This window comes from Lampetra fluviatilis, chromosome 1, assembly GCF_964198595.1.
Source record: "Lampetra fluviatilis chromosome 1, kcLamFluv1.1, whole genome shotgun sequence".
Lineage (NCBI taxonomy): Eukaryota > Metazoa > Chordata > Hyperoartia > Petromyzontiformes > Petromyzontidae > Lampetra > Lampetra fluviatilis.
The window spans coordinates 33,199,547-33,714,953 of NC_136275.1; the positions used below are offsets into that span (position 1 = coordinate 33,199,547).

The following is a 515,407-nucleotide window of genomic DNA, read 5'->3' on the forward strand; positions in this document are numbered from 1 at the left end:
TTATTTACCGTTTAATAAATAATGTTGCCTCCAAGTTGCGTGTGTGTGCACCTAATTCGAACCCACTACACTTGGTTCTTTCGGTAAAGTCACGTAGAAGGGAAATAATACAATTATAAAAATAAAACATAAAATTCTCACGACGTTTCAGCCACAACGCAAGCATTAGGACGCTGTCTTTCCGACAGCTCTGTTCTTCACCTGAGGACGGCGGCTTGCGTTGTGGCCGAAACGTCGTGAGAATTTTTATTATGTTTTATTTTTATAATTTTATTATTTCCCTTCTCCGTGACTTTACCGAAAGAACCAAGAATATGAATCCCTGCAGTCACGAAAGCTTTAAATAAAAATTTAACATTATAATTTTTTTTTTATTTACGCGATGATTGTGCACCCAGGAAAGTCTAGCTGTGTCTCGAGACTCGTTGATCCATGAGTTAAGGAATGTTGGGAGATGACGGCGTTAGATACTCTGCCATTCATTGAAATGCAAACAAAACAGATTTGATTTTTTTATTGGATCGAATTGTGAGCCTGAATCACAGCAAGCAATCATTTTGCGACTGCAAAATCAGATCAACAAATGTGTTGGAGATCTTACATCACAGTTGTCACTATACAGTATGACTCTCATGCTTTGCACATTGTTATAAACGTCCCACCGAAAGTGAAGGCAAAGTAAAAATGCAATGGCAGAATCAGTTATATAGTACCGCAATGTGCATATTGAACAAAAATATATATATATATCATAGGGGAACAAATTGCCAAACAAAGGGAGACTACACCACAAACATTACACTGGTCAACAAAAAAAAACATTTTTTTCTGGCCTGGACTTTTGCAGCTGTTTTAGACTAACTTCAGGGTGCTGATTCCAAATCTGATCTCAGACTTGCTCTATCACATCTCATTCTTATGCTATCGGCATACCCCATTTTCATTGATTTTACCCAAAATTAACTCTGTCACTTATGATTGCAAGTTGTTGCGAGTCAGTGACTGCTTTAGTGTTAAAATATGGTGCTGTATTTTTAGGATGGTGTGTTTATAATATCATTTTATGTAGATATCCACATTTATTTAATATTTTTCTTCTGCAGTTTTTATTGAAAATACAATATTTGATATCTCAAAAACCTGATGTGATAAACAAAAACTGATGCCAGATTTGGAATCAGCACCCCAAAATTGCCTTAAAACCGTTGGAATACCTTATGACAGAAAAAGTGTGTTGACCAGTGTTATTGAAGATGTAATTAAAAACAAGGGAAACATGATTGAGCAAAAAATAAGTTGATGATTCTCCTTAAAAAAAAAAAATGTTTCCATGAGGTCGATTCCCAGGTTACCATGAGCAGAATCCATGGTGCCTCGATTAGAACATCTCCCACATTTGAACAGAATCTTCCAGACTCATGAGCTCTCAAACTGGTATGAAACAAGGTCCACTTCATAAAACCTCTTGAAGGGTTGTCACCACCCAATCCGCGTTGTAGGCCACAACACTTTAGAAAACTCTCTAATTCTCTAAAGTCTTCAGCGGCTTTCTACAGGTATGTGATCGATTTCCTTCATTGCAGTGCCACCATTGGACATCCCAAGTCCAGCGGTGCACGTCAGGATGATGATTCCAAGAGCTATAGATTATCAAGCCCGAAGCTTTGGCAAAGTGGGTGTCGAGAAACACTGGTATGTTTGACATCAGACACATGGGGACCTAAAGATTACTCATAGCAAACCCTGTCGGCACCAATTGATGCATTGAAGTCACCCAGAACACCTACCACTGGTCTAAAGTGCTTGTGAAAAACTGAATTTGTTAATGAAACCCAACCTACCAATGTGCCTAGAGAATTAAAGTTTTAACAGGGCGTATTACCAAATATGCCACAGATCAAGTGGAATCAGCTCTGCTCTCTACGTGGCTGTACTGTGCAGAGGCTTAGTATAAACATTTAGTTGATCCATACCACATGAATTCATTCCCCAATTGAGAGAGGGCATTGGTCAGTTTAAGCTGCCTTCAAACATTCGCAGATCCATTATGCTGGCGTTTCACCTCGCCAGAATTTTCCCTTTTTCACAAACATCACTAAATCAAACATTGCATGCAATTCAAAGGCGACAGGAACATCGCTATCAGCCATAATCACTTTGTAATGTCGGCCGTGTTGAGTGTGATTTGGTTGTTAGTAGCCCGGCTGAATAGCATTCACTCGGTAAGCACTCTCCTGTTTGCTCACTTTATATTTTACCTTCAACGCTGTATGAGAGGGAGAAGCGAGCTCCACAATATGAATGCGAGGACTCGCTACGGATACACAATGTTGGCTGGGGGTCCCCATCCCTTGCCATCTCTTTCCATCGGCCTGTCGAAGCGAGAAAATTCGCCGAGGCTGCGATTGTAACCAATGCAACATTTTCTATGCGTGTGTGTTTATTGTATTGTGTATAGCTGAGATATAAAACACCGAAGTATATCACCGCCTTGCATGCTACATCGAGTATTTATCATTGGACTCTTTCTAATGTCAGTTTAACACGTAGCAGGCTTTCGCAACCAATATCATCCATAACAGAGGTTATTTTGGTTCGATCGTATAAATATATAAATGTGTCGTTAAACCTGCCACCACCCGACACAGTCAACTAGTAAGGGATGTCACGTAAACAGAACGTGCCAATTCGTGACTAGTACAGCACACCGGTGTGTTGGAGAGCCAAGCCACGACATTTACAATATTTGGAATGTATTGCCTTTTTGTTGCCATTTTCCCAACAGTAAAATGTAGACTGCATTTCTTGAAATGGGAAATACAAAACTTTATCGATCTAAGGTCATTAATATCTGCTCGGAACTTGGGGGGGGGGTCCTGGGCGGACTTAACAGCAGAAAAAGTGAAGGATCCGCTTGTGAAAGCACGACTTTTGATGATAATCGAATTGCGAAGGTGAAACCTTGAAGAACCCACGTAATGACGAGCGCTTTCAACACTCGCCTTTTAAACTCTTTGTTTACCGCGATGTTCGTGTGCTGCGTGCCAGGCAATGTGGTGAGTGCGTGCATCATCGCGATGCGTTCAGAAAACGAAATATGTCTGGCAAATGATGAAAGTGCACATCATATAGGGATGGGGTTAAGCTTTTCACCCCCCTGGATTCGTTTAGAATCAACATCACTCGTTTAGAGTATCTAGCTGCTACACATTTCCACATGATAAGCCACTTCGTTGAGCTATTAATTGTGGCCAGGTTCTCTCTGAAAAAGAGCTACACAGCTCAATGGGCCTTACCTGGTAACATAAAAAAAATATATAGTTTTCCTCTTTTGATTTAAAGCTTTCGTGATTGCAGGGATTCATATTCTTGGTTATTTCGGTAAAGTCACGTAGAAGGGAAATAATAAAATGTAAAAATATACTTATTTTATTATTTCCCTTCTACGTGACTTTACCGAAAGAACCAAGAATATAGTTTTCCTAGTTCAGTTTTCATTTGTCATATCGACCAGTCGAGGATCCTGCCGTTTTCCACTTTGACCCCAACGGGCCTACAGCGTTAACATCAAAAGGCATTTTTTTTAAAGCGGTCGAGTGTAAACGGTTACGTTGTTGTCATGGGACCATTTCTTTTGCTTGCCAATATCAAAGTATGAAAAAAAATGAGAATAGGTTTTTTTTGTACCCTGTTCCGACAATAAGACGTTCAAAAGCCGCCGCTCGTACGCCGCTGAAGCCGCTCCCGGCGGCTCCGCTCTCGAACCGAGATTTGCGATCCGGCTCGGCGAAGCGTTTTCAATCCGCCGCGTACGTTAGTCACCAGAGTGTATCGTGAAGACAGCGGAGGGCCCGCGTGAATTATTTCATACATTCATGGATTTTTGTCCTCAGATCAGAGCTTGGCCAAGTAAAGTCAAATAACAAATTCATACCCAGTGGTGATGCTTGTGCACTCATTGATGATCAAACTTCAGAACCTGGTTAAATCTCAGGTGGCTGTCTGTATGTGAACCCATGTTTTCAGCGGTGCATGCTTGGTGATCTGACAAGCGTATTATGACCACCCCTCCACTCCCCGATGAGTCACTCAACCAATTGCTTTTACCGTAAAGTTGTAAAAACATTTTTGACAATCCTGTTCTGAGGTTGAGCTGATGTTGCCGCTGCTGCTGCCACTTCTGGGAATGGGGTTTGGAAGGCTCTCGGACGCCATGAATGTTTTAAATAAAAGGTGCTTCTTTTGAAGTGCTTGACTCAGAGGTCTATTTCCCATGTCGGAATGCCAACCTGCCATGTACAAACACACCCAGTGAGAACAGGTGAAATGTTATATGATGCATCCTGGCATATGGCGAGGGAGGCAACCCAATGGTCCGGTCCATCTCCCGGTTTGACGTTTGAATTCGATGCCTGCTGAGCTACTTTGATCTGCATCGACGAATCAATTCCGGCTCATCTCGTCAAGCCACACAAACATGTTAATGGCAGCCTCATTACGTTATTATTGGTCGAAGCGCAGACCTCTATTATGGGTGTTAAAGACCATTTGAAGTCATAATTCTCAACGATTTGACATTGTCTGTGTATTTGAACAGATTTTAAGTTCTTTTTTTTATTAAATTGAATGTATTTGTAAAACTGTACTTATAGCTCTCTATTGTTAAATATACACAGCTAAGTGTCCATTGCAAACGGGGTCATGTATCTCAATGGCCTTAAAGGAATTTTGACTAAACCCTTAATATGCTTTTTGCGAGAGTCCTACATTTCTATGTTTGCCACTTTCTGTAGCAAAATGTAGGAGGTAGAAAACTCAGGCCAAGCTCAAAGCAAAATATTTGCAGTGTTTGTCTTGAACAGACTGTTTGGGCAAGTGTTGTTGGCGAGCACCTGTTCAGGCTGGAAAGTAACACGAGAGAGGGGTGATGACAGCACCACGCCTGGTCTACTTTGTCTCCCCAGTGCTCGTGTTTAGACACTGCATCAGGTACTAATTTTAGGCTGAGTCGATTTCGGGGAGGCCCAGGAACGGTTTAGTGAATTTCCATTGATGTTAGCCATGGCCGGCGGTCAAACTCAGATCACCGAGTTTCATAGCTTGGTGTGCTAGCCACTCCACCATCGCTCCACCAATGTTCACCCACGTACTGGCCAGGTGCACAGAGACAAAATACAGGTAGCTTTCAAGATGGCACACTTAAAAAAGGGAAGTTTTTTACTCAATAAAATAATTTAGCAAATTGCCAGATATATTATAAACATATTCTAGATTTGAAGTTTTCGTGACTGCAAGGGTCCATACTCTTTGGTGTTTTAGGTAAAGTCACATAGGTGAAAAAAGAAAATAAATTAAATCACGACGTTTCGGAGGCAACACAAGCTGTATTTTTAAACAGTAATTTTGCTGTGACGGTTCCACCTGAAGACGGAAGCTTGTATTGCCTCGGAAACGTCGTGATTTAATATATTTTCTTTTTTTACCTACATGACTTTACCGAAAAAAACAACGAGTATATTGTACATTATTACTTGCTAGTCATTACACATATTAAGACAGCTATCACAATATCCACACATCCACTGAACAATGTACCCTTGCAATGGCATCTTGACCTCCCTGTCTGCGCACATTGTAAACAACCCTGTATAATTGCCAAAAGTAGTTGTGCAATTGTTCATCCCTACATGCGTATAATTAAAATAATTAACTGTAAAAAAAAAAGCTGATTCCTGCTCAATTGAGTGTGGGGTGACGTGCATCTCTTATTTACAGGCCTGAGCTTCTGGTGGAAATGCAACGTTCCTATGGCAGGAGGGAAGCCTCATCTGAAAAGTATCTCAGTGGGCTTAAATGAAAGAGATTTAATTGAAGGTTTTGTACTTTTCAGGAGAGTCCTACATTTGGATTGTTGGCATGTTCCATAGTCAATGTAGGGTTGGAGCAGTGGTGCAATGGTTAGCACACTGTGGTATTAACTTGCAACTTGAGTTTGATTCCTACCTACTGTAGTGAGTCGAACTGAGTCGAAGACGTTATTCTTTAGAGGCAACATATTTATTTAACATCCACACGTTAACACAAAGGGGTAACTGCCCCTTTACCAGATACAGCCTCGCGTGGTGACCACCCAGCTAACTACACTATATGTAGGAATTACAGCTACGAAGGGTCGGACCCTCACTCGGGTCCCCAACCACGTGTTGATGCCTCATGGGACGTAGAGCTTCCAGCTTGTAGACATGGAACTTCCAGCTTGAGACGTAGAGCTTCGAGCTTGTAGAACGAAGCGAACCCGGTCCCTCTCAGGGACCCACCTTATATCCTCCCGGGTCGCTCCGCCCTCGGCTCCGCCCGCCTTCTCGAGCGTTCCAGCTCCCTCTCGATCCCCCTCGAGAGCTCTCCCTGGACACGTGATCACCCCCTAGCCCCCCCACCTGGGGCCCTCTCTGTGGACACTCCGGATCACGTGTCTACGGGGTCAACTAGAGTGCCATGGCCCGGGGCAACCCTGGCCCTGGGCTGACACTCTCCCGCTCCCCTTGTGGGAGCCCGCACTGCACGCGATGCGTGGTGCCCGCGCTATCCCTGCACTCACCCAGCCCCGCTAGGCCTGCTATTACACCCGCCTATGGGGTATACGCGATGACGGTGCATCGCGCGCCGTGCTGTGCTAGAGCCGGCCTCACACAGCAACCCACCCGGTGCTGTCCGCGACGTAGGGACATCGCACGCCACGGCCCTCCCGGGCCGGCACCACACGGTGACATCCCCGATGTCACTACACTACAACCAATATCGATGGCGAGTGAAATCTGAAATAGTTCTGGGCACACCCCTTCACCGACCTTCACTGACCAGCGTGGTGAAGTATTGTTAAATCAACCCCCATAACTGACACGGCAAAGGGAGGAGTTCATCCAGCATTCGATTGGCAAAGGGTTGTAAATTATTATTGTTTCTGTGAATGTAATGTGACATATAATTTTGTCATCATCACCATCAGCTATGAGCTATAACACGGCTATATGAGCCATCTTGCCACGTATGAATCCATCTAGCACCTGCAACACGAACTGATTTCATCGACCCATCTTTTGGGGGGAATGCCCTATTCGATGTCCCTCATTCAGCTGCCACTCCATCATTATTCCCGACCACTGCCCATGATTGCCCTCTTGCGACGTTTTCCTGCCCAAGCCAACTTTTGCTTCTTAATCGCCAATACAATGTCTTGAGCTTGCATACATTCTGGATCCGCGTGTTCTCTTCTCTGTCTCGTAATTGTAACTTTAAGCATGCACCTCTCAATGCTTTTTTGCGAACCTTTCACATTTTGTTCAATTTTCTTTTTCAACGTCCATATTTCTGATCAATTTCATAATTAACATACACACATTTTACACGCCAGCAGTGGATTGATCACGGATGATGATACTGATGATCATCTGTGCAATCTATGCCAATCAGACTGATATCAGCATGTGTCATTGGCGTGTAATGATTTGACCCCCCGACATTCCAACCTCTTATGGTTCACAATTCCATTGATTGCTCCGTCTCATTCGACCTGAATGTTGCAATTGCACATAATTGGCAAAAGTCATAAATAATTCATCTCTTGTGCACAATTCATTTGTGTATTTTCAGTGTGAAAACCAATCTTGATTAATTGCTGTAATCTTTACATGCATAATGTTTATCTGTGTCAGAAGAGTTATTTTACATACCACAATATTGTGAGTCAACTCAGCCCATCACCATTTCTCGAAGGCTATCAAAATGAGCACCTCTTTGGAGGAAGTCAAAGTGCTTTTCTTAAGGATCAACTGACCTCTGCCATGGGAATGTGGCATTTCTTCCACTGGCTCAGTTCCAACAGCGATGAGTACAGCTCCATAATTGTTGAATGTTGGGGAACACCTTGACTTGCCTACCTTCGAAATCTGTACTCTTTTTTTTATCCTTTATATTAAGTTCACTTGCTTGCTTGCTTGCGCGCTTACGACCGTGCAAATCTTTCGGTCGTTTTCTAACCCACTTCCCGTGATCCAATCGAGCTGACATTTTGCACACAGACTCGTTGTGCGTGACAATTTATTTTCGTGAAAACAAATTTCCAAAATTTTCCACTTTTTAAGAAAAAAAAATGTTCATATTTAATTTAAAATACCAATGTGATAAAAATGAAACTCTTACTCAAGAAAAACAGAAATGAATAATAAAATAAAACCGATGCCACGCATATAAAGGATTTATAGTGAAAAACTTTGTTTTTACGGGTAAAAATTTTTCGTATTGCAGACCACAGTACTTAAAACACAAATCCATCACCGCAGAAGCAGTAATACAACTGTTTTCCGTTTCAATGAAAGAAGAGTCCTATACTAATACATGGCAATCGCAGACACGTTTTGTTTCAATCACAAATCTAAACCTGATAAAAGTAGGAAAGCTTGTTTTTTTTATGTGATTCACTTTTAAACGCAATATAAATTGCCGTCTCATTTGGGCTCAGGTTTCCTTGTTGTGAAACGGAATCATTTCCAATAGGACTGTGGAATTTGAACTCTTAACCCAGGATGGATCTTCAAAAGATCTGACCCCTGCCAGACGCTGTGACACATGTGAGCAGCAGACAGGAATCTTGCTTTGATCCTGAACACAATGCCGGGGAAAGCTCTGTTAAGGTTGGGTTGGGCCCTGCCGTTGTAGCACTTTATTTGCAAACGGAAGGTCTAAATTTTATATCTTGGCCAGGAGTCAACTGGGTCCATGGTCCGTCCACCCTTGGTCGATACAACAATGTGTGGGAAGTCCAACATTTGTTCTACAAAGAGACGAACTGGTCCATGCCATGGAAATGTTAAAATTCTGCTATTGGCTCAGTGGCACTGCCCCCATTGCTTGCTTAAGTAGACGGATGCTTTTTACTGATTTTTTTTGGCTTCTTCATTCGGTGGTGGTAAGCAGGGTGTTGCAGCTGAAGGACATCCATGTAATTGGAACCCATTATTCGTACATGCATTCATTCATTGATCCAGGCATCCATTAATGTATATATTACATAATTAAATCATGCATCCATTCATGCATTTGTTCATGCACTGCCGGTGTGGTTCATGCAGCCGTTGTGGTTAAGTGGGTGCATATGTAAATGGTATGCAATTTCTACGCAAATATCATGTACGTACGCCGCACGACTCCCCTGCCCTGTGCAGCGTCACTCTGCATCTGTAATCGAAGCAATAACCCGCATCATCTACAGTGTTCCTGTGCCACTGGTGACAATACCAGCATCTTGCATGCACAGCCAGCCGCCTTTGTCTCTCCAATAGTGATGCCACCCACATTGCACGAGGTCACCGTTTTAGGCTGAACAAACCTAGAGCATGCCCATCATGGATCGGATGCCAATTACCACCAAACGGTTTGCGGAGTCTTAAGCGGTGTGGAGTCTTGGTGAGGAGTCTTAAGCTCAGTCTCTGGGATTGTAGCAGAGTGCGTTCACGACACCACTTCTGCACACACATTGCCTGCATGCGAGCACAGAATGTCCGGGCAAGTTCTGATTGTGAACACAAGGCTTGTTAATAAAGCTTCAAGGTCAATATGACAAGTAGAGTAGTAGTGGAGTAAGCACCCAGGCATGCTTAACTACCCACCCTAGTCATCGCATTGATATAATTATTCACACACTGTGCCAGGTAGTCATATTACGAGGCCGAGTTGACCCAGGGGAGGCTCACAGCTGATTCATATTCAAATTGGTAATGGTTATGCACATGGATAGGAATGAACTTCGTGTCTCCCTGGGTTGGTAATCAGGAGTTTGTAAAATACAAATGTCCTTGTTGTAAGGGTCAGTCGTCGAATGCATTAATCACATGCAAACACTCAATAATGGAATTGGCCAAATAATTCAAATGTTCTTCTGAAAGTCTCGGTTCAGTTATCATTCGCTACCGATATTAGCCGTGGTCAGGAATCAACTCGGGTTGCTAAGTTCATGGCATCGTGTGCTAACCATTGCGCCACTGTTCTAACCCTCCAGTGACTATGGAATATTACCAAAAATCCAAATTTTGGGGCTCCCCTGAAAAAGCATTCATACTGCAATCATGCCTCTTTTGTTTAAGCCCACTCAGATACATGCCTCAGATAACCATTTCCACCTGCCATAGCAATGTGGAATTAGAGCAGTAAAAAGCTTTTTTTAATTTTTGACGGTAACTAATATTAATAGTAATAATATACACGTCGGGATGAACAATTGCACAACTATTTGTTTTGGCAAACATAGGTGGGGCTTGTTCACGACAAGCTCGAAAAGTGTATTGGTTTAGCCATGTTTGTTTGTTGTAGTACAGAGTTAGACTGATGGCCTTAATCTAAGTTGTCTTGTGGTTGTTGTTGGTTGTTTGACTTGCATCCCACTGGGATATTTGCACACAGCGTTGGTGTACGGTGTTTTTATTGCAATATTTTGCTGTCTTTTCTTGTATTTTGTGTTTGCACTCAGTCACATATTCACTTTAAGATGTTTTTTGTTCATGTTTTTTGTTTGTTGCGGTTGCACCCGATTCAAGAGTCGAATGGCTCACAGGGCTATACCTAATAAATGAACTTGAACTTGAAGCATGCGGGGAGGTCAAGGGGTGTCGCTGCAAATGTGTGTTGTTGTTGTTCGGGTTGACGTGTCCACGTGTCTTGTGCTAGCGGTCTCACGCTGGGCTGGGTAGCGTGTGAAATAACTGTCAATAATGCACTATAGGTTTATAAACATCTATCTGAGAATTATCTAAATTACCGAGTTGAAGAGTTATCTCACTTCCCTTCTTAATGTGCACCATGTTGAAAGCTGCCTGGATGTTTGTGTGTGGGTGCAACTGGCCTTTACTCGAGTGGAGTGGTGGAGTGATGGCAATAGCTAACATAAATGTAGAATATCTTAACTGCTTCTGGGCCTCCACGAGATTGGCTCAACAGTAAACGAGTACCTGGTGCAGTGTGACAAACATATGAGCGCTGGGGAGACAAAGGTGGTCAGGCATGGTCCTGACCACACCTCCCAATTTTGTGCTGTGCTGGCCTTCGTAGGTGCTCGCTCACCACACTTACACAGATTATGGCTCGATGTTGTAATGAGCAGCAGGAGGTAAAGACATTTTCATCTGAAACTGCTCCAATCACATACGTATCGTGTCATACGAGGACACAGCCCTGCAAGATAATATTATGGAATCTCTGGCTTTTCAATGCCAAAGAACACTCCTTCACGATGTGAAAAGAGTAGTGTCGTGCATGTCAGTTCATCCCAATTATATTTACAAATTACAGCCCTGCACACTTGGCTAAACTGAATGAATTTCAAAGCGAAATTAGATCTTTCATGAGGAGCTGCAACACTGCTGAGATGTAATTGGTGACCAGGCTGAAACCATTACATGCACCACATCATTTACAGACGTATATTTGTATTTAGAATATGCCATGGTGTAATGGATAGCACATTGGACTTGCAATACAGAGGTCACCGGTTCGATTAAATCTAATGGTGTGGCAGCTGGAAGCAACGGTGCAAGTTTCTTAAATCCCCTCCACCTCTGTCCTTCCCCCGCACCTCCGATTAGCACGATTGGTTACATACGTGCGGAAGAAGTTAAACCTGCAGGCGGTTGAATCTTGATTTGAAGCTTTCGTGACTGCAGGAATCCATACTCTTTGGTTCTTTCGGTATACCTACGTGACTTTACCGAAAGAACCAAAGAGTATGCATGCGGTCAGAATGGATACACCACAGGTCGGCATTTCACGTGTGGTGTGACAAAGTGTGGGTAATCCCACCCTTCTTCAAAGACACCTCGCCAGTGTTGGAAGTGTAATTAAGGTCGTTGAGGCGACTTCTGGAATCCGTCTTTTATTCACTTTGCATTACAGCTTTCCTTCACGGTGCTGACAGGCAGCGTGAGAGGGATAGATAGAAACGCACCGCCACGTGGCAACCCGGAGCCCCACTCACGCATGGCCCCCTCCTCCGTTCGTTCCCGTTCTGACCACGTGTCGTTCGTCTCCACCCATATTTAATAACCGGGTCACGTGGTACGTTTCCACCAATCCTGGTTAGCCTCCATGGAATATTCCAGACTCCCTTGTAGGCTCCCGGGACCACGCCCCTGACTCATCTCCCCATTGGCTGTGGCCAAAACCAGCAGAACCAATCCTCTACTTAGAGCTGTCACCTTTCCATTACGTCAGGGCCACGCCCCTAGGCTTCCCCCCATTGGCTATAAACTAGGAGCGGCAGAGCCAATCATCATGACGAGTTGTGATACGTCAGTGAGCCGGATATATCCTCACATTACAGAAGTGTAGGCGAAATATCTACTAGATCTCCCTCTAATGGAGGCCTTTCTCCCAGCAGTGCAGTGAGCAAGCAATTACAGGGATGCACCTTTATCTTTTACTGTGTTATAGCGTAAGGCACCTGCCCAGATTCTAACCTAGAGCACACTTGTGCCAGTTGAGTGCTCTGACACGACCATTGTGAGCTCATCTGCGATGTATTTAAATATTCGTGTGCCACTGTGGAAGTCAGTGCGTCTATGTGCGTGTTTGTGTGCTTGGGGTGATGGTGCATACATATTGATAATAATCGATACTTTAGCATCGTTTATCACATTTAGTAGATCATCTTTCAGAATGCTTAGAATACGTCGCGCAATATATATATATTTTTTTTATCTTACACGCACACACATGCAAGTATCAAGGACAGTGAATTATGGATGTTAGTGCTTTCTATCCAACAACTAGGTGACTGTGTTTTCACAAATTCCAGGGCAATAATATTTTATTTATTACAAAATTCTGCTGTCTTCACAGGAGACCAGCAGAACACGTTTCATGGCTGAATTTGGCGAGTTTGAAATTGTGATGTTTTCATGTGAACATCTCCATTCATAATAAATCCCCACACTTTCAAGGATAAATAAACACACCACCCCTCGCTGCACGGTATACCAAAATTGCACTCAAAAAACAACGTTGAAATGTTTTTGCTTTGTACAAATGGCATGACGGGCAAAGTGTCTCCCTGAACAACTAGGGGAGTGCGCATCTTCCCTGGTGGCTCTGATCAAGCGGTGGAATTCCACACCGCCATGACAGCACTCAGTCTCTCTCACATTGGTGTGCATACTCACAAACAGTGGTAGCCTCGTAAACCCCCATCAGAGATTTGAATTCGGAGCCCTCCAATTGAGAGGCGTGAGAGGCGAGGAGGGGAGAGGCATTACACTGGTCAACACACTTTTTCTGGCATAAGGTATTCCAACGGTTTTAATGTAATTTTGGGGTGCTGATTCCAAATCTGGCATCAGTTTTTGTCTATCACATCAGATATCAAATATTGCATTTTCAATAAAAACTGCAGAAGAAAAATATTAAATAAATGTGGATATCTACATAAAATGATATTATAAACACACTATCCTAAAAATACAGCACCATATTTTAACACTAAAGCAGTCACTGACTCGCAACAACTTGCAATCATAAGTGACAAAGTTAATTTCGGGAAAAATCAATGAAAATGGGGTATGCCGATCGCATAAAATGAGATGTGGTAGAGCAAATCTGAGATCAGATTTGGAATCAGCACCCTGAAATTAGTCTAAAACAACTGCAAAAGTCCAGGCCAGAAAAAAATGTGTTTTTTTTTTTGACCAGTGTTATCAGCGTTCACCTCGAATCTCTGAGCACCTGCTTAGTTATCAGAATGGTCCAACCAGCTGAATCCCGATCCGATCAATCGGCCAACAATTCCCCCAACCACGCGCCGCCATCCGACTGTCTCGCCATTGGCTCCGCGTTCAAGTCTTCAACTGAACATCAAGGGTCTGTCAGCCACCAAGCGTCATCTCAACAGTATTCTCACTCAACAGAACCTGGTTGGTGACATGTACAGTCTATGCAAGATATATATTGACAAAGCAGAATTGCGTTGACCCAAGGTATGCATGTTGAATTTATTTTACACCGTACGTAGCCAACCGTACTAATGGGAGGTGCTATGCCTTCCGTGCCAAACAGGGACGGAGGGCAAAGCAATATCTCCGATTCTACTCAACTTCGAGTCAACACCGATGTGAAAAGTCATTTAAACTGGTGGGTTCAAGGTGCTTAATGTCTATAAACCACCAAGCATAACCAAAGGGGAATCGAGCGCTTCCCAGCTTCAAGCACCCAGCCGTCATTGTCGATGATTCTCAGTCACCACCCACATTGGGGATATAACGAAACAGACTGCGATGGGGAGAACTTTATGGACTGCCCCTCCGCAGATGACGTGGAACTTTGCCACATCACAAAACCGCGCGGTACCGTTTAGTGAGCAAGATGGTTGCATGATAACTCAACAGACCTCTGCTGAGTTTAAGTCGGTGAAGACTTAAATGGAGAGTTATACAGGATGACTGTGAAAAGCTACTTAGTAATAAGCCCTCCTTTATGAGACCTTGGCTACGCAAGTGTAGGTCTCATTCCATGTAAATCACGAGAAAGCCTTGCCACTGTGCGGATAAATGAGCTTAAAGACTTGACTTAAACTACTTCGAAAACCAATTGTTTTTATTCCATCTAAAGTCTGTTTTCTTCACCATAATCCGCGGCATCAGTCACTTGTCCATCCATTGCAATCCCTCATGGTTCTGTGATGCCACGCTCCATCTCGCCTTTGCACATGAGCGGATCTCGTTTTCTCTCTATCTTTGGTGTATTCCCTCCTTTGGCTGTTATACCATCGCAACCATCACCCATCAGCCACCATCACTTTGCCAATGTGTCCTGTCTAAGCCCAGCAAATGATGCTTCTCATTTGGTTGTTCCAGGCTGCACGTTTTCCTCTTTCAGTGCATGCTTTCACATTGGGGAATATTGAGAAATTCACAAAAGGGAAAGAGGTTTTCCTATATACTTCAATGTAATTGGCCGTCCCAATGACGGCTGGATCATTGGGGGGGCACGTGCCACCCCACCCCCCACTGGGTCCGCCAGTGCTCATATTGACGAGATGAACCCAATTCAACTAAACTGAGATTTTCTTTCAGAATGACCTTGGAGGAAACCAAAACACCACGAGACCAAAACACCACGCGCCACGAGACCAAACACCACGCACCACGTGACCAAAACACCACGCACCACGAGACCAAAACACCACGCACCACGTGACCAAAACACCATGCACCACGAGACCAAAACACCACGCGCCACGAGACCAAAACACCACGCACCACGTGACCAAAACACCATGCGCCACGAGACCAAAACACCACGCGCCACGTGACCAAAAACCACGCACCACGAGACCAAACACCACGCACCACGAGACCAAAACACCACGCGCCACGAGACCAAAACACCACGCACCACGTGACCAAAACACCATGCGCCACGTGACCAAAACACCATGCGCCACGTGACCAAAAACCACGCACCACGAGACCAAAACACCACGCACCACGAGACCAAACACCACGCACCAAGTGACCAAAACACCACGTACCCCGAGTCCAACACACCACGTACCCAGCCTGTTTTTTTCACATTATAGAAGCGCTATAAATGTGAACCTTGGTACCATTCTAACGAGATTCTACATTTTTAAAGTCGGTCACCCAAAAACGATGGCCTGGAGGTTAGTAGGTTTCACTCTTAGGGCAAGTTCATCTCAGAGTTCAAAGATGCCCGAAGTTTCGTGCCAAAAGCTAAAAATATATCGATCAAATATCGACATAAATGTGGGCGGTTTCCATTTAGGAATACCGGTACAATATTTTTTTAATGAGGTAGAAAGGTAAATGTATCCACACATCATAAACCTATGTGTTGTACTGTATTCTAAGGTAACTTAGGAACCAGCAGGTGGGTATCTCATACACGATGGGTCCATCTCTATACGATCAGTGTACGCCCATCCTACTAGTCCAACCAATACAATAAAGAATCACACAAGTCCCGATGTGGAAAAAGTTTTACTTAAAATTATAACCGTAACAAAAAACGGGAGACATTCCGAAGCTTTGCAATGGCACATATTTGACTTGACATGCAAAGTTACAGACGTATGACCATTAATATAAATAATGTCGTTCATATATTCAGTCAATACATGCTTATTGGTTTGCGACAGCTTGGATGACTGCGTCAATTTCCACTTTTATGTATTTTCAAAGTCAAAAGCTGGGCACATCCATCAGTGGAACGGTCATGGCAGGAGGATCCAGCATTGGAATGTTTGGACAATTCCTTTTTTAAGGAGAGTTTTGTGCTTGCGAGTAAAAAGCCACACACATAAGAGGTTATATCACACAAAGGGCCTCACAGAGACGTCCATGAATCCACTTGCTGTTCTGTTATATCCTGGCCACCCCACAGAACTAATGGATTTGGGGAATCTCACAACTACGTGGAACCACGAGCGTGCACAGCTCGCCCCAGCTGAAACATGATACACTAATGTATCCACTGCTGCCAGAGATTGTAAACATTATTTGTGAGTCTGACCAACGATTCAGGTTTCAGCAGCCAAATCGCTGGAATAATAAACACTGAGGTTGTTCATGAGTGTTCATAGCAGATTTGTACTTTCTCTGGTGTACTATTTGTAGCATTAATGACATTTATATGGGCTCCTAAATTAAAATAAACACCGTAAAGCCTATTTTTCATTTCATCTTGCGCAAGTTTAACGGTGTGCTTTTATTTGTAGGGAAATCCATGGTTTTAATCGTGTAACGAATGTAGTAGTTACAAAAGGGCAGCCGTTAAAATTAATTCCTTTTTAATTAATTTCAATTTGTGCTCGGACTCCAATAGATATGGCGCGTTCTTTCACGTGCAGTTTATATCAGCTGACGTGCTTTGGTTATTAATATTGTCCAACATAAATTATTTGGAGTCATTGCGAATCTAATTTGTGACCTAGACCTTCCGTTTCCCATGACTTTGTGTTCAGCACAATGTTGATAAATTGTGAATATTTTCTTAATATAAAATAATGGCATCCTGTTTGGGAACAGCCCATACAAATTACTCCACAGACTCATTTCAATAGGTTTACTTTATTTCAATAGGTTTACTTTACCAAAAAACTATACTTTGCTGGTTTGGAAAGAGTAGTATTCTTCAAGTTAAGTTAGACAATATAATCAGCCACGTTCTATCCAATGCTAATTTGAGACCTCCACACCATCACAATCCCTCATGATCCCGTGATCCCACAATCCATCTCACTCCTGCACACGAACTGATCTCATTGCTATATCTCTGCGATGGTCATCCTCTCAGCTACTGTTTTCTCCTTGAGCTACGATTCCATCACAAATCTTGTTCATTGGTCATTATTCCTTCTAGCAGAGCCCTGCCCAAGCCTACTTTGTTAAACAAAAAAACAATACGTCTCGGATTTGTGCTCGTGCCCTGATCCACGTGTTCCTTTTTCACAGCATAATTCCGAAACGTCGTGATTTAATTTATTTTCTCTGTTTTACCTACGTGACTTTACCGAAAAAAACAAAGAGGATGGCCCCTTGCAGTCACGAAAACTTCAAATCTAGAATGTATGTACGTATTATTCAAAAGAACACAATCATACCAAATAGTGGCAAACACTTCATGGTAATAACACAGATTAGTAATACATCGTGCTAAATGCATGTTTTAAGCCTTGTGACAATTTCTCGTAAAAATTTAGCTAATTTCCTTTTCCGATTACTCAGTTATTCTGACCAATAATTATTGGCTACATAATTTGAGCAATTATAATTGCTCAAATTATTTCTGGCAGCTGTAATCCTGTTCTTTTTTGCCTACTTGTTTTGCAATATTCAGTATATCCACTTTTTTGTTTAAACTACGCTACGTATATACATATATAGCTGTACTCTTTGGTTCTTTAGGTAAAGTCACGTAGGTATAAAATAAAATAAATTTATACCTACGTGACTTTACCGAAAGAACCAAAGAGTATGGATCCCTGCAGTCACAAAAACTTCGAATCTAGATATATAGCTGTATTTCTCAGCAGTGTCCCTAGAATGACTTTTTTTTTTATTTTGTTACAAACTTACTGCCCATTGACTTTTGCGTGTAAATGGAAGCCATCATAAAAACAGGTTTATTTTTCTGCGTCTTCCTTTATCAAGCTTTTACTCCTTAGAACCTGCCCAATCCACATCTTCTGGCTTTTTTATGAATTGTTCTGATAAGAATTCTCTCCTCTACCTGCCATAAAACGTACTCATTCTCTCTATCGAATTGAATTTATTTCTCTAATCGATACCACACTCACATCTCAAGACATGATTTTCTATCCGCTTGTAAATTTCAAACAATATACACATCCCCACAAAATATCACTGCCGATAAGGGATAAAATCCATGTATCTATATCAAGTACGTAGCATTGTTATTCACCCATACATGGTTTTAATGTCACAAATCTGAAGCAGTGGTTAAAATCTGCATCGCTCACTTTTTAAACCAAGCCACCTCATGACTTATCCCCTGGGCTACAGCGTAACTTTGGATAAGTACGCAGAAGATGCCGATTGTTTAATACTTAGCATCTGCGACGAAGCCTCGAACACACTGCTACACATTATCTACCAGTGTTTACATATAGATGCAGCCTAAAGGTTGTTACTATGACTAACTCATCAGCTAATTTATGATGGGCAATATTGATTTTTTTCCAACCCAGTTTTTGAAAAATATCTTGTAATATTACTGTAAACAGCGTTCATGAGTGAGTATGTCCTTGCCTGATTCCTTTTACTTAATTTTTTTTCTGCTATCGTGTGCAAGCAGCCTGTTGCCAAAAGGCAGTCGAATAGACAACACTTGATGTCCTTCAGAGCCATAAAAAGTCTGATTAATTCAGTTTGAGTTCATCAACACAAATTCAACACACGTGTTCGTAATGGAAGTGCACTTAAATATACACTTTAGGTGCTCAGTACAATTCTTTGCATTTGTTGATGCAAACAATTGCACCGCCAATAGAATCCACGCTAATCGATTATTGTGGCAACTGATTGCATTCTGACGTGGACTTACTGAAAGTGATATATTTCGCAGCTGTGTGACCTGAAAGAAATGTGTTCAATTTACAATAGATGACTGCAAGCACATCGCTGCTGTTGGTAAACATATGGCAATGTTTGATTGCCATTCAACAGAAATGCCAAAAGGTGCAGAGGGCCTGGCTAGAGCTCTCTCACAATGTCAAGCAATGCTCGATCGAGTTAAATGCCCTCAATAGAAGTATAATATTACCTTTCAATAACAACGCACTATAATAACGCAGAATGATGGATGTTTTTTTGTTGCGCAACCATGTTCCCATTTTCGTGATATCTGAACCGGTTCTGGTGCCCCCCTTCATCAACCCGCACTGGCGACAGATGATGAAGTATGGTCAAATAACACCCATGTTCGATATGGCGTGGGGAGGCTTTCATCAGGCAGTACATTAATAAATCGCCTAAACAATGTTGAGTTTTAAATTCAAACGGTACAATCGGTGTCATAAATATAATAGCCATGCCCTTTATATCCATAATCCACTGACAAAATAAGCCAGCCCAGCGCGGCTCAGGTGCCAGGTTGTTTTTCCACTGCAGAGCGTCGGGCGAGTCAAACTCCACATTACAACCATGACATGAGGGTTAAGCAATTCGATGTCACTTTAATCGGCATCTTACCACAAGAGATGGGAAACCGTTCTACATTTCCTGCAGAGTATCCATCCCATAGCTATGCAAACACATCGTTAGTAGTCGGTGCCAGCAATTTGGTGAAAATCCAAACAGTCTGTTGGGGATTTTTTGTGAGTCGTTGCCGACCATGTCGAGGCCATCAACACGTTACGAACTTTTTATTTTAATCACAGAGGAAATATAAAACAAGGTTCGAGCCCAGGGTCTCGGTGATGCTGGCTCAATGAGCTGCCAGCAGCCAATGGTATTTGGAAAAATGGACGATATGATTATCATGGACCTTATATCATACGATATATCTTGTAGCATCGGCAGATTGTGGCAACCCTAGTGGCATCATATGCACGGTGTGATTATGGACAAGGGCCAGTGAAACCCAGACTCCAAAATCCCGGGTTCTGCCTGTATCCTTCATTCAACCAGGATATGAAATAAACCCATTGAGACACATTAAAAAGCATTGCCTCTTTTGCAATGTTGACCTCGGTTGTGCCTCTTACGCAATGAGGTATTTAGGTGAAATGTTCTCACTTTAAGTAAGTCACCTAAGGCACGTGCATTACACGATCCCCGCATCCCGTGCCATTTTGTGGAACGCGCTGTCCTTGCGGGAGAGGAGAACGTCAGGCGAGTCGAACTCCACGATTTGGCCACTGCTGAGCACCATCACCCTGAAAAACAGCACACGTCAATCAAGCTTTTGGGGGCAACCACTGATACTATGTTGCCTCTAGTAACACTACAAAGTCTAGAAATACGACGAGGTCAAAGAGGTACGTTGACGAATAAAAACATAAGGAAAAGAAGAAGGATCGCCGACGCTGTTGCTAAAGGAAGTCATCAAGTGGAAATGGGCAGCACACGTCATGATAACAACTGACAATATACAAAATTAAGTACAGAGAGTGGAGACCGAGAATCAAAGGCAAAAAGAAGCAGAGGAAGACGGTGGGAAAAAAAGACGGGACAAAATCAGAGTTCGGAGGGCATGACTGCAAGGACAACTGGGGAATCAAGGTGATGGCTTTTTCCGAGCAGTGGGAAGTTACAGGCTGACAACAACTATCCACCACAGTTGCAAACTCTCTGGGACTTTAATGTCCCGGGGAAGATGTACAAATTTCCCAGGAAGAGCTATCTTAAAAAGGGTGCGATCCTGGAAAGAAAAAAAACACAGGAGAGGTGACAACCCCCGACACTCACCGTGTGCAGTCTAGCACGGTGTGCAGGCGGTGCGCAATAGTGAGCACAGTGCAGGCGTGGAAGTGCGTGCGGATCGTCCCCTGGATGAGGGCGTCCGTCTCCACGTCCACGGCGGCCGTCGCCTCGTCCAGCACGAGCACGCGCGTGCGGCGCAGTAGCGCCCGCGCCAGGCACACCAGCTGCCTCTGCCCGACGCTGCGCACGACACAGCACGCGCGACACAGCACGCACGACACAGCACGCCCGACACAGCACGCGCGACACAGCACGCACGACACAGCACGCGCGACACAGCACGCACGACACAGCGCACGCGTCACAGCACGCACGACACAGCACGCACGACACAGCACGCGCGTTACTCGCCGCTCGGACCCGTCTCAATCGGGTTTGTGAATGCAGTGCGCCAACCGCTCCATCCTGACACACGATGTGATTGTGTGTAACGTTATGTCATGTAACAGTTCGCCCCGAGACTCCACTAAACATTGTCATGGTTTCGGAGGCGTATTTCAATTCAAGAATTGATTCTCTTTCGTCTCATTTTACAGTGTAATTTGTATTGTTTCTTGTTTGTACATCTCTTGTTCACTCCATTAACCATCAACGCAATATCGGTGCATAGTCCTCAACATGACAGGATAAACTGTAAATAATACGGTATTTTCCCGCATATCACCCGCAGGGTATACCACTTTTTACAAACAAAACAAGACCCTGCGGGGTATATGGAGGTGCGGGTTATCCCAAAAATATTTTACACGTGTGACATGTCATAACTCGTTTAATTGTTTCATGGTAGGACTACCCACTATGCAACACTTACCTTTGACTAAAGCACTGCTGAAGAAACTACTCACACTAAAATTGCACACGTTATCACGTTTTAAATTAAATGTTTGTACAATTAAACGACAATGTTTGAAGTGCGCGCATTGTTTACCGGCGACGGGAGAGCTGGGGGGTGGGAGAGATGGGGGTTGGGGGGTGGGGCAGCTGGGGGGAGAGAGAGGTGGGGGGGTGGGGCAGCTGGGGGGAGGGAGAGGTGGGGGTTGGGGGGTGGGGCAGCTGGGGAGAGGGAGAGGTGGGGGTTGGGGGGTGGGGCAGCTGGGGGGAGGGAGAGGTGGGGGTTGGGGGGTGGGGCAGCTGGGGGGAGGGAGAGGTGGGGGTTGGGGGGTGGGGCAGCTGGGGGGAGGGAGAGGTGGGGGTTGGGGGGTGGGGCAGCTGGGGGGAGAGAGAGGTGGGGGTTGGGGGGTGGGGCAGCTGGGGGGAGGGAGAGATGGGGGTTGGGGGGTGGGGCAGCTGGGGGGGGGGGGAGAGGTGGAGGGGGTGGGGGCGAGGCGACGGCGTTACCGTAGTGCCGCGACGGCGTTACCGTAGTGCCGCTATTATCTGCGCAGGACGCAATCTGTACTTACTTATCTACCAGTTATGTGTTACTTATTTTTTGGATATTTACTTTTGTTACTTATTTACTGTTTTAAGTTCACTCGTTTCCGGTTAGTTTGTTTTCTTTGTGCACGTTATGATTTTAATGTTAACAATTGATAGTGGAATGTATTACAAATGTACTTCGTATTAATATGATGGAATTAAGCTGCGGTAACGACGTTAAATATATAAATGCATGCGGGGTACATGGAAGTGCGGGCTATCTGAATTTTTTTTTACACAAAACGCTATTTTTGCGGGGTATATGCGTCTGCGGGTTATATGCGTATGCGGGCTACATGTGGGAAAATACGGCAATGCCTTCCGGTGCACGATTTGAGTGTCATTTTAATATGAATCTGTGCAGTGTTTACATCCTCAGCAATGATGCATACGCTACAATGCCTTGAGCGCACGTGCACTGGGATGGCGGCATCTCAACGCATGACAAATCGGGAGGGTTAAAATCGCGCGCCACAACAGACCCCCGCTCGATGGCCAAAGCGACTACGGTCTGAGACGCCGAGGTCGGATTTGGAGCAGCGTTCCGGCTAACCGCCAGGCCACGCAAGTCCTCCGCAGAGCACCTGAAGTTCTCGCCGCCCTCGGCACACTCGTGCTGGATTCCCCCGGGCAGGGCACGCGTCGTCTCGCCCAGGTGCGCCAACTCCAGGGCCTCCCACACCTCGGCGTCTGAGTGGTGGCCAAACGGATCGAGGTTGTCTCGCAGGGAGCCCCCGAACAGCACGGGATCCTGGTCACGGGAATTTTGAGTTTCCAGGTTTGTTTTGTTCAAGCAGGTGGGAACTCGAGAGACAACGATAGTTCTCAATTGCAAGTGGCCCAGGTCACCAGAAATGGCAAAAGCAATTTCGTAAAAACCAGTAGAACAACAAAGCAATGAAAAATCCAAGCAAAATAAGCGATTTGAAATTTGAGCAAAATTGTGTCTTGTTTAAATTGTATCTTACATCTTTACATGGCATGCTATTATAAATCACCGAGCACTCTTTGTATATTTTCCCCAATTGTATCTTGTTTAACAAAGTCGTTTTAAAATTCGATATTTACAGCGTTTGCTATTATATCAAACTTGTGGTCATTGTAGATATCGCATCCTTTGGAGGCTGATCCGTTTCATGAATTAAAATGTAAATACATTTGCCAATGAGACTGATGCCTTATAAGGATATATAATAGGTGACGTTTTGGGTGATGGCCCTTCTTCAGATCACATACATAAAGAGGGCAGACACATACAATTTGTGCAATGGTCCTTCTATGTTATAAAATTCGGCTGTTTTTCTACATCCCAAGTGTGGTTTTTTTCAGTAAAGCACATTTTTTTCATACATTTATTTCTGGTAACAGCAGGCTGTCTGCTTTTTATCTGATTTAATGTGACACTTATCAAAATGTCCCCTAAAATTTGAGTTTAAAAATAGTATTTGTCGATTGGATTCAGCACCCTTGAAACACTCCAGATAAGAGCTTAGGTTTAAACAAAACAAAGCTTTGTAAGCATTGCAAATGTAACAATGCTGCCCTCTATTGGTTGATCTTAAAATCTTAAAATCCTTAACACGAACACCTCAAGCATGTTTCATCCAAAACATCAATTTGCATTCTATACCACTGACACAGTTACATTCTCTAGACCAGATTAATCCTCACAAGGTGATGTTTCTGCATATTCGAGTATGTACCTCTTTTTAACACGTAGACTTTCGCGACCAATATTATTCATTTTTCGATTTAAAGCTTTCGTGACTGCAGGGATTCATCTTCTTGGTTCTTTCGGTAAAGTCACGTATTTGTATTATTTTATTACTTCCCTTCTACGTGACTTTACCGAAAAAACCAAGAAGATGAATATTATTCATAATAAGCGTTTTTGGGTTAGATCGCGTTATTTATAAATGTGTCGAAGAGTGAATCTTCAACACACTGGTGAGCTAAAGTAGTGATCTATTTGTATTTTGTCAACGTGACACTTTTTTGCTGATTGGCCGTGTCGGTTGGTGGAGGGTTACGACACATTTATAAATAACGCGATCTAACCCAAAAACGTGTATTATGAATATGTACCTCTTTATCTGCCTTATTTTGCCTTTGCAACAAAAACACTAAGATTCCCTCCACTTTGACTGCCTCAATGCAATATTAAACGTCTCTATTGTATGTGATGTTAGGGTCACCAAATATGGCGATGAGCATCGGAATAGGGACTCCACAGCATCTAGAACGTCTATGGCAATTCCCCAGGCTTGTGCAAATGTTAGACTGTGTGAAGAACCAGGGCAGGCAGTGCATGGAGTCAATGCTGTGATAATGCATTCAACATTCCGCTACAAGGAAGCATGGTTAACCCTTTCCCGTTCTGATGACGTTCCGATGACGTACATGTACATCACCAAAACGAAACCGGAAGAAAAACTAAAATATAATAACTTTATCGGTACCGAGGCTCCCACAAGGTCATGCGGGGGGGGGAGGGGGGCGCGTGGCACAGTTTGCCGAGTGCGGTCGTGTAGCAACAATTCTCTCTGGTGAGTATAAACAATGGCGCTATGCCTCCCAAAATATAATTAATGCTGAGCCGCTTACATGTGCCAAGATTCAGAGATGAACGGGACCCACCCTTCCACTTGCAGACCTCTCGTAAATGGGAAAGGGTCTGTTGAGATATACTGTACATGGAGTAATAATATCCTGTTACATTGTTTAACAAACTGTAGATAGGAAAAGAAGTGGCATCTGATAATAACAAAAATACTTTGCAACTAATCACTACAAAATGTTTTGTGATATTGCATTGGCAGTGGTGCACAAGCACAAATAACAACAACAACAAACACATGTGGCAATAAAACCACCTTAAAAAGAATATAGGTGACATTCCGGGCAATGGCCTTTCTTAACGACACACAAATAAAAAACTTGGCATTCGATTCCTTTCCTCCAATTTTTCGCTAAATCATTGCGGATGTTTCCAACGCCAACAATGAGGTCAAGTGCCATGGCCAACGTGTGTCGGCCTTTTCATCAAGACGTAAATATTTTTTGTTTCAACAACAAACAAGAAAGAAACCAACACATTCCACTATTTTGCCCGTGGTGTTCGTGCGAGCCCGGTGCCGCGGCCTGCCTGCGGGATGATGGTGATGCGCGACCGCAGGTCATGAAGGCCGATGCGCGAAATGTCCACGCCATCGATCGCGATGGCTCCGCTGGCCGCCTCGACCATGCGCAGGAGGCAGAGTGTCAACGACGATTTCCCCGCGCCCGTGCGGCCCACGATGCCCACCTGCAGCAACAACCATCAACGGCTACTGCCACTCGAGTGGAATTGGCCTGTGCGGTCGATTAAGTCTCGAACTCTGACATTTATTTACGCAGGAAAACCTCGCCACGTCGCAAGACTCTTTTTAGCAGGGTCCTGAGACCCTGCAAGATTTCTACAGGTTTTGCTAATCCAGGATGCCTGCACACAAGATACATTTTCTTTTTGTAATATCACATGCTCTTTTACGTCTACTGTGAAACAGACAGAACACTCCTGCATTTAGCCATTCGGATGTTTGGCCAATTCCAATTTATTATTGTGATGACGGTGGTAATTAGACTCAGAATCTTTATTTGGACTGCAGGAGGAATCCACTGAGCCATGAAGCTCTTTTTCACAGATGTCCAATAGGGGCGGTCAGAACGTTACAATTGTAACGGTGGTTGTGGTGGTGATAATCGTAGTGGAGATGATGAATGCAGTATTTGTGAATGAGATTATGGTTGCAATAGTGCTGGTAATGGTGGTGATGTTAATGGAGGTAGTATTAATGATGGTAATTGTGATAATAGTGGTTAACATGGCAGTGCTGTTGCTGCTGCTGATATGGATGATGATAGTTGTATTGATGGTGGTTGTGTAATGACAGCAGAGATGATGATGGTTATGGTTATGAATGTTAAAATCGTGTTAACAATAATATTGGTGGTGGTTGCGGAAGAGATGACGGTAGTGATGATGATGATGGTGGTGGTGCAAACAGTTTTAAACATGACAAAATGCTTTATTGAAGTGCTTTGTAAGTGAATGTGCATGACTGCGTGTGAAAGTGTCAGATTTGTAAAAAATGAGAGCTCCACCACGCACAAATACTGTACTGGGTATGGACGTTGAATTGGTTCAGGGCCGAAATGTGACGGTCGGATATGTGACGTTGCACTGAAGTCCAAGTGGTTTACGAACAATGGTGCTAGCAATGACGAGCACAGCGATGGCAACTTGTGGTACCTTTTCTCCACCCTTGATGTCACAGCTGATGTTGCGTAGAACCAGATCGAGTCCCTCGCGGTAGCGTGTGCTGTAGTCGCGGAACTCCACATGGCCCTGTGATGGCCAGTCCGCGGGCGGTCGGCACGACTCCACCTCCCAATCCGCCTGCACATGCCAAAGAGATTCCCTGGCACTCTACGATGCTCAGCCTGTGTTGTCCGAAGGTCAAATGAGCACCCGCCACCTGAGTTGACACACAATTCTCTGTAGGTGGCATGTTGGAAAATTGTCTCAGAGGAGGATCCCGCAGAACTATTTAAGAACTCACTTTTTCTTGTGCATCTCTTAACATAATCCGATACAGTAACCATTTAAGCATTCACCTCCCGGCCCTTACCAAATCCTAGCGACCAGCTACCGCATAGCATGCAGCCAATATGGATTTCACGTCAGAATATGGCCCTGGAAGATGATGTCAAAAAACTACTTCTGAAGTCCCTTAAATAGACCTCTTCATCCATACGAGGGGCATTTTATATGCCATGCTAGGATTATTCGTCGAATATGGAATAGCCACATTTAATATTGTGTTTTTTGTGCAGTCATTGGTGACCGGGTTTAGACCATCAACTTGCTACAATTTAAAACTTGGGTTTCGCCACAGGCCGCTAAAACCAAGATTTAATCCTAGCATCTCAGTGGTGCAGGTTCAGCACCCTGGCCCCAAAACCAACTGGCCACCTCAAATAAAATGTTTTCATAAACGAAATTTCAACTTTTGTCAGACATCCCCAAATATAACTACAAAACAAATACTGCTTGTATTGTTGTGTTGTGTGCTTCTTTAAGGATTTCATGTAAAGCCTTCGCTTAGCCAACCTCAGGAGGAGTCTCGGAGTACTCCTTGACTCTCTCCACAGCCACGATGTTTGACTCCACCTCTGACGACATCCGGACCATCCAGCTCATCACCACCGTCACCTGCAGGGAGCATGCAGGCGATGCATGTGCGTGAGTGAGGACTGCTGTCATATACAACAAACAATGTTGGGATGGTTATTTATATACACGCGATCAGTGAGTGAGTTCTGATATCGGAAAGTTTTAGAAGTAACGTAATGTAATATAGAAATGTATTTGATATTAAATATTGACTTAAAGCTTTCATGACTGCAGGAATTTATACTCTTTGGGTCTTTCGGTAAAGTCACGTATTTGATATTCCCAAAGTAATGTAATCCACTCAACATGTATGTTTTTAGAGTCAATACTATGATTCGTAATTGTCTTTTTGGTTAGGCCAAATAATCATCTGGCAAAATATGTATCTGCTCTCTAGCGTTGGTTGTGAGGATTGTTCTTCGATGAACCACTGAGCCATAACAATAATAACTAATTGACGCGTTATGCGCTTCCACCACGTGACTATGTCGCGTGGTGGGAGGGCCTCATGACAGAAACTTGGCCAATATGAATCATAATGTGATCCAATGTATTACTCTTGAATACATATACAATCTTGATTTGAAGCTTTCGTGACTGCAGGAATCCATACTCTTTCATCATCAGGTGGGACAACCACAGCAGTTTTTTCTTGCTGTGCTTTACATATACAATATTAACAATAATCAGTGTTATCATATATAGCATCTATCATGCAAACTGCATCTCTTAACACTGCACTCATACGGAGTGTTTATACATCTGGGGAAAACACACGCATATAAGGGGGCAACACTCTATACCATACAAATGGAACAGATGGAGATTAGTCCACACATGCTGTACTGCCTTCTCCTGGCAAACCGGGGTATGGCACCTCCTTAACACCCACAGGAAGGGATTTTTGCAACATCAGCACGATCCACCAACCCTCGCTGCCTCCATAGTGCTGGCTTACAGGTCAAGTGCATAGGCACCACCGCCTGATATAGGGGGGATCTTTGGAATGAGGTGAGAGTACAGTGGTGGGCATGTCCACCTGCATGGCATAAGAAACGGAGAGGCCCACGGTCCCCGCCTTCAGCGAGTCGCGGCTCAGCACAGCAAACATAGCGGCGAACAGCACCACACAGGCGCCCAGGAACTCTAGCCACACGGCCAGCCACCTGCACAGACATACAGACACACAATTACATACAAACACACGAACACCATCACATAAACATACAGAAAAACACAGACACCAATTCTAGATTTGAAGTTTTCATGACTGCAAGGATCCATACTCTTTAGTTTATTCGGTAAAGTCACGTAGGTAAAAAATTAAAATAAATTTAATAAAAATTTTACCTACGTGACTTTACCAAAAAAACCAAAGAGTATAAACACAGACACCATTAAATAAAACACATGCACACCATCATACAGAAACATGGCAACACACAGAGATACTGATATGTCCTGCACATACGTGTGCTATGCCACTGGCTACATGAATCAAACTGCAGCCCTGCAATTTCTTGCTCAAGCCACTGCTGGCAGATGGGCTTCCACTCAAGGGACTCTAATTCTTGGTTCTTTCAGTAATTTAAATATAATAACGTTTCGATCGCAACACAAGCGGTCGTCATCAGGAAAAGGGGGGGTTAGTCTCTAAAGGCAAACTGTTTATAAAGGTTTAGAGATGGGCGTAGCCCAAGTGTGTCAGCAGCATGGGCGGGGCAGCTAATGTTAATGTAGCAGAAAGCAACGCCAACGCAGTGGGTCTCCACCAATCAAAGGGCCGCCAGGCAATCATTGCACCTCACTCCACACACTGCTGACGGTGGAGGTTGACAAGAAAACACAAATGAAGTCATGACCCAAAGTGGTTGATGACATCTTTCCAATGATTTCTGAGTTTGTAACCATCCTCTACGTTGAAATTGTGTCTGTGTCTGTATATATGGATGGCTTCATGAACTAATCTTTGTTGATAGCCAGTAGGCTTGCAAAGTACCATCATCATAGAGAAATCAATTTCGTGTGAACCAGCCGCATTAAAATAATGATCAGCCACGGCAGAAGCATTGGTCCTACCGTGTTTCAAATCTGCCTTATGCTCACGAATCAGGCTACAGTCTACATTAGTGTTTTTTATTATTCGTATAAAAATTTTATTATTTTTCTTTTTATTCACTTTATTTTTTATTAACAGGACCCTGCGGGGTGGGCTGGTAGGAATAATACTTAGTACCGGTACAGGGATATCGACCGGGTATAGAGGAGTTAAAGAAAAAATTACTGTATTCTAGTGTAACGTTAATTAAAAGTGTTTGTTTTGACAAGAAACGCTGTGAGATTTAAAGACTCGTAGTCTTTCATTTCCAAACGATCACATCTGAGATTAATTGACCTTAGATGGGGAAACTCGAATGCATTTACTAGTATAAAGGTGAAATAAAATAGAGGGAATAAACGGCACCTTGGTGCATTTTATGTCGTCTACATAGAGTTGAATAAACGGGCGTTTGGCATATTCATATAACAGTACTACAATGAGCAGTGTTTGTTTGGCACTTCGAGTTTTTATTCGCGCGCACGACATGGATACCGAAAACAACCACGACTTTGAAGACCCCAATGGTTGTCTGGACGCCCACGTTGAAAAGATGCTTGCTGAAACAGAGACCGCATTTGCTGCTGGAACCCTTTACAAACTCGCAGTGAAAGCGTCGTTTCCATGGACCCAGAACCAACCGCAGTTGGTGCTGCTATAACGGTAGCATCGCCACCAAACATGCAGCCAGCAGCTAAATAATCAAAGATTGCAGCACACGGCAGAGATGTGGTGAACACGGCAGAGATGTGGTGAACACGGCAGAGATGTAGTGGACACGACAGAGATGTAGAGATGATAGTGAACACGACAGAGATATAGTGAACACGACAGAGATGTAGAGATGATAGTGAACACGGCAGAGATGTAGTGAACACAGCAGTTGTAGTGAACACGGCAGAGATGTGGTGAACACGGCAGAGATGTGGTGAACACGGCAGAGATGTGGTGAACACGGCAGAGATGTGGTGAACACGACAGAGATGTAGAGATGATAGTGAACACGACAGAGATATAGTGAACACGACAGAGATGTAGAGATGATAGTGAACACGACAGAGATGTAGTGAACACGACAGAGATGTAGAGATGATAGTGAACACGACAGAGATATAGTGAACACGACAGAGATGTAGAGATGATAGTGAACACGGCAGAGATGTAGTGAACACAGCAGATGTAGTGAACACGGCAGAGATGTAGTGAACACGGCAGAGATGTAGTGAACACGGCAGAGATGTGGTGAACACGGCAGAGATGTGGTGAACACGGCAGAGATGTGGTGAACACGGCAGAGATGTAGTGAACACGACAGAGATGTAGAGATGATAGTGAACACGACAGAGATATAGTGAACACGACAGAGATGTAGAGATGATAGTGAACACGACAGAGATGTAGTGAACACGACAGAGATGTAGAGATGATAGTGAACACGACAGAGATGTAGAGATGATAGTGAACACGGCAGAGATGTAGTGAACACAGCAGATGTAGTGAACACGACAGAGATGTAGTGAACACGGTAGAACTATAAGCGAGTGAATAGCAGCAGCGACGAGGCCTCTCGCTGCCTCTGCTCTGCCGCTGCCGGGCTGCAGATTCAGCCGAGTCAGGCACCACTGCCAATATGCACAACAACAACAATAAACGTGCTGCGTTTCATCTCTGTGTTAATAAGCCTCCCGCACTAGGCCTCGCGAAGCCTGCCGCACTAGGCCTCGCGCCGTGCTTTTCGTGCACAAATAAGGCGATTAAATGTATCTCGTCTCTGTGTTAATAAATGTTTCTTGTCTCTGTGTTAAAAAAACGTGCTGCGTTTCAGTAAAGTAATTTTTTAAATAAACGTGCTGCGTTTCAGTAAAGTAATTTTGAAGCGAAGTTTAAAGTTTTGCCGTGATGCGCCGGAAGCGACGGCCATCTTGTTTAATTCACAGATCGCAGGGGGAGCGGGCGGCCATCTTGTCGGACAGGGTCATGCCAAGTGTTTGCAGTAGGGGGCGATGTTGATACACGGACGGACGGACAAACGCGGACGGACGGACAGACAAACGCGGACGGACGGACGGACGCGGACGGACGGACGGACACATTAATCTATTGGTGGTCTGGTCCACTTCGTTCCTACCAGTATTATTTTCTATCTACATGACTTTACCTAAAGAATCAAAGAATATGAATTCCTGCAGTCACGAAAGTTTAAAGTAAAAATGTTGCTTTTAGTCCTTTCCCTGCACCTCTGAGTAGCATGGTTTGGCTACGCACGGTGCGAAAGTAGTCCAACATACATCGTGGCACTGACCATTCCACCGGGACGAACACATCGTGATGCGGAGCAATTTCCATCCGAGCGGCGTTTCCCGCAGTAACGCGGGTGCGGGCCGCGTCTGTACCTCTGGCTGACGATGCTGGGGTAGCACGTGCGCTGCAAGGCGTCGACAGCGCGGTCTCCCGCGATGACGAAGCGTTCCTCCTGGCGGAAAGCGCGCAGCGTCGCCGCTCCCGCCACGCTCTCGCCGAAGTGCGAGAAGACGGGCGAGCGCACCGTCGACTCCAGCCGCTTCAGCTGCCTCGATGTCGCCACGTAGAACCTCTGCCGATGAGCGGTGGGGGGGGGGCAGTTTCAGGTTCAGCAGTTCTACTGCTGGATTATTATTTTTTCCAGCCGAGGACGACCGCTTGTGTTGCGATCGAAACGTCGTGATATATATATTTCTACCTACGTGACTTTTCCGAAAGAACCAAAGGGTATAGATTCAAGTTTGTTTCGTTTTAACGAAGCGAGAACTCAAGGGGGCTAGGATATTCTAATTTGCTAGTAAGTGACCTAGGGCACCCAAAAAGAGAAAAGGAATAATGTTAAAAGAAGTACAATAATGAAGCGAATAGATAGATGTGAACGAAAATACTACTGAATTACATGAGAAATCAAAAACAGTGCACGAACACGAATCAATATTGAAACAAACTGACTTCGAGGAATAAATGTTGTCATGGACAAATAACTTTTAAAAAATATTCAGAAACAGCGACATCAATTGTGAGAGAAATTATCATAAATAATGTACAGATTAGCATCAAATTGTGATTTAGATAGGACAGTAAAAGAAGCCATTTTTGAAGCAATGAAATTCTAGCGAAAGGCTCTAAGATTGGCAGGAGTTTAGAGGAGCAGGCAGTGGTGCATTCAGTTACAATGCCACGGCACCTGTGCCAGGCTACGTGCACTTTGAGACCATATGGCCATGGTGAAGATTCATCACAGATTGGTGCATCATTCCAGCCATTTCTTTGATGAGTGACATGTTTCTACTGCCGCAAGAAGATTGTAAGTGAATATCATTTATACATTTCTCTTCTGTGAAAGAGTTACTACTGTGGTATATGAAATATTAGTATTGGTTTGACACAGTCAGTTAGGTTTTTGATGGCCAAACCGACCCATTTTGCGCTGAGAAACTGTCCTTAATAGGTGCTTGCTAACAGCACATGCCATTATAATATATGTATATAAGGCTTGAGTGGCAATATTGTATCCTAACCTGGCCTGGACTTCCCTTAGGGTGACTGAAACCTGGATTGAAATCATTGTCTCACTTGGCCCAAAAGTCAAAGCGATTTTCTGCTCCAAAGAGCATTGAGGCTTTGGGTATTCATATTCTTGGGTTTTTTCGGTTAAAGTCACGTAGGTAAAAAATAAAAATTACTAAAAGTAAAATAAGTATTTAATTTTTTATTTTACTTTTAATAATTTTTATTTTATATTTTTTACCTACGTGACTTTACCGAAAAAAAACCCAAGAATATGAATCCTTGCAGTCACGAAAGCTTAAAATCTAGAATTTGGGTATTCCTGTTTACAGTCCTGAGCCAGTGGTGGAAATTCTACATTGCTACGGTGGGGGCATGTCGATCCAGAGGGCGACCACCGTCGACTTCTGCACAAAGTGAGAGGTAACAATTTGAGGAGGGGGAAGTGACCAGGGCAGGACAGAGGGAACGTGGAAGAGGTGCTGAGATGGATTTTATTTGGATTGCTTTCGCTGAGGACTCGGGGCACACCTGCACGAAGAAGTAGATGACGACGAGGGGAATGGCAGCGACCACGAAGACCGGGGTGCTGATGACGATGATGAGGATCGTGAAGATTGAGTTGCACAGGGCTCCCAGGAACATGAGGAACGTGGGCGGCAGCACCTCGTCTATCATGAACACGTCCTGCGTGCGGCACAACACCATCACCACCACCACCACGACACTCGACCGTCAGTCACTGCGGAGAAGCATCGTACAACAATGGGCTTTGTTGTTCAGCCATGTGCTGCCCATAATGTAGGCCTGGAAGCCCTATAACAACCTGCCTTGTGGCCACCCATCTAAGCACAATCCAGACTCAGACCTGCTTAGTTTCTGAGCAGGCAATACCAGCCACATTCCGAGTGATCTAGTCACAGGGGAATGAAATCATTAAGCTATAATTTACTCATAGCAATTCTATCTATTTAATTTGCAAATTAAACCTCTGCGCTAATGGTTCAATTCTCACATGCCTGCCTACCTTCCATCCCACCCAGGATGAGACATCCTAGAGTCATGTCATCACAGCCAGCCCAACTAAAATGTCAAACCTCAATCACCCAACAAATCATTTCAGGTGGACTCAGTGTGTCGGAAAGAGTGGTCCACTACCAGGATCAACTATAGGTGGCAAATGCCCAGCGCCAAAGTTCTGTGCAATTTTTTTCCAGGTTCTCCGGTTTCCTCCCATAGATAAAAAAAAAATAACTGATATTGGCCAAACATCCTAATGCCGAAAAATTACCTGCAGCTCCCTGAGTGGGGATTACACACAGAAGCATCGCAACTTACTGTGAAAACTTGGCAGGACTCTCCTGAAAAAGAACTTTGAGGATACAGCTAGGCTATCCTGGGTAAATAAGTTGTACAATAGTAATAGGTTTTTACCCTTTCAACTGGTACAAAAACTGACACCTTTATACAAGGCATCATGTTTGCAATAACCACAACACAAGCAGTCAAAATGCAAACAAAAATAAACAACTCTGATGATATGCACTGTCCTTGAAGTTGATTGGTCCACACCCGAGACAGCTTTTCTTAGAGCCTAGTCTCCATTGGTGTTGGACCAAATGACGCCAAAAGGCGTACAACCATTTTGACTGCTTGTGTTGTGGTTATTGCAAACATGATGCCTTGTATAAAGGTGTCAGTTTTTGTACCAGTTGAAAGGGTAGAAACCTATTACTATATTTTGCCACTGGTAAAGGAGGTCTCATAGTGTAAAAGTTTTACAATAATAATAATCAGTAAACTCCATCCGCACCTTCGAGAAGCGGTTGATGATTCGTCCCAGAGGCGTGACATCGTAGAAGGAGATCGGCGAATGCAGCTTGTTATCGAGCAGTGCAAGGTGCAGGGTGCCGGCCGCCCGAAGACACCCTTTAAAGACCATCAGTACCATCACCAAGGACAGCACACCTGGCGTGTGGAGTAGGGTGGAAATGTTGATACATCGTAATAATCTCCTTTATTTCGACACGGTAGCCGGTGACAGACTAAAAGGGGCATTGGTGGTGCAGTGCTCTGTACACTGTGTTATCTGAAACCTCGACTCTCACATTTGGTGGTATGGTTTTGTCCTCGTTCATAAATGTCCTGCATGGTCAGTGTAAGGTTCCATTTGATGTATTTAATCTTTACATCCCAGCACCTTCTGACCGAATCACCCGGAATGTGCCCCATCGTATCTGACCTCAGAAGCTAAGTAGGTTTGAGCATGGATAGTGTTTGGACGATCGACCACCGTGCAGTCACCGAATGTCTGTTGCCTGCTGCGGGGCCACATTGAGGGCAGTGCAGAAAACCCCATTGTTGTACTGTATTATGTTACCAGATCTATGCTCCACGCCTTTACCATCAGTTTTCTACGTGTGTTGTCTAGCAACACTTTTGACGACTTTGGGTGAATCTAGTAACATCTGGTAACTTTTCCAGGTTCGTTTGGTGACTTTCCACTGCAGGGAGTTGGAAACTGGTGGTAACTCTCCCATCGCCTCTTTCAGATCGGACTCAGAATATGTATTTATACTGGAGGAATCCAATGAGCTATAAAGCTGTTTATCACAGATGTCCAGTTCTTTTTCACAGATTTTCCCGAGCTCCTATAACCTTGCTTAACTCAAAAGATGTATTACAACTTCTATCCGTTGCAAGTTTTAGAGTTGCTGTTCTTCGCTGGGCCCGCTTGACACTTATGGGCCTTTGGCGCCGGTATTTAACAATCGTGCGGACGTATTCATCAATTCTGTCGGAGTTTTTTTTTCCTCCCCAAGCGGCCGCAAGGAGGAGGGGTGGGCTGCGAGCGCTCACTTTGCACGGCGCCCAGCGCGGAGTAGACGCCGAGGCGGTAGCCCGTGTTGCGCTGCGTGCCGTTGACAACAGGCTCGCCCGCCCACTCGCTCAGCCACACGTTGGTGCCCAGCATGGTGGTGTAGTTGGCGCAGAAGAGGAGCAGCGCGAGCGTGGATAACGGCGCGCCGACCGCACGCAAGTAGTGGAGCACCACGGAGAGCTTCATCTGCACGACGCACGGCGGGTGACGGTGGACGGGGCGGTTACACGATCAGGAATAATACTCTACATAACAGCATTCTTTTGCATTTAATATACATGATATACTACATGACAGCATTCTATTGCGTTTAATATACATGATATACTACATTATGCCATTCTATTGCATTTAATATGCATGATGTAGTACATCTCTTCCCAAGTGTCTGGCCAGGGTCTCAGCGGTGAACCCTGCATCGACCTCCATCTGCCCCCGATAAGGGAAGCCGTCACGTACATGTCCCGTCTCCATGCTCTCGGGCTGCATGAGTGTGCTTCCGGGCTGCGGCGTCTCCTTGTGTCCCCGCGTCTCCGTGCCCACACCCTGGGTTGTACTAGAGCCACTTGCTTCTTGCGGCCCCAACTGCCTCAGCGAGATGTGGTGAATGGACAGACGCTTTCCTCCATCGCCCTCTCTCATAGATTGCTTGCTGATCTGCCTTTGGGTCAGCAATGCACAAAACATGAATTCATTCGATCATCTGTTCACAAAGGAATCGTAACATTTAAATTAAGCCTAAGGTCAAGAGGTCATTACGGCCAACACTGTTAATGTCAACACACCTTTCCAACACTTATGGCAGCCTCTTTCTCTTTATACAACACATGAATGAATAAGACTCATTTCCCAAGGATGCCAATGCCCCACTAATCATCTTGAGATATGGTTGCTTATATCTCACTTCTAAAGGATTGTACGGTTGTTGGCAGCACTTTATAAGTATGATTATGATGAGCATACTGGGGTTAGGTGCCTGACAGATTCGTCACCACAGCATGCATTGGCCATGAAGTCGTGTTGTTGGGTGTGGTGTACCTCATGAGCGTCCTCCGAGGTTCTGTCATCACCGGCTCCATGTCGGCGATGTTTGAACACGTGCTGAGCACCTCATCCGGCCCCGGGGATCGCAGGTCAATGATGACTGCAGGGAGGCGACATAAGGACCCTCTTCAGATGAAGAGCCTCGTGCAGAGCGTGTGGGTGTTCAACACGTCATGTCACGTAGGTAAAAAATTAAAATTAATAAAAGTAAAATAAAAATAAAATAAAACTTGTCTCGTTGTCTGTTAAAAACTCTAACAGATAGGTGGAATTCCTCCCCATAGAGGGTATTAATTCTAGATTTGAAGCTTTCGTGACTGCAAGGATTCATATTCTTAGGTTTTTTCAGTACAGTCACGTAGGTAAAAAATTCAAATTAATAAAAGTAAAATAAAAATAAAATAAAACTTGTCTCGTTGTCTGTAAAAACTCTAACAGATAGGTGGAATTCCTCCCCGTAGAAGGTATAAAAAATAAAAAAACCTAAAAATATGAATCCTTGCAGTCACGAAAGCTTCAAATCTAGAATTAATACCCTCTACGGGGAGGAATTCCACCTATCTGTTAGAGTTTTTAACAGACAACGAGACAACTTTTATTTTATTTTTATTTTACTTATATTAATTTTAATTTTTTACCTACTTGACTTTACCGAAAAAACCTAAGAATATACGTCATGTCAGTCGTCGGCGATCTTTATATTTACGTATGGGTGCATGAGATGATTCAGAAGACCGATCTTGGAACCACAAACCCGCCGCCCGCAGAACGTACATGGACACACAGCCAGAGGTGGTTTGGTGGCATGAGTTTGATAAGACATGCAGGTGCAGCCCCATGGCTTGCAGCATATGGCAATGCAAGGAGTTGGCGGGGGACTCGGGGGTCAGAGCAGCACCACTGAGATACTAGGTTCGAATCCAGATTTCAGTCACCCATGAAATTAATGTGGTCCTCAAGTGTAGTGAGATAATGGTCTCAGCCTGGTCACAGGTTACTGCACAAAAAAACACAAACTTTGTAATTGAATACAGTCATACCTCGGTATACGACCGCTTTGAAATACGTCGAATTTGGTATACGTCGTGTTTTGACGAGAATAAAATGTCTTGGGATATGACGTCTTGCTTGGGATACGACGTCTTGCTTGGGATACGAGGCGCTTGCTAGAACTTGTATGGGTCGGGATGAGTCACCACGTACCCGCGTATGCCCCGTTCACGACTGAAACAAAGCGCCGCTCCTCAGTCTGCCTGTACAGTAGATCTCATTCAGTGCGCAACCCTTGCTATAACTCTGAATTTTCACGTGTTTTTTGTCATTTTAACTCCTCTCAGCAAGGTAAAATAATGTTACATTTTATTTTTATTTCAATTTATTTATACATTTATTTACATTTATGTATGCATTTTTGTAATAAGTAGTGTCTGAATTATTTTATACAACCCCATTAATGGATAATATGCCATATAAAATATCATTTCTTATACTCTGGAACGGATTATTTCCTTTCCCTTTATTTCTTATAGGAAAAATGCGTTTGGCATATGTCATTTTCGGTATAAGTCCTACCTTCTGGAACAAATTAACGACGTATACCAAGGTACCACTGTATTTCAGATTGACTTCAAATAAAACATACTTTTCTACAGCAGTACGTGAGGGGGAAGGGCAATGCCCTTCGTGTGAATTAGAGGGCACTGAAGGAACCTCAGAAGTACTGTAAATGATATCTGCTCGCACAAGGCCATTTCATTCTCCAACACGTGGTGATGAAGTGTCATGTCAGTCAACAAAGCAAAACACCCATTCATGAATTGGTCAAATATTCCAATGGAGGACCTTCCTGAACAAACATTCAGAAAACTCAGTCAGATAAATAATAGGCTATGTATGTCATTATCGACATACACATGTGGTTATTCACTAAATTACGCCTGGCCTAGTTCTCAAAAGTAATAAATATACTTATATATAATAGATACATGACATGCACTGATCCCAGCTTTCCACAGCATGACTCATTCAGAGGTTCAATTCCTAGTCAGAAATCTACTCGGCCTATCATTTCTCAGGAATCAATAAAATGTTGTGGGAATTCACCTGTGGTCATCCTATGAATGAACTAGCTCTTGTCATGGGAATATAGACTTGCCATTACTGGCTTAGGGGGTCACTGATTATGTGTGTTGGGCACTAGCCTATTGCCCCCGTCGGGGACACTTTTGACTTTTAACTGCCGATTATTGTTTCGGGCCTTGCCGTCTTACCGTGAGGCCCGTCGTCCTGACTGGCCGGGGAGTCCTCTCCTGCGCCGTCTCCCTGTCCGTGGTTCCTCAGCAGCTCCGAGAAGGCCTCACCGCTGAGCATGAGCTCTGAGTACGAGCCGCTCTCGGAGACACGGCCCGCTGTGAGGACCACGATGCGGTCAACGTGGGGCAGGAAGCTCAGGCCGTGAGTCACCAGCACCCGCGTCTGGTGGAAATGAACAAAGGGCAGAGAGAGGTGAGGGCATCTACTTCATTAGACCTCCTTTGCCAGTACCAAAATATAATAATAGGGTTTTTCCCATTTTTTTTTCTGGCTACAAAAATTAAACCTTTTTACAAGGATTCATGTCTGCATTAACCACAATACTTGCAGTCAAAATGCAAACAAAAACATACTCTGATAATATATGCATTGTCCTTGAAACTGATTGGTCCACACGAGAGACAACTTTCTTTTGAGCATCATCTCAATTGGTGCTCGACCAGATTACGCCAAAAGGCGTTTCAGTTTTGTTGCCAGAAAAATGGGGAAAAACCCAATTATTAGAGGTGAGGGGAGTTGGGTGATGGATCACATCTGACTAGTTATGGAACGGCTCTATCACTCATCTGGTGCAGGAGACATTGAAGAAGCTTGTTTTATTTTCCTGTGCCAAAGCCTCTTTAATTCAACAACTATTATTACTATACAAAGTACATATTTGGCTGAAGTTAAAACACTGTTGTCATACCTTGGGAGCAGCACTCAGTTCCGACCTCACTTTACTTGATCTTGTTCAATATAAAGCAGTCAGGTTAATTGCCGATGTGATGCATTACGCAATCCATGCGTGTGCATGATGTCCCCTGGCCCGTTAACTGTGTGGCGTGTGCGGCGTGCGACGGGAGCGCCATGCGTGCGCGCACCTGGCCTGCCAGCAGCCCCGAGGGCCCGATGACGCGCTCGAAGATGTGCTTCCCCACGTGTGCATCCACTGCCGACAGAGGGTCGTCCAGCAGGAAGACGGATGCCTTGCTGTAGATGGCACGAGCCAGGGACACGCGCTGGCGCTGGCCCCCAGACAGGTTGATGCCCTGTAGGACCGATGAGTCAAGCCATGAAACGACGCAGTCATTGCCTGCTTCACAATTTGACTGCCAATTATGGGGGCACCCCCACCCCCACCGGCCCCCACCATGGGGAGCCCAGGGCAGTCACCTCCCCCCCGCCCGAACCTTGGTAAGGCAGTGAATTAAACTGATGATAGTAATGATGCTGATGTTAATGATCATCTCAATGATGATTATGCTGCTGTTGATGACATAATATTGATAATGAAGACAGTGATGTTAATGACAATGGCAGTTATGATTACACCATTGATGATTGTATTTGACCCGGACACTGCTGCCATTTCTGATTTTTTAACTGTTGCTGATGATGATAATGCTGATAATGACATGAATGATGATGGCGTTAGCTGCTGCTCATGATGATTATTATGACACTGATGATCTTGATGCCATTGATTCTGCTGCTGCCACTTTTGTTTTTGCTATTATGATGAGAATCTCTTTTATTGTTCTTGCATGCGGCTTCGTGAACTTATAGATCTATGTCCAAGTTTGAAAGCCACGTGACAGCTTTAGTTGAGGCTGAATGAATCGCTGCTGCTGCTGCATTTGCAAAGTAGGTAGCGGTCTGCAACAATCTCTTCAGTTCACAGCGTCATCACTGTTGTAGCAATGATCACGACGACGACGTTTCCTCCACCGCACCTTCTCCCCGATCTCTGTGTTGTCTCCAGCCGGCAGGGCGAGTAGGTCCTGCTCCAAGGCGCAGGCCTGCAGCACCTCACGGTACCATGCCTCGTCCAGCGGCCGCCCGAACAGCACGTTGTCCCGCAGCGAGGCATTCTGGATCCACGCCTGTTGGGCCACGTACGCCACCTGGCCCTGCACGACACCCGTGACCAGAGAAACAGGCAATGGCCAATCGCTAAATTTGCCTCGTCACCTCCGATTAGTACGGTTGCCTATGTACGGTCCGAAAGAAGTTCAAAATACATATAAAATATGTCATTTGTGCAGCTGGGATATCCAATTATGTAAGGAATTGTTTTTTTAAACGGTTATCCATTTTGTCGCTCGACTCGAATAACGCAGAAAATAGTCGCGGTAAAAAAAGCTCGCCTCTGCACCATGTGTCGCTGGACGGGAGGTGATGGGCGTTGCTTAATTCACTAATCATCCGTGTCTAGTCACTGGGATGTGAGTACGCCTGTAACGATTGGTCACCTTTAACCTCCCCGTAATCTGTGTCACAATTCTGGGATACGATTTGATTTAATAAATCATTATTTTTGTCGCGTTTATATTACCCGAAAAATCTGTTTATTCCCATTCATGGTCAACTTATCTATTCCAGCTCTGAGGATGAACATTCTTTGTCTTGATTGCCACAGAACACATACCCCTTTGCAGGGAATATCATAAGATGTTTGGATACCCAGTGTGGATACAAAACGTTTTGAAGTGACTTCAGACGGACTTCTGCGATGTGAGGTTTTTTTAAATGTGGAAGGAAAATGGAACACCTGGAGGAAAACCAGCACATGGGCCCGTAGGCGCCACTTGTCTAAACGATTCACCAACCCCACCTTCAAAGTGCCGGCTTATAAAGAGGTGTGCACCCCCACGGTGGTCAGAAATGAGAGGTGGGAGCCAGGGCTATTTGGGGAGGACAGGATTGGGGGTGGGGTTGGAGGGGGACATGTTAGTTGTACCTTCACGGCTACTGAGCCACTCAACTTGTTCAGCTCCCCGAGAAGTGCAGCCATGAGCGAGGACTTCCCGCTGCCCACGGTTCCGACCACAGCGAGGAGGCAGCCTCGTGGCACAGCCAGGGAGATGCTGCACGGCACAAGATAGAACGACAGCAGGGGTGCACGGTAGAGGACTGACACAGCAAGAAAAGTAGGGTGCACACACGTCTGGGACGGTGCGTCAAAGTCAACATGAATTCATGAATTCAATCACAAGTTGATGATTCAGTGCCGGCTCCATCTCCTGCCTCTATTGTCATCATCTGTTGCCTGCCCATGCCCATTCCACTGGGTACGCGTATGGGCAGTGCACTTCTGAAGCCTCTCGTTATTGCTCCCGTCTGTTTGTCAGCCTGCCTGCGCTACTTACCTCTCCTCATCCAACCCTGTGAATTGCACTTATTTACCCATCTGCTGCAGACGTCCATCAGCAAACCAACTTCCTACGGGAGCATCTTTCAGCCTCCTTTCATCCTGATCACCACTCTCAGCCTGCATTGCTGACAGCGGAGTGTTTTTTGCCGAGCACAGTTCCAAAGGCCAAAAACATCAAGCGGCCAGCAACAAATGGCTCTATCGAAAGTAAAATAGATAAGGGTTAACACTGTCCATTTCTTGATTGAGCAAGCTTATAAGAGCCTGGGGCAAAGCAGATCATGGAAGGGAATTGAGCAGTACGAGGGGAGAAACAGAAAGAGAAGTGCTGTGACCTGCAATTTGGTGGCTGAGGACAATACGGATGAGACAAAACAGTCGGCCTGGTAGACCGAGTCCTCAACATGGGTGGAGGGTTATGCTCACAAATCGCAACAGACGCTGAGCTTTTGTCAAGTGACTTCCAATACAAAAACAAGTGTCACGAACACGACAAACACTCACTCATGGAGGATGGGCGGCTCGTCCCAGCTCCACGTGAAGGTCCCTCCTTCGATGGACACACAACTCTCTGGGAAGAACGAGCGTGAGCAGGTCACCCATCAATCACACACCATTGCACGCGTAATGGTGCGAGTGGAGACAAATCCTAGATTTCAAGTTTTCGTGACTGCAAGGATTCATACTCTTTGTTTTTTCGGTAAAGTCACGTGGGTAAAAAATTAAAATAAATTAAATCACGATGTTTCGGAGGCAACACAAGCTTCCGTCTTCAGGTGGAACCGTTACAGTAATTTTGCTGTCATGGTTCCACCTGAAGAAGGATGCTTGTGTTGCCTCCGAAACGTCGTGATGTAATTTATTTCAATGTTTTACCTACGTGACTTTACCGAAAAAACCAAAGAGTATGTAGACAAATCCCCCGGGTGTATCTGGCCATGTACACAGAGTCAAGTATTATGAAATCTTTACCCACGGATGCCTCACTAATACCTCCATTCCATGGGCAGTCAATTCGGGTCACCTCAGGTTGGATTTATTTATCCCATAACTGGAGGCGATGAGCAACTCAAGTTGTTTTGGTGTTTCCATGACTTTCTGAATTACGGTATTTATCACTTGAGTGAATGAGTCTGATTCATAATGTGCACAGAAGTTATGCTGCGAGTCACTAACACAAACCAGACGTGTTGAAAGCTCTTAACCAGGAATCCTTCTGACAAAAGATTTTCTCAGACATATATAAGAGGTCACGAAACGTATTGCTTACAAAATTAAATGCTGCACGATGGGCTATGCGTTGCCTCCAGCCAATCAGAATTCTTGGAACATACAGAATGATAAAACCATTAGTTTTTTGTATAATATGATATGATCACGTCACCCCTGCAGCCAGCAGGTACTAAAATTACTGCTGTGATGATTGAATTGAATCACAACCCTGAATTGTAATTGTTCAAATCCCTGGGAGGAGGGGGGTGAACTATTCCACTTTTTACTGGGGAGACATTTCGAAGCTGATCATTTAACGATCCTGAGTAAATGTTCAAATGTGGCTGGAGAAGCAGGAAAGTAGGCAGGCGAGTGTCTGACCACGGAGATGGGAGGGTGAGCGATCCACGGCATGCGGGTCCAGCTCCTCCAGACTGAGGAAATTCCTCAGGCGACGTAAGGACACACTCGCCTGTGAGCCGCCCGGCACACACACAAACAAAACACAAAGTCCTCCCCATTTACTGTTATTGACTATGTACGTATGTTGAACTTCTCTCACACCGCATGTAGCCAACCATGCTAATCGGAGGTGCGGGAAATCGCTGTTAGTGAGTACCCAGAAGGCTGATGCTGCACAAGAGAAGGTGTGGTGGAGCGTGGTTGGCGTGGACCTTGATGCAAGGAATGAGATGCCCCCCTCCCCCATTCAATGACCCCTCCTCTTTGTATCCCAGTGCCATGGCCCCTCTGGTCGATGAGCGCCGGTGCAGTTGCGCCTCCCACCCACTCGATAGCTACGCCGCTCTGGCAGAGCCAGGCTTGACGCCTTTGCCAGTCCAATGCTCGGGTCGGTTAACACCGCAAATGTGTAATAATTTTAGGATGTATCGATCCATTCGTAGTCGCAAATGAGGCCGGATTACAATTAACCCGGTAATTGTACATCATTGCCAGGAATTGAGCCTGGGTCACTTGGATCGTAGTGGAGTGCATTAACCACTGCACCACTGCTCAGAAAACATGTGCAGCAGGCATTGTGACAGAAGAGGGAAGTGCAGCTAGATTCGCAGTTTTTTTCTGCACTCTCCTCACCTTCACCAACCTCCACTGGACTGGTCAAATAACCCTCATTGCCTACATGGCATGGGGGAGACCCATGTAAAATGATGCATGATTTTTTTTTTACTGAAAATAATATTTTTACAATTCATTATTTTTATAAATCAACTACTATTGTATCGCTTGAATGAGAAGTGCCTCAATGATAACGCCTGCTCCTGATTTGGAGTTTGTGCTACAGCCGCCTCAGACTGGTTCCACAGGTGTGGCTCGTCACGAGGCGTGGCTGCTGCTCGGTGATAGCGACAACAGGAAATCTTTCAAGGCTGCTTCTGAGAGCAGCTGGGTGTGTGTGCTCACCCGTGACAATGGCCCAAAGGAATGGCGCAACCTTCACACACACACTCTGATCATCTTCGCAGCAACGACTTTCAGCTAAACCATCGAACAAAGACAGTCGCCGCATCGCTCGCTTTCAGATTCGCTTCTGTGGCCATCTGGAACGCTCTTCCTTCCGAGATTAGGAAGCCACCGGTGCGATGCACTTTTGAATCTAGATTTAAAACGAATTTCTTTTGAACAGTTTTTTGTGTTTAGTTTGTTGTCCTTCCCCCGCATCTCCGATCAGCATGGTCGGATACGTACGGTGCAAGAGAAGTTCAACATACATATATACAAGGTAGACGAGGACTGACATTCATCGGGCTGTTAAGTGTGTTATGCCTATGCAGGTTCTGAGCGGGCATGTCTGTTTGCAGGCTTCAGTCTGCTGTCAAACATAAATACAACGTACACACAATTACAAAACAACACTCTTTCGTTGAGCCTTATGGATCGAAAAAATCCTGTGCGGTTAGCGATCATCTACTAATCCTGGCTGCCTTTGTCTCCCCCGGCGCTGTTTTACACACCGCACTGGTTACATACCATGGCGAGTTCGCTCATGAGCTGAGGCAGCTGATTGAGTGGGTATCGCAGAAGGTTAAAGAGCGCCAGGGACACGAACGCCCTCTCTGCGTCCAGCACGTGGTGTTCGTCCACCAACACGTACACGCCGAACGATGCCAGCGCCACCTAAAGAAACACAAGCTCAATGACTAACAACACAATGCCACACGCAGCAAGAGATGCGTTTGTGACCAGAGCTACCCTTGGCCCTCCCATCAAGCCTTGCATGTCATGCGACATCACCATACCGCGAGTATAATGTACACATGCTCGTTATAAGCCACCGATTTGAAAGGACATAAATTGTGGCCAACTGGCGATGATATTTAGACTCTGCTGTGTGAGATTCATATTTTAAGTGTCCATTGGATGGCAGTGGTCGGTTGCATAAAATAACAGAAATGGGATTTCCCCTTGTATTATAAATTAGAACACTGTCCATTGAAGGAAACAATAACATTATAAAAATGTTTAACTGGGAGGCCTTCATCCAACAGTTGATTGATCATGGCTCGTGATTATTTAAATGAGGGGGAGTGGTGATACAATCATTCGTGCTAACTGTGGCCAGGAATATACTCGGGGTGCCGGGTTCTATAGCGCGGCAAGGCTAACCGCTGCACCGCCCGCCGCGGTCAGGGCTCGTGGTAATCGTCGGCAACGCCGACCGATCCCGAACGCAGCTCGCCCTCGTACCAAAAAGGGAGAGCAGAGCCAGGTGAACGCGGAGAGCATGGAGAAGTAAGCGGCACGCCCGAGCACGGCGAGCTCGTGCTCGCGCACTCCCAGGATGACGTCTCGGAATCGCCGCTCCCACGCGTACATCTTGATGATGCGCACGCCCGACAGGGCCTCGCTCAGGGTGCGCACGCGCTCGTCGCGCTTCTTGATGATCTGAGCCTGCGATAGAAAACGCACGCGTGGGGCGAGTGACGTTTATGGCCGCGATGGAGCGTGACCTCGATTCAAGCGAGGGGGCGCAACACAGTCGGTATTAATGTTAAACACCGAGCAGAGAGTAACGATATAATACTCCGCTGTTGTCTATTGTGCATTCCGCCTTCGCTGCCGAACATGGATTAAAAATCCTAACTGGTGTTAAATATTGCACCAAATATATTTGACTTCATTATAGAGAAAAGGGGCTTAGCCCCCTCCAGCTATAGCAGTGCTTCTGACTTTACATTATTCCAGCATGCATAGCCGAGGGATGGTCTGCACCAGGGTTCTTGAACTTGTGTTTCGTCGAAAGATATAGTTTGTCGAGACATAAAGAAACCTGCATTGGTGAGATGAAAGTGAGATAGACATGAGACTTTTCTATTTCTTCTAGATTAACAGCCCTCATTCGTACCTTCCTATCCGATTGTCTCCATTCTCTCCCTGCCCTGCATCATCCTACTACCTCATTCCCTCTCCTCGCAAATAAAACATTTTTACGTGTTTCATTAAATGGTACGCACCTGCAGAGTCCGTATGTTGAGGGCGATGAAAGCGTTGAAAGGTATCAGCAGCAGCATCACGGCCACCCCCGCCAGCACTGATGGTCCTAGATGCTAAGACAGCAGCACGACAGTGATTTGTTCCCCCAATTGTATTACCAGCATCGTTTCATGGGAACCACAAGGCGTTCTTAAATCTTGCGAGAGCAGCGCGTAGCACTCTGGCTAATAAAATTGCCCCCTACTGCGAAAATTTGGCAGGACCCTCCTGAAAAAAGTCTTGAGACTCATTGAGGTTTTCTGAGTAAACAAGTGGAATACTATATCTTGGTTCTTTTGGTAAAGTCACGTAGAAGGGAAATAATAAAAATATAAGAATTTCTATTGTTTAATATTTGTATTATGTTATTATTTCCCTTCTACGTGACTTTACCGAAATAACCAAGAATATGAATCCCTGCAGTCACGAAAGCTTTAAATCAAAATTTAAGTGGAATACTATAATAATAGTGATAAATAATAAACAGATCTGTCTCCGTTAGTGACAATGATGCCACAACAGGGTAGTGGAACCCTGGGTAATCATAGCATAACCAAAGGCAGATGAGTCTGGTGAGAGGAGTATCTCAGGTGGTGGTGCACGCCTGTAATCCAGCACTGTAGAGGCGGCAAGGGTTGGTGGATCGGCCAAATGACAAAATGTCGCGAGGCTTCCTTCCCACCGGCATTAAGGTACAATACCCTGGCTTGCCTGCTGCATGCAGTACAGCAAAGTGTAGACTGACATCATCTGTCCCTACTCTATGTAGATTGTTGCCCCCGCACGTGCCGGGGGTTTATCTGGGTGCTCCGGTTCCCTCCCACGTGTATGAACGCTCACTAATTGTCTGAAAACATCTTTATAGAAAGCAAACTGCAGAGCGATTTTTGATGCTGGCTCACCACCTGGCAGCCTTTGAGCTTGTCTGTAGTTCCTCAGCGATTGTCAGATGCAATGTGCATAAATGACGCTATTTAAAATTATAAAAATTTGGAAGGCAAAGAGCATGAACAATGGCAGAGGAGTAGGTACTGGGCCTGTAATGATGCATCAGGTCATAGCTTACAGTTGATTCTTACAATATGTGCATTTATTTGTGAGGGTACGAATATATAATGTTTTATTCGTGTACATTGTATGTAATTGATTCACGTGACCGCTGCAGCCACCAGATGCCGCGTACATTCACCAAAATATAAAAGTAAAGGGAATTGCGAGAGGGCGAATCGTTACACGCCATCATCGGCAATGCCCAGCGTCGAACCAGCTACCCACCACCACAGCATGACATGAGCTTCAGATAGAAGCAATGGCGGGATGTGGTGGTGGCATCACTGGCATTGGCCGTGAACACCTCACACATTTCAGTGTATCTCTCCACCCACCTCATGCCTCGGGCCACTCAGAGGTTGATGCCTGAGGCAGAATGTCATGTCGGGTCCTATCATTCCAGTTGTGAATTGTGCGAATGCCTGTTGTGGGGCCCTCTTCTGTGTGTGGACCGGACCACATTTTTCCCCTTTTGCCACCTTCCTGGGCAGCCCTCCCCATGCCACCCCCGTCTCAGTATCAGAAAGTTACCTGCCAGAGGAAGTACATAGCCAGGCAGATGTGCAGAGGGGCAGACCACACAAAATTGAGGTTGTTGGTGATGTCGGCCATGTGCTGAACATCGACAGACATTAGGGTCGTCAGCTCCCCGCCAGCACACGACAATCGCGCGGCCTGTGTTATCATGAGAGCCTGTCGAGAGAAAAATACAAACGCATTGAGTTATGTTTGCCATTTAGAACACTGGACGGTGATGATGGATATTACTTGGAGCTGAAATAATAGCCAATAGGATGAAAGACGAAACGTATTATTGTTTATATGTGGAGTGACAGAGCAGATATTTTCTTAAATTTGGTTTTATCCAATATGCTGTAGAGGAACGCATAATGAGTTTATCTATCTTCTATATATATAAAAAAGTCAAAATTTGTGTGTGTGTGGGTTTGTGGCGAGGTTTGCGTGTGGGTTTGTGTGTTCGCGCACTTGGCTCTCCAACGGTGGAGTTTATGTAAAAAATAGAGCCAGGTACCATGCCGTAAGCCCCGCGGTGAGCAAGCGCTATTCCTTTTTCACATCCGTCAACTTTTAATTAGTTTAATTAGCGATTTAGTGCGATTTTTGTGCGCTTCCCTTTTATTTATTCATTTATGACTCGTACACGACCATACCAACTCACGCGCCTTTGGTGGGGGGGACGGCCCATGCCAAGTCACACGCCTTCAGTGGGAGTGAGGGGGACATTTGCTTTCACGTTAAAAATGCTATGAAATACACTTAACGCTGAAGTTAATTCTTCACTGTGTGATGTCCCCCCCACCCCGATGCATGCAGTTATTACTACTATACAGTCGCTAGATGCTACCACTATAGGCCGTAGATATTACTCCAGAGCGGCCGGGGAGATCGTGGCTGCGGGGGGGGCAGGGGTAGCAGCCCAGCCCCAGCCTGCCAAGGTGCCACCTCGGCCAGCTGGACAATCTAGGCGAGGCCGGAGGCTCTGCACGGGACTAGGCCTCACCACGCCACTCTGTCAGGTGAGTACTTTGTGCTATACAGTTGATAAATACTGCTATAGAGTCAGCATGTACTACTGTAGTGATAGCAGGTACCACCACAGTATGCACTGCTGTTAGATTTTTAAGAGTAGTTTTGAAATATGTTTTTGGCCCGGGCAACGCCGAGTATATAAACTAATATACAATATAACATTTTGTGTTGAAGAAGACCCCATCGTTGAGATTGAGTGCTCTTGCCAAAAAAATATCTGGTAACTCAACAGCATTTGTTCCAAAACGCCAGAGCCTGAAGGTCAACACTTGTCCAGAGTTGGCTGAATTTTATTAAATGGCATTTATATTTTAAACACAAGAAACACAGGGAAGCACAGAGCCATCGTACATGACGACCGAACGAGCAACACAGACATGAGCAACCCTAGGAGCACCTATCTGTGATATGTGAAACAACACAGGTACAAGACAAAGAAAAAATAGAGAAAGGGAAAATAGGCAGAGAAATAAAAGAAAGTGATGGGCAATGAGTGCACGTTGGGGTGGAAGGATCAATCCAGAAGTTAACAAAAGGAGATTCAACCTCACCATAAACCATTAGGGAAGCCTGGAGTCTGCTTGCTTAAAACACATGCACCTGTATATTGGTCCGGAAAGCCAATAGGCCATTGGGCTAAAAGATGTAATCATATGTGGAGAAGTAGAGTTCTGATTTTATTCTATATATGCTTAAATGTGAAAGCATGTTGCCAACCGCTGAGCCAGATGCAATAAGATGCTGAGTTCAAATCTTTATTATCTTCATCTAAAAAGTGCCCATTTACAATAACTGGCACCACTGCATTGTGTCTCACAGAGAATCCTGGGCTCCTTGACGAAATAAAAAAAATCAGGTAACGAAATTTACATTCTTCATTTTTGGCAAGACTTTGAAAAGTGCCGTTGCACAAAACTGTTAATCACTGTCTTGAAATAGTTTGTGCAGGAAATATATACGTAAATATACAACAGTTAGTTTAACTTCTAAAACATAGATTTTTATTTATTTAATAAATTAATAACAATAATTTACAACTTGATGTCAGTCCAGTGCTGAATGAAGGCTACCCCACATCATGTCAATCATGGGGGTTGTTTGACCATACTTTACCACACTGGTCTATGAGGGATGGTTATTTGGAGGACCCAGGACCAGTTCAGATACAACGCACCACTGGTGTTAGCCATGGTGAGGAATCAAACTCAGGTCACCAGGTTCATCGTGAAGTGCCAATGCTCTCCCCAACATTTACGTGCATCGGCCAGTATAATCAACGTGTGCAAACGACGTGTTTAAGCAGAGAAACCTTGGACCCATTTCAACTTCCAGAGTGTCTCACCAAGAGGGGAGTGGCCCATGAAATATGTTTTCGACTTTCCTGATGTTATAAGCAACAGCTTATACACATTTGGGGATTAAACAGACGTTTATTATTCTTAACTTAACAGACGTTTGTTAACTTTATGTTTTATTTGCCGCAATTCATCATGACAGCGCCTATGGCGCAATGTTGTTGCACTATGCTGCATAGACCCGTCTGTCTGTGGATATCTCTCGTCTAGCGCAATAAGCAAGCTCGTAACATTTGTTCATCAGGTTGATGAAACTCAGAAAGTCGACGCCAGTCATGGGTTTGCCTGTTCAAACAAATGGCGCTGGAAGAAATTGGCCCGGAAGGCCCATAGGCTGCTGAACCAAATTTTGTATTAGATTTTTAGACGGTGAAACAGATTTTGTAATGTATGGAAATTATGGTGGCCATATTAAGGTAGTGACGACCATATGACAGTGATGATAGTGGCCATGTGAAAGTATGTATGTTGAACTTCTTTCACACCATACGTAGCCATCCATGCTAATCGAAGGTGATGGTGGTGTCCATATGAATGCGCAGAGATGTGGATGCGGTTGGAGGAGTAGGTTGCGGGCCATGCCTTGCGGTAAAGCAAGCCGGTGAGTGCGCTGCGGAGCCGAATGCCCGTCACGAATCCCGCGTGGAAGTGCTGATGCGCCAGCATGGACGTGGCGATGGCACACAGGAACATCAGCCCCGCCAAAGCATAGCCATGCCATGTGGGGCGCGAACTGTCCCCGACAAACCGGATCAGGTGACTGCAGGTGCGCACAAGAACAGTGTTAATCGCCAGAATTAATAAACAGTCTGAAATGTTGTCTAAATTTAACATTAATACACTGAGGCATTCGTATAATGGTGGCAAGTGAACCCATAGGATGAGGATGATGATGACTGGCATCCATGAATTTTTCGGAAAAAAATATTACAGGTACCCATAATTTAACTTAATAATATGAATATTCAATTACTATGGAATGATGGATGAATACACATGTATTTTTTCATCTCACGATACAGGCGTCAAAACAAGCATGAGATTCAATGTTTTTAGTATTCGTATATAGAGAAAAAAAATCATTATTCTTTATCTGAATTGTAACCCTGAATTGCAACAACTGATTTGCAGGGGGCAGGTCGGTGAATTGTTCTACTCATCGTATTTAATGTTTATTCTTTTTGTGATTATTTTAAGGTGTTCGAGTTATAACAATTAACGAATAGTACAAGTATCAAAGAACAACCCGATAATTAAAAGAGTGAAAACCACAAATCAAAAGAGAAAATGTCAATGACCAAAAACTCCAAATACAATGATTAAAAACACAACTAGATAGAGGCAACACATTTACAACATATATGGAAAGTTATATCAGCTTTGTGTATGAGATGGTCGCCCTGATCACCCACCCCTAAGGCCAAGCACTTGTCCTCATGTGTTTTAAGACTCTGGACAGCCCCATCAACTCACCCCGCTGTGCCCTCACCGTTCCCAGGTGTCCCCATGTCTCACCTGAGCAGTAAGGGACTTGCGAACGACAGAATGTCCTGCAGGAGTTTGTAGACAGAGCCCACGAGATACCGTGGCCCAAACGCCAACGCCATGGCCCTGATGAGGGATGGCTCTTGACCTGTGGCTCCTCCCTCTGTCCCAGCACCACCACTCTGGGACTTCTCCCTGGGCAGGCGTAGCCGAACGGAAATGAGGTTCCTGTCCTCACCGGGACCCGCTGCTTCCTTGGTCAGGTGGCCGTTTTTATCTCGTACGTGGTATGCAGCTTTCGCGTCTCTGCCGGCCAGAAAAAAAACCACAAAAGAGGTGAGCGGAAAGCTTGTGGCCTATCAGAGAGCAATGGAGTTGTGTTATTTCTATATACATCTCTTGGGAAGTGCAAAGTGCTTCGCCCATCATTGATTCCTGCCCAGGAGAAGTTATTGTTTTCTCCTGAAGCCACTCGCTTGCAGATCATGTCACTGCAATATCGTTGGGAAATATCTTTCCCCACAATGTAAGTTGTATGTATGTTGAACTTCTTTCCCACCGTACATATCCTACCATGCTAATCTGAGGTGTCGGAAGTGATTCTTTGGCAGTGGAAACATGGAAAGTACTGGCAGCCAGATCTAGTGATTTTGTTGTTTTTTAGTTTGCAAAATTTTTCAGTGAACACACAAACACAGATGATTCGAAGCATCCAAGCTAAATTACAGCTGTAAATTGTCATTATAATATTTGGTAATCCTTAAAAAGTTACTTGATTTTATCGAAACCCTCACCAATTGTTCAAACAACACACCTTCTACGTCAGGCCAACTGAGTTTTAAATCACAATGTGTATCCAGTTCAACTGGAGCATTTTAGAGCCATTGTGTTTAAAGATGTTTATAAATTATGTTGGTGATGTGATTCAGATGTTGGCAGGAGGCCATATAATGCCTGTGGAGGGCTCTGTTTAGTTTTGTATTACTGTATATACTTTTCAATTTACTTTGCCAAGTCGGGGTGCTATGCCAGGCTTAAATTGCCCTGTACTTTTACGAGACAGATGTAATATTTGTGTAACTCTATGGGTCACTGGATGCATAGAAGGTACAGGCAATGATGCTCGTAATTTAATGGCAGGATAAGATAAGCAACATGGAAGTGTGGAACAGAGCATGGCAGCCAAGTGCTGTAGATGTAATTTAAAGAAAACAAAGTTTGCGATAGGTGAGACACATGTGGCAGATAGAGGGCAGGTAACCGAGACATCCATTGCAGTGGGCACCTAGAGATTAAAGGCAAAGAAAAATATCTAAAGCCGAATGGTAATATTATGTAAGAACAGTTCTTTGAGATTGGGTTGACTGTGAAACAGCTGCAGGATTTAGAATAAGCAATGGTACGGTGCGGTGGCATGAACAACATTGGCTGTAAAGACATCTGAAGTTCAGTCAAACCATACCAAAAACCAGAGTAACCAAAATTATCTGTCGCTGAGAAGTGAACTCAGGTCATTGGGCTTATAAACAATGGGAAAACTATAAATTACAAACTACTGGACCGATGTAAATGTAGATACAAATTAACATTTAACCATGTCTTGTGTCATATAGATACAAATTGCCATGTCATTTGAAGTGTAAAATTTAGATATTGATTACAAATGGAACAAATGACACTACAATTAACGCTTACAATGTAGACATTTATCTCCGGCAATGCACTAACCACTGCGCAAACCACTTCAACATGGAAAACGTAAGTGGCGAGATAAGGTCTACCCCGATCTTTGTGCGATCCGAGCTTGCTCCTTCCTCCACACGGCCTGCAAGTGTGGCACCACGAAGCTGCAGGAATCCTTGTGCCGCAGTGACCACAGGTCGCTCATCTTCAGTCCCCTACGGTACCCATTCACCGCCATCCTGCGTAGCATAGACATGTGGCAGGGGAGGGGAGAAATGAACAGGAGCCATTAGCACGGTTGGCTACATACGGTGCGAAATAAGATCAACATATGATAATTGGTTGTTTTACCCTTTTATCTGGCAACAAAACTGACACCTTTTTTTACAAGGAGTCATGTTTGCATAGACCACAATACCTGCAGTCGGAATGCAAACAAAAAACATAACTCTGATAATGTATGCACTGTCCTTGAAGTTGATTGGTCCACACCCGAGACAGCTTTCCTTAGAGCCTAGTCTCACATGGTGTGTTATGTTTTTGGTTTGCATTCCGACTGCAGGTATTGTGGTCTATGCAAACATGACTCCTCGTAAAAAAGGTGTCAGTTTTCTTGCCAGATAAAAGGGTAAAACAACCAATTATCATATTTTTCTACTGGCAAATGAGGTTCCAAGGAAGATCAACATACATAATTACATACCCCCCCCCCTAATTCCCATCAGGGATTCATCTTCTTGGTTCTTTCGGTAAAGTCACGTAGAAGGGAAATAATAAAATAATTAAAATAAAACATAATAAAATAATTCTCACGACGTTTCGGCCACAAAGAAAGCAGCCGTCCTCAGGTGAAGAACAGGTCTGTTGTGCGTTGTGGCCAAAACGTCGTGAGAATTATTTAATGATGTTTTATTTTTTTATTATTTTATTATTTCCTTTCTACGTGACTTTACCGAAAGAACCAAGAAGACAAGATAGCATCCTTCTGGTCGTGGAGGGAAGAGAAGGAGAGGGCGGACAGAGAGCAAGGGCAAAGTCTATGGAGCCGAGTGGCCACGAAGTGTTGGGACAAGAAACAAGCCGCGCTGAGCCATACTAAGAACAGCCTGGCACGGCACAGGTCTGGTTTCTAATAGCTGTGGCAACACACTGTTACACTCCAAGGTGTGTGTTGGTTTGGCTTGGGCTGTATTGTGGTGATCCAAAGCAAGTTGTGAGCACAGTGCAACATGACAATTTCACATCCAATTGACTCTCGATATCTAGGAAAGTCAAGATCGCATTGATATGTTAAACAAGAGAGAACCTCACCTAGTGAACCAACAGAAGGTGAGACGAGATATGAACGAGGCACCAACTTCCGGACACACGTTCTGAATCGCAAAAACAACACAGAGAGCTGCTACATGAGATCACACCACAGAGTCATGGGAAACTGTGCGGCATAGCGTAATGTGTTTGACACAGAGCAGCTTTGGTTAGAGAGCTTGGCTCACTGATTGGGAAGGCTGAGAGAGTTAACCTTCCAATTGGGGTATAACTCCAGAGTCGATTAAATAAGTACTGAATTGCGGTTATTTGAAGGACAGAATGACCACCGTCTTGGGAATGCGGAATTTACAATGCTGTCTTAGAGCCACCAATTGAGGAGCACCACCACATTGATTGTTTGAACTAGCAAACTTTTTTGGACTTTCTGAAATAAAATAAAACAACAATAAATCACATTGATAGAGCACATTTAGTTAAATTGTCACTTCAAGGTGTCTTCCAATATGCCTATTCCTGAACAGACAGCATTGTATCCTAAAGTTAATTTGCTCCCGACTATGAAGGGATCTCAGAGGTACCCCTGTGATATCTGCTTCCATGAGCCAATTCCCGATAATAAGTGTTGCAATACTCTGAGCGCAATCCAACTGGGTACGTTGTCTCGTGATGTGACAACGATAGCACACGCGAGATAAAATTGGCCAAAACGGTAAAAAATATATGGATTAACTCACCGGGTCGTCAGAGTCTGTGCTGAAGAGCGGTCGCTTCTCAGGGAGAGAAACAAGGATGAACTGTATGAGCACGAGCACCGAGTACATCAAAAACACCGAGTCTCTAAACGGGTCCTCCAACATGCCCTGCACACGAAAATGCACATGCACAAACACGCGCGTGCACTCATGAATACGGGTACACCGTCATCAGGGATGTGATCCCAATTTTTGGATGAATCTTAACAAACTCAAAAAGCTGAAAATCGACCCAAGCTATGACGTTTCAGATTGTCCAAAAACAATATTGTTTTCAGAAGTCAAGCAGAATGGAGTCTGAACAGTGCTTGGGTGGGCAAACCACCATGCACAGAGGTAGTTATAGGCTGCTCTGGGGGGTACGTGGTGGGCAGTAGAGGGGAGTGCAGTAATATCCATTGTCGTTCTGTACTTCTATGCTTTCATGCCCTGCTTTCCACCTTTAACAGCCCACACTGCCCAGCATGGTCAAATATGATCAAGTAACCCCCAAGACCTGGACTGCATGTTCATCGCTGAACATTTTTCAATTAGTGCTTTCCGAATTGTTGTGTTCACAAATTTATATTTGTTTACCGTACTTATTTTAAAAAATAGACTCCTGGTCTGAATGGGCACTCACCTGGGAATAAATTATACCCTTTTTGGACTGCACATCTGAGCCAAGCCAGTGTAGGACCCTCACAGTACGGGTGGCTTTCACTGGCGATTTGCCATGCCCAGCCGGCACCAAATCAATATATGTTGGTCTCACGAAACATCTGGATTTGGCTCGAGGCCAAGTAGGGCCAGAGCCAGCACTAATGATACATTAATTGCATATGACATCAGTCGTTACACAGAGGACGCGGCATCACTGCTCCTTCATCTATACATGCGGCTCGACTCATTCATTGCATGTGACGTCAGTGGCACGGCTCGTGTTCTGAAGTAGAAAAAACAACCTGGTTTCTGCTGAGCTGCACTGTGGCTGGGCTGGCTCTTGCACAGCCCTGCTCGCTCTGTACAGTGGAAAAGAGACAAAGGCCAGGCCAGGTATCTGTCCATCTGTTTGTGTGGCAACGCTTGCAATCACCAGGCGAGTGGCGTGCAGCACACGTGACCGCGTCCCCGTAACCGCCCCCACCAGCACCAGCAGCCAGAAGAGGAAAAGCAGCGCCGAGGAGTGGACGCCGCTCCAACGCTCCACCTGCCCCAGGATCGCCGCCAGGAGCTGCAGGGCAGTCGGTGAATGAAAAGCAGTCAATGGAAAATCAGTCAAGGGGGCCCTAAGTGGCGGCCGTCCCTGTGCGGCACCAGCGGCAAGTGGCAACGGCTTGAAAATGGGCATTAGTCTGCTATTAGCACGATTATCATGGTTGGCTACGTACAGCGTGAGAGAAGGTCTACATATATACATACATGCAAGTGGGCAGGGTGATGTTGCGATGCGGTTTACCCGAATTAAGCCATTTGTAAAACTTTAACCATAACGCCGGCACATATGGCCTACTCTTCTCAGAATAACATCAGGGAATTCTTAGCATCCACTGTGAAGCAGATGGCGAGTATTTATGGTGAATGCATCCGCTATTGCTCTGCGATGTCACGCCCCATCGGTTAACGCACAAATGAAATATCAATCAATGAGCAAAAACAAATACCCCTCAACAGCTCACAATTACAAATGTAAAACAAAGTTATATATTTTCCCCAACTCACTGACCCTGGCCAACCATGGAACACAGTCACGTTTACATCCATCCATCACTTCATCAGCAACCACATGCACCCCACAGTCACTACTTAATGATTAACCTCGATAACTTTGTGTGCAGTTTAACCGCCTGTAAATTGCAGCTAATTTGACATTTTCCATAATAGAGGCTTTTTTGGTTTGATCGCGAAAATATAAATGTCATTAAACCCGCCACCACCCGACACAACCAATTAGTAAGGTTTGTCACGTAAACAAAACATGCCAATTAGTTACTAGTTCAGTACACAGGTGTGTTGGAGAGTAAACCCACATTTACAATTCGAGTACTATGTTTCACCGGTAATAACAACCAGCCTCATCAGGCGGCAGCCAAAGTTGTGAGCCAATCCTTTGCAAGAAACTTCATTACACAATGCTGTTCCACATCACGTCACATGCTCTCTGATGCAGGAACTGAAGAAGATGATCCCAGTATATTGAGAAAAACGTTGGGCTTCATTCAAAACAACACATGGTCCCACCAGAAAGCACATCAGAGAGCGATGTAGCACAACCGGAACCACCTACAGAGTTACATAACAAGTACTTTTTGTTGACGTATTCAAAACACCCACATGACTCTGCACAACTTTGAGATATCGCCACTTCCAGTCCACAAACTTTTGGTGATCTGTAATTTTTCGGAGTGATTATCTACAACAAAATCTGCACAAAAGGTGTGACAAATGTACATGTACGGGTGTGTGCATGCTTGCCAACGTGCCATGGTTGCCCCCAGAATGAGTGGTGAGATGAAGAAGATGGGAGGAAGTGAATGCCCTTGGCTCCTCTCCCACAGCGAGAAGAACAGTTTGGCCCAGCACAACAGCCATAGTATAGCACACAGCACCTGACAGCACACAGTACGCACAGAATTCACACATCATGCGGTCAGTACATGGTATTGCTTGATTCACGTGATAATACCTGTAAACTGTTCCGAGTAGTTGTTTATGCACAGATTTTTAACGTGACCAAAAGTGATGCTGCCCATCAAGACAACAACAATAACAACGTAGCAGGAGATTGAGCACATTTAGGGTGACTGTACGTGTACATGTACAGCCCTTATTGTCAATCCACTGCTAGAAACACAATATAATATTGGATTTTGCTGATGACTCCTCTGCTGCCCAAACCATAGCCCAGTCACAAAAACCTACGACAACCTGTCTGCTCATGGTGGTGGTCACCCATTCAAACACTATCAAGGCTCAACCCTACTTCGCTTCCAAGATCTGGGAAGACCAGGTGTCATTAGCTCGGCATGATTCAGTCATAATTCATTAAGGGCCATTAATCATACACAATGCACGAATCCCACCACCGCGCCTTTCCCCGAGGACTCACGGTCTTGGCACGGCTGAGCACGGAGCAGGCAATGTAGCCCTGGCGGTGGTGTCGCAGCCAGACGAAGTACGGCAGAGCGGCGAGCCACAGGAACGTGCACGGCACCCATACCAGCACAGTGGCCTGGAAGCAGGCAGGGACATCCGGCGGGTCCCCGTGTAGAGTCAACGTCCAGTTCTGCCAACGCATTCATTCAGCCACATCAGGAGCCTGAATTCAAGTTAATTTGGTTAACTAGATGAGAACTTAAGGGGCCAGGATGCGTCTCATTTGCAAGAAGTGACTTGGATTAAACCGTAGAGTTTAATCCAAGTTAAATCCATATTTGCATCAATATATTTTAAATATTAAATCCTAAATATTTTAAAGCAATTAATATTTTACAATTATGGATATAATTATTTGCAGCATGCCGGACATCCTCCATAATTGGAAAGGCTCTCCTCGCGATTAGTCCGGCTTCGAGAGGGTTTACTTTTTGTAATTTATGTGTGAAGGAATCTAGAGCAACAAAACCAATGTGCCTCGCCTTGCTGTTGTTTATGAATAGGTCCACTGTGAGCCTGTGGTACTTGATCTCACAATGGTGCTTTGCCTGTATGTACTGTAAATAAACACTGTTGCTTTTTTACATTTGATACCTCCCCATGTTGTAACGACAACAAAAGGGTTATGGGTGGGATTTGTTGAGGTTACAACTGGGTCCTGCGCCTCCCTTCCCTCTGAGATAGTTTGACTTAGGAAACGACTGAACAACTGAACAAACCATTTTTTGCTGACAAAGGGAAGGGCTTTCAGGGGGCAGAGAATTCCTAAATCTACGGAAGCGCCTCTTTGTTGAGTTCTGGTCATGCGTTTGTTTGCATTAGATAAGACAGCAAGTATTAACTGGCGGCAAGGGACTGATATGGGTAACGTTTCCAGTTAATTATAAAGCATTACAGTACTCCGTAAGATATTATTGAGTAGCCGAGAGGACTCATAATAGCATGGCTTTGCCAAATTACAAAGCCAGCAGCATTGACATCTTTCGTATGAATCCAGACAGATACCCGTGATTACATTTGTAAATACATAACTAGAAAGTGCTTTTAAAGTAAAAGGTAAAATGTCTCCATGCTCTAATGTGCATTCTGACGGCACTCATCTTCATTGGCGGGCCTGAGCTCGCAGTGGAAATTCCACATTCCCATGGTGGGGCCATTTTCTCAATAAGACCATGCACTATTACATGGTCTCCTTATTGAGGAGACCAAATTGACTGTAAGGATGATGGGCTGAGTCAGAATGGCATTTTGTTCAAAAGATTAGCTTACTCTTTTCGGTGCGCACTTCCAACTCTACTTCCAACAGAGTGAATTAATATTTGTTTTTATGCTTGAGAATTGACATAGCCGTGTCATAACCCCACACCCACATCGCATTAGGGTGTGACTAGCCTGACACTGCTGGCTCAATGGATAGAGAAAAGGGCATCGGTGTCAACGAACCTTGACGAGAGTTACGTGGCTTTATCTCAAGTGATCACAGTGCATTGGGACAGTGCTCATCTCTGTGGGTAGCCCTGAGCCAGTGATGAATATTCCACATTCCAATTGTAGGAGGTTAGCTCTCGACCGTTAACTACTGTTAACTTCACACAGTTTTACTCATTTTATCCACCTCAGAAAGGAGAAATTATAAATGCGATGCAATATGCTGATTGTCATTTATTTTAATCAAAGGAACAATTATTGGAATATGGCTATATTTAATTGCAAACACGCTTTTTTTTCCTTCTGAACGTGATCGTGTAATATTTTTTTTCTCCCCAGTGCTGATATTTATACACCACACCAGGTACCAATTTAAGGCTGAGTCGACCAAGGGGAGGCTCAACACTGGTTATAATATCACTCACCACTGATAGTAGTCATGCTGGTAATCAAACTAGTTTCAATGTACAGGGTGCTAACCACCATGCCACCACTAACCAAGACGGATATATAACACAAACAAGATACAAGACCTCTATTTGCATCTAAATCTTGATATCTGTGTCACAGTCACGCATAACACGTTTGCCAATCATCAGGCACATGCAGTGTGTAATTTATATGTGGACAAGAATGGTAAACCTGGACAGCTGACAACTGGAGTTTGAGAAACCATGCCATAGTCGGATTAGAGCATGTAACATAAACTGATCAGGGGTAGTATAAATTTACGTTAGAGGGACTGTGTGGCAGGATTAGAGGTTCACAAACAAAATTAAACCATCACATGAGAAAAAAAACTATTTCATTGCAGAAAATATATTCGAATAAGGGATTAAGTTACACAGCATTTGACTCAAAATGAGAATGTAAAATATTGAAATTCTGGCTGAGGGTCGACTCAGTCTATTGGGCAATAAAATGAGTAAGACTTTGTGAGCAGTCAACAGTTGTCGACTTCGAGACGGGCCCCCCCACATCTAAATGTGGAATGTTCACCTCTGACTAAGGAAATGAAAATAAGCACCGCCAAAAATGTCCATCCTCGGGGCACTTTTACTTTTAAGTTATTATATTGAGTCAGATGAAATTCAACCGTAATTTCTGCAGCAAAACTACATACTAATAAGTACCCAACCTTACATAAGCAAACTGATTTGTGGGTGTAATAACTGTCAGGGAAGCCTATCATTACTTACAATCATTGAAATACGGTACTCGTCAGTCAAACGGAATACTTAGATTCCGCAGATTTCTTTTGTCCAGAGTAAAAGGTCGTGTATTAAATATCTCAGGCTCCATCTGTAACTGTCATTAAGTGAAACCAGTTTGGTGGGGTCATACCTGAACACAAGACACGAACATGCTTTGGGAGGTGGAGGCAGGGGTGAATGATTAAGATTAAAAGATGAGCTCTTTCAACAAGGCTGTTCACAGCTCCCCATTAGACGATCATAAAGAGTTTGGTATATACAACATATTTTGGGCAACTGCAAAGTATCTAGCTTTTAAATATACAGTACTGTAACTTAAACATTTCCAAACATCAGATTTTTATGCAATAACAATAACAATGACACAGTGGAATATGTTGTGTACCCAGTGTATTTACAACAAAGTTATCATTTGTATCACTGATTTACTTTATAGCAGCCAGGAATGGCCAAGCTGTGAGAACCAAAACTGAAAGTTCTACAAAAAGTGAAAAGGGATCCCGGTGATGCATCAGAGAAGGTGGATGATAGGGGTTTTGTAGGCTTAAGATCAGAGGGAGAGCCATTACTTGTCGTCAGTTGGCTACTTCGTGAGGAATAGAGCCAGTGGTGGCTCGTGACATGTTGTGAGTGGCCTCAGATAATATGGTGTTCTAATTAAGAAAAACCTCGTCATCCTATTGGCCTTCCCGTGAAAGTGATGTCTTATCTACCAACGGTAGGCATTTATAAACAATACGAAACAAAGCACTCAAATGCTGTCCCCATGACCCTCAAGTCCACACTCCACAAGACCACAACCCCTTTCACACTGCCTCCTAGAGCGTGTAGGCCGTGAACCGCTATACTTGCACAGTGCAACCTCGCGTTGTGACATCGTGTTATTACAGCCATGGGCGCCTTTTTCCACGGCCCTGAATAGGTCTCAAACGGCGTGGCTAAAATGCTAGAAGCTAATCGCAATGAACGAAGGGGTATCTCTCACTCGGACGCCTTCACAGCTGTCCCGACACCTCCCCGAGGCACAAATCAGACTGTGGTGTTGCAGCGGTTTCTGATACGAACAACTTAAAATGTTACCTTCATTAGGCAATTCACATTGAAATAATAATTCCAGATTTTAAACACAACAAAACAATTTATAGAAAAATTATTTCTTATCTCCAGCTGCCCTTAGTGGACGAACCGGGCCTGATTAGAGCTGATACTTCAAATCTAGATTAGAGCCGATACTAATATTAGCAGGACAAGTGGCAACCCGAGGATAAACGAAGGCTAGAATTATATTCTTTTGAAACTTACTTTCATGCTGTAAGTCTGAGTTTTTTGCTCCTGTTAACTAAGGTCACTTTTCTAGGCTCGGTGGCTCGAAACGCTATTCCTGGAGACGACGCTTAAAGCCACTATTGTGGATAAAAGACCGGTTTTACGGATAGTGATGGCACTGATAACACTTGTATGGTTCTGATGCACAGTATTGAAATTCTAGATTTTAATCTCAAGTAGTTTTTGTCATGAGGCTTGCCACTTAAAAATGTTCCACAAACGATATTTATCCACCACTGCAAGTATCTAAGCTGCACTAATCGGGTACTAAAGGGGAAATATGTTCAACCTGGGAACATTGTGTTTCTAGCCTGTCGTTCCAAGGTCATCTTACCATGACAGAAGTATCTGAGGTGTGTGCTAATGTGTGGCTCGCCAAAGGTATTTGAAAGTTCGAAAACTAAACATTTTTTTATTTTACGAGTGAAGGCCCACTGAGCTATTTAGCTCTTTTTCAGAAGCGACCTGGCCACAAATGATACCTCAATGAAGTGGCTTATCACGTGGAAATGTATAGCAGTCAAGTACTCTAAACGCATGTTTAGAAATCCACACGACCACAGGGAGCACATAAAAACTCCAAATACACAGATATTAGGGTTGGAATAGAACCCACGACCTCCAGCGTACCAGGCGAGGGAGTTGACATCTCACCAACACGGCACCCTATTCAGTCTTCAGGAAAAAGTTTCCCACTCCTGCTCTAAAACCTGATCTCCTTGGAATTTAAATTTTATTCACAAATAATATCAGTGTTTTCTACTTTTCGATTTAAAGCTTTCGTGACTGCAGGGATTCATATTCTTGGTTCTTTCGGTAAAGTCACGTAGAAGGGAAAAACAATAAAATAATAAAATAATAAAACAATAAAATGTTCACGACGTTTCGATTTCAACACAAGCAATCATCATCAGCAATATTTGTTTTCCCTTCTACGTGACTTTACCGAAATAACCAAGAATATGTTTTCTACTTGTTATGTTATAAGGGCAGAGGTAAATATATAGCCAATACAGTTTAACTTCTCTCCTACTATATACAATATATATTTGAGTGGCCTCTAATTGATCCAATACAAGTCCCGTTCACATTGTGTCAGAAAAAGAAGTTGTATAAAATATGAATCCTATTATTTTATTATAAAGTATGTCGTGATGTGGTTGCATATGAATGTCATAGAAATGAAGATTGTATTCTATCCATATTTATCTGTGGATAAGCACACATGGAAGTGGTCAAAGAGGGTGCTAAAGTTATACTAGATAATAAGATAAGTCACGTGGCAAATCCATTCTATGATATGTTTGTCGAAGACTGAAAGTGGGCGCCAAACTTCTCTTCGTATCTACACATTAAAAACATGAATATCTACACATTTTTTTAAAAGGAATTTCCCAAACATTTCGGAAAGTTTACCCGATTATCCACTTCACCAATGGACAAGAGGAGTTATTCTTTTGGAGATATGCAATCAATAAGATCAGCCGATAAGATAAAATGGTCCCCCACATCAGAGCGGATGAGATAAGTTGCATGATGACCTCTTTATTTAAATAATGAACTCATGTTTCTGAGCTGTTCGCACAGGCATTGAAAGCAAATCTCTCTGTGCAACCATAGGGCAGTACTCATCTCAGTTGGTGGTCTTAAGTACAGCAGTAGAAAATCCATATTCCTTATACTGGTTCTGCTTTCTCCATTGGACAATTGCGGTTGACTAACTAATAAGTGACACTTATTTTAACGATCCTGCAATGATTTTGGGAGGAAGTCGACCTACATCTTTAATTTTAAAACAAGAGTTTGAGTCAAACCCAGGCAAACCCTGAATAAAACCCACTGACTTTCTGCATTGCATTGCATGTTCTGCCCTTACATCAATTAATTTGCTGCAAATATGTTCCCATTATGCAAATCGTATGCATATTTTTGATTAATGGATGCCTAAAAAGCAGCAGATAATGATAAAGGTTCTGCCCTGTAATTACTTGCTCATGCCACTACTGGCAGACGAGACTCCATATTGACAGAGTTCTTTGGACCCCTCTAAAGAGTATTTTGGTCTACTTTTTTACTTTTCCATGCTGACCTACCAAGTGATTGTGGTAAACCCGTTTAGAATGCAGATGGGACAGTGGTGAGGGCAATTTAAGAAACTTCCACCATTGTTTAACCTCCCACGCCAGGAAATTTAATTGAACCTGCAACCTATGGATTGAAGTCCAGTGTATCAACTATTACACCATGGCAGAATCCAAATAATATAAGCCACCAAACAGCTGGCGAGCACACCCTGGTATGGTGACAAAAGGCCAAATATTGATAGGGGGCAGATGTTGCATAATACTGCTAAGGAACCCATACAGTCAGTGTAAGGTGACATAAAGTGCTCTGGCGTCAAAGTAGGGGCATTAAATTATCTTAATGTTTTAATTATGTGACCTAGGTCTACGAGAGGATTTTGGAGGTGATTAACCCAAATATTACATGGCATTTTAAAAGCTATATCTTTTGATACTTTATTGAAGAGAGTGAAGCTGAAGGTAAGGGAAGGTGGCACTGCGTTAATCATCCCTGAGTAACCTCATACCCTAACATATCATGAACAGGAAACCATACGTCTAGAAACTGTTTGGGTTTTTGGTGAATGCCTATGCACAATCTATGCAGTAAAATATCTCCCCACTGCAGTCAAAATAACACACTCATGCATGCTTTTGTAACATCTGAGCCAAGCAGCAAACTTGCAACCTTTCCTGAATGCGTCAGAGGACCTGGCTTTTGTTAAACGCAGTGCTGCTTATCGGGTGAATATTGTTTTTTTGTCATTTGATCCCCTGTGTTTTAAAGGAGTGGCCAAATATGAGGCTGATGCCTAGTTCAGCACTTCAGTGAGTCAGAGTTACATTCCTGGACCCTCACTTGAAGTAACATTCGCATGTTTTCTCACATGTTACCATTTCAGTCAAGTCGACGTGTCTCCCTGCTCAAACACGCAATGTGGTGTGTGGTGGAGCTCATCTCCACTGATAGCCCTGGGCTTGCTTGTTGTCACGTAAACAGAAGATGCCAATTCGTCACTAGTACAGCACACCGGTGTTTTGGAGAGCCAAGCCACAACATTTACGATCTGAGTAGTTAGTTGTAATTACGGTACTGGCGAAACGTCGAACTCAAATTGTAAATGTTTTGGCTTGGCTCTCCAACACACCGGTGTGCTGTACTAGTCACGAATTGGCATGTTCTGTTTCGTGACAACCTTTACTAATTGACTGTGTCGGGTGGTGGCGGGTTTCACGACACATTCATATATTTACGCGATCTATGCTGTTAAATAGATAAGAGGTGGCGCGGGGGGTGTAGAACCATGGCCACTCGTTAGACTTGCAACCTGAGCTCGACTCTGGCCACAACGATATATCAGTGGAGAAATGATATCTGGACTGGTTTTGGGTGCGCCATTACCAACCCACACTGACCAGCATAGTGAAGTATGGTCAAGCACTCCCCATAACTGACACAATGTCATCCAATAGTGAATCAAGAATGGGCTAAACATGATCATTATTTCGATTTAAAGCTTTTGTGACTTCAGGGATTCATCTTCTTGGTTCTTTCGGTAAAGTCACGTAGAAGGGAAATAATAAAATAATAAAAATACAACATAATAAAATACAATTCTCACGACGTTTCGGCCACAACGCAAGCAGCCGTCCTCAGGTGAAGAACAGGTCTGTCAGAAAGACGCTGTCGGAAAGACCTGTGGAGCAATTCGTAAGTGGCATCATATTAATCATATTATCCGCGGATTCGATCGTGCTTGAATTCACCCAGAAAATGTTTCTAGATACATGTCATTTATCCTATTATCCACATTTAAGCAAAGATAAAGAGGATTAACCCAAAGGTATGGCAAATTAATCCTATATGCATGTTTGCAGCAAATGCGTCCTTTACGAATGATTATCTAAAGATTTGACCAAACTTAATTGACCCAGAAAGATTTGTTTGAAATATGCGTGAATAAACAGAGATAATGGAATGTACTCATAGTGCGCCCCATATTAGTGCAGATGAGAGCCATTTCACTGTGATATTTGAGACAATGGGATTAGCGCTGCGGTGTAATTCCAGGCTGTTCCCTGCCAGGATCACTGTATACCAGGATGTCATGTCAGGATGCTGTCAGTAGGGGTTCCTAAAAATGTATCAACTGACACCAGTGGCACAATGAGGTTGAGTAGTGAAAAGAGGCCAAATGTAAATATTTTCAAATTGCTAAAATAACCCCGACATTTTGTTGGAACAATGGAATCGCTGGGAGGGCCTGGTTTGGTTCAAACGCAGGCACTGCAATTATAAATAGCAACTTAAATTAAGATAAGATGTTTAGCCTGCTTAGTTAGTGAACGCCTATGCAGGTCAGTGTGATGCAAGCGTTATTCTTATTTTTTTTTTAAGTCCTGTAATTGCCCCCTAAAAACTTACAATGTTCAATTGACAGTCAGCTAAGGTGAGTGCTGGTTAGTGCTCAATATTAATGATGGTCTGAAGTCAACGGTGAATGTTCACATTAATACGGCTGTGGGCCAGACTCTCAGCGATGGACAAGTACTACTCACTTTTCACAAAGTGGTACAGTATGCATTATTATACCGGCAAAAATAAAATAAAAAAGTCCATTATCCTGAATTGACAACAGCAATGATGCACACACTCAAGTCAAAGTAAAACTATCTCGCTGCTCAAACGAATGAAACGTCAGAATACGTTATGCAAGCCACCCACTTTTATTCAGCATGTGAAATTTGCTAAATTCTGGGATAAACATTTTTATTTTCGACTTTTGTGTGAAAAGTGTGTGCATTAAAAAACGTGTTTTCTACCTATTTTTCCTTATTGTAAGGCAGTATTCATGCAATGTTTTTTCAGTTGTGCCCGTGAACCACTGCCAACCCAATTCTTTAACATTTGTGTAATTTTTTACCCCCGTTAGTGGCCATAGACATGAGCCAACGTAAATCCTCGGAAAAACACAGCAGAGTATGTGCGAACCTAAGACAGCTGTTGAAAATCCAGACGGAAATCATGAAAGTTAAACGAGGACAAGAACAGGTTGTTGTGGAATGCTTAACTTGATAATGAATACAGTATTAGCATACCAATTTGCCTGAAGAACGTGTGTACTACCGGTTATGATATGTGGATGAGAATGGTGAAGTGCACAACGACGAATGGAGAGATGCATGCTAAGAATTACATTGTAACAGAGTGACACATGGATCAGGATACCTATGCAAGTTAGAGACGTCATATTGATTGTGGGATTGGGCAGGAGCAAGATTGCAAGTAGGTATGATGGCCAGTGTTGGAGATTAACGATGGAGTGACAGCCGAATTAGATAGCATGAAAGGGCGAACGTCCGTCGTGGAGATGGAGTAATGAAATCAGCTCGTGTGCAAGAACTAGATGGATTATTGCATCGCGAGAACGTGAGTCGTGATTTGGGGAGGCCTTAATCCAGCAGTGATGATGAAAATGTGGATAAAACAATACATAAATGGGAACTTGCATTAATGGGACGAAGAATACTTAATATAAACTATGAATGACTACAAAACAATACATTAACGCTTAGCACGGTTGGCTACGTACGGTGCGAGAGAAGTTTAACATACATACAATAAGGGCGTTTCGGTACATGGACAATATCAGTAACTTGTACATGACTAACGGTAAGAAATGCATACAGAAGTCAATTCAATAATTAGCCAAATTAGTACTTGAGTCAACAGGCTAAATTAATGCTTCCTCGCGCAACGTGTCGTTATATGACGATACTTAAACTAAATTAGTAATTTCACCAGATAAGACCCACCGAGTTTTTTGGCTCTAATTCAGAAGCGAACTGGCCACAAATTATATCTCAACAAAGTGGCTTATCATCATGTGGAAGTATATCGTAGCCAAATACTCTGAACGCGTATTCATTCTAAATGTGGATGTAAGACACAGCAGAACCCGGATAAAACCCACGCGACCACGGGGAGAGAGACAAACTCCAAATACGCAGACACCAGGGGGGTCGGATTTGAAACCACGACCTCCTGCATACCAGGCGAGGTAGTTAACATCTCTGCGCCGCGATGGTCGGTGTAGATTGGTAAAGACGGAGAGGAACGTGTCCATCATATCACAGGCAGTGGTTGTTTGCTGTAGCGTGTTCTCTGCTGTCCCACTGAGTAGCCCTTGCAGCCGTCTATATTTCCCAACAAACACCTGCTTTATGCGTTGCGCTGGTCACCCATCCCAGCTAAATCCCCCACAGCATTGCGACATCTGACGAGCTCCGTGTGATGCGGTGTATGTGTAGTGGGTTCAATTTAGGTACATATGTAAACAAGTCGATCAATTGGATGGAAGCGAGCTTACGCGACGAACGAAACAATGCACGATCGAATGAATCAATTAATCTTGATTTGAAGCACAAAGCAGCAGACATCGCGATTTCCACCTGAAGACGGGCGCTTGCGTTGCGTTCGAAACGTCGTGGTTTGTTTTGTTTTATTTCTACCTACGCGACTGTAATCTCACCCAAAGTTCGGCGCCGCAGTCAGCGCTGCACAGCTGCTCCATCGCGTCCTTTGTCGGGGTCTCGTCTCTCGTTGTGTGCGAGAGAGCGAGTGGCGGGGATGGTGATGTGTGGTCGCTCTCACGCCGCCTCGAGAAATCCGCGGAAGCGACGACGGCGAAGGCGGCGGCGGTGGCAGTCGCCCACTCGCACCGCTCGGAGGATTCAGCTTCACCAATTGAGGGGGGGATGTCGGGGGGGGGATGCTGGGGGGGGTGTTGGGGGGGGGGATGTTGGGGGGATATTGGGGGGGGGAATGTTGGGGTGATATTGGGGGGGAGATGTGGGGGGGGGGGTGTTGGGGGGGGGGATGTGGGGGGGGGGTGTTGGGGGGGGATGTTGGGGGGGATATTGGGGGGGGGTTGTGGGGTGGGATTTGGGGGGGGGAGATTTGGGGGGGGGGATATTTGGGGGGGGGATGTTGGGGGGAGATGCTTGGGGGGGGATGTGGGGGGGGATGTTGGGGGGGGGATGTGGGGGGGGGATGTGGGGGGGGTGTTGGGGGGGGTGTTGGGGGGGATATTGGGGGGGGGTTGTGGGGTGGGATTTGGGGGGGGGGAGATTTGGGGGGGGGATGTTGGGGGGGGATGTTGGGGGGGGATGTTGGGGGGGGATGTTGGGGGGGGGGGGATGTTGGGTTGCTGCTGGCCCCACGTGAACGCGTTGGGTGCTGTCGGGGCTGCAGTGGCGTTCAGTGCGTTGCGCTGCGCAGCGAAGCCGGCGAGCCGAGTTCGATTCCTGCTCACGGCCACCAACACCGGTGACGATTGTCTTGAACCGGTCCTGGGCCCCCTCCCCATCGGTCTGACTCGGCATCAAATGAGTAGTAACCTGTTGCGCGGTGCGTGAACGTCGCCACTGGGGAGGCAAAGGCGGCCGGGCGTGGTGCTGGCCACTCCACCCCCTCCGTGTGCTGTTCCAGCCTTCATAGGTGCTCGGTAACAGCACTTTCCCCAATAGTATGTTAAGGCTACACGGGGGATCTGTGTCTTTGCTGCCTTGATTGTAATTTATTCCGGGCGTTGTGTGTGCGCTGAGTATGGATGTGGGACTCTTTTTGCCAGTTTCATGATGATGAAAATGGAAAACATTTTACCCTTTCTGGCAATAATACAGTTGTTAAGATGCTCAAACACCAAATGGACACCTATTGTTAACTTTACAAAGCAGTGAATCATCTTGCCCCAGCCTACATCATTGACATGCACCCATATGCCCCCTAAAGGTCCCCTAAGATCTGCAGATATTCTCTGCATTCCCAGGTCGAGGTTTCGGTCTATGGGTGACAGAGCCCCCAGGATGTGGGACGCTCTTTCGCGAAATATCAGGAATCTCTAAGTCTGTGGACATTTTTAAAATACGCCATAAAACCTATTTACAGTATACGTTTCCGCTTATTAAACTTTTACTTCATTTCGTAAATTATTCTTAAAATGTATTTATAATATTATTTTATGCTGAGTGTCTGCTGCTGCTGTGTCCTGTACACAGCACTTTGAGATCCTTGATGAAAAGGGCGATATAAATGTAATTATTATGAGTATCAAGTCTGATTTAACAACACATTCTTGTGGTAAAGCATGAAAACAAATATGCTTTGATGATATTATGCTTTGATGATATTATGCATTGTCATTGAAACTGATCGGGCCACACCACCACCCAGGCTGAAATCCAAGAAACCATTCTGGATGCGCGCCTCCGCCCAAGCCAACAAGGGCGCAAACAATAACATCGGCACTCTCTGCACGGAATCCTGGGCGGCTATGGATGTGGCAAACAAACACCTCATTGAGGACCCGACAGTGGAAGTAACGAAATTCTCCCTTCCACGACAACTTATGAACCTCGCTAAGAGATGCTCGAAAGTAACATGGGAGACGCACGTACACCGTCTACAAATGAAAGAAAAAAGAATTGCTGTACTGCGACTGTGGTGAAATCCAAACCATAAAAAGCATATTCTTAGGTTTTTCGGTAAAGTCACCTGAAGACGGAAGCTTGTGTTGCCTCCGAAACGTCGTGATTTTTATTTTATTTTACTTTTATTAATTTTTATTTTATTTTTTATTTGACCTACGTGACTTTACCGAAAAACCTAAGAATATGAATCCTTGCAGTCACGAAAGATTCAAACCATAAAAAGCATATCCAACGAACGCACCATCCATGCATATACTGGCGGTGCCGCTGCGATCCAAACAGCGTCTTCTGCTTCCTTGGATTGTTTGAAAAAATACCGGGTGCTTCAAAGCAATGTTAACACTTCTGAGAATTTGCAACAAAACCACAAGAAATGTGATGCGTCCGGGCTCTGGAGACCACCTGGAGAAGATTCCAGGCACGTGTTGACAACGATGGCGAACAGGTAGAGACTCTTTGACTTTTTTAAGCTATTAACATAGATTTGTTATCATGTTACACAGTGTATTATCCGTTCTTTTCCCATTAAAAGCGATAGTCCCATATCAATATTTTTTTTTTAATTGAAGCACCCTGTATAGAGAATTCAACTATAAACACGTTTCAGAACTGTTGCTTTTCCATCCTGCCACCCTAAAAATGTAAAAATACAGCATATGTGCGTATGTGTGAGTAGCGTCATGTTAATGTTTTCATCAATGCCAACATACACCACAATCACTTTCCCCTGCCAGATTCTAAGGCTGTTTTACAGACGGTCTTGCTGTTGCAGTATCCCAACATTTGGGTTACACTCAAATACCTGTCTCGGTAGCCTGCCTTCCTGTATCCCGTACACATTCCTCCCAGATCGCAAGCTGCAACCTCCTATTCCTTATGAAACTACTGCTATTTTGCCACATTCGCTTCCAAACCACCAAGTTATATACCACAATCTCAAATTAAATGTATTGTCCTCCACTGCTGCCTTGTGCTTATTCTATCTGCATGTTTAGGATGCATATTTGTTCGGTTGTTTATTGAGGTGTTTAGTTTGTTAAAATCACACGAGGAATTGCATAAACTTGTTAAAGCAATGCAAAAACGCCTATAATAACCTTTCTCAATTCAAAAACTTTGATCATGTTCTTCATTACTGACCAATTGACATGACCTTTGGGCCTGCGCTCAGAAACTGTTTAAAATATAATCCTCATGTCTTTGGAATTACAAAACAAATCACGACACCGCTGCTCGCCGCAAACACAAATTAAAAGGTGTGTGAAGTCGAGGGAGTGGAATGAGTCACTGCGTTGGTATCATCTTGCCCCGAGGATGTAAAACAACAAAAACTGTGAATCAGAATGCAACAACACACGTTGTTAGGAAAGTTTTCGGTGTGGTGGTGGTCAATGTACCCCTATAATCCAGTGACAGGTTAGATTGGTGACTCATACGTGGATGAGAGCCACAGAGATTGTCGAACGATACTCTCACTGGATGGAAACCGAGTTTGTACGTGCAAGTGATAACACAGGAAATAGGTTTCAAATAGGCAACATTTTTCAGGCTCTTAGGCAAGAAGCCATTCTCAGAATAGGGATGGTCAGATTTATTGAAAACAATTTACTGTAATTCATAAATTAATAATACAAAATATGCTTGCTTCCCTATAATAACTGCGATGATGTATCACCAGTCACTTGCATTCATAAGATCCTCACAAGAAAATCTCCACTCCCCAAACACCACTTTCCTGATACCACTCATACACAGCACTAATTTGACACTCACCAGTCACCATGCACCAAACATTCATCAGATACCACTCACTTGACACTTCACACACTCATCACTCGCCTAATACAAACTCGCATGACACTCCCTCCCTGCCTAACATTAACCTAACACTTAATCAACAGACACTCAAAACGACTCTCCTGACACTCACCAATCACCTTACATCATTCACAATCACTGCTCATTACCTGACACTCAGCACTCATCTGATACCACTTACCAGACACCAAGGTTGAAATAATGTAAACTATACGTTCTGTCCATCTATTCTATTTTTGTTCTTGCCATTTATCAAAGTTGTATCCCAAGTGTGCTATTGGCGTCATTCGAATATCTCGCAGCCATTCGTGCGAGTGAAGGGCATAGCATGATATTTGTTGCTATGTTTGATTCTTTATATATGTTCAAAAAGTCATAGACGAGTCCATGTAAGCAGGTATCACAAAGCTGCCCGAGATCCCTTCAAGTGCCTTGGTTCGAGCAGGAGGGGGCAGCACTTTACCACCCACCCCACCACAAAGACGGTTAAATCGATGTTTTAATCCTCAGAAGTAAAATAACGCCAAATTAAACAAATTGCCCCATTTAATGTGATAGGGTTTTGTTGTGCAGTCATTGGTGACTGGGCTGAAACCATCAAATCACGACATTTGAGAGCCCAGTTTAATCGTGGGGGCCTTGTCTGGATTTGAACTCAGAATTCATCAGTGCCAGCTCAGCTTCTGACTTCTGAACCATCGGGTAACGTCTTGAATTTACAGTCTTAATATGTAAACTATATTTAGTCAGTTAAAACCTTTCTTTCAAGGTTTTAACCATGAAATTGAGATGGGTGCTGCAGTCCATTTAATTTCTCAATCAATATTTTTTCAGGCCACTGCCAAATGAAGATGTTACAGAACCTAACCTTTACTGTACCTACTCATTTTCTCATTGGCATGTTACACTGGACATGCGCATGAGCACACCAAATAAATAAACATACATTATGCGAAACGTTAGCGTCGTCTTGAATACGATAAGTAACAATAAATAAGACGTCATTTCGCCTCCCATCTGGAATGTAAAAAAAAATTGACTTTTTTCTTATGAGTAACAGATGTCGGAAGGTGGCGTATTGTTTTTAATAGTTGTATGTTATTTAATTATTTGTTACTTAGTAGCAATGCCATTATATAACTACCAATGCCAATTTAACAACTGGCCATCCGAAAATGTAATAAAAGTCATCTCCAGCTCTTATTATCCACTCTGGTCCCTCTTTTCGATAAAGGGTCATTGCCTGTTACGTCGTCTATTGTTTCCTTGTGGTAGTGTTATTGACGAATGTTAATTGTGCTTGTGCACCACTACCAATGCAGCATCAGAACATGTCATTTTGTAAATGTGGGTTTAAATTTCTATTTAAAGCTTTTGTGAGTGCAGGGATTCATATCACGTAGAAGGGAAATAATAAAATAATCAAATGAAAACATAATAATATAATAAACTAAAATACATTAAACAATAACATTCTCACGACGTTTCGGCCACAACGCAAGCATTAGGACGCTGTCTTTCCGACAGCTTTGTTCTTCACCTGAGGACGGCTGCTTGTGTTGCACCCGAAACGTCGTGATTTAAAATGTTCCAATTAGTTACTACTCCAGCACACCGGTGTATTGGAGAGTAAACCCACACTTTTCTTGGTTCTTTCTGTAAAGTCACGTAGAAGGGAAATAATAAAATAATACACTTTTTTTTTATTCCGTCATCCGTCATCAGGTGAGGACAGCCACAGCGAGAGACCTATGTTGTTTTGTTTACGTTTTGTTTAAGCATACCGTGTCAACCCGTATTCTTGTACAGGGAAATTTAGTTTGCAGGTCCATACGGCGTACAGCCGTTTCAATGCTATGGCTGTAGGGTTTTGGTGGTCCATGTTGTTTATGTCGTTTATTGTGAAAATTCCATCACAGTTCCTATGATCAAAGTTTCATTGCTTCCATGGCTTTATTTTGGTGATTTTTGCAGAGTTGGTGTACGGTGCCTTTTTCTGCAATATTTTGCAGTTTTTTCTTGGATTTTCTGTTAGCACTTAGTCACATATTCACTTTAAGATGTTTTATTGTTCATGTTTTTTGTTTGTTGCGGTTGCACGCGATTCAAGAGCCGAATGGCTCACAAGTCTATACCAAATAAAGTAACTTTAACTTGAATTCTGGCAAAAAAGTGTTTTGTCTATTTGTTTGTTTCTCCCTTGTGATGGGACTTTGTAGGATTAACGTTGAGATTTATAAGGGGGCACGTGGTGACCAGTCAGGTCTGAATTGGTCTGCAATAAGGTAGGGCACTGATAAGAGGTTGACAGGAATGTTTCCGTGACAATCATTTCTAATTGGCCGTGTCGGGTGAGGCGGCGTGTTTAACGACACATTTACATTGACGCGATTCTAACGCAAAATTAACAGCAACAAAAATACATTTTGATTTTAAGCTTTCGTGACTGGAGGGATTCATATTCTTGGTTCTTTCGGTAAAGTCACATAGAAGCGAAAGAACCAAGAATAACAAAAAAATAACTTAATTCCGGACAATAAGGCTCGCGAACAAGCAGACTCGCGACTTTGCCCCCGCCCCCTTTTCTCATTAGCATAATCCGTGACGTCACGTCCGGTGACCCGTAACCCCGCCTCCTCGGTGACGTCACGCGCGACCTTCGACCCTGGGCGGGCGCGACTTTCGTCTTTCAAATGGCGACCGTGGAGGAGCTGAGAAGCGGTAACGCAGATTGCCGGGGGGGGAGGGAGGGAAGGGTTGTTATATTTGTGCGTTGCGTGGACACCCACCACCACCACCAGACCACTCGGTTGTTTAAATCGCGCTGTCAACAAAGGGCTCGCGACGCGTTGCGCGAGCGAGAAGGCGGCGTCGCTTCGCTTGGTTACCACGGCAACGTGTCCACTGTCGCCGTCCACGCATCTGGATGTCTCCTGATGATGCTCGCTATATTTAGCGGCGAAACGTCGAACTCGCATTGTAAATGTTGTGGATGTACTCTCCAACGCGCACTGGTGTGCTGCTGTAACTGCTCATGAATTGCCGTGTTCTGTTTTCGTGACAAACCTCACTAATTGGCAGTCGGGTGGAGGAGGGTTTGACGGCAATATTTGTATTTACGCGATCGAACTGTTGTTGTTTTTCATAATAATCGGGCATGGTCAATCCGCTACTGGTTGAAGGCATTTCGGCCTCTCTATCACTGCTATGATCACTGTTACATTGCTTTTATGGCTTTATTTTGGTGATTTCGAAAACTTTTTTGGTTTGGCCATGTTTGTTGTAGTACGGAGTTAGACTGATGGCTTTAATCTAAGTTGTCTTGTGGTTGTTGTTGTTGTTTGACTTGCATCCCACTTGGATTTTTGCACACAGCGTTGGTGTACGGTGCTTTTTTCTTGGGAGATTTTTTTCTGTTTTTTCCTGGATTTTTCTGTTTACGCATAGTCACATAGTCACTTTAAGATGTTTTCTTGTTCATGTTTTTGTTTGTTGGTATTCGGCTCACAGGGCTATACCAAATAAATAAAACTGAAAGTGAAAACTGCCTCCGCGATACAACAATCTACGTAGCATTTGCACACGAGATGATGTTTTCTCTCCCATCTCTGCTCTGGACGTCCACTGGGACGCGTTCTCTCCTTTGGCTGCGAGTTTGTTTTTAGTCTCGGCCGTCCATTGTGACGTGTCCTGTCCAAGCCCACTTTACTAGACATGCAATTACGATGTGCTTAACATTCGTACGCCCTCCAGTCCATGTGTTTTTGTCTATGAAATTGTCAGTGTCCCAAGCATACACCTCTGCTCATGTATGCGTATAAAGGGTATGCTTTGCACGGTGATGTCCGTGCCACACAAGTCACATAAATCGAAAATTGTGTAAACATATGCAGTAGTAGTGCACTGAAATTTCGCAAATGACCTTATTGATAGTCGTAGATAAAACCATTCTACTTACACGAAAATATATGGCGTTAGAATAGGCAAGTAGCGAAATAATATGAACGTACAATATTGGCAAGCGAAGCGATGGTGGAGTGTGTGCTTTCCACCACGCTACGAACCCAGCCACCTGAGCTCGATGTGTATTACAGTATTTGAACAAGACCCAGGTCCCCCTATCCCTTAACCAACCCACAGTCTGCCCAACGTGTATTATGTAGGGAGTCCATCCAGCAGTGGATTTACAATGGGGAAGATTTTAAAAAAAACGTAAAATTGTAAATAAATGTTGCTTGGTCAAGGCATGTTGCTCAAAAGGATGAAGCCAAGGTCAAGAATAATTACGGATTGTCAGCCAAGGTGTGGAACACGTCAGAACGAGGTGGAGCGATTAAATTAACGCGCGTGCTGGTGCGATGTGATCAGTCCAGCAGTGAGTTGCTCATGGCTGATGATGATTATGACAGTAGCCCAGATTTTGACCAATTGTATTTGCGCTTCCAGCGGTGCGAGAATCTCTGGAGCGGCGGGGGGTGCTGGCCGCGACCAGGGCCCGCTTGCGCGCGGAGGTGTTCACGAGCCTCGCGGAGCCTGAGACTGCGCGACCACCGCTGCCGCATGAGAACCTCCTGCTCAACGAGCTCATCCATGAGTATCTGAGCTACAACCAGTACAACTACACGGCCGGAGTGCTCGTCACCGGTAACGCTGTCGCTTTACACGATTATAGTGCATTGAAATTCAAATTTGTTAAAAAATAAATGTAAAGGTGAATCCCTGCAATTTCTAGCTCACGGAAGGGCCAAGAGGGAGCTGTAGAGACCACTATAGAGGGTAGTTTGGCCTTAAATTCCATGATGGTCAGAGATCTTGGAAGAGGTGGGAGTACACACACTTTACCCCACCGCGCACGATCTGGCTATCCACAAACGGTGGTGTACCCATGTATACTGCTGAGTGGACAGGGGCGTGGACATTTAAGAACCTGGCCCATTGTATCAATTGCCGAACCTGGAGATCGAATTAGCGACCGGTAGATGCAGATGCTTGGTTTGGCTGAATAGGAATTGAACCCTGTTTCTCACAAATTAACTACGTCCCTCCACTGGTCCAAACTATGCACTGGACAATAGCTATCCAATACAATAATCTGTACATGTAAAATCTGTATGTACGTATCTTTGTATGCAGGCATTTTTCTCCAGATAATTATTCCTAGACCACTCAAACAATTTCAATGATAGTTTATAATGTCCATGATGGAGTAATGGAATGAGCTGCCCTCCAGTGATTAATATATTCCCTTGTCCAATTGTAGCCTGAAAACTACCCAAAAATATTTTTTGTTAAATGTATCGATTATTTGAAGAGGTCATTGATTTAAGTTCAACATAGCAGTACTGTTGTTGCCACCAAAAAACTGTTATTTTCTCTGCTAAATCCCACAGCTGTGACAGTCGTTATTTGATCTAAGAGATGTGCTAATACTTGTGTAGTGTCAACGATTCAGAGACAGAGTTTCTCGGAGGCACTTTATTAACAACTTTCACGGTCTCGTCTGCACACTCTCCACAGTAGCTCAGCCTAGCCTGTATATTATACTAGCCGTTTAACACTGACGGCGCTGACTGAGATAGCCAACTACTCTCCTTCGTAGCGCAAAGTCTAGTGGAGACGTTTAGCGACGACGGCGACCAGACGACAGCAATGACGAGACGAGTCCATTCCCAGAACCAGCAGCCCCGAGCTCCTGCTCTCAAATCCCATTTATCCTCCCAGCGCGGCCTGGCTCCGCCCTGACCGCGCCTCCATTCTCGAACCCACTAGCAGGTTCCAGGGGCATGCAGACGGGGTCCTCCATGACCCTTACCCGTGTTCCTCCACTCTGCCCACACACCGTACACGCCCTCACCGGCGTGTGTGCTGTCTGTCCACCACAGTTGCCGCTGCTGTCCACCAGCCAGCGCTATTACACTACACTTGTATCCAACAATCTGGATTTGTGTCTTCCCATCTCTATATATCTGTGGCTGTTTGTGTGCAAGTTTCTTCGAGTCAAAAGTGTCTACCTGCTCAAAAATGTTCAGGCAGTGTTATTGTTTGCTTGAGATAATGCAGCTCTGCTTCAGTTTATTCATATGTTTTTTTCTGCAGAGGCAGGACAGCCAGATATAAGACTGGAACGTGATTTTCTTGCACGGGAGCTGCATGTGTTGGAGGAGCCATCTGCACGCTCTGTGTAAGCCCTCAACCCTCTGCCTCTTTTCCCTAACTTTTGTATGGCTCAACGAATACAAAGGCACGTGTTAGACCACAACAATTCAGAGATTCTGAATTAATGTTCATGTCTAAATCATGCACTGGATTTCCCAGTTAGCTGATACCCCTTATTGGGCTCAGAGTCGTCACGAAAGGGGCCATCCATTTAGTACGTACACATGGAGGGGGGGTTAACCCAAATGCGTACGCTTGCGTCTGACAATGTACGTACGCATAGGAAACGGGGGTGGGGGGTGAAGCCTCGATAATAATTTGTCTACATTGGCCTTCAAATTAGTTAGAGAGTCTGGCGGTTAACTATCTGCTTAAACACATTAATATTCATCCTTGATAATTTCTGCATGGATTAAACATCGGCCGTTCTATAGGATTCGGGTGGCGGGCGGGTGCATCAAGCATACGTACGCAGGTGGAGGGGTGTAAAAAGTATGCGTGCGTACGGGGAGGGGGGGGAGGTGTCAAGTTTTGACAGATTTTTGCGTACTTACTAAATGGATGGCCCTAACTGGAATTGTCCACGAGCACCTAATCATGAACATTCATATCCACTAGGGGGCGATCCAATACCGTTTGTGGTTAGCACAAGACTTGTCTGAATTTTACGAGAATTCTATTTTATTCTCACCCAATGCACTAATAATTTAAAATTGTCAATACTATCATTATTCCATATAAGTGGTTCAAATATATTGAGACATTACGAAATAACATACGTGTTATGTTACTTATTTTTTCAAATAACTGCTAAATTTGGGATGTATTCACTCGTCAATTTTGAATGTTAATTAGAGTCCTAGCAGTCTCTTATATGATGTTTATAATTTATAATTCTACATTTGTTATTCTTTTTAAATAGTTACAGCATGACTGTATAACTCATGTACTCTTCAATATTTTGTCATCATTAAAGGTTTTTTGGATTTGTGAAACAATTATGCACATAGATCTTTGCTTCCCTATTTCTTTTCTCATTAGCTCAGGTCTTTTTTGAACAAGCAACACTTAATGGCTTCTCATCTAAATTGAAACATGATACTGTATTGATTAATATGGGCATGAATTGCAATGCATGAGTATAAAAGACTATGAATGCAATGTTTTTATACACTTGTATTTAGGTGGTGTATGTTGATCCACACTTATTGGATCTTCTAATACCTTTTAGCAAAAAACTTGTACTGTATTTCTAGCAACATAAACTTGTTTTTTAAATCCAGGTGAGTGGCACTGTTCCAAAGGACTTGACTTAATGGAAGCTTCCAGGTTCAAATCCTGTTGTAGGTTAATTTCCTAAAATATTTCAATGTTGTTAAAAGTCAGCACTCGTTCTTTTATGGAATCGCTGGCCACCACCATAGAAATATCCAATACTATTCCTGAGTGATCAGTGGAGATGAGCACATCATCCTAGCTTTTGTAAACATGAAGAGAGTTTGGATTTGAAAAGTTTATCAACTTGTAAATGTATGTTTTTGTTTACAACTTGCCAACATATCAGCATAATATATCAACATGATATTAAGTTAGTTATAGTGTTAGTACTGGTTGTGGTGGTGACTTTTGGTGTGTGTGTATGTGTGTTTTTATTACAGCCCCCTGCTCTATGGCATGTTGGCTCATTTTATGTCACGGGGGGCAGGGGTCAATGCCTCCCGAGCTGTGCCCATGCCGGGAGGCTCGAGGGGTTTGCAAAGGGCTCCCTCTCCAAGCCGAGTCCCACAAAACATAGCTACTGCTGGGGACACAGGTGAGGGTATTTCTGAGATGAACTGCAATTGGTAGGGGCCAGAGCTGCTCATGACATTTATACTGTATAGGAAAATGTTGGGGTTTTTTTCAGTTATAACCAACTATATCTGTGGTTAATTGCATTTTTTTTTGCCCTTCTAGAACATCATTAGAATTTACATCAGTCATTGTCACGAACATCTATGTGTATACAATAATAAAATACACTGATTAGCACGGTTGGCTACGTACTGTGCAAAAGAAGTTCAACATAAATCCAATAAAACGTGCACTCAACACTAGGAGACACTGGATTAAAATGATTGCATCTGAATGGTTTAAAAATTATATAAACGATAACAATACAGGCTACAACATTGGCAATGCCAGATGAACTTGGGTACTAGGTGTTGTGATGGACAACCCCTTTACTATCAACCATTTAAATGTTAAATGTGCCATACTTAAGTTGTTTTTTGTAAAAATTTACCCTGGATAATCCCTTGAGATGAAACTTGTCTTGAGTGTCCAGGGTTTCAATTGAGACATGGAAAGCATGCAATGACATGCCATACAAAAAATGAAATCTACAACATATACAGTATACTTTTGTACAATGTTAATTCAAACATATTGTGTCAAGAACAGGGACAAGACAGCCAAAGCAGCATGCATGAACATCACGTAGAAATTAGTATATATGTGATAAAGAATATAAACAAAAATCATCTTGTTGTAAATTGTAAATTTGCATCCTTAAATATGGCATTGTCGTTCTTTAATGCATTTCCATCTCTTATTTATTTGTTCATCTCTCTGTATGCAGGTGTGGAGGAGCCTGCAATGACGCAGTTTGTGGTTCGTGGAGGTTACAGGTGATGAGGGCTCCTGTCCCCCATATGAAGTTCATATGCGCTGAATGAATAAAGCATTTTTGTACATGCATGACTTATTACATTAAAAGTACAATTCAATGTCACTGGAATTATGAAATAAGTACAATAAAATTGATATTTAATAAGGAAACCTCATTTGTTGTTTATCTATCTGATTATATTGGTTTGGATGTATATGGGTAGTGTACAGTCTGCTATTATCAAGATTTTTCAAGAGTGTTCTGAATTGGCATCTTTGATTTTGTGTGTGGGAGGACATTGAAGTGCCTGGTGTAAACTCAATCATACGAGGGGAATAACTCAAAAGGTCCACACAAATTAGTTCACAAACCTGCTATATGCCCACCTTCTACTGCACTTGCAGCCCTCATGATTGGAAATTCGCAGCACATCGTGCTCTGTGATCTACAAACCCTATCTCTGCTGTTTTACAAGCATACACCACCATGCTTGCACAAAGCATCTCGGTAACACATTCCTGCGGAGGGAGCTGGTAGGAACGTTGGCTTGCTCAGTCAATGGCCAGGGTCAACGGCGGCGTGGTGTATTCCGCAAATATGCCCGACTGAGGGCGGGCACAAGCCGGCGTGAGTAGGTTAAACGTTGAGTTTTATAAGGGCACCACGGGGTGACCAGCCCCTTCCCACCCAGCCCCACCCCTCCCACCCCCCACCCTCCCCACCCAGCCCCTCCCCACCCTGCCCCTCCCTCCCCACCCAGCCCCTCCCTGCACGACGGACGGACACAATAATCCCCTGTGGGCTGGTGTAACCTGGCGGTTCCTACCAGTATGATGTGTTATAGTCTCTAGACTCATTTTCAATAGCATCTTGCTTTGGCAAGTTTTGTCATTTGTTTCAATGTAATAATTCCAAGTGCCAAAAGCATCCTCATAGATATAAAATAGCATCTACTTTGTGCGCCCCATTTGATTCTCTTCTCATGATGAAGCACTGAACTCCATTACACAACTTGTTAGAAACCTACTTTATATGATGATCTTTATCACTAGGCAGGTGCCTGAAAAGTGCTAAAAATTGAGTACAAAAAAGTTATAAAACGCCTTTCACGTGTGGGCGTTTCAGTGCGTTTTTGCACGGTTTTTCAACACATCAAAAGTCAATGGATTAGACAAACATTTGCTAAGTTTGGCACACAATGCATTGTGGTATTGATAAAAGACAGCTTGTTTTTACCGAATCCACATCTGCCACATCTTACATTCTTTGGTGGCTGAGTCACCCACATGCAGTGCACCAAGATACCTTTAGAGGGTAGCACAGCAAGTATATTGCTGACAATGAGCGTTCTTTGCGCTCAACAATGCCGCTACATTTCTAATGTGATATTTTCCTGGTTGCTCTAGTTTCTGGCCACATGTAAGAATTCTAAAAAAACGGGAGTCCACCAAAGAATCAAATTGAACATCCATATTGAGATTCAGTGAGACCCCTGAGTGAATAGGGTTTATTGGAATTTTTAAAAGCACATACAGTAGTAGTGCTATTTCTACCCTGCCAATCCCAGAGAGTACATTAAAACACTTAGTATCGGAGAAATATTCGGCAATATTTCAGTATTTGAAACTAAACTATGTTTATTTTACCAGGTAAGGCCCACTGAGCTATATTGCTCTTTTTCAGAAGCGACCTGATCACATGATAGCTCAACGAAGTGGCTTATCACGTGGACATTTATAGCAGCCAAATACTCAGAAATGTGAAACCTGTTCGCACAGAATATGCTAAAGCTTGATAGTGTTGAACGATTCCTTTGTGATGTGACATTCACAAGACTGGGCAGAAACGAGGTCAAATAGGGTTTTAGCAGTAAGGAAAAAAGCAAATGTCGGCTAAGCGACGAAACTGAAGAAATCGACCAAGCTATGCACCTATGTTACCTGCAAGGTGTGGCAATGACATCGGCCTGTGATAAACCCTGCTTCCTCGTGACCACGCCCCCTACCTCAGCATGCCCTTACATGGCTCGCGTTCTCAAACAGCTGATGTCACCCGTTCGCACATTGGCTCTTTGGCTTTTTCCTGTGTCGCGTGTGGGCGTTGCTTTAAATGAGCGCATTCTTAAGGCTGGATTTAGCCACGCTGCCCCTCAAACCACACAGCACGTCATGCATATCTACGTCTGTGCCGAGTGCAAAGTTTGGTCATTTGGTGATGACTACATCGAAAGAATTTTAACCGACGCGTTCATGATAACACATTTGCAATCCTGGAATGTGAATGTTTCAGAGGCTGATAATGTGTGCAACCAATACAGAACTTTTGAAAGTGCTATATGTTATTTACATTGAATCGACACGTTACAAAAAATCCAAGACAGATATTGGTAGTTTCAACTTTAAAATGATTTTGTGCGGGATGTCCCACGGTTTGTTTGTTTAAACGTTTGGATTAATTGTTTTTGCAAGGTTTGTTTTTGAACAAGGCGTTTCGTACATAAAGTATCTCCAGTGTCTTTGGCCCTTAGGATAAGATCCCACATTTTCAGTTCATATAATTAATCGGTGTTCAATTTCAGGCAGAACAGTCTAAAGCTCTGTTGTGGGAAAATATTTTAGTATTTCACATCCATATCGCTTTATTTTTGTCCTCAGAATTCTTGCAGGTATTCTAGTGGTAGTGCCTTACGCTGACAATTCTTACTCCCAGCCATCCTAGAGCTGTGTTGTGGAAAATATCGAATGAAAAATTAAGCCTTACATATAAACCTGAGTAGCTCACTACATTCTAGCTGGGAGAGCACCCGATTCCCAGTAGGTATAGTAGCAAGTTTTGAACAATTAAGCACACTAGTTCTACATTAGCTCTGAGCAAGTGGTGGAAATTCCACATTACGATGGCCGGAGTCTCTTGTTTTCATAGGAAGACCGCTGTTCACATATATAGCTCGATTGAAACAGAAACAAAGGGCGACAGATGTGTAAGGATTAACTAAAATAAACATACATTTACAACATTTCCTGTAGTATTCATTTTTACGACACAAACTTCGTGAACTGTAGTTTTTTTTCCCCTGCAGTACGATTTTGCCATTCATCTTCACTGCAATTGTGCCTTTTTCCCTCCCCTCCCTTGTGAATGATCCACGTTTCAGTGGGAATAAATACGTCCATTAACCTCTAAACCCATGCAAGAAGTACTGTATTTAACTTGCAGATTAGATGGGATTGTGAGACCGTGTATTTTTCTTTTTTTCACGGCCGACGGGCATGACTCAACTGGCTGCTTTAACAGCTTCATGCGATGCAATCAGTGGGCGTGCGTAATGATGATGGAGGGATGTGGAGGGAGGTGGTTCGCCAAAGCTTTGCAAACCCTCCTCTCTCCCCACAGTCCCACCGGCTCCGAGACATCTGAAACTCCTCCCAAAGCCACCCACACAACCCCCCCCCACTTGGGCCCTCTTTGCACGCCGTCTCAGCCACGGGCCATTTCTCTCTTTCCCTCCCCCACTACCACCACCATCACCACCACACTCGATCCTCAACACCATCATCACCATCACTAACATCACCGCTTCAGCTTAAGACGAAGAGTGGGATTCGAGGTGTGCTACAACCACGACTACAACTACACAGGAGGTAATTGAGAGGTAAGGCTTTATCACTGTGTGTGTGTTGCTGCCCTGTTGACGCTAAGTTTTTAGCTGCTGCTGATGATGCCCTTCCTTGCTGTCTCTTAACGCTGCTTTGCAAACTGTGGTGGTTGTTGTTAATCACAAAATAGCACTTCTTATAGCTGGAGTGGAGCTTGTTTTGAATACATCTAAAGTACTCGCCGTGTTGGCAGATTCCTGGGAATGTTTAAAGCCGTCTGGAGCCCTTTTTAGAGGATTGAACAAAAATCCTTGCAGATTGTGCGCACAAAACGCGAGGCATTTTGCTTGAAACTCAACGGCTTCCAGTACAACTTAAAAAAAATTGATAGTTAATATTTAAAAAATATGTATTGTATTAACGTTCATAGCTGGATTATTTTTAAAGTCTCTCTTCAATGAGGATCTTGAGAAATAACTTTGCAACACGCTAAAGCGACTCTCTGTAGCAAATGTTCCTAACTTAGTCATGGAATTCCGTGGGATGTGTATTAATAAAACACATTGATTGGTTACAATATTGCTACAAAGTTGCTGTAACGTCTAGCAAATGGACAACATCATCTTCTGCTGCTTAGGCGTGTCCTGGGGACGGCGGGAGGGGGTCGAGTGGGGGTGGTGGTGGCCCTGCAGGCGAACAATGCCCCCAGTAGGTAACGCGAACAATGCCCCCCCCAATAGGTAACGCAACAATGCCCCCCCCCCCCCCCAATCGGTAACGCACGCACCCACAGAAGGTTACAATCCCGCTCTGGGCACCGTCCGTGTAGGTTCTTCAAATGGACACCCCAGTTTAGCATTTATTTTGAGAGCCAGAATGGATGTGAACAGAGTTTTTACTTGAAAGTCGAAAGTTCATTAGGGGGCTTCGCAAATGCCCAATTGCCAGTATGTATGTATTCTAGTGCAGGTTTGTTTGCAATGTGATTACAGTGCTGTACTGTATTTAGCACGTTTGGTTACTATGTACGGTGCGAAAGAAGTTCAACATACATTGTAAAATGCTGGAAACAAAATATAATGGGTTACATAAATGCTGCGTGTAGTGTGGTGTATACATGTGTGCAGTGTTTATTAATACTTCCATTGGCCAAGGAAAAATCCATTAAGTCATTTCCTCTTTTGCAAGATATATCTGGGAAAGTATATATGCTTGAATACAACCATGCAATTGTTTTGTTATCAATAGAACCTAAATATGAATGATCTGAGCTGAAGGACAAATGTATGTGTTTAGGGATTTAACCAGAGACTACTCAGGACAAGCAAGATTCGGCGTGTCTATCTGTACAATTCTGCATAATGGTTGGCACATTGGACTTGCTATCCAGAGTTTGTGTTGATTACTGTATATAGATCTGCCGCCGCGGCGTTTTGTGGAGTAGACTGAGTACTCCCACTTATTCAAAGACGTATGGCCAGTGTGGAAGAGTAGACCAAATACCCTATACTGTACAGCAAGGCCGTAGCCATGGAGTCAACATTGGGGGGGACCAAATCTTCCAGGGGGTCTGAGGATCCCCCCCAGAAATTTTTTTTTAATTTGAAAACTAATTTCCTGCCATTTCCTGCCTAAAATATTAAAAAATTCACTAACGCATGGGATTGACTTTTTATTTATTTTTTACAATAATGTCTAATAGTGTATTGTATTACATTGCTTTGTTTTTTCTTTTTTTACCTTTTCTTGTTTCATTGTATGTAATGGCAAAGATGAGGTATTCATAAAGTACAACCATAACCACAATCATATAAACAGAAATCTATTTTATAGCAATATATTGAAGGGGACATTTTGAGAATATTTGAATATTATAATTACGGCCTTGCTGTACAGAGGCGCTCTCTGTCTCTCTCGAGACCTAGAAAGTGGAGGCCTTTCTGCTAGTAGTGGCGTGAGTTAGCAGCTGTAGATCTGCACCTTTTACCTGCATAATTAATGAGTGCCAACCACTGCATTTTTGGCATCACGTGTGATGACTTCTATGGCTGACCTTGTACATACACCGTGTTGGCTCTGCTAGGGCACCTGGTGTATTTTTCTGTATTGTCTTCTCTATGGCTGACCACCTGATTCTCCCTTCTGGGGTGCCGAATGGGTGCAAGTAGCCAAGGGGATGACCCATGCAGCTGTTAAGCTGCAGCAGATTGACAGCTGCCGTGGAGATCTGAGGGAGGGTAGGGAGCCCCTCTTGGGGAATTGTGCCAGCAAGGACCCACACGATTGGCGTGTCAGAGGGTGGTTGTTGCTGCTGCTGTTATGTCCTGTTCAAGTATTAGGCTCTCGCAAGCTTTATTTCAGCGATGTGATGGCCTGTGGAGATGCATTACTTCTCTTGAAACGTTGACAACTCGACTTATCCGACGTCAAATGTGAAAATAATGATTTCTTGCTGAAATGAGCATTTACCCAGTGCTCATCTCATGGTTACAGCCCTGTGTCACTGGTGGAAATTCCACGTTCTGATAAGGTGGTGAGACTATCTATAAGGTAGCACTGTTGACTTCCACAAAAAGTGGTATGGTACTCTTCTTTTTGACCCCCAGGAAGATTTGGGCTGGGGAAGATCTATCGTTTTTTCAACATTGCCCAAGCTAACACACGTGTACACTGTTATACCGCGTAGACGTGGAATTGTCAGCACTGGGTTCACAGTTCACTACAAAATCTCTACGTCGTGGGCTCTTGTTATAACTTTTAACAGATAAAGCCGTGCCCCAGCTAAAGTTTACAATGCAGTGTCACAGCATTGTTTCAAAGTTTGCAGCTAGCCAGCGTGTGCCTGTGACGTACACGTTTATATTATCAGAGTGCTTGGCAGGGGAGCTACATTGTCCCAGTGAATGTCATGAAAGGTTGTCTGCATACCTCTAGCATTATGCTGAGTGTATGATAAATATACTACTTTGCATACAGATCATGCTTATTGTCTATAATTACAAACTTTAAATTTCGATGATAATCATTATGGCATGTGGTATTTAGCATATTGTTCATACCATTTGTATATGTAGTACTTGGAATATGGGCAATGTGCATATGGAATAATATATATTAGTACTCCAAAGCCAGTGTCTGGCCAGGTGGCATGGTCGAAAGGAGGTTGTGAGATAAACTCTTGGTTTGGGAGTCAGCTCAACTCGTCTCACGGGGATTAACAAATTTAGTTGAATTTTAATTGAAAATCTGTCATTATGACGTGGGTTAACATGCTCCTGCGATGGGAATTTTCAATTCTTACCAGTGACTCAGGACTAAACATGATGTGATTGCCGCCCCATGCTCATTTTTATGAGAAACTTTTGCTTTTTTTTATTTAGTCATCCTCTGGTGAACATTCCACATTCCTTTACCACAGTACAGTCTACCCACGATTGAATTCTCACTTAATGATGCAGCCTTACCAGGTAGTGCTCATCCTACCAAAACCAGATGAATGATAATGATTAGCAAAGTCATACTTGACCAGGATTTGAATATACCATCATGCCACTGAGAGCCCAGTTGCTTTACCAACCAAGTTCCTACTGACGTTTATATTGTTTTCTAATGTATACAGTGAAGTGTGTGCAGTAAATTGCTTCATATGTGTATTTATCAGAGTTGTAACCAGCACATAGCGTTGAGGACATTGCAAGTGGGAGCTTTCTGATCTCCTATATTAAACATGTATCTGGTTGTACATTGTAGGATGTAAAACCAATGCCCACATTTCCGTGAGTGCATTTGACGATATGCTCGATGCAAAGTCATTGTGGCTGCTGTGTCAACAGAGGCAATGTACGGAAATGTAAATCCTCACAGTCTCGAGACCCATTTTCAGGATTGCCATGCATTGATATGTTTGGTCCATTCCTGTTTTTTAAGGGGTGTTTTCTTTTAATGTGGGAAGAAGCCAAACTACCCGGTCACCATCCACGCATACGAGCAGAGGGGTCAAAGGTTCCATACAGATTGGTGCACCGACCAGTTGGTGTGGGAGTTGGACATAATCTACGTAATGCACAATATTTGCCTCCAAATTGCTGTCGTAGTATTAATACGACATTACATACAATAATGAAACGTTTTTAACTGCACCCACAGATTCGTGACTGGAATATTGATCAATTGGTTGAGCAGCATTAGTTAAAATCCCAGCCCATGTGATCAACCAGGATTGTTAAAATGAATATCACCTCGTGCGGCTGCAGCACTTTATGCAGGAAAACAAATTGTACTGCAGTAGTTATCCGCTTGCATTGAGGTATGGAACCTGTAACAAGCATACGGTGCACTAACATTGGCATGACTAAAACCTTAATGGTATAAGTAAGCTTTTTTCCAGCAGTGGAATGGTAAAGGACTGTCATCAATATGGTCATCATCATCAGCTTTGGTCAATCCCCTGCTTTATGAAGGCATTCCTCAGGCAGTCAACATTTATCATGGTCCTGCCATGTAACTAATCCACCTCGCATGTAAACTAATCCACCTCGCACCTCAACTCGGCCGATTTTACTCCATTCCCTCAATGGTGTCTTCTGTAAATAAGTCATAAAAACCACTAACCCCACCACACTTTCATTTCCAAATTGGCTGTCTTCATAAGTATATTGGTAAAGAAGGTATCTGTGTATTTGTTTTTTTTTCATTTAATTAAATAACTGCTAATGGAGTAATTTATATCTTGCACTGATTACTATTGCAATGCAGGCATTAGATGTGATAACCCATGCATGCACCTCTTCAAGAATACCCCTACTAATGAGAACTCCATCACTCGGCACCAATGTGCTGTCGAGCAAGTATTTTGATTCCAAGTTTCAGCAGCCCGTGGTTAAACTGGATGTTCATTCAAGTGTCTAGCCAAGGGGGGAAAATAACACACAAAACGGGTGGCTGGCGAGTTTCAGTGATGATGAAATGGACGGCATTGGGAAGCTTTCACCTCGAGGTCAAGCTTACTCAAACATACAACTCCTGTACTGTACTTCCATTTCTATAGTTATTGATCTTAATTCGGAGCTAACATCTCATTTCCTCAAGACTGCAGCACAAGTTTGTTGATTCCCCACTGCGTTAACCTTGCACCCATACGGTTTAGCTCTTAATTAATGCAGAGCCAAGCCTTGCACTCATTCATTCTTTCACTGTACCCCTCTTTAAATATGCAAGCCTGTTCAAATGATTCTTGCACAAATTCCAATTTGTAACGAAGTCAATTAGACATGATTAACTAGTGGGTTTTTTGTGCCATCAGGAAAATATGGGCCATGTCTCTAGATTAGATGGATTGGCCTACCAATATTAACTGCAGTACAGGATATGCACACACACACACAGCATACAGTACATCATCTTCCCAGGGTCGATAAGATAAGTACCACTTTGTCGGAAGTCAGCAGTGGTTGTCCATTGTCCAGGCTCGCTTCCATAATTCGACTGATGAATTTCCACCACTGGCCCAGAGCTGGCAATGGAAGAAAACGCCACCCCATGGCTCACTTTTGAGCCTAATTGAACACCAATCTGTAGAGGGGATGTCATGATTGCTATGTGTACAAATTTCCAATACTGTACGTGACATTTCTTAGGGTGTGTACTACCACAGTGGATGTTCAACTGGATCCTCGCCTCTGTAAAAAGTTATCCTGGCCTTGAGTCTCCCTCCTTTTTTACCACGCCTCGCCCACTCTGGAATGAATGGGTTATTGTGGTGGCTGACGTTTTACAGTTAACCACACTCAACGTCCAAAACGGCTCCATACATTTCACACATCTTTAACGGTGTTTTTGCCACTGCCTTAAACTATACCACTGCCATTAACAAAACCATCATGCCCTGAAAAATGTAGGCGACTTTAAATGATTGCTGATGTTAAACAGTTTACAGGAGGTTTTGCATATCCACTGACAGATTATATACATTGTATCAGTTCGATTCCCCACCACAGATAACCTCAGCAGCGAATAATATTCGAACCGTTCCTGGCCTCCCCTTTGTCAATCTGCTTGCACTGAGTAGTGAAGTTTCATTAAGCAATCTCAATGACTGACAACACTGGGGAATTCCAGATTGACAAAAGGTTGTATATTTTAATTATTTAATAGTAATGTTAACTATTAGACATTAAACAAACCTTTACTGAACAAAACCTCATGGAGTTTAAATACTCCTTTCAGAATGTTCCTTCTTAGCGGTTTCCTCTTTTGAGTATTTTTAAATGTGGAGGGAAACTGGAATTCCGGGAGAAAAACTACACATGGCGATAACACTAAAACTCGCTGCTAGAGATTTATTTCCTGTACTGCATCCTGCAGTTAGGTGTCTCGCATACATTGTGGCTCCATCTCCACGTGATTCGCTAACCCCACCATCAAGTCACTGAATGAAAGATAACGATGTACATTTCCACCTGCATCTTATGTTACCCGTTGTTATATGGGTTCAAGTATGTACTCTACTGTAAAATACCTGGAAATGGAGCATTAAAAAATGGCTTATGTGCTGGTGTCTGGATTATTGCATCGCAAGATAGCGAGCGATGGTGGTGGTTTGTGGAGGCTTTCATCCAGCAGTGGATTGACCAGGGCTGATAGTGATGATGTAATATACCCAAGTTATCATTGAATAAAAGAATGCGTTCTCACCTGGTAAAAACAGTTTGTCAAACAATGCATTATTTGAGTGGCTTATTTGGAAGGGCTGCAAATTGTGCGCTGTTTCATGTTTTTGTTAGTGATTCCTTGGCCAGGCTGTTTTAGGCATATCTTGTTAAATCCCTATAAATCCTAAGGAACCTGTGGTGTTGGGACAGTGGTCCCTCCGGGCAGAGAAAGCGAGACAAAAAGCAAACAATAAACATAGTTTGTGTAGAGAAAAATAGACATTTCATTGTTGTGATATTGACAAAGTTGGCACATGAGTTATTTCTGATCGATACTGTGTAACATTAAGCAGCAAAGCAATCCTTAAATACAATACAGCTTAATGCAGCCATTCTCAATCCACCAATGAATGAAGTCTTTCATGCTATGTTAATCATGGAGATTTTTAGAAACATATTTCACCACCAATGGATGATGGCCTCCCCTTGCCATGTCATTCCCATGCCTTGTCAGTCATTGAGTTTTCTCTTGACACACTTCAACCACACTGGTCAGTGCAGGTTGGTGAAGGGGGAAGGTTAGCAGGACTGGTTTTACATCACCTGCTACTGATGTTAGCCATGGCCGGAAATCGAACTCCAGTGGCTGGGTTCAAAGCGGAGTGCAATAACCACTGTAACATCGACCCACCCTAAAATTATAAAGAATGTGGTAAAAACTACAAATGGAAATAAACAGAAATGTTAAATATTTTAACATTTTAGTGCAGTATGGGAATAAGGTATTCGGTTCTCACGAGAGAGCACTTACACCAATATTGTACTGCAGTTAAAAAGACAAGGGGCTGAGTTTACACATTGGAGGATCACTTTTCATCCATATTTTGACAAAATATGTCTCTTGCTCTTAATAGTACTGTAATATTGTACTTTGTCAAGCCACTTCTGGATTAAATGCTCCACATACTTGAGGCTCGCCAGTGCAGTTTATAAAGAGGGAAGCAAGCACAACTGGTTAAGATGAGTTCAGGCCCTTTCATTGACATGTAAATGTGCCCCAAAGTGGTTTCCGTGGTCAAAAGATAGTGATCATTTCCATTGATGGCCCTGTTCCAGGAGCGGAAAATCCACATTCCTATGGCGAGGCCAAGTGTGAAGATTTTCCTCCATTTGATAGCTATTTTTCTCTCTAGAATTTGAATGCACAATTTCCCGAATGTGAAATAAGCATTTTAACCACAGCGACAACTGGCCGGATGTGGTAAGTCAAGTAAAAGTACAGTACCGGTAATTATATGTCTGATGTTTGAATGGGCGAGCGTCTATTTAAATGATCATGCGTTTCGTAATGCCGTCAAGGCAACTCGAGCAGAGGTAATTAGTAGAGTTGATTTTTCCGCAGTTTTCACATGAGCGACGTGAACTTTGATACTTGAAAAAGTTACCTGCGCTTTCAATGATGACATAATAGGATCTCTAATGTGAAATGAAAAGCAGAAATGCATTCATTCCCCACGTAAGTTGAAGGGTGGCCTCATCAGGAACCATTGACCTGTGCAGGTTGGTTTAGTTGCCAGTTCGCTGGCTACAAAACCACACACCTTTCCAGTACAGTATTGATTATATAAGCAGATAACGTGGTATGTACGTTGGTTTTATGAATACCTCCTCCTAGACTGCTCCACCAATTTCGGTGAACGAAGAGTGATTAGGAAGCAAGTGTGAATGAGGGTGACATTAGATGAATTTGACCTTTGACTTGGTCTACATGATGAGGTTCAATGTTATACATTGTCGGGGAGGGGAGGGGATGGGGGCAGAGGCAGTGTGGGCCGCATGAGGGGTGATGAGATGCCCATTGACCCGGGAACGCACGTGGTGGCTTCTCCCACCAAAACGTGCGGCGTTGGTGATGTCCAATACGTTTCATTGGATACGCGATACATTTCTTTGGGGTGGAAAACTCTCTCGAAGATATTCGTTGGCATCAAATATCACCGGGGGGCTCCTCGCTCGTGTTTACATTAACCCACCATTTGCCCGTGGAGATATTTGAGAGGGAGCAAGAAATGAAGGTTTCCATGGAATTACAGTACATAATTGGCATGGAGCCGAGTGGCAGTTTTTTGCCTTGAGGTCGCATGAATGAATGGGAATAACCAACCAATTGAATGAATTGGCGGTTCTATAACTTTAGTCATTACGATCCAGCCTGCTAAAGCCATCCCATCCTCGACATTCTTTATTTACACAATCTGTCGGCTCGCGTGCACGCTTGCCCAAGGGTTGCTTTTTAAGAGTGGTTTTCGCTTCATCCGGGCAAGTCACCAGGCCCTATCTCTTGGGGGTTAAAGTTCAGGGAGGATGGTTAACGGCTGATGCTATACCGCTCGCAAAGACCGAGATGGCTGCATTAAACCATCTGGCTTGCCTCTTGCATCGCTCGAAACGTGGGAAGTTTGCAGTACGACGAATGAAAAAAATGTGAAGCAAACGTAGAGGCCAATAAGCAGTTAACCATCCGGTCCCACCCATAGCCGCGCCTCACCATGGCACCATTGTGTTGGCTGCAGGGAGTTTGCGAGAAGGAGGAGAGAGGGAGGTTGGAGCCGTGGTGTGTGACATCATCCCCCGATAGCCTGAACACAGGAAGGTGGGGTTGGTGTTGCTCATGCTATTACTGTACTGCGTAATGGCCTTGTTTTCCACTGCCGGGCTCAAAGGTGTGCAGCATCCAGCCTCGTGCCCAGTGTGTCCTTCACGAAATTTAAAAGAGAAGCCACTTCATCTGTAACCAGCTAAAGCTGCTCATTGGGATGTAGTTTTAAAACAGACCCTGTTACAAAACCAGGCAGGCACCCGTGATTAAACCTTTTTGAAGTGTGGTGAGTTGGCAGTTAACAAATAATGTAAGAAAAAATTGCATAATATGATGTGTAATTGGCTCAATTTATCTAATTAATTTTCAATACTCTGATAGTGCGCTGTCTTTGAGTTGTACGCCTTTTGGCGTCATCTGGTCCAACACCAATGGAGACTAGGCTCTAAAAAAAGCTGTTTCGGGTGTGAACCAATCAACTTCAAGGACAGTGCATATCATTACCATCATCAGAGTTGTTTATTTTTGTTTGCATTTTGACTGCTTGTGTTGTGGTTATTGCAAACATGATGCCTTGTATAAAGGTGTCAGTTTTTTGTACCAGTTGAAAGGGTAAAAACCTATTACTATAATTTAGTACGTTTTAGATTTTTTTACATTTGGCTATAAGCAACAACAAGATCATGATAATAAATTTGTCTTTCATTTATGTTAGCTAGCCCAGCTGTATCGTGTGCAATACTGATGAGTACATGTTAAGAGAATGACTTCACAGAGAAATAATAATGTATCTCTAGTGTTAGGTAAGCGAGGCCTATTGTCGTGACGCCAGAAATATTTCCGTGGCGTCCTGTTCAGGGGCCGTTCCCTGACATGTTGACACTTTTTACAAACCAAACCAAGCTAAGCTTCGTGAAGGACATTTCTTCACTTCAAGCCATGACTGATCGCGTAATTGGGAAATAATTGGTGGGAAACATCTCAAAGAATATAGCCACAAAGACAAAGTATAATTGTTCTATTTAGTTTTACCTTTTATGTTTTGAGGACTATCTGCAAGGCCGTGGTCATATCTGAACCAGATCACGTAATTGTAGTAACTACAGTACTTCATTCATCCACTGCCAATTTCCTTGGTTTACTTTCGAAAGGAAACGCACACGTAAAATGTATTTAAAAAATTATAAACGCTTGATATGAAAAATATTAAACTCCTCGAAGATAGAAAGATCTAGAGCTCGGTTAATGTCTGAGGTTCAGAGAGCTCAACCAAAGGCAGCACTGTTAAGACTCTTAGATTACATTGTTAATGTCCTGGGATCAGGGAGTGAGATTTAGCTTCCTTGGAGTTCACTGTTAATGGCCGAATGAGTGGCATAGCCACAGGGAATCACCCTGTGCAATCTATATTCATGTTCTATGTTGATATATAACTATGTAACTGTGTGTGTGTGTGCATCAGCTTATGTGCCTGCCCGTGTGTATGTATGTGGGAAGCGGTAATGCAACGGTTAATACGCAGCACTGAAAACCCAGCGTCCCAAGTTCGATTCCCGCTTACGGTCAACACCAGTGACAATTATCTGAACCGGTCCTGGGCCTCCTCTAAGTTGACTCTGCCTCCAAATGAGTATCTAATGCAGTGTGTACACATTGCCACAAGAGAGACAAAGGCGGTTGGGCGTGGTGCTGGCCACCCACCCCCTCGTGTACCATTCCGGCCTTCATAGGTGCTTGCCAAAATCTGTTAAAGGCTACATGGGTGATCTTTGTTTGTAAACACGTGTGTGTTCATTTGCGCATGTGGGAGCAGGCAGCATGGCTAAGCGCGGTGCGGGTTCGGGCGACGGAGCCTCCAGCGATGCCGACAAGTACCTGTACGTGGAGCGCAACACCTACTCCATCCCGGCTGCCCAGGCCGACTGGAGCGCCCGCCGCCTCGTATGGGTTCCTTCTGAGAAGCATGGCTTCGAGGCTGCCAGCATCAAGGTGAGTGCTATTCCACCTCCACTGTCCCCCCTCCCGCCCATAATGTTCTTCTTTCCCCATGCTTGGCTCAGCTCGGCCTGAAGCATCACAGAACACCTGGGGTGCAAACCGTCTCCAGCAACGCATTTTCCTGCTGCACGGATAGATGCGTGTCGAGTAGTTGCGGCCCATTTACATCGGAGAGGAATTTGCCTTGAGTAGCTGATATACATCAGAAGCATGGATGCTTTTTCATCATGGAGTCTCGAGGTATTTTGCGGTGTCAGCTGAGGCTGGAGATGCATCTGCAGCAAGTGGGTGGCATGGAGATATTTTTATCCCAGAGGAATTCCAGTGAGTAGGAAGAAAGTATTTTATTCTGGCAGGCAGTTTATGCTGCAAGAGCATCGGCACTTTTTGAAGCTGGTATGCATTTGCAATAAAGAAGCCGGACAGAATTTGAAGTCCGGCGGTATGTGCAGCTTACAGCAGGAAGGCATTGTCAGTGTGCAGCATGTAGGTAATTGCAACGCCACTCAGAGGATGGGTGTCATCCACCAGCGTAAAATTCACGTTAACAGTGCACTTCTATCTGCTCTCAACCAAACGCTCCATTGCGAACACTGAGCTTTTGTGGCTTATCAAGTTTTTTCCAGCAACAGCTCTTGTAGCAGGGTTGACATGTGACCTCCTCCGTCCCCGTGTCATTGTGGCCCGACAGGAGGAGCGAGGCGATGAGGTCCTCGTGGAGCTCGCGGAGAACCAGAAGAAGGTGACCGTGAACAAGGACGACGTCCAAAAGATGAACCCGCCCAAGTTCGCCAAGGTGGAGGACATGGCGGAGCTCACGTGCCTCAACGAGGCGTCCGTTCTGCACAACCTCAAGGACCGATACTACTCCGGCCTAATCTACGTGAGTCTGCCTGCTTGTGTGTGTGTCTCCGTGTGGGTGTACCTGCGAGGTAGATGATTTGGCATGCGTGTGCACGTGCGTGCTGGCCACATCACCCCTTTGTGCTGTGGCGGCTGTCAGAGGTGCTCACGAACTGCATTTACACCAAACAGTCTGGCAAAAAGGGAGCTCTTTGTCTTTATACTGGTGTACATGTGCTGCTAAAGTTGTAAGCGTGGGTGGTGCATCTGCCATTCATGCTGACCTATAACTGACCTATAAACGTTGGGCGTGACGAGTAATCTCCCACCAGTCAGCCTCCGCCAGTCTACATGGTCTCGGTGTGCACCTAACCTAGCATAACTGCTGTGGAGTTGTCACCGCCACGTCGTGTTGAATGATTGTTGCTGCTGTTGTTTGCTGGTACCAGCGGTGTCAGAATCGGTCTATGTTGGGGAAGGGGGTGGGGGGCTAGCGAAAGACTATTGGCAGATAGCAGCAGATGCCTTCTCTCAACAATAAGAGGCAGAGGAGCGATGCTCACAGTGACAAAGTGGATAACATACAGTTGGCACAGTGGGGATCGTCTGTGGAGCGTTTGCCAGTCACCCTCGTCCGTTAACCCATAATTTCTCAATAGTACCTCAAAAACATACCTAGTTCGGCACCGGTGTCATAATGATATCAGCATTTACAGGTGAATTATGACTGCCTTGCGTATATGTGTATTGGTGCAATGGTTTATACATAACGCTACAGTCTCGGCAACGTTTTTTTTCGATTCCCGGCCATGTCTAGCATCGGTGGCAAGTGCTGTTTGGATCTGTCCTGACTTCCCGGAGGTCAATTCAGTCTTTGAGGACCTGGTGTGGTGTGTGAACATTCATACTAGGGAGACGATAGTAGTCGGTCAGATGTGTGCAGTCTGACTAAACCACCTCATTGTGTATGATGCTGTGGCAGCCTTAGTCGGTTCCTACTAACAGCAGCATTTGATCCAAGAGTTTATCCACTTTGTCAGAGAGATGAGTGAAAATAGATGGATTTTTTTTACTTGAATAAAAACAATGGTGTCGTAATTTCTGAAATAATTGTCGCATTTAACGTGACATGTTTTAAAATGATTTGCCATTTAAATCCTTAATCTTACAAGTGGATCATGTCTCACTACATTAAGCTTAAATTGAGTGAAAGAATTAGGTGAATCACACCGAACACTACAATATTAGTTTCCTTACAATCATTTATGTAGTTACCCCTTACATCAATGGCACTTCATTGTTTTGCATATGATTATTTCTAGATTTGAAGCTTTCGTGACTGCAAGGAATCATCTTCTTAGGTTTTTTTCGGTAAAGTCACGTATATGATTATTGCAGCAATGTGGCCTTCAAAATTATTGTAGATATAATTTCTCTAGCTACAAATGGTTATATTGACCATATCACAACACTTAACTGGCATTGTTGGGGACTTGGGTTGAATTCCTGGTTCCAAGCCACTTGTTATTTAAAGTTTGCACCTTAAGTGTAGTGAGTTGATTATCTCAGCTCCGTCAACAATTGTTTAAATTGAGGATAACCAGACTCAGCCATTGACCCGCCCACTACTCGGGAGCCCCCCTCCTGCCGGTATTATGCGTCATGCAGATGGGAACACTAAAACCAGATGGTAGGTCTAGTCTGGAAGGTATACCGAGTTTAGGTATCAGCTTTGGGAAAGCTGCATTTTATGACAATAGAAAAGAGGTGGTGGTCAGTTTAACACGTAGGCTTTCACGACCATTTATACGACACATTTTTTAATAACGCGATCTAACCCAAAAACGTTGATTATGAGGTGCGGTGGTCTCCACTTTATTGATTTTGATGACCCAATTGACCTGAGTATAACTTTCTCCATCAGAAATGTGATTGCATGTCTTCTTCTTTTGTATGGTTGATGTAGATGTAGAGCAACAGCTACAATTTCACATTCAGGTGGTCAAACCAGATAACTGTGTCACACAATGTGTACAGACTGTCATTTAGAACACCAAATGCAATACATATACATTTAGAGGTAATTGGAACAGATCAAAGACTACTCACAATGTTTCCCTTCAGGGCCCCAAATACACAGAGGCTGCCCATAGTGCAGAGATCTCTCGTGGTTTTAAAGCTGCCAGAGAAGCCTAATGCGAAGCAGACCCTTAACGTGTCTGCATTTCAAACTAAAAACAATACTTTTATTTTACCAGGCAAGGCCCCACTGAGCTATGTAGCTTTTTGTCAGAAGCGACCTGGCTATCACAAATGAAAGCTCAATGAAGTGGCTTTTCGTGTGGAAATGTATTGCAGCCAAATGCTCTAAACGCATGTTGATTCTAAATGTGGCGGGAAAACCGGAGGACCCAGAGAAGAATCCACACGAGCACGGGGAGAACATGCAAACTTTAAATATACAGGCGTCAGGGTTGGGGTCAAACCCACGACCTGTGTATACCAGACGAGGTAGTTAACATCCCGCCACCGTGGCAGCCCATGTACCTCATGGGATTCAAAATACTCTCGTCATAGTACTGCGCCAACACCGGTGAGATGCTGGGTTGGAATCCTTGGCTCAAATTTGTGGTTAAAGGAGTTTCTCCATTGCAAAGAATTTGGTCCCAAACCAATCAACGATTACTGTACATAATGAACCATCTTGTCATGTTCTGTGCTTAATTATATTGAGCCGAGTTCTCGAGTCCCATTTCAACACTTTTGTCTGTGTGTGCTTAAGAGAGGGTGCAAAATAGTCATTAGATGAAACAGACCCTTTTTAAATGTGTATTATAATTGTAGTCTTGTTACATACTGTGATGTGTGGGTCTTGTTATAGATATTACCTGGTAAATAACAACAATATTCACTTAGAAGCAGAGAGTGCATTTGGAATGCAATGTGAAGCATTCAATAATAATTGTAAAATATTTGATATGCACATATTGGGAACCAATAATGCGAATCCTATTATCCACGGGGTTGTTCGAAATTTGACTTCTGTTATCCGCTGAGGCAGCGATGTTAAGAAACAGCGAATTTGGCAGTGAAAATACAGGTGTAGTGAGTTCTACTGAGTCGCAGACGCACTTCTTGGAGGCAACACATTTATTAACACCAACACACGGGGTAACTGCCCCTTAACAAGATAACAACCTATGGTGGTGGACCACCAGGCTAACTACACTAATTACACAGGAACTAGCTACAATGGACCGGACCACAGCTTGGGTCCAGGTCCACGTGTTGGTGACTGTAGGACATAGAACGGAGATTCTTCAGGATGAACAACAGCAACCGGTCCCTCTCAGGGACCCGGCTTATATCCTCCGTGGCGTGCCAGGCTCCGCCCTTAGCCACGACCACTTTCTAGAATCCTCGAGCAGGATCTTGGCCCTGACACGTGACCACCCCTAGCCCCCACTTGGGGGCCCCGTGTAGACTTAACTGGTCACGTGTCCTTCGGGGTCAACCAGAATGCCATGGCCCTTAGTAACCCCACTTCCATGGCCAGCACTCTAACACCCTATCCTGTAGGGGTCGGCACTGCACGCAGAGCGTGGTGCCATCCAGCACTGTCAGTCAGCACTCACCGAGCCGGTACTGCACCCACATATACGTTTTGCCCGCGATGTCATTACACCGCACGCCGTGCCTCTCTAGGGCCGGCATTACACAGTGACATCCGCAATGTCACTACACAGGTACTGCGACTTCTGCCACGAGCACTGATAGGATTATGTCATTCCCACGCATGTGCGCATGTAAATTATTTTTCAATTTTCGCACGAAGATTGGGCTTCCAATTTCATGATGTAAGACTCGCATGCCACGGGCCTCCACACCTTCGCCCTGTGGGCTACAGCAACTACTACAGAGTCGCAGCGTCTCCATGCTCGAACAAGCATGTGGCGTTGCTTATTATTACTGTTAACGATCCTAAGCCTTGAATGGAGGTTGCACATTCTTATTGCAGGTGCCTTGTCGAGACAGAAACACCACGGGTGGTATTCGTTTAATGATCCTGGAGGGTTGAGGGTCTGAGTCCAGCCTTCTCAGGATTTCATCAACGCCCTCCAATTGAAACGTGATAACTAGTGCCACCAACCTGGGTATTATGGTTATTCAGCCTGGGTTTGACAGTTTTACCCATCTTGAGTCCATAAGTGAAAAGTTTTTTGGAAACTAAATATCAAATGGTGTTCATATCTGTTGATCGTAATCATAAAAATGTGATCATAAACCATGTGCACGTCTTCGATACACTTGGAGGTGTGTGATGATAATGGTGAAACTTTTAGATGTGTGGTCATTCTGAATGATAATATTGATGATGATGACAACTGGCTCTACTTAAGTATGTATGAAGTTTGGTAATGAATGCTGCAGCTGATGAAGATGTTAATAGTGATGCGAATGACAACAGTGATGATGGTGCTGTCACCAATGTACTCTAGGTTTGCTCTCCACGATAGCACCGGTGATAATTATTATAATGATATTGATGGTTGGGGTGCTCTTACAGACCTACTCTGGGCTGTTCTGCGTGGTGGTGAATCCCTACAAAAACCTGCCAATCTACTCGGAGGAGATCATCGAGATGTACCGTGGAAAGAAGCGCCACGAGGTCCCACCGCACATCTACGCTGTCACCGACACGGCCTACCGCAGCATGCTGCAAGGTGAGGACACACGGACACACCCGGGCATACGGACACGGATACACGGACACACTCGTACAACATACAGATACAACAACAGCCACCATTCTCCACTAATTGTGATGATGTAACTGCAGCGCTTGTGCAAGGGAAGGTGAATTTTGAGGTCGCGTGAAGTGTCGGAGGCTTGATGGCAGGATGTCACAGGACAGACCCAGGTGTTATGGGTTGACTGACTGAGATGACTGACAGATGCACAATCTGTGCTCCCCACTCTGCATACATGGACATACAAAGACAAACTCTCGCCATTTATTATTATAGACTGTAGGGGCAAGTGCTTTTAGCTGCCATCTACTAAGGCCGGTCAGGCGCACGAGATGGTGGTGTGGCCAATACCATGCTTGGCCATATTTGCCTCTACAGGGCTGATGTTTGCATATCACCTGAAGGTACTTGTTTTGAGGCTGAGATGACCTAGAGGAGGATCAGAACAGACACTATTCACTGCTGATGGTATGCATAACTCAGAATGAAATCCAGATTGGCAAAAGCGTAGTGCATTTTACAACCCCCCCCCCCCCCTGCATAATTCCACCACTTTTCACACACGCGCAGAAACAAACAATTCAAAACGTACCTGAAAATAAATGGCCAAGCATGCATGTATAGAAATGCACAAATTTGCGCACACACAAAACAAAGGTCTGCCATTCACCCTAAAATAACACACTACCTGGATATGGTTTGGCTGAGTCGACCTAGAGGAGGCCCATATTGCAACTTCAGTGACCAATTGCCATTGTAGCTGCTGGGTCCATAGTGGAATAGAGTCTCTAACTACTGTACTTTGTCACTTTCCCACCACACATACATAAGACCAAGCCTCAAGTCAGGTGACCACATCTGGCAAATCGCACACGTAGCCCTGACATCATTGTTAAGTCCAATGCGGGTGGACCCAGAGTTACACATCAGTCATCGAATCACCTCTGCTCTTAAATATTTTAGCACACGGTAGCCTGCTCTAGCTTGTAGCTTTAGAAAAAGAAGTTACAACGGCATGCAGGCACACACGCACATACCCGCACGCACGCACGCCCACACACTGGCGTCGATTTGACCTGACCTCCTTCGCCCCTAGTAGTTTGGCATGTGAAGCGTGTTCGCTATGGGGTGCGGTAGGACAGACGGGAAGGCACGCCCTACCGAGGGGACATTGTCCTGCTCACTTAATCACAAGATACCAGCACCTTGTAGACATGTTCGGCAAGCTACAAATGCTTGGTCACCCAGCGCAACCAGTGAGTGACACAATTTGGCCACTATCATCTCCCACCTCCGATTTGCACGGGTTGGCTATGTACAGTGTGAAATAAGTTCAACATATGTGCAATTTGTGTTCGGAAGGTATAAGACATATGTAAGCAGAACTCTGTTCTTTATCTACACACACAAAAAATGTCCATTGGCCTATTGGCTTCACCCGACCAATATCATCCAGCAGCATTTGTTTAAGCAAGAAAACGTTGGACCAGTTTTGTCCTGACTCTCATCAACAGTCAGGCTTGTTAAACAATTGCTGCTGGAATGCCAGATGTTTTTTGGCAAATCGCTCCATATAAACTATGGAGCACCTGTTCAGCACCAACAATTATATTGTATTTAGCCAGGTAAGAGCCTCTGGACACGTGTTTTTTGAAATGGTAGCAAACCCCCAGCATAAGATCCCCTATTTGGCCTGAGAAAATAGGGATAAGTGCTGTTAGCGAAGACTAAAACCTGCATGGCTCGTGAGGTGGTGATGCAGCTAGCACCGTAACTGGCCACTATCATCTCTTATTGCTCTCATTCTCATCATATACCAGGTGCTAGTTATAGCCTGAACTTATAACCACTTGCGACTTGTTATTATACATGGCTGGCTCGCACACACACCGCTCAACTCACAAGTCAAAGACAAATATCCCATGGATAGCCTTAACATACTGTTGGGGCAAGTGCTGTTAGCAAGCACCTATGAAGGCCGGAATGGCACACAAGGGGGTGGGTGCCCAGCACCACGCCTGTCTGTATTTTGTCTCCGTAGTAGCAATGTTTACACACCGAACCAGGTAATAATTTGAGGCCAAGTCGACCTAGGGGTGGCCCAGGACCGGTGCACATAACTCACTTGTTACATACACATACACGCAAACACATAAAGGTCATGCTTTTACCCACACGGCGACAAGTAGGCCATCTGCTGCATGGTTAGACTGTTTGGGGCAAGTTGTGATAGGAAGCTTCCATTACAGCATGCACAACGAATAAAAAAGCAACGTGGCGAGTATAACACACACGCCTATTTCCTTTGTTTCCCCAGTCCTCTTTTTGATTCTTGTCATATGTATTTAAAGGTTTGTTTTGATACACAGTGTGTGTGTTTGTGTATGGAACTTGATATACCCCAGGTACTTGTTTTATGCAGAGTTTAATTCGGGCAGGGCCATAACATTTGTCACCAGCACGATCCATCGTGTCAGGTGCACTGTAGCCTCCACCACCCCACGGACCCAAATCTGTTTAGTTTATTTACACAGTGGAATCCCAATTACATTAGTGAGCACGCACCTACACTTGCACACTCATAAGCCTGTAACAAAAAAATACTATTTCTTGGTGGAAGTTCCCTGTTTCTCTGGGGGGGGCATTGATTATCTCCATCGGAGGAAGACAAGTATTGAATAACCACAAGTGATAACGTAATGACAATTTGTTTAGAAAGCGTTTAAATGTGACTGCACCGTAAGACTACAAGGCTTGCACATGTAGAAAGAATGAAGAAGACACGGGGGGGTTAAGAATTTTAGTGCAGTTACAGATTCAGAATGCTACAGATCAGAGAGGGAGTTGGAGAGACAGCATTATGAAATAAGTGTGAAGTGAGGCAATTCAAACACAAACGGTAATATACACAAGAGAAAGGTCTTCAGAAAACTCGATCAATGATAAAAAAAAAATTCAGAAATGTTCGCTCTGTAATGCTTCCAAAGTGCACTTCCACAGAACCATGCAGTTTTGCTCATGAGTGATCCACAGAAACATTAAATGTAACGTACATTGGCCCATTCGTGATTGGCTTCAACGAACCTAAACGTATAACTTTATTGTGTATCCCAGTCTCTACTAAACTTCAAGCCACAGTGGCCCCTGTAGTTTCACTGATTGATAGCGATTCAAAACTAATGAAAATTGTCAATTTAGACAGCGTTGGGGTGCGGTTGTTTAAGGCGTGGGGGTCAGAGTTCACATTCCTGCAGACCGCCCTTCTGTGTAAATAAAAAAAAGTATCGTAAACTTCAGCACATGACGCAAACCAGCCACATTCACAATCAGAAGCCAGTTTCCCTACGGTTTGTGTCCGGATTCCAAGACAAGTTTTGAATCCTGGAATGTAGATCTTTTGTTCTTAGAATTTTTTTTTATCAAGGCCTCATTTGTCTGGTTAGTAGTACTTAGGATTGCAGCAGTGCAGCAGTTAGTTCTGCGAGTTCAGTTCCCAACCATTGCTAACATTCTTGGCGAGTGATAACTAAACTGGTCCTGCCAGCCCCTTGCATTCACAAACCTGTGCTGACCAGTGTGGCCAAATGACCCACAGCAAGGTGGGAAAAAGCCTTCATTCAACAGTGGACTAAAAAAGGACTAAAATATTATATCGTAGATTGCTGATCGGATAACTGAGGGCACGTGATGACATTTCTCACATTCCTGACCTGACAACTAAATGTTGCTTTTGATTTGTTTTATAATTCTTCTTAACAAACGACTGATTTTGGTTTGAAACCCAATATTCGGTCTGTTATATCTTTGTATTCCACATCTCTCAGCTGTGTATATGTAGCCTGCCATATGTTCTACTGTGACCTCGTGCTCTGCATATTGGTTCTTTTTCTTAGCTGCAAATAATTCCTGCTGCAAATGTAGCGCAATGTTCACACGTCTTGCTTAGGTGCAAGTTAGGTTTTCATTCGAAATAGGAACAGGACGCAATCTGTCAGGGTTGGGAAAGGAAGGGATAGAGGAAAGGGGAGGTGTGGGGGGGTGAGTGGGGATAACAAGAGCCCATGGGAATGTTGACCCATGTTTGTTAATTACTTATAAAAAATGTAAGCTTGTTCGTACAAAACAATCCCCCCTTATATATAACTTTTTCGGGCTGTTGGGACAAGTGCTGTTAGCGAGCACCTATTTAAGGCCAGTGTTAGGCAGTGCTGATGTTTCATGCCACACTAGGAACTCAATTAAGGCTGAGTCGACCAAGGAGAGGCCTAGCACGGGTGCTAATATTTGCCACTGATGTCAGCCGTGAGCGGGAATACATCTCGAATTGCCAGCTTTGTAGTGTATTAACCACACACATACACGCGTGAACGCAACATTCGGTGTGTAGACTACACGTACAAACAAGGCTGCCATCGTGTATGTGTGCTCACACAAAACAATAATAATGAAAATGTTTATTCAGGAGAACCCAACGTGTTTCACAAGCCTTGCCTGGAATGTTAGGCCAATTCCTTCTGTTTAATCTATTTTCTTATGGTTACAAAACACCACTTTGAGATGGAGAGCTGTGCTGGCAGAATGTTTACACTCCTACATCATTCTCCATTAAACTCGGTCTCAAATACACAATATCCCGCTCAAAACAAACATCGGCTCAGAAACCGCAACCATGCATCCTGTTGTGAGGCAAATTACTTAACACTGCAAACTGGCTTCCACATGAGTAGATGCAAGACCAAAATAAATGTTCCGAAACGTATCTTATAAGTGTAAACAATTGCAGTAACCGCTCTTAATTGAGCAACTTCTTAGGCTGGCCCTACACACACAAGTGAGTAGGGCTGCCAGATCATGCTTGCCTGCTTTTATCTCCCAATTACATACGTTTTTACTTTTTGTACCAGTTAACTAATTTTAAGGTAAGAATTGCCCTCGTCCAAGTATACCTCGGCTTCAAATATCACAAGGAAAAATACATTATCCTTAGCTAAGAATTATGCCCAGTTGGCCAGGTTTCTAGTGATAAAACGAAGTGCGCAAATAACATCAAACTGTTGCGGTAAGTGCTGTAACAGTTTCTATGATCACTGTTACATTGTTTTTCTAGCTTTATTTTTGTGATTTCGAAAACGTATGGTTTAGCCATGTTTGTTTGAAGTACAGAGTTAGCCTGATAACTTTAATCTAAATTGTCTTATGGTTGTTATTGTTTGACTTGCATCCCACTGGGATTTTTGCACACAGCGTTGATATACGGTGCTTTTTTCTGGAAGACTTTGCTGTTTTTTCCTGGATTTTTTTGTTGCGTGTAGTCACTTTAAGATGTTCATTGTTCATGTTTTTGTTTGTTGCGGTTGCACCCGAGTCAAGAGCTGCATGGCTCACAGGGCTATACCTAATAATGTGTTTGAGCACATATAAACTGAACCAGTAGAACGGAAGGTGATTTTTTTTTATTATCATGAAGGCTCTTGCTATAGCTCTTGGTGACATTCAATACTGTATCTAAAACCAGGTTATTCATTGTTGAGAGTTGTTGGCTTCACTTTAGTCATCATTGGCTACGAAAATAGAAGAAGAAAACTGGATTTTGTCACACTGCCCTCTGTTGAGTAGCCCTGCAGCCTATTGTTCATGGCAGTCAACCATGCAAGCACGATCCAGGCTCAGCCAAACTTCTCTTCCAAGATCGGGCATGATTGGGCACATCGTGGGCGATTTGCTCATAGGCTTTAGGGTGGTTTGGTCATGGGCATACAATACATTGATGCAAAATAAAAATATGTATACGTTTTACGATGCTGACAAACAAGCAAACAAGCACTGCAGACTGAGGATACTCTTGTACATGCATGTACAGTGAGGTAATGCTGGCTGTGGGTGTAGGGGAGGATGTCTGCTTACGCTGTTAATCTGGTGAAGTTCGAGGTTGGGGGTGCTGGTATGAGACAGGGCCGAGGCTTGTGCACCCAGAACCTTAGAGACTTTTGAGATGGGTGGATGGATGGGTGGATTGGAATTTGGAGAATGTGTGAGACCGCTATTTCTCAGTTCTTGGTATTGAGAGGAATAATGCTATTACAGCAATAATATTGTTGTAATAAAAATAAGAGCAAACATTTCTTAACGTTAATGATGCTTCAGAAAATGGTTAAAAACATTCGGTGCACTGCATCTTGCTATAGTTCACTGACCCTTGTGAAGAGCCATTCGACACCATTCATGACAAATACACCAAGTTGGGGGGGGGGGGCCCTCTTTTAAAAGGAGTATGGAGACCCAGTCAGACCTTGATGTATAAATAATGAAGTTACTTTATTCTATCACAAATGTTACAGTTAACACGAAAGTAGACATTGAAGGTGATCTGCTGCCAGTGTTTTCGGTCGCCATCAGCCGGGGTCGATGCACTGCTAGATGAAGACCTCTAACTGTTTGGCCATTGCCATCCGTTACGCTTCTCATAATTATACCGACTACAATCACCCAGGAATGTCTTGAACGCTTGTGACGTCACTCCACATCAGCCATCCCCCCTCGCTAATAATCACGAGCAAGTGACGTCACTCCACATCGAACAGCCTCTCTCATTAATAATCATGAGCAGGTGACGTCACTCCACATGGGGGGCGAGTCGCCTCCTCCCCCCTCCTCGGCGTCAACTTACAACCCTCACTACAAAGGCAGAACCCTTACGTCACGCGATCTCCGTAACGCTGTTGAGACATTAAAGTAAAAAGGACGTCATGTTGAACAAAGGGATTATAACCTTAAAATGAAATAGGTCTTATGCGATCGAAACGTCGTAATCTATTATTTTTTTATTTACGTGACTTTACCGAAAGACCCAAGAGTGAATTCCTGCAGTCACGAAAGCTTTAAATGAAGATGAAATAGGTCTGTGTCACCGCGCCCTTACAAATTGCACACGAATTGATGCAATGAATATCTCGTCGCGCTCTGCTTTTCACTTGCAAGTTTCAGATTTACTGCAATACACCCGTCCTTGGACGGCTTAAGGCTCGTTTTATGAATAATAATAATTTACATTTATTTGTAAGGCGCCTTCCACTAATGTCTCAGGGCATGGATTTACCCAGGAAATCCTCGCCAAGCCTCCAGACTTTCAGGAGGGTCCTGCCCAGTTTTTGCAGTCGGAGGGTGATATTGCTGCTTTGTATAATCCCAAATGAGTAATTTGCAGGTAACTTTTAAGCATTGTAATTTCTGGCTGTCACGAGTTGCATTGCATGTGATTTAGTGATGCTGGAATCCGTGTCGCTCCTGAGCATGAACCGATCTCGTCATTCAATCTCCATTGTGGGCTTCCTTTCTGATGTTCTCTCTTGTGGTTGCCATTCTATCATTGGCTCATTTACATGTCAAAGAGTGTGTCCTGCCTAAGCATATTTACTTTTCTTTGTCAATCTCATATATTATCTGATTTTCATTTTCCCCTGCCTGATGTGTTCCTCATCCCGTCTGTCTCGCAGTTTCATTCCGAGCATTCGCCCCTCTGCTTCTTTTGCACTTTTCAGCTCTTAATTTATTGTCGTGTCCACATTTCCGTCTGATGCATTTGATTATCGGTTTTAGCTTAACCTACAACGTTGTAAAACTATAAGCAAAATGATTGCTTTCTAATCACAAATATAATTAATCGCAGGTGGCTCTCACCTGGTTTGATAAAAGAGATGCACATGTACAGCAGCTCTAGTCAGTCCGCTGTCAGATAAGGGCCTCCAGTGTTTGAAGGTGATAATGATAAAATTGGCACCAATAAAGTTTTTCTAACTTTTGCTTTGACACCAACTTCTGCTTTGGCTCACAGACACTAATACAACATTTTCCATGAGCTACACAACTTGAGTGAATTCGAGTTATCATCCGGGCAGCGTGTTCTCACGTGTTTTTTTTTTATCGGCTTAAGTTGGTAGTAAATTTGGTTTGCAGCCCGAATTCTCTGGGCCAGTTTCACTTCGTAGACTGGCCTCTATTTCCAGAATTTCTGCCAAGTGGAAATACATCACCAAACAATATACTGTGCAGGATATTGCATTGCAACTGTGGAAGAATCTGCCCTGCATCATCTCCCCCACCTCCAGCTAATAAAGGGCAATTCAAGTGCAAAGTGCAGCAGTCACTGCAATTCGCTTTGATGAATGATTAATCCCCAAGCAGTACAAGGGGCTTGTATTTGAAGGGGGGTGGAATGAAATGGGAGTGTGTGTATTTTGGCAGTTGAGCATTTGGTACAACGTTTGAATGGGAAGGTGTATATTTTGCATACACATAATGTACTTTGCATGTAAGTGTGTGTTATTTTGTTGCGGGGCGCTGTAGTGTTACAGTTAACACGCTGTGCTATGAACCCGGCGACCCGAGTTCGATTCTCGCTCATGGCCAACACCAATGACGATTATCTGGACCAGTCCTGGGCCTCCGCTACATCGACTCTGCCTCAAATGAGTACCTTGTGCGATGTGTCAAAACTGTCACGGTAAGATAAAGGTGGCCTAGTGTGGTTCTGGCTGCCCGCCTCCTCATGTGCCATGCCAGCCTTCACAGGTGCTTGCTAAAAAGCACTTGCCCCAAACGTATGTTAAGACTATACGGGGGATCTTTGTATTGCGTTATTTTGTGTACATGCAATATACACGTGTGTCGGTTCGTTGGGTGGATATTTGTCTCCTTTGTCTTCAGGTATTTCCTGGGCATGGCTGACATCAGTGCTGAGTGAAATCTAAACTGATCCTGGGCCCCTCCATAAAATCGACTCAGCCTTAAATGAGTACCTGGTGCTGTGTGTAAAAAAATCAGCACTGGGGAGACAAAGGTAGGCCAGGGATGGTACTAGCTACAAAACCTGCTTGTGCACCGTACCAGCAGTAGTGAATGCTGGCTAACAGCACTTGCCTTTCAGTCAGTGGGGATAAATTGGATATATTTGTTCGTGTGTACTGTGCTGTGCACACTTACCCTCGACTCTGATCTTGCTCACCCGGGTTCCACTTCTGTCTGTGATGTATGAAACCAGTGGCAATCACTGCTCTGCTTTATTTCCACTTTAGAGACACCACTGGTTGTGTAGTTTTGGCTCCACTACCCACTCATGTGCTGTTCCAGCCTTAATAGGTGCTCCCCAATAGGACTTTGCCCAAAGTGTTTGTATGGGGGGGCCGACCTGCCTGTGTCTGCATGTATGTCTCAATGTGTGTGTGGTTTGGCATATGAGTAGAGTAACTATGGTATAGTTTGTGGGTAGGTGTGGCATGTGTGGACGAGTGTGTCTACTCCATACACATTTCATAAAAAAGCTGCTTAAATAAAGATTAATAATAATTTACATCCCATTATCAATCTACTGCTGGCTAATGCCCACCACCTGTCGTTTCAGTTGTGGAAATAGTTTGACCATATTTCACCACGTTGATCACTGTGGGTTGGTGGAGTAGTGGGGGGGGGGGGTGAAATATTGCTCACCACTTATGTTAGTTGTGGGCAAGATTCTAGCTACGGTCACCAGATGCATAACCCCAGTGAGCAACTAACCATAAAAAAACCTCCACAAGATTTTCTTGCGACTGCTCTACAAAGTAAAGTTTCCAATACAGAGTTCACAACACTTCGTGCATAACAATAAACAGGAGTTGGCAGTGTATGGTAACCTTGCTTAATCCCAACAAAGTCTTAACTTTTTTCGTCATTGTACATTTATAATAAGGACTATTTCACCTGGGGAATATCTAACAATAGTGGCTATTGTGGTCACTCAGCCGGGCCACAAAAAAAACCCAAAAGAACGGCAACAATAGGTGGCTGTGTGGCTCAAGGGGGTCATATTGGACATCGGAGAACACTGGACCTGCAATGCCTAGATTCTGGATTTAAATCCCTTACTTAAACCAGGTCTGAAAGTGTAACGAGTTTAGTTGATGGCCTCAACCTATTCACCATTTACGACACAATGTTTTTATTTTATACAGCCTAGTTAAAGGGGGTTAGAATTGTAGATATATGTTTGATGATTGACATGTGACAAACTGTTGTGCTATGACGTTGTTGGGTAGGAGAGGCAAAAGTAGTTGTATGGTGTCGTCTTCCTGGGTCGTTCCCTAAGTCTACCCGAGACTGAGCCGCCAATACGAATTCAAGAATGTTAATTTTCTTGGTTCTTTCGGTAAAGTCACGTAGAAGGGGGAAAAAAACAATAAAATAATAAATAAATAACGACAAGAACATTTTATTGCTTTAATTTTATTATTTTATTGTTTTCTCCCTTCTACGTGACTTTACTGAAAGAACCAAGAATATAAATACCTGCAGTCACGAAAGCTTTATATCGAAATTTTGAATTCAAGAATGTTTATTTTCTCATCTTGAGACTTGACTTTTCGAACTCGTCATCATTGGCCAAGATCGGTCTACCGCTGGATAAAGGCCCCTGATATTGACATAACTATTTCAAGGAATTCGATGATCTCCTACGATCTTGTGATTGATGTACCGAAATGCAATACATTCCGTGATAAAATCCTATACGTGTATGAAGAGAACCCTGTTTCTAAAAAATAAAAATAAATCCCTTTTGGAATGTGGCATGTTAACTCGGAGAACAGTAGGTGAAGTGCTTGCAGATGTGGGTGTGTGTTTGGGGGGATGGGTGGGTGGGTAGGTTTGGGCCAGAGTTCTTAATTGCCAGGCGTATGGGCAGGGTATTTTTTTGTGGACTCCTTTGCTTCACAAGAACAAGCTGAGCTTGTTTCTTTGACCTCTGCGTAAGAAACACAAAGGCAGCCATGTAGCGAGTAGTCAGTGCGCCCAACATTGCCGGATTAAACTAGGGCGATGGTTCAATTCCCACTCCAGCCACCAGGTGATTTATAGGGGTCCATTATTATCATTAATACAGTACTGCTTTTCACAAATGCATGTTGTCTGCTACATAGAGGATATTTTAAATAATAATACTGTGTACAGCCCGTGTGGTCCATCCATTGCTGCATGCAGGCCTCTCCACAGTGATGTTGGTCAGGAGGATTGCTTTGTCATACTTCATGCTGGTCAGTACAGATTTGTGAAAGAAACAAAATTCGGCTTTTCAAACACAGGGCATTGTCTGTCCATGTCATAGGTGAAATCAAGACTCCTCAATTATATTCCAATTGTGTTCATGTAATGAGTTGAACTCATTGACTTTGGAAGCGTGTGCTTCCTTCCACCTAGTGTCAAAGAATATCCCTAGAAAATGATGTTGCAGAACTAATTCTGAAGTCGTTGGAATATGTGTGTTTCTCCACACTAGGGACATGCCTTTTACATGCCCTGTAAGGAGGATTTTTCATATTTTCAGAGTAAAGTTTTAATTTTGAAAACCAACAAGAGAAAATGTAATTTCATTATTGGGGTTTTTTTGTGCAGCTGTTGGTGACCAGGCTGAGACCATGAACTCAATACATTTTAAAACCCAGTATCATCACGGGTGGTTGATATTGATGAAATTCAGATTTGAAACCAGGATCTCGGTGGTGCCGACTCAGTATTCTGACATGGTTTTATCTCTGATCCATTTGTCCACCTTTGAAATAAACCAGCCTTCAATTTGCCAATACGTTGTAAAGAAAACTGTTTACAAATACCTCGACACCATTGTTATTAACGTTGTCTTATAACAGACTAAAGCTTTGGACAGGAGCCAATCTTCTGGTCATGAGTAATTCATTTTCGAATTGTTGTTCCATTGAAATTAGCTAAAATCATCACACTCACTTTGCTCAAAGACTTGGATTTTGGCATCTGTTGACAACCTGGTATTTGAACCCAAGTTGTCTGTTTGCTGGCTCCGTGGCAATATCTTGGGCCGTTATCGCCATTAGCCACCTGTCAACCATTGGGCCACCTCTTTATGATGATCTGTCCCTCCTCCTGTCAAGGGAGGGGATCAAAAGGGCCCTTCCCTGGCAGGCTTTGTTGTAAGAATTGCGTCAAGCCTTAGGAATGCTGGTTTTGTGGCAATTGCAGGAAATGCTGTCTCCTTGTTGTTTTGGAAAAGCTGAAGCTAAAACCACGAGAAACATTATTCTTTAAAGTTGCTCCGGCTCCCTTGGTTGTGTACGGGTGCAAAACAATTGACAGTTTAAACCAATAACGTTAAACTGTCATTTGCTAATGCTGTCACGGCAGTACCTGATTAATCCGGCAACCTAATAACTTTGAGACAGGGTTATCAGATCACGTAGAGATGGAACAGTTGTGCTTAAGATGTCCAAATGTAGGGTATCGAGGTGGTGCTAACAGGAGGCAGTACAGAAAGTAGGTTTTAATAGGTATTTGTAGAGATGGAGTGTTCTCACCTGAAATGTTTTCTTTAGGAACTCTTCATTTTTATTTTACGAGTGCAAGTCACTTCAGAATCATGAGTCTCTGTTGCAAGGATAACCCGGGTCAATGAGTGACAAAAAATAGAGAATGTATCGGATGAGAGGATAGTCTAACATCCAAAAGCTAAATGGGAATAATAGGAAAAGGAGAAAGGGAAAAAATTAGTAAAAAAGACCAGCCAATGAATTCTGAGCCTAAAAAATACTTGAAAAAGGAATTGGCCAAATATCCCAGGCAGAGCAGTCCTAATTGGACATGCTTTGCTGGGTGAATAAGGGATGAAAATTCCATTCGTGGTTGGATGTGAACTCGGCCATCATCCCTCCATGTTTGATAAAAACTAAACCACTTTGTGGGAAGTCAACAGAGCAGTGCTTGTTTTAGGACTTGGCACAGCCCAATTGTAGGAATGTGGAATTTCCGTCACTGTCTCAGGGTTGTATACAGGAGATAAACGCCACCTTGCTGTCTTTGAAATGGGAAACCAATTATTTGTATTATTATATACACACTGAAATCTATAGCATGGTTTGTCAACCACCATGCCATCACTTTCTAACTTGTATGCAACTTACTGTACACAAAGTAAACTGCTTCAAAGGGGGTATAATTGTCTACCTGTCTGGCAGTTTGTCTCGGTCTCTTAATCAGTACGATTGTCTGTCTGTCTGTGTGTCTGTCTGATAATATAATCAGTAATATTGTCTTTCTGTCACTCGGTCTGTCTGTTTTTGTATGCACTTCCCTTGTTTATTACCCAACTCCTGAATGTGTTCTACTTGTGCAAACGTGTGACCGAGCCAGCCCATCCTTAACACACCCTCATTCCACAGCCACGCTCGCCCATTTTACTGCCACAGGCCCACCCACACCACCCACAGTGATCAAACTGTCAAATCCAGCCAAGGCGAGGCTGCCATATCCATAGGTGGGCCCTAAGGCCACCTGCTGAAATCTAACCTGATTCTCAAGACACTTTTTTCAGAAGGGTTCTGCTTCAGATTATGTTTTACCATTTACTTTTTTTTGCCTTTGAAGAACTAAATATTGAAGTTGTGCTCCTTGAGCGTTTTGCATGAAACGGTGCCCATGGTGCTGGTGGAATGCTCTTGTCTATAATGTATGACAGCCTTGCAGTTCATCTTCTTGGTTCAGCGTCTGATTCAGACAGCGTCTCCCCGACAGACCTGGTCTTCACCTGAGGACGGCTGCTTGCGTTGTGGCCGAAACGTCGTGAGAATTATCTTATAATGTTTTATTTTATTATTTCCATTCTACGTGACTTTACCGAAAGAACCAAGAAGACGAATCCCTGCAGTCACGAAAGCTTTAAATCGAAGCCTTGCAGTTGTTGAATGATAGGCTTGACTGTTCATGAGACTGAGAGCAGACATTGGTCGAGAGTTTGGCTGCTTAAACAAATGCACTGGAATGGATTTTACTGCCCATAATCTTTCATGATTACACATCATTTTTGTGAAATGTCAGTACGTGGCTGGATGGCTCCAGGAGCTCATAAATGATTGTGTCGAAGCACTAATCCAGCACCGCTAAGATCCTGGTTTTGAATGAAAATGTCTGCATTTCAAGGAGTTTTTGATTTGTTAGCGTATGTCCACATTTTGAAATGAGCATTGAGGGGTAGTCATCTCCACTTAGTCTTAACCCAGGAGTAGAAATTCCATAATCTTACAATAGAGGGGGGACCTGTTGCTCCATCACATAACCACTGTTCACTTTCCACAAATTGGTACTTTACCAGGCTGGAGTAATGGGTCAAGTTCACCCCCCCCCCACACTAGTTTTTGAACGAGCAACCTTCTGATTGAGGCAAGTATTTTTGAAATGTGTGTTTTAACAGTGTTGTCAACAGGGGTTTTTTGTGTGTGAATTCTGGTAGACCAAAAAGTGAGACCCCTTAATCATGCAATCCATTGAGGCTCTACTGTGTTGTTCAAAATACGAATTTGAAAATACTTTCCCAAAAAAGCCCTTACTGAGTCTCATTACTTTTTTAAGAGGGTCGTGATTTAGATGTTTGTACATTTTTTGAGAATATTTAGGTTGATATATATTTTTTAAAATTATGAATGCTTTCTACATTATAGAACACCACGTCTCAAGAACGTACCTCCAGCAATGCCTCTTTAAGGAACTACAGTACTTATTTGCCACTGCGTGTGCGTGTCCAATGGGCATCATGTCTCCATTTCAGCGTGATCAATCAACTTTGAGTCCAAGTCACCAAAAAATAAATAAACGTGCATCTCAACCTATGTGAAAGTGTTTGTTAAAATGATTTTGTTTGGCATTCCATCTGATTGTTATGAATGGTGTAACCGATAATTAAGCTGATAAAGTGTGTTTCTAATGTGAGACTGAAGCTTTCAGTGTGCACTGCTTGACAAAACGCCGACTTAAAAAAAAACGAATCTAAGCACTGCAGTGCTACCCCAACACTTCACCACCCCCCCCTACCCACTCCTGCCCAGCTTGAACTCACTCCCCCTCTTTCTCTGTTCTTCATTCCTTAACCCCTCGTTATTTATTAATTTATCACATCTCTGTCTGTCCCCAGATACCCAGAAACAGCATAGCGCTGGCCTTGTTCTCTTTACAGTTTTACCCAGGAGCTTTGGATGCTTGAGGGGTTTGTGCACGAGCATTTGGACTTCTTCTTGTGTCATTGTGGGGAGGAGCGCTCTCCGTTGCCCTGTACCACACTGCGCTACGAACCTTGCGATTCGAATTCGATTCGCATGCATAATTGTGTGATGCGTGTGCACGTGTTTGCATGTGCTGCGCGTGTGAGTTTTGCGAGTGCCATGGCACTGGAAGTAAAATAACTCCCTTATTGAAGTTTAGCGGTTGCTCAGATGCCACGGGGTTTTTTGTGGGAGTGAAGGGAGCATTCAGCTTGGACAGAGCTTTTTTCACATTGCTTTTCCACATGAGTGTGGAAAAGCGGCTGTGTGTGTCCTTGCCCAGACATATTGTAGAAAGTGTCTGGAAGTGTGACCATGTGAACTGGCATCCTCACAAACTCACACTCACACACTCGCCTTCACACACACACATGCCATGGTGGTTTAAGAAAAGGTTATAGCTATCTTTTTATCTCTTCACCTCTGTACTCACCTCTACTCTCCACTATCTGCTCTTACAACATCCTTAGCCCATTCTTACGAGTGTTGTCGCATCATCTTCATCATCAGGCATGTAATGATTCACTTTAATGGTGATTTTATAAATGGTCATGGTTCAAGGTTGCGATTTTGAGTGAAGAATATATTTTTTGTTGTGTTTTCGTCATCTTCTTTACATTGTTTCTCAATGGTGCTTTTGTCTCCCTTGTACGCATGATTAGCTTTAATGTAACCTGAGAATATCATTTGCATACGTTGTAAATAATCTATTCTTGTGCAAACGATTTGGTGCATGTATCTATTACAATCTGTGTATCATTTTTCTGCAATAAATTTATGTTAAAGGTATAATCATTTTCTAAATAATTTATAAATCCTTATAACCAAGTGAAGGTTCATTGAGGTACAAGACTCTTTAAGTGTGTCTTGGCATGCATACAAGGGGAAATGCTTGGATAAATTAACTTGGTACAAAATGTCTGCACATTAAAACGTATTTTAAATAATTTCGAAATCTAACAATCTCGTGTAAACAAAGCAGGAATGCTAAACAGTACCGTCTCCTGGCCACTTCAGAGCCTTGCAGATTAGACTTCTCACAAATTACCATCTCTATATGATCCACCAACCCTAATTCCTGATGCTACGGTGCAGGGTCACTAGTGTGTGCTGCCATGGTTAGATCGTAACCAAGTGAACATTGTTTACCCGTTTCTGCAATTGGGAGGCTCGGGTTTCAACTGTTGTTCAACCAGGTGTGTACTCCATGTTTGCACCAGGTGATGCTCAAATAATCCCGGAGGGGCTTATGATGATGAGTCTGAGTTGACCCTGGCTGAGATGATTGGAAGCCATGGTACTGCTGTACCACTGAGCTAAAGCCGAGCTAATATAATAACGACAATATTGAGGAGTCTTTAAGTGGTAGGATGGACAACTGTAACTTTAGGTTACTTAAGTACAAGGTACTTTAAGGTTTATTAAGGTTACTTAAGGTTTATTGGGGTAACAATTGTGTGTTTGGAATAATGGACAATTATAATGAGAATTTAGTCATTTTTCAATACACTACTGTACAAAGTCTTTCCCATGACAAACAGATACAAATGTGAATATTGAAATATTGCCCATCATATGTGAGTAAAGCAAAGGGAAATTAATAGCTGAATTCAGTCAAACATGTGTCAGCAAATCTACTTATAACATTAATGCATATATCTCTATCTGCTTCAAAAATTAAAATGCCACCAATTGTGCATACAGACGTCAGGAGCAAAAGAAACAATCCTTGATAAAAGATTAATCTCACCTTTTCTGTTCGTACCGTCTATAAATAGCTTATTCATATCACAAAAGACCACAAACTAAAACCCCCTAATCTACTTGGGCAAAAGCCGATCAGCAAAGTGCATCATTTAAACAGCGCTGAAAAAATACTGACAAGAGGATGAGCCGTTACTTTAAAAAGTGGGGGGGATATTGGCCACGTGACTTCTAGGATGAATGCGTCTCCTTGGCTGGCTGCTAGAACTATGGAGTTTTTTTTATGTTTTATTATAATTATTATGTATTTACGGATGGACAATAGCAACATAATAACCGCTAACTTGGTTTGCCTGCTTGCTATCATTTTTGTCATCACACTTCACAGCAGATTCACTAGGTTAACTGATTATGGTGTTTATCATTGTATTGCTTTGCACAAATGTAACACTTATAACTTTAGAATGACACAGCCTAAGAATCTCCCACAATTTAATTTGAGGGCCCAAATTTGACAATTTTGATGATCATATTTTTTTAGTTTTCAATGTAGATGCAGCTGTAGTTTGTGACATTTTTGCTTAATAGCCATTCTAGAACCTAAATAAAGTGTACATCACTCTTGTCATGATAATTTATATTGGACACTATGTTCCCCTCTTTATCCATGGGTGTTGCTATGGTTAGTGTTTAACTCCCCCTGATCGCGGGTTCCTATCCCTGGGGTCGACTTGTCATCATAGTGGGGTCATCGATAACATGGGTATCGTTCATCTCCGTGCATAGACGAGGGATGTGGAGAGACTGTCGAGGGGAGAAAGTGAAGTCTGATTGTGATGAGGAAATGGCGGATGTGTTTTCCTCACGGACCGCACTTAGCTGCAATAAAAACGCACCTTTTTATCGCAAGGTATTTCACGGAAGCACAGGCCACGTTTAGCTTAAATAAAAAGCCCTTTATCACAAGTAACGAGTGAACCACAGCTTTTGCTACCTTTACCTAGGTTATTTTATTGATTAAATGTATACCCTCCAGCCAATCGGATGCAAAAGTTCCCAAAATAGAATTAACTGCTTTTGGATTTTTAACCCTCTGTGGGTATTTATTCATTGTTTGTGGGGGAGATGGGGTGGGTGGCTGTTGTTGACTTTCAGGCACCATTAAGTCATTTTAATTTTCCATTGGCGGCAGGGGTTTATTCCTGTGCAGCTGGGAGTGAGACTGAGACAATGACTTGCTCCGTGGACAGCTTGGGGTGAAAGCTGCAGTGTAGTCCAAACAGGACGTGTGGGAGACAAACGGATTAGAGGGGGAGAATTCATGGAGAAAGAGACATGAGTCAGAGAGGGAGCTATAGAGACAGAAAAACTGAGGGGGAATGGAGAGAAAAGCTAATGATATTACTTTTTTACTGATTAAGGATTGAGAATGAATGAGCTTGCTCAACTCATTTGAACATATGTATAAGCTTTTCTATTGGGTTTTTTTTTTATATTTGATCATTGCAGCCAATGTTGTTGATGGCACAACACCACTATTGGTTATTTTTACGAGATTCCTCATTTGCTGCACAGTCAGCACCCAACCTTCAAAGTCTCACCACCACCATCTGGCTTGAGGTCTTCCCTAAGGTCACTGACCTCTGGGTCCCACTCCAATGTCTGTCTGGGTAACCTGCCATGCTCCAATCCTGGACATGCATCCAACCCATCACAACAAACTATCTCCAATGACATCCACAGTCCTTTCTTGCCTCATTCTAAATGATACATTTTAAGTGGAATATAAGTTATTTTGGGTGGATATGCCATTTGGGACATGTTGGTGTGTATCAGTGGTGCACATTCTGCGATTGATATCTCCGGATCATTAACATCAACTGTATAGCGGACTGCAAGCTCTTGTAATTATGCCCCTCCAGATATTCCCCGGCTGAAGTAGGAATCGAACTGTCGGCAGCTAGCAGAGCGGCGCGATGGGAACGCCGGATCCATTGCCCCCCATTTTCTCCGTTTCCATCACCGAGTTCCCTACGACGCCACCTTCCCCTCTCAGCCCTGTTCCCCCTCCCATATCCTCATGCTTTGCGCGGGTTGTTAAGCGGGTAGAGAAGAGGGGGTTGCCAGGCACCGCAGGGCGGTTAGCGCAAAGTCCGGACATGCTCTCACGCACTCTTTTTTGTCTGAGCACCCCTTCTACATGTGAGCGAGTGTATTTGTCTGTGTGTGCACCTGTGTTTGTGTCTATTTGTATGTACAGTATTTGATTGCGTGTTTGTATGGTAAGCGGCGGCATAGTGTTTGAAGTGCAGCACAACAAACTCGGCTAAGTTCAGTTCCCGACCGTGACATCATGACATCAGAACCAGTCCTTGGCCTCCCCAAGGTTTGTCTCGGTCGTACATGAGTACTGAATCTGGTTTGGTGCATTAACATCACACGAAGGGGGGGTGCTGACCAGACCACCTCCTCGTGTCATGCTGGCCTTAATAGATCCCCGTGAACAGCACTCTCATTTGTCTGATGAATTCGATAAGGGATGTTGGATCTTTGTGTGTGTGGAGAGAGGTAGCATGGGATTAGAGCACCGTGCCATGATCTCAACCTGTTCTGGCTCTCTTTCCTAGGTCATTTCAACCTTAATACATGAAGTGTGTTCATGTGTTTTTTTTGCACCAAAGCTCTTACGTATATGGCTAGAAATGACAAACTAAGAGAATATTCCTCTGTTCAATACACCCAGTCAGACTCGCTGCTAGCCACACTATTGAGTGTCCTACCAGCTCGCTTAATAGGTGCTCACAGTACTTTCCCCTATCCCATGGCCTATAACGCTAAACGGAGGAGCTTTGTCTGTGTCTGGCATAAATGTGTGTGTGTGTGTTTATTCGACATGTTTGTGCAAATTCAACAGCAGAGCACTAAATGTGAGATGTGAGCTCGGGTGATGTCATAGCATGTGTATTTTGATCTGCAGTTGTTGTACCAGACCACTGTTTGTTTTTGCACTCAGTCAACATACATGTATTATTGTTGACACAGTTTATGTGAGAAGAGAGATTTTTTCGTTGTAAAATTTCATATTTTTGTGTAGATGTCATGCAGCATGCATAATGTAAGTGTGCCATTCTTACGTGCTGTTGGTGAGCACCTATTAAGGCGTTAAGCACAAGTGAGAGGTTGAGTCGGCACCCAGGCTACATTTGTCTCCCAGGTGCTGATGTTGACCAAACCACACTAGGGGTGCTGCTTTTAGGCTGAGTTGACCTTGTTGGGGAGGCCCTTGCCAAGGTAAGTACATTTTTGTTTTTTTAGGCTGCTTATGAATGTCTGTGGGTGAGAAAGCTCGTTTCCGCATTCCCATTGTGAGGGCCATTATTTTTTAAGAGTATTGGGGTCCCAAATATGGTTGTAGTTATACTGACCCCAGATGGATGATAGGCTGAGTCGACACCCAAGTTTCCAATTGTGTCGAGCACTTTGAGCATAGGGCCATCTAAGTTATATTATATACAGGGCTGTCTACACAAAATATTGACACTTAGCATAGGCATTGATAAGAAAAGGCTAGTTTAATACAATGGGGATGCTGCCTTGGTTTAAGAGTTTGCATACTAGACTTGTTACTCAGAGATTTATGGTTTGGTGGCATGGCAGTTGAAACAATGGCGAGTTTAAGGTATTGAATTCCCCTGACACCTCTCTCCAAGCAGCAGTATGAATGGCTATGCCACAGTTAGTAGATCAAGCGGATTGTGTGTACAGGGGTAAAGCGTTGTACTCCAACCTCTCCCAATGCCTGGTCAGTGTGTAAGAGTAGGCCAAATACCCTCCAAAAGGGCTGTCTAGTGGAGGACCATTCTGCCCAGCAATGGTGTGCGAGGAATCAATTGTAGAACTCCTCCTGCACCTTCCTAAGTATGAACCTAAATACGTGCAGTATAAAATTATCGATGCATTGACAAAATTAACAAAAAACATTTTTTTGCCCTTCCCCGCACCTCCGATTAGCACGGTTGGCTTCATACGATGCGAAATAATTTCTACATACGTATATTCACTAGGCGGAAAGCCTTATTACCCAAGTGGTCGTCATTGTTGAACATTTTCATGACTCTGCTGTGGTGGTGATGATGAGTGTTTTTGAGTCAGAGCTTGGAACGGGCCTAATCGGTTGCATCATGAATAAGGCATGTCATGCAGCCAAAGGCGTTTATGGGGAGTGGCTCTTAATAAATAAATAAATGCCCCACTTCATCCGGCACCCAACCCACCCACCCCATTTGTATTCCTTATAAGGGAAACAAATCCCCGTGAGCTGCATTGGGGTGCATTCATAGGCTTAGTCACTCGAAAACATCCACTTGCGATTGCCTTTCTGTGCCAACCCACCCTTGCCCCCCCCCCTCTGCATGCCAGAGCACTGTTGTCTATGCAGGTGCCTGCTTATGAATGTATTTGCACCATACATTTTACAGCATTTTTTTATCACGTATACTACCCAATTTGACACTTGATGTTGAGGGCACAGGGCGAAGGGTTTTCCAATTCGAAATCCATTGCATAGTCTCATGTCACGTTGGGGAGCGTTCCGGAAGTCACCGAACAGGCCTTTATCCGATATACTTCAATGCTTTGCTCGGACCTATGGATGAGTGAGTGACCAACTCTACCGATCTGCTTGGAAAGCCACTTTGAGCTGAGTGTTCTCGAATAGAGAGAAAAACGATATTTTTTTCGTGAAATTATTTAATGCACATTTTTGAAATGGTTCAGTGGATGTGATTAAATTAGGCCATTAAACTATATACAATAAAAACTGGTTTCAATTAATTTTGTATTCAGGATAGCATATAATACTGTAGTTTAACACGTAGGCTTTCGAGACCAATATTATTCATAATAAAGGTTTTTGGGTTAGATGGCGTTATTATTTAATGTTTCGTAACCCTCCACCACCCGACATGGCCAATCAGTACAAAATGTCCCGTTGACAAAAGACAAATAGTTCACTACTTTAGCCCACCGGTGTGTTAAAGAGTGAATCCACAACATTTACAATTTTTGAGTACGACGTTATCATTTAGCACTGTACTTTGGATTTGGGATTGGTGGTCTATGCAGAGATGGAGGTATCTGAAAAAACACCCACCTGCATGTCAATAAGGTGACTTAAGAGGCAGTGTGGCAAGTAGGTTGCCGACTGGGTAAATAGTTGTATTTGAATGCTCATATGCATGAGTTTACTTTTGTGTGCAATGTTTCTCCTCTCCCACGCACGTAAAAAATTAACAATATAAAACATTTATTTGGCCAATCATCCAAAGCAGGACACTTCCGAAAGAGTCTTGAGACTCGGCCGAGGCTTTCCTGGAATACGTATGTGAGTCATAGCCATCGCACCCTGTTGACAACGTTTGCAGGGGCTTTTAACACCCGCGATAGAGCGCGGCACATTTGTAGTAACTGCCTGCAGAAAATACCAGGCGGCTGTTGTGTTAAGGGTCTTGATTCCGTCAAGCTGGCTGTTGTGAGCGTAAGCCCAAGGCATCCTGATTTTTAATATAAGGGCTACTGTCGCTTGCCAAACCCCTATGTCGTGCTCTGATTGTTATGGGGTGAAATCCAAACTCGTATCCACGAAAATCACCAGACACTACAATGTTTTATGTATTGCAATAACAATTATTGTGTAGTTTCCTGTTGATCAGAAGTCTAAAAAATCAGCATAAAGAGGTACTCTTCGGGGATGCATGTCATGGCCAACTCTTAAAGCTCAGCTGGATATTACAAATTTGCCTTTGCTATTTTTTTGTTCTGAAATTTTAACCAAAAACAACTGCTGATGACACATCAGCTACATTTTGAGATGTGAATCGCCTTCCCAAATCCTTTGGTGAGTTCTCATCATCGAATCTCATGGACGCAGAGCTGATTACCTGTACAGGTAGTGTCAGCATTGATTTTCATATGATATACCATGTAATTGGAATGTCAGAATGTCTGCTGTGATTTGAGCCATTCATACATTAGATAGTCACGTCAACGAAACCCTTATTGCAATACCCAGGGTCACAAAACAATACTTACATTGCATTGTGGAGTGCATGGCCGTTACAATGGAATGTACACAGAAGCGTGCACATGCATTTCCCTATTCTGCTTTAGCTGTTGCGTGCAAATGCGTTTAGTGAGCTATTCAAGTTGGCACGACACTATGTTGGTGTTGACCACTTCAAACTGGGTACCCATTTAAGGCAGTCAACTTGAGGGTGGTCCAGACCGTTCGTAAACACTATCACCACCACCATTGTGCACCGCAGCCAGTAGTTTCGACGTGGTTGTTAAGGTTAGCGCAGTATGCTGACCACAAATATGTGACTGTCTATTTGTATGTATGTAAACGGCTGATCTGTTTTTCTGTTTGTCAAGACAGCTTAGTCCACTCCACTTATTTAAATGAATAAGGTAAACCAGATGATAGAGAACCCTGAAAGTAATGATTACATTCAGTCGCAACTGCTTCCCCACAAAGTGTGTAAACGAACACGTGTACAACACAAGCACTGTGAGTAGTGTTAAGCAGTGTAGTATGAATTGTAGGGAGCTGCTCGGCAAACAGGAGGTGGGTTACTCTGAATTTACGTGGCTTTCACAGTCCACATGTTGTCAGTGCAGCTGGAGGAGGAATTTGTGGCAGATTCTGCCATTTGCTGGCACTCTTTACCCGTGTGGAATGCTTTTCATTGGAGCGTGAAAACATCCCCATCGTTCCCACCGTCTCACCTCAACGCACCTGCCAAGCGATGTGTGCACGCATGCACATATGTGTGGGTGTGTGGTCGTAGAGGGGAGCGGTGGTGTAGCGGCGAGCGCGCTGCGTGTCCAACCCGGCGACCCGAGTTCAATTTCTGCTCGTGGCAACACCAGTGACGATTATCTGAACCGGGTAGAGGCCTCCCATAGGGCGACTCAGCCTCAAATGAGTACCGGGTGTGATGTGTAAACATCACTACTGAGGAGGCAAAGGCGGCTAGGCGTGGTGTTGGCCACTCGCCCCCTCGTGTACCATGCTGGCCTTTATAGGTGCTCGCTAACATCACTTGCCCCAGGTTATATGGGGGATCTGTGTCTAGCAGTAGGAGAGTAGTGGTTAGCACAGTGTCATACTTTCATTCCTGCTCATGGCCAACATCAGTGACAAATATCTGAACCGGTCATGGGCCTCCCTGAGGCCAAACCGGCTGAAAACGAGTATCTGGTGCCGTGTGACGAAAACATTACACTTGACAGAACAACGCGGCCAGGCATGGTTCTCACCATACCACCACTCGTTAGTGTCCCATACCAGCCATAGTAGGTTCTCTCTCACAGAAGTTGCCCCTAGAATCTAAAGTCATATACTGTAAAAGGCTAAAGTGGAGTTTGAAAAGAGTGAATGCAGTGTGTCCTGTGTGTATCTCCACACCCACATGTATTATGTTGGTTGGTTCAGCCTTACGGTTTTGAGGGAGTAGGAAGGAGGGCATCATTGGTGAAATTCCAATCATTTTTGGAGTAGATTAGAAGAGATGAGCACTTTATTGATGCTTGCACCCTATAAACCCTGGCCAAAAAAACGATGGTCTCAGAATTCTTAACACTGTATGTATGTTAAACTTTGTTCACACCGTATGTAGCCAACCACTGTAATACGAGTAGAGTTTACAAGTATTTTTCAGATATCATAAATTTGTTACAAAGGCTAAACATACTCTTTAACCAAAAATAGTGTTCAAGACAAAAACAAATGAGAGTTGAATAACACACACTCACATTGGATCTTGAAGAAAATACCCATAATACAATGCAAGCCCACTACATTAATTACAGTGTAAATATAAGCAATGTTTAAAATGTAACAATATTTATTTGTGTATTTCCTTTATTATAAATATTTTCGGTGATTGTCATTGCCGATGCACACAATTGTTTTTAATAGTTGTAAAGTACCATTTTTTATAAAGATATTAGAGTATAATACTCCAGGTTAAATTGCTTTTCCTACAATTGTAGGGTTTTTTGTATGGGCCAGCAAGTAGGTTATTTTTAAAACGTAGGATTCAGAAATATTAAATTCTCCCAAATACAACTGTCAGCAGTAGCAGAACACGCGTGCCAACAAGGACACTCAATTTATTTTGATAATGTTGAAGTGTTGTGCAAAACTAGTTAATACTGGCCAGAACAAATTAGAGAATCTATCGAAATTGAAATAAATCAACATTTTTTACCGTTCGGATAGCTACCGCCTTAGTGATGCGTAGAAGCAAATCATTATTTAAATGCATGCCTAATGATGAGCAGCAGCATATGCTTCAATAGGGATTACCGTTGGTACAGCTATTTTAATACAAACAATAGACAGGAAGGACAAGATCAAAGGGCTCGCATAATGTACGTAGACTCAGTAACCCCCCCCCCCACTTTTTCACAAGAGCGCAGAAGTGTGGTCACCACATCTACGCCTCTCTATAAGGAACGAAGCGGTGAGACTTCTCCACAAATCTGGCTGTCGCCTGATGAAGCTAGTTGTAATTACTGGCGAAACGTTGTACTCGGATTTTAAATGTTGTGGCTTGGCTCTCCAACACACCGGTGTGCTGTACTAGTGACGAATTGGCACGTTCTGTTTACGTGACAACCCTTACTAGTTGGCTGTGTCGGGTGGTGGCGGGTTTAATGACACATTTATATATTTACGCAATCTAACCCAAAAAACCTCCATTATGGGGTTAGGTTTTTGTCAGGCCATCGGCATAGCTCGTGGCATTTGACTGAAAGTGACTTGTCTGTCACTTAACGCAATTATGGCGAAATGTCATACTGCTACATTCCGCACAACTGCAGACCTACAGGCCTGTAAGCTCACGCACGCTCACACATGTTCACACCACTAATGGTTAATGCCCAATTGATTGCACAGAGAGCAAACGCAAGTTAAAATAACACAACACAAAGATGATATATCTGCTCTGAAGAGTCTTTTCTGGAAACATCACCTTTTACACTAAATACACTCTTTTAGGAGAGTGTTTCTGACAATTATGTTTGTTTATTTCTGCTTATGCACCGATGCCAACACGGTTTCACAAAATTATGTTTTAAATGTAGGTTGGTGTAGGCAGTGGCTCCAAAGATTTGTGAGACCTTTTGTTGGGAAGCATTCTAAAAGCTGCCATTTGGTGCCCAGTGTCCTGTCCTATATAATAACCCTGTTGTAAACCCATAAACAAGGTGCAAACAACATTGAAAATACAGATAGGCGCCACTTGTAAACTGGCTTATATGCAATATGACCTGGGCAGGGCAGTGAACTGTTTCGAGATTAGGATAGTTTTAAAAGGTTCCACGTGTGTCATTTTGAAGCCCACACCTTTTTATTAACCGCTGAATATAATTGTATTTGTATGCTTTTTAACCATATTATAGATTTCTCAAGGGCCCTTTAAGCTATCCCAAGCATTCTTGTAGTCTTTAATTTCCATATAAAGTTAATAACAGCCATTTCACAATGGTAGAATGGCAGCCACAATTGAAATGCAGAATATAATGAAAAATATAATTCTGCTGAATGAGTTTGTAATTTTTGCCTTGATTTGACATTGCAATAAGTCATTTCCTTTCAATGCGTTGTGCATAAACATTTGCGAAATGTAGCTAACTTGTGATGACCGCTGACAAAGGGCTTTGTGGTAAACTTTAGAGTCTGCTAACTGTACTGTATATACCGTAATCGCCCACAAACATTGTATGTTGTCACAGGGATCTAAGGTCAACCTTTGCTGGTCATTCTACTTTATCTCAATGAGGCCTTCATGTGTCAATACACAGAGCTGTACTTCATAGATCTCACGTCAGGTCCGTTGGTGCCCTCCAATGCCCTGCAAGCCCCTGGGAACCAATGCTGATAAGAAAAAATCAGTTTCTGCTATTTCTCATACAACGATTTAAGACCTAAACGCTGTTAACTCTTGTCACTTATTTGATAACTGTAAACTTTAATGAACCTCAGGCAAACTAGAAGTGATGAAAGTGTTTGTTCGTTTATTGTTTCTTGTTTGTACTGTACTGTTTTTATTGCTACATTCGCCTAAAGCGAACATCAGCATATCATTAGTGTAATAAAAGACTCGGACGCTTCTCTCTGTCCTGTGTCCTTTATTTGGGTTCGATCTCTTTTCCTCACGGTACTCCCCTATAAACTCTCCACTCTGCAGCCCCAGGCTGCTGTCGCTCACGTAGCCCCCACTCTGCAGCCCCAGGCTGCTGTCGCTCACGTAGCCCAAACTTCCTCCTAGCAGCCCCGCCGCTGTCACGTCGTGCAGACCCCTGCTGCCGACTCCTCCCTTGCAGACCCGCTGCTCTCTGCAGCCTCCTCGCTGCTCCTCCTGCCCCGGGGTCGGTCACCGTTGGCCGACGGTGCCGATCCTCGTGGCTCGGGTGTGTGGCGACCTCGCCACTCTCTCTCACCCTTCGCCCTGCGTGGCCTCTCACTTTTCCCAGTCCCCGATCACTCCCGACCGCTTCCGGTTACCCCCCTTATAGACCCTTACCCTCTCCCCCACGTGACGTAACTCCTCCCCCCATGACGTCACTTCCGGGAGGTCGTTTACGCCCGCATTACACCACCCTCCCCCGTAGAGAAAATCCAGCCGACCTCGGCTGAACACAGGCTGAAATTTGTCTGTCGCTATTGGAAGCCTGGCAACGTCCCGGTCCCCTATTTTCGAAGGCGCAGCATCAGAGGCGTCCCGCGATCGTGTCCGCGGCGGGGTAGGAAGGGCTGCGGGCCTCAAAGGTTCCGCAGCCGTGGTAGGCGCACCCCGAGCTGGGTCTGCTTTCCCCTGCCGCGTCACGGCCGGCTCGTCTGTGAAAGGCACAACAGGCGCTCTTGCAAAGTCAGCAGGCACAGGCAAGGGCGAGTCGGCAGCAACAGACCCCGGCAAGGCAACCTCAGGAGATGACGCATCCGGTCGAGGGGCCACGTATGGTTTCAACCGAGATGTATGGACGAACCAGCGCCGAGAACCAAACCGAACACGCGCCGACTGTGGGTTGGGAACCTCGATGAGGCGAACCGGCGCTTGCCATGGCTTATGCAATTTAGGAGAGGTACCTGGCCGCACCTGTGGACAATGGAGCCAGGCCAGGTCCCCCGTTTTCCAAGGGCATTCCCCTTTTGAACGTCGCGCACACCGCTCGTTCCGAGCCTGGGCTTTGGCCGTAGCCATGCGAGCCTCCACCCGCGCCTCAGTGACTCGGCGAACGGTGTCCTGAATGTAATCAGGAAGAGGCTTGACAGGTCCCCTCGCCTCGGTTCCCAACTGTTCATCAATCGGCGGTACGTTTTCACGACCGTACATTAGAAAAAACGGCGAATATCCTGTAGCCGCATGCGGCGTCATCCGGTACGCTGAAAGCACCCCAGGGATATGCATATCCCAATCCGATTGTTTTTCACTAACCGTATGGCACAACATGGCGGACGGGGTCCGATTAAGCCGTTCCACCATACCATCCGTTTGTGGGTGGTAGGGAGATGTCTGTATTTTTTTTGTACCCAGCGCCGCACACACCTCCCCCAACAATTTGGAGGAAAAATTCCGGCCTTGGTCTGTAAGGAGCCTCTCCGGCGCCCCTTTGTCCATGACATACCCAAAAAGAAAGGCGTCCGTGATAGACGCCGCTGACTGGTCAGGCAAAGGCCAGGCCACCGGCCAGCGGGAGAGGTACTCCACCCCTACGAGCAAATATTTATTTCCCCTAGCGGATGGCGGAAAGGGTCCCAAAATATCTAACGCCACCAACTCATTAACTCGAGACACCTGGATGGATTGTATCGGCGGCACATATGGATGTTTAGGCGGCTTACGGCGGGCACAATCGGGACACGCGCGAACGTGCCCGACGACATCCGTCGTCATGCCGTGCCAATAGTAGTCTCGCTGCAGCGTCAATAGCGTCTTCTGCACCCCCAGATGTAAAAGCGTGTCACAATGCAGAGTCATAATCAATTCGTACCGCAATGATGCCGGTACAACCAGACGCCAGCGTTTCTGCATCCCTTCCCTCCACATCAGCAAGCCATCGCGGAGAGCGGTTTCCGGCACGCCGCCCGCACAGAGTCGCCCACTCCCCTTGACAGGCCGCTTACGTAACGTTACCAAGGAATCATCCAACATCTGTTCCTGAATCCACACAGACCTCGGGAGATGTAGAATGCCATCAGCCGGTCCCCCATCAGCCGACCCCGCATCAGCCGGCCCCGGCTCAAGTGGAGCTTCCGGCACTTCGACTGCCAGCGCGACAGGCGGAGGGGTGTGCTGAATCGGGCCACACCTATGCGTCCCCGACGCACATGCGCAAGGGGATCGCTGCGGCAGCCTGGAAAGTGCGTCCGCATTAGCGTGACGCACTCCCTTCCGATGGTGAATTTGGAAGGAAAATTCTTGCAGCGTGTCCAACCATCGCGCCAGCTGGCCGGATGGTTGGTCCATTTTAAGAGCATACTGCAAGGCCGCATGATCCGTGCGAACAATAAACGAACGACCGTACAGATACGGTCGAAATTGGCGGAGAAAAAAAACAATAGCCAAAAGTTCCCTGCGAGTGACACAGTAGCGGCTTTCAGCGGGAGACAAAACCCGGCTACTATACGCGACCACGCGTTCCACACCATCTTTGGACTGAGATAACACCGCCCCAATACCCGTGTCACTCGCGTCCGTATCCAGAATGAAGGGATGCGCAAAATCCGGATAATCCAACGTCGGTGCCGTAGCCAATAGATCGCGTAGGCCTCGAAACGCCGCCTCCTCTGGGGGTCCCCAAGCAAACTTGTGTCCTTTACCCGTCAGGAGATGCAAAGGCCTCGCGATCGTAGCAAAATTTGGAACAAACCTCCGATAATATGAGGCGAACCCCAAAAACCGACGCACATCCCCCACCGTGGCAGGGGTTGGCCAGTCACGGACGCACGCAGTTTTGTCCGGATCCGTGGCCACCCCGTCCGCACTGACGATGTGCCCCAAATAACGCACGGAGTGTTGCAGCAGGTGACATTTCTTGGGCTTAAATTTCAAATTAGCAGAACGCATCCTGGTAAACACGGCCTCCAACCGCGATAAATGCTCGTCAAATGTGCGGCTGAAAACGATAATATCGTCCAAATATATAAGACATGTCTCCCACTGCAACCCCGTTAATACCAACTCCATCAACCTCTGAAAAGTGGCAGGGGCCGCATTCAGCCCCATCGGAAGACAGTTAAATTGAAATAACCCCTGCGGCGTACGGAAAGCAGTCTTTTCTCGTGAGGACTCGTCGAGGGGAAGCTGCCAGAAGCCCGAAGAGAGATCTAGCGTTGAAAAGAACTTCGCCCCCGACAAGGCATCGAGAGAGTCGTCCATACGCGGCAGGGGATACGCATCTGCCACCGACACCTTATTTAATTTACGAAAGTCTACACAAAATCGCAATTTGCCATCTTTTTTCTTGACCAAAACAACAGGTGCGCCCCATGGGCTGTTAGACGGAGATATTATGTCCGCAGCCAACATGTCATCCACTGCCCCTCGAACATGCTCTCGCTCAGCCGGACTCATCCGATGCGAGTTCAACCGAATAGGGGCAGCGTCCCCTGTGTCAATATGATGGTAAAGCAACGAGGTGCGTCCTAAGTCCAAATCATCGGAACTAAACACATCAGAATAGCTCGATAACAATTTACGAATCGCACAACGCTGTTCCCCGGAAAGAGCTGAATTCTCCCCACACAATTCAGCAATCCAGCGGTCATCCACAGCTCCGGGCCCCCGAAACACCCCCAACAACCCCCCGGCCGGACAGATCATCATGAGCTGTAAACGCAGTAGTGGCATGTGCCACAACGGTACCCGCCGGTACACACACGCTTTCGGCACTCGCGTTAGGCACCTGCAAAAACGGCTGCTGGTCTGGCCTAACAATAGTTTGTGCCCCAACCAGCGCCGATCCACCCGTGATGGTGGCGGACGGTGACAACAAAACCCCAATCGCTCCTTGACGAGCAGGTACAGGCTTCCGATAACGCAAAGGAATGAGAATCTGTGAGCCAGGTGGAATATCAACAGACACTTCGGACAACGCCTGCACCTGGCTGACAGGAGCAGGTCGCCCCCAGAGCGACGGCAAAAAGGCAATTTTACGGCCTTCCGGTAATTGAATGCAGTTCTCATTAATTCTAATTAGAATGGGCATTTTGGCCAGAAAATCGGTCCCTAATAAACAAGGAACCGCAAGAGACCTCGAAATTAACACAATTCCCGAGGCCGACACTCCCCCGATAGCAATTGTAGCGTACACCTGGCCCACAATGCCCATCCTACCCCCGTTCGCGGCGACGCAGGAAGCGTAAGCCGGACTCACGGCCTCTGGTGGGATGTTCAAGAGATGGAATATTACATCCGAAATAATGGTCGCGGACGCTCCGGAATCTACCAAAATCCGTACGTCCACCCCTTGTATCGACCCAGGTACGGTGGACGAACCGGTAGCGGCCGCGATGACCCGCCGAGCCAACTTACGCCACTGCGTTACCGAACGACAAGGCACAGTCAATGGTCTCCCGTTATTAAAAACACCCGGATCGCATGACAACGGTGATGAGTGAGGTGTCAAGCCTTGGCGGGTGTCTGGTGCTTACCGACTTGCCTGTGCTGGCGAATCCTTCCTTGGAGCGGCCGCTGTCGAGGCCTCCTGCTGGGGCGGACCCGGGACGCGGGCCCAGCAGTCCCTGGCATAATGGCCCTTACGCCCGCAGCGGAAGCAGTCGATGTTGTTGCGCCTTGCTGCGGGCGCCCCGTCCCGACGCGGCCGTGTCGGCGGCGCAGCCCGCGGCTCCGGCCACGGAGCAGCGGCAGCCGACAGCTCCTGCGGGCTCCTGTCGTCCGGCACATAAACAGCTTTCTTGGGGTCCCAACCCACGGCTCCCCCTTCGACGATGGGCCCACCCGTCCACGCCGTAACCTGCTTCCACCGGCGCAGGTTGAACTGGGCGTCCAGACATTTAGCCGCAGCCCGGGATGTGAGCTTCTCGTGACCTCACACCGGCATGGGAATGCCGAGATCCCGGGACAACTCCAACATCTTCCCCAGGATGAGAGGTTCCAACAGGTCAGGCTCCATCTCCGGGTATGCGGCCATTGCCAGCTCCAGTACCGCGCCCCTATACGCCACCGGAGACTCCTCGGGTGCGCGTTGTCGTTGCACAAACCGGCGATGAGCATCATCCGGCGGCTCGTAAGCGTCTGCCATTTTGTCGAACACACCACGCAATGTTTTCTTCTTCGTGGCTTTTATAGAGCGAAAGAATCTAACGGACTCATCATCAAGGAGAGTCGGAAGAACTTCTAATGCCTCGGCGTCAGTCCACCTCGCCGAGCACACCACTGCCAAAAATCAGCAGGCGAACGCACTCCAATCGCCCCCGATGGAGAATTCCTTGACAGTCGTTAGGTGACGACTGCGACGCCTTGGCGCGTTCCCTGCAGCCGCTGACTCTTCCGGTGGCATGTTCAACATGGCGTCACAGCGTGGCGTCGACAAGATGGCGGCCTTCCGTCGCGGAGAGCCCAAAATGGCGGCTTCCCGCCTTTCGTCGTGCGCCACGCCCAAGATGGCGTCTTCATGCTGCGTGGCTGATGGCGGCGACATTGAAGACAACCTGGGCTCCTGCGGACCACCAACATCGCCTTCCGACGCCGTCCTCGGCATAACGAGCGCACACAACTGTGCAAGCACGTTCTTGAGAGTTTCAAGTTGCTCCGCCATCTGACTCCATCTCAAATCCGCGTCCTTTGGTGCAGACTGGTCCGCCGACGCGGCGACATCTTGGACCCCTGGACCCGCACTCGTCCCAGCACGGATCTCCTCCTCTGCCGGAGTCGGGTCCACCGCAGGAGGAAGGTCATCGTCGTCGGAAGATGAAGCCGATGCCGGAGACGGAATATTCTTTTTTCTCAGTTGTTTAGCCATACCGTTCCACTTTGACACAAGTGTAATAAAAGACTCGGACGCTTCTCTCTGTCCTGTGTCCTTTATTTGGGTTCGATCTCTTTTCCTCACGGTACTCCCCTATAAACTCTCCACTCTGCAGCCCCAGGCTGCTGTCGCTCACGTAGCCCAAACTTCCTCCTAGCAGCCCCGCCACTGTCACGTCGTGCAGACCCCTGCTGCCGACTCCTCCCTTGCAGACCCGCTGCTCTCTGCAGCCTCCTCGCTGCTCCTCCTGCCCCGGGGTCGGTCACCATTGGCCGACGGTGCCGATCCTCGTGGCTCGGGTGTGTGGCGACCTCGCCACTCTCTCTCACCCTTCGCCCTGCGTGGCCTCTCACTTTTCCCAATCCCCGATCACTCCCGACTGCTTCCGGTTACCCCCCTTATAGACCCTTACCCTCTCCCCCACGTGACGTAACTCCTCCCCCCATGACGTCACTTCCGGGAGGTCGTTTACGCCCGCATTACATTAGTATGAAATGCTAGTATTGAACAGTGTTGTAAATTCTTATTTAAAACAAAACTCCGCATTGATATGGAGGGGACCACACCACAGATCCTGTAATCCGTGGCACACTGCGGATATGATGGAGGAAGGAGCCGCTCAATTCCCTTAATCCACAACAAATTGACTGATTACAGGGGAAGCACTGCATATGGCTACCAGATAAATGTATCTACTATAAATTCACAGATTAATGTGTTACGAGTTCTTCTGACACAAATGGCACCGATATGCGTGGCTCTCTTAAAGTATTTTTCAATATTTTATACTTAATATCCAAGACTAATACACTTTTAAAAATGCATCCTAAATAAAACACTTGAGCGCGGCTATTCTGTCCAAAACGTAAAAATGCAAAATTCAACAAAACATCGGTAAACAAAATAAAAAAATGTAAACCATTACCTTTGCTTTCTCTGCAGTGCCACTCCTGCAGCTCCGTGCAAAGTCCCGCACACTTATCCAGATTGCATTTGGCTTCCCCCAAACGTTTTCAGTCCACCGCAGCGTGATACGTGTACGCCAGGCTTAGAGCCCAACTAAGGCATCCTAAAATATGTATAATTCTCAAGAGTAGTCAGTAATGTCCCAAATTTGCATACTTGGCAGTCTCATTCTATTCCATTCATACCTATAAGCAATATGTTAAAGAGCTAAGTGGCAATGTTGAGGTCTGCTCGTCACGAGAGGGCTTCAGGAGAGATTTTGTATAGTTTTTACTATTCCTCCGTCGAAGGAGCGCAGACTGCAATGGTTTAATGTGTCGTTAAATGAACGAGCACAAAATGTGTTAACGTATATTCTGTGTAACGTGTGTAAAGTAATGTATCAATGTGTGAAGTAAAGAAAAAATGTAAGTCTCCTGCAAAAGTTATTACAAAATTATTTATTCAAATCAAGCATGTACAGTTAAAAAAATGACATTTCCATATTTTATTATAGAAAGTGTCTCCTTTAATTAAGTTCACAATTAATAATGTGAGTTTTAGTTAATTGAGGGTAGGCCATTGTATCCCTCTTGTTACCTCATGAGAATTTGGCAAATTTTGAAAGTATTTTTTGTTTACTAAATTGTGACAAATGTTTAACTAATGAATTTTAATAGCCGTGTTTCCTGCCAAGGTCATTATCACTTATTCGGAGCAATGACTGTTCTCTTGGCTAAACTGCCTGAAGGCAGTAGGTGCATGCATTATGAATACAGCACAGTATAATAATTGAATTCGGTAAATAAATTTGAATTCATATATTCACCTTTAACACATTTGTTGTGATTATTTATTGATTTACATAAACTGTAATCTCTTAAAATAAAATACATAGGAGTTTACGTTAACATTAGTGTGTTTATTGGTCTATGGACATGTTCATACGTTTTTTTCATCTACTTGTGTGTTCAATTACATGCACTGCATTTACTGAAGCTCTTGGGGCTAGTAGTTAAGAAATTAGTTGGCAATTATTTTATGGTTATTTGACATAATAAACATTATTTTAAGCCCTTTTTCAGTCAACTGCTAGTTAAAAGCATCCTCACGCCGTTTCGGTCATTGAGGTTGTTTCATTATACTTCATCATTTTGGCAAGTGTGGTTTGTCCAAGGGGAACCCAGGAATGATTCAGATATCCCTTGCCGCTGATCTTAGCCATGGCCGGGATTCAACCTCCGGCTGTCAGGTTAATAGCGCAGTGTTCTAACGACTACTCCAGAGTTAGTATTTTACTCCAATATATTGCATAATACTCCGCAAAATTATTCAACACGAAAAGCCAAAGGCCGCCGAACAAGATTAATATTCTGTTTTAGGTGAGCCAAGAGTTTGGTCTGGAATAATTTGAGCTTTCCGCTTTGGGTGAGTCGAAGGTTTTATCATCAGAGGTGGTTTTATACTGGATATCAAATACATTTTTGTATAGGATGGTACGAGGCTTTTGTTTTGGATGAGACAAGGGTTTTATAAACAAATGCACAACGTTTCTGTCATGGATATGTCATTGTAGCAGGTCATTGTCACCAGAGACACCACTATCCCAATAAACTACCATATTACCAGCTCAAGAAATTTAATTAAGCACATTATTGATCAACTAGAGTTTACATCCAGTAGTGTCAAAGCAGATCTAATTAACATGTTAATTTAGAATGTTGCAGTGGAATGGTTGGTACTACGCCATGAACATTGCCAACAGAGTTAAATTCCCAGCTACAAATAACTTCAGTGGTCTGCGATCTGAACCAGTCTGGAACCCGCACCTCACCACCACCTTCAACCTACACTGACCAGGGGATTGTGGTTTAGTCAAATAATCCCTACGACTCGCATCACATAGGTAGGTCCTCATGCAGCAGTCCCATTGACAGCAGTGCTATGCATGTTCTGTAATTTCTACGGTTCTCGATATATCCTCGTTTGTTTTCCCTTGTAACCTCACTATCAATCTACATTTCTGCAACGTCAAGTGAAATATGTAGTGGGCGCTGCTAACATGGCCTAGCGGTAGGACCAGTACTCTTTTTTGCAGAGGGTCACGGCTCGAATCGAGCAAACCTCGCCGTGATTAGTACTGCTGGTGTGAAAACCATCATGCGCGTGTCGTCTGCTTCACGGTCGACTAAAGATTCCCCAATGTCGTAAGAGTCAGCTGGTGTTGGGGTTCCACGATTATTCAATAGGGACTATACTTCGCAATCATGTCCCCCTACTGGCGGACTAATTCCCCAGGTCACTCTTGCAAATGAGACTTAGACTGCTCTCTTGAGTTCTAACCTGGCTAAACAAAAAGTCAACTAGTGCATTATTCAGGACTACACAACATTTTGCCACACCGAATGGCATGGTGCCCATTGCAGCGCTTAACAGATGGCAATGCCCTGCACAAACTGCAATGTTGTATTAACTGATATGCAGGTTTTCGATTTGTGTTACGAAATGGACACGCTGTACAATAATACAGTGGTCGCCATGGAGACCATGTCAACTTGTACACCACGCCTGGGGCAGAGGGTGTGGCAGGAGCTTGTGAAGGGTGCCTGGGAAAATGAGAGACGTCTTGGTTTAAGGCTCCTATATTAACCAGCACCTGCAGGGTCAACAGTCGTGGGTGTCAGCATGAAGGATACCATGGGAAGATTTAAATATACTGTACTGTACTCCGCGACTAGCGTCAGTGAAACTTCTCTTATTTGTGCCACTTATTATATTGAGCTTCCAATTATCTGCACCCCTGAATACATCCACGATTTGCTAGGGAGGATAGAGTTGGCACCTCTAAAGTTACAAAAATTTTAGAAATATTATGGGAACAACATCTCACAATGCCAAAAGATTGCAAAAATGTAGTTACGTATTATTAAGCAACTCACAAACCAGGAGGATTTACACAGTTTCCAGGACAGCTACCTCAAAAAGGACGCGTGGAAACGCTTGCAGAGTAGTAACCCAAAAGTGGCAGCAAATTCTTGATACTATCTGTGGATAGGGATTCTCCTGGAAGTGCAGAATTCATAGCGTCATCCGTAGCTTTCCATGGACTAGAGAAGTCATCTTCTTGGTTTTTTCGGTAAAGTCACGTAGAAGGGAAGTAATAAAATAATAAAAATAAAACATAAAATTAAACAATTCTCACTAGAGAAGTCATCTCGAAGTGGTAGCAATGAATAATATTATCGGCTTAAATTTCAAGATTGTCGCGTGGATAACTGGAGTAATTTTGACAGATAAACTTGGGCAATAGGATCTGCCAATAGCGCCCCCCCCCCCTCATCATTGCGGATAATAGCCGGACTCATACAAGTTCATTAACCATTAATCAGCTTCTGGACCTGCAAATAATAAGTCCACTTTAGATTGCCATTTATATATAAAAAGTAAAAAATACATCTGTGAAGCGTTAGTCATACCCTTAAGCATTTTGGTCAAATACTCTGTGTTAAGAAACTTGCAGTGTTGTTTTCGCTTCAAGGATGCTTTAGCCAAGCTGAATGTCCCTTTGCTGTGGAGTGTTTGTGTAATGTAGTCTTGTGTAAACAAAACAAAGACTGCGTCAGCACAAGCTTTTGCCAGCTATTGTCCTTGGACATCTTTTAGGAATTAGGGGCTCTGTGTGAACGCGTTTGTGCTTGTTCCTGCGTGTAGGTTGTTTTTGTAGTGGACAACTGCTTGGTGGTGTTGTAGCTCCGGTCCGTACACTGCACCACAATCATGAAGACCCTAGTTCGATCCCTACCCATGATGCACAACACCAGTGTCTGTCGAAGGCAAGGTTAAGAGGTCATCACAGCTAATGCTTGTTGATACCACCACCCCTTACCGTCGCATCCTTCATTCTGGCAGATCTCATAGCTGATGCACAAACTCCACACAGGCTTGCACAGTGTGCTTTTGCAATATGCCACAGTGTGGCGTTTAGGTCTTCCCCCTAGGTTTTATTACAGAAGAGTTATATGCTGTCTTGGCAGGGAGGGGTGGGGTTGACTGAACTGCAGACGTTCACGATAAACCAGCTGCTTTCATGTTTCGGCTCCTGGTCTCACTTAAATGTGTGCCTGGGGCTCACATGACACCCAATGCTCTCACTATTGATGTGTGCACATGCAAGCATGCATGCAAACAGAAAAAAATATAGCGAGAGATAACGACACTGCAAAGTTAAAGTCATTTGATTGTTTGTAAATTTTCTCGGGCTTTGTAAAAAATACATTACAAAAGTCTGTGTGACTACATTTGAGGATTGTAGCCTTGGTCTTGTAAAACACAGTTTTAGACTAATGGCAGTCATTGATAAGCTGAAGACAGCTTAATAAAAATGAATATGCTGTCACTGAGAATAAAGGAAGATGTCCATTTGGGCCAGTTGGCCATGTTCACGAATTTTATGGGTTTACAGAGAATCTTAAATATTCTTCGTATTAATTGTTCACATAGTGGTGATCAGTATATTGATCCCAGTGAGATGATGGACAGAGCTACTCCTGAGTTATTTAAATACATGATCTTCCCACTGCGAGCCAAGTGCTCTAACCACAACACTAACCGGCATAAAAAGGCAATAACATGAAAAATAATATGCGTAGCAATAAACTACTTATAATCATTTACATATATTTTTTTTTACACTGGTAAGAAACATTCAGCCGTAAGCTGTCTTACACGAATGACCTGCAGAGCTAATAAACAACGTTCAATGCACTACTGAAAGAAGGTCTCCCCATGCCCTGTCATTCATTGGGTGGCTTGACCATAGGTTTGTAAAAGATTGGTTCAGATGTCACCCGCCAATGATGTTAGCTATCACAGGGGTATTGCACCGGTAGCTGGGTCCAAAATCCAGTGTTCTAACTAACACTGCCGCACCTTACAATCCGTCCATTGTTCTCGTAATATTCCATTACAAGTGAGACAGGAAAAAATAAGAAACAATTCAAATTAGATTGTAAACACATTTTCCGGAGACAAATTGCGACCCTGAATTGTGATAATTCATCCAAATTCTGGCATTTGGGGATGGATCTGTTACATGTCTACTAACAAACTTTCTGATATGCAAGCTACACAAGTTTTAGATTGTATAAATTGAATATTTCCAATGCTCTGATATAGCACATGTTTAAAAGGTTATTGTAATACAATTGACTTTGGGCTTTCTTTAATGTATCTAAGTTACATGTGTTGATTAAACAAGGCTTCGGTTTTAGCTAAACCTCTCACTGTCAAGGTGTGACCTCGTGAACCAATGCCACCAGGAGCCTTAATATCACGAGCACAAGGAACCAATCAATGTAGAACTTTGAATATTGATTTTTTAAAATGTATATTTTTACAATGTTTTGTTTTGTCTTGCCTTGTATAAAGAGCTGTAAATGTAAACATGTACACACGTGTATAACACTTCGACTTAATGTGAACACCGCAGTAGCAGATTTTGTTTTGGGCCATGAATCTCGACGCAGACAAATTCGCTCACTCTCACGAACCCACAAAGTTTGCGCCATAGCTGACAATAAATAATGTTTAAAACTTTAAAATAAACATTCGCACGCACGCTTATGTGAATGTACATACACGCGCACACAATGAACATATGCAATGTCCACTGTCAACGTAAAACAAACAAACCGATAAATGGCTGTTGAAAATTGTCTACTTGTAAATGGGGCTGTTTGAAGTTTTAGAGCAGTTGCGTGAATGAAACCTTATGGCGGTACTCCCCCGGGGTACCATAGTACCCCGGCTCTCGCATAATGTCCGTGATGCAGTAATTCAACGTCAGTTGATGGTCGGCGATGCGGCAATCGACTCATCTCGACGAGCTGTACACGATGCACTATTCAAAGTTAAATTTTTTGATAGCGGATTTTTTATGCTGATGTTCGGCGTTTCGACATCGTAGAGTAGCACGGATTTCGGATTGATTGGTACCTCAGTCGCGGAGTGAAGTACACCCCTGGAGAAAATAGTGTCCCAGAAATGAAATATTTAATTGCCTCGGCCAGTTTGTATTATTTGGTACCCCGGGGTACCGCCATAAGGCAATAATTGCGCATTTTTTTTGCTGATTTTGTTGGAAGAAAGCGACGGACGACATTCTCACAGGAGTGTATGTGCGTGTCTGTGTATTCCAGATCGTGAAGACCAGTCAATCCTGTGCACGTAAGTATGAAACCATGTCAATCATTTTCTAATTAATCACGTGCCCTTAACCCCTATCACAAGGGAATGTTGTTGATGCAAGCTGAGTAAATCAACTCCATATGAAAGAAGAAAATAAGCAAAGAAAAATATGTAGTCTGTCTCTCCATGTGAGCAGGCATGAAAAAATACGATTTAATGTAAAAAATGTTGCCTTTTTAAAGGCAGCTGTCTTTAACAATCAACGCACCTGTCACTGGACTATTATGTTCAGAAAGCTTTGAACGTTACCCCCCCAGCACCCCACATTGTATGCATGGATATTCTCCAGACACTGGTTTCCTCCCACACGCCAAACACTCATTAATTAAATTGCCCAAACATGTCAAATCAGGACCCCTCCTGAACAAAGCTAGAGATGCCCGTGAGGGTTTTCTCCGTAAATTGATGATTTTATTCGTACTGCTGCTACTTGCTTACTCCTGTGGCAATTGCTGAATTGCCATGTGATCTAAAGTCGACATTAAAGACCGTGTTTTGCATTGCAATTCACGAGAGAGCCACAGGACGAGTGGAACTGTGGTGATAGCAGAGCAAGCTATGACACATACATGAGGAAGAGGAGCTTCTTCAATCCACCTTGCCCCTTTCTATCAGAAAGGTTGTACAATTATTACTTGTTGAACCTGTTGCGTTATTGCATGCACACTTCTAAATTATCCAGTGATGTTTGTGCATTGGTGTTTTTTCTGTTAAGCTTCTAACCCAAAAAACCTCTTATGGATAATATTCGTTGTGAAAGCCTACGTGTTAAACAAACTTAATCTAGTTTGGTATCCTGGAGATTATAGGCAGAATTCTTGTGTGTGTGCGTCGGAATGTATGTATGTGTGTGTGCGTCGGAATGTGTGTGTGTGTGCGTAACCATATTTAAGTAAAATAATATCGGAATAAGTTAATGTGTGTGTGTGTGCGGTAGTGTAGCGGTTAGCGCGCTGCACTACGAACCTGGCGACCCGGGTTCGATTCCCGCTCACGGCAAACACCAGTGACGATTATCTGAACCGGTCCTGGGCCTCCCCTAGGTCGACTCAGCCTCAAATGATTACCTGGTGCGGTGTGTAAACATTGCCGCTAGGGAGACAAAGGCGACCGGGCGTGGTGCTGGCCACCCAACCCCTCGTGTACCGTTCCGGCCTTCATAGGTGCTTGCTAACAGCACTTGCCCCTACAGTCTGTTAAGGCTATACGGGGGATCTTTATCTTTGTAACCATGTCTGCCAGTGAGCTGTGTCACAGTGGGTGAGGGTGTGCTCCTCTACGATCCCAGCATATCTGGGTTCTATTCTCTCTTGTGGCACACATCACCAGTGATAGTTAGCTTCATAACACTAGATCTGGGCCCTCTGTTCGGGGCGTTTTTGATAATTCTCCACAATTTACTGAGTCAATGTTGCCGGGATTGAACTGTTGACACTCCCAATATAATTGTGATTTGGCCTTATGGAGCTGCGCCTCCTGTTGAATTGAGCGAATAAACAATTTTGTGTGGGTTTATATTTGGCATGTATTCATTGGTGACTTGGCTGAGGCCATCAAACTCACTATAGTTTAATCATGGATGGCTGGTCATGTGCATTTCAGCTTAATAATACAAATCAACTGTCAATAATGATAAAATAGTTTTTATCTCCCTTCAATTTCAGTTAAATTACGCATTGCTTCTTTAGCGCCACCTTGTGTGAGAGCCCGAGGCCCTGTGCATAGTCGGCATTGGTTCTTTAAAAATATGAAAAGAATTTAAGGTTATTTCACAGGCTATGAATCTCACCATCTTTCCATTCTTAAATGAGCGATGGGGCCGCACTCATTCCTTTTGGTGGCCCTGAGGCAGCAGTGAAAAAGTACTCGCTTTAGCTACTGTGGAAGGATGATTGGCTCAGTCATTCCCAAATGGGATTAGAACTCGCGACCATCAAAATTTTCAATAGTGCTTTACTCAGTCATGTTAAAAGCACCTGGACCTTTTTTTGGGGCATTTAAACAACATGTGCTGTTTTTTTAAGGTGATATTAAAGACCCAATTCTCTACATTTAATCCCAATTTACAATTCAAATTATTATGCTTGTTTACCCAGGAAAACTTCACTGTCTCATGACTCTCTTTCAGGAGGGTCCTGCTAAGTTTTCACAGTCAGGGCGATTATTGCTATGTGCAGTATATTTAAAATGAATACTTAGCAGTAATTTGGCAAATTTGCACCATAAACTTTGACTATCAATAGTGGACCAATGTCTACTGCCGTCAGAGCTTAAACTAGAGCAATACCTACACATTCTTTTTTAAGAAGAACTGTTTCTAAAGATAACAAAGATCCCCTGCATTTCCTTGCATATTGCCTTAACAGACTGTTGGGGCAAGCGCCTTTAGTGAGCACCTATTAAGGCTGACATGTTTTACAACGGCCGGTGTGTCGGGCAGCAATCCAGGCGCTCTTGTCTCCCCAGTGTTGATATTCACACATGTCATTGGGTACGCATTTATATTTGAGTTGGCTTCGGGGAGACATGGGAAGGTTCGTTCATATCATGTTCCGCTGATGTTGTGCTTGGCTAGAAATTAATCCCATTTCACTGGAATCTTAGCACGTTGCACAGCCACTCCCCACACTCCACACCCACACACTCGCATCCACCCACCCACCCACTCACCCACACACTTGCACACATCATTCTCTCCTGCATGTCCTTGCTTGCTTTTTCAGTAGCACAAGCCCCTCCCGAGTGCATGCCCTATGCCTTACATGGGCATATTGTGGGCTCTAAGAATGGGCCCATGCATAATGGTGGGTGGATGAGGGTGGGGGTGCCTGAGTGCATGCATGCGTGTATATGTGTGCGACGGGGTGGGTGGGGGAATGAATGGGGCAGTGAGCTCAACAGAGGCTCATTCCATTTCCCACTAATAACTTGCAGACGCGGTCTCTTCTGTCGAAGCTTAACTCGCTGTTGTATGGATAAAGCAATAAATAACGCTCGACTTTATGTAAACATGTGGCTGGGATACAGCTCAGTCAATGGAGTTCCAAGAACCCCCCCCCCCCCAGTCGATAGATCACGAGTACAAATCCCAGCCAGGGTCGACTTGGCCCATGAATTCCTCCTGGATCCGTAAAATGAGCACAACCTCATGAGGCTGCACCAGTTCGCAATCAACAACAGTTTTTGGTGAGGCCAGACTCCCAATTTCTGAGGGTAACACCAACAATGTGGAAGATTACTAAAACACTAGGATTCTTAAAGTGTTTAAATGCAAGTGCATCTCAAGATGCTGTACTAAATAGAAGCAGATACATGTGCATTGAAATCGTTTTTTGGGGAAAAGTAATTGTTAAAAGATGTCTCATTTGCACAGAGGGAGAGAGTGAAATGTGTAATGCAGGAAATGAAAGACGTCGGTCGCATAGGGTACGTGTGAAGATGCTCCATAAGGAGATACATTTGTAGGTAGATGAGGAATCTCTTGAAGGGAATCAGCAGCGCAGTCAACAATAGGAAATATATTCCAGACTGAGCACCAGCAAAGAAGAAGCAACCTCCCATTGAGTGGAGGTTGATGGCCAGCTTTGACAAAATGCATTGGTTGCTGGAGCAAGAGAGCATCCCAGGGAGTAGTTTGACAGACCCCCTGTTTCGTAATCTAAGCGTGTACCTATCAAGGCTACACCGGCTTGCGAAGGAGTGGTAAGGCCGGAAAATGTTTCAATGGTTGCCATTTTAGGCCGAGTACACCTCGAGCAATTTCAGTGGTCGGCTACAGATATTAGTTTCCACTGGCATTGTGCATCACGGCGAGACATCAAATCCTGACAGTTGGAGTCTATCACTATCTTAACCACTTAAAGGCAAAGACAAAAATACCCACTTTAGCTTCAGGCTACATGGTCAAGTTCTGTTGATCAATTCCAGGAAATGCACAACATGTAGCAAGTGGAACCAGAGCCACATCTGGACCTGTCCTTAGGTGAACTCTCCTTCAACGAAGTAATACCTGGTGTGATGTATAGACATATTCTTAGGTTTTTTCGGTAAAGTCACGTAGGTAAAAAATTAAAATTAATAAAAGTAAAATAAAAATAAATAAAAATCACGACGTTTCGGAGGCAATACAAGCTTCCGTCTTCAGGTGGAACCGTCACAACACGATAGCTGTATCAAGTGCTGTGACGGTTCCACCTGAAGACGGAAGCTTGTGTTGCCTCCGAAACGTCGTGATTTTTATTTTATTTTACTTTTATTAATAAATAAAATTTACCTACGTGACTTTACCGAAAAAACCTAAGAATATGAATCCTTGCAGTCACGAAAGCTTCAAATCTAGAATAAATGTATAGACATCAGTACTAGGGAGACAAAGATGGCGAGACATGGTGTGCCGGCCACACTTTTTATAGGGACTCTTAACACAAAGACAATTGTGCCCTGATTAGAGTTTTAGATTGCAGAGGCAAGTGCAGTTGGCAAATACCTATGAAGGTTGGCACAACATTTACAAAGAGGCGTTGATGTTTTATCCACACCTGGCTACTTGTGTCTTCCTAGTGCCTATGCTTACACACTACTTAGAGTACATAGTTTAAGCCGGGAAGACCCCGTGAGACCCATGAGAGGTTGAGTTGGCACTGATGTTATCTATGGCCAGGAATCCAACCCAAGTTGCCAGGATCGTTGAGCAGTGGGCTATCTGCCACACCATCGCCAGCATGCATATGTGTACCCACCACTTCCCACACACACACAGACAAAGATCTCCCGTATACCCTTAACAGAGTGTTGAGGCAAGTGCTTTTACTAAGCACTTATTAAGGCTTTTATGGTGCATGAGGGGTTGGTGTGGTCACCACCACACACGGCCGACTTTGCCCCCCCTGTACTGATGATGACAAACTGCATCAGGTACGGATTTAAGGCTGAGTTGACCGAGAGGGGGTCCAGAAACAGTTTGGACATTTGTCCTCTAATGTTTAGCTATGAGCAGGCATTGAACTCGGGTCACCCGGTTTGTAGCACAGTGCGCTAACCATTACACTCCTGTTTTTCATGAGACAAACATGTGTTGGGGCAAGGGCGGTTAGGGTGCGCGCACACTTTTGTTTCCTTGAGTGAGGAAATAAGCTCCGTGTGAGACCTCACAGCGGTGACATTTTCTCTTGCCACATGGCTGTTTTTAAAAGCTGATGCAAGCAAAAAATGTCTCCCTGAGCAAAGCAGCATTAGCGGTAATGGATACTTTTCAGCAGAATTGAACAATGTTTATTTTATTCAGTGTTCATATATTTTCATGAAATCATCGTTGATGGAGCTGAAACTATAAAACAAATGATAATTGAGAGCCTGGTTTAATCACGGTCCGGCTGGATATGAACACAGGATCACAGTTGTGCTGGCTCTGTGCTCTAACATGGCCATTGAGATAAGTGAGACAACCATTCTCGGTTCAGCAATGCATATTAAGGTATCCAAAGCAGAAACTAAATCTTCACTTGTATTGAAACTGAAATATGGAGACCTCGATAATCAATTATTATCAGTTTAAAATCATCATACAGTAAGGTTAGTCTGTAGCCAAGTGGCTGACTAATGAGGACTGACTAGGACAAAACATGTAATTTTTGCCTGTGCCCAATGCATTGCAGGTTATTTGATGGGAAGATTGAGGAATATCTACACGATTGAACTCTCCTGTTTTAAAATAATATGGATAATACAGTCGAGGAAAAAAATAGGAAAGTACCTAAAATGCTGGGTAGAGCAGTGGTTAGCCAAACCATGCTACAAATTTGGCAACCCGAGTTCAATTCCTAGCCATGGCTAATATTGGTGCTGAATTACAGTACATCTCCTCTCTTCACCAACCTCTTGGGCTTTGTCAATATTTACAGTATCATAAAAATGTATTAAGTTTTCCCACAGCCTTATAAGTAAATTTGTCACTGTTTTGCAATTTGATCTTGGTTACGGTGCATTACATTTTCAAATGAAACTCTATAAGGAAATGTTGGTCGGGATACATTTGACCTAAGTAAGCAAACTAACATTTTATTGCTATCTGCAAGAATTTAATTTTATTCCCCAAAGGGGTTTCTGGAGGATTAAGATTTAAATTATTAATAGCTGGGTGTAGAGGCACACACCTAAAATCCATCTCGATTGAGTGAATTGATCAATCGCATCGGGAAAATGTGCAAGAGACATACCCACTTCTGTCGGGCTGCAAAAATAGGAAGGGAGTACAGAAGGTAGGTTGGAGACCAATCCTTGTGAAGTTATTCATATTATCCTTTGGATTTTCTTAAGGCTCTCCTGCAAAAATTAGGCATGTAACAATTGTATCCATCCCCAGAGATCAGGAATTGTCATGATTCAGTCACAATAGCATTCAAGAATCACCTCTTGTTTGGCTATTTTTACAGGGGAAACCCCTATTCTTATATTTTTATAGTCTTATTTTGTTGTTTCTTCTCGTATGTTCTGTCCCATTTGTTCGTTTTAAAGGATCTTGATAACTCAAATGTTTGGGTAAAGGAGGAATTATTGAATCTAAATCATGGGTTGGTTCATTATAGCATCTCTTTGTAGTTCATGGAATAAAATGAGGACCTCCTTGTGGGAGGTCGTATATGGATGGGCCCCTGCCATGGGAATGTGGAATTTCTAACAGTGGCTGCTGAGATGGTTGCTTACATGATTGCTCGTTTGATGAGGAATACATTGTCTTTTGTTTACGTTGTACGTGGATTTCCTATGTAATGAAGACAACACAAAATGCCCTCTTTGGTGCAGTGTGAAGGGCACGGGTAATATCAGAAGCAATTGATTATAAGCCATTAGAAATCTGTAGCATTCCCAATGAATTTGTTTTCAGTTAGTTGACTATTGAATAGCAGAGCATTCTTTTATTTGTTATGGGCACATAAAAAATAAAAAATAAAATTGTTCATTTTACTTAACAATTTATTTCAAACATGATTTAAACTTTGCTGGTGAAGGAACTTCCCAGGGTTTATTTTGGCTTCAGCATCTTATTGGAATGTTATCCAACCTTGGAGCGGGAGTGGTATGTAGAACGGAAGTGTTTAATGTGTGCTCCCAAAGGATATGGAGAGTAACGTTGCGTTCATTGCAGTTCTTGTGCGTTCACCTTCAGATGCGTCTGTGTGCAAAATCTTACCGTGTACGTATTCGTGTGTTTGGCCACTTGATCTCAAAGTGCACCTAGCCTGGCACATTCAATGGTGATGACACCACTGTATAATAGTGCTATTTGAGCCTGGCTTGGGTCTCTTCTAAATGTATACCAGGTGCAGCCTATAGACATCAGCATTTAAGTGTCAAAGGTGGCTCGGTATGCTGTTGGCCACACTACCCCCTCTTACTACTGTGGCAACCGTAATAGGTGCTTGCTAACAATACAGTACAGTTATCCCCAACTCTAGTTATGCCTTAAAAGGAACCATCTCTATTTTTGAATGTGTATATAAATTTGTACATGAGTTTGTGTGCACGTACAACTTATTTAGCATATGTATGCACAAATGCTTTTGCTAAAGACCAGCGTTGAAATATTTATGTTTCCTTTACTTTGCTTTGAATCCGTTCCAAATATGTAATATTCTCTTTTCACTTTCCCTCCTCCCACGCTCATTATTTATTGATATGAACGATGTTTGCATGAACTAGTCTTGGAAGGGAGCAGCTGCATCAAATATACTGCATATGGACATGTATAATCAGCTGGGGATAATGATGCGATTTAGGCAACATTAAACACCCTTGCAATCAAGACCTTGCGTCAGGCCCCTTAGTCCAAACTACAAATTTCCCAAGCATCCATTATTTTACCGAGTAAAGTAATGTTTTGACCTTGATGTGAAAGCTGTAATTTACAGTGTTGGGGAAAAAAAAAATTTTGTCCTATAAATGATGATGACATGAGTTCTATATTTATCATGGAATGCTTTTACCAAGTCTCAAGACAATTTTTCAGCAAGGTCCTAAGTGCTTCGGATGTTTCGCCAAATCCTTGTTGAGTATTTTTTGCCTATGTAAGAAACAGAAAGTGGGAGTTATCTAAAAACAAGTTTATTTTTTTCGTTTAACCTCCGATTAACATGGTTGGCTATGCACGGTATAAATTAATTTAATATGCATACATACAGGTGAGAACTTAAAAAGCAAGAATAGTCTTCATTTCCAAAAGTAACCTGATTCATTAGTCTGCCAGTTGAGGGGGGGGGGGGTGCAATGATTGCTGTGTGTAGTCCCAATCTAACAATTTCCAGGTTATTTTCTCATTTGGAAAGTTTGGACCCTGATATGGAAATCCTAATCGCCCACTCTTGCAAATTACATCAGGGCATCTCTAATGTCTACTGTGAAGTAGAATATGTATATTACCATGCTTATTACACACGTAATACTAATAATAATCAGGGCGGCCTCTGAATTAGAACTGTCCATTCCTGATCTCCATCTTCTTCACCAGCCTGCACTTGCACTGACCAGAATGGTCCAACAACTCCCATGAATGATAACCACATGGAGAGGCTGTCATCCAGCAGGTGATTATAATAAAGTACTGGACATTTTTCTTTTACAAACTGTGTAAAACTGCGGATGTTAGAGGCATGCCTACAACAAACATCAAATTAACACCATGTATAAATGACATAAAGCCCGCAATTGATTTGGGATTTTAAAGCCAACATGCACAGTATCGGCAGCCTTTGAAGGGCAATGTCGCCTATTACAGCAGGCAATCATTATTGTAGTCGTGAGGTGTTGCCAGCATCTGTGGTGTGCTATGTTCACCGCCTTTAGATGTCGGCACAGAATAACCATTCTTGGGCACTTGCGTTGAGGATAGTTAAAACTGTTCTGCGATGATCTCTAACATACACGAAGCTGGTGTAATGTAGCAGCACATGAGAAACGTCTTGTATTTAATGATTAATCCTAGATTGGATCTGGCTTTTCTGGTTCAGTGTCCTGAAGCAGGCATCCGCTCAGTGAATAACAGCCTCATTTGAAAATGTTGTCCCTTTTCACCACTCAGCTTTTCAATCCAAGTCCTATGAAAAATGTAACATTGTTTATAGAATGCGCCCGCCAGGATTTTGACAGCACTTTGATAACACACATTTTTTTACGTCAAATGAAAAGTCCGTGCCAATTTGTCAAGACAATGGCTATAATGAGTACATGGAGGATTGAACATGTTTTTCGAGCGCAATGTTGCAATACCCTAACATGAACCACATGGTCATTCTTAATGTGAGGGTGGTTCAGGGGGCTAATACTTTGGCAGAGCATTCGGCAGGCAACTATGAGAAACTAAGTTGCGGAGGATGATGGGAAGATCATGGAAGGATAGAATAAGCTACATGGAAGTTTGGAATATAACCTCCCAGGGAAGTGTTGTGTAGATGTGATCAGAGTGGTTGTAATGGCCGAGGTGTATTTGCATAATATAATAGGGCAAGTTACTGAGATGTAATGAAAGTCAACGTGCCAATGTGCCTATAGAAGAACAATTTAATCACTGTCTGTTACTTGCTATGACAAGGAATCGGATATCCTAACATCGATAAAGAAAATGCAATAATCCTGACAAGTGCACAAAATAGTGTGGAGAAGTGTATGCTTTAACAGGACTCATTTTTAGAAGAGATGATGACCAGTGGTCGAAACTATATCTCCTGTGTCAGCCAAAGGAGAGGGAACATGCCCAAGTGGACATCCACTTTGGAAATGGTGCAATGAGATCAGTCCTGAGGCAGGTGCTGGATTGATTGTTAATTTGTAGGACTCAGGGATGGTGACAGATTGGTGACATGGCTGATGATGATGAGTGAGAGGTGTGTGGGTTATGCCTAAGCATTCTATACTAGCCGATACGTTGTATATGTGTTTATACACAAGCCCAAACGTCAAGTAAAGTTCAAGCAGCGAACCATATAGTTACATCTGGGAGCTTCGCTGACTTCTGTACAGAACTGTTATTCTTCAGATGTGTACTCACAACATTTAAATATTGACGTGACCCCATTCAGGAGCTTCACACCCCACTCACGAGCTTGCTTATTTCAGAGCCACGCCACGGCCACATCTGCTACTTGTTCCCCGCTGTCGAGGATGCCGGTGCTCCACTGGCTACAGCGTTCCACACCAGCAGCATTTCACGCTACCCTTTTTTAAATCCTTTATATTGAGTTTGATTGCTTGCTTAGGACCGTGCAAATCTTTCGGTCGTTTTTTTCAACCCACTTCCCGTGATCCAATCGAGCTGACATTTTGCACACAGACTCGTTGTGCGTGACAATGCATTTTCGTGAAAAAAAAATTTTTTCCTAAATTTTACACTGTTTAGGGAAAATGTTTTAAATATTTAATTACCAATTGCTTAATGCTGCCAGACAATCATCTGACCCATAGGTGGCAGCCATCTCAAGCCAGAGGACGAGAGGACTCTAGCCGCCCCGATGCCACGCATATAAAGGATTTAGAGTGAAAAATTTTGTTTTTACGAGTTATACTTGTTTACTGCTTTCCAACCGAAAGTTGAAAGCATTTGTGCATTAGCTCGGTGTTTCCGTAATGAGGAGGGTGACACTATAACTCTCGTGTAAAGATGATGCAATGTGAATGAAACCGAAACATAACATTGTATTTGTTGAGGCCAAATGTATTCAAGGGTTTCTTGAAACTTGGAGAGATAATCTGGAGCAAAAAGGACCACTGTATTTGCGAACATGCAAATGCATTTTGCCCTGACCGCAACCTGTCTGCTTCCACTTTGCTCGTTAAATATTTCTGAGGACAAATGCACGTGGGAAAGAGTAACACAATCCATACCTATCCATGGCCTTCTTATACCTCTCGGAAGCAACTAACTCCCTAAACTTGCAAGCGCGCTTTCTCGTGTGCTATTAATATCTCTTCAGCTAAATATTTTGATTTCCAGAAAATTTTAATTGTTTGTAATTGTGTGGTTTCAAAAAAACGTTATTTGTTTATGATGTAATGTTTGCTCAATTATGTGCCATTTAGTTAAAAGCTCGCACGTGTACATCGACCCATTCATACATGAACACGTGCGTTTGCTGGTACATCCATGTGTACTTGTACACGTGTAGGTATGTTTCACTTCCTCTGTGATATTCCACCATTGCTAAGCAGCTTTAGCCATTGGGTTCTCCCAGCTTAAATAAAAATGCATATGGCTATGTGCATGAATATTTGGAATAGTGGTGTTATGCTTAGTGCTCGGCATGTTACGATGCATTGATTCATATATTGATTCAAATCTCATGCTCATGATAGGTCAGCTCGGCCTTAGAATGAATAGGTCTCTGTGCCCTGATGGTATCATCACTATCACCACCGAAAAAATCGTACGTGGCACTGACCTGTGACACTCTTGTATCTATGTATATTGAATTTCTTTCACACTGTGCATAGCCAACCGTGTTCATCGGAGGTGCAGGGGAAGGACAACGAACTGTATCAGGAATAACGAGAGCTCACTGACATTGATTGGCTGAGCAGACTGGCAAGGTTAATGAGGTGTATTGGTGTGTGTGTGTGTGTCTGTGCGCGTGTGTGCAGAGGCGAGTCTGGTGCAGGTAAAACTGAAAACACTAAGAAGGTGATCCAGTACCTGGCTCATGTCGCCTCTTCGCACAAAGGACGCAAGGATCATGGTGCTCCCGTGAGTCCAACGTTGCACTCGCCCCGAACTGGCATAGATTTTACCACAACTCATCTGACACTCCAAACTCACACCAAGGTTGCTTTAAGCTCAGAGTCGCTTTCGAGCGACTCTGAGCTTGGCTCCGCGCCTCTGAGTTGCGGCCGTTACGTCCGCAAATTTGTGCGAGTTATAAATTGCATTATTATTAATACCAAATTCATCATAACGGTCTCCAAATCCAAACCAGACTCGTTGAAAACTTGCCCAACGTTTAAATAAATATTGCCCTAAAGTCTCCTGATAATTCACCTCAAGCTCTCCCCAGATGTATCCCAGACTATTCCCAATTTACCCAAAAATTCCAACAATTTGGATTGTTTATCAAGCTAAATTTGTCTTGTGTATTTAGAACCAATTTGAAAAGCTTTCCATTGGTCCATCCTCATCACATGGGGTGTGCCGTTCAATTATTGAACACTTACTCCCTCTACAGGATGGTCTATTGAAAATGAAGGGAACTTTTGAGTAAGTGGAAATGTAATGATATGTTAAAGTGAAATCTTGTTCGCCTGTGTTTTCTTGATAGCAGCCACTAGTTTTTGTATTGCACAATGGAGACTAAATAATTTAATGAATTGGCAAACATTAAAAAGGCCTTTTAATCTACATTAAGAATAATCCTGAGACCCTTTTCAATACACTGCTGGATTCACTGCTGGATAAAAAGGCCTCCCTCCCCATAGGATCTCAGTCATTAAGGTTGTTTGACTGTACTTCGTGCCTGTCAGTGCGGATTGGTGAAGGGGGGTTGATTCTGAAATCACTCTCCACTGATGTTAACTGTGGGCATCAATCAAACCTCTATTGAGTTTATTGCGCAATGTGCCACCCATTTAACAACCGTTATTCAAGAGTTAAAATTACATTGTGGGTAACTCATTCCTGCAGCACATCGCGACGTTGAGTAGACATGGATAAAAATGTATATTTAAGTATCTACAGATACTCACAGATACTATCAAATGTGGCTTCACTGGAACCAGAATGATCATCAAATTTGGAAAACGATGACATTTGTTGACCTTTGACCTTTTTTGACATGCACAGAGTTAACCAACATAAAAGATTACAACAAACCCCTTTTGTGTGTTCCCTAGCGGTAAAAGTCTAATTAATTCAACTGATTAGCATTCCTGTTCATTAACTATGCAGTTTCCATTACACTAGTCCTCATCTTTGGATGGGCGTTTGCTCATTCGGAATAACATGTATTGGTCAGGCTAGCAATCTAATGCCATATATCCAAGTTTAAATCGCACCATTCGTTAAGTTCATTTGATGGTTACGGATGATGTTGTTGTTGTTGACGAATTGTGCTAATTTTTATCTTCCAACCCTCCTCCCCATCGCCCACCGCCGCTGACGCCGTTACTTCAAATCTCCGTGTGCCCTGCAATGTGTCGATTCACTTCTCTCAAACCCCCCTCCCCAACAAACCCCCAACGTTGCTGCAGAAAGCGGAGATTTCGTTTGTGAGTAGACCATATGCCCAGTGCTCCTGTGCCGCGGAACACACACACACACCCACCCACCCACACATGCACATTTACCATTTGACAATACCATTAGGTTGGCTTTACCGCAGTGTCGAAGGTTAAGTGCAAAGCAAAAGAAAATACTGAAAAAGCTTTACTTTGTTTCTGATGATAATTGTTCAGTTTGGTCAAGTTAAAGGGTCTGCATACTCTAACGAGTATTAGGATGTTTTTTATCTTATCCGGTGGCTCTGAGTTAGTGATAGAAATTCCATATTCCTGTGATGGTAGTGAGAAGTTTCTCCATGGGATCACTACTTTTGACTTCCAATAAAGTGGTTCTCTTATTGTGAACTCTGGATAAATGATAGGAAGTTCCCCCCCCCCCCACCCATCTAGAAATTGAACTTCTAACCTCCCAGTTTTGAGTTTTCTCTGCAAATGCACATGGGCTGCATATCCAGCAGTAATTATTAATTGTTAATCAGTGGTGTAACTCTTTAATCGATAATTTTAAACTTTCTCGTTGGTAGATCATAAAAACAATGTAAAGTGTTTTAGAGTCCCAATCTCTCAGATTATTGGTTGGATTTTTGGCTTGTGCCATGAGCAAGTTGCAGCATATAGATTGCTGACCTGTTTGGATATGTTTTGATTATCTCATGCTTGGGTGTTCTCCAGATTCTCTAGTTTTCTCCCATGTGCAAAATTAGGCCACAAGGAATTAGACAAACGTAGCGAGCAGCACCCTTCTAAAAAGTAAACGTCATTCTCAGTGAAACTTCCCTGCCTTAAAAACACATAAAAACAGATAATTTAATTTAAAAAAATTATATTTCGTAGTTTTTTGCCCAGAAAATATATTGCAAATGTACGAACATAAAATGAAAAACAGCTTGTCAAACAGTTATAAAAGAATGATATAACCAGGTATTTTGTCGTAAAGCCAACCGATGTGTTATATAACAGCCATACCATCACCACCAGAACTACACCAAACCATTCCATGCATGACTCCATACATGCTTTGCACGATCCGCTTTGCATGCACATTGTTTCATATGGCTTTTCATTGCAACCCCACACAGCAGTGATGATTTCCTGGCTGTGATACTGCGTGACCATATAAGGGAAGGCACATTTTAAAAAAATGCTTAGAAGAATGATGTTCAAGTCTTTTTGCCTCGAAGTGCTTAACTTTTTAAATTCCAATTTTTAACCTTTTCAAATTCCAACGAGAGCTGAGGTTTTTTTCTACATTTTTTTAGCCAGACCACCCTTGACCAGCCGAGTGCGCTACATGCCAATTTTTTTCTGTGCTGAGGTTATTGAGTCTCTCACTGGATTCTTAACATAGATTAAAAAATTTGACTGTTGACAACTTTTAAAATTGAGTGAATGAAAATGGCAGGGCACCTCAAAGGGCTCTCTTCGTGGCCATGTTCGAGGACTGAGCCCAACACCACGGAGATCCTGGGGTTTCAATCTCAAGTTATATTGTCTAAGTAAAATGTCTAACCGATTGTAAAAAGACGACCATTTCTTAAATGTAGTTGTCACTTAGCTAAATTTGCATTACGGATTATGACATTGGAACACAATCAATTCTTCTAATGAGTAATGCCACAGGATCTTAAATTCTCCATCTAACAGCAAGCATGACACTGATTTTTTTAGTATCATTGATAACAATAATGGGTGGCAGGAAATTGCTGGACAGCTATAGCTGTAACCACATGAATGTTATGCAAACTGGTTTAAGAAATTTGCCCAATGGGCTCTGATAGCTTGCAGTTAAAACGAACTATGTAACTGTTTGGGTCGCGCAGTCACTGTCCTGAGTTTAGCCTCACTGCCCTGTTGGACAACAATGCTTTGTTCGTGATCATTCCATCTCCCTCCCACTGCATTTAAAGCAAAAAAATGTGCTTCTATGGATATCTAGACTTTAGTTTGAAGCACCCTCCCTATTCAATAACAAATTTGAGTTAATATTGAAAGATGATAAACATAACCATATTTGCATTCATTTCATAATTTTATCTTGACCTATTGATATTATATATAGCTTTCAAGTGTTACACGTATATTCATTATATTCCAGGGGTAAATACATTATTTTATTGATAAAATATATTTAATGCATTTACATACGTCTAAAGATAGATTACTTTACAGCCCTCTGTAAATCTACCACTGGATTATCAGTCATGAGGATCGTTTGACCATACTTCACCATGTTGGTCAACGAGGGTTGTTGAATGTGGGGACCTAGAACCAGTTCAGATATCAGATTGTAGCCATGGCCAGGAACCGAACTGAGCTCACTGCATTCATAGTGTGTTGTAAAATCGAAAACCGTCATTGTGTCCCTGCGAACATGAACAACACTCGTTTACATTATTTGCTAAGAGGCTGTGGTAAAAACTCGACATTCCTATGCCAGGATCCAGTTTTTCCAAAAGTGCGACCACTATTGACTTCTGACAACGTGTAACTCGTTTTCTAGACCAAGTAGACCCACATCTGTTTTATGATTGTAAGTCGAATACTTTGATCCAGCGCCACCTGGCTGGGAGTAGGGTATATATATGATTTTTGTGATTTTTTTTCTTCATGACTAAAAATAGAGGAATCAAATTCTAATTGGTAGGCAGCTACTGTTCAATCAATTAAGAAACCATTAATAATATAATTTATCAAAAAAAGCCTTATGCACAATGACGATTTAAACAAATATTTCATGAAATAGTTAAACACGCTTTTTAAAAAAATGCTTGCAGTGGGAGTGTATTCATGCATATATCCAATGCTGTGTGTACACGTGTTTGGTGTATTTGTGCCATGTTTTGTTATTACTTATACCCATTGCTTCATCATGTATGCCTGCCTCCATTAGTAACATTATACAATTGACTGGTCTATCAATGCCTCTATTTATCGTAATTTACTTAAAACGATTGCGATGAAACTTACAGAAAAAAACTGAATTTGAACATTTTGTATAATTCCAGTGAGTTGTAAAATGGATCAGCCAACATTATTGATAACTGCCATCCATTTCATTTTTACAAGGGGTTATCCAGGTGGCTTTGAAATGTATCTTAAGAAAAAATTAAAGGAGACTTCCCCATTTACGATGACAGTGGTACAGCCCAAATCTGATGCTTCACACCTCATGCCTGCGTGTCATGGGTGTGTTTCACTCAGTGGAGCAGTTCACTTATTGTGAGAGTTTTCATGAATAATTATTTAATCGAATGAACACTACCTGGATATAACCCCACTGTGAAGCATATGCCAGCCTTCCCGAAATGAAGAAAACATCTCGTACTTAAGTGCTCATTTAATTCGTTTCCACATTTTGGAAATATAAATGAAACTAAATATCTATTTCTTATATATTAATGAGCTGAACAAAGTTGGTTTATACGGGATGGTTGGCGCTTTACATTCCTTGTTCAGAGAGCGCGAGATACATATTCCATTTACTCATGTTTGCGGTGTCAGCATGGCTTGCCAGTGCAAGGCATTCATATTTGTACAGTAACATTAGTCTCCATTGTCCATGCACTCACCGCCCACCACACCCACAACTCAGACCAGAGGCGGCACAGGGGCCCTGAGGAAGGAAATGGGGTCTTTAGTTTGGACATTTGGTGCTTGGACAAGTCCAAGTCAATTTTATTTTTAAACACGTGGCACATTTATGGCACAAATCTGCCACCCAAAAGTGCTATCACATTAATACTCAAACATAATAATATACAATTCTATCCACTGAGAAAATATACTCTCTAAAGTTGTTTCAAATATACATGGAGCTTCTTAGCATCTTTAAATTTAAGTTCCAGGAAATTGGGATTCAAGCCAAGGCATGGGAATACAAGTGGCAAAGGGAGGGTGGAATTGTGGGTTCCTTCCAGCCAAACAGAGATGAGGAATTTTAGATCTTGGATGGTATCTAAGCAAATTAGAAAAGCATCTTCCCTCGAGGTGTCTCGGTGTCTCATGGGATTCACAATGGCTGTGTTGACTCACTGAGCCAGCGCACTTCTGCAAGCCTGGGTTCGAATCCAGGCAGGCAAGTGTAATTAATTAAGATTAAGTCGTGGAGTCCATCAAGTTGCATGGTATCAGCCTGGTCACCTACAACTGCACAAATAATTTACTGTCTTTTAATGTTTTTTTTACTTAATTTGGCCTTGTACAGCGTTAAGTGCTAACATTTATAATTGTTGGATGACTGGCATGTGGTGAACCACTGCCGGGTGAGAGAGGCATCATTGTGACTCCCTTCAAAAATAGTTCTGTTGTTTTTTTTAGTCCTCATTCTCTGACATGTGAGGCTTGTCTGAATGGCCAGGGTTTTTTTAAAGCCATTTATTCAGCTCTTGCCATGACTTATGTTACAATTATGGAATAGAGGGACTAGGGTATAATTTGTATCAAAAGAGTGTCTAAAATGTCCATCTGGAATAGACAATTTGGTTTTTCACACATAGTTATGCTTACACTTAAAGTAAATACACAATATACAATTTTCCCTGCTTGTTGGCTTCAGTTAAGAAAGATGTTTATAAAAAAAAACTAAGCACTGGATTGGCCACTATTTAACATTTTTCCCATTAGCCAAGGCATCCTGGAACTCATGACAAATTATTTTAATGCTACTTCCTAAACCACAGATGCTGATCTCTTGGTAATATCTCCAAAAACCTAACTTAATATTCTCTAAAGCTGTAGGCAAAAAATGTGAGGGGCATTGGCTCAGGCATGGCATTGGTGAGGTGCCATGTACATGCATGTGCATGTGTAGTTGTGGGTCTGCGTACATTGCTGCTCTTGTTAATGTGCATGTTTTATGTATAGAAACGTGCATGTGATGTTTCTATAGAGCAGCAATTATATTTTAAGTTATGATTCTTGGCATCCAGCTATTAATTTACAAACCAATCTACACAATGTACACCTGTACTCTGGAATTGAACCAAGACTATTTACTACAGTTACTACAGACATTCGAATTTTTATTTCCATTTCATCTTGATCGTAATGTACAACCTCCAAGCTACAGTTAAGAAAAGAATGAACATCTCCTGGCTATAAGAAATCTCAGGGCAGCACTAATTTTGTTGACAGCCAAGAGCCAGTACTGGAGATTTCACATTCCCATAGGCAAGCATTTTATTCAAAGTGGTACTGAGTTTAAAATACTTGAAGGTGTGATGGGTTGCGACAACCCCCATTTGGATTATTATATCCTGATAGTGTATTGTACTCATTGACAGATTGGGAGCCAGTGTAACCTCCTTGTCAAAGAAATCAAGTGATCAGATTGTACATTACCACACGATGTCTGATTTGTACAAGGGGGGGGGAGAGAATTGTAAACAAGATTAAATTCCAGTATCTGAGAATCTCAATTGAATGCTCAGATCTCCAGGCTTTTAAGCCAGTCCTCAAGACACCACCATATTGCATCTTTCTGAGTTACCAATATTGCCTTCATTCAAATACAAATTAAGTCATTAAGATACTGCATGTGTCAATGTCTTACGTGAAATAGGGAATGCCGATTAATTTAAATCGACACTTTGTCACAGACTCACACTTAAATCTACACATGCATATCCCAATACAGGATCCTCATGAAAAAGTCCAAACTGAATAAGGATTTCGTGGATGAATAATTCACATTATTGTTTGACAGCTCACCGATATCTTTTGAGTTGTACCATGTTGTTTGGCACAATATCAGAGAATTAGCTCCGTTTTTGGGGCTTGATTCATAAGTTTTTTTTGGGTCCGATAACGTTAAGTAAAATGTGTATCCTAAACCCTCCACCTAACATAGCCAATTAATCTGAACCAAGTTTTGGGAGCTTATTCAGGAACTGAAGTACATGAACCGGAACGTCGAACATCATGCCAAGCAACACAGTACAACCTGAACACACATCGGAGAGCTATACAATACAACTGCGTAAACCTCCGCTAAATAGTTTTTGTAAAAATGTCATGACATTTTTTTAATCCATGCGCTCTGCATCACGTGTAACGTACTTTTCAAGCATCAGGACCATGTAGTATCCATTGACCCATATATTTGGAAGGATGCAAATTTGGTAAACTCGATAGGGTGTATCGTGGTGTTTCAAGGAACATCGCTTGGGAAAACCGTGGCTTCAAGTTTGCTTTATTGAGGTGTGTTCATTAAGCCCTGGAGGTTAAGAATTGTTGCGGCAATGTACAAAGCCTGCAACTGGAGGCTTGCAAGGTGGTGTGGGCTTCTCCCATGATGGTTTGTGGGGCCAGACGATATATTCCACTTGCCAGTGCCACCTGCAGTGGCAATACTTTAGTGGCATCAATTTCCTTGCACGGTCAATGAAAGAGAATGATGCGATAATCTTTTTTTAAATGAGTGGGTTATCACATAATTCACTTGCGTTGGACATGAATAAATTGGTGCCACTAACGTTGTGCCACCTCATGTGGTACCAATTGCTGCTCTGGCGTGTAGGTTGTGTGAAGTTTTGTTGCCACCATCAGGTTGTGATATTGGAATGATGTGTAATACATTTCTGCTGTCGGGATTGCTCTGCAGAAGTGGTGGTGATGGTTGTTTTTGTTATTGTGGCTTAACGCTCATTGTTGATGATCATATTCTCAACCCACAATCATGAACAATCACTTTCGCACATGCATACATACTCTTATATATACTTACACGTTATACCGACTTTACCTTATTCGCACACATGCGCGCACACACGTGAACATTTACGCACGTGCACAATGACCCACTCGTAAACATTCCCACTTGCCAAAACACACTCGTACATACCCCTCATACTTGAATACACGCAACACACATACGTATACACACTCATACATATATACATACACACACATTCAAACACCCATACTCAAAACATATGCAGGGTGAACTGGAGAAGCAGCTACTCCAAGCGAACCCCATCCTGGAAGCTTTTGGCAACGCAAAGACTGTCAAGAACGACAACTCCTCGCGATTCGTAAGCAGAGCTGCGGCTCCTCCTTCTACACGCAGAGAGATTAAGTGGAGGCCTGGCCTCCAGTGGGTGGCTGCTGGCTGGTTTGGTTCGATCTCCCGGTGCTGCAATTCAAACAATGGAAATATTTCTAAACTCCCCGTGCCTCTGTCCACCTTGTAGTATAAATGGGTAGGTACACCACAGTTAGTTAATTGGCAGTTTGCATTTGCTGGGGTACGTCAACCTCTTTCAAGGCAGTGTAGAAGAGTAGGCCAAAATATTCTCTCAAGGGGCTTTTTCTCAAGTGGAGGCCCTTCTGCGAACAGTAGCACGAGTAAGAATTCGCAGGGCTGTGTACCACCTTTGCTTTTCCTACAGTGGGGGTGTGTACTACATGTGTTATAAGCTTAAAGTAACATTGACTTAGGAGGTTGGTGATTGATTTTTCCAGCTCTGCACCAGTATCTCTTGAGTACTGGGTCGGAGCCCAGATTTTGGGTGTTGGCATGAAAAATCACTGTCTGAGATGCAGGGGTTGAGCCCTGGCACGTGGTATATTTAGGATATTCCCCTTGTGTCAGCTTGGGTTCAATCCTTGTGAACTACTCAAGAAAGAGCCAGTCCCAACAGCCAGGTTGGATGACTGCACCAGCAGGTTTATTAAAGTTCCTGGGTCTATGGCTCAATGGCCATTTCTGCCCTCTGACCCAGTATTTCCAAGAACTTGGTTCTTAGCTCCATTTTATAGAATTGGGGTTAAACCAATTTCTCAGTCATAGCGAGTTTAAAGCTGTTTATTTAATCACAAAATATTACATACGCGATAAAGTGTATCTGATTAATTAACTTAGGGGCAGTCCATAAATGACGTCACGAACCTAGGGGGGGGGGGGGGTCAGATATTTGTGACGATGTGTGACGGAGGGGTTTCAGAAATGTGACGTCACATCAAAATGCACAACTTTAAATAAATATAGACAACACGTTCTACTTAATTAAATAGACTTTTTAATAAATTAATACATGTTTTCTCCTACAACATCAGAGTGCAGCGCCACATTAAATACGCACTACAATGACAATAGTTTAAAGCAATTTGAAGCATGTTTTATCTTTGGGGCGGGGGTGGGCAGAGCTTTGTGACGTCATATTTGAGGGGGGGGGGTCTGACTTTTTGTGACGCCGTGTGACGAGGGGAGGGGGTCAAAAATAGTCGAAAATTGCGTGACGTCATTTATGGACGGCCCCTTATCTACATTACTTGAAATAAGACCTAGAAATAGTGGTGAGGGAGGTCATTTGCATAAAAGTTTGAAGTAGTTATATATTATCTCTTTTGAAGGTCATATATTTTTGGCTCTCTGCCTTGACACTTATAAACTGCCCTCTGATGTGTGTGTTGTTTTAAATTACTATTTTCACAGGGGAAGTTCATCCGCATCAACTTTGACGTCGCTGGGTACATCGTCGGCGCAAACATTGAGACCTGTATCCTTTCGACTGCTCGCACTTGTATACCAAATTGAGGATCCCGCTTTATTCGGCATTAGACTCACAGGGCTGGCACTGCATGTCTGTGACAAACCTGGCCCGCTGGTAGTGCGTTTCCTGTTGATGAGGTTTGTGGTACGAGGCCAGTGGGTCGCCCTGGTGTAAACTGTGGTGAATACTGTGACTTTTACACTGAGACCTCCTTTACCAGTGGCAAAATATAGCAATAGATTTTTACCCTTTCATCTGGTACAAAAACTGACACCTTTATACAAGACATCATGTTTGCAATAACCACATCACAAGCAGTCAAAATGCAAACAAAAGAAACAACTCTGATAATGATATGCACTGTCCTTGAAGTTGATTGGACCAATCATTATCAGAGTTGTTTCTTTTTGTTTGCATTTTGACTGCTTGTGTTGTGGTTATTGCAAACATGATGCCTTGTATAAAGGTGTCAGTTTTTGTACCAGTTGAAAGGGTAAAAACTATCACTATACTGTGACTTTTAATCAAAAACATCATGTACTCCACAGTGGGTGTTAACGATCCCATGATATTATTCGAAAAAAAGAGTAGGTCACGAGTGCTGGCGTCACAATGCGAATTTTTAAATTACCGGCAAATTACCGTGTTGGGTAAAGCCACGAAGCAATGTTGCCCCCGCTGACGATAATTATCTGTGAATCGTGGCGTGCGTGCTAGTCTTGCACAATAAAAATGGCACAAATAACATGTGCTGATAATCTTATTTGATTGTAACTTGGTGCTGGGATTGATGAATCGCACAGATGGAGCCACAACGATTGAGATGCCCACCTGAAGGGCTTGAGGTGTTTTGTTACCTGTAGTTGAGTAGTGGAGTTTGTGTTCTCCTCATTAGGTTTGCGATCTCCAAGCTCTTGCATTTCCTCTTGGCCAAATATGTCAAGCAGGATGATTCGAAAAAGTATTTGAAGCTCGGCAAGTGATGCTTTAAAGGCTTGGCAGCCCTGCGTCAGTGATGAAAGTTACACATTCTTATGACAGGGGCCTGTATTTCTCTTGGGATAACCACTGTTGACACTGGAGCGATGATGAGTCAAGAAAACCCCCAAATGGGATTTGAAATCAACACCTTTAGATTGTTTAGTCGAGTACTGTAGCTATTGCACCAGCGGGCCAAATGCATGGTGAAAGCTGCTGTGTAAATGAACGATGATGGTGACGGTGATGGTAGTCATTCCATTGCCTTGACGACCCCGCGCGCTCAGACCTCCTGGAGAAGTCTCGCGCCATCCGGCAGGCGAAGGATGAGCGAACGTTCCACATCTTCTATCAGCTCCTGTCGGGCGCAGGAGAACACTTGAAAAGTGCGTTTTATTGTACCCACACACATGCATGCATGCTCCCTCATTGGCACATGCATACGCGTGCATCAGAACCCGTAACAAACCTTTGGTTAGGATTATGTACCCTAAAATAGCAGGAGTGTTGCAATGTGTAAACTAAACAGTACAGAAAACATTTGAAAAGTGTAAAACGCGATGAAGAATACATATTGAATAGAATTAGCCAGCAATAATTAAACTGGCAATAAAATGTAGAGTTGATCATCCCAGATTGTCACCAATGACTGCACAATAAATTATTGCATTAAATATAAAAATCATAAAAACCTTAACCTTATTAGTATTTAAAATTGCATTTTATGGGTATATGCATCGGTTTTCTAAAAGCACCTGCATTCATCATTGCCAAATATTGAATCTCATAGTATACCATAACCTGATTAAATTACTTTTTGGTTCTTTCGGTAAAGTCGCGTAGAAAGAACTTAAATAATAATAATAATAGAATACGACTTTTCGATTGCAACACAAGCATGTGTAAGTCTCTCTCTGCTTGTGTGTCTGTCTGTGTTTTGTGTCTCTCTCAAATTTTGCAATCTTTGAAAGAACGTAATCAACCAGGTTGGGTGTTGACTGTTGTGTTGGCTGACTGTGTTGTATTGCATTATATTTCTAAGTTTGCTATGTTTGTTTTCTCATTCATTTGTACCGGATGATGGTTGCTTGTGTTGCAATCGAAATGTGGTATTATTTTATTTATTTCTACGTTACTTTACCGAAATAACCAAAGAGTAATTCCTGCAGGTCACGAAAGCTTCAAATCTAGTCTGATTGAATTATAATGGATAGTAAATGTAGGGTAGAGGCAATTTAATTTAATGTTTCAGGGAAATCATAAATAGAGAAAAAAAATTGTCAAATGTAGTATTGACTTCAGTAACGTGACGTAGAAATGGCTTTCCCTGGGGATTAACAACCGAGTTGCCTATGGGTTTTGAAACTTGTCTGCTCAAATGGCGATGCAGACCTTTGAACTCTTGATTGTTGCCATAGCGACGATAGTAATGGCATCTTTCTTGCGTCTCTCCCCGTCTGGCCCCACAGCTGACCTGCTCCTCGAGGGCTACAACAACTACCGCTTCCTGTCCAACGGAAACGTCGTCATCCCAGGGCAACAGGACAAGGACAACTTCCAGGAGACGACCTCCTCTATGAACATCATGGGCTTCACGCACGAGGAGCAGATTTGTACGACGCTCATGCACGCACTCGCACGCACCTGCACATAAACTGCACCTGTGAAGAGACCCCAAAAGTGTTCGTGGTGTTTTCTTGCCAGGATTTCTCCCCAACCCCCTGACCCCCCCATGTGATCTGAGACTGTGCTGACCGAGAGAGATGGGAAGGACGTTTCTTGGCCTCGTGACTTGCGTGCGTCGTGTCCCCACAGCCTTGCTGCGCGTGGTCTCTTCCGTGCTCCATTACGGAAACATTGTTTTCAAGAAGGAGAGGAACACTGACCAGGCTTCGATGCCAGACAACACTGGTAAGCATATACACGTACACAGAGACAAAGGCCTTACCTATAGCCATTACCAGAATTAGGGGAAAGTGCTGTAAGTGAGAACCTGTGGCTCGCATGGTGTTTGATGGGGTGGTGTGGCTAAACACTATGATTGACAGTGTTCGTCTTCCCAGTGCTGATGGTTACAAACTCCTTAAGGTACACTTTTAAGGCCGAGATGATGTTGGGGAGGCCTATGACCTGCTTGGATATAATTGCATACTTGTCAACACCTTATCAGTGCTTCCCTTATTACAGACCAATTCAGACCTTATTGGTCACCCCGTGCCCTTATAAATCTCAACGTTCATCCTACAAAGTACCATCACAAGGGAGAAACACAAATACACAGAAAAACTATTTGCCCGTATGGAAACGGCTGTACACTGTATGGACCTGAAGTCAATTTCCCTGTACAAGAATATGGGTAACAGTATGCGTTGACAGGTATGCAATTGCTACTTATGAATTGGATGGTTGCTGGGTTCGTAGCACAGTCCACTAACCACTGTCACCCGCTGATAATCCGCACATTGCCGAGGTACAGGAACTATTCCACGCTCTCGACATCCAGCATATTATTTTTGGAGAGAGAGTTGAAGGGATTGAGTGTTGATCGGCAGGTGTTTTATATCCGCCATGAAAGTAAGGCCCATCTCTTTGTGGCAAGCTCAGGAGGCAAGCTCCCAGGTTCATCAGCATGTTCTCCGAACTACTTTTCAGCGTGAGCAGAAAATCCATGTTCATCAGTATACCATGTAGTTCGAGAAGCCTTCCTTGGCTATACCATGCTACAGATACAATGGTAGGCTGCTACAATGAGAATCTGATCAGTGGGCCAGTGACTTCTAGGGATGGCTCCCTACTGATCAACCATGTTATGCGTACTGTTCCACATATACTTGTACACACACATGCACATATACTGTATGTGTACATGCTTGCGCACACATTCCGATGGTGGAGCTATGATATTGACCTCCAGATAACACGAATGTCCGTTGGTTGTCGCATTGGCAGGTTTGACTTGGCTTTAGTGAAAGGTATTGTATTATTTTCCTGTGATGTGTACCACGTTCTAAATCTATGTTTCCATGACCAGTTCTCAGTAGCATGTGGTTGCGCTGTCACCGAACTGAGACAAAACCAGGCTGGATGGCGTTCCCACATTGTGCCGTCTTAGTTCCTGCCTTTCGGTAGCCCCTGCTTAATATGTAGGTACTACTCCCAATCCACACCCCCTTGTGGCCTAGTGATCAACCCAGGAAAATGAGATCTTCGCTGGGCAGAAATCGATGCGAAGTCAGGAGTGTGTTGGTAATAGGAAGTATCTAAAAGTGATTTCATAAGACTGTTTTAAATAAGGTTTTGTGTAGTTGTATCTTAAATGCGATTTAAAACGGCAACCAAAACAAGAAATGGTTCTTAAAGATCTGCGCCTTGGATGTGTGTCCTGGGATGAAGTACAGTAATTTGAGAGTGATGTTTCAACCTGGATTATGAAGCATGTAAATGCAACCACATTTAAGAAGCTTTACAAATGGAGACAATTTTCCCATGTTGAGAGTTTGAAGATGGATTATTAATGAGAGCAGTGAATAAGAGGCAGACTAGAAACGACATAATAGAAGAGCATATGAAGACACCTCATGAAGTGAGACAGCAGATGAAAGTATTCAGCCTGAACTTGAACAGTGGCAGTGTATGGGGCAGTGCAGACGGCAAGAGGAAGGGAATTTCAAATAGCAATAACAAGCAGCAGTGGATATGTTTACATGTATAGTATGATTTAGTTAAAATAGGGCAGTGTTCATTAATGCGATGTTGAGGGATGTTATTTTGAGTCCCCACTTGAAATGTATTTGTTTAGTTAATTTTTAACTTGACTAGTATTACTTAGAAACGAACTTGGTGTCGTGATGGAGTGAGGTGGTGGCAATCCCGACTGTTGATGCCTAGAGCTTTACGCTATTAAAGATGAGCGCTTGACAGATCCAAGGACAATCGTTAGATGTCAACATTCACTTCTTTAACTGCTGTGGGAACATAGGGCCCAGGTTCAACTCCAGTCTGGCCACAGATCCTTCTCACTTGAAACTGGTCATGGAAATTAGGCACAATTCACTGGCATGGCTCTCTTGAGCACAGATTAACGCAGATTTTACGATGCCGAAACGCTCTAGGGCTCGGCTCACGCAGCTCGCACAGCTCACACCATGTGACGGAGCGTTCACTTCGCCGATAGGATGTTCACGATCGTATATATAAGTTAAGGATATTCACGCTACTCACATCGACATAATTCCGGATCGTTAAGGTAATGTCAGATCGTTTAGATAAATATATTTGCTTACATGAATTCAATTTTGACTAGTTAAGGATAGGATATTCACATTTTTAAGTCTAACATCATTTGTATTATAACATTTGGCAAGATAATTCACTTCTAAAAATGCTCACTCGTATGCACCTGTTAGGTTTTGAACATTCACCCGTAATGTGTGACTCACGCCATTGATAAATATATGCAAAAGCTGACTTGCATATATTGGACATGCACTTCTAAAACCCACCTTAAAATGTGTAAGCCTACTGAATTGTGAAGTCGTTGCCGTTATGAGTCCTAATGGTGGTGCCGGAGTCACTGAGCCAGCCACCGCTGAGTTCAACTCTCAAGCAGCCAGCCTTGATTAAATTGGGTTCTGTAATTTAGTTAACTTAATGCTCATGGCCCAAGATACTCTTGAGAATGTAACATTAAAATACTATGCCTCCTTTATATTGAGGTCCTAAATGGAATGATGATCAAATGGCTAAACTTCCCTTGACGTTGTATTTGATTAAGAGATCCATTCGGAAGACAACAGATTTAATCTCTGTCATAGTCATCCTCTGGGAGTGTTCCCTGGTAAAGGATGTGCTAGCCAGGGGGGGGGGGAGTCCAGATGGCACCATCTCATTGGTTAGCTATAAAGTCATAATACAACGTTTACCTGATTTAAAGAGCATAGGACAGTGCTCGTATTCCTTAGCAGCTATAAGATACCAGTGCGCATATCCATATGGCTATGGTGGGTCAATTTCCAAGTGACAACCACTGCTAATTTCGTGCAAAGTGGGTTTCCATGTGATCACACTCTGTAGCGATGATGTGCTGGGTCGACCCCGACCGAGATATGAGTAAAGAATTTTTCTGACTGAGAGTCAAGCACACTATAATCACAGCAGCACCTTAGGAAAAGTTGGTAATATAAATAACCACAAAAAAATATTTAAAACATGAGGTTTGTTGAATTTAAAATAAAAACGAGCCATGAGTTGATGTGCATGTTTCTCTCTGGCTGGATCTCCCCCACTTTCCGTCTGCTCTTGCCCTCTCAATCTCCTTTTCTCCTCACTGCCCTCCCTCATCACCACCACCACCAGCTGCCCAGAAGCTGTGTCACCTGCTGGGAATCGCCGTGACGGATTTCACGCGTGCAATCCTCACTCCACGCATCAAGGTCGGCCGCGACTACGTGCAGAAGGCCCAGACCAAGGAACTGGTAAGGGAACGTCCCATAATGCACTCTGAGATGCTCCCATAATACATTGCTTTCCCTCGCATCTATTAATTTCACTGTATAAAATACAATGTTTGTTTATTTGTCCGCTCTCCCCTTTTGTCTTCTTCTGTCTCCATCTGATTCTGTCTCTTTCCCTTCTCCCCATTACTTTCTTCTCTGACCCCTGTCTTTATATAATTCTCCCCCCACTCACCGTCTCATTCCACCCCAATCTTCCACTCCTCTCTCATTCTCTGCCCATCTCTGCACCTCTCCCTCGTCCGTGTCGCCCAGGCTGACTTTGCTATCGAGGCGTTGGCCAAGGCCACGTACGAGCGTCTCTTTCGCTGGCTCGTGCAGCGCCTCAACAAGGCTCTGGACCGCACCAAGCGTCAGGGCGCCTCCTTCATCGGCATCCTCGACATTGCCGGCTTCGAGATCTTCGAGGTAGCCCCCACCGCCACCTGTCGTGGGGCTAGCACGGAACAAGCGGTGTCTGAATTTCGATTTAAAGCTTTCGTGACTGCAGGGATTCATCTTCTTGGTTCTTTCGATAAAGTCACGTAGAATGGAAACAATAAAAATAATAAAATAAAACATAATAAAATAATTCTCACGACGTTTCGGCCACAACGCAAGCAGCCGTCATCAGGTGAAGACCAGGTCTGTCGGGGAGACAGCGAAACGTCGTGAGAATAATTTTATTATGTTTTATTTTATTATTTTTATTGTTTCCATTCTACGTGACTTTACCGAAAGAACCAAGAAAAAGCGGTGTCTGTATGCGGCTCGCTGTGTGCTTGTTGGGCTGCCAGTGTTTGCCTTGGGTTATTCAAAAAATATAATGGGTTAACACTGTGTGTGGAGCTGGCAATGTTTGCACGAAGCTATCAGTATTTGTGTAATCTAATGGATTCCTTTATTGGGTTAGCATTGACAATATAGCAGTGTCTAATGGACTGGCAGTGTCTGTTTTGAGCCCGCGATGTACCTGGTGGTCGTGCATGCTAAGCTGGTATAAAAGCTGAAAAGTTCTCAGACTTGTGGAGAGTGGTGCACGCTTGGAATTCCACTTGGAGATAGAACGAAGTACACATGGAATAGAGAACATATGCAGATTAAAGACATCAAAGTGACTGATAAGGGAAAATAAGTACATTTAGGCAGGATACTGATACCAGAGAGAGAGCGATGTATCAGTAGCAGCTCAAGGAGGGAACATGCCGAACAGTATAACCATCGTGGAGCGATAACGATAATATCGGATCGTGTGCAGGAGTGAGGCGGATTGTTTCGTCGTGCGATTTTGAGGGATGGCGACCAAGTTGGACAAGGCCTTTCATGCAGCAGTTGATAGACTATGGCCGCTGCTGATGATGATCGTCGCTCATTTAATAGTTGCAGTGGTTTTCATGCCAGTCTGAATAACGTGTTTATTTTTGTTCTTTCAACATTCCCATATCGCAGCTGAACTCCTTTGAGCAGCTGTGCATCAATTACACCAACGAGAAGCTGCAGCAGCTGTTCAACCACACCATGTTCATCCTGGAGCAGGAGGAGTACCAGCGTGAGGGCATTGAGTGGAACTTCATCGACTTTGGGCTCGACCTGCAGCCATGCATCGAGCTCATCGAGAAGCCGGTATGTGCACATATGCAAGATGAAGATCCCCGTGTATGAAATTACATTCCCGGGGGGGGAGGGTGGGGGCGGAGAGAGTAGGTTCCCCACCCCTGCTGTAAAGTGTCCACGTACGCCGTATTGACGATGCGTGACGACGGCGCCTGCTGTTGCGTGCGCTTCAACCCAGGCCGGGCCGCCGGGCATCCTGGCACTGCTGGACGAGGAGTGCTGGTTCCCCAAGGCCACGGACAAGTCGTTCTGTGAGAAGCTGGTACAGGAGCAGGGCACGCACCCCAAGTTCCAGAAGCCGAAGCAGCTCAAGGACAAGGCAGACTTCTCTGTCATCCACTACGCCGGCAAGGTGACGTGACGCTTTTGAGGCCAAGTGGCAAAATGAGTGAAAGAGAAGCTGGTGTGAGATAGTATTTCTATCCCTGGAGAATTCACATCTCGGATGCAGATGACAATTATATTAAAACCTCCACCATTCCACTTTCAATGTCAGTACTTAGTATTGTTACAGGAGGGTATTATGTAGAGGGCTACATTGTGAGCACAGGGCAGTGCAGCAAAATGCATTTTTGCTCTTAACGTCTATGCTACCTGCCTTCACAAACCCGAACTGAACAGCGTGGTTATATCGCCGCCATGATCCGTACAGCATGGACGAGGCTTTCATCCAGCAGTGGATTGACGAAAAGGGCTACACGTGACATCGCCGCGAGTAAAACACCGGGTCTGACGAGTCTGTGGGCCGGTGCCACGTGTCCCCTGGCAGGTGGATTACAAGGCCGACGAGTGGCTGATGAAAAACATGGACCCCCTCAACGACAACGTGGCCACGCTTCTGCATCAGTCGTCCGACAAGTTCGTGGCGGAGCTCTGGAAAGATGGTGAGAGAGCGGAGAGGGGGCAATGATTTTGGAGGATGGTGATGATGGCATAGAGAAGCAAGTGGTAGAGGGAGATGGAGAAATGGACTGATACGAAGGGAGAGCGGGACAGAGTCGGATGAGGGGCGGGGAAGGGTGAGAGAAAGAGGAGTGAATTGGCCAATGAGGAATATGGCCACGTTGCATTATAGGCCTTTGAGTCTGTTAATCGAGTGGGATTTAATCATTACTTTATATTGCTGCTTAATAATATGATGGAACAATCTCCACATAAGCATCAGAAGAGCTGATAGAAGATACATATAAACTGTTATTTAAAAGCCCATCTCTTCAGTCCATCTGTAATGCAGCACAAATACATGAGGCAAGTGAGGTATCTGGTGTTATTACTTGTCTTTTGTAATTGGCCTTACTTGTCATGTATGCTTGTATTAGTTTTAAATTATATTCCCTGGACTCTTTTAGATCTCCTTTTTAATATAAAATATATAACAACAATGGTGCAACAGGATACATTGTTTTGTCATTTTTAACTAAATGTGCCGTGTTTTGTATAAAATATAGGTTGGGCGTTCATGTAAAAATTATTGAAGTGTGCAATATAAACGAGATGAATTGATCGACAGCAATACTGGATTTTCACGCACTTGGTTCATTGCCCGTGTTGTGAGCGCAAGAATAGATGTTTAAGCGACGAATGTAAACGGGGACGCGTCGTTCCACGCCAAGCGAACGTCGTGCGCGTGTGCCCCTCCCCCCGTGTGTACAGTCGACCGCATCGTGGGTCTGGACACGGTGTCGGGGATGACGGACACAGCCTTCGGCTCCACCTACAAGACGCGCAAGGGCATGTTCCGCACCGTGGGGCAGCTCTACAAAGAGCAGCTGACCAAGCTCATGGCCACGCTGCGCAACACCAACCCCAACTTCGTGCGCTGCATCATCCCCAACCACGAGAAGAAGGTGCGTGCATGCCGATGAATGTTCCCTTGCCCATTTTGTCAAGTTCTGAAGCTGGCCCATTGAGTCTAAATAACACATACGGGCGTTCCTGGAATATGAAAAATACAGGAATCGGACAATAATCTATAAATTTTGACGTGTTTGAACTTATTTGATTCATGTTTAACATTCCTGTTTAATGTGCGTGCATGCGTATTCATGTGTGGTTAATGATCTGGCCACATTTCTGCATTAAGACCCTCCATCACCTGACGTAGCGATGTGATTGTTGAGTATAAATGTAATTGTTGAGTAGACAATAATTTAATTCACCAATTATTGTTCCAGTTCACCGTTAAGTTGAAGAACAATTTTTACAAACAACTATTAGCAATTTGTTACCCACAATTTTGGCCAGATCACTACATGGCCTCACAAAAAAATATATTATATCATTGCCTGTGAAAACCTATGTGGTATTTGTATGATTAATGTGTAAGATTCGCATTGTACGTGTGTAAATGTGTGCATGATTTCAAATTGCATGTTTTATTCATGTTGTGGTTTTTTTTGCTTGCACAGGCTGGCAAACTGGAGCCGCACCTGGTGCTTGATCAGCTGCGCTGTAACGGAGTCCTCGAGGGCATCCGTATCTGCAGACAGGGCTTCCCCAATCGTATCATCTTCCAGGAGTTCAGGCAGAGGTACGAGGGTGTACACTAAGACAAAGATCCACCATACACACCGCACCAGGCACTCGTAGGGGAGGCCCAGGTCCCGTTCAGATAATCAAACTCGGGTCACCAGGTTTATTGCACAGCACACTAACAACCACTACACTGCGGGGGTGTACTAAAAGATAGACAAAGATCCCCCTTATAGCCTCAACAAATTGTTGAGGCAAGTGCTGTTAGCAAGCACCTATAAAGGTCGCCATGGCACATGAGGAGGTGAGTGGCCAGCACCACGCCCTTGCCGCCTTTGTCTCTCCCAGCGATATGTACACATTGCACTAGGTACTCATTTGAGGCTGAGTCGGCCTAGGGGAGGCCCAGGGCCGATTCAGATAATCGTCATTGGTATTGGCCCTGAGCGGGAATCGAACTCGGGTCACCAGGTGAGTTGCGCAACACACTAACTTGTACACTATGGGGGTGTACATACACACACGCATACGAAATGTTCACCTTTAAATGCAAGCACATACACTTACATGTGCACATGCGCATATACACACAAATGCTTGCATTTATAAACTCGCATGCATTGACAACACATTCTTATTCGTGCAAATAAGTATATAAAAATGTATTAATCTACTCGCATGCAAACGCATGTGAGCTTCCATACGCACCTGCACAGACACTCAACATGCTAGGGAGTTGCAACCTCACAACCATCTCCTACATTTGATCCACTCCCATTTGGCTCACAGTGAGGCTAAATAGGGAATAGCAGCCACGCTATCCGTTCCTTCAAACGCTTCTGGCATGATCCACATGCTTACCGGACATTCACACCGCTGCGCCCTAGGACTAATTTTCTTCTTTGTGTACTCCCTCGTGTGCAGATACGAGATCCTGACTCCCAACGCGATCCCCAAGGGATTCATGGACGGGAAACAGGCCTGCGAGCGCATGGTGCGTATCGCTATCCACTCACGTCCCCCCTCGCGTAGCGTGGAACCAGTAACACTTACTGCGCTTCTCCACAGTAGCTCCTCCCCGTGTGCCCCTCAACGCCTCTCGTGCCGCTCTCCCCTCCGTGCAGATCAAGGGGCTGGAGCTGGACCCGAACCTGTACCGCATTGGGCAGAGCAAAATCTTCTTCCGCGCGGGAGTTCTCGCCCATCTGGAGGAGGAGCGCGACCTCAAGATCACTGACATCATCATCGCCTTTCAGGCAACGTGCCGCGGATACCTGGCCCGCAGGTGACACTCCTGACCCCCTAACCTACCTGTCCCTCCCAAACCTTCACCTCCTCTCACCTCTGAACCCTGACCCCTGACGTCCACATTGCATTTTGTCTGAACCTGCGCATGCTTTTGGCAAAATAAAAAAGTAAAAGCAATCCTACAATTGTTTCTCCATGCTCAAATTAGATACATTGGCACTCATAATTGGAGATGGCTCTGAGCCCAGTCGTGGAAATTCCGTGTTCCTATGACAGTGCCAGTCTGTGACTGCTGCCATTAGAGCCCACAAGGTGCTGTAAATTTGTTAATCCCAGTTGAATGATGAACTGCGTTAACCCCCGACCAAGATTTGAACTCTTTCGTTTGTAAACAGTGCCAAATAGCAGGGTATTGGCCAGTTTATGAAACAAATACCATGTTTGTGGGTGGTGTTGACAGCGATGACTATACTGAATGGATTGTAATGCTATGCGAGCACATTGTGTTCAATTCCTGACCTTGTACATCATCAGTGAAGAATAGTATCTGAACTTGGTCTTAGCCTCCCCTAGGTCAACTCAGCCTTAAATCCGTACCTGGTGCAGTGTGCGAACATCAACACTTGGAAGACGAGAGTGGCCACACCGCCCCCTTGTGTGCCATGTTTAACTTGATGGTGCTCGCTAACAGCGCCTGCCGCTGGGGTCTGTAATACTATTTGGGGGATCGTGTTTGCGTGTGCAGGGCGTTCGGGAAGAGGCAGCAGCAGCTGAGTGCACTGCGCGTCATCCAGCGCAACTGCTCCGCGTATCTCAAGCTGCGTAACTGGCAGTGGTGGCGCCTCTTCACCAAGGTACCCACTGGGGGTTCCGCGATTCATTCGTCAGAATCGTTGACTCGCACGCTCGCGGCGCATGCATCTTGAGCGTGATAATAGATTTGTGTGCGTTTGTTGTAGACTCGAGTTTCGAAGCACTCTAGACTCTTGATTTTACCACTGGTGCATACGTCTGAAATGTGATCCCCGAATCGTGAAGATTTGTCATCGTGGAAGAGGATAAATTGTTACAGCCTTAATTTGCACTCTTAGAGTTTCTGAGGTTTCTAAAGTGAACGTAACATTATTTAGTTAATAATTAAGTGCAGTGGCCACACATACAGAGACAGAGATGAGATTCAGCTCTGAATAAAAATAAGTCGCAACTCAGTAATTTCTGGTAATTCCCGCACGAACCAAGCGACCTGAGATAGATTCTCAGCCACGGCAAACACATCGTTGATGAGTCACATCTAAACTGGTCCTGGTCCCCACCTTCACCAGTGTGGTGAAGTATGATCAAACAACCTCCATGACCGACATGGTGTTTGGAATATCAAATGTTCTAAATTAATTCTTATAATCGGCTCATGATGCTTCGTCAGTGACTGTCCACATCTATCTCCCATCCCCTGATCGTGCTCTGCATTTCTTGTTGCTCCCGCATCGCACGTCCCACGTTTCCCCCTCCCCCACGCGCAGGTGAAGCCACTGCTACAGGTCAGCCGCCAGGATGAGGTGCTGCTGGCCAAGGCCGAGGAGTTGCAGAAGGTGAAGGAGCGGCAAGTGCAGGCGGAGACGGACCTTGTGGAGCTGGAGCATAAACACAATCAGGTGACCACCACCACCGCTCGCTCGTTGGCACACGCACCAGGAGCGGGGAACCTACAGCCCGCGGGCCGGACACGCACAGTGCCACGTGCACTTACAAAGGCGAAGGCAAATGTCCAGCAAACCGAACATCGCTTTGACCCCATGTGATTGTGACCCCTTGACCCCGGCCACTGCCACAGGCGATAAAAGAGAAGCAGATGATGGCGGAGCAACTGCAGGCGGAGATCGAGCTGTGCGCCGAAGCCGAGGAGATGCGCTCGCGTCTCGAGGCCAAGAAGCAGGAGCTGGAGGATATCCTCCACGACCTGGAGGCGCGCGTGGAGGAGGAGGAAGAGCGCGCACAGTCGCTCAACCAGGAAAAGAAGAAGATGCAGCAGCACGTGCAGGTGGGAGTGCGCGCGAGGGCCCACGCTGGTGCATCGCGTCGTTGGTCGTGTATGGTGGTGGCGATTGGTGGAGAATGATGACCAGGTTTGGGGGGGGGGGTAGTTCATATTTAATGGTAACAATAGTTGTGAGGAGATGGTGGTGATGTAATGGTGAGAGTGATGATTGCTGATGTGAGAACCATGTTAGTCAGATTTGGTCAATTATAATGAAAATAACAGTTGTATTGCTATCCCGGAAATGGCTAAGTGGTAAGAGATCGGGTCACAATCGGAAGGTTGTGGGTTCAAATCCTGTTTGGGGGTTGAACCCAGTCCATCATCCCTCCCTGGAGTTGATTACATGAGTGCCACTTTGTGGGACAGTCAACAGTGGTTGTCTTATGGAAAAGACTACCCCCCCCCTCCATAGGAATGTGGAATTCCCATCACTGACTCAGGGCTGTAAACAGGAGATGATGACCGTCTCAATGCTCATTTGAGCAGAAAGTGACTTGGAGCATTGTTAGCTGAAATTACAATGAAATTGTCATTGCAATTCATCATAAATTACCCATTTGTAATTTACCCCCAGGTTTATTGATGTTGATTTACCTTTTGATAATCTCTTACTATGGTGGTCATATTGTTGGTGGCATGAATTTTACTTCATTTTTTTATTGTTTGGTCATTAATGGTGATGTTAATATAGATTTTTATTTTGGTTATGGTGGCGATCTTAGTTGTGGGTCATGATGATAAACAGATGGTACTGACATGAATAGTGAGGTGATGATGATGTTGCTGTTGGTAGTAATTGCGGTGTTGATGAAAACTGAGGTGCTGATGGCAGTGTTTAGTGATGGTGGTGATGAATGACGGCTGGTGATTATGATGGTGCTTTATGTACCTATGTTGAACTTATTTCGCACCATACATAGCCAACCGTGCTTATCAGAGGTGCGGGATAATGTCGTTCTCTCAGGACCTGGAGGACCAACTCGAGGAGGAGGAAACTGCTCGCCAGAAGCTGCAGCTCGAGAAGGTTCAGACTGAGTCGAAGCTGAAGAAGATGGAGGAGGACCTGATCATCCTTGAGGACCAAAATTCAAAGTTTAATAAGGTTTGCACCCTCTCAATAGTCGAAATGTCACATTGATGGTTGATGTGACCAGGTGGCATGATGTATATAATTCAAAAGCGCATGGCAATGTACAGAACCAGCATTCAAACACCAGAATCCCATTTGCTCCTCCAAGATACGTCCACTTCTCAGTTTCGCGGAGTTTTTTTGCTGGGAGTGGTTGGACACTGGTGTGATCAGTGCTTTGGAGGCAAGGCTCGGTGAATCACATGGAGATTTGTGTGAAACTCCCAAACGCACTTGAATTCAAGGTGACCAGAAATTGGCCACCTTATGCGTGTGATGTGTTTTCTTCCGCTAATCTAGTTTTTACCCACTTGAAGAAATCATTACTTCCAAAGGAATTGTCCAATTAGTCCCAATGTAGGACCCTCATGTCACAAGTCTCGACTCGGTGAGGCTTTCCTGGAAAAATAAATGACTCGATTATTATCGATGCCCGTGCAATACGCAGGAGAAGAAGCTGATTGAGGAGCGGGTGTCTGAGTTGGCGACCAACCTTTCCAAGGAGGAGGAGAACAACAAGAACCTGCTCAAGGTGAAGAACAAGCAAGAGAGCATCATCGCTGACCTCGAAGGTGAGCATTGATGCGTATACCCCTTCTCCACTGGCACATCAGGGCCAAGCCAGCGCAATGTCCCTCACGGTCCAGATGGTTCTCCACTGGCTATTGCCAGGATCAAACCGTGCCACTTTGGCCTCACAAAAAAATCTGAATCTGGCTCGGGGCAAAGCAGGGCCAGGCACAGGGTTAATAGTGTTCATTACGTGTGATGTTAGGACACTCTGAGGACACCTTATCACCGCGTCATCTACATGCGTCTTCACGGTTTGTGATATTGTGCTGCCAATATCACAAATCAGGTTCTGCAGTGGAAAATAAGCACCGAGGCCTTCATGAGCCACGTTGGGCTGGCTTGGGATGGCCCTGGTGTGGCTCAATTGTACCGTGGTAAAGAGAATATGGAAGGTGAGGATCTGTACTAGGAATATATATCAGTTGGTAGAATAGCAGGACTGCTGGTCATGAGTTCAAATCCCTGCCAGAGGTGAGTTGAACCTGTAATCATTTTAATCAACATTGTTATTATATTCTTGGGTCTTTCGGTAAAGTCACGTAGATAGGTTCTACGAGACTTTACCGAAAGACCCAAGAATATAAATGTCTGCAGTCACGAAAGCTTTAGGTCAAGGTTGTTACCATTGCTGTCACCGTGATTATTGTTGTTATTGCCGTAATCATCTTTTTTCATCCGTTGTGAAGCAGATGGCGTTTATATTTTGCTCAATATCACTGACAGTTTTAACCATGGCGGCAAATGCTCTAACGCTCAGCCATTACGATGCCGAGTTAATCGTGATGATCCATCGCCCCCTGCTGACTTTCTCGTGGTACAGATCGGCTGAAGCGCGAGGAGAAGTCTCGCCAGGAGCTGGACAAGGTAAAGCGCAAGCTGGATGGAGAGAGCACCGACCTCTCCGATCAGATCGCTGAGCTACAGCAGCAGATCATCGAACTCAAAGCCCTGCTCGCCAAGAAGGAAGAAGAGCTGCAGGCCGCCCTTGCCAGGTGAACGATCGCATTGACAGTGCTGGTAGTGGTGACAGGTTCAGTGCTGCTAGTGGTAGGTCCTGGTAGTGATGGCAGTCGAGGCAGTGGCAGTCAGTGGTGGTGATATTCATGGTAATATCATCAGTCTCGTTGGTGATCCTATTTACTAAAGAAAGGTACCATTGATCCCATATTATCAGTGAATAAGTCCCTTTGCTTGATACCAGCTGAGAGCCAATAATGGATCTAACCCTGGGTCGAGGGATTTTAAAGAAAGCCTGGGTGAAGGAATCAAGTCATGTTCATGCAAAACAGTAACAGTGGTGATAAGGAGATACTTTAACCGCCAGTCAACATTGGCTGAAGTGACCCAGTGAGTGCTGGATCTTCAATAAACCTGACCACTTCACATTAAATTAAATCAAGTAAAGTGATATTGGAACTGGATGTTGCATCTTAGGTATGACAGCAGTTTTCTAACTTCGGCAAAATGTTGAATATATGAAGTAGTAATAATTGTCCAGAGTTAAAGAAGGCTTTGGTATGGAGAAGATAGCCAAGATAATTAGTTGCCACATTAGAAACTTTCCTTTCATTTCAGTGCGCAATGAAGTTGTGTTCTTCATCACACATTCACGAACGCCTCTCTGATTCCGCTGCCTTCATTTACGTCCCCGTGCAATCCGCGCATCGGCCCACTCCAGGGTGGAGGAGGAGAGCGGCCAGAAGAACATGGCGCTCAAGCAACTGCGGGAGCTGCAGGCCCAGCTGGCCGAACTTCAGGAGGATCTGGACGCCGAGAAGGCCGCTCGCTCCAAGGCCGAGAAGCAGAAGCGCGACCTCGGCGAGGAGCTCGAGGCCCTCAAGACAGAGCTGGAGGACACCCTGGACACCACTGCCGCACAGCAGGAGCTCAAGTGAGAAGGGCCAATTGTGTTCTGTATGCGCTGGTGACGGTGGTGCCGGCGGTGTGAAGTGGCTGGTAGTGGTGGTGCCCGTGTTATTGGAGGTAATGTGAATGGAGGGTGATGGTGGTTGTGTTTTAATGTTAATTATAATGATGATAATGATGACATTGGTGATAATATTAAGTGATGATATAATGGTGCTGAATGCGATATTAATTGCAATGTTGATCGTTATAATGATGGCACTGACATCACGGTGCAATGCCATTCGTCATTATGCATCAATGCAGTAAAGTAGGACCTGTATAAATATTCAGGATTTTTTTTCCTAATTAACAAAGCATAATATATCTTGGACAGTTGGGAAATGACAGCCTATGTATGTATCAACATATGAAATGTTCCTTGGGTTACAGTCTTTTTTTTACGAGCGTTTTGGTGCGCTTTGCGAACATCAGCACTGGAGAGGCAAAAGTGGAGTGGTGTGGTGCTGGCCATACCATCCTCTGTATGCAGTGCCATCCTTAAAAAAGTGCTCGCGGACAGCACTTGTCCTTGTAGTGTATAATGCGAAATCGATTATTTTTCTCATTGCTCCACGTGCAGATCCAAGCGCGAGCAGGAGGTGACTGAGCTGAAGAAAGCGATTGATGAGGAGACACGGAACCATGAGTCTCAGATCCAGGACATGCGGCAACGGCACAACCAGGCCCTGGAGGAACTGTCCGAACAGCTTGAGCAAGCCAAGAGGGTCAGCACATACAAATGCATGCACACACACATACATAGACACGCCTATACATGTGAACACACAACCACACTCGTTTACGCATGAACGCACGCACATATGCATGCAAATGTATAAATATATACACAAGGACAAAGATCCCCCATATAGCCTGAATAGGCTATATGGGGGGCAAATACAAATGTACAGACTGTTGGGAGAAGCAAGCACCAATGAAGCCCAGCACGGCATATGAGGTGGTGGGTGGCTAGCACCATGCCTGGCCGTCTTTGTCTCCCTCGTGCCAATGTTTAAACACGAGGTACTCCTTTCAAGTTGTCAACCTAGGGGAGACCCAGAACCGGTTTGAATATGCATCACTGGTGAAGTCCACCAATGCGTGTACACATGTACATGTAGACACACGTGTACGCACAACTAATGCACATACACAAAAGTGTGCACACAAATGCATATGCACATGCACACACGTGCTTATTTTTTATCATGACCTCCACACCTGGTTTAGAACTCAACCATCCACGTGTTCTCAGATGTCAGACATGACCATTATGAACCACCTGACCAACCTAATGGCCACCCCTCTGTCCTGCGTCCCCTGCCCTCTGACCGCACAGTTCAAGGCTACGGTGGAGAAGAACAAGCAGGGCCTGGAGGGAGAGAACCGTGAGCTGGCAAGCGAGGTGAAGGTGCTGAGCCAGGCGCGTAGCGAACTGGAGATGAAGCGCAAGCGAGCCGAGGGCCAGGTCCAGGAGCTGCAGGCGAAGATGGCGGAGAGCGAGCGGACGCGTACTGAGCTCGCCGACCGCTCCAACAAATTCCAGGTGCTGCCCCCCTCCCACCACGCACACGGTCCCCTCTGGTCACGGCGAATGTCGGAGAAGTAGAGCGGAGTTGGTGAGCCGCCCAGCGGACGGCGAGCACTGATGACGTGCATATGTTGAACTTCTTCCGCACTGTACGTAACCAACCGTGCTAATCGGAGGTGCGGGGAAGGACAACAAGCTAAACATAATAAGCAGCTCTAAAGAAATTAATTTTCGGAAAGATGTGAGTGATGGAGATTTTCTCCCACGAGCTCCGACGTTATGGATTCGTCTTCCATTAGTATTTTGGTCACGCCCTCCTTGTCTGGGTTTAAGTCGGATAAAAAAATGTTCTTTTAAAAGTTTTGACTATGAACACCGCTTATGAGAACAGGTTGCGTGGTAAATGCTTGCTTACTGTGCGATTCATATTATACATTTATAAGATGCTTTATGATTGTTTATAGAAGGGGATGTGTGGAACATAGTTGATTGCTGTTTGATGACTTCGCTTCTGTATGATACATGGGATCGTGCAAGGTCCCTTGGATGTATTTATCATAAAAGACAATATAAATGTAATTTATTATCATCAGTTTCAGTGTTACATGTGAGAAAGCTGATTGAGATGACAACTGCCCCTAAGTTCGAGGAGATACTTGGACTTACGAACAAATTTAAAGTTTATGAACTTGTAACATACACTGGATTCGCTGTGCAATCTCTAAACGCCCTCACGTGAGCTGACTTGGAATGTATGTACGTTAAACTTATTTTGCACCATACGTAGCCAACCGTGCTAATCGAAGGTGCAGGAAATTAATGGGTATTGAATAAAATGAATGGGTATTGTGATGAAAATTAATGGACCATCTTTGTGTTCAGAGCGAGCTGGAGGCTCTCTCGGGCATCCTGTCGGACACGGAGAGCAAGGCCATCAAGCTGAACAAGGAGACCTCAACCCTGCAGTCCCAGCTGCAGGATGCACAGGTATGGGACCTGCCACCACCTTGGCCATATTCTCCCACACAAACGAGCACAATCAGCATACATTGGTGTGCCTGTGTGTTTGTGTGGAAGCACATATACATTTACATGTGCATGCATACACACATTGGGGTGCAGTAGTTAGCGCGTTGCGCTTTGAACTCGGCAGCCTGGATTTGATTACCATCCGTGCCCTAGCATCGGTGGTGAGTGATCGCTGAATTGATCCTGGGCCTTCACCACATTGACTCCACTTGAAATATGAGTTCCTGGCGTAGTGTGTAAAGCATCGCTACGGGTGAGATGAAGGCGGCTGGGTGCGTGGTGCTGGTCACATCATTCCGTGTCGGCCTTAATCGGTGTTCACTGATTGCGCTTGCCCCAAAAGTCTATGATGGCTAATTGGGAGAGCTTTTGTGAAAGTGTGCACATGGGAGCAGTGAGAATGTTTGCTTTGTTATCCACTTTGTTTCTAATATAGATAACTTTACTCATCCTTGGATATAATTTTTTTCTAGTTATTTAAGTAAATCGAACATTACCAATAATAGTGCACAATCATCTATTTGCCACTCCCCTATTATAGCCTTTCATTTGCATATCCCCGCTATTTTAAAAGGCATTCTGACATGAGATCACATTTATACACTCTGTAAATTAATATCGTAACTGTGATGCAATAAGCATTGACGCTGACGATGGCAATCCGTGCGTGCGGTCCACAGGAATTGCTCCAGGAGGAAACGCGCATGAAGCTAAACTTCAGTACGAAGGTGCGGCAGATGGAGGATGAAAAAAACAGCCTCCAGGAGCAGCTGGAGGAGGAGGAGCAGGCGAAACGCAACCTCGAGAAGCAGATGGCGACGCTGCTGACGCAGGTATGAGAGTGAACTTATTGCGTTGGCTGCTTTAGTCGCCGAGTCGAAGAGGATGACCGAACGACATCAAGAGACTTGGGCTTAATCTTGATTTGAAGCTTTCGTGACTGCAGGAATCCATACTCTTTGGTTCTTTCGGTAAAGTCACGTAGGTATAAAATAAATCACGACGTTTCTGGCGCAACACAAGCGTCCGTCATCAGTTGGGAAAGCATGGTCTGCTGCTGAGGCAGACTGTTTTAAAAGGTTTGAAATGGGTGTAGCTCAAGGGTTATAAAGAAGTGGCCGGGGCTAGTGATGTTAATGTGAGAAATTAGCATGCAACTGTAAGATAGGAGAGCGGCCTCCTCGTCGAGGGCACAGAAGTGGCTTGATTTATATTCCACAGATTGTCAGCAACTAGACTCAACACTGACTAAATTAAAAATAAATCCAACTGGTGTGTTCGTTTGTTATCGCGGACAGCTGAGCGACGTCAAGAAGCACGCGGATGACAACTTGGGTACAGTGGAGGCTCTGGAGGAGGCAAAACGGAAGCTGCAGAAGGACATGGAGACCCTGAGTAACCGCCACGAGGAAAAGCTCGCCGCATATGACAAGGTGGGTGGCTGTGATGGTACGCAGTGACATCAGTGGCATGTGGGTTAGCGTGGTCAGATGTGGGAATATGGAGATTTGGTGAGGTGGGACTGCAAGGACAGCCAGATACAGACATTCTAGAGGAGTAAACTTAAGAAAGTAAGGTACAGAGAATAATCAGGTGATTGGAGATGTTTTAGGGCCAGGAGTTGGATGTTCCTTCTGCATGGATTGGAGCTGTACTGTGTAAAAACCCAGGCTGCATATTATATTGACTTTGCCTCTTTCCTTCCCCCCTCACCTTGGCTCCTCCATGTGCGTGTGTGCGTGCGTGTGTGCGCGTGGGAAAATGAAACAAAAAAAGGTGGAGAAAACCAAGACCCGGCTACAGCAGGAGCTGGACGACCTCACGGTAGACCTGGATCACCAGCGACAGACCGTGTCCAACCTTGAGAAGAAGCAGAAGAAGTTTGACCAGGCGAGTGACCTCACCGACATCATGATCATTACTCTCATCTTTATTACGTTCATCACTGTCAGCATTACCTTTATAATCGTAACTGTCGTCTGCATCGCCTTCATCAAATTATAGCTTTCAACATTGACGCGATCCATCAGTGATATCAATGTAACTTTCACATTCATATATTTTTTCAATGTAGTGTTAATCATCAATTTCATAATTTCATTTCATTATTTCCAACACAAGGCAAGCTTCCACTCAATATTGACACCAATGGCTGGCACAATTAGAATATAATTTGGTGGAAAATGAATAGTATAAATAAAACATTGGCTAAGGAAAATACAATACCTGTAAAATATCATGCCTCTCTAAATCATCCGCAAGGCGCCCCATCTCGTCCGATTTTGGAAGCCAAGCAGGTTTGAACCTGAATACTGCTTGGTTAGATGACCACCAAGCGCATGCCAGGTTATCATGGGTGCCTACGGGGCTGTGCTACTTTATGAGCAGCAAAGAATGATGCAGAAATATCTGTTTTTGTACTGTACTTTTATTCGTCTGCTCCTGCCTTAACCAGCCTGCTACTAACCAGTGTGGTAAAGCATGGTCAAGTAACTCTCATAGCCCACACGGTATTGGGATACCCTCATCCAGCAGTGGATTGACAAAATAACTCTACATATGCACAATATTCCATATCTGTCTTTTACCCACTGTGCTCTGCTGATTGTTACAGCCACGATTGTGAATACTTGCTCATTGTTGTGATCGATCGCGTTGTTGTTTGTGGTGTAGATGCTGGCGGAAGAGAAGAACGTGTCCACGCGCTACGCCGAGGAGCGTGACCGCGCCGAGGCCGACGCCCGCGAGAAGGAGACCAAGGCGCTGTCGCTGGCTCGAGCGCTCGAGGAGGCCATGGAGTCCAAGGGGGAGCTGGAGCGGAGCAACAAGCAGCTCCGCGCCGAGATGGAGGACCTCGTCAGCTCCAAGGACGACGTCGGCAAGAGCGTACGTTTCCACTCTCGACCCTGCTGTGCCCGGCGCAAAGAGATTTTGAGGTTTTTTAAAAAGGACATTGGGCTTAGAAGGACCTGGTGGCTCGGAGATCAGGGGGCTTGAGCTGGTGACACCACTGAGATCCTGGGTTTGAAAAGCCATACAAATCTGGAGAAAATCCATACTCACCAGACCTGTTTCTCAATGCCAGGGTGATATATCGCCCAATTTCAGAGCTCCAAATTTTTAATTGACAACAACGGCAGAATTTGAATAAAATTTGGGAGGAAATTCAAGAAGAGGTATATAGAAGGCCTACAAAATACCGTCGTTTTTTTCCTCGCATGTGTTCATCTGTGTTCTTAAAGAATCTGAAAAATACTTTTCAAAAGGAAAATTTCATGAAAAAGTCATCTTGTCAAAATGAAAGACATGCAATGTGTCTCTGCGAGTGCTTTAAAAGCCAGACAAATTACTCTTCCAGGCAGCGTTTAAAGCTTCTGGAACATCAATCATCCAATTACCATTGCATTTTTACTTGACCATGTATAAAATAGCACTCGCTCGTCAAGGTCGCTTGTTGCTTTCTCGACGAGGGCTGTGGACTTTTCAACGCGTCCGTTGCGTCCGGTCGCACTTCACTTGGAGGGTGAACACGACTTGCCCCTTGGTCTTACATTGGTTCTCTCCCTTCGCGGCCACCGCCGCCACCCTTTGACCCGTGCTGCAGGTGCACGAGTTGGAGAAGTCGAAGCGGGCCCTGGACCAGCAGGTGGCGGAGATGCGCACGCAGTTGGAGGAGCTGGAGGATGAGCTGCAGGCCACCGAGGATGCTAAGCTGCGCCTGGAGGTCAACATGCAGGCGCTGAAGGCGCAGTACGACCGCGAGCTGCTGGGCAAAGATGAGCAGGGCGAGGAGAAGCGGCGTCTGCTCATCAAGCAGGTGGGCACGGCGGGGGCGACGCGGGGGCTAGACATGCGGGGTAAGACTGGCGGGCACGTTGGTCGGGTTTTATTTTGAAGGAAGACTCAAACCCAAAAACATCACAAGGTGTGCTTTTGTAACTGTGTCCAAATGTGTGTTTTGTTTTGGGGTCCCTGGTCATATTCAGTGGTGAACTCAACGATGGTTTATTTACAGTAGATTTAAACTGGCAATTGCCATAGGGTCAGCGTTATTATAGTAAGAAAATAAAGTGGTTTTGGTAGCCTCTTCTTCTATTGAGGCTTTAGTATGTTGCATTTTCGTTTAATGGATACACCCTGCCTGAAATTTAATGAATTGTTACGATTCTGGCTCAAGATTCATTTACAGAACTGATGTTTCTGCATTGTTACTGTGTAGTTTGTTCTTTGTCATTTGTTTTGACTGCAGGGAACAGCATGAAATTAATATTTGCAGTTGCCTCTTGCGTTCCCCGATTCATAATAGGCATTGTGAGCATTGCAAATTGACTTCATCAGTATCAATCCTTCCCAACTTATTGAAATCCACACATTGACATTCACCCCTCCCCCCCGGGCGCGTGTGGCGTGCGCAGGTGCGCGAGATGGAGACTGAGCTGGAGGAGGAGCGCAAGCAGCGCGCGCAGGCCGTGAACGCCAAGAAGAAGCTGGAGATGGACCTGCAGGACCTGGTGGGCCAGGCTGAGACGGCCAACAAGGGCCGGGACGAGGCCACCAAGCAGCTGCGCAAGCTGCAGACGCAGTTCAAGGAGTTCTACCGCGAGCTGGAGGAGACGCGCACCTCCCGCGATGAGATCTTCAACCAGGCGCGCGATAACGACAAGAAGTTCAAGAGCCTTGAGGCCGAGATCATGCACCTGCAGGAGGTGAGCAAGACCGTACTCTACCGCCGAAGCGATCCGCGCAGTGTGTCCGGTGAAATAAAGTGACCGGCTGTGCCGTGACCCGCATATCACACGGGGTTATTGGATCAAAGGTAAACAACAACATTGAGGTGCGGATTGCCACTGCTGGCGGAAGAGTCTTCACTCGAGAAAGCCATCGGGAGACCCTCTTAAGAGGGTATTGTGGCATACTCTTCCACGCTATCCAGATAATAACAGTTTGATTTATGACGCCCACAGGATTCGTGCATCGGGTCGCTAACAATTCAGAGGTGGGGGTTACGTACACTTTACCCGACCACATGCAAATATGCCTATGAACTGCGGTACATCCATTTAGAATGCTAAGAGGACAGAGGGTGGGGGGGGGTTAAGAAATTGCCCATTTTTTTTCAAATATCGTGTACGGAGATTGAACTAGTGACCTCTGGATTGCATGTCGAGTCAGCTACAAACTATTCACCGCAGCAGCATCCCAGGGGAATACAGTGTACTCAAAATAACTGAACTACCAAATTTCCAAGCAACCAGTAAACAACAGCACTATTGAAGGTATAATTGGGACGTGTGAATTATGAATTGAGTGAAGGCCGTAGAATTCGAAATCGGAGATGATGGGAGGGAATTCTGTCGTTGAAAAGGTGAAATGAGATGGGCATGAGGTGCTCCACCCCAGGCAGGACAACGGTATTCCAGCATTGGCTGAATTTGTGCTTCTCTAGTCATGTTAATAATTGTTCGGAATTAAATATTTGGCAGGGGGAAAGAAAGCCATTATTCTTCGATACCTCCTTAGCTAGCTGAGTAATATAGCAATTCCATGCCAGGTCAGATGAGATTGTTGTGCCAAAGAGATATGCGCGTGTGCGTGTGTTTATTGAGCGATAGTGTCGTGATTAGCGCAGGCACTACGAACCCGGCAACCCGAGTACAATTCCCGCTCACGGCCAACACCAGTGACGATTATCTGAATCGGTCCCGGGTCTCCCCCTAGGTCAATTCTGCCTCAAATGAGTATCTGGTGCGATGTGTAAACATCGCCACTCGGGATACAAAGGCGGCGCTGGCCTCCCAACCCCTCGTGTGCTTTGTCGGCCTTCATAGGTGCTTGCTAACAGCACTTGCCCGAACAGTCTGTTGAGGCTATAAGGGAGATGTTTGTCTCTGTCTTTGTGATCGTTCAGGAACTGGCAGCTGCCGAGCGCGCCCGCCGGCACGTGGAGGCGGAGCGCGATGAGCTCGCCGAGGAGATCGCCAGCGGCAGCTCTGGGAAGTGCGTAACACAGACACACGGCACGGTATCATTTTTCACGAAACGATATCGGGGTCCAGCGTTGTGACGATTACCAATGTTTGGAATTGCACTGAGAAAAAGAAAAAAAAAATAACACATCACACAATGAGGTGAAGTAAATTATGATGGGTAATTGGGCCTGGAATACCAATTTAAGGGAAGACATCGGTGGTCGTCCATTGGAAAAACTTGCAGGACCATGGCCATCTGGTATTTTAACCACTTGCTGTGAGCCTCCAACCTGAGAGATGAGCAGAGTGTGGCTCGTCACTATTGGCAGCCCGGAGCCTGACTCTGCGAATGAGACCCAGAAGGTAAACAAACTGGTCCAGTGTTTTCTTGCTGAAACACATGCTGCTGAATAATATTGGTATGGAAAGTGAATTGGCTGATGGACTGAAATGTATTTTGATTTATGTGTGGAGACATCTGTCCCTCTCACTGCCCATTACTGCTCATGTGTGCTCTTGGGAGTCAGGCTGTTTTACCCTCCTCCTCCAAGAAGTTAGAACGCGCAGCAGCGAAAGACGATGGTGCGAGACGTGGCGTGAACTCTCTCCCGCAGGTCTGCGCTGCTGGATGAGAAGCGTCGACTCGAGACTCGCATCGTGCAGCTGGAGGAGGAGGTCGACGAGGAGCAGAACAACACGGAGCTCCTTCAGGACCGCCTGCGCAAGATCACGCTTCAGGTGCATTCAACACGGCAGTCACGCTGCAGATATGTTCGCCAGGCACTTGATTGACTCAAACAGGAGAGGGCGGAAGTGGTGGAAGGAGTGGAAGAGAGGGTGGTGTATGTGTATACTTTTTTAGCTTTTTTTATAATGAGCAAGTATTGTGATGGTGGTTTTTTTTTCCTCTTCCTCTTTTCACTGACGGGACCCGGACCCACCGGCCCTTAATGATGAGCCACCGTGGATGATGATAATGATGATGGCGACAAAGACGAGCGCGCCGTCACCATGCCAGCGTCTTTGCCCACCGCGGTGCAGGTGGACCAGATAACGATGGAGCTGACGAGCGAACGCAGCCTCACGCAGAAGGCCGATGGGCTTCGTCTGCAACTCGAGCGCCAGAACAAGGAGCTGAAGCTGAAGCTGCAAGAGCTGGAGTCAGAGGGCAAAACCAAGTACAAGAGCATCATCGCCACCTTGGAGGCCAAGATTGCCTCCCTGGATGAGCAGCTCGACATGGAGGCGCGGTGAGGGCAGACAGACAGGATGCTGACAACACACATGGGTTGAGATGGAGGCAGAGTGATGGAAGGAAATTGATTGGGCATAGATGGAATCTGTTGGATGGAGTTGGTTCTATGATGATGGAGGCATAGATTGACATCTGTCAGGTAGGGTAGAGGTGAAGTAGAAATGACGGGGCATGGATGGAATTTCCTAGAATTGGGGGCACTAAATAGAACGGACAAAGATGCACTTAAAACATTTATTGTCGTGTGATGGTAGTGATGGAGGCATGTTGATATGTTTGCATAAACGAGTACTGGATGGTAGTGGAGATTTCATGATGGGGATTCGCCTTTGGTGAATGGGTGGAGTGCATGATATGGTGAGGCAGTGAGGCAGAGACATCAACAGGGCTAATTTGTTGGGATGTACACGAGTGTGGCATGGGAAATTAAGATGAGTCTTTGGTGAAGGCACATTGATGCACACATGGATAACTCCTGAGATGTTGGGGTTTTAGTACATTGATATGGCATGGGCAATGCAGACATGATTGTGAATGGTCTTTGAGAAAGGCACACTAACAGGATGTGAGTACTGATGTGTTTTCAGTGGAGCAACATTGATTTGGGCACGGAGTTGGCTTGGTGCGTTGACTGGTGGAATCAGACTCATTGGCAGCGCAGGAGTGTAGAGATGCAAAGGAGCATAATTTCGAAGGCTGCAGCGTGAGCAAATCAACGGGGCAGTGTTCAGGCTTGGTCAGGTAGTAGAGGCGCACTAATGTAGTAGCAACGTGTGCGCGTCATCGCAGGGAGCGCGCGGCAGCCAACAAACTGGTGCGGCGCACGGACAAGAGGCTCAAGGAGGTGGCGCTGCAGGTGGAGGATGAACGCCGCCACGCGGATCAGTACCGTGAGCAGGTGGGAACGCACGCACGGGCACGCACAGACGTGTGTGTGGACACTGTTGGAGACATTGAAACATGACCATAAATGAATAAATGTGTCTGCAATAGCTTCACTTGACTCAAGCAGCCAATATTGGCAGCTACATTAACCACAAAATTATATAAATAAATCATAAGATTGTTACCCTGAAACATTGTGAATCATTACAGGTATACAAGTTCATAACTTTTTGTATCATTGCATTTGTTAGTCATTACTATCATCATCACGTTCAACAGCAATAGTTTATGGTTAATGTACCTGTGGCGTGATTATTGTGCGTTTGATGAACCTTGGGTATGGTGCCCGTGTAGTCAATGCCGTGTCGTGGCCTTGCGTTATCGCATTTGCTGCTTTTTGCCAAGGTTTGTGGATTGAGCCCAACAGCTTCCCTGGTTAATACCAAAGATCATATGACATCTTTAGAAAAGAGTAGGCCACGTGTGGCCAGCATCACAGCCGAATTTGACAAATGTTAAAATCACTCACAAATTACCTAACTGGGTAATGCCACCGTAACATGAACTCCCTACTGTGAAAACTACTGCTGACCATAACTGACGGTGAAACACAGTGATAGCCTTGCTATATATGAATCGCGCAAATGCCAAATTTGCTCATGATTTGATTCGAATGTGGGCACGCCGCGATGATTACAGGTGGAGAAGGTGACTGGACGCATGAAGGCGCTGAAGCGGCAGCTGGAGGAAGCGGAGGAGGAGGCAACACGTGCCAACTCTTCGAGGCGCAAGCTGGCGCGGGAGCTCGAGGATGTCACGGAGTCTGCCGAAGCCATGAACCGCGAGGTCAACACCCTCAAGACCAAGCTGAGGTGTGTGGAGCCCAGATCCGGCAGCAGCTATCCCCTCTCACTGCCCTTCACTGGGAATTTCTATGTGGCTTTGGGCCAACGAGCAGGAAGGATAAGACAGCTTTGGGTGGCTGGACTACCACCGAGTTGAACTACCTATATAAAAAAAATGGAATTCCAACCTGCTTGCCTATCCCCCCCACCAGCTTACCGTACCTGCATGCCAATCTACCAACAGACATTATTTGTAGGGTGGTCTAGAAGTCTCCTTATGAAACATCCACTTTCAGCCCCCTCCTCTGCGGAAACTTTGGAGTAGAGGAATAAGAACTGTTTTGAAAAGTGCCGGTACACAGGTTTGGCGTTCGATTATTGGATAATTTTGACCACTGATTGTGAACGTATTGATTCGCGATCAACTACAAATGAGCTGGTCATTTATCACGAGTAGTCATGAGTTGTAGCTCTTTGAATGACCCTTCTCGCTCCACCTCCCCCTTCTTCCCCACTCCTCTCCCCCTCTCCCCTCTGTATGTGCAGACGCGGGCCCTACACCTTCACGAGCATCACGCGACGTGTCGTCTCATCCGTCACAGAGACAGAAGTTTCTGACGATGAGACTAGCGGTGACAAAATCCAGGGAGATGCCAAGCCTGAGTGAATGGGTTCCTACTGGAGGAGAGGGGGAATGCACACGCACACAAACACACAAACACATGGGCATATACACACACAAGCTCACACAGGGACTCGCGATCAAAGTGAGGGATGTGGAATGGCTGCATTGAAATCAAAGTTAATAATAACAGCATTGGAGTGGGCACACAGAGACTGGCAATAAACCAAAAACCAAAGGGTGGTGGTGATAATTTAAGTGCGGACTTTCGAGGTCAAGTGTTGACTGTGTGACAGTTGCAGGATCTGGCACTGGCCATGATAACCACTTAACTTCACTTTGGACTGTAAATCCTTAAACAATAAAAACACCACTAAAGTTTTTTTTTACCATACCTAACAGCTAGTTTTGTAAACTTTGCTCTTCTAATATCCCCGTCTATTTCAACAAAATTAACCGGCGATGAACCAGTCTTCACGACCCAAATTTATTGAGATGTCATTATCCAAAAGCAATAGGCTAATATATCGATGAGCATCTTGGTAAAACATTGAGCATGGAATTTCAGTTTGATTGCTCTCTGGCAAATACTCGTTAAAGAGCATGCGGCAAGATATGGCAGCTCCTGTGGATAAGAGCCCAATTAAAGTGGCTCCGAGTGTAGCGAATAGAATAATAGGAGTGTAAGGAAATGAAAACAATCGTGTTCTTAATCATGTGTTTTGACCTCTTGTTTCCCACTCTTGAGCCACCACACCACCCTTAACACTGATAGCTGTGTCCCAGCCACTGAATAATGAACTTCTTGGTAAAATGCGAATGACATGTGCTTGAGTGCTGGCCCAGGTGGCTTAGATGACTATTAAACCTGTGTTAAAGCACTTGAAAGCTAGGACTTGTAACATGGATTTTAATCGCAGCCTGCAAATTAAGATTAATTAAGGTTTTCACGCAAGGAAAATTTGTTGGTCTCAGCTCATTAACCATTCATGGGCCCCCTGACACCCACCCAGGCAATTGGAACCAACAGATGGCGAAAGTGAGATGGATCTTAAATAAATACATTCTTTCCTTTACTGGATCGTAAATCACCAGGTTACTTGGGTGTATGCTTATATGTTGATGTTAAAATTGTATTACAATAAAAGCATCCTTTTATACAATCAGATATTCTTTGTAGGAAATGTGGATATGGTTTTATTTGGACTGTGGTCATTTGTTATTGTCATTGATATTTGTAGTCGTTACACAAAATGATGCAATTGTGACCAAACTCAACCACCAACCCAACCTTTGATATGTGATGTCATGAGTTCAAGTGAGGATCGAGAGCATTCTTGTTTTTATCTTCAAACATCATGCGCCAATTCCAATGAATCATTAACACAATAACATTCCTAAAGTTATTGTTTCAATAACATACATTTCCATCTATGTATGAATTCTAGAATTAGTTTTTTTATCTGTTTGTTCATGTTTTGCTTTGGTATTGGTAAATAGATTTATGGTTGTCATTAAGTAATGGGGGTGCTTGTCACCAGGGCAATGGAAATTATCGACAATTAGCAAATAACTAATCACGTAGTCATATTAAACATTGTTAAATGCAGCCATTTAGTCTTGGACTATCGACACCATTAATATCACTCTCCACAATGTCCAAAAGTCTGAAGTCGCCTTTTTTTATTTTACATTAGTTTTATTAGAGTTATTTTCAGTAAGCATCCACCACATCATTAGTTTTCTTTTATTATTTTGCTGCTATGCATATCCATATTTTATGAGCAGCAATCATTAAATAATAGTCCATTAAACAATATCGCTTTCTCATATGCAAGGCAAATACAAACGGGGTTTCGTATTGTGCTCTGAAAAGAACACACAAGCCTACTTAAAATGCGGCCCTTTATAATATAAGTGCGCAGTCTATAATTGTATAAGTGCCTTCCTTCCCATATATCCTGTGACCTTGTTGCACTTGTTAATGATGCAAAGGACACCTCACCTTGCCGCTATTGAGATGCCTTGTTATGTGGTTGCCTTATTGAGACAAATTAAACGGTTTTGTAGTCCGTTTTTATAATTTTTGTTATATACACTCTTGTTCCATTTACATTAGCCCAGGGCAAGCAGTGTGATTCTCTTTGTTTAATTTGTTTTCGGGCCATAACCACCATCGCTTATGCCACAGCGGGGAACCTGTTTTGACAAATTGCTGGTCCTGATGTCCATGTGTGGTCATTTAGTGATAACATGGAGTGTGGCGACCTTTGGGGAGATTATTTTCCTGTAACAACCATGTGGGGACCACTTGGGCTTTGACCCTCAATAAAAATGATGGTAACGGTAAATGTGTTGGGAAGCTTGTTTTGTGTCTGTGGCCAAGGGGGGGGGGGGATGACTTCCCATGGCGATTGATGGTTACCTTCAACTCAATTTGAGGTTGCAAGTTAAAATCGTGGTCTATGGTTGACTCGCTCCATCCTCCTGGGGCTGGTAAAAGAACTACCACTTTGTTCTGTGAAACGATAACCCGACCGTGGGAATGTGACATTTTCCTCACTGGTTGATGAGTTCTAACGGTGCAGGGCACTACAGTACCTCATTACTAATTTGAGTTTGGAGAAATGTGGACTTTACCAACAATATTTGTTGGGGTTTTCGGTAAAGTCACGGTAGATAGGTTCAAAGAAAATAACAAAACTACGACGTTTTGATCGCAACACAAGCTGTCGTCATCGAAACGTAGTTTTTTTGTCATTCTCTTTGAACCTATCTACTACGTGACTTTACCGAAATACTCAAATAATATGAATTCCGATAATAGGTTTTTTCCCATTTTTCTAGCAACAAAATTGGTGTTAAGATGTTAAAACACCAAACTGAAACCTTTGTACAAGGAATCATGTCTGCAATAACCACAATGATTGTGGTCAGAATGCAAACCAAAAAAACCACTGATACTATATGCAATATGAATTCCTGCAGTCACAAAAGCTTTAAGCCAAGATTTTACCAAAAATTATACCGTACACGAGTATATACTTCCAGCTATGACCAAGATCAGAACAAGACACTGGCCAAGAATACAAACTGAAAAGTGCACACCATGAAAATATCCGTGCTTGGGATTACAAAAAGCATCATTTGGAGCTCAAAGACAATTGTAACTAAAGTATAACTAATCATTCGAAGCCCCCTTGTCAATCCATTGCCGGATGAAGGGCCCCCCGTGACAGCTGTGGTGGTTGTCTGACCAAACGCCATGCTGGTCAATACCATGTGGAGAACGGGAAGCCCAGGACCAGTTTAGATAATCACCACACATTTTAGAACACCGTGAGATGTAAGGTCACATCCCCCCACCCCCTTCTATTCCGCTGCATCCACTCACGATCTTTCCGTCGCTCATCCCGGACAATATTCGGAGATGACGGTCGGCTGCAAAAAAAACACCGCAATTGCATTTGCTTCGTGTAAGGAATCCCTAATCCCCAACAACAAAGTGCACCGTATGTTGAACTTCTTTCGCACCCTACGTAGCCAACTGAGCCAATCGGAGATGCGGAGGGAAAGACAACAAAGTAAACACAAAAAAAAGTTCTAAATAAATTTGTTTTCAGTTTACATTTTCAATAAGTAATTTTTAAACAGTTTTTTAAAACACGCTTTTATTAAATGTACTCGTGATGGAAGAACTCCACGACTCCAGGAAGTGGCCCCGAAGCTTGCCACAACGTAAGTGGCCGTGGTGAATTACAGCCAACGTCAGTTGACCGTGGATAATTAGACCCAAGGCGAAACATAACATATAAAAAATATTGTTTAAACAGATATATTTAAAAACTTTTTTTTTTAAAGAATATAGTATTGTCATCAGTATGACATAAGTATACCAAGTTTTCAATCGATACCACATTAGGAAGTGGGATAAAATTGAGTTCCACGATTTAAGGATACAACAGTGAGTTAAATACTCTTAGGTTTTTTCGGTCAAGTCACGTATAGGGAAAAATAATAATAAAATAATAATAAATTAAAATAACTACTTTTATTTTATTTTTTTACTTACGTGACTTTACCGAAAAAATCTAAGAGTATGAATCCTTGCAGTCACAAAAGCTTCACATCTAGAGTGAGTTAAATGAAAGCGTGTGAACAAAAACAGTTCTAAATAAATTTGTTTTCAGTTTCAATTTTAAAAAACACAGCTCCAGTGGCTGCCTAAGATCGGGAAGAGCGTTCCAGACGGGTGCAGAAGCGCATCTGAAAGGAGCGTGATTCAGTGGACCACAGTGCCGGCCCGAGCCTCTTGGGGGCCCTAAGCAGAATTTGATTTGGGGGCCCCCCTCCCACCACGCAGACTCATCTGTGCTAGAAGATTATTGACACAAATGTCACACTATAATGTTATAGCGAATATTATAAACGAATACAGTGAGGTTTTCACTTGTTTAAGTTATTTAATTGTAAAAAAAAAACGATTCGGGGGCCCCCTGGTGGCCAGGGGGCCCCAAGCAGCCGCTTAGTTCGCTTATGCCTCGGGCCGGCCCTGGTGGACCATCTCTGTTCTTCGATGGTGAGTCAGAAAGCCGCTGCTGCTGCTTCTTCTGCGAGGATGACCGGGGGAAGGGATGGTCCGCGTGATGGTTTCTCTTTCCTCGACGAGGTCAGCGAGGTCATTGGGTGGCTCATTTGTGTCCAACCACCTCGCGTGCAAGGAGCGCGCGACCTTTCAATGGATTCGTCCGGCAGCCGCAAAGCCAAATTACGTCACAAAGCCCCCCCCCGCCCCAAAAAAATATAACATGCTTCAAATCGCTTTAAACTATTGTCATTGTAGTGCGTATTTAATGTGCCGCTGCACTCTGATGTTGTAGGAGAAAATATTTACAAAAAGTATTTTTAATTAAGTAGAACGTGTTGTCTATATTTATTTAAAGTTGCGCATTTTTATGTGACGTCACATTTCTCAAACCACCCCCCTGGTCACACATCGTCACAAATGTCTTACCCCCCCCCCCTAAGTGCGTGACGTCATTTATGGACGGCCCCGAAGCACGTTTCCGCAAAAGTGAATCAACAGTACGGCGCGTAACAATCCTAACAAACAAGCAAAAAAATTAACCCGTAAAAACAAAGTTTTTCACTATAAATCCTTTATATGCGTGGCATCGGTTTTAATTTATTATTCATTTCTGTTTATCTTGAGTAAGAGTTTCATTTTTATCACATTGGTATTTTAAATAAAATATGAAATTATTTTTTTCCTAAAAAGTGGAAAATTTTGGAAAAAAATTTTCACGAAAATAAATTGTCACGCACAACGAGTCTGTGTGCAAAATGTCAGCTCGATTGGATCACGGGAAGTGGGTTAAAAAACGACCGAAAGATTTGCACGGTCGTAAGCGCGCAAGCAAGTGAACTTAATATAAAGGATTTAAAAAAAACGATCCTGAATTAAAAAACCTCGTAGCTTCAACAAATAAAAACAAATAAACTTACGGAACTGGAAGTAAAAGCGGAAGTACGATAAAGGCGCGTCATGAGATTTGCATTTCCCAGAATGCATCTGGGGCTTCCGTTCAATATTTATGGTGTAAAACCTCGCAACTGTGCGTGTTAAATCGCTTTGAAACATAACTAGCTTTTGTTATCAAGAGGCATTTTAACTGTTATTACTAATTAAAGTAGAATATGACATTGCACGACATTTACGTTCAGAGCCCATAGAGTAAAGGTATAGGGTTCTGAGTCATATAAGGATAGTGGGAGCATCCCAACTCATACTTACCTGACAGGGGAGGCACCATGATCACTTAGGTGGTCCTCCCAGGGCGAGGCTCATCCATTGCACTGCGGGTGGGTTGACCCCTGCGATTTCCCCAAATGCGGGAAACTCGACTGTATAATTTGTGGTACTGGGGGACTGCGTTCGCGCTATCCCCCGAAATTTTTAAGAAATAAAAGGCTTTTCAGTTTTTGTTGGTTTGCGGTCGTTATTTACTATACATGAACTACACAAGCCACTTGGCGATTATTTATTGGCGTAAAACTGAGCAATATTTTTCTTCCAAACTCTTTATTGAGCTGCAACCATTGTGGAGATTACGTTGAAGCGTCAGACCCAAAACACTGATACTTGTCGGGGTACCTGTATTTGCGAGCATTCTGTAACGAAATATTCAGGGACCTGCAAATTCCACTTAAGCGTACACGGTAGATACTACTGTAGAGTAAGTAGGTCTGATATAGAGTCAGTAGATACTACTATATAGTCAATAGCTACTACTATTGTCAGTAGTTACAATAGTCAGTAGATACTACTTGCTGCAAGTCGTAAATAATTGTGAATGTGACAAACCTTATTTATGGGCTGTGTTGCGGTGATGGCGGCTTATGATACATTGACACTTATGCCATCTAATCTGAATTAGTTTTTTAATCTGAATTGTGAGAGACATTTGAAGTGCATAACGGTTGGACAACAACCGTTCTTACAACAACCGTGATGCACTGCCCTCTGCTGTTCAGCTCGTAGCTGCTCGACTTATCTGACGAGGCGACGTGGCCACACGAAAAGCCCTCGTGACCGTGGCGGACATGCGAGTTCAGTGCCAAGCCTGAATGTCCCCTGTGACTGGCTATGAGTACTATCAGTTTATGATGCCCTTACTATACTTTGGTAAATAAGAAAAACTAAATAATACCATGGCATCAACAGTAAAGTCTCGCATCGGTCGTAGTATGTTAGCTTAATCGTTTGCAATTACTTCCGGAACTGAGGATTTAAACCTCTAATATGACAACGCTTCTTGAGTCGACATTACCCATAATACTTTTCAGGATATTTTTCGTAAATTATGGTTTAGCTGACCGAAATGTTAACTTTCCAAATGAGTCCATATTTCCGTAACGTGTTATTCGTAGTTTTTTAAACGACGATGTTTATAAAAAAAAAACTTTTAAGTATCGTCACGTAAACGCTTTAAAGGCGCCCATAGAGTAAAGATAAAGGATTCTGAGTCATATAGCGATAGTGGGAGCATCCCAACTCATACTTACCTGACAGGGGAGGCACCATGATCACTTAGGTGGTCCTCCCAGGGCGAGGCTCATCCATTGCACTGCGGGTGGGTTGACCCCTGCGATTTCCCCAAATGCGGGAAACTCGACTGTATAATTTGTGGTACTGGGGGACTGCGTTCGCGCTATCCCCCGAATTTTTAAGAAAAAAAATAGGTTTGTGGTGCTTTTGACAAAAATTGCTTAGAGCAGTTTGAGGTCTTGTTAAAATGAGTGGGCTACATGTACAATTATTTGTTTTAATTTCAGTCTTGCAGACCAGTTGATGATTACCAATTGGCGTAAAGCTGAGCAATCTGGTGGTTTAACACAACAATTACACCATGAAAACAAATTCAGCGCAATTGACCAAACACCTTGAGCCAACGTAATCCGCAATGCCTTTTGAGCTTTATACGCAAATACGCTTTCAACTGCGTTTAATTACACAAACCTTACAATGTGTATTATAAATAACTTCGCTTTGCCAATTTATATTTTATACGTCGGCTATCACGACGTGTCAAATTGGGTGTCATCATAAGGGTTTAACAACGGATTCTTCCATGACCCATCCCAAAAGAAACCAATTATGAATCAATTAAATCCTCTCTAAACGTATTTAATTATCGTTATTTAACTACTTCAGAAGGGCCCATGGAGCGAGGCACAGGGTTTGGATACATAGAGGAGTTGGCAACTTTCCTTAAACTTGCCTGACAGGGGTGACACCATGATCATGTTGGTCAGTGGTGCCCTCAACTGCTCAGAAGAAGGGAGCAGAGCTGATGAATCTCCGCAGATGGAGGAGTCTCAGGAGATGGAGGTTCACCGGCAACCAACAAAGACCCAGACACCTGGGGGTCGGCACCACACTCACCCCTTCGGCCAGCCGCAATGCATCTGGATGGGCTGGTGAGATCACGGGAGGCGGGGGGGACTGGCAGACGGTGGCATTGGGCTGACAGGCAAAACCCTCTGATTTTAACATAATTTCTATGAGAACTTAGAGTTCTATTCAAGTAATTTAGAGTAAAATAGCTGCGGATTCCTGGACTATTGCGGGGATCGGTTCTTTCTGCTCATCGTCCAACAATCGCCATGCACTGCCCTCTGATGGTCACCCCGTAGCCCTGCTTAATTATCTAATGGGAATCGCCACGTAAAAGCTTTATAGGCGCCCATAGCGTAGAGATACAGGGTTTTAGTTCATATAGCGATAGTGGGAGCATCCCAACTCATACTTACCTGACAGGGGAGGCACCATGATCACTTAGGTGGTCCTCCCAGGGCGAGGCTCATCCATTGCACTGCGGGTGGGTTGACCCCTGCGATTTCCCCAAATGCGGGAAACTCGACTGTATAATTTGTGATACTGGGGGACTGCGTTCGCGCTATCCCCCGAATTTTTAAGAAATAAAAGGCTTTTCAGTTTTTGTTGGTTTGCGGTCGTTATTTACTATACATGAACTACACAAGCCACTTGGCGATTATTTATTGGCGTAAAACTGAGCAATATTTTTCTTCCAAACTCTTTTTTGAGCTGCAACCATTGTGGAGATTACGTTGAAGCGTCAGACCCAAAACACTGATACTTGTCGGGGTACCTGTATTTGCGAGCATTCTGTAACGAAATATTCAGGGACCTGCAAATTCCACTTAAGCGTACACGGTAGATACTACTGTAGAGTAAGTAGGTCTGATATAGAGTCAGTAGATACTACTATATAGTCAATAGCTACTACTATTGTCAGTAGTTACAATAGTCAGTAGATACTACTTGCTGCAAGTCGTAAATAATTGTGAATGTGACAAACCTTATTTATGGGCTGTGTTGCGGTGATGGCGGCTTATGATACATTGACACTTATGCCATCTAATCTGAATTAGTTTTTTAATCTGAATTGTGAGAGACATTTGAAGTGCATAACGGTTGGACAACAACCGTTCTTACAACAACCGTGATAAACTGCTCTCTGCTGTTCAGCTCGTAGCTGCTCGACTTATCTGACGAGGCGACGTGGCCACACGAAAAGCCCTCGTGACCGTGGCGGACATGCGAGTTCAGTGCCAAGCCTGAATGTCCCCTGTGACTGGCTATGAGTACTATCAGTTTATGATGCCCTTACTATACTTTGGTAAATAAGAAAAACTAAATAATACCATGGCATCAACAGTAAAGTCTCGCATCGGTCGTAGTATGTTAGCTTAATCGTTTGCAATTACTTCCGGAACTGAGGATTTAAACCTCTAATATGACAACGCTTCTTGAGTCGACATTACCCATAATACTTTTCAGGATATTTTTCGTAAATTATGGTTTAGCTGACCGAAATGTTAACTTTCCAAATGAGTCCATATTTCCGTAACGTGTTATTCGTAGTTTTTTAAACGACGATGTTTATAAAAAAAAAACTTTTAAGTATCGTCACGTAAACGCTTTAAAGGCGCCCATAGAGTAAAGATAAAGGATTCTGAGTCATATAGCGATAGTGGGAGCATCCCAACTCATACTTACCTGACAGGGGAGGCACCATGATCACTTAGGTGGTCCTCCCAGGGCGAGGCTCATCCATTGCACTGCGGGTGGGTTGACCCCTGCGATTTCCCCAAATGCGGGAAACTCGACTGTATAATTTGTGGTACTGGGGGACTGCGTTCGCGCTATCCCCCGAATTTTTAAGAAAAAAAATAGGTTTGTGGTGCTTTTGACAAAAATTGCTTAGAGCAGTTTGAGGTCTTGTTAAAATGAGTGGGCTACATGTACAATTATTTGTTTTAATTTCAGTCTTGCAGACCAGTTGATGATTACCAATTGGCGTAAAGCTGAGCAATCTGGTGGTTTAACACAACAATTACACCATGAAAACAAATTCAGCGCAATTGACCAAACACCTTGAGCCAACGTAATCCGCAATGCCTTTTGAGCTTTATACGCAAATACGCTTTCAACTGCGTTTAATTACACAAACCTTACAATGTGTATTATAAATAACTTCGCTTTGCCAATTTATATTTTATACGTCGGCTATCACGACGTGTCAAATTGGGTGTCATCATAAGGGTTTAACAAGGGATTCTTCCATGACCCATCCCAAAAGAAACCAATTATGAATCAATTAAATCCTCTCTAAACTTATTTAATTATCGTTATTTAACTACTTCAGAAGGGCCCATGGAGCGAGGCACAGGGTTTGGATACATAGAGGAGTTGGCAACTCTCCTTAAACTTGCCTGACAGGGGTGACACCATGATCATGTTGGTCAGTGGTGCCCTCAACTGCTCAGAAGAAGGGAGCAGAGCTGATGAATCTCCGCAGATGGAGGAGTCTCAGGAGATGGAGGTTCACCGGCAACCAACAAAGACCCAGACACCTGGGGGTCGGCACCACACTCACCCCTTCGGCCAGCCGCAATGCATCTGGATGGGCTGGTGAGATCACGGGAGGCGGGGGGGACTGGCAGACGGTGGCATTGGGCTGACAGGCAAAACCCTCTGATTTTAACATAATTTCTATGAGAACTTAGAGTTCTATTCAAGTAATTTAGAGTAAAATAGCTGCGGATTCCTGGACTATTGCGGGGATCGGTTCTTTCTGCTCATCGTCCAACAATCGCCATGCACTGCCCTCTGATGGTCACCCCGTAGCCCTGCTTAATTATCTAATGGGAATCGCCACGTAAAAGCTTTATAGGCGCCCATAGCGTAGAGATACAGGGTTTTAGTTCATATAGCGATAGTGGGAGCATCCCAACTCATACTTACCTGACAGGGGAGGCACCATGATCACTTAGGTGGTCCTCCCAGGGCGAGGCTCATCCATTGCACTGCGGGTGGGTTGACCCCTGCGATTTCCCCAAATGCGGGAAACTCGACTGTATAATTTGTGATACTGGGGGACTGCGTTCGCGCTATCCCCCGAATTTTTAAGAAATAAAAGGCTTTTCAGTTTTTGTTGGTTTGCGGTCGTTATTTACTATACATGAACTACACAAGCCACTTGGCGATTATTTATTGGCGTAAAACTGAGCAATATTTTTCTTCCAAACTCTTTTTTGAGCTGCAACCATTGTGGAGATTACGTTGAAGCGTCAGACCCAAAACACTGATACTTGTCGGGGTACCTGTATTTGCGAGCATTCTGTAACGAAATATTCAGGGACCTGCAAATTCCACTTAAGCGTACACGGTAGATACTACTGTAGAGTAAGTAGGTCTGATATAGAGTCAGTAGATACTACTATATAGTCAATAGCTACTACTATTGTCAGTAGTTACAATAGTCAGTAGATACTACTTGCTGCAAGTCGTAAATAATTGTGAATGTGACAAACCTTATTTATGGGCTGTGTTGCGGTGATGGCGGCTTATGATACATTGACACTTATGCCATCTAATCTGAATTAGTTTTTTAATCTGAATTGTGAGAGACATTTGAAGTGCATAACGGTTGGACAACAACCGTTCTTACAACAACCGTGATAAACTGCTCTCTGCTGTTCAGCTCGTAGCTGCTCGACTTATCTGACGAGGCGACGTGGCCACACGAAAAGCCCTCGTGACCGTGGCGGACATGCGAGTTCAGTGCCAAGCCTGAATGTCCCCTGTGACTGGCTATGAGTACTATCAGTTTATGATGCCCTTACTATACTTTGGTAAATAAGAAAAACTAAATAATACCATGGCATCAACAGTAAAGTCTCGCATCGGTCGTAGTATGTTAGCTTAATCGTTTGCAATTACTTCCGGAACTGAGGATTTAAACCTCTAATATGACAACGCTTCTTGAGTCGACATTACCCATAATACTTTTCAGGATATTTTTCGTAAATTATGGTTTAGCTGACCGAAATGTTAACTTTCCAAATGAGTCCATATTTCCGTAACGTGTTATTCGTAGTTTTTTAAACGACGATGTTTATAAAAAAAAAACTTTTAAGTATCGTCACGTAAACGCTTTAAAGGCGCCCATAGAGTAAAGATAAAGGATTCTGAGTCATATAGCGATAGTGGGAGCATCCCAACTCATACTTACCTGACAGGGGAGGCACCATGATCACTTAGGTGGTCCTCCCAGGGCGAGGCTCATCCATTGCACTGCGGGTGGGTTGACCCCTGCGATTTCCCCAAATGCGGGAAACTCGACTGTATAATTTGTGGTACTGGGGGACTGCGTTCGCGCTATCCCCCGAATTTTTAAGAAAAAAAATAGGTTTGTGGTGCTTTTGACAAAAATTGCTTAGAGCAGTTTGAGGTCTTGTTAAAATGAGTGGGCTACATGTACAATTATTTGTTTTAATTTCAGTCTTGCAGACCAGTTGATGATTACCAATTGGCGTAAAGCTGAGCAATCTGGTGGTTTAACACAACAATTACACCATGAAAACAAATTCAGCGCAATTGACCAAACACCTTGAGCCAACGTAATCCGCAATGCCTTTTGAGCTTTATACGCAAATACGCTTTCAACTGCGTTTAATTACACAAACCTTACAATGTGTATTATAAATAACTTCGCTTTGCCAATTTATATTTTATACGTCGGCTATCACGACGTGTCAAATTGGGTGTCATCATAAGGGTTTAACAAGGGATTCTTCCATGACCCATCCCAAAAGAAACCAATTATGAATCAATTAAATCCTCTCTAAACTTATTTAATTATCGTTATTTAACTACTTCAGAAGGGCCCATGGAGCGAGGCACAGGGTTTGGATACATAGAGGAGTTGGCAACTCTCCTTAAACTTGCCTGACAGGGGTGACACCATGATCATGTTGGTCAGTGGTGCCCTCAACTGCTCAGAAGAAGGGAGCAGAGCTGATGAATCTCCGCAGATGGAGGAGTCTCAGGAGATGGAGGTTCACCGGCAACCAACAAAGACCCAGACACCTGGGGGTCGGCACCACACTCACCCCTTCGGCCAGCCGCAATGCATCTGGATGGGCTGGTGAGATCACGGGAGGCGGGGGGGACTGGCAGACGGTGGCATTGGGCTGACAGGCAAAACCCTCTGATTTTAACATAATTTCTATGAGAACTTAGAGTTCTATTCAAGTAATTTAGAGTAAAATAGCTGCGGATTCCTGGACTATTGCGGGGATCGGTTCTTTCTGCTCATCGTCCAACAATCGCCATGCACTGCCCTCTGATGGTCACCCCGTAGCCCTGCTTAATTATCTAATGGGCATCGCCACGTAAAAGCTTAATAGGCGCCCATAGCGTAGAGATACAGGGTTTTAGTTCATATAGCGATAGTGGGAGCATCCCAACTCATACTTACCTGACAGGGGAGGCACCATGATCACTTAGGTGGTCCTTCCAGGGCGAGGCTCATCCATTGCACTGCGGGTGGGTTGACCCCTGCGATTTCCCCAAATGCGGGAAACTCGACTGTATAATTTGTGGTACTGGGGGACTGCGTTCGCGCTATCCCCCGAATATTTAAGAAATAAAAGGTTAGCAATTTTTGTTGGTTTCTGTTCTTTGTTTAATATGAATGGGACTACACAAGCAACTTGGCGATAATTTATTGGCGTAAAACTGAGCAATATTTTTCTTCCAAGCTCTTTATGGAGCTGCTACCATTGTGGGGATTACGTTAAAGCATCATACCCAGAACACTGATACTTGTCCTCAAAGACACTGCTGTACCTCAACCGCATCAGACCATAAACAGACTGATGCCTCCATCTCCTTCACGCATAGAACATTAAAGACAAGCCACGGTGCGATTGTGGCCGCGCAACCCAAATTGTGGACCATATAGTTAGCCAATGTGGTCTTTCTTTACTTCAACAGATGAAAACCAAAAGTACACGAATTATATTCTCGTTGCTATCAGAACTCGACATTGGCAAAATCCCAAAAGGATGAACGAGTAAAGTCGAATCATTGTCGTAATACTGTATTGTATATTAGTTTTATAACATACAATTACCTCCAGAACTGAAGATAACCCCACTAACATGCCAACGGCTCTTTGCCTTGATACATTACCCCCAATGCTTTGGGGATTTTCACTAATAAATTATGGTTTCAGCTAATAGCATGATTGTAAAATTTGCTTTGCAACATAGTGTATGTTTTTCTTGTTGTAAAATGGAAGTGATTTATTTATTATTTGGTTCTTTCGGTTAAGTCACGTCTAAAGATAAAATAATAATAAATTAAATTAAATAATAGAATACGACGTTTCGATTGCAACACAAGCAATCATCATCAGGTATTATGATGATTGCTTGTGTTGTAATCGAAACGTCGTATTCTATTATTTAATTTAATTTATTATTATTTTATCTTTAGACGTGACTTAACCGAAAGAACCAAATAATAATTCCTGCAGTCACGAAAGTTCTAAAATTAAGATTGATTTATTTATATCACGTTTTCATCCATCGTCATTTAAAAGTTATTAAGAGCCCATAGCGTAAAGGAATAAGAAACTGTAGAGTCAGTAGATACTACTGCAGAGTCGGTAGATACTACTATAGAGCAAGTAGGTACTACTATAGTCAGTAGTTACTACTATATAGTCAATAGCAACTACTGTAGTCAGTAGTTACAAGTCAGTATATACTACTGTAGAGTCACTAGATACTACTGTAGCGTGTGTAGATATATATACCGACATAATAAAAATTGGGTGGGGGTGGAAAAAACATTTTTGAAGGTGGGGGATTAGGTTCGACAATTTTGGAAACCTTTTCAATCAACTACCACCCACTTTCTATAACTTTTTGATTCAGGCCTTCTGTAAGACTCTTATCATTTGGTTTACGAACAAATGGAAAATCGTAAAGCCGGACTTTTATAATAGCTTGATACTTGCGTATGGATATTTTATGTTTTATTAAGAGAAGACAAGTTTTGAATAAAAAATGCTTTTTTTCCGGGCAAAGTCGAGTACTTGCTGCGAATAGTAAATAATTGTGAATGTGACAACCTTACTTATGGGCTGTGTTGGGGTGATGGCGGCTTACGATACATTTATTCTTATGCCATCTAATCTAAAAGATGTTTTAATCTGAAATGTGAGAGACATTTGAAGTGCATATCCGTTCTTACAACAACCGTGATGCACTGCCCTCTGCTGTTCAGCTCGTAGCTGCTCGACTTATCTGACGAGGCGACGTGGCCACACTAAAAGCCCTCGTGACCGTGGCGGACATGTGAGTTCAGTGCCAAGCCTGAATGTCCCCTGTGGCTGGCTATGAGTACTATCGGTTTATGATGCCCTTACTATAGTGTGGTAAATAAGAACAACGAAATAATACCATGGCATCAATAGTAAAGTCTAGCCTCGGTCGTAGTATGTTAGCTTAATCGTTTGCAATTACTCCCGGAGCTGAGGGTTGAAACCTCTAATGTGGCAACTGCTCCTGAGTCAACATTACCCAGAATGCTACTGTGGAATTTTTTTCGTAAATTGTGCTTTAGCTAACCTAAATGTTAACCTTCCAAGTAAGTGTCTTTTTCCATGACTTGATCTTTTTGGTTTTTAAACGACGGTGTTTATTTAAAAAAAAAACGCTAAAGTATCGCCACGTAAAAGCTTTTCGAGGGCCCATAGAGTAGAAGGTACAGGGTTCTGAGTCATATAGGGATAGTGGGAGCAGCCCAACTCATACTTACCTGACAGGGGAGGCACCATGATCACTTAGGTGGTCCTCCCAGGGCGAGGCTCATCCATTGCACTGCGGGTGGGTTGACCCCTGCGATTTCCCCAAATGCGGGAAACTCGACTGTATAATTTGTGGTACTGGGGGACTGCGTTCGCGCTATCCCCCGAATATTTAAGAAAAAAATAGGTTTGTGGTGCTTTTGGCAAAAATTGCTTAGAGCAGTTTGAGGTCTTGTTAAAATGAGTGGGCTACACAATTATTTTTTTAAATTTCAGTCTTGCAGACCAGTTGATGATTACCAATTGGCGTAAAGCTGAGCAATCTGGTGGTTTAACACAACAATTACACCATGAAAACAAATTCAGCGCAATTGACCAAACACCTTAAGCCAACGTAATCCGCAATGCCTTTTGAGCTTTATACGCAAATACGCTTTCAACTGCGTTAAATTACACAAACCTTACAATGTGTATTATAAATAACTTCGCTTTGCCAATTTATATTTTATACGTCGGCTATCACGACGTGTCAAATTGGGTGTCATCATAAGGGTTTAACAACGGATTCTTCCATGACCCATCCCAAAAGAAACCAATTATGAATCAATTAAATCCTCTCTAAACTTATTTAATTATCGTTATTTAACTACTTCAGAAGGGCCCATGGAGCGAGGCATAGGGTTTGGATACATAGAGGAGTTGGCAACTCTCCTTAAACTTGCCTGACAGGGGTGACACCATGATCATGTTGGTCAGTGGTGCCCTCAACTGCTCAGAAGAAGGGAGCAGAGCTGATGAATCTCCGCAGATGGAGGAGTCTCAGGAGATGGAGGTTCACCGGCAACCAACAAAGACCCAGACACCTGGGGGTCGGCACCACACTCACCCCTTCGGCCAGCCGCAATGCATCTGGATGGGCTGGTGAGATCACGGGAGGCGGGGGGGACTGGCAGACGGTGGCATTGGGCTGACAGGCAAAACCCTCTGATTTTAACATAATTTCTATGAGAACTTAGAGTTCTATTCAAGTAATTTAGAGTAAAATAGCTGCGGATTCCTGGACTATTGCGGGGATCGGTTCTTTCTGCTCATCGTCCAACAATCGCCATGCACTGCCCTCTGATGGTCACCCCGTAGCCCTGCTTAATTATCTAATGGGCATCGCCACGTAAAAGCTTTATTGGCGCCCATAGCGTAGAGATACAGGGTTTTAGTTCATATAGCGATAGTGGAAGCATCCCAACTCATACTTACCTGACAGGGGAGGCACCATGATCACTTAGGTGGTCCTCCCAGGGCGAGGCTCATCCATTGCACTGCGGGTGGGTTGACCCCTGCGATTTCCCCAAATGCGGGAAACTCGACTGTATAATTTGTGGTACTGGGGGACTGCGTTCGCGCTATCCCCCGAATGTTTAAGAAATAAAAGGTTAGCAATTTTTGTTGGTTTCTGTTTTTTGTTTAATATGAATGGGACTACACAAGCAGCTTGGCGATAATTTATTGGCGTAAAACTGAGCAATATTTTTCTTCCAAACTCTTTATGGAGCTGCTACCATTGTGGGGATTACGTTAAAGCATCATACCCAGAACACTGATACTTGTCCTCAAAGACACTGCTGTACCTCAACCGCATCAGACCATAAACAGACTGATGCCTCCATCTCCTTCACGCATAGAACATTAAAGACAAGCCACGGTGCGATTGTGGCCGCGCAACCCAAATTGTGGACCATATAGTTAGCCAATGTGGTCTTTCTTTACTTCAACCGATGAAAACCAAAAGTACACGAATTATATTCTCGTGGCTATCAGAACTCGACATTGGCAAAATCCCAAAAGGATGAACGAGTAAAGTCGAATCATTGTCGTAATACTGTATTGCATATTAGTTTTATAACATACAATTACCTCCAGAACTGAAGATAACCCCACTAATATGCCAACGGCTCTTTGCCTTGATACATTACCCCCAATGCTTTGGGGATTTTCACTAATAAATTATGGTTTCAGCTAATAGCATGATTGTAAAATTTGCTTTGCAACATAGTGTATGTTTTTCTTGTTGTAAAATGGAAGTGATTTATTTATATCACGTTTTCATCCATCGTCATTTAAAAGTTATTAAGAGCCCATAGCGTAAAGGAATAAGAAACTGTAGAGTTAGTAGATACTACTGCAGAGTCGGTAGATACTACTATAGAGCAAGTAGGTACTACTATAGTCAGTAGTTACTACTATATAGTCAATAGCTACTACTGTAGTCAGTAGTTACAAGTCAGTATATACTACTGTAGAGTCACTAGATACTACTGTAGCGTGTGTAGATATATATACCGACATAATAAAAATTGGGTGGGGGTGGAAAAAACATTTTTGAAGGTGGGGGGTTAGGTTCGACAATTTTGGAAACCTTTTCAATCAACTACCACCCACTTTCTATAACTTTTTGATTCAGGCCTTCTGTAAGACTCTTATCATTTGGTTTACGAACAAATGGAAAATCGTAAAGCCGGATTTTTATAATAGCATGATACTTGCGTATGGATATTTTATATTTTATTAAGAGACAAGTTTTGAATAAAAAATGCTTTTTTTTCCGGGCAAAGTCGAGTACTTGCTGCGAATAGTAAATAATTGTGAATGTGACAACCTTACTTATGGGCTGTGTTGGGGTGATGGCGGCTTACGATACATTTATTCTTATGCCATCTAATCTAAAAGATGTTTTAATCTGAAATGTGAGAGACATTTGAAGTGCATATCCGTTCTTACAACAACCGTGATGCACTGCCCTCTGCTGTTCAGCTCGTAGCTGCTCGACTTATCTGACGAGGCGACGTGGCCACACTAAAAGCCCTCGTGACCGTGGCGGACATGTGAGTTCAGTGCCAAGCCTGAATGTCCCCTGTGGCTGGCTATGAGTACTATCGGTTTATGATGCCCTTACTATAGTGTGGTAAATAAGAACAACGAAATAATACCATGGCATCAATAGTAAAGTCTAGCCTCGGTCGTAGTATGTTAGCTTAATCGTTTGCAATTACTCCCGGAGCTGAGGGTTGAAACCTCTAATGTGGCAACTGCTCCTGAGTCAACATTACCCAGAATGCTACTGTGGAATTTTTTTCGTAAATTGTGCTTTAGCTAACCTAAATGTTAACCTTCCAAGTAAGTGTCTTTTTCCATGACTTGATCTTTTTGGTTTTTAAACCACGGTGTTTATTTAAAAAAAAAACGCTAAAGTATCGCCACGTAAAAGCTTTTCGAGGGCCCATAGAGTAGAAGGTACAGGGTTCTGAGTCATATAGGGATAGTGGGAGCAGCCCAACTCATACTTACCTGACAGGGGAGGCACCATGATCACTTAGGTGGTCCTCCCAGGGCGAGGCTCATCCATTGCACTGCGGGTGGGTTGACCCCTGCGATTTCCCCAAATGCGGGAAACTCGACTGTATAATTTGTGGTACTGGGGAACTGCGTTCGCGCTATCCCCCGAATATTTAAGAAAAAAATAGGTTTGTGGTGCTTTTGGCAAAAATTGCTTAGAGCAGTTTGAGGTCTTGTTAAAATGAGTGGGCTACACAATTATTTTTTTAAATTTCAGTCTTGCAGACCAGTTGATGATTACCAATTGGCGTAAAGCTGAGCAATCTGGTGGTTTAACACAACAATTACACCATGAAAACAAATTCAGCGCAATTGACCAAACACCTTGAGCCAACGTAATCCGCAATGCCTTTTGAGCTTTATACGCAAATACGCTTTCAACTGCGTTTAATTACACAAACCTTACAATGTGTATTATAAATAACTTCGCTTTGCCAATTTATATTTTATACGTCGGCTATCACGACGTGTCAAATTGGGTGTCATCATAAGGGTTTAACAACGGATTCTTCCATGACCCATCCCAAAAGAAACCAATTATGAATCAATTAAATCCTCTCTAAACTTATTTAATTATCGTTATTTAACTACTTCAGAAGGGCCCATGGAGCGAGGCACAGGGTTTGGATACATAGAGGAGTTGGCAACTCTCCTTAAACTTGCCTGACAGGGGTGACACCATGATCATGTTGGTCAGTGGTGCCCTCAACTGCTCAGAAGAAGGGAGCAGAGCTGATGAATCTCCGCAGATGGAGGAGTCTCAGGAGATGGAGGTTCACCGGCAACCAACAAAGACCCAGACACCTGGGGGTCGGCACCACACTCACCCCTTCGGCCAGCCGCAATGCATCTGGATGGGCTGGTGAGATCACGGGAGGCGGGGGGGGACTGGCAGACGGTGGCATTGGGCTGACAGGCAAAACCCTCTGATTTTAACATAATTTCTATGAGAACTTAGAGTTCTATTCAAGTAATTTAGAGTAAAATAGCTGCGGATTCCTGGACTATTGCGGGGATCGGTTCTTTCTGCTCATCGTCCAACAATCGCCATGCACTGCCCTCTGATGGTCACCCCGTAGCCCTGCTTAATTATCTAATGGGCATCGCCACGTAAAAGCTTTATAGGCGCCCATAGCGTAGAGATACAGGGTTTTAGTTCATATAGCGATAGTGGAAGCATCCCAACTCATACTTACCTGACAGGGGAGGCACCATGATCACTTAGGTGGTCCTCCCAGGGCGAGGCTCATCCATTGCACTGCGGGTGGGTTGACCCCTGCGATTTCCCCAAATGCGGGAAACTCGACTGTATAATTTGTGGTACTGGGGGACTGCGTTCGCGCTATCCCCCGAATTTTTAAGAAAAAAAATAGGTTTGTGGTGCTTTTGACAAAAATTGCTTAGAGCAGTTTGAGGTCTTGTTAAAATGAGTGGGCTACACAATTATTTGTTTTAATTTCAGTCTTGCCTTGATACATTACCCCCAATGCTTTGGGGATTTTCACTTATAAATTATGGTTTCAGCTAATAGCATGATTGTAAAATTTGCTTTGCAACATAGTGTATGTTTTTCTTGTTGTAAAATGGAAGTGATGTATTTATATCACGTTTTCATCCATCGTCATTTCAAAGTTATTAAGAACCCATAGCGTAAAGGAATAAGAAACTGTAGAGTCAATAGATACTACTGCAGAGTCGGTAGATACTACTATAGAGCAAGTAGGTACTACTATAGTCAGTAGTTACTACTATATAGTCAATAGCTACTACTGTAGTCAGTAGTTACAAGTCAGTAGATACTACTGTAGAGTCACTAGATACTACTGTAGCGTGTGTAGATATATATACCGACATAATAAAAATTGGGTGGGGGTGGAAAAAACATTTTTGAAGGTGGGGGGTTAGGTTCGACAATTTTGGAAACCTTTTCAATCAACTACCACCCACTTTCTATAACTTTTTGATTCAGGCCTTCTGTAAGACTCTTATCATTTGGTTTACGAACAAATGGAAAATCGTAAAGCCGGATTTTTATAATAGCATGATACTTGCGTATGGATATTTTATATTTTATTAAGAGACAAGTTTTGAATAAAAAATGCTTTTTTTTCCGGGCAAAGTCGAGTACTTGCTGCGAATAGTAAATAATTGTGAATGTGACAACCTTACTTATGGGCTGTGTTGGGGTGATGGCGGCTTACGATACATTTATTCTTATGCCATCTAATCTAAAAGATGTTTTAATCTGAAATGTGAGAGACATTTGAAGTGCATATCCGTTCTTACAACAACCGTGATGCACTGCCCTCTGCTGTTCAGCTCGTAGCTGCTCGACTTATCTGACGAGGCGACGTGGCCACACTAAAAGCCCTCGTGACCGTGGCGGACATGTGAGTTCAGTGCCAAGCCTGAATGTCCCCTGTGGCTGGCTATGAGTACTATCGGTTTATGATGCCCTTACTATAGTGTGGTAAATAAGAACAACGAAATAATACCATGGCATCAATAGTAAAGTCTAGCCTCGGTCGTAGTATGTTAGCTTAATCGTTTGCAATTACTCCCGGAGCTGAGGGTTGAAACCTCTAATGTGGCAACTGCTCCTGAGTCAACATTACCCAGAATGCTACTGTGGAATTTTTTTCGTAAATTGTGCTTTAGCTAACCTAAATGTTAACCTTCCAAGTAAGTGTCTTTTTCTATGACTTGATCGTTTTGGTTTTTAAACGACGGTGTTTATTTAGAAAAAGCTTTTCGAGGGCCCATAGAGTAGAAGGTACAGGGTTCTGAGTCATATAGGGATAGTGGGAGCAGCCCAACTCATACTTACCTGACAGGGGAGGCACCATGATCACTTAGGTGGTCCTCCCAGGGCGAGGCTCATCCATTGCACTGCGGGTGGGTTGACCCCTGCGATTTCCCCAAATGCGGGAAACTCGACTGTATAATTTGTGGTACTGGGGGACTGCGTTCGCGCTATCCCCCGAATTTTTAAGAAAATAATAGGTTTGTGGTGCTTTTGACAAAAATTGCTTAGAGCAGTTTGAGGTCTTGTTAAAATGAGTGGGCTACACAATTATTTTTTTAAATTTCAGTATTGCAGACCAGTTGATGATTACCAATTGGCGTAAAGCTGAGCAATCTGGTGGTTTAACACAACAATTACACCATGAAAACAAATTCAGCGCAATTGACCAAACACCTTGAGCCAACGTAATCCGCGCAATGCCTTTTGAGCTTTATACGCAAATACGCTTTCAACTGCGTTTAATTACACAAACCTTACAATGTGTATTATAAATAACTTCGCTTTGCCAATTTATATTTTATACGTCGGCTATCACGACGTAATATGTTTCACTAATAAATTGGGTGTCATCATAAGGGTTTAACAACGGATTCTTCCATGACCCATCCCAAAAGAAACCAATTATGAATCAATTAAATCCTCTCTAAACTTATTTAATTATCGTTATTTAACTACTTCAGAAGGGCCCATGGAGCGAGGCACAGGGTTTGGATACATAGAGGAGTTGGCAACACTCCTTAAACTTGCCTGACAGGGGTGACACCATGATCATGTTGGTCAGTGGTGCCCTCAACTGCTCAGAAGAAGGGAGCAGAGCTGATGAATCTCCGCAGATGGAGGAGTCTCAGGAGATGGAGGTTCACCGGCAACCAACAAAGACCCAGACACCTGGGGGTCGGCACCACACTCACCCCTTCGGCCAGCCGCAATGCATCTGGATGGGCTGGTGAGATCACGGGAGGCGGGGGGGACTGGCAGACGGTGGCATTGGGCTGACAGGCAAAACCCTCTGATTTTAACATAATTTCTATGAGAACTTAGAGTTCTATTCAAGTAATTTAGAGTAAAATAGCTGCGGATTCCTGGACTATTGCGGGGATCGGTTCTTTCTGCTCATCGTCCAACAATCGCCATGCACTGCCCTCTGATGGTCACCCCGTAGCCCTGCTTAATTATCTAATGGGAATCGCCACGTAAAAGCTTTATAGGCGCCCTTAGCGTAGAGATACAGGGTTTTAGTTCATATAGCGATAGTGGGAGCATCCCAACTCATACTTACCTGACAGGGGAGGCACCATGATCACTTAGGTGGTCCTCCCAGGGCGAGGCTCATCCATTGCACTGCGGGTGGGTTGACCCCTGCGATTTCCCCAAATGCGGGAAACTCGACTGTATAATTTGTGGTACTGGGGGACTGCGTTCGCGCTATCCCCCGAATATTTAAGAAATAAAAGGTTAGCAATTTTTGTTGGTTTTTGTTCTTTGTTTAATATGAATGGGACTACACAAGCAACTTGGCGATAATTTATTGGCGTAAAACTGAGCAATATTTTTCTTCCAAACTCTTTATGGAGCTGCTACCATTGTGGGGATTACGTTAAAGCATCATACCCAGAACACTGATACTTGTCCTCAAAGACACTGCTGTACCTCAACCGCATCAGACCATAAACAGACTGATGCCTCCATCTCCTTCACGCATAGAACATTAAAGACAAGCCACGGTGCGATTGTGGCCGCGCAACCCAATTGTGGACCATATAGTTAGCCAATGTGGTCTTTCTTTACTTCAACCGATGAAAACCAAAAGTACACGAATTATATTCTCGTGGCTATCAGAACTCGACATTGGCAAAATCCCAAAAGGATGAACGAGTAAAGTCGAATCATTGTCGTAATACTGTATTGCATATTAGTTTTATAACATACAATTACCTCCAGAACTGAAGATAACCCCACTAATATGCCAACGGCTCTTTGCCTTGATACATTACCCCCAATGCTTTGGGGATTTTCACTAATAAATTATGGTTTCAGCTAATAGCATGATTGTAAAATTTGCTTTGCAACATAGTGTATGTTTTTCTTGTTGTAAAATGGAAGTGATTTATTTATATCACGTTTTCATCCATCGTCATTTAAAAGTTATTAAGAGCCCATAGCGTAAAGGAATAAGAAACTGTAGAGTCAGTAGATACTACTGCAGAGTCGGTAGATACTACTATAGAGCAAGTAGGTACTACTATAGTCAGTAGTTACTACTATATAGTCAATAGCTACTACTGTAGTCAGTAGTTACAAGTCAGTAGATACTACTGTAGAGTCACTAGATACTACTGTAGCGTGTGTAGATACCGACATAATAAAAATTGGGTGGGGGTGGAAAAAACATTTTTGAAGGTGGGGGGTTAGGTTCGACAATTTTGGAAACCTTTTCAATCAACTACCACCCACTTTCTATAACTTTTTGATTCAGGCCTTCTGTAAGACTCTTATCATTTGGTTTACGAACAAATGGAAAATCGTAAAGCCGGACTTTTATAATAGCTTGATACTTGCGTATGGATATTTTATGTTTTATTAAGAGAAGACAAGTTTTGAATAAAAAATGCTTTTTTTTCCGGGCAAAGTCGAGTACTTGCTGCGAATAGTAAATAATTGTGAATGTGACAACCTTACTTATGGGCTGTGTTGGGGTGATGGCGGCTTACGAAACATTTATTCTTATGCCATCTAATCTAAAAGATGTTTTAATCTGAAATGTGAGAGACATTTGAAGTGCATATCCGTTCTTACAACAACCGTGATGCACTGCCCTCTGCTGTTCAGCTCGTAGCTGCTCGACTTATCTGACGAGGCGACGTGGCCACACTAAAAGCCCTCGTGACCGTGGCGGACATGTGAGTTCAGTGCCAAGCCTGAATGTCCCCTGTGACTGGCTATGAGTACTATGGGTTTATGATGTCCTTACTATATTGTGGTAAATAAGAACAACGAAATAATACCATGGCATCAATAGTAAAGTCTAGCCTCGGTCGTAGTATATTAGCTTAATCGTTTGCAATTACTCCCGGAGCTGAGGGTTGAAACCTCTAATGTGGCAACTGCTCCTGAGTCAACATTACCCAGAATGCTACTGTGGAATTTTTTTCGTAAATTGTGCTTTAGCTAACCTAAATGGTAACCTTCCAAGTAAGTGTCTTTTTCCATGACATGATCTTTTTGGTTTTTAAACAACGGTGTTTATTTAAAAAAAACGCTAAAGTATCGCCACGTAAAAGCTTTTCGAGGGCCCATAGAGTAGAAGGTACAGGGTTCTGAGTCATATAGGAATAGTGGGAGCAGCCCAACTCATACTTACCTGACAGGGGAGGCACCATGATCACTTAGGTGGTCCTCCCAGGGCGAGGCTCATCCATTGCACTGCGGGTGGGTTGACCCCTGCGATTTCCCCAAATGCGGGAAACTCGACTGTATAATTTGTGGTACTGGGGGACTGCGTTCGCGCTATCCCCCGAATTTTTAAGATAAAAATAGGTTTGTGGTGCTTTTGACAAAAATTGCTTAGAGCAGTTTGAGGTCTTGTTAAAATGAGTGGGCTACATGTACAATTATTTGTTTTAATTTCAGTCTTGCAGACCAGTTGATGATTACCAATTGGCGTAAAGCTGAGCAATCTGGTGGTTTAACACAACAATTACACCATGAAAACAAATTCAGCGCAATTGACCAAACACCTTGAGCCAACGTAATCCGCAATGCCTTTTGAGCTTTATACGCAAATACGCAAATACGCTTTCAACTGCGTTTAATTACACAAACCTTACAATGTGTATTATAAATAACTTCGCTTTGCCAATTTATATTTTATACGTCGGCTATCACGACGTGTCAAATTGGGTGTCATCATAAGGGTTTAACAACGGATTCTTCCATGACCCATCCCAAAAGAAACCAATTATGAATCAATTAAATCCTCTCTAAACTCATTTAATTATCGTTATTTAACTACTTCAGAAGGGCCCATGGAGCGAGGCACAGGGTTTGGATACATAGAGGAGTTGGCAACTCTCCTTAAACTTGCCTGACAGGGGTGACACCATGATCATGTTGGTCAGTGGTGCCCTCAACTGCTCAGAAGAAGGGAGCAGAGCTGATGAATCTCCGCAGATGGAGGAGTCTCAGGAGATGGAGGTTCACCGGCAACCAACAAAGACCCAGACACCTGGGGGTCGGCACCACACTCACCCCTTCGGCCAGCCGCAATGCATCTGGATGGGCTGGTGAGATCACGGGAGGCGGGGGGGACTGGCAGACGGTGGCATTGGGCTGACAGGCAAAACCCTCTGATTTTAACATAATTTCTATGAGAACTTAGAGTTCTATTCAAGTAATTTAGAGTAAAATAGCTGCGGATTCCTGGACTATTGCGGGGATCGGTTCTTTCTGCTCATCGTCCAACAATCGCCATGCACTGCCCTCTGATGGTCACCCCGTAGCCCTGCTTAATTATCTAATGGGCATCGCCACGTAAAAGCTTTATAGGCGCCCATAGCGTAGAGATACAGGGTTTTAGTTCATATAGCGATAGTGGGAGCATCCCAACTCATACTTACCTGACAGGGGAGGCACCATGATCACTTAGGTGGTCCTTCCAGGGCGAGGCTCATCCATTGCACTGCGGGTGGGTTGACCCCTGCGATTTCCCCAAATGCGGGAAACTCGACTATAATTTGTGGTACTGGGGGACTGCGTTCGCGCTATCCCCCGAATATTTAAGAAATAAAAGGTTAGCAATTTTTGTTGGTTTCTGTTCTTTGTTTAATATGAATGGGACTACACAAGCAACTTGGCGATAATTTATTGGCGTAAAACTGAGCAATATTTTTCTTCCAAGCTCTTTATGGAGCTGCTACCATTGTGGGGATTACGTTAAAGCATCATACCCAGAACACTGATACTTGTCCTCAAAGACACTGCTGTACCTCAACCGCATCAGACCATAAACAGACTGATGCCTCCATCTCCTTCACGCATAGAACATTAAAGACAAGCCACGGTGCGATTGTGGCCGCGCAACCCAAATTGTGGACCATATAGTTAGCCAATGTGGTCTTTCTTTACTTCAACAGATGAAAACCAAAAGTACACGAATTATATTCTCGTTGCTATCAGAACTCGACATTGGCAAAATCCCAAAAGGATGAACGAGTAAAGTCGAATCATTGTCGTAATACTGTATTGTATATTAGTTTTATAACATACAATTACCTCCAGAACTGAAGATAACCCCACTAACATGCCAACGGCTCTTTGCCTTGATACATTACCCCCAATGCTTTGGGGATTTTCACTAATAAATTATGGTTTCAGCTAATAGCATGATTGTAAAATTTGCTTTGCAACATAGTGTATGTTTTTCTTGTTGTAAAATGGAAGTGATTTATTTATATCACGTTTTCATCCATCGTCATTTAAAAGTTATTAAGAGCCCATAGCGTAAAGGAATAAGAAACTGTAGAGTCAGTAGATACTACTGCAGAGTCGGTAGATACTACTATAGAGCAAGTAGGTACTACTATAGTCAGTAGTTACTACTATATAGTCAATAGCTACTACTGTAGTCAGTAATTACAAGTCAGTAGATACTACTGTAGAGTCACTAGATACTACTGTAGCGTGTGTAGATATATATACCGACATAATAAAAATTGGGTGGGGGTGGAAAAAACATTTTTGAAGGTGGGGGGTTAGGTTCGACAATTTTGGAAACCTTTTCAATCAACTACCACCCACTTTCTATAACTTTTTGATTCAGGCCTTCTGTAAGACTCTTATCATTTGGTTTACGAACAAATGGAAAATCGTAAAGCCGGACTTTTATAATAGCTTGATACTTGCGTATGGATATTTTATGTTTTATTAAGAGAAGACAAGTTTTGAATAAAAAATGCTTTTTTTTCCGGGCAAAGTCGAGTACTTGCTGCGAATAGTAAATAATTGTGAATGTGACAACCTTACTTATGGGCTGTGTTGGGGTGATGGCGGCTTACGATACATTTATTCTTATGCCATATAATCTAAAAGATGTTTTAATCTGAAATGTGAGAGACATTTGAAGTGCATATCCGTTCAAACAACAACCGTGATGCACTGCCCTCTGCTGTTCAGCTCGTAGCTGCTCGACTTATCTGACGAGGCGTTCGTGGCCACACTAAAAGCCCTCTTGACCGTGGTGGACATGTGAGTTCAGTGCCAAGCCTGAATGTCCCCTGTGGCTGGCTATGAGTACTATCGGTTTATGATGCCCTTACTATAGTGTGGTAAATAAGAACAACGAAATAATACCATGGCATCAATAGTAAAATCTCGCCTCGGGCGTAATATGTTAGCTTAATCGTTTCCAATTACTTCTGGAACTGAGGGTTGAAACCTCTAATATGGCAACTGCTCCTGAGTCAACATTACCCAGAATGCTACTGTGGAATTTTTTTCGTAAATTGTGCTTTAGCTAACCTAAATGTTAACCTTCCAAGTAAGTGTCTTTTTCCATGACTTGATCTTTTTGGTTTTTAAACAACGGTGTTTATTTAGAAAAAACGCTAAAGTATCGCCACGTAAAAGCTTTTTGAGGGCCCATAGAGTAGAAGGTACAGGGTTCTGAGTCATATAGGGATAGTGGGAGCAGCCCAACTCATACTTACCTGACAGGGGAGGCACCATGATCACTTAGGTGGTCCTCCCAGGGCGAGGCTCATCCATTGCACTGCGGGTGGGTTGACCCCTGCGATTTCCCCAAATGCGGGAAACTCGACTGTATAATTTGTGGTACTGGGGGACTGCGTTCGCGCTATCCCCCGAATATTTAAGAAATAAAAGGTTAGCAATTTTTGTTGGTTTCTGTTCTTTGTTTAATATGAATGGGACTACACAAGCAACTTGGCGATAATTTATTGGCGTAAAACTGAGCAATATTTTTCTTCCAAACTCTTTATGGAGCTGCTACCATTGTGGGGATTACGTTAAAGCATCATACCCAGAACACTGATACTTGTCCTCAAAGACACTGCTGTACCTCAACCGCATCAGACCATAAACAGACTGATGCCTCCATCTCCTTCACGCATAGAACATTAAAGACAAGCCACGGTGCGATTGTGGCCGCGCAACCCAATTGTGGACCATATAGTTAGCCAATGTGGTCTTTCTTTACTTCAACCGATGAAAACCAAAAGTACACGAATTACATTCTCGTGGCTATCAGAACTCGACATTGGCAAAATCCCAAAAGGATGAACGAGTAAAGTCGAATCATTGTCGTAATACTGTATTGCATATTAGTTTTATAACATACAATTACCTCCAGAACTGAAGATAACCCCACTAATATGCCAACGGCTCTTTGCCTTGATACATTACCCCCAATGCTTTGGGGATTTTCACTAATAAATTATGGTTTCAGCTAATAGCATGATTGTAAAATTTGCTTTGCAACATAGTGTATGTTTTTCTTGTTGTAAAATGGAAGTGATTTATTTATATCACGTTTTCATCCATCGTCATTTAAAAGTTATTAAGAGCCCATAGCGTAAAGGGATAAGAAACTGTAGAGTCAGTAGATACTACTTCAGAGTCGGTAGATACTACTATAGAGCAAGTAGGTACTACTATAGTCAGTAGTTACTACTATATAGTCAATAGCTACTACTGTAGTCAGTAGTTACAAGTCAGTATATACTACTGTAGAGTCACTAGATACTACTGTAGCGTGTGTAGATATATATACCGACATAATAAAAATTGGGTGGGGGTGGAAAAAACATTTTTGAAGGTGGGGGGTTAGGTTCGACAATTTTGGAAACCTTTTCAATCAACTACCACCCACTTTCTATAACTTTTTGATTCAGGCCTTCTGTAAGACTCTTATCATTTGGTTTACGAACAAATGGAAAATCGTAAAGCCGGACTTTTATAATAGCTTGATACTTGCGTATGGATATTTTATGTTTTATTAAGAGAAGACAAGTTTTGAATAAAAAATGCTTTTTTTTCCGGGCAAAGTCGAGTACTTGCTGCGAATAGTAAATAATTGTGAATGTGACAACCTTACTTATGGGCTGTCTTGGGGTGATGGCGGCTTACGAAACATTTATTCTTATGCCATCTAATCTAAAAGATGTTTTAATCTGAAATGTGAGAGACATTTGAAGTGCATATCCGTTCTTACAATAACCGTGATGCACTGCCCTCTGCTGTTCAGCTCGTAGCTGCTCGACTTATCTGACGAGGCGACGTGGCCACACTAAAAGCCCTCGTGACCGTGGCGGACATGTGAGTTCAGTGCCAAGCCTGAATGTCCCCTGTGGCTGGCTATGAGTACTATCGGTTTATGATGCCCTTACTATAGTGTGGTAAATAAGAACAACGAAATAATACCATGGCATCAATAGTAAAATCTCGCCTCGGGCGTAGTATGTTAACTTAATCGTTTCCAATTACTTCCGGAACTGAGGGTTGAAACCTCTAATATGGCAACTGCTCCTGAGTCAACATTACCCAGAATGCTACTGTGGAATTTTTTTTGTAAATTGTGCTTTAGCTAACCTAAATGTTAACCTTCCAAGTAAGTGTCTTTTTCCATGACTTGATCTTTTTGGTTTTTAAACAACGGTGTTTATTTAGAAAAAACGCTAAAGTATCGCCACGTAAAAGCTTTTCGAGGGCCCATAGAGTAGAAGGTACAGAGTTCTGAGTCATATAGGGATAGTGGGAGCAGCCCAACTCATACTTACCTGACAGGGGAGGCACCATGATCACTTAGGTGGTCCTCCCAGGGCGAGGCTCATCCATTGCACTGCGGGTGGGTTGACCCCTGCGATTTCCCCAAATGCGGGAAACTCGACTGTATAATTTGTGGTACTGGGGGACTGCGTTCGCGCTATCCCCCGAATATTTAAGAAATAAAAGGTTTGCAATTTTTTTTGGTTTCTGTTCTTTGTTTAATATGAATGGGACTACACAAGCAACTTGGCGATAATTTATTGGCGTAAAACTGAGCAATATTTTTCTTCCAAACTCTTTGGGGATTACGTTAAAGCATCATACCCAGAACACTGATACTTGTCCTCAAAGACACTGCTGTACCTCAACCGCATCAGACCATAAACAGACTGATGCCTCCATCTCCTTCACGCATAGAACATTAAAGACAAGCCACGGTGCGATTGTGGCCGCGCAACCCAATTGTGGACCATATAGTTAGCCAATGTGGTCTTTCTTTACTTCAACCGATGAAAACCAAAAGTACACGAATTATATTCTCGTGGCTATCAGAACTCGACATTGGCAAAATCCCAAAAGGATGAACGAGTAAAGTCGAATCATTGTCGTAATACTGTATTGCATATTAGTTTTATAACGTACAATTACCTCCAGAACTGAAGATAACCCCACTAATATACCAACGGCTCTTTGCCTTGATACATTACCCCCAATGCTTTGGGGATTTTCACTAATAAATTATGGTTTCAGCTAATAGCATGATTGTAAAATTTGCTTTGCAACATAGTGTATGTTTTTCTTGTTGTAAAATGGAAGTGATTTATTTATATCACGTTTTCATCCATCGTCATTTAAAAGTTATTAAGAGCCCATAGCGTAAAGGAATAAGAAACTGTAGAGTCAGTAGATACTACTGCAGAGTCGGTAGATACTACTATAGAGCAAGTAGGTACTACTATAGTCAGTAGTTACTACTATATAGTCAATAGCTACTACTGTAGTCAGTAGTTACAAGTCAGTAGATACTACTGTAGAGTCACTAGATACTACTGTAGCGTGTGTAGATATATATACCGACATAATAAAAATTGGGTGGGGGTGGAAAAAACATTTTTGAAGGTGGGGGGTTAGGTTCGACAATTTTGGAAACCTTTTCAATCAACTACCACCCACTTTCTATAACTTTTTGATTCAGGCCTTCTGTAAGACTCTTATCATTTGGTTTACGAACAAATGGAAAATCGTAAAGCCGGACTTTTATAATAGCTTGATACTTGCGTATGGATATTTTATGTTTTATTAAGAGAAGACAAGTTTTGAATAAAAAATGCTTTTTTTTCCGGGCAAAGTCGAGTACTTGCTGCGAATAGTAAATAATTGTGAATGTGACAACCTTACTTATGGGCTGTGTTGGGGTGATGGCGGCTTACGATACATTTATTCTTATGCCATCTAATCTAAAAGATGTTTTTGTGAGGGTCGCTAGCCCCCGAGATCCCTCCCTCGGTACCCCTATCGGCCGGGTTAACCTCATTACTCGCCCCCTCGCTGCTAGGCGAACCGCTGCTGCGTTCTTCACCCATGGGGTGAGAGCCGTCGCTCCAGGATTCCCCTCCCCCGCGGGTCCGCGTAGTAGGCATGTTTAATTACGTACGCGCACACCCACACACAGCGCTGCGCGGCACTCACTCAACCCTGACCACTCACGCTAGGATCGCGCACCTGTATTATACACGTCGTGAACGTGCGCGCACACACGCATACAGCTCCACACGCGATACCCACTCTTGCGCCGCTCTGCGCCGCGCTCGCCGCTCACGTTATGATCGCGCACCTGGGGTACGCTGATTACGCACGCCGCGAGCTTACGCATACACAGTACCACATGCGTTCACACTTATAACACGAGATCACACGAGGCCACGATCAGCTATTAATGATTTATTATATGCTACCTGCGAATTGATGTTGAATCAGTGAGTCGACGAGGCTGGCCTATTCCACCCAAACCTGTACCTATTCCCTATTTATCGGCTTACGCTACCCTACTTCACCTCCCCACTCACTGTTTGGTGCCCGCGGTGGTTCGCTGCTCCCGGTGCTAACAGCGCACCTCGACGCGTCGCACGGACGTCCGGGTCGCTGGCTGGAGCTGCTGCGGGTCCGCTGGCCTGGAGAGAACCGTCCGATTTCCCCTTTGCGCTTCCCATTTATCCTGATTCCCGGACCCCTACCCCCTTCCCACGCACCGTGCGCCTTCGCTATGCTAATTAATCCTTTGTCCGCGCGGCGTGAACTCCAAACAATGGCACGCGCCCCCCTCGCCCGGGCCAGGCAGCTCCGCGGTGCCTTTGTTCCGCTAATCAATGAGCGACCTGCACGGCGCAAATTCCAATCAATCCTTTTCTCACGCAGGCCCCCATCATCGAGGTTCATGCGGCGGTGTTCATCACAAAGGCCCGTCGTGGGAAGCTGTGCATGGCTCCTCGCGCGCCTCCCCTCTCCCAATTATTTATACTAATAGCCTTATCCTTTAACTCCCCTAACAATGGTGCCTGCGCGCTCAAGCGTAATTATCCCAACCCTCCATGACTATGCGCAACAGCTCCTGCGGTCCCGCTATTCGTGCTGTCCCGTCCCTCCCCTGCTTGCCCCGTCGACCCGTGGGGGTGTGTGTGGGGGGAAAATGCACCTCAACCGCGGTGGCCGAATGCCCCATGCCGCGACCACACCATATTACGGCTGGTCGCAGCGCCGCGGCGCAACGTAGCACGGGGGAGGTCGTCCAATTCCCTGATCGCCGGAAACCGTGAGAGTTAACCCCGATAAGGGTTTCTCGGATAAAAACCGGTCGGCCAGGTGACCTCCCCTCGGAGCTCTATGGGGGGGGGGAATGCGTGCGGGTGTGTTCGTGTGAGGTGAGGTGAGGGGGACGCGGGGTTGGCTCCATTGCTTGGTGGTGGCGAAGTCGGTGGTTTGGGCGCCTGCTGAACGGCTTCGTGGCGGCGGCATCACATTTTAATCTGAAATGTGAGAGACATTTGAAGTGCATATCCGTTCTTACAACAACCGTGATGCACTGCCCTCTGCTGTTCAGCTCGTAGCTGCTCGACTTATCTGACGAGGCGAAGTGGCCACACGAAAAGCCCTCGTGACCGTGGCGGACATGTGAGTTCAGTGCCAAGCCTGAATGTCCCCTGTGACTGGCTATGAGTACTATGGGTTTATGATGTCCTTACTATATTGTGGTAAATAAGAACAACTAAATAATACCATGGCATCAACAGTAAAATCTCGTCTCGGGCGTAGTATGTTAGCTTAATCGTTTCCAATTACTTCCGGAACTGAGGGTTGAAACCTCTAATGCTCTTGAGTCGACATTATCCATAATGCTATTGCGGATATTTCTCGTAAATTGTGCTTTAGCTGACCGAAATGTTAACTTTCCAAGTAAGTGTTTTTTTTTCATTAGGTGTTATTTTTGGTTTTGAAACGACGGTGTTTTATTTTTTACTTTTAAGTATCGCCATGTAAAAGCTTTAAAGGCGCCCATAGAGTAGAGGTACAGGGTTTTACCTCATATAAGGATAGTGGGAGCAGCCCAACTCATACTTACCTGACAGGGGAGGCACCATGATCACTTAGGTGGTCCTCCCAGGGCGAGGCTCATCCATTGCACTGCGGGTGGGTTGACCCCTGCGATTTCCCCAAATGCGGGAAACTCGACTGTATAATTTGTGGTACTGGGGGACTGCGTTCGCGCTATCCCCCGAATTTTAAAGAAAAAAATGTGCTTGTGGTGCTGCAACAAAAATTTGCTTAAACCGGTTTGAGGTCTTTTGTTAAAATGAGTGGGCTACACAATTATTTTTTTTTATTTCAGTCTTGCAGACCAGTTGATGATTACCAATTGGCGTAAAGCTGAGCAATCTGGTGGTTTAACACAACAATTACACCATGAAAACAAATTCAGCGCAATTGACCAAACACCTTGAGCCAACGTAATCCGCAATGCCTTTTGAGCTTTATACGCAAATACGCTTTCAACTGCGTTTAATTACACAAACCTTACAATGTGTATTATAAATAACTTCGCTTTGCCAATTTATATTTTAGACGTCGGCTATCACGACGTGTCAAATTGGGTGTCATCATAAGGGTTTAACAACGGATTCTTCCATGACCCATCCCAAAAGAAACCAATTATGAATCAATTAAATCCTCTCTAAACTTATTTAATTATCGTTATTTAACTACTTCAGAAGGGCCCATGGAGCGAGGCACAGGGTTTGGATACATAGAGGAGTTGGCAACTCTCCTTAAACTTGCCTGACAGGGGTGACACCATGATCATGTTGGTCAGTGGTGCCCTCAACTGCTCAGAAGAAGGGAGCAGAGCTGATGAATCTCCGCAGATGGAGGAGTCTCAGGAGATGGAGGTTCACCGGCAACCAACAAAGACCCAGACACCTGGGGGTCGGCACCACACTCACCCCTTCGGCCAGCCGCAATGCATCTGGATGGGCTGGTGAGATCACGGGAGGCGGGGGGGACTGGCAGACGGTGGCATTGGGCTGACAGGCAAAACCCTCTGATTTTAACATAATTTCTATGAGAACTTAGAGTTCTATTCAAGTAATTTAGAGTAAAATAGCTGCGGATTCCTGGACTATTGCGGGGATCGGTTCTTTCTGCTCATCGTCCAACAATCGCCATGCACTGCCCTCTGCTGGTCACCCCGTAGCCCTGCTTATCTGATCGGCACAAAGCGGGTGAAATGTCCATGTGAATGCAGAGCCAAGCCTAAAAGTTCGCTGTCAATGGCTATGAATTATATCAGTTGATGAAAATGTTTATTATAGTAAGAACGGTGCCTAGTTATAGTTGTGGCATTTAAAAAATAAAATTACTTCCGTAACTGAGGGTTAACCCTCTTAAATGGAAACTTATCTTGAGTCAGCATTACCCAGAATGCTATTGAGAATTTTACTCGTAAACGATGCCTTAGTTAACAAAAATTTTACTTTCCAAATGCGTAAGTATATATTTCCGTAACGTGTTATTGATAGTCTATTAAACGACGGTGTTTCTTTATTTAGCATTTTTAAGTATCGCCACGTAAAAGCTTTATAGGCGCCCATAGAATAGAGGTACAGGGTTTTACCTCATATAAGGATAGTGGAAGCATCCCAACTCATACTTACCTGACAGGGGAGGCACCATGATCACTTAGGTGGTCCTCCCAGGGCGAGGCTCATCCATTGCACTGCGGGTGGGTTGACCCCTGCGATTTCCCCAAATGCGGGAAACTCGACTGTATAATTTGTGGTACTGGGGGACTGCGTTCGCGCTATCCCCCGAATTTTTAAGGAAAAAATAGAATAATTCATGTACAGTACGCGTCTTGCTGTTAATATTAACCACAGTGACGTGCGGGCAGGGGAGCCAGAGCCTCACCTGTAATACTCCAACGAAAATAACTGTTGTGAAAAGTAAGAATAAAATAAATATTGCGATTTTTCCACTTATCTGTGTTATAAATGTCATTTCTGTACGATTCCAATATTTTTTTTTACTAAATTTGCGAAGCTCCGCTGCACATACAGGAAGAAACGAGAGGTGAGGCAGCGACGAGCTCAGCCTCCCCTCTGATTGTGCAACCCCTCACTCAGTAACTGGATGGAGCGCGGCCAATAAGCGCGTGCCTGTTACTATCTCAGTATGTCACCAATGTAATGTTTGAAGACCCCTTCATTTCATGTCCTCGCCCTCCATACTCCAGGTAACGTATTTCACGTACGTGTATAAAGATATTTAGGCTCGCTGGTCTCGTCATGAAACTGCAATGAAAAAGCACCAGGGGAGGCAGCTATCACATCTGCCTCACGGAGGGGAACGTGTCTAACACGCCCCCCTCAGTGCGTCCACGCCCCCTCAGTGTTTGAATCTCACCGCAAGTCACTGATTAACCAAATTAAAGTTTGAGCACCTGCTGGTTTAACACGCAAATTACTCCGTGAAAACAAATTCAGCACAATTAACCAAACATAGAGCCAACGTTATCCACCACAATGCATTTAGCAGCTTTACACACAATTATGCTTTCAGCTGCGTTTCATTATTTAAACATAAAAATGAGCATGATAAATAACTTTTCTTAACAAATTGATTTTTATCATTACATTTCATACGAAGACATCTTGAATGAACAAATTATTTGACATTGTGGCATTAGTGGTATTTTTCATGACTTTTTGATCGGGTGTTTCCTTGAAAAATGCATTAAAGCACTAAATGAAAATCGCTTACTCTTTGGTTTTTTCGGTAAAGTCACGTAGGTATAAAATATAATAAATGACGACGTTTCGGGCGCAACACAAGCGCCCGTCATCAGGTGGGAAAGCATGGTCTGCTGCTGATTCAGGAGGTGGGGTCGGGGACTTACAAAATGTTTATGAGAACTCAGAGTTCGCTTAACGTAATTTTTCGTGAAATTGCGGAGTATTCCTGTACTCCTGCCTTGTTATTTCTGTGCACAGTCCAACAATCGCCATGCACTGCCCTCTGCTGGTCAGCCTGCTTTTCTGAAAATAATTACTTCGTTAACCGAAGGTAAAACCTCTAAAATGACAACTCTACTTGAACCAACAGTACCCAGAATGCCTTTATAGATTTCATTTGTTAACGTTCAGCTAACATAAATGTTCCTTTTTCAAACTAGTGTATAATTGAGTAACATTTTATTCTCATTGTAAAACAACGGTATTTAATATTTAACTTTTATAATTATCGTCACGTAAAAGCTTTTTGAGGGCCCATAGCGTAGAGGTACAGGGTTCTGGATCATATATGGATAGTGGGATCAGCCCAACTCATACTTACCTGACAGGGGAGGCACCATGATCACTTAGGTGGTCCTCCCAGGGCGAGGCTCATCCATTGCACTGCGGGTGGGTTGACCCCTGCGATTTCCCCAAATGCGGGAAACTCGACTGTATAATTTGTGATACTGGGGGACTGCGTTCGCGCTATCCCCCGAATTTTTAAGGAAAAATAGAATAATTAATGTACAGTACGCGTCTTGCTGTTAATATTAACCACAGTGACGTGCGGGCAGGGGAGCCAGAGCCTCACCTGTAATACTCCAACGAAAATAACTGTTGGGAAAAGTAAGAATAAAATAAATATTACGATTTTTCCACTTATCTGTGTTATAAATGTCATTTCTGTACGATTCCAATAATTTTTTTTACTAAATTTGCGAAGCTCCACTGCACATACAGGAAGAAACGAGAGGTGAGGCAGCGACGAGCTCAGCCTCCCCTCTGATTGTGCAACCCCTCACTCAGTAACTGGATGGAGCGCGGGCAATAAGCGCGTGCCTGTTACTATCTCAGTATGTCACCAATGTAATGTTTGTAGACCATTTCATTTCCTCGCCTTCCATACTTTTTTCACGTACGTGTATACAGATATTCAGGCTCGCTGGTCTCGTCATGAAACTGCAATGAAAAAGCACCAGGGGAGGCAGCTATCACATCTGTTCGCCCTCAGTGAGTCCACGCCCCCCTCAGTGTATTATCTCACCGCGCGTCACTGATTAACCAGAGTCAAGTGTGAGCACCTGCTGGTTTAACACGCAAGTTACACAGTGAAAACAAAATCAGCACAGTTAACCAAACACATAGCGCCAACGTTATCCACCACAAAGCTTTAGTCACAATTATTCTTTCAGCTGCGTTTCATTATTTAAACATAAAAATGAGCATGATAAATATCTTCGCTTAACAAATTGCTTTTTATCATCACATTTCATACGTAAGAAAAAAAATCTTGATTTGAAATCATTATTTTATTGTTTGCACTGAACCAGGTCTCATGATCGTGGCATTCTCTTTCCTCTATTAGGGAGCCCACCAGCATGTATTTAAAAGGAAGAAAAATCACGCACAACATGCCTTTGTGCTCGGAAGTATATTTTCAAAATAACGTCTTTTGCCTCTTAAGACATATGGATGAGATGAAAATGGAACGATTGCAAATAATCATTGAGAATATGCACAGTCGGCATGACAATGAGACAAAAATATTACCACATGGATTATGTTAAACATATCAAATTGACCGTTCAAGAAGTTAAAGTGGAAGTGGCCCAGGACACGTGGCTTGAAGCGATGATGGCTTTGGTGGTCGAGAATAATGACGTCCACCGTGGTGATGAAATTTAGCTCGTGTGCAGCATCATGGAGGATGGTGGCAACTTGAAAATGCTTTCATTGGGAACAGATTCATCATTGCCGATAACGAATCTTACAAATGCAGCCGGTGTCACGCCAGTGGTGAATCACGCGTATAATTGAAGCTTTCGTGACTGCAAAGATTCATATTCTTTGGTTTTTTCGGTAAAGTCACGTAGGTAAAAAATAAAATACATGAAAACAACTAAATTCAATCACGACGTTTCGGGCGCAACACAAGCGTCCTTTTTCAGGTGGGGACAACGTAACAAAAGCGCAACCACTTAATTGTGGACGCTTGTGTTACGCCCGAAACGTCGTGATTTAATTTAGTTGTTTTATTTTATTTAATTTTTTACCTCCGTGACTTTACCGAAAAAAGCAGAGTATAATTGTGCACACTGCTAGTTGCTACCGGTTCGCCAGATGTGTGTTTTTGTTATTACTTAAGAGAAGGCAATGGTGCTCAGGGATTGGACCCAGAACACCACGTGCACGGTAAAGCACGAGGCACGTCCCCAATTTGGACTGACAAAATGTCGATAACTACTCAGAGTTCGCTTAACGAAATTTTTTGTGAAATTGCGGGGGATTTCTATACTCCTGCGTGGTTCTTTCTGCACACAGTCCAACAATCGCGAGGCACTGCCCTCTGCTGGTCACCCTGCTTGTCTGAAAATAATTACTTCGGAAACCAAATGTAAAACCTCTAAAATGGCAACTTTACTTGCACAAACATTACCCAGAATGCATTCATGTATTTTGTAAACTGCTTTCAGCTAACATAAATGTTACCTTTTCAGACTAGTGTATGTTTGATTAACATATTTGAATAACGTTCTCATTGTAAAATGACGGTGTTTAATAATTGAACATTTTCAATTATAACTACTTAAAAACTTACGAAGGCCCATAGCGTAAATGTAGCAGACTTTGCTTCATATAGGGATAGCGGGAGCATCCCAACTCATACTTACCTGACAGGGGAGGCACCATGATCACTTAGGTGGTCCTCCCAGGGCGAGGCTCATCCATTGCACTGCGGGTGGGTTGACCCCTGCGATTTCCCCAAATGCGGGAAACTCGACTGTATAATTTGTGGTACTGGGGGACTGCGTTCGCGCTATCCCCCGAAAGTTAATCAAAAATAAGATTTTATTCTTTGGGTCTTTAGGCAAAGCCACGTCGATAGAATAATTAAAAACAATATCACGACGTATCGATTGCAACACAAGTGGGTAAAGCGCTGCGAAGGCAGAAAGTTATAAATGTTTGAGAGGGGGGTGTAGGCTCGAGATTAAATTTGCATGTAGATGTTAAATCAGCTAAATCCTGACAAGCGGAGCTGTTGTGGTGGCCATTGTATTGTGAGAGATTATCGTGTCAATGTCAAACATTTGGCTTGGAAATGTAAGCTCGGAGAGAGCTCGGAAAGGGTTTGCGACAGTCACCGAGGGAGGCCTTCGACATGACAGTGCCGGGAAGCACCTGCGGCCAGAACGTCAGAGGCACGCACAGAAGGATGAGAACGGACGTAAATAGGGGACAGCTGGACGCTTATAACTGGGCAGACCAAGTTGAGGGTAAGGAAGCAGAATAATCGAGGGCAAATACATCTGGATCAGAGGGCTCACAACCAATAAAGAGCTGTCACTAAATGACGTCTCAATTGATACATTTCAAGAGGATGTTTCCTCTCAAATAAGACCTTTCAGTATTTTCCTTTGACCTTCATTGCCAATAGGTTTCTAGACCTGATGGAGCGTAAACGCTTACTCATTGTTGGTTAGGGATATGCCAGATGCAAAAAAAACAATAAGCAGGCAAATTAGGTGAGCTGTGGCATCTTTGCATGTGAGAGGGGATCTGGGGCGACAGCAGGCGAGACGTAACGCTTAACACGGAGGAGGCTTTCGCGACCAATATTATTCATAATATAGGTTTTTGGGTCAGATCGCGTTATTTATAAATGTGTCGAAACCCTCCACCACCCGACACGGACAATAACGAATCTTACAAATGCAGCCGGTGTCTCGCCTGTGGTGAATCACGCGCATAATTGAAGCTTTCGTGACTGCAAAGATTCATATTCTTTGGTTTTTTCGGTAAAGTCACGTAGGTAAAAAATAAAATACATGAAAACAACTAAATTCAATCACGACGTTTCGGGCGCAACACAAGCGTCCTTCTTCAGGTGGGGACAACGTAGCAAAAGCGCAACCGCTTAATTGTGGACGCTTGTGTTACGCCCGAAACGTCGTGATTTAATTTAGTTGTTTTATTTTATTTAATTTTTTACCTCCGTGACTTTACCGAAAAAAGCAGAGTATAATTGTGCACACTGCTAGTTGCTACCGGTTCGCCAGATGTGTGTTTTTGTTATTACTTAAGAGAAGGCAATGGTGCTCAGGGATTGGACCCAGAACACCACGTGCACGGTAAAGCACGAGGCACGTCCCCAATTTGGACTGACAAAATGTCGATAACTACTCAGAGTTCGCTTAACGAAATTTTTTGTGAAATTGCGGGGGATTTCTATACTCCTGCGTGGTTCTTTCTGCACACAGTCCAACAATCGCGAGGCACTGCCCTCTGCTGGTCACCCTGCTTGTCTGAAAATAATTACTTCGGTAACCGAATGTAAAACCTCTAAAATGGCAACTTTACTTGCACAAACATTACCCAGAATACATTCATGTATTTTGTAAACTGCTTTCAGCTAACATAAATGTTACCTTTTCAGACTAGTGTATGTTTGATTAACATATTTGAATAGCATTCTCATTGTAAAATGACGGTGTTTAATAATTGAACATTTTCAATTATAACTACTTAAAAACTTACGAGGGCCCATAGCGTAAATGTAGCAGACTTTGCTTCATATAGGGATAGCGGGAGCATCCCAACTCATACTTACCTGACAGGGGAGGCACCATGATCACTTAGGTGGTCCTCCCAGGGCGAGGCTCATCCATTGCACTGCGGGTGGGTTGACCCCTGCGATTTCCCCAAATGCGGGAAACTCGACTGTATAATTTGTGGTACTGGGGGACTGCGTTCGCGCTATCCCCCGAAAGTTAAACGAAAATTAGATTACTTTGGGTCTTTAGGCAAAATCATGTCGATAGACTAAATAATACAGGTAAGGAACAACAGTTCCCACACTGCGCACCAGGGATTATTTGTCTGTCGTATTTCATAGAGCGCTTCGGGCGGGCTCAGCACCACGTGACAACGCCGCCCCACGCAGCTTGCACCGCGTGACACGGATCGCACGAATGCGCTTTCCAACCAAGTTCCTACCTGCCCACTCCGAAGGAACGTGTTATCACGACGTTTCGATTGCAACACATCAGGTCAAAAATATAGCGGGGGAGCTGCTAAGGCAAAAGTTTGAGAGGGGTGTAGCCCAAGGGTCAGTGGGCGGGGCTAGAGATGAAATTTGCATGTAGATGTTAAATCAGCCAAATCTTGACAAACGAAGCTGTTGGGGTGGCCAATGTATTGTGAGAGATTATCGTGCCAATGTAAGACATTTGCTTGGAAATGTAAGCTCGGAGAGAGCTCGGAAAGGGGGGGGGGGGATTGTGACAGTCACCGACGAGGCCCTTCGACATGACAGTGCCGGGAAGCACCTGCGGCCAGAACGTAAGAGGCACGAACGGAAGGCTGAGGACGGACGTACATAGGGGACAGCTGGACGCGTATAACTGGGCAGAGCAAGTTGAGGGTAAGGAAGCAGAATAATCGAGGGCAAATAAATCTGGATGAGATGGCTGTTAGGCTGGCTCAGAACCAATAAAGAGTTGTCACTAAATGATGTCTCAATTGACACATTTCAAGAGGATGTTCCCTCTCAAATAAGACCTTTCAGTATTTTACTTTGACCCTCAGTGATGGAGCGTAGACGCTTACTCATTGTTGGTTAGGGATATGCCAGATTAAAAAAAAAAGTAACACATTCCTGCGGAGGGAGCTGGTAGGAACGTTGGGTTGCTCGGTCAATGGCCAGGGTCAACGGCGGCGTGGTGTATTCCGCAAATATGCCCGACTGTGAGGGCGGGCACAAGCCGGCGTGAGTAGGTTAAACGTTGAGTTTTATAAGGGAACCACGGGGTGACCAGCCCCTCTCCACCCAGCCCCACCCCCCACCAAGCCCCTCCCCACCCTCCCCACCCAGCACCTCCCCACCCTCCCCACCCAGTCACCTCCCCACCCTCCCCACCCAGTCACCTCCCCACCCTCTCCTCTCCACCCAGCCCCACCCTCCCCACCCACCCAGCCCCCCCCCCTCCCCACCCAGCCCCTCCCTCCCCACCCAGCCCCTCTCCACCCAGCCCCACCCCTCCCATTTTTGAATGCACGACGGACGGACGGACACAATAATCCCCTGTGGGCTGGTGGAACCAGGAGGTTCCTACCAGTATAAGCAGGCAAATTAGGTGAGCTGTGGCATCTTTGCATGTGAGAGGGGATCTGGGGCGACAGCAGGCGAGACATGACGCTGCAATGTCCACTCATCCTCCCAGAGGGACGTGTATTTTCTTCAGGAATGCCATATATTCAATGACTGATACCTTCCAGAACTACAGAGCAAAATATAAATGTTACAATTGTCCGGTTTAAAGCATAACCATATCACAATTTGCCTTTTTACAATGGTAATTTAGAAGCAAATACATTGATTTACCAATGCATTTGAGCTGCAAGGTATTATTTTGCGTAGAATCACTGTGAAACTAAGTGCTTACGGTTTCATCATTCCTGAATTAAGATTTAACTTTGGAATTGCTCTCAAAACTGTTTGATGTTGATATTGCAATTTTAAAGTCACCAATTTACCGTTCTAATTGCGCTTTTTATGTCTCGGTGGTTAGTTTCGCTTTGATTTTGGGTAAAACCATGGCTTACAGATAAAATGTGTTGGTAAAGCAGTGTGAAACTTAAATTCTGCTTGAACAGCATAAAAAAACAATTAACCAACGCCCCCTAGTGGTGACAAAAGTTGATCATTTTGCATATAAAATCTACACCTTTTAATGTCTTTCGTTATCCACGTTTCTCCTCCTTGTCTCTTTTATCCTGTGATATCTGTAACTGCACATCATATTTGTACAGAGACGCATACATGTTGATACATCCACATTAGGCACTTAACTGTAAACCACTCACCTTGTATTTCGATTTAAAGCTTTCGTGACTGCAGGGATTCATCGTCTTGGTTCTTTTGGTAAAGTCATGTAGAAGGAAAATAATAAAAATAAAACATAATAAAATTATTCTCACGACGTTTCGGCCACAACGCAAGCAGCCGTGCCATTCAGACTCTGTCTACTCGTCAGACCTGTTCTCCACCTGAAGACGGCTGCTTGCGTTGTGGCCGAAACGTCGTGAGAAAAATTTTGTTTTATTTTTATTCTTTTATTTTCCTTCTACGTGACTTTACCGAAAGAACCAAGACGACACTCACTTTGTTTGAAGTGTCGTGTGTTATTCCGCATCCGTCATAATGTTAGTTGGTATGGGAGCACAGTTTGGTGGTATGCTGCAGCATTAGGCATTTAATCAAGAAAAAACAAGTTCCACAGTCAATCTAAATGTAATTTTTTTAATACTCCATTTTTCTCTCTCTCACAATAATCACACTGACATGCATTGATGTGCAAGTGATGAAAAATTATGCCCTTCAACCAAACAGTTATCTTTCAAAGTCGCCTGGTGACAAGCAAGGACAACTAAGTTATGCAGAATACCGAACATTATTTCATCAAGAGATGTTTCACCTGAAGACGATTGCTTGTGCTGTGATCGAAACGTCGTGATCTATTATTCTTTCTACCTACGTGACCTTACCGAAAGAACCAAAGAGTAAGAGATTTTCATTTAGTGCTTTAATGCATTTTTCAAGGAAACACCCAATATCAAAAAGTCATGAAAAATACCACTAATGCCACAATGTCAAATAATTTCTTCCTTCAAGATGTCTGGGAAATTATTGCAACATCCACTTTTGTTACAGCATGGAGAGTTTATCAGTGACCACCACTGCACTACAATTGTTATTTTCATTCAAAATACTTAAAACGTTATTCCTCCACATTTTACAATTTTTTTGTCGTGAAATTATTTGACACCCAATCCCTAAGCACATTTGGTGATTGTAAACGCATTCATCCGGAAGTTGTCTCTGAACTGACATCGATAGTTTTAACTTGCATTATTTAACATAATTCTGTATTCTTTCTATGCACTTGCGAATGTGAAACAGAAGCCACTGTTCGACTGTAGACATTTTATTCCAGATCTGGGGTATACGGTAGATCGGGCAGCACAGTTCACTTGAACGTTCCAATGGCCTCTGTTCTTCAGGCTATTGTGTGGTCTGGCTTTGTTGTTTCGTAGAAGGACTTCTGTCATCTTAATGTTTGGACACATTTTCCAAATGGAATTTTAACTTTCTTCAGCATCTTAGAAAAGCATACAAAGTTCCGTAGAAAATTTTAAATAATTTGTCACATCTTGTATGCATGCAATATTAATTTCCTGAGCCATTTTTCCATAAGATGTGTTATTATTATTGAGTGTAATTAAGATATCTTATTGTCTATAACATTATAATTAATCCTCCTGCATAAATAAAGCTCACATTGCCAAAACTTTAATAACTTTTTCAGAAGTGTGGCCCATTAAATTTTGATCCTGTTTTTGGCCAATGGGGGAAAAATTGAGTGCCTGGAGTAAGCCCACACACGAGGACAACAACATCATAAAAAAAAATTCTAAACTGTCTTATACAGACAGGCACTGCCATGTTTCCCACTGGCTGGGAGGTTTCTACCAATTCTGATTCCATTTCAAAGTAATGCACCAACCTTTCCAAGATGACTCTGAAGTTACAATTTGTATTATTCACTTCCCGAAGCCAGGTGGCAGAATAACATGCTAATCACAATGTCATAGTACTGCAGTCAAGACGACTCGCACTGAACACGGTGCGGCTCTGCAATCTGCACGCCACCTCGATCACTACCATAACACCATTAGCTCACGATGAATGTGAATTTGGTTGAATTACATGTGACTTGGAGTGACTCGCTCAGTGCTCTAATATGGACAACTGAGCATTCTGTGCCAACTGTCAACCTTTCAGTAACTAATTAAAACAAAAAAGCCTCTTCTGTGTTTAACAAAGCCACAGACTAAAAATACAGCAGAATTATTTCAGATCGTAGCATTTCTTTAGAACAGAGTCGGCAGATAGATAGATAGTACATTACTATCGTAGTACACTACTATTAATAGTAGTGGATAGTAGTGTCTATGTTCACTGGCGTTGAAAGTTTTGTGATTTGTGCTTGTACATCTCTGCCAATGCAACCCCATACTTTGTTAATTTAAAGTTGTATCAGATGTATTTCGAGACAAAGCACCTGACCTTATTACTGTACATTCCAGTTCTAGTCAATGAAAATACAAAGTTTAAATTTAGGAATTAGGAAGACAAGTCAAGCATAATAATACCAGCATTTATGCTTGAAACAGCACATGAGCACGTGTATACAAGTGTCCACATAGGTACTTATATATGTGTGTGTCCTGGTATCTGGTGACATCTGTTGTATCAAACAGGCTTCAGCAGCAGCACAGCATCATCCAGAACATAGTGGTCATTGTAGAGGTCCCCTTCACATAGGTACGGCACACGTGTGAAGCTCTCCACCTTCGTACAGGAGAACAACAAACAACCACCACCATCACCACGTCATTTGGCGTACCGATGTACCTGAAGAACATTCACAATCGGTGCCCATTGCCAGCGACGACACGTGCATCGTAAACATGAAAACTGACAAAGAGAATGGAACAAAATACGAAAAGCGTGCAATGAATCATAGAGAGATGCATACAGTACTTAGAATTACACCACCGAGAGGAAGAGAACATAGGTTAAAGAATATACATACGTTAAATACGCGATTTGACTGTTAAGGACACCTTAGACAGGACTAGGGTTGTCACCTTTTCCACAGAGCAAATCTGGATATATGTATCAGTCGGCTTCAGTCGATAAAAAACTGTACAGTACACTGCTATAAAGTTTAACACACTGCCAACAGATCAAATATTAAAGTGGAATAAAATATAAAAAGGGTGTAATGAAGAGGTGAGTGGCCAGCACCACACCCAGTCATCTTTATCTCCAAAATACTGATGTTTACACACCAGGGACAATTAAGGCTGAGTCGATCTAGGGTAGGCCCAGGGCCAATTCATATGTTCATCAATGATGTTGGCAATGAGTGAGAATCAAACTCGGGCTGCTGGGTTCATAGCGCAGTGTGCTAAACACTCTCTTACGTGCACCACATCATACAGGTGGAGTATCTAAGTGGACAATGGGGGATACCAGGAGCTTGGATTGGAAATGAGAACACATTTTTATTTAAATTAGTAGACTTCGACTGCTGCAATGTCGTGTAATGATATTGCCTTGATGAATAATATTGTTATTTGCGTTGTTCCGTACTTTAAGTAATGATACTGCAGCGGTACTAAGCAGGGTTAAGATTGGTGCTGGGGCCAAACCTGAAAGCCGTTGGGCTGAAGGACATCGATCACAAGGCTGTTGAGCTGCTCTTCCCACGAATCCCCATGCACCGACACGCACTCACTGGGCTGTTCCCATCGCCCACCTGTGCACGCACGCACGCACAGATACACAAACATCCCCCGTATAGCCTTAACAGACTGTTGGGGCAAGTGCTGTTGGCGAGTACCTGAGGGCCGGCACAGAACACGAGGGGGTGGGTGGCCAGCACCACGCTTGGCCGCATTTGTCTCCCCAATGGCGATGTTTACACACCGCACCAGGTACTCATATGGGGAGGCCCAAGAACAGTTCAGATAATCGTCACTGGTGTTGGCCATGAGCGGGAAATCGAACTCGCGTCGCCAGGTTCGTCGCGCAGCGCATACAAACACACCCTCACTCTCCAGGGTTTTGCCCGCATGTGTGCAAACCACTGTACCACCGCTCCACATGCAATTAAATTAATAAACTAGCTGCACATGAAAACAATGACTACAACATTTTAAGCCGGCTTGTAAAGAGTACTTATCTAACGAAGTTTTATCAGCCAAACCACATTGTGCCCACGCACATTATGAAATTGCGTACACTTCCCCACTGCAACGGGAAGGCATTCAGGGTTGAGTTGAGGTTGGCGCCATGAGCTTCTTGATTGGCGAGACACATAAACCTGTGTAACCATGCCTGTGGCCGGATATGATGTGTCACTGGCTTAACATCGCCATTGTGGACTACAATCTGTGCGTTCACTCTGGAACAGCTAGGCAATTCCAATTACTTAGCCTGATGATGGAATATAATTTATCAAAAGACTTAAGTGATTGAAGCCTCCAGCCTTGTGAAAGTGAACCCAAGTTTAGTTTAAAATAAAATAGTGTCATTGTCTTCTGGGCAAACCATGGAGGTTAGGTGTTAATTGTGAAATATCAGTCATCTAGCAGAAGGAAGTTTCTCATATGTTGTCTTCCACGATATAATTGTCCTATTAAGGTAACGTTATTGACGAGTGTTATGCGTTTTTGGTAGAAGGAAGCGATGGTGAAGTGCGGTGGCATAAACGATACTGACACCATTACGACCATGCCAACCTTCATTGTGTTCAAGCAGGTGACAGGTGACATCAACAATGATTTGTATGGCCAATTATAGTAACCAGTGGAAGTAACCGTCGTAGAACGATGGTTTCCCCTATGGCCAACATCCCCACCTGCCCACCTCTGGGTGCCCCCCCCCCCCCCCTTGCGCGAGAGAGACGTGCGGCGCAACGGATTGGACAACGAGCGCACGCCTGGTGTGAAGAACTGTTGGAACAACAAAGTACCTCTCAAGCAATGGACGTGTCGACCTCCTAGACACATTACTTTTGCAGTCACTTCCGGAAACATTTCTTACTCAACAATAAAACAGCCCTCCTTCCTACTTTGCCAACAAGTTCTTTGCTGCATGTAATTCATCCAGTGCATTTGTAAATGAGCCGAGACCATGAACTCAATACACCTGAAAATCTTATCATCTAAAGTAGATGGCTAATCCAGGATTCTCGCCGGTACTAAATCAGTGTTTATGCTAGAATTGGGTAAAATCATTTCACGATTCACACAACCTATGATTGTGTAAGAGACGCCGAGAGGCAAACCCAATGACGTAAATAAATAAGCAATCAACTCACCAAGTCGTTAGAGTCATTAGACTTGGTGAGTTGATTAGTTGAAAGTAGATGCTCAATTCCCATTGGCGATCTGTCACGTGCAGGCCTGACGTATTGAGCACACAGTCAGATTGGGAGGGTGGTGAAATACTCATATTGGCGGAGAGATTCATTTGGAAATTCCAATAAAAGTGAAATGTAAATGAGTGGTCAGTAGGAAGGCCCTTTTGGGAAACTAAGGGGATTGGTGGAACGACAGAAAGTTCAAGAAGGATGGAGAAGAGGACAAAAGGATCTGGAAAGGGGAGTTTGGGGCACTTGAACGGAGTAATTCCCGGAAATTGGTAAGTGATGTGGGTTGTATGTGTTGAAGAGAAATAAAAAACGAGTTACACAATGTACCCGGCAGGAACTCCTGTAGAATTGTAAGAATTGTCATAACTAAGGGTCATGTTCAAACATTTTACATTTAATTAGTACCATCCCATTTGTATGTCTCAAATACTTTCTAAATTGTGCCATCTTATCCATTCCATTAGCCTACAGGGAACTTTATGTAATTTTCATAAATTGTAATTAAACAATAGTTAAATAAATGAGCGCAACAATTGTAATCGACGAATCAATTACATGCCTACTTGAGTAAAAACCGTATTGCCCGGACTACCTAGTCTAGACAAATATCCCTTGTTTAGTTTTATAGACAGACCATCGGGGCAAGTGCTGTTAACAAGCATCTATATTCGTACTGGTTTATAGGCCAGTGATCAACCACTCTGCCACCATTCCCCCACTAGGTGACGGTAATATCTAACACACATGTGCATGCACAAAACAGTTTTCCCCACTTGTTGAATCCTGAAAAATATGTTGTACGTTTCACATGGAAGTTGCAGGAGCTGGTTCCTCTATTTGTTACCACCAAAACACTTGCACAACACCTTCTGTCACGCGAGCTGTATGACTCTCACAGCAGTGGGCCCCAACACAGCCACACTGGTTACACTGGATCATCAGAGACAACTTCAGCTCAGCTACAATGATGGGAGCACGATCTTCCATCATCTTCGTCCTCATGCTCCATGCGATCTACCTGCCAGGTACCAACTCATGAACACAGTAATACTGTTTCTATCTAGCTAGTTGCGGCTGTGGCTAAAGTGTTTGACTAACAATGACTTACAATCAGAACTTACCAATTCAGCTCCCCGGTTGGAGTTGGCTCCATCAAGGGTTTAAATGAACATCTGGTGCCGTATGTGAACACCAGCACAGGGAAGACAAAGGCGGTAGGGTGTGACGTTGGCAACAAAACCCTCCCGTGTGCCTTGTCGGTGTTAATACGTTGCTCACTAACAGAACTCGATACTGAAGTGTGTTTTGTCTATATGGGGGGGATCTTTGTCTTCGTCTTGTATCTGTATGTATGCTTATAATGTCTATAGTGCACGAGTCTCTCAACATGTGTACTGTAGGTGTTAGTGGCAAAAGACAAAGATCCCCCGTATAGCCTGAACAGACTGTTGGGGCAAGTGCTGTTAGCGAGCACCTATGAAGGCTGGAACGGCATATGAGGGAGTGGGTGGGCAGCAACCACACCCAGCCACCTTTATCTCCCCAGTGGCTTTGATTTTTACACACTGCACCAGGTACTCATTTGAGATCGAGTAGATCTCGGGAAGGTTCGGAAACGATTTAGATAATCATCACTGGTGTTGGCCATGAGTGTGAATCGAACTCGGGTGGCCGGGTTCGTAGCGCGGCGCACTAGTCGCAACACATGGATACACACGCACTTATACACTCACAGAGACAAAAATCCGCTGTGTAGTCTGCACAAGTGATATTAGCGAGCACCTATTAAGGTATCTACACATAAACTGATTTCATCACTCCATCTCTTCGTACAAGTCCTCACGGACGCATTCCATTCTATGGCTGCCACTCCATTATTATTGTGCTTAACGAATTCTTATCTGCGATTTTTGTTGATTAGAGTCGTGCTGCAAATTCATCCGATTACCCTCGATATTTACCCTGGAGACAAGTGGAGTAATATCACAGATACCCCATTGATGATAGGATTCAGAATACTGGTCCTCCATATCATAACATGAGTTCTGCAAAGTATAAACTAGGGTTGTTAAAAAAAATTTTTATTTACTTACGGGATATCACATTGCAATAGCCGGTAAAAAAAAAATGTTTCCGGTTTGCTGCACACACAATAATGTATTATAATGAACGTGAATGTACAATAATGTATATTTACGTGTGTTATATCTGTCATCTTTAATGTGATGTAATTGTTAGCACACTTTACTTGCAATTCCAGAGATAGCGATTCGATTCGGTCACCCAGCAACGACGTTAAAACGATGCGGTAAGCTCCTTGAATTTCCTCGCCTCTGTCCACCAGACAGGATAATGGACACTCCACAGTCAGTGAATTGACACGTTTTTTGTGGTGGGGTGAAGTGTGGATACCACCCACCCCTTGCAACACGTCTGGTCTGGTAGGCATGGAAAATAAGAACAGGTACCCTCTGGAGATCTGAGTAGCCCTTCTGCCAGCAAGCAAGCAAGCAATTGCAGAGTTGCACCTCCTTTAACCTTTCATTGATGAGAAACAAACACATCAGACAGGGCCCTAATTTGGCTGCCTCAGGCATACGTGCAGTAAGATGGCTGCCGCTGGCCAATCAGACTCGCACGCACCATGTTGATTGTATGTTTATACTTGCCAATGGTACATTCATTCCAAACATTCCACGTGAAATGGTTGCTGCTGCCTCTTGAGTTTTGGAAAAGGAAATCGATAAAGTTACGGTTTTACCGGTTGTTTAACAACTCGAGTATAAACTTGTGACTGATTAGGTTAAACTTTGTTTGCAACAAATATTTTCAAAGATTGCTTCCCAACTCCCACCCAAGGCCATTGTGATAACAAAGGGGCAGAGGTCAAAGGAACTTGGGGGGGGGGTCGAACCCACAGAGCCTCCTGGCTCATTAAGCATGCAGACAAGAATTTGAGGCACGCAAGTGCTGAAATGTCATAATAATTAAAGATGCAAAGAAAACGTTGCATGGAGCTGCCTGATCTTTCACATTCACCCTTGTTGCAGGAACATTCTGCCTCCATGTGACCCAACCTGACAGGTGCGTATTGGCAATGGAGGGCGAGCGCACTGAGATCGCTTGCTCTTATGTTCTTGATAAATCAAACACTAGCGTGAATTTCAAACATGCGGGCTCCATGTTGTGGGAACGCAAGCGGAACACCAACAAAGACCTTGTCCTGGACTACCAGCGCGAACACCACACTGTCATATGGGGCCCAAACTACAAGGATGTGGCGAAAATACCGAACGCCACCTCAGACGGTAGTTGTACGTTAGTTCTGCAACAAGTGGCCATTGAGCACGAGGGCATCTATACCTTCACGCTGTACGCAACTGACAGGAAGACGGTCATGGCACATGGTGATGGTACAAAGCTATTCGTGAAAGGTGAGTTGATGTCCAGTTTATGTCAAGATAATAATAATTATTGCTTCCTAACACCCCACCAGTCTTGAAACGGTATCTGCTATTGGAAATCGCACCAACTTCCCAACAATGTTAGTCTAAAAAGGAGAAAGTCGGGTTGGTCTTTGGTCAAATTATAATTTTTTTCTTCACTCATTCAGTCCATATTATATTCAACACATTATTCTCACCCAGGGTCAACATTATTTTCTTAAACTTGTTTAGTGGCTGAAAATGTTTCATGAACCATAAGCAACATTACGTGTTGATAATAAATTATTGCATTCACAAGTTGATGCAAAATAATACATTTTAATCAATCTATAAATTGTTACAAACAATGTAACAACAACTCGTGGGCAATATTTTAGTTTTCATAGCCCAACGCGAGTAAAATAACGGTGTGTGACGACGAGGTTCATCTGGTAATTCATACTGACGGAGATAGACTCGGACAATCCTCAAGAAATGTGAAAATAGGAGGCATTTTTAAAGAAAAGTTGTCAAACTTCTTTGTCCAAAGGATTTTGGTATGTCAAAACCGAATATTTTGTTTTCCATGCTCGATGTTGATGTTTTATGACTGAAATTGCCAGAAAGCAAAATGGCCACTATGCAAAACTTCAAAGGGCCATAACAGAGAGATAAAGCCATGATATTTGCATCTAATACCATGTTTTTGATGCCTACAAACACATTGAACTCATTAGAATAGGACTGACTATGTTAATTATATCTAGGTGGAAACTATTATCAAAAACATTGCAATGAAACATAGTTACGGGAAATTATGTAACACAGAAAAAAATATATTGATATATAAATTTAACGCACAAAATTAACTGACATTTATATGTATCACCTTTAATCACCGGTTAACTCAAAATACTTTTCTCAAAATGCCCCCTAAACTGTATGCAGCAACATGAGAAATTTTTACTTAAAGCTTTCGTGACTGCAGCAATTCATATTCGAGGTTGGCGCGTGGAGGGGGCCACGTTGGCGCGAGAAATTCAACCTGTCAATGTCAAAATCGGAGGGCCGAAGCCACAAGTGGAAACCCTCCGCGTAGAGGCGGAATTTATCGCGCCAACATGGCCACCTCCGCGCGCAAACCTCGACGTGGTGGCGGTTCTGCGTTCTTACATTGACATGCTAATCTCTCACATTAGCATAGCCACCTCCACGCGCTCTCCGTGGAGGCCGCTCTCCGATCTTACATTAACATGCTAATCTCTCGATTTAAAGCTTTCGTGACTGCAGGGATTCAGCTTCTTGGTTCTTTCGGTAAAGTCACGTAGAATGGAAATAATAAAATAATAAAAATAAAACATTATAAAATAATTCTCACGACGTTTCGGCCACAACGCAAGCAGCCGTCTTCAGGTGGAGAACAGGTCTGTCGAGAAGACAGAGTCTGAATGACACACCCCAGGCTTGGAGCGTCTATTTAAGCTGGGATGGAGGGAGACGCTCCAAGCCTTACATTGACATGCTAATTTCTCACATTAACATCAATAGCCCCGCCCACTTCGTTTATGACCCTTGGACTACACCCATTTTAAACCTCCCCCTCTTTTTTCCTCCTGATGACGATCGCTTGTGTTGTGATCGAAACGTCGTAGTTTTTGTTTATTTTATGTTTATTTTTATTAATTTGAACCTATCTACGTGACTTTACCGAAATACCCAAAGAATATATGAGAAATTGTCCAAGTAAAAAGAAAAACACTAAATAAGGAATTATCTAAACATCTCAACGCAGGATCTTCCTGGACAAGTCCTAATACTCAGTGAGGCTTTACTGGAAAAAGACTCCATTTGAATGTAAAAATGTCTGTATTTGTTTCTTCAATACCAGCAAGCAAACGTGCAGATGATGACGACTCAGGGGAATACGTCATTCTGGTCGTGCTTGTTGTGGTGTTACTGGCATACAGCCTGGCCACTACTATCCTGGCTGTAGCTCTCTGGCTCAAGGTATCCACCTCACAGCACCAAAACACTGACCACACTAAAGATCTCATGGAACCAGTAGAATAATCAGATGTCTGTTCCACCATCTGTCAATCCATCCCTGGGCTTTATGATTGGCTGAAATTAAGATGATATATTTTAGAAGTAAACATTGTTTTATTACTGACAAAACATTAACTGAGTGGGAGTGATTTTCACCTTAGTGCTATCATGAAAGTGACGAGTTACTGCATGGAAATGCCTATAATGGGTATCAGTGGTGTTTTTCTGTAAGTTTCATATTTACCAGCTCTGATACAATATCTGCATGGTGAATCCGAAAAAGAGACATTTCAATAATATTTTAAGGATCACAGACACTACAGTAATAGTGGAAGAGAACACTTATATGCATCCAATAATATACATTCACTCATATTACATAGATTGTACAATTATATACATGAATGGGTAATCTCAGAATATATATATATTTTTAAATTCTTAAATGCATTATTGTGCCAACATCCGACAGATTCGATTGCCGTTCCGGATTGGTCAGCCAGCTCCTGAAGATTTCCCCCCCTCAAGTTCAACAGAGATTGACACTCCGCACACATATGCGGTGAGGCTCATGCACAATCAAAACCCACCAAACCCACTCAAATGTCACAACCATTTTTTTTATGCATTAACGTCTGTCTGTCCATCTGTCCAAAGGCAAGTACGACACCTCCAATCAATATCATCTATTATCAACCAAACAGTAGCCAATTGGTAGGAACTTACTCTATATAAAACCAGCCAATTTGATCAAAAGGGTTTGCCAAGTCTTGGAGACAAACCTGAGCAATAGGGACTATTTGCAAGTATGCATGCCAATATTTCCCTTACAGCCAGTCGTCGGTTTCCTCCTGCGAAGTAAATACTACTGGACATCTGTGAAAAATAACTTCATAGCTCATCGGATTCCTCCAGTCGAACTTAAGATTCTGATAAAGATTCTGATTCTGACTTCTGAGGCCAAATACATGCGTGTGCATGATATATTATCTAGTTTATAATGTTAGATTGGAGTTTATCAATTAGCACCAAATAGAATCTATTTGGGGGTAATATGAAGGCACAGTGGTTAATGTACCGCCGGATGACGGTGGTGCACGCTTGTTATCCAGTACTTTGGAGGCGACGGTTGTTGTGACATTCCCTTCCCCTGGGTCTCGAGGAGGAACCATGCCCTCACTCGCTATAAGGTGGTACAGCAAACATGTGGAATACATCTGCTTGTCTTTATGGGATAGAGCACTTCTCCTTCGCATGCGTGGGTTTTCTCCAGGTGCTCAAGTATCCTGCCACATGTAAACTCATGAATTTGCTGATAACACCTTCATATATAGAGGACCACAGAGCTTTTGGGAATTGTTGGCATCAGCTCATCGCATGACTACCTTCCTACTTGTTTGTGGTTCCTCTCGCCTCTCAGTTGTTCTCTCTCTTTGAGAGTGAGCGATTACTGTGAATGTTACGAGCTGAAATTATTATCAAAAATTAACCTTGAGACCTGAATTTGATTCCTGACCATGGCCAACATTAGTTATATCTAAAATTACCCTGCCCCCTCCTCCCTTTACCAATCCACACTGACCACTGTGAATTACGGAAAAAAAAATATGACCAACACGTTTTGGGGAGGTCTTTATCTCGCAATGGTTCGATGAAGGGCTGTAGATAATTGTTTTATTATTCATAGTCTAAATTTTGATTTAAAGCTTTTGTGACTGCAGGGATTCATATTCTTGGTTCTTTCGGTAAAGTCACATAGAAGGGAAATAAAAAAATATATAAAATAAAAATAAAATTCTTGCTGTGGATTTCACACCTGATGATGATTGCTTGTGTTGCAGTCGAAACGTCGTGATAATTTTTATTATGTTTAATATTTATTATTTTTTTATTTCCCTTCTACATGACTTTACCGAAAGAACTAAGAATATTCTTAGTCTGTTTGTGCAATTACAAAAAAATCCTCAATTGAATTTGTTTTTAGTTTCTCACACAGCACAATATTACTTCATGTGAAAACAGCCAAGAAAGATGACAACACATAACTACTATGTTCATCAATATATTGATCTTACTCAGCGCTAGAAAGTGATGCTTTGTGATTTGTAAAGAATGGTTTAAACCATATAAAACATTTCAAATTGTCATCATGGCATGTGACTAAGACATTTAATTCGAAACTCTGCAGCTAAGTATCACTCTGTGCCAGAGAACGGCCTCCTAAGATGACATAGTATAACTACATACATCTTAAGTTACTTCAACAGACCTCATTATCCACCCTAGAATAACATTTGAGATCCTTGCAAAAATTGTTTATCACATTTCAATCAAACCAAAGTTTCAAATAAAGAATATGCCAAGTTAAGTGAAAGACAACATATACGTTGGATATTAGTTAAGTCAATGGTAACTGTGCTAAGACAATTAAACCATTACCCCTCACAAACTGGATTCATATAAAAGTGTTCACCAATATTCAAACCCAATATCTCAATGCCATTTTCTCAGACCTTTAAGAGTCATTATGGGCTCTGTGAGCTGACCACCTTGGCAATGCCTGTATCAACTTCACGAGACACCACATTTCAACTTTGCTATCCCTACTGTACATTCTTGTACTTAATCTCACTATTGGCTCTTACATATTTAAACATGTAAATATTCAACAGCTTATCCATGTACACGATGCGTTACCGCCTACTCTTTCTTCATATTCCTTTCAGTAAGTAAAGTGTGACCAGCTATATTTATGTTGAGATGCAATACATGCATAAATATATATGGAGAAAATGAACCATTTGGGATTTACTGATGACCTAGTCATTGTAATAACCAATGCAAATGACCCACATGAATGGGATAACTTAATAAATAAGGCTGCAAAGTTAGGCTCAAAACACAGCAGAATGTGTACCTATGGCAGTTATTAATGGTGAACCAGGATCAAGACGATCAAATAAAGAGAAGGATGAGAGCAGATTTGAGTGCTTTTGGAACACTGAACTTAATTTAAAAAAAGCTAAATACAAAAGTGCCTAAATGAGAAAGTTGTTAAGCAATGTAAACGGTCTGCTATAACATGTCGTATTAGCACAGCCATTGGCAATTAGGATTAAACAAGAGCTGAACAGTGTATACATATTCTTGGTTCTTTCGGTAAAGTTACGTAGAAGGGAAGTAATAAAATAATAAAAAATATTTTTTTTTTAATTAGTAATAAAATAATAAGAATATAAATGGTTTTTTATTTTATTTAATTATTTCCATTCTACATGACTTTACCAAAAGAACCAAGAATATGAATCCCTGCAGTCATGAAAGTGTATAAATAAGCATGCAAATATGCATGCTTACATTTACAATGAGTGAACGGAAGAGGAACATGGATTATAGAACATACACAAGTTAAATATATCATATTGACTGCGAATAAGTGGGCTTGGGCAAGAAACATCGCTGAAAGGGATGATGGCCGTTGGTAGAGGATACTGATGAGAGGATGTTCACTGCGGAGATGAAGTGATGAAATCTGCTCATGCGCAGCAGCGAGATGAATCAGAACCGGGATGACAATCCCTTGGGGAAGTCTTCAAGAGCAATGGACAGATGATGCCTGATGAATGTGATAACATAGCACACAGTGGCATTGTGCATAATAATGTAGAAGAGACTCAGGGTAGGTTAATAGAATTATCAATTGTGTACATGGTGTGAAATTTTACTCGGTTTGATAACTACGTAGCATGTATGTGCACACACACACGAGCACACATCAACTTCCACAAACAAAACCCACTTCCCTACGTTCAACCCACATGAGTCATCATGCAGGAAAGTCATGTTTATTGGGGCAGTGCAAAATACAAACAACCCTTACCTTATAGTTAGACACCTAGGTTGTGCGTCTACAGCTCTCTTACAATAGTTTGTAGGCTTATTAATGATTAAAAAAACACATTTCAAGTCATTCAGGCATTTCAGATGACATATTACTGAATTAATCTATTAAATGTGGGAGTGATATCGAAACCGTACGCAGCCAACCATGCTAAATCGGAGGTGTGGGGGTTGAAGAGAATCAGAATATTTATTTATACTGGAGGAATCATATGAGCTATAAAGCTCTTTTCCACAGAAGTCCAGTAGTTTGATAGATGTCCAGTAGACAACACTCGTCAAATAAATGTACGATTAATGTAATTTTAAACTATACTTTTGCATTAACGATGGTGCAAACTTTTGTCAGACAGCACAGGTATACAGAAAAAAAACACATTCCTGCGGAGGGAGCCGGTAGGAACGTTGGGTTGCTCGGTCAATGACCAGGGTCAACGGCGGCGTGGTGTATTCCGCAAATATGCCCGACTGTGAGGGTGGGCACAAGCCGGCGTGAGTAGGTTAAACGTTGAGTTTTATAAGGGCACCACGGGGTGACCAGCCCCTCCCCACTCAGCCCACCCCTCCCACCCCCCACCTAGCCCCTCCCCACCCAGCCCCTCCCCACCCTCCCCACCCAGCCCCTCCCCACCCTTTCCTCTCCACTCAGCCCCACCCCTCCCATTTTTGGATGCACGACGGACGGACACAATAATCCCCTGTGGGCTGGTGTAACCAGGAGGTTCCTACCAGGATAAACTCTTGATAAGAGCTGTTTTATTATATGACGCTTGTGTATGTTGCTTTAAGAAAGGTTGGATTTGACTGTTTGTTTGTCTTTTCCTCTGTGAATGTGAACCCAGTCACTGAATGCTTCTACTCCGCAAACGTACAGTGATCTGAACAACCTCCCTCAAGAAGAACTAAGCCCACGTGAAGCCATTGCCACTGCTGTAAAGAAGAAAGATGTAAGTCGATGTGCCTATTCTGAGCATTGTTAAAAAAATTGAGTTAGAAATGTTATACCCAACAAAGAACTCTGTAAGGCTTGCATAAACAGTGCCTGTTAAGTTGTGAGACCATTTTTTATCGCTAATTAAACAGCATCCTAAATGTTATCAGCTGAAGTATGCCAAATTAAGTGGCAAACATAATTTGGCCCAATTTATCAAGCTTCTGGAAAGGGATAGGGTCAGAAGGTGTGATGTAGCTCATTCAAACAAGACTTTAATTTCACTTTACAATCATATCACATTCCCTTATCACCAGTGGTAGCGAATGTTTTCATGGAGAAATTTGAAACAGATGCCATCCTGACATCCACCCTACGTCCTTCCCTGTGGAAGAAATACGTAGATGACACTTTCGTCATCTGGCCACATGGCCAGCCAGCATTGAACCATTTTTTTCCAACCAAATCAATTCCATACACCCATCCATAAAATTCACCATGGAAGTGGAAAATGATGGCAAGCTACCATTCCTGGATGTTTTGATCAAGAAGAGGCCTGATGGCTCGTTGGGACATTCCGCCTACAGGAAAACCACCCACACGGATTCCTATCTAAAGCCCGACTCCCACCACCATCCGGCCCAGAAGAACTCCCTCATCAAAACACTACACCATAGGGCCCGCTGCATATCCGACCAGCGCCACCTAGCCAGTGAACTGTAGCACGTACACCAAGCCCTCAAGATGAATGGATACTCAGACCGTACAATCCGCAAAGCAAAGCTGTAGCCTCAACCATGGGGAGACAACCATCTGAGAACCCAATCAAAACCATCACCTTGCCATACATAGCAGGTGTTACCAAAAATATTTCCAAAATCTTAAACAAACACAAGATCCAGGTCCGAGTCAATACAGTACACAAAATCCGTGATTTGATCCCAATTGTGAAGAATGTCATTCCGGACATGCAATACCCTGTTGTCTACAAACTAAGTTGTGTCTGTGGCAGCAGTTACATTGGGGAAATGAAACGACATGTCTCGGACCGTGTTCGCGAACACAAGGCAGATTTGAAACACGGCAGAACCAATACCTCTGCAGTGGCTGATCATTGTTATAACGCAGTGGGCTCGCACGATATTGTTTTTTTCCGAGACCAAGGTACTCTGCAAACCTTTGGGCTACTATCATAGATTTGTCCATGAAGCCATCCAGATATATAAACACAGAGACAATTTCAACCGAGAAGATGGGTATAAGCTGAGCAATCATTGGAAGGACATTATTAACAAGGCAAAGTCATAACTTGCTGTGGTGCTTTCCATTCTACCCTGCCATTTGGCTGTTATCTCCAACTCTCTGAGTTGCATTGCCCTCTTAGGTACCTCTGCATTAACGAGCTGGGGTCTCACTAACATGGCCACCTCTGTTCCCTTAGCCTCGATGTACCGATGGTTCTGGCTGTGTGATGAATGGGCTTTGTGTCTCACTGGCGCGACCACCGTTGCGGTGGTTCCCTTACGTGGACGCGCTTGCCTCACAGCGCAGTTGGCAGCGCCGCAGCTTGTGTTACACATAGACATGACATTAACTTACTAATCCCCCTAATCTCCCTGCCTAATCTCTCCCATCAACATAGTGCTAATCTCCCATTAACACTGCTGTTGTGCGCATATGCGGGGATGATACTCTTATGCGTCGATGGAAGCTCATTTCATCCTAAACTCTCTTCCTAATCTCTCTTTCCCTAATCTCCTCAATTAACACAACTGACGTGCTTGCGTCCGGGGATGGAATTCCTTTCCAGCTCAGACCCCGCTTGCTTGCCCATCGCCACATATATAACATCTTGTTGTAACAGCTCTCTCGCTGGTTCAGCAGTTCCACTGCTGGATTATTTTTTCCGCCTGAGGACGACCGCTTGTGTTGCGATCGAAACGTCGTGATATATAATTTTCTGTTAAATTTTTCTACCTACGTGACTTTACCGAAAGAACCAAAGAGTAATCATATCGCAGGCGTATTTTTGGAATCGTGAAAATCCTCTCGGTTCACTCAACATCACATCACGTCATGGAAGCGCTCCAGAAAACACAACAGCGCTACTTCTGAAAGTTACTTTAATAGGCCTCTCTCCCAATGCTAATTGATCCCTTCAAGAATTATAACGATTAGTTCACGAAACATTCACCTCATCTATATATAAATCTGGCTAAGATGGATAATATACCAATTCGTTGTATGCAGGTAAGCTCAATTTATTTAGTTTAACACATAATTAATGTATTTGCCAATGTTCCCTCTTTCTTCTTATCCCCTTGTCTCATCCCTTTCTATTATTATTACTGTTTTTTTTAGTTTGTTTAGTGTATTGGTTGTTAATTGTTGATCCAGGTCACACTCGCAAAATAAACTTTGAGTTTAATTTGGTTCTCACCTGGTAAAATAAAGAATTCACCTGTTAAAATGCTGAGAACCACAAACTTGGCACAAGCAATAAGGATTCGTTTTAATTATGAGTTATGGTTGTCCAGTTTTAAATCTGGGATGCAGTTGTGCCAGTTCAGTGCTCTGACATGAATATCACCTCCATTAGACATTTTTTTTGCTTTTGCAAGGTTGGTCCTGCAGTCGACCTTTCATCACGGATTTTATGCTGTGTGTCTGTGGATCTTCACCACCCCTCTCGTCTCACAGCTCAAGAAAGTAAGGTTGCAGATGGAAGTGAAAAAGTCTCCGATTTATGAGAACATCAAGGGCAAGACGCTACCCAAGTAATGGAGCTTTCAACAACAAAAAAACAAGATTTTTTTTTGGCTTTCCAATTAAGGTTGTAAGTTTTAATGCATTATTTCTGTCTGTCCATAGGGGGGAGGGGGGGGGGTAGCTCGCTTGTGTAAAGATATTCCAATATGAACAAAACGTTAGCATAATAGTGTTGCTATTGGGGACCCTGCATCAAATTGGCCACGCTGATCCAAGAGTTGTCCAAAACCTGGCAATTATCAGAATAATATTTATTTAGACTAGAGGAATCCAGTCTAAAATTAAAAATAAGCACCAAAGGAATGATCTTTGGTGGCCAAGGCATCTTAGATATTGTGCACCATGTAACGCTATCTTCTTGTGCGGCTTAGAATACAATGTCATTATTGCCGAATGAAATACTTCGAAGGACAAACCCATGTTGTAAAGCATTACATAATGAATAGGTATGCATCATTGTTCTTCCTTGTTAAAAATGTAAAATTAAATACCGCATATAATTAAGTTTTATACTTTGAGTTTTATCAACATTTCCATTAAAAATATGTCAAAGCCAAAGCATAAGGTAAATAAATGTTGTCTTGAATTTCATATGACTGGTAAAGTATGAATCTATGTTAAGGATAACCCCACAAAGCTATTTCAATGTGTATTTTTATTAAACCTCTCTCAAGCTGTCATGTAATCTCGAGTTTAAGTTTGGGAGGTGAAGTCGAGATTTACAAAATCAGATTTCAACTGTAATCCCAAACGAGTAACTTGCACATCATATTTCAGCATTGGGATGCTTGGCGAATACTATTTACATTGCTTTTTTGTCTATGGAAGTAAATTGGAGAACCCGAGGGAAACCCATGCAGAAAGGTGGAGAACATACAAATTCCACACAGAAAGGTAGCCAAGTCAGAAATAGAACCCAGGCCCTTCTTGTTGTGAGGCACAAGTGTTACCAATGTGCCATCTTGCGGCCAACACGTTGGTACGTTCATTTTTATTATCAAACCTCAGGACCGCCACAGCATGACCGAGGTGAATTCCTTTGTCAGGGAGGTGTGTTCACAAACCTGAATGGTCAATCAAGCAAAATGGGGATTACTATCTCGTGTTGTATGCAATAGAAATTTGGACTGAGACAGGAAGACATAAGTAAACGAGAACGTTTTGAGATGTGTGTATGGCATTGGATTTAGAAAGTCAGTGGGATGGAAAGAAAGAGTAATGAGGAAGTTCTGTAGCAGGTTTTGGGAGAGTTTTAATTATAAACATCTAAAAATGGTGAAAGATGTGGACTGGACACAATCTCAGATGTGAAAACGGAATGAATGACGTTTGCTGGGAAAGAGATCAAGGGGAATAAAGAAGGAATACAAGAGACATGTTATCCAATGTTGCAACGGAGACAATAAAGGACTCCACTCACCGCGCTCCACATAGGGCCTGTAGGGCAGCACGACGGCCAACAGAAGGCGCCCTGAGCCAGGCCGCAGCACCTGTCGCACCTCACGCAGCAGTGTCAGCGGCCGCTCGCAGCGATCCAGCAGGTTCAGGCAGCTCACCAAGTCGTAGGGCCGATCATACACAGTGTTCCACTCTGTCACGCCCAGCACGCTGCGTGCACACAGCAAACAAACCACAGAGACAAAAAAATCCCTCTATATCCATACATTGCAAGCAGGTTATCATATTATCAATTAAAGCCAATGGGTTGTGGGTAATCACGAGAGTGACAAAACACGATGGTGGAATGTGATACCACAAAGCTGCAAATACACACGAACAATAGTACAACAGAACCTCTGGTCACGAACGATTCTGACCACGACCAAATCGGGTTACGACCAAAAAAATTAACAACATTTTTGAATCTGGTCACGAACACAAACTCGGGTGACGATCAAACACGGCCGCGGCCGATTTCCCCTTCCGCGCCAATTTCCAAACAACACAAAGCGTAACAGTTATATATAACTTTTGTTATATTAAATTCCTAGTAAGATATTAATTTTGTGAGTGTAGTCATACCTCTCCCCCCTCATTCAAGCCGTAATTTAGAGAGCGAAAGCGCCGAGTACGTAAATCGCTAACATAAGAACCTGTTAATCTCTTCTCGCATCATTCATACGAAGATGCTTCCAAAAACAATACTGTACCCAAATATTACTGTTAACTTACTTTCAATAGAAACATGAATTGCTCATACGAATATTCTCTCTCTCTCAGAATCGACCGACTGATGTAGCAGACGAAACAATCATCTTGTTGAACGATTCTAAACCTTGACGTGGCAATGTTAGTTTTCTCTGTTGTTCAAGGTTTTCTCAGTGTTATTCAATGTTTTTACATTTTGTTTACTATTACACTGTGAATTGTATGGCATAATTAACTATTTTTGTGCTTAAAAATCTTTAAAAAACAATATTTATATACAGTTCGTAGGAGTCTGGAACGGATTAATCGTATTTACATACAATCCAATGGGGAAATTAGGTTCGAGTCACGACCAAATCGGGTTGCCACCAAAGTTATAGAACGAATTATGGTCGTGACCAGAGGTTCTGCTGTAGGAAACTGTCACTCCACTTATCTGCAAATACCTGGAAAAACAGTGCACCACTTTTCGTAGCTGTGGACTATCGGGGGATATTGCCGCTCAATTCCTCTTTTCCACAAAAGCACCGCTGATAATAGGAGGAACATGCTTATGGAAAATAGGAGTATTAGTGGAGTCACGAAAAAGACTTTATGACATGATGCCAACCAGCTTTGACCTGGATACCTGCGTTCTTCCAGCATAAATAAAATGTTTATGTCTATACTGCACTATACTTGAGGATGCAGTTTAATCACAAGCAGCTGCCTGGATTCGAACTGAGGACCTCATAAGTGCCACCTCAGGGATCTAACCTCTCAGCCACCCGGCCATCTTACTTATCCTGACTCTAACCCACTCCTCCGTAACATGACTCACGTAAAGTTGCGCTTGCGCAGTCGCCACTGCATGGTGGGCGACACCTCAGTAACGAACACCTGGTTGAAGTGCGCTCCCATTATGGCAGTCACCTCCCCATCACCAGCACCCAAGTCCAGCAGGGAGTCGGCACGCCAGCTCTCTGGAATGCCCAGCAAACGCCGGAACTGCTCTGCCGACAGCACGAACATGGAGCCGCGGCCCAGGACCCTGCAGACATCCCCACACATCCATGGGCATCCAATAATGGCCCATTATCATAAACATCATCTTCCCCATCACAATCATCTTCATCACCATCATGATCACTGGCGAAGCTAGTGGAGAGGGTGGGGTGGCACATGCCCCCCCCCCAATGATCCGATCGAAATCCCTAATTTCGATTGGATCATTGGGGTTTATTAGTAATAAATCGGCATTTTGCGACCCCCACTGCCACTGTGTAGCATATTATTACGTGCCAGGGCTCTGAGATGATAGGACAATAGTCCGAGTCCATAATTGACAATAAGTAACGGCAAAGCAGTTATAAGTGACTCACAGAATTTTGCGCAGTTGCGTATACAGTACACGACTTCCCTGAAGGCATATTTTCAGCGAGCGTGATGCCGATCACACACAGTTCGAATTCGACCCTGGATCGATGGCTGTGCCATCGCCGCACACGCGTCGAATAAAAAGTAAGGGACAAGTTCTTACTTACTAACAACTCCTATCATTTTTCATTGATGGAGGGGTTGCCCCCCTACCTGAAATCCTGGCTCCGTCATTGATCATGATCACAGTCATGAGGCAGCAGGAATTAAGAAACTTAATTTTATTACATTTAAGCTCCGGGAATTAAAATATTAAATTAATTATCATGGAACATCACTCTCATAACATTGTGGGAAAGTGTGCCCTCCATTGAATAAAGATGAAAAGGCCACTCATTGCAATTTTCAGAAGTTGTCCAAATAATTTTAGCACAGCCATTCCTGGGTACACGGGGTCACAATGCTCTGCGAAAGTTTTCCAGGATTATTTTATGTATCGGGAACAAACTTTGAGTAAAAAAAAAACAAAATAAAAATGATTTTTATTTGTAACTATTTTATATACAAATATTTCACTGTTTACATGTCCAGACTGTCCATTAAAGGACATAAAAGCATGCTGTTTTGCATGACATTTAGAAAAAATGTGAGAGGTTTTTCTCTTGAAAAACTGCATCACATGGAGTGTGGTCACTTGATGATGCAAATGGTTTCGTTTGGTGAACAAAGCTCGACAGCTTCCGAATTGTTTTCTTTCACATTTCCCATAAGGGCACACTCCACATTTTTGCTCCACGGATATGTATATTGTTCTATATCCCTATATCTTCTGCAAGTACAAGCTCTGCCACAATGATGTGGTATCAAATTAAAACTAAGACCGTTATAAAAGCACAGAATTTATTTTAGCTTTCAATATTCGTGTATGTATGCACATGTGCATTCATGCATGTAAACATTTCTGTATATATGTGTGCATGTGCTACTTTATTTTCCTATCCGTGGTCCCCTGGTAATAATATTTATGGTGGAGGGGTTCGAGCCTTTTCCATCAGACTAGGGGCACCTTTGTTTTGGTGGATGTAAGTGTGCCATGATGGTGATGAACCATCTGTCACCCTTTCTCTCAATGGCAATGCTGATAACACACAGCTGAAAAAGTTCACAGATTACTGGAAAATTCGAATAGTGACCTCCTCTGGCAGGCTGGGTCATGTAGGCCCAGTCACCGTATGCCCAAGCAGCTTCCATTTGGCTTGATAGAGAGATCTAATTGGACGTGGCACAGGCTACAAAAGAGATGGACTGACGTGGAACAGGAAGACTTAGAGCTGAGTAGACTAACTACTGGTATAAGCAATATAAACATTGGCTTCTGTAAAGGAGGCTTTGTGAAACACAAAACCAGACAGTTGGAGGCAGCTGCCCTCCAGCAACAAAGGATGGTGGAGAATTGATGCTCACAATAATGAAGAGAGTGCCAAATCTGATTCGATTGACATTTAATGAATACTCTTTGCAGGACATATTAAAGGTGTGCCCTTATTGTAGCTAAAGAAGCATACTGAAGGGACCTTCAGAAGTGCTGTAGTTCCGTGAAGTCATCTTCTGGGCCCATTTTTTTGTTAAACAAAGTTAACTACTCACAGTGTTTATGGTGAAAAGAAATGTCCTTATCTCATAAACATGATTCCGATAATGCAAGTGTAATAGAATTTTGTAGCAAAGGTAAGGAAAAAGGATTGAAGTTGACAATAATTTGTGACTTCAGTCCTATTGAGGTTGGAGGGTCTTTGAGAGAGAAGGGGAGTTAATGTTCTGAGACATGGCGCACCCGTTGACAGACGTGCGCGACACAAAGAAACCCAGCAGCGAAGAGACCATGGAGTAGTAGAGTTGCGTGAAGAGCCACCCTGACTTGGTGGTACTGTTGGCTAGGAAAGCACGTGTGCTTTCGTCCAGCTCATTTTCCTGCAGCAGTGCATGCAGGTCCTCTCGAAGCCGCGACTGGTTCACTGTGTACCACTATTTACACACACGCACACACAAATAAAACAAACAAATGGAATTTTCTATTTTAAAGCACCATCAAAGAACGTCATCTTTAATTCAAATCCAGACATGATCAGTCGAGCAGAAAAGTAAATAGAAAAAAATGAAAATTAAGGACATTGATTGACTTACAAGTGGGTTTATACAGGGCACATTGCTAGGAGTGATGGCTAATGGGTAATACGAGTAACAGAATGGCAGCCAAAGGAGGGATATGGAATAATGAGATTAACTAATTTGCAGAGCGAGATGGATGACATCCCAAAACTGTGAGATCCAGTAGTGGAGAGATTATTGCTTGGAAAAAAGATTGTATTTTTTTATTTTGGATAAGATGAAAAGTAAGAAGCTACGGTGAAGAAATTCGAAAATGTTAATTTCATTCACGTGTTAGAAAAAAAAACTCTTTCAAAAACTTCATAAAAAAACACTTTACTTGATCAGTTACGTCAGACCACACGTGACCCAGGATTTTTACATTATTAACTTTTTAAGCTTTACATATATTGATTTTAAAAAATGCATCTCAAAAGCAGCAGTAGAAAAACCAACTGTGTTTGATGTGTTCCTATGTCAGCTCTTCTGGAAAATAAGTCCTGCAAATAGTGATTAAGAATTCAAAGAAAGTTTACTATAAATATGCAAATTCTAATTAGCAAATGAAACTTAGTCACAATGTGTTCCTGTGCGCGAGTGTGGTACAGGCAAAACAATCGTGCTGGAGCAATCGGCTTGCGCTATAATGCAGTCGGTTAAATTCCTGGAAATTAAGAGTAACTGAAGCAACTGATAGTTGTGTCTGTACTGCCTGTATTAATGGCATATACTACTGGTGGTGTAAGTCCTTAACATGGGACCATTCTGTAACTGAACCAAATGTTTCACGTGATGTGGGGTTTTCTTGAAAAGGGAAAGCTGATACACCGGGGTTGGGAGGCTGGGATTAATAAAGCTGTGTGGATAAATAACGCTTTGACTGAGTATATTACATAGACATTTCTGAAACGATCACGTTGAAATTAGAGTGCACACCCTGAAGGGTCTAGGCTGATTATGACAAACCTAACGATTTTCGTGGCCCCAAATTTTGAAGGCTCATTCATACATCAGTCAGAGACCGTATTTTGGCAGGGCGCCGTAATTTTGGCTGTTTATATAACTTTTTCATTCTGGTTGTTGTTTTAAGATCACATTTGATAGCCGGCTTGAACCCCTGATATGTAATAACCCACCGACGGTGGCCCGTGCGCAAATCACACGGAATACGTCTGATCTCGTAAGATCTCTGCAGTTGCATACGTGGTGGACAGCAAAGGCAAACTCGACTCACGCACACGCATCTCTTTCTGCCCGCCATCACCAATTCGCACTGACCATCGTGAAGTATAATCACATAATCCTCCCTACCAGCACGGAATGAGAAGGCCCTCATCCAACAGTGAATCGACAAATGGCCTTCACATGCAATATTGATGCGAGCTCATTACCGACCACCTGTATTACTGCCACGAACTTACCAATGTTGGCTCTGTGACCGGGTGCCCTGGTCCTTCTAGACCCTCACCTCGCCGTACTTGGACCTCGTCCCCGCCATCTCCTCGTCTTCGTCGCCGTGGTTTCCCGTCAATCCCACTCGCCCCATGGCGCTCATGTAGAGCGAGCGGGTGAGCGGCTTGCGGAGGTAGCGTCCCGTCCACATGATGCGTAGCCACAGCAGTGCGAAGAAACAGATGGACAGCAGAGGTGCGAGTACTCTCATCGCATCGACACAGACGTCTTCACCATCATACTCACCGCCGTCACCCTTGACGTCCACGCGGTCTGCTCAGACTTCACCAGACACCGGTCTTGATGAGAGCGGCCACGAAGTATGAAGTGGGAGGACGCACACGATTCCTGGATTGGTGATTGTAGGGGCTATACGGGTTTTTCTCCGTCTATTTTATGTATTTTCAAGGACTCAATCGGTCTCTCTTAGTGCGTCTTTCTGCCAATGTTTATCTCAGTATTGCCTATATGCTTCTGTATGTGTCTCTCTTTGGTTCATCCCCTGCCTGTCATTACCTATGTGTCCATTTCTTCTCTCCGTATCTATACGGCTGTGATTTAGAAGCCTCTCTCGGTGAGTATTGCCGTCTCCGTACGTGTCTCCTCTATACTCCGTCTCTGATGCTGTCAACCAAAGTTGTATATATCTGTCTGAACCTTGTGTTTCCGTGTCTCTATCCCCGTCTCCTTACTGCCTGTCGCTCTCAGCCAGCGGTGTCTGTATCTCCGTGTGTCCCTCTCGTCTATCTAAGGCCCCCGTATCTGTGCCGAGGGGCCGCACGAACCCTTAACTTCGCGCGGCCTACTCAAGCCTCGCTGGACGCCGACCTCGCCTAGAATTCTCGCCGGCGAGACGACCCTACGGCGGCAGAGGCGACGCGGGCCGATCGAAAACAAATGTTTTTTTTCCTCGGTACACAATCACAGTTTGTGTAAATGTACACGACACGGACGTGTACTGCTAAGCCGTCTCGGTGACGCGATCGTAAATGAAGGCACGCTTACAACACGCGAGTACCAAAGCAGAGTTTTAATAATGCGTTAATGTGGACACTTATCGTGATGTCCACGAGTTTAAATGCTTTGACCTGCGGCGATTCTTATTGGTCGACTGCTCCACCAATCGGAGCGCGCGGTTTCTTAAAGGCTACCCGCTTGCTCTCACACAGTGTTAAAGCCGTACCCCCAACGAAGCCGAGTTAGAGCCGGTCACCTTGGAAGCGTGCTGCTGAGGCGACACTTTTTCTTTTTAATTGGATTACGTGGCCCACGTTCCTTTGAATATCGTACAAGATGTTTGTAAAATAGATGGGGACGAATGCAATGGCGAGGTGTTAACTTCCTCGCCTGGTATACAGGAGGTCGTGGGTTCAATCCAAACCCTGCTGTATATTTGGAGTTTGCGTGTCTCTCTTTCCCCGTGGTCCTGTGGACTTTTCTCCGGGTCCTCCGGGTTTTCCCTCCACATTTTGAATCAACATCAGGCGTGTAGAGTATTTGGCTGCTATAAATTTCAACATGATAAACCACTTCGTTGAGCTATCATTTGCGGCTAGGTCGCTTCTGAAAACATATTCCTGCGGAGGGAGCTGGTAAGAACGTTGGGTTGCTCGGTCAATGGCCAGGGTCAACGGCGGCGTGGTGTATTCCGCAAATATGCCCGACTGTGAGGGCGGGCACAAGCCGGCGTGAGTAGGTTAAACGTTGAGTTTTATAAGGGCACCACGGGGTCACCAGCCCCTCCCCACCCAGCCCCACCCCTCCCACCCCCGACCCAGCCCCACCCTCCAGACCCAGCCCCTCCCCACCCAGCCCCTCCTCACCCAGCCTCTCCCCACCCAGCCCCTCCCCACCCTCCCCTCCCCACCCAGCCCCTCTCCACCCTCCCCACTCTCCCCACCCAGCCCCTCCCCACCCTCCCCTCTCCACCCAGCCCCACCCCTCCCATTTTTGGATGCACGACGGACGGACACAATAATCCCATGTGGGCTGGTGTAACCAGGAGGTTCTTACCAGTAAAAGAGCTATATAGCTTAGTGGGCCTTACCTGTTAAAAATAAAGTTACATAACATTCAGAACCATTTGTCAATCCACTTATATGCTATTCTTTTTATGGTCCTAAAGAGCAACTATTCCACTTCTTTGTATGAGAGTTTGTAAATTGAAGATATAGCTCTTCACATTCACATTTTGGATCATGGGTTAGAGTTCAGAGCCGTGCCAATTCAGCGAGGACCTACCCTGACCACAGTTGACTGAACACGCCCGCCAGTGCGGATTGGTGACAAGATCCGGCACATTCCAGGACCTTCGCAGAACTCGCGAACAAGACAAACAAAATATTACATCGTTTACATTCAGTGAGGACCTACCCTGGCCATAGTTGACTGAACACGCTCGCCAGTGCGGATTTGTGACAAGATCCGGCACATTTCAGGACCTATTTATGATGTATCCAACTGGGACGCCGTGAATGCATTTGGTTAGAAATAAGCTGCACGTGACATTATATAGCCACTTAACGGCAGTGATTAACTGTAACAGCAACGGTTGTTTAATGCTCACATGGTGCTTAGTGGTAGCCGTTAGAGAAAACATAAAAAATATAAATGTTTTTGAAAACGACACATTACTCAACTTGTAATACCATATTAGATATATTCTAAATTGATGTGTAAAATAAGACGCACCTCAAACAATTTTGCCGGGTGTGATGAAAAAAAATAAAGTTATAGAAATCTGATCACTCACCTGCCCGATTATAAGACGTAGCCCCAACGCTTGCTTTAGTATAATGTACAACACTTCTCAAAATCATGAGAACATGGTACTGTGGATGCGTTTTGATTAGCTTAAGCGAAGTTATGTTTTCTACTTATTGGACATCCTGTGAGTGTCTCTGCTCAAACGCCACCCAGGGCCAAGTCAGCCTCATTATCATCTGTCTGAAATCACTCGGAATGCGCACGATCTCGTAAGATCTCGGAAGCTAATAGTGCTTTGATGGGCGACAACCACACATAACACCGGTTGTTATAGGCCGTTTCTAGTGTGTGCTAAGGTTGTGGATAAATAGTAATTGCTGTCCTACACTTCTATGGCCTCATGTCTATGGCCCCTCGCCTTCACCAACCCACACAGACCAGGGTGGTGAAGTATGGCCAAGACAATCCTCTTCCAACGTTGATTTGATGAAGTTCTTTACAGTGGCATGAATCTGGGTACAGTATTTCCTACGGATCTTTTATCCGCTTACGATGTGTACCGTAACAATATTTAGTAATTTGTCTAGTGACATTTTCACGACGATAGGGCAAAGGTTCAAGGTGCAGGACTGAATTTGCTTTTCCCATACGTCTTGGCAGAAGGGACTCCACTAGAGGGAGCTCTAGAGGCACCTTACCTACTCCTTGTTGGCCAGACGTCTTGGACGAGGTGGACTACTTTAGATTTAGCCCACCTCATGCAAATCTGGCCATCGGCTAACTCTGGCTGCGCCTGTTTGTACTGATCGGTTGACAAGAGGCAGGGAGATCTAATAAATGCGTCAATATGTTACACTGTCGTGCCCGGAAATCGAACCGGTGAACCTCTGGATTGCAGGTTCAGTGTGCTATGGGGTTAAAATCCCAATCAGAAGGTCCATCTAGCGACGTCTGTCGATACTTTATTACACGCTTTTCATTAACTCACTCTGTTGTACCCTCAAATCTTGTAACTCAATTTTTACCCACTTCCCAATGTGGTATCGACTGCAATCTTGGTATACTTATGTCATACTGATGACAATACTATATTCTATCATTAAACATTTAAAAATATATTTTTAAACATTCTTTTTTATATGTTATGTTTCGCCTTGGGTCTAATTATCCACGGTCAACTCACGTTGGCTGTAATTGACCACGGCCACTTACATTATGGCAAGCTTCGGGGCAACTTCCTGAAGTGGTGGAGTTCTTCCATTACTAGTACGGTACATTTCATTAAAGCGTGTTTAAAAAAAAGTTGTTTTAAATATTACTTATTTTAAGGTAATTTAATCAACTACTTATTTGAGCTTTGTTTGGCGACTTTCCACTTGCAGGAGTTATCAGCTGACGTATTCACACCAATGCATTATATATTAGCCTCTTATTAGTTCTCACAGCCCAACTCTATTCACAGCTGCATACAATCTCCAGCAATGACGAAATAATTAATTAACGCATTTTCACAGGAATTATTGATGTTGAATAGATAATGTAGATGTGTTTAGGCTAAGTATAGCATGTTTATGTTAAATTAAAGCGGTTCGTATTACAACTAAAGTTATGCACGGTACATTATTGTTAAGTACTGTACTAAAGTGATTGCGTGTGTTGTATTATTTAAAATTGCCACGATATGACGATACTACAATAATTGGGTCGTCCGTTTAAAAAAAAATAGCGCCATATCGTGATTATAGTTGCTGAAATTTTTTTTGGGACATATTATGAAGTAAATAAAAAAAATTACTGTGAAGTAGTCAATAGTATTTAAGTTTCTTGAAAAATTGCTATCACCCATTACATTTGGGATTTGCTTAACTTTTTTTAAGTATTTGACGTTATATTAAGTAATTATTTCCACCGTTCATTTGATAATACAATTGGTTTAGTGTAACTCATAGTGTATGCATTTCAAAGCCTTATAGGTTACAGAGATGCAATTATTCGAAGTCCTATGGCAGGCTTATGTTGAGTGAACTGCAGATTAAAAACTATTTATAAATCTATTTGCACTTGAAGTACAGCAAAACACGACATCAATATAGTTCAATATTTAATTAAAACTGACAACATGACAATCATCAGCTCTTGGTATTTAATATCGTCTCCTGACATCGCAGCAACCCTAAAACGAATAAGTTAATCTTAATATTACTCTATGCTACTAGCTTAATTCAACTCTAACACAGCATGCATTAGCAATGCATACCATAGTTGATAATGGCAGTCCCAGTTAGCTCAGAGTTGCAAAGTGTCCTTTCCATCAGCCCATTGCATCCTCTCTCCCTCTCGACTGGTCTCGCGCTGCTACTCGTCAATCTGATGTCACCCACTGGCTATTCTCGTGCATTGTCCGCCAGCCAACTTCTGAGGGTCATAGGTCAGGCTTTGCAAGAATGCGAGCCATGTGGTGTAGAACATAATTGTAACACTATAACACAAAGTCAAAGTGTCCCTCTGTTCAAATAAGCAAAGGGTAAGCGCTCATCTTGGACCTCGGTGAGCAAGTGAAAACAAAACAGACATTGAATGTCAGCGAGAGGAATGTTGGTGACTTTTCGATCAACCGATCTCCAGGAAGATACAGCACTGATCTTCTCCGTGCTGGTGTGGTGGACCAATATTGCAGAACCTATTATCCGCGGGGCTATCCAAGATTAAACAAAATCTCGGATTATTGGAAGAACGGCAGATTATATAAGTCGTGAGCAATAGGGAAACAGATAATAGTAGATATCCTGTATCACAACAAATACAACTTTAATGCGTGTAATGGTTCACATACAGTGGCGGACTTAGACACGCATACGCAGGGTGTATGTGTTTTACATACAAGTACATATGTGATGCCGCCGCCACGAAGCCGTTCGGCAGGCGCCCAAACCCCCGACTTCGCCACCACCAAGCAACGGAGCCAACCCCGCGTCCCCCTCACCTCACCTCACACGAACACACCCGCACGCATTTCCCCCCCCCCATAGAGCTCCGAGGGGAGGTCACCTGGCCGACCGGTTTTTATCCGAGAAACCCTTATCGGGGTTAACTCTCACGGTTTCCGGCGATCAGGGAATTGGACGACCTCCCCCGTGCTACGTTGCGCCGCGGCGCTGCGACCAGCCGTAATATGGTGTGGTCGCGGCATGGGGCATTCGGCCACCGCGGTTGAGGTGCATTTTCCCCCCACACACACCCCCACGGGTCGACGGGGCAAGCAGGGGAGGGACGGGACAGCACGAATAGCGGGACCGCAGGAGCTGTTGCGCATAGTCATGGAGGGTTGGGATAATTACGCTTGAGCGCGCAGGCAGCATTGTTAGGGGAGTTTAAGGATAAGGCTATTAGTATAAATAATTGGGAGAGGGGAGGCGCGCGAGGAGCCATGCACAGCTTCCCACGACGGGCCTTTGTGATGGACACCGCCGCATGAACCTCGATGATGGGGGCCTGCGTGAGAAAAGGATTGATTGGAATTTGCGCCGTGCAGGTCGCTCATTGATTAGCGGAACAAAGGCACCGCGGAGCTGCCTGGCCCGGGCGAGGGGGGCGCGTGCCATTGTTTGGAGTTCACGCCGCGCGGACAAAGGATTAATTAGCATAGCAAAGGCGCACGGTGCGTGGGAAGGGGGTAGGGGTCCGGGAATCAGGACAAATGGGGAGCGCAAAGGGAAAATCGGACTCTTCTCTCCAGGCCAGCGGACCCGCAGCAGCTCCAGCCAGCGACCCGGACGTCCGTGCGACGCGTCGAGGTGCGCTGTTAGCACCGGGAGCAGCGAACCACCGCGGGCACCAAACAGTGAGTGGGGGGGTGAAGTAGGGTAGCGTAAGCCGATAAATAGGGAATACGTACAGGTTTGGGTGGAATAGGCCAGCCTCGTCGACTCACTGATTCAACATCAATTCGCAGGTAGCATATAATAAATCATTAATAGCGAAGCGTGGTCTCGCGTGATCTTGTTGAGCAGTGTGTCGCGTGGGGAGCTGCGTGTGTGTGCGTGCGACCACCCCGTGTGCGATACAGGTGCGCGATCATAACGTGAGTTGAGTTGGAGTGCGCGGAGCGGCGTGTGTGTGTGTGGGCGTGCGTACGTTCGCTCCGTGTGGGTTGCAGGCGCGCGATTAGGACAGGGAGGTATCGTAGTAGGGAGGGGCAGAATACTACTCGGTAATTAGCCATGCCGGCTACGCGGACCCGCGGGGGAGGGGAATCCTCGGGCGATGGTTCCCACGCCACGGGTGAGGAACCTAGCAGCGGGGGGGCGATTGATGATGCTAGCCCGGCCGTTAGCATTATCGAGGGAGGGATCTCGGGGGCTAGCGACCCTCACATATTGGTGTCAGAAACGGGACGATCCCCCGCACCCCCAAGGGAAAGAGGCCCCCCAACCCAGATTAAAATCAAATGCACATTTACGGGCAAAGGAATTCCAACATGGAAATCGTTTGCCCGCAGCATCAGGGGGGCGAAAAAGGTTAATGGGTGGTCAGATGAGGAGTCGTTGCAGCAGTTAGAGCTACATTTAGATGGACGGGCAGCTGACTTTGTGGAAGCTTTGCCCGCAAGCGTACAAACTCAGTGGGAAAAATTAATGTGCGAACTCGAACGGCGCTTCGGCGCCTATGACGAGGAGGATGCGCAGGCGGCCTTAGAGGCACGCCGCCGCCAGCCCGGCGAGGATCTGCGAGATTACGCCGAGGACGTACGCATGTTGACCCAGCTCGCGTACCCGGAGCACGAGGCGAAAGTAATTGAGAGCCTCGCCGCCGGGAAGGTCCAGCGATATTTGGCACGCACCCTGTGGTGGCAGCCAAATATAGACGGTGCACGCCTCTCCTTTAACACACTTGTCGAGCGCGCGCGTAAATGCGAGAAGCTCTCTGGTGAGCGCGCGCAGCCTCGAGGGAGGGGACGAGAGTGCGCCGTAGCGAGCCTACTCTCGGACGAGGAGGAGGAGCTCGCCATCGCAGGAAGGGGACGGGCAAGGGAGCCCCAGAGACCCAGCGAGACTACCCCGGGGTGGGTAGCCGGGTTACAGACCGGCATTGGAGATATTGCTGGCCGGGTAGACCGAATGGACAGTAAGGTAACCCACGTAGGTGAGAGGGTAACCCAGGTACGCGAGGAAGCAAATAAAAATATGAAGACCCTCCAGTCTGAGATGGGTGAACTACGCTCGACAGTAGGGGGACTAGCTGGGAGGGTGTCCCAATTAGAGTCCGATTTGGGACAACTGCGTACTGGGGGAGGGAGAGGGAGCGGGCAGGGGGCCCACTACGGAGCTGCCCCCCCTCCCCGGGCATGTTATATGTGTGATCGCCGAGGGCATCTAGTGAGAGACTGTCCTGAAATCACCCGAGCTAGGCAGGCGCGGGGGTTAAACTCCAACGCCCCCTAGTGAGCGGACCAACTAGGGGTGCAATCGACGTGGTCCAGATACAAATAGACGATAATGAGAATAATGGCGAGCGAGTGATCTCCACACAGGTTCCAACAACAACGCCCACGGAAACGGTGACTCCTGGCGACTGGCTACGGGAGCTGGTGGCGGGGATCACGGGGGCCACATCGCTGGTGGAAGGGGAGGTAAACGGAGTGCGTACCCGAATTCTGCTGGACACGGGGGCGGTGGCCTCGCTCGTGAGCGCAGCGCACTGCAGCGCGATCGGGGTCGACGTGCATCACCTGCAGGCCCCGGACCGCGCGCTGCACACGGCGAGCGGAGCCGGAATGGGGCTGCTGGGGAGAGCCACCCTAGAGGTCCGCATAGGCAGTCAGGTGTGCACCCAGGAGTTCTACGTGTCGAGTGCGTTGTGTCACGAGTGTATCGCAGGTACCGACCTCTTAGAACGGCTGGGACTCAACGTGCAACCCCGCCAGCGATGCGCCACCATGGAGAGCAACGGCGAGCGGATACCGTTCCTGGGACGAGAACCAACGCGCCCCCGCTTCGCACCTGTGGCCGCTATCCTGGCGACGGCAGTCACCATCGGCCCGCTCACCGAGATGCTGGTGCCGGTGGCAACATCCCCCACCGACCCCGCGCTCCGACCATCAGGAGAGGTAATGCTAACTCCTCACCCGGAGTTGGCAAAACGGTATGGGGTCGTGGGATCCGCCACGTTGGTAAACGCAGATGGGGACCGATTGTTTATGCGGATGTTTAACCCCCACAGTACCCCAGCGATACTGCGGCGGCGCACCCCGATAGCCACCGTACACCCCCTGCACGCACGCCACTCTAACGACTCGGTGTTCGCACTCTGGGCTGAGGACCCCGGGCGTCCTGAGGGTGACCAGGACCTGGCCTGGCGAGTCGGCCCGACTCCCCGAGCCGAGGTCGTTCCCCTGCTCGACGCGTTACATGTACCATGGGCGGATTTACCTAAGGGAGAGGCCGATCGGCTGCGCGAGTTACTGCGGGAGTATGCCGACGTATTCAGTGAACACGACTCGGACGTGGGTCGGACCGATCTTGTTAAGCACCAAATTGACACCGGTGCAGCCCGACCCATCAAACTCCCTGCGTACCGAGTGGGCGCACCCGAACGCGCCCAAATCAAAGAGGCAGTTGGGGACATGCTTCGCGATAACATAATTCAGCCCTCGGCGAGCCCCTGGTCAGCCCCAGTGGTACTAGTGACGAAAAAGGATGGGTCAACCCGGTTCTGCGTCGATTACCGTAAACTAAATGCAGTCACGCTCGGCGATGCCTTCCCCATACCCCGCATCGACGACACCTTCGACAGCCTCGCTGGAGCGCGATATTTTTCCACCCTCGATCTCGCGTCCGGGTACTGGCAGGTGGAGATGGCGGAGGAGGATCGGCCGAAAACCGCATTCACCACCCCGATGGGGCTATTCGAGTTTCGAGTACTCCCGTTCGGACTCACCAATGCGCCCGCGACGTTCCAGCGGCTGATGGAGTTGGTGATGCGGGGCTTGCAATGGGAACAGTGCCTGATTTACTTGGACGATGTGATAGTGTTCAGTAGATCTTTGTCTGAGCATTGGTCCAGGCTTCGAGAGGTGTTCCAGCGACTGCGAGCGGCTCATCTCAAGCTCAAGCCACGTAAGTGTTACATCGCACAACGCGAGGTGGGGTACCTCGGGCATCGCGTCAGCGAGGCAGGTGTGCACACCGATCCGGAGAAGGTACGCGCCGTAGTGGAGTGGCCACGGCCAAGGAATCTGACGGAGATCAGATCATTTTTGGGGCTCGCCACCTATTATCGCCGATTTGTAAAGGGATTCAGCGAGATTGCACGCCCCCTCACCCAACTCACCTCCCCTAAGCACCCCTACCAGTGGACGGGGGCCTGCCAGACGGCCTTCACCACTCTCAAAGACCACCTCACCCACGCCCCCACCCTCGCTTTCCCCGATTTTACCACCGATTTTATTTTGGACACCGACGCCTGCAGCAGCGGGCTGGGCGCGGTGTTGTCACAGGTACAGGATGGGACGGAACGAGTCATCGCGTACGCCAGCCGGACCTTGAGTGGGGCCGAGCTGAACTATTGCGTGACCCGCCAAGAGTTGTACGCCGTGATTTTCGCATGTAAGCAGTTCCGGCCGTATTTGTACGGCAGGAAATGTCGCGTACGCACTGACCATTATGCTCTGCAGTTCCTTCTTACATTCAAGGAGCCGCGGGGGCAGATGGCCCGCTGGTTGGCGCAGTTGCAGGAGTACAACCTGCAAATCGAGTATCGGGCTGGCCGGACGCATGCAAACGCGGACGCCTTGTCGAGGCGACCCACGGTGGACGCCGAGACAAGGGCGGAGGAGGCCTGCCCGTGCTTCACGGGGGGACGCTGCCGGCAGGCAACGGACCCCCGAGCGGCCGCGGCCACTGACCCCCCCCCAGCGAGAGAGAGTGCAGTGTGCGCCACAGAGGCCCTCACAGGTGGCACCGAGGATCCCGTCGACCGCACGGCAAGCGCGGGACCCGCGGCTCGGGACCCGATCGGACGGATCCAGGAGGACGTCGGCTGCGCCTTCCCGGGCCTGAACGACGAGCAGCTGAGACAGACCCAGCAGCGAGATCCCGATCTGGCGGCAGTGGAGGCGGCACTGCGGGAGGAAAAGAGCGCCCTGCCAGGACCCTGGAGCGGTTTGTATGCCCGGTTGTGTGTGCAGAACGGAGTGGTACGGGAGTTAACCGAGGCCGGCCAGCCGGGGTGCATCTGTGTTCCTGCCCAGGTGCGACCCCAGCTGCTTCGGCTGGTGCATGACCACCCACTCGGGGGCCACGATGGGGAACGACGCACTCGAGAGACCCTGCGTCGCCAGTATCTCTGGCCCAAATTGGCACAAGACGTGGCGGCCTGGGTACAGGGCTGCCGCGCCTGTCAGCAGTGCGGGCCGAAACCGGCACGATACCAGGTACCCCTAAGGCCGTTCCGCGTCAGCCGCACAAATCAGCTGGTCGGGATCGATCTACAGGGGCCATTCCCACGATCCCATCGAGGCAACCGGTATATTCTAGTCGCAGTAGAGTATTTCACCCGCTACCCCGTGGCAGTGGCCATCCCTGATAAAACGGCCTTGGTGGTGGCCCGGGCATTCGTGGAACATTACGTACTCAAGCACGGGATCCCAGAACGAGTCCTCACCGACCAGGGTAGCGAGTTCGAGGCCGAGCTGTTCCAGGCACTGTGCCGAGAATTCGGAATCCAGAAGGACCGAACCACAGCGTACCACCCCCAGGCGAATGGTATGGTAGAACGCATGAATCAGACCCTAGCGGGGAAACTCAAACGTATGGCGGCTGCAAATCAACGGGATTGGGACGAACACCTCCCCTATGCCCTTTTCGCCTACGCCACCACCGTACACACGTCGACGGGGCAAACCCCGTTTTTAATGATGTTCGGCCGTGAGTCTCGTTTACCCGCAGATCTGCTATTCGGCGTCCCTTCCCCCCAGCCGGAGGAGGGAAGCCGCCCCGTGGAACACCTGTTGGAGACCCTGCGAGAAGCCCGAGGCCGAGCATACCCGCAAGGGGAAGCCGCGCATCGGCGGCAGGAACAGGGCACCCGACCCCGCATGGAACCCCCCTTATTCCTGACAGGTGCTAAGGTGTGGCTACACACCCCTCGCGTCGGGGCCGGGCAGGTGGGGAAACTGACGACCTACTGGCGGGGACCCTGGACCGTGGTGCGGCAGATATCCCCCTGGACGGTACTAATCTATGGCGGGGAGAGGGATCGAGAGACGGTGGTCAACGTCCGCCGCTTAAAACCGTGGAAAGCGGCCCCGGCGAGAGAGGACCCCGTCACCCGAAGGCCCCGAAATCCCGGAGTACCCGCACCCCTCGTGTTGGGGGGCCTCGCACACTACATGGGCCCCGCCGGGCCCCCGAGACGCCCCGATCCAGTCCGGAGAAGACGCGGACGACGGCCACTAAACCCTTCCGCTGCTGAGTTTGTGCCCCAGCCCACAGGTGCCGGAGGACGGGGAGAGCCGCTGGAGTGGAGGAGGAGACCGCCGCAGGAGCTACAGAGGACGGAACCACCCGCCCCGAGGCCAGCCACCAGGTCCGGACGGATCCCCCGGACCCCGCAACGTTTCCTCGTGGGCGCGGCCCAAGCGAGGTGCTCCAGTCAACCCGGGACGGGGACTGGCACCTCGGGGGGCTATGTGATGCCGCCGCCACGAAGCCGTTCGGCAGGCGCCCAAACCCCCGACTTCGCCACCACCAAGCAACGGAGCCAACCCCGCGTCCCCCTCACCTCACCTCACACGAACACACCCGCACGCATTTCCCCCCCCCCATAGAGCTCCGAGGGGAGGTCACCTGGCCGACCGGTTTTTATCCGAGAAACCCTTATCGGGGTTAACTCTCACGGTTTCCGGCGATCAGGGAATTGGACGACCTCCCCCGTGCTACGTTGCGCCGCGGCGCTGCGACCAGCCGTAATATGGTGTGGTCGCGGCATGGGGCATTCGGCCACCGCGGTTGAGGTGCATTTTCCCCCCACACACACCCCCACGGGTCGACGGGGCAAGCAGGGGAGGGACGGGACAGCACGAATAGCGGGACCGCAGGAGCTGTTGCGCATAGTCATGGAGGGTTGGGATAATTACGCTTGAGCGCGCAGGCAGCATTGTTAGGGGAGTTTAAGGATAAGGCTATTAGTATAAATAATTGGGAGAGGGGAGGCGCGCGAGGAGCCATGCACAGCTTCCCACGACGGGCCTTTGTGATGGACACCGCCGCATGAACCTCGATGATGGGGGCCTGCGTGAGAAAAGGATTGATTGGAATTTGCGCCGTGCAGGTCGCTCATTGATTAGCGGAACAAAGGCACCGCGGAGCTGCCTGGCCCGGGCGAGGGGGGCGCGTGCCATTGTTTGGAGTTCACGCCGCGCGGACAAAGGATTAATTAGCATAGCAAAGGCGCACGGTGCGTGGGAAGGGGGTAGGGGTCCGGGAATCAGGACAAATGGGGAGCGCAAAGGGAAAATCGGACTCTTCTCTCCAGGCCAGCGGACCCGCAGCAGCTCCAGCCAGCGACCCGGACGTCCGTGCGACGCGTCGAGGTGCGCTGTTAGCACCGGGAGCAGCGAACCACCGCGGGCACCAAACAGTGAGTGGGGGGGTGAAGTAGGGTAGCGTAAGCCGATAAATAGGGAATACGTACAGGTTTGGGTGGAATAGGCCAGCCTCGTCGACTCACTGATTCAACATCAATTCGCAGGTAGCATATAATAAATCATTAATAGCGAAGCGTGGTCTCGCGTGATCTTGTTGAGCAGTGTGTCGCGTGGGGAGCTGCGTGTGTGTGCGTGCGACCACCCCGTGTGCGATACAGGTGCGCGATCATAACGTGAGTTGAGTTGGAGTGCGCGGAGCGGCGTGTGTGTGTGTGGGCGTGCGTACGTTCGCTCCGTGTGGGTTGCAGGCGCGCGATTAGGACAGGGAGGTATCGTAGTAGGGAGGGGCAGAATACTACTCGGTAATTAGCCATGCCGGCTACGCGGACCCGCGGGGGAGGGGAATCCTCGGGCGATGGTTCCCACGCCACGGGTGAGGAACCTAGCAGCGGGGGGGCGATTGATGATGCTAGCCCGGCCGTTAGCATTATCGAGGGAGGGATCTCGGGGGCTAGCGACCCTCACACATACGCATCCTTGAAACTGCTGGTGCATTAGTGGCCATGCACTCGCACCGGTGTTGGTGTTTCTCTCATGCGGATCAAAATATTTACTTGCACACACAGCAGTGTTTATTTAAAGGGTCACACATAGCCCAGTCATCACGCGTGACTAGACCCCAGCCCCACCATCCCTTTGTAGGAATTCCCGAAGTGGCTGCCCATCCCCCTGCTCCACAAACCCATCCCAGCAGCATTGTTACTCCCAACAAAAAAAACCCGACGAACTTTAAACTCTGACAAAAAAAAACAAGGCTCCGTAGATATTCGCGGAAGTTTGGGCTATATCCAGTAGTATCTGCCGTGTGTGTATGTATGCTGAACTTATTTCGCAACGTACGGGGGAAGAACAACAAACTAAAACAGGAAAAGTATTTCTAAATAAATGAGTTTCTAACCTAGATGTTAAAGTGCACAGCGTTCCAGATGGCCGCAGATGCTCATCTGAAATCGCGCGATGCAGTGGCCGTCTTTGTTCGATGGTTATCCATGTGATGGTTGGGCATGTGTGTATGTGTTGGGTTTTTTTGTGTGGTGTGCGTGTAAACAACGTGTTGTATTTTTGCAAATGTAAGGCAAGCAATGGCCTGTTCACCTGCCTGGTTGTTTGGCATATAAAATATCTGTGATGAAAGATGTTAAACTGCAGCGTTACAAATGGGGTACATCGCAGTCAATAGGCAATCTCGTGCGAATTTTGGAGTAAAGAGTCAGTAACCGCACTAAAGTCGTCCTTGACAGTGTGGGAAGCCTCCGCAAAAATACCCTACAAAGCTCCCTCGAGTGGAGGAGGAGGCCCTTCCATCAGCAGTAGTGTGAGCAAGCGATAGCTGTATCCATGGATGTTATATTACACAATAGACCCTCACCCAAAGCACCGTATTCGCAAAATGTATAATAATTTGTGCACGCACGCACATCAAGGCTATGAAAACATTCTATACACACCTGTCATACTTTTTACAAGAAATGGTAAACACAAGTAGTGTTGCTGTTACGAGGCCGTGATAATGAAAAATTTCTTATTTTGTAGAGTATATGGTCACAATACATTACTTGTTTGACCATATTTCACCAATCTTGATTTGAAGCTTTCGCGACTGTAGGAATCCATCCATACTCTTTGGTTCTTTCGGTAAAGTCACGTAGGTAGAAAAATATAAAAATGTTGCCAGAAAAAACGGGAAACCCTATTATAATAGAAAAAAATAATAATAATATATGATTTTTTGTTTAATATTACATATTAATTTTTGTTTTATTTTCTATTATTTTTTGTTGATTTTTGTATATTATTTTTTATCTATTTTATTTTTATACCTACGTGACTTTACCGAAAGAACCAAATGGTACATATTTCACCACTTTTATCCGTAAAGGTTGCGGGAAAGGGGGCACTCAGGACCGTTATCATGCATCACAACATCCGTGGTCGGTGTTAAATCGAATGCAGGCCGGGCGGGTTCACTGGTCCGGTGGCGCAGTGCAGCGCTAACCGGTTTCCCCACCGCTCCTCCCCAGCACGTAGCACGTGTGGGTTTGTTGCAGAGTCAATGTCTCGGTGGGACTTCCGCGGATTTCTACTCGGGACGTAGCCTGCACCGCGTGGCTTTTGTCGCACAGTGGAGGTTGACTTCTGCGGATTTCTACTCGGGACGTTGCCTGCACCGCGTGGGTTTTATCGCACAGTGGAGGGTGACTTCCGCGGATGTCTACGTGGGACGTATTCTGGACCGCGTGGGTTTTATCGCACAGTGGAGGTCGACTTCCGCGGATGTCTACGTGGGACGTAGCCTGCACCGCGTGGGTTTTGTCGCACAGTGGAGATTGACTTCCGCGGATTTCTACTCGGGACGTATTCTGCACCGCGTGGTTTTTATCGCACAGTGGAGGTCCACTTCCGCGGATTTCTACTCAGGACGTATTCTGCACCGCGTGGGTTTTATCGCACAGTGGAGGGTGACTTCCGCGGATGTCTACGTGGGACTTGGGGTCTGCTGGGTAGGGAGGGAGGGCGGCACGTCCGCGGAGCACACAGAGTGAGAGGCTCGCACAGGGAGGAGGAGGATCATCGGGGCAGTGAGTCGCCTTCTTCCTTCCGTGCACGCGTCAATTGCGAGATATTTGGAACTTAGTTTTCTTGCACAGGAGGCCACTGGTAGTAACTACGACATCGAGATACACGCTGTACACCCACACGTACTCACACACACAGATAGAGGTGTAGACGTTGCACGGGGAGACAGGGAAGGCGTACAAAGGAATCGCCGAGGGGGGTGGGGTGGTGGTTTGCCAACACATGCAAGAGCTACACCGTAGATAGGCAAAGGCAGACACGAGAGAGGCGTATACAGAGGGACACATACAAACACACACACACACGGAGATAATTGTGCAGGGATTGATACACGAGTGTGAGAAGATAGACGTACAAAGAAAGGGAGACGAACATACACTGAGGTGCAATCGTTTGCGCCAAAATCGCAGGGAAAACGCCCTTCCCCGCAGGGCTTCCAAACTCAAGGTGAGTGAACATCGTCAGGAGCCAGGGATACAAAGACGGTCGGGTGTGGTAACTGGCCCAACACTGCCCTGGGTGCTCGCTAAACAGAACTTGCTACCCCCAAACATCATGGGCAGGCACATTCGGGGAACTCTATAAGTCGTGGTCAATTCAATTGAATACTGGCGTTGTGTTGTGTTTGTATCGCGAACCGATGTAACAACGGCATGGCCATCGTCCTCTACACGTGTTCCTGTGTCGTTTTCGCGTGTAAAAACACAGCACAGCGGATGGTGTGCATTGTTGTTAAGGCTGAGTTTGTGTAATTGTGTAAATCGACCGTGGCAAACACCGAAGCTTGTTTAAAGTAAGAAATGTCTGGGGTAAGGGAATCTAAAATTCGTGACATTTCACGGGCGAGGTCCACTATTTTAGTCTCCAATTGCACAATGTGTGGCTTGGCCTATTTGATTTACTGTGTTCTAATTTAAAATTCCTTACCACCTATAATGTATAAATACAGTACTCTGTACACTTGAACACCACATGCGAATGGTTATGTGTTGGTGTATACAGTATTGGGCCTATTGAGGACATTTTGTGTATCAAAGAAACGAGTATTGTTTTAAATGCGTATTGTGCATGCGGATTTGCGTTTTCTATTGAATGTATAAACTCACCTATGACATCTTAATCACCTGGAAATGGTCTCGGAAGCTACAGAAGTTATAGTTTCCTGCATGCTGCTTTGATGGGTGCCCGCCATACGCAACAACACGTGTAGTAGTTGGTGGGCAATGCAGAAACATTTTATGTATTCCCACATTTACCAGCATGGTGAAGTATGGTCAAATATCCCTCTTCCAGCTTCCAGCAGTGGATTTACTAAACGGGGGCAGTTTGTTGTGTTGGTAAACAACTATCTTAAGAATGAATGTAAACCTGAAAGTGCACCTCGACAGATTATATACTGCCATGTGTGTGACTTTGACTCGAAATACATTCAGCCGGGTGTGTTTAATAATGCAAATGTATGAACATTACGTTATTGTTGTAAGTGCTTACATTCTTTAACTGCGGCCACGGTTATGGTATCCTTACATCACGCCTGGGTTTGCCTTCGTGAACTATGTTGGTGTTTTTTTCAGTTTTGTACTCTTGTTTATAGGTTTAGTGTGTCGTGTGTTCATCAGCCAAACGCATCTGTATGAGAATGTGTATACACCGTACTACACAAGTATATATCCTGGGTCGATTAAAATCGGTACCATTGTGTGGCAAGGCAGCAGCAGTGGTTGACTGTCGAGGGCTACTGATCTTCTGCCATAGTAATGTGGAATTTCTGCAAACGCCACCGGCTAACGGAGATGAGTTAGCGTCTTGTGCTAAAGACACCGACTTTCATAAATACAGTACAGCAAAACATCGAATTGGTTGTCGAATGTGAGAATGGCATGTGCGTGTGGGATCTTGTGTGTGGGTTTTGGTATACTGTAATGACCTTGATCCAGCAGTGTCCATTGTGTGTGTACTCTGTGTACCGTTTGCTTAGTTGGTATTGGTTTTGGTTTGCAACTTCACGTGCACAACAGAGTTCGTGCGATGGATGTGTGTGCCATGTGTTTGTGTGAAAGTCGTGTGGAGTTTGAGCTCTCACATGTCCGGTTCTTGTTTCCGTTTCCAACTTGTTATTGTGGTAACATTGCACCCACCCACACCATACACCAACAATGTATGTACCGTGTATTGAACTTATTTCGCGCCGTACGTAGTCAACCATGCTTATTGGGAGGTTCTGGGATTACACAGTCACACAAAGAGGACACATCAACTAATGTGCCATCATCAACTTCAACAGCCATGATCCTTTTACTGCTGGATGAAAGCATTCTCTTGATTGCCCACATGAATGCACACTGCCTGATTAACTCAATAGGCTATGGCACATGGCAAAAAGAAAACCCTCGTACAGTCACGGGCTGTGCACGCTGCTACTGAGACATCCATGTACACTTCACCAGAGCTGTTATTTATTGATCGTAGCCATTAGGCAGTGTTGCCATATCAGAGGTTTGACCTATAATCTGTAAAGGTTTTTTGTTCCATGTGTTTCGGGTTGTATCGCGTGGTTGTTGGGAACGATCTCCACGTATTCACCAGGATCTAACAAATCATGAGCCTGGCGTAAGTCGTGGAATCATTGCACATTTACAAAGTACAATTCCTATTTAACGCACGTGTTGTGAGACGCACGAGGAATAATAATTCTTTAAAACGTACGTTTTAAGGTTAAGAATAGCGTTTAAACCTCGCAGACCCTTGGTAAAAGTGTCTTGATGTCAACATGCTGTGTGATGTTCCCTGGCCTTTTTAGGCCCTGGTTGGATAGGGTAGGTTTAGATTATCGTTGTTTTTGGCGATGAACACAGCTACGTTGCCATTCTGAAATTCAGTGCGCTCACAGCGACATACTCCATTGCTCCGCACAGACACATGCAGGCAAAAAGATAAACACACGTGAAAATATTACACCGACGTACACATGCACACACATGCTAGATACCCAGAGGCGCTATACTTATTTCGAGTACAGACACGGCTTGTTCCAAAGTTTAAGCAGTTATTTGCCACAAGTATCACCGTTCAAACCACGCAACTTGTGTGGTAATTTTAGCGGAGCATTGCCAAAGTACACCCAATCTGCTGTACAAGTGAATGCGAGTCCATGTGACACTTTTATTAAAACCAGCAGACTGTTACGTTAATGTGTCATGGCACAGAGTGCAAAATGAACTGAACTAAAACAAATCAATCGAACGAAATCAACATAACTGTAGGACAGTAATACATACTAATTATTTACAACCCTTTGTAAAACCACTGCTGGATGACAGCCTCGTATCTCATGGATCTTGAGATTCAGCAAACCATCAATTGCCCATTCACTGCCACACCCGAGCGAATTTCATCACTCCATCTCTCCAGTGGACATCCTCTTGGGAATGTCACCTCCTTTGGCTGTCATTTCGTCTTGAAGCTTTCGTGACTGCAGGGATTCATCTTCTTGGTTCTTTCGGTAAAGTCACGTAGAAGGGAAATAATAAAAATAAAACATAATAATATATTTCTCACGACGTTTCGGCCACAACGCAAGCAGCCGTCCTCAGGTGAAGAACAGGTCTGTCGGAAAGACAGACGCTGACCTGTTCTTCACCTGAGGACGGCTGCTTGCGTTGTGGCCGAAACGTCGTGAGAATTATTTAGTTATGTTTTATTATTTTATTATTTCCCTTCTACGCGACTTTACCGAAAGAACCAAGAAGATGTCATTTCGTCGTTAATTATGACACGTTTCAACTAATGTTTAATTTACGTTATCACTGTCCGTGTTTATGGCCCCTTTGTCATAGCTGGAAATATGTACTTCTTAAATAATGTATTATTTAGGCCCATTGGTGTGTTGCTTTTCATTATTCATTTCAGTTTTCCAAAAGCACACTCGCCTGCTCTGCTTTGGTTACGTTAAGGAATTAAGTCAACACGTTGCACAAAACAGACTTGGGTCTCAATATAATTTAAACTTCATAATGTCATTAGATAAAAAAAACTATTTCAATTTACCCTGACCCAAGAAAAGACCAGTACTGTACACTATAACTGGTTGTTACAGAATGTCCAGCTCTTTATTGAGACATCGTATGGTCAGTTATGATTTGCTGGTCATCTGTATTGAAATGCGATCTTATCTGGGTAATTTTGTTCCATTTAATTAACATACTGTACTCGTGATAACATAATTTAATAATGAGCCATCTTTTTAAAGGATTAAAGGGGGCGCTATCTGTGCAACTGAGTGCTTTGTGGCAGTCTTCATTGTCTTGAACAAGTCCACCTTCTTATGACGAGGACCAGACTATCCAAAAGACACCAACCATTGTTAGTTTCCCACCACTCTTGTGCTGAACATTGAGTTACCACTCTCCACATGCACTCACAAATACAGAGATCCCCCTTATAGCCTTTAAGAGACTTGGGGCAAGTGCTGTTTAGTAACCACTGGCAATGGCACACGAGATGGTGGGTGGCCAGCACTACACCCTGCCGTCTTTGTATCCCCAGTACTGATGTTTACCCACTGCACGAGGTACTCGTTAAGGCTGAGTCCACCTTGGGAGGCCCGGAACCAGTTCAAATATTTGTCTGTTATTGGTTGTTAGCGGGAATCAAACTGGTCGCCGGGTTCGTAGTGTTGTGCACTGACCACTACATGACCACTCCCCACATATACACTCGCACACTGTGTGCTATGTCCAGCGTTTTGAAATCCAATTTGAATTGGGAACACTATACGGTATAAATTCGCTCATATTGTGCAATTCTATGCCTCAAGTGTACATGGCACAGAGCATGGCTCAGTGATTAGTGTTGACAAAAAACACATTTTCTGGGGTGACTGCCATTTCAAACAACATTTTCAAATCCAGTGTTTTTTATATTTTAAAGCTTTCCCTCGGAAAGCTTTGCAGAGTCTCGATAATTTTTTGGGGGGTAAGAGTTCTTGAACGTTTATGCAGCTCTGTATGGATAAACCCCACACCAATGAAAGTGAGAACACTGAATATAACCTGCAGAAACCTATTTATAATACTGGCCTCTACAGGGACCATCGTGTGTTGCCCTGTTGGTGGATTCACTCATGAAAATAATTGCCCAATTCTAGATTCTCCATCAACGCTACTTCCAAGTCATGGATTACAGGTGTGTATGTGCAGTTTTCTGAGCATGTTTTGAGATTTATTTTCCAAACTAAGTTCATCCAGCTGCATTGTTGGTATTTGTCATTGGAAGAAGGACAATAAAAGTTTGTATTACCCAGCTTCATTCTCCCTCGCCCAACATAATGGGTGTTCATACTTTTTGCATTGAGGACTGCTTTGCCTCACATACTTAGAACTGGAGGCCACAACCATATAATAAATACAGGTCAGCAAGCGAGGTGTTCAGAAAAGAGAGAGATATATAAACAGGAGAAAGATGTCGTCAGAAATGATATGAAATGGAAGAGAAGTACAAAGAAATAAATATGAAGGGGTACAGCACTTTCATTGAGTTTGAGTAACACCACTGGGCAGGTTAAATGGGTTCACGGGTTAGATTTGGCCCACAGGCGAGAGTTTTAACAGCTCTGCTATATGTTGAACTTTGTTTTAGTACTACACAATATTCATGACCAGCTTTATGGGATGGCTTTATGGGATGGTGGCTTTATGGGATGGTGGAATTGCAAATGTATAGGTAGATTTATCGTAGACATTTAAAACATATTTCATCAGCCTGTTATAAGAATAAAACAAACAGTCTTCAAGAACTGTAAACCTGTTATGAATGTATTGACCAACCATTGCTTACCTTGGTGGCAAGTGATATATGAAGCAATCTTAGCCACCCTACCCCGTGTTCACCAACCTGCACTGGCCTGCGTCATGAGGTATGGCCAAACAACCTCCCAGACCGACGGGGCTTGGCAAGTCCCTCATCTACCGTTGGATTTACAAAAGGGTTGTATATTATTTATTTTATGTATAATATACTTTTTTTTAACCTTTCATCCCTGCTTTGTGTGCTTAAACTTATTGTTGGAGGTTGAACCATCATCCCATCGGGGTAAATAAAATGCGTAACGTTTTGTAACCATTCTGCACTGTGAAGATTTGGAATTTCCACCACTGGCTCTGCACCACCTGAAATGTTTGTTTGAACCAGGATACATTTTGAGTTTAACTTGATACAGTTATAGTGTCACTGCTGTAGTTCAACCAATTTTGAGCCCACATTGTAAGTAACTATTCCTGGTGCACTTTGCTGATGATCCTTAGTGGTATTGAAATGAGTGCAAGGTTGTCCTGATTAAATAAACACATGTCATTGGAAAACTTTCGTATGGCATTAGTTTAGGCCAGTGGATTATATATTTGTATTGACAATTTCACAAACTAATTTTAACGTCTAAATTTTACATAATGATATCCATGTAGCCCTTTTCCCACTGTCAAGCCTGAGCTGTGCCAGGGTAGTGCGAAGCCAGACCACTGCGGGTCTCCAGGCGTTGGGTAATGTAGAGACGCGTATGGATGACGCTGTGTGATCCTGTATTTGAGTTATACCAACTGATGTCACATGCAATTACCGCTTCATGAGACCTGGCCCTGCTTGGCTCCAAATTAGATTAAGATGTTTTGTTAGGTTGGCACAGCATTGCATGGTTATGGCATGGCATGGAAAATATCCGGTAGAAAACCACCCATAACCATTTGGGCCCAGCTTTGGCTCTGCTTCGATGTACCAGTGGAAAAGGATGTAACGAGTATGAGGGTGGTGCTGGAAACCTTGAGCTTGCAGTAGAAATGCCAGATTGATGTGGCAGGGACAGTTTATCCTTCTCATCTGTAAAAAATATCTGTGGGGGTTAACATAAAGATTAGAGTGATGAACACAACTTTTAAATAGGTTACCTGTTTGTTAAAGCATGTCACCTATTTCTCATATGATAAACACTTGACACGTTGAGTCCTGTTTAAAATTGCTGCAGTGTTAGGTCAGATGGTGTATGGGGAATGGAGTGCATTGAAATGGGGTCACGGACATCATGAGTGTGAAGATGATGTGATGGTGCTGAAAACAACAGCACAGTTTAGGCAAAATGGTCACTGTACGCTTTTGCTGTGTCATGCCGTTATGCTGTTTCTTGACATGTGTTTCAGTAAAACTTAGGATTTTTGTTTTACAAAACTTAACTTGAAATTAACAGTCTTCTTATTTAAGGGTGTAATGCCTGTTCCTGCTATTATCTGTTCTAGCAATCTGCAGATAATCATGTTTTCCCAAAGACATGCTTTTTTCATTGAGTGGAGCTGCGATGCAGTGGCTTGTGCACTGCGCTGTATACCCGGTCACGTGAGTTTGACCCGCAGCCATACCTCACTTAGCCAAGCTGGTCAGTGCGGGTTGCAGTTTGCATTTTTATTCACGTTTTTTTTAAAATATAGGTCAAATACGTTCAGGCATAACTCATCATCATTGCAATACATCCTGGATTCCAGTCAGATTGTGCCCATGACTCTTTATAAAGAAGTATATTTGTACAACCCTTAGTGTAATCTGCTGTCGGATGAACACCTCCCCTCGCTGTCATTCATGTGTATTGTTTGACCTTACTTTGCCACACTGGTTCGTGCGTGTTGGTGAAAGGGAATGGGTGCATGGGACTGGTTTAGATGTCACTCTCACATTGAAGTTAGCTGTGGCCAGGAATCAAACTCAGGTCACTGGTTTCATAACATAGTGCACGAACCACTGCTACTCCACTCCATGTATATATATTTGGACAAATTATTTTTCCGTAATTAGTTTTTACATGCATTAGAAATAGTTATGTAACATTTACTTTCACGAATATATAGAGCTCGGACAACAACAAAAAATAAAGTCGTATAAATGAATGGAGTGCACGAAGCAGCAGCGTGGTGCTCTGCGTGTGTTTGTACAATGTGACTGGCTGTGGGACATGTTTGGTGTTTGTGTGGAGTTTGACCCGCGTGATCCAACCCCACATGCATTCTCCCCATTGCACTATCGCCCCTGCCACGAAGCGACACTCTCAATGTCTCCTTGGAAAAAGAGCTTTACGCTCAGACACACAACAGCTGACATTTACAACCATAGTGCTTGTGTCAGGCGAGCACGTGTTGCAAAGGTTCCTCTTGCAGGAAAATCCAATTGTTATTGGTGAACAGACTGGTGTGACTGACACATGCTCTACCTGCCCTCAATATAGTGTCAACTTGTTGTGATTTCTCACCTGACTTTGCTCATTGTTGAGATCATTGCTCTTTCACTTAATATTGCTGGACGATGGTTGTCGTCACCTGCACCAACAAATTGAGTCCAACTGAGTCGCAGACGTTGTCTTGGGAGCAACACTATTTATTTAGCAACTTCAACATAACATTGCACAATCTACACTCGGGTATCGAATGCCCATCTAACCACGCTACGGCAGAACTAGAAACGGTTCGCTATCCCGGCCCGGACCACGAGCTGGGTCCCGGACCGCGTGGCTAGAGGCTTCTGCTTCCTGACGTGGATCTTCTTCACACCAGCACACGAAGAACCTCGAGCTCCTCACGAGGCTCCTGTGATATCCCCCTGGGCTGGGGTTGGCTCCGCCCTTTGCCCCGCCCACCTTCCAGATCTCTCGAGCTCTTTCTTGAAGGCTCCCGAGAGCTCTTTTAGACCACGTGACCGCCCAGCGGCCCCGTCCACTGGTGGCCCCCCTCCAATATCATCCGGTCACGTGTCAGCAGGTCAACCAGCGTATCATGCCCCAACGTAACCCTGGATGGCAGACGCTCCCTCTCGCTTCATCACCGGGAGCCCGCATCACACACTGTACGTGGTGCTTCTGCGCTGACCAGCGCTCATCCAAGCCCCGCTAGGGCTGGTACTATGCCCAGTAAGCGGGCTACACATAATGCCAACACATTATCTGCTGTGGCTTCGTAAGCCAGGCACCACACGGTGACAATCACAGTCACTACAAAATTATTTCATAGCAACCTCCACAAATGCTGATCTTGAGCCCACTGGTATCGGTCATCAGCAAGTATATTCTCTAGTACATGCCACAATGATATCCACCATAAGCAACTTCTTTCCAGCCAAATAGGAGACATTTGCAATTTAACACACAGATGCCTATCTGTGATATTGTTTTTTTTTAAAGTAGTACTTAATAGATTTTGCACAATGCAAGGTAATTTGTCATTCGGGTGGTTCAGTCACGTGAAAGACTGGCATCCAATGAACCCAACGCATCCTTGACATCCATTGCGCAGATGGAGAAATGAAATTGGCTTGTGTGCTGCTGCCACATCGCAGATCCATGAGAGATGACGACTGCTTTGGGAAGCCTTTATCCAGTAATGGCTTGATTATGGCTGATTAATTTGTAATTCATAGTGTGTGAAAGGACAGTTTGAACATTGATTGGATTTGTATTGAGCGTTAGCTGATGATGTTTACCAATCCCAAGGTCTTCCACTCATAGGATACATAGTAACATTATTTCTTTATATATGTATTAATATATATTTCTTTATATATTAACCAGATACTGACTCTTGTAATAATCTGCACCCATACTCATTGAGCATGTGGAAAAATAGTTTTGACTTAATACAAATACAGTGGTACCTCGGTATACGTCGTTAATTCGTTCCAGAAGGTAGGACTTATACCGAAAATGATGTATACCAAACGATTTTTTCCCATAAGAAATAAAGGGAAAGGAAATAATCCATTAGAGTATAAGAAATTATATCTTATATGGCATATTATACATTAATGGGGTTGTATAAAATAATTTAGACACTACTTATTACTAAAATGCATACATAAATTAAAATAAATGTAGAAATAAATTCAAATAAATTGAAAGTCGCGAACGGGGTCTACGCGGGTACGCGGTGACTCATCCCGACCTATACAAGTTATAGCAAGTGCGTCGTATCTCAAGCAAGACGTCGTATCCCAAGACATTTTTTTCTCGTCAAAACAGACGTATACCAAATTCTACGTATTCCAAAGCGGTCGTATACCGAGGTATGATCAAGTTAAATTGTTTTAGATGAAAATAACTTTATCTTGGGAGGTGGTGTGAGGGGATATTACTGAACTCTTTTTTTGTTCTAAAGTAAATACAAATTGTAATTGTTTTTGGATTTAAATGTATTTTGAATGCCACAAAAATGTGTGGACTTGACAGAAATTTTCACTTTTTATGAAAATACTTTTGTAAATATGAGTCGGTTAAAAATTTATGGAATTAATGGCAGTACTGCATGCCATTCCGTAATATAGCTGTCTGTCTTTGTATGATTTTGTCGCATTTGATATTATTGTATTCGACATGTTAAAATGAAATCCTAAATGTAATCCCTGCTTGAAATACAAATGCCGACTTAGTCGTTAAAGCACAATTAAACCCTTGCTCGGACTGCCTGCCGCCCAATTAATACTTGCTTCCATGGTTCAACAAAACCCCACTATTGTTCCGATAGCTCAGTTTATTTCTCAACTTAACCCATGAATGTACACAACCAGGAGATGCACACTCCCCTGCGGTAAGCCACACATCCCCTCTGGGATTAAGAGACACTCACCTTTGAGTTCAGTAAGAATGTGAGTGTACATTGTCCTGGTAAACACATGCAGCCGTGTTTCTACTTTGTCAACTCTGCTGCTGGATATAGGCCTCACGCCGTATCGGGATTGTTTGACCGATACTTCAACACACTGCTCCTCCCCGGCTGTTTCTTCTGTTGCAGGCTGTGACTTCCCCCCCCCCCTCGTGGTACCAGACCCAGACCATGTCAGCACCTTCTGCAAGCGAGACGGGCTCGTCGCCCCGCCGTGCCCCGCACAGCCCCACGGGGCCTGGAGACGTCCCCACCTCGCTCTCCTCCATCTCGCCACTCTCCCCGAAGAGAGACTTCCTGCTGCCCAGCCCGCTGCCCACGCGCCGATCTCGCACGTACTCCGCGTGAGTGTGCATACACACACATGGACAGCGAGTGGTGACCTCTGTGACAGGGTTGTGTGATGATGGTTCTAGTGGTGTGTGTAACATGCACAGTGTTAATTTAGTCAGAATTTTGTTTTATTTGAGTCATTGTTTTAACATAGTCGATGACAACCTGTGGACTATTAGTCACGTCTTAGTTTGTGGTTCTCATTTATTAATTATCTTAGTTTTCTAGTTAACGCACACATGAGGTTATTTCAACCACCTGTAAGAAAATTGACAGTCTCTTGCTCAGAAATTGGTATTTCTCTTGACAGAAAACATGCCTTTGACCAAAAAGCACCACTCGTTCTATACTCTTTGATTCACCACTCATTCTGTGGATGTGCACGTTGTTTGCAGAGCGGCGAGGGCGGCAGCCGGCCCATCGTACCGGGGAGTCTGTAAATTCTTTTGCCGCTCCAAAGGTCACGGCTTCATCACCCCCGAGGGGGGCGGCGCCGACATCTATGTGCACATCTCAGAGTGAGCCACCTGCACGAAACACAACCACGTGAACTCGGCACAACCAACTAACCGAACACAAAGACAAAGATCCCCCTGTATAGCCTTAACAGACTGTTGGGGCAAGTGCTGTTAGCGAGCACCTATGAAGGCCGACACGGCACACGAAGGGGGTGGGTGGTCAGCACCATGCCTAGCTGCCTTTGTCTCCCTAGTAGCGATGTTTAGACACCGCAAAAAGGTGCTCATTTGAGGCTGAGTCGACCTAGGGGGAGGCCCAGGACCGGTTCAGATAATTGTCACTGGTTTTGGTTGTAAGCGGGAATCGAACACGGATAGCCATGTTCGTCGGCAGCGCGATAATCGCGACCTTACCGCTCCCCAAACCTCGTAACCATATGCATCCGCATCATCAAATGAGGTTGCATGCACAAAACCTTACCGGGTGACTTGGCACAAGCACGTTATTGAACGTAGTCGCGTGAGCTCAACGATTTGACTGAATGCAACCACCACAACCATGTGACTCTGTGGTAGGTGTTCAGCAGGATTCACAGATTGAAAGAATCTGACCAGGGATCTCATGAATGAATACAACCAAGTGACGAATCTCATTCACATGAGTGTACCCGACGCGTCACTGGCCTGGGACAGGCTGTGCGGCTCGGTTGTCTGCACAAGCCAGTGCTGGAAATGTTTATTACAAAACCTCCGTGCTCGTGTCACCGGGTTACAGTGTGAGTCACCTCACTGGGCGCTCTCCATTGTAAGGAAGGGACATTAATTTGATAAAGATTCACATCCTTGGTGTAGGATGCCAAAGACTTCAAATTTGTCCTTGTGCCTAAACACGTTTGTGGATTTGTGCGTGGGTGAGTGTGTGTTTGTGGGGACAGTAGTGTACAATAGTGGTTAGCGTACTGTGTTATGAACAATTTCTGGCCTTGACGAGCTTCAGTGGTGAGTGATATCCAAATCGTTTCTGGGCCTTTACTAGGTCGACTCAGCCTTAATTTATTACCTGGTGCAGTAATAAATTGCAGTGGGTAAGCATCCGTACCGTCTGTTGGGATAAATGTGGGATCTTTGTTTTGTGTGTATGTATGTGTATATGTATGTATGTGTATATGTATGTGTGCATGCAAGTGGCTGTGTGAGTGATAGTGCTATGATCCCCAGTGACCTAGTTTAAATTCCTTACTGAACAACAAGAACCATTTACAGTAACAATTTGAACCATCACTAACACCTCTCAGAATTGAATTCATTACCTGGTGTAATGGTGCACTGAATTCATAAATAGCACCACTGCTGAGTGCAACCTGCAGGCATTTGTAGGTACTCATGAACAACACTGACCCCAACATTCTGTGCAGGCTAAATTAGGAATATTTGTCTTTGTGTGGTGCCACCACCATCACCATCAGAGGCATTTATTGTATTGTAACTATAGAGGATGTATTCTGTCAGCTAGTGTGTGTCAGTGTGTACACGTCTGAGTGTACTTGTGAGCATGTTCAAACACGTTTGCACATGTGTTCATACATGTGTAATGAGCGACTTCCGAGACACAACGTGTAGAGGGCTTCCTATTTATTTCTCACACTTGGGCATAAATACTGGGCGATATAAACAAACGTATCTACATAGCTACACAGCCGACCTTTCTACACAGCCCCATCGTCGGCGTCTAACTACATAGCTTGCTGACTAAGGTAGTGATGACGATGATGGGAGCCGTGCAGAGGATCGGTCACGCGGCCGGACGACGAAGAGAGATGACGGCGAGCAGCGACGCAGCCAGGACCCGGGACCCCGCGACAGCCCCGAACCTTCGGTTACGTCCCCCCTATATACTTCCCGTCGTGGCCAGGCCCCGCCTCCGGCCACGCCTCCTTCTAGAACCTTCGAGCAGGTTCCTGGAGCTTCCCGACTGACCCCGCCTTTTACCTTTAACCCAGATACTCCCCCTTCTAGTTGGTTATTATATAACGCGCCCATACCTGTGATTACCCCTCCTGGCCAACAGGTGGCACCCTGTCATTACAATGCATGTACGTGTTTGCCTGTGTGTGTACGTGTGAGGGGAGCGGTAGTGTAGCGTGTAGCACACTGCGGTACAAACCCAGCGACCTGAGTTCCATTTCCGCTCACGGCCAACACCAGGGACGATTTTCTGAAACGGTCCTGGGCCTCCTTCCCTAGGTCAACTCAGCCTCAAATGAGTGCCTGGTGCAGTGTATTAAAAAAATGTCGCCACTGGGGAGGCAAAGGCGGGTGTGGTGCTGGCCATCCATTCCTTTGCATACCGTTCCAGCCTTCATAGGTGCTCGAGAAATAGCACTTTCCCCAACAGTCTGATGAGGCTATACAAGGAATCTTTATTTTTGTATATATGCATGCACGTCTGCATGTGTGCACGTGTGTGTGTGTGCCGTCACCGCCACTTAGTGGCGAATGGCGGTTGTTGTGTGTGCTATGTGTGTGTAAGTATTTTATAACGAGGTAAGAGCCCATGTAGACCAATGTCAAGGGAGACATCGGTCTCTGTATGTCTAAGCGAGTGTGGGAGCTGTGTTGAGCTGGTACTACATCTACAAGGGCAGAGGAGGTGGTGGGTGTGTGGGTGCTATTATGTAACATTGTGACATACACCTTGTGAGCTGTCTCGCATCAGTGGCCTTTGCTGATGAAGGTCACTCGGGGCTCCTGTCATTTGCTTTCCAAGGACAAAGACGTGCATGTGGGTGCAGCTTTGTTTGTGGGGGGTGGTGGAGTAGTGGTTTGTGTGCTTTGCTACAATTCTGGTGATACAGGTTTGAGTCTTATTCATATACAACAACAGTAAAAAGAGTGGTATATATTTTTTTTCTGGGCCTCCCCAAGGTTAATTGCCTTAGATGAGTACTTACAGCAGTATGTCAACATCATGACTGGGGAGACAAAAGCAGCCGAGCATGCTGCTCACCACACAACCACAACGTGTGCCATGCTGGCCTTAATAGGTGCTCGCTAACAGTACTTGCTAAACAGGGGATCTTTGTAGTGGCTTTTGTAGTGATATTATGATCCCAGTGGTCTGGGTTCCATTACTCCTCATGTGTATCCGAGCCTCATCTGGGCAAATTCGAACTCATCTCAGCCTATAATGAGCATTTATGGTCAGCATTCAGCATGAGGGATACGAAGGCTGCCGGTTGTGAAGGGCTTATGCCATACTACAACAACATGCTCAGCTTTCACTGCAGTCTTTACAAAAATAAACTGTGTAATCTCAAAGGCATTTTTGTATTTCACGTGTGTATATACATTCAATTGTGCACTCATGCCTTTTCCTGTGCTCGTTTGTGTGCATGCGTGGGTGCGTGGGCGTTGAGGTCTTTTGTGTGTGTATGATTTTTAAAGATATGAAAGTGATGGATAGTGACTGTGACTCACTGAAACCTGAGTTATTCACAGGTGACCCTCATCCTACCTCTTGGGAAGCATTTGTTACCCCTGCTCATGTTTTTGGCTTGCATGCTTGTGCGTGGTCCCAGCTCTGTGCACATGCCCTCGTGTGACTGTGTACGTGTATCCATGCGTCCCCAATTACACACACTTGCATCTCCACGCACCGATATATTTGCATATTTCTGTACTGCGTCTTCACATACCAGTGGATCCACATATCCTACACGCGCACGCCCATGCTCCCCCCCCCCCCCCCCGTGTTCACGTATCTGTGCGTCCGCCCGTGTCTTCTCATACCCTGTGTGTTACCTCGCAGTGTGGAGGGCGAGTATGTGCCGGTGGAGGGCGACGAGGTGTGCTACAAGCTATGCTGCATCCCACCCAAGATGGAGAAGCATCAGGCAGTTGAAGTCAGCATCATTCACCTGGCGCCAGGGTCCAAGCACGAGACCTGGTCTGGCCACCCCATCTAGGACCAGGGCACCTGGGCCTTCCATCCTCATCTCGACCACCAGCCAGACCCACCAGCCAGCCTTGCCTGCCTCTGCTCACACTAAACACACTTGACTGTGGGGACACTCACTCCTAGTCCGTTGGATGGTTGCATCACACATGGAGGTAACATTTCCCTTAGTTTACACGGATTTAGATAGGAAACTTAGGGCTCATGAGTTGATTGATGCAGCCAGCCATAGGTCCCCGAGTAAAATAAATGCGAGTGAGTTATTAATCTGAGCCAGCTCAACACACTCCTCAAGCATTCCTGGCCTCTATCCCCATGACTTCTAGTTTAAATCTGCTTTATCTTAAGTTCAAAGTATAATTCACATTAAACAAGTGTCACATCTTTAATTTCTAATAAATCAAAAGGCTGCTTTGAGTTGGTACACATTTCAAAATTTCCATTAGAAATGCCATGCAATTGTTTGATTGAAAAATGTAATATCCCAAATTCAGTTGAACTCCAATTAAAACCCTCTTATCATTGGTTCATTTATATAACATTCCTTAAAAATCTTTTTAAAGTTTACTGATCTCCCACCAATTCTATCAACATTACATTAATATCTGACACAAGTCCCAGAAACTGGAAGCCCTTCAAAGCTTCATCATAATTCTGAGAAACTGCAGCTGTAGAAATTTCACCTGTAATACTTATATATCACCGACTGTCATTTATGGCTGAAGCAACACTTATCCACCCATCTTCACCCTTTGGCCTCCGCTATTCCCCTAGACTTTCAGCCGGCTCCTGCCAAACAGTGCACATTTAATACAGTTAATCAGGAACTTCACTACAATTGCAGACACACCATGTGTTTAAGTGTATTGCTCCTTTAGCACAGGCCTCTATTATATGCTTAATTGCTGGAGCTCATAAACCAGCTAGTGAGAGTCAAAATAAGGCCATTTTTCTTGTCAGGGACCATGCCTATATAATGGGGAATGACATTGTCTTAGTTCAAATGCCGTAACACATGCTTGTGTTGGCAATATCTGGCAATGCTTTATGTATCATATGCAAAGTGGCATTAAATAGCAAACAGCACAGATCATGTCTGGTAGTGTAGATGCGCATATATCACCCAGACATAGCCTCACTCAGTTGCTTATTAGAATTACCTCCATATTGAGCAGAGATTTTTTGCAGAATCAGGAAATGTACCTGACCTTTTTGAGTGCATTATATAATGAGGCCATCACAATTTTGGATATGGTTGAGTTTATTAGGATGCATAGCGTTGGACATGCACGTATGCACCACTACACACACTTGCATGTACATGTATGTATGAATGCGTTTGCTTTTTAATAGTTTAATTTGTTATGAATGGCTGCTGTGAATTCTGCAGAATAGGATAACGTTCATTGAAGTTTTACATCAAGGCTGGTATTCAGAGGTGGCTAAGGGAAAGCTTAAATATTCTTGGTTCTTTCGGTAAAGTCACGTATAAGGGAAATACATTAATATAAATCTCAAACGATTACTTTATTATTTCCCTTCTACGTGACTTTACCGAAAGAACCAAAAATATGAATCCCTGCGGTCACGAAAGCTTTAAATCGGAAAGATTAAATTTAGGGTGTGTTGGAGCACTCGGTCAACATCACTGAAGTCCTGGGTTTGAATTCCAGTTTCCAACCTGCCCAAAGGTGAAACCCTTTTGAAGATTTTTGTGATTGTTCTATATAGCTCTGATGTGTTTTTGGCTTGTACCATGTGGTGTTTGGCACGACGTCCAATGATTTGCTGTACATGCTGGGAGCTTCTCTTCTTGGAGCTTCTATTCTTGAAGAAACTCTCAGTACGTGGAGTAAAACTTAAGATGGCATATCACACAGTACGCCGCTCAAGCCGAAACACAGAGAACCAACTAAAGAAGTTGGTTCCATCTCACCACCAATGACTGCACACAAAAATTACGTGATTTAAATGTGCGTAATAAAAAAATTTTGCCCAACCCAGAGAGTTGAAAAATACGTAAACGTGCATTGAATGATAAAGGGAACCACTCGCAGAGTATGTGCGATGGCCTTGCCACAGGTTGTGGCAAGAGGAGCTTGTTGAAGAGACATCGTAAGTTCTAAAGTTAATTGAAACAGCCTGTGGCCAAACAATAAATGATCAACTTTGTAATGCACTTGATTAATAGTTTCATAACCCCACCTGGAAGAACTTGCTGCCATTTCATGACCAGTGGCAAGGGTGTTGACTGTCCTAGATGGCATTCTGACTTGGTCCATGTTCCTATGGAAGTCTTACTAGACCAAATGTTCACTGAAGAGGGTTTGATAATAGGACTAGGTAGATGGATTCATGACCTCAGTTTCATATTGGAGCAACAGGCTCTTGAATGAGCAATCAGGCGTGACGTTGCTGTGATGCAGGAATGGGAAATGATGTCGGTGAGGTCATTTACTATGAAATCCGCATTGGTCTTTGAATTTTAAAAAATGTAGGATTAGGGAAATTATAGATTTTAGATTGCGGTAGCCTAACCTAACTGAAGCATGCATTAAATATAACAAATGTTTTACATGTTTAAGATCACTTCCTGAGCACCATTCTCTGGCAGTGGAGGGCAGACAGGAGGAGGTGGCAGGGGACAGTGAGAGGGACTGAGCCCACTGCCTTGTGGCTCATGGGGACACGGATGTGGGTCGTGGTACCGATCTTGGAATCTAATAGGGATGTAACCGGCTGTTCCTGGTCTCCCGAGCCTCCTTGTCAGTGGTCATGAAAATGTTGCATTTGCCTTCCTTATTATACCACTTTCTCGCAACAGACATTACTAAGATTAACATAAAGATGTGGATGCGATTGGCAGCCTAGACTGGCGAGTTTGGGTTTGTTCCAGAGTTCTGCGTTCAGATTTCTACAAATGGCACGCAAAACACGCAAGGTAATTACAAACAACTAAACACGAGTTAATAAATGTCACGGATTTCATAATCTTTAGATACAATGTGCTTTTAACTGAATATTATGCTTTGTTGTGGCACCAATCTTTATACAGTATGTTGGACCATGGACTTTTCCATTCCCTCCATAGTTCTGTAATGCTCTGCCCACAGCTACTACTACCAAAAACCATGGTGTCTGTAGCAAGTTTTCTCTCCGTGTATGTTATGCTTAAGATGGAAGAAATTGGAGGATGCAATAACAAGTGCTTTATTAGTCAAAACAGGAGTTAAATATGTTTTCAAGGTTTTACAGAAATGGAATTGCAGTCCTCAAAAGTAAAGCAATTGAAGGTTTCCTACGCAAGTGTGAAACAGTTTAATCTGTTTATAGGCATGTGTTGGAAACTCCATATACCTATGGCATGGACAGGTTGGTCCATTGGACAACCACTGGTGAATTCACACGGAGGGCATCAAGGTAATTGACCTTGCAGTGATGAAAGAAAGGCTGAGTTGACCTCTGGGATTTGATCTTGCAACTTGATGATTGTGCTACCCAGCTGATCAGTACAGCACCAAGTTGATCATTTGGATTGAGTCCATTCTGAATGAGTTGCTTATTCTTTTGGGATGGTTTAGTTCAGCTTCATTACAAAGCCATTGCACAAACACGTGCGTGTATGAAAACAGTGGTTGCTTTTACGACCTTTGGACCTGGATTTGAGGCCTTCCTGTGAATAATCGTCAACAGGGTGATTACAACCAAATAAAACCACAAAAGGTAGAGTTTTGTGTAAAAATGGGGGGAAAAAGTGATCAATATTAATAAAATGGAATATTTTCCTGTAAAGTTAAACTTGCTATTTTCTTCCCACAGATTAGACAACAAAAAGTAAAATTTGCATTGTATTGAAATATTTGTCATGGGTATGGTGATGAGAGGTCAGTGTCCTCACACTCCGAATGAACACTAAGAGTTTCTCATCTCTCGAGGCTCCAGAACCAATTTTTTTAAATACATATCACTATGGCAGGGAGCAGTCTAATACAACAGCCAATTGTTGGGCTTATACAAAATAGTGCAGTCTCAACAGGTAGTGTTCAGTTTACTGACCCCAAAGGAAAGATGGTGGTGGTAGAAGTCTTGACCCTGTGTTGACCCTGTTTTGGATGTGAATTCTTTGCAATTATGAGCCCATAATTACAGGCGACGTCCACTGAGCCTTCCCTGTGCTAATGGAAAGTGGCACCAGTGGCACTTTACTTGTGGAGAGGGGAGCGATGTGGAGGGCAATGCCGTATAATGACATTTGAAATAAAAGGGTTGACGAGACTTACTAAGGTGACAAAGTGCCTGTAAAAGTGTTCTCATTCGGGATTCTTTAAATATCCTGGGTTGATGTTGTGCTCGTCACACCAGTCTGCACGGTGTCTGTTTCAGATTTTGTCAAAAGCATCAGAGACCACTTATAGTCCATGGGCCAGAACATAATTTGGTAACAGTTTTAAATGGCAAATATTTAGTGATAACCGTTTCTGTAAATGGCTTATCTGATTACGTACTTACTATACGGTCGTTCAATAATTTACTTTTATTCGCGATTTAAAGATCCGGGTGCAACATACTCGTTTCCTTTTCAGGTGGTACCAACGAGTAAAATATTTGACCTTGGCTCATTGACTATTAGTCCAGAGCAATAATAACGTCTACTCCACAACTGAAAAACGAGTTAGAAGTACTGTGTCATAGGGGGAACTCCCATAGTTCATTGTACGTGGGCACGTGTATTCACAACAGCCTGATTAGTGAAGCAGAAAACAAATCATGAAATGATATATGCATCAAATTTGATCGCCTTCTAATCCAAGATGGTCATTTTGTCAAGATGCCCACCTGTTTTCCAATTTTTTTGATGTCCATTGGCAGTGTTCTGTCGTATTGATCTTTGTATCGATATGTTTGTGAGCTCATAAAAAATGGATGCCGCTTAGATGCAAAAAAAATCCAAAATGGCCCCCATATGCCAAAAAAATATATTTTAAACAGATCAATTGAACCATGTCATTTTGTTTCCACATGTCTCTTCACTAGTTTGGGCTACGAAGCAGATTAACTATATTGCAGATAATTATCGCATGTTCAGTTGCTTAGTGCTGTGCATCTGAGGCCCAAGTGAAGCATTTGCATCTTCCAAATTACATTGACCGTTGAACAGTTCTTGGCAACTTTTTTAAATGGAAGTGTAGTCCACATCATCTGCCAAATTTCACCTTTTTTCACCATCCCCTGTTAAAGGGGCACAGTTTATGGCTGGCTTGATTGTGCCCTCTTGTATCTGCAGAATAATGTGGGTTTTCTATTATGCCGTAGGGTCTGAATATTTTAATCATTGAATGTGTAATTTGAGTTTTGTTGGCTTGCATTGAGGTTTTTGAAATAATCACTGACCTGAAGAGAGGTTTGAACACAAATTACCATCTTGGAATATCATGTAATCAAATAAAGCCTCGCTACGTCACCAGGGCTGACATATCCTTGGAAAATATGGAGTTTTATTTTGAAGCTTTGAGTTGCGCCGTTTGAAACCCACAAGCGTGTGAAAAACTCACCCTCCCCTGCACAGGGAGGCTTTGAGAAATCACGATGTGTAGCCCAACCACCTGCGGACTCAGCAGGTGATCATCTCACACAGTTTCTCATGGGTCTTCAAGTGAGAACGAATGATTCAGAATTAATCCCTGTATGAGTAACCAACCCAAAGTACAGTATTGGTGACATTTAATTCCTGTAATCATATTACATAATTGTTTTAACATTTGACGTCTGACAGTTAGGTTTTAAAATTAACATTGTTCCTTTCTGATCATCTGCTACATTTGAAATTGCACATTTTTATCTGTTGAGTTTAATCCAGTTAATTTCCTGTGCAGTTCTAGATTTGAAGTTTTCGTGACTGCAAGTATACATATTTGTTTTTTTCGGTAAAGTCATGTAGGTGAAAACTAAATAAAATAAAAATTACTGTAGCGTATAAAGAGAGCTATTATTAGCTAAATAGCTCTCTTCATACGCTACAGTAATTTTGCTGGAGCATTCACACATGATGACAGATGCTTGTGTTGCTCCCGAAACGTGATTTAATTTAGTTTTATTTTGTTTCCTGTGCAGTCTTGTCACAATATAAACAAAGCATTCAGGGACCTGCGTTGACATGTTTTGTCAATTTCTTTTCGAGGATTTTGTATGTAGGAGAAAACGGAGGTTACTGGAGAAAACCCATGCATACATTTGGATAACACTAACGTTTTGAACCCACTTGCTATACTGTTATCGCCTGACCTCTGCACGGGTAGACAGGATATGGCAGCTGTGTGAATTTGGGAGCCTTGCAGCACGTGATATCTGCATGACCCAATAAGTCTGCCTTTAAAGAGCGATGTTATAGGCAACACGCCTCCGCAAGCTTTTGTTTTCATCAACGAAATGTGTACCAGCTGTAACGCTGTTTAGTGACACTGAGACAGCCAAACAGATACTGTTCAGCCTGACAGTGGTGAGGCCGATAAAGGGCATGTGGAACTAGTGAACTGTTGCCACAGACCGGGGATAGGGGTTTGGATTTGCTTTTATGACACATTGTTTAATTAATCACTGACGTGTGTTGTGCATTCATTATTAAAAACTCAAAATTAATATATGCATGTCTTCTTAAAACAGGTGTCAAAAGTCATCGTTGGTGAAACTGTAATGTGGTTTAAACCTTTCGTGACTGCAGGGATTCATCTTCTTGGTTCTTTCGGTAAAGTCACGTAGAAGGGAAATAATAAAATAATAAAAATAAAACAATAAAATATTTCTCACGACGTTTCGGCCACAACGCAAGCAGCCGTCCTCAGGTGAAGAACAGGTCTGTCGGAAAGACAGCGTCTGAATGGACGCTGTCTTTCCGAATTATTTTATTGTTTTATTTTTATTATTTCCCTTCTACGTGACTTTACCGAAAGAACCAAGAAGAACTGTAATGTGATCACACTGGGGACAGCTAAGCGATGCACGGTCGGCATCGGAATCCCACACGAGTATTGTGCCTCGTGTCTTTTGTCTGTGGTTTATGGCATACTCATTGAAAAAACTGAATATGTAGCGCTTATAGACCCTATGGCAAGCATATACTGTAGTTCATTTCAGAGAACAGATACGTTATGGTAATTCAGGCAAGGTTGCCAGGTTGCTTACCGTTTGATGGCACTCAAATCTGTATTGGGTCACCCCGTGGTGCCCTTATAAAACTCAACGTTTAACCTGCTCACGCCGGCTTGTGCCCGCCCTCACAGTCGGCCATATTTGCGGAATACACCACGCCGCCGTTGACCCTGGCCATTGACCGAGCAACCCAACGTTCCTACCAGCTCCCTCCGCAGGACAATGTGTTATACCCGCAACCCTAGCTAGCATCACTTATTTAAATTGTGGGGCCCCCGCATTTCACACGACGCCCCAAAATGACCGTGTGCAGAATGTAACCAAGACCACTGCCGGTATATTCCAAATGTATCGGGTTTACTTGGAATTAAATCTCTACACAAATCTTACATTGTCAAAGGGCAACAGGCTTACTACTTGCCCGGAGGAGTGCACGCATCACAAGCCACGATACCAACCCAAATGACCCTCACAACAACCAACACCGTCATACAACAACCCGACGCACGGCTTCACAGACTTCCTCCACCACGAACGCTGGGGAGGATAAAATTGCTGAGCAAAACCCCGAAGACACGCCCGAAGAATCACCCGGCTCTGAAACAGAACACTGTGGATCAGTCCCGGCAATCTCGAGCGGGATCAGTCGTGGAATAAAATCCCGCCCGCCTCAGTCGCCATCTCCAGCACAGCAGCCGCCTCGAACAAGACGAGGAGCGGAATTAAATCCCCCCCACCCCCTTCCCTTGGCCTCCCCCCCACCCCCTTCCCTTGGCCCCCCCCCCACCCCCTTCCCTTGGTCCCCCCCCCACCCCCTTCCCTTGTCCCCTCCCACCCCCTTCCCTTGGTCCCCCCCCCACCCCCTTCCCTTGGTCCCCCCCCCCACCCCCTTCCCTTGGTCCCCCTCCCCACACCCTTCCCTTGGGCCCCCCCCTCCCACTACCACAACACCCTGCTTATTTTTGTATTCTTCCAATTAAGGTCTCCCTGTTTAGCGAGTGGGCGGTGTCGCGCTCATCTCGACTGGCAGCCCTGATCCAGTGGTGGCAACTCCACATTCTCATGGTGCAGGTCAATCTCTATAGGACAACCACTGTTGACTTCCCATAGCATTCCGTGTACTCGTTTTTTTTTGTTACCCTGGAGGTATCGCAGATTAAGCTGACCTCTGGCCAGGTTAGGATTGAATGGTCAGTCACCAAGCCAGGCAACGAGTGAGGAGACTTGGGGATCAGGCCTTGTGTTAACTTGCTTCGTTTAATCACAAGCATGCCATCGTACAGGGATTACACGAACGATCCAGGGACAGAGTTGACACAAATCAAGCATCAAACCACCCTCACCGTGTACCACCTGTATTCTTCACGGTAACTTCAGCGCACTTTCTTCCAGACGATCTACATATGCTGGCCTTGTCATCGCTCTGTGCAGCAGCAACATCATGATACTTGGTGTGACTTGGCGTGGCCTTTGAAGGGCATTAAACGTATTGCGGTGGCAAGGTGGTTCATCACCACCAGCTGCGATATATTCACTGTTGGATAAACCCCAAGCTCTCGAGTTCTGCGATGTAACAATTCATATGAGCACCGACGCACAAGCTGTCATCACTTGGCTGCCACTTTCATTAGTCTTGACCACCAAACATAATCCCTTCTAGCGGTGTGTCCTCCCCATATCACTTTTCACAACAGTCAATGCGATGTCTCCGTTTTCTAATCCACGTGTGTCTCTTTCTGCCTTTCAATGTTGTTTTAAGTATGCGCCTCCCCATGCTTGAGCCATTTCCTTTGTAATTGTCGATGTTTCTCACCCATGTCATGACAGGCAGTATACACTAATTATAAATGTTATTTCTTTGGGCGAATTGGCATGTTCGTTTTCATTAAGTTAATTTCCAAAACCACTGAAACGTGCTCTCAACCATCTCTTTGTCATAATTTTGATCCCAGGCCACCTTTAATAACTATCCTAGACGTATAAAATATTTATTCTCCAGTAGTGTTCGTCCAACATAAATATTCAAATGTTTATCAAATTTGTACATTTTGGTAATTTTGTTTTTTACAGCCCTCTTTAAAAAATATTTTTAAAATAATTGTATCAATTCCTGTAGTTAATTCCCATCGGATGTAATAACTATGTCACCAACATTTTTGACGTAGTTAATATATTGCCTCTTAAATGTAGGGCTATCTCCAGTCGACTTTTGGAAAACATTCTCTAATTCCATTATGAAGAACTTAGACAATTGTTTGTCCATGTCCAACTCCCCTTATGTGTATTTTGGTATTTTCTTTATTGAGTCTCTTTATCTGTTCCATTCTTGAACATGTTTGTTTATTGTAAATTATTATTTTTATTTAGGTTTTGGTTTTTGGTGCTTGCACAACTGCATAAATTTCCATTGAGTCAAATGAATTTTGATATTCGTATAATCTTCTAGTCTCAAAACAGGGGCATATCATCTGGTCTAACACCGTTTTCAGACTAGGCTCAAAATAAAACTATCTCTGGTGTGGACCAATCAGTTTCAATGACAATGCATAGATTATCAGAGCAAGTTTTTTGTTTGCATTCTGACCACAAGTATTGTGGTTAATGCAGACATGATTCCTTGTAAAAGGGTTCAGTTTGGTGGTTTAACATCTTAACACCGGTTTGTTGCCAGAAAAAAAGTTGAAAACCTATTCTCATTCGTATAATCTTTGAGTATGTATGTGGATAAGAGTGCTCATTGTTCAACTGATTACATGAGGCAATAGTTCTGCTGGAATATAACGGAGAATTGTGTTTTATAGTAACAGGCCAATCAGGAATGACTGCGGCAACATATCAGAGCCTGACACCTTACAGCGATGTGGTCATTCGACGAGGAAATTACATCACAGCGAAGTTACGTCACATTTAGCTGCCATTACCCGATGCATGTGCAGACTCACTGTGCTTCCAGTGATCAGTCAGAGTTGCTGGTTTTCATGGGTGACGGTGACAATTTGCCCTGCTACCGCCCGATGTTAATCATAGACATTGGTACGCGTGCACTGGGCTTGAGCATGATTGTACCACCTGTGCATATATACAGTACAGGCACTTCATAGATATAATTTCAATAGGTTCATCTAAATATTTTGAGGTTGAAAACAGGTTTATGGGAATGTTATACGTGCAAGTTATTTTTAGATCGATATTTTATTATAATTTTAGTTTTGGACTAATATTTACACATTTAGATATGCTCTGGGCCTATAAAACTAATGAATAGTTTAAACTCGTGACATGGGGATATTTGATATTTTTAAATGGTTGCTATTTTAAATAAAACATTTTAATTACGCAAGGAGCTGAGTTTCTCAGCAGACATCACACTCAGCATTGTACACACAAGTAATAAATAACCTGAAGGCATTTGTTACAGAAGGCTCAGCCCCCCTAAATTGTTATACAGCAGTTTAAAGTCTTAACATTGTGCCGTGCCAACCCGTATGAGTTTGAGTATGCCCTCTTTAAACAAGGTCATGCTACAGGGCTGTTGTTGCAGCAGCGATCAATTGTAATTGATATATCTTTGTATAGAGTTCTATTACAACACGAGAGCCATGCGTATCACTGGGGATCGACCAGGAAGCTACATCATAGACCTGAATGTAATATCATTCGAGGGTCTATCTTACCGCAATCACCAGTAGGCACTCCCTTCAGCTTTGCGAGCGAATACAATGGTTTGGTCAGTGAGTGCCTGTGCAGAATGAGCACAAAATACGTGGGTTTCACCGAAATGCGTACAACCAATGTAAATAATGTATGCACCCTCGTGTAGCCATTGGTGACAACGTTGGGACGAACAAACTATGGAGACATTCCTTGAGAACGTGGCAAGTCTTCTGTGGGAGCCCAGAATTTGACATGCTCAATCTGCTCCGTCCTTTCTCGCCCATCACTGCATACCGGCTTCAGCAGAGCCAACTCGACTTCGACTACGATCCGCGGCTCGTGGTGACCTGCTCCTGTGTCCGCGTGTAAACCTCGTGCCATATGGCCAGCGCAGTTTCAGGGTCTCTGGCCCAAAGACCTGGAACACGCTACCAGCTCATGTTCGGGATCCATCCCTGAGTCTGAGCCAGTTCCGCAACAGACTCTACCTAAGGCCTACCTTGGCTCCTCCCACCCTCAACCAGTATATATACAAGGACTGTTTTCTTGGAATTTCTCTTACTTGATACAGCTATCGTGCTGTGACGGTTCCACCTGAAGACGGAAGCTTGTGTTGCCTCCGAAACGTCGTGATTTTTATTTTATTTTTTATTTTACTTTTATTAATTTTAATTTTTTACCTACGTGACTTTACCGAATAAACCTAAGAATATGAATAAGACTCAAAACAGTGTTGTTTCAAAGAGCCCACTTCAACACGTGATCAATGCGCTATCGTGATGGACTGGACTCATAAGAGTGCGCAATATCAAATGTTCTTACTTATTTGAAGTTAAGGATCTCAGTGCTGTTGGTTCAGTCCTGGGATACAGCATCGGCTACCCTTTGAATCATTCAGCCACCTTTCTTTATCTTAGTTTATCTTTAGAAAGTGGCACGGGAGGTTGGCTTTAACAAAAAATAAATCCAAAAAAGGTGCAACTCATTGCACTAAAGAGAACACAGCAATAATATACTGTACTGTATACTGGAGGCCACGTAAAAAAATACACCAACGTAATTCTCAGCACCTTCCCATATCTACCAGCAACATAGCAAAGGCAGTCAAACAACTTTACCAATGAAAAGTTAGCATCATCTCCGGATTCTAAGAAGCTCCAGTAAGTTAGGGACTGCCACGACACTTTAAACTAGAGCTGGGCGGCTTAATTGAAAAGTGCATAATTAGTTAACCCAATGCGAGAGGGGGCAGTGTCTGAGTTAAACATACTCGACATTCAACGATTCGGCACCGACCCCGCAGCAATTCGATGCCTTGTGTCGATTTGCGGTTGTGGTGGGACCTTCATAAATTAATTCAGTTTTGCTCCACATGCTCAGTACGACCCAAAACCCCCACAGAGAGCTAGGCAGCACAACCGCAAAGACCAACAGAGGATGACTTTGAAGTATCGTTAATGGGAAAAGTTCCTGAACTGATTCAGTTGCTGAAGAAGCTCCCAGGATGTGGAGTGTAGCATCGGACATCATGCTGAACAACATGCAGTACAGCCCGAAAACACATCAGGGAAATTCAAACTCTTGTTGGACAGATCCATAGTCACAACCTATATTGGATTCGATATGAAAATCATGCATTTGCTTTTCGGTTGACCCTTTCTGCAATACAGATGCTGGTAAAGAACATTGGCCACGCAAAGCATCCCCATTGAGAGACTATATTACTCCAACCTCCTATAGCTTATCTGAAAGTATGGTGGTAAATAAAAAAACGTTTTTTAGTGCACTAATTGGTAACCAGGCTGAGACCATAGACTTGAGAATCTGGTTTAATAATGACGCTTAATCGGGCAAAAATTCCAGCTCAAGAATTAAACATATCGGTTTGACTGTCACGTGACGAGCATTATACTCTAGATTCGGGTGGTTGGGAAAGTGCTGCCCTCTGCGGTGCAGCCAAAAGGTCACTTGAAGGGGTTTCAGGAGTTCTCTCTTTTGTGAGACATTCTCCAACACGAATGAATGCACTGCTCTGTGAGAGATGCGAATGGATTTTTAATCTCGTGACAATATAAGGGGCCGTCCATAAATGACGTCACGCGATCTTGGACGATTTTTGACCCCCCCCCCCGTCGTCACAAAGTCAGACCTCCCCTCAAATATGACGTCACAAAGCTCTGCCCCCCCTCCCCCCATAAAAATATAAAACATGCTTCAAATCGCTGTAAACTATTGTCATTGTAGTGCGTATTAAATGTGGCGCTGCACTCTGATGTTGTAGGATAAAACATTTATTAAAAAGTCTATTTAATTAAGTAGAACGTGTTGTCTATATTTATTTAAAGTTGCGCATTTTGATGTGACGCCACATTTCTCAAACCCCTCCCCTCGTCACACATCGTCACAAATGTCTGACCCCCCCTAGGCGCGTGACGTCATTTATGGACGGCCCCTAAGAGCACATTCAGGATACAATGTGGAGAAAAGATTAATGTTTCATGCGATATACCCAAGCAATGAACCGAATTGATCGAATCACCTTCCACTCACTCCACTGAAACAGATTTAAACTCACTACGTCGATCAGTTAATATCTTACTTGACATTGTCCCCAGCAAATTACGACTTCACCCAAAGCTGCTTATGATTGCCTCTTTGAACGGAATTGTTATCTATAGAGCTGATTGTAAATTGGGCAAAACATGACTTAATACGGGAAACCCCAATTGGCCAATTTGGTTCGGATAAGTGGAGGTGATAAGGTTAATTTGCATTGCAGAAGGGTCTTCGATTACACGCATCCCATATTTAAACATAAACACCACTGACACATTTATTTTGTATATTCACTTTCTTAATAGGAATGTGTTAATCACAGCAATAATGCACCTTTAAATGGAAATCCAAGACAAACACAAAATTCCCTTTGTACCCATTTCTTCCTTCCCTCCACCATACAATTCCCCATGATTGATGTCGATGGTTTTGCCCAGAGTCGGGTTCAAGAGCATACCATACTTATTGCCAATAGCAACATTTTCAAGCTAACAGTACAGCCATCATGCTCAATGCTGCTATGATGAGTCCAAATAAGGATATAATTTATGCATCACTACCGCCGATACGTCATATTTGCTAAAATTTATTTTGATGATAACCTAAAACAAGAGGACCACAATGCATTTATTTAGGAACTGGTGATAGTGTTTTGCATATTCAGTAGCTGTGTGCATATTACACGTGTTAGTGTGTTGTGACTAACATAAATGCCACGTTACGTTAGCATGTGGTTCAGCCTCAGAAAGCCCTCTCTATAGGAGTTATTTAAAATGTTTATTCAATAAGCAGAGCTGATGGTCAAGTTAATTATCATACTACACTGGGTAATCAGTTTCAAATTATGTTATTAATTTAAGCAGATCACAGCACGCAGATTACATTTTTTTGTAATGGATTATGGAGCTGCACTTTGTATACCCTCTATTTGTTCAGGATTTCCTTTACTGGAGATAGCATATCGATGTGTGGTCCATTAAGGGCTTGGTCAATTGTTTTAATTCACTAGCCAGTGTTATGCGGCTGATGAACAACAGCTAGCATAGTTGCATTCAGGATGATGCAGCTACACAAACTTAAAGCTTTATTCACAAATGACTTAGCTCTCTAGCAGAAAATGTTCAATCAAATAGCTCAATTATCACTTTCAAACACAACAGCAGGCAACGTTCTTGCTACTTATAACTCAATGATAATGCATGAGGGGGGGGGGGGGGTTTAATGCCTAGGTGTTAGAAAAAAAACCCGGCAAAGAGATTCCATTCCAAAAAATCCGTACAATTTTTTTTCTAAAACACAGGTAAAAAATGTAATGCTTCGTGGCTAAGCTTGGCCGATTGCCTTTATGAAATCGGACAACAAAATGTGGAGCCGTAATAAAGTGTCATTGTTGTTTTAAGTCAACCAATTTATTGGTTATTGAGATCAACTCAAGCACATCTGTATTTGTGGATTGACTTATTGTCAAGGATGTTACATTAATTATTTACTGTGGTTTTTAAGCAGAGTATTTGACCAGTCTCACTGTTGAGTATTCTGTACAATTCGCTATGTGAGATACAAGGTCCACCTACGATTATCATGGTTGGCTATGTATGGTGCAAAAGAAGTTCAACATACATACAAGTCACCTAGTCATTGTTATAGTGTTCACTGCCAATTTCTCAGATGACGAGAACTTGCTCAGGAACAATTACACCCATGCACGAGACTTGGCATGCACATACAAGTTAACATTTCAAACATCCATTACAAAACCCTAAACTTCAAAAGGTCTAATTATAGGACGTGTCAGTCACACTTTATGATAACATAAAAAAAATCACAAAATAAAAAAAATATATAAAACCATACGATATCAATAAATGTAGCACAATTATTGTATTTCACAATAATTATGTTCACAAACTCCAAAGATTGTAATACATCATGCCCTAATGTGACAGACAGCCCTTGAGTAATCTCAGGCGAGCTCTTTGTAAACCATCTTCTTTCACTTGTTTATAGGGGCAATATTTTGACAAATTTACTTGACAGACATCAAATTTCATAAAACACCAAAAGCCCAGGTTATTCAACAGCCTTTGCGCAACACAACTCAGACTCAACCCTTTGACCCCAACTCCCATTTGTCATTTTCCTCTTTCCCAAAATGCCAAGGCATGGTGGTGTGTGCCATCTTTTTTTGTTTCTGTATTACTCTGCCCTTATCTGCCAATAATGTCTTCAGTTTAAAAGCTCAAATTAAGTGTTAAACCAAATGTGCACAATTGTTTTTTTACGTGCAGTCATTGATGATGAATCTAAGGTCATCAGCTGAGCATACACGATACCATGAATTAAATCTCAAAGCGATTTCATGGATCTTAACTCGGCATCTCTGGTGCTAGTTCGTTGCTCCGGCATGGGCATCACAAGCCTCCCTTGCAGAGCCACACAATAACCAGAATCCGTTTCATAAACCTCATGCTGTGCAGTTCAAGGATGTGGTTTCGCAGTGACATGAGAATTTGACGTGCGGCATAAGCCACGTGATATTTTACGAAGGTTTAAAAAAAAAATAAAGACGCTGGTGCACATTTATTGCATGTTTTTCATCATTGTGCGTTTTGAAGCTTAAAGTAAAAAAAAAGAGCAAGCACACACCAGGGGGAACGGCGCTGAACTCACAGATACATGTTACAGTTTTGTGTTTAATGTCCATCGTGTAAATTTGTACCAATCAAAGTAACATCAGTTTTATAGTTTGTTAAATCTTTTCAACCATAACAAAAACACAACCATTTAATATTAATGTAAGGATTAAAAAACATAATCTTCAGATTTCGTATTCTTAGTTTCTTGACAGTATTTTGTATAATTGATGTCACAAGTGAAAACAGTTTACGGAAAGGCAGTGTCGCCGCGGATGATTACACATCATCGCTCACACACCTTACTAATGCCCTTGCTTTGCCCACCTTCCCACACTCAAAATAATCTGGTTTTCCTCATTGGTCAACTCATGGCCTATCACTGGATTCCCCATTTTATGACTCGACATCTCCTCCCCCCTCCTTCACCAACGTACTAGCAATCGACACTTAGCAAGGCTCCATTTGGCAGGACCTCATCGTGAAGAGGTCATCATGGCCGATGCCATCGATATCATCGCAGCTGACCATCGTTTTCTTCTAATATATCCATCAAGTGTTGCAAAGTGTTAAACCAAACTCCAAGGCCCACTCTTTTTCAGTCTCGTTACCACCACCACCACGTAGCTCAATATCTTATATCCTTGGTTTCCGACCTCTTGGTGTCACTCGTATGTCCGACAATGTAACCTACCTCATAATGAATAATGTATCTTACAGCACATTCTGAATTTGAATTGCAATTGTCATTTATTCGGATTTTATCTCCAATTATAACACATATAACGGTGCCTTGCTGTAGCTTCATTGGGCTCCAATTTACGAGAACACAAATTTAAGTCTTGTTCGTCAACCCAAACAAGGTTTGGAAAATAACCACTTGGTGGAAATGAATAATGAATGTCCAATAAGGAAACTTTTGGCTCGCAGAATTCAAACACCAGTTCGGGACTGCCAATTGGCTTTAGCACTACTTAAAATTCACTCAAATACGAGGACACGGGCTGGGGTTTGAATTTTAATACCAGTTGTGCCATCGGTCAAAGCATTAGGAGAAGTGATCACACTGGCAACTCTTCACAATAAAGAAACATTGCATCACGATATTTTGGAGCGGATTCTGAAGGAACCACAATACGACTTCAACAGCCATTTCAACAGGCTTTTCACCCAACATTAGATGACATTTCTTCATGCCATGAATCACAACTTGTTTTATGTCAATCATGGATATGATGCAATTATACAAATTTAGAGTTTAAAAAGTAAGTGGGCAAGCAGAATATATCGGAAACTAGATGTTAAACAAACTCTTAAAAAGAAAATCTGATTTTAATTAGCCAAGTAATTAAATAATGGCAGCTCAATATTTATGATAGGAATTTAGCATTCACCCTACAAACCACATTTATTGTTAAAATTGGGTCCTAACATTAACTTAAAAACTCTAACTGGATTTAGTGATCAATAATACCACCACTGATTTTGTAATTAAAAGCCTTGTTTATTGAAAATTAACTGAGTTTTCTCTGCTCAGCAACAAAGTATCACATGATTTCTGCTTTCTAAAGAAGTGACAATGTATACTTTTATCGTAATGCTTTAAGTAGGTTAGGCCAGTTTACTGCACTCTGAAGTGTTTAGGACTTCCAGCCAAGTCAGGTTAATTTAAACATGGATATGAACACTCATTAAAATAATCACATTCATGATATTATTCTTTAACAATACATTATCTTGTAATTTTATTTTAATGCAAAAAAACTATTACTTAATTTAAAACACGTACGCTATATTCCTTGGGTGTTTTGGTAAAGTCACATAGATAGGTTCAAAGAAATAACAAAAAAAATATTTGAACCTATCTACGTGACTTTACCGAAAGACCCAAAGAATATGAATTCCTGCAGCCACAAAAGCTTTAAGTCAAGATCTACATACACTATATTTAATATCGTGCAGCATATGCAATCAAGGCTGGACTACATTCATAGGCAGATAGCAATGCCACCTTAATAATGCAGTCATAGCATCATATTTAGCTATACTGTGCTGCCTGAAATATTACTTTCAATGGCAGTAAAGTTAAAACAGAGAATAGATTTATTATACGTCATTGACACTTCACAATAGGTTTTTAAAAAATTAATACTTCAGCAGAGTGACTATATGCCCTGATTTAGTGAGCAATAATATTCCCACCCTTCTCAACCTCTTGCTAAAACACATGCCAGGAAAGAGTCAGGCTTAACGTGGTTGGGTAGTCTCTCCTTATCCTCTGCTGTTCCTTATGTCAGAAAACATTTCCATGGCATTTTTATACATTCCACTCTCTCAGACTGTTAATATCCAGATTAAAAAGCTCATCACTTCTCTAATGAATACATATGATTCAGTTAAACATCCCTTCAAATTACCTTCACATCACCTACCAACCACTTATAAATATTACATCAGCAACCGTTTTATATACTTTTTCATTAGGCATTGCTTTCTTGAGCCATATTTTACTCTATTAGAAATTTAAAAATTCTGCACAGAACCTAGAAAGAGTAATACTTTTTAAAAAATATTTGTAGAAAAGACTCACAGAGTACAAACATCTATTTTAGGTGGTTGCGGATTGGGATGTTTACATTTATTTTAAGTTGTTGCATGCAAAAGGTAAACTTGAGTGGCTCAAAATAAAACCAAGCGTTCATGAGAACTCGCAAACTCCACTGTATAGACAGCCTGTCTGAAACCTACCTTCTGGATTTCCAACGATAGTCAACCACCTCTTTTCCCAGGAGGTGGGCCATCTCATGCACACCATCATCACGATGGCTCAATGCAATGCAGGACTCCCATCCCTTCATGATCCATCAACCCAACCTCCACATTTCAACGTTTAACGGACATGCATTTCTACCACAGACAGCAGCAAACGATATCAACTCGTATCCTCATGTCCTGTCAAGTGATCCGCTTTCCCCATCGCTTACTTACAGCCAAAACATTCGGACATGCCTTTCATTTACTTGGGCTGTTTACTTGTTGGAAAGATGCATGGGATTCGTTTTGACAGTCAGGGGCTTGTTGGTTGGAGGACGGGTTGAGGACGGGTTGTGGATGGCCGTTGCGATGTGGGGTCGTGACTTGAGGGTGGGTGTGCGGGAGATCTTGGGGCGGGCCGTTGAGGGGCGGGAAGAGGGAAGAGCCATTTGTGGCGATGAACCAAGTTGTTACTTGAGGGTTGAGACGACATCTCGGAAGATGTTCAGGAAGATGTTGGCATGGATCTCGGTGAAGATTAGGCTCGGGCGGAAGCGAATCGATATGTCCCCACAACCACCCAGCACCACTCCTAGTAACATGCACACCAAAAACAAAGATTCCACATAAAGCCATATGGTAGGGATGAGTTGCACGTTTATAAATATCAGACTTTTAAGGACAATTCCAGATCTTTTTCATATTTTCGGATAATTTACAGTGTACTACTTTAAAATGTGCTCAGCACCATTACAGGGGAGCGTGTGTAAGCACGCAAAACAAACGGCGCCGCCACATCGTGAAGGGAAAGCCGAAGGGAAGTGTGGTCATAACCTGAACGTGCGGCCAAGACACACGGGCACACAATAGGCTAAGTTAACAACAAAAAATGCGACACAAAACACGACACTCGAGGCTTAAGGGCAAAGATACGTTAAGCTAGCACACGTCTAACCTCGCCTGTGGAACCCCACACGCAGAATTTGAGATGAAGGTGTGACCCATAGGCAGCTTTTGAAGGGGGAGTAGGGAGTGCGCCTCAGGAAGGCAGGCGTGTTAGAGCCTCTGTGAAGTGGAGCCCTGATCGGAACCGACCACACAAGGTACCAACTGTGTGCAAAGACGAATTTCGGGCGTGGTTCTGGCAACCCACCCCCTCGTGTACCTTTCCGGCCTTCATAGGTGCTCGCTAACAGCATTTGCCCCTACAGTCTGTTAAGGCTACACAGGGGATCTTCATCTCGTGTGTGTGTGTGTGCGCACGTACCTTTATTCCTTGCTAGTAGCACTGCCTTGTTACGAGTGTCCTCATCACGAATGTCGATGGCACAAAATGTGCCCCGTCCTCGTGCTCGACTGAGTATGTTGGGGAATTCATTCTAGAGCGGCGAGAGAGGGGCACAGTTAGGATCCAGTTGTGTGGTGGTCAGAGGTCTTGGGGGTTTGGGTGGCGGAAAATAACAGTGTCATATGTTGGATTGCATTGCAATGGGATGGCTTTAGTCGCATTACAAGTGAACCAGAATGTGAACCTACTCATCTAATTATGTTCGTCTACGTATATATTTAGATTTACGATTTGCATAAAAAAAAAACTTGACTGAGTTTAACATGGTAAAACATGTCGCATTTTGCATCGGGCATCGGTGGTCGCACAACGGTCAAGGGAAGTAACTGAAAATACAAAGAGGCCCCCCCCTTCTCAGAACTGTAAAGAGTCCTGGGGCCCCTATTAAACATAATCTGGCCCCGCACGTGGGTGTGAACGATCGCTATACCTGCAGGTCCGTGAGCCCACGCAGCAGAACGGAGCCCGCATGCTGCACGTTGTCCAGGAGCCGCTCCGCACGCACCACCTTCAGCACCTCCGCCAGCATCAGCGTCTTGCTGGGCTCCCCCATCCACGTGTTGTAAATGCGATACGGCTACACAAAGACAAAGATCCGCCCTATAGCCTTAATAGACTGTTGGGGCAAGTGCTGTTAGCGAGTACCTATTAAGGCCGGCACGACACACGAGGGGGTTGAGTGGGCCAGCTCCACGCCTGGCCACCTTTGTCTCCCCAGTGGTGATGTTTACACACTGTACCAGGTACTCATTTGAGGCTGAGTCGACCTACGGGAGGGCCAGTTCAGATAATAGTCACTGGTGTTGGCCGTGAGGACTCAGGTTACTGGATTCGTCGCGCAGTGCGCTAACCGCTACACTACCGCTCCCCACTTAGGCACAACAACAACCACTATTTGCCATTAACCGGCGGTGATGTCACCACGGCGCTTGTGCCAGGCTATGTGCACTGTAAGGCCAAGTGAAGCGTCGAAGGCTTGCTGGCAGGAGGTCACGAGACAGACCCAGGTGCCATGGGTTAACTGAGATAACTGGCAGATGCACCACTTGTGCCCCCTACTGTGCCAACTTGCTCTGTTTTATCCACCCGGCGCTGCTCTGCCCACCGTTGTTGTTGTAAGGTGACTTTCCAGTAGTGTCCTTCATGAGCCTCCTCCACAGAGACCAATCTTGATACCGCTGGTACCAGTCATCGGCAAGTCCACTCCGCTCCATTTCCTCTTGTACCACATCAGTCCATCTCTTCTCTAGCCCGTGCCCATTTAGCCCCATCTATCTGGCCTAACAGAAGCTGCTTGGCCATGTAGTGGCTTGCCATGCAGGCTACATGACTCAACTAACGCAGTGGTGGCGAGATGTTAACTACCTTTCCTGGTATACAGGTTGTGGGTTCAATCCCGACCATGATACCTGTATATTTTGAGTTTGCATGTTCTCCCCGTGGTCACGTGGAATTTTGTCCGGATCCTCTGGTTTTTCCCTCCACACTTAGAAGCATGCAGTGAGAGTATTTGTTTGCTATACATTTCCACATGATAAGCCACTTCATTGAATTATCATTTGTGGCCAAGTTGCTTCTGAAAGTGAGCTATATAGCTCAGTGAGCCTTACCTGGTAAAATAAAAAATAGTTTAATAGTTTCAAATACCTTGCCGGAGGAGCTCACCAATGGGACTGTGTCCAGATCTTTCAAGGATATGTGAGCTACTCATAGAATCCAGCCTGGTTAAACCCAGGATGGATCGTAGGCAGACCAGCCTGAATGTTTCAAACCGGCAAAAATGTTCTATTAGGAGGGTCCACGTTTCGCAAGCATAGAGAAGGGAGGGCATGACTGTGGATGAGAAGACCAGAAACTTTGTGTGGAGCGATAGACCAGGTAGCTTCCACACAGAGATACACAGATAATGAAAAGATAATGCCGCTCGACTGATTCAGAGTGAGACCTCTGCTGTCAAACCGGAGCTGGTCATAAGTACACTGCCCAAGTATGGGAACTTCTCCACTCTCTCCACAACTGCCCAATCACTCATGGGAAGTTGAGGGAGGGGTGCGTTTGATGACATAAAATACCCAGGGGCAATTGCTTTGTTTTTGTGGGGCTGATGGTAAGGCCCCATCTCTTAGATTAATGCTCCAGGTTTAGCAGTAGCATCTCCAACTCCTCAGAATGGGCAGCAATTACCAGATCATCCACATCCATAATATGGTTGACCAAAAGGGAGCCATTCCTTGACCACACTCAAGCATTGATCTATACCAGATGGAAAATCCACCACTACATCCATACAAAGCTTCTCGAACTACATGGTCAAAGAAGATGTTAAATATTGTAGGGGCCAGAGGACATCCCTGTCACACCCCAAGGTGAACAGAAAAAGGGTCTGACACCATGCAACTTTACTCGGGCCTACTCACCATGATGAAGATCCTTAATGATTCCAAGCAGATGGTATGGGGCTCCAAAAGCGCAAATAATAATCCAGAGCCCTGGCCTATTGATGGTATCATAGGCCTTGACCAGATCAACACAGACGCACATATATGAAAACACCCACACACACCAATTCTGTGCGGAGTTCGTCCTTATAGTAGAAACCGCCGGTGAGCATCTTCTTGCTGAATGTGACGACATCGGGTGGGTTCTCCAGCCCCCAGTGCTCATGTGCCCAGAAGAGGCCTGTAGTACCAGCCCCAGTCTGCACCTCGTCGCACAGAAAGGCTGCCCCATGCTACACATACACACACACGCACGAGTATAAAGATCTCGCACACATAGCCATAAATGCAGATTATCTGTATCAAGTGATCTAAGAGAGCAACTGTTAAGGAAAAAACACTTACACATGCACGAACACATAACCCCACATTTCTACACACCAGTCAATGGTCATCCACACATTCGTACACACTTGCGTGCACATAAACACAGACGCACACAATCAAACAAGCAAACATGTGCATGTTAGAATGCATACATATCCAAAAAATACAAAGATCCCCCATAAGTGCTGTTAGCGAGCACCTATGAAGGCCAGCATAGCACACGAGGGGGTGGGTGGGCCAGCACTGTCCTCGTCCCCCGAATGTCAATGTTTACACACTGCACCAAGTCCTCATTTGAGGCTGAGTCGACCTTGGGGAGGCTCAGGACCAGCTCAGATAATCTTCACTGGTGTTGGCTGTGAGTGGAAATCGAACTCGGGTTGCCGAGTTCGTAACACAGCGTGCTAACCGCTACACTATGTATCCACACACAAACACAAATTAATTTTTGCACTCATGCACATAAATGTGGTAGCAGCACTGTAGCCACATTTCAAGTGTTTGTACCACAGTGCAGCCCCATTGCTTTATAATGGAGTATAAGGTACATGAAGAAATAAATCGCTGAATTGTAGCCGTTGTATAAGCAAACGATTACACCCATTGTTGAAGATTGTTCACGCACCGAGATTCGTGGCAGCTTGAGGACATCGCATTTTGCACGTAATGAAGTTGCTGCCTTGCTCGGCACAAATGCTTAATAAATTGGCAGCCCTGAGCCTGGAGTGGAAAATCCACATTTTCTACTGACAGGTGCCAGTCCACCCATAAGATTATAAAAGTAGGACTCAGCTCTGTGTCTCGACATATAAAAATATACATCAGAGTCCATCAGCCTTTGGGCTTTCCATATGAATCTCAACAAATCGCATTTGTTTAAGCAATAAAACTGTTGACAGGCTCAACCTTCTCTGTCCCATCGTAAGTAAATCTTTAAACATAAATGCTACTGGCTAAACATATGCTTTTAGCAAGAGCATCTGGCAGAGGGATGATGGGAATTTGAACATTTAACCTTTAACTGTGAGTTGAGCTCTCGAAACACAGCGCCACCACACAAGAGCCGAGTGCAAGAGCTGTAATCATGGCGAACCTTAGCAGTGAGTGCACGCAACTTGCGGAAGAAGTCGTCCGAAGCGTGGTTGTCTCCCCCCTCAGCCTGTATAGGCTCCACCACAACGCCAGCAACAGGACGGCCTTTTCGTGCAAACTTCTGCATCAGATCCTCAACCTGCATTGTGGGAATCGTTCAGTTTAAAGCCACAATGCACTCAGGCAATCACTGCCAGCAAGTCACTGGCAACATAACATGGCATGGCTATGGCAGATTTTTACAATTTATGTGCAGCCAATCAAAAGATGGCTTGTTAAAGAGTGTGTTTGTGCCTGATTCTGTTTCAAAAATAATTATTCGTCTGCAGAGAAAACTATTTTGGGTAGTCGTGCGACCTCTGTGTTAAGTAACATCACAAGTACATTTGGTATTCGAGGTATTATGAAAGCACAAGGCTATCACGAAGCCACTATGTTTCACGAACAATTATAATCTGCAGTAGTTGTATAATCGGAGGCGATATTGCGATGTGGCTTTACAATGGAGGTAATTTGCAAGTCATTTTCTAATTTGACGATTTGTTGTGATCGTGATGCCACCAACATGCAATCAGGAGTTGGAATCCCATTGCTCACTACGGGGAACTGTGATCCTTTTTTTTTTACAATAGAAAATTGTGAAAATTGCTGTGGATGATTGCTACAGAATTACGTGAGTGCCTCATGGTTTTTGGACAGATTAATCAATGGCAACAGGAGAAATGAGTAAATGGATAATAGCATTTCTCAGTGTTAGAGTCTTAATGGTTAATGTAACCAAATATATGGCTATTATTTTGTAGACATGCATGTAGTTGTGTGCTCCAGGGCGTTCAACATGAGGTTAGTGCTTCCAAATAAAAAAAAAAGTTCTCGTGTATTTTTAAGAAACCTACTCGGGCACACTACCACAGTGCCCTCTAGTGATGTTAATAGAACATGAAAATCTCTTTTGTGCATTACGTCACCAACTGGAAGTCTGGTTTTTAATGCTTAAACATGCATTCATTGGTCACAGAAGTGGATTTCAATTGCTGCACAACTATAGACTGATACGGTTTTAAATATTAACCGACACACCACTCAAATTGTTTATTTTTTGGCTGCGTCTTCCTGTGTGCAAGCGAGAGTGCGGTATGCGTGACCTCAGCCAGGCAGCGCGCCTCCTCACTCGCGTTCTCCCGGGAGTGCTCCTCCAGCGGGTACTGGAGGCGCGGGAAGGGAGCGATCGGCCAGTCCAGTGAGGGGATGTCCAGCTTGTGGATCGCCTTTGAGTGCGTCGTGGCGAGGCAACCTATGGCACAGACAAAGGCAAAGACCCTCCAGTATAGCCTTAACAGACTGTTGGGGCAAGTGCTATCAAGCGAGCATCTTTGAAGGTCGGCACATCACTCGAGGGGGTGGGTAGCCAGCACCACCACGCACGTTCGTCTTTGTCCCTCCAATGGTGATGTTTAAACATCACACCAAGTACCCATTTAAGGCTGAGTCGATCTAGGGGAGGCCCAGGACCATGTTGGTTGTGAGCAGGAATTGACCTCGGAGCTCCGAGTTTGTAGTACATTTTGCTAACCACACACTTGCATGGTCACGTAACACGCTCATTCGTTCATTAGGTTTTTAGCCAGCTGGCCAGGACTGGGCAAAGATGTTGCCCACTTTCACCGAGGCAATCGGGGAGCAGAGACTTAGGTATTTCTTAACTTACTACTAAAACAACAATAATATATTTAAGAACCCACAATTTAAAAAAATATATATACTCTGAAGAATTACAATAAACAAAGTTTAACTTAAAATATTGTCAATGATTCTCACAGTCTGGGATACTATTCCAGTATCCAATCAAGCTATTCAAATACCATGCCAACCAAGTGATCTCCAAGAGGAAAATAATTGCAATCTAAATGCAGTGCTTGAATGCCATATATCTGGGTGTGTTCGATAAGTACACTTTACCTCCAAATGATACAAAATTGTATTCAATACAAAATATTCTGTATATACAGGGCAGAGTTCCTCAGAGAGTCATGTATCCATTCCGAGGGTTGTAGATCCATTCTTAACATTTTAAGTTTACTTATTATGATGGTATGATCCACGAGGTCAAAGGCTTTATTAGATCAATGAAGGCTGCGAATGCTACTCCCCCATTACCAAGAGCTTCTTGGAGATCAGCCACTAAATTAACAAGAGCTGTTGAAGTGGAATGCCCCTTTTTGAAACCTGATTGGGCACCTCAGATGAGTGAAAATTTGTCCAGATGCCTAAATCATTGCCGATTTAATTTGCATTCTAACATCTTGCTTCAAGTCGGTAGCAATGTGAGTGAACATTAGCAGACGAAATTAACGGAGGACTGTCCAACAAGAGCCTAAGTGGATGCCTTGTTTATTGTCACACTGGTGATCATTTGCAAGGAGATGCAACCCATTTTGAGGAAGGTGCAGACGTTTCACATCAACGCTCACTTACCCATGGTGCGGCCGTGAAAACTACCCATGAAGGACAAGATCGAGAGCTCAGGACTGCCAGGGGACTGCAGACAAAAAGACAAAGACCCCCATGTAGCAGCTTATTGTTGGGACACATGCGGCAAGTGCTGTTCGTGAGCACTTATTAAGGCTCAAACAGCACACAAAGAAGTGGTGTGGTCTATGCCATATATAGCCTTTGCTTCCCAAGTGCTGACGTTTACACACTGCACCAAGTACTCATGTAAAGCTGAGTCAACTTTGTGGAGGCCAAAAACAGATTAAAATACCACTTGCTGTCAATGTTAGCTGTGGCCCTGTAAATGTATCAGAATAGACTAATCACTGTACCACCACATCCCACCATAAACACATGCCCCAGAAACTGCCAACACATCACTCCAAAACACACAACACCCCGCAACACCTCAATCCCTGGTATGACATGGGTATTTCATATATAATCAATCATACAATCAGTATCGCACTATTTTTACAGTGCTTTCACAAAGGCGTGATGTTTCACAGTGGGGTAGTCTGCCATTAGGGGGCGATGTTGCTATGTGGTTTTACCCGATTAGGTATTTTCTACACGGCTTACACATTTTCGAATGTCAAAAAAACATTTACGGTTCACTGTAAAGCAAAAGGGGCGTATTCTATGATTAATTGCAGTATTCACCAGATAAGGTACTGGACTTGAACCGTGAACATCTTATTCAAGCGGCAAACATACAACCATGTATAACCATTGCAGAGGGAGAAATTGCAGCCTTTGTAAATGGATTATGGGTATGTGCATACCTGATTAATCATACTTGTCCTCAACTCTTCAGTAGTGGGTTTGGCTCCTCCTCTCTGCTTATTCTGTTGGAAAGGCAAACATAGCACAACAGGAGAATTTTGATTCATACAGCATCTAAATGCAGTCATGAGACCCATATACATACCCACAACAACCCATACTTTGAGGCTTCATGCACACAATTACACAGACAAAAAGATAGTCTCATAATTATTTGCATAATTCCCAGCTGCCTTTGTATTTCAAATGCAAATGTTCACCCACTAATAAAATTTTCATGAAAAAAAGTTATCCATTGAATACATTCTTAAAGATAATATGCCTAATTTAAATGGGCTCTCACACGATTTTAAATAAAGGCCATCAATATTATGATTTAAGGCCAAGCAGTAAATTCGCACACTGCGCTATGAACTAGGTAACCTGAGTTTCATTACCAGGCATGGCTAATATTAGTCGAAATTAATATGAAAACGGATTTGTCGGCATTTCCATGGGTGGGAATGAGTCTCTCCCTACCACCCTCTCTGGAGATGAAGGGTTAAATGAACCTCCATCCAGGATTTGAACTTGTAGCCTTTCCAATTGTGAATCGAGCACTCGAACCGCAAGCACCACCCGGTCAGATATCCACAGAGGTGTGGACTCGAGTCATGTGACTTGGACTCGAGTCAGACTCGAGTCATGAATTTGATGACTTGCGACTCGACTTGGACTTGCATAACAATGACTTTGTCCCACCTATGAGATGTGGACTCGAGTCATGTGACTTGGACTCGAGTCAGACTCGAGTCATGAATTTGATGACTTGCGACTCGACTTGGACTTGCATAACAATGACTTTGTCCCACCTCTGGATATCCACATTTGAGCCTTTATTTACTGTTACAAGAATGCAGCTTAAAACAAGGACACGATCAATGCAAAATAAGAATTATGAAGCACGTTTGATTGACATTTGGGTTTTATGCGGGAAAGGGTGGTGACTGTGAGCTTAGCGCGGATGAAAGAGACCGTATTTGTTGCCTTGGGAGACAATTTTTGGGTGCCAGACAACAGCCATTTATCTGCACACCACGTCCCCATCAGCACCGACAATGTAGCATTGTGGCACACTTATGTAACATGCAGCGGCATGCATACGTGCAGTGCTTGCCTTATGTTCCCTTCGTGCCTGTACCCCATTGATTCACACGTCGACAACAATTGTCGGGACATGTACAAAACTGAGCAATCTTCCCTTTTAAAACTGTCTACACTACGTGCACATGTATGTGTGATGTGTATCATCGATGCCTAGAAACTATGTTTGGTCTAAAAATCCAAATCCTCACTACCACAAGCCCTCCACCCCTCGTGATTTGGTGAATTGTCATGGTTGTGATTAAATTCAGGAACCAATCATTTTTCTTCTCATTTTTACTGGCTTGTTTGTAATTGTTTCTGTGGTTCTTTTTTCTCTCAAATTTAGTTTTCTCCATTTAAAAGGTCAGTGATTTCCTGCTCGAATTAGCATTTAGGCAGTGCTCATCTCCTGTTTACAACCCTGAGCCACTTGACTTTCCCACAAAATAGTCCTTATTATTACGACCCCAGAGGGATGATGGGTTGAGTCAACCCCCAACCAGGATTTGAACTCACAAACCTACCGATTGCAAGCTGCTCACTGTACTACTTATGTCACCTGGTCAATGAACCAGGTGCACAAATGTAACATGAACATATTATTTGCATACACAATCGTCGATATCTACATGCACAATTAAAAGCATGTCTTTTGAGTATAAAAATATATTATACAATTAACCAAAACATGGATCGATATATCATTAACGAATTACCCATGTGCAGAGGTCTACCCATCTGCACCTGCATTGTCTCTATAGCTGCAAACTATCTAACGACAAAGAATAATAATAGGTTTTTAACCCTTTTTTCTGGCAACAAAACTGACACCTTTTTACAAGGAATCATGTTTACATTAGCCACAATACCTGCAGTCAAAATGCAAAAAAAAACACTCTGATAATGTATGCACTGTCCTTGAAATTGATTGGTCTACACCCGAGACAGCTTTTGTTAGAGCCCAGTCTCATATGGTGTTCGACCAGATGATGCCAAAAGGCGCACAACTCAAAGACAATGCATCATCAGAGTATTGAGGGCACGGGGTAAGCATTTACATCATGAGACCTCCTTTGCCAGTAGCAAAATATAATAATAGGTTTTTTACCCTTTTTTCTGGCAACAAAACTGACACCTTTATACAAAAATTATTTATTGGGGAAAGCCTAGATAAGTAAAAAGTTTCAGGAGTGTCCTGCCATGGAATATGGAGCCATATTAGATCATTTATTTTGCGTGTTGGAGGAAACTTGAAAAAAAAACCCACACAAGATAACACTAACTTCTGTATAGATGGGTCAGGAACTGCTTTCTCTACAGTTAGCTATTGGGAAACTCCAACGCAACAGGATAAGTCTAACAAACACAATGAAGCCTGCGTGGGTCCGCCAACTATGTCTTTACAGTGCTGACTACTCGAATGCATCACCCATGTAATATCTACCTGTTTGTACTATGTGCAAAAATGCACGATTTACAGAAAATGCACTGTGTATATCTGCGCAGGAATGCTGCAGTGGTGTAATGGTTAACTCGCTGGTTTTGCAATCCAAAGGTCATCGGTTTGATCCCTCGGTGCAGCAGATGACACAATGGACAACTTTGTTAAATTAGAATTTCGGCGGCCTATAGCCAACTATTTCTAGCTCCTGCGGAGAGCTTCTCAGCGCTACGCACCTCGCCTGTTGCCCCCACTGATAATCCTCTTCTTCCCACCCCCAATGTGTCCGGATACTACGTAGGATGTGTAGGCATATAGGACTACGAAAGACATTTCATTTTTTGGGGGTGGCGGGGGGTGGAGTGAATTTTTTTGGGGGGGGGGAGGGGGGTCGACAATTGTTGTCCACTTTCTATAACTTTTTGGATTCAGGCCTTCTGAAAGGCTCTTATAATTTAGTTGACGGACAAACGGAACGCCGGGCTTTCATAAGAGATGCCCATGACTCTTTTAATGCTTGCAGTCTGCACAAGACTCAGTGCAGTCTGTACAAAGTGTACTATATGCACAACATGTACCTTTATACAGAGCGTGCACGTAGCACAGTGTGCACACAGCGAAGAAGTGGTGTGTGTATCACAATGTACGCGTGCAGAGCCTACAAAATATATTCTGCCTTGCGTGCCTTTTGGGTAGATGAGGGTTAAAAGCTGGTATAAAACATTCGTTTTATGCTATCACCATCAAATTGCAGAAGATAAACATTCACTGCAGGTTATTACCAATACACGTATTTTGCACAATGTAATAACCTGACTAAATCTTGATTAGAAGCTTTCGTGACTGCAGGAATTCACTCTCTTTGGTCCTTTCGGTAAAGTCATTTTGTTTATTTTCCTATCTACGTGACTTAACCTGACAAAACTTTGTTAAATTGATGTTAGATTTGAGACCTGTCTCCCAATACAGTATAAGCCTTTTTAATAATTGGATCTAAAAGTCATGATTACCACCAGTGCTGTTGAAGCCACGACACGTTGCCATCACTTTCTTCCTTCTGCTAGACCCCACAGATGTTGCAGTGACACAGGGCCTCCTCCTAGGGCTAACTCTTGGATGCTTTATTTGATGACGTAATTTTTCAGAGCCTTTTAGAAACCAATGCTGCATGTTAAATGCGTGCAAAATAAATAAATAAAAAAGCTCACAATGTAGACGCTGATGTCTCTCCTCCACATACAGCAGCTTTATGATTAGCGAAGAGATACAGCGCACACACTACTTTATGTTTAGGGTTACCAACAAACGTAAAGCTGGTAAAATACAGCTTTAATCATTGCTAATAACTCTGCTAAGGTGACCACGATGAAGGCTTTAATTAAGTTGCAAGGTCACTTGCATGTATTGGCTTTGGAATAATGATCCGAGTGTAGTTTGTAATGACACAATAGCCAGATTAGAATTAGATCCAAGATCAAATAAGGATGCACATGTGCACAAACACACACACACACTGATGAAAATACATTTTGTTGGACCCACATTGTCAAGATGTGGCAGTTTTTGCCCATAACATCAGGGTGCCGTATTAAATTTTATACAAAGCAACACTCTGTTAATGAGTCTTGGAAAGTTTAAACCACCTCAGTTTCCTTGTAGATAAATACAAATGGTACTAAGAAAGAGTAAGCTGGAGGAAGGAACATTAGTTAATAGGAAAATATATTAAGCATAATTTACTTCCAGGAATGTAAACTATTGCATTTGCCTTTTTATTAGTTTCAGTGAAAATAAAGTGCAAATGGAAATGCTTTTTTGTACGTTTAAACAGATTAGTATTCCGAAGCACAGATGGCTAGGAGGTGGTACCATTCCAGACTTTGGGAACAGCACAAAAGGTGAAAGGCAGTGGAGTCTTCACAATGTTCTTGGACATATTTATATTGATGGAAGTGGTTTAAAAACAAAGGCAGTAGGGGGAAGAGTTTGAGAGAGGAGACTTGAGGCGAGTGGAAGTAACGTCGTAAAGGTTTTGGTAAACGACAGGAGAGCACGCTCGGCCAGGTCTCATTGTGCAAAGATGGAGTGTCCCACTGTGCTGAATGGGATGTCAACACACCCGATACCAGATGAAGATGGCCTTGAAGGCATTCTCGTTGGAGCAGGACCCACAAGCCATGGTCTGCACCTGCCGGAGTCCAGTGGGAGCCACCTAGGGGACAGACAAAAGTATGTTTACAAACCCAACTTCTTGGATGCACAAGCATAAAGGTAGATTTGAAGTTGTCGTGACTGCAAGGATTCATACTCTTTGATTTTTTCGGTAAAGTCACGTAGGTAAAAAATGAAAATAAATTAAATCACGACGTTTCGGACGCAACACAAGCGTCCTTCTTCAGGTGCCACACTCTTAAGTGTGTGCACTTAAGCGGTGTGACACACACTTAAGAGTGTGACACACTTAAGCAGTGTGACACACACTTAAGAGTGTGACACACTTAAGCGGTGTGCTTTCTCTAAGTTGTCCCCAACTGAAGAAGGATGCTTGTGTTGCGCCTGAAACGTCGTGATTTAATTTATTTTAATTTTTTACCTACGTGACTTTACCGAAAAAACCAAAGAGTAAGCATAAAGGTCCCCTGCATAGCCGTTGCTTATAAAAGTAATCACACCCAGGATGCGTCTGATCTCATCAGATCTTTGAAGCTAGGCAATGCTGTACCTGAATAGTGTGTGGATAGTTGACCACCATGCATAAAGCAGGTGTTATGGGATGCTATAGGCCTATGTTGTGGGCTGCAGAGGGCAGTGTAGCAAAATCAATGTTTGTGTTTTACTATACAGTACTTCCACATGTGCTCCCTGCCTTCAACTCTCATTGACCAGTGTGGTGAAGTATGCTCAAGCAGCCGTCTTGACTGACACACTATTTGGAGACATATCATCCAGCAATAGATTGACAAATGGGTCTACATATAAATAAACAGCCATAAAGACTTTTGGACATGCAGTGTAAATGAGTAACAATTGAGGCCGGCTTGACATGGCACAAGGAGGAGTGGTGTAGACTGCACCATTCTTATGGTAAGTGCCATATTTGGCTCATCAGCATTCCCATCTCTGATGGGACATCACAGACAGACAATGTAGCTCTAGATGGAGTGATTAAGGCTCACTCCGTTTATGTATTATTATTATTTCAGTTAATTTATTAGTTATAGCCCCTGTGAGCCATGCAGCTCTTGAGAAACCTATCTTCAAAATCACCATGAATGTGCCCAATCTCATCAGATTTTGAACATGAACCAGGGTTAGGCCTGCAAGTGAGACTAAATGGGAGACTGATTGCGAATACCAGATAATGTAGGCTAGGGCTGTGCGATGGCCAGGAGAATGCAGTACATAATGTATTCTTGAAACGATCTGCTTTGAGTATGAATTGATTTGCTGTGTGTTCTATGGGTTCTTTCCATACGCCAAATACTAATTAATGGCATTGGCCAAGCATCCCAATGCAGGACCCCTCATGAAAGAGCCTTGAGACTCAGTCGGGCTTTCCTTGTTAATGGTATTATATTTTGCTCAAGTTTACAGAACAAAAGGTCCCATTTATCATATTTAACAAATGCCATTAAGTACGTTTCGAATGTGGGACGGAACATCACTTTCCAGTGAAAACTCCACATACTCTTTGAAGAGACCAGTCAAAAAACACTTACTTTCTCGACTGCTTCCTCGATATCTTGTTACCCATTCTGGTAAGCGTGACTCACACACATGATCTCGGTGCAATCCACAAACCATACACTGCTCTCGAGAAATCCACACCACTGCTGGTTGTATCTGAGTGTGCGAGTGTCTCATACCGACACGAGAGACTTGTGGAGAAGTTGAGGAAGGTCATGCGGAGGTAAAGCTCCCAGTGCCGGTCGGTTAGCAAATGTGGCCTGCCAACACAAGAAAACATAGAAGCCCCGTTGGAACATTTTACCTTACAAACTGCTGGTGCAAATGCCATTGAGGCTAGTATGGTTCACAAAAGAGTGGTGTGGGCAGAATCCTGTATGGTTGGCCGCCTTTGCCTTGTGATATTCACATGGCTGAAATGACCTAAATGAAGCACAGTACTGGTTCACATATGACTTTCCAGTGGTGTTGTGGAAATTCATCGTAGGTTGCTTGCTTCATAATAATGCGATTTAACCAATAAACATTGCTCCAAACGCACACATAGTTACGTACCAACACACATGGACAGAAAAAAACAACTACCATTGTCACTGCCACTTAGCTAATAAGTGGCAGTGACATTGCAATGACACTTGTGCCAAGCTAGGTACACATTAGAGCGTGCACTAACACACATGGTGCTCACCAGATTTGCAGGATCTTGCAGGATACGGAGAAGGGCTGGGTGATTGTAACCTGTGAAAAAACAGGCTAGCAGTTTATTCCCTATACATGTAGTCCAATGTAGCAGTCAATAAAAAAATGCATTCCTTTATGCTTAATAGAATCCACAGTGCAACAAAGACTTGAGGTCAAACAAGATGTCTCACATCAAGGGATTATCCAGGTATATTTTAATAAATAAAATAAGCTGGCAAAGAGGTGGGTAACATGTATTGACGTAATTAATGGGAATGAACTAAACATCCAGCATGAATGGAAGGAGATATAGCATGTGATTAGTTTGGCATTTATTATTACGTGTAGAGATGTACACAGTGCGCGCAGTTGAGCGGGTGCAATTGAGGATGAGCAGGTGAGCGCGTTGAGGCAGGAGGTTGGCGCCGGAGAGCTTAAGTGGGGAGCACGTGAGGAGGGGTATATAAGCGGGAGTGTGCGTGAGCAAAGGGAGTTCATCTTCTTGGTTCTTTCGGTAAAGTCACGTAGAAGGGAAATAATAAAATAATAAAAATAAAACATAATAAAATAATTCTCACGACGTTTCGGCCACAACGCAAGCAGCCGTCCTCAGGTGAAGAACAGGTCTGTCGGAAAGACAGCGTCTGAATGGTGTCAAAGGGAGTTGTTCGGGGACCAAGGGAGGCTAAGTCATTCAGAAAACAACAGGAAGGTCTTTCTATTTTAATAGAAGTGGCACAGGTATATCAGTTAAGACGGAAGACAACAATGTGGAAGGCTGCTTTAGACCTTAATAGAAGCAGGGGACTAAGAGTAATCTTCCATAAAGATGTGATTTATAATACGTGCACATGCGGGTGTATACATATATGTTTCAACAACCAACCACTAGAGTACAGCAAAACACACGTGGGTGTGTGGATCTGCACTGGTGAAATACTTTTTCCCTACCCCTATTCCAAGGGGATTTCCTTCCCATTTTAGCATCATCTTTTCCTGAGAATAGGTTTTCCCCTTTTTTCTGGCAACAAAACAGGCGTTAAGATGTTAAAACACCTGAAACCTTTTACAAGGAATCATGTCTGCATTAACCACAATACTTGTTGTCAGAATGCAAACAAAAAACACTCCGATAATATATGCATTGTCTCTGAAACTGATTGGTCCAGACCAGAGACAGCTTTCTTTGGAGCCTAGTCTCAAAAGGTGTTAGACTAGAGGACGCCAAAGGCATTCTGAGCACAAGTATTGTGGTTAATGCAGACATGATTCCTCGTAAAAGGTTTCAGTTTGGTGTTTTAACATCTTAATACCTGTTTTTGATGCCAGAAAAAAGGGGAAAACATATTCTCATATTTTGGTACTGGCAAAGGAGGTCCCATGATGATCATCCTTTCCTGTTAACGCCATTTCCTTTCTTGCCAAATAAAACATTTTCTGTTCTTTTCTCATTCCTTTTGGATCCCTACAGGGTCCCCTGCAGGGTTTGTGAATCCCAGGGACATCTTATCAATGTAACTCTAGGACTGCGTACCAAGTGGCAGTGATGAGATCTGCATGTACAGGTCCAGCATGCGATTGCCATCCACATCCACCAGGTAGTTGCCCCGACTGGCTGTGTAGTCGCAGAAAAACTGCACGGCCACCGAGTTCTGAGATGCGCGTACACAAAAAACAAAGGTCCCATGTACAGCCTACACAGATTTTGAGGGTCAATGTTGATAGCAACCAACTATTAAAGCTGACACAACACATAAGGCGGCGGTGGTGTGGCCAGCACCATGTCTGGCTGTGCACACACCGTAACAGGTACTCATGTAAGGCCGAATCGACAGGAGGCCCAGGACCAATTCAGATAATCGCCACTGAAGTTTGACATGGCCAAACATTTTAACTCGGCCGCTGGTTTTGTAATGCAGTGCACTAACCACACATGCGCAAACAACTAAACAACCTGCATTCGGGACAAAGACGTAAAGTTTAGATCAACGACCCCTTGTTCAGGCTAAGCAAACTTTGCTCACAATTACAGGCTATTAAAAGTTTAATGTTGAGCGATTTTGCGGTGGTTAGTTGCACGGCAATATGAACCCTGCAACTAGAGTTTGATTCCCACCCACGGCTAACCTCAGTGCGAGTGACATCTGAACTGGTTCAGCACATCCTTCGCCAACCCGCACTGGGGGTTGTAGTTTCGTAAAACAAACCCCGTTACTGACAGGGCATGAGACTTTCACCCAGCATCAATTATAAACGATTAATATTATGTACATTAAAGTGTTTAATTGTCTCAAATGTTTTGCATACCTGAATCTCCCCAAGTTCCTTGGTTAGGACCTGTTATAACACAAATAGAGAGATATGCATGTGGACACATACATCAGCACACACAAATCAAATAATTAAACGCTATTTCAAGCACTATGCACCCAGACTTAATGCAATTGTGAGTGTGTATTTGCGAGTGTGTTTACCATCTAGGCAGGTCAATGAAACCTCATGCCTCATAAAGCGTGTATCAATATTTGCACAAAGAAAATACAAATGTCCTTTCACATACTCTTTGGTTCTTTCGGTAAAGTCACGTAGGTATAAAATAAAATAAATCACGACGTTTCGGGTGCAACACAAGCGTCTGTCATCAGGTGGGAAAGCATGGTCTACTGCTGAGGCAGACTGTTTTAAAAGGTTTGAAACTTGTCAAGGAAGCCCCTGTAGGTCATGTTAATCTGAACCTCACGGTCCAATGCTCACACCAGGAACCAGGCCAATGGAGAAATGTCTGTTTGCATGTAATGCCAACTTTAGTTACTTTACCAACACTTGATTACTTTAATAGTTTTACATGACATAGCTCTATAGCAGCAAACTAGGGAAGTCAAGATGACTCAATGTAGGGGTTATAAACCTTGGATTTGGAGGTAACAACACCAGGGAGAGAAGTCATGCTCGTAAGCATGACGAGTTATGTTCATGGCCTTACCTCGAATCCAGGCAAAATCCCTATTGTGCCGCCTTCAATTTACTACTCACTGCCTCTAGCCTCTTGCCATGTGCCTAGTGTGTTAAGAGCATGGATGATTGCACAATTTCCCCTTATATACGAGCACATCTGAACTTTGGAGAATGGTGGTGCAGCAGTACGCACAACGAAATATGATCCCAGTAACCTTGGATTCCTGGTGATAAATACGAGTGGTATGTGTTATCTAAAACCGTCCTGATCTTCCCCGAGGTTAACTTGGCCTAAAATTAGTACGTGATGTGGTATAAACATCAGCATTGGAAACAACCGGCTATGATGCTCACAACACCACTCCCATGTGTGCTGTGATGCACTGGGCTTGATGGGAGCTCACTTACAAACATTTGCATCTACAGTATACATGGTTAAATCAGGATATCTTCATCATGGTATGGGTGTGAACAAATGCGTATAGATACAGGCACGTGTGCTTTCATGTGTGCATGTTCTTTCATGCATGCAAGCACAAAGAGTAGCCTTATACATTTGTGCACATGTGAAGAGTCATGCACATTTTTACAAGTGGAATGCATGTATATGTTGGTGTGAATTAAATAATAATTAAATAAAGATGACAACCACGAAGACACATACGCTCGTAATTTAAAGTGGAACTTATCAACCATAAAGACTTGTGTCGAGCTTTCTAAAGGGTTTTAACCTGAAACCTGATTCCGAAATGTGCAATATTGATTCGTAGTTGAAATGTGAACCTTGTTTCTCCCTCCCATTCGTCATCACAAGCTAGAAAAAGCACACATGGCAAAGAAGTTCAAGGTTGAATGCCCATCTAAGAGTTGAACCAATCAATACCAATAAGATACTGGGCTCAAATCCAGAAAGTTATCAGTACTGTAAAAAAATGGGGACTCAAGAATATAAAGAGATGATAATCTCAGCACAGTCACCACTGACTGCAAACACACAAAATGATGTTAAGTTTTGTTTCATTTAATTCAACGCATTCCATTTATCAGGGCTAACATTTATAATTCGTGACAATTTTAGGTCATTGGCTGGATATGATGAGCCTATTGAATGAAGCCAAATCTACAGCAATTTAAAGGAACCAAATGCCTGACAATGTACTGTTACACAGCCTGTTGTGAATTCTAGTTGTACATTTTTCATTTTTCTCATATGATACCAACAGCTCTATTGAATACAATTGGAACTTTAAAAAAATCAGTTGCTTGTGTGATGTGGTCAACTGCAGCACTGGGAGGCAAAGATTAGCCGAGTTGAATTAACTGGCCTCAAATTCCCCTCGCGTGCCTTCCAGGCCTCAACAAATGATTGCCAACAGCCGTAACCTCTGGGAATCCTTGCGGATTAACTGGGAAGCTTGCTATTTGTGCATTTGAATTAACATTTATGCATGGGAGTGCTGTGCGAGTGCACGCATGGCTTTGCAAGTTATCAACCCAGTTTGTCTTACTTGTGATTTGGGCCCTGGCACGGTCGTCTTCATGAGGGGACCCTCGTACTCTGGGAGACCCTGGTCATGGAGCGAGGGAGAGGCCTGAGCCCCCATTGCTCTCCCTGTGGATGAGATAATGCATACACAAGGAAAAATATCTCCTATGTAGCCTATACAGACTGTGAGGACAAGTCCTGTTGGGGACACCATCCCCGTGTGCTTAGGGGACCACGAGGGGGTGGTGTCGTCAGCAAAATGCCTAAGTGGACTTTGTCACCCCCATGCTGATGTTTAAGCACTGCAACAGATACTCATTTAAGGATAAGTTAACCTAGGAGGCCCATGATCTTTTTAGATACTAATCCGCCAGGTATGTTAGCCGTGGCCAGGAATAAAACTGAGGTTGCCAGGTTCGTAAAGCAGTGCTAACCACTGAGCCACCACTCTACTCAAAGACAAAGATCCCCCGTATAGCCTTAACAGACTGTAGGGGCAAGTGCTGTTAGCAAGCACCTATGAAGGCCGGCACAGCACACGAGGGGGTGGGTGGCCAACACCACGCCCGGCCGCCTTTGTCTCCCCAGTGGCGATGTTTACACATCGCACTAGGTACTCATTTTAGGCTGAGTCGACCTAGGGGAGGCCCGGGACCGGTTCAGATAATCGTCACTGGTGTTGGCCATGAGCGGGAATCGAACTCGGGTCGCCGGGTTCATAGCGCAGCATGCTAACCGCTACACTATCGCTCCCCACTCTACTCAAATGCACACACCCACACACATTCGTGTTATTCTTACAGACTGCACTCTGATATATTTCTAGCAACCTAGACTTAATCTCCAACCACACACATCAGTAGCATATGGGCCTATTACTGTTAGGAACCTCCTGGTTACACCAGCCCACAGGGGATTATTGTGTCCGTCCATCCTTCGTGCATCCAAAAATGGGAAGGGTGGGGCTGGGTGGGGAGGGGCTGGGTGGGGGGTTGGAAGGGGCTGGTCACCCCGTGGTGCCCTTATAAAACTCAACGTTTAACCTACTCATGCCGGCTTGTGCCCGCCCTGACAGTCAGGCATATTTGCGGAATACACCACGCCACCGTTGACCCTGGCCATTGACCGAGCAACCAAACGTCCCTACCAGCTCCCTCCGCAGGAATGTGCTTGCAAGAATTGCTCACATAATGGGCTGCTCTTGAAGCCACTATTCACCACCAAGCAGTGGGCACGTCACCACAGCTCATGTCAAGCTAGGTGTACTTTGAGATCACTTTAAGTGCCAAAGGCTCACTGGAAATAAGTCCAGGTCTTATGGGTTAACTGAATGGGATGATTGGCAGATGCGCCAACTGTGCTTATCACTGTGCCATCTTATCATAGCCCATGACAGGAAGGACCACACATGCTCCCTCACTTTTGTTGCCCCAGTGCTGATGTAACCCTTTTGGTACTGAAGGACACCCATTTTACATGAAGTCAATAAGGCCAAAGATGATTGAGATACCCAGTGACAAGATGATCTCGTCCAATGTGGCATAGAATTTAACCTGGGTGGATGAAATTGTTGCAGTGTATTAACCAAATCTACACCACACATAAAAAGCATAACCCAAATCGATTGTGGTACTTTAATACCAGCAACCATTTTCACATCATAACAAATGTGTTTAGTGCAAGTCATAATTTTTATTGTGTTAATGAATGCTGCATTTTAATTCGTTTAATATATTTTCATATATTTTGTTGCCCTAAATTGATTCATTTTCTTTCATTAAAAAAATGTGAATAAAGCGACCTCTTGCCAACACTTTGGAAACCCACATAGCCTTGTGTACCTTATATACCTTCTGTACAAATGTAAATGCATCATAGAACTGGGGGTGTTGAAAAACAGCTCAAAACATGCACGTTATTATGCAAGCGCTGCAGTCTTCGAGTCAAACTAATTTGATTGCTCACGATCCATGAATGCCGCACTGATGAGCAGATGTTTGCCTGCAGGCAAGCTCAGGCATGCAAATGCGACTGCTGAAACAGGAATACTTCCTTCCTGAATCTTATAGTGAGCTGATTTTATTAACAGGACAGGGCCATGTTTATAAAAATATAAACATAAAAACCTGGACTTGATTTATCCCAAATAAGTCTGAAATTTCCTGCTGAACATGTGACCAAGAAACTATTTAAATACCCTTAAATGCTATGCAATTACGTTTTTTTTAATGACCACTGAAAAAGAGAATGGTAATGTAAATTAAAAGCAACAATTTTCAGGCGCACCACCATAAGGCACTCTCATGATACTATAGGCAAACTGAAATTCCTTCATCTCCGTTAATACAACACGATATAATGTTTCCCTCCCACCTTTCATTCAATACAATGTTTTTTGCCACTGAGGAATGTGATTCAGTTAAAGAATCAAACATTTGTTTTTAGATTGTTGTAACAGCTACGAGTGGTTGGAGGGGCACACTGCAAATCCCATTGTGCAGGTGGGAATTTGAAAGCCACAATAGCAGTTGAATGTTCTGTGATACAAGTTATAGTCTGAGAGGTAGGTTGGAAGATTTGTTTTTAAAGAAGTACATTTTAACTTTCATTTAACAATGAAACAAAATAGCAGATCACCAAATAGTTTTTTGGGATGAGTTTTCATGTAATAGTGATTAAATAGAATCCTTCTTGCCGTTCTACCTCCTACAGACACCAAATTGAAGACTCCATCTCAGCATGATCCACCATCCCTATCTCTTTCAAGTGGCTAGTTTAAAGGTATAAACCAATAGCACCTGGTATAAACACCAGGTACTGGACAGAATAATTGACACATTATTGCTGGATTAGACAATTCACGGATTAACAAATGCACAATTCCTGTATTAAAATAAATGACGTATTGCAAGTTAGTAATTTGAACAAGTGCAATACTCACGTGGGATAGGAGTCTGTGAGTGTCTCGAAATGGTCAGCAGAGACCGACGAGCAAGCATCCTGGAAGCCATTATGAACCGCAGCTCACAGCAGCAACACCAACCAGCCGCAGAACGTTCTCTCAAGCGTGCTGCGCCGACACCCTAGGAAAAGCACACACACAGGTCATTACCAGTCACGATCCATCCACTGCTGGATTAAGACCTACCCAAGTCACTGCCATATGTGCTTGTGTAAGGACAGTACGGGCCCTAGTGGCCAAAAACAATGATTGCAGCGATGAGGACAGGCAGGGTCAAGTGAGATAACTGGGTGAGGAGTCAACGCGGGGGTAGAGATGGAACCCCCAGGGTGTTATCGCGAGGCAAAGGAGAGAGTTCGGGAAAAGGGGCAGGGCAGAGCCGAGGGGAAACAAAAGGCAGCGCGGAGCGGGGCTCGGGGCTGCTGTGGGGATTCGGGGTCCGGACCCGTTGTGGCCGTCATCACGGTAGATCGCCCTCATCGTCTTGGAAGGCTGGGAAAGAAGTTATATATCTTCGCCGTGGCTACTACATCGACGGTTCCTATGCAGTAAAACCTTGGATTGCGAGTAACTTGGTCTGCGAGTGTTTTGCAAGACAAGCAATTTTTTAAAATAAATATTAATTTGATAAACGAGCGAGGTCTTGCAATAAGAGTAGTACGTGTATACGCTTTGCCTGCCAAGCGTCACGTGATCACAACTGATATACGAGTGCTTTGGATTACAAACACGTTTCTGGAACGAATTATGCTCGCAATCCAAGGTTTTACTGTATATATATAAAATAGTCAGTCAGCTATATAGTGAACGTCGTGTAGCAGCTACATACAGTCACCCAGTTGTATAGAGTCAACCTGCGTCCACCTGATAACATGGTCGAGTCAGGTGGACTGTAATATATAATAAATATATATATAAAACTTAAGCAAGACAGCGTCGCTGAGTGCTACATTACATCTGCACACGAACCGATTTCATGACCTTTTTTTTTGTACAGATAGTCCCTGAGTTACGATGGTCCGACTTACGATATTTCGATCTTACGATGGCGATAGCGATACGACAAAATTGTAAAATATTTTAAATTTCGCGCGGCAGGCAAACACAGCAGTGTACGAGGTACGATACATTCAATGCATGTTAAAAGTTCTTATAGCAGATAGGATTGTTTCCTGGAAAAAAAACTTTCTATTAAATTACAGTTCATATAGGTAGGCTAAGAATTTAACTTTTTTTTACTTTACATTTTACTGTGCAATATAGTATTGTAATTAATAAATACATACAGTGTATAGTTTATACAGTACGGTACTGTAAATTGCTCTGTTTTGCTAAATTATCACCATTCTTTTAAACTCCTGGGTAGGCTAGGCCATCCTCAACTTACGATATTTTTGACTTACGATGGGGTCGTCGTAACTCATCTCCATCGTAAGTAGAGGACTACCTGTAATGTGTTTCCCAAATTTATTTTTTAAAATCCTTTATATTAAGTTCACTTGCGCGCTTGCTTGCTTACGACCGTGCAAATCTTTCGGTCGTTTTTAACCCACTTCCCGTGATCCAATCGAGCTGACATTTTCCACACAGACTCGTTGTGAGTGACAATTAATGTTCGTGAAAAACATTTTTCCAAAATGTTACACTTATTAGGACAAAAATATTATATTTAATTACCAATTGCTTAATGGTGCCATGCAATCATCTGACCCATAGGTGGCAGCCATCTCAAGCCAGAGGACGAGAGGACTCTAGCCGCCACGCATATAAAGGATTTAGTGAAAAACCTTTTACGGGTTATACTTGTTTTTATTAACAATCAATCTAACATGCGTATGTTCTCTAATGAAGTATACACACATGTACATAAGCACTTCTAAATCACTGTTTAGGTATTCTTTAAATGGCAAATTTCCTCCAACAAAAGCAGATATTCTTCATTGCTAATGTTGTTAAAGTTGTGGACAAAATGTTAAGAGATTTTGTGAACTTAATCACTGTTATCAAGGCAGATTATAACCGCTAAACTGACAGAATTAATCATTCAACTTATCAGCGATTTGACTGACATTTCAGGAATCAATTCTTTGTCTAAGTGTTATTGTTAAGTTTGTATCGTTTTTCATCAAGTTTCTACGTGTTTGTGCTCCATTAAGTCCTCAAGTTATATTATTAATTGCATATCATGTTCAAAAATCAACCAATTCTCACATGCATGATAAGATGCATTGTTATGTGCCCAGTAATGAATTCCAAATTTTAACAGGAGGCAAAGTAGTACGTGCAGCAAGCCAGCAAGAATATACAATTCACATGGTCAGATGAACAGATATGTAATAGGAGTAAGAAGCCAGATGGGTGAATGATTCCAGGGAACAATGACAAAAGTATTTGTACTGACAGAAGAGGCAATGGGTGACAATAGCGCGAAAGGATAAGACGGATAATGCATCATATGGAGCTGGACATAAATTCAGTGAAGAGCTTTTGATTAAATTCTGTCCAGAAATGTTCGTGTTAAGGAGTTGTATTCCATTCTGAAGATGATGTGTAGCATGTTAGGAGTTGATGCTTACTAAACAGATTTTGTGGAGATTACAGGGTAATCGTGGCATGTAGTGAGATTAATACGATACAAATTTGCGGATTACGAGGCTGTATTAGTCTATGTAATGAATATTTTTCAACATGTTTTAGACGTTGTGACCAGATAATTTCAGCACAGCTAGTTTTTGCTGATGCATACAACATACAAATTGCTAAGTAAAACAATTAATGTGCTGCCTTTCCCTGTAGTTTCACTCCTGCAGCTTCAAGTTAGTCCCACTCACTCTATTGGATCACAATTTGCCGTCCACAAAGCATGTTTAATCTGCTGTGGTGTGCCGCAGATTAGGGGAGGAGTTGCGAACCGATCATTATCTGCAAATTACAGCCATATGTGGATTATTGGCTTTGCGCTTTATTGTAATGTATCTATATAAAACTTCGTTCGCACCGTACGTAGCCACCTGTGATGATCGGAGGTGCAGGAGAACGAATCGGAGGTGCAAGGGAAGGAAATCAGAGGTGCGGGGGAAGTCGCGAGCAGAGTTTGATTCGCGCCTCTGGATAACATCAGTCGAGAGGGTTACTTGAACCAATTTGGGTGTCCCACGTTTTCACCAACCAGACTAAATAACCCCCTTAACCAACATTTATATTAAAGGAGTCTCTAACAAATTTCGATTTAAAGCTTTCGTGACTGCAGGGATTCATATTCTTGGTTCTTTCGGTAAAGTTACGTAGAAGGGAAATAAAAAAAAACAATTAGTATAATGTAATTTTTTAATTATTTGTTTATTTCCCTTTTACGTGACTTTACCGAAAGAACCAAGAATATGAGTCTCTAACAAGTTGGTGAATAAAGTATTCTACTCTTATCAAGTGTCACACACATGGCACTGCATATAGATTATATAACAAAAACAATCTGCATAGAAAATGAGATGATAATGCCCCATACACTCTTCTCGTTGGCAATAGGGCAAGTTGCATGGTTGGCTGACGGTCTGAAAACAATCCAAGCCAATGCTTTCTGTATTTCTACATGATTGGTAATGGGAGAAAACAAGATATTTGATAAGGTCGTTTAAATGTGAATTTTCAATCTGCACTTTGGCCGAGAAATGGATGCCCAGCCAGGAAATGAAGTGTTCATAATTTATAGCTGGCAAATGAAGGTCAGCTTTATTAACTGCTTTCGAAATCCACTCGCACACGACTCTATCAACATAATTATATATTTCTGCTTATGTACTGTCAAATACAAGTGTAAGTCAGACGTCCATACCCAACATACAGGAATGCATTGACGGATTGCCAAATAAGAGAACACTGCATAGCACAATAGGGCAAGCACACTGAAATAAGCTTGTACACAGGATTGATTGTTGCATCACAAGACTCAGAGTTGGCTCCGGATTGGGGAGGCGTTCATCAAACAGTGGATAGATCATGGCTGACAAGCTGTATATAATAATCGATATTGCGTACTGTATAAGGATACAACTAAACCACGATATCTGGTTCTGCAATACTCTTTATTATTCTCTAAGTGGTGAAACATGTCATATATTCACCACACCCACAGATGATACAAAATAATCAGGCAGGGTTGTTCAAACAAATAGGGGGGTGGTGCTCATCTTCTGTTTACAGCCCTCGGGTAGTATTGGAAATTCCATGTTCCTATGATGGGCATGATAGTAATTACATGAGTCAAACAAAACGGACCTCCCAGTACGGAACTCGTTTTATTGGCGTCAGGAGACACAAAGGCTTGATATCCAGTACTCTATTGGGTGACATAAAGACAAAGATCCCCCTTGTAGCCTCAACAGACTGTAGGGGCAAGTGCTGTTAGCGACCACCTATGAAGGCCGGCACGTCACCACGAGGGGGTTGGGTGGCCAGCACCACGCCCGACCGCCTTTGTCTCCCTCATACACCACTCGACCCAGTCACATAATATTGCATTGACCAGTACGATGGTACATTTACCCAAACCCGGATGTTGTCATGGGTTGCCACCATTTGGTTCGGCAATCACGTTGTGTATTTAACACTAGTGCCTGCAGGAGTGCAATGAGACAATTACGAAATATCGATTTACACCCCGTAGAATACCGTACTGTACCGTATAAGGATATCCCCCACCCCAACTCATTTAGCCTCTCAGACTGTTGCAGCAATGATTTATACCTATTGATGACGGTGTGGCCGGCTCCACGTCTGCGTGGCCACCCCTAGTCGGTGCCTGCTCATCCTTCACCACATAAGGTACTCATTTAAGGCTGAGTCGATCTAGGGGAGGAGGGAGCTCCAACCGGTTCGGGATATCGATCTGGGAGTAGAAGCCAGGTTGGCAGGAGTTGTACCACGTTGAATAGTGCACCAACGCTTCTCGTTACGCCGAAATGTACACAGCCTTCTAATGAATCTGTTAACAAAATGCATTGATTTGTATCGTATCGTATCGTTATTGCTATTACACAATTGCAGCGAAAACCCGATATCGAAACATAGAATAACGTGATAACTACAGCGCAATACGAAGAATATTCCATAAGGCCGCACTATTAATACAGTATAGAATATAATGATAAATAATATAATATAGTACTGTATATTAACGATACCGCAATGCGCTGTATCAAATCTAACACCACTTCACTTTGTAAATCGTACCACGTTTAGGTATTGCGAACCTCTGAGGCATTTCTCCCCGTTTGTGTAGAGATTACAGCAATTGCAGTCATCCACGGTTGTTATCTACAAAATGTTACGTACAGTCGTTATAAATACGTGATTTTAGTAGTAGAGTGTAAAAGCTTGCACGATTACATCACACTGTATACGGTGTGTGCACATATTTGCACAGACAGCACGTATACTTGTATAGCTTACACATTACAATTTACACTCGATTCAGAATACATTACTACACGTGTGGAGTACTGTAATGTATTCTATTGCAAGAAAGAGATGCGTTGTCGCAATATAGCGCAGTTATGTCACGGATTGTTTTTAATGCACGCATTATTAACTCATGTGCCCAAATTAATTACCCTAATTACCTAATACAATGCAGATACTGAGCTCTGAGACAGACAATATTATTTGACATAGGTACACACATGTACACGGTACATTTGTTGTATACGAATATAGGGAAGGAATACGCGCAACACGCTCTCAGCACCAGCGCAGGGATGAGGAGTGTGCACGATCTGCGTGTTCGTGGCGATGCGGCTGCTCACTCACCACTCACTCGCTACGCAGCCTCACAGCAGCAGCAGCATGGCCAGGAGCCTTCCCCCCACGCCGCCTTTATATACAGAGGGGGGGAGGGAGAGCGTGACACACACACCGGGGGGGGGGGGGAGAGAGTGACACACACACGGGGGGAGGGGGGGAGTCACACGGGGGGAGTCACACACACGGGGGGTGGGGGGGAGTCACACACACGGGGGGGGGGGAGTCACACACACACGGGGGGGGGGGGGGAGTCACACACAGGGGGGGAGTCACACACACGGGGGAGGGGGGGAGTCACACACACAGGGGGGGGGGGGGGGAGTCACACACACGGGGGGGGGGGGGGAGTCACACACACGGGGGGGGGAGTCACACACACGGGGGGGGGGGGGAGTCACACCCACGGGGGGGGGAGTCACACACACGGGGGGGGGGGAGTCACACACACAGGGGGGGGGGAGTCACACACACGGGGGGGGGGAAAGTCACACACACAGGGGGGGGGGGAGTCACACACACAGGGGGGGGGGGGAGTCACACACACGGGGTGGGGGGGGGAGTCACACACACGGGGGGGGGGGGGGAGTCACACACACCGGGGGAGGGGGGGGGAGTCACACACACGGGGGGGGGGGAGTCACACACACAGGGGGGGGGGGGGAGTCACACACACACAGGGGGGGGGGGGGGAGTCACACACACGGGGTGGGGGGGGAGTCACACACACGGGGTGGGGGGGGGAGTCACACACACGGGGGGGGGGTGGAGTCACACACACCAAGTGCACGCCGTGTGAGCGATGGCGGGGGTTAGGGGTTGAGAGAGGTGTTGTTGTTGTGTTGTTGGTTCGCGATTGGCGCTACGCTGCGCTACGAACCCGACGACTCCAGTTCGATTCCAGCTCACCGCCACCAACACCAGCGATTACCGGAACCGGTCCTGGGCCTCCTCCCCTAGGTAGACTCAGCCTCAAATGAGTACCCGGTTCGGTGCATACGTGTGGGGTGGGTCTTTGTTGGAGGCAGGCTGTGGGAGAGGACCGATGCTGCTGCCCGTCGATGGTTAATCGTTCATTGCCTCTCTCCCCTTACACGACAACTATCGGAGCACAAAGACAAAAGACTGCTGCTGTTGGGGGGATGGCGAGCACGGCACACGGTGGATGGGGTTGGGTGGGCGGGCAGCAACCACGCCCAGCCCCGATGCATCGACACACAAACAATTACAAACGTAATTATAATTGATGTATAAAAAAAACTAATGGTATATTAGTACGTTGAATGGAAAAGCTAATACGTTCAATTTCGATTTAAAGCTTTTGTGACTGCAGGGATTCATCTTCTTGGTTCTTTCGGTAAAGTCACGTAGAAGGGAAATAATAACATAATAAAAATAAAACAGAATAAAATAAAAAATAATAAAATAAAATACAACATAATAAAATAAAATACTTTTTTTTAATTAAAATAAAATTCCCTTCTACGTGACTTTACCGAAAGAACCAAGAAGAAGAGCTATATGGGGGTTGTTTGACCATACTTCACCACTCTGGTCAGTGTGGATTGGTAAATGGTTGGGGGGGGGGGAGGTTCGGTTCCCCAGGACCGGTCCGAAGCAATTACTCTTCAGTATTGTAAAGCATATTTACAGAACTGTATTAAAACGATGTATTGTTCTCATCAAACACGTGTAAAACCACACACATGTGTACGGTATTTAAGCAAAAATGAACACAGGATATTGCAGTCGTGTAGTGCACACAATCACAAGTGCGCACGTCCTGTGGGTTAGACAAGATCGTTACACTTATCGGGGTCTTTGCAGTAAGCACGTTGCAAAGCTATGAACACAAAAATGTGCACGAAACACTGCGTTTTTGTGTAGCACAAATATCTGCACGCACAAGCCAAATTGTGTTTCTTCCAAGTGCTGCCAATCCACCGTACGCGTCTCGCAACGTGTTCGTCTTGCCCATCCATTCATTCCCTCTACCCCTTCTCTCGCCCCATCCTGTCGACCCACCACCACCTCCCCCTTCCTTCCTCTTCCTCCACCACCCCCAGAGCCGGTCTGACCCAGCTTAAACCGGTGCCTAAGGGGGTCCCTGGTCATTTTTTTTCAGGATTGGGGCTCCTCTTTCCACTCGTTCACGGTCACAGTCATCAACTCCAAAGCTCTTTAACATGCACGCCGTGTTTTACAAGCAGATACAATGACACAATACTCTGTGCTGCAGACGACACGAACACATTACATGCACACACACACACAAAATGATGAATATCTATACCAACATACCACACACGCGCGGGCATATTGGGCATCATACAAGCGATATGGCCACACGAACGCACACTGACGTCATGCACACACGCACACAGCGACATGAATACCCATACCCTACATACATGCACCACACATGCATAGTGACACACAAACGTATGAATAACACTTGTACACGGTTGTCGACAACCTGAATGAGCCACACACACCAATGTACACACACAAGACTGGCTTATGCCCTGCGTATTGCATGCATACGTAATAACGTACACGCATGCAACCATTTATGCATATTGCATTCGCATCCTTATGCGTTCATACATACATATCCGAGTATGATGTGTGCTCACAGAGTGATAAATACAGTGAGATATTAAACCCTCCAAGTAATTGATTAGAAATCTGCTAAATGAATTGTGCATAAAGCACGCTGCAACCCAGGAATGACGTGTGTGTGCTGTATGTTTATCGTTTTCCTACCTCATGGTGTTTAATTATAATCCGCAATATTTTCCCCCAAATGGGATTTCTGAACAGTGCTCTCTGATGTCAGAACTGGACTACACACTGCAGGGTGTTATGTAATTGTCATAATCTGCATTAACACCATTTAAAAAAAAATATGCACACGTACACTAATGTGTTTCCGAAAATATATTCACGAGTAAAATGAAATGTTAATGTAACCTTTTACCAACTGTTAACACGGTTGTATTATATGTTAAATTAATCGTACAGAAATGTTACATTTCACCAGCATGGATTCTTCTGAAAATATATAGATTCAGAATACAAAATGGACATTTTTCTGACTGCATTTCCTGCCTTGTCTGTAATTTCTGTTATTCGTAAAATTACAGCAATCAACAAATAATTTCGCTATCTGTGGATCGGCTCCTCATCGTGAACTGACAATGTAATAATTGGTGTAGAGATGGGACGATTTTTTTGTGGTGTAATAAAGGGAAAACAATGAGTTTCTCTTTTTAACTAGTCTTATTAAATACTACAAGTGGATGAAGTGGAAATTCATATTAAACCCTTATAATCTGGCTGACCCCTACTGCACCATCCACCTGCCCATCATTCTGCTTCCCCTATTAGAATACAGTATATTCTATACATGTGTAATAACCGTGTGCCATCTCCTGAGGTTATGTTTACATACTGTCATGCAGTCCACGCACTATCAGTAGTACGGATTCTATCTAGGGGAAAGGTTAATGGGCGGATCTAGTATGGAGACCTCTGGAACACTCCCGAAGGTTCCTATAGGGGCGTGGCTATAGGCGGGGTTTAGCCTCGGAGAAGAGAATATAAGCAGGAGGTACAGCAACGTTAGGGGTCGGTATATGAAGATCGAAGAGGAGCTCCCTGCCGCTGCTGCCCCGCCATCTCCACCTTCCACGTGGCGGCTTGACCTCCAGCCGCTTAAGCCGCTCCCCAGCGCGCCGTCAGCCGGCGGTGCGGTGGAGAGTGGGGAGAGCGCCACGTGGCGCGGGGCAGCGCAGCCACGAGAACGGGTCGGCATCCGCGGAACGAGAGGAGTGGCTGTACCGAACCTTGAATAAATATTCCCAAGTTACTTACCGTGTCAGAGCCACTTATTACAGTGGTGTCAGGCAGTGGACTTTTTCTGCCGGTGCTCTACTGAAGAGGCGATGTCCAAGCACCAGAAAAAGAAGAATCCACCTGCGGTGTCCTCCGACGACGAGGCAGCGACACAGCTCCTGCCGACCCCGGGTCCCGTGGTCCCGGTTATAGAGCCCACGGCGAGTGCGGATGTCGCACCTGCGGCAGACGGCGTGGCGGAGTTTCCGCATCAGCTTCGCCCTGACGATCCGTAGCGAAGGGTGGAGACGCAGCTGGGCGCTTTGACGACAGCACTCCTACACCTCATCGCTCTCGTCACACCGATCGCCACTGGAGGAGGTCCGGTGGTGGACCATCCGGGGGCGGACCATCCGGGGGCGGACGTGCAGAGGCCGGGAGATGGTGCCTTGGAGGGTCCCCCCTTAGTGGATACGACCGCCATTTCACAGTCCCCGGCAAACACGCTTCTCACGACCGCCATTTTGACCACCGCGAAGGAGAGCGGTGGGACGGCCGCCATTTTGTCGCTGCTGCGCGGCGGGGCGCCGAGCATCACGACACCCGCTGCGAAGGAGAGCACTGATCGTGGTCGACGCCTGCCCCAAGTTCGAGAGTTTGTGTAGTGATACAGCGCTGACTGCCGTCCAGCAGCGGCAACTGCGGTAGACAGTTAGCGCACACGCCGTCGAGCATATACATGGGTGTGCCGGCAGGGTGGAGGAACTGGGGCAAGGGTCACGGAAGATCTCATAGGGAGGCTCCTGGAACCCTCTAGTGGGTTCGAGAAGGGAGGTGCGGCTAGGACGGAGCCAGGCCGCGCCGAGTAGAATCAAAGCAGCAAAGAGCGAGAGCTCCGGGCTGCCGGTTCTGGGAGTGGACTCGTCTCATCGTCGCTGTCGTCTTCGCCACCTTCGTCGCTGCCGCCTTCGCCCGATAATCGGCTGTCTCGGTCGATGCCGTTAGTGCAACGCGGTCAGGGTTGTGTCTAGGCCGGGCTGTAGGGCAGCGTGGTCGATAGAGAGGAGGCCAGAGTTGGTGTAATGGGAATAAAGAGAGAGAGTGATGGTGTCTCCTGCAACTACCTCGTCTCCGAGTGAGTGTGTGCGCCACACACCCACACGCACACCGAGGAGGCCATTACACATATGTCGTGTCTGATTTGGAGACGAGGATTGTAGGAGGCACCTTTTATTTACACTGTCTGGCAGCGCAATATCGAGCGAAGACTCCCGTGCGACGACACGGGAGTACAAGATAATGAAAAACTTCACTCTGCCACTCCATCAAGATCTAAAAGGAATCCCCACGCCCAAGGCTAAAATCCAGGAAACCGTTCTGGATACGCGCCTCCGCTCAAGCAGCCGAAAATAAAGACACCGCTACTCGGTGGTATGAATCGTGGGCGGTCATGGACATGGCAAACAAAAACATCATTCACATCCAAGAATGGTAGCTTGCCATCCTTTTCCACTTCCATGGTGAATGTGATGGCTGGGTGTATGGAATTGATGTGGTTGAGGAATTGGTTCAGAGCTGGTCGGCCATGTGGCCATCTATGTACCTCTTCCACAAGGACGGACGTAAAGTGGATGCCTGGATGGCATCTGTTTCTAAAATTTCCATGAAAACATTGCCTACAACTGGAGATAAGGGAGAACCCATTGAGGTACCTTCAACTTGTTTGTAGAATGTTCCATTCCAGGTGAAGTAAGTGTTGGTGAGGCAGTGTCTCACCAGGGCCGGTACATCAGCATTCAGTCCTTGTTGGACCAAATCTTCAATGATTTCAATGGTGTCAGGCACAGGAACTTTGGTAAACAAGAGACGACATCGAAACTAACGAGCAAATTAACTGGAGATAGTGAGATGTCCTTAATTAACAATACCAAGTGAGCCGAGATAAGTACAGCTGAGGTGGTCTTACCAGTGAATGGTTGTAAGGTCTCAGACATAAATCGGGCCAGGTTGGTGAGTCAATGGTGGAGACAATAGGATGAAGGGGTGTACCTTCTTCATGGATTTTTGGTAAGCCATACAATCTGGGTAGTCTAGTAGCAGAGGGTTTTAATGAAAACCGTTTGTTTGGTCTGATTAAGGATGCCGAATCGGTGATGATATTGTTGTTTTTTTGTAACGAGGCTGTTGGTGGGATCTATTTAAACTTTTGTATAGCTACCATCATTAAGTAGGTCCTGAATTTTGATATTGTATGTGGTTTTGTCCAAGATGACTGTGGCATTGCCCTTGTCGACTGAGAGGATGATGATGTCATCTCTCTTTTTTAACTGAGACAGCTCAAAGCGCTCATTCTTACTGATGTTGCTGATAGGTGTCTTCGCGTTTCTTTTGAGGATTGCAGCAATTTCCGATCTTGCCACGTCTACAGTAATGTGTCCCAAACCCTTAAGAGCTACATCGACCTAGGCAATGATATCATCCACTGGGATGTGTTTAGGGGTGACTGCGAAATTCAACCCTTTAGCTAGAACCGATTTTAGGCTGTCTGAAATTAGACTGTTACTCTGATCGATAACAATCTTGTCAACGTCTAACTTTTTAACGTGTGGATTTGGCTTCTTCTTGGAAAGGTGGTTGAACTTGGAAATCAGGTTATCTTTGCATTTAGCTGACATTGAGGCCGATGAAGAGGTTGTCATGTTATCTACATGTTCCCAATCAGATGTCGAATTTTTTTCCATCAATGTTAAGTGTGATTTCAGGAGAGTCTTGTCTAAAATATCTAGTTAAAATCGGAGAAATCTTATTCTCTCTGAGATCAGGGCTAAGCCAGCCCTGAACAAGATCCGTTTAGCATTGGGAGATGTGACAGCAGCAGCAGCCAGTGTCAAGGTGATCGGTATGACCTTGGTGTCGCGGCATCTCTTCAGAAATGTGAGCGACTCGATCAGATGAGCCTTCTTGTCTCGAAGTTTGTAAAAAGATCTAATAATCTCATGAAATAAACATTTAATTAAAAAAGATATAATCTCATAAAATAACAAAAAAACTACTAGTTTTTGGTTATTTTCTTTGAACCATCGACGTGACTTTACTGAAAGACCCAAAGAATATGAATTCCTGCAGTTACGAAAGCTTTAAGTCAATATTTAACCGCCTCTACAGGGAGGATTTCCACACAACTATTCGATATTTTAACAAACCTCTTCCCTACCAGGGAACAAAATGAAATTTACAGATTCAAATTTAAATAGCAATTAAAATACAGGGGGGCAAGGTGGCTCACTGCTGACATCCTGGGTTTAAATCCAGCAGCCAACTTGATTAATCCACATTCAAGTGGGAACTGTTAAATCATATTCTCATGATCACTAGCGCTCACGAAATACATTTGGCTTTGCATTTAATTCAACGAAGCCCAGAAATTAGGAATCACTTTTTTAAAATGAATCAAATGGTTAAAAAGGATGGCCCACTCTTTGCACATATTGTTCAATCAGAGAGCTCCTACTGAAATGACTCCAGAAGTACTGTAGTTGTGTGGCATCATCTTCCTGAGACATTCTAATTGTGCGTTGCTCTACTCAGTGTTAGAACTGTGGAAATAGGTTTATTTTTCACTATTCTTGACGACAGTCTTCGATCGCAACTACAATGGTTACAGATCCCACCAACTCCACTTTCTGATTTCTCCAACCATGCTGAAGATTTGGTCTTCCCAAATCAACTTTTCATCTCATCATTAGTGTTCAACCACCATACTGCAGCTCAAAACACTTCTATTTCTACTCAATTCTCACACTGCTCAACTTCCGAATGCATTCCCCTTTGAATGTGTGTCCAGCAACTGTCATAAACAGTGAAATAGAAATACTGGGATGTAATTGTTGATTAAAGTCCCACAACAATAGAAGTAAAAAAGTTGTTAATGATCGATTTGAGTGAACTGTACCATCACCCGTAGGTTTAAGGTTTGTTGGTTCAAATCCAAGCTTATAACCGCTAATAAACTCAATGCGAGGACATTCACACAACTGAACTATCATTAAATGTTGTAAATCATTTTAATTCTGCTTCAAGGTTGAAAATATATAAACTTGCAAGCAACTACATTTTTCGGAGGTTGACGGGGGCGGGGGGGGTGGTCATAGAAGCCAAATATTGCTTACCATAAAACATGTTTTATTGGTCATTGTATTTTTTTTACTGCTAACATGTTGAAACTCCTTTTGACTGCAGGTCTCTTATCCATGACCCCAATCAATGAAAACCCCTTTTACCTACAGATGGATTCTTTCTATTTTATATCAGAGTTTTTTTGTGGGTAACAGGAATAAACTTGGAAGTTGTGGAAAATGCATCCTATTTTCTCCAATATCAGCAGATAACTATGTATTTGCTTTAATGTAATGCAGTGTTAATTTTGTTTATGACCCCAAGCCATTAGCCGAACTCGCAATCTCTTGATAGTCAAAATGCAACAAGGCATGTGATTAGGGAACTGTGGTAAAGTTGCACAAGCTGTTCACAGATTCACAGCGCCAGTAAATTCAGACTGAAAGTTCAAATCTGAATGCTAAAGTGTTAATTTGCGCACACTCATTATTTACTGCACGTCACTCTTATCAATGCAGACCCATTTTTGAGAAAGGAAGTCCAGTTGCTCTGCTAGAATTTACATGTTCACACACAGACAAAACAAATATCCACCATATAACCGGTGTTATTATGTACCTATGAAAGCTAGAACGACCGCCTTTGTGCTGATGTTTACACATCACACCCTAATTAATTTAAGGCTGAGTCGACGAAAGCGAGGCCAAGCAATGGTTCAGACATTCACCACTGATGTTAACCGTGAGCAGGACTCACCAGTGTGCTCTTTACTTTCAGACACATACAGACATGTGTTGTTTGCAAGTAGCTGTTAAGGCTAGAATTGCAAACAAGTATAGCTGGCATGGCGAGCACTGTGTGTGTTCGCTTTTGTCTTCCCAGTTATGATGTTTACAAACTGCAGAAGGTATTCATTTAAGGCCACGACGATCTAGGAGAGGCATATGGCAGGTTCAGATCTCATGTGCTGCTGATAGTGTACATGGCCAGTAATCATTCCAGGTATGAGGGGGGGGGGTCAAGGGCAGGACGCATGTACACGCCCGATTTTACTCCACTTATCGGAGAGAAATATTGTGGATTATCGTGGATAATTGGATAAAGTTGGGAATCGACTCCTATTCATAAATCATGAATATGAAGATGTTCTGAAATATAGGATGAGAAAAACTATGGATACTCATAAATATTGGGATATTTAAGTCCCACCTAAAAATATTTATCTTTCAGAAAGCATTTTTTTTAAATAGTCAGTTCTTTCCCAAATCGCCCCATTGTGAATGATGTAAAGCACCTTGAGATTTATGAAAAGTGCGCTATAATCTATAATTATATTACATTAGGAAGAATAGGGACACAGATAACATGAGTTATAAGCGGACCCTACGGCTCTCTCCAATAATAACAGTTGCTGGTAACATGGTAGTGGATAAATATGACGACATATGGCTAGTGTAGCAGCTTATTGGCACCTGTTGAGTGTAATACCCAGCTTTACCTTTGGACTTTCGTGAAGACCTTCGAGCAAAAACGTATGTCTCATTGATTTTTTTTCCAATTATGTAATGCTGCTTAAGTAACATTATTGTGATGTGGTACTGTATTAAACATTGCCTGTTTTATCATGTAAAATTTTCAGGAACGTATTGTAAAAAGGTTAAAAAAATATATATGACAACAAATCCCTAGTTTGACACGATGCGTATGTGTGCGCAGTGTTTTGGGGGTGTGTTCATGCTTCCTCTGCTATTGGTCAGTGTCCCAGCCAGTCCCAGTGGTCGCCATTGGGAATGCTATGCCAGTCAGCAAGAATGTCAGTCAAGATGTTGAGGATTAAAAACATCTTCAAGGCAAAAAGGATACTCACAATGATAGTATTTGGGACCTAAATCCACAATGTATATGCACGTGTGTGTTTCTGTCTCTGTTGTACTTTTAATTGGGGAACTAATTGACTGATAATTTTTTTTATAAATGTTTCTTGCCATTTTTTAAAATAAAATCATACCAATTTACAATATATATTACAAATAATGGGACAAATCGCCGAGACAATGCATTCAACAGTTTTAGCAAGATGTGAATCCGGTCTTTGGAGTATAATTATGTTAAATTACAGTGAATGAGCAAAGTATGGACATTTTAATAACACATTCTTACAATTGAAATGGAAGTGGGTTTTTTCAGCAAGTACATTTTTTTACAATACTGAGGGAAAACAGTTAGCTTTATATAAGTTTAGGTGGATACATTTATCATAAGATATTGGATTCTTCAGGACTTATTTGTGGCATATAATGATGACGGTTGGTTGTGAAAGGGATAGGTCAAGAAACAATTCACACTTTGGATGTTAGGTCAACATGGGCTTGGTGACACATGCTTATTAATCCAACACTTTGGAGGCAAGGATTGCCAAAACACATTTATGTTATACTCTAGAACGTGTCTATGCGTGTTGGTGGTTTGATCATTGGTGGAAGTTGGGTGGGGCGCTGGGATTGTGCCAATGTATTCTGTCATGTTGCCCAACTTTCACTTGGACAATGCTGTAATTCTCAGTGCTCGTGTTGGCCTACGGCGTGTGCTCGAGTCATTGTTTTTCCTGACACTGCAATGTTCAGACGTTGTTCATTAATGCTTCATTGGTCTTGTTCTAAAAATCCCCCCCCCCCTCTATTTCTCCCATCTTTGTCTTGGCGATTATGTATTTTTCTCATTTTTGTTTTGTAAGGCTCTCTGGAGATGCCACAGAATTTAAGGACTGAATAATTGAAAATATTTATTTTTTGTGAATTCCGATGCCAGCTCTGGTAAGAGATCTGTGCCACTTCGGGATTTTTTTGAAAGTACAAATCAGGTGTGTAATAAGGGAAAAATTTGTCTAGTAACTCTGTATAGAGAACGAGTTTGGAGGCAGATCGTTTTGTTGAACAGGATTATTTAAATGAATTATGAGTTACAGCATGTGACCTCCTTTGCCAGTATAAAAATATAAGAATAGGTTTTCGACTTTTTTCTGGCAACAAAACAGGTGTTAAGATGTTAAAACACAAAACTGAAACCTTTTGCAAGAAATCATGCATTAACCACAGATACTTGTGGTGAAAATAAAACAGAAACATGCTCTGACAGCATGTGCATTGTCTTTGAAACTGATTGGTCCACACCAGAGACAGCTTTTTTTTTCCTTCTTGGTTCTTTCGGTAAAGTCACTTAAAAGGGAAGTAATAAAATAATAAAAAATAAAACATAATAAAATAAAATAATTCTCACGACGTTTCGGCTACAACGCAAGCAGCCATCCTCAGGTGAAGAATGAGACTGCCAAGCTAGGAGCTTATATATAAGCCGAGTTGGAGGTGGAAGAAGAAGAGAGCCTTAACAAAAGAATGTGCATATCAAGAGGAATTTAGCATATGCATGGGAAATGCGTAGGAGGTGGGCGGGGGGGGTTTCAAAGTCATATTATGCCCATGCATTATGCAGGATCAGCAGCACCAAGGGAGGGTGCAGGGAGTAGCATTAACAAAGGAAAGGAATGTTAATAGTATGTAGCTGCAGTTACTAAACAACCACGTAGAAAACTAAAGTATAAACTACATAAAAAACTAAAGTATAATGCATGGGCATAATATGACTTTGAAACCCCCCCGCCCACTTCCTACGCATTTCCCATGCATATGCTAAATTCCTCTTGATATGCACATTCTTTTGTTAAGGTTCTCTTCTTCTTCCACCTCCAACTCAGCTTATATATAAGCTCCTAGCTTGGCAGTGTCTCATTCTTCACCTGAGGACGGCTGCTTGCGTTGTAGCCGAAACGTAGTGAGAATTATTTTATTTTATTATGTTTTATTTTTATTATTTTATTACTTCCCTTCTACGTGACTTTACCGAAAGAACCAAGAAGATGAATCCCTGCAGTCACGAAAGCTTTAAATCGAAAAAGAGACAGCTTTCTTTAGAGGCTCGTCTCAAACAGTGATAGACCAGAGGACGCCAAAAAGGGAACAGGCTGTTAATGCAGACATGATTCCTTGATAAAGGTTTCAGTTTGGTGTTTAAATATCTTAACACCTGTTTTGTTGCCAGAAAAAAGGGGAAACCCTATTCTTATAATTTGAATTATAAGTTAACATTATAGTTTACGATTTTACCAATAGACCACCGTCCCATTAAGGCCCTCAGAATTGGATTCGACCTGATTAAGCGAAACTCCCCTATTTTAATGATAGATGTCTTTTTGTGCATTCCTTGGCAACTAAGCTACGAACAAGCTTGCGACACTTAAGAGCTTGACTTTTATGTTTTTCCAGCTCCTTGTAATCAACTTCAAGAAATTGCTCAACACGCGGTCCAACTAAAGAGATGCATTTGGACTTGTGAACCTGATGCAAATCACCTTTGACTGCCCGCCCGTTTCACATCCATGATCTCAAAAGTGCTGGCTGAGTATTTTAACATGGAAAATAACATTAACCCATTGAGATTTGTATTAAAATGGTAACAACAACCAAGTTTCAAATAATACAATGCATGTACCATGAAATAAGTACGCCAATTAAAACATCAGCTCTTAATATGGAGCACTTCAGTAGTGTTTCGATTTAAAGCTTTCATGACTGCAGGGATTCATCTTCTTGGTTCTTTCGGTAAAGTCACGTGACTTTACCGAAAGAACCAAGAAGACACTTCAGTAGTGGTTGAGCTGTATAAATAATTGTACATCCAAAAAGACTCTGCAGATAAGCTGCACCATAACCAACAGGAACCCTGTGCATCTAATTCAAGTAATTTCCAAGCAAGCTTTGAAGGTGCTAATTTTACAGCCACTTTGCAATTATTTAAATTACATCTAAGAACAGTCTGAAACATATAATATGAATATTCCTTTAAATATTCCTTTAAACCACTCAAAAGTTGGCTAGGTGTCTTGTGGTGCTAATAACTACGTCAGAGCTCTAAGCCAACTGACGCCCTGGCGATCCTGGGTTGAGTCCAAGGTGTGCTGCCTGCTATACTCAGTTTTACAATTTGTTACGATGATGATAGTTTATACATTTTTGACAAACCTCTGCTGAATAACAGCATCTCCATGCTGCGTTAGTTATGAGGGTTGTTTGACGTACGGTGTGAAATAAGTTCAACACTGATGTTAGCCATTACCAGGAATCAAATTGGTAGACCAGGATTATGGTGCATTGTGAAAATCACATTGTCACTGCTCCAATATCATTTAATAGTAAATAAAATATTTTTTTAAATAAAAACTTCACTCGTTGTAGATTTTCAAGCAGAGTCCTGTTTTGACTTTACCAACCTAGATGTCAAGGTCCGTTTTAAAATAAACACTTTGCCAAGAGCCTCTCCACAGATAAAAACGGATCAGCTCGCTCGATCCATGGATAACAGGAGTCGTAGATAAGTAAGCCAAAAATGAAAAGTTTCACAATTATACTCTTTGGTTCTTTCGGTAAAGTCACGTAGGTGTAAAATAAAATAAAGCACGACGTTTCGGGCGCAACACAAGCGTCCGTCATCAGGTGGGAACGTCGTGATTTATTTTATTTTCCATCTACGTGACTTTACCGAAAGAACCAAAGAGTATGGAATCCTGCAGTCACAAAAGCTTCAAATCAAGTTTCACAATTGCCATTTGACTGAAATAAACAAAGGAAGTCTCCCTTGCTCATGTTACGGATCACTTACTTTCTCCTTGACATGCCTGACATCAACATGCGTGCACACACACACAGTTTATTTTTAGCATAAACATGCCAAGACCCTGGGTGGGTATGTGTCCTGAAATGATAAAGTTCCCTTTAAACCTCAAAGGAGAAATGTGAAAAGTGAGAGTTCAAATTTGAATCTTTCAATTAAGTTTCTCCCAGCAAAACCACAACACATTCCTGACACGAAAAAACGTTATATTGTAATTAATTATGACAGTTCGTAATGACGTAGAAAAGCACAAACATTTAATTTCCTGATAGGGGACAAGCTCCAAAGGGAACATGGAAGCCACACAAGCTGCTTTAGTTCGAGTTTAGACAGTCTTGGACGTTTACACCGAATCCTGCAAACCAAATGTCTCAGTTTCGATTAAGGGAATAGTAAATGCACTGATAAAAAAGATTTTTTATTTTATATAACAAAAAATTATTGTACATTTTTTATGAGTTAATGTTCTAGTGTGCACATGACATGTGCAACATCAATACTGTACGTTCTAATTTCGATTTATATAACATCTAAAAGCGACCACATCTCAAAATGCTGTACAGCAACTGGGGGTATATGTACTTTATAGAGAAAGGTGCTCGTTAATGAGCAGATACAAATTTAAAGTCTTTTAGCCTGAACTTGAACATGATCAGGAAGTTGACCGCTTGAATGGCTGGGAGAAGGGAGTTCGAGATTAAGGGTGCAGCAGAGGAGAACAAGCAAAACTCCCACTAAGCAAAGGCTTACAAAGGGGTGAGACCATGGTTGCTGAAGCAGAGAGTAAGGTGCAGGAGAGCAGGGGTGAGACCATGAAGGATCTTGAAGATGGCGATTGTGACCTAGAATTTGATCCGATATTGGAGAGGGAGCCAATTGTGCACTATGTAAGTTCACATGTTTCTAACTGACAGTCAGTACACCCATTAAAAATGACAGCCCTCTGTCAATCCATTGGTGGAGGGTGATTTTGACAATACTTCAACCACACTGGTCAGTACGGGTTGGTGAGGAGGGGAAAAGAGACAATACTGGTCCAATATAACTCGCTACTTATGTTAGCTGCGTCAACGGGTGAATAGCACAAATTTACAACCACTCCACCCCAAAGGGTCCATTAGTGCTCCCGAATTTTTTTTTTCTTCAGTGTTTTTACATCTGTAGTTATAGGATTTGTCAGATTGACATCGTATATGCAGGATATTGAAAAACTATACTCTTGGCTGTGGTTTCCTGTTGGATAAAATAAATAAATCTGGAACATTGTTTACCCATCTCACTAATACAGAGATCTTAGATCTATAGTCAGATGGATAGTTATTTTTTAATGTATTTTACAACTCAATCATGCGAAGGTTACTTATTAGAATTTGAATTAAACTGTGAAGGTGAGCGACCATGCATTGCTATCGTAATAAATGTAACCATAGCGAGTTTCACTCACATCAGATGAATATTGTTCAAGACCAGAAATGTATCAAGTATAATTTAAACATTGCTTCATACTTTTTGATTCTTTCGGTAAAATTACGTAGGTATAAAATAAATTAAATCACGATGTTTCGATTGCAACACAAGCAATCATCATCGTGGGAAAACCACAGCAAGAAAATGTTTTGCCCACTTCAGCAAGGCACGCCCGAAGCTCTGAAACAAAACACTCCCAGTGGATCAGTCCCCTTTCCCCTCGAGCATGATCAGTCCCAGCCAGCCACCTCAAGTAAGATCAGCAGGCCACTTTGAGCAGTGGAATACAATTCCCGCCCGCCTCAGTCTCCAGCACAGCAGCCACCTCGAACAAAACGAGGAGCGTAATGAAATCCTCCGCCCCCCCCCCCCCCCAATTGAATTAGCACGGCGTGCCCAGGAGTCCAACCCCCCCCCCCCCCGTGCCCACGAACTAATCCAATCTCACACAACTGCAACCACTCTCACACCCCCCCCCCCCCAGTCTCAAATCAAAGAAACACCCCGCCCCAAAAACCATCACTCTGACTGCCGCACTGGGCACCTCGTTTCAACTGCGAGCAATGCAAAAAAAAAATTCTGGAAGGTAAGATGGACAATTGTTGCTCGGAATTTAATGTTATAAAATTTGTACAAAATTTTCAATGTTATTGAAAAAAGATATATCATATATGACATTTTTTCGAGAATCTCTTACACATTAGTCATGGGTGAAATAAATTTATTTTTGTAGGATGGTACAGAGGGGAAAAGAGAGCCATGAAGTTCGCTATCCCAATAATTTGGCGGGAACCCACTGACCACTCAAGCAACTGCTACTTCTGTATGGTGGACCCTTCCAAACGTCGGGCTGGCAAGAATGCACCTGCTATCACGTATCCGGACCTTCCTTCATCCATTGCCCCGGTGCTACGAGCTCCCCGTACCCACTCCTCCGGAGAGAGAGCAGCAAGTCGAGGAAGACGTAGATCCAGATGACAATTTCAGAGATGGAGCTGAGGAGAGAAACCCATACTACCCCAACCAAAAAGACCTCAACGACTTGATCAGAGATCTTGGTCTCACCAAGTCCAATGCCGAGCTTTTGACATCTAGGCTCAAGCAGTGGAACGTATTGGATAATAGTGTGCAAGTCGCAGATCAGAGGAAGTATCACCAACCTTTTTGCAGCTTCTTCACCCGTCAAGATGGGCTCTGCTTCTGCCACAATGTGACCAGTCTTTTCGAGGCAATCGGAATCGCCTGTAACCAAAATGAGTGGCGCCTCTTCATTGACAGCTCATCCAGGAGGCTCAAAGCCGTGCTGCTCCATAATGGTAACAAGAACCCGTCTCTTCCCCTGGCTCACTCGGTGCACCTCAGAGGATTACAACAGCATCAAGACCTTGCTGGGTGCCTTGAAGTATGATGAGTATGGCTGGGAGGTCATCGGTGACTTCAAAATGGTGACATTCCTGATGGGTCTCCAAGGCGGTTTTACCAAGTTTCCCTGCTATATTTGTCTTTGGGACAGCAGGGACACCAAGGTGCACTACCACAGGTGGGACTGGCCACAGCGGACCGAGTTCTCTGTGGGGAGGAACGTCAAGTGGGAGCCACTGGAGGACCCCCGGAAGGTGCTGATGCCACCACTGTACATCACATTGGGCCTTATGAAACAATTTGTCAGAGCTGTAGATAAGGAGTCGGCAGCCTTCAAGTACCTTCAAGACTTCTTCCCTAAGCTGTCCGAGGCAAGGTCAAAGCCAGTGTCTTCGTCAGACCACAGATCCTGGAGTGCAATGAATTCCCCAAGAAGCTCACTAGTAAGGAGAAAGCGGCTTGAAACAGCTTTGCCGCAGTGGTTCGTGGCTTCCTGGGCAATCACAAGGTCGAAAACTATGTGGAGCTGGTTCAGACTCTGGTGAAGAACTACGGCACAATGGGATGTAGGATGTCCCTCAAAGTTCATATCCTTGATGCTCATCTTCATAAATTCAAGGAGAACATGGGAGCGTACTCGGAGGAGCAAGGCGAGTGCTTCCACCAGGATATACTGGACTTTGAACGCCGCTACATTTAGGTGCTGGGAGACTACATTTGGGTGCCGATTCGTGAAAGTGATTAACAGTATAATCGTAAATCTAGAAAAACTACTCACTTCTAAATCTGTTGTCGTCATTTTTGTATTACTTTAGTATAAATACATGTTAATTTAGATTCTTGTTGGTTTTTTCTCACTTTATGTGAACAAAAATACACAAATTCGCCCATTTTCTCATTGAAAATAGGTCAATTTGAAAATATCACTGTCCAAGTTTACAAAAGCAAAGTTTGTGGGGAATAATAGCCATTTTCTGTACTTTTTAGGCATAAGCAATTACGAAATAACACTTACTACCCAGGAATAAAAATTGTATCTTAGAGGCCAGGGAAATAGTGTCCCAAACATTTCTGAAGCAATTTTAATCAAACAGTTGGTGCTTTACTCATCCAAATGGTCTTCGAACTAAAGCCTGCATAGCTTGTTTACTCAAATACATTTTTTTCCTGTTCAGTAATACAAGTCAATGCTAAAGATAATGTACGTGACAACCACTGTCAATCCCCGGCTGCTTGAGGGTCTCCTCACACCATGCAGGTTCAAGGTAGTTATTTGAGCATACTTCACCATACTGGTCAGTATTAGATTAGTGAAGACGGATAGCAAAGACAAGGGAGAATATAAATACAGTAAAACAATGGATTTGCTGCAATGTCCTCTGCTGACGATGCATCCCCACAGCAGCATCCTAGATCTGATGGGATTAATGTAATAAAGTATTATAAATTATGATTAATGTTCTAATTCATAATGAAGCACAATAGATGACATGAATAATGGTTGATATGACATATTGAGATGAGGGCATTTTGTATTATGATGGCGTTGATGAAGATTATGGTGTTGATGGTCATCGTGATGACAAGGATGTAGCTTCATGAATGTGAATACAGACTACAATGCGAGTGCAAACCGCACCAACATTTCTCCCATAACCTTGATTTATGTCGATGGTGAGTGAAGAGTAGGGAGGAGATGATCGTGTTATGAACAGTAACTCACACCGCGGCCATAAGCCATTCCTGCTGACACACGCAACATCTAATTTTGGCGCGAGGTACATTGTAATTTATGACCGGAAAAACATGTTTTTATTTTCCAAATTGTGACTTGGCATGAGATGTACAGAGACCGCAGGGTTCGCCTGCCATGTCATACGTTATTGGTTTTATGGAAGTTATGTTGGTATGGTTGGCCGTGTGTTTGAATTTTTTTTAGAAGCAGGGTGTAATTGTTGGCGAGTGCATTTTGTTAAGATATCAGACACCAGGCTTTGATTCTCGGCCATGATGTGCAACACCAGTGGTAAATAACAGAGATTCAACCTGGTCTTGGAGCCTCTATACGACTGCCAAGAATTAACACTTGACAGTGGCGATGTGCGAAACACCAGCACTTGGGATTTGGAAGCAGCTGGTCATGGGTAATTTGTGCCGGTTAAACAATACTTTAACGATGGGTAGACTTTAGTAATGGGTGCTCACCAATAGCACTTGGTCCAACAGTTTAATAGAGGCATCATTCCACATTTAAATTGTGTAGATGTGTATGTGCTAAGGCAACATAGATTAACTGTGCAATAAAGCTAGATACGAAAATGCATATTATTCAAATACAACATTTCAATGACAGTATTGTGTGGATATATTTTATGGTGCAGCATATACAACATTTTCACTGTTAAAACAGTGGACTTGGACAGGACACAATTAGAAGTGATTTTTTTTTCCTGGTGGGCAAGAATAACAACTAAATGGCAGCCAAAGATGGGAGAGCGTCCAGAAGTATGTCGCCCACGGCAGTGATAGAGCAATGAAATCAGCGCGTGTGCAGGTGCTGAGTGGATAGTTGCATTGCAGGATCGTGAAGGATGTCGGCGTCTTGGGGAGATCTTCATCCAGCAGGGCATTGATCATGGCTAATGATCATATGAAACTGATCGTCATTACATAGAGAGAGGTACAGTATTGCCATTATTCATCTGACATGGTGATGCTATGGTTATACAAGAACACTTACCTCACAATTGGAAGGTTGCAAGTCCACATACTGGTCAGCTGATGGCCAATCCACTGTCAATTAAGTGTACTTTTCATGGGAAATTAACAGTGGTCCTCCTATGGAGATACTGCTCCCTGCCATGATAATTTTCACCAATGGTTTTTAGCCAGCACTGCCCTATCAGTGACTTGACAGTATTGGCCAACAACAACATGTGCCAATCCAAGGTTCTTTGCTGCAACACAAAGGTTTCATGTGAGATAGCCCACTGTGCAAAGATAACTGCCAATGACGTGTTCATTGTAAACAGTGTTGAATAACATGAATCCTAATATACTTCAGCTGGATTTTCAGCGGCTCACTATACAATGTTGGAATGTGTTTACTTCGGGCAGCCATCCAGGATGCTGTTTCATGTCCAAGAACCCACACCAAAAAAGAACTCAAATGAAATGTCAAAAATGAAAATGATTACACTATGTAACACAATTTTTGTTCTGGGTAGTAAGTGTTATTTCGTAATTGCTTATGCCTAAAAAGTATAGAAAATGGCTATTATTCCCCATAAACATTGCTTTTGTTACCAGGACAGTGATATTTAGAAAATTACCTCTTTTCAATGAGAAAACGGGCGAATTTGTGTCTTTTCGTTCACATAAAGTCAGAAAACAAGAACATATGAATAAAAATTAACATGTATTTCTACTAAAGTAATACAAAAATTACTACAAAGATTTAGAAGCGAGTTGTTTTTTGAGATTTACAATTATACTGTAAATCACTTTCACGAATCAGCCCCCAAATGTAGTCTCTCATCATGTTCTCGTTATACTGTCCTTGGTAGCGGCGTTCAAAGTCCAGTATATCCTGGTAAAAGCACTCGCCTTGCTCCTCCGAGGATATGGACTTTGAGGAACATCCTACAGCCCATTGTGCCGTAGATCTTCACAACCAGCTCCACATAGTTTTCGACCTTGTGATTGCCCAGGAAGCCACGAACCACTGCGACAAATCTGTTCCAAGCCGCTTTCTCCTTACTCGTGAGCTTCTTGGGGAATTCATTGCACTCCAGGATCTTCTTTATCTGTGGTCCGACGAAGAAACCGGCTTTGACCTTTGCCTCAGACAGCTTAGGGAAGAAGTCTTGAAGGTACTTGAAGGCTGCCGACTCCTTATCTACAGCTCTGACAAATTGTTTCATAAGGCCCAATTTGATGTGCAGTGGTGGCATCAGCACCTTCTGGGGGTCCACCAGTGGCTCCCACTTGACGTTGTTCCTCCCCACAAAGAACTCGGTCCGCTGTGGCCAGTCCCACCTGTGGTAGTGTGCCTTGGTGTCTAAATCTTTTGTAGTAATTTTTGCATTACTTTAGTATAAATAGATGTTCATTTTGATTCATATGTTGTTTTTTTCTGACTTTATTTGAACGATAAGACACAAAATCTCTCGTTTTCTCAATGAAAATAGGTCAATTTCAAAATATCACTGTCCTGGTCACAAAAGCAAAGTTTGTGGGGAATAATAGCCATTTTCTGTACTTTTGAGGCATACGCAATTACGAAATAACATTTACTACCCAGGAAGGAACAAAGAATAAATTGTTACACAGTGTTACAAGTCAGATTTTACCCACCAGCTCAGGGGATGATGAAACCAGAGTTGTAGATGCCATTTGCCATGTATGATGCACATTCCAGCCAAAATGTGTATCCACATTCCTAGGATCACAGCACAGTTCATTAAACCCAGGCGTGTAAATACTGTATATTGTCTCGTCTGGGTTAAAACGGATTAAAACTAACACTGTCTCACTGAATGCAAATGCATATGAAGAAAACTTAATGAGCCAGGACTGATGAGATTCTGCTGCATTCATTTAGTAAAGGAGTTTAAAATACATTGTGGTAATGTCCAAAAAAATATCAAAGGCTGTTAGTCACCTTTACTTTGAATGTGCAATGACCCTGCAGGCACTTTGCCAAACCTCGCTGTTTCCATGACAACCTCCTCTGGGTGAAGGGACCTCCCCCCCTCCTGTTTCTCACCCTCTCGCTTTCTTCATCCTCTCCCTCTTCAGACTCCTTTCCCTGGTTGTCGGTCTATGACGGGTGATCAAACATTCTGCGGACCCATGGAGGAGTGCTGGTGCCATAATGGGTGAACAGTGAAAAATGCTTTCCGGTTTTAGTTTTATTTATACGATAATCCAAAATTCATAACAAACACCGTATCCACTTTTGTTCAAAAGGCATTTAAAATAATCCCAATTTGTGTCAACTGAGAAGAGTTCTTTCGGGCAGGGTTTAAAGCCTTGGACCAAGTGCAATACACTACATTGGCATATTCGTTTCATCAAGGTCAGCATTTGTTTTCTGTCAAGCCATGACCTTTCGACCTTCCCCGATATCTACAGCATAGTTCTTAATTTTCTTTGCTGCATTGCTCCCAGCATGTGGAGTTAAATGTCTGACATCGTGCTGAACACGAAGTGAACAACCCAAAACACATGAGAGAGCTATACCTCCCATATCTTTCCCATGATGCTTCTCCATTCGATCACCCATCTTATTTTTCTGTTTTCCTTTTCACATTTTCTTGCTTTCTCTCCCACCTCTCAGTTTCTCCCTCTTTCAGTCTCCTCCCATTTGTTTTTTTATGCCTTGTCCTTCTTATCTCCCCCTCCCCTTCTATCTTCCAATCTATTTCTGTTTTTATCTCCCCCTGCCATTACTCTCCAATCTTATTTAATTATTCCATTCTCACCCCCTTTGTTGTACCCTTCCTGCCCCTCGGTCACCCAGTGATGTCCATCCTCTATCTCTGTATCTCTATTGTAAATTCGGACAGCTATTTCCTTCTTTCTGCCTGAATTTCTATTCTACATAATGATAAATTCCTTATCTGTATATTGTTGGGGATCCTGCCTTAAGTTTGGCTGTCAGTCTTGATAATATGGAGTAAGAAGTGAAATTCTCAGAATTCCATATTTTTTGTCTGAGATGGCAAGAAATGTAATTCACATAATGTGGATTAATGGCACCTTTATTCAAAACAGTAGCTTTATAAATGAAAATTATCATCAGTATGAGGCTAATATTTTGCCAACTGCCTCTCCTTAGTCGGAAAATATCCGAATAAATTGGTTAACAAATATTTCTTCAATAAGGCCTTGTTAATGCAGAGGTTTCAAGTTATTATTTGTGCTTGTACACCACTGCTAAACCGGTGAATTAATTACGTTGCATAACCAGTTCAAAGGATACGCCCATTTACCTGAACACAGTTTCGTTTGCAGATATTTTAGTGAAAGTATTTGTAAAGGACATTTTAATGAGAATTGATAACTGAGAGGTGTTTTTGGCATCTCATTTTGTTAGACAATCCCAAATTATATTTCAGGAAAGCAAAGCCATATGGTTGCATTTAGAGTCCCCCTACAGTTCACAACACCATGAGTTTTCAACAAGGCAGCCTGGTGGTAGTAGAGTGGAATGGGACATTTCTCCAGAATCTCTCAGTTTGACAGATTACCTTCATACCATTTGTTTTTAAATCCTTTATATTAAGTTTGCTTGCTTGCTTGCTTACGACCGTGTAAATCTTTCGGTCGTTTTTTAACCCACTTCCCGTGATCCAATCGAGCTGACATTTTCCACACAGACTCGTTGTGCATGACAATTAATTTTCGTGAAAATTTTTTTCCAAAATTTTACACTGTTTAGGGCATTTTTTAAAAATATTTAATTACCAATTGCTTAATGCTGGCAGACAATCATCTGACCCATAGGTGGCAGCCATCTCAAGCCAGAGGACGAGAGGACTCTAGCCGCCACGCATATAAAGGATTTATAGTGAAAAACTTTGTTTTTACGGGTTAATTTTTTTTCTTTAAAAAATTCAGCTCTAAGATAAAAAGGAATAGTGACTTGGCCCTCCCCTAGATCAATTCAGCCAAGATTGAGTACATACTTGGTACATTGTGCAAACAGCACGAACAGCACCAGAAAGTCCAAGGGCCGTGCTGCCCCCCTCCCACCTCATGTGTCATGCTGACTCTAATAGATGCTTACTAATAGCACTTGCTGCAACAGTGTGTAAGGCTATACCGGACGAATATTTTTTGCGTAACCTTAAGTGCTCCAAAATTCCATGCACAACAAACCCCTTCCAATGGGCCTCTTCGCCAATTGCTGTAAAATGTGTAGCAGACGTGCCAAATCCCACCCACCCCTTTCAGAGTAACATAAGGATAAAATCCTGCAGTAAAAAACGTTACCCCAACCATTTTTTTTACATTGGCCTTTAAAAAAAAAGATTCCCCCTGATTCTCTCCACTGTTTCCCATCAAAGGCCTTTCCCACTGCCAAGTGAAACTGGAACAAGCCGGTTTTCTCTGCCCCAGATAGTGACTGGGATGGACAAACAGACCCAGAGAGAGGTATTTCACAAACCTCCAACTGCGTGCCAAATTTCTGCACTTGCACAACCGCATTAATAGTAGTGGAGGCAGAAATAATACCGTAAAATGATTTTTTGCAGTGGCTTTAGTGAGGAACTGCATACATTGAATGCAATAATTGATAAAGATGTCTGTGAGGATGAGATATATTACGGTTTGAAACAAATAAATATGAAACTTAAAAAAGGTAATCAGATCATTAAATGTGAATAGTAACATTAATACGGATATTTGTTTTAAACATTTTGAAAAAGATAGTTTTTTTAACACGATTTAAAAATTCAATTGAAGCAATAATTACAACAGAATCAGAAAGCTCATTCCAAATTATGAATGGGTCTCATTCACTACGCATTCACCATATACTGTATACACATAGGGCGATGCACATTCCTATGGTAGGGTCACTAAGACGACATTTAATGTGCCTGCTCTCGTCAGATCTCTGAATCTAAGCAGGGTTTAGAATGGGTATTTCTTAGATAAACGAACACCATGGATAACACATTCCTGCGGAGGGAGCTGGTAGGAACGTTGGGTTGCTCGGTCAATGGCCAGGGTCAATGGCGGCGTGGTGTATTCCGTTAATATGCCCGACTGAGGGCGGGCACAAGCCGGTGTGAGTAGGTTAAACGTTGAGTTTTATAAGGGCACCACGGGGTGACCAGCCCCTCCCCACCCAGCCCCACCCCCCACCCAGCCCCACCCTCCCCACCCAGCCCCACCCTCCCCACCCAGCCCCACCCCCCACCCAGCCCCACCCTCCCCACCCAGCCCCACCCCACCCTCCCCAGTCCCCACCCAGCCCCACCCTCCCCACCCAGCCCCTCCCCTCCCCACCCAGCCCCTCCCCACCCAACCCCTCCCCACCCAGCCCCTCCCTGCACGACGGATGGACGGACACAATAATCCCCTGTGGGCTGGTGTAACCAGGAGGTTCCTACCAGTATCATGTTATAAGCTGAGGGGAGACGTGGTGAACAGCCGAGAACAGTGCAGTAAAATCGCATGTTGCGTAGACAGGCAGATGAGGTCTCGGAGGCAGAACAGCAAGTATGATTCTGAGCTACAAAACCTGTCGAGTTCGATTTTCTTACCTGGAATGCTGATTTTATTCGCTCTAATAATAATGTGCTAATATTCCAAGCTGGATCCTCTTGAGCAACATACTGCAATACAGTATATTATTGTGATTCATTGACATTTTTGAATATTAAAGTCTCATAACTAGATGACTGCATGCAACCGTAGAGGCAATTTCCCCAATTTATTTTTCATTAAAATTCATTTATCGTGAAACTTTAGACTTCTTTCATTTAATCTGCTGTGCTCTATGAAAAATTTCTTTTTTATATGAAGTATGTCGGCTTCCATAGTATATAATTGTGTATCTTTATTCTCAATAAACCTGTGTGCTTGGTGACCACACATCCAAGCACAATCCAGTATTACCCCCTGCTTTGCTTCCGAGACATCATGAAAATGGATGAATTTCAAGTGAATTGACTATGGATTATCTGGTATAACCTATGGCCAATATACATTACTGCATAATTAATGTCCTGGGTGAAAGCCCATTGAGATTCTTTATCCATTTCCAAAAAGTACTCTACCGATTGTTTTATAAGGCGCGTTGCTTTAAGGCAGAAGAATGTCAGATGTATTTTTTCATTCGACACTTGTGCCAATGGGCCCAGCACACAGCAGCTTACTATTGCGAATGACTTAACAGGGTCTGCAAGTCCACCTTACAGTACAAGACAGTTCGCTTTGGAAACAGACATTCAAATGTAATCTTTGACGGGCACCTATCGCTGTACATGAAGTATCAAATTATCAGGAAGAGCATCGACCACAAGTGTTAAAAAATCTCTTATTTGTTAACATAGTTACGTTTCATGATGTATTTAACCTCTATTGGCAATAAGGTGTCAAATATAGACCACAGTCATTGCATCAACCCATACATCTTTATGGCCTGACCACATTCCTAGTAGAGTAATAAACCTTCAAACTTGTCCCTTTGTGAACCTATTTCCCTCGTGTTTGACCAAAGTGCTGGAGAAGACCCGGCACAGGGCTAATGCGGACCTAAAAAACTTGCGTTCCCAAAAATCTAAATCGGGCCCACATAAAACATCTACTATTAAATGTATTTTCTCTGGAAAACATCAATAAAATACCAATTTTCTACCAGTGTCAGGACTTGTCACGGAAACGTGTACTGTCAATTACAGTTCTGTATGTAATTGAAATAACCAGTAAAATAGCTGCATTTAAGGGAACCACCCTCCTCACCATAACCTAGATAATATTTGCACTTAGTAAAGGTGCTTAAATGTCCCAGCAACTCAAAGCATCTTAACGTCACATGTCATCTCAAACATTCGAAGAGCACCTCCAGTGGCAGCTGTCCCAGCGCGGTACCAAGTGACTGAAGTACTGGCTTGCAAGTGGTTATTAGCCTGCCAGCAGGGGCGATGATTGCTATGTGCAATTCCAATATTGTTGAAATATGGTGGTTAGTGTGAAAAATTGCACTACCAAGGCTTTTGGTTTTCTTTCCTCGTGTTTTTCTTGTTAAAGTGTAACTTCTGTAATTGGACATGTTATTTTATATGGAATTTTGGAATCACGTTAGACTTTTCTGGCTGAAATTAGGCAGTACATGTGCTACTGAAGCTGGTAGATACAAACGGATTCAAAGCCTTGGCCCATGGGCTATTTGTGATCTGCTGACCTGCCGAAATCTGTCCGCTTTGGAATTTGCTGGGACTGTATCTGGGGAAACTGGAGCGCGTGTGATTGAAGTATGGGGCCTCTTCTGGGGTGGAGGATGTGCAGTCGGTGGGGTTTGTGTTGTTTGGGCTGGGACGGGTGCTCAGATGGTGGAATGGACCAGCAAATTTCATTCAGTCTTGTTTCTGGATTTTCCCAAGATGTATGCTGTTGTTTGAACTGCGATAGCTTAGCACAGCCATGTTGTGTGTCATGATGTTTTATTGCCGGTATCCTTTGCAAGGTGCTATCAATCTTGATTTGAAGCTTTCGTGACTGCAGGAATCCATACTCTTTGGTTATTTTGGTGAAGTCACGTAGGTAGAAAATTAATAATAGATCATGACGTTATGATCGCCACACAAGCAAACCGTCTTCAGGTGCTATCGTGATTCTCTTTTTTTATCAGCAGATTGATGAATGGTTTTTTGAAAAACATTTAGTTTTACACAATGTTATTGATTGCACAGTATCAATAACTCAATGTATGACATTTATTTTTAGAGGTACAGAAAACAGCAATTAAGTCAAAGCCTAAACATAAAAGAAATTGCGAACACTGCACTGTATACCGATTTGAGCTTTTCGCATGCTGCCTTGTCATAGCCTTGCAAAATGCGCAATGTTAAGACTTGGTTCAACTTGGATCATGAGCTAACCCTTGTGGAAATCAATAAAAGTCTCTAAAAGACACCACCAAATCCAACACATTCATCTGAAATAGCACACACTGAGACACTACAAGCTAGGGAACCAACGTCATCTGAACAAAAGTGTCACTTTAAAAACAGGTAATATTTATTTAAAAAAAAGCTAATTTGAAAGGTCAGTACAGTAGATAAAATGTGTTTATAGACTTACCAGGATTGTACTTTGCCCTCTCAGTCAACGGATAACGAATGTGTTACAAAGTAATGAGTGTTCGCGTGCAGCACAGGAGAGCCAAACTTTTTAAAGGGCAATTCTAAAATGCACTTTGTAAGAAGAGAGGTCAAAAATAGCAGAAAAGAAACTGTCCGCAAAGCTTTGTGTTTCCAATAAAAGTGATATCTTGGCATGGCGCATGCTCATCATTAAACACTTTGAGCAATTACATCACCTCTCTGGCAGAAGTCAGGTAAGGCTAAAAGTCCGACATGCACAGACACGTACTGAAAATGTTATTAAGGCAAAAAAAGTTAATCCCTGATCACACCAAGCAATGTGGGCGCCACTTGTCTGTTGATGGCATTGAACCAGTTTGAGAAGTTTCACATTGCTATGGCGACCACAGACTACTTCCCGTAAAGTGGTACCGATTGTAATCATCACAGAGGGATGTAAATGAAAGTTTTAAACTTTTAATATATTAGTTGCTGACAATTAACGTTAAGAGTACGGTAATCCTCAAAGCCAAACCAAGTGTTGGAGATTTCAGCTGGGTCCTATTTGGATTGGATGGTAAAAATGTTGAAAATATTTATTATAGGAATTAACTAAAGTGTAAAGAGAGATCCACATCCAGTATAAAATATACACAAATGTTTGTTGCCATGGACTGGGGCGGTCAGTTTAAATTAAGGCTCTATTATCTGCATAATACATCAAATCTCCCTGCAAAAAATGGGCCAAAAATTATTATTTTCCATTTGAACTTCAAGTCTTGCAGTTTTAATTAACCATGTACGTTACAGTAACTTAAACAACTTGTGTTTACTTCAGCAGCATGGTCAGCCATGACCAATCTACTGCTGGATGAAGGTCTCTCCAAGCCATCGCCACATTTCACAATCCTGTGATGTAACAATACACCAGTACTGAACGTTTATTTACAACTTGCTTTTGTTTCTTTGCATTTAAACTAACATACATCACGACAATCAAAAGTTAGTGTTGGATGAGAGAGTGCCACCACATAAATTTGGAAGTTCCAAAACTGGGTCAGGACTGCAAATGTTTTTGTTTTATGTTTTAGTTTTTTGTTTGTTGCGGTTGCACCCGATTCAAGAGCCGAATGGCTCACAAGGCTTGTACCAAATAAATGAAAGTGAGAAACTGAGAAAACTGAGATGAACACTGCCTAATGTATAATTGAGCTCAGAGTCGCTTTGACCTAGGTAATTAGATATCACATTGCAAAGGTGTCCATTTCAGACCACCCTTCTACTGGCAGCAGAGAATCTTCTTCACCAAGGAACATTCGCAGACGTAATCACTGCACAACTTGACTTGTCCTCTCCAATGGACTTCTACGTATGCACACATCAGGTGGCGCTAAACCTCATGCCCTCCGACCAGGTTGTCATCAATATTTTCGACCAAGCAACCCCATCGTTGGTCAGAGGTCGCAACCGGGTACCCGATACCCGTACCCTACCCGATACTCGGCTACCCGTACCCGGCCGGGTACGGGTACCCGTTTGCGACCCTGGTGCGGCCGGGTACGGGTAGACCGTGAGTCACTGGTGAGTAACTGTTTGTCACTCATTTCCCAACGTCTTGTCTCTTCTCACAATTTAAGTTCCTAGAATCAACCCACCCGCGCCTGCAACATGGCTTCATCCCAGAGGTCGCAATCAGGTACCCGATACCCGTACCCTGCCCGGCCGAGTACGGGTAGGGTACGGGTACGGCCGGGTACGGGTACTCGTTTGCGACCCTGGTGCGGCCGGGTACGGGTATGGGTAAGGAATCAAAAGCCGTTTGCTACCTCTGTCGTTGGTCTATGCTCGGGTTTGCAAACCTGCGGCTCATGAAGAACCGCTTCGTGACGTATTTACTGAAGACCTTCTCGTGTTCACATGCATTGCACATACCTGTCAACCCATATGGTTTACCCGCATTCTTATATAGGGAAATTGAGTACATGTGTTTTGTCTATTTGTTTTTCTCCCTTGCGATGGGACTTTATAGGATGAACGTTGGATTTATAAGGGCACGGGGCGATCGATAAGGTCTGAACTGGTCTGTAATAAGCGAGACGCTTACAGGCATGATGATTGTGGTTATTGAAAAGTTTTTTTACTGAATTAGAAAAAAGGGCTCTTGTTCTTTTGGTTTCCGACCCCTGGTCTTTACCATATTAAATCAAACATCAAACTGTACCGTGTTTTTGTTTGTGTGGTCACTGGTTACTATTTTGCTCTTGGGGGGGCCCAGATTTAAACCCGAATCTTCGCAGCAGTGGTTCATTGCATGGACGGAGCACCGAGTTTCATTATCCACTGGCTACCCAACTTACAGCCACATTGCTGGATTGTCAAAGCATTCCTGGTAATCGATTAATAAACCGTATCATCTCACCAAATTAGCATAGAGATGAATGGCTCTTTTTAAAGAAAGGGTTTCTAAATTAGTTAGGTATGTTTTCCTTAAGTCCAATAGAGGGAGATGTTATAATTTAACGAGGTATTTCGGCCGATTGGGTCTAAATGCCCACGTTCTCCACTTCATAATTAAATCGCCAACACCAAGAAAAGTGGCTCAGTGGTGAACAACCAAACAGAACTACAGTAGTATGGATACGATAAACACCTATTTGGCTATTCACACGTAAATAAAACATTGTTTCATTCACACAACATAGATTCCTAGGAAGGTGGATACACATAATTATTCTAGCACACATGACGTACAGATTACATCCCCATACACATGCTCAAGTCATTGACAAATTCGATTTAACACACCCACAGCATGTGAAAAGAATGCAGTCCAGTACTGTATAACAACCACAACAGCCACCACGAAGTTATGACGACGTCACCGCAGAGTTTGTGCCAGGCTAGGTGCACTTTGAAGCCACGTGAAGCGTCAAATACTCGCTGGCAGAGATCCTGGTGTTACGCATGAACCGAGTTTAGCCAGAACACAGAGACCAACACGTGAACTGTGCTGGCGTGTTTACATCGCACTAAGTGCTCATGTTCAGGCCGAGCCGACCTCGTCAACACCCAAGATCGGCGAGCCACGCCATGGACATGTGCAAGCGTTGATAACAGAAATAAAACCCCGTACTCCCTGAAACGCACAAGCACACACACCGATCTAAACGCACAATCGCTTATATTCACACACACACAGTGAACAGAGTACAGCATACACGTGGACACTCGCATATTTTTACAAGAACAACGTCATTTTCCTTACACAATGCTAGGATTAGTCCAAGCACACACACATAGATCAGCAAGCACAGTGAGTGTAACGCCAAAACGCCAGCCCTGCTTACAATGCAGACCGCATTCACTTGCGGAAATCTTGCGCGAGCATTATTGCCATCATTACCACCACATTCTCTCTATTTTATCGTCACCGTTTCATAGATTCCTGTTTGTCCAAGTCACAACATTGTAACATTTGCTTGTTCAACAACAACAATAATTACCAAACCTTTTGGTTCTGTATGTACCTTTTTTTGTATGGAGAGCAGGGAAAGAAAGGCAGTCAGGCCAAGCTCCTCGCTGGAATCTTCAGATGAAAGCAGCAGCAGTCGCAGCGACACAAAAACAACCCTCTGTTGCCTAGAACGGATGTTATTATTCCGGTGATTAGATTATATAAAACATGGAATGCGTTCCAAATGCACCGCTCCCAAAGCTTTTCCAACTTAACTCTCCCCGATGACCTGAAACGCACCCACCAGGGAATTTCGAGTCATCGATGTTTTGTGAATGATTCGATTTATCAATGAGCCCGCCACGTTGACTCGTAGTTGAAGCGTTGTGGTTAATTACCACCGGGCGTGTGATGCGATCCTATTAATCGAATTAACTACCTTAATCACTAAATACAGTGAATATAGCAACAAATTCAGAACTTCTGTAACAACGTTACTTTGTACGTTTGTGAAATGTGTAAGATAGCAATCCTGCAGCACATGGGAGAATACAGTACTGAAGAAATGTGGTTTTAATCGCACCTAGGGGTGGCCAAAATGTGGCTTTACGCGCACCACCCGAGTAATTAGGCTGTTTGGTTGACCTTAATTGACACTTCTCTGAATAACGCGGTTGACGATGCCAGTGGTTAAAATGTCACCGACACCCCCCCCCCTTTGAATGCCATCTTTTCGCAAAGTTTAACAGTTATAATGAACGATAAAAAAAACACAAAGCTGAAAAAAATTGTTACTTGTGATTTCCGACAAAACAGAATTAGTTTTATACACACTGGAGGCAACATAGACTGCAAGTCCATTCCTCGTTCAGATCATTCGCTCACATCATCTAACCGGATAAACAAACACGATTATCCTGAGCAATCATAAACACGACCAGCCCGAACATGTCTACACATTCAGCGAATGTTCCTGGGTCTGATCATTCAATACCTTCACAACACCTGGCACACGAATAATACTGGTAGGAACCTCCTGGTTACACCAGCCCACAGGGGATTATTGTGTCCGTCCGTCCGTCGTGCATCCAAAAATGGGAGGGGTGAGGCTGGGTGGAGAGGGGAGGGTGGGGAGGGGAGGGTGGGAAGGGAGGGGCTGGGTGGGGAGGGGAGGGTGGGGAGGGGCTGGGTGGGGCTGGATGGGGAGGGGAGGGTGGGGAGGGGCTGGGTGGGGCTGGGTGGGGGGTGGGAGGGGTGGGGCTGGGTGGGGAGGGGCTGCGTGGGGAGGGTGGGGCTGGGTGGGGAGGGGCTGGTCACCCCGTGGTCCCCTTATAAAACTCAACGTTTAACCTACTCACGCCGGCTTGTGCCCGCCCTCACAGTCGGTCATATTTGCGGAATACACTACGCCGCCGTTGACCCTGGCCATTGACCGAGCAACCCAACGTTCCTACCAGCTCCCTCCGCAGTAATGTGTTTAATTGCATATCTGTGAACCCCATAGCTCTCTCGAGAAACGGTGCCTTAACGCGGCGAGAGAGTTTGTGTACGTCTGAGAAGCTGATCGCTATACCGTCGAGAGCCTAGTGCTCTCAGAAGGGTCACCCAAGGCGGGAAGACTTCAGTGGAGACGTCAGACAAAACCCGTTTCGAAAGGTCCCCACATGACCTTTTCAAATAAATGGTGATCCAAGAAAGCAACGGGAAACTACTTGGATTATTGCTCCCTTGAAAACTTCAATGATGACAAGCAAAATCAACAAAGGCCCTGAGTATCGGCGTCCTTTAAATAGGACAGGGGTGCTAAGAATCTCCGAGCTTGTGTCAAAGAACCCTTTCAAAGTAGCAACTTGGAACGTTAGAAGTTTACTTCAAGCAGGAAAACTAGCCAATGTCATACAAGAAATGGATCGACTTAAAATCAACATAATCGGTCTAAGCGAAACTAAATGGCCTGGAACAAAAAAGTTTATATCGAGCGAACACCACATCTTCTGCTCCGGAGGAGAAGAAAACACCAAACAAACATACGGTGTCGCCTTTATAGTACACAAGAAATTAGCGAATAAAGTCAACAACTTTACCCCAGTATCAGAACGAATAGCACTACTACAATTAGCAGGCAACAAAGTCAACGTGAACATTCTACAGGTTTATGCTCCAACAGCAGATAAACAAGATCATGAAATCGAATCGTTCTATAAGCAACTAACCAACACGCTGAAGCCGCTGAAGAAGCAAGACATCACTATAATCCTCGGCGATTTCAATGCCAAGGTTGGCCACGGTCGAATGCAGAACATTGTCGGAGAACACGGACTAGGAACAAGGAATGAACGAGGCGACAGACTGGTTCAATTCTGCCAAGAAGAACGTTTCAGTATTGCTAACACGTGGTTCCAATTACCACCTCGACGACTGTACACGTGGACCTCGCCGCAAGACTCCGACAACAACATCGTCAGGAACCAAATCGATTATATCCTAATTAACATCAGGTTTAAGTCCAGTGTGATTACAGCAAAAACCTACCCTGGAGCCGATATAGCGTCAGATCATAACCCAGTAACAGCTACAATAAGACTCAAATTGCGATCAATACAATGTACAAAGACGAGACGAGCAGACCTGGAGAAACTGAAGAACAGCGCCGATAAAAAACAAGTACAGCAACATCTCAACGATAGCATCCGCTCAATAACAACAGAAACAGCAGATGTTCAGGAGTACTGGCGCTCGTTCAAACAATGCATCACAGAAACAACAGAAGTCATGCTGGGACATCAGCCACCGAAAAAGAAACAACGATGGATGACACATTGTATTCTCGATCTAATGAGCCAACGAAGAATGTACAAAAACAACAACTTGGAGAAGTACAAACAAATGCAACAGAAGATCAGAGAAGCAATCCGACAGGCAAAAGAAAAGTGGATGGAAGAACAATGCGCCGAGATTGAAGAACTAATTAAAAAACATGACAATTTTACTCTGCACAAGAAGCTCAAAGAAGCTGGTAACATCTACAGACCAGCCCCAACAGCTACCTTGTATGCGGACAACAACCAACCAATCCTAAATAAACAAGAAAAAATGAACACCTGGACAAACTATATACACAAGCTCTATGGCGCCATGAGAACACCTGCAGAAAAAGACCAACAGATGTCGAAAGACGCTCTACACATTTTAACATCAGAAGTAGAACATGCAATCAAAACAGCTAAGTCAGGCAAAGCGTGCGGGCCCGACACAATCCATGTAGAATTGCTCAAACTATTAGACAGTAACAACATACGACAACTGACTAATTGGTACAATCAAATATACAATGGCAATAAAATTCCATCCGACTGGCTACAATCCATCTTTGTGGCCATACCAAAGAAAGCAACAAGCCGGAAATGCGAGGACTACAGACTGATAAGCTTGATGAGCCACGTGCTGAAAGTCTTCCTGAAGGTGATCCAACAGCGCATACGCTCCACATGCGAAAATGCATTGAAGAACACACAGTTTGGCTTCTGCAAAGGACTAGGCACAAGAGAAGCAATCTTCTGTCTACAGATACTACTACAGCGATGCTACGAACATCAGAAAGAAGTGTACATCTGCTTCATAGATTACGAGAAAGCCTTTGACTCAGTCGACCACGACCGACTAGCAGCTCTATTAAAACAACTGGGACTAGATAAAAACGACATCAACTTCATCATTGCTCTTTATTGGAAGCAAACAGCCCAACTCCGATATGACAACGAATTTACAGACCCAACACCAATACAAAAAGGTGTACGACAAGGCTGCCCACTTTCACCCAGTCTTTTCAACATCTACTCGGAGCAGATTTTTGATCGAACACTAGCAGATAAAAACATTGGTATTAAAGTCAATGGACAATACATCAACAACATCAGGTATGCCGACGACACTGCACTGCTGGCCGATTCGGAACAAGACCTACAACAAATCTTGGACGAGGTTGCCACAGAGAGTCAAATATGGGGCTTACGAATTAATAAAAAGAAAACAAAGGTTATGAAGGTCAGCCGAACTACAAGCGAAATAACAATCAAGCTTGGTAGCGAAAAATTGGAACAAGTACACCGATTTAAATACCTTGGTGTAATCATTGACGATCAGTTGAACCATGAAGTCGAAATCAAGAGCAGAATTGAACAAGCAAGGCAAGCATTTATTAAATGGAAAACACTCCTTGCAGACCGCAACTTGAGTACATCACTGAAACTGCGCACACTGAAATGCTACATCTGGTCAATTTTGCTGTACGGAGTTGAGACGTGGACACTGACAATAACAGCAACAAAAAGGCTCGAAGCTTTCGAGATGTGGCTGTATCGAAGAATGCTGAAAATCCTATGGACAGCCAAAACCAGCAATACACAAGTTCTGCAAGATATGGGCACTGACAGGCAACTGCTGAAGACCATCATTAGCAGGAAGTGTTACTACCTAGGCCACATTGCCCGAAACGACCACAAATACCAGCTATTAAAGCTAATCCTGGAAGGAAAAATCGAAGGGAAAAAACGACCAGGACGGCCAAAAACGACATGGCTCAGTAACATCAAAACATGGCTACAATTAACAACAGCAGCACAAACTCTACACGCCGTGCTAGACCGGGACCAATATCATCGTGAAGTCGCACACGCCGTTAGGCAGCACTAAAGAAGAAGAAGAACCCCATAGCAGTGCCGACATTATTACAAATTCAGACCTTTTTGGTCACCCCGTGCCCTTATAAATCTCAACGTTAATCCTACGAAGTCCCATCGCAAGGCAGAAACAAACAAATAGACAAAAACATGTTGTTGCCCGCATTGAAATGGCTGTACGCCGTATGGACCTGAAAACTCAATTCCTCTGTACAATAATACAGGTAAATCGTATGGGTGGGGGTGGGAGCGTGGTGTATGCCCGTCATAGTGTTTAGTAGTGTAGTGCATAGTGTCGTGCATAGTGTAGTGTATAGCAGTGTTGTGTATAGTAGTGTAGTGTATAGTGTAGTGTATAGTAGTGTAGTGTATAGTGTAGTGTATGGTAGTGTATGCTGTATAGTAGTGCATAGTGTGTAGGATAGTAGTGTATAGTATAGCTTTGTAATTGTCAATTCACTGCTGGATGGATGAGGCCCCTCCACTTTGTTGCGAGGACTATCAGTAGGGGGCAGTGCATAAACATCCCAAATCCATTGTACTGCACTAATCTATGCTCCCGCCCTTACCAATCCGTACTGACACAGCGTGGTTAAGTATGGAAGAGTATACATTAAGTTCCACGTAAATACGTCAGCATCCTCGACCAATATCCATAATAAAGTAATTTTTGTTTATTCTCCAACATACCGTCGTGCTAAAGTAACTGGTAATTGCCACGTGTTGTTTACGTGACATCCCGTACTCGTTGGCCGTGTCGGGTGGTGGCGGGTTTAACGACACATTTACATTTACGCGATTTAACATTAAAAAAAAATATTTATGGATAAGTAATCCACTAAGGTGCCTCTTAAAGTTTATTCTTGGCCGAAGTCCGTTCACCAGCAGCGATTAAGTTCACTCCAAGCACTTCAATTGCAGTTGTAAGATGCACATTACACTCTTAACATTAGCAAAGCACCATTTACATTAGCGGTGCGTACAGAGACACACTCGTTCACGGCATCCACACACAATAGAACAAGAACGAGTCGGGGCGGTTTATTTTTTTGACAATGCAAACAAACGCGATTATATCTGCGTTCCGGTGCCGTCGTATTTAAATCGTGAATGTTCTTCGTGATCGCCCACCCCGCGGCAAAAAGACGAGACCTGAACCACAGCTCGTCCGACAGGGGGCGAACAGCACATATGGAGGTGGTGGTGGAGTAGCAGGGAACGCTACGAACGCGGCGATTACATGGAACCGGCACCCGTGGGGGCCTCCTCCCCTAGGTCTACTCGGCCTCGAATGTGTACCTGGTGCGGTGTGTATAAGCATCGCCACTGTGGGGAGACAAAGGCGGTCGGGTGTTGTTTGCTGGCCCACCCACCCCCCCTTGCGTTGTGTCTGTTGGAGGCTACACGGGGAATCTTTGTCATTGGACACGTGGCGCTCCACTCGGACGATTTCCGGTTGTGAGGTCGGTATGCAAATTAGATTTCCGGTGGGGGATAAATATAACGTGACAGCATCTTTTTAAAGAAAGAAAATATCAATAGTTAAACATAAACATTCAAGGAAATGTTCAATAATCGATTAATAAATATGCACGTTGTGAAATATCTGGGAAAGGTGATGTTATTTTCATTTGAGAGAGAGTCAGGGTTAGGGACCCCATATAGTAGAGAGGGCAGGCTCTTCTCTAATAACGTGACAGGTGGGATTTTGAAGTTAAATGCTCTGGTTTCTCTTCAAAGCGAATAAATCTTTCGCCTTTTACTAAAGATTTCCGTGGAGAGGAACAATTCAATGAGTCTGTAAACAATTTTTTGTTGCCCTGCGTGCAGGGCTCCTATTTATAATCAAAAACAGTCTTTCGTTGCGGAAAAATGGCACTGCTTTGAATGAAAAGTACTGTACATGGAAGTTGATGTACAGTATAGCCAGAATTAGTAACATATTCCTGCGGAGGGAGCTGGTAGGAACGTTGGGTTGCTCGGTCAATGGCCAGGGTCAACGGCGGCGTGGTGTATTCCGCAAATATGGCCGACTGTGAGGACGGACGCAAGCCGGCGTGAGTAGGTTAAACGTTGAGTTTTATAAGGGCACCACGGGGTGACCAGCCCCTCCCAACCCAGCCCCTCCCAACCCAGCCCCGCCCTCCCACCTCCCACCCAGCCCCACCCAGCCCCTCCCCACCCTCCCCACCCAGCCCGACCCCTCCCACCCCCCACCCAGCCCCTCCCTGCACGACGGACGGACACAATAATCCCCTGTGGGCTGGTGTAACCAGGAGGTTCCTACCAGCAATACTCTTTGGTTATTTCGGTAAAGTCACGTAGATAGCAAATTTATAGATCGCGACGTTTCGATCGCAACAAGCGACCGTCTTCCGGTGAGAGAGAGAAAGCGACTGAGACAAGGTCCATTGAGTGAGGCGCAGGGTCCAGGTGCATAGAGGTGTAAAGAAGCTCCTTGGAGACATCCATTTTCACGGGAGTGAAAACATTCTTTTTAAATCCTTTATATTAAGTTCACTTGCTTGCTTGCGTGCTTACGACCGTGCAAATCTTTCGGTCGTTTTTTAACCCACTTCTCGTGATCCAATCGAGCTGACATTTTGCACACAGACTCGTTGTGCGTGACAATTTATTTTCGTGAAATTTTTTTTCCATAACTTTACACTTTTTAGGAAAAAAAAATATATTTAATTACCAATTGCTTAATGGTGGCAGGCAATCATCTGACCCATAGGTGGCAGCCATCTCAAGCCAGAGGACGAGAGGACTCTAGCCGCCACGCACATAAAGGATTTATAGTGAACAACTTTGTTTTTACGGGTTAATTTTTTAACGGCTCTAATTGTCGACACTAACCTCACGTTGCCTGTAAATCACCACGGTCCCTTACGTCACGGCAAGCCTCAAGGAGCCACGCCGAGGGGCGGGGGATGTGGAAGGAGGGGAGGGGCGATGGGGGCAGGGGGAGGGGCAGCTCGGACAGTACATTTCATTAAAGCGTGTTTAAAACATTATTATTTTTTCATATTAAAATTTTCGTGAAATTGTGGGGGGTTCCTGTACTCCTGCGTGGTTCTTTCTGCGCAGTCCAACAATTGTGAGGCACTGCCCTCTGCTGGTCACTCTGCTTGTCTGACGGGCGCATAGTGGGTGAAATGGCCATTACGTACAATGTGAATTCATAGCGAAGCCTGAAAGTCTGCTGTCAATGCATTTGTGGAGTTACTTCGTAAACTGCTTTCAGCTAACATAAATGTTACCTTTTCAAACTAGTGATTGTTTGACTAACATTTTTCTTCTTATTGTAAAATTACAGTGTTAAATAATTTTACGTTCTCAATTTAATTTTACGTTCTCAATTATCACCACTTAAAAGCTTTACGAGGGCCCATAGCGTAAAGGTACAGGATTCTGAGTCATATAGGGATAGTGGGAGCATCCCAACTCATACTTACCTGACAGGGGAGGCACCATGATCACTTAGGTGGTCCTCCCAGGGCGAGGCTCATCCATTGCACTGCGGGTGGGTTGACCCCTGCGATTTCCCCAAATGCGGGAAACTCGACTGTATAATTTGTGATACTGGGGGACTGCGTTCGCGCTATCCCCCGAATATTTAAAGAAAAATAATGTTTGTCTTGGTGCGTTTCTTTATTCGGCGACATATTAGGACAAACGAAGGATGGCGTTATAAGTTGGGTCTGTGGTAATAATGCGCATGCATACGTTGATTAGCATATGAATCACCCAAACGGCAATTGTTACGCATTGCCATTTATATGCATTCATTAACCCCCCCCTCCCCACCTCTATCAAGAAGAGCTCACAAGTTACGTCATCACATCTACCCCTCTGTTTAAGGAACGAAAAAGGAGGATTTTTCCACAAATGATGGCTTTCGCCTGATGAAGTTAGTTGTAATTACTGGCGAAACGTCGATTGTAAATGTTGTGGTTTTGCTCTCCAATACACCGGTGTGGCTATACGAGTAACGAATTGGCGTGTTCTATTTACGTGACAAACCTTACAAATTGGCTGTCGGATGGTGGCGCGTTTAACGACACATTTATATATTTACGCGATGTAACCCAAAAAAAAAACTATTATGGATATTTGTCGTGAAATCCTACGTGTTAAATTATACGTGGTAAATTGAGGTCACCGATCCGAACCCAACGTATGAGAAGGGCATCCTAAGTTTACGTTTTTTTCACGTTGAACATTAAAAACATACAAATAATCGCTTTCAGGACCACTGACGAAGAAGATGATTTTTTTGTAATTTCATTCAGCCAGAACCACCGTTAAACTATTGGAAATATTCGGGTTGTTTAATTAATCGATGAATAAATATGCACGTTGTGAAATATCTTGGAAAGGTGATGTTATTTTCATGTGAGGGCGCGTCAGGGTTAGGGACCCCATATAGTAGAGAGGGAGGGCTCTTATCTAATAACGTGACGGGTGGGTTGTTGAATTTAAATGCTCTGGTTCCTCTTCAAAGCGAATAAATCTTTCGCCTTTTACTAAATATTTCCGTGGAGAGGAACAATTCAACGAGTCTGTAAACAAAATTTTTGTTGCCCTGCGTGCAGGGCTCCTATTTATAATAAAAAACAGTTTTTCGTTGCGGAAAAATCGCACTCTGCTTTGAATGAAAAATACTGTACATTGAAATTGATGTATAGCCAGAATTAGTAACAAATTCCTGCGGAGGGATCTGGTAGGAACGTTGGGTTGCTCGGTCAATGGCCAGGGTCAACGGCGGCGTGGTGTATATTCCGCAAATATGGCCGACTGTGAGGGCGGGCACAAGCCGGCGTGAGTAGGTTAAACGTTGAGTTTTATAAGGGCACCACAAGCCCGCGTGAGTAGGTTAAACGTTGAGTTTTATAAGGGCACCACGGGGTGACCAGCCCCTCCCCACCCAGCCCCACCCCTCCCACCTCCGACCCAGCCCCACCCTCCCCACCCAGCCCCTCCCCACCCTCCCCTCCAAACCCAGCCCCTCCCCACACTCCGCACCCAGCCCCTCCTCACCCAGCCCCACCCAGCCCCTCCCTGCACGACGGACGGACGGACACAATAATCCCCTGTGGGCTGGTGTAACCAGGAGGCTCCTACCAGTAATACTCTTTAGTTATTTCGGTAAAGTCACGTAGATAGCAAATTTATAGATCGCGACGTTTCGATCGCAACAAGCGACCGTCTTCCGGTGTGAGAGAGAAAGCGACTGAGACAAGGTCCATTGAGTGAGGCGCAGGGTCCAGGTGCATGGAGGTGTAAAGAAGCTCCTTGAAGACATCCATTTTCACGGGAGTGAAAACATTCTTTTTAAATCCTTTATTAAATCCTTTATATTAAGTTCGCATGCTTGCTTGCTTGCGTGCTTGCTTGCTTACGACCGTGCAAATCTTTCGATCGTTTTTTAACCCACTTCCCGTGATCCAATCGAGCTGACATTTTCCACACAGACTCGTTGTGACAGACAATTAATGTTCGTGAAAATGTTTTTCCAAAATTTTACACTGTTAAGGGAAAACAAATTAAATATTTAATTACCAATTGCTTAATACTGGCAGACAATCATCTGACCCATAGATTGCAGCCATCTCAAGCCAGAGGACGAGAGGACTCTAGCCGCCACGCATATAAAGGATTTATAGTGAAAAACTTTGTTTTTACGGGTTAATTTTTATTAAGTTCACTTGCTTGCGTGCTTGCGTGCTTGCTTGCTTGCTTACGACCGTGCAAATCTTTCGGTCGTTTTTTAACTCACTTCCCGTGATTCAATCGAGCTGACATTTTCCACACAGACTCGTTGTGACAGACAATTAATGTTCGTGAAAATGTTTTTCCAAAATTTTACACTGTTAAGGGAAAACAAATTAAATATTTAATTACCAATTGCTTAATACTGGCAGACAATCATCTGACCCATAGATTGCAGCCATCTCAAGCCAGAGGACGAGAGGACTCTAGCCGCCACGCATATAAAGGATTTATAGTGAAAAACTTTGTTTTTACGGGTTAATTTTTATTAAGTTCACTTGCTTGCGTGCTTGCGTGCTTGCTTGCTTGCTTACGACCGTGCAAATCTTTCGGTCGTTTTTTAACTCACTTCCCGTGATTCAATCGAGCTGACATTTTTCACACAGACTCGTTGTGCTTGGCAATTAATTTTCGTGAAAATTTTTTTCCAAAATTTTACACTGTTTAGGGAATTTTATAAAAATATTTAATTACCAATTGCTTTATTGTGGCAGAAAATCATCTGACCCATAGGTGGCAGCCATCTCAAGCCAGAGGACGAGAGGACTGTAGCCGCCCGTTTCATGATGACGCAAATGTTGACTAACCACATGGCATGAAATCCCTGCCCCCACGCTGTACAGTGGAGACTATTTATAGAGCAGTTAAATTGAAGCCGCCAGGTTCTTGAAAGTGGTAAAACGGGTCAACGCTAGTGTCCTCGGGAATATACGGGGCATGTCAAGAGGTGATCTTTCATTTTTAAATCCTTTATATTAACTTCACTTGCTTGCTTGCTTACTCAAGAAAAACAGAAATGAATAATAAAATGAAACCGATGCCACGCATAAAAAGGATTTTTTAACGGCTCTAATTGTCGACGCTCACCTCACGTTGCCTGCAAATCACCACGGTCCCTTACGTCACGGCAAGCCTCAAGGAGTCACGCCGAGGGGCGGGGGATGTGGAAGGAGGGGAGGGGCGATGGGGGAAGGGGGAGGGGCAGCTCGGACAGTACATTTCATTAAAGCGTGTTTAAAAAATATAGTATTTTAAATGTTTTATTTTTCGTGAAATTGTGGGGGGTTCCTGTACTCCTGCGTGGTTCTTTCTGCGCACAGTCCAACAATCGTGAGGCACTGCCCTCTGCTGGTCACCCTGCTTGTCTGACGGGCGCATAGTGGGTGAAATGGCCATTACGTACAATGTGAATTCATAGCGAAGCCTGAAAGTCTGCTGTCAATGGCTATGAGTTCTATCGGTTTATGATGGTTATGGTAATGAGAATGTTCTCTTGGTATAGTTGTGGGATATAACAAAAAGGATATAAGTACTCCTGTAAATGAAGGTAAAACCTCTAAAATGGCAACTCTACTTGAACAAACATTACCCAGAATGCATTTGTGGAGTTACTTCGTAAACTGCTTTCAGCTAACATAAATGTTACCTTTTCAATCTAGTGATTGTTTGACTAAGATTTTTCTTCTTATTGTAAAATTACAGTGTTAAATAATTTAACATTTTCAATTATCACCACTTAAAAACTTTACGAAGCCCATAGCGTAAAGGTACAGGATTCTGAGTCATATAGGGATAGTGGGAGCAGCCCAACTCATACTTACCTGACAGGGGAGGCACCATGATCACTTAGGTGGTCCTCCCAGGGCGAGGCTCATCCATTGCACTGCGGGTGGGTTGACCCCTGCGATTTCCCCAAATGCGGGAAACTCGACTGTATAATTTGTGATACTGGGGGACTGCGTTCGCGCTATCCCCCGAATATTTAAAGAAAAATAATGTTTGTCTTGGTGTGTTTCTTTGTTCGGCGACATATTAAGACAAACGAAGGATGGCGTTATAAGTTGGGTCTGTGGTAATAATGCGCATGCATACGTTGATTAGCATATGAATCACCCAACCGGCAATTGTTACGCATTGCCATTAATTTGCATTCATTAACCCCCTCTCCCCACTTCGATCAAGAAAAGCTCACAAGTTACGGTCATCACATCTTACCCCTCTGTTTAAGAAACGAAATAGGAGGATTTTTCCACAAATTATGGCTTTCGCCTGATGAAGTTAGTTGTAATTTCTGGTGAAACGTCGATTGTAAATGTTGTGGTTTTGCTTTCCAATACACCGGTGTGCTGTACGAATAACGAATTGGCGTGTTCTATTTACGTGACAAACCGTACCAATTGGCTGTCGGATGGTGGCGCGTTTAACGACTCATTTATATATTTACGCGATGTAACCCAAAAAAAAACTATTATTGATTTTTTGTCGTGAAATCCTACGTGTTAAATTATACGTGGTAAATTGAGGTCTCCGATCCGAACGTATGAGAAGGGCATCCTAAGTTTACGTTATTTTCACGTTGAACATTTAAAACACACAAACAATCGCTTGCAGGACCACTGACGAAGAAGAGGATTTTTTGTAATTGCATTGAGCCAGAACCACCGTTAAACTATTGGAAATGTTCGAGTTTTTTTATTCGATGAATAAATATGCACGTTGTGAAATATCTTGGAAAGGTGATGTTATTTTCATGTGAGGGAGTCAGGGTTAGGGACCCCATATAGTAGAGAGGGAGGGCTCTTATCTAATAACGTGATGGGTGGGTTGTTGAAGTTAAATGCTCTGGTTTCTCTTCAAAGCGAATAAATCTTTCGCCTTTTACTAAAGATTTCCGTGGAGAGGAACAATTCAACGAGTCTGTAAACAATTTTTTGTTGCCCTGCGTGCAGGGCTCCAATTTATAATAAAAAACAGTTTTTCGTTGCAGAAAAATCGCACTCTGCTTTGAATGAAAAATACTGTACATGGAAGTTGATTTATAGCCAGAATTAGTAACACATTCCTGCGGAGGGAGCTGGTAGGAACGTTGGGTTGCTCGGTCAATGGCCAGGGTCAACGGCGGCATGGTGTATATTCCGCAAATATGGCCGACTGTGAGGGCGGGCACAAGCCGGCGTGAGTAGGTTAAACGTTGAGTTTTATAAGGGCACCACGGGGTGACCAGCCCCTCCCCACCCAGCCCCACCCAGCCCCACCCTCCCCACCCAGCCCTTCCCCAGCCACACCCCTCCCACCCCCCACCCAGCCCCTCCCTTCACGACGGACGGACGGACACAATAATCCCCTGTGGGCTGGTGTAACCAGGAGGTTCCTACCAGTAATACTCTTTGGTTATTTCGGTAAGGTCACGTAGATAGCAAATTTATAGATCGCGACGTTTCGATCGCAACAAGCGACCGTCTTCCGGCGTGAGAGAGAAAGCGACTGAGACAAGGTCCATTGAGTGAGGCGCAGGGTCCAGGTGCATGGAGGTGTAAAGAAGCTCCTTGAAGACATCCATTTTCACGGGAGTGAAAACATTCTTTTTAAATCCTTTATTAAATCCTTTATATTAAGTTCGCATGCTTGCTTGCTTGCGTGCTTGCTTGCTTACGACCGTGCAAATCTTTCGGTCGTTTTTTAACCCACTTCCCGTGATCCAATCGAGCTGACATTTTCCACACAGACTCGTTGTGACAGACAATTAATGTTCGTGAAAATGTTTTTCCAAAATTTTACACTGTTAAGGGAAAACAAATTAAATATTTAATTACCAATTGCTTAATACTGGCAGACAATCATCTGACCCATAGATTGCAGCCATCTCAAGCCAGAGGACGAGAGGACTCTAGCCGCCACGCATATAAAGGATTTATAGTGAAAAACTTTGTTTTTACGGGTTAATTTTTATTAAGTTCACTTGCTTGCGTGCTTGCGTGCTTGCTTGCTTGCTTACGACCGTGCAAATCTTTCGGTCGTTTTTTAACTCACTTCCCGTGATTCAATCGAGCTGACATTTTCCACACAGACTCGTTGTGACAGACAATTAATGTTCGTGAAAATGTTTTTCCAAAATTTTACACTGTTAAGGGAAAACAAATTAAATATTTAATTACCAATTGCTTAATACTGGCAGACAATCATCTGACCCATAGATTGCAGCCATCTCAAGCCAGAGGACGAGAGGACTCTAGCCGCCACGCATATAAAGGATTTATAGTGAAAAACTTTGTTTTTACGGGTTAATTTTTATTAAGTTCACTTGCTTGCGTGCTTGCGTGCTTGCTTGCTTGCTTACGACCGTGCAAATCTTTCGGTCGTTTTTTAACTCACTTCCCGTGATTCAATCGAGCTGACATTTTTCACACAGACTCGTTGTGCTTGGCAATTAATTTTCGTGAAAATTTTTTTCCAAAATTTTACACTGTTTAGGGAATTTTATAAAAATATTTAATTACCAATTGCTTTATTGTGGCAGAAAATCATCTGACCCATAGGTGGCAGCCATCTCAAGCCAGAGGACGAGAGGACTGTAGCCGCCCGTTTCATGATGACGCAAATGTTGACTAACCACATGGCATGAAATCCCTGCCCCCACGCTGTACAGTGGAGACTATTTATAGAGCAGTTAAATTGAAGCCGCCAGGTTCTTGAAAGTGGTAAAACGGGTCAACGCTAGTGTCCTCGGGAATATACGGGGCATGTCAAGAGGTGATCTTTCATTTTTAAATCCTTTATATTAACTTCACTTGCTTGCTTGCTTACTCAAGAAAAACAGAAATGAATAATAAAATGAAACCGATGCCACGCATAAAAAGGATTTTTTAACGGCTCTAATTGTCGACGCTCACCTCACGTTGCCTGCAAATCACCACGGTCCCTTACGTCACGGCAAGCCTCAAGGAGTCACGCCGAGGGGCGGGGGATGTGGAAGGAGGGGAGGGGCGATGGGGGAAGGGGGAGGGGCAGCTCGGACAGTACATTTCATTAAAGCGTGTTTAAAAAATATAGTATTTTAAATGTTTTATTTTTCGTGAAATTGTGGGGGGTTCCTGTACTCCTGCGTGGTTCTTTCTGCGCACAGTCCAACAATCGTGAGGCACTGCCCTCTGCTGGTCACCCTGCTTGTCTGACGGGCGCATAGTGGGTGAAATGGCCATTACGTACAATGTGAATTCATAGCGAAGCCTGAAAGTCTGCTGTCAATGGCTATGAGTTCTATCGGTTTATGATGGTTATGGTAATGAGAATGTTCCCTTGGTATAGTTGTGGGATATAACAAAAAGGATATAAGTACTCCTGTAAATGAAGGTAAAACCTCTAAAATGGCAACTCTACTTGAACAAACATTACCCAGAATGCATTTGTGGAGTTACTTCGTAAACTGCTTTCAGCTAACATAAATGTTACCTTTTCAATCTAGTGATTGTTTGACTAAGATTTTTCTTCTTATTGTAAAATTACAGTGTTAAATAATTTAACATTTTCAATTATCACCACTTAAAAACTTTACGAAGCCCATAGCGTAAAGGTACAGGATTCTGAGTCATATAGGGATAGTGGGAGCAGCCCAACTCATACTTACCTGACAGGGGAGGCACCATGATCACTTAGGTGGTCCTCCCAGGGCGAGGCTCATCCATTGCACTGCGGGTGGGTTGACCCCTGCGATTTCCCCAAATGCGGGAAACTCGACTGTATAATTTGTGATACTGGGGGACTGCGTTCGCGCTATCCCCCGAATATTTAAAGAAAAATAATGTTTGTCTTGGTGTGTTTCTTTGTTCGGCGACATATTAAGACAAACGAAGGATGGCGTTATAAGTTGGGTCTGTGGTAATAATGCGCATGCATACGTTGATTAGCATATGAATCACCCAACCGGCAATTGTTACGCATTGCCATTAATTTGCATTCATTAACCCCCTCTCCCCACTTCGATCAAGAAAAGCTCACAAGTTACGGTCATCACATCTTACCCCTCTGTTTAAGAAACGAAATAGGAGGATTTTTCCACAAATTATGGCTTTCGCCTGATGAAGTTAGTTGTAATTTCTGGTGAAACGTCGATTGTAAATGTTGTGGTTTTGCTTTCCAATACACCGGTGTGCTGTACGAATAACGAATTGGCGTGTTCTATTTACGTGACAAACCGTACCAATTGGCTGTCGGATGGTGGCGCGTTTAACGACTCATTTATATATTTACGCGATGTAACCCAAAAAAAAACTATTATTGATTTTTTGTCGTGAAATCCTACGTGTTAAATTATACGTGGTAAATTGAGGTCTCCGATCCGAACGTATGAGAAGGGCATCCTAAGTTTACGTTATTTTCACGTTGAACATTTAAAACACACAAACAATCGCTTGCAGGACCACTGACGAAGAAGAGGATTTTTTGTAATTGCATTGAGCCAGAACCACCGTTAAACTATTGGAAATGTTCGAGTTTTTTTATTCGATGAATAAATATGCACGTTGTGAAATATCTTGGAAAGGTGATGTTATTTTCATGTGAGGGAGTCAGGGTTAGGGACCCCATATAGTAGAGAGGGAGGGCTCTTATCTAATAACGTGATGGGTGGGTTGTTGAAGTTAAATGCTCTGGTTTCTCTTCAAAGCGAATAAATCTTTCGCCTTTTACTAAAGATTTCCGTGGAGAGGAACAATTCAACGAGTCTGTAAACAATTTTTTGTTGCCCTGCGTGCAGGGCTCCAATTTATAATAAAAAACAGTTTTTCGTTGCAGAAAAATCGCACTCTGCTTTGAATGAAAAATACTGTACATGGAAGTTGATTTATAGCCAGAATTAGTAACACATTCCTGCGGAGGGAGCTGGTAGGAACGTTGGGTTGCTCGGTCAATGGCCAGGGTCAACGGCGGCATGGTGTATATTCCGCAAATATGGCCGACTGTGAGGGCGGGCACAAGCCGGCGTGAGTAGGTTAAACGTTGAGTTTTATAAGGGCACCACGGGGTGACCAGCCCCTCCCCACCCAGCCCCACCCAGCCCCACCCTCCCCACCCAGCCCTTCCCCAGCCACACCCCTCCCACCCCCCACCCAGCCCCTCCCTTCACGACGGACGGACGGACACAATAATCCCCTGTGGGCTGGTGTAACCAGGAGGTTCCTACCAGTAATACTCTTTGGTTATTTCGGTAAGGTCACGTAGATAGCAAATTTATAGATCGCGACGTTTCGATCGCAACAAGCGACCGTCTTCCGGCGTGAGAGAGAAAGCGACTGAGACAAGGTCCATTGAGTGAGGCGCAGGGTCCAGGTGCATGGAGGTGTAAAGAAGCTCCTTGAAGACATCCATTTTCACGGGAGTGAAAACATTCTTTTTAAATCCTTTATTAAATCCTTTATATTAAGTTCGCATGCTTGCTTGCTTGCGTGCTTGCTTGCTTACGACCGTGCAAATCTTTCGGTCGTTTTTTAACCCACTTCCCGTGATCCAATCGAGCTGACATTTTCCACACAGACTCGTTGTGACAGACAATTAATGTTCGTGAAAATGTTTTTCCAAAATTTTACACTGTTAAGGGAAAACAAATTAAATATTTAATTACCAATTGCTTAATACTGGCAGACAATCATCTGACCCATAGATTGCAGCCATCTCAAGCCAGAGGACGAGAGGACTCTAGCCGCCACGCATATAAAGGATTTATAGTGAAAAACTTTGTTTTTACGGGTTAATTTTTATTAAGTTCACTTGCTTGCGTGCTTGCGTGCTTGCTTGCTTGCTTACGACCGTGCAAATCTTTCGGTCGTTTTTTAACTCACTTCCCGTGATTCAATCGAGCTGACATTTTCCACACAGACTCGTTGTGACAGACAATTAATGTTCGTGAAAATGTTTTTCCAAAATTTTACACTGTTAAGGGAAAACAAATTAAATATTTAATTACCAATTGCTTAATACTGGCAGACAATCATCTGACCCATAGATTGCAGCCATCTCAAGCCAGAGGACGAGAGGACTCTAGCCGCCACGCATATAAAGGATTTATAGTGAAAAACTTTGTTTTTACGGGTTAATTTTTATTAAGTTCACTTGCTTGCGTGCTTGCGTGCTTGCTTGCTTGCTTACGACCGTGCAAATCTTTCGGTCGTTTTTTAACTCACTTCCCGTGATTCAATCGAGCTGACATTTTTCACACAGACTCGTTGTGCTTGACAATTAATTTTCGTGAAAATTTTTTTCCAAAATTTTACACTGTTTAGGGAATTTTATAAAAATATTTAATTACCAATTGCTTTATTGTGGCAGAAAATCATCTGACCCATAGGTGGCAGCCATCTCAAGCCAGAGGACGAGAGGACTGTAGCCGCCCGTTTCATGATGACGCAAATGTTGACTAACCACATGGCATGAAATCCCTGCCCCCACGCTGTACAGTGGAGACTATTTATAGAGCAGTTAAATTGAAGCCGCCAGGTTCTTGAAAGTGGTAAAACGGGTCAACGCTAGTGTCCTCGGGAATATACGGGGCATGTCAAGAGGTGATCTTTCATTTTTAAATCCTTTATATTAACTTCACTTGCTTGCTTGCTTACTCAAGAAAAACAGAAATGAATAATAAAATGAAACCGATGCCACGCATTAAAAGGATTTTTTAACGGCTCTAATTGTCGACGCTCACCTCACGTTGCCTGCAAATCACCACGGTCCCTGACGTCACGGCAAGCCTCAAGGAGTCACGCCGAGGGGCGGGGGATGTGGAAGGAGGGGAGGGGCGATGGGGGAAGGGGGAGGGGCAGCTCGGACAGTACATTTCATTAAAGCGTGTTTAAAAAATATAGTATTTTAAATGTTTTATTTTTCGTGAAATTGTGGGGGGTTCCTGTACTCCTGCGTGGTTCTTTCTGCGCACAGTCCAACAATCGTGAGGCACTGCCCTCTGCTGGTCACCCTGCTTGTCTGACGGGCGCATAGTGGGTGAAATGGCCATTACGTACAATGTGAATTCATAGCGAAGCCTGAAAGTCTGCTGTCAATGGCTATGAGTTCTATCGGTTTATGATGGTTATGGTAATGAGAATGTTCCCTTGGTATAGTTGTGGGATATAACAAAAAGGATATAAGTACTCCTGTAAATGAAGGTAAAACCTCTAAAATGGCAACTCTACTTGAACAAACATTACCCAGAATGCATTTGTGGAGTTACTTCGTAAACTGCTTTCAGCTAACATAAATGTTACCTTTTCAATCTAGTGATTGTTTGACTAAGATTTTTCTTCTTATTGTAAAATTACAATGTTAAATAATTTAACATTTTCAATTATCACCACTTAAAAACTTTACGAAGCCCATAGCGTAAAGGTACAGGATTCTGAGTCATATAGGGATAGTGGGAGCAGCCCAACTCATACTTACCTGACAGGGGAGGCACCATGATCACTTAGGTGGTCCTCCCAGGGCGAGGCTCATCCATTGCACTGCGGGTGGGTTGACCCCTGCGATTTCCCCAAATGCGGGAAACTCGACTGTATAATTTGTGATACTGGGGGACTGCGTTCGCGCTATCCCCCGAATATTTAAAGAAAAATAATGTTTGTCTTGGTGTGTTTCTTTGTTCGGCGACATATTAAGACAAACGAAGGATGGCGTTATAAGTTGGGTCTGTGGTAATAATGCGCATGCATACGTTGATTAGCATATGAATCACCCAACCGGCAATTGTTACGCATTGCCATTAATTTGCATTCATTAACCCCCTCTCCCCACTTCGATCAAGAAAAGCTCACAAGTTACGGTCATCACATCTTACCCCTCTGTTTAAGAAACGAAATAGGAGGATTTTTCCACAAATTATGGCTTTCGCCTGATGAAGTTAGTTGTAATTTCTGGTGAAACGTCGATTGTAAATGTTGTGGTTTTGCTTTCCAATACACCGGTGTGCTGTACGAATAACGAATTGGCGTGTTCTATTTACGTGACAAACCGTACCAATTGGCTGTCGGATGGTGGCGCGTTTAACGACTCATTTATATATTTACGCGATGTAACCCAAAAAAAAACTATTATTGATTTTTTGTCGTGAAATCCTACGTGTTAAATTATACGTGGTAAATTGAGGTCTCCGATCCGAACGTATGAGAAGGGCATCCTAAGTTTACGTTATTTTCACGTTGAACATTTAAAACACACAAACAATCGCTTGCAGGACCACTGACGAAGAAGAGGATTTTTTGTAATTGCATTGAGCCAGAACCACCGTTAAACTATTGGAAATGTTCGAGTTTTTTTATTCGATGAATAAATATGCACGTTGTGAAATATCTTGGAAAGGTGATGTTATTTTCATGTGAGGGAGTCAGGGTTAGGGACCCCATATAGTAGAGAGGGAGGGCTCTTATCTAATAACGTGATGGGTGGGTTGTTGAAGTTAAATGCTCTGGTTTCTCTTCAAAGCGAATAAATCTTTCGCCTTTTACTAAAGATTTCCGTGGAGAGGAACAATTCAACGAGTCTGTAAACAATTTTTTATTGCCCTGCGTGCAGGGCTCCAATTTATAATAAAAAACTGTTTTTCGTTGCAGAAAAATCGCACTCTGCTTTGAATGAAAAATACTGTACATGGAAGTTGATTTATAGCCAGAATTAGTAACACATTCCTGCGGAGGGAGCTGGTAGGAACGTTGGGTTGCTCGGTCAATGGCCAGGGTCAACGGCGGCATGGTGTATATTCCGCAAATATGGCCGACTGTGAGGGCGGGCACAAGCCGGCGTGAGTAGGTTAAACGTTGAGTTTTATAAGGGCACCACGGGGTGACCAGCCCCTCCCCACCCAGCCCCACCCAGCCCCACCCTCCCCACCCAGCCCTTCCCCAGCCACACCCCTCCCACCCCCCACCCAGCCCCTCCCTTCACGACGGACGGACGGACACAATAATCCCCTGTGGGCTGGTGTAACCAGGAGGTTCCTACCAGTAATACTCTTTGGTTATTTCGGTAAGGTCACGTAGATAGCAAATTTATAGATCGCGACGTTTCGATCGCAACAAGCGACCGTCTTCCGGCGTGAGAGAGAAAGCGACTGAGACAAGGTCCATTGAGTGAGGCGCAGGGTCCAGGTGCATGGAGGTGTAAAGAAGCTCCTTGAAGACATCCATTTTCACGGGAGTGAAAACATTCTTTTTAAATCCTTTATTAAATCCTTTATATTAAGTTCGCATGCTTGCTTGCTTGCGTGCTTGCTTGCTTACGACCGTGCAAATCTTTCGGTCGTTTTTTAACCCACTTCCCGTGATCCAATCGAGCTGACATTTTCCACACAGACTCGTTGTGACAGACAATTAATGTTCGTGAAAATGTTTTCCCAAAATTTTACACTGTTAAGGGAAAACAAATTAAATATTTAATTACCAATTGCTTAATACTGGCAGACAATCATCTGACCCATAGATTGCAGCCATCTCAAGCCAGAGGACGAGAGGACTCTAGCCGCCACGCATATAAAGGATTTATAGTGAAAAACTTTGTTTTTACGGGTTAATTTTTATTAAGTTCACTTGCTTGCGTGCTTGCTTTCTTACGACCGTGCAAATCTTTCGGTCGTTTTTTAACTCACTTCCCGTGATTCAATCGAGCTGACATTTTCCACACAGACTCGTTGTGCTTGGCAATTAATTTTTGTGAAAATTTTTTTCCAAAATTTTACACTGTTTAGGGAATTTTATAAAAATATTTAATTACCAATTGCTTTATTGTGGCAGAAAATCATCTGACCCATAGGTGGCAGCCATCTCAAGCCAGAGGACGAGAGGACTGTAGCCGCCCGTTTCATGATGACGCAAATGTTGACTAACCACATGGCATGAAATCCCTGCCCCCACGCTGTACAGTGGAGACTATTTATAGAGCAGTTAAATTGAAGCCGCCAGGTTCTTGAAAGTGGTAAAACGGGTCAACGCTAGTGTCCTCGGGAATATACGGGGCATGTCAAGAGGTGATCTTTCATTTTTAAATCCTTTATATTAACTTCACTTGCTTGCTTGCTTACTCAAGAAAAACAGAAATGAATAATAAAATGAAACCGATGCCACGCATAAAAAGGATTTTTTAACGGCTCTAATTGTCGACGCTCACCTCACGTTGCCTGCAAATCACCACGGTCCCTGACGTCACGGCAAGCCTCAAGGAGTCACGCCGAGGGGCGGGGGATGTGAAAGGAGGGGAGGGGCGATGGGGGAAGGGGGAGGGGCAGCTCGGACAGTACATTTCATTAAAGCGTGTTTAAAAAATATAGTATTTTAAATGTTTTATTTTTCGTGAAATTGTGGGGGGTTCCTGTACTCCTGCGTGGTTCTTTCTGCGCACAGTCCAACAATCGTGAGGCACTGCCCTCTGCTGGTCACCCTGCTTGTCTGACGGGCGCATAGTGGGTGAAATGGCCATTACGTACAATGTGAATTCATAGCGAAGCCTGAAAGTCTGCTGTCAATGGCTATGAGTTCTATCGGTTTATGATGGTTATGGTAATGAGAATGTTCCCTTGGTATAGTTGTGGGATATAACAAAAAGGATATAAGTACTCCTGTAAATGAAGGTAAAACCTCTAAAATGGCAACTCTACTTGAACAAACATTACCCAGAATGCATTTGTGGAGTTACTTCGTAAACTGCTTTCAGCTAACATAAATGTTACCTTTTCAATCTAGTGATTGTTTGACTAAGATTTTTCTTCTTATTGTAAAATTACAGTGTTAAATAATTTAACATTTTCAATTATCACCACTTAAAAACTTTACGAAGCCCATAGCGTAAAGGTACAGGATTCTGAGTCATATAGGGATAGTGGGAGCAGCCCAACTCATACTTACCTGACAGGGGAGGCACCATGATCACTTAGGTGGTCCTCCCAGGGCGAGGCTCATCCATTGCACTGCGGGTGGGTTGACCCCTGCGATTTCCCCAAATGCGGGAAACTCGACTGTATAATTTGTGATACTGGGGGACTGCGTTCGCGCTATCCCCCGAATATTTAAAGAAAAATAATGTTTGTCTTGGTGTGTTTCTTTGTTCGGCGACATATTAAGACAAACGAAGGATGGCGTTATAAGTTGGGTCTGTGGTAATAATGCGCATGCATACGTTGATTAGCATATGAATCACCCAACCGGCAATTGTTACGCATTGCCATTAATTTGCATTCATTAACCCCCTCTCCCCACTTCGATCAAGAAAAGCTCACAAGTTACGGTCATCACATCTTACCCCTCTGTTTAAGAAACGAAATAGGAGGATTTTTCCACAAATTATGGCTTTCGCCTGATGAAGTTAGTTGTAATTTCTGGTGAAACGTCGATTGTAAATGTTGTGGTTTTGCTTTCCAATACACCGGTGTGCTGTACGAATAACGAATTGGCGTGTTCTATTTACGTGACAAACCGTACCAATTGGCTGTCGGATGGTGGCGCGTTTAACGACTCATTTATATATTTACGCGATGTAACCCAAAAAAAAACTATTATTGATTTTTTGTCGTGAAATCCTACGTGTTAAATTATACGTGGTAAATTGAGGTCTCCGATCCGAACGTATGAGAAGGGCATCCTAAGTTTACGTTATTTTCACGTTGAACATTTAAAACACACAAACAATCGCTTGCAGGACCACTGACGAAGAAGAGGATTTTTTGTAATTGCATTGAGCCAGAACCACCGTTAAACTATTGGAAATGTTCGAGTTTTTTTATTCGATGAATAAATATGCACGTTGTGAAATATCTTGGAAAGGTGATGTTATTTTCATGTGAGGGAGTCAGGGTTAGGGACCCCATATAGTAGAGAGGGGGGGCTCTTATCTAATAACGTGATGGGTGGGTTGTTGAAGTTAAATGCTCTGGTTTCTCTTCAAAGCGAATAAATCTTTCGCCTTTTACTAAAGATTTCCGTGGAGAGGAACAATTCAACGAGTCTGTAAACAATTTTTTGTTGCCCTGCGTGCAGGGCTCCAATTTATAATAAAAAACAGTTTTTCGTTGCAGAAAAATCGCACTCTGCTTTGAATGAAAAATACTGTACATGGAAGTTGATTTATAGCCAGAATTAGTAACACATTCCTGCGGAGGGAGCTGGTAGGAACGTTGGGTTGCTCGGTCAATGGCCAGGGTCAACGGCGGCATGGTGTATATTCCGCAAATATGGCCGACTGTGAGGGCGGGCACAAGCCGGCGTGAGTAGGTTAAACGTTGAGTTTTATAAGGGCACCACGGGGTGACCAGCCCCTCCCCACCCAGCCCCACCCAGCCCCACCCTCCCCACCCAGCCCTTCCCCAGCCCCACCCCTCCCACCCCCCACCCAGCCCCTCCCTTCACGACGGACGGACGGACACAATAATCCCCTGTGGGCTGGTGTAACCAGGAGGTTTCTACCAGTAATACTCTTTGGTTATTTCGGTAAGGTCACGTAGATAGCAAATTTATAGATCGCGACGTTTCGATCGCAACAAGCGACCGTCTTCCGGCGTGAGAGAGAAAGCGACTGAGACAAGGTCCATTGAGTGAGGCGCAGGGTCCAGGTGCATGGAGGTGTAAAGAAGCTCCTTGAAGACATCCATTTTCACGGGAGTGAAAACATTCTTTTTAAATCCTTTATATTAAGTTCACTTGCTTGCTTGCTTGCGCGCTTACGACCGTGCAAATCTTTCGGTCGTTTTTTAACCCACTTCTCGTGATCCAATCGAGCTGACATTTTGCACACAGACTCGTTGTGCGTGACAATTTATTTTCGTGAAATTTTTTTTCCATAACTTTACACTTTTTAGGAAAAAAAAATATATTTAATTACCAATTGCTTAATGGTGGCAGGCAATCATCTGACCCATAGGTGGCAGCCATCTCAAGCCAGAGGACGAGAGGACTCTAGCCGCCACGCACATAAAGGATTTATAGTGAAAAACTTTGTTTTTACGGGTTAATTTTTTAACGGCTCTAATTGTCGACACTAACCTCACGTTGCCTGTAAATCACCACGGTCCCTTACGTCACGGCAAGCCTCAAGGAGCCACGCCGAGGGGCGGGGGATGTGGAAGGAGGGGAGGGGCGATGGGGGCAGGGGGAGGGGCAGCTCGGACAGTACATTTCATTAAAGCGTGTTTAAAAAAAATTTATTTTTTCATATTAAAATTTTCGTGAAATTGTGGGGGGTTCCTGTACTCCTGCGTGGTTCTTTCTGTGCAGTCCAACAATTGTGAGGCACTGCCCTCTGCTGGTCACTCTGCTTGTCTGACGGGCGCATAGTGGGTGAAATGGCCATTACGTACAATGTGAATTCATAGCGAAGCCTGAAAGTCTGCTGTCAATGCATTTGTGGAGTTACTTCGTAAACTGCTTTCAGCTAACATAAATGTTACCTTTTCAAACTAGTGATTGTTTGACTAACATTTTTCTTCTTATTGTAAAATTACAGTGTTAAATAATTTTACGTTCTCAATTATCACCACTTAAAAGCTTTACGAGGGCCCATAGCGTAAAGGTACAGGATTCTGAGTCATATAGGGATAGTGGGAGCATCCCAACTCATACTTACCTGACAGGGGAGGCACCATGATCACTTAGGTGGTCCTCCCAGGGCGAGGCTCATCCATTGCACTGCGGGTGGGTTGACCCCTGCGATTTCCCCAAATGCGGGAAACTCGACTGTATAATTTGTGATACTGGGGGACTGCGTTCGCGCTATCCCCCGAATATTTAAAGAAAAAGTAATGTTTGTCTTGGTGCGTTTCTTTATTCGGCGACATATTAGGACAAACGAAGGATGGCGTTATAAGTTGGGTCTGTGGTAATAATGCGCATGCATACGTTGATTAGCATATGAATCACCCAACCGGCAATTGTTACGCATTGCCATTTATATGCATTCATTAACCCCCCCTCCCCACCTCTATCAAGAAGAGCTCACAAGTTACGTCATCACATCTACCCCTCTGTTTAAGGAACGAAAAAGGAGGATTTTTCCACAAATTATGGCTTTCGCCTGATGAAGTTAGTTGTAATTTCTGGTGAAACGTCGATTGTAAATGTTGTGGTTTTGCTTTCCAATACACCGGTGTGCTGTACGAATAACGAATTGGCGTGTTCTATTTACGTGACAAACCGTACCAATTGGCTGTCGGATGGTGGCGCGTTTAACGACTCATTTATATATTTACGCGATGTAACCCAAAAAAAAACTATTATTGATTTTTTTGTCGTGAAATCCTACGTGTTAAATTATACGTGGTAAATTGAGGTCTCCGATCCGAACGTATGAGAAGGGCATCCTAAGTTTACGTTATTTTCACGTTGAACATTTAAAACACACAAACAATCGCTTGCAGGACCACTGACGAAGAAGAGGATTTTTTGTAATTGCATTGAGCCAGAACCACCGTTAAACTATTGGAAATGTTCGAGTTTTTTTATTCGATGAATAAATATGCACGTTGTGAAATATCTTGGAAAGGTGATGTTATTTTCATGTGAGGGAGTCAGGGTTAGGGACCCCATATAGTAGAGAGGGAGGGCTCTTATCTAATAACGTGATGGGTGGGTTGTTGAAGTTAAATGCTCTGGTTTCTCTTCAAAGCGAATAAATCTTTCGCCTTTTACTAAAGATTTCCGTGGAGAGGAACAATTCAACGAGTCTGTAAACAATTTTTTGTTGCCCTGCGTGCAGGGCTCCAATTTATAATAAAAAACAGTTTTTCGTTGCAGAAAAATCGCACTCTGCTTTGAATGAAAAATACTGTACATGGAAGTTGATTTATAGCCAGAATTAGTAACACATTCCTGCGGAGGGAGCTGGTAGGAACGTTGGGTTGCTCGGTCAATGGCCAGGGTCAACGGCGGCATGGTGTATATTCCGCAAATATGGCCGACTGTGAGGGCGGGCACAAGCCGGCGTGAGTAGGTTAAACGTTGAGTTTTATAAGGGCACCACGGGGTGACCAGCCCCTCCCCACCCAGCCCCACCCAGCCCCACCCTCCCCACCCAGCCCTTCCCCAGCCCCACCCCTCCCACCCCCCACCCAGCCCCTCCCTTCACGACGGACGGACGGACACAATAATCCCCTGTGGGCTGGTGTAACCAGGAGGCTCCTACCAGTAATACTCTTTAGTTATTTCGGTAAAGTCACGTAGATAGCAAATTTATAGATCGCGACGTTTCGATCGCAACAAGCGACCGTCTTCCGGTGTGAGAGAGAAAGCGACTGAGACAAGGTCCATTGAGTGAGGCGCAGGGTCCAGGTGCATGGAGGTGTAAAGAAGCTCCTTGAAGACATCCATTTTCACTGGAGTGAAAACATTCTTTTTAAATCCTTTATTAAATCCTTTATATTAAGTTCGCATGCTTGCTTGCTTGCGTGCTTGCTTGCTTACGACCGTGCAAATCTTTCGATCGTTTTTTAACCCACTTCCCGTGATCCAATCGAGCTGACATTTTCCACACAGACTCGTTGTGACATACAATTAATGTTCGTGAAAATGTTTTTCCAAAATTTTACACTGTTAAGGGAAAACAAATTAAATATTTAATTACCAATTGCTTAATACTGGCAGACAATCATCTGACCCATAGATTGCAGCCATCTCAAGCCAGAGGACGAGAGGACTCTAGCCGCCACGCATATAAAGGATTTATAGTGAAAAACTTTGTTTTTACGGGTTAATTTTTATTAAGTTCACTTGCTTGCGTGCTTGCGTGCTTGCTTGCTTGCTTACGACCGTGCAAATCTTTCGGTCGTTTTTTAACTCACTTCCCGTGATTCAATCGAGCTGACATTTTTCACACAGACTCGTTGTGCTTGACAATTAATTTTCGTGAAAAATTTTTTCCAAAATTTTACACTGTTTAGGGAATTTTATAAAAATATTTAATTACCAATTGCTTTATTGTGGCAGAAAATCATCTGACCCATAGGTGGCAGCCATCTCAAGCCAGAGGACGAGAGGACTGTAGCCGCCCGTTTCATGATGACGCAAATGTTGACTAACCACATGGCATGAAATCCCTGCCCCCACGCTGTACAGTGGAGACTATTTATAGAGCAGTTAAATTGAAGCCGCCAGGTTCTTGAAAGTGGTAAAACGGGTCAACGCTAGTGTCCTCGGGAATATACGGGGCATGTCAAGAGGTGATCTTTCATTTTTAAATCCTTTATATTAACTTCACTTGCTTGCTTGCTTACTCAAGAAAAACAGAAATGAATAATAAAATGAAACCGATGCCACGCATAAAAAGGATTTTTTAACGGCTCTAATTGTCGACGCTCACCTCACGTTGCCTGCAAATCACCACGGTCCCTGACGTCACGGCAAGCCTCAAGGAGTCACGCCGAGGGGCGGGGGATGTGGAAGGAGGGGAGGGGCGATGGGGGAAGGGGGAGGGGCAGCTCGGACAGTACATTTCATTAAAGCGTGTTTAAAAAATATAGTATTTTAAATGTTTTATTTTTCGTGAAATTGTGGGGGGTTCCTGTACTCCTGCGTGGTTCTTTCTGCGCACAGTCCAACAATCGTGAGGCACTGCCCTCTGCTGGTCACCCTGCTTGTCTGACGGGCGCATAGTGGGTGAAATGGCCATTACGTACAATGTGAATTCATAGCGAAGCCTGAAAGTCTGCTATCAATGGCTATGAGTTCTATCGGTTTATGATGGTTATGGTAATGAGAATGTTCCCTTGGTATAGTTGTGGGATATAACAAAAAGGATATAAGTACTCCTGTAAATGAAGGTAAAACCTCTAAAATGGCAACTCTACTTGAACAAACATTACCCAGAATGCATTTGTGGAGTTACTTCGTAAACTGCTTTCAGCTAACATAAATGTTACCTTTTCAATCTAGTGATTGTTTGACTAAGATTTTTCTTCTTATTGTAAAATTACAGTGTTAAATAATTTAACATTTTCAATTATCACCACTTAAAAACTTTACGAAGCCCATAGCGTAAAGGTACAGGATTCTGAGTCATATAGGGATAGTGGGAGCAGCCCAACTCATACTTACCTGACAGGGGAGGCACCATGATCACTTAGGTGGTCCTCCCAGGGCGAGGCTCATCCATTGCACTGCGGGTGGGTTGACCCCTGCGATTTCCCCAAATGCGGGAAACTCGACTGTATAATTTGTGATACTGGGGGACTGCGTTCGCGCTATCCCCCGAATATTTAAAGAAAAATAATGTTTGTCTTGGTGTGTTTCTTTGTTCGGCGACATATTAAGACAAACGAAGGATGGCGTTATAAGTTGGGTCTGTGGTAATAATGCGCATATGAATCACCCAACCGGCAATTGTTACGCATTGCCATTAATTTGCATTCATTAACCCCCTCTCCCCATCTTCGATCAAGAAAAGCTCACAAGTTACGGTCATCACATCTTACCCCTCTGTTTAAGAAACGAAATAGGAGGATTTTTCCACAAATTATGGCTTTCGCCTGATGAAGTTAGTTGTAATTTCTGGTGAAACGTCGATTGTAAATGTTGTGGTTTTGCTTTCCAATACACCGGTGTGCTGTACGAATAACGAATTGGCGTGTTCTATTTACGTGACAAACCGTACCAATTGGCTGTCGGATGGTGGCGCGTTTAACGACTCATTTATATATTTACGCGATGTAACCCAAAAAAAAACTATTATTGATTTTTTGTCGTGAAATCCTACGTGTTAAATTATACGTGGTAAATTGAGGTCTCCGATCCGAACGTATGAGAAGGGCATCCTAAGTTTACGTTATTTTCACGTTGAACATTTAAAACACACAAACAATCGCTTGCAGGACCACTGACGAAGAAGAGGATTTTTTGTAATTGCATTGAGCCAGAACCACCGTTAAACTATTGGAAATGTTCGAGTTTTTTTTATTCGATGAATAAATATGCACGTTGTGAAATATCTTGGAAAGGTGATGTTATTTTCATGTGAGGGAGTCAGGGTTAGGGACCCCATATAGTAGAGAGGGGGGGCTCTTATCTAATAACGTGATGGGTGGGTTGTTGAAGTTAAATGCTCTGGTTTCTCTTCAAAGCGAATAAATCTTTCGCCTTTTACTAAAGATTTCCGTGGAGAGGAACAATTCAACGAGTCTGTAAACAATTTTTTGTTGCCCTGCGTGCAGGGCTCCAATTTATAATAAAAAACAGTTTTTCGTTGCAGAAAAATCGCACTCTGCTTTGAATGAAAAATACTGTACATGGAAGTTGATTTATAGCCAGAATTAGTAACACATTCCTGCGGAGGGAGCTGGTAGGAACGTTGGGTTGCTCGGTCAATGGCCAGGGTCAACGGCGGCATGGTGTATATTCCGCAAATATGGCCGACTGTGAGGGCGGGCACAAGCCGGCGTGAGTAGGTTAAACGTTGAGTTTTATAAGGGCACCACGGGGTGACCAGCCCCTCCCCACCCAGCCCCACCCAGCCCCACCTTCCCCACCCAGCCCTTCCCCAGCCCCACCCCTCCCACCCCCCACCCAGCCCCTCCCTTCACGACGGACGGACGGACACAATAATCCCCTGTGGGCTGGTGTAACCAGGAGGTTCCTACCAGTAATACTCTTTGGTTATTTCGGTAAGGTCACGTAGATAGCAAATTTATAGATCGCGACGTTTCGATCGCAACAAGCGACCGTCTTCCGGCGTGAGAGAGAAAGCGACTGAGACAAGGTCCATTGAGTGAGGCGCAGGGTCCAGGTGCATGGAGGTGTAAAGAAGCTCCTTGAAGACATCCATTTTCACGGGAGTGAAAACATTCTTTTTAAATCCTTTATATTAAGTTCACTTGCTTGCTTGCTTGCGCGCTTACGACCGTGCAAATCTTTCGGTCGTTTTTTAACCCACTTCTCGTGATCCAATCGAGCTGACATTTTGCACACAGACTCGTTGTGCGTGATAATTTATTTTCGTGAAATTTTTTTTCCATAACTTTACACTTTTTAGGAAAAAAAAATATATTTAATTACCAATTGCTTAATGGTGGCAGGCAATCATCTGACCCATAGGTGGCAGCCATCTCAAGCCAGAGGACGAGAGGACTCTAGCCGCCACGCACATAAAGGATTTATAGTGAAAAACTTTGTTTTTACGGGTTAATTTTTTAACGGCTCTAATTGTCGACACTAACCTCACGTTGCCTGTAAATCACCACGGTCCCTTACGTCACGGCAAGCCTCAAGGAGCCACGCCGAGGGGCGGGGGATGTGGAAGGAGGGGAGGGGCGATGGGGGCAGGGGGAGGGGCAGCTCGGACAGTACATTTCATTAAAGCGTGTTTAAAAAAAAATTATTTTTTCATATTAAAATTTTCGTGAAATTGTGGGGGGTTCCTGTACTCCTGCGTGGTTCTTTCTGCGCAGTCCAACAATTGTGAGGCACTGCCCTCTGCTGGTCACTCTGCTTGTCTGACGGGCGCATAGTGGGTGAAATGGCCATTACGTACAATGTGAATTCATAGCGAAGCCTGAAAGTCTGCTGTCAATGCATTTGTGGAGTTACTTCGTAAACTGCTTTCAGCTAACATAAATGTTACCTTTTCAAACTAGTGATTGTTTGACTAACATTTTTCTTCTTATTGTAAAATTACAGTGTTAAATAATTTAACATTTTCAATTATCACCACTTAAAAACTTTACGAAGCCCATAGCGTAAAGGTACAGGATTCTGAGTCATATAGGGATAGTGGGAGCAGCCCAACTCATACTTACCTGACAGGGGAGGCACCATGATCACTTAGGTGGTCCTCCCAGGGCGAGGCTCATCCATTGCACTGCGGGTGGGTTGACCCCTGCGATTTCCCCAAATGCGGGAAACTCGACTGTATAATTTGTGATACTGGGGGACTGCGTTCGCGCTATCCCCCGAATATTTAAAGAAAAATAATGTTTGTCTTGGTGCGTTTCTTTATTCGGTGACATATTAGGACAAACGAAGGATGGCGTTATAAGTTGGGTCTGTGGTATGCATACGTTGATTAGCATATGAATCACCCAACCGGCAATTGTTACGCATTGCCATTAATTTGCATTCTCCCCACTTCGATCAAGAAAAGCTCACAAGTTACGGTCATCACATCTTACCCCTCTGTTTAAGAAACGAAATAGGAGGATTTTTCCACAAATTATGGCTTTCGCCTGATGAAGTTAGTTGTAATTTCTGGTGAAACGTCGATTGTAAATGTTGTGGTTTTGCTTTCCAATACACCGGTGTGCTGTACGAATAACGAATTGGCGTGTTCTATTTACGTGACAAACCGTACCAATTGGCTGTCGGATGGTGGCGCGTTTAACGACTCATTTATATATTTACGCGATGTAACCCAAAAAAAAACTATTATTGATTTTTTGTCGTGAAATCCTACGTGTTAAATTATACGTGGTAAATTGAGGTCTCCGATCCGAACGTATGAGAAGGGCATCCTAAGTTTACGTTATTTTCACGTTGAACATTTAAAACACACAAACAATCGCTTGCAGGACCACTGACGAAGAAGAGGATTTTTTGTAATTGCATTGAGCCAGAACCACCGTTAAACTATTGGAAATGTTCGAGTTTTTTTATTCGATGAATAAATATGCACGTTGTGAAATATCTTGGAAAGGTGATGTTATTTTCATGTGAGGGAGTCAGGGTTAGGGACCCCATATAGTAGAGAGGGAGGGCTCTTATCTAATAGCGTGATGGGTGGGTTGTTGAAGTTAAATGCTCTGGTTTCTCTTCAAAGCGAATAAATCTTTCGCCTTTTACTAAAGATTTCCGTGGAGAGGAACAATTCAACGAGTCTGTAAACAATTTTTTGTTGCCCTGCGTGCAGGGCTCCAATTTATAATAAAAAACAGTTTTTCGTTGCAGAAAAATCGCACTCTGCTTTGAATGAAAAATACTGTACATGGAAGTTGATTTATAGCCAGAATTAGTAACACATTCCTGCGGAGGGAGCTGGTAGGAACGTTGGGTTGCTCGGTCAATGGCCAGGGTCAACGGCGGCATGGTGTATATTCCGCAAATATGGCCGACTGTGAGGGCGGGCACAAGCCGGCGTGAGTAGGTTAAACGTTGAGTTTTATAAGGGCACCACGGGGTGACCAGCCCCTCCCCACCCAGCCCCACCCAGCCCCACCCTCCCCACCCAGCCCTTCCCCAGCCCCACCCCTCCCACCCCCCACCCAGCCCCTCCCTTCACGACGGACGGACGGACACAATAATCCCCTGTGGGCTGGTGTAACCAGGAGGTTCCTACCAGTAATACTCTTTGGTTATTTCGGTAAGGTCACGTAGATAGCAAATTTATAGATCGCGACGTTTCGATCGCAACAAGCGACCGTCTTCCGGCGTGAGAGAGAAAGCGACTGAGACAAGGTCCATTGAGTGAGGCGCAGGGTCCAGGTGCATGGAGGTGTAAAGAAGCTCCTTGAAGACATCCATTTTCACGGGAGTGAAAACATTCTTTTTAAATCCTTTATTAAATCCTTTATATTAAGTTCGCATGCTTGCTTGCTTGCGTGCTTGCTTGCTTACGACCGTGCAAATCTTTCGGTCGTTTTTTAACCCACTTCCCGTGATCCAATCGAGCTGACATTTTCCACACAGACTCGTTGTGACAGACAATTAATGTTCGTGAAAATGTTTTTCCAAAATTTTACACTGTTAAGGGAAAACAAATTAAATATTTAATTACCAATTGCTTAATACTGGCAGACAATCATCTGACCCATAGATTGCAGCCATCTCAAGCCAGAGGACGAGAGGACTCTAGCCGCCACGCATATAAAGGATTTATAGTGAAAAACTTTGTTTTTACGGGTTAATTTTTATTAAGTTCACTTGCTTGCGTGCTTGCTTGCTTACGACCGTGCAAATCTTTCGGTCGTTTTTTAACTCACTTCCCGTGATTCAATCGAGCTGACATTTTTCACACAGACTCGTTGTGCTTGACAATTAATTTTCGTGAAAATTTTTTTCCAAAATTTTACACTGTTTAGGGAATTTTATAAAAATATTTTATTACCAATTGCTTTATTGTGGCAGAAAATCATCTGACCCATAGGTGGCAGCCATCTCAAGCCAGAGGACGAGAGGACTGTAGCCGCCCGTTTCATGATGACGCAAATGTTGACTAACCACATGGCATGAAATCCCTGCCCCCACGCTGTACAGTGGAGACTATTTATAGAGCAGTTAAATTGAAGCCGCCAGGTTCTTGAAAGTGGTAAAACGGGTCAACGCTAGTGTCCTCGGGAATATACGGGGCATGTCAAGAGGTGATCTTTCATTTTTAAATCCTTTATATTAACTTCACTTGCTTGCTTGCTTACTCAAGAAAAACAGAAATGAATAATAAAATGAAACCGATGCCACGCATAAAAAGGATTTTTTAACGGCTCTAATTGTCGACGCTCACCTCACGTTGCCTGCAAATCACCACGGTCCCTTACGTCACGGCAAGCCTCAAGGAGTCACGCCGAGGGGCGGGGGATGTGGAAGGAGGGGAGGGGCGATGGGGGAAGGGGGAGGGGCAGCTCGGACAGTACATTTCATTAAAGCGTGTTTAAAAAAAATAGTATTTTAAATGTTTTATTTTTCGTGAAATTGTGGGGGGTTCCTGTACTCCTGCGTGGTTCTTTCTGCGCACAGTCCAACAATCTTGAGGCACTGCCCTCTGCTGGTCACCCTGCTTGTCTGACGGGCGCATAGTGGGTGAAATGGCCATTACGTACAATGTGAATTCATAGCGAAGCCTGAAAGTCTGCTGTCAATGGCTATGAGTTCTATCGGTTTATGATGGTTATGGTAATGAGAATGTTCCCTTGGTATAGTTGTGGGATATAACAAAAAGGATATAAGTACTCCTGTAAATGAAGGTAAAACCTCTAAAATGGCAACTCTACTTGAACAAACATTACCCAGAATGCATTTGTGGAGTTACTTCGTAAACTGCTTTCAGCTAACATAAATGTTACCTTTTCAATCTAGTGATTGTTTGACTAAGATTTTTCTTCTTATTGTAAAATTACAGTGTTAAATAATTTAACATTTTCAATTATCACCACTTAAAAACTTTACGAAGCCCATAGCGTAAAGGTACAGGATTCTGAGTCATATAGGGATAGTGGGAGCAGCCCAACTCATACTTACCTGACAGGGGAGGCACCATGATCACTTAGGTGGTCCTCCCAGGGCGAGGCTCATCCATTGCACTGCGGGTGGGTTGACCCCTGCGATTTCCCCAAATGCGGGAAACTCGACTGTATAATTTGTGATACTGGGGGACTGCGTTCGCGCTATCCCCCGAATATTTAAAGAAAAATAATGTTTGTCTTGGTGTGTTTCTTTGTTCGGCGACATATTCGGACAAACGAAGGATGGCGTTATAAGTTGGGTCTGTGGTAATAATGCGCATGCATACGTTGATTAGCATATGAATCACCCAACCGGCAATTGTTACGCATTGCCATTAATTTGCATTCATTAACACCCTCTCCCCACTTCGATCAAGAAAAGCTCACAAGTTACGGTCATCACATCTTACCCCTCTGTTTAAGAAACGAAATAGGAGGATTTTTCCACAAATTATGGCTTTCGCCTGATGAAGTTAGTTGTAATTTCTGGTGAAACGTCGATTGTAAATGTTGTGGTTTTGCTTTCCAATACACCGGTGTGCTGTACGAATAACGAATTGGCGTGTTCTATTTACGTGACAAACCGTACCAATTGGCTGTCGGATGGTGGCGCGTTTAACGATCATTTATATATTTACGCGATGTAACCCAAAAAAAAACTATTATTGATTTTTTGTCGTGAAATCCTACGTGTTAAATTATACGTGGTAAATTGAGGTCTCCGATCCGAACGTATGAGAAGGGCATCCTAAGTTTACGTTATTTTCACGTTGAACATTTAAAACACACAAACAATCGCTTGCAGGACCACTGACGAAGAAGAGGATTTTTTGTAATTGCATTGAGCCAGAACCACCGTTAAACTATTGGAAATGTTCGAGTTTTTTATTCGATGAATAAATATGCACGTTGTGAAATATCTTGGAAAGGTGATGTTATTTTCATGTGAGGGAGTCAGGGTTAGGGACCCCATATAGTAGAGAGGGAGGGCTCTTATCTAATAACGTGATGGGTGGGTTGTTGAAGTTAAATGCTCTGGTTTCTCTTCAAAGCGAATAAATCTTTCGCCTTTTACTAAAGATTTCCGTGGAGAGGAACAATTCAACGAGTCTGTAAACAATTTTTTGTTGCCCTGCGTGCAGGGCTCCAATTTATAATAAAAAACAGTTTTTCGTTGCAGAAAAATCGCACTCTGCTTTGAATGAAAAATACTGTACATGGAAGTTGATTTATAGCCAGAATTAGTAACACATTCCGGCGGAGGGAGCTGGTAGGAACGTTGGGTTGCTCGGTCAATGGCCAGGGTCAACGGCGGCATGGTGTATATTCCGCAAATATGGCCGACTGTGAGGGCGGGCACAAGCCGGCGTGAGTAGGTTAAACGTTGAGTTTTATAAGGGCACCACGGGGTGACCAGCCCCTCCCCACCCAGCCCCACCCAGCCCCACCCTCCCCACCCAGCCCTTCCCCAGCCCCACCCCTCCCACCCCCCACCCAGCCCCTCCCTTCACGACGGACGGACGGACACAATAATCCCCTGTGGGCTGGTGTAACCAGGAGGTTCCTACCAGTAATACTCTTTGGTTATTTCGGTAAGGTCACGTAGATAGCAAATTTATAGATCGCGACGTTTCGATCGCAACAAGCGACCGTCTTCCGGCGTGAGAGAGAAAGCGACTGAGACAAGGTCCATTGAGTGAGGCGCAGGGTCCAGGTGCATGGAGGTGTAAAGAAGCTCCTTGAAGACATCCATTTTCACGGGAGTGAAAACATTCTTTTTAAATCCTTTATTAAATCCTTTATATTAAGTTCGCATGCTTGCTTGCTTGCGTGCTTGCTTGCTTACGACCGTGCAAATCTTTCGGTCGTTTTTTAACCCACTTCCCGTGATCCAATCGAGCTGACATTTTCCACACAGACTCGTTGTGACAGACAATTAATGTTCGTGAAAATGTTTTTCCAAAATTTTACACTGTTAAGGGAAAACAAATTAAATATTTAATTACCAATTGCTTAATACTGGCAGACAATCATCTGACCCATAGATTGCAGCCATCTCAAGCCAGAGGACGAGAGGACTCTAGCCGCCACGCATATAAAGGATTTATAGTGAAAAACTTTGTTTTTACGGGTTAATTTTTATTAAGTTCACTTGCTTGCGTGCTTGCTTGCTTACGACCGTGCAAATCTTTCGGTCGTTTTTTAACTCACTTCCCGTGATTCAATCGAGCTGACATTTTTCACACAGACTCGTTGTGCTTGACAATTAATTTTTGTGAAAAATTTTTTCCAAAATTTTACACTGTTTAGGGAATTTTATAAAAATATTTAATTACCAATTGCTTTATTGTGGCAGAAAATCATCTGACCCATAGGTGGCAGCCATCTCAAGCCAGAGGACGAGAGGACTGTAGCCGCCCGTTTCATGATGACGCAAATGTTGACTAACCACATGGCATGAAATCCCTGCCCCCACGCTGTACAGTGGAGACTATTTATAGAGCAGTTAAATTGAAGCCGCCAGGTTCTTGAAAGTGGTAAAACGGGTCAACGCTAGTGTCCTCGGGAATATACGGGGCATGTCAAGAGGTGATCTTTCATTTTTAAATCCTTTATATTAACTTCACTTGCTTGCTTGCTTACTCAAGAAAAACAGAAATGAATAATAAAATGAAACCGATGCCACGCATAAAAAGGATTTTTTAACGGCTCTAATTGTCGACGCTCACCTCACGTTGCCTGCAAATCACCACGGTCCCTTACGTCACGGCAAGCCTCAAGGAGTCACGCCGAGGGGCGGGGGATGTGGAAGGAGGGGAGGGGCGATGGGGGAAGGGGGAGGGGCAGCTCGAACAGTACATTTCATTAAAGCGTGTTTAAAAAAAATATTTTTAAATATATATTTTTCGTGAATTTGCGGGGGGTTCCTGTACTCCGTGGTTCTTTCTGCGCACAGTCCAACAATCGCGAGGCACTGCCCTCTGCTGGTCACCCTGCTTGTCTGACGGGCGCATAGTGGGTGGAATGGCCATTACGTACAATGTGAATTCATAGCGAAGCCTGAAAGTCTGCTGTCAATGGCTATGAGTTCTATCGGTTTATGATGGTTATGGTAATGAGAATGTTCCCTCGGTATAGTTGTGGGATATAACAAAAAGGATATAAGCACTCCTGTAAATGAAGGTAAAACCTCTAAAATGGCAACTTTACTTGAACAAACATTACCCAGAATGCATTTGTGGAGTTACTTCGTAAACTGCTTTCAGCTAACATAAATGTTACCTTTTCAATCTAGTGATTGTTTGACTAAGATTTTTCTTCTTATTGTAAAATTACAGTGTTAAATCATTTAACATTTTCAATTATCACCACTTAAAAACTTTACAAAGGCCCATAGCGTAAAGGTACAGGATTCTGAGTCATATAGGGATAGTGTGAGCAGCCCAACTCATACTTACCTGACAGGGGAGGCACCATGATCACTTAGGTGGTCCTCCCAGGGCGAGGCTCATCCATTGCACTGCGGGTGGGTTGACCCCTGCGATTTCCCCAAATGCGGGAAACTCGACTGTATAATTTGTGATACTGGGGGACTGCGTTCGCGCTATCCCCCGAATATTTAAAGAAAAATAATGTTTGTCTTGGTGCGTTTCTTTATTCGGCGACGGATTAGGACAAACGAAGGATGGCGTTATAAGTTGGGTCTGTGGTAATAATGCGCATGCGTACGTTGATTAGCATATGAATCACCCAACCGGCAATTGTTACGCATTGCCATTAATTTGCATTCATTAACCCCCTCTCCCCACTTCGATCAAGAAAAGCTCACAAGTTACGGTCATCACATCTTACCCCTCTGTTTAAGAAACGAAACAGGAGGATTTTTACACAAATTATGGCTTTCGCCTGATGAAGTTAGTTATAATTACTGGTGAAACGTCGATTGTAAATGGTGTGGCTTTGCTTTCCAATACACCGATGTGCTGTACGAATAACGAATTGGCGTGTTCTATTTACGTGACAAACCGTACCAATTGGCTGTCGGATGGTGGCGCGTTTAACGACTCATTTATATATTTACGCGATGTAACCCAAAAAAAAAAAACTATTATTGATTATTGATTTTTTGTCGTGAAATCCTACGTGTTAAATTAACGTGGTAAATTGAGGTCTCCGATCCGAACGTATGAGAAGGGCATCCTAAGTTTACGTTATTTTCACGTTGAACATTTAAAACACACAAACAATCGCTTGCAGGACCACTGACCAAGAAGAGGATTTTTTGTAATTGCATTGAGCCAGAACCACCGTTAAACTATTGGAAATGTTCGAGTTTTTTTATTCGATGAATAAATATGCACGTTGTGAAATATCTTGGAAAGGTGATGTTATTTTCATGTGAGGGAGTCAGGGTTAGGGACCCCATATAGTAGAGAGGGAGGGCTCTTATCTAATAACGTGATGGGTGGGTTGTTGAAGTTAAATGCTCTGGTTTCTCTTCAAAGCGAATAAATCTTTCGCCTTTTACTAAAGATTTCCGTGGAGAGGAACAATTCAACGAGTCTGTAAACAATTTTTTGTTGCCCTGCGTGCAGGGCTCCTATTTATAATAAAAAACAGTTTTTCGTTGCAGAAAAATCGCACTCTGCTTTGAATGAAAAATACTGTACATGGAAGTTGATTTATAGCCAGAATTAGTAACACATTCCTGCGGAGGGAGCTGGTAGGAACGTTGGGTTGCTCGGTCAATGGCCAGGGTCAACGGCGGCATGGTGTATATTCCGCAAATATGGCCGACTGTGAGGGCGGGCACAAGCCGGCGTGAGTAGGTTAAACGTTGAGTTTTATAAGGGCACCACGGGGTGACCAGCCCCTCCCCACCCAGCCCCACCCTCCCCACCCAGCCCTTCCCCACCCCTCCCACCCCCCACCCAGCCCCTCCCTTCACGACGGACGGACGGACACAATAATCCCCTGTGGGCTGGTGTAACCAGGAGGTTCCTACCAGTAATACTCTTTGGTTATTTCGGTAAGGTCACGTAGATAGCAAATTTATAGATCGCGACGTTTTGATCGCAACACAAGCGACCGTCTTCCGGTGTGAGAGAGAAAGCGACTGAGACAAGGTCCATTGAGTGAGGCGCAGGGTCCAGGTGCATAGAGTTGTAAAGAAGCTCCTTGGAGACATCCATTTTCATGGTAATGAAAACATTATTTTTCACGGCTCTAATTGAAGACGCTCACCTCACGTTGCCTGTAAATCACCACGGTCTCTTACGTCACGGCAAGCCTCAAGGAGCCACGCTGAGGGGCGGGGGGTGTGGAAGGAGGGGAGGGGCGATGGGGGCAGGGGGAGGGGCAGCTCGAACAGTACATTTCATTAAAGCGTGTTTAAAAAAAATATTTTTAAATATATTTTTTTTCGTGAATTTGCGGGGGGTTCCTGTACTCCTGCGTGGTTCTTTCTGCGCACAGTCCAACAATCGCGAGGCACTGCCCTCTGCTGGTCACCCTGCTTGTCTGACGGGCGCATAGTGGGTGGAATGGCCATTACGTACAATGTGAATTCATAGCGAAGCCTGAAAGTCTGCTGTCAATGGCTATGAGTTCTATCGGTTTATGATGGTTATGGTAATGAGAATGTTCCCTCGGTATAGTTGTGGGATATAACAAAAAGGATATAAGCACTCCTGTAAATGAAGTTAAAACCTCTAAAATGGCAACTTTACTTGAACAAACATTACCCAGAATGCATTTGTGGAGTTACTTCGTAAACTGCTTTCAGCTAACATAAATGTTACCTTTTCAATCTAGTGATTGTTTGACTAAGATTTTTCTTCTTATTGTAAAATTACAGTGTTAAATCATTTAACATTTTCAATTATCACCACTTAAAAACTTTACGAAGGCCCATAGCGTAAAGGTACAGGATTCTGAGTCATATAGGGATAGTGTGAGCAGCCCAACTCATACTTACCTGACAGGGGAGGCACCATGATCACTTAGGTGGTCCTCCCAGGGCGAGGCTCATCCATTGCACTGCGGGTGGGTTGACCCCTGCGATTTCCCCAAATGCGGGAAACTCGACTGTATAATTTGTGATACTGGGGGACTGCGTTCGCGCTATCCCCCGAATATTTAAAGAAAAATAATGTTTGTCTTGGTGCGTTTCTTTATTCGGCGACGGATTAGGACAAACGAAGGATGGCGTTATAAGTTGGGTCTGTGGTAATAATGCGCATGCATACGTTGATTAGCATATGAATCACCCAACCGGCAATTGTTACGCATTGCCATTAATTTGCATTCATTAACCCCCTCTCCCCACTTCGATCAAGAAAAGCTCACAAGTTACGGTCATCACATCTTACCCCTCTGTTTAAGAAACGAAACAGGAGGATTTTTCCACAAATTATGGCTTTCGCCTGATGAAGTTAGTTATAATTACTGGTGAAACGTCGATTGTAAATGGTGTGGCTTTGCTTTCCAATACACCGATGTGCTGTACGAATAACGAATTGGCGTGTTCTATTTACGTGACAAACCGTACCAATTGGCTGTCGGATGGTGGCGCGTTTAACGACTCATTTATATATTTACGCGATGTAACCCAAAAAAAAACTATTATTGATTTTTTGTCGTGAAATCCTACGTGTTAAATTATACGTGGTAAATTGAGGTCTCCGATCCGAACGTATGAGAAGGGCATCCTAAGTTTACGTTATTTTCACGTTGAACATTTAAAACACACAAACAATCGCTTGCAGGACCACTGACGAAGAAGATGATTTTTTGTAATTGCATTGAGCCAGAACCACCGTTAAACTATTGGAAATGTTCGAGTTTTTTTATTCGATGAATAAATATGCACGTTGTGAAATATCTTGGAAAGGTGATGTTATTTTCATGTGAGGGAGTCAGGGTTAGGGACCCCATATAGTAGAGAGGGAGGGCTCTTATCTAATAGCGTGATGGGTGGGTTGTTGAAGTTAAATGCTCTGGTTTCTCTTCAAAGCGAATAAATCTTTCGCCTTTTACTAAAGATTTCCGTGGAGAGGAACAATTCAACGAGTCTGTAAACAATTTTTTGTTGCCCTGCGTGCAGGGCTCCTATTTATAATAAAAAAACAGTTTTTCGTTGCAGAAAAATCGCACTCTGCTTTGAATGAAAAATACTGTACATGGAAGTTGATTTATAGCCAGAATTAGTAACACATTCCTGCGGAGGGAGCTGGTAGGAACGTTGGGTTGCTCGGTCAATGGCCAGGGTCAACGGCGGCATGGTGTATATTCCGCAAATATGGCCGACTGTGAGGGCGGGCACAAGCCGGCGTGAGTAGGTTAAACGTTGAGTTTTATAAGGGCACCACGGGGTGACCAGCCCCTCCCCACCCAGCCCCACCCTCCCCACCCAGCCCTTCCCCACCCCTCCCACCCCCCACCCAGCCCCTCCCTTCACGACGGACGGACGGACACAATAATCCCCTGTGGGCTGGTGTAACCAGGAGGTTCCTACCAGTAATACTCTTTGGTTATTTCGGTAAGGTCACGTAGAAAGCAAATTTATAGATCGCGACGTTTCGATCGCAACACAAGCGACCGTCTTCCGGTGTGAGAGAGAAAGCGACTGAGACAAGGTCCATTGAGTGAGGCGCAGGGTCCAGGTGCATAGAGTTGTAAAGAAGCTCCTTGGAGACATCCATTTTCATGGTAATGAAAACATTATTTTTCACGGCTCTAATTGAAGACGCTCACCTCACGTTGCCTGTAAATCACCACGGTCCCTTACGTCACGGCAAGCCTCAAGGAGCCACGCCGAGGGGCGGGGGGTGTGGAAGGAGGGGAGGGGCGATGGGGGCAGGGGGAGGGGCAGCTCGAACAGTACATTTCATTAAAGCGTGTTTAAAAAAAATATTTTTAAATATATTTTTTTTCGTGAATTTGCGGGGGGTTCCTGTACTCCTGCGTGGTTCTTTCTGCGCACAGTCCAACAATCGCGAGGCACTGCCCTCTGCTGGTCACCCTGCTTGTCTGACGGGCGCATAGTGGGTGGAATGGCCATTACGTACAATGTGAATTCATAGCGAAGCCTGAAAGTCTGCTGTCAATGGCTATGAGTTCTATCGGTTTATGATGGTTATGGTAATGAGAATGTTCCCTCGGTATAGTTGTGGGATATAACAAAAAGGATATAAGCACTCCTGTAAATGAAGGTAAAACCTCTAAAATGGCAACTTTACTTGAACAAACATTACCCAGAATGCATTTGTGGAGTTACTTCGTAAACTGCTTTCAGCTAACATAAATGTTACCTTTTCAATCTAGTGATTGTTTGACTAAGATTTTTCTTCTTATTGTAAAATTACAGTGTTAAATCATTTAACATTTTCAATTATCACCACTTAAAAACTTTACGAAGGCCCATAGCGTAAAGGTACAGGATTCTGAGTCATATAGGGATAGTGTGAGCAGCCCAACTCATACTTACCTGACAGGGGAGGCACCATGATCACTTAGGTGGTCCTCCCAGGGCGAGGCTCATCCATTGCACTGCGGGTGGGTTGACCCCTGCGATTTCCCCAAATGCGGGAAACTCGACTGTATAATTTGTGATACTGGGGGACTGCGTTCGCGCTATCCCCCGAATATTTAAAGAAAAATAATGTTTGTCTTGGTGCGTTTCTTTATTCGGCGACGGATTAGGACAAACGAAGGATGACGTTATAAGTTGGGTCTGTGGTAATAATGCGCATGCATACGTTGATTAGCATATGAATCACCCAACCGGCAATTGTTACGCATTGCCATTAATTTGCATTCATTAACCCCCTCTCCCCACTTCGATCAAGAAAAGCTCACAAGTTACGGTCATCACATCTTACCCCTCTGTTTAAGAAACGAAACAGGAGGATTTTTCCACAAATTATGGCTTTCGCCTGATGAAGTTAGTTATAATTACTGGTGAAACGTCGATTGTAAATGGTGTGGCTTTGCTTTCCAATACACCGATGTGCTGTACGAATAACGAATTGGCGTGTTCTATTTACGTGACAAACCGTACCAATTGGCTGTCGGATGGTGGCGCGTTTAACGACTCATTTATATATTTACGCGATGTAACCCAAAAAAAAACTATTATTGATTTTGTGTCGTGAAATCCTACGTGTTAAATTATACGTGGTAAATTGAGGTCTCCGATCCGAACGTATGAGAAGGGCATCCTAAGTTTACGTTATTTTCACGTTGAACATTTAAAACACACAAACAATCGCTTGCAGGACCACTGACGAAGAAGAGGATTTTTTGTAATTGCATTGAGCCAGAACCACCGTTAAACTATTGGAAATGTTCGAGTTTTTTTATTCGATGAATAAATATGCACGTTGTGAAATATCTTGGAAAGGTGATGTTATTTTCATGTGAGGGAGTCAGGGTTAGGGACCCCATATAGTAGAGAGGGAGGGCTCTTATCTAATAACGTGATGGGTGGGTTGTTGAAGTTAAATGCTCTGGTTTCTCTTCAAAGCGAATAAATCTTTCGCCTTTTACTAAAGATTTCCGTGGAGAGGAACAATTCAACGAGTCTGTAAACAATTTTTTGTTGCCCTGCGTGCAGGGCTCCTATTTATAATAAAAAACAGTTTTTCGTTGCAGAAAAATCGCACTCTGCTTTGAATGAAAAATACTGTACATGGAAGTTGATTTATAGCCAGAATTAGTAACACATTCCTGCGGAGGGAGCTGGTAGGAACGTTGGGTTGCTCGGTCAATGGCCAGGGTCAACGGCGGCATGGTGTATATTCCGCAAATATGGCCGACTGTGAGGGCGGGCACAAGCCGGCGTGAGTAGGTTAAACGTTGAGTTTTATAAGGGTGTTGTATGTGTCGGAGTTATGAAATTTTGATGAAAATAATAAAAATTAATAATTTTCCGAAAAATGCGCAAATCGCATTAATTATGTTAATGTGTGTATTAACATGCATAAATTATGATAATGCATGTAATTATATGCATATATTATGATAGTGTGAGTAATCATATGCATAAATTATGATAATCGCTGAGATAATCGTAGTAAGTTATGCGGATGCTTGCGATGATGTTAATGTGAGCAGTTGTGGTAATTAGGCTCAGCTTCGTTTATCCAGAGTTATGTCAATCAGGATAACACGATGATCAATGATTAAACGTTTACCGATTATCCTAGCGTGTGTTATGATATTTAGGTCTCCATTTTCATATCTCATCACAGGATACAGTTATCAAAAATATGATGGTTTTGCATGGACTTGGAAAGAAGCACTCGAACAGTTGGTGTTAAGCAATTTATTCTAACAAGCATGTGACATTCTATCATGCAGGTCAAACATGCGTCAATAATTCATGAATAACCAAACACTTATGCATTTGCGATATCAAGCATTCGATTAATATGGATAACTAAAATTCTTATGCAATTACGATATTAAGCATTGACTAAAATGAATGAATAAACACTTATGCATTTACTAAATTGAATAACTCAAAACTCTTATGCATTTTCGATATTGTGCATTCGACTAATATGGATAACTACAATTCTTATGCAATTACGAGATTAAGCATTGACTAAAATGAATGAATGAACACTTATGCATTTACTAAATTGAATAACTATTTAACGAACTGAATGACCAAAAATTATTATGCAATCGTAACCTCTACCTCTCCACCAGGCATCTCATTAGTTCGTTTTTGTATCGATCACCATCGGCGACTGGCCGAGTTTGAAAACAAGCATGACACATTTCGTTTTGCGTTAATAAAAGCACTTATTCTCTCCCCGAGGCGAAAGTATATGTCAATAGATTCATCGGTAAGTATAATATTCTTTTAACGGAATGTTGGAGTCAATGGTGGGTGAGGGCGTGTTGCGGGAGAGCTAATCTGGCTCTGTTTTAATTAATTCTTCGGCGAGGCTCTATGACAAAGGAAACTGGTTTGACAAGATTTTCTCTGTGTTTCCTCGAGTCTGTATGTGGGGAGTGATACAACCTCTCTGCCGTCTGTGCGAGCGGCAGCTGACACTTTCTCCGCGATGAGGTGAGCGGCGGCGCTTGGCGGCGCTTGGCGGCCCTCGGTAGCTGACGGCGCGGTGGCGCGCTCTCGGTAGCTGACGGCGCGGTGGCGCGCTCTCGTAGCTGACGGCGCGGTGGCGCGCTCTCGTAGCTGACGGCGCGGTGGCGCGCTCTCGTAGCTGACGGCGCGGTGGCGCGCTCTCGTAGCTGACGGCGCGGTGGCGCGCTCTCGTAGCTGACGGCGCGGTGGCGCGCTCTCGTAGCTGACGGCGCGGTGGCGCGCTCTCGTAGCTGACGGCGCGGTGGCGCGCTCTCGTAGCTGACGGCGCGGTGGCGCGCTCTCGTAGCTGACGGCGCGGTGGCGCGCTCTCGTAGCTGACGGCGCGGTGGCGCGCTCTCGTAGCTGACGGTGCGGTGGCGCGCTCTCGTAGCTAACGGCGCGGTGGCGCGCTCTCGTAGCTGACGGCGCGGTGGCGCGCTCTTTCTCTCCACTGCTGGATGACGAGTCGGTTCTCGTTGGTTGTCGCTCTGGCGATGAACGATGCTTTCGCTCGTTGCTGATATTGACGTTGGGTTGAAGTTGTTGGCTCGAGAGTGATAGCTGGAATCTCCGTCCGTTTCACTCGCAGCTCGGCGGCTCAGTGTAGTAATTCTTCTTAGGTGGTGCAGACCTCGGCTTGTAGCAGCACGTCGCTACCTCGCGATTCTCGTCATGCTGGATGACGAAAGCTTCTTGACGATCTGTGGTGGAGTCGAAGCCCTGGCGATGTGTGGTGGGGGGCCAGGCCCCTGACGAAGTGAGTTGAATGGATTTTTCCCCGGCTTATGTTGAGAAAATGCCCTCCGTTTCCCGAGTTGTTCAAAGTCTGTCATAAAACCTTCCTGTGTGTGTGTGTTCGTCCGTGTGTGGCTTGCGTGTTTGTCCGTGTTTATTAGCTCTGAAGACACAGCTGTTGTCGTTCTGGAAGGGGGGGGGGCTCGTGACGGCGCCAACGAAGTTATACATTAGCCAGACCGATGATTCGCGTCGAGTTATATATATATAAAAGAGATATTCGAATCCATGTTTTTGTTACTGAATAATATTTGTCGCGACAACCTACGCGTTAAGCGAGCTTAATTATTTCCGCCCTCGCTCGGGGATCATATCTTTTGTCTCACACAGCTTAAGTTGTTTTGGTTTGGAAGTTGAAATGCGACTTATTCCATTATGCCCCAGTTAAGCCGAAACCGTGTTCCCGATGTTTCATCGTGACCCGATCTCTCATGGAGATGTTATTCCTTGCGTGTGCAATTTTTGCTGTCCGTGTTGTGGGAAGACAAAGACGGTTGTTTCCACGGTGGAAGCGCCCGGCGCATGCGCTTATTTATTTATTTCTGAGAGCGTGTTAATTTCCTTTGAGCCATTGCCCGGGAGTTTTATTGGTGTCATTTCCCGGCTTGGTGCCTGCGTGTGGAGATCCTCTCGGAAAGACAAAGACGGTCGTGTTGCTGCTGTTGTTTTCAGGGGGTTGTTGTGTTTGGTTAATTTTGAGAGCCTTATTCACCGTTAGCTCCTAGGATATTCACTTTAATTCCGTACTTATTATTTGACTTCTTGTGATTATTTAATCTGCTATCCCGGCTAAGAATTTTGTTTTGGAGCGAAATATATGCCATAATTGTTCTTCGATGCTTCGGCCCGGCCGTGTAGAAATTCTATAAAGGTAAATAATGTCAGTATTTAATTAACAATGATGGGTCGCGATTCTGGTGCAGACTGTAGTCTGATTTTCAATTGTAGTGAGGATGGATACTGTTTGCTTACTTCATGGCTAAGTTGTACTAGTTTGTCTAACATGGTTCAAAACCCGTTTGTGTTTTTTTGTTAATGTTGTTCCTTTGTTAAGAATATAATTATATATTTCGTGGCCTGGTTTTGTACTTATAAAAGGGTTTTTTTTTCCCTTTACGAACGGATGTTTCTTCCAGAACCCCCCCGGCTACCATTCCCCCCTCCCTTGTTCCTCTTGTGTGAAATTCGGGGAGTTTTTTTTATGATCTTGATTACCCTTCTTTCATGCCCTCTTTCCTTTGAAATGAGGTGTGCGCACATCTGTGTTAGTGTGTGGGGGCCTCTGTGGGAGTGTGAGGGCGTGTCCGTTCTCACGTTGCCCCGTGTATATTAAAAAACGATATTATCTATGTTGGCAGAATAATTCTTAAAAAAAAATAATTTTTAAAATTAAAAAGGGGGGCATATATCCAACAGTCCGCCCTTTTGAAAATTATCAGGGGTCGATTTGGCCACTGGCGAATTTTCAAACAAAGTAATGCCCCCTTTTTATGTCATACATCCCATCAGCCGCCCTTACTCTCGGCGGTTATTTCTTACAACGCGCGTGCACGTATTACAATCTTAATCTGGTTACATCTGAATTAGCAAAGGAAATAACAACCGTTAACATCGATATTGCGTTACATTGGTTCTCGTACATCATAATTCCGACGAATATTCATTTTTGTTTTTGCTTACCGTGGTTACATTTGAATTAAGCAAGGAAATTAACAACACGTTAAAACATCGATATCATCAGTTACATGGTTCTCATACATCATAATTCCGACGAATTTCATCTTTGTTTTTGTTAAATCCTGGGAAACGCTAGGTAGCGGTTTCGAACGCATTTATGCGTTACCTTCCTCATGTTGCCTGGTTTACCACTTATCACTTTGATAATTCGATCACGGTTTTCGGGTTCGTTTTTGTAATTTTCTCTCTCACTCTCTCGCGTCGTGGGAGTGTGTGGTGAAAAATTGTGCTGTACATAATCAGAATTCGCGCACACAACCCACTTTGACACTTGGTTCGTGGCATTCGCTCTCTCTGCGATTACATGCACATTTGCCGAGTTTGTGTGTCGATTTAATTCTGTCCCTCGTAATGTTGCCCTCTTTGTTTTTACGAGTGTGTTAGATTTTAACACCATTCCCGATATGTCATGAACATTTGTCTCCATTTTAGCACTCCGATCCACGTACATTTTGGTTTCCCTTGGATATTTTTCATTCAAAGGCTCACGCCTGCGCTCCTCAGGGCGTGTCTCTGTGTGCTCTCTTTGTCTCTGCTGTCTGTTATCTACTGTCCGATCACGCCTCAATGCAACCCCGCACCCGATCCGCGCGCCTTTCACAAGAGCACCGCCCGTGTTTTTGCCCGCCCTGTCACCTGCAGCCTGCTTGTATTTCCCATTGAGCTCGGGGTTTAACAAAACCTCGGCGGGTGGTTCATCATGTATTTGTACCGCATTCTGTGTTATTCCTCTATTCCCTCCTGGTATAGCCGGTGGAGGAATTGGTCGGAATTGGATCGATTGTGTTTGACCTCCCCTCTTGCGATTCTCCTGAATGTTCGCATCCATACTTCCGCGGTCTGTGTAACACCTTCCCGCTAGGTGGTTATCTCGCCATCTCTGTGCATAATTTGAGCCTTGCGTGTGTCGTGGGATGGGGTGTTGATATGGTTCTGTTCTGAACCTCTCCCTCCTACGATTCTCGTACATTTTTGGCCCAGTGTTTTTCCCATTTGGGTGCCAAATTTTTTTTGGATTGTTACTTCGCCATCTCTGTGGGTAATTTTGACCTTGTGTGTGTCGTGGCATGGGGTGTTGGTATGGTTCTGTTCTGAACCTCCCCCTCCTGCGATTCCTCTGAATGTTCGGCTTTGTGCCGCTCTCATTCTCGTGCCAACCTCTCTCTGGGTTATTTTGCCACAGGTGCGTGTGTGTTTGCTCTTCTAGGCATTGTGGGACTGTTCGGTGATTTTTATTCCTCTCTGAGAGGCTGGGTTCCTTATCCCTCTCCCTGTGTTCTGGATCCGAATTCTGATTCTTAGCTCTGTACAACCATGCCATGTACGCCTTGCTCTCTATGCGGCGTAAGGATGCGGTTTCCGGATTCAAAAACATTCTCACCCTTTCTGTAATCTCTGGGCTCAAGGATTCAAAAAACATAATTTTGAACATTTTATCTCCTTCGTGGTATCGATTCACATCGCCTGCGTAATACGCTCTTTTAAATTGTACAAGGTAGTCACGTGGGTCTTGGTCCATGCCCTGGGTCATCGATTTTACAGCATAAAACCCCTCAGTGAGTGTCGAATATTCTCCAAACTTCCGAATCACTGCCAGGCTCAGTTGTTTAAAATCATTTCTAACCTTGTGTGGTAGTGACTTTACCCATGGAATAGAATCTTTATGTAAGGTCCGTTTCAACAAACTCGCTTTTTCATCCCGTCTCCTCAGCCCTCTAATCATTGCCTCCTCTTTTACTGTCGCGATATGTGTGTGGATATCCATAGTCTTATTGTGGGGGTCAAAATCGGGAATTCTGATTAGAGCCTTGTCCATCAATTTAAGGGTTTTACTGGTGAATAGGTATTCTGAAAGTTGATTGCCGACAGCGTCATCATCAAACAAGTTATCATCAGGCAATCTGTCACTTTGATCTGTACTGTGTCGGGCGTGGTTAAGCGGTTTGCATTTTCTGTGTGCGCGCCCCGTGCCGTGTCGCTCGTGTTGCCGTTTCCCTTCCGTTTTTGCCTCTGCCCTTAGTGGAGCACGTCCTGTCGACTTTACTTTAACATTTTGCTTCCCTCTATCTGTGAAGTTGTCAATCTCACATGTTTTTGTTTGCATATGTATCTCTCCATCCCTTCTCTCGAATTGTGAGGGTTTCTGTTTGTCACGGATTTTTTGTTCGATATCCATAATTTTTTTGCGATTAGTCCCTGGACTCTGTCCACGTACCCAAGAGTGTGATTTAATGTTACGTCCATATTTATTCTGTGGATCCACGTCTGTGAGTTTCGCTGGTGTCGCGAGCCCTGATTTCTCCTCCCTTACGATGGTGTGAGGACATTTTTCCTCGTTTATTAGAGACGATTTCTCTCCTGTTTCCTTTCCGAATTTTCCTTCATTCCACAATCCCTGTCTGTATGCCTGTGTGAAAAGGCATGAGTCCTGTCCTGCCTTCTCTGCAGCTTTTGCATCGTGTTCGCCTTCCTTACATTTTATCCAGTCAATTAGTTTCCCCCGAGGTGTGTTCGTGTTATCGATACAGCTCCCTTCCCATATGTCTCTCTGACTGTACTGCTTTGTAACAGATTGGTCGGTACGTTTTAATACGAGCTCCCCGTATCCCGTAACCCATTCAAAAATTATTCCTAATCCTAGCATCTTAGGTATGGCAAGAGTTCCTTTGACAATTCCTTTTAGAGTGCATATAAAACAATTATCTCACAGAGTGTAGTCAGTTTGACTCGAGCTATTGTTATTTTCCGATTCAGAGTGCGTACCTCTAACACCACTTATCACAGGATGCAATCGGTTTGATACGATATTATCTTAATTCCACTGTCTCTGTTTCAACCTGCTATTCTGGGTTTTGACCTTAGACGGCGTTTTTTTTTGTTTTACGCCCGTTTACAATCACAATGCAATGTTTGGTCACGATATTCTGGTTAACACGAAGTGATTCATTCCTTCATCCATGCAAAACACTGTCTGTGAGAAATCCCGGACGAGCCACCCATTATGTTGTATGTGTCGGAGTTATGAAATTTTGATGAAAATAATAAAAATTAATAATTTTCCGAAAAATGCGCAAATCGCATTAATTATGTTAATGTGTGTATTAACATGCATAAATTATGATAATGCATGTAATTATATGCATATATTATGATAGTGTGAGTAATCATATGCATAAATTATGATAATCGCTGAGATAATCGTAGTAAGTTATGCGGATGCTTGCGATGATGTTAATGTGAGCAGTTGTGGTAATTAGGCTCAGCTTCGTTTATCCAGAGTTATGTCAATCAGGATAACACGATGATCAATGATTAAACGTTTACCGATTATCCTAGCGTGTGTTATGATATTTAGGTCTCCATTTTCATATCTCATCACAGGATACAGTTATCAAAAATATGATGGTTTTGCATGGACTTGGAAAGAAGCACTCGAACAGTTGGTGTTAAGCAATTTATTCTAACAAGCATGTGACATTCTATCATGCAGGTCAAACATGCGTCAATAATTCATGAATAACCAAACACTTATGCATTTGCGATATCAAGCATTCGATTAATATGGATAACTAAAATTCTTATGCAATTACGATATTAAGCATTGACTAAAATGAATGAATAAACACTTATGCATTTACTAAATTGAATAACTCAAAACTCTTATGCATTTTCGATATTGTGCATTCGACTAATATGGATAACTACAATTCTTATGCAATTACGAGATTAAGCATTGACTAAAATGAATGAATGAACACTTATGCATTTACTAAATTGAATAACTATTTAACGAACTGAATGACCAAAAATTATTATGCAATCGTAACCTCTACCTCTCCACCAGGCATCTCATTAGTTCGTTTTTGTATCGATCACCATCGGCGACTGGCCGAGTTTGAAAACAAGCATGACACATTTCGTTTTGCGTTAATAAAAGCACTTATTCTCTCCCCGAGGCGAAAGTATATGTCAATAGATTCATCGGTAAGTATAATATTCTTTTAACGGAATGTTGGAGTCAATGGTGGGTGAGGGCGTGTTGCGGGAGAGCTAATCTGGCTCTGTTTTAATTAATTCTTCGGCGAGGCTCTATGACAAAGGAAACTGGTTTGACAAGATTTTCTCTGTGTTTCCTCGAGTCTGTATGTGGGGAGTGATACAACCTCTCTGCCGTCTGTGCGAGCGGCAGCTGACACTTTCTCCGCGATGAGGTGAGCGGCGGCGCTTGGCGGCGCTTGGCGGCCCTCGGTAGCTGACGGCGCGGTGGCGCGCTCTCGGTAGCTGACGGCGCGGTGGCGCGCTCTCGTAGCTGACGGCGCGGTGGCGCGCTCTCGTAGCTGACGGCGCGGTGGCGCGCTCTCGTAGCTGACGGCGCGGTGGCGCGCTCTCGTAGCTGACGGCGCGGTGGCGCGCTCTCGTAGCTGACGGCGCGGTGGCGCGCTCTCGTAGCTGACGGCGCGGTGGCGCGCTCTCGTAGCTGACGGCGCGGTGGCGCGCTCTCGTAGCTGACGGCGCGGTGGCGCGCTCTCGTAGCTGACGGCGCGGTGGCGCGCTCTCGTAGCTGACGGCGCGGTGGCGCGCTCTCGTAGCTGACGGTGCGGTGGCGCGCTCTCGTAGCTAACGGCGCGGTGGCGCGCTCTCGTAGCTGACGGCGCGGTGGCGCGCTCTTTCTCTCCACTGCTGGATGACGAGTCGGTTCTCGTTGGTTGTCGCTCTGGCGATGAACGATGCTTTCGCTCGTTGCTGATATTGACGTTGGGTTGAAGTTGTTGGCTCGAGAGTGATAGCTGGAATCTCCGTCCGTTTCACTCGCAGCTCGGCGGCTCAGTGTAGTAATTCTTCTTAGGTGGTGCAGACCTCGGCTTGTAGCAGCACGTCGCTACCTCGCGATTCTCGTCATGCTGGATGACGAAAGCTTCTTGACGATCTGTGGTGGAGTCGAAGCCCTGGCGATGTGTGGTGGGGGGCCAGGCCCCTGACGAAGTGAGTTGAATGGATTTTTCCCCGGCTTATGTTGAGAAAATGCCCTCCGTTTCCCGAGTTGTTCAAAGTCTGTCATAAAACCTTCCTGTGTGTGTGTGTTCGTCCGTGTGTGGCTTGCGTGTTTGTCCGTGTTTATTAGCTCTGAAGACACAGCTGTTGTCGTTCTGGAAGGGGGGGGGGCTCGTGACGGCGCCAACGAAGTTATACATTAGCCAGACCGATGATTCGCGTCGAGTTATATATATATAAAAGAGATATTCGAATCCATGTTTTTGTTACTGAATAATATTTGTCGCGACAACCTACGCGTTAAGCGAGCTTAATTATTTCCGCCCTCGCTCGGGGATCATATCTTTTGTCTCACACAGCTTAAGTTGTTTTGGTTTGGAAGTTGAAATGCGACTTATTCCATTATGCCCCAGTTAAGCCGAAACCGTGTTCCCGATGTTTCATCGTGACCCGATCTCTCATGGAGATGTTATTCCTTGCGTGTGCAATTTTTGCTGTCCGTGTTGTGGGAAGACAAAGACGGTTGTTTCCACGGTGGAAGCGCCCGGCGCATGCGCTTATTTATTTATTTCTGAGAGCGTGTTAATTTCCTTTGAGCCATTGCCCGGGAGTTTTATTGGTGTCATTTCCCGGCTTGGTGCCTGCGTGTGGAGATCCTCTCGGAAAGACAAAGACGGTCGTGTTGCTGCTGTTGTTTTCAGGGGGTTGTTGTGTTTGGTTAATTTTGAGAGCCTTATTCACCGTTAGCTCCTAGGATATTCACTTTAATTCCGTACTTATTATTTGACTTCTTGTGATTATTTAATCTGCTATCCCGGCTAAGAATTTTGTTTTGGAGCGAAATATATGCCATAATTGTTCTTCGATGCTTCGGCCCGGCCGTGTAGAAATTCTATAAAGGTAAATAATGTCAGTATTTAATTAACAATGATGGGTCGCGATTCTGGTGCAGACTGTAGTCTGATTTTCAATTGTAGTGAGGATGGATACTGTTTGCTTACTTCATGGCTAAGTTGTACTAGTTTGTCTAACATGGTTCAAAACCCGTTTGTGTTTTTTTGTTAATGTTGTTCCTTTGTTAAGAATATAATTATATATTTCGTGGCCTGGTTTTGTACTTATAAAAGGGTTTTTTTTTCCCTTTACGAACGGATGTTTCTTCCAGAACCCCCCCGGCTACCATTCCCCCCTCCCTTGTTCCTCTTGTGTGAAATTCGGGGAGTTTTTTTTATGATCTTGATTACCCTTCTTTCATGCCCTCTTTCCTTTGAAATGAGGTGTGCGCACATCTGTGTTAGTGTGTGGGGGCCTCTGTGGGAGTGTGAGGGCGTGTCCGTTCTCACGTTGCCCCGTGTATATTAAAAAACGATATTATCTATGTTGGCAGAATAATTCTTAAAAAAAAATAATTTTTAAAATTAAAAAGGGGGGCATATATCCAACAAGGGCACCACGGGGTGACCAGCCCCTCCCCACCCAGCCCCACCCTCCCCACCCAGCCCTTCCCCACCCCTCCCACCCCCCACCCAGCCCCTCCCTTCACGACGGACGGACGGACACAATAATCCCCTGTGGGCTGGTGTAACCAGGAGGTTCCTACCAGTAATACTCTTTGGTTATTTCGGTAAGGTCACGTAGATAGCAAATTTATAGATCGCGACGTTTCGATCGCAACACAAGCGACCGTCTTCCGGTGAGAAAGAGAAAGCGACTGAGACAATTCTAGATTTGAAGCTTTCGTGACTGCAAGGCATCATATTCTTAGGTTTTTTCGGTAAAGTCACGTAGGTAAAACATCAAAATTAATGAAAATAAAATAAAAACAAAAATCACGACGTTTCGGAGGTAACACAAGTCTCCGTCATCAGGTGGGACCGTCACAGCCGAATTAGCTGCATCAAGTGAGGCAACGATTCAAGAAGTAATCCCTTATAAGTAAGTTGAAGGGGGGAGGAGAGGGGGGGGGAGCTCATCAGAATGTGGTAGCCAATGAATGGAACGTATCGGGAGGGGGGGGGCGGGGCTCAAAGACAGCACGGAGTGCTAAGCACAACGCATCGGGAGGGGGAGGAGGGGGGAGCGGGGCCAAAACAATGGACGACGACCTGGACGCGGCTGCTGCTACACACGCCAACACAATGGACAGAGAGGGGGAGGGGAGGTCTGATACACATGATAAACAAAATAACGAAAATGCCCATGTTTATACCAATGCTGGCTGAACAATGAAAAGAGCACTGCCAAAAAATAACTGGGGATGTTAACACTCGGTGAAGTAAAGTAAAATAGTGCCTGTCAGATAAGATGGTCCAAAAAAGTGTAATTAAGTCTTTTTTGCGTGGTTGATAACATCTTTCCAATGATTACTAAGTTTGTACCCATCATCACGGTTGAAATTATGTCTGTGTTTGTATATTTGTATGGCTTCGTGTACAAACCTTTGATGGTAGCCGGGAGGTTTGCAGAGAACCTTGGTCTCGGAAAAGACAATTTCATGAGAGCCCACCGAGTTGTAGCAATGATCGGCAACGGCAGAAGAATCAGTTCTGCCGTGTTTCAGATCTGACTTGTGCTCGCGGACACGATCAGAAACATGACGTTTCGTTTCTCCAATGTAGCAATCACCACAAATGCAACTCAATTTGTAGACTCCAGGATACTGTAAGTCAGGAACAACATCCTTCACAGATGGAATCAGATCACGGATTTTATGCACTGTACTGAATCGGACTTGGATCTTATGTTTGTTTTGAATTTTGGAGATCTTTTTGGTCACGCCTGCTATGTATGGTAACGTGATGGTTTTGGTCGGAGTTTCAAGTGGCTGTTTCTGTGTGGTGGGAGAGACAGCTTGGCGGATAGTACGGTCAGAGTATCCGTTCATCCTGAGGGCCCGATGTACATGTCTTAATTCACCGGTCAGGTGGTGTGTGTCAGAAATGCCATGGGCTCTGTGGTATAGCGTTTTCATGAGAGAATTCTTTTGAGATGGGTGGTGGTGGGAATCCGGTTTCAAGTAGGAATCTGTGTGGGTGGCTTTCCTGTAGACAGAATGTCCCAAGGATCCGTCAGGCCTCCTCTCAAACAGAATATCCAAGAATGGTAGTTTACCGTCTTTCTCCACTTCCATGGTGAATCTGATGGATGGGTGTCTAGAATTGATGTGGTCCAAGAAGTGGTTCAATGCTGGGAGGCCATGTGGCCAGATGACGAAAGTGTCATCCACATACCTCTTCCACAGGGAAGGACGCAGGGTAGATGTCTGGATGGCGTCTGATTCAAACTTTTCCAAGAACATGTTGGCTATAACTGGTGACAAAGGGGAGCCCATAGGGGTACCCTCATTCTGTTTGTAGAAGGTGCCATTCCAGGTAAAATATGTGTTGGTGAGGCAATGCCTAACCAGCGCAGGTGCATCAGAATTCATGGACGTACAATGTGAATTCATAGCGAAGTCTGCTGTCAATGGCTATGAGTTCTATCGGTTTATGATGGTTATGGTAATGGGAATGTTCCCTTGGTATAGTTGTGGGATATAACAAACAATATATAAATACTCCTGTAAATGAAGGTAAAACCTCTAAAATGGCAACGTTACTTGAACAAACATTACCCAGAATGCATTTGTGGATTTACTTTGTAAACTGATTTCAGCTAACATAAATGTTACCTTTTCAAACTAGTGATTGTTTGACTAACATTTTTCTTCTTATTGTAAAATGACAGTGTTAAATAATTTAACATTTTCAATTATCACCACTTAAAAACTTTACGAGAGCCCATAGCGTAAAGGTACAGGATTCTGAGTCATATAGGAATAGTGGGAGCATCCTAACTCATACTTACCTATGTTTGTATTATGACTGCAGGTATTGCGGTCTATGCAAACATGACTCCTTGTAAAAAAGGTGTCAGTTTTGTTGCCAGATAGAAGGGTAAAGAACCAATTATCATATTTTTACTGGCAAATGAGGTTCCCATAGTGTAGATGCTTGCCCCGAGCTCTCATACTCTGATGGTGCATTGTCTTTGAGTTGTGCGCCTTTTGGCGTCATCTGGTCCAACCCATATGAGACTAGGCTCTAAGGAAAGCTGTCTCGGGTGTGGATCAATCAACTTTAAGGACAGTGCACATTATCAGAGTTATGTTCTTTTGTTTGTATTATGACTGCAGGTATTGCGGTCTATGCAAACATGACTCCTTGTAAAAAAAGGTGTCAGTTTTGTTGCCAGATAGAAGGGTAAAGAACCAATTATCATACTTACCTGACAGGGGAGGCACCATGATCACTTAGGTGGTCCTCCCAGGGCGAGGCTCATCCATTGCACTGCGGGTGGGTTGACCCCTGCGATTTCCCCAAATGCGGGAAACTCGACTGTATAATTTGTGGTACTGGGGGACTGCGTTCGCGCTATCCCCCGATAATATTGAAAAAAAAGGCAATGGTTGAAAGTTCATTCTTTTGAGGTCAGTGTGACGATGTAGAGTGCCCAAAAAGGCACAATGTGCATGCGTGATGGTGTTGATTAACTATGAATAACCCAACCAAAAAGAGATAGCTTTTGTCATTCATGTTATACATTAACCGGACATGATTGGTTCACAAGTGACGACATCACATTTATCCCTCTATGTTAGACTGAAACAGGAACATTTCTCTACAACTCTGGTTGTAACCTGATGAGGCTGGTTGTAATTACTGGCGAAACGTCATACTCGAATTCTAAATGTGGGTTTACTTTCTAACAAACGATTGCCATCAAACCATGAATCTAGTAACCCCACTTTGTACCGTGAGCCGACATTATTTACGTGACAAATCTTACTAATTGGCTGTGTCGAGTGGTGGCGGGTTTAACCCCAAAAAACCTCTATTATGGACATATACCCCTCTCCCCCCCCCCCGTGAACTCCTGCAGCCACGACTCTACAAACCCCCCTCTCGTGCCTATGTAAAGCCACAACAGCAGATCATTCTTTCTCACCTGATGACGGATGCTTGTGTTGCGACCGAAACGTCGTGTTCTTTTATCATTTTTTCTATATACGTGACTTTACCGAAAGAACCAGAGAGTAATGTTATTTGAATATTTAAAACACACTAATAACACTATGTAACACGATTTTTGTTCCTGGGTACTAAGTGTTATTTTCTAATTGCTTATGCCTCAAAAGTATAGGAAATGGATATTATTCACCACAAACTTTGTTTTTGTGACCAGGACTTTATGTGAGGGAATGACACAAATGCACACGTTTCTCATTGAAAATAGGTACATTTCAAAATATCAATGTCCTGGTCACAAAAGCAAAGTTTGTGGGGAATAATAGCCATTTTCTGTACTTTTGAGGCACAAGCAATTACGAAATAACACTTCCTACCCAGGAACAACATTTTTTTTGTTACACAATGTTATTAATGGAGTGGATTCTTAACCTTGTTTTTATGTCCTGGTAACAAAAGAAAAGTTTGTAGGGATAATAGCCATTTTCTGTACTTTTGCGGCATAAGCAATTGGAAAATAACACTTATTACACAGGAACAAAAACAAAATTTTTGTTCCACAGTGTAATCGCTAGGAGGAGCACTGACGGTTAAATGCATTATTTGCTAACAAATGATTGCCATCAAACCATTAATCTAGTAAGGGGCCATCCATTTAGTAGGTACGCAAAAATGTCACAACTTGACCCCTCCCCCCTCCCTGTACGCACGCGGACTTTTTACACCCCCCCCCCCCGATTCCTATAGAACGGCCGATATTTAATCCACGCAGAAACGATCAAAGATTAATAATATTAACGTGTTTAAGCAAACAGATAGTCCACCACCGGACTATCTTACTCATTTGAAGGCCAATGTAGACAAATTATTATCGAGGCTTCACCCCCCCCACCCCCTTGCGAACGCACATTGTCAGTAGACCCTCCCCCTCAATGCGTATGGACGAAACTGAGCCGACATTACCCAGAATACATTTCAGGGGCTTGCTCACAAACTACGTTGTCAGTTAAGTGTTTAATGTAGTTAAGTATTTAATAAAGGGATCTCTTTTCCAAATATTGTTTTCATCATGTAGTTTCCGTGTATAACGCTCATTTATTTATTTAACGTTTTTAATTATCGCAGCTTAAAAGCTTTTCGAGGGCCCATAGAGTAGAGATACAGGATTCTGGGTCATATAGCAATAGTGGGAGCAACCCAACTCATACTTACCTGACAGGGGAGGCACCATGATCACTTAGGTGGTCCTCCCAGGGCGAGGCTCATCCATTGCACTGCGGGTGGGTTGACCCCTGCGATTTCCCCAAATGCGGGAAACTCGACTGTATAATTTGTGGTACTGGGGGACTGCGTTCGCGCTATCCCCCGATTTAAAGCAAAGATAGAATTACATGATGCCTTGAATAAAGGTGTCAGTTTTGTACCAGTTAAAAGGGTAAAAACCTACTATCATATTTTGCCACTGGTAAAAGAGATCTCATAGTGTAAATGCTTACCCCGAGCTCTCAATACTCTGATATTGCACTGTGTTTGAGTTGTACGCCTTCTGGTGTCATCTGGCCCTACACCAATGGGGACTAGGCTCTAAAGAAAGCCGTCTCGGGTGTGGGCCAATCAACTTCAAGGACAGTGCATATTATCATCCTTATCAGAGTTGCTTCTTTTTGTTTGCTTTTTTGACTACTTGCGTTGTGGTCATTGCAGACATGATGCCTTGAATAAAGGTGTCAGTTTTGTACCAGTTAAAAGGGTAAAAACCTACTATCATATTTTGCCACTGGTAAAAGAGATCTCATAGTGTAAATGCTTACCCCGAGCTCTCAATACTCTGATATTGCACTGTGTTTGAGTTGTACGCCTTCTGGTGTCATCTGGCCCTACACCAATGGGGACTAGGCTCTAAAGAAAGCCGTCTCGGGTGTGGGCCAATCAACTTCAAGGACAGTGCATATTATCATCCTTATCAGAGTTGCTTCTTTTTGTTTGCTTTTTTGACTACTTGCGTTGTGGTCATTGCAGACATGATGCCTTGAATAAAGGTGTCAGTTTTGTACCAGTTAAAAGGGTAAAAACCTACTATCATATTTTGCCACTGGTAAAAGAGATCTCATAGTGTAAATGCTTACCCCGAGCTCTCAATACTCTGATATTGCACTGTGTTTGAGTTGTACGCCTTCTGGTGTCATCTGGCCCTACACCAATGGGGACTAGGCTCTAAAGAAAGCCGTCTCGGGTGTGGGCCAATCAACTTCAAGGACAGTGCATATTATCATCCTTATCAGAGTTGCTTCTTTTTGTTTGCTTTTTTGACTACTTGCGTTGTGGTCATTGCAGACATGATGCCTTGAATAAAGGTGTCAGTTTTGTACCAGTTAAAAGGGTAAAAACCTACTATCATTCTATTTCTCTGTCGGGTTTTGCTAATGTAGATTATCCATTAGGGCTGTACCATTAATCGTTTTTAAATAGAAATCGCAATTTTAAACAATGCCATTTATTTTATTATTATTTTTTAAAATTGATTTTACTTAATAATTGTTCGATGCTTGATTGTTCAATGTCAATTAAAACATTTTAATAAATACATTTTGGAAGCAATTCATGTCTTTTAAGTTCTCATCTTCGCATTAGAATATATAGAGCAGTTCATATTTTAATGGTATCATGTGGTAATGCTCCATCACATGTTTTAAATCTATTACATTGAACTGAAGCTTGGCTTCAAAACATTTCATCGCAAATGAAATAACAATGTCAGAAAAAGCGCGATTTGATATTTTCCCCAAATCGTTCAGCCCTTAATGATCATTAGCCCTTCACGTCCGGCGCGTGACATCTGGTGTGGTTGGCCAGGGGAGGGGTGGGGCCACGGGTAAAGGGTTCGCGCGGGGGGCCTGCGAGTTGGCATCCATACATAATTCAGTTATATTTACGTCGATATTTTCAAATCTTACAAAATATTTAATATTCAGATTTTGCTATAGTAAATGTCGATAACTGAGGATATATTACATACGTGTATTAAAAGTTGTAAACATATATTATAATCGATATATAAATAACAAACCAGCGTGGGGAGATGGGAGACAACATCATGAAAAGATCTTGAAAACAACACGAGGAGGGCTTGCGCTAATTTGCACGACATAACTGCACAACTGCAGTAACCCTTCTAATACAGAAATATTTCCCGCCGCAATAAACAAACAAAGGCCACTCTCCGTTCTCACCGTTACATGCTAATTTCTCACATTAACATCACTAGCCCCCCCCCCCACTTCTTTATGACCCTTGGGCTACACCCATTTCAAACCTTTTAAAACAGTCTCAGCAGCAGATCATGCTCTTTGGTTCTTTCGATAAAGTCACGTAGGTATAAAATAAAATATTATGGATTCCTGCAGTCACGAAAGCTTCAAATCTAGATTCAGCAGACCATGCTTTCCCACCTGATGAAACGTCGTGATTTATTATATTTTATACCTACGTGACTTTACCGAAAGAACCAAAGAGTATAATTTACACTTTACACACTCTTGTCATGAGTTTCAGAACAGATTTTGGCAGACCACAAACACTTTTCGTTTTTGCTCATCACTCTTCTCAGAGGCCTCACGAGATGAAAGAGCGATGACGTCAGAGGCCGCACGAGGACGCGCAACGAAACGATGACGTCAGAGGGCACACGAGATACCCGTTCACCGAGCGATGACGTCACAAGGCCGCACGACACCGCGCAACGAAGCGACGACGTCAAGGCCGAACCGAGCGATGACGTCAGAGGCCCAGTGGACCAAAGCGACGATTTCAGAGGCCGCACGAGCTCCAACCGTCAGAACGCGCACGACAGCCCCGTGACAGCGATGACGTCACGCTGTGCGTGTCACAGAAAAGTGACGTCACCCTCCCCCCAACCCCCCGCCCGTACCAGCGAAAGGGTGCGCGTGCCAGGGGGGGGGGTGGGGCGGAAGTGACGACACGGATTGGTTCCCTCCCATTTGGCGCCTCCGTTGGCGCCGTCGCCGCGTGTCCGGTCATTGAGGTTCCGGGGAGGGGGACAGGAAGGAGAGGGCGGTCGCCATCCTCCTCGCAGCACGGCGCACGTGTGCTGCTGTAGCTACTCGCTGTAGCTACTGCTGTAGCTGCTGTTGTAGCTGCTGCTCGCGACCTCACGGGCCAAGCCCCGCACGCTCGCTCGCGATGAATCACAGGAGCAGGAAGCGAATCCGCGAGGCGAAGAACAACGCGAGGCCGGAGCTGCGTGAGCCCGGCGCGTGGAATCGCCAGGGGCTGCGCGAAGCTTGGGAGCTGCGAGGCGTGCGCGGAGCCGTCCAGGTGAGCGGTGGGGGGAGGGGGGTTAACGTGGTGGAGATACGGCGCGTTGTGTGTGTGTAGTAGTAGTAACGTGTGACACGGTTCACACAGGGACATATATAGCATTCATAACACAGTGCTATTTATAGTAGCCTCGAACAGTGTCATATCAGGTGCGGGGGCACCAGAGAGGAACGTAACGCTACACTTGGCCGTGTACAACGTTCGACTGTAACATGGAATAATGGCAGAGCACAACCACGGTCCACGTAGCGGTGGCATGTGTCACAATGCACACAGCGCGGTGTGGTGGATACAGCAGTGGAAGCAACAAAAATATTAACACAACACATTGTGGCAGTAGCAGCAGGCTTTTGACAGCGTAGCAACAACGCATAGAGCGGAGTGCAATGCCAATACATGAAATCGTACAATGACAAGACTCTACAGTACACTAACAATATACCAGGTGCACACCTTGAACAACCATAACCTAGAACAATTTGAAACCCGCATAAGTACGTGAACTTTATAAGTAGCGGAGAGTGGAACGAGTATTTTGCAAGCGAAACGAGACGTACGTGAAACTAAATACGTAAAGGGATTAATAGTATTGGTTCTTTCGGTAAAGTCACGTAGAAGGGAAATTATAATAATAAAACATAATAAAATAAAATTCTCACGACGTTTCGGCCACAACGCAAGCAGCCGTCCTCAGGTGAAGAACAAAGCTGTCGGAAAGACAGCGTGTTAATGCTTGCGTTGTGGCCGAAACGTGATTATTTATTGTTTTATGTATTTTATTATATAATAGTATAAAGCTTTATTTATTTATTTTATTATTTCCCTTCTGTGTGACTTTACCGAAAGAACCAAGAATATGAATCCATGCAGTCACGAAAGCTTTACATCGAAACGTAAAGGAATTGTTATATTTTTTGGCGCTAAAATGTGGAATTTGCATAAACAACTTTCTTAATCAAAATTACCAATTGTTTACTTGCACTCATCAAACCTCCGTCCGGATCCAATCATTTTGGTGTTGATGTCTCTTCATTTAGCTTATCGAGTTCCAGGTTGTAGTTTTCAAGGTTGTTAAACTTAAACCGGTAACCTTAATATTGATTACCGGTTCCAAAGGTTCTGGAATTGGGAACCGTTTCCCGTGAAACGCCGTGGTGCGTTCATTTCTTAGTTGTGGTGCGTTCCTTTCTTAGTTAAGGGTAAAAGGTAAAAATGTGCAACAACATTCTTGTCAATTTGGACCCTATTTATATTCGTAATACAGGTATTTTTCTTGGGTTAGATCGCGTAAATAAGTAAGGTTTGTCACCTAAACAGATGCCGCCAATTAGTTACTAGTAAAGCAGCAAACTGGTGTATTGGAGATTAAATCCACAACATTTGAATCTGAGCGCGACGTTCTGAGTACTACGTTTCTCCAGTAATTAAAACTAGCATCAGACGGACAGCCAGATTTTATATTCCTTGTATTCTGAAACCCGTGCATCGGATTACCGTGCTAGCTTTGACGGGGAGCCCAGTGTCGTGAAGAAGCGTTGTGGGTTGTGGTGATGAGTTTAAGGGCGCATATTTTAACATCAAATGCAAGACTTTGTAATTGGAAAGCTTCACTTGGCTACTCTATATGAGTGTCACAGAAGAAAATAGGACTCGATATTCAGGCCTTAAGGATATACTGATGTGAACAGAAAGAGATGCATTTATTAGAACAAATGTGGGCTTTCGGTGATGGTGATAGTGGTTGGATCATGACAATAATTTCTAAACAAAATTCACCAGATTCTGAGCAGTTGAATGTGTATTTTTAAGGTGGAATACAAACGATATGTGCATTATTGCATCCTAATTCTCTGGGAAGCAGTGCAAAAACTTGGCAAATGCGTAGGCACAGCTCATTCAAACATATCACACGTGTATAACGAACCTGTCTGTGGCATACACACATTCTTAGAAAGATACGTTACATTAACCCTACATGGGTATTTCAGTAAATACATGGAGCGTACAGGTAGGTAGTAAAGGTGTGAGGTCTTGCATTGAGGCCATTGTGTATGTTGGTGCAAACCTTAATTACGTGTTTTTTCCCTGCCTGTCTGCGAGAGAATGAATTGATAAAGTTGGATATTACGTTTGGTTGTGTCCGAAAGGGCTGTATTTTGTGGATGTTGAGGATGTCACTGGTTTTGTGAGGTTGGCAATTGGGGACACCCCTCGGGTTAGTAGTGTGTTCGTACAATGGTGTCACCACGTCTTGCCCAGTTGTGCTTGAAAAGTAAACAAAATAAATGTCGAATTTGACATCGTTTGGTTAAGCACTGTACCGTATTCCAGCCTGTGTGCTGTGTTGATTTAATAGCCTGTCATGTTTTTATTTGCCAGTGACCTTTGTTCAGTACAGGGAATGAAGCTCGGTTTAGAGAGGAAGTCGTTTTATTGCCCTATTTGCTTGGCATAATGCTGAACGGGCAAATAAACCACTTGAGTGGACCGTAATATGCATTTGTGATAAAAGGCCATTTTAATCTCAGTGTCAATTTGAGTGGTGTCTTTGTAAAATTAATGCCGAAAATGGTTGTCCTTATTGTGATGGTTTTCCATTGTTTTACCAATAATGGCATTTGTTAATTTGCGGTGAATAAAGTTCCTGATTTAGTGAAATAAAACTTTTTAAAAATTATACATTTAACTTTTTTTACACTATAACATATGTAGTTTTTGTTTATCCAACTTTGGCCTAATTTGTCTTTATTTGCATGTGAAGATTAAAACCCATTAATTATTGCCAAGGTCCGTGCAAGATGGGGGTCGATAATGTTCGTGGCATGTCAGGGAAGTCCTGGTGGTCTCAGTATGGTCAGGATAGCAGAAAAATAATAACTTTGTTATTTTTCAAACATGTAAATATAAAATGATATATAAACCAGTTTTAAAGTCAAACCTTTATATTTACTTGCGTTTTCCAATTTCCAATTTCAGTTATAACATACAATAATTTTGCCTATACTGCATTGTAAAACTTTCAGAAATAGTAGTAATGAGGCCCGGATCCCCAGATGAGGTGAAAAAGTTCCGACACGAATTCCGAATGAAAGACGGCCACAGTGAGAGAGATACACAGAGATAAATAGATAAAATGATAGATAGACATCGAGCGAATACTTTAGAAGCACAGTAAAATAAAGAGACAAACGTGGAGAGAGATCAGAGCTTTGATTCCCTTGCCTTGTTTGTAGTTCACGTTGTCTGTCATGCTTTGTGAATGTTGCACCGAGGCACATTGTACACCATGCCCCAGGTCATTGTCGCCACTGCATTACTCATCTAGAATTCCTTCAATTCTCAAATTATGTTGTCCCTGGTATTTCCTTCCACATTGCCGCAATAACTGGGACTGTTCCTTGCCTCAACTATTATGCCGATACTGCGATTGATGTTTGTTGCTTAAAAAATGTTTATGTACCTAAATAAGTAGCAGTCTGAATATTTGTGTCAATGTCATCTGTACATGGATTTTTTATTTCCCGATCTGTAGCTCACTAAGTATTGTTTGTGTTCCTTCCAAATAATATATATGATCCAACTGAATTATATTCTGTTTTGCCCAGTGGTAAAATCGTACATATTTGTTAACATTTTACTGCACCTTATTTAGCTGGTGATGGTTTATTTATTCGTTGTTGCTTGCTTAAACGTTTAAGTTAAATAGTTTTGCTGTCATGCAGGATAACGTGGAGAGGATTGATGCTGAGCTCGTTTCAGTGGAAGAGTTTATCGAGAAGTACGAGAGGCTGTACAAGCCGTGTGTGCTGCTCAATTGCCAGAAGACGTGGGCAGCGAATGAGAAATGGACACTGGATCGTCTCAAGAGGAAATACAGAAACCAAAAGTTCAAATGCGGTGAGGACAATGACGGCTACTCGGTCAAGCTGAAGATGAAGTACTACATAGATTACGTGGAGACTACAAATGACGACAGCCCACTGTACATCTTTGATAGCAGCTTTGGAGACCATGCCAAGAAAGGAAAGCTTCTGGAGGATTATGAGATCCCAGTGTTTTTTAAAGATGATCTTTTTAAGTACACTGGGGAAAAGCGAAGACCACCCTACAGGTAAATACCCTTATTTTCACCACTTTCATTTATTTAACGAAGGAAAAAGGGTAGAGCTAGCAAAGTGTTGTTCAAACAAGGGGTGATTTAAAAAATAAAGGGCTGCCATTAACATTGTAAAATAATATTCTGTATCCAAACATTTTTATACATAATGTAAAACAAGCAAAACAGACAACACCAAAAACTATGAAAGCATCTGCCTTCTCAATTGAGCATTGGCAGATGCCCGAATTTCCATGCTTCCTTGATGGGAGCCAGTTCCTCTATCGGAAAACCACCATTTGGTTTACCACAATGCGGTGCTGATATCATCAGCCTCACATAGAAGATTAACGGAGTCATTCTGCAATCAGGATCTGTACTGGCACCCTGGTGATTATGAGCAGAGTCCTGGTCATATCTTGCCACCTGGCCGGCTATCCATGTCATGGATAGCATTATTGGAATTCCATGGATAATTTAACAGATGGCGTCTACCATGTCACCCTGAAAGCACTCGCTCTCTCTCAAGAACTTGGAAGCTAAGCAAGATTGGTTCTTGTTATTGCTTGAATTTGATTCTGCCTGGGAATGCCAGGTTCTGTATGCCTGGGCTATGGGATGGCTAGCAGATGCCAGTAAATTAATGAATTCTTAAATCTATCTGTGCAGAGGCTTGGGTGTTAAACGCTTGCATGCGGAGGTATCCTCCAGTACAAAAGAATGGGAACAGTGGTGTGGGGGGGATGGGGAATGGGCAGATGGACATGTTGCAAAACTTAAAATATATCTGTGTAAAAATTGTGATGTTTTATATCTACCTTACGTGGTCATGCTCTATTTGGTTATATATAACTTTCTGTTGAATATTGAAAGGAGACATTTTACATTATCCAATTCCAAAGGATTAAATGAAGTCTATTACAAATTTTTTTTTTTACCAGGTATGGCCCACTGAGCTATATAGCTCTTTTTCAGAAGTGACCTGGTCACAATAGCTCAACGAAGTGGTTTATCACATAGCAACGTATAGCAGCCAAATACTCTTAAACGCATGTTTCTAAATGTGGAGGGAAAAGCCGGAGGACCCAGAGAAAAATCCACCCAACCACACAGACTCCAAATATACAGGCGTCGGGTCGAACGACCTCCTACATTCCAGGAGAGGTAGTTAGCATCTCGCCACCATGACGCCCAGTCCATAGGTCATTTTAGCATGTTACCTCCTCACCTCACTTGGTTCAGCACGAGTGAGATAAAGTAAATCCTTCTTTATTGTTCAAACGTGGGTGACATTGCCTTTGCCTGTTTTTTTTTATTTTAATGCTTTCTTACCGGTTGAAAGCTTGTGGTAATTTATCTATTTGCACGTTCTTTCCGCCCATAAAGGGTGGTGTCATTATAACTCTGGTAAATATATTCCAAGATATAGTTATATTTCTACTCGGAACACTCCCTACTGAAAACTGGCCACACTGATTAAAGTGAAAAAATTACTTTGCAAACATGCAAATACATTTAGCTCTGACATCTCTTGTCGGGTTCCATCATACTGTTTAAATACTTCTGAAGATAAGCGCATGTTGGAAATTATTACATGATCCATGCATTTGCATATTTCCTAGCTTGTAATTGTAGGATTGCATGGCCATATATTTAAAATGAAAACTTGTTTTGTTAGAATATGGCAACTCGCGCAGATAGTAGGTAGTGTTTAATTAACAGACTTTTCAAAGTGGAATCTGTTAAAAACAACTAAATAAAATATCTACTTGCTTCTTTCGGTAAAGTCACGTAGAAGGGAAATAATAAAATTAAAACATAATAAAATACAATTCTCACGACGTTTCTGAGGACGGCTGCTTGCGTTGTGGCCGAAACGTCGTGATAATTGTATTTTATTATGTTTTATTTTTATTATTTTATTATTTCCCTTCTACGTGACTTTACCGAAAGAACCAAGAAGATGAATCCCTGCAGTCACGAAAGCTTTAAATCGAAATTTAAATAAAATGTGTTTCCATCTTGTTTATTTGTCCCATTAGGAATAGCTGTACTATAATTTTACAAAGAATGTAACACCTTAACACGATCTTAAGCCCAAAAAATGCCTATTCAAAAAACGTATCTGTTTTTGTTTTAAGACTCTACAGTCTTAGAATTCTTAATGAGTGGAGTTAATGTTCGGTTTATCTTGACATTTTATACTAAATTACAGCTCATACAATATTAAACTCTAATAAAACAAGCAGGCTGGAATGATATGACCCTCTGGCAATTTTTGATGAATCATCAATAATAGCTGGCGATTATATTTTCAAATCGAATTTTTTTTTTCCATTATAGGTGATGGGAGTCGGTTCTTTGACTTTGTAAATGATACCGTTAATCACAGAAATTAGCAATTATGTTTTGCCCTTGGATTTGGTACCAAGAAGACATTGAACAAAATATACTTCAAGTTCTTAATGCATTGTGACTCAGAATGCACACTGGATGGCAACACTTGCCTTCCTGATTTATAAAATGAGAGCTCAGTACAACCTTCTGTTTCTATAATGCCAATGTTTACCTTATTGTATCATGTTTTTTCCCCGTGTGTCCTGGAATGAAGTGTTTGTATACTGGCTTGTTCACCGACGCATTATTAGCTGTTTTATCTGTACTCTGGTGTTCAGTCTTTTTGCACAGTCCTCGCTGTTTTATATTTTTTATATAATTATAATCTGGTGCCTTTTATTTTTCTGAACTTTAAAGTGAAAATGTAGTAAATAAATAGCAGTATAAACGTTATTATTTGAGTGACATTACTACAAAATAAGTTAAAGAATTAAATACAAATGTAGCTTTACATTAATTGATCATGGCAGATTAAAAAAAAAAAACCTCGTGAGGTGACGATTGTAATTATGTTGAATTTCTTTAGCACCGTACGTAACCAACCGTGCTTCTTGGAGGTGCGTTCATAGTCCAATCTACGCTTCACCGCAAGATGGGTGGGGGGTGGGTGAAGCATATTCCTGTGCCAGTCTGTACGTGCAATATGAAGGGGTATCAGTGGGCTCACCTATCAGTGTGGATTGGGTTGCCTTTGTCTTTTTTTGTAGGACTGATAGCCCCCGTGTTTGCTCTGATAAAGTGCCTGGGAGAAACAAAAGCTCGGGGCATTTACTTAAAATAGTGTCGCACCTTATGATCGATAAAATATTTATTAAATTAAATATTTATTAAATTATATATTTATCAAATACCTTACAGGTAAAGACAATTCGTTTTTTTCGTACAACATCTAAACACTGGTAATTAAAGCAATTATATTTTTCTTCAGGTGGTTTGTGATGGGTCCTGCAAGGTCAGGAACAGGAATTCACATTGATCCACTGGGCACGAGTGCCTGGAACGCGCTGGTGAAAGGGCACAAGCGCTGGTGTCTGTTTCCGACCAATACACCCCGAGAACTAATCAAAGTGGCACGGGAAGAGGGAGGCATCCAGCAAGACGAGGCCATCACGTGGTTTAGTGTCATCTACCCGCGCACACAAGAGCCCTCCTGGCCGCCAGAGTTCAGGCCACTCGAGATCCTGCAGAAGCCTGGAGAAACAGTGTTTGTCCCAGGTAAGCCTGCAGCCTGCGAATGTCAAGGGCAAATTGTGGGAGATTGAAAAATAGATGATTATTCTTGGTTCTTTTGGTAAGAGCATGTAGAAATGAAACAATAAAATAATAAAAATATAAAACGATAAAATTCTCACGACGTTTCGACTGCAACACAAGCACTTTTTTCAATTTTTCTTGCTGTGTTTTTCACACCTGATGATGATTGCTTGTGTTGCAGTCGAAACGTCGTGATAATTTTATTGTTTTATATTTTAATTATTTTATTGTTTTATATTTTTATTATTTTATTGTTTCCCTTCCACGTGACTTTACCGAAAGAACCAAGAATATGAATCCCTGCAGTCACGACAGCTTTAAATCAAAAGATAGATGATTAAATAGTTAATTCACAATTTCTGTTGCTCTAGATTTTTTTTGTTTGTGAAAACTAAACCGACTTGAAATCTTCACCTCGTTCCTGTTAAACTTGATGTATTTTAGAATATCGGTGTCTTCATCTAAAGGGAAAGTGAAATTTGTGGGATGTATACAAGAATGGCATTGTTATTTAATCCCTACATCTTTCTGAAATAAAAAAAAATTGCCGTCACTTTTTGACTGCGGAAGTGATGCTGTTGTCAAACCGACGTGGCCAAATTCTAGCCAATCTTATGTTGTGGGCGTGCAACAGAACAAAAACTTCTACATTGTCGACTTTGATCCATATTATCTGTGTTTGTTTTCGGGTCAGGCCACGTTGTAGTTTCATGCCATAATTCCTGTCACCAACTCTCCAACATCCGGTAAAGATAGTCACGTTTACAAATACATTATTTATTCACCCCAATGTAATTGATCAAAATTCTGACCAATAAAACTCGCTGTCGGCCAAATTATTTTCGTGACTGAATTCAACGTCTCAACGCATGACATTTCGCTCAAACCTCTTTGTGCTTCATCAGATACTTACCTCGGATATCGAGTGTAATGCTGCTTCTCTGTGCTTAAGTATCGGATGTGACCTCAGCAACTGCCAAAGTGGATCATTTTTTGTAATTTGACCTCGTTGCTTATAGTGTTATTTTTTTATACTTAAAAAAATCTATTTAAATGGTCATATTCTTTGGGTCTTTCGGTAAAGTCACGTAGATAGGTTCAAAGAAAATAAAAATAACAAAAAACTACAACGTTTCGATCGCAACGCAAGCAGTCGTCATCAGGCTGAAAAAGAAAAACCTATCTATGTGACTTTACCGAAAGACCCAAAGAATATGAATTCATGCAGTCACGAAAACTTTATGTCATTATTTAAATGGTCATCAATGCGCTTCTTTTTCATTTATCTACATTTAGTGTTTTCAAACATTGTGTTTATTGCAGACCCAAACATACTTAATGTCACTGTTCTTACCGAACAGTGCCAAATGGGGGTAGAGAGATGGCTAGACAAATATAATTATTGACGTACAGAAACAACATGCAACAGACACACATTAGCGTCCAACAGACGTGCGGGGACGTGGCGTTTTGGGTGTGAGTCCCACGTGTGGAGCTACACGCACCAGTAGAGGGCGCTCGACTTGCTGGGTCACGCCTCCTGGGCGAGAGCCTACACCAGAGGTCGCAATCGGGTACCCGATACCCATACCCTATCCGATACCCGGCTACCCGTACCCGGCTGGGTACGGGTACGGGTACCCGTTTGCGACCCTGGTGCGGCCGGGTACGGGTAGGCCGTGAGTCACTGGTGAGTAACTGTTTGTCACTCATTTCCCAACGACTTGTCTCTTCTCTTCTCACAATTCAAGTTCCTAGAATCAACCCACCCGCGCCTGCAACATGGCTTCATCCTAGAGGTCGCAATCGGGTACCCGTACCCTACCCGATACCCGGCCGGGTACGGGTAGCTGGGTATCGGGTAGGGTACGGGTACCCATTTGCGACCCTGGTGTGGCCGGGTACGGGTAAGGAATCAAAACCCGTTTGCGACCTCTGGCCTACACATGAAGTCGCGTGCATTTTGTGAAGGAAATAAATATACTGTATAGGTTTTGATTGATTCTAGATTTGAAGCTTTCGTGACTGCAAGGATTCATACTCTTAGGTTTTTTCAGTAAAGTCACGTAGGTAAAAAAATTAAATTACAGTTAATAAAAGTAATAATAGAAATAAAATAATAAATCACGACGTTTCGGAGGCAACACAAGTCTCCATCAGGTGGGACCATCACAGCTAGATTTACTGTGACAAGTGAGGCAAAAATTCCAAGCTACAAGTTCTTAAATACAAGTTAAGGGGGGAGGAGGGGGGGGAGGGGCTTATCTGAATGTGGTAGCCAATGAATTGAACGTATTCATTGGCTACCACATTAAGAACTTGTATCTTGGAATTTTTGCCTCACTTGACACAGTAAATCTAGCTGTGACGGTCCCACCTGATGACAGAGACTTGTGTTGCCTCTGAAACGTGATTTATTATTTTATTTCTATTATTACTTTTATTAATTTTATTTTTTTACCTACGTGACTTTACCGAAAAAACCTAAGAGTAGGGTTTGATTGCTTTAATTAATGCAGATTTATTTGATATTTAGATTTTTTATTGAAAAGGTTAGATGCTGTACTGTGTCATAGCACTTGAAAATCCTGATGCTTTTTACTTGGCTGCACGTGAAGGATTTGTTGAGATTTTTCTTTCATACAAATCTGATACCAGGGGGTGGAGTGATGGTGCAGTTGTTTAAGCACTGTGCAAGGAACCCCCCGATGACTTGAGTTTGAATCCTGGCCCCGTTCATGGCAACTATCTGAACCTTCCTCGGCCCTTCCCTATACCAACCAGCAGAGGTGTGGACTCGAGTCATGTGACTTGGACTCGAGTCAGACTCGAGTCATGAATTTGATGACTTGCGACTCGACTTGGACTTGCATAACAATGACTTTGTCCCACCTATGAGATGTGGACTCGAGTCATGTGACTTGGACTCGAGTCAGACTCGAGTCATGAATTTGATGACTTGCGACTCGACTTGGACTTGCATAACAATGACTTTGTCCCACCTCTGCCAACCAGCACTGACCAGTGCTGTCTTTGATCTGTATATTCAGTGTTTGTTTTTGGGTTAGGCTACGTAGTACTGAAACAGTCCCCAGGATTCAGTGGGGAGGCCATTATCCAGCAGTGGATTGACAAAGGGCTGTGAAACAATGAGAGGAAACGCTTTTTATTGATGCAAATGGCTGCTGAACTATCATCACCAAAACTAAAATCGTTGTGCTTTTAAACGGAACTTGCATCGCATTATAACAGAATAAATTACATTTCAATCGACAAACCAGTAAGAAATGCAGACCTGAAATGTATTATTAAGGGGAACGTTTTGATGATAGTGAAGTCTGTTGTGGAACAGCTTGATGTGGTGATTATCAAGTCAGTCCCCCATTTTATTTGTGTCTATAAACTAATGTACATGACGAATACAGCATAATCTAATTTAACGAATGCTTGGCTTAGATGTATAAACATTGCATATACATTGTAACCAATTTATGAATGACATTTAGAAAAGTATAAATAGGCAGTAAGGCAACGATTACAACCTCTAAATCATTAAATATTAACCCTGATTAAAATCCCTGCATACCAGGGATGCCAAATAAATAACTCGTGAACCACTCTGGAAGTGCTGTGCGTCCCCACAGCCATAAGGGATACACTGATGTGGCCCTTGGCACAGACACTTGTGTTGATTTAGATTTTATTTATTTCAGTAGGAAGGGCCCAATGAGCTTATTATGCTCTATTTCACTGGCAACGTAATTCGCCGTACACAAATGTGGCCCAGCTGACTGGAACGGCAGTCCCCTTTTTGTTTCTCTATTTCCAACATTCTTTAGTTTTATCGTTGCCAAAGCCCTTGCGTTCATATACAACGCATAAGAGTACAACGCCTGGTGCCCACTTAACACGGCCATATCCCAATGAATTTATTTGCATTTTTTACCAATGGAATCAAACATACATTCCTTGCACTATCGTTGAATTCAACATGGATTCTTTGTGCTTTGTGATGTCTATTTGTGTCATGTTATGTGCTTGAGGCATATGGTGGACACACGGCATCTGTGCGATGGACATAGTCACTTCGCATGGCGAGCATTTAATGTATATATTACAAGGGAGACGAGGTCAACTATATGCTGGGAAAGAGGAATTGCCAGTGCTTCCTTGTGATATCCACACCGAGTCACGTGTGACACATGATATCAAAGTATAGATGTCCCATTTGGAAATGCTCAGAATTTCTTAACCCACTGCTAGTTGGGGGAAGCTGTTTATTGCTCACTTAATCTCTTTAATGAAAGTGCACAGAAGAGATGAAGCAAGTGCATCTCCAGTGTTGGGGAATATTCTCTTGACTTGTTTGTCATGACTACTCCAGTTTGTGTCGCATGTAGCACACGTGATTAGGCACATGTCACATTTGGAAGCCAAAACATAATTTGAAGCAAGATGTTACAATTCGTAGATATTTCCTGGGAGTTTCGTTTTTTCCTCTTGATGGAAGAAATTATATCACAGTCACGATGGTTAGATTTGTCTAAAATGTTGATCTTCTTTGGTCATTGGTTATTATGAGGATGATTCCAGATGAATGGATAAAACGATTGCGGGTAATAATTTTATATTTACATAGGATTCAGAGGTAGCTTTGTAAATTCACGATAAAAAATATGTGCACACAAATGGAGTAATGTTTACCAAAGCTAGATGTAAATGTACAGCTCTTGTATGAATCCACTGCTTGACGAGTTGCTCTGCATGCCCCGTTTCGTGTCATGGGACTATTGGACCATAATTCACGCTGATCGGTTCAGTGAGGTGAAGGCTGAGGAGCATAGAATCACAGTACAACAATGGTTCTTTGCTGCATTGCCCTCTGCTGGCCACAACATGGCACGGCCACACAGGCTAAATTTTGTACAGTAATGCGCTGAGTTACCGTTAAGATGTATGTGGGCATTCATGAAGGTGTACGTACAATCGTGAACAAATTTAAAACGCAATGCCATAATAAGTTGCAATTATATTTCTCCTTCGGACAGGTTGCTAAGGGCAAATATTAAATGTGGCACTGTGCTCATGTTGGAACTGTTATAAATATTACTGTTTGTCAGAAATGTAAACAAATGAAAGAGTGCTTCACCTTTGTTACAGGTGGATGGTGGCATGTTGTCCTCAACCTCGAAAACACAATTGCAGTGACCCAAAACTTTGCAAGCGTCACAAACTTCCCAGTGGTTTGGCATAAAACTGTCAGGGGACGGCCGAAGCTCTCCAGAAAGTGGTACAGGTGTGTATTTGTTTAACATTCCATTCCTTATTGCTCTTTGCAATTTAAATAGTGGATTATACAAGTGAGCAGAATTTATAGATCTTTTTTCTTCCGATTTTATTTTTAGGCAGATGAAGTGTATACGTGTTAAGAGTATCAATAATTACACGAATGTAATATTTCTGACTTAAACGTATTTGGTCTTGTGATTCGAGACTGTAAAAGCAGCAGAGAGAGACATCGTTTATTGTCTCCCAGTGACAGAGTGCACTGTATCAGTGATGAGCAATACGGTGTCTTGACCAATATCTGGAGGGTTTTTAGTTGTCACAATTCATGACCATTCCAAATGAGAAGTGCTGTCAATTGGTATTACGACAGTGAAACTGGTACCTTAGACAGCCCTTTAGCCAATCTGCTGCAAGTGTAAATACTTAATAATAGGGGTTTTCCCCTTTTTTCTGGCAACAAAACTTAAACCTTTTTACAAGGAATCATGTGTGCATTAACCACAATACTTGTGGTCAAAATGTAAACAAAAAACACACTGATAATATATGCATTGTCCTTGAAACTGATTGGTCCACACCAGAGACAGCTTTCTTTTGAGCCTCATCTCAATTGGTGCTAGACCAGAGGACGCCATTTGGCCAGACCAGAGGACGCCTTTTTTTTTGGCGTCCTCTGGGTCTAGCACCAATTGAGATGAGGCTCAAAAGAAAGCTGTCTCTGGTGTGGACCAATCAGTTTCAAGGACAATGCATATATTATCAGAGTGTGTTTTTTGTTTACATTTTGACCACAAGTATTGTGGCTAATGCTTGTAAAAAGGTTTCAGTTTGTTGTCAGAAAAAAGGGAAAACCCCTATTATTATATTTTGGTACTGGCAAAGGAGGTCTAATGATGTAAATACTTAGTGCATGTGTATTATATCACGGTAGAACTCCTCTTATCTGTGGGAAAACTTAAGTGAGCGGCACAGATAAATAAATTATTGTCCTTCAGATTCATCTCTATTAACCGCAATGTCAAGGCATGAACTACCTAGAGCACTTATTCATTAAGATTGCAGATAACACAATTACTTGAAAAGTGTATTGCAAGAAAGCCATCAGTTTTTTGGGACCGCATGTGATCCAATTGACGTGGTCATATCGCTAATTATTACTGTATACGCCTATGCTGTATTTAAGTTAGTTGGCAATGTGCTTCGATGTATTCGGTAAACTAAATATGAATAGATGGTTATACAACCTTTATAGTCCGGGAAGAGCCCAATGAGAACAGATGTATCATTTTCAAGGGAGATGTAGATTTAAATAAATAAAGCAAAATTACAAACAGTTACCAATAATGTAAACAATGCAGAGAGCACTATTTGATACAAATAAAACATACAATAGAAACGTTAAATATGGCTATTATTAAACTTTACATATTGAGAAATATATGCGTTAAATGGATGTTTGCTTTTCATTTTAAACACGTTCACAATTGCCAAATAGTCTACTGGCTTTCATCGTTGTTTTAACGTTTACTGTAAGTCTGTAAGTATATGTAAGTATCCATGGGGGCGGCTGATCTGCGATCCTTTCTGTTGTCTGCAGACCCCTGGGGGATTCACAGGTAAGATGATCGGAAAGGCAGAAACTTTAAATTTGCCTTTGCAGTACCAACTCCTTAGAATCTGTCTTTCTGTGGAATACACAATTATTTTATTTGCAAGCAATGTATTATTAACTGCCAGCTTGGATTTATGAATCTAAAGTCGTTATTAGACTCATCATGAAAGTGTAATTTGGCCTTGTTGTAAGATTTCAAAGTAAACAGAGTAGTTTTGCTGTTTATCAGCTTAAGAAAACCGATGTATTCCTCATTATGCGACCTGCAATGCCATGTGGGGCCGCAGATAATAGCATTCACGGATAAGAGGAGTAGCTCTTACATTGAGAGATTCACTGGCAATTTTTACACGTCACACATTCCCACTCTCTACGGAGATGGTCTGTCGCATCATTCATGTACCACGTGAGTGACCCCTGTAATAAAAAATCAAATAAATATTGTACTGAGTAAGCCAAGTCATAAAATGTGTGCAATATACTACAAACCTCTTTGCTGTGACAAGCGATGGGTCCAGCAGTCATCTGCTTTGGGTGGCCACTGAGCTATTCCACATTTCTGTGGCGAGGCGCTAGTTCCATTCACAGACGAGGACAGTTGAATTGCCACAAATTGGGTACTCATACTCGGAAGGAATTATTTGACGAGTTCGTGTGCAACCGTCCGGTTGGATGTCGAGTGCTTTTACCACAACATCGGTGACCAAATGGTAATACCAAAATTAATGCTCATATTATTTTATATTTTAGATTACCAACATTGTGGTCCAATCGCGAGGTTTGTGCGCATTGTTGGGTGTTCTTTTGGAACTGTAGAATTTGTAAATGAGCAACTGGCTGAAAGACACCAATTTTTCTGCGTATTTTTATTTAAAGGGCTTTGCATATGATGTGCTTATGTTTACATCTCCTGTAATCGTTAACGTGGGCCCACCATATATGAGAATTTACCATCTAGAGTTTTGAGTCTTTTCTGCTAAATGCAAATATACTTTTTAAAAGGCTGGTATTTGATTATCTTTGGAGTGAACAGCATTATTAAGGTACAGATTTCCCTCACTTTATGCGGTGATGTCTTCCAAGAAAAGGGCTCACAAAGCGAAACCGCACGAGACGGCTGCCTGCCCCGAGTAGCGCGCACAGTACAGTCCGCACAATATTGTCCCACGTCCGACCGCATCGCGACATTTGAGTGAATTTAAACCACCGCATAGTGTAGCGAATGTTGGGTAGATCTAGGTTAGCCGCATAGTGAGGGAGACTCATAGTTGTGGCTCCACAGTCACTGGGTCATTTTGCCGAGTGTTATGCATGCCTGCAATCCAGTGCTTTTTGGCGCAGGTTTTGTGGATCGCATGGAAATTTTGCCTAACCATTCCAATCTACTGGATCGTAAGGCAATAGCAGTGGAAGAATTGAATTGTACCATATTGTATGATATTAAATGTTCTTTTCTTATATGTTTGAGTTTCACTCCGGTTTTTACACCCTACACCCACATGAACATACTCGTTACAAAATAAATTGCCCAAACATCCGATTAATGAATTGCTTTCCTGAGGAAAATAACTTGATACTCGGTCAAACACACTTGTATTGTTTAAATCATTTACAGTTTTTTTTTTAATTCTTGTGTCTTTTAGAATCTTAAAGCAGGAGTTCCCAGATCTGGCAGCGGTGGCTGACTCCGTGAACCTCCAGCAGTCGACAGGATTTGCCTCGGACTCCTCCAGTGACTCCTCTTCCTCCAGCTCTTCGAGTTCTTCTGATTCGGGTTCTGAGGTCAGTTTAACCCCTTCCCATTCCGATGACGTACACGTACGTACGTGTACGTCACGTACGTACGTGTACGTCATCGGAAATTGTATTCAATTGAAAGCATGGAATTGTGTTTTCAAGTCAAAAATCGTGAAAACGGAACGCCTCTCAACATGTAAATTGTGCATGTGTACACCATGTATACTTTCTAAAATGTTCCTAGACCCACTGTTGACTCAAAGGCATGCATGCACACTGCATAAATGATTGCTTTACATGCACTTAACTGTAAAGTCACACATACTTACACGTGCATACCAATATCCCACACTACAGAAACCCTGTGTATCCTGGAGTTCCAGGCATATAGGATGGATGCATGTTTTCCTGCCTGTTTGGTGGCTCGAATTTTTGCAAAAATTGATCTACACTTAGCTGGAACCTTTTGTGTAAAACGTAAAGAAAACTTGTTTAATTGTGTTGTTAAGTAGTGCTCGGTAAATCTTGACTTAAAGCTTTAGTGACTGCAGGAATTCATATTCTTTGGGTCCTTTGGGTCTTGGTCGCTGCTCTCCGATCTTAATTTAACATTCTAATCTCTCACATTATCATAGCCACTTCCGTGCCCTCGTTGTGGAGGTCGCCCTCCGATCTTACATTAACATTCTAATCTCTCACATTATCATAGCCACTTCCGCGCCCTCGTTGTGGAGGTCACCCTCTGATCTCACATTAACATACTAATTTATCACATTAACATCACTAGCCCCGCCAATTTCTTTATGACCCTTGGGCTACACCCATTTTGAACCTTTAAAACAGTCTACCTCAGCAGCTTTCCTCTTTTCTCCCCCTGATGATGATCGCTTGTGTTGTGATCGAAACGTAGTTTCTTGTTATTTTCTTTCAGCCTATCTACGTGACATTATCGAAAGACCCAAAGAATAGTGCTCGGTACATATACTTCATTAGACCTCCTTTGCCAGTACCAAAAAATAATAATAGGGGTTTCCCCCTTTTTTCTGACAACAAAACTGAAACCTTTTTACGACGATTCATGTCTGCATTAACCACAATACTTGCAGTCAAAATGCAAACAAAAACACTTGAAACTGATTGTTCCACACCATTTTGACTGCAAGTATTGTGGTTAATACAGACATGAATCCTTGTAAAAAGGTTTCAGTTTTGTTACCAGAAAAAAGGGGGAAAACCCTATTATTATTATTATGGTACATATACTGTCGGCGCAATATATTTTTCAGCAGATAGTTGCAATCTCATATCCATTGATATATTTTTTTTGTTTAATGATTTACACGTTTTTGTGCCTTTTTTCTACAGAATATTGGAAACGGAGAAGGAATGACGCACAAGAGAAAGAGATTAAAATCTTCCACAGATCGAAGTGTTGTCAATGACAAGGATTGTGGACTAAAATCTGAGCGAAATACCAGAAGATAACTTTTTTGCACATCGCATACACGACTGCGGTTTCTGAAGAATTTGCAATGATAAAACATTCAATGATTATCGTTCAGCATGTAGTGTGCTAACATTTGTATTGAACTTCAAGAAATCCCTCTGAGTATTTGTAATTAATGTATGGCATTTAAACTTCAAAAAAAAGTTTGTAAGCAATAAATTGAGAAAACTAAATTTAATTGATCACAAATACATTTGAATGTATTTTTCAATTTGTTTGGTTTGTTTATTAAGTTACCACAGTCCATTACTGTTGAAATGTTATCTGTTATCAATCACTTAGAGGGGGTGGCCCCTTTAGATTATCACATTTTTTGCATAAGAAGTCTTTATATTTGCAATTTTAAAATGTTCTTTATCAACGTCATAATTTGCTGTATATGGATAATAGAGTTAATTTGCTGTTTGACTTTTCTCATGGTGAAATATCTGGAATAAAATATGCGGAATTTGTGGAGTGTGTTGCATTATAGCGGTGGAGTGCCCGTGCACCTTGGGGCTTGATGAAAAGTCTCCCCACACTTGCCAGATGAGGACGGACCAGTGATGCTACGATCCATATTCCTGCATATGAATGGGTCCTCGACGGTGATTACACTGGTCAACACACTTTTTCTGGCATAAGGTATTCCAACGGTTTTAAGGTAATTTTGGGGTGCCGATTCCAAATCTGGCATCAGTTTTTGTCTATCACATCAGATTTTTGAGATATCAAATATTGTATTTTCAATAAAAACTGCAGAAGAAAAATATTAAATAAATGTGGATATCTACATGAAATGATATTATAAACACCACTATCTTAAAAATACAGCACCATATTTTAACACTAAAGCAGTCACTGACTCGCAACAACTTGCAATCATAAGTGACAGTTAATTTCGGGTAAAATCAATGAAAATAGGGTATGCCGATAACATAAAAATGAGATGTGATAGAGCAAATCTGAGATCAGATTTGGAATCGGCACCCTGAAATTATTCTAAAACAGCTGCAAAAGTCCAGGCCAAAAAAAAAGTTTTTTTTTTTGTTGACCAGTGTTATCATCTCAGCCACGGTCTCTTTTTTTGTTGCTATGAAATCGCCCATTCTAGAGAGCGTTTGCCAGAGCCTACTTTTGGAGACTGGTAAGCAATGCGCGTGTCTTTTCGTGTGGGCATGGGGCATGGAAACACGCGTGTGTGCAGACTAGCAAACGGTCGGTGGATGATGCAGATTTGTTAAGCTCCATGGCCCTTTTGGCAAGGATATGGCAGTATAGCAAGCAGGTAAGCGAACCCATATGTGCAAAACGTATCTCAGACTTTTCAGGGGTATTCTGTAAAGTTTTTTGCAGTAGGGTGATAATGCAGCTCCGTGTAATAAAACAAACGTATTTGTAGTTTTTTTTAGCATTGTGATTTTTGGCAAAGACGTTACCATGGACAAATATGCGTGGTGTGTTCTGGTTACTCGTTTCCTCGCATGCAAACTACTAATTGAAACGAGAGTTGTGTGTCTCAGATAACAGCAATGACCACCGGCAATTTTAGGAACACCGCTGCAGTGACGTGCAGTTGTGGCATGCCTGGGATCCAACACTTTGGAAGGAAGGGCTGCTGGATAACGCAGACTTGTAAAACCCACCGTGTAAGATGGTCAGATGGCAGTACAGCAAGAGGATATGTGAAACGAATATACTGACATTTTTTGCAGCCTCATGCATGGGGACTCCATCCCCCTCCATGCAAACGCATTAAGAAATCCACTCAGTCATTCTGCGTTGTTAACCACCATTGACGGAAGAAACGTAAACATCAGAAACAGCAGCACCGTAGTCGCAGCAGCAGAGTGACCATTTTAGGATCTGAGTTGTATATCCATGGAATGGAACTTAGTTAAGAAAAATTCAGGTACATGGTCATCCTCGTATCCATAGGAAATTTGTATGGATACATTTACCAAACGTTTAGCTCACTTGCATGCCTATCGAGATGTAAATAGCCCAGCGCCCAAATCTGAAATACATCGAAGGAGACACCCCCTCATTGCTTTAAAACCGATATAATGTTTTATATTGTCAGTAAAATTGTTGCGAAAGTTTGAATTACGTAAAAGGTGGTTTGAACATTCTACAGGACGCCTTTTGGCGTCCTCTGGTCTAACACTGTTTGAGACGAGGCTCAAAAGAAAGCTGTCTCTGGTGTGGACCAATCAGTTTCAAGGGCAATGCATCTATTATCAAGAGTCTGTTTTTTGTTTGCATTGTGACCACAAGCATTGTGGTTAATGCAGACATGATTCCTTGTAAAAGGTTTCAGTTTGGTTTTTCACATCTTAACACCTGTTTTGTTGCCAGAAAAAATGGGAAAGACCTTTTTATCATATTTTGGTATTGGCAAAGGAGATCCCATAAGGTAGCGTGTAATCAATGTTTTAAATGCTTATACACTTGGGCACTAATGACAAACCGCATATCACTGAACATGCCAAATAAACCTCGTAGAGATAATTTGGATGCCAGGAATCCAAAGATTACAATACCAAAGACTTTGGAGCTTTTAGGATGAAACGTGTAAATTTTTTTTTGAAATTATTATTAAGTTTGCAAAAATGCATTCCTCGTAAAATGTTTCTATTTGGTCTTTGAACATCTGTTTTATTGCCAGAAAGGGACAAACCTATTGTTATTTTTTCATAATAAAATACATTTATTTTCAAAAATTGACAACATTAAATCACGCACGAGAAGATAAATCAACGATTGCAGGTCGAGGGGGTCGAGTTCCGCCCCACCCCCATAAGTACCGATTACATTTATATTAAATGTATGAATTAGCTAAAATCCCTGAGTGCTGGACACTCGAATGGGTTTCTCATGTGTATATAGTCGGCACGTGTTGGTGACCAATAAACGCCGGATTTAATCCATTTTGACGAGATTCCTATATTCACAAATTAAATTGCTGGTAGACAAATCCAATCACGACGGATAATATAATCGGATGCTAATTGTTGCTTAATGGTATTTTATTCAATTTCTGTCGGTATTTTGTAAAAGGTACTAAGGTTATATGATCAAAAGTATTAAGTAGTTCAGGTGCAGGTTATATTATGTTTCTGCTTTTAACAAGATTCTGTTAGTATAAAATTTCGATTTGGTACATCCGATATTAACATTCGTATAACCAATATCCTAAATATCGAAGGATGTTTATGTTAATGACCACATTCATGTTTAGGTATAAACACCTATTTCATACTAGATATGATTCAAATGTTAAAAACATTTTTTACATGCATTTCTCATCTAAGTTGTGTTTGGAAATAAATGCATGAACCGGAAGTTTTGCATTGGGTTTATGTGGTCACTTATGAATACACACTTCACATGACCAAGTCTACAATTGCTTCATGTTGGAACAGATATTTCTCACCAAAAGAAGCTGTTGGTGGTGAGTACTCGTTTGGTCGTCAGTCTTTGGATGAGGTAACATTCTTGTACTGGCCTTTCGTGTCGGTGACAATGTGTTCACGAACTCGGTCACACGTAAAGATAACTTTTTTATAATTGTTTTTTTTACCCTTTTATCTGGCAACAAAACTGACACTTTTTTTGACAAGGAGTCATGTTTGCGTTGACCACAATACCTGCGGTCGGAATGAAAACAAAAAACACAACTCTGATAATGTATGCACTGTCCTTTAAATTGATTGGTCCACACCCGAGACAGCTTTTCTTAGAGCCTAGTTTCACATGGTGTTGTACCAGATGACGCCAAAAGGCGCAACACCATGTGAGACTAGGCTCTAAGAAAAACTGTCTCGGGTGTGGACCAATCCATTTCAAGGACAGTGCATACATCATCAGAGTTGTGTTTTTTTTTGCATTCCGACCGCAGGTATTGTGGTCAATGCAAACATGACTCCTTGTAAAAAAAGGTGTCAGTTTTGTTGCCAGATAAAAGGGTAAAACACCAATGATCATATTTTGATACTGGCAAAGGAGGTTCCAATTGGATAACTTTATTGTTCTCTGATAGCATTACTGAATTGGATGTTCCATGCAAAGGACTTTGTTGGCTTTTCCATAGCTGCACCTCAAAGAATTCAAGAGCCATTAAGTACGAATCGATTTGATTCGTTATCTGTAGCTTCACATTTTATTACAGATATGAAGAGGCAATGGTGGTATCCGAAGTCCAGATCTCACTGTATTTGTCCAGAGAATTCTTCTTTTCATGATGCTCTTCATTGTTTTCAAAAACGCAGTTTTTCTGAAAACACAAATGCATAAGAATCTTGTTATCACTGAGTATTTTAATATATGGTGCATATTGTGGGTTTTGCAAAACAGATGTAGACGACACATTTTCCCTGAACACGCATGAACTGTTCTGTGTGCATGCTTGCACAAGCTAACTGCTTCCATGTCATCAAGTGTGGACGAACCAGATCCAACAGTGCTATGAGAGATTTTCAGAAATGGACATGTCTTGAAAAGGCTCCACACTGTTCAACGATCCTGTGAGCAGTGTGTGCCACAGAGCTCTCTCAACCCAGGTGTTGTATTAAGAGCAGCATGGTTCGATAATACTTGCACTTACTAAGACTGGGTCTAACACATTCCTGCGGAGGGAGCTGGTAGGAACGTTGGGTTGCTCGGTCAATGGCCAGGGTCAACGGCGGCGTGGTGTATTCCGCAAATATGGCCGACTGAGGGCGGGCACAAGCCGGCGTGAGTAGGTGAAACGTTGAGTTTTATAAGGACACCACGGGGTTACCAGCCCCTCCCCAACCAGCCCCACCCCTCCCTCCCACCCCCCACCCAGCCTCACCCTCCCCACCCAGCCCCTCCCCACCCTCCCCCTCCCCACCCTCCTCACCCAGCCCCTCTCCACCCTCCCCTCTCCACCTAGCCCCACCCCTCCAATTTTTGGATGCACGACGGACGGACACAATAATCCCCTGTAGGCTGGTGTAACCAGGAGGTTCCTACCAGTAAAATAAATTTTATTGGTGTGATGAATGTGTGCGTTTTTGAGCGGCAGTACAGCGGACAGCGTGCTGCGCTATGGACCAGGCGAACGGCCAACACCAGTGACGATTATCTGAACCGGTCCTGGGCCCTCCCCTAGGTCGACTCCGCCTCAAATGAGTACCTGGTGCAGTGTGTAAACATCACCACTCGGGACACAAAGGCGGCCCGGACGTGGTGCTGGCCACCTACCCCCTCGTCTGCTGTGCCGGCCTTCATAGGTGCTCGCTAACAGCACTTGCCCCAACAATCAGTTTAAGGCTATAAGATGGATCTTTGTCTTTATTTGCATTTGTCTAAGCCAACCAAAGGCCTTTGCATAGGGAATCCAATTCAGCATTAAAATTTGTTTTTTTTTTTGTTGTAGAGCAGCGGTGCTATGTTTCGCTCACTGCACTCTGAACACAGAAACCCGAGTTTGATTGCCAACCACCGATTTTAACTGGTTTTGGCACTCACGGGGTGCAGTAATCGTTATGTTCATGTGACACAACCGTACGTTGTAAAAAGGTGTGGATAGGTCTTTGGTTAAGTTTCGGGTTGCGACTACTCTCTGCAACATTTTTGCAATGCAGCAGTATTTTACACTTCAGCATCAAAGCCCCCATCACCACCACCCGTGGTTATGCAACTGGTCATGATGGGACCATTTGCGCATTCTCTAAGATCTATGCAATTGGCATTAACGAAACGAGTGCAGTGGGAGTGAAGGTGTCCAAACCAGACATCCGTCCCACCTTCAGTTGATCTCCACTGCCAAAGCAGCAGGACAGGGCCTCGCGAGCTTTGTGGTAGATGGGAGCGAGGAGCGTTGGATCAATGGGGCGTTTAGAATTTCCTCCTAAATAAAGCGACATACAACAGTCAAGCATTAAGTGAAATTAAGCGGTTTGTTACTTTAAAAAAACAGATGAATATATTAATAAGGGAATAATAAATGTGCAGCCTTGCAATGTCTTGTTCACACCACTGCTGGAGGAAGGGCCTCTACTAGAAGATACTTGGCTTACTATGCAGTGCTATTATATTCTAACAATATTTTAGTCTAAAGAAGATCCCCGCAAGTGGAGCAAAACGACGGACATCAAGCAGAACAAGAGGCATTACAATCCAAAACCAAAAACCAGAGCACCGCATTCCAATATTTATTCTCATAATCATGATATGAGTTAAAATACATATCGTTCGTTTTACAAAGGGAGCAGTGTAGATGCACCATTAATGAGCTTGTGTGTATACAATGCAAAGTATCCAGCACCCACCTGTCACGAGGCTTATCACAACGCTCACAAGCACAGTTCCCAGCCAACCTATTGGGCTGTAGTGTAGATAGGAGATGGAGTAGAATGTGCCTGCAATTGTCGGCCTGCGCATTGGTGGCAGTTGTGCACGTGTACCCAGTAGCACATGCATCGGATGTGGGAGGAGACGTGAGCGTGTGTATGTTTTGGAGGTTGGCAAGATTTTGGAGGGAGGACAAAAGATGGATGATAATTAATACACGAAATAATTGATTGTAATATAGGCTGGTCAGAAGGAACTGAAATACTCTGATATCAACAATTGTGTTGTCGATACTGCCATAATGGTAATTGTAAATTCACCAGAAGAGGTATATTTGACATTACAAAGTGATTTTGGTCTTATTCAGTATTAGCTTACTTCCCTCAAATTGGTTCTGTATGCAAATCCAACCAAAGTCATGTTTTTTTTCCAATAAAGGAAATCCTGCCACGTTTCCAACCCAGGTTATGTCTCCATATAATCAACAAATTGATCAAGTGGAGAAGAACATGTACTTGGGTTTTTATCATCGACTCTAAATTGAAGTGTCATTCCCACATTCCAAAGTTAGGTCAAGTTAATATATTGTTGAAAGTGGAGTTGTATTTAACAGCTGCTATACAACTGTCTTTCTGATAAAGAAAACACTTGTCCCAAAATGCAGTCTATACATTTGCTAATAAAATGTATTAAAACACACTACAGACTGGTGTGAGTCGAGCTACAGAATGCATATCAGCACAGTACCTTTAGGAAAGTAACATCAGTGTTTTCTTGACTTTGAAGTGGAATGTCACTTTTAAATCTACAGCCCTGCCTTTTGGAAAAAGTTGTGTCCCAGCAGTGATGATCAATTTGGTGCGAGACCAATGATACTCAATGAAATCAAGGATTATGCATTTTCATGTCTAGTGCTGTGGTAGAGCACTCTGCTCAACATATGAAGGTTGGAAGTTCATATCTCGCCCAGGGACCCACTTAGCCCACAATCCCATGTGCTGCTAGCCAATAATGGTTGTTTATGGAGAGTCATGCTCCATCGTAGTAGTGAGGAATTTCCACTGTTGGCTCAGGGCTGCCAACACTGGCGGAGCAAGTGGGGGTGGGTGGGGTAGCACGTGCCCCACCAATGACCCGATCGAAATCCCTAATTTCGATCGGATCATTGGGGTTTATTAGTAATAAATCGGCATTTTGCGACTCCCACTGCCACTGTGTAGCATATTATTACGTGCCAGGGCTCTATGAGATGATAGGACAATAGTCTGAGTCCATAATTTTGCATTAAGTAACGGCAATGCAGTTATACGTGACTCACAGAATTGTGCGCAGTTGCGTATACAGTACACGACTTCCCTGAAGGCAAACACCTTCAGTGAGCACGATGCAGATCACACACGGTTCGAATTCGACCCTTGATCGATCATCGCCACACACGCGTCGAATAAAAAGCAAGGGACAAGTCCTTACTTACTAACAACTCCTATAATTTTTCATTGCTGGAGGGGTTGCCCCCCTACCTGAAAATCCTGGCTCCACCATTGGCTGCCAACAGACCTAAGCACCACCAATGCTTATTTGAGTATGGGGACAATGTTAGTCATGTGTTTAGCTTATTTTCAAGATAATAACATACCTTTCATTTGATGGGTTGGCAGTGCTCACAAGGGAGGCTATTGTGCTGTATTGGCCAATATCTGTGATGTTGGTCGTATTGAGTGAACACCCAGCCACGCTCATGTCCAGAATGTCGGTGAATTCAGCAGTGGGTGGGTAGATTTGACCACCAAGACCAACCCAGAGAGATAGGACCAGTCCTGTGATGAGCCCTACAAATGTACCCTACCAAAATAAAATCAAGTTTACAACCATTCATTATGCGCAATACAATACAAAATATATGCAGCCAGCAAAGACTTATATTTAAAACCTTATTTATCTTACAATAGGATTCCTAAGATTCAGTCACAAAATTTACATTAATAAAAAAAACATTGAAAATGCATTTTAAACGTGCATGTTCAGAAGAAAAATGAGAGAGAGAACGAGGAGCACATGAATTAGCAAACCAGAACGTTAGAGACATTTTTTTTAAACTCTTAAGAAATTAAAAGGTCTTGAAGATGACACATTGCAAGGTGGGGTAATCGAAGGACAAGGCTGACAAGCACAGCCCACAGACCTGAGAGAACAATTTCAGAGATGGAGCAATGATCACCAAATCATCAAATAATTGAGTTCATTACACTGGTCAACAAACATTTTTTTTTCTGGCCTGGACTTTTGCAGCTGTTTTAGACTAATTTCAGGGTGCTGATTCCAAATCTGATCTCAGATTTGCTCTATCACATCATTTTTATGCTATCGGCATACCCCATTTTCATTGATTTTACCCGAAATTAACTCTGTCACTTATGATTGCAAGTAGTTGCGAGTCAGTGACTGATTTAGTGTTAAAATATGGTGCTGTATTTTTAAGATAGTGTGTTTATAATATCATTTCATGTAGATATCCACATTTATTTAATATTTTTCTTCTGCAGTTTTTATTGAAAATGCAATATTTGATATCTCAATAACCTGATGTGATAGACAAAAACTGATGCCAGATTTGGAATCAGCACCCCAAAATTACCTTGTGCAAAAAAAGTGTGTTGACCAGTGTTATGGAGTAATGATATTAGCTCACTTGCAAAAGCTGGATGTGTTGCAGGACCATAAGGAACATCAATGGCTTTAATCCATCCATGGATAGACAATGGCTGATGATTCGGTGCAGTGATTGAATTTCTGTTATTATTTAGTTGGCTAACTATATTTTAGGTTAAACTATTCACACATTGATAATTGGTTTTTACCCTTCTATCTGGCAACAAAACTAACACCTTTTTTACAAGGAGTCATGTTTGCATAGACCACAATACCTGCAGTCATAATGCAAACAAAAAACATAACTCTGACAATGTGCACTGTCCTTGAAGTTGATTGGTCCACACCCGAGAGAGCTTTCCTTAGAGCCTAGTCTCACATGGTGTTGGACCAGATGACGCCAAAAGGTGTCAGTTGCCAGATAGAAAGGTAAAAACCAATTATCATATTTTTTACTGGCAAATGAGGTTCCAATGGTGTATTCACACATTGTTGTGAAATTGTGTATATAGTAAGTTGCAGAACAGCATCGACTTGGAATCATAATAAGAATACGGCTCATAGCAAAGTGCTGCCTAAACAAACCTTGGAGTTGGCAAATGGCAACAGAGCAGCTAGAGTGAAGACTCCGAGGACAGGACCACCAATTATCCCAGTAAAACTGAGGGATGCCTGCAGACAGCAGTGGAGACACAACGGAAGCCAATGATAAAAGTATAACAAGTGCAATCCACAACACACTTACCCTTGAACCAAGTCTAACTCTATGTGGTCACCAGTTGTGCTAGGAAAGGGGATATGTTGTCACCAATGTAATTATAGTCGATATTCTCTCATAAGAGAACGACGCTCATGCATCACAGGATTTGTAGGTCTTCATAATAAAGTAGATTTTGCTCATGAAATGCTGTATGCTCAATGCAGTATGTATGCATCTTTTTTGTAATTGTTAACATGGTATTGGGTTATGGTACAAAAATTTACACGCCCACAACCCCATCATCACCTGAGAATTCTTTGCTCGTTTCTCTGCGAAATTTTCGTTTTTGTCTTTGTTTTTGTTGTGCTCACACACCATGTATCTCTCTTATGAAATATCCAGGCAACTGGTTAACAAATACAATTAACTCAAACTGGACGTGATTGCTGAGCAGACAATTATACATTTGCATAACAAATGCATCTCGTAGGTTTCAGGCATTATAATTTAATTTGAACAAGGACAAGTCATGAAACCACAACTAAGCGTTTATACTGACCCGACAAAGCATCCCGATTTTGCTATTGGTGTTATGTAATGAGACAAAATATAAATTTCAAACTCTCAGACAAGTGCAGCACCCTGTCATAGAGAACAGTCTATGAAAGTTGACACCATAGAACTACACCATTGGAACTTCCTTTGCCAGTAGAAAAATATGATATTTGTTTTTTTTACCCTTTTATCTGGCAACAAAACTGACACATTTTTTTTACAAGGAGTCATGTTTGCATTGACCACAATACCTACGGTCGGAATGCAAACAAAAAAACACAACTCTGATAATGATATGCACTGTCCTTGAAATTGATTGGTCCACACCCGAGACAGCTTTTCTTAGAGCCTAGTCTCACATGGTGCCTTTTGGCGTCATCTGGTCCAACACCATGTGAGACTAGGCTCTAAGAAAAGCTGTCTCGGGTGTGGACCAATCAACTTCAAGGACAGTGCATACATTATCAGAGTTATGTTTTTTGTTTGCATTATGACTGCAGGTATTGTGGTCTATGCAAACATGACTCCTTGTAAAAAAAGGTGTCAGTTTTGTTGCCAGATAAAAGGGTAAAAAAACAATTAGCATAGAACTACTTCTGAAATATCTTGAATGACCTCTGATACAGCAGCACTTCCCCACTCAATTTGCTACAGAGCGGTATTCATTGCACGACAAACCCATACATTAAAATAACTATAATTATTGGAATCTAGCCAAATTAAGTGAAGTAGCAAATTCAACACGAGACTCAAACCCAGGCCCTCGTGGTGCAGGGAAAGCACTCTGACCTCTGAGCTATCTGGCCAACTCTCACAGAGAGAATTTTGTAGTTGGAATTTTAACATTGTATAGTATATGTAAACAATTTTATATTTTTAGATCATTGGTTCGTGTAGAAATATAGAAATATAAAAACTACTACATTTAATTAGATTATGAAAAGCTCTGGTGACAGAAACTGTTGTTAAATAGTTATTTCCTCGCTGATGCAACATTTAATGTAAAAACTCTTAACAATACTGTCACTGAATCAGCAAAAAACATAATTTAGAACGACTACACGTGCAATGAGGTTGATCGGCAGGTTGTGTGTGGTGGGTAAAGTTTGAGTAATCCCACCTCTTCCAAAACGTCTGACCAGCAATGCATGAGTAGGCCAATTAACCTCTGGAGGAGCTCTCGAGAGCTTCTGCTAGTGGAGGCCCATCTGCCAGCAGTGGCATAAGCAACTGCAGGGCTTCTACTTGACCTTTAACCTGTGTAATCATGGGTGGAGTGTGGTGGGGGGGGTGCACTGGGGGGGGGGGGGGACGCACCCCTCACCACAACTAGGCGCATTTATAAATTTATTTTCCCTGATTTTACAAATGATTCCTGATTTGAGAGACAAAGCGAACCCCTGTCCACCCCTGCCCCCAATATCAAAGTCAAACTCCACCTATGTGTCGAATAGATTATTAAATAATGTATACAAACGTGGAAAAACTCCCTCCCGAGATCCAGTTTCAATATATTCAGCATTGTAAACCAAAGAGTCAAGCAACCACTGTATAATGTCTTTGATAAATACATTTAAAATTAAATTACCTGTATTATGTTTCCTTGCAACAGCGATGCAACACCAGCCACACCAATGGTGATCAAACCAAAGAACACGGCTGTTGGAATTTAACAAAGGTACATTTAGTTGTTCCAGTTACTCATTTGACGACGCAACTATTTGTTTCCAAGAAATTAGCATTCAACACAGAATAAAAACAACTCTGGATCGTTTAGGATGTTCTATATCTCATCAGAAGAGTCAGGCTTTCATGAACAAATGCTGCTGGGTAATATTGGTCTGAAAAGCTAATAGGCTGATGGAGCTATACATATCTTTACATATTTTTTATGTGGCGACAGAATGGAGTTCTGTTCATATATGCTCTTACATATGCATGGCAGTGGCCCGCATTACCAATGATTCCATATACTCCAACTGCTAAAGTTCATCACTCACGCATAATAAAGTAAAGTTCAATAGAATAAACTGCACGTGACTGCCGCATTCAGCTTAGAGGATCATTCCATCTTATCCACACTTATCACAAGTGTACAAACTACACAGCAGAGAGAGGGAGGGGGAGGCATATGTTTTATAAATGCACAGAAATTCGATACACTCTAGGTGGGTAACTATAATTAGTATCCGTTGCATAGCGACAACTTGAGAAAAGGACGCGATGTTCACGTGTGCATGAACGAGTGATTACACATTACAAGGACTTTGCCCGATGGCTGACATCATGAAGGTAATCATTGTCTTTCTGTGGGAATGAACATTTGAACAACCAATACCCTTTCCAATGGTGGAGAGTGGGTATGGGCAAAGTTTATCCGATAACTGGCTGTTTGCCAATTATTGATAAACAGCCAAATTGGTGAATAAAAATGACAAAACTTTTGCATGTCGACTAATAACATATAACACGCAATCTTGAGGAAATACTGTATATGTGTATGGTATTTTAATTTCAAGACTTCGTAAATATTAACATTTTCGAAATTATAATTTTAAACATTAACAATGAATAAATGTTTGTAATATACTGATGCTTTTATAACGTTGACATGTTATATTTCAGTATTTGTTTACCATGGTATTAAACCACGTTTGACTTTTTCAAGCTTTATTCATGATGCAGCAAGATCTATGTAATGTATGTTGGGTAGCATTTTAAAATCTGGTATAAGTTTAGGGTTACCACCTGTCTGGGTTTAACCCAGAAAAGTCTGGGAATTGCAACCTGTGTCCAGGTGGCAATAATTGATTTGTACTGAGATCTAGTGGAATTATCGTGACATTTCTTACAATATACTGCACAGTTTGAAAGACCTAGGCTGATTGAGAGATATGTCCAGGTTTGGTCTGTGGAAAACGTGGCAACCCCTCATGTATGTCGGTTATCAAGCACTCGTGTTGTTCAAGCAATAATGTAGTATTATTACTTGATACAGCAAGCGTGCTGTGGTGGTTCCACCTGAAGACGGAAGCTTGTGTTGCCTCCGAAACGTCGTGAGAATTATTTTTATTTTGTTTTACTTTTATTAATTAGAATGTTTTACCTACGTGACTTTACCGAAAAAACCTAAGAATATTATAAACAGCTTATGTGGATGCTCAGTTTTCAGCAATGGTTTTGGGATCCGTAATTTGACGTCAATGCGGCTTTACATTTTAATTTACAAACTCTCGCCAGGGGCCTGTCCATCATCTCCCCAACATGCTTAAATTGCGGTGAACCCTGGCTCGTCTCAGGCCATACTCACAAATGTGAGTAGGCATGCTTTTAAAAGTGAGTCCGTGCAATCAAAGGTGCGCTACAATGTGCGCTGAAATGCTTTGCACTGGTTGACCACAGAGAGTCGTGATGTCATGTGGTCACCAGGGAAATGAGATATTAGTTACCTTACTGTGTCAGTTAGGAGAGTTCATTTATAAACCTTTACATTTGTAATGCTTTCTGAGGCTCAAAGTGTTCATGCATAAGGTTTTGTTTGTCTACTCCTTTATCTGTAGGATGGAGTCATATCTGTTAGTATGCATTGATAAGCATAAAAAAGCACATACCTCTTTGGACAAAATGTATGTACCTTAGAAAGAGTTGCAAAATCCTCATATAAAATATAGATTAAAAACACGGAGAATAAGCTAAGATACCCGAACAATAACATTTGTTCAAGTGTTAGTAAAATTATAGCTGTTATCAACTTTTCTATCACCACCACCTGTTGCCAGATAAAAGGGTACAAAAACAATTATAATATTTTGCTACTGGCAAAGGAGGTTCCAATGGTGTAAATGCTTATCCCGAGCTCTCATACTCTGATGGTGCATTGTCTTTGAGTTGTGCGCCTTTCGGCGTCATCTGGTCCAACACCATGTGAGACTAGGCTCTAAGAAAAGCTGTCTCGGGTGTGGACCAATCAATTTCAAGGACAGTGCACACATTATCAGAGTTGTGTTTTTTGTTTGCATTCCGACCGCAGGCATTGTGGTCAATGCAAACATGACTCCTTGTAAAAAAGGTGCCAGTTTTGTTTGCCAGATAAAAGGGTAAAACACCAATTATCACCACCAGCTGGTTTACTGCCCGGTAAAATAGCACCTTCTTGGGTGTGCCATGAGGCCACAGGGAGTTGCAAGAGCGAGGTTGTGAGAACGGAGTGGTGGGAATGATGCCACATGTTATGAGGCTGTTAATCTGGGTTGCTCTGCGGAGTAGTAATGGGGCAACTCACAGTGTGTAATGAAGTGTAGGAGGTGTGAGCAGCAGTTTGTGGGTGTGTGTGTATGTGTTACTGAGCGGTAGTGTAGCGGTTAACGCGCTGCGCTACGAACCTGGCGACCCGGGTTCGATTCCCGCTCACCGGCCAACACCAGTGACGATTATTTGAACCGGTCCTGGGCCTCCCCTAGGTTGACTCAGCCTCAAATTAGTACCTGGTACGGTGTGTAAACATCGCTACTAGGGAGACAAAGGCGGCCGGGCGTGGTGTTGGCCACCCACCCCCTCGTGCGCCGTGCCGGCCTTCATAAGTGCTCACTAACAGCAGTTGCCCAATAGTCTGTTAAGGCGATAGGGGGATCTTTGTCTTTGTGTTACTGACCCAGCAGTTTTGAGATGAGTGCCCGTCTCTTTAAGCTGATGTATTGCCAACCTCCCCAGAATGGCTTGAGAAAGTCTTCAACCACAACAGTCGACATGGAATTGATTCCAGATGAAATTGTACTTTTGAGAAACGTGGGGAGATAAAACAGCGGTATTTAATGTTTAACACAAGTACAATTAGAATTATTATAATATCATTGGCTATATGTATATAAATCATACATTTGTCATATATAAACGTGATTTATAATTTGTAAACAAGCTTCAACTGTACTGCAAGTCGTTGATACCTTATTAGATCAACAAGATTTTATTCTTGAGGGCATAAATGATAATAGCTATTCTAGTCGATACATGCAAACTAGTATTCTCTGTCAAAGGAATGTTACATACCATACTGTGGGATCCATAAGAATGTTATGCATGGAGAGGGTGTAAAATGGAATATTACTTCGAGGAGTAGAGGGCATGAGCATGATGGTCTCACCTTAATGTTGCACTGTATGCACTTGCTACAAACAGGCCTGGCAGTCCAGGCAGATCTCCTAAGAGGTCCATTACCAAGAAAGGCATCAACTGTGAAAAATGTCATTAAATAATGGAACACATTAAACAGTGCTTAAAATAAAACATTTCCATCACATTTTCACTGTGTGCCTCGGTGTTATAACTACTGAATTTATTTTGTTTAAATAATAGCCTTGAATGGGTGACTATCATGGAAAAACAGATTGTCATAGGTCTGACTGGGCTATGTGTTTGGCAGCAGAGTGCAGTGCAGCAAACTTAATTGTTGTACTGTACTTGTATGTTATCTGCCTTCACAACTCCCATAAAGCAGCATGATGAAGTATGGTGAAATAACCGCCATGACCCACAAGGCATAGAGAGGCCCTCATCCTACAATGGATTGAAAGGGCCGTACATGTACACATTAGCCTGTTGTATTAAATTTTTAACATTACCAGGGAGGGAAATATATATAAATATGCACACATTCACAACTTGACTTCAGTAGCCATACTGTAAGTGTTCTTAGACTCAAATAACTATTTCTTCAGCACTTGAGACAAAAGGTAAGTCTAATTTATGCTTCTACATTATGGTAAAATAGACATTTCTCGGTGATTTAGCAGATATTCGATCGAATTCCAATTTCTTTCAACCCCAGCAACCGAAAACAGAAGAGAATATAGTATCAGAGCAGTGAATTTGAACAAATTGAAGGTCAGTTATATATAGTGCTACAGTGACGTAAAGTGAGGTGTTTTATGACGTAGTTTTGTGCAAGAATCACTGCCATTAATACAGTGTTACATTGAACTGCAGTGAAGTTTTTTATGACATACTTTTGTGCAAGATTCACTGCCATTAAATTGACACAAGATACAATTATACTCTGCTCAATTTTTTCGTAAATATTACAGCTTCCGTCCTAGGAAGAGCAAACAAGCTCGTCTCTCCATAAAACATCCACTGTTGACTTAGTTTATAAACCCTGGATTTGTGTTAATGGCATTCCATTTGTGAGTTAGAGACTCTGGATAAACTGCACTGTCATTACCTATAAGCATTAACCATAATGTTTAGCAATGCCTTTTTGGTTTTGTCGAACACAAACATTACAATTGATATAAAGTGAAACACTTTGATTAACCCAGAAGTTGACGGCAAATTCATCATATTATCCACAAATTTTACCATCAGAAGTGACCCAAAAGTAGGTCTAATGGCAGTATGCAATTAACCGTTTTATTCGTGCAAATATGGGGTAAGAGGAATAACCTGGAAGTGGTGGAAACGTCATCCTTTTATCTGCATGTATCTATTAATAGTTCAGTGGATAAAAGTGCGTGAACACGCGCGTAAATATCAGAAGGGAGAAGAGTTATAGTGAAATGTGTTGAATATGGCCGAAACAGACCGTCAAATCATTATTGATATTTGGGTTAGGCAACATAACGATCTGACCAATGTCAGATCAATACATGGTCTAACCCAAAAATGTATTATGAATCATAATATTGGCTGCAAAAACCTACGATTTAAGACCCTTAAATGTTGCATGCATAAGGGCACTCACTTGATTAGAGTTGTCCACTATATTTGCCTTCAAAGGGTCACACTCGGAATACCAGGCGTACATCACCAGGCCACACAGATCTCCCACAACGAGCAGCACACACATGCCCAACAGGTTCAGGAACACCGCCCTGCAACAGGAAACAAACCACACTTAAAATCATCCTCACCATCACCACTGTTAGTATTACCAGACCCGTATTCACATACAGCGATACCTGGACTTTCGTCGCTTCGCTCTTTCGGCAGTTTTCAATTATCACCACATTTAAAATTTCGTCTACGCGGCTTTCCTCCGTTCAATTTCATCCCAAGCCTTCCACGACGTTCGCGCCAGGCGCCATCTTTTTTTTTCAGTTTTTGAATAGAAGTCGTTCAGTGAGCATCTCTTATATTTGTGTTTATTCATATATTATTAATTCTGTACTTATTTCTGTGATTATACTGTAAACAATTAATAGTTATTTTTGTGATAACAATATCATACTACAGCGTTCATAGTTATTTTCGTGATTAACAGGTCCCTGCGGGGTGGGCTGGTAGGAACGAATAACCAAAGAATATGAACATAATGTATTATTACACTTACTAATAAGGGTTTTCCCCTTTTTTCTGGCAACAAAACTGACACCTTTTGAAAGGAATCATGCTTACATTAACCACAATACCTGCAGTCAAATGCAAACAAAAAACAATACTCTGATAATTTATGCATTGTCTTTGAAACTGATTGGTCCACACCAGAGACAGCTTTCAAAGACAATGCATAAATTATCAGAGTATTGTTTTTTGTTTGCATTTGACTGCAGATATTGTGGTTAATGTAAGCATGATTCCTTTCAAAAGGTGTCAGTTTTGTTGCCAGAAAAAAGGGGAAAAACCTTATTAGTATATTTTGGTACTGGCAAAGGAGATCCCATGATGATATTATTACACTTGTTTAGCCAGGAAAGCCTCACTGAGTGTAAAGGTTTTTGTAGGGTCCTGCCAAGTGTTTGCAGTAGGGTGCGATGTTGCTACACCTAATCGGACGATACGAAGGGAGAGTTTGAGGCCTAGTTCTAGGCTTTAGGCCTAGCTGTAGGCTTTAGGCCGCTGTGAGTTAATTTTTAATTTAAATGTTTTAATTAAAAGCTATCTCAGGGAATTATAAAATAAGGGAATGTTACACTTGTTTAGCCAGGAAAGCGTCACTGAGTCTAAAGGTTTTTGTAGGGTCTGCCAAGTGTTTGCAGTAGGGGGCGATGTTGCTACACGGACGGACGGACGGACGGACGGATGATATAATCTATTGTAGGCTGGTTCACTTCGTTCCTAACAGTAAAAAATGTGTACAGTATTCATACTGTGCTTATTTTTGCGATTACTGGAAAATATTTTTTTTCTGTGCTTTAATATTTCATAATGGGTCCTAAGTGTGGTGATAGTAAAGCTAGTTATTTTTATGTTTATTTTTAATTTATTTCTGTTTATTTAGGTTTCGCACGCATGTGTTGTATAGTTCCTGTAGTTATTTGCATGCACATTTTTCGCCAGCCGAAATTAATTTGCAAACTAAATAAAGGCTCTGCTTTGGCATTCGTCAATGCTCTGATCCCTAACCAGAGGAACGTGCGAGGTATTCCTGTACAACCTATTGTCACATAAGGGGGGTTTTCCCTCATAATTTTGGACACTGTTGAATCGCCTTATATCCTCCGGTGTCTACATCAGCATGAAGCAATGGCATTCTCACAGTAAAGCTGCTACTGGTGTACTGGTGGTGATGCTAACATACTGGCAGGAAATCGCAATGACATATTTTATTTTAAATTTCATGAAACAATTATTTCTGACTCATTCTATTAGCATGTACATTATGTGGAGCCGGTCTGTAAAGTTTGAAATTCCCCCGTGCATTTGTCCAAACCACCTCTGCAATTTGTAAGAAGGTTAGAATCCCCAGAGCAGGTAACCAGTTATACTCCTCTAATACATACACATCACACACACACGTGTTTGTGTCTATGGATGCATTGGTGGCACACCTATGCAGCATAACACATCGGTCCTCATGAAATAGTCTAAAATCTAAATGTTAATCATCAACTCTGTTTATCAGTCATTCATTGAGTGAGCTGCAGACTCTCCATCAGAAGTTGCCTGAGATTCAGCAGCTGCTTTCCCGTTCGAACGTGTGGCATGAGTCATAATCTTTTGATGCATAATCAACGTTTTTGGATTAGATCGCGTTATTTATAAATGTGTCGTAACCCTCCACCACCCGACACGGCCAATCAGCAAAAAAGTGTCACGTTGACAAAAGACAAATATCTTCTTGGTTCTTTCGGTAAAGTCACGTAGAAGGGAAATAATAAAATAATAAAAATAAAACATAATAAAATAATTCTCACGACGTTTCGGCCACAACGCAAGCAGCCGTCTTCAGGTGAAGAACATTTCTGTCGGAAAGACAGCGTCTGTCTTTCCCTTCTACGTGACTTTACTGAAAGAACAAAGAAGATGAATCCCTGCAGTCACGAAAGCTTTAAATCGAAAAGACAAATAGTTCACTACTTTAGCCCACCGGTGTGTTGAAGCGTGAAACCACAACATTTACAAATAACGCGATCTAACTCAAAAACATTGATTATGAATAATATTGGTCGCGAAAGCCTACGTGTTAAATCTTTTGATGCCACAGTCCGCCAAGAACTTATTCTGGAAATGAATTGAGGAGCCCTTTGACCAAGCCAAGGGCACGAGCCAAATCTGTCTTTAGAACGTGGAGCCAATCGTCATCAGGCTGGGTGCTATATGGCAAAAGACTGGTGAAGCTTCGTGTTCAGCTGCTCATAACATTCAACTTCCGACTGCTTCGACATCAAGATTTTCTGACCGGGGTTGCGAATTGTGGGACAATTAATAATTATTTATAAAATGTTTAGCTTTTTTTTATACCGCGTATCAGTGTACCTCCAATATATTCATGTCTCAAGGTCCATTCTGCTGACGCCACTGGAACTCTCCATCGCTTCAATGATTCTGCTAAACTTTGCAATTGTTGCAGTCAGGATCCCCGAAAGTTAAAAGTCCATTCCAACAGTTTCATCACCACGACGTTGACACAACTACACTTACGAAGTGATTTGTAGAATCCATTTAGACTGGATAAAGGCATAGCCATAAAATGGAGTAAGAGTTCGTCATCGCAGATTTGCCGATGACTGCCATTATAATAACCAATGAAACTGAATTTCTGAAATGTGTGGGTTTTCTTGTCATGTACAGATTTGATTCATAATTGAAAAGCTAAACAAAAAATACTCTAAAATGTGGACAAAATATATGTGCAAAAGACGAAACTTATTATTGGCCAAGACTAATTAGAGAATCCATTGAAATTGAGAGAAATACAAATAATTTTAACCGCTCTGACAGCTACAGGCTTAGTGCGGCCTGGAAGCGCATGATTAAGTAATACATATTACAATTCCTTATAGAGGAAACACATACTAATGAACTAATTACTAATCTAGTATATAATTACAATACCGCCCCCTCCTCCGCCTCTGATCTCTGCACCTGATTGGGTTCCGTGCTGACGACCGGAAGCAGGTGGAGGGTTTCACAATTCTGGAAAATCGCCCGATGAAGCTGCATGCAATTACCAGCGAAACGTCGTACTCAGATCGTAAATGTTGTGGATTCACTCTTCAACACACCGGTGGGCTGAAGTAGTAACTATTTTGGGTTTTGTTTACGTGACAAATCCCTTACTGATTGGCCGTGTCGGGTGGTGGAGGGTTTCGACACATTTATACTTACGCGATCTAACCCTAAAACTTCTATTATGGCCGAAACTTACGTACAATGTTGGCTAAACAAAATTAAACAATTGATGAGGGGCACAAGTAGAAAACACAGCACTATACCCTGGGAAGTTATTGAAGGCGAATTGGGATCAAAGTTTTGAAATATGTGAATAAGAGTGGGATGGAGTACTTATGAAAAATTTAACTCAATATTGAAAAGCAAAATACCAAGGTGCTGTAAGAAGCCAGTCTTTTATCAGTGCATATTATCCGTTGTACCACGTGGATCGGAAACATAGACAAGTGACAAAGAAATGGAACAAAAAACCCTGAAAAGTGCACAAACCAGTATGGATAGGTGCATGCTTATGAATGCATTGGAAGCCAAAGAACGAAACATGGTTTATGGAACAAGCACACGTTAGAGACTTGAACAGGACACATCACGAGGAGGGATGATGGTCGATGGTCTACGGAATGTCAGCCAACGGAAAGTATGTGCCCAAGAGGATGATCCCCATGGAGATGTGATATCTGTACATGTGTAGTACCGTCGAACACAGGTCGACACCCGGGGTTGAGGCACACTGATGTTTATTATAACTTCACACTCGGCACAGGGCAACGTATACTGGAGGGGGTAGCGGCCCCCTCACCCGGATAACTGGGGACACACCGCTGGCTATCCCTAACCTACCCCCGAGTCCTCCACTAACGGGCTAGGGGAGGCTATCTGGCCCGACACTGGTGAGTCGGGCTACGGTACCTGGAGTCCCAGAGTGCTGACTCTGGTTCACAGGACCACGCCACTGGCTCTGACCTGCGCGGCCCTTACAAGGGCGGCGTTCCAGGGGAGACCAGGGCTCTCACTAGGCAGGTCTTCAGTCTTCAAGAGTCACCACCACATTCTGCCTCGAGCCCTCCGGCTCATCCCCTTATATCTCGAACCCCTCCCCCCCGCTGGGGTACCATCTGCGGACGTCGGTGCGAGCACCCTCCCGTGTGCTCACTAAGCCCCGCCCACTGTGCTAGTTTCTCATAGGATCCCATACATATCACCCCTACACATCTCTCCTCCGTAAGACCCCTACATCACCCCCCCCTGTACAGCTCGCAGCCGTCCCGGCTGCAACATTGACAATAAAAGTTAAACCCCTCTCCATCCCCCAGCGTGTGCCTCATTTTTTTTTCAACAATAACGCAACGAGAAGAACAACAGGAAGGAAAAATAACCCGACGAACCCGACGAACCCCGCCCGAATAAATACGAAATCCGTAATACGAGCGTATATACACGTGTTTCTTAACCTGGAATCCCCCCCAGCACACCCAGAACACCCAGAACACACACACACAGCACGCCCAACAATCGTACAATGCAACGTGCCGGGAACACAGCACGGACGCCCCACACCGTGAGCACAACATGCGAATGAACATCGGAAAAGAGAAACCAAAAGAAATACCCCCATCAAAAATATATATATATTTTTTTTTCTAATTTCCTCACAAGAGTTTTCGCATTTTTGCGCGCGTCCTCGCCGCAGGCCCGTCACACGGGACAGGCCCGACCGGCAGGTCGTCGGCCGGCAGGTGTTCATCACCGAGTGAGTCTGTTGCTGACGTCGCAAGACCCTCAGCATTTCCTGTGGGGGTCGTCGGGCGTGAGCCCGTCACTCCCGGTGCACCTGTGGGTGGTACAGCCGGCAACACGTTAGGCGAGAGAACCGGAGAAGACCTCCCTGAGTCGGACGCCCCCCCACATGTTTGGCCACGCGCGTGTGTAGTGGGACCTCGCACCGCAACGAAGGGTTTTAGCCTGGAGGGGTGTACAAACCACCGGCGCCTCCCCCATTGAATGCGCACGCACTGAGGTCTCAGGACCTCAACCACCTCGACGGGACCCCGCCATGGTCGCAGCACTTTAGAGGAGGACGCGAGCGGTACCTGGGGACAGTGCAACCATGCCCTGTCCCCCGGCTTCCACTGTAGCACATGCGCGCGAGCCATTCTGAGGCGCTCATTAGCCCTCTGCCGCCTGTCAGAATTTTGCATGGCAGCATCCCGCGCTTCCGTTAATCTTTCCAGGTTGAATTTAACATGTTCGGCCAATTGAGTTTTTCCCTGAGGCGCTGGGATCTGCAGCTGGGCCTGAACAGGTGGCTCCGGTTCGCGGCCATACATAAGGAAAAAGGGGGAAAATCCCGTCGCAGCATGGGGGGCCAACCGGTATGCTGACAGGACCCCCTGGATTTTCAAATCCCAATCTGTCTGTGAGTCAGAAACGTGCTGCGACAACATCGACGTGATGGTACGATGCAACCGCTCGACCATCCCGTCGGTTTGTGGGTGATATGGAGAGGTGCAAATCTTTTTAGTGCCAAGGATCTCACAGACCTGTTTGAGCAATTTGCTTGAAAAATTTTTACCCTGGTCGGTCAGCAGCCGCTCGGGAGCACCTTTGTCAAGGACATAGCCCTGGACAAAGGCCTCCACGATGGCTGCCGCCGACTGGTTGGCCAGGGGCCAGGCCATAGGCCAGCGCGTGAAATATTCAACACCGGTTAGCAAATACCTATTTCCCCTGGGGGTGGCGGGGAACGGTCCTAGAATGTCCAGCGCGACGAGTTTGTTTACCCGGGAAACCCTGATAGATTGCAGGGGCGGGTTCGACTCCTTCGCTGGTGGTTTGCGCTGCGCACACTTAGGGCACGATCCTAATAGATCCCCGACATCCCTCGTCATGCCCGGCCAAAAGAAATCAAGTTGGAGCAAGGCCAGGGTCTTTTGGGTACCCAGGTGGAGGAGGCGCTCGTGAGCGGCCCACACCACCCTACCCCGTAACCCCGAAGGGACCACTAGCCGGTGTCTACGGGATTTCCCGTCCCAATGCATTAACAACCCACCGAGCATTTCCCATGCGTCGGCATCACCCCTCCCCCGCCCCCGGTCCCTGACGCGGCGGCGCAACGCAAGGAGGGAAGTATCTTCCATTTGCAACCGACCCCATTCCGTAGCAGGCAACCCCAACAGGGAATCAGAACCCTGTTGTGCGATGGAATTTGTCATTGGTGCTACGTCGTCAGTAGCCGCCAAGACCGGGACAGGCAATTCAGCAGGATGCCTGCACCGACCCGACCCCAGGAGGCATGCGCATTCGGGGGTGGTCGGCATGCGTGACAGGGCATCCGCGTTAGTGTGGCGAACGCCCTTACAGTACGTGGTCTGAAAATCAAAATCCTGGAGAACCTCCAGCCATCGAGACAATTGACCCGATGGTTGTTGGACTCGCAGGGCGTACTGTAGCGCCGCATGGTCTGTACGGACGGTGAAACACTGTCCGTACAGATATGGCCGGTACTGCTGGATGAAGTAGACAATTGCCAGCAGTTCCCGACGCGTCACACAATATCGTTGCTCCGCTGGAGACAACACTCGGCTTCCGTACGCGACCACCCGTTCCACGCCATCAACCACCTGGGATAGCACGCCCCCAATACCTGTGTTGCTCGCGTCGGTATCGAGCACAAAGGGCTTCGAAAAATCGGGATAAACCAGGGGAGGGGCATTAACCAGAGCGTCCCGAAGTGAGCGGAACGCAGCCTCCTCCTCCTGTCCCCAATGGAAGCGGACCCCCTTTGACGTCAAAGCGTGCAGGGGCTTAGCAATGGTGGCAAAGTCCGCGACAAAGCGTCGGTAGTATGACGCAAAACCAACAAAGCTCCTGACCTCTCCCACCGAGGTGGGAGTCGGCCAGGAGCTGACACACTGCGTTTTGGCGGGATCGGTAGCAATACCCGAGCGCCCTACGATGTGCCCCAAATAACGTACCGATTCGCGCAACAAATGACACTTTTGTGGTTTAAATTTCAAATTAGCAGCCCGCATTTTGAGGAAAACGGCCCGTAACCTCTGGAGATGCTCATCAAATGTTCTGCTAAAGACGATAACGTCGTCCAAATAGATTAAACACGAATCCCACTGCAATCCAGCCAAAACCAATTCCATCAATCGCTGGAAAGTCGCCGGCGCCGAGTGTAATCCCATCGGCAACCGGTTAAATTGGAAGAGACCATGTGGCGTACGGAATGCGGTTTTAGGCTTAGATTCATCGTCCAGAGGAAGCTGCCAGAATCCCGAAAGCAAATCCAATGTGGAGAAGAATCGCGCCCCCGCCAAGGCGTCGAGCGATTCATCAATACGGGGAAGCGGGTATGCGTCAGCAAGGGAAATTTTGTTGAGGCGGCGAAAGTCGACGCAAAACCGCAACGATCCATCCTGTTTCTTTACCAGAACGATCGGTGCTCCCCACGGGCTGGTAGAGGGAGAAATGATATCGGCGGCTAACATGTCATCAACAGCCGATTTGACATGGTCCTTCTCGGCGGGACTCAGCCGGAAGGGATTTTGGCGTATGGGCGCGCTGTCACCAGTATCAATATGGTGACGCAGCAAATGGGTGCAGCCCAGATCGAATTTGTTTTGACTAAACACATCGGCAAATTCGCGCAATAGTGTCTTAAGTTTTTGACGCTCTACATCCGATAGGTCCGTCGATCCCGCACAAAGCGCCTCAAGCCACCCTTCATCGGTGTCCGAATGTGGAGTCGGCAGAGTGGCAGCGTGTACGTGATTTGCAACAGACTCCTCACAGGGCACCGGCGTTGCGTGAGCAAGCATGGTCCCTTGGGGAATGACCACGGCCTGCGACCCCACATTGAGGACCGCGATGAAGGGGTCCCCGTCCCCCCTTACAATGGTCTGAGCGGGCACCAAATGCGGCCCGCTAACCCCAGCCCTAGATGGCCCCAGCAGGACACCCTGGTCCCCAACACCCTTAGCGAAGGGCCTACGAAGCTTAAGGGGCACCAACATTTGTGCCCCCGGCGGCACTCGAACCGTTTGAACTACCAACGCGGGTACCGCCGCGAACGCCGAGCGATCCGTAGTAGGGGAAGGCAAAAACGCCATCCGTCGTCCCGACGGGAGTTCAATGCAACCCTGATTAATCATAATCCGAATCGGCATTTTGCCCAAGAAATCCGTCCCCAGCAGGCACGGAACCGCCAGCGAGGAGGAAACAAAAATAGGGCCGGACAATTTAATATCACCGATCGAAATTTGCGCGCGAATCTGACCCATGATACCCAGTGAGCCCCCGTTAGCAGCGTAGAATGGGACATCAACCGGAAGCAAGGGACGACTTTGGACAGGGAGAATGTTGTATATTAGTTCCGAAATGATGGTCGCCGACGCACCTGTATCGACGAGGATACGCACTTCGACCCCGTCAATATACCCTACTACGGCCGACGACCCCGACGGCGCAGCCAGAACGCGATGGGCCAACACGGACCACTGTGCGGGTTCGAATTGGGTCCCCATAGTGGTTCGTGTTGGCCCCGCGGTATGCAATGTTGGCCCCCCGTTCGTTGCGGTGTGTACATGTGTAACGGGTGTGTGCTTCGGCCAAACATGTGGGGTGCCGCGACTTGCCGGGTCATGTCGGTGGAGCTTGGGAGGAGGAGGAGGAGGCCCGTCGTCCCGGCGTGGCGTCGTCCCCCGCTGTCGAGGGGAGCGGCACCCCAAGGCGACGTGGCCCCGGACGCCGCAGTTATAGCAGCGCGGGAGCGTAGGCGGTGAAGACAGGCGGTCGGAGCGGACCGACCCATCCCGGTCCGCCCGTGCTCCCATCCGCTGCTGCTGTCGGAAGTCGGCGGCGTAGACCTCCTCCGTCGGTGGGGTGACGGCAGCCACCGTACGCCCGGCCGCTGCCCTGCTGGCCTTCCTTCGCTGCGACAGGAGGTTAGCGTGGAGGAGCCGCGCCGCTTGGAGGGAATCCATCTCTGCGTCCTCCTGCGCAACGATAGCGACATCCAGGTCGTCCGCCAGCAGAAGGATCTTCTCGGAGACCATGGCATCCACGCCTTGGTCATCCATGCGAGGGAAGGCCGTCTTGGCCAGCGCCAGAAGGCTCGTACGGTAGGCGAGGGGCGACTCCTTCGCACCCCGCTGGCGATCGTAGAATCGCTGCCTACACTCCGCCGAAGGCCCGTAGACCCCAGCCAGCAATTGCAGCGCCGTCTGAAGAGTAGAGCGCTTGTCCCTCGATGCGGATGTAAGAGCGGCGAGGGCGTCGCCGTCAAGGAGCGCTGGTAGCGCGCAGAGGGCTTCGTCATCTGACCACCCCGCCATTTCTTGATGCGCGAGGAAGCGCCGCTGAAATCCCCCCCAGTCGCCCTCCTCAGCCACGAACTCCTTCAGCGGGGGCAGCCTTTGGTGTAGCGCAGCGGCCGCCGTGGAGGCCCGCACTTTGCTGTCCCTGCAACTCGGCTGAGCGTCAGCACGAACGGCAGATGTAATCGCCTGTCGCGCAGATAGTGACGCTCCGTCCGAAGGTGGTGACGTGGCAGCCCCGGTAGAGCCGACGTGGGACCCCAGGTTGAGGTTGGCCACGCCCTCGGCAGCTGCTGCGGCGATGGCGGGATTTTCAAAAGTGGCGTCGGTAGAAATGGCGGGAAGGCGCAACGGCCGTTGGCCGTCCTCGCCCCGCGGTGGTCCCGCAGCCCCCAGCCGAGTAATGGTCTCGAGTGTGGCGGCAGCGGCGTATAGCAGCTCTGCCAACCTCGCGTGCGCCAGCCGAAGTCCGTCGGGCAGCGACTCCCCTTCCTCCCGGTGCCCCGGTAAGGATGCATTCTGTACCGGCTGCTCGTTGCCCCCATCAGCCGTCTCTGGTACCGCCATTTCCGCGGTGTCCTCCGCCTCTTGCACCCCGGACCGAGCCGTTCGGCGCGTGTCCATGTTCGTTGTTTACTTCTGACGCCAGATGTAGTACTTTCGAACACAGGTCGACACCCGGGGTTGAGGCACACTGATGTTTATTATAACTTCACACTCGGCACAGGGCAACGTATACTGGAGGGGGTAGCGGCCCCCTCACCCGGATAACTGGGGACACACCGCTGGCTATCCCTAACCTACCCCCGAGTCCTCCACTAACGGGCTAGGGGAGGCTATCTGGCCCGACACTGGTGAGTCGGGCTACGGTACCTGGAGTCCCAGAGTGCTGACTCTGGTTCACAGGACCACGCCACTGGCTCTGACCTGCGCGGCCCTTACAAGGGCGGCGTTCCAGGGGAGACCAGGGCTCTCACTAGGCAGGTCTTCAGTCTTCAAGAGTCACCACCACATTCTGCCTCGAGCCCTCCGGCTCATCCCCTTATATCTCGAACCCCTCCCCCCCGCTGGGGTACCATCTGCGGACGTCGGTGCGAGCACCCTCCCGTGTGCTCACTAAGCCCCGCCCACTGTGCTAGTTTCTCATAGGATCCCATACATATCACCCCTACACATCTCTCCTCCGTAAGACCCCTACACATGTACAAGAAGTCGATTTTACATTACACGACTATTAGGCATTGGTGTTAGCAGTGGGAGGCTTTCATGCAGCGGTGGATACACAACAGCTAACGATCCCAGGTTGTCACACAACAACGTGCATTGACATGAGGATTGCCTATAATGGTATGTCATACATCTCAATTACTCTAAGGGACTGCATAATGAATCCACGATGGTGGTCAAGGCAGGAAAGTGATCCAATAGCTAGCACAGCAACTCACTTGATGGCATCTCGCTCAGTCCGGCATGCCAAGTAGCGCTGCACCTGCGTTTGGTTGCAGCTGTATGTCGACGTCCAGCTGAATGTGCCCCCAACCACAATTGTCCAAAACGTGTGCCTCTTCCTTGGGTCAGCGTCAAAGCTGTTAAACAGATAGAACCAGACTTTGCAATCGTCACTTTGTCATTATTTTCAATGCATAAACATTTGACGTGGCTGGGTGGTAGCAGCATTTCCAATATCGTCAATTCGAATTCAGTTATGATCGGTAGAGCTAAATGCTGTCGGAAAGACAGGGTCCCAATGAGGAATGACGCTGTCTTTCCGACAGCTCTGTTTCTTCACCTGAGGACGGCTGCTTGTGTTGTGGCCGAAATGTCGTGAGAAATTATGTTATTATGTTTATTTTTTATTATTTTATTATTTCCTTTCTACGTGACTTTACCGAAAGAACCAAGAAGACATTGAAGGACTCTCAGGACCTAAATGTGACTTCCTGCAATAATGCGGACATCCAGAATAAACACCCCATCGACGACACACTTCCTGATATTGACATTCTGAAGTAACCACCTACTGCATCAGAAAACCAACAGGCCAATTTGCACATCTCGTTCATATGGACCATATATAGTGAACCACTGTAGTCGGTGCTTCTTCAATAGGAGGAATATCAACACTACGCCGAACTCTCTCCTGAAGCCATCTCATGGCCAGCAGACCTCGACATTGGCATTTAGCTTCTGAACATAATGCTATACGCAAGAACAGAAGAGCACATTTACAGCTAGTTGACCAGGTTCAGAGCAGAGTGCTGCCCCCTGCACCAACACCCAATTGATATCGCTTCTCTGACAACTGTTAACGACGTATATATGTTATTTATAGGTATTCTTCGCTTAATTTCTAATGTTATGTATGCGTGTTAATTCTAGATTTGAAGCTTTCGCGACTGCAAGGATTCATATACTCTTTGGTTTTTTCGGTAAAGTCACGTAGATAAAAATAAAATAAATAAATGAAAACAACTAAATTAAATCACGACGTTTCGAGCGCAACACAAGCGTCCTTTTTCAGGTGGGGACAACGTAGCCAAAGCACAACCGCTTAAGTGTGACACACTTACACACTTAAGCGGTTGTGCTTTGTGACACACTTACACACTTAAGCGGTTGTGCTTTTGCTACATTGTCCCCACCTGAAGAAGGACGTTTGTGTTGCGCCCGAAACGACATGATTTAATTTATTTGTTTTCATTTATTTTATTTTTACCTACATGACTTTACCAAAAAACCAAAGAGTATGTATGCGTGCGTTTTAGTGAGAATGAGGAACACACTTCCAGAAGTTTATGCGCCCTCCTGCCTGGGAGACGCTCCACACGTTGGAGAAGCCTCCGAGGCGTAGAGAGCCCTGAATCAGCACAGCCAAGAGGCCAGCCAACATCACGGCTGCCTGGAACACATCTGTCCACACCACAGCACGAATACCACCCTACACACACACAGACACATACATAAATCATCTGTGCAGCCTACACATGATGTTGAGGGGCAATTGCTGTTATTGAGCACCGATGATAAGTCAGCATGGGACATACAGCTGAGAAAAGAATGTTCAAGAAAATGATTCTCATCACATGACATCAATACAACAATTGTAATATTATGGGGTAAGAAAGTCAAAACTAAATATCTGAACCGGTCTTGGAGCCGAGTATAGAATGGCTTATGGCATCGTAGAAATGGCATAAGTTTGGTTCAAGATAAGATATATATACATCTGAGTATATGAGAAAGTTACAACATTTGGCGTTGGTAGAATTAAAATAAATCTCACGAGTGGTTGGGACCACTCGTTCGTGAATTATAACTTGCCTACACGAACGTGTATGATAACGAGGTACTGTATACCACATACTATAATTGATAAAACTCACAAATGCAGTATAGGCGATGCAAACAAGTGCCGTGGACATGATTGCCACCCAGATGTTCAGGCCAGTTACTGAAAAAGACAATACAGCACAATGATAACCTGGAGCTAATGAAATTAAAGGCATTATCCTGGGAAAACAATATTACAGAAAAGTATTGTCATCACATGACATAAATAGAACAATTGGGGTAAGAGAGTAAAACAATAACCTATAAATAAAGTAAATATGTTAACTTTGGTTCGTCAATGATATTCTTTTTCATTTTATCAAAGCACAATACAGTAAGATAATACAGCATTGCTTTACGACTGTAGTGTTTAAAATGACAAAGCAATGGTAAATTGCATTTTGTACATGTTAGTTTTTGAGATGGTATAGTAGTGGCATTATATCATGATGCCAACCCTTCAAAGACCCAGTCATCGTATGTCTCAGTGTTGATGAGGATCTCTCTATAAGATTATCCTGCACGGTTCTGTAATTCTTACACACTACACCTATTTCTGCAGAATGGAAACTTGTTCGAACTTGGGTGGAGTTAGGTTTGGACCAGCAGAAAATATTGAATAAAACATTGATTTAATCCATCAATCGCTAGTTGGACTTGATCAATTTTACTTGACTGTTATTCATGACTAAATCAGCAGGAATGTGCCTGGTTTATTCAGATCTTGGTAGCTAAACAGTGCTCAGTCTGGACAATGCCTTCGATGGGAAACTACCACCTTGAAATAAAATAGGTGACAAATAGGCTGATGTGGGGCTACAGCGTTAGAAGAAGGCAGTTCAGAAAATTACATTGTTATACCATACAGTGCCCCAATGTCTATATACCCCATCTTCATCATCCTGCACTGACCGTTTTGGTGAAGTATGGTCAAATAACCCCCATGCTCATAAACATTGTCTCCATGCTCATTAAAAAAAGAATACCCTCTCCGACCACCTCACGCAACTACGGTAATGTTGCCTCTTGTACCGATAACACCACACCGTTGTTCCGGCTTTAGAACCGTCATCGTGAACTTTAGCTAATTAATGTCTAGTTTTGAGGCAGGGATTGTTCATGACAATGCCAGTCAAATATTCTCAGGCAGTAACTGAAAACCAAGTTTAATGGGGGGGGGGGGGGTGTTGTCAAAGAGTCAAACACTTTAAGCAAGACAAGACGAATGCTTTGCTGATATAAGATCGCCACTGGGTAAAGTAGTGAGCTGGTAGTGGTGATGCGGGTGGAGTTGGTGGAGTTGACATTGAAGGGCATGGGGATTTGCTGAAGGACAAAGGGTGTTAGGTATACCGTTTACTTAACATGTACCCTGTCATCTGAGTTCACATTTGGCTGACCACCCTTTCAATCGGAAGCACGGTATGTATTAGAAGAAAATATAGAACATTTAGTTGTTGGATAGTTAGATCAATAATATGTTGCGTGGTTTGATGAAGTAAAAAAAATGCAGTGTGTATTATTTGAGTGGTGAGGGAATTGCTCTTAGCTAAGATTGCAGATGGCCAATTGAGCTCGATGACTTGCAAGAAAACATGAACAACAAAGCACAAAGGTGAGTGCAGCTGTATATGGAAGAATGTAATTTTATCTTGCTTCATATAATCCGACACTACAGTTTCTGGTGCCCTGCATTGCTTGTTTTAATTTGGCATTAGAATGTCGTGTGAAATGATGATTACAAGTACCCTTTAATAAAGCACTTGCATAATAAAAGCTACTGAGGTGGCAGGCATTTTGCATTAGTTAAAGTGTTATGTATTATTTTAATGCCTTTGGCTGATAGTCACATGTCTACTTCAGTCTACCAGCAACCAGGACATATGATCAATTAAACCCTTTGTAAAACATTTGTCAAATCATCATCAATTGCAGGCATTTATTACGTGATTCTATTACGTTCTGATGAGCAAGTCTGGACTGTTGGGTCTTAGATATGCCAATATTTTACTGTTTGACGGTCCTCGAGTGGCCAGAAACATAACCCTTGCATTGAGATTCATCTTATTTCTGTGTCCTCACCTTGACTGAGCGCTAGGGAAGGTGCATATGTGACCATCCCCAAATACAGCACCTGTTAACAGAAACATGATTACACATTTAACCGTATTAAAATGATATAGAACATTCAACGTGTAATCAAACAATAGCTTATAACGTTGACTTTTCATGTATGTTGAACTTATTTTGGACCGTACGTAGCCAACCGTGCTAACTGGAGGTTAATTAGTAGCCACAGTCAATCCACTCCCCGAGCTATCGACATCTCTCACAGTCCTGTTGTGTAAACATTTACGTTTATTTGTTGATAATGATCATCACCATATATACCATATGTACACAGACCCGTGATGCTAATTCCGCATTAGATGTACAAATATGCGCTGCGCCTCTTGGGCTGATGGCTGCAAGTTGCATTTCGCATGCATTGAACGAGTTTGATGAGTACTTTTAGTTGTTAATACACAGCAGCACGATGATTCCCTCCTAGCTTCTCCCTGCTGGTCTCACGCCCGTCAACATTGTCAAACGTAGTCCTTGTACCGTTTTGACTTTGAGCAAATCAGTGCTGTCAAAAACATAACTCGTGGTAAAATAATGAATACCAGCCATTGAATCAATCCACTGCTGGATGAAGTCCTATCCACGCTCAGTCATGGGAGTTGTGGAGTTATTTGTTCGTAAATTTAATTGACCATCGCCGTCAGTGTGAGCTGGTAAAGGGGGGGGGGGGGGGGATAGAACCAGTTGAGGTATCACTTCTATCTCATGTTGAACATGCTCAGGAACTGAAAGCACTGTGTCAATCACTGTGCCACTTACCATGTGCATGAAATAGGCACACACCACTCCGTATCGCACCGCTTGGTTGAACCTGGTGTCGAGGTACTGAATTTGCACAAACAAATGTTATTTTTTTCAGAAAGATATTTACGGTATATGCATATTAAATTTATCTATCTTGTTGAAAATATTTAGCGTGGAAAAATTACCGTGAATAGTTATGGGATATAGATCAACACGCTACCTTCAAAGTTGAGGAATGTTAGATGAATGACTTGTTTCTTATTAAACTTTTGGGTAAAGAAATGGAAACAATTGCGGGGATTTTAGACAAGAAGTGATTTCATTTTCATATTTCAAACAAGTGTTACCATATTAATGTGTGAAACAGTTCTCATCTCTGTTTATAGTTTGCAACTTAGGAATTAATATTACTGACCTCAGTGAGATGATTGGATTAGATGACGATGTCCAGAAAAGCAATCCACAGTGTGATATATGTATGTTGAACTTCTTTCACACAGGACGTAGCCAACCAATCTAATCGGAGGTGCTGGGTGTTATGGCTGTGGTCCTGAGCTACATGCAGAGTTAGCACAAGGGTATGCTAGGAATCACTGGGTTACAAAATTACACTTGGATTTGACCATTGCTACGTACAACACGTGGACTTTGTCGGGCAAATCGTGAGGCACGTACCGATACCTGCTGTTTTGTATCGTGACGTATGTAACCTCCCAGTAGCACGGTTAGCAACGTACGGTGCGAAAGAAGTTCAACATACATACAATATACATACATACATTGGGCCCTTCCTGCCGTAATTAATACGCTCTTTCTATCTATCATGTTGGAGAAGGAACTGGAAAGAGAAATACATTGGCATGTATTTGGTGATAATAATAGGAGAGAACTCACATACATTTCAATACAGTAGTGCCAACTTTTCCTACCATTTAGGTGGATATGACAGTAATTACAGAGGAGTGAGATTGTTTGTCTGGGAATCAAACATAGAGGTTTCAGATACAAAAGTTAGAGGTTATTAAGGTTATTAAAATATGAATCCCAACCACAAGCCATGAAGATGTAGAAGTAGACGAGTGGTATGAATAAATACATCAACTTATTAAAAACGAGGGCAAAACACATTACGCCATGATAGTGTGAGGCTTAAATACAAAGGTAATTAAGAGGAGCAAATATGAGATGTTTTTTTATTTGGTATCGAATGGAGGAGCAGGAGAGTAGAATGTTAGCTAGAGTTTGCAAGCGTGTAAAACTCATAGCTCTTTAGTGACAGTGTGTGAACTTTTTGGGGTTCAGCCACCAGTAATGATAGTATCTACTAAGACCAGCTTTATGAAGATTATAGTACATTTCTACATACCTTATATATGCTGGAGAGCTGGAGACGGTAGAAAAGTGGGATATAGATGAATGCTGTGACTGAGATTGCAAAAATCCAGGCGATACCCATGAGCACATGCATCATCCCGTACATGTAGATTTCAGCTGGGAGACCAATTACTAGAAGACGAAAAACAGGTTAGAATCTTAGCTCTCACATACTTCTTGGTAACATAGTAAAACAAACTGTATAGGCCATTGTTTATGCATTGCTGGATGCTTTGGCATGCAACATGTAAAACTTACCAGCGATGGCAGAAAGAAAACTTGCTGCTAAAGACAAGGCCACTGGATATGGTGATAGCTGCCTGCAGTGTGAAAAATCAACACGACAAAATATAAACAAAAGCGGCTATGATCCACGTAACATTGCAATAGATACAAATGTAGTTTAAACCTCGGCATTACAAAGTCTTTATGTTTGTGACTACAGAACTGCATTGTGTAATGTAATGTTCACACATGCTGGTATACTAATTAGTATCAATTGGAAAAATTTTCAGATAAGATAATTATGCCAGATAAAATCTGAAAATGTTTTGAAGTTTTATTCTTTACGTAACCCACACCATCAATGCTAACCCACAGCCTCAACACCAACTCACATCCTCAACAGTAACCCACAACTTTAATAGTAACCCAGCCTCAAAGGTGATTCACAACCACAGTAGAACGATCGCCTACATTCATACAGTTCCCTGCATCATGAAGTGATGTGCACGATGGGAGTATCTACACGATGGTCCTGTATATCCCGGTACGAAGGAAAAGCCACCATACTATTGTTAATCGTGGCCTCTCCATCCTTGCGGTGATCAACAGGATTTCAGAGGTGAGCTGGAATTAAACTGTCAAAGACCCATCTTGTTCCGATTGTGAGAAAAAATATTGTATCATGCAGTCATTTTTTGTCTCGTATCTTCGATTAAAATTTACTTCTTCCACTACTCCAGCAACAGCTTGATTATAAAAAAAAAAACACATAAGCAAACATAATTTAACTTACGTAATACATTACATAAATAATAGTAATTGTGGTATTCATTTCATAATAATGTTACGCTGAATATGAATGTTGTCCTTACCTTCTGCCCAAAAGGATATCTTCTGAGGTGTTCTGTCCACCACCTGCGAAAGCATGGTATAATCCTATACAAGCTGAAATTACCAGCATAAGGGCAAATACAACATAGTCCCAGGTCCCAAACTGGCTCGTCTGGACCATCTCTGCCCTCTTTATCCTAAAATGAATGCGATTGTTGACGTTACTGCATTTATATGAAGTCAGTGTAAGTTTGCCTCGATAGCAATGGCGACGTATTTTCTCAAACGTATTTGCTCTGTAAGAAGCTTCTAATGCGATGTTTAACTCCACTTCAAATCCTTAAATAAGTTACTCTTTCTCTCCTGATCTTTTAACCTTTGCCCCACAACGGACTGTGCCTGGTTCGTATCTCTTCGCTGCTCTCACGAGTTTATTATGTACCTTTGCCCTAAGTTGTGTTCGTACTGCATTTGCCTCACATTTGTGTCTGTCTTATAACTGTAGTTTCGCTGCTTGGCTGCGTGCAAGCTTTGTACTTCTCCCACTCACTCCACTGGCACCAACTTGGATTGTTCGAAAACAAGTAATTAATTTAAACATAGTTCAACACTCAAAATAAACCTTATTGTGCATCCTTCTGAGCACCCACTAATACCCACGCCTCACCCCACCCTATACTAAGCCCACGATTCAGTGCCCAGTTTCTCAGTGAACCGTTATCCCCTTTTCGGTCAAAATCAGTCACTACCTGCATGTCTCTTTTCCACGAAATCCATAAATCCCTCCACGTTGCTATCTCGTCATTCAATCTCCCCACAGACAAAAAGCTATTTTTGCTCGTTCCACCTCTTCCGTTATCCCCAATCCCATTTTGCTGTCATTAGTCCCCTCGATCTCACTCCACCTTACTCTACCTCCCCCTGGCTTTCTCCCTGCCCTCTTAATTTTCGACAAAAACTACCATGGAGCCTGCCCGTTCTTCATGTTACAAAACCTTTATCTTGATTCGCCTCCTCACTCAGCATTACCCGCGCCTCTACCCCATCATTACACGTACCATCATCACCATCGTCGTCATCCCCAAAATAATAACTATAGGCGTTCCTCGCATAAAGCGCGACATGCGTTCCTGAAAACTGCAAGTAAGGCATTAACAGCACAAGATTGGGCAGTCTTGACATGAGTGGATTCAACGGACTCCAGCAGAGGGCGCTGTCATAGCATCACGTATTTGGAGGCATTGCTACACATGGACACGTGGGACATTTGGATGTCTACGAGACAGGATATATTTTACGGCTGTCATTTTGCTGTATTGCTATGGCACCATGGGAAATGCTCATAATGTGTGTGCGTCTTGCACAGAATGTGCCACGCAAAATGCTTCACGCTCAACTGCATTTCTAATTCACCATGACTGAACATTTCCACCACCAGGCCACCGAAAAGTCACTGGAGCCACGCCTTAATGCTTTTGTCAGTGGGGAAAAGACATCGATGGCTGGCGGTGACGTGTCTGGTCAGCATTCAGTGTCCTTAGGGGCCGTCCATAAATGACGTCACGCACCTGGGGGGGGGGGTCAAACATTTGTGACGAGGGGGGGGGTGAGAAATGTGACGTCACATCAAAATGCGCAACTTTAAATAAATATAGACAACACGTTCTACTTAATTAAATAGACGTTTAAATAAATGTGTTCTCCTACAACAACAGGGTGCAGCGGCATATTAAATACGCTCTACAATGACAATAGTTTAAAGCGATTTGAAGCATGTTTTATTTTGTGTTAGCTCTGTCCTCTGTCTGGGAAGGAGTGGCACGATAACACTTGCAAAGATGATCCAATGTGATTGGACCTGTCGCATGCATGAGGCCAGATTGATCAAAAGGTTTCCACAAACTTTATGAGAAAAAACAAAGCAATAATGAATACAGGTAGTCCTTTACTTACGACGGAGATGCGTTACGAGTCGAAAATATCGTAAGTCGAAGAAGGCCTAGCCTACCCAGGAGTCTTAAAGAATGGTGATAATTTAGCAAAACAGAGCAATTTGTCGTGGTAACCTTAAAATGAAATCGCTAAAGCTACGTATCATACGTGCATTGAGCATATCGTAACGTATCATATTGTACTGTACTCATCAAAATTCTGTCCGTCGTCTGCACACTTGAACGATGTTAGGTTGTTGATGGCAATTTTGTCGAATTTCTGTCGCCATCGTAAGATCGAAATATCGTAAGTCGGACCATCGTAACTCGGGGACTACCTGTATATGGAAATGCTACGTAAAACGACTATTGTCCTGACAACTAGCAATCAGCTTCCATACCACAAATGTAATACAGTATACAAATACATGTTGGAATATGTTACATCATTAATATGTATCCTGACCTTCGAGTGACTTGTGGGTGGGCAAGGTTACATCCATCACGGCAATGTAAACCCTGCCCATGACCACGTGTGTGCTCACAGCAAGTCGTGCCTTTTCACACCAACAGTGAACCATAATTCTACCACACTTTACAAAAAAAAATACGAATAACAGGATGAACACAGTGCTCAAATCCAGTTTGTGAACACAACATTTTAATTACTGCACAAAGACTATTCATAATCCTCTTATCCACACTTTTGTAGATAAATTATACACGTTGGTTGTTTGACTTGCATCCCACTGGGATATTTGCACACAGCGTTGGTGTACGGTGATTTTTTTCTGCAATATTTTGCTGTCTTTTCTTGGATTTCTGTTTGCACTTAGTCACATATTCACTTTAAGATGTTTTTTGTTCATGTTTTTGTTTTTTGTTTGTTGCGGTTGCACCCGATTCAAGAGCCGAATGGCTCACAGGGCTATACCTAATAAATGAACTTGAACTTGAACGTTGTGGATAATAGGAAGAGCAGGGAAAAGAACGTGTTCCGAGAGGATGTCTACCAGCAAATGGAGTGACGTGTGCACATGCTAGGTGGATTATTACATTGCAGAATTGTGGGAGGTGACAGGGGCTAGGGGAGGCCTTCATCCAGCAGTGGATGAATTATGGCTAATGATGCTGATAATGAGAAAAATGAAATCCATGGATAATGGTATAAATCACAGATTGAGTCATGAATAAGATTGAGTCGTGGATAAGAGGTTGTGGATTGGTGTGCGACTGTTAACCACACTGACAGCAACACATTGATACGGTGGTGTTGCGAGGTGATGGCCAGGTTGAGAATACATCACTGAACGTTGTCACCTTCCTAATTTATCATTGTGCATGCTTGCGTCTTCTTGTACACACAGGCCACTATAAAAGATGTGAATCCTTTTGAGACCTTCGATTATAGAAACAGATGGCCTGGCTACACAAGAGATTTAAATTTTAATTGCCATACAATGCCCATGATTAGTCTCTAGTTATGTATGATTAGTGCCATGTTAATGTCAGGGCAACGCATGGCCCTAAATCCAGTTTACATCCGTCTGTAGTGGAAGCCACAGTCTAATGCGGTGTGATCTGCTATTTATAATTTTTCTATCTACGTGGCTTTACCGAAAGACCCAAAGAATATGATCTGCTATTGTTTGCAATTATAATCAAAAGTTGAGTCTTTGTGGGAAGTTGAGTGTATATGTGTATATGCATTTGCGACAGCGCATGCCCACTACTTTTTGAGCCATTTCAGCAGAAATGCTACGTAGCCACCTCCTAAAATATATCTCTCCATAACCCACCCCCCCCCCCCCTTTGTCAGTGCTAATAGAAGGCCAGTAGTGTAGTAAAAAAAAACCCCGTCACTCCAGTGGTGATCGTAGAGGAGTCACTAAAAGTTTAAGTTACCGAGAGCTTGTTGCAGCATCGCTGCCTCTTCAAATCTACATTCCCGATTGTGAATATATTTTTTTCATTGTGGGACTTCATTTACAGTTTAAACATGTTTGGGAAGAATAGACCGGAGAGTAAAATTTGCATGAACAACTGAGCCATGAAGATACCACTTGGTAAGTGATTCTAATAACTACTGCAGTACACGCAAACAGGAATGTGTACCACTAATACAATTATTCGAATATTATTCAGTACATTTGACATGTAGTTTTACGTACTCATTTGAAAAGACGTTGTCTCTTACTGTGCAGGCGTGACATAGTAAAATATATAACACTATACAGTACTGCATATTTATTTTTTGAGTGTATGTTTTATTGTGTATTATTACTATGTATTCTAATACAGACGTGAGTTAATTTTTTTTTATAATTCAAACCAGTAAAATGTGTACACACGATACTGTATCCTCTTGCATTGTCAAAAAGTCATTGAGTGGAATGTAAATTGTATTTCGTTGTGTTTATGAGTTGTTAATTTTCATTACATTCAGAAAGTGTAACCTATTTCCCCCCCAAAAACTAATTAAATATATTCACTATATACCTGATTCTGAGTGATTGTTCCTTGTTTAATAAGTTTAGCTACTTTAAACTACATGTTGAACTGTGTTCCAAATGGGATTTGGTCATGAAATGTGATATTTTGGAGTTGGATAATGCTGATGCTCTTCTCTAATGATGACTTGGATTATCACGATTATTAAACGTGAAAACTATCTTTTTTTTCTTTTCACCCATTCTAAACGGGGGATATGTTTTTTTTTCTTTTTAACCTAGGCTTTGTAAAGTTTTAAACTGGAATTATTTAGGGAGCTGATTCCAAATATAACTTTTTTTATCATACATTTTGAAAACCAAATCTGCTGATTTTTGGTGTTCCATAACTTCGGGTTTCTTTTTTTACTTCGTATTTTTTAAAATCTAGGCCTTTCTTGCTGTTGTTACCAGATCCTGTTAGAAAATAAAGGAGCCAAGTCTACCCAAATGTGCCTTTACTTAACCACTTTCACTTAACATTTTTACAGGCCTTGCTGTTTTTTTTTTATAAATTGGCATATGTCGGTGATATAACATCTAAATAATTTGGCTGTTTTTATAAATTCCCGAATGTTTTTTTCTTTCTCAGAAACATAATCACAGCATTGCGCGTGAAACATTAAGTAGGAAAGAACTGCACTTGATGACCTTCAGAAAAATTCACTAAACAAATATATAAACATGTTTTTATTATATACCTGGTATTCAATATTATACATACGTGTGTAATGCATAGTTAGTGTCGGAGAATCCGAATAACACCTAATTTCAAATAGGGACTCCGGCTTACACGCGGCAGAAAGTAGAATTTGCTTTATTACACTGTGACAGCTGTCATTGTGCTAGTTCTAGCAATAGTGGGGTACTATGTGTCTTGGACATTGTATCCACGATAGGGAGAGTAATGGAAAAAAAATCAACAATGCATTGAAATGTCAGAGATGCATGAGAGAAATGGCGGATATGTGTGAAAAGGGGCAGTGAGGGTCTATTTGTGTAAATACAATTAGAGAGCGCCTATGAGAGCTTTCACGGCACAATGCAGCCTGTGCCATATCCAATCCTGATGTTCACACTGCAGCGGGTATACATTGAATGCTGGGTTGACATCGGCGAAGCTCACAGAAAGGCTAAGATACCAAACACCTGTCAAGGCCAACAGTTCCCCACATTGCCATGGGGAAGGAGGAGTTCTTCTGTATGAAAGGGAGCCAATAATCCAATCAGGTTAATGTTTAATGTCGTTTATGTAAAACAGTGTATTTATATTTCAATAATTTGTGTCTTTGAATGATTACTTTTCAGCCCAAATCATGTTGGCTGTATGGGCTAGCCAGAAGCCGGCCCATGGAAATGTGTCCTGCGACGCAGCCCATAATGGAAGTAGCAAAGACGACCATGTGAATTGTGAGTCAGCAAGAAACACAACAAGCAATGAAAACTCATTCTGGCTGGTGCCCAGCCTAGCTATGTCCTTGGTGGCTTTGAGTATGCTGGCAATGGGTGGCAATGCAGTTGTGGTACGAGATTCATGGCGGTCATTCGTTCGCACACGTGCAGGTAAATGTGCGTCACATGGTCTTAAGTAATTCACATGTAAGTGAATGCATGGGGTTTGTGAAAATACATGAGCAACTTGTATTTGACCAATGCACAGGTAATATTATACAAATGTTAATTGGATTTTTACATCATGGGACCTCCTTTGCCAGTGTCAAAATATAAGAATAGAGTTCATCTTCTTGGTTTTATCGGTAAAGTCACGTAGAATGGAAATAATAAAAATAAAACATATTAAAATAATTCTCACGACGTTTCGGCCACAATGCAAGCAGCCGTCCTCAGGTGAAGAACAGGTCTGTCGAGAAGTCTTTCAGACTCTGTCTTCTCGACAGACCTGTTCTTTACCTGAGGACGGCTGCTTGCGTTTTGGCCGAAACGTCGTGAGAATTATTTTATTATGTTTAATTTTTATTATTTTATTATTTCCATTCTACGTGACTTTACCGAAATAACCAAGAAGATGAATCCCTGCAGTCACGAAAGCTTTAAATCGAAAGAATAGTTTCCCCTTTTTTCTGGAAACAAAACAGGTGTTACGATGTTAAAACATCAAACTGAAACCTTTTGCAAGGAATAATGTCTGCGTAAACTACAGATACTTGTGGCGAAAATACAAACAAGGGGAAAACCTATTCCTATATTTTGACACTGGCAAAGGAGGTCCCATGATGGAGCTGCTCACCCCGAGCTCTCAATGCCCTGACAGTGGCATTGTCTTTGTGCTGTTCGCCTTTTGGCGTCCTCTGGTCTAACACTGTTTCCAATCCGTTTCAAAGACAATGCATATATTGTCAGAGCATGTTTTTTTTTGTATTTTCACCACAAGTAACTGTGGTTAATACAGGCATGATTCCTTGCAAAAGGTTTCAGTTTGGTGTTTTAACATCGTAACACCTGTTTTGTTGCCAGAAAAAAGGGGAAAACCTATTTTTGGATTTGTACGTGTCTGTTGTGACAATATTTAACAGGTAGACGTAACCGTTGTTCCACACTAAATTCAAATCTCATTCGAGTTTGCCATTCTAATTTGCTTGTCGCCATTATTGTAGCATGTGACTGCTTATTTTGCAGATGTAACCGCTGATGACATTAAATCAAGTTACATTTTCGCTCTCGCTGGAAGATAGATGTTTTATTCTCTGCAAGTGTCACTTCATTGTCCAAACAGGATGCATCGTCCACAACATATTATTGACTTTCAGCAGAGATCCCAAATAGTCCAATTGAATTCCTTTATTTCCGTCAGACAACTCTAACCTCTAGAAGTGAGCCATACTGTCTTCTTGGTTCTTTCGGTAAAGTCACGTAGAAGGGAAATAATAAAAAAATAAGAATTGTATTTTATGATGTTTTATTTTTATTCTTTTATAATTTCCCTTCTACGTGACTTTACCGAAAGAACCAAGAAGATGAATCCCTGCAGTCACGAAAGCTTTAAATCGAAATTGAGCCATACTGGTTCAGCAAATGGCCACAATGTCCAAGGGGACAATCTTAACATCTGCCAGACGGCCCTAAAGGTGCGTCCACACTTCAGCGACCTGTTGGACACCAAGCCGATCTCGAAATCGCACAGCTTAATCACCCACAACAGCTTCGTCCGCATCTGGGCAAGTAGTTTCGCTGTAACAGAGATGTATCTCTGTGGGTACCAGTGGTGGGCCGTGTATTTTACACCTAGGCCTTCGGTGCTATCCTCCCGCAATTAAACCGCCTTTGAATAACCTCACCGTGACACTAGAGCTATAGGCTATTGGCATTCGAAGTAACCGCCCATATTCACAGTAACCTTTATCGAGTGGAATAAACTGATTTAACACGAGGCTCAATACCTATGAGAGTTAAAATACATTTTACAAATACTGAAACCATCAAGGATGTACCACTATTACGCAGTATGACAGGATGCTGCATCACTAATAGACATCGCATAGCCCAAATCAATGTCATTACCAAAGAAACAAGAACAAACTCACAACAACCAGTCACATTTACTCATACGACCACCAAGCAAGAAAAAATGCTGTGAAACACAAATATCAGGATTCAACAGGCTTCCCCACAGATTTCAGCCAAGCTGCTGGGCCTAAACGCACATGCCACCACGCACACTCAAAGGCACACCCAGGCCACTGAATCTGAATATCATTCACACCAGCAGCAACGATCTAAAGCAGCGCAACTGGGTTTGCCAGTAAATCCGCCACCAAAAGCCATATCTTCCCCTCCTCCTTCAGCCATTGTGCGTTAAAAAACAACAGGGCTAAGTAAAAATCTAAACAAAAAATTTAAAGCACTACATCTAAACGTCACGAAAGGAAGTTTAAATAAATATTAGATGATGCTACGTTACGTGCTAGCTAGTTTTACTTCAGTTAGCTAACTGGCCCTCCGATCACGCCACACGAAAAATGCTAAAGTAGGTGGCTAGGCCAGCTAGAAGGCTCCGGCGTGTCAAATAATACGCCCAACATGACAAACTCGAAATCTGATTGGTTAAAGAATATGAAAATCAACAAAAGCTAGATGTTAACAAAGTCGTAATTAATCACAGTAACAGTCCTATTTCTGAAGGTTTGAAATCCGTTTTAGCTAAAGGACTAAACTTTGCAGTCACACCTAGACACATACCAGTTAATGATATAATTGCTCGAGTAGATGTAGCTCTCAAGGGCTTGAGTCACATCGCTGCAGACGTAGCAAGATCTGAAATCTCTGTAACCCTCAAAAACGCTAAGATGCCAGCTAGCAACATCAGCAAAGATGAGCGTTTTGAATTAGCTCAATTAAAAAAGAGGGATGACATTGTCATCCTCTCAGCCGACAAAGGCAATGCCACTGTCATCATGGACAAAATAGAATACAACAACAAAATTCAAGAACTACTCAACGATGGCAGCTATACAAAAATAAAAAGAGACCCCACCAACAGCCTCGTCTCCAAAACCAACAACATCATCTCTGCTTCAACCGCATTAATTGATCAGACCAAACAGTTCTCGTTGAAACCTTCTGCAGCCAGGCCACCAAGATTGTACGGCTTGCCAAAGATACATAAAGAAGATACACCTCTTCGTCCCATTGTCTCTACTATCAACTCCCCCACTTACAAACTGGCTCGTTTTTTGTCCGAAATCCTACGGCCTTTCACTGGAAAAACCACCTCTGCAGTACTAAACTCTACTGACCTGGTATCGACAATCAAGGGGATTGCCCTGTCCCCAGACGACCTGCTTGTCAGTTTTGATGTGGTTTCCTTGTTCACCAAGGTGCCTGTGCCTGACACCATCGCAATCATTGAAGACTTGGTTCATCAAGGACTAAATGCTGGGGTACCCCCCCTGGTGAGACACTGCTTAACCAATACATACTTCACCTGGAATGGAACCTTCTACAAGCAAATTGAGGGCACCCCAATGGGCTCCCCCCTATCTCCGGTTGTAGCCAACATCTTCATGGAGAAATTTGAGACGGACGCCATCCAGACTGCCACTCTACGCCCGACCTTATGGAAGAGATACGTAGACGACACTTTTGTCATCTGGCCACATGGCCGGCCTGCTCTAGACCAATTTCTCGACCACATCAATTCCATACACCCAGCCATCAGATTCACCATGGAAGTCGAAAATGATGGCAAGCTACCCTTTTTGGATGTCCTAATCAAAAGGAGACCTGATGGTTCAATGAGCCACTCTGTCTACAGGAAAGCCACCCACACGGATGCTTATCTAAAACCGGATTCCCACCACCATCCATCCCAGAAGAATTCCCTCATCAAGACTCTATATCATAGAGCCCAATGCATCTCCGACCATGAACACATTTCCAGTGAACTCAAACACGTACGCCAAGCTCTTAAAGCTAATGGTTACTCCGACTACACAATCCGCAAAGCCATCACTCCAACCATCAAGAAAGATCCTGTTGAGGAGCCTTTCAAGACCATCACCTTACCCTACATTGCTGGGGTCACAAAAAAGATCTCCAAAATCCTGATTAAACACAAGATCCAGGTCCGATTCAACACAGTACATAAAATCCGTGATCTGGTACCGTCTGTAAAAGATGTGATTCCAGACATACAGTACCCTGGCGTCTACAAACTAAGTTGCCTCTGTGGTAGCAGTTACATTGGGGAAACCAAACGACACGTCTCAGACCGCATTCGTGAACATAAAGCTGATCTAAAACACGGTAGGACAAACACCTCAGCCGTGGCAGACCACTGTTACAACTCAGTGGGCTCACATGACATTGACTTCTCCAAGACGGAGGTTCTCTGCAAGCCATCTGGCTATCATGAGAGATTCGTTCATGAGGCGATCCACATATACAAACACAGAGACAATTTTAACCGAGAAGATGGATTCAGGCTTAGCAATCATTGGAAGGACGTAATAAACCATTTCGATACACATTAGGGTGAGTTAAATAATACATAGTGTTATACTAAAATGTATAAAGTATAGGGTGGTTTACAGCAATACAGTATATAATTTAATGTTGGGTTTATCTATGGCAGTATATAGTACTGTATATGCTAAGAGAATAAAGTTTAGATGGAAGTATATTATATACTTCTTACGACGTAGAATTGTAATTTATTATTTGTTGTTAGTAACTCAGCTTATTGTAGAGTATAGTAAGTATCAGTTTATATTTTAGTTTTTTATGTAGTTTTCACTTTGGTTTTCTACGTGGTTGTTTGGCAAATGCAGCTACATATCACTAACATTCCTTTCCTTTATTAACGCTGTTCCTTGCGCCCCCCCGTGGTGCTGTTGATCCTGCATAATGCATGGGCATAATGCGACTTTGAAACCCCTCCGCCCACCTCCTATGCATTGCCCATTGGTATGCTAAATTCCTCTTCATATGCACATTCTTTTGTTAAGGCGCTCCTCCTCGCTACACCTATATAAGCTCCTAGCTTGATAATGTTCTCATTCTTCGCCTGAGGACGGCTGCTTGCGTTGTGGCCGAAACGTCGTGAGAATTGTTTTATTATGTTTTATTTTTATTATTTTATTACTTCCCTTCTACGTGACTTTACCGAAAGAACCAAGAAGATGAATCCCTGCAGTCACGAAAGCTTTAAATCGAAATTTAACCGCCTCTACGGGGAGGGTTTCCACATAACTTTGAGATCCTTCAACAAGCTCCGGGATAAGAAGGCTCAGCTAATCGAGTCTCTCACCTTTCTGAAGAGATGCCGCGACTCTAAGGTAATACCAAACGCATTTACACTAACATCTGCTGCTGTAACTTCTTCTAATGCGAAACGAATTCTGTCTAGAACTAGCTTAGCTCTTATCTCAGAGAAAATCAGACTTACGCGCACCGAACTAGATCAGTTAGACAAGACACTCTACAAATCACACTTATCTTTGAGTGCAACAATGTCCACATCGGATTGGGAACACGTGGAAAAAATGACTGCCTCTTCAGCTGCGGCTATGTCGACTAAATGTAAGGACAACTTGATTTCCAAATTCAACCGCCTCTCAAACAAGAAACCGGACCCACACATTGAAAAGCTAGATGTTAACAAAGTCGTAATTAATCGCAGTAACAGTCCTATTTCTGAAGGTTTGAAATCCGTTTTAGCTAAAGGACTAAACTTTGCAGTCACACCTAGACACATACCAGTTAATGATATAATTGCTCGAGTAGATGTAGCTCTCAAGGGCTTGAGTCACATCGCTGCAGACGTAGCAAGATCTGAAATCTCTGTAACCCTCAAAAACGCTAAGATGCCAGCTAGCAACATCAGCAAAGATGAGCGTTTTGAATTAGCTCAATCAAAAAAGAGGGATGACATTGTCATCCTCTCAGCCGACAAAGGCAATGCCACTGTCATCATGGACAAAATAGAATACAACAACAAAATTCAAGAACTACTCAACGATGGCAGCTATACAAAAATAAAAAGAGACCCCACCAACAGCCTCGTCTCCAAAACCAACAACATCATCTCTGCTTCAACCGCATTAATTGATCAGACCAAACAGTTCTCGTTGAAACCTTCTGCAGCCAGGCCACCAAGATTGTACGGCTTGCCAAAGATACATAAAGAAGATACACCTCTTCGTCCCATTGTCTCTACTATCAACTCCCCCACTTACAAACTGGCTCGTTTTTTTTTTGTCCGAAATCCTACGGCCTTTCACTGGAAAAACCACCTCTGCAGTACTAAACTCTACTGACCTGGTATCGACAATCAAGGGGATTGCCCTGTCCCCAGACGACCTGCTTGTCAGTTTTGATGTGGTTTCCTTGTTCACCAAGGTGCCTGTGCCTGACACCATCGCAATCATTGAAGACTTGGTTCATCAAGGACTAAATGCTGGGGTACCCCCCCTGGTGAGACACTGCTTAACCAATACATACTTCACCTGGAATGGAACCTTCTACAAGCAAATTGAGGGCACCCCAATGGGCTCCCCCCTATCTCCGGTTGTAGCCAACATCTTCATGGATAAATTTGAGACGGACGCCATCCAGACTGCCACTCTACGCCCGACCTTATGGAAGAGATACGTAGACGACACTTTTGTCATCTGGCCACATGGCCGGCCTGCTCTAGACCAATTTCTCGACCACATCAATTCCATACACCCAGCCATCAGATTCACCATGGAAGTCGAAAATGATGGCAAGCTACCCTTTTTGGATGTCCTAATCAAAAGGAGACCTGATGGTTCAATGAGCCACTCTGTCTACAGGAAAGCCACCCACACGGATGCTTATCTAAAACCGGATTCCCACCACCATCCATCCCAGAAGAATTCCCTCATCAAGACTCTATATCATAGAGCCCAATGCATCTCCGACCATGAACACATTTCCAGTGAACTCAAACACGTACGCCAAGCTCTTAAAGCTAATGGTTACTCCGACTACACAATCCGCAAAGCCATCACTCCAACCATCAAGAAAGATCCTGTTGAGGAGCCTTTCAAGACCATCACCTTACCCTACATTGCTGGGGTCACAAAAAAGATCTCCAAAATCCTGATTAAACACAAGATCCAGGTCCGATTCAACACAGTACATAAAATCCGTGATCTGGTACCGTCTGTAAAAGATGTGATTCCAGACATACAGTACCCTGGCGTCTACAAACTAAGTTGCCTCTGTGGTAGCAGTTACATTGGGGAAACCAAACGACACGTCTCAGACCGCATTCGTGAACATAAAGCTGATCTAAAACACGGTAGGACAAACACCTCAGCCGTGGCAGACCACTGTTACAACTCAGTGGGCTCACATGACATTGACTTCTCCAAGACGGAGGTTCTCTGCAAGCCATCTGGCTATCATGAGAGATTCGTTCATGAGGCGATCCACATATACAAACACAGAGACAATTTTAACCGAGAAGATGGATTCAGGCTTAGCAATCATTGGAAGGACGTAATAAACCATTTCGATACACATTAGGGTGAGTTAAATAATACATAGTGTTATACTAAAATGTATAAAGTATAGGGTGGTTTACAGCAATACAGTATATAATTTAATGTTGGGTTTATCTATGGCAGTATATAGTACTGTATATGCTAAGAGAATAAAGTTTAGATGGAAGTATATTATATACTTCTTACGACGTAGAATTGTAATTTATTATTTGTTGTTAGTAACTCAGCTTATTGTAGAGTATAGTAAGTATCAGTTTATATTTTAGTTTTTTATGTAGTTTTCACTTTGGTTTTCTACGTGGTTGTTTGGCAAATGCAGCTACATATCACTAACATTCCTTTCCTTTATTAACGCTGTTCCTTGCGCCCCCCCGTGGTGCTGTTGATCCTGCATAATGCATGGGCATAATGCGACTTTGAAACCCCTCCGCCCACCTCCTATGCATTGCCCATTGGTATGCTAAATTCCTCTTCATATGCACATTCTTTTGTTAAGGCGCTCCTCCTCGCTACACCTATATAAGCTCCTAGCTTGATAATGTTCTCATTCTTCGCCTGAGGACGGCTGCTTGCGTTGTGGCCGAAACGTCGTGAGAATTGTTTTATTATGTTTTATTTTTATTATTTTATTACTTCCCTTCTACGTGACTTTACCGAAAGAACCAAGAAGATGAATCCCTGCAGTCACGAAAGCTTTAAATCGAAAAACACTAATGTAGACTGTAGCCTGGTTCTTAATCGGAGTGAGTGTACTGGCAATCTATAATGTAGACTGTAGCCTGGTTATTAATCGGAGTGAGTGTACTGGCAGTTTATAATGTAGACTGTAGCCTGGTTCTTAACGTGAGTGAGCGTACTGGCAGTCTATAATGTAGACTTATTCTTGGTTCTTTCGCTAATAAAAAAAAAACATCCGTGTTAATCGGAGGTGTGGGGGAAGGATAGCTAAAAAAAAATCATAATTTCCAGCAGAACTAGCATTCATAGTAAGAAAATTATTTGGTGATGCTGCTGCTTTGGCAGTGGTGCACAAGCACAGTTCAATCAGTACCTCACTCAACACATTACAAGAATGACCCTGCCTTAAATCTAAACAATATATCCGACGTTTTGGACAATGACACTTCCTCATAACACATCATTCAATAGGTACCCTTGACGTCCAGTAGGTCGCCATATCTTCCAACAAAAGTCATTGGGCCTCATTCACATTTATATTTTGGCTGAAGTTCCACAACTTTTAAGCTGTATGGCCAATTTTTGACAGAAAAATTTGTTAATTCCCTCGTATGGAACGCGTCCTGTTATTCAGATTGGTGGGCCAACCAGGGGTTTGATATTTATTCGGCCATATGATGTATAATGGCAAACCTTGCTGTATGTATAACATACAGATTATGATCAATCACTTTTCCTGAACGCTGTCACCAACCCTTTCATTTTATAGACACGTGTCGATGATGCGTGATGTCATCGGCATCTAGAATGTCCCTCTCACATCAATTTTCTTGCACGATTGTATAATGTATGAAGTCATGCTTTAAGATTCAACAATAAGACCCTGTCTGTAGACTATGTAGACAGGGTAGCAATAGCATGATTGCTACGAAGTTGTCTCTGCCATTTTCATTTTCAGGCAATGCTCCCCGACCCTGTGCTTCCCTGCTCATGGCAAACCTGGCCCTGGCCGACTTTGGCTGTGGTCTGTTTGTCATGCCTGCATCACTGCACGCACTGATCCACGGAGCCTGGGTGATGGGAACACCTGTCTGCCTGTGCATCTGTGCCCTGAACTACTGCTTCATCATCGTAGCGATGGGAACATTAGGTGAGAGAAGGTGCAGGTCGTAATATTACAATTAATTTACCTCAATTGTCTGTCGCGTTTGTAAACTCCGCATATGTCACCGGACATGAGTGTGTCGAAGGTAATTCATTGTTGCCTCTAATAATATTTTAAATTGTCATTAAGCCATAATACATTCTTTGGAATACATTTAATGTTAAGTATTGTTAACAAAAACCCCATGTTTCGTGTTATATTAATTTCAATTTACTGTAAAATGTATTTGATCGGCTTTCATTTTCCGTAAGGGATTCTCAATTGATATATATTTTACATTTTTACAAGGTTGTAGTAATTATAAAGAGCTCATCTAACCATTGGGCATCCTTAATCCATCTTGCGTCTTTTCGTCCGTCGTGTAGGTATCATTTCGCTGGACCGCTGCTTAGCCGTGTGGCGAGCTGCCGACTATCGGCAATTACTGCCATGGAAACGTGCGGCTCAGGCCTGTGGACTCACCTGGTTTTCAGGCATAATCTTTGGATGTGTGCCAGCTGCCTGCAGATGGGTCTGGTAACATGTTCAACCCGATTCAACGTCCCCTATTTACTTATCCCTTGACTCATTTCCTCGCTGCGGTGTCATAATTGTTCACAATCATAGTTAAAAAAAAAGTAATTCTAAAGAAACACGTTTGGCTTGGTCATACAAGTTCGCAACCCGGTACAGTCCGGATCATGTGTGTATGTGTGTGTGTAAGATGGATGGAGCCTGTTTGGTTGGCGTGGTTTATCGGCAGGGCGATGGAGTTGATGTTCATTCTGGTCGGCACTCCGCCGATGAGCTGCGGAGTTGTCGGAAATGTGACTCCACCCATTCAGCCCAGTAAATTGGGATAAATTACTCGTATAGAATTTGAAAGTGGACAACCCAGTAAACATGCAACGTTGGTCCAATGTCCGTTGATGTTGGACCAACGCGTTCACTGGGACATTTATTTAGAGCAATTTCCACTTTATTTTCCTTTTTAGGAATCATGCAAACGTATTACCCTAAATTGTACAATAATCAGGCCAATACTCTTTTATTTGCAAACCGTGCTTTCTAACCAATGGGTTACCTGGCCATGTGCATTGTGACTGTCATAGTTCTAAACCACAGTCGCAATACAAGTAATACAAGCGACAATGTTTGTTTTGGGTCACCTTATATCAAGCGATTTGTGGATACGTGTGGACCGAACTGGGGCACATCGACATTCAGTCGCCAACAGGACCACAGCCTGTAAAAAAATATATTCAAACTGGTCTCTGTGCAATGTGAATGATTTTGGGCAGTTAAAATACAATACCAGGCAAACATGTTCACAGAGGCCTGGTAAATTTAATTTCACATTCCATATCTTTTGTCAGTCCGCTGCTGGATGAGGGCCAAGTGGGTTATGGGTGCTATTTGACTCGACTTTAGTTTTCTTGTTCATGTTTTTGTTTGGTGCGGTTGCACCCGATTCAAGAGCCGAATGGCTCACAGGGCGATACTAAATACATGAAACTGAAAACTGAAACCACGCTGGCCAATGTCGGTTGATGAAGGCAAGGAGCATAGACTTTGGGGCATGGTATAGTACAGCAACGGATTTTACTCTACTGTAATGCTATCTGCTGACAAAAAAACCCACTTTTTATATTAACCACCCCCCCCCCCTCCTCCCCGTCTATATTCAGGCTGCTGGTGCAGATAGTGCTACAACATAAAATCATGTTGTCCCTGTAAATATCTATCCTTCCAATTGTGTATAAATAGCAAAGTCATTGCAAACGAATTAAATTTAACAATTTTGCCCGACAGTTTATGCTCGCTTTGGATAGCCCTAGTGTTGGATTTATATGGCCATAAGGGACTATCACTTGAATACAAGATATCCCTATACGTACACTTATTAATGTATCCCATAATCCCCCCAAAAACACATCTGGTAATCTTAAGCAATACTCGCACAAGCTTTTTTCACTCCCTGCACACACCACTGCAGCTCCAAAGGACAAAGTGATGCGAGATAGATGTGATGTGGAAACATAATTCCCGGAATAACGTTCCTGACTGTCCTGGCTGAAATGAAGCACCATTTGTAACAACGCTCCTGACACTCTACTGTATTGTGTTGCCCTTTCAAATATGTCCAACCTTAGGTATGACCGAGAAGAACTGATCTGTACGATTCGCTGGGATCAGAATTTCCGGAGTGTGATAGCATACACACTGTCCGCTTTCTTCGTGTGTTTCTTCGGGCCCATTTGCATAATAACAACCTCCTACATTGTCATGCTGGTAGCCTACCATCGCAACGCTTTTAGGTATGGCTTCTCAAATTCACGTCAATACTGAAATTGACATACACCCTGCCGTGTGTATAAGGGGCCGTCCATAAATGACGTCACGCGATTTTGGACGATTTTTTACCCCCCCCTCTCATCACACGGCGTCACAAAAAGTCAGACCCCCCTCAAATATGACGTCACAACGCGTTGCCCCCCCCCCAAACCATATTTCCATTTTCAAAATAAAACATGCTTCAAATCGCTTTAAACTATTGTCATTGTAGTGCGTATTTAATGTGGCGCTGCACTCTGATGTTGTAGGAGTGTAGTTATAACAATTAGTGTTGTTATAACAATTCTATATTTATTTAAAGTTGCTCATTTTGATGTGACGTCACACATCGTCACAAATGTCTGACCCCCCCACCCCCCAGGTGCGTGACGTCATTTATGCACGGCCCCTAACATCCACAATATGTTTATGTGTGTGAAGTTACTTTTTAAATGAAGTTACTCAGTACCTACGCCGTCCCGTGTCACTAACAAATCGGGCAACTCAATGACCACTTGTCACGGGGCTCTTCCATGTCCTCGTCGTTAAAATCATGTTGCCGTTTATTCAGTAGAGTGCTATTCATTTTCATATCTATACTTTTTTTTTTACAAATTACATTTACATTGAACCTGAGGTATTTTTATAATCTACATGCATAAACAGTCCATTGTAGGTTTTTCACGAGCATTGATGGGCATGAAGTTGACATTTCTTTGCCAAGAGAATGCGAGATATTTCAGCAGGTATTTGTGTTTACGATGTTTGAATTCGTTCAGAAAAAATGACAACAACAAGACTTCCCGTCGCTTGGCCAAGATGGCCCTGGTGATGGTTGCAGCTTACCTCATGTGCTACACACCATTTGCTCTTACTAAGGTGAGTCTTGATTAAATATTGCACGTGAAATTGGAATTTATGCTGCTGATTTTGACCAAAATATTCCACGATGTGCATGTTGGTGTTCTAGTATTGATAAGACTATACACGACAGAAGATACAGAAATATGTACAATAATAACAAAAGGCAATGTATTCTAGATTTGAAGTTTTCGTGACTGCAATGATCCATACTCTTTGTTTCTTTCGGTAAAGTCACGTAGGTGAAAATAATAAAATAAAATAAATATTTTGTTGTTGTTTTTATTTTATTTTATTATTTTCACCTACGTGACTTTACCGACAGAACCAAAGAGTAAAAGGCAATGTCGACAAAATAATGTTTAAAGGAGACGGGCAGTGGAAAATGAGAGCTGCTACATCGACACAGAAATATTTAGTGACACAAGTTCACATTGAACTGCACTGACGTCCAGCTGCGTTCTTGCAGTCTTTATTGGATAATTAATCGACCCACGTGTGTTACAACGTTGTCGAATGTCATTTTGTTTTGTGCGCACCCAGGTGCTGAAGGTGGCCAACGGCAGTCTGGATGCTGTGCCTGCTTGGCTATCAACCACATCGTCTTTTGCCGCATATTCGAACTCAGCCATCAACCCAATTATATACAGGCTCCTGGGCAAGAGTAGAAGAGTGGGGAAGAAAGGAGATGGAAACAAGACGACGCTGTGTTTCAGAGCACGCAATTGGTGTCACGTTTCAGAACACAGGGTGGGTGCAGCCCCTAGTATATCTGCTTTAATCGAATCCCAATCATTTAACCCTCCTACTCCTTCCCTAAGTGCACAACGTGCCAAGGGCGTTGAATAATCAAACAGGGAAATGTTTTTTTTTTTCTCCCAGGGAATATTGGTTAGCATCAGCATGGCAGGCAATTTCTTCACATACTGTAGTCACGCTCTGCTACGATAAGTTGCACTTTTTTGGAATGCATTAGTTAATTGACCCTGCCTGTCCCAAATATACGTAGTAATTATCTTTCTGATAACAGGTTGGAATATTTTATTATTATTATAAAGGAAACTGGGTGATTCCATTCAGTACTGTAAACGTAATCTCCTACTCATAAGAGTAGATCCAAGTTTCATCAGCATGGAGGATGTCAGCCATAAATGGATTGACTTCATGTTGAAATCTGATCAAAATCTTTTGTTCTGTGCGTGGATGCACAAGTGCATATTATATTGCTTAAAAGTAATTCAACTGCAGTTCGCTCAACATAGCCATGTCCTACTGATAATTTAACTTGACTGTCAATAATGCTTGTAATGTCAGAAATTTATGACATCATATATTACCAGTTCATCCAGAAAATATTTTAGTAAGGACTGATGTAATCGGTAAATGCTATATATTTAGGAACTTGTTTTTGATTGTGAGCGTCATTATTATTTTAAAGATATTGTGTCAGAAAACAAAATAAATAATGATAAATGAGAACCACGATTGTGCAAAATGGAGGATACAATTATTGTGGATCTCATTTTATACATTGTATCGCCATATTGCAGAAACCCTGGGGTATTCCTTGCTCTGTACTTTGAGTGACAAGGGAGAAGAGACGACCATGGGCTGTATCTCGGCCTCGCTGTGCGCTGCGTTGCACCGCTAGTCGAGTAGATAACCTTGCGTTCAATAAACCCTCGGAGCCAGGATGAACGTCCAACTCCAATCGTCATTTATTGATTGTAACAAGGTAAAACTGGTGAGAAAACACAGATACAGCATCTGTTATAATCCGGAAACACCAACACAATGAACACCACAGCACCAGAACATTGTCTTAGATAACAATAGATCCTGGACGGACCAGGCCCCTACATTACCACTGAACAACTAGACAAGAGCACAAGCCGGTGCGTTGCATACAGGCACATCGTGTATTCATCCCACTGCACCCAAAAAGTACAGCATTACACATAACACTAAACTGTGGATTAGATACTTCGTCATCTTTACTCTCAGGATCGCAACATAGGCACAAGTCTGACTCGACCTACTAAATCACAAGTAACATCCACAATAAGGAAAGTCGCAGGCTTCGTTACTAACTAGGCCTCGTATTTACTACAACAACTTAACGGCACCATAAAGGCATTTACATCACTATAATGGTCATTCCAACATTACAACAGCATTGCCAATATTATAGGAATATAAGCAACTTACAGACAATGCTTCTTAAGCTCCCACAATGGACAAGTGCGGCTGTGATCTCACTGAGATGCGATGCATGCCGCCATCTTGAATTATCAGTAAGTTGGCAGAAGCCCGCGTGGTTCACTGAAAATCTAAAATTGTCACTTCCTGGTCACGTGACCAAAATTAGCATAAAAAAACAGGAACTTCCTGTGAACATACGCTCCACATCTGCAGTGAGGCAAGACAGGCTGAAAGAGCAGAAGGTTGGGGTTTCTTAAGAAAAATACAACATAGACACAGGCAATCTGTATCTGGCCCACCGCGTCAAAAAGCAAGAGATTGGTTTTAAATTTATTTGGACGGTTGAAAACAATGCGTAAACATGGATAGTCTTTCCTTGGTCATATATTCTCATAAATAATATAAGATTAAATGATATTATTATAAAGTTCTATATAACGCAGGTGACATTATTCTCTATATCATAGGAAGTTCATTAGATAATGTACATCTAAATTTACAAGATTGCATTACAACCGTTAAAAATCATTCACCTGGAAACTCCACCTGAATGCAAACCCAATATGTAACTGCTATGAACCATAACTCAACTACAGCTTGAAGCCGCTGCACTTTGTCCATAACCACTCTCAACAGTGCAATTGAAAATGTTTCGTCATATAAGCATCTTGGCATCTGGATCCATTATCATCTCAACTTGAAACCTCATCACAATTTTTGAATAAAAAAAAACAAGAATGAAGACGGTGACTTTGTATTGAAACGAATCCCGTTTCTCATCTTCTACACAGAAACATTTCATAGCTGCTCCCTTCACCGTCTTTAAACTCTGAGGGGCATTCATTGGGCCAAGTTCATCTTCAATGCATGCACACATAACCGTCTCTCACTTACACAAAAGTGTTCTTTCAGAACCAAAATGATTGACATCCTAGAAGTCCCACAAAACTCAAGTTTCTTGTCCAAAAAATAGACCAAAAATGGTTCTTTCTCATCCTGTGCTAATGCTCAAAACACCAGGAATTACATCGCTTCAAAACTGTCCTTGGTTAATCTCTAATCTAGATCATAATCTGATGATAAACTGCCGATTATCTATAATACCTTCGGTTTCAATTGCATTTTGCATATATTCTTTACTCTTTAAATATCAGTGTAGTCACCCTATATCTGTTTAATAGTTCTGTAGTTTAATTTGTAACTTGACGTCGATGAGTTTAGAAGTCATCTGCCTAAGCTGCCTTTCGCTGCAGGGAATTTATAAGTGACATTGATTTGTATGTGTGCATGTTTTATGATTTATCACGTGACACAGGTATGTTTACTCTTATTTCGATTCGCGTCATTGCTGTACTTTTGGTTTGTTTTTCATTTTGTTGACCCAAGGTCACTTTTGCAAACGAGGTTATCCTTGTCCCTTGAATTTTCAATTGGTTAAATAAAATAAATATGAAACTTGAACACTGCGGCAGATGTGACGAGTTTGGTGTCACCGATGATTGATTTGCTCAAGGCTGCTGTTGATTTTCAATTTCGGTTATAGACCTTGCTGAAGCAGCATTAAAAAACGACCTCTCTCATAGCCACAAACACAAACACTGTTGGATTGTGTGTATCATGCATATATTAGCGTCATGCTGATCAGGTCATACCTTCTATTGACTCAACCTGAAGTGAATACGTGATGTTACGTGTGAACATCTATGAGCACCATTTATTTGGCCTTCACTGGAATTCCCCAACAGTGTGATCTGCGACAGCTTGTAAGAATATATAAGGTTCTTTGTTTCGATTTAAAGCTTTCGTGACTGCAGGGATTCATCTTCTTGGTTCTTTCGGTAAAGTCACGTAGAAGGGAAAAAATAAAAAAATAAAAATAAAACACAATAAAATATTTTATTATGTTTTATTTTAAAATAATAAAAATAAAACACAATAAAATATTTTGTGTTTTATTTTAAAATAATAAAAATAAAACATGATAAAATATTTTAGCATGTTTTATTTTACAATAATAAAAATAAAACATAATAAAATATTGTATTTGTTATTTGTATTATTTTATGATTTCCCTTCTACGTGACTTTATCGAAAGAACCAAGAATAAGGTTCTTTGTCTTTCAAATTTATAGTGACTGTGAAGGTTTGATCAACTTTGGTCTTAGCTGACGGTAATATTGGCTATATTATAAGGAACAGCCAGAGACAATTACATATCCTTCATAGCAGTGATACAAATGTAATAAGGTGATAAAGATGCAGGCTGGAAATGCATTGCTTACACCGCTGCTGGCTGAAGGGCCTCCACTTTAGAGAGCTCTAGAAAGCCCCATCCAGAGGCTGTTTTTGGCCTACTCTTACACGCTGGCGAGGCATCTTGAAAAAAAGGTAGAAGTACCCACGCTTTACCCCACCACATGCAACCTGCCAATCGACTAAATGTGGTGTACCCATTTCTACTGCTGGGTGGACAGAGGCAAGAAGGTTGAAGAAACTTGTCCCCATTGTTTTAACTGTCGCACAGGAAGATCGAACCAACGACCTCTAAAATTTCAAATCCACTATGCTAATTATGAGTCTATGGTGGGGCCCCCAAAATATACACTGTATACATACGCATCTCTATATAATGACAGAAAGTATGAAGTACTGTATTTAGAAATGTCAGTTGATGGTTTTGGAACGGTGTACTTATAGATCTTGCAGTTATAATTTAAGTTGGATGTGTACATACATTGTGTGACACAGTGGTACCATTTTAATAATTATAAGTGTAATGTTACTGCTGCCGAAATTGTACACTGAAAAAATGTAAATACGTCGTAATGAGACTTTTTTGAGGCCTGAAGGGAAGTAATCATTGGACCTCGTTCCATATTATGTGTTTCCCCGTCATCCTCAGCAGCCATGACCAATCCGCGATGAGATCAATGCCTCCCCAAGCAGTTGCCATCTCGCATGGTTCTCTGGTGCAGCAACCTATGCGGCACTACATTTCCACTTCGTCAGAAATTTCACCATCGCATCTGCGACCGGTCTCCAAGCGATCGAGAGCTTGGTTCGAGGGAGACGTCCGTCACTTTTTGGACACGTCACCCATCTTGATGCGCAAACTCCAGCAAATTGGGCACTTCATATTCTTAGGTTTTTTTCGGTAAAGTCACGTAGGTAAAACATTAAAATTAATCAAAGTAAATTAAAATAAAAATCACGACGTTTCGGAGGCAACACAAGCCTCCGTCTAGAATTGGGCACTTCAGTTGCGGTCGACGTTCGAAGTAGACTGCGACCCTCAAAGGAACGGCGCCACAACTGTGGTCGCCTCCCCACCCCTGGGATCCGTGGATCAAACAAATTACTCGAGACACCGGTGTATGGCAGCAAGAGAATGCTTCCGCGAGAGGTCATACGTTTGGCGCAACGGTCCTTTGCTGACTATGCGTGATGAATGAATTTCCACCGTCGATGTACTCTCAGGCCCCTTTCCTCCTTTTCCTGCCACTCCGACATTAATATTGACCGGTGGCCAAATGTCCTGTCCAGGCCCACTTACGTTTCTTTACAGCCATATTCATACGGTACTGTGTCCTCCACCAATGTTTCCCAGCAGTAATTGATTATTAATGTAATTCTCGGCTGGCTTCAACTTCATTGAAACTCATGAGCAAGGTGTGGCCTTAAAGTGGCAGGGGTAGAACCTTTTTTCTGCCAAGGGCCATTTGGATATTTATAACATCATTCACGGGCCATACAAAATTAAATTTATGTTGTGCTATGAAAAAAGCTCCTAGACTTATTGAATTTCGAGTAGTTTTTTGCCTTGGCAGGGCCAGACTAAATGATTTGCTGGCCTTATACGGCCCGCGGGCCGGACGTTCCCCACCCAATGCCACTGTGTGTACTGACGTTACAAACAGCAGGTTTGCACCACAGTGGATTCACTGGGGTCTCCATTATCACCCAGCTAGTACATGGACAGAAGCCGTACCGTCGTTATATAGTGCGTGCATGATATAGAAATGAGCAGAAACCCACAAATATTACATTACATATATTCGGTATGCGTTATTTTGAGGATGATAGGTTAATTTCCTTTTTATTATGTAACTTTTTGTTTATTTTTTATCCATTCAACATATGGTAGATGTGTTCATTTTATCTTCGTTGTAACTCATCGAATGGCTTGCATTAATGCAGTGTATTATTTACTGCAGAAAAACAAACTCTGGAGCCAAACATTTGCCTGTACGTTTGTAATGGGAAACCTGGAGGCATCTGTGCAGCGAGGGCTCGCTGTGCACATTTCTGTGAGGCTCTGTAAATATGCACTTACAGTTCACACGTGGGCTATGACATTACCAGGCACCATCATTTCGATACAAAATGTTTGACTAAATAGG

The 515,407-nt window shown here is 43.6% G+C and overlaps 9 protein-coding genes and 49 non-coding genes across 65 annotated transcripts; 54 read left to right on the forward strand and 4 right to left on the reverse strand.

Annotated features, from left to right (window-relative positions):
• Positions 1-18,927: 18,927 nt before the first annotated feature.
• Positions 18,928-70,389, reverse strand: LOC144934819 (ATP-binding cassette sub-family C member 3-like). Its single transcript, XM_078861012.1, has 32 exons — positions 70,190-70,389; positions 59,580-59,756; positions 58,954-59,079; positions 57,567-57,704; positions 56,474-56,599; positions 55,779-55,840; positions 54,566-54,706; positions 52,815-53,090; positions 51,882-52,059; positions 48,925-49,086; positions 47,325-47,417; positions 46,558-46,761; positions 45,841-45,987; positions 44,233-44,323; positions 43,144-43,210; positions 42,226-42,352; positions 41,219-41,395; positions 40,367-40,534; positions 39,461-39,665; positions 37,185-37,290; positions 36,606-36,807; positions 36,125-36,332; positions 35,079-35,233; positions 33,797-33,952; positions 32,128-32,327; positions 28,676-28,802; positions 27,574-27,675; positions 26,713-26,859; positions 25,567-25,725; positions 23,006-23,172; positions 20,988-21,182; positions 18,928-20,455 (listed from the first exon to the last, which is right to left on the reverse strand). Exons 1-32 carry the CDS (start codon positions 70,229-70,231, stop codon positions 20,344-20,346), a joined length of 4,743 nt encoding a protein of 1,580 aa, XP_078717138.1. The 5' UTR covers positions 70,232-70,389; the 3' UTR covers positions 18,928-20,343.
• Positions 70,390-76,611: 6,222 nt separating this feature from the next.
• Positions 76,612-82,943, forward strand: CEP20 (centrosomal protein 20). 2 transcript variants are annotated; one of them, XM_078861057.1, is made up of 5 exons: positions 76,612-76,688; positions 78,414-78,611; positions 80,064-80,148; positions 81,782-81,936; positions 82,744-82,943. In XM_078861057.1, the coding sequence occupies exons 1-5, from the start codon at positions 76,661-76,663 to the stop codon at positions 82,794-82,796; spliced, it is 519 nt and encodes a 172-aa protein (XP_078717183.1). In that variant the 5' UTR covers positions 76,612-76,660; the 3' UTR covers positions 82,797-82,943. The 2 variants fall into 2 exon arrangements, with proteins under 2 accessions (XP_078717183.1, XP_078717193.1); XM_078861067.1 differs by having other exon boundaries at positions 81,829-81,936.
• A 3,228-nt stretch (positions 82,944-86,171) lies between these two features.
• On the forward strand, positions 86,172-196,938 carry LOC144934853 (myosin-10-like). Of its 3 annotated transcripts, none has more exons than XM_078861080.1 (43): positions 86,172-86,425; positions 97,432-97,607; positions 98,308-98,499; positions 103,027-103,183; positions 143,205-143,232; positions 154,879-154,981; positions 156,478-156,495; positions 163,446-163,538; positions 164,942-165,005; positions 166,265-166,363; positions 167,447-167,590; positions 167,793-167,888; positions 171,333-171,451; positions 171,746-171,898; positions 172,919-173,092; positions 173,262-173,435; positions 173,853-173,967; positions 174,737-174,930; positions 175,492-175,613; positions 176,480-176,549; positions 176,680-176,840; positions 177,549-177,657; positions 178,324-178,455; positions 178,635-178,841; positions 179,806-179,943; positions 180,419-180,542; positions 181,364-181,535; positions 182,222-182,434; positions 183,032-183,176; positions 183,791-183,997; positions 184,865-184,969; positions 185,692-185,844; positions 186,310-186,444; positions 186,788-186,901; positions 187,685-187,897; positions 188,616-188,828; positions 189,427-189,717; positions 190,920-191,008; positions 191,595-191,718; positions 192,022-192,230; positions 193,025-193,133; positions 193,820-193,992; positions 194,512-196,938. In XM_078861080.1, exons 2-43 carry the CDS (start codon positions 97,437-97,439, stop codon positions 194,630-194,632), a joined length of 5,943 nt encoding a protein of 1,980 aa, XP_078717206.1. In that variant the 5' UTR covers positions 86,172-86,425; positions 97,432-97,436; the 3' UTR covers positions 194,633-196,938. The 3 variants fall into 3 exon arrangements, with proteins under 3 accessions (XP_078717206.1, XP_078717215.1, XP_078717225.1); XM_078861089.1 differs by having other exon boundaries at positions 86,172-86,414; XM_078861099.1 differs by lacking the exon at positions 156,478-156,495 and having other exon boundaries at positions 86,173-86,425.
• A 3,435-nt stretch (positions 196,939-200,373) lies between these two features.
• On the forward strand, positions 200,374-200,537 carry LOC144936650 (U1 spliceosomal RNA). Its single transcript, XR_013637442.1, has one exon. It is a non-coding gene; the product is annotated as a U1 spliceosomal RNA (small nuclear RNA).
• Positions 200,538-201,644: 1,107 nt separating this feature from the next.
• On the forward strand, positions 201,645-201,808 carry LOC144936661 (U1 spliceosomal RNA). Its single transcript, XR_013637443.1, has one exon. It is a non-coding gene; the product is annotated as a U1 spliceosomal RNA (small nuclear RNA).
• A 1,084-nt stretch (positions 201,809-202,892) lies between these two features.
• Positions 202,893-203,056, forward strand: LOC144936796 (U1 spliceosomal RNA). Its single transcript, XR_013637481.1, has one exon. It is a non-coding gene; the product is annotated as a U1 spliceosomal RNA (small nuclear RNA).
• A 1,106-nt stretch (positions 203,057-204,162) lies between these two features.
• Positions 204,163-204,326, forward strand: LOC144936672 (U1 spliceosomal RNA). Its single transcript, XR_013637444.1, has one exon. It is a non-coding gene; the product is annotated as a U1 spliceosomal RNA (small nuclear RNA).
• A 1,084-nt stretch (positions 204,327-205,410) lies between these two features.
• Positions 205,411-205,574, forward strand: LOC144936800 (U1 spliceosomal RNA). The gene has a single exon (XR_013637482.1). It is a non-coding gene; the product is annotated as a U1 spliceosomal RNA (small nuclear RNA).
• Positions 205,575-206,680: 1,106 nt separating this feature from the next.
• Positions 206,681-206,844, forward strand: LOC144936683 (U1 spliceosomal RNA). Its single transcript, XR_013637445.1, has one exon. It is a non-coding gene; the product is annotated as a U1 spliceosomal RNA (small nuclear RNA).
• Positions 206,845-207,928: 1,084 nt separating this feature from the next.
• On the forward strand, positions 207,929-208,092 carry LOC144936871 (U1 spliceosomal RNA). The gene has a single exon (XR_013637500.1). It is a non-coding gene; the product is annotated as a U1 spliceosomal RNA (small nuclear RNA).
• A 2,187-nt stretch (positions 208,093-210,279) lies between these two features.
• On the forward strand, positions 210,280-210,443 carry LOC144936694 (U1 spliceosomal RNA). The gene has a single exon (XR_013637446.1). It is a non-coding gene; the product is annotated as a U1 spliceosomal RNA (small nuclear RNA).
• Positions 210,444-211,522: 1,079 nt separating this feature from the next.
• On the forward strand, positions 211,523-211,686 carry LOC144936705 (U1 spliceosomal RNA). The gene has a single exon (XR_013637448.1). It is a non-coding gene; the product is annotated as a U1 spliceosomal RNA (small nuclear RNA).
• Positions 211,687-213,610: 1,924 nt separating this feature from the next.
• On the forward strand, positions 213,611-213,774 carry LOC144936877 (U1 spliceosomal RNA). The gene has a single exon (XR_013637502.1). It is a non-coding gene; the product is annotated as a U1 spliceosomal RNA (small nuclear RNA).
• Positions 213,775-214,854: 1,080 nt separating this feature from the next.
• Positions 214,855-215,018, forward strand: LOC144936714 (U1 spliceosomal RNA). The gene has a single exon (XR_013637449.1). It is a non-coding gene; the product is annotated as a U1 spliceosomal RNA (small nuclear RNA).
• A 1,467-nt stretch (positions 215,019-216,485) lies between these two features.
• LOC144936722 (U1 spliceosomal RNA) lies at positions 216,486-216,649 on the forward strand. The gene has a single exon (XR_013637455.1). It is a non-coding gene; the product is annotated as a U1 spliceosomal RNA (small nuclear RNA).
• Positions 216,650-217,743: 1,094 nt separating this feature from the next.
• LOC144936730 (U1 spliceosomal RNA) lies at positions 217,744-217,907 on the forward strand. The gene has a single exon (XR_013637458.1). It is a non-coding gene; the product is annotated as a U1 spliceosomal RNA (small nuclear RNA).
• Positions 217,908-219,825: 1,918 nt separating this feature from the next.
• On the forward strand, positions 219,826-219,989 carry LOC144936737 (U1 spliceosomal RNA). The gene has a single exon (XR_013637461.1). It is a non-coding gene; the product is annotated as a U1 spliceosomal RNA (small nuclear RNA).
• A 1,091-nt stretch (positions 219,990-221,080) lies between these two features.
• On the forward strand, positions 221,081-221,242 carry LOC144936896 (U1 spliceosomal RNA). The gene has a single exon (XR_013637507.1). It is a non-coding gene; the product is annotated as a U1 spliceosomal RNA (small nuclear RNA).
• Positions 221,243-223,168: 1,926 nt separating this feature from the next.
• LOC144936744 (U1 spliceosomal RNA) lies at positions 223,169-223,332 on the forward strand. The gene has a single exon (XR_013637466.1). It is a non-coding gene; the product is annotated as a U1 spliceosomal RNA (small nuclear RNA).
• A 1,924-nt stretch (positions 223,333-225,256) lies between these two features.
• On the forward strand, positions 225,257-225,420 carry LOC144936752 (U1 spliceosomal RNA). Its single transcript, XR_013637467.1, has one exon. It is a non-coding gene; the product is annotated as a U1 spliceosomal RNA (small nuclear RNA).
• A 3,441-nt stretch (positions 225,421-228,861) lies between these two features.
• On the forward strand, positions 228,862-229,025 carry LOC144936760 (U1 spliceosomal RNA). Its single transcript, XR_013637470.1, has one exon. It is a non-coding gene; the product is annotated as a U1 spliceosomal RNA (small nuclear RNA).
• Positions 229,026-230,449: 1,424 nt separating this feature from the next.
• Positions 230,450-230,613, forward strand: LOC144936767 (U1 spliceosomal RNA). Its single transcript, XR_013637472.1, has one exon. It is a non-coding gene; the product is annotated as a U1 spliceosomal RNA (small nuclear RNA).
• Positions 230,614-232,127: 1,514 nt separating this feature from the next.
• Positions 232,128-232,291, forward strand: LOC144936803 (U1 spliceosomal RNA). Its single transcript, XR_013637484.1, has one exon. It is a non-coding gene; the product is annotated as a U1 spliceosomal RNA (small nuclear RNA).
• Positions 232,292-234,459: 2,168 nt separating this feature from the next.
• LOC144936770 (U1 spliceosomal RNA) lies at positions 234,460-234,623 on the forward strand. The gene has a single exon (XR_013637473.1). It is a non-coding gene; the product is annotated as a U1 spliceosomal RNA (small nuclear RNA).
• Positions 234,624-236,399: 1,776 nt separating this feature from the next.
• Positions 236,400-236,563, forward strand: LOC144936774 (U1 spliceosomal RNA). Its single transcript, XR_013637474.1, has one exon. It is a non-coding gene; the product is annotated as a U1 spliceosomal RNA (small nuclear RNA).
• Positions 236,564-239,084: 2,521 nt separating this feature from the next.
• Positions 239,085-265,057, reverse strand: METTL9 (methyltransferase 9, His-X-His N1(pi)-histidine). Its single transcript, XM_078861113.1, has 6 exons — positions 263,995-265,057; positions 262,213-262,403; positions 259,843-260,052; positions 258,295-258,482; positions 242,077-242,183; positions 239,085-241,210 (listed from the first exon to the last, which is right to left on the reverse strand). The coding sequence occupies exons 1-6, from the start codon at positions 264,187-264,189 to the stop codon at positions 241,112-241,114; spliced, it is 990 nt and encodes a 329-aa protein (XP_078717239.1). The 5' UTR covers positions 264,190-265,057; the 3' UTR covers positions 239,085-241,111.
• Positions 246,985-256,958, forward strand: LOC144944556 (uncharacterized). The gene is made up of 5 exons (XM_078872855.1): positions 246,985-247,237; positions 249,117-249,235; positions 249,747-249,836; positions 254,017-254,121; positions 256,806-256,958. The coding sequence occupies exons 1-5, from the start codon at positions 246,985-246,987 to the stop codon at positions 256,884-256,886; spliced, it is 648 nt and encodes a 215-aa protein (XP_078728981.1). The 3' UTR covers positions 256,887-256,958.
• Positions 265,058-279,854: 14,797 nt separating the features above from the next.
• LOC144934871 (calcium-regulated heat-stable protein 1-like) lies at positions 279,855-302,079 on the forward strand. 3 transcript variants are annotated; one of them, XM_078861128.1, is made up of 4 exons: positions 279,855-279,968; positions 290,778-290,992; positions 291,377-291,499; positions 295,248-302,079. In XM_078861128.1, the coding sequence occupies exons 2-4, from the start codon at positions 290,820-290,822 to the stop codon at positions 295,402-295,404; spliced, it is 453 nt and encodes a 150-aa protein (XP_078717254.1). In that variant the 5' UTR covers positions 279,855-279,968; positions 290,778-290,819; the 3' UTR covers positions 295,405-302,079. The 3 variants fall into 3 exon arrangements, with proteins under 3 accessions (XP_078717254.1, XP_078717248.1, XP_078717262.1); XM_078861122.1 differs by having other exon boundaries at positions 279,896-280,413; XM_078861136.1 differs by having other exon boundaries at positions 279,910-279,968; positions 290,811-290,992.
• Positions 302,080-309,001: 6,922 nt separating this feature from the next.
• ABAT (4-aminobutyrate aminotransferase) lies at positions 309,002-373,701 on the reverse strand. Of its 2 annotated transcripts, XM_078861176.1 has the most exons (17): positions 373,671-373,701; positions 342,824-342,887; positions 336,998-337,139; positions 334,079-334,182; positions 331,923-331,952; positions 331,150-331,267; positions 329,623-329,672; positions 329,114-329,194; positions 327,367-327,459; positions 322,681-322,743; positions 321,878-321,941; positions 320,548-320,696; positions 319,404-319,541; positions 318,049-318,216; positions 315,916-316,062; positions 315,405-315,516; positions 309,002-314,729 (listed from the first exon to the last, which is right to left on the reverse strand). In XM_078861176.1, exons 3-17 carry the CDS (start codon positions 337,065-337,067, stop codon positions 314,608-314,610), a joined length of 1,509 nt encoding a protein of 502 aa, XP_078717302.1. In that variant the 5' UTR covers positions 337,068-337,139; positions 342,824-342,887; positions 373,671-373,701; the 3' UTR covers positions 309,002-314,607. The 2 variants fall into 2 exon arrangements, with proteins under 2 accessions (XP_078717302.1, XP_078717306.1); XM_078861180.1 differs by lacking the exon at positions 373,671-373,701 and having other exon boundaries at positions 342,831-342,875.
• A 6,293-nt stretch (positions 373,702-379,994) lies between these two features.
• On the forward strand, positions 379,995-380,110 carry LOC144936929 (U5 spliceosomal RNA). Its single transcript, XR_013637517.1, has one exon. It is a non-coding gene; the product is annotated as a U5 spliceosomal RNA (small nuclear RNA).
• A 1,616-nt stretch (positions 380,111-381,726) lies between these two features.
• On the forward strand, positions 381,727-381,890 carry LOC144936808 (U1 spliceosomal RNA). The gene has a single exon (XR_013637485.1). It is a non-coding gene; the product is annotated as a U1 spliceosomal RNA (small nuclear RNA).
• Positions 381,891-382,761: 871 nt separating this feature from the next.
• On the forward strand, positions 382,762-382,878 carry LOC144937007 (U5 spliceosomal RNA). Its single transcript, XR_013637546.1, has one exon. It is a non-coding gene; the product is annotated as a U5 spliceosomal RNA (small nuclear RNA).
• Positions 382,879-385,644: 2,766 nt separating this feature from the next.
• On the forward strand, positions 385,645-385,808 carry LOC144936813 (U1 spliceosomal RNA). The gene has a single exon (XR_013637486.1). It is a non-coding gene; the product is annotated as a U1 spliceosomal RNA (small nuclear RNA).
• An 860-nt stretch (positions 385,809-386,668) lies between these two features.
• Positions 386,669-386,784, forward strand: LOC144936935 (U5 spliceosomal RNA). The gene has a single exon (XR_013637518.1). It is a non-coding gene; the product is annotated as a U5 spliceosomal RNA (small nuclear RNA).
• A 2,663-nt stretch (positions 386,785-389,447) lies between these two features.
• LOC144936820 (U1 spliceosomal RNA) lies at positions 389,448-389,611 on the forward strand. The gene has a single exon (XR_013637487.1). It is a non-coding gene; the product is annotated as a U1 spliceosomal RNA (small nuclear RNA).
• Positions 389,612-390,471: 860 nt separating this feature from the next.
• LOC144936940 (U5 spliceosomal RNA) lies at positions 390,472-390,587 on the forward strand. Its single transcript, XR_013637519.1, has one exon. It is a non-coding gene; the product is annotated as a U5 spliceosomal RNA (small nuclear RNA).
• Positions 390,588-393,250: 2,663 nt separating this feature from the next.
• On the forward strand, positions 393,251-393,414 carry LOC144936826 (U1 spliceosomal RNA). The gene has a single exon (XR_013637488.1). It is a non-coding gene; the product is annotated as a U1 spliceosomal RNA (small nuclear RNA).
• Positions 393,415-394,274: 860 nt separating this feature from the next.
• On the forward strand, positions 394,275-394,390 carry LOC144936998 (U5 spliceosomal RNA). The gene has a single exon (XR_013637544.1). It is a non-coding gene; the product is annotated as a U5 spliceosomal RNA (small nuclear RNA).
• Positions 394,391-396,699: 2,309 nt separating this feature from the next.
• LOC144936834 (U1 spliceosomal RNA) lies at positions 396,700-396,863 on the forward strand. Its single transcript, XR_013637489.1, has one exon. It is a non-coding gene; the product is annotated as a U1 spliceosomal RNA (small nuclear RNA).
• An 860-nt stretch (positions 396,864-397,723) lies between these two features.
• On the forward strand, positions 397,724-397,839 carry LOC144936947 (U5 spliceosomal RNA). Its single transcript, XR_013637524.1, has one exon. It is a non-coding gene; the product is annotated as a U5 spliceosomal RNA (small nuclear RNA).
• A 1,570-nt stretch (positions 397,840-399,409) lies between these two features.
• On the forward strand, positions 399,410-399,573 carry LOC144936840 (U1 spliceosomal RNA). The gene has a single exon (XR_013637490.1). It is a non-coding gene; the product is annotated as a U1 spliceosomal RNA (small nuclear RNA).
• Positions 399,574-400,433: 860 nt separating this feature from the next.
• Positions 400,434-400,549, forward strand: LOC144936952 (U5 spliceosomal RNA). Its single transcript, XR_013637525.1, has one exon. It is a non-coding gene; the product is annotated as a U5 spliceosomal RNA (small nuclear RNA).
• A 2,321-nt stretch (positions 400,550-402,870) lies between these two features.
• On the forward strand, positions 402,871-403,034 carry LOC144936843 (U1 spliceosomal RNA). The gene has a single exon (XR_013637492.1). It is a non-coding gene; the product is annotated as a U1 spliceosomal RNA (small nuclear RNA).
• Positions 403,035-403,878: 844 nt separating this feature from the next.
• LOC144936955 (U5 spliceosomal RNA) lies at positions 403,879-403,994 on the forward strand. The gene has a single exon (XR_013637527.1). It is a non-coding gene; the product is annotated as a U5 spliceosomal RNA (small nuclear RNA).
• Positions 403,995-405,563: 1,569 nt separating this feature from the next.
• Positions 405,564-405,727, forward strand: LOC144936848 (U1 spliceosomal RNA). Its single transcript, XR_013637494.1, has one exon. It is a non-coding gene; the product is annotated as a U1 spliceosomal RNA (small nuclear RNA).
• Positions 405,728-406,565: 838 nt separating this feature from the next.
• LOC144936959 (U5 spliceosomal RNA) lies at positions 406,566-406,681 on the forward strand. The gene has a single exon (XR_013637529.1). It is a non-coding gene; the product is annotated as a U5 spliceosomal RNA (small nuclear RNA).
• Positions 406,682-408,990: 2,309 nt separating this feature from the next.
• Positions 408,991-409,154, forward strand: LOC144936853 (U1 spliceosomal RNA). Its single transcript, XR_013637495.1, has one exon. It is a non-coding gene; the product is annotated as a U1 spliceosomal RNA (small nuclear RNA).
• Positions 409,155-410,012: 858 nt separating this feature from the next.
• LOC144936965 (U5 spliceosomal RNA) lies at positions 410,013-410,128 on the forward strand. Its single transcript, XR_013637531.1, has one exon. It is a non-coding gene; the product is annotated as a U5 spliceosomal RNA (small nuclear RNA).
• A 2,304-nt stretch (positions 410,129-412,432) lies between these two features.
• LOC144936858 (U1 spliceosomal RNA) lies at positions 412,433-412,596 on the forward strand. The gene has a single exon (XR_013637497.1). It is a non-coding gene; the product is annotated as a U1 spliceosomal RNA (small nuclear RNA).
• Positions 412,597-413,465: 869 nt separating this feature from the next.
• LOC144936972 (U5 spliceosomal RNA) lies at positions 413,466-413,581 on the forward strand. Its single transcript, XR_013637532.1, has one exon. It is a non-coding gene; the product is annotated as a U5 spliceosomal RNA (small nuclear RNA).
• Positions 413,582-414,951: 1,370 nt separating this feature from the next.
• Positions 414,952-415,115, forward strand: LOC144936864 (U1 spliceosomal RNA). The gene has a single exon (XR_013637498.1). It is a non-coding gene; the product is annotated as a U1 spliceosomal RNA (small nuclear RNA).
• Positions 415,116-415,975: 860 nt separating this feature from the next.
• On the forward strand, positions 415,976-416,091 carry LOC144936980 (U5 spliceosomal RNA). Its single transcript, XR_013637538.1, has one exon. It is a non-coding gene; the product is annotated as a U5 spliceosomal RNA (small nuclear RNA).
• Positions 416,092-417,462: 1,371 nt separating this feature from the next.
• On the forward strand, positions 417,463-417,626 carry LOC144936867 (U1 spliceosomal RNA). The gene has a single exon (XR_013637499.1). It is a non-coding gene; the product is annotated as a U1 spliceosomal RNA (small nuclear RNA).
• An 860-nt stretch (positions 417,627-418,486) lies between these two features.
• Positions 418,487-418,602, forward strand: LOC144936991 (U5 spliceosomal RNA). The gene has a single exon (XR_013637541.1). It is a non-coding gene; the product is annotated as a U5 spliceosomal RNA (small nuclear RNA).
• Positions 418,603-431,862: 13,260 nt separating this feature from the next.
• On the forward strand, positions 431,863-432,026 carry LOC144936779 (U1 spliceosomal RNA). The gene has a single exon (XR_013637475.1). It is a non-coding gene; the product is annotated as a U1 spliceosomal RNA (small nuclear RNA).
• A 1,788-nt stretch (positions 432,027-433,814) lies between these two features.
• On the forward strand, positions 433,815-433,978 carry LOC144936781 (U1 spliceosomal RNA). Its single transcript, XR_013637476.1, has one exon. It is a non-coding gene; the product is annotated as a U1 spliceosomal RNA (small nuclear RNA).
• A 2,630-nt stretch (positions 433,979-436,608) lies between these two features.
• Positions 436,609-455,632, forward strand: JMJD6 (jumonji domain containing 6, arginine demethylase and lysine hydroxylase). Of its 2 annotated transcripts, XR_013637221.1 has the most exons (7): positions 436,609-436,945; positions 440,671-441,059; positions 444,370-444,656; positions 449,856-449,991; positions 451,582-451,600; positions 453,240-453,378; positions 454,699-454,838. XR_013637221.1 is itself a non-coding variant. In XM_078861151.1 (6 exons), the coding sequence occupies exons 1-6, from the start codon at positions 436,811-436,813 to the stop codon at positions 454,816-454,818; spliced, it is 1,206 nt and encodes a 401-aa protein (XP_078717277.1). In that variant the 5' UTR covers positions 436,609-436,810; the 3' UTR covers positions 454,819-455,632. The 2 variants fall into 2 exon arrangements, 1 of the variants encoding a protein (XP_078717277.1); XM_078861151.1 differs by lacking the exon at positions 451,582-451,600 and having other exon boundaries at positions 454,699-455,632.
• A 3,273-nt stretch (positions 455,633-458,905) lies between these two features.
• Positions 458,906-490,559, reverse strand: LOC144934893 (sodium-coupled monocarboxylate transporter 1-like). The gene is made up of 17 exons (XM_078861165.1): positions 490,420-490,559; positions 489,581-489,642; positions 489,315-489,454; positions 487,964-488,029; positions 487,163-487,214; positions 485,134-485,201; positions 484,534-484,688; positions 483,196-483,336; positions 471,781-471,910; positions 470,185-470,273; positions 469,696-469,817; positions 466,633-466,703; positions 464,375-464,461; positions 462,777-462,982; positions 461,119-461,222; positions 460,594-460,697; positions 458,906-459,095 (listed from the first exon to the last, which is right to left on the reverse strand). The coding sequence occupies exons 1-17, from the start codon at positions 490,557-490,559 to the stop codon at positions 458,985-458,987; spliced, it is 1,848 nt and encodes a 615-aa protein (XP_078717291.1). The 3' UTR covers positions 458,906-458,984.
• Between the last annotated feature and the right edge of the window lie 24,848 nt (positions 490,560-515,407).

What these genes read in the sequence shown, in the direction of transcription:
- ABAT (XM_078861176.1), bottom strand. Translation starts at nt 337,067, where the DNA reads ATGGCTTCCAGGATGCTTGCTCGTCGGTCTCTGCTGACCATTTCGAGA. An exon ending in TCCACAAGTCTCTCGTGTCG is followed by an intron (nt 327,460 to 329,113) that starts GTATGAGACACT and finishes TCTGTCCCCTAG; the next exon opens with GTGGCTCCCACTGGACTCCG. An exon ending in TTTTCACGGCCGCACCATGG is followed by an intron (nt 320,697 to 321,877) that starts GTAAGTGAGCGT and finishes TCTGTGCCATAG; the next exon opens with GTTGCCTCGCCACGACGCAC.
- LOC144934819 (XM_078861012.1), bottom strand. Translation starts at nt 70,231, where the DNA reads ATGGAGCAGCTGTGCAGCGCTGACTGCGGCGCCGAACTTTGG. An exon ending in TGCTCAGCCGTGCCAAGACC is followed by an intron (nt 59,080 to 59,579) that starts GTGAGTCCTCGG and finishes GTGTGCTGTCAG; the next exon opens with GTGCTGTGTGCTATACTATG. An exon ending in ACCTTCTGTTGGTTCACTAG is followed by an intron (nt 54,707 to 55,778) that starts GTGAGGTTCTCT and finishes TATGCTACGCAG; the next exon opens with GATGGCGGTGAATGGGTACC.
- LOC144934853 (XM_078861080.1), top strand. Translation starts at nt 97,437, where the DNA reads ATGGCTAAGCGCGGTGCGGGTTCGGGCGACGGAGCCTCCAGCGATGCC. An exon ending in AACAGGCCTGCGAGCGCATG is followed by an intron (nt 176,550 to 176,679) that starts GTGCGTATCGCT and finishes CCCTCCGTGCAG; the next exon opens with ATCAAGGGGCTGGAGCTGGA. An exon ending in CGGATCAGTACCGTGAGCAG is followed by an intron (nt 193,134 to 193,819) that starts GTGGGAACGCAC and finishes CGATGATTACAG; the next exon opens with GTGGAGAAGGTGACTGGACG.
- LOC144934893 (XM_078861165.1), bottom strand. Translation starts at nt 490,559, where the DNA reads ATGGTCCAGACGAGCCAGTTTGGGACCTGGGACTATGTTGTATTTGCC. An exon ending in GCATCGCCTATACTGCATTT is followed by an intron (nt 484,689 to 485,133) that starts GTGAGTTTTATC and finishes GTGTGTGTGTAG; the next exon opens with GGTGGTATTCGTGCTGTGGT. An exon ending in TGCAAGGAAACATAATACAG is followed by an intron (nt 464,462 to 466,632) that starts GTAATTTAATTT and finishes TGCTGTCTGCAG; the next exon opens with GCATCCCTCAGTTTTACTGG.
- LOC144944556 (XM_078872855.1), top strand. Translation starts at nt 246,985, where the DNA reads ATGTTGTGGGAACGCAAGCGGAACACCAACAAAGACCTTGTCCTGGAC. An exon ending in TACAAAGCTATTCGTGAAAG is followed by an intron (nt 247,238 to 249,116) that starts GTGAGTTGATGT and finishes CTTCAATACCAG; the next exon opens with CAAGCAAACGTGCAGATGAT. An exon ending in CTGTAGCTCTCTGGCTCAAG is followed by an intron (nt 249,236 to 249,746) that starts GTATCCACCTCA and finishes AACATCCGACAG; the next exon opens with ATTCGATTGCCGTTCCGGAT.
- CEP20 (XM_078861057.1), top strand. Translation starts at nt 76,661, where the DNA reads ATGGCGACCGTGGAGGAGCTGAGAAGCG. An exon ending in GAGCCATCTGCACGCTCTGT is followed by an intron (nt 80,149 to 81,781) that starts GTAAGCCCTCAA and finishes TTTTTATTACAG; the next exon opens with CCCCCTGCTCTATGGCATGT. An exon ending in AGCTACTGCTGGGGACACAG is followed by an intron (nt 81,937 to 82,743) that starts GTGAGGGTATTT and finishes CTCTGTATGCAG; the next exon opens with GTGTGGAGGAGCCTGCAATG.
- JMJD6 (XM_078861151.1), top strand. Translation starts at nt 436,811, where the DNA reads ATGAATCACAGGAGCAGGAAGCGAATCCGCGAGGCGAAGAACAACGCG. An exon ending in AAGCGAAGACCACCCTACAG is followed by an intron (nt 441,060 to 444,369) that starts GTAAATACCCTT and finishes ATTTTTCTTCAG; the next exon opens with GTGGTTTGTGATGGGTCCTG. An exon ending in CTCTCCAGAAAGTGGTACAG is followed by an intron (nt 449,992 to 453,239) that starts GTGTGTATTTGT and finishes TGTGTCTTTTAG; the next exon opens with AATCTTAAAGCAGGAGTTCC.
- LOC144934871 (XM_078861128.1), top strand. Translation starts at nt 290,820, where the DNA reads ATGTCAGCACCTTCTGCAAGCGAGACGGGCTCGTCGCCCCGCCGTGCC. An exon ending in CGATCTCGCACGTACTCCGC is followed by an intron (nt 290,993 to 291,376) that starts GTGAGTGTGCAT and finishes CGTTGTTTGCAG; the next exon opens with AGCGGCGAGGGCGGCAGCCG. An exon ending in ATCTATGTGCACATCTCAGA is followed by an intron (nt 291,500 to 295,247) that starts GTGAGCCACCTG and finishes GTTACCTCGCAG; the next exon opens with TGTGGAGGGCGAGTATGTGC.
- METTL9 (XM_078861113.1), bottom strand. Translation starts at nt 264,189, where the DNA reads ATGAGAGTACTCGCACCTCTGCTGTCCATCTGTTTCTTCGCACTGCTG. An exon ending in CAGGCCCTATGTGGAGCGCG is followed by an intron (nt 242,184 to 258,294) that starts GTGAGTGGAGTC and finishes GTGCGTGCACAG; the next exon opens with GTGGGCGATGGGAACAGCCC. An exon ending in TTCAGCCCAACGGCTTTCAG is followed by an intron (nt 241,211 to 242,076) that starts GTTTGGCCCCAG and finishes TCCTGTACGAAG; the next exon opens with GTGGAGAGCTTCACACGTGT.